Raw genomic sequence first — 553,241 nt, forward strand, 5'->3', positions numbered from 1 at the left:
GCGAGACAATATACCCTAGTAATGATTGAGGCCAAATTTGGTTTAATATTGGCCCCGCAATTTAATCAAAAGCAGAAGACTTTTGTAACTTTTAAAGAAATTACCAATAAATTTATTGAAATTGTAGAAAATGACTTTATAAGGACAATGACAAATCAGCTACAAAGTAACAACACTTGGTCAGCTTCTCAAAAAAAACATTCATACCGTGTTTGGTTTCAATCCATTAGGCGGTTTTCTAGAAGACTTTTGTATATATTTCCTGTAGGGTCCTTTGTTAAACTAAGTGTCGCGTTGGCAAGCATCTCGGTTGATGGATTTGCTACAAATTAACAACACTTGGTCAGCACCTCATAAGGAACGTTCATACCATGTTTGGTTTCATTCCATTCAGTGGTTCTTTAAAAGAAGACATTTGTATGTATTGTCCATAGGGTCCCATGTTAAATGAAGTCCCCTGCTGGCGGCCATCTTGGATAATGGATCGGCTTCAAAGTAACAACACTTGGTCAGCACCTCATAAGGAACATTCATGCCATGTTTTGTTTCATTCCATTCAGTAGTTATCTAAAAGAAGACATTTGTATGTATTGTCCATAGGGTCCCATGTTAAATGAAGTCCCCCGCTGGCGGCCATCTTGGATGATGGATCGGCTTCAAAGTAACAACACTTGGTCAGCACCTCATAAGGAACATTCATGCCATGTTTTGTTTCATTCCATTCAATGGTTCTCTAAAAGAGAACATTTGTATGTATTGTCCATAGGGTCCTATGTTAAACGAAGTCCCCCGCTGGTGGCCATCTTGGATGATGGATCGGCTACAAAGTAAGAACACTTGGTCATCACCTCATAAGGAACATTCAGGGCATGTCTGATTTCATTCCATTCAATGGTTCTCTAGAAGAAGTTCAAAATGTAAAAAGTTAACGACTACGACGACAACGATGGACGACAACAAATGGGAACTATATGTCAGTGTGTATAGATTTAGTTACTGATTTAGTAGCCAATTTATCTACTTTCTGTTTGGGAGGGTGGTGCCTTAGGAAAAAAATGGGAACTATATATCAGTGAGTATAGATTTAGTAGCCAATCTGTCTACTTTCTGTTTGTGAGGCTGGTGCCTTAGGAAGAGAATTGGAACAATAGTTACAATCTTTCCAAAAACAATGATTTTAGCACACTATAGGAAAGGCTCTAAGAATATAAATGGATGTGTTTTTGTTTTTTCCATTGCTTGCTAAAAACACTTTAGAGTTGAATATAATCTTTCTAACATGTTTTGTTTTTCTTTGTTGTAAGATCTTTCTATGACAAGAAGTTGTGATACAGGACAGGTTTATAGTTTTCTAGTGAAATGGACCTAGCTTTTTAAATGTTTTATGTTTTTTTTTTTTATTTCACATGAACAAATGATAACACTTCATGTGATTTTTTTAAAAGTTTTTTTTTCATTGCTTGCTTAGTATTATGAAAATACAATCTCAACACATAAAAATGATTTTATTATCTAAAATATTGTAATAACATCATACAATACACAGTTGTGACCTCTATAACAACCAAGATCAAGTCAATCTTATAATCAATTAACTTATTAACAATTAATCTTTAGAGATTTTAGACAGACATTTCAATTCAGTAAACAGAAACAAGGTCAGTTATCTCCCTTAACCAATTTTCCTTCAAAAGACAATTCTATTTCTAAAGCGAATCTTTTGTGTAAATATCAAGTTTTTTTCAAAATATTTGGGTGAAAAATACAAACTGATGCAAAATACCATTGAGAGTTTTTTTTTTCTGATTTCAGAAATCTTGATCAATAAAAGGGAACATAGTTGACCAATGTTTAAATCTTGTCAATCCATTTAGAATATTAAAGTGAAGATTTAAAAAAAAAACTCACTGAATCGCATGAAATTTAATCAGAGGGATGCATGGTGGGTTGATAGGATAATTGTCTCCTGCTATGCTTGCATCATATGCCATGCGAATCCACATTAAGCAAAAATGCACAGTAGGTAATAAGACATAAGTAAATTTACTGATCAGAAGACTATTCTGGTAGCTAATCAATCTCCGTGTAAGATTGATTCAGTTTTGATCAAGCTAGAAAGAATATCTGTCAATCAACTGATGACAGTGGAAATGTGTTCAATCTTACAAGTGGGAACGTGTGGTAAAATGTACTTATAACTGTCATACCTACGATTATTTTAAAGAATGTCATACTGTGGATTCATTAGAATTCATTAGAATTCAAATTTTCGTGGTTTTCGTGGGTAAAGGTGAACCACAAATTCTAATATTTAAAGAAGTACAAATTTTCTATAGGATAGTATGCAGACTTTGGTAAAACCACGAAATCAAATATCCATCCACGAAAATAAAGTACTCCACAGTACAACTCAAACTACCATCTTATCTCAGAATAAATAGTCAAAGTTTGATCAAGTATCTGAATTGTTTGACATATACTAACCACATGAATGCCCTAAATATGGGGATATTTTTTGGGATCATTTTTTGTAAATTCATTTTGAGTTCATCAATTTTCCTGTATTTTAAGTCTTTTCATATCTGTACAGTTTAACTGTAAAAATGAGATTTTTCAACTACAGGGGACAGACCTTTTTAAAATGCAAAATTAGCAGTTGCAAGTACACACAGAAAATTTGAAAGCTGCAAAATATTAGCTTTCCTTTTTCTGGAAACATTGCATCACCAGCTGACATACAGGCACTCAGTTAGATTTCAAATCATCTGTACAGATTTATTTTTTTTCAATCTATGACATAAAATGTTTCTTCTCCATTGTTTGACAATATCAACACTCTCTCTGGAAGATGACATTCATTACATACAATGTTTGATGGTAATGGGGACAGATTATTAACAACCATGCATGATCTTTATAAAAATCCAAGTTGTTCAACAATAGTATAATAAAGCATTAAACCTGTTAAATTAACAACTTGATCTTTTTTTAAGAGGACTGCTTTTTTTTACAAATATATTTCGATCAGAAATGAAATAATTTTCGAAAAAATGTGCAATTTTTCAAATTAAGGACAGAACAATACAAACAACAAAATATAAAAGGATGCATAGAAATCTCTACACGTCATTGATATAATAACAAATACATGTTTCCTTGTAAAACTAACAAAATAAAAAACAACATTCTTCTCTCTCATAAAAATATACTTCCATTCTGTCTTCAACTTTCATACTACAAGGCATTATGGTTTACTGTGGATTCATTGTTATTCGGTGGATACCAATTTTTGTGGATTGCATGGATAATGGTAATGATTTTACTTGTTCAACGAAGTACACATTTTTTATAGGCTTGTATGCAGATTTTGGCAAAACCACCATATCAAATATCCACAAAAATACAATTTTTCCTAAATCCACTAAAATTGGTACTAATGAAAATAAACGAATCCACAGTTATTAAAAAAATCACCAGTATCAATGCAACCTAAGAATGTACACTTTGTTGTCTAATGAATCATATAAACAATAAAACCACATGTTTAGACATTTTGTTATATGCTTCTTAATCTAAATGTGCAAGAATATGAATGTTGTCAAATTGTCTTCCTTATAATGAAATACTCCAAAAATTCTCTTTGAAAATCTCCCTGTTAGTTAAAAGTTCACAAAAATCTAACTAAAGGTATTAATATTTTTCCCTTTAATCATAGTACTTCTTAATATGGACAAGTCCAAATAAAAATGGTATTTTTGAACAAATACACAACATACAAGATTAATCACAAAGTTGACTATTATTACAACTACTGTGGATTCATTATTATTCGTTGGATACCAATTTTCGTGGTTTTCGTGGGTACAGGTGAACCACGAATTAAATGTTCAACGAATAACAAATTTTCTATAGGCTTGTATGCAGACTTTGGTAAAACCAAGAAATTTAATTTCTATGAACATGTAAGTTTTCCTTAATCCACGAATATTGGTACCCACGAAAATAAATGAATCCACAGTAATTTAATTGCTGTACTTGTGCTATATGCAATAATAAGATATTTTGACCCTTTTCTTTTATACAATTGACAGAAAGATATTTAAATTTAAACCAAAATTAAAACAGTTTTACTTGAAGAACCCTCATCATAAAAAAAAAACATATTTTGAACCCTGAAAACTAGAAACTAAAGGAGCATGTATCCACCATCTTGCATCCATACATGCTATTGACTCACTCAGTGTTGGATGCAGTTATTATGCAATACCTATAAGGTCATTTCAAGGTACTACTTACATAATATAATGTCAAACATCGTCGGAATAATTCACAAAAGTTTGAAAAAAGCAGTTAATCTTACTTTCAATTAAAAAAAATGCAAGTGAGTTCACAAACTTTCTGATTGTGAGACCTAATGAGGAGAACCACATTGGTATCTTGTCAAACTCAAGAGTAAAATGCCCAAAAAATTAATTGAAGTAATTTAATAACTTTCAATAACACTTCATTTTATAATGTATGAGAAAATATTTTTTCATATGGCAATCATAAGCATTTGACTAACAAGAAGCAGTGTCTTTGGAAAGGTTTTTGTAAAAATAAATGCCACAAGTTTCACACAATTAGGTCCAAAATGGTCCAGCCCTTTCAAAGCACTTTTTCAAAAAAATGGATGACAGATGACTTCGGGCGTATGACATTTGCGCCGATTTTATAAATGTTCAATCTTTCATTTGCGCCAATTTGGTTGTTTCATTTGCGCCGATTTGGTTGTTTCATTTGCGCCGATTCAATAGTTTCAAGTTCCATTTGCTCCTTTTTGTATTTTAGTGCTGTGCTTTTTCATGGCGTAAAGAGGTTTTATTGTCCTTTGATCATGTTGATATTTTAAAGGCTGTAAATAGATTTTTATATCATTTGATATTTTATTGCTATACTCAGTTATTTTAGTGGATATAAAGAGAGTGCTTTTAACCTTAAAATTGATTTTTTTTTGCTCGAAATCCTACTTCCACCTCCCCATTGTGGGCAGGGGGCAACAGTTATATGTTTTAATTGATGATTCATAACATATGCATAACTGGCTAGCGGAAGAGGTATTTAATGATAAATAAAAATAGTTTTCACCTGTAATTTACCTGTAAAACAATCGGCGCAAATGAAAGAAATAATCAGCGCAAGTGAAAGAAAAAATCGGCGCAAATGCAAAACGCCGATGACTTCAAATAATTGCAAAAATTGACATGGCCCTCTGGGCCTGTTAAGCAAGTAAGGTTTATACAATTTATAAAGATTACAGAAATAATATTGGAAACAATATTTTTAAATATTACACAGCACTACTAGTTCCAGCACAAAGATGGCCATTCATTTCAAACATATAAATAGGAGCACACATCATGGTGATGGATGAAGGAGGATGATGGAATAAAACAATATCTGCACATTTACTGACTAGTGTAAAGCACTTGATCTGTACTACCAGGAATGCCTTCATTATATACTGAGCCATTTTTATCCAAACCTACAAAAAGAAAAGTATTCACAAATAGTATTACATGTTTATGGTTATCTTGATGATAAATGGCTGTAAACTGTTCAGTGGCAAATAAAATACATATTTAGGACAAATGTATTATTTGGTATTATCTGTTTAATTTCTAACACATTGTCTATTTTGTTTTTATTATCTGTTTAATTTCTAACACATTGTCTATTTTGTTTTCTTTTTTGTATTCAAAATATATTTTGTTCCCATACATATCAGCACATATGTAAAAGTATAATACACTTTTGTAATCTTACAGCAGCATCAGTAAGCATACACTTGAAAAAAAATCAAAACTTTAAATAGGAAGGGGATATTGCAATAATATACAACAGGTATAAGTTTGAACTAAATATGATGTTGGAATTTTTCTGTTTAATAGTTCCCAACTTGTCTGTACCTTGAGACATTTAGAACATGACACATGGTTTAGATATCGATCTAGAGTTCATATGGTGATTGTCTTTTGTGGAGTTCTGTTGTTGATGTGCTGTTACATTGACATATACCCTAAATCACCTGTTATTCAATTCAAACAGTTATTTAGACACACACCTTAATAAAAAAACTTAATGTGAATCCCTGAATTGTGAAGTTAAAGTAAAAGTTAGATGACCTTTTTAGATGACATGTACACTTTCCAAAATAGATTACCTAACAATGTTTCTATTGACAAAACAGCTGTGAAACTAACAGTATCACCAATGGAATATTCATATGAATCAAAATTGTCAAAATAAGGTGATGATCTGACGAGAACCTGTCAAATAGCATATCCATCAATGCAAAAAAAATTTACCTATAAAAAAATGTAAGGTGAAAACAGTTGGACATTAATGAAAATGATGTCAATCTCAGGTGACACATACCATGCAAACCTAAATTAGACCAAATATATTTTACCTTATAATTTGAGAAAACTGAATGCAAATATTGGAGATAATGTCAACCCTGAAAATTGGGTACACATTCAGTGTGCTTTCTACTGTATTTTCTGAAATGTGAGCTTTGTATAACTAGCTAACAATGATACTGCTGCTGCCTAAATAGGATACACATTTTTCACCTTCAGCAATATTTGTCATAATTCATTATGAATTTCTTCCAAGTGCTATTCAATTCATGCATCATACACTGATGTTTCAACTTGAATGGTCAATTTCATACAAAGTTCCAATAGTCTACCTAAATGAAAACATTCTAAATAAACATACCCAATACTGTGTCAACGTCTTCCATCTTGCATGTTAAAGAGATCACCAGCTGAAGGCAATGGTGCAAGACCACCAGTTAAACGAGGTAAAAGATCAAAATCTGGTAAATTTTTTATATGAGATTCCAATTCTACTCGCACTTCAGTAACTTTATCAAGTCGTTTCTTGTACTCCTAAAACATACAAAAATTATGCAATGAAACTAGTCAAAACTAAACCTAGTATAAACTAGAAACTTGTCTCAACCAGTATCTTGTTTTAGAACCAAGTGAATATTATCTAGTAATTAAACCTGTGTAAACCTAACACTGGTCTAATCCAAGAAAAATCTTCTATCCTATAATGAGGTTTGGTTTAGGAAGTTTTAGCTGTATATTGCAAAACATATAAAATATAATGATTATGTGATCTAGTCTGATGTATGTAGTTGTAATGATATAAATAAATTCCTATCGCGACAGAGGTTGGAGGATATTTTTTATATTGATGTGTTTATTGGATTTTTACTACTGTGGATTCATTATTATTTGTGAGAAACCAATGTTCATGGATTTTGTTATTAAAGGTGAACTGCAAATTTGAATGTTCAATGAAGTACAAATTTTTTATAAGCTAATGTGCAAACTTTGTCAAAACCATGAAATTAAGTCTGCATGAAAATACAATTTTTCCTTAATCCATGAAAATTGGTATCCACGAAAATATGGGAATCCATATTATTCCATTTCATTTCCTGTAAACTGATCAAATAGTGATCCTATTAAAAAGAGTATAACAGCTAAGGGAGATAACTCTTTATAAGCTATATGTATCATGTTTGAGTTTAAAAGGTACCTGATTTCCTTATTTCTTAATAGTCTACATTTGGTTGTTTTTCTAAACTTAAATTCATCTCAGATTATGAAAAAAGACAAAAATAGGTCGAAAGAATATCTGTAGGTCATGCAGAAGTAAATGACCAAGGGACTTTTTTTTTAAATCTTCAGTTCAGTATTTCCCACCTGTTCATTCAAGCTTAAGATTAATCAATGAGTTAATAGTACACAAGTAAAAAAAATGGTTTTATTTCAAAATTTTGCTCCAGATGCTGTCTCTTGAATATAATGAAGCTTTTGTCTAATTTTTTCAAAATTCTGTGAACAATGGTGAATGAGTAACAAAACTATTGATGTCTACAAAAATTTTTAACTACAGACTAGACCTTAATGTTTAGGACGCCTATACCGACAATGGAATCTATCTGTCTTGCAAAAATAAAGAAAACAAACAGTTTATATTTCTCTATACATTTGTTATATTAGTCAAAGTTAAGCTGAAGTAACTGTGGAAGGGAAATAAAAATATTTTTACAAAGCCACAAAAATTTAGTGTTTCTATAAGTAAAATTTTATAACATTTTAAAAACATTCATAACAAGTCCATGACATTTACCTCTATTTTTTTCTCTGCAGACATTAATTGTTCTTTTTGGCAAGCTATGAAATCTTTTAACATTTTCCCGACCATTTTTCTTTCTTCTAACTCTGCATTCAATCGAAAGTTATATTCAGACAACAATATACAAGCATCTTCTACTTTTCTTGACAATTTCACACCAGATTCTTTGTCTGAAACACAAAACAACAAACTTTGTTAGTCATGACATTTATATACAGAAATTTTATTCAAGGAAGAGCACATTTATATACAGTAATTTTATTCCAGGAAGAGCAACAATATAAACAATCTACAAACCAAAGCATGAAATGACCACAGCGTGTAAACAACAGAAAAGTGAACAATTAGATTGAGTGTGGACACACTATCCTACTTGTAACAGTCTCCTGTAATCTCTCAGCATACCCTTTTAGAACATTGATTTGCTGATTAATTGGTTGATTAGCAGGAAATGAGTTTGATACATCTGCCACAATTAATTTGGACCCTAAAGAGGCTTTTATTGACAGTCACAGCCTAAGTTTAATACATAGCACTGTTGAATATGTTGTCTTTCATCCAAAGGTATGATGAGTATTTTAAACAGCAAAAAATGTTTTTCATATTAAATTCAGAGTGAGTTATTCCCCTTATTTTTGCCATTTTTTAAAATCCTAGTGCTGAAAACTATGATTATTTATCAAAATATTTATAACTTTAAAAAATTGATTACAAAATATTAAAATGGATTGCATTTTAATAAAAATAAAATTCTGTATACATACAGAAATAATTCTTTGTAAATGAGAGATAATATCTTCAATACTTCTAATGATTTCAAACCATAGAAATATAGAAAAGATTGTTCATAACAATTCCTTGAATAAAATTTGATTGATACTGATGGGCAGGGTGGGACCTTCCACAGGTATCATCAGTATCAATCATACTTGAGTTTTTAGAATTATTGAGTTGATACTAATCAACCCATTAAAGTCAAATTGTAATACTGTATTACAACACAATATTAAATTAGTATTCAAATAATACTATTATAGTATTCAAATAATACTAATATAGTAATCAAATAATACTGTTAAGCCTTGAAAATAATAAGTAAAATATTTTCTTTTTTCAATGACTAGCACAACCAGTCAGATCATAAAACTTATAACAAATTATTAGCCCAATCTTTAATAAGGAAATATGAAGATCAAAACACTCAAGTATCACTAAATATGTGAAATATCATGCCACAAGAGACATTTATGACAGAAATCATCAAACACAATCACTCACTCCATCCTAAATCAAATTGGGGACACAATTAGAACAAACAACTGCATGTGTATATCAAATCCTGCTGAAGGGAGAACAAAAAACGTTTGCCAGTGCAAATTTTCACATCTTACATTGTTGGACTAAATTTGAGACGAATAATATATATATTATGGTATTAGCCCTGTATAACCACTGGTTATCCGATGGAGAATGTCTCTCATAAAGTTGTCACATAATGCGACGTATATAATAATATTATAATTTGATGTGGAGGCATGGTAAGTAACAATAACATCCTTTACGGCTGACAAAACATAGCTGATCTGAAAGGTACACCTTCTACTTGCCAATATACATCATGTACTGTGTTACAATTCTGGATAAAGACGACAAGAAAAGGCATTACTTGTCTAATAAAAGATGTATTTTTATAACCTTGTTGGTAGAGTGGTCTAGGGCACTGAACACCGTGCAGCTGGTGTTGCCACGATGTGACAGAAGCAAGGGTTCAAATCCCACTGAGGTGAGAACAAAAAATTTGCTAGTACAAATTTGTAGATCTAAAAGTAGTTAATGCCAGAGTAACTAATAAATTGTCAGGGTAAAATAAGATCTAATATCGGTTGAATAATCCTTCATTTAGACGCAAAGATGCTAGTAAACAATCTCTTTAAAACTATACAAGATTATAGTAGTCAGCACATGTCGGATGGACAGCTGCCAACTCAGTTGCACGTTTGACAGAAGTATAAGGGAAACAACTTGACTCTTAACTTTTACATTTATCTATTTTATTGACTATTTCATTTTTTTAGTAATAATTCATAGTCAATCATACCACATCTTCTTATTTTCATAGAACATTAGAGAAAGAAACATAAACAGTAGCATTTAATCACATAACAACACAGAAATCAGACATTTCTGTATTATATGAACACAGAAACTATATACATTTTTTAAAATCTCTGATTCAAATGAAATACTCCACAGGGCACAGCTTGCTACAACTGCAGAGGTCAAACCCTGAACAGTTGGGGCAAGTATGGACAAAACTTTCAAGCTTGATGACTTTTCAATATAGGTTTCTGACACAGAATGAATGTGGTCTAAGAACTTAAAATTTTTAAATTGGACATTTAACTATTATTGTCCAATATCCAAAATCTAAATACATGGTTACATTCAGCATATCAAAGAACCCCAAGGTTTCAATTTTTGTTAAAATCAAACAAAGTTTAATTTTGGACCCTTTAGACCTTAATGTGGACAAATTTGAAAACCATGCCTAAAATCAAAAATCTAAATACTGTGAAAGTACTTTTATTCGTGGGTATCAATTTCGTGGTTTTAGCTAAAGTTATATATTCGTGGGTTCATAAATTCATGGATTTTAGTTTTCTGAAAATACAAAGATTCTTGAAAATAATAATATGCAAGCTGTTTTATAATAATCTGATGGACATTGCAAAATAAGGTGTTTATTTTCACGTCCGTGTTCGTCTGTCATTACTGACAACATTCATCATTTTTTTTAGAAAATAATTCCTTTCGGAAATAAGCTAATTTTTCTATGCTTACAAATTGTCTCGATTGAAGGAAATTGCAAAGTAAACATTTTAATTGTTGCACATGTGTAATAAGAAGTGATGACACTAATAAACTGAGATTGAATGATCAACAGATTAACAATCATCAAAGGTGTTAATTGGACAACAATCATGTCACTTAAAGATAACCGTTACATATAACAAATGCTACAAATGTATTTGATTGTAGAATTAATTCTTATGGAATAAAAAAAGCAAGCCCAATATAAAAGTATTATTTATTTATTTTATGAGAATTATGAGGAGACAAAATGAACACTTTATCATCACATATCATCACCGGTAGTCTTGCTATCATTGATAAAAAATAATTTTTCATGAGAATTAAAAGGTTGAAAGTCATTGTTTTTTTTTTTTAAAGATTAAATGGGTAAAACCTGTCTGAAGTTGTGTATATAGCTCAATGTACATTTGCTGATATATATGTATTCTCTGGAATATAAATCAAATCAAATAATTCATTGGTGTAAATTCCAATACAGGAATGATGTCAGCTGACACATAATAAGTGTCGTTCATATATTTGCCTGTATCCATGCAGTTGAACCTACATCGGGATCTTTCCATGTCTTGATTTTGACAACAGTAGTTACATTTCGTTGGACACTTAAATTCTTGGAAAGAAAACCATGAAAATTGGAACCCAACGAAAAATTTCTTGTTTTAGGCCCCTACTTATACTGGTACTCAAGTTATTGTATTGTAACCAAATGTCTTCAGATGAAGATGACAACGATGACACCAATGTCATACCATTATACAGCCGCAACAATTTTGATGTCGTATAAAAAAGTCTTCACATATATAAATGAATTTTTACCATGAATTTTGGCAAGGTGGTTAACATCAGACACTTCTGGTGGTAGAGCAGCAATCTTCTCTCTGACAGCAGCATCACTAGATGCTGAATGTTCAAGGTCTGATAAACGTTTTACTAATTCTTCTGCCTGTACATACAAAACAATGAAAACTTTTTAAAAAATTTGGCATAGCAAATACATACAACATAAACGTGCACTTTGATTTGTCAATTAATCCTTTCAAATCTACCGGTATTCACAGCGATTATCACACGAGAAGTACAACAGTCACTGATTCAGAGTTGGGTTTTTTTTTTTGTTTCTTTGTGTTATTTTTCAGACCCTCAATGCTATTATTTTACAATTACAAATATATGTATTCTATGCTTTATTTTCATACTCTTTCACAATTGGCTTTCTTGGGTTACAACAATTATCTTTTTCTTAAAGATATGTTTAAAAACGTATTACAGTTATAGATTTACAAATAATACATTTGAAACAACACATGATTTTTCTGGTCATTGCATTTCCAATTTTATCAAGACTTATTCAATAAATGTTAGTCATTGAATTTAAAGCTAAGGCCATTTTACTTCAGATTTTAATACCTGAGTGTCACATGAGTATTTCCATATTTACATTAAGGTCTCAAATATGAATATGAATATGAAATTGGATTCAATATAATATCTTTTTACAGAAACTTTAGAAGCATCAAGTTCAAATCAGTCAAAATTACTGACTGCAAATCATAATGCATTCTTATTCTAGAAGGTGGAGCATAACAAACTGGATATAGAATAAAAAATAGATCAAAGCCAAAAAGTTAAACAAAAGTGTTTCAATGTCCCCCTCCTATACACATATTGAATATGTCAAGGACAAAAACTCAAAATATTTGTTGTTTTTTTTAAAAACCTGACATGAAATGTAAACCTGAAAGGACTTACAATTCAATTTTCCATATAAATAACATGACAAAGAAACATAGTAACTGTAAACATATGTAAATGTGCACTGATTTTCCAACTCGTATAAGACATTACTAATTTAAATCTTTGATATTAATTTCATAAAAATCAAACAAGTAGACCTGAGAAGTTGAGATGGTGGTTTTTACATTTCTTTATTCAATTATTAAGAGAGAACACCAAAACATTTTAAAAGAATTGTATATTCATGCAAATATTACAAGAGAAGGCATATGAGAGGGAGGTACCAAACATGTACAGTAAGATCTTACATCTGGTGGGCCACTTGTATCATCTTTTGACATAAGCTCTATTTCTTCCCTCAGTGACAACATTTCTTCTTTCTTCTTTTTCTTATTAGGAGGTGCTGCATCAACTGGCTGATGATCTAATAAAACAAAATTGGAGTTCCCTTGTAAAGGCTAAATTCCTTATGACATTCTCAAAATACAGCAGTATACAAGATAACTAACTTACATTAGGCCAAACTAACAAAATTGTGTTTATGGCTTCCTGCTTTAAGAAAATGGGGTAGGAAGTTGGAAGTTATTTAATTTTGCTCAATTTTTTACCTTGAGTATATTAGGACCACATGCAAATTTGTCACAATTCACTTCCAAAAGTGGACTGTTGGTTTACAGATGCTAACATGTGCTTTCAATTTCAGAATTATGTCTGTTTTCTAAAAAAAAATCTAAAGTACAGCTTTATTATTATCATACAGATCTACCCTTGCAATAAAATTAACGACAGCCCAGCATGTTCTTAGATTACCTAATTGCATAAATACTGCGGATTCATTTATTTTGGTGGGCACCAATTTTCTGGATATTATTGGAAATTATCATTCTGTTGAACCCTTGAATTCATGGCTCACCCCATACAAACAATATCCATGAAAATAAGCCTCCAACTAATCTTTGATGAAAGCACAGTCAGTGAAAAGGGTATGATTGTACACAATAAAAAGTTTATGATATCACAAAAACCCTGTGAATTTTCCATAGAATGTTAGAATCATTTCATATTGAATGATGTTAAGTAAGTTACTTCCCCTGGTTAATTTTTTGAAGTGCATCGTATTGACCAGATTTGTACCGATTTTGTTACTTGAGGAATATTTTCTTTATTGCTTTATCTTGATGTCAGTGCCCTAGACACAGAAATGTGTCTATTTAAAGCAGTGATCCCTTGAGTGTTGTGGTTATAAGTGTCTCTACATTTTTCTACATATGCAAACTAATAAAACTAAGTTTGTTTATTAGCAATCTAACAATAAATGTCCATGATCTGGGGAGTTTTGAGTTTTTGAGATGAATTACAAAGCATGAATCCAACAAAATCTCCAACTAAGTGACCTCTGATAGTACTAACCTTTGACCTTATTTACAGGTACATATGCCCCTACTTTTTTCGGTACTAACCTTTAACCTTATTGACAGTTACATATTCCTCTACTTTTTTCGGTACTAACCTTTAACCTTATTTACAGGTACATATTCCTCTACTTTTTTCTTATCTCTTCCTCTCTTCAAGTTTATTTCAGCTGCTATATCTGATATAGCTGTAAAAATAAAATATTTGTTCTAGAAATCTTCTGAAAATATAAAACTGACCATACAACATATAACATTTAAAATGGATGATTTTGATGTTATTAAAGATGAAAATGACTTATAAGTTATATCAGGTTCCCTCCCCCTTGACCCTCTCAACACACTACACAAATTTCACCTTTTTTATAGGTAGGTATATATTCTTCAATCTTTTTCTTCCTTCTCTCTGTAATGTCTTGAAGGGCTACAATAGAAAGACACACCACAACATACATCAATTGCAAGCAAGCATGTAAGTGCAAACACCACACAGTAACTGTATTTCTCAATTTGAGTAGCCAAATGAGGATTTTTTTCAGGCTTGAAATCTTACAACAATTTATTTTCTTTTATTCTTTACTTTCTATCCAGCAGTGGCAATAAAAAATAAAAGAACATGCAATGCTTTTATAAAATTAAATAATTATTAATTTTTTATTACATCTTATCTTTAATAATATTTTCAAAACCAATATTTTAAAGGAATTTAGAGATTTTTTTTATGTTTTATTAGATTGCAAATTTGAGAAATACAGTTCAATCACCAGAAATCTTATGTGCCAAGGCATCCAAATACCATTTCTACTTATAACTTACCGTAAAGAGCACTCAACAGTATATTAATTCTCTTGCTCATGTTGCTAATGATCAATTTAATTATAGAAAGATTAAAAAAAAAATTGTCAGCTCTTGAAATATAATTTTTGAAATGACACATCTTGATTAAGGCGACTTTAACTTAGTTCAATTTTGAAATTGCAAAAGGCTATCATTTTCTTAAATGGCTACTGTAACAATTGCAAGGTATTTTGTTTACCATAGAATGCTCTTTATATTCAAAACACTGAAACAATAATGTTGCTGCTTCAAACACATACAATATGGAAGATGGTACATACAGAGTTCCAGACAAGAAAAGAGTGAAATCGATAGGGTACTCACCACTTTTGTGAATAATTTGGTTTCCTGAAAATTAAATATGTAATTAAGCTTATACACCCATGAGAGTATTATATATTTTTCTTTGTATACATGACCATAACGTTTTTCTACAAACAATATTTTTTTAGAAAACAACTGAAAAACTAAAAATTGTCTCCTAGATGTACCACTGGTTTTTGTCCCTAATAGTCCTTTTATAATGCCCTGTTAGTTGTAAAAGGCACTGTTTCGATTTAAGTAAAAACTTGGCATTTTAACAATAATTTACTTAGTTGGTTAAACAAATATTTCCTCTGTTTACTTGGTCAATAAATGATATCAGTAATATGAGTTTTCGTAATGGCCCTGTTATATGTCCCGAGAAGGTTTCTTATTTAACAATTACAAAAATGAAAATATAAGAACTTACAGCATTTTAATCAAAGTTTATAAATGATGCTTTCAAATAAAAAACAGAACTAAATTTATCATTCCAAAATTTGTTTTTTATTCTGAAAAAAAACAACCCATAAAAGTAGCTTTGAAGTTTCAGCTGAATAAATTAGTGCAAACATTTTGCAATGTAACATGAAATTACAAAAGTACTTAAATTATCTCCCTTTTATAGTCAAAATAAAATATGTGTAAAAATATGATTGATTGATTACTGTTGGATTAACGTCTGTAAAAATATGAGATGAGATAAAATGATAAACATTTTTAAAACAATGTTATATAAAAGTTTCATATGAACTGCATCTACTATTGTGAGGACAGTACTAGTTGAACCTGGCTATCTAGGAATTAAACTCATGTGCATGAATGCTAATATAATGATTCTTTTAATATATTTCATTTAACATCCTATCACTTCAGCAGCCACCATAGGATCTGTGTTCCTGATTGCCGTCTAAAACAATTGTTTCTGCTATCATGAACATCAGATTTTTTTTGCTGTTCTAATTGCCATTGCAATACAATGGATTTCGCCATCAAGTATATAAAGCAAATTTTGATCTATATTACCTATATTGCTTCTGCAGTACCAATACCTGATAATAAGATTTGCATATCAAACCAAACAAATTTAGCCTATTTTCTTCGACTGGTGAGAATAATCAAAATCTTATCATGAACTAATTTTTAAACTATGAGGAGTAGAAATTTATTGCTAATGAGATGCAGCATGATTCAAGTGACTATTTCTTAAATATACACTGGTTCTGTCAGAAAAAACTTCAGGTTTCGACATCTAATATCATTTTATATGCCTCTTGACAAAATAAAATTATATGACGGTGCAGCTTTGAGTTAATTTCATACTGCACGCAAGGAAGTAAAGTTTAACTCGCTTCAAAATTTAAGTATTTCTAAATTTATAGGATTAAAAAAAGAACATTTAAGATATATGTCTATTATGAAAATTAAATTTTTTTTTTAAAACAACCATAAAATTGAATTATCAGCATACGCATGATTGCTTGAACAATTGCAGGTATAAAAATGCAAAATTAAACTCAATAATGTAGGATAATAACTTCTTTTATGAATGCAATTTGTTTATATAAATTAAATAGGTACAATAAAAAGAAAAAAACTCTCTCTATGAAAAATTAATGCAGTCCATCAAGACTACCAAAAACATTGTTTGGGGATGTGAGGAATATTTCAATAAGACAGCAAACCAAAGACATCTAGATGCCAACAAAGTCATTAAAAAGGTCAATCAAAACCACTAAAATAAAACCTTCCTTCCTTTTGTGCCAAATAATAGTATTAAAATTTCATATAGAAATTAAAAAAAAACATTGTGTATATAGAGGAACAGCAACAACGTGGATGCCAAAAGCCAACAACACAATTGCAACCATACAGTATTAGAACCACAAAATTTGTTCATATCAAAAGAAATCAACTGTCAGGGTTCTCACTAAGGACTTTTGAAAGCCAGTTCAGGGACTCGTCATTTTTTGCCAAGACAATTCAAACAAAGAGAAGATGATATTTTTTTGCTATACAATTTATTATTTCAGTCTCCATGACAAAAAACAACATAGAAATGACATCAACTTTACTTTATTTTAAAACTTTTTATATAGAACGATGCTCTATGTGCTCAGTTGTTACAACACTTTACAATCTTGATGCATCTTTGGACTGACCAGTTTTTAAAATGACAAGTCCAGACAAATTTGTAATGACCCTGAACTGTATGAAAAAAGGAATGTATCTGATGGGATTTGTACTGCCTTATCAAAACCCTTTTATTAATCTTCACATCTCATTACCTGCCTGGGAAGTTAACAGTACAAAATTTATAAACTTCGATAGAAGCATATGTCATGTATGTAGTGACTAGGTCAGGAGGACATGCATGTAACTTCCGTAGGAGACTGTTAAGATCCAATAAATTCATGCATACACCAAGTTTTATGGCTATAGGTCACTTGGTATCTGAATGTACAATGTGCAAATGATGCTTAATGAAAATATTTACTGCAATTTGTGAGACTCAAGTCATAATAAACTTCCACATATTCAAAGACATATATGCCTAAATTCACTAACTGACATTTTGACTGAAATTATATCTCTTCTTTCTGTAAGATAATTCTATACCTGTGTTTGTTGCATATAAGTAGGACCCATTTGTTTTCACTCACCTGTGCCACTTTTGATTTTATCAATTGTATTTTTACTATAGACACCTCGTTCCTGCCATATATTCAATATTCTATCCACTGATTTCTTGGTCTTTTCTTCAGCATCTCTACAATTTAAAAACAAATCATTTCCTCAAACCCCTAATTTTTTTCAGAACTAATCCATAAATATTTACAACATAATTATTTCAAATAATAAAATGTGTGTTCTTTCTACACATGCACACTTAAATTACATGTATATAATCAAAGTGTACTCTCAAGTATTGAACTGTAAAAACATCTTCTAAAATACAACTAGAAGGTACTTTAAATATGTTAGAAGACACATATTATTTCATATACATTATTCTGATTATTTTTTTTTTTAATATCTATTTTCTGTGCAACTGGTATTCATGTATAACCCAATTTTCTATGAATGGTATTCCTGTGCTATATCAATTTTCTGTTAATGTTATTCAGGTGTAATATCAATTTCCTGTCAATGTCATTCATGTGTTATATCAATTTTCTGTTAATGGTATTCATGTTTAATATCAATTTTATGTTAGTTATTCATGTGTAATACATGTATCAAATTTTCTGTTAATAACAAGGAATTATTTGAATCTGGAATAATTTTGAATTCTGGAAAATTGATGAGAAATATATGATGAAAACTAACCCAACTAAATAGGGTTAGCCATGCGCGCATGGCTAAGGTGGGTTAGTTAGTTCATACTGAAATGATAGTGAAAGTAAAATTAACTTTAGCCATGCACGCATGGCTAACCCTATTTAGTTGGGTTAGTTTTTATCATACATTTCTAATCAATTTTCCAGAATTCAAAATTATTCCAGATTCAAATAATTCCTTGTTTAATGGTATTCCTGTGCTATATCTATTTTCTGTTAATGTTATTCATGTGTAATATAAACTTTGTGATAATGTTTTTCATGTGTAATAATATTAATATCAATTTTTCTGATAATGTTATTCATGTGTAATATCAATTTTGTGTTAATGGTATTTCTAATCTTTCAATCAGTTTAATTAAGGTCTGGAGCTGGCATGTCAGTAACTGCTAGCTATATATATATATAGTAGTCCTTTGTTAATTTATGTTATTGTTGTCATTTTGCTTAGTTTCTTCTGTTACCTATTCTAACATCGGACTCAGACTTCTTTTAAACTGAATGTTTACTGTGCATATTGCTGTGTGTTTGTTTAGTCCACATTGGCTAGAGGTATAGGGGGAAGGTTGAGATCTCACAAAACATGTTTAACCCCGCCGCATTTTTGCGCCTGTCCCAAAGCAGGAACCTCTGGCCTGTATGTTTTTTTTTAAATTTTGGTTCATTTATATGTTTCGTAGTTTAGTGTGACGTCCATTTTCGCTGAACAAGTATACATTATTGATTAGGGGCCAGCTGAAGCCCGCCTCCGGGTGCTGGATTTTCTCGCTGTGTTGAAGACCCATTAGTGGACTTGGGCTGTTTTCTGCTCTTTGGTAGGGTTGTTGTCTCTTAGACGCATTCCCCATTTCCATTCTCAATTTTATTTCTGTGTTATATCAATTGTCTGTTAATGTTATTTAAGGAATGACAGTAATATTTTTTCTGTCTATGAAGAAATAACATAAAAAATATGGTGCACACTAAATAACCCGCGTAGCTGGTTATCTAAAAGTTTGCACCACATTTTTTATTTCAGCTTTCAGCCAATCAGAAGACGTGTTACATCCAAAATTAAATTATTCATGTGTAATATCAATTTTCTGATAATGTTATTCATGTGTAATATCAATTTTCTGTTAATGGACTAAATGATATTCCTAAGTAATATTAATTTCTTTATAATGGTATTCCTATGTAATTCTATATAATTTTGGTATGTAAAGTGAAAATACCAAATCACTCACTTATATGGACTAGATATTAGTATAATAAGTTATGTTCAAATTTGTAAACTCAACCGAACATAAAACATTTATCAATATAATATAAAACTCTCACATGGGAGTAGCCACTTGCAAAAGTCAATGCAAAAACAGACCTATCTATAAATACCATAAACACATGTACTTTAAAACACAACAGACTTGTATAGATAAATGTACAACTTTGATGAATATAATAAATGTGATCATAGTCATAAATACATTTAAAGAATCAATACATAATAAAATGCTCCGCAGGGCGCAGCTTGATACGACCGCAGAGGTCGAACCCTGAACAGTTGGGGCAAGTATGGACACAACATTCAAGCTTGATACAGCTCTGAATTTGGATTGATTAAATATTTGACACAGCATAGGTTTCTGACACAGAATGAATGTGGTCTAAGAACTTAAAAATTTTAAATTGGACCTTCACCTATTATGGTCCAATATCCAAAATCTAAATACATGGTTAGATTCAGCATATCAAAGAACCCCAAGAATTTAATTTTTGATGAAATCAAACAAAGTTTAATTTTGGACCCTTTTGATCTCAATGTGGACAAAGTTGATAACGGGGCCCAAAAATCAAAAATCTAAATACATGGTTAGATTCAGCATATCAAAGAACCCCATATATTCAATTTTTGTTGAAATCAAACAAAGTTTAATTTTGGACCCCGATTTGGACCAACTTGAAAACTGGGCCCATAATCAAAAATCTAAACACATGTTTAGATTCAGCATATCAAAGAACCCTAAAAATTCAATTTTTGTTAAAATCAAACTAAGTTTAATTTTGGACCCTTTGGACCTTTATGTAGACCAATTTGAAAACGGAACCAAAAATTAAGAATCTAAATACACGGTTAGATTCGGCATATCAAAGAACCCTAATAATTCGATTTTTGATGAAATCAAACAAAGTTAAATTATGGACCCTTTGGACCTCAATGTGGACAAATTTAAAAATGGGGCCCAAAATCCAAAAACTTAATACACGGTTAGATTCAGCATATGAAAGAACCCCATATATTCAATTTTTGTTGAAATCAAACAAAGTTTAATTTTGGACCCCGATTTGGACCAACTTGAAAACTGGGCCCATAATCAAAAATCTAAATACATGGTTAGATTCAGCATATCAAAGAACCCCATATATTCAATTTTTGTTGAAATCAAACAAAGTTTAATTTTGGACCCCGATTTGGACCAACTTGAAAACTGGGCCCATAATCAAAAATCTAAATGCATGGTTAGATTCAGCATATCAAAGAACCCCATATATTCAATTTTTGTTGAAATTAAACTAAGTTTAATTTTGGACCCTTTGGACCTTTATAGAGACCAATTTGAAAACGGAACCAAAAATTAAGAATCTAAATACACGGTTAGATTCGGCATATCAAAGAACCCCAATAATTCAATTTTTGATGAAATCAAACAAAGTTAAATTTTGGACCCTTTGGACCTCAATGTGGACCAATTTAAAAACGGGCCCCAAAATCCAAAAACTTAATACATGGTTAGATTCAGCATATTAAAGAACCCCAAGAATTCAAGAATAAAACCCCATTGAAATTGATCAAGAAATAAGCAATTTATACGAAGTATATTCTTTTGCACAATACTGTGCAATTGAATATTTCTTGCTATTGCGCAATACTGTACAATTGACAATTTCTTGCTATTGCGCAATATTGTGCTATTGGATATTTCTTGCTATTGCGCAATACTGTGCAATTGAAGATTTCTTGCTATTGCGCAATACTGTGCAATTGAAGATTTCTTGCTATTGTGCAATACTGTGCAATTGAAAATTTCTTGCTATTGCACAATACTTATTGTATAATAATTTACACATCCTGTTTGGTGTGTATCTCCTACCATATCATTATTATTTGCTTTTAAATATAAATCAGAAATAACCAACTTAAAATGGAAAATTTTAAAAGAAAAAAAAAAATCCCCCCCCCCCAAATTTTTTGAACCCCCTTATGATTCATCACCCCCAAACTCAATCCCAGCCTTCCCTTTGTGGTATGGTACCTTGCAGTACAATTTCAGAGAGATCCATACACTTGAACACAAGTTATTGTCTGGAAACTAGAAAAATGCTTATTTTTGGCCCCTTTTTGGCCCCCAATTCCTAAACGTTTCGGGCAATTACCCCCAAACTCAATTCCAGCTTTCCCTTTGTGATATGGAACCTTGTAGTACAATTTAAGAAATATCCAAACACTTACACACAAGTAATTGTCATGAAACTAGAAAAATGCTTGTTTTTTGCCCCTTTTTTGGCCCCTAATTCCTAAAATTTTGAGGCAATTACCCCCAAAATCAATTACAGCCTTCCCTATGTGATATGGAACCTTGTGGTACAATGTCAGAGAGATCCATACACTTACACACAAGTTATTGTCTGGAAGTTAAAAAATGCTTATTTTTGGCCCCTTTTTGGCCCCTAATTCCTTAACTGTTGGTACCATAACCCCCAAAATCAATCCCAACCTTCCTTTCGTGGTATTGAACCTTATGGTAAAATTTCATGGAGATCCATTCACTTAAACTAAAGTTAGAGTGCGAAAACCAATGTGTCTTCGGACGACGCCGGATGACGACGACGACGACGACGCCAACGTCATACCAATATACGACCAAAAAATTTTTAATTTTTGCGGTCGTATAAAAATATATGAGATATTAAAACATGTAAACATGGTAAAAGAAGTTCAAAGATAGAGTTGTTTTTAGATTTTTTTTTTATCCTGGGCACAAGATAATTGTATACTGTATATGTACTATGTATACAAATAAGGTGATCTGCAATATAGATCATTTGATATTACTTGCTTTAAAAATAATTATCATCATAATTACTATAAAAATCAATATTAATACCCTTAAAACATTTATTTTGTGGAATCTTATTAAAATCAAACATCTGACATGTTTTCAATGAGGATGTACAATATAAATTACTCTTGTCAATTTTGACCTTAAGGGTGAAAATATACTGTATATGCATATATGTACATGTAGCAGAATTTTTCTTATCATTATTTAATTTATTGACATGTTTTTTGGGGGAATTACTTTGCTTAAACTCAAGTTTGCTATAAGAAAAATCCAAAGTTGCTTGTCAAACTAGTGCTTAAGGCCATTGTTGTTTCCATCCCAGACCAAAATAGGTCAATATTTATTTGAATTACATCTTCCCTTCAATTTGCATAATTTTTCTGTCCCTTACATGTGTAGCTGTGTGTTGTTTCAGTTCAGGTATTTTGCACTATATATTTTTTTTCTAAAAGAACATATAAAAGGCTAAGGAATAATTTTTTACTCTAAAAAATCTAACTCTTGTAGAGTGCTTGTGTGGTTACAGGCACACACACTCTACCTAGAAAAATAAATGCAGAATGTGTTCATGGGACCCTCGCTTGCATTTTTAAAAATGTTATAAAAGGACACAACTAGAGAACTGTAAAAGTGATGCCACCCGAATTCAAATTTGATCTGTGTTTTATGGTAATAAGCATTGTGTGTAAGTTACATAACATTTGGTTGAGTCAAACTAAAGTTAAAGAACGGAAACAAAAAATTCAGCAATTTTTCCATTTATAAAGGGGCATAACTCTAGAATAGTATAAGTGACACCACCCAAATTCAAACTTGATCTGTGTTTTGTGGTAATAAGCATGGTGTATAAGTTTCATAACATTTGTTTGGGGCAAACTAAAGAAAGGGAAAGGAAGCTAATTTTGGGATGTACGTAAGGACGTACAGACAGACAAGGGTAACACTTAATGCCCCTCCACCGCGGCAGGGGCATAAAAATCTACAGTAAGAAACAGAAATTGATCAGACCTTTTGTATGAGTATGTACAAAACTCCTGTTTAAAACTTATTTTTAGACTATAATACAAGGCTATGAAAGTCCTTCTAGTAAAACAACTTCTTGTATAATGTAATAGCACAGGTTTATATTTAGTTGTTTCTTATATGTAAATTACTTTGTAGCCGAAGCAAAGGCATCTGTCATTACAGTAGCAAAGTCTCTGGTGAACTCAGGTCCTTTCTTCTTACTGTTTTGTATAACATCATTAGCAAGGTACATATATATCAGTCTCATGGAAGGACGAACTGAAAACAATTAAGCAAAGCATCATTGAATAGGTGTGTACGTATACACATACAAGATCAATGCATACATGTACATGCAGTAAGCAAAATCAACAATGGTCCTAAGGCCTGTCACCTGTGGCCAATAATATTTTGTTACGATCAGTAATTTTTAGAGCACATGTCCAGTTAGTTTTCAGAATATTCATGAAAGATAGAAAACTTTTCTACATGATATTATTAATCATATAGCTTGTTTTGGAAATATAAATATTCCTAATAAATTCACTTTGCAAAAAAATATTTTGTACTATGGGTCAGTTTCATGAAGTGATTACCAAAGTTGTTAGCATCCACGACCCTGGGGGTCTCTTCCTATATCAAGGTATTCACAGATGTGCCGCTGGTATGGGTAACTTTTTAGGAATGTCAAATATTTCAACGGGGACAGGTGCAATTTCACAGAGGTAACATAACAATGGGTAGAAATTTATATGTGAATGGGTAAAAATTATATATAAATGTTCATCTTCTGTTAAAAACTGTGTACAGGTGTACTGATCTTTTATTGTATAATATATTTACATGCATGATCCCACATGGTCAACATCTTAATATATATAAGATTATTTGTTTGATACCTGGGAAATATATTTTCCTACTTATGTACATGTAAGAGTTTGGATTTTTCGCAAAAATCAATATATGAATTGGGGTGATTTTAAAAACCCAGCCAGACGTCTGTACCGAAAATTGTAACGGTTATGTTGATCTAAATAAACACACCTTTAACTGGTCTGAATATTTTCACTGAAATTATTCAGATATTTTTTTGGCACTGCTTGAACTGGTAAAGAGCAAATTGATCACCTGAACAGGTTATCATGATGATCATATGATGATTATATAAATTAAGTTAACAGTGCAAAAAAATTGTTTTGAATGTTAGAGAGAACATGAATATTACAAACATAACAAAGTGTAATTGATCTTATAAAAGGCAAGAACTGTTGGTTGAAAAAATAAGTTATTAATCTTTTTGGATACCAGATTTATTAAGAAATTGATCCCTCAAGAGATGAAGATTTTCAAAGGGATCAATCAAGCAACTTAACCATTTTTTTAAATACAGTTTTTAACTTCTACCGTTGAGTTACCATGGTTACCACTGTCAGATATCAGGTTGACTATTCTGTCACTTTAGGGTGTACACATGAATAATTTTGAAATAAAGAACAAAATAAAGATGCTCTTTCACGTCATTTAAAGTCAAAGATCTAAACAAATGCCATTTTCAACATTTACCATAGTTATCCGGGTCATTATCAAAAAAACATGCAAAACTATGTTATTTGGTCTTTTCAAGTCAAAAGACATGAAACTATATCAAAATGTATCAAAATAACTATTGCATATGAAAGATATGAATGTTTTGTGATACACTATACACAGTTTACAGTATGAAATGTTATAAAAACATCCTTAGTTTTTTCTCAAACCCTTGGATATAGCCAGAATCAACTGTTATTTTTTACTATAAATCCCTTCAGACCTGAAATAGGGCTATTATTCATATCATTTGTTATTAAAAATTATCACTTTTTATTGCATTTGATACATACAAACATTTTTTTAATGATTTGGAAGGTGTATGTTGGTTTTATGATAAAAAATTTAACCAAAAGGAAAAGTCTCATTTTTTAAGTCAATGGTGTAACCAAAAGACAAATTGGTAGGGTAAGAGTTATCTTTCTCAATATTTCAGCATTTACAATAGTTTCTCCCTTAGCAATGTTACCTGTAAGCATGTTATGCAAAAGAAAACAAACATTTATGTTGAAAATTTAGTAAAAAAATATTAAAAGTAAGTACAAACTATATCATAATTGAAAATAGTGTCCATGGTGTACCCTTATATATAAAATTTTTTTTTTTTTTAAATTCATGAACTTTGAATTATGAAATATATTGATTGTAGAAACATGCACCAGGAACACCATATAAAAAAGGGGAATGGAGCCCTTATTTTGTAACTAAATCTTAAAATACACCTGAAAATCAATGGTGTTACTGTCAATGGTGAGACCATTTTAATAAAATAACACCATTGACCAGCTTAGTAACACCACTGAATATATTATGACAATCAGCATTTTTTGGTGTTTCTTTCGTGTTTAACAAGCGAAACATCATATTATTTATAACAAACAATACTTATTTAACAATGTTTTAACAATATCATGTATTACATATACAAAGTTTTCAAAAAACTGGTGTATGCTGGTAACACCAATGACACTATTTAGTAACACTACTGACATTTTTAGTTATTGATATTATGTTATATAATTTGAGATTTTTCAGCCTAAGAATTATTTTTTCTTCTTTTTCTTTTGCTCATCGATCAGTGTTTTCTGTTTTGTGTTCAGTACTTAATAAAAGTAAAATTTGAAATGTGTTGTCAATGGTGATACTTTTGTGTCATTGGAGTTACTGAAGAGTCAGTGGTGTTACTATATAAAAATGCGATACTTTTTAATTTTTATTCATAAATGAAAGTGTTTTTAGGTTGTATACGAAGGATTAAGCATATTCTTATCATTTCATCTTATACATTATACATATAATCAACTTAAGTGTATTTTTTAGTATTTACAACAGCCATAATTAGGACAGCCAACTTTTTTACGACAATGTATTCTGAAATTTATGTTTAAAAAGAATGTATAGCTAGAGGAATAATGTCAATAAGTAGTAATTTAAACCTTAACAACAAATTGGAACAGTTGTTTGATGTTTAACAATAATATTTAGTACCTAAATGCATGTTTTAAATTGGTAACACCATTGACACGATTCTATCAAAGGATGACCTGATGACCTAAAATTGTTAAAATTGAAGGAACCCTTCATTTTTCCCATTGCATATTTCTGAAAATAGTTGCTACCATACTATAGAATAGAGGGACACATTTAAATGTTTTAAACAATGACATCATTTTTCCAAATATTACTTCATCGAAATTTGCATGTTTTTTTATAATGACCCATCCTCAAATCAAAACTTTTTGCATTTAAAACGTATATCCTATTCGGTTATTAAAATGTATATCGAAGTTCAGATAAATATGTAACTCATTTGGATAGCTGACCAGTCCTAACCTGAATAACAGAATAACTGAATAAGGCAAACCATTTTTGTGACATGTAATGATGTATTAAAGTACACCTTTACCAGTTTACAGAATATGACAGTTCCTAGCTAACATTGCAGAATGTCACCTCAATGTTGGAAGTTTTATCTCCATCAAAGATACCCAACATCGACATTTAAGACACGTTACACGTGCTGTACTGTGCAGGAGATGTTGTGGACTGTTGTACTGACCTTTTTGCAATTCTCTCAACCATACTTGGGTGATGGTTTTTGAATGCTTTCTGTGATGAATCAGCCATAATGATAACGTCTGAATACTCTGCTGTGTGTTATTCAGTTCGCTTAATTTCTTTACGAAGTTGCTATCTGTAAATGAAGACATGTCTATGCTGTTTGTTTCTCAGGACCACAGCTGTCCCAAAAAACGGAAGTAAACAAGATTGTCAAATAAAATGCTTTAGGGTATGCTTGATATTTGTATCATACAAAATATGTTTAATACCTGACAATATCATTCTTAAAGTATTTCATTGTTTAAGGAGGACAGTTTCTTTATTCATAAAGGAGTATTGATTAAGATCTCGACAAGAAACCGATTCCAAAGTTTTTTTGTAACTTGCCCACCCCTAAAAATTTCAATGGGAGAGTACGGTATTATTTCCGGTTTAAGATTTCTAGTGTGGGTTCATTGCAAAAGCACAAGCAAGAAAATGCCCTACGCTAATCAACCTACTGTAACTTTAACAGAATTAACAGACGAGAATCTTAAATTTACCCTTGAAGATACTGATTTGAGGTTACTAAAACACTAAATTAATATACATGTACAATGTATCTGCTATGATTCTAAAATTCAGATTCTGATACAGGTGAACAGTTCAAAAGAGGATGAATTCAAGTGATTTAATAAAAAAAAAAAGCAAAACTTTTTTTTTCCTTCAAATTAGATCATTTGGAATCTTATCATACTGGCAACATAGATTTTTACATGGTGTAATGACATTGCTAAAGTAAAAATTATCAAATAATCATAATATAATGCTTTATTATCCATCTACAGTAGTGTCTGGTAAATATTCCGTCCGTCCGGTTAACCTGCCCACTCCCATTCACTTACGTAATTGTCACTTCCGTGAATATTTCGTCTGCTATTTTATTCATAGGAACTGTGCTTATCATCACTATATGTCAAATTTTAAAGAAAAATCCTTTATTTCGAAAATATCTAGTGATATATCATGTACATATAATACAGTTCCTAAAGCTAACAATAATCCAATTAAAATTAAAATAAAAACACAGGGGACCCACTTGTTTTGTTGATTTTAAAATTTATTTCAGATATTTTCGGGCAAATGAGATAAACTACTCAAAATTGATTTGTGGGTGAACTGATTTACATTAAATTTGATACAATTTGTATATAATTAAGCAGAAATACAAACAATCAAAGCCTTGTGTGGGCGGCTTTACCAGACTGCATCATACATATTTCTGTACTCGGTCACAACTTTGACTATTACGTGCAATTGCATGCGTGACTTATGTACATTTAAAAAGAGAAGGAAATTTTAAGCCTTATAACAATACAATAAGTAACATTGGTGAAAAGTAAAACATTGAAAAATAAAAATATATTACAGTGATTTTTTTCTTTTATTTTGTGTCGATTGTTATCCTATGTATATTTCTTGGTAAAACTATGTACATGTTATGCAGTGTTTAAAATATTTGTGAAAGAGCAGATATAGAAATGTACTCTTTGAAGGGGTCAACTGTTGTACAAAGGATTGCTGATGTTGGTAGTAGGTTCATTTGTACTATGTGTGCGAATAAAATGAGAATTTGTAAGAATCTTTATTGGTTTGAATTTGTTTACAGTGGTTAGAATGTTTATGTCTTGTTCAGCTGTCTGATGTAATAAGAAGATCTTTAGAGTAAATTGCTAAATGTTGGTGTATAATTGTATAGAATACTACTAGTCTGGTTTGTATACATCTTATTTGCAGTGTAGGCCACACTGTAAGTGTTCAATATGAATAAGAAGCATGGTATGAGTGCCAATGAGACAACTCTCCATCCAAGTCACAATGTATAAAAAGTAAACAATTATAGGTCAAAGTACCTAAACTGAAAGGTCATAGACCAAAATGGAAGATTGGGATTTAGGTCCAAAAGTTTTTTTACAGAAATAATTTTGGTCATTTTTTTTGGATCAGTTGCTTAATCGCCATTTTGCACTTGTTTCTGGATCCTTGCTTATATCCCTATTTTGGAATCTGCGACACTTGAACTGTTGACATCATTCAACGATCACTTTTCCTTTGTGGATTCATTCATTTTCTCTTGTGACATCAAAATTTATGGCAACTTCTGTGATGTCAATCAATGAAGGACGAATATATAGTGATAGAGGGTAGGAATGCCTTTTACCATCAGGCATCAAAAGATCATTTTCGGCTACCGTTAGCATCAAATTGGTTAAAATTTTATTGTGATTTGTCAAAATATCTTTATCCTGATTTGTCAGAGGTTTCAAATAATTAACCGTTACCGTTATTTTTGGAAAGAATTTAACGTGACTCGTCAAAATCAGTCGATTTTTTATCGTCATAAAGAAAGTGTCCTTTTTATCGTCATGCACCAAAAATTACTGTTAACGTCATTTGGCAAGATTTTTTACCTTTATTCGTCATGGAGGTACCCCTATTAAGACCCTCGTGATAACGTGTATGGTGTATTGCTTTACAAAAAAAACAAAAAAAATTATTAACATGATTAAATTCTCATCCTTATTCTGCTGAAATGTCATCTGGCACTGCAATGCTGAATCATTCCCATGTAGGTCATGGTATTTTGCTATTATTATATGAAGTTATTTTGATGTAAACAAATGACTTGTCCAATGTTTTCAGGTAACTTCATACTCACATTAAAGTATTTTTTTGGATAAAGAATAAGATATATATATAAAAAACAAATGGTGTTCGGAAAGATATACACAGACATGTGAAATTTACATTGGTTGAAATTTCTGGCAGAAAATAATAGTACAATCTTACTTTCAAAATCAGAATTCTTTACTGACTGTGACGAGGATGGAAATGTTTTGTTTTTTAATGAAAAAAGCATTTAAAGTTTCTATACATGAGCCTTTACGATAAAACTTTTTGTCTAGGAATGAACTTGTGCAGTTGACGACTGATTATATTTCATTTTATTCGTTTTACAGTGTTGCAAATGCTGTTAGAAGAGTATGCATAGCTGAAGTTCCAACCATGGGTAAATATGATATGAAATTATGTAGCATTTATATATATGTTATTTTAAATTTTTTTGAAAAAGACATGGTAACTTATATGTTTATCTTTCACAAAAACTATAAAGAAAGAAACCTCAGTGAAATTTCCATAATGATATGAAAAAAATTAAGAAACAAAGATTTGAATTTCATTTTACAGTCTGTTGCAAGTCAGAGAGAGGGTTGAAACACGTATAACTCTGCCACACAGTTTAATGTTCCTGTCTGAAGCCAAGGCTTGTAGTGCAGGGGCTTTTTTTCATTTATATTATTTACCTAACCTGTTAGATATATATACTTGAATATATTGTTCCTTAGCAAATAAATTTTTTTTGAAGTATTACTATTTATGTGAAAAGGTAAGATATCAAATATAAGCAGTGAATAAGAGTATTTAAGTATTTTTTCAATATCTTATGCTTGTGTAAGATATTGAATAATATTTGGTACAAGCTATAAAAATAAGAAGATGTGGTATGTTTGCCAATGAGACAACTCTCCACAAGAGACCAAATGACACAGAAATTATGTATTGATATCAAAGTGGATTCCCACACATTTTTCAATAACTATTGTTCCAATTCTTTCCTATGGCATCTAACCTCACCAACAACAATGAAGTTGGGTAAGTCACTAAATCTATACTCACTGAATTGTATGTCAATTAATACCTCTCATGGCTATGTAAATACATGAAATATGCACAAATGAACTAATTTGACAGTATGATTGACAACTGTCATGATTTACAAATAAATACTCAAAGGTTTGGTCATTTAATGGAATTATCTTTACTTAAATGCCAATCATAATTGACCACAGTTAAAATATCTTGTCTAACATAATTGGACAGACAATGTATTACACAACTCAATACACAACTTAAAACACAATTCTTGACCTCAATATTGTATGTAAGATGGTTGGTATAATATAGAATGATAGATTGAGTTATTTAAATGTATAAATAATTTTGATCTACACTACATGAAATCATATTGTAAATTATGTGTCGAGGATGAATGAATTAGTGTAAGTAACATGTATTATTTTCAAAGAATCACTCTCATTTGATATAAATATTCACAATTTAAATTGTTTGATAAAAAAAAAAAATGTATGCAACATGGTTGGACTGAAAAAATCAATGTTTGTCTCGCCTCTGCTAGTTTGAAGAAGTGAGACTTATGCATACTGTTTCCATTGGGGATGGCGTCAACAATGTTTTAGTTTATGATTAGGTATATGTTTAACATTATTTTTCTACAATTGTCCTATTATTTGAATACAGTTAGAATTAAACATGGTGAATTAGTAAAATTGAGATTTGATTTTCCTACGTTTATGATTTTTATGTAAGATGAGGTTTGTTTTCAGCAATAGATTGGGTACAGATAGAATCCAATTCTACTGTGTTATTTGACGAGTTTCTGTCCCACAGAATTGGTTTGATACCGCTGACCAGTGACGAAATAGTGGACAGGATGCAGTATTCTAGAGTAAGATCTAAAGGTCTTATACCAATGTTGCTTTTTTTTAACATGTATTGTAAATGTCAGCAGACATAAAATAAAAAGTAAAAAGAGGCATATACTGGTGTGAAGGCAAGATTAGTTTAAATGAAATACTTATCTTAATCGTTTTAAACATTTGATTATATATCATAGTAGAAGAGAGTAAAGTTTAAAAGATGAATATATAATTTAAATAATGTTTAGAGTACACAGTGACACAAGGTGTTCACTTTATTATTACTCTTGTGGTGAATTTTCACAATTAATGCTGATGATTTTATAAAATAAGGAGATGTGGTATGGTTGCCAATGAGACAACCATCCACCAAAGTTTAAATGAAGTGGATGTTAGCAATTATAAGCCTCAGTACAGCCTTCAACATTAAGAAAAGTGTATAATTCACTTTGAAATATCTGTCTGTTTATTCATTAGATATTATCAGAGTGTTGTCACCCTTAATCAACACCAATCATCCTGTTTCAATCAGATTCACTATTCACCAGCTGTGGTGAATTTTAACAAATCACCTTGTGTGTACAAGAAGTGTATTTCTCGACTTTTCATTAAAACATATCAGCCGATTTGTTAACAACCCATAGCTACTAAAAGATTTTACATATATAATATTTTTTATCAGGTACATTTTTTGTACAAAAAAAAACTGGGAAAAAGGAGGATATGGTTTGATTAATTTATCAGAAAGTTTTGCCTTTGATATGACTGTCAAAAGAAAGTCTACACAAACAGAACATTCAACCTTTAGGCTAACTGTAAATTTAAAAAAAAATTGCAAAGTTTTTATTATTGAGCAAGATAGATTTTGCAAAAATAGAAATTCACATTTAAAATTTTTGATAGCCTTATTTGTATGCACATTTCCTAAAATTGCAATTTTTAACAATCTTCATTATAAATACATGTGAAAATTTCTGAATTTACTTTATATAACTAATTATTTTCACATTTGTTATCAGGATTGTACATGTGAAGAGTTTTGCCCAGAGTGTTCAGTAGAGTTCACATTGGATATGAAATGTAACGACGACCAGACCACCCACGTAACTAGTGCACATCTCATTTCCAGTAATCCTAAATGTGTTCCTGTAAGTAATTACACCCATGCAACTTATTGTTCAAGGTATTTTGTTCTTGGTCCGTCTGTTATCACTTTGCTGTTGCTAAAATAACACTTTCATTTCAAGTTTGAACACTTCTAAAATCTTGAATGTGGTCCACTTTTCTAAAAATGGAAGATGGAAATATTTTTTGGGGTGGGAGTAGGGTGTGTATATTTTCATTGAACTAAGGTATGTACATTTTATCACATCTTCCTTGATGAAATTAGTCCTAAGTGAAGTTTTTTTTTCTCATCTACTGTCACAGAATGGTCGTGTAAAGTTGTTTTGACTATACCAAATTTCTAGCTTTTGGAATATTTTCCCTATATTGTTCTTAAAATAATAAACAAGTTGCTTTTTTTAAAAAAAAGACAATACGTGAACCTTAGAACTTTTTTATTCTAATTATTAATTCAACTGAATAAGAAATTATATATCAGTGTTTAGATATAAGAAGATGTGGTATGAGTGCCAATGAGACAACTCTCCATCCAAGTAAAAATTTATAAAAGTAAACCATTATAGGTCACAGTACGGTCTTCAACACGGAGCCTTGGCTCACACCGAACAGTAAGCTATAAAGGGCCCCAAAAAATTACTAGTGTAAAACCATTCAAACGGGAAAACTAACGGTCTAATCTATATTTAAAAAAAATGGTTATGTGTGTGGAAGATAATATTTTCTTTTTATTGTAAATCATTACAATTTTGGCATGTTGAGAGAAGTGTTAAATATAAAGCAATGAGGAAAAAAATAGATTCCCAGACGTATAATTTCTTAAAGAATAATAATGATTCAAAACATGGGGGACACATGTACCTTCTTCCAAAAATTCATAAAGTTAATCTAGAAATAAGTAATAAGGCATTGCGAACTGGTCAGCTAGCAGGACACATTAATGTTTGTTACCGACCAATCATCAATAAATGCAACTCTCCTGCGAGAGATACTTATACTTGATCTAATTATAAAACCATTATTGAAGAGGCATAACTTTTACATTCAAGATAAAAATATTCCATTAATAAAATAGAGTCACACGAGGTCAAAAAAGAATGCATTCTTATTGCCTATGATGTACGTCAAGGTACACAAATATGATCATTGATAATTTAGAAGAAACTGTTATCAATGCATTAGAATTAATTGACACACAGGACAATATACTTTAAAGATTCTCAACAAAATAGATTTAACTGCATTTGTTAAATTAATTTTTAGAAACAATGAATTTGAGTTTAATGGACTGTTATAAACACATTATAGGAGCGCCCATGGGTGGTATATTTTCACCAACATGCACAGATCTGCATCTGTCTGTCCTATTCATTAAAACCTTAGATAAGTTCCAATGGAGAGAAAACATCAAATTACACTGTCAATAGGGATGATGGTTTTATGGTCTTCACAGGCAAATTAGAGCAAGTTGAAGATTTCTTTAACCTAGCAAACGAAATTGACCATCTACTTTAGTTCTAATATGAGGTGTCGACATCTAGTATGACCTATATAGAGGGTGGTAAAAGGTTATTTTCGTGCAACGTTTTCGGCCTTTTTATTTCACGTGATTTCGTGTTTCGACATTTTATTTCTTGTTTTCTCGTGTTTGGTTCGACATGCGTGCTTCGTGTATCTTTCCTTAATTATTTTCCGTGTTTCGTGTCGGTACTCTTATTTTTTCGTGCTTGTCCCGCATTTGATTAAAAAGTAAACCGGGGCTAATTCAAAGTCAGCCTAGATATTGTTTTAAAATATAAAGTAATTAACTGGTCCCAAGATATTTATTAATAGCCTATTGTATTACTATGACAAATCGTATGCAACTAGAGGACGCTAAAAAGTGACCACATGCAGGGTCGCCATGTCAATTTATAATGACTGCATGATCTCCAAGAACGGCTGAGTAATAACTTTTGGTACTTTTTTCCTAAATATTTTTATTCCTTGGCTTCGTTTTTCCAGTGTGTTTTTTTCCGTGCAACGTTTTTGCAATTTGTTATTTCATGTGTTTCCGTGTTCAGACCCCTCCCCCCTTTTTTTACCACCCTCTATTTAGATACCGAAGTGTACAAAGGTGATCGATTCCATAATAATGGAATTCTTGATGTTAAGTCACGTATATTAAAAACGCAGAAACGTATGGTCAATATTTACCAATCACTAGTGCACATCCAAAACACACATAAATTTAATAGTATTAATTTACAGTGTGTGAATAATATAAGAAATAATAGTGACATACATGAATTAATTAAATAAATTTAATTAGCTTACAAGATTGATAGAGAATACTGTAAAAAGGAAACAGTAAAAGTTGTAAAAAATGTATATTAACGAATAGTCTTTTAATATTTTACGTGTTTTATTTTCATTTGAAACAGATTTTTATGCCCCCGCCGTACCGGTCGGGGCATTAAGTTTTACCCTTGTCCGTCTGTACGTACGTACGTCCGTACGTCCCGAAATTGGTTTCCGTTCTCTAACTTGAGTTTGCCTCAACCAAATGTTATGAAACTTATACACAATGCTTATTACCACAAAACACAGATAAAGTTTGAATTTTGGTGGCGTCACTTTAACCGATCTAGAGTTATGCCCCTTTATAAAAGGAAATATTGCAAAATTTTTAGTTTCTGTTCTCTAACTTAAGTTTGCCTCAACCAAATGTTATGAAACTTATACACAATGCTTATTACCACAAAACACAGATCAAGTTTGAATTTTGGTGGTGTCACTTTAACCGATCTAGAGTTATGCCCCTTTATAAAAGGAAAAATTGCAAAATTTTTATTTTCTTCTAAATATCAAGTTTATATAATATATTTTTAAAATTGGAGTTATCTTCCTTTGACCATGATTATAGTTGAATCAACTACAATCAATGCTTTATACAATGCAATGTTTAATTTTGACTACCACTGATAAAACACAGATCAAGTTGAATTTGGGTAGTGTCACTTTAACCATTATTGAGTTATGCCCCTTTATAAATAGAAAGATTGCAAAATTTTTTAGTTTCCATTCTGTAACTGAAGTTTTACCCAGCCAAACATTGTGAAACCTATACACAATATTCATTCCAACAAAACTCAGTAAAGATCAAGTACATTTTTTTTGTTTCAGTTCTCTAACTTGAGTTTGCCTCAACCAAATGTTATGAAACTTATACACAATGCTAATTACTACATAATACAGATTAAGTACGAAATTAGGTGGCAACACTTTTACCATTCTAGAGTTATGTCCCATTATAAACATAAAAATTGCTGAATTTTTTAGTTTGTCTCAACCAAATGTTGTAAAACTTATACACAACCATTCTAGAGTTATGCGTCATTACAAATAGAAAAATTGCTGAATTTTTAGTTTCTGTTCTCTACTTAAGTTAGCCTCAACCAAATGTTATGAGACTTACACACAATGCTTATTACCACAAAACTCAGATCAAGTTCAAATTTGGGTAGTGTCACTTTTACCGTTCTTCAGTTATGTCCCTTTATAACTATATGATATGCAAGCAGGGGCATCATCTGTGTCCACATGTGGACACTATCCACATTTATATTTATCTGATTTGTCAAAATGACAAGTATGCATAATGATTTTATTGTTACAAATAAAATCCCAAAGCCCACTATAACTCATTATGTAGAAGCCTTAGCACTATTTTAAAATATCTCTCTGTGAATATCTAGACACAGATGTTTGATACCATATGCATAGGTCGTTATAATTAAATCTTGACCATTTATCTTTTACTTGTTTATCAAAGGGTACAACTGTCAACTTTGCTCAAGTCAGTAAACCCTTGCAATGCATAAAATGTAGCTTTACAATAAATATACATGTTTGAAAAGGATCTATAGATTGCTTATTATCATATATCAGATAAGTGAATTAGCGATCTGTGAAAATTCTTTATTGTCATGTTTTAAATATCTTAGATACCCCGTATGGAGGTGCTCTTAATTGCAGGAAGCTAATACAGATAAGATGAATAGGTGTTCCGAATGAACAATAATTTAGCTTCCGAATATTCCTCCATAGACTATATTTCTAACTAATTTATATGCGTGAACCAAAAATGATCTATTCCCAATTTTCAGTCAATGATACCTTCATCAATGCAGCAATTTGAGAAAGCATTCAATTTAATGAATCCACAATAGTGGAGCCAAAACACATCCACTTGTGGCAAAGTGGTCTTAGTATAAAGATAAGGAGATGTGGTATGATTGCCAATAACTATCCACCAAAGCTCAAATGAAGTGGATGTACATGTTTCCAGGACACCAACTTATGTACCATCAACGTCAAGAGATTGTAAGCAATTATAGGCAACCGTACGGCCTTCAACAATGAGAAAAATTCATACCATATAGTCAGCTATTAAAGGCCCCAGCATGAAAAATATGAAACAACTCAATTGAGAAAAGTAGCTCATCTACAGTAAACACTAGCCTGTCAACACTAAGGTTGTGAGATTCAAAACCCAGCTCATGGCAAGATGGGTTTGACTCCGATTTTAATTGACTAGTCTTTCCAGTTTTACTGCTGAAAGGTCAGTGGTTCTTCCCAGGTAATCTAGCTTCTTCCAATTATAAAAACTGACCACCATGAAGTAGCCAAGTCTGTTGAAAGTTGTGTTACATTGAATTGAATATATTATTAATTATGATAAAACTTTATTGATAAAACATACAATATGTATAAAGTATTGATGAGGATTAAAATTAGTCAGTGTTTATTTTACATTTAAAAGAAAGATTTCTTAGCATCTAAAATTTGGCATTTAACTTTGACATTTGTTTTTCAAAAAAAGGTAGCACATAAGTATCTGGATAAAATAAATCACTTGAAAAAGTAACATAACAAATTAATAGGAAAAAAAAGGTAATCAAATAGAGATTCTTAACAAGATAAGCAAACAGTTTCCGAGCTAAACGTTTGACATTAAATAAAAGAAGCTTTATTCTGAATGGTCTATTGCGAATCGAAGCAAATCTTCTGGAGGAATTCTTTGTGCAGGATTTGTTTTAAAACAGTGCCACATTATTTCTATTATTTCTGGACTACCCTCTGTAGGTTCAGGTGGTAATTGGCCTTGCATCATGTCCATAAATACTTGAAATGGATTAGTACCAGTTCTGTCAAAAAAGGCTGGTTCCAATGCCAACATTTCATAAATGATACACCCAACAGTCCATGAAAACGCTTGGTTATTTGGTTCTTCTTGTCTTAATACTTCAGGAGCCTCGTAGATTGCTGAATCTGCTCCCATCATCTCAGTCATCGGGTTATCATCTTCTTCAAGAAAAATTATTCCCTTTGGACCGTAAAAATGTATCATACTACTGTTTACTTTTGTAGAGGTAGTTATCTTTCCGTTTAGTGCAAATTCCAACAGAGTCTTGGTAATACGCCATATAAAAACTTCTTGGAATCTAGTGTTTTGAAGTTTGCATTGTACAATTCTATCTTTAAGAGTATCTGTCGCTTCATAAACACAACAGACAGAGTTCTTGTCTTCAAAAGAGGTCATGAAGCTTGGATTATCCAATTCTGGCTTGATACCTATAGGATAAAGGCAAAATATTTATTAATATAAAAAAACGATATGTGGTATGATTGCCAATGAGACAACTATCAACCAGAGACCAAAAGAGGAGGATGTAAATAACTATAAGACATTGTATGGCCTTCAACATGGAGCAATACCCATATTATATAGTGAGCTATATAAAGAACCGAGCATGACAAAATGTGAAACAATTCAAAAGAGAAAAACAATGGCTGGATTTATGCTAAAACAATAAAAAAAACAACATTAAGGCAAAAAGTAAGTAATGACAACCACTGAGAAAGGTGGCTGGGTATGACAACTTTGCTTTTACAAATATTATAGCTATAGCTGACCTACTAGACTATTTTACAGTGTCTGTAGTATTCAAAAATATTAACAAAATAAACTCTTTGTCCATGGGAATTTAAAAAGATTTTGTATTCTGCTATATTTGGATATATGGTTCAGTGATAAAGAGTAAGTATTGATTCTTGTTTACTTATGTCTAGTGGCAAATATTTCATGGATTTTCAGGATTATATCAACAACTATAGTGTGTATTAATTAAATAAGTAGATTCCGCAAAAATGATGGATGTTGATAAAGGGTAGGAAATTTGTACTGCCATTTATAAAGGAGGATAGGGGCAGAAATTAAGCAATGCACAAGCTACTTTAAGGATGTCTCTTAGAGTTGTTGTAAGTTTTCTTTTACTCGTAAAGAGTTTTGGCTTCTTCAAACACTTCCCCTTTCGTCTAGACAAGGGTGCATATTTATTCATCCTGCACTGCTAGATATTCAATACTTAACATAGGCTTTACTAGTACTGTTGACAGTCAGCCATATTAAGTATTAGGCAATAAGTCAGGAAAGATTAAAAAAATATGGTTTATAAAGCCTTAAACATGTTTAACAATCTTATTTAACTGCAAAAAAGATGCAGATAATAAATACATTTTGCAATGCAGTTTATGGAATCAAGGATTTGTATCGTGAGATCTCACGATAAAAATCCTTGAAGAAATTTTTAAAAAACCAGGAAATTGGTGGTTTTTTTTGGTACCACAGTGTTAAAATTGAAAATTTATCAATATAGGTTTGAAAAAATTTCAATGCAGTCAATGTTGTAGTCATAGTGGATATATATGGACAAGGTACACATCTAGGATTGTGTGCTGCATATGGTCATGAAGAATTGCCCCAGTCACTGAATTCCCATCATGTCAAAAGAATAAAAATCAAGATTCAGTGAAAAATATGTTTAAATGGAAAAAGTAAATTTGTATGCAATACCTTTAGATTTGACTTTGATGATACAGGGGATCCCATCAAAGATACATGTAGCTGGGTAGGTTTGTTTCTGATGATTTATGCCTTCTATTTTTTCTGCATCAATAACAAAATCCTTCAAGTTGAGAACACTGACTGTTCTCATTAGAGGTTTAGGTAGGGGAAGTGACTCATCTGCCTAGAAATGACAAAAAGTATGTTCAATGAAATTAAAATAAGAAATGATGATACAGAAAAAAATGTGCATTATTATATGTATGATTTAAATTTCTAATAATGAAATGAAATACAAAAAAAGTATAATTTGTGTCTGGATATAAATATATCACACTTGCTTCTTCTTACTATTATTTTTTCATATACAGGTTAATGAGGTTCGGTACATTTTTTTTTTTAATTCGAAATAAAATCCTGTGTGACAGAACTATAAAATAAGAACATTCAACAAAATATGTATCCAACTACCCAGTATACAAATGTGGCATTTTGCACAACATAATTGTGTATGTTAGATGTGTGTTGATGTCACTGTGTTGCTGTGCCATTGACGTATATCCCACATCTCCTTTTATTCATTTATCCAGTTGAGGAGAAGTTAAAAGGAGAAATTGATATTTGTTTTATTGATCAGTGAATTTGACTATGTTAGTTTGATGGGTGGATCATGAAATCAGCAATCCTTCGTGTCCAAGATAAAACCCTTTCTTTGTATGGTAACTTCACCCGCCTTTTATTTTTTCAAGACATTTTGGAGAATGAAAAGAATTGAAAACAATTTTGTTTTGTTGAAGTGGGAAAATTCTTAGGAAAAAATTTACTACGCTGTTTGTTCCTGATTATTTTTAGTACTGAAATTTCTAAGATAAAGTACTTTCTAGAGATTGTGAAATTTCCAGTAGCTTTGTGTTGTACATCCATTGATGCCAAACAAACCAACTTACAGAAAAACTTTATAAAAGGAATTTGGGTTGATTAATTTTGATCATCAAAACCTCTGAGATATGCTGTAATATTTACCTGCTTGATCCTTTTGAGTGTAATCGCATGTAGAATAGTGTTCCTGCATATACTCTGTAAACTTGGTGGATTAGTCACTGGAACAGTTCTACTAAATGTCTTTGTTAAGGGGTTAAATTGTTCCGACATGATGTGTTAATTCAAAGGTTTTCCATTTTTCTGTAAACAGAAAGTAAAAATGTGAATCTGTAATCAGTAATATGAAATGTGAACTTAAACAGAAAGTAGAAATGTGAAACAGGGTACATCAAAATTTGCTATATGGATTCTTTTATTTTCATGGGTACCGATTTTCATGAATTGAAAAATATTTGTATCTTGTGAATATTTGATTTCCTGGTTTTGCAAAAGTTTGTATGCAGCCTTTACAAAATTTATACTTGGTGGCACATTTAAATTCTTCTCCCTGTACCCACATAATCTATAAAAGTTGTTACTCAACATTTGTTCATGAGAGGACAGTTTTCATACAGTTCCTCTAGACTCAGTTCCTGCGTTATAACTTACAGTGGTGAAGTGGGTGCACCCCTCTGTTTGAGAGAAATTTTTTTTGTAATGTATATTTTAATCATGATATACTATGGATTGTGAAGATATGTTTTTTTTTTAAACTCTTTATTTAATTTTTTTTTAACGACCGCAAAAAATTTTGTGGTCGTATATTGGTATCACGTCGTCTTTGTCAGTGTCAGCGTCGTCCGAAGACATTTGGTTTCTGGACAATAACTTTAGTATAAGTAAATAGAAATCTATAAAATTTAAACACAAGGTTTATAACCACAAAAGGAAGGTTGGGATTGATTTTAGGGGTTATGGTCCTAACAGTTTATGAATTAGGGGCCAAAATAAGCATTTTTCTAGTTTCCAGACAATACTTTGTGGAACGGTGTATGGATCTCTCTGAAATTATACCACAAGTTTCCATACCACATAGGAATGATTAGGATTGGCTTTGGGGGGTAATGGCTCAAACCGTTTAGGAATTAGGGGGAAAAACAAGGGTTTCCTTGTTAATGGACAATTACTTTTAAGTACAATGTTAAGTTCGGATTACCTCCCTTACACTGCTTTTAAATTATGTATAAAGAAATGTTGTACTGTCTTGAAGTGATTAGCTGTCAATTTATTTTTAGAAGTTACTATTAAAAATGCTGATTAAGGAATATTAATTTTAGACATGATTATGTATGTCATTTTCTATTTTAAGACTTTTATGATGTATTTAAATAGGTAATTATGGTTGCAAACTCCATTGAAATTTGAATTGAGATAATGACCATATCTTGAAGGAAAGATTTTTTTTTTGGAAAAAGGGGAGGGGGAGGTGAAAAAAATTGGGGGGGGGGGTAACCAAGAAATTGGGGGGGGGAACAATTTTTTTTTCTCATTTCTCATTTCTCAGAAATTAAAAAGAAAATTTCTTCAAATATTTTTTTTTTTTTTTATGCAAAAAAAAAAGGGGGTAAACATTTATTTTTTTTTTTTGGGGGGGGGGGGGGCGGGTGTCAATTTCGCAACAGCATAGTGTATTGCACAAAAGCAAAAAAATTGAATATAAATTCAAATCATATAACCAATTCTAAGTTCTTTGACTACAGTTATTCTGTGTCAGAAACCTATTATGTGTCAAATATTTAATTACAATCCAAATTCAGACCTGTATCAAGTGCGAATACTGTGTCCTTTTTTGCCCCAACTGTTCAGGGTTGGACCTCTGCGGTCGTTATCAGCTGCGCTCGGCGAAGCAATTTATTAAGTTTTTTACTCCTTTTAATAGGTTTTGACCTGGATTTATTCTTATTCCATTTATATTTGTTGTTGAAAAAAGAACAAAGTTGTCTTGAAATGCAAAGTTGTTCCACAGTTATCAAGTTTTAAGTAATTTAGTAGTAATCTGCGTAGAAATTCCTTGCAGATATGAACTGATTATTACATAAACATAACTAAAATCCTAGTTCAAGGCTAGATTTAAAATCAGTTTATATATCACTCTTCAATAGGCCTGTAGTTTGCAAACACCACATCTGTTTTATTTATTCTATTTATAGTCTGTATAATGATTTCAAGATAATGTGATAGTGTTTGATAAACAGTTTAAATCATTTGATCTGGATAATATAATTATTATAAACTGGTGTTATATTGTTGTTATATCCATAGGTTACATCTAAAAGAAAAGAAGAAGCAAGCGAATATGAAGAAACAGACGGTAAGTTTAAAGTGCATATAAACTTGATAAAAAGTAACAAATAGTGTCCCCAATCCCAATTAATATGGCATAGTTATTGTGCATTTCCAGCCTATCTGGCCTTTTATAGCTGACTGTGCGGTATGGGCTTTGCTCATTGTTGAAGGCCGTATGGTGACCTATAGTTGTTAATTTCTGTGTCATTTGGTCTCTTGTGGAGAGTTGTCCCATTGGCAATCATATCACATCTTCTTTTTTATAAATACATGTACCTACAAATCTTAATGAGTATCTTGATGTTTAAATCTTTGTTATTTTGTAAACAGTAACACTGATCTAATTTATATTTTGAAGCAATTAAAGGCTGTCTTTATATGGAAATTTTAATGTCTAAGTTCATAAAACATATAATTTATAAATACAAAATTCAAAATACCGCAAAATTGGCTGCACATGAATTCATTGGCAATTCCTATTTTGTGAAAATTATTTTATTTGTACAAAAATATCTGACTTCTTACTACAGTATGTAACGAGCACAATCATTGATTTTACTTAAAGTTATGTTGGAAGGACAAAAAAGTTACTGTTTCCATTGATAATTCATGCATATTGTTCAAAAAATTATAAAGAAATTGTGCCTCAGGTTAATCTGACAGCCAACATATAACTTATGAAAACACAAAAATAACATGGCAGGACTGGTTACATGAAATATAATGAGATTAAAACTACTTTGTCAATCAAAACAATACACAATCAAGTGAGTGCAAAAATGGAAATATAACATAAAGTATAAATTACACACAGACTTATTCAGGTGTTAGCTTTCTTGTAGCTGGTCAGTTTCATGTTGAATTTAACTTGCAGCTTTGTAAATATCTGTTTAGTGGTATTGAAATCAATATTGGTTTTGGAGAAACAGCATACTTTAATTGACTTTATCTTGGATATAACAAAGTTCACCTAAGCTATTTTTCATCAACTGGAATTGTTTATTTTTTTGTAGATATCTTAATAGTAAAATTAAGAAAAGGGCAGGAATTGAAAGTTAGAGCTTTTGCAAGGAAAGGATTTGCCAAGGAGCATGCTAAGTGGAACCCAACCTGTGGCGTAGCATTTGAGTATGATCCAGATAATGCACTGAGACACACAGTCTACCCCAAACCAGAAGAATGGTATGTATTTTCAAGTAACAGTATTTCAATTCAAATCTTGTGTCATAAGACTATCAATTACTATACCGCAATATTCATATGATTTTGTAAAAAATTAACCTTATAAGGTCCTTCATGAACCTCTTTTAGATTAGGACCGAAATCTTTCATACAAAAATGTTAGATACTCTTAATCCAAGTAATTAAGTTTAAACATATAGATATCTTACCCAAAAATATATAATGTAATGATAAATATGATACACTATAAAAATAAGATGTGGTATGATTGCCAATGAGACAACTCTCCACAAGAAACCAAGTGACACAGAAATTAACAACTATAGGTCACCATATGGCCTTCAACAATGAGCAAAGCCCATACCTCATAGTCAGCTTTAAAAGGCCTGAAATGACAAATGTAAAACAATTCAAACGAGAAAACTAACGGCCTAATTTATGTACAAACTAATAAACGAAAAACAAGTATGTTACACAGCAACAAACAACAACCACTCAATTACGAGGCTCCTGACTTGGGACAGGCACATACTGAATGTGGTGGGGTTAAATTTGTTTGAAGGGACCAACCCTCCCCCTAACCTGGGACAGTGGTGTAACAGTACAACATAAGTATAAACTATAAAAATCAGTTGAAAAAGGCTTAACTCATCAGACAGATACAAATAGAAATACATCTAACAAAAACACAGAGTGGACGTGGCAGGGTACTTATTCATCCCCACAACAAAAAGACACTAAGTACAGATCTGAGAGTACTCACAGTTACTGACAACTAGTTCAAAGCCAATAATAACTTGTGCAGTGCCAAGATACAGGTATCGACACTGCTTGTTTGGGATATAGTATCCAGTTTTAAGAAAAGGCTTTTACCTGTTCAAATAAAAGTTCATAGCATATTTGCAACAAATACTTTCATATATTCTCCTTAAATGAATCCCTATGATCATTACAGGCCAAAGAGTGAGTACACAGAACTTGAAGAAGAAGAAAGTATGTATGATAAACAATTACATTATACAGTCATTAATTTGAATCACCAAACTCACATCTCAAAAATTCGTTTCTCTTCCTTGTCACTCAAAATCAAATATTAGAAATTCAAAAGTATTAAACACTGAAGAGTAATAAACCAATATAAGACCGAAAAAGAAATAAGGAGTAACGCACAGTTGATGTCTGCGTTACCGCTTTTTGGTAAATTTCTCCTAGTGTGACATACTTGTGGATATTCTTCTAATTAGAAATACATACAAGTTAGACCTTGATGTATTCTAATCCACAACTTTAAGATAAGATTTCTAGAGTTACTGTCTAACAAAGCACCTGTACAAAACCTATCACCTTCATGAGATCAATAACATTTCCACCGCAGGCTTGATGTTTTGGCCCTCTGGTCAACAACTAACTGTACAGCTCACTTTATGTTATAACTATATCAGTAGGTATATCAAGTACCATGGTTCATCTGAATTTTAATACCTCCATGCAAAAGTTGTCGTCTTTGAACAAAAGGTTAGGGGTTTGATTCACTAGAAGGTCTCACCAAAGACATAATTATTTGTATTTAATGTTTTCTGCCAAACACACAGGAGTAAGAGCAAAGACTGACTCGCCTGGATTTAGAATATTTTTTTTCAATATTTTCAGAGAATTTAATTAAATCTGGAGTCTGTTTATGACTCTTTTAAACTGAAACTAAAATAGGACTAAAACAAACAACAGATCTGAACAATGATGCACTAGAGCATACTTAAATGAAGCAAAACTTGACCAAAATCAAATCAAAATGTCCACACATCATACCTAAATGTACTAAAATCAAAATTAAACTGGTATGAGACTTCAAATTTATTTTTTTTAGAAATGGGGATAGCATTATTGCACTTGTTTCTTCTTGTATAAATTACTGACATGTACAAGATCAGTTGGCAATGCAAATCAAAAATAAATATAATTTTTTTTATTCATGTACCCTCTGGTGTTTTCTAGTATGTATAAAAAAAAGTGGCATGAAACCCTATATAAATCAATAAGAATCTTTATTTTTCTCTTTCCCTCCCAACTAGTACATATCTATTAATCTGAATATTTTATTTCTTTTTCAGCACAAGCAGAACCAAATCCACTTGGAAAAGCTAACAAATTTTTCTACAATGTTGAATCATGTGGTTCATTGAGACCTGAAAATATTATGTTTTCAACGTTATCTGTGCTGAAGAAAAAACTTAGTGATTTACAAACTCAACTCAGTCATGAAATACAAAGTGATGCACTGGCTATTTGATTCTGTTTGCACATTATGTAGAATTATTGTCAGCAGTCATGAAAACAAGAAAAATATCTTTTTTATACATGTGCTTCTATTGACTTTCAGCTAGGCAGCTTTGATTTTTAAACATGAACTTAGGAATGTCCATGAAGACACATTTGATTTGTTGAACCACAAGTTATGTGAAAAAAAAATCTGTTGTAACTTGTAAATATAGTAATAAAGGACAGTGTTCATTTTGTAAATTTTTGTTTTTCCACACAACTTCTGGAAGAAAACAAAAATGTATAACAGTATGTGTAATGATATATACAATCACTTAGTCTATCTGTCTGGTATTTGTCTAGGCAATACATATAATTATATAGTACCTGCTGTCATATAAGCTATTCTCCATATGATGTTTGGCAATGACCTAAAAGCATATCCTGACCTTGATTGATAAGTAATAAGATGGATCTAATATATGAAATTCAGATACTTATTTTGGTAAAAGTGAACCTTGTCCTTTGCTTGTCTGGTATCTCATTAATCATGTTAATGGTACTTTGTTTCATATTGGGTATATCACTATTATAAATTTTATCCATAATATGTGTACTTCTTGTGGAAGTATGATCACTATAACAGGAACTAAAAGGAAAACTAAAATCCATTTTTTAAAGTATTATGTTGATAAATACAACCAGTTAAAGAGAATCTTGAAATCTGATATGTCTTACTTATGAAAATAAGAAGATGTGGTATGATTGTCAATGAGACAACTCTCCACCAGAGACCAAAAGAAATAGAAGATTACGACTATAGGTCACTGTACGGCCTTCAACAATGAGTAAAACCCATACTGCATAGTCAGCTATAAAAGGCCCAAGAATGACAAATGTATAACAATTCAAACGAGAAAACTAACGGCCTAATTTATGTACAAAACAGTGAACAAAAAACAAATATGATATACAGCAACAAACGACAACCACTGAATTACAGGCTCCTGACTTGAGGCAGGCACATACAGAATGTGGCTGGGTTAAACTAGTTTTTGGGGCCAAACCCTCCCCTAACCTGGGACTGGTGTAACAGTACAACATAAGAACAAACTATAAAAATTCAGTTGAAAAAGGCTTAACTCATCAGATCAATACAAAGCAGAGAAACACAGACTGCATGTGGCAGGATATTTATACATCCCCACAACAAAAAAGACATTAAGTACAGATCTGAGAGTACTCGTAGTTACTGACAGCTAGTTCAAAGCCAATAACAACTAATAAAAAAATCATGCATCTAAGACTATTATTCAAAATAATTTTAGAATGGGCATTGCAAAATGGTAGTGTTTTGCATGGCTCCTTTCTGAAATCTGAAAAGCAGAGCTCCCAATATAATAGCAAGAAGAATGCATGATTTCTGTTTTAGGAAACAAAGCCTTCTTTGGTAGATTATTATTATCTTTAATCATTTTCCCTTAACTATGTTTTGTTGGGTCCACCTAGGTAAGAGGTAATATTTAAAAAAAATCATATAAAACATTCAAGCTTAAACTAACAAATGCCAAAAAGTAATCTCTAAAGACTTATTTTGCTGCCTGTAAAAAAAAGATTGATTACTGATTGCTTAATGTCCAAGCATGTTTAGTACAAGAACAAATTAATAATTAATGCCAATAAAAACACACACAACAAAATTATGAGTGGTAAATAAATTATTGTTTTGGCTTCACACATAATTCTTTTGTTAGATAGACATGGAACATGTATATTAGAATAATATATAAAGATGCATTATATCAATACTGAACAATCTCTGCTGCTCAAAATGTTTTTTAATTGTAGCGTGCTTTACATCCAGTGGCAAATATTTCAAACATATTCATGACGAGAACGAAATGACAAGTGAAAAGTAGGTAAGTTCTGCATAGAAGGTTAATAGAGAGGATGGACTGCCAATGGAAAATGAGGGGATCCTGTAATTACATATTTTTTGGTTTTTCTTGGAAGCTCCCATGATACTAAGGAGAAAATCCTTGACAATCATAGGATCAAAGAGCTGTTTTATGTTCCTTTGGAATTGTAACAAACGATGAAGAATTTGATCTTTTTTTCAATTCTACTGGATGCCAATATTATATAAATGTCATTACAAACAATATTATATTGCTGTGTCTGCAAATGTTCCAAGAAACCTCTTTCCAAATTATTAACATTTATTTTATCAGTAATCAAAATCGTGCTTCAGAGTTACTGTGAAACTGCATACTAGTACTCTTATATTGGTGGTGTGAATCCAATATTTTTTTTAATCGAAATCCGCGATCGATATCGTATTCATTCAGAGTATTTCTACACTTGTTACACTCCCGTTTCTTTAGTCTGCGTATATATTAGACACCTATCTATGAAGGCATACAGCCTACCTATGCAAAACAAAGATGATCTAGTACCAAACCTTATTACTTTTATCTGTTATCTAACTTTTTATTTTTTTTTCTTATTATTATTATTATTGTTCGTTCTAGCAGCAATATTTGATATTAACATGTTCATGACTAATTTTTGGGAATGGGTATGTATTTTTCATGCAAAATTTCAGTCCTGTCTTTTTATTTCAAAATTCTTCTTTTACACCTAAAATAATTTTCTCTAAGTGAGAGTTCTGTTTAGTGTTGTGTCCTCCTTTCTTTTTAAAACCGTTTGTATTATTTTTCTATTTTTTTGCACTGGTATTGTTAGAAACTTCTAATGAAAGGTTTCGATCTTTACGAAATCTATACGTGAAACTGCAATTCATGTGAGAAAAAAAACAACCAAATAGTTTTCTGACAGTTTCATTTTCTTTCTTTTTTTTTATCTGAACGACTACAACCGGAATTGCCACACCCAAATTAATAAAAAATAAAGTTCATAAATTAAATTACAGATAATATTCTTTAAAGATTATAAGAAATCGCTATCAACAAATAAACCTATCCTCAAAATTAAAAAAGAACCGACATACGAAAATCTTTTTTCTTACTATAGCTATCAAGAAATAATAAATAAGGTTTATACAACGATTTACAACACCAAAGTTGATTTGTATGCCTTCAATAAAATCTACGAAAAAATTAGGGTTAAATTACCCTTTTTCAAACACATTTCTGTCCATGTCTACTTTTTTGAAGATGAGCACCCCTTTAAAATCCCATTGTAATGTCGTTTCATCGATTCAAACTTCGAAAATATCGGCACAAATTAGGATCCATCCTCTTTCCCATATGTAACTCCTAGAACCTCTTGTCAAAACTTATGAATAAGCGTCCGGCGGTTGATTAATTGTTTAAAAAAGCACTAAACTTTGCTACATATGAAGAGAGGAAATATAGGGTATTGTAAATCACTGCGACAGCAACCCAACAATGGGAAATAAAAAAAACCTTAGGTCAACATATTAGGTAATATATTATATTTTCTAGTTTTGTCAAACTTCATCTTTTTTTTCCTGTCTCAAACCCGTTAATATATTATCTCATCAAATACAAAATATCGATTATCTATAATATTGTCTAAGTAAGTGCGTATAAAATCAATGTAATTGGGAAAAGGGTTTTCTTTAATTTCAATTGCTTTTTAGGGCTATGATCCGGAAATCGTAATCTGTATATGGTGTTGGGTTCTATAAACGCAACAGCGTATAAAAAAATAGAAAAAGAAAGACATTACTCACAAGTTGAAAAACGTTCGACAGAAGCTTCCTCTCACATCCAAATGTAGAGTTAACGTCAAGGCGACAGTACGACACAATCATAGACTCGACAACGTCACAATCCGCTGGGTGTAATGCAAGTATTGTTATACATTGTGGCGAGGACGTGATTAACAGTATCCTTCGCCTCTCTTTTAAAACATCATAAATATGATAAACAGTCAAAAGCATATGGATTCTTTAATTATTAACATATGCCCTCTATTTTAAGTGTTCTTAAGTGTTATCCATTTAATTTTACAATAATTGTGCTTTATAAGGGCTGTCTTTTTATCTTATTTTTCACAGTATAAGTTAGAGAAAAGAGGCGGCACACCTAAATGCAGTTATTGCAAGATTATATTAACGAGAGTAAGAACACATACAAGAGAAAATAAAATGAAATATTAAAAACAAATTAATAGAAAAAAAAATCAAACATCAAATAAAAGGGAGGTTCTATGTAAGGGAATGGTCTCTCCTGGATTAAACATAGTTTTCATTTTCAAAATAACACATGCTAAAGTTCTATGTACGGGAATGGTTTCTCCTGGGGTAAACAGAGTTTTCATTTTCAAAATAAGATATGCCAAAGTTCTATGTACGGGAATGGTTTCTCTTGGGTTAAACATAATTTTCATTTTCAAAATAACACATGCCAAAGTTCTATGTACTGGAATGGTTTCTCCTGGGGTAAACATAGTTTTCATTTTCAAAATAACACATGCCAAATTTCTATGAACGGGAATGGTCTTTCCTGGGTTAAACATAATTTTCATTTTCAAAATAACACATGCCAAAGTTCTATGTACGGGAATGGTCTCTCCTGGTTAAACATAGTTTTCATTTTCAAAATAAAACATGCCAAAGTTCTATGTACGGGAATGGTCTATCCTGGGTTAAACATAATTTCATCATTCAAAATAACGCATGCCAAAGTTCTATGAACTGGAATGGTTTCTCCTGGGGTAAACATAGTTTTCATTTTCAAAATAACACATGCCAAAGTTCTATGTACGGGAATGGTCTCTCCTAGGTTAAACATAATTTTCATTTTCAAAATAACACATGCCAAAGTTGTATGTACGGGAATGGTCTATCCTGGGTTAAACATAATTTTCATTTTCAAAATAACACATGCCAAAGTTCTATGTACGGGAATGGTCTCTCCTGTGGTAAACATAGTTTTCATTTTCAAAATAACACATGCCAAAGTTCTATGTACGGGAATGGTCTATCCTGGGTTAAACATAATTTTCATTTTCAAAATAACATATGCTAAAGTTCTATGTACGGGAGTGGTGTCTCTTGGGTTAAACATAGTTTTCATTTTCAAAATAACACATGCCAAAGTTCTATGTACGGGAATGGTTTCTCCTGGGGTATTACATAGTTTTCATTTTCAAAATAACACATGCCAAAGTGCTATAGGTACTGGAATCGTCTCTCCTGGGGTAAACATAGTTTTCGTTTTCAAAATAAGATATGCCTAAGTTCTATGTACGGGAGTATTCTCTCCTGGGGTAAACATAGTTTTTCATTTTCAAAATAACACGTGCAAAAGTTCTATGTACGGGAATGCATGGTCTCTCCTGGGGTAAACATAGTTTTTCCTTTTCAAAATAACACATGCCAAACATTTCATTACTATGTGTTCGTTGCTTGTCCGCCGTAAGAAGTTGACAACAGCTGATCAATTTCTATGAATTCGCTCCTTGAAACTTCAGTTGAACCAATATTTTAAATGTTTCTTTTTTTTTCGTTAATTGGTCTGGGCATGGCAAAAGATCATGTTTTCCTGTACTATTTATGGCATTACTGTAAGAAATCTTCAGACTATGAAAATACAACAAAATCTGTTTCTTTAAAGATATGTGATTTCCTGTGCCGTTTTTATTGTATGGTCTTTTATGTACGTTTTACCTAATAGATATATTCAGTGTCTTCTTCACAAATAATACAAGATGGTCTTGAGATAAAGATTCTAGGTGCCGAAGTTGTGTATCTTGTTATTTACTTTACAGTTTTCCCTTTGTCTATGTGCTATTATGTTCCTTTTGATTGTTTGACTCTTGACGTGAGTTGGTATTTCTGTATCCAGCTATCAGGTTTTTTGCTTTGTGTTTTCCTGGTGCAGCCAGGTGGGTTCAGAAGTACGATTCGGACGAAAGAGTTTTTACAGTCACGGTTGTTTACCATTGTATATCAATATTTTACTTCATTTGTACTTAAAGATGTACTTAGGTGAAATTAAAAACATCAAGAATTTAAAATTGATACTGTAAGTCAGAAGAGCATATTAAGTTAAGGAACAAAATAAGCTAAAAATATTGATAGGTTATGCAGCTCCTTTCCGAGATATTTAATTTCCAAAACATGGCGGGAAAAGGCTGACTCGGACTTTTACCTTGTATTTGCATTGGTATTATTTGGATATTTAATCGAAAGAAAAGAAATCTAGAATCTGCTCAAATTTTGATAATGACCTTTTATGAGCTATTGAAGTCTTTATGAAAAGAAAAATGGTTGATATGGGGCAAAATATTTTACCCTGTATTGTAGAGAAAAAAACAAGGAGTCCGAACGTCTGACAAAAATTCCTAAACCTGACTTAAGTATACATCCTTAATCGGGAAAGTGTGTACTAGTACGGAATCATGTTTTAATTTACTGTATTAACTATCATTTACAAAAGCTTTATTGTTGGCTTCTTTTAACTAACAATAACTTTTTTGTTGGTGTCTTTGTGAGATTTATTTGTATGTTTGTTTGAATTCTTTAGTCAGTTCTGTTGTATGTCTGTGATGTATGTTCTGCTGAATCCCAATTATTGAAACATTAACCATTTATGTCTGTTTTGGGTTGCTCACCTAAATTGTCAACACAACGGAACGACATTGTATAAACAACTGTCATTCATGTGGGAGGCCAGGTAAGCTAGCTATAAAACCAGGTATAACCCACCCAAAATTCCTGTACCAAATCAGGAACAGTTGGTTTCCATTCATTCCGTTAGTTGGTATAGTCTAACGTTTCATCTTGTCAGTTTTTATGGACTTCTCCCTTTTTGAATTTAACCTTGGAGTTCGGTTTGTTAATACTTTTTTTAGCTCACCTGGCCCAAAGGGCCAAGTGAGCTTTTCTCATCACTTGGCGTCCGTCGTCCGTCGTCGTCGTCCGTCGTTAACTTTTAAAAAAAATTTCTCCTCTGAAACTACTGGGCCAATTTTAACTAAACTTGACCACAATCATCATTGAGGTAGGTATCTAGTTTCAAAAATGTGTCCGATGACCCGGCCAGCCAACCAAGATGGCCGCCATGGCTAAAAATAGATCATAGGGGTAAAATGTAGATTTGGCTTGTATCTCTAAAACCAAAGCATTTAGAACAAATCTGACAGGGGTAAAATTGTTCATCAGGTCAAGATCTATCTGCCCGGAAATTTTCAGACAAATAAGACAACCCGTTGTTGGGTTGCTGCCCCTGAATTGGTAATTTTAAGGAAATTTGCAGTTTTTGGTTATTATCTTGAATATTATTATAGATAGAGATAAACTGTAAACAGCAATAATGTTCAGCAAAGTAAGATCTACACATAAGGCAACAAGACCAAAATGGTCAATTGACCCCTTAAGGAGTTATTGCCCTTTAAAGTAAATTTTTAACAATTTTTCTAAAATTTTTGTAATCTCGTACAAAAATCTTCTTCTCTGAAACTCCATAGACAAATTCAACCAAACTTGGCCATAATCATCATTATATGGTATCTAATTTTAAAAATGTGTCCAATGACCCTGCCTTCCAACCAACATGGCCACCATGGCTAAAAATAGAACATAGTGGTAAAATGCAGTTTTTGGCTTATATCTCTGAAACTAAAGCATTTAGAGCATCTAATAAGTAAAAATGTTCAGCAGGTTAAGATCGATCTGCCCTGAAATTTTCAGACAAATCAGACAACCCGTTGTTGGGTTGTTTCCCCTGAATTGGTTATTTTAAGAAAATTTGCAGTTTTTGGTTATTATCTTGAATATTATTATAGATAGAGATAAACTGTAAACGGAAATAATATTCAGCAAAGTAAGATCTTCTTATTAGTCAACATGACCAAAATGGTCAATTGACCCCTTAAGGAGTTATTGCCCTTTAAAGTCAAATTTTAACAATTTTTCGTAAATTTTTGTAATCTTTTGCAAAAATCTTCTCCTCTGAAACTACTGAGACAAATTTAACCAAACTTGGCCGCAATCATCATTAGGGTATCTATTTTAAAAAATATGTCCGATGACCCCGCCTGCCAACCAACATGGCCGACATGGCTAACAATAGAAAATATGGGTAAAATGCAGTAGTTTTTGGCTTATATCTCTGAAACTAAAGCAAAAGTATAATGGTTGCATTATTTCATGCATCAATTGTAAACAAAAATATCAGGTGAGCGACACAGGCTCCTTGGAGCCTCTAGTTATAGTAAATCTACTTATCGAGACTAAAAACGGGGGAACAATAAATTTCAAATACCACTTTAACCCCCACAACATTTTTACGTGCCAGACCCAAGCCAGGAACTTCGCTAGATAGGATGAGGATTGGATGTCAAACAATTTTATGTCTTTATGACTTGGGGAAATTTTTAATTTGACATATTGTACAGTCTGTATGATGTCCTTTAGTTGTTGCAATTCTGTCTAAGTTCAACCAAATGGGCCCTGGTTATTTTTGTTGCAGTCTTTTTGATGTTTACCCAACATTCTCTTTATTTTTATTCTTGGTTACAGCTACTGGGATTGATACGAGTTAAAGCAAGGATTGTGCTTTTGTGCTTTTTTTTTATTGTGTGAATTTGATTCCGATAATCGGCTCTATTCACAATTTTTGTTCAAAGAGTGAACAGCTGGCAAGTCATTTACATTTCAATATTCAATATACGATTACTTTCGATAATATATGATTGTTTGTGTAAACAGTCGATGGGTTTCTAAGGTGTAAATAACAAATTCGACCCTATCAGAAATACATGTATAAGCTGCATTTGATCGTATTTGGAAAGCGGTCTTCAGACAGTAGTAACGTTATAAGATATGTACGTAAACATTTGTGTTTTTCGCGTAAAATCCTAGATTGCAAGGTCTTGGAAAAGTGTTTCACAAAGACCCGATTGGAAATAAATCATGGCTTGATGTTTGCTTAACACCCATTAGCAAATATTTCATGCATGTACAAGACGACGGAAATACTGTGACATGGAAACACTCATGATAGTTTGACTCTGAAATGTCTCGCCTGATATACTGAGTGTAATCAAATTAATTTTATTTAAATCTTTGAGATCAAAGTTTTAACTACACAACGTAAAATTGAGAATGGAAATGGGGAATGTGTCAAAGAGACAACAACACGACCATAGAGCAGACAACAGCCGAAGGCCACCAATGGGTCTTCAATGCAGCGAGAAACTCCCGCACCCGGAGGCGTCCTTCAGCTGGCCCCTAAACAAATATGTATACTAGTTCAGTGATAATGGACGTCATACTAAACTCCAAATTATACACAAGAAACTAAAATTAAAAATGATACAAGACTAACAAAGGCCAGAGGCTCCTGACTTGGGACAGGCGCAAAAATGCGGCGGGGTTAAACATGTTTTTTGAGATCTCAACCCTCCCCCTATACCTCTAGCCAATGTAGAAAAAACAAACGCACAACAGTACGCACAGTAAAACTCAGTTTAAGAGAAGTCCGAGTCCGATGTCAGAATAGGAAACAAAAGAAAATAAACAAAATGACAATAATACATAAATAACAAAAGACTACTAGCAGTTACTGACATGCCAGCTCCAGACCTCAATTAAACTGATTGAAAGATTATGTCTTCATCATATGAATATCAGGCACAATCCCTCCTGTTAGGGGTTTAGTATTATACCATCATAAAATATGAGAAAAACATAACCCGTGTCATGCCAACAATTGGTTTTAGAATAAATATGTTTAATTCCGATGCAAAGACCCTATACGTGAATCAATATTAAAGCCAAAATATGCAATCTTTAATGACCTGACAACAGTATCTTAACTATATCCCTTCTTAATAAGTCTGTTTAAAGGTTTTGTTAGCCTTTGAGGTGAATACTGACATTTTTGTGCTTTGTAAAGAATATTACCATAAAAGATTGGATGTGAAATACCCGAACGTATAAGATGTCTGCATGTTGAGTTATATTTACGAATGATGTCCTTATACCGATGTGTAATTCGTTTTTTATAGTTTCATTCAATTTACCATGCAATATCTTTTCATTTCGTATGAAGCTATCGCTATACAAAGGTTAACGGGTTCTTTAGTAAATTCACGAATTAAACCTAATTTTTGAATACATCTTTATTTCCATAGCATGCTATTGCACTATAAACATGCATGACTTGCTGGAAGAAAGACAGCAAATGGTATTCATAGAGGAGCCGTGTGAGACTCTAATAACAGGTTACATCATTAGTTTGTATGGTTTGCTCATTATCAGATTAAGACTTTGATTGGCTTGCTTGCTTTGTTTGTATAAACGTTTGCTCAAGCATTGTAATGAAGATTGACGCCTGCAAACAATATAGATTGGGCGGAGTTAAACTTTGTTAACATTGTCTTGTAATGTTTACATGTACAATTGGGTGTTCTTAACCTCCAGGATAACATCCAATCAAATGTAAGTATAATGTATACAGGTTTAACTCCGTCTATTTTATACTGTTTGCAGATGTCAATCTTTATTACAATGCTTGAGCAAACATTAATACAAACCAAGCAAGCACGCCAACCAAATTCTTAATCTACAAGCATTAGGAAATTAGCTCTAATTACCTCCCAAACTTTATATCATCAAAATTTGCGCGACAATGCAGATTATTGCGTTACATACCACCAAATAACTTGTCAGTTAAGTTTGAAAGAATGACAAGAGAAGGATAGAAAATCCTAATATTCATTTTCGATTTTGCTAGGACTTATTTAATATAACTGTAGAAAATGTGTCTTCTAATCCCCAACTTCCTCTCCTGGATGTGCAATTTTTATGTGTGAGAAGCACTCAATAGTGGACAAACTTGTTCCACACTGAAATTAATTCTGAAAACTTGTGTGATATTATGTATGAGTCAGCATTTTCAGTAATACTAATATGTGTTTCGCCTCGAGACTGGAATCCGTTGTTTAAACGAAAACAGCCAGGTTTTTTTTACCGATTACATATATATTCCGTAGTGTGACATCTTTGACACAACACTACATTGGAAATGATATAGTAAATTAGAACATTTCATAATAAATAATATTTACCTCAGAACATGGCCTGATTGCAGCAAGCACAAATCCCGAAATATTGTTTTATGGAAAAAGAGTTTAGATTCCAGTCTAATTTTGTTAATATTTACACAACTTGGCCCAAACTTCGGAATTCTTCCTCTATATTTGCCAATGTTGCTGTACACATAATTCAAGAGGTTTGCAAGTATGATTCCTAGTTATATATATTCAAAAACAGATGATTACCGCCACTTTTCTTCCCATAGGCCAGACAATAGAAACTGGAGTGAGCAGCAAATTTTGAATTATTTAGTGAGAGAACATCTATATAGCGGAAAGTGAAGTTAAAAGGATACTGCTAACTTCTTTTCTTCTGCATAAGAAGTTCCTGTATGAAGTCAGCATCATATGAATAAAGGGACAAGTCGACAAGAAGAGGAGCACAGTTGGTTCCCATGGGAATGCCGATTGTTTGTTGAAAAACACGTCCTCCAAACGTAAAAAAATATGTTGTCATCAAGAAATTAAGCATCTTGATAATGTCAGTTTCAGAAATTTTTTGTTTGTTTGAATCAGAGTGATTTTGTACAAAGTACGATCTATCCCTCACTAAGACAAGATACTTGTATCTACGTTGGCCATTCGGGTCAAGTAGGATAAACGGTGCTGTAGTTCCATCGGAAGAACAGAGGAGTAAATCGGTTTAACTTAAGAAGTAAATCGGTTTATATGTACATAAGTTGACAGACTAACATGTCGACAGGTTGACACTAGAAAGGTTGACAAGTGTAAAAGTCGACATGTTGACAAGTGTTAAGGTCGACAAGTAAATGGACAGGTCGACAAGTGTATATATCGACATGTTGACAAGTGTAAAGGTTAACAGGTTGACAGGTTTAATTTTACAATTAAACAAGTAAATAGGTTTAAAAATATACGAAATTAATAAGTTGACAATCTGATAAAAATAAACTGCTTACTATTGCGTTGTTTTCTTTTGGAATAATATTTATTTGAAACTCGTTCTGAACCTGCATGGAATATCTGTCATTTAGCAAACAAATTTATGCCGAATTTAGCGCCATAGGCTATCTAATAGCTGTTTGTTTTGTACATTAGCCATTGACCATTAACTATTTATTTGAATACAAAACTAAATTGTAATTAAGTAAAATAAAATTAACTTCAGTTTTTTAACCTTTGTATTAAGTCTTGACTTATTACTGTCTACTTGTCGACCTGTCAACTGTCAACCTGTTAACCATTATTAGTTTTCATTTCTCACCGTCAAATTGTCAACCTGTCGACTTGTCAACCATAACTTCAATTTTAACTATATTAAATTGTCAACTTGTCAACCTGTCAACATGTCGACCAGTCAACCATAAAAATATTTTCATTTTTAACATTGTCAACCATTCAACCATAAAAATATTTACATTTTTAACACAATGTCAACCTGTCTACCAGTCATTTATTTTTTTTCATTGTATAATTAAATACCTTTATTGCCCATGAATACATACGCGTATAAATTTATTTTAAAAGCCGGAACTATAGTACCGTATATCCTACTATTTTTATATGAAACAAAGCAGGACCAACTCTTTCAATTTGTCTTTTAGTTTGGTATTGGGAATACTTGTGTAAAGTCAAATGTTTTAATACTATTGCTAATGAAAGAGTCTTAGATTGTATGTACTCTAAAAGACCTTTGGAATTTTGTAGTATCCACATCTGATTTACACCACCTATAGAATAGGTAGTTTCACAATTACTTTGAAGCCCGGCTTTGATTGCTAATACAATTGATATTCATAATTTAAAAACAGGTTTCATGAAGTGGATTTAAAGTTTTGTAGGATTGTAAATATGCTTTGTTTTAACACCTAGCACTTTCATAATTTTACTATGGTTTTCTACAGCAGTTGGTAAAAATTTTTGACCAGTTGATAAATTTGGTTTGATCAAACAAATTGCAATTTGGTAAGAATTTTGAATGAACTGCATTAGGTGAAAAGCAACAATTACCGTCAAGTCACTGTAATATAACAAAGATGTTTACCTAATTTACTATCAATAGTAATTAAGTGGTCCTGCATAATGGTGGTGAGGGTCATTAACCACAATTCGTACTGGGGATCATAAATTTATCATTTACTCACAGTGGTAGCAACATACTGGCTCTAAAGAAAATTTTCAAAGATTTTTTTTTAATTCATTTTACCTCAATGTTGTATTTATAGAAAAAGTTGCCATGTCAATTGTTTGTCAGATAACTTAAATTATTTTATTTTTCATTACCACTTTACCAGTACTATGTGCAATAATTATTTAAGTTATTATGCAATTACTAGTGAACCTTACTCAAATTAGGGCTTCTCCATCAAAACATACCCCATTTGACTAGTTAACAGATAAATTTTGCACTTCTTGTCCTTGCACACATAAATTTTTTCCTTGCGCTATATATATGGTTAATGCATGATAGATTTTTTCCCACTCCTAACATTGTCTTGACGGTGGTCCCCTTTTCAAAATCCTGGATCAGCACATGAAAATGTTCCATACAAATAATGCTATCAAAATTAAAAATGTTAGTATTTTTGTGTGCAAAACCTGTCCTGTAACAATTTTGCAATAACTCAATAAAATGCTCCGCTGGGCACAGCTTGATACGACCGCAGAGGTCGAACCCTGAACAGTTGGGGCAAGTATGGACACAACATTCAAGCTTGATACAGCACTGAATTTGGATTGTGATTAAATATTTGACACAGCATAGGTTTCTGACACAGAATGAATGTGATCTTAAGAACTTTAAAATTTTTAAGTTACCTATTCAAACCATATCATTATTATTTGCTTTTATATATAGATCAGAAATAACCAATGTAAAATGGAAAATTTTAAAGAAAAAAAAAGGAAAAAAGGAAAAAAAAATCCCCCCAATTTGTTGAACCCCCTTATGATTCATCACCCCCAAACTCAATCCCAGCCTTCCCTTTGTGGTATGGTACCTTGCAGTACAATTTCAGAGAGATCCATACACTTGAACACAAGTTATTGTCTGGAAACTAAAAAAATGCTCGTTTTTTTTCCCCTTTTTGGCCCCAAATTCCTTAACGTTAAGGGCAATTACCACCAAACTCAAACCCAGCTTTCCCTGTGTGATATAGAACCTTGTAGTACAGTTTCATAAAGATCCATACACTTACACACAAGTTATTGTCCTGAAACTAGAAAAATGCTCGTTTTTTGTCCCTTTTTGGCCCCTAATTCCTAAAATTTTGAGGAAATTACCCCCAAAATCAATCCCAGCCTTCCCTTTGTGGTATGGTATCTTGCAGTACAATTTCAGAGAGATCCATGCACTTGAACACAAGTTATTGTCTGGAAACTAGAAAAATGTTTTTTTTTTGCCCCTTATTCCTTAATGTTTTGGGCAATTACCCCCAAACTCAATTCCAGCTTTACCTTTGTGATATGGAACCTTGTAGTACAATTTCAGAAAGATCCATACACTTACACACAAGGTATTGTCATGAAACTAGAAAAATGCTTGTTTTTTGCCACTTTTTTTGCCCCTAATTCCTAAAATTTGGAGGCAATTACCCCCAAAATCAATCCCAGCATTCCCTTAGTGATATGGAACATTGTGGTACAATGTCAGAGAGATCAATACACTAACACTCAAGTTATGTCTGGAAGTTACAAAAATGCTTAATTTTGGCCCCTAATTCCTTAACTGTTGGTACCATAACCCCCAAAATCAATCCCAACCTTCCTTTTGTGGTATTGAACCTTATGGTAAAATTTCATATAGATCCATTCACTTAAACTAAAGTAAGAGTGCGAAAACCAATGTGTCTTCGGACGCCAACGACGACGCCAACGTCATACCAATATACGACCGCAAAATTTTTTTGCGGTCGTATAGAAATTGCAAAATATCTGGATTTAGTATTTTTCTCTCATGCTTATCCTTACAAAGTCAGGTAGTCTACAAATACCTTATATGCATCTCTCAAATATTTGTTACTGTTGCAACTTGATTTGGTCTTTTATTACAAATGCAGAAATATATATGTGCTAACAGTTGCTTTAACATCCATATTTTTGTTTACTCAATTTCTTAATTATACGTTTTAACTAAAAGAATTTTTTTTATCTGTACATAGGTTACCTTTCTATATTATTAGAAACTTTTTTTAAAGACCTTCATATGTTACAATCTTAATTTAAATCCAATCGCAACAATAAAACAATTTATATTCAATTATCACTTATATAATAGCCTTATTCAGAAAAAAAAAACATGCCTTTATCACACTATCCTATGTCCATGTTCAGTAGATGCATAGACCATGTAGACCAGAAAACATAATGTCGCTCTACTACATGTATCATAGACGGAACATAATTAAAAAGATTTCATTTATTATCTGGTGTTGGTAAGGTTATAGTAAATAACAAATATAAGGGTTTGCACTCATGTCTTTAAAATAATATAAATGCTGTTAATAATAATCTTATTTTATTAAAAATTGTCAAGAAAACCATTTTCCAGATTCATTTTCTATTTTGGATTGAACAGAGTCCCTGAATTCTTCATCTACGTATTTCATGCCTCGACACCTTTTTCCAGTAACAGGATCTCTGATTTCTCCCGTTTTAAACACATGTTCATGCACTTGATGAGTAATTGTTGGACTAGCTCTTTCTTCAAGTTCTTGTATTTTAACTATATCCCCAACTTTACTTTGTGTTTCTGGAGTTTCTGCTGCCCAAAACTGGTCAGGATGATTAAAATACTGGAAAGAACAAAAAAAAAAATATAAATTTATATTTGACTGAAAAAAAATCACATGTTCATGTTTAGGAGACAACCATTTAGTTTTCTTCCCAAGACAGGATAAAATTTATTATTCTTCTCAACAAAATGCAGCAAAAAATTGTGTACAAAAGTGAAAATACATTTTGGTACGTCTTTGCCTCACTAAATAAGCCAGCCATCTTAGCAACTGGAGATGTTGGGATATGACAATAACGAAAGATATTGTCGGTAGGTCAGCAAAACTCAATATTTTTTTATGGGCAAACCTGTAAATTATCCGGTTCAAGAATGAAATCAGGATTTACCTATACTACTGGTTACAAGACATTTGTTGAAGTTATTTTTGTCAGTCAGATATTTTTTAACTCGGTTTTACATAATACTTGTTGACTATATTCAGCTTTGTAGTGGTTGAACAAAAAGAAACTTGATGTCTAGAAAACTACTGGTGAAAATATAATTTGCACAATTTTTAGTGGAAAAAGTTAGGGTTAGCTCTGTCTAAAAAAATAGGGTTAGACAGGGATTGAAGTTAAAATTTTGGCATGGTAGCCCACAACTTAAATTTTGTAGCCAATGTATATATATAATGTAGTTCTATACAAGAAAAGCAGAAATTTTAGGGGCCATTGGCAAGTGGGCACTTGCTAATTTCAAACCCTGTTAGACAGTGCATTGTTAACAAACACATTTTTTCTTCAGCCTTAGCATGCATGAATAGATTGAGATCTATACACTGACATTGAAGCTCACAAGTAAGTTAGTCTGAAGACATTTCACCTACTCAAAATCATTTTTCAGAAACATGTAGCCAGCTGACCATTTATTGCTCCTTCTACTAAATGCCAAATGCCATGTGCTTGACAGAAAAGCAGCAAATACCAATTTTAGTCTTCGGTAAGCCTAGGGATAGTACACAAACTTCCACACAGAACTTGAGTGGAGCCCCTTACTACAAGATAGTCCTCAATCCGTTTGGCTTCAATATGCTTCCAAAGGTATCATGAATGGTAGAAGGATCGACTTGGATCTATACACTATGGCCCTGAAAAACCAACAACATTGTTGCGATATAACATGTTACTTTTTTGTAGAACTCTTTTGTTCTTTTCTGTGTTCTTCCTAAAATATTATGACAGCATACATACATGTAGGAGCATATATATGATCAATAGTCTGCAACTTTTGAATTTGTGCACTTTCCCATAAATTTCCTACATCACCACATAAACAATGCTTATGTTATTACCTCATAGTAAGAACTGACTATTCGATGACGTCATTTACCCTGATTGACTTCGGATCAAACGGTGTAAATCATTCATAAAAAACCAACTTGAGATGGGTGTATTTTTTGCAAATTTGTATATCAGATTACCCAAAGTATGACGATAAGTAAACAAACATGCAGAATCCGTAATTTGAGTTACTTTACTGGTCTGCCATTAAGAAGGGGTAAATAGTGATTATCATATTTGACTACCAAATCGAAAACATGCACTACTTACAAACAAGTCCGATAAGAGATCCTTACTAGATCAAAGTAATGGATCAATTAAGGTTAAAAGAAATTAAAATTGTTCAAAATCAACTTTTTCTACAGTCTAGCGGTCAGTATAACAAGATGAATGTGGCTGATTTATGTCTTATGAAGTAATTTCTGCACATTGTCATTGATCTCCAACATTACCCCAAAAAATATTTACCATTAACAGATATTTATCTAGGACCATTTTTGGTACTCGGACTTGAACTGAGGGTATCCTTTCTGAACCCTTTGCAACTACTTGACCAACCAAGAATTTCCTAATGTTCGATGATGCCATTATTTGATTTTCAAAGTCACCACATTTTTTATTTATTTTTATTTTGAGTCAATGTTACTTGCATGCTTAATTTCTATTTATATCATACCGTATTCTTAAACGTTCATGTGATCAATCAAAGTTACCTTAGTCAGATACGGAATAGACACAACTTATTCCCGTAAAGTTATTTTGTCCGTCCGTAAAACCATCTAACCTAGTTTTAATACATCCGGTTGGCTAATCCACGTAAATACATAGATTACTAGCCTGGCAACACCTTCGTTTTAGTGTTTTGTTCTAAAAAAAAGGCGAAATTAACATAAATATCACCATGAGGTCTTAATGACTGGCTTTCGCCGCTCGCACAGCTAGTATACAACTGAAACTAATGTTAAAGAGTTAAACTTCCGTATGTCTGTTGGGCTTATTAATGGATAATTGTATGGCTTCGTTTGGTAAGTGACACTGAGACTTCTATAACGTTATAGTGGTAAGCGAATAACAGGTCATCGACGGTAAGAAAAAACTTGAAATCCGGGCATAGCTAGGTCAATGCCATGCAATCCTACAAGACGCCCATTTAGGTTTAATTGACAGACGACGGTAGCAGCCAAAACTGAACAGTAAGACAAGTACTGGTGTCGACAGTCTTCTATTCAAGCACTGATGAATGGACAGATGCTTTGGGACCTTATTGTTCAAGTTCTAGCTGCAACTTTCACATCTGCAAGTTTTAAAGAGGCTGAGTGGTTTTTAAGGGGCATTCGTAATTAGGCGTCAAACCCATTGGCATGTTCACCGTTTTGACCCAAATTCTCATAGTATGTGATTTATATCTACTAAAACGTATATCCAAATTACAAAAAGTCCGAGCAAAAGAAACAACAACGCATGGGCTCGCTGCAATTAATGTATCAGCATTTCGTACGTATTTTAGATCAGACTCCATATCTAATAATTATCCATCCAGATGATCCCGAAGACTGCCGACGATCATATACACCGATATAAACATACGTATAAATAGATAGCGAGCACGTGCAATCATATTTTTCTAGGTCTGTTTGATTTTTTGTTACATGTAAAAATATATGTAAATCATCGGTTTACCTGTATAAGGATGATTTTTTTGTGGGCCGGATCAGTCAAGGGAATGGTTATTTCCTTGTTTCACTTTTCAATGTTGACATACAAATGTATTTTTATTTTTAATGAATGAACATGTTGACCACAACTTGCTGAATACATGCGCAAAAAGGACAATATAAAGGTTGCATGAATACGAATTTAAATCAGGAATTATTGACTTGCAAGTCAATTATGCACCAGTGATGTTTTTTTAGCTTATTTGGACGAAATTTATTGTACCAAACTGACTGCTTATAGCGGGATATTATTTCTTTAATCCACTTTATAAATGTTTGCAACAACAAAAATCGTAGTTTATTTTTGTTCAAATTCGTAGCTAATGCCCCCTTAACAGTAGATTACAGTTAAGACTACTATGTACATCTCATATGTAGTAGTCTCAGATCATACCAAGCTTGGAACTGCTTGTAATCGTTAAATGTTTAAAAATGACATATACATTTGGCAACATTTTATTGATGTGTTTTACTGACATAGTTTAAGCCATGTAAGAACAAAACTATTGTTAAACTCCATAATATGATTACAAAAGTTGGATTTTCAAACATAATTCGGGTTTTCAATTCTTGTTTTAATTTTTAACGGAATATACTGAACTTGCTTGTTTTACTGCTTCAACTTTGTACTGACACTGAATTTTTTAGTCCCGTTCCATGATTCAAACGAGATATCAATGCAGTCACCTACAGTGATATAGTTGTCATTGGTTGTAGAAAAGAAGTAGTAGCAGATTCGACGAATATTACGTTATCCAATTCAATACAGCAAGAGGATGGTCAAAGTTTGAGAATCTAGACACATAATATGGCAATGTTTGTACAATTATATTTTGTATACTGACTTGCACGTGCGCAACTCAGTCAGTATTAAAACAAGATCGCATTACACCGTACATAAATGAAACAAGATTGGATCGAACTCCAACTAGAATTTCAAGCATAAATGCATTACAACATCCTTAAATAAAAATGAATTCGTCTTAGACATGAAACTTGAGCACATGCTAACGGAATAAAGATATTGAACTTTACCAAAAAATACATCTACCCCTTTCAACGTTAGTAATTACTTATATGAGGGTCTGCATGGATGGGGGATGGGGGTCTAAATACCTGTATTCTTTTTTTTATTTTTTTATTTTTCTTTATCTTTAAAAATAACGCTTCTTCTGTAAAATTCTCATGAAAATGATTTTACTATTAATTTTGTCTGCTATTATATGATTTCTTTAGTCTGTATGATATCGTTCATTTCTGTAATCAGTATTATATTACCCAATTCTTTATTTTCAACAGTTATTCTTCATACCGTTGGACCCCTCTCTATTCATTTTTTTGTCATTTTTCTCTTTTCATTATATTAATTGGCCATTATTCTCTATTCTGTGAACCCCATCCAGACCAACTTATATGCTTGCAGTTGCAATGCGAATTTTGAAGATATAGATTTGGTAATCAAATTTACATGTACGTGATTTTGCCGCGGATTAACACAAAATTAAAAATCGAGAAAATGTGAAACCCATTAAAATTATATGAATATGTTTCCGTCAAAATGATTGTTGAACTTTACTTTTTATCTAGACGAATTGAAAGTATCCAAGGATGAAAAGAATGTTAGATTTAAAGATGTGACTGTGTATTATTTCCCGAGAGAACAAGGATTTGGATGTGTACCACACGAAGGAGGTTCAACATTAGGTAAGGTAGATAACCCATCACACAGCTTTTATCATGAAACATGGGAAATTTTTATTCTAGTAAATTATACTTCGAAAGAATTTTTCATTCTTGCAATATATTATTCTACTTTGTTCATATTTTTTTCGCATACAATGCATTAAATGTGTTATTTTTACTTCATATTTTGTTAACCCATTTCAGAGACATGCATATATAATATTATATCTCTACCTTCGTTTTGTTATAACTTTCTAATTGAATCATAATTAATTTTAATTCACAACTTCTTGAATTTAAAAGTAATTTAAAACCAAAAAAATACTGCATATCAAAACCAATACAAGCACTGCTTTCAAAAACTAAAACTATTTAAAGTTTCAACATATAGTGTCCAAAATTTAGTATATAAACGAAATTCCAAACTCAAATTCTTATTTCACATCATCACAAGGCGGTAAAACACAATAATAAAAATCCAACAAAAAGTATTAGAACAGCTTTGGAGACAAGATCATAGAGTCTCTTGGGCGAATTTCAAACGAGTCAACGGTAAAGGAACAGGGTGGTCGGGTTGTTGTCTCTTTGACACATTCCCCATTTCCATTCTCAATTTTATATTTCATAGGTATAGATTATTTAATTGTATAACGACATGTATTTTTGTGAGGTTTGCTACCCTTCTTTTATTTATTTGCTCCTACAAAACTTTTTATACGCAGGAATGTCTTATGGCCATACTGACTTTGATACATATTCTTTGGTCGATCATGCCAAAATGAGAAAAAGGTCATACCACATGGCATTAGGAGATTCGATTGAAGCTAATCAAAGAAGTGAAACACTTACTCAAAACGTGTCTGATGAAACAAACAAACTAGAAGAGGAAGATTGGTATTATTCTACCAAACGTTTTAAACCCGAACACAGACTGACACCTGCTCAGCGACGTTTACTTCTACGGCAATCAAGTTTAATAAACGTAGATCGAAATGAAGCGGACGATTGTAAGGAAATTCGAGATTCAAGGAGAAAAATTGGCTGTAACTGCAAGCGCATGTGCGACCCAGACACATGTTCATGTAGTGTGGCTGGTATCGAATGCTTTGTGGAGGACGGCTCATTTCCTTGCCGATGTAGTAAATCCATCTGTAGAAATCCACATGGATATATTGAGTACAACGCAGACAAAGTTCAGGAACACTTTACTAGAACCATGGAAAGAATGAAAAATTACGGAGATACTGATGTGCCAGCGTAAAAACAACTATATTTTGTAAGAAGCGTTTCATTGAATGATTTTAACTTGATCACGTGACATGCATTGGCCACAGGTGCTTGTTTGCTTTATCAGTTGCTTGGTTTTATCATTGACTAAAACGTATAAGTGCCGAAATATTTTGAACAATTGCAATATAAGAACATGTCTTAATTTAGTTTTTGTGCAATATAATATACAGCATTAATGGTTAAAACTTCTATACATATATGTTTTACAAACACAACTATTAAATCCGTTATAGTTTTTGTTAAACAGTTTATTATAATCTGTTATCATGGTAATATATTGAAAAAAAAAACTGAAATCACACGTTGTTTATATTATATTGAGGATAAAACGGTATGTGTTTTGTTGTACATGGAATAGTACAATTCATAAATTACTGAAAAAAGATAACAGGTATTTCAATGGAACATTATTTACCTTAATAAGCTCGCCAAGTTAGCTTTATTAGCTTTATCACTCCTTAGAATCTAGTAGGTAATTTTTTAACCAAATTTGACATTTTGAATAATGTAAGGAAAATCATTTAATCTTTAATCCACTTATACAACGTATAGATCTTCACTGATACCCGAGGTAAATCAAAATTCAGTTTATTATGTATAATGTATAATGCAAAATGATTTTTTAACTTCATGCTGAAAAATACAGCAATATATTTTTTTTATTCTTTTTTGTTTAAACAAACAAGAATGCCCATACGGAAATGCCTCGCCTGCTTTACCTAACATGATTGATTTATTTTGAATGTCTGTAATATGAAGTTTTTACTTCAAGTATCACATTAACTTACCATTATCAATGATCCACGTAACCTTACAATCATACCATACACCAGATATAGTTAACCTGTTGTATCTGAGAAACAAATCTAATTACCAAAATTGAACATTGACCAATGAACCATAAAAATGAGGTCAAGATCAGATGAACCTAGCCAGACAACATGTACAGCATGCAATCATTCCATACACCAAATACCGTTGACCTATGGTGTATATATTAGTATCTGAGAAACAATAACCATGAAAACTTAAGATTTACTAATAACCCATGAAAATGAGACAAAGGTCAGATAAATCCTGCCAGACGGACATGTACATATTACAATCATGCCATACATAGTTGACATATTGCTTAATATAGTATCTGATAAACAGTCAAAACCATGAAACTGAACATTGACCAATAGACCATAAAATTGAGGTTAAGGTCAGCTGAAACACGAAAATGATATCATGGACAAAGGACATATGACAGACGGAAACATCGCAACATAACGCATCTGTAAACAAAGTATGAAGCATCAAGGTCGTCTACCCTCTGAAATATAAAAGAGATGCGAAAGATACCAAAGAGATATTCATACTCGTTAGTCGAAAACAAACTGACAATGCCATGGCAAAAAAAATGAAAAAACGACCAAAAGACAAAGAATATTCTACAAAACACAATATAGAAAACTAATAGACTGAGCAAAACCCGGTGATGATCACAGGTGTTCCTGAATGGTAAGAAGATCCTGATCCACATTGCTCATTTAAGTGAAAATCCGGTTATAAGTCTAATCCGGTAGGTCAAATTCGAGGAAATGAGGACGGGATTGCGGTTTCGACAGTTGGTACATAGTCGTCGTCATCTGTGAAACATATTTCATTAGGGTCAACCAACTCGTGATGGCGTCCGTCAATAATTCGAAGGGATGATTTCAAATTCACCAATTCATTATTGGAACTCTTGGCTTAATGGCTTCGTTGTTAGCAGCAACCCTTTATCAAAGAAATCATAATAGGAATAGCAAGCTCTGGAATATCACACATACGCCATATGCAGGTGCTGCTGGAATGTTGCTGCATAGAACTGGAAAATTCACAATAGGGAAACTGAACTGATCTCTTTTGTCGTAAAGTTTTGTTTCCAATCGACTCTCATTGTCAATTTCTAGATGTAAGGCAAGATATGAGACAGGCTTAATTGCATCTGTTATATCCTTTACTTCAAGTTCAATGCGACAGATGCGTTCAATATAGTCACCAAACTTTGAATTAGTTAGTGAGAGATCATTACTTATAAAGCAGAACGTGAAGTAAAAAAATAATCCAATCTTCTTTTCATTCCAAAAAAGCTGCTGTATTAAGTCTCTTATGAATAAAGGAACAAGTCGTCAAGAAGAAGAACACAGTTGGTTCCCATGGGAATGCCGATTGTAAAATGAAAATACGTCCTCCAAAACGTAACAAATATATTAGTTAATTAGTTCACTATGTAGCATCATTACCGAATATAGTCCCCCCGGTAGTAACAAATGTGATGTCGGGTAAGGTAAAATTCTTCTTATCTACGTTTTTCAGACAAGTAAAGTTTTGTGATACTGATTCCTAATAATGCTTAATTGGCTTTCTCTCTCTTCAAATCGTCAGAATCTGACCGGGTGGAACATGTTCAAAGAAGCATGTGTCGAGTTCAAACTTGTTAAAACACATCTATCCTTCATCTATTCAATTGACGTTTTCGTAGATCAAAGTTTATCGTATTTAATCTTGAACAACACCGTATTTCGAAATAAACTATTGTTTTCACAAGAAAATTCATGAACATAAAGCGGATAAATTGTACATCGAATAGTTTTTACTGTACGGGGAATAGAATAGATACTTTTTGCAATAATTGTTTCTTTGCTTCGGGTACTTAAATCCTGTGGTGATGCTACACAGTGTAATTGTCAATCATGAAATCAAACATCATGATAATGTAATTTTCAGAGAATTTTCTGTACGAATCAAAGTGAGTTTTTATAAATAGTACGATATATCCCTCCCTAAAACAAGATATTTTATCTGCTTTGGTCTTTCTGTTTTATGAAACAAAGCAGGACACATTCTTTCACTTCGTCTTAGTTTCGAATGGAAAATACTTGTGTAAAGAGTAGTAAAGTCAATTGCAGAGGAAAAAGACTTAGTTGTATCAACTCTAAAAGATCTTTGAAATTTGTTAGTCTCAACATCTGATTCACACTGCCTCTCGTGTATGTAGCTTCACAATAATTGAAGCCGACTTTAATTTCTATAATCAAATTGATGTTAATTAATTAGAAAGAGGTTTCTAGGGTGCATTAAGAACTAGCAACATAACTGTTTGTACACTTATGTAATTTAGGTATCCAATACCGTGAAGGAATATCCAGTTCTTCATCTTTGGTCGACATTCCAATGTACACGTATATGGTCTCGCGAAATCTTTGCGCAGTGCCGAGCAACGCAACTAATTAAGTCTTCTCAAAGCTATTAACAATTAAACCAGTCTTCAATATACAATTAAAACTATATACAGCCTGCGCTGACTACCTCCCCTCAGAGCCTGCTTTCAGATCAGCTCTGAATCCCTCTATTGTATATGCCGAAGTGAATTTAGATGGTAGTTGATTCCAATCCCTGGTGGTATTAGGGAAGAATGATTGTTTATAGGCGTTGTTGTTTATTCTTTCTTGATAGAAACGGCCTTTACTTCTTGTTCGGCTGTCGTTTGGGATTGAATTATGTTGTCCGTCTATATCTATGAGCTGATGCTGTATTTTAAACAGCATACATAGTCTGTTGGTTTTTATTCGTTCTTCGAGGCTTTTCCGTTGTAATTGTTTTATCATGTTTGTTACAGTCAGTTGTTCTGTCTGTGTAGTTGTATTGGACAGATTTAGCTGATCTTTTTTGCTTTTGTTCTATAGATTTTATCTATTTTTGGTTTGATGAATCTTACTGTAAGTCTTACCATGGATGTATATGCAGCTGCTTTAACCGGTCTATTGCAATCTTTGAGGTTTCGTCAGATAAATCCCGATGTTGTATTTTATCTGCCTACAATGTTGTCTCTGTGTCTATCCCAGGATAAGTCGTTGCTGATTGTAACGCCTAGGTATTTGCTGTCTTCAACATTGTCGAGTGTATATCCGTGAAGTTTGAATGGTGGATCTATTATTTGTTTGTTCTTCTGTGCTATTTTAATAACTACTTGTATACATCTTTTGGCGTTAAAGCTGATTTGCCATTTATTTTCCCCAATCTTCCAAAGGTGTTAGGTCTTTTTTCAAAAGGTCACTATTTGCCTGATTGTTGATCTTTATAAAGAGAAGGCTAGCGTCTGCAAACCATTTGGATACCAATGATGTTGCTGTTTCGGGCATGCTATTTAGGTAGGTCAGGAACAACAGAGGCCTGTGCATTTTGGGTACACCAGAGAGTATAGGGACTCGCGAAGAGACAGCTCTTTCTAGTACAACACTCTGCTTTCGATTTCTAAAGAAAGAACGGACCAATTGGTTAGCATTAAAGTTGACTCGTTAGTATTATATCTTGTGTAATAGACGATGGTGTGGTACTTTATCGAATGCATTTGCAAAGTCAAGTAGAATGTCGACTTGGGAGTCTTTTTCTATTTTTGTTTTTGCAATGTCATGGATAGTTATAATTTGTTGTGATTTGCATGATCGTATTTTGCGGAACCCATGTTGTTCGTTGTTTAGGATTTTATATTTGTCAAATTAGTTCATTCTGCTGCTATAGACTATGTGTTCCAGGACCTTGCATTTAATGGCGGTTAGCGATACAATTAGTCTCTAAGTGGAAGCTAAACTAAATATATTTCGTCTCTCTTGAATATGGAAACCACACATTAGCTAAGGTAGCAATACACGAAAATAAAAAAGATAAAAACTTAAAAATGACACTCATAGTTTTTAACCACCCTCTTTCCCTTGCTTTCTACCAAATAAGGCTTACTGTTTGTCATGTATGTACATGTGTATGGAGACATCATCCTCCATAGATTTGATTTCCATTAGATAAAATGGTGAAAAATAATCTCTTTTTGGTGTCGTCATGGCAACAATCTGCATTTATTTGATATAAAATAATGCAAATAAGGGGTGAAAATGTCACAAAATCCCCCAAAATTTGGTCCAAAGTAGGACATCAATCCATTGGAGTGATACCTTTTCTAAAACCATTGGTATTTATCTATCAAGAGGTCAAATAAAAATCATATGCATTTCACCTCATTTTTTTCATCAAATTTATTTGAAAGTTCGAGCATATAATACTTGTTGGAAAACACTACAATAATTTTTGGAGCTATAGGCGATCTGGATGTGAAAATACGGACTGTCCAACAGAAATTGACCTATAAAACATGCAAAAACAATCTTGATATTCATATAAGCCCACTTTGAAGGCCATATTATTCTTCATCTATCTAAAAGTTTATCTTATTGCACAATAACTTTAATATTTGAAAAACTCACCGGGGCGAAAATGCGAAACCAAACTCCTAACTGTGTTTTGCTACCTTATCTATCCAATTTTGTGGAACATCTCCGGTATTGAGCGATGTTTGAAACAGATCTGTGAAAAAATGAGCGAGTTGGTCTGCCGTTTGTTTTAGTATGAAAGATGGAATTGAATCTGGACCAGCTAGATCTGTGCGGTGTTAGGTTTTTAAAGTAGTTTGCGTACACTTTTTGTGTTGAAATCATCCTTTTTTTTGGAAAATTATTCCTTTGTGAATACTGACTGGAATTGTTCATGGAGTATTTCTGTTTTCTTTTGTTATCGCTTTGTAGAAATCCGAATCTATTCTTTATAGCTTCTCCTATCCATTCTTGACCTGTGCTCTTTATACATGACATAATTTTTTTGGTGTTGTCTTTATGATTGGAATTGACACAAGCTTCTGCCATATATTTTTTTGTCTCGCCCTAGACGAATGGGAGACATAGGGATTACAATCCGGCAGCGGCGTAAACTATTTGTTTAAAGCTTTATATTTCAGAGGGTAGAAGACCTGGAAGCTTAATTTGTTTACTTATGCCTTATGTTTTGCAGTTTCTGTCTGCCATATGTCTGTTGTATTTGACCTAATTTTCATGGTTCAAGTTTAGTTTTTTTGTCATGTGAATGTCTCACTCATTAACAGTAATAGGATAATATTTGATATATGGATTCCTTGCAAGGATAACATGTCCGTCAGACAGGTTTCACCTGATCAACCTCATTTTATGAACCACTGATCAAGGTTAAAGTTACGTGATTAGGTCCGTTTCTCAGATACTGTAAGCAGTAGATCAACTATTTATTTGGTGTATGAAATGATTGTCAGGTGTACATGTCAGTGCGGCAGGTTTCATCTGACCTTGACCTCATTTTCACGGTTCATTGGTCAATGTTAAGTTTTTGTGTTTTGGTCTGTTTTTCTAAAACTATAAGCAATATATTAACTTTATTTGGAATATATATTGATTTTACGTGTACATGTCAGTATGGCAGGTTGCATTTGACCTTGACCTCAATTTCACGTTGCAGTCCTATTCTAAGATACTATAAGGAATAGGTCAACTATATTTGGTGTATGGAATGATTTTAAGGTGTACGTGTCTGTCTGGCTTGGTTTATTTGACCTTGACTTGTATTATTGATAATGTTAAGTTTATGTGATACTTGTTTGAATTTTATCTTTAGGACTATCAACATAAAATCAAACATGGTTAGTAAAGCAGGCGAGACATTAAGCGTGTGCACTCTTGTTATTAGCTTGCCTGAATTCCCATTGTGCTTCTTGTTTGAGTCTTTTATATCTATCAATGCCTTTTTTTTTACCTTTTTGTTTTCCTGGCCTTCTATGGGATTTTTGTTTCTAGTTTATTTTCCGTCTGATGGTGGTGTTTATCCATGGATGATTGTGGACTCATTTTTGTTGGTACTCGCTTGCCTATGGAATTTTGAATGGCTTTGTTGAATGCTTGCCACATACAGTCAACATTTCTGTCCATGGTCTTCGTTTGTCTTGTGTATTTCTGTTTTTTCCATAAATATATTTTTCTTCTCACTGACTATAGTTGAAATGGTTTGCATGCTAAATCTAGAAGGACGATATCATGGTCACTATTATTTATTGATGGTTAGGGTTTGCATCTTAGCTTGAATGCTGAATGAGAGGTTAGTATTAAATCCAGAGTGTTGTCCTAAAGTCTACAATTTATTCTAATCAATTGTCGGTTACAATCTCCAAGAAAGTTTGGTTTGGTCCTGATAGGATATTGCCTGCTTGTGATGGTTTGTTGTGACATTTAATGTCTGGTAGGTTGAAGTCTCCTCCAAAAAATATATTCTAAAGTTTTATTCCGATGGTATTAATTTCATTTTTTTTAGTCCAGATAGTTGTCGTTCGTCCGATCTGGTGGTTGATAAAAAGCACCCCCAAGCAATCACTTTTCCCCTTCTAGATTTATTGTTCAAGTTATTAATTCTTGGTCTTTGCTGTGTGTGATGTTCCCTAGCTGTAACGATTTTTTTAGCAGCAATCATAACTCCTCCATGACGGCCTTTAGGGCGAGCTCTGCGTTTTATATCATAGTTAAGGTAATTCGAGATTATCTCGCTTGATTTGATGCTTTGATCTAACCATGTTTCTGTGCCTATGATTATATCAGGTTCAGCTGAATCAATAATTCTTTCTAGTAGTTTACCACTTTTCCTTAGGCTTTGGAAATTGATGTTTAATATTCTTAACAGTCTCTTTGGTACTGGTTTGATTTTTGTTGGTTTTGGTGATGATGTCATGATTGGTATATCGGCACTAAAAGAACAGGTAAACGATATGATATTTATACTTAATCTTGATGTTGACGGGATGAATGATTCAGATATACTCTCTACCATTAACGGACTGGTTGATATGTTTAGAGTTGAATGTTTGCTGTCGTCTCCATTTGATATGAAACATATTTTTGTAGGGTTGTTTAGTTTGGAACAAGAAAGATATGCCCAAGTGTCTTCACTTTTGCCGGAATTTCTGAATTCTGTTGTTGACATTCAAAAGCAGTTTATGTGTGTCCATTGTCGCAGGCATCGTAGGGTATAGATTCCAACTTGCATGCTTTCTGGCAAAATCTGTATATCTTAACCATCTAGGACTTGAAAGGTCTTTTACTTGTCTTTATCCAGTAGTAAATGTGCATCGTTGAAGTGTCTGGGTTAATTAGTTGCTCGGTCAAAGATATGGTCATCCCTTTTATAGCTTAGACTGTAGGGTAAGTATTATGTGATGTGCAATGAAATGTGTTCTTGTTCAAAGATTACGTGTTAGGATGAAGATTGTACAAACATGTCTATCATTGTGTGGGTATCTTAATGATATAGGCAAGTACTTACTAGATGAAATGATGCTTCAAACTGGGTCTTTTTATGTCTCTTGTTTTTCGAGGTCTGTATGTTTGTTACATTTTGATATTGACAATATTGGAAAATCAATAAATAAAATCTCAGCGTCCTGGTATTCATAAACAATATTGATAGCTCTTTTATATAGTTTTTCTATATTTTGGGTTCTCAAGAGAGAGGCGAAAATACAGTAGGGAAATTCAAACTCATAAGTCGAAAACAAAATGGTTTGGCAAAAAACGAAAAACGACGACAAGACAAACAACAGAACAACAAACACAACATAGACAACGAAAGACTTTGCAACACGAACCACACGAAACCGGGGGATATTAGGTGCTCCGGAAGAATAAGCAAATCATGCTCCACATGTGGCATCCGTCGTGTTGCTCACGTTATCACAAATTCGGAAGGTCACACTCGAGGAAAAGACGGGATTGTGGTTACGACAATTGGAACATATCCGTCGTCATCTGTGAAACAGATATTCCATAACGGGCAACAAACTCGTGATGGCGTCCGTCAAAATTGCCAAAAGGATTAATTCAACTTAACCACTTTTAGCTCTTGGTTCAATAGCTTCCTTGTTAGCAACAATCATCTATCAAATAAATCATGATATGAAAGGCAAGCTCTGGAATATCTTATCAACTCGGATATATATACTCCACATGCAGGCGCTGTCGGAATGTTGCTTCATTGAAATAGAATGTTCACAATTGGGAAGCTGAAATTATCTCTTTTGTCCTAAAATTGTTTATAACCGTCTCTTATTTTTAATTTCTAAATGTAATTCAAGCTATGAGGCATCTTATCTGCATCTGTTGTATCCTTTATTTCAAGTTCGATGGGATAGATGCGTTCAATAGTCACCATACTTTGAATAATTTAGTGAGAGGTTATCATCTTTATAGCGGGAAGCCTGCTTTGATTACTGATAAAATTGAATTTAATCACGTAAAAATAGGTTTCGAGGAGCACTTGGAAGACCCAGCAATATAAAGTTGTGTGCATGGACACTTATGTGATTAAGGTATCCAATACAATGAGGTCGAAGGGAGATCTTTGGTTGAAATTCAAAAGGAACAAACAACAGACCTATGAATATTCAGGATTTCCTCCTTGGTATGCGTCGTTTGGGTATATGTTGAGTTTCTAAGTGAACTGTCAATACCTATTTCCTTAATTAATTAGTTTATGTGAAGTGATTTACACACAAATACGATAACGTTCTGGGCTATATCTGCGAGGACAACATATTTGTCATGGAAGTAGGATAGGTGCTTAACAAAATAAGTTGTGTTTCCAATTGATGGATTTAGGCTAACGATATTTCGGGCCTTTGGATAATACATTTAGCAAAGAAGTGTAATTGACAATGTTCAAGTCACCAGTAATAACGTGACCAGCCAGATCATATATAAATGGAGAGCTGGCACAGGTGCAATCAGAATTCGTCAATGAGATCCTGCAATAGCTGTTTGTAATTGAAACATTTTAGTTGCAATTGGTTTGGTATAGGTATGAGAGATGATAGGTACAGACTGATCTTTAGAAGTAGGGAGGTATTTCGAGTGAACTGATTTGTGAAGAAATATATTGCCCAAATTGATGACATCAATATCTTTGTTGGCAAAGGAAATTTTTAGAAAGGATCTTTTCTTCTTTTCCAATGCAAACCGGTATGAAAAGTCTGTGACTGACAATATCTGAGATGATAGCTGTAAGTTCGTATTGGTTTAAATGGGGGATTGTAACATAAGTTGAACAGAGAATAAAGTTTTGAAAGGGGTAGTAAATAAAGCATCGTGCTAATATGACGATTCAATGCACCAAATATCGCTATTCGATTTCTTTTAGTATCTAAAATTTGCCTCGGAAAACTCAACTTGACCAATGAACCCAATCTAAATTAAATTAAATCCTTTAGTTGCTCACAACATATCAGAACGGGATTAATTAAAGGATTTAATTCTAATTATATTGCAAATAAACCATGAAAGTAAGGTTGTCAGATGAACACGGTCAGACAGATATGTACACCTTTCGCATATGGTTGACCTATTGCTTATAGTATCTGAGAAGCGGACCAAACAACTGAAAATTATTATTGACCAATGGACCATGAAAATGAAGTCCAGGACTAATAATACCTGCCAGACAGACATGCACACCCTCAAAATCATTCCATACACTCAATATAGTTGACCTATTGCTTAAAGTATTTGTAAAACAGACCAACAAAAAAAAACACAAAAAAAAGATGTGTCTGACAACACCAATGGCTCAAGCTTTCTTATAATGTGTGAATATACTTTTCGAGAGCATTTTAGGTAACTGCTAGTTTTTAAAGAGTTCTACTGTTCTAATTTTCGCTATTTTTGTGCTGTGTATTATTTTCATATTTCACTGTTTTGTTTTTATTTCTGATAGGTTAGTTCTGTGGTGTCCAGTGAATTTCATAGTTCTTGAATAATGCTTTGGTTCTTTCACTTCTATCTGTTTGTTAGCTTTACTTGTTTATTTAGTAAGCTAAGCATTTATGACCTTAATACTAGTACACTTTTTGTCCTCGGAGCCTTGTGCTTGTGTGTATTAGTTTCATAAACTTTGGAAGAGAGGCGAAATATACCAAAGGGACATTCAAACTCATGTCGAAAAAAAAAACTGAAAACGTCATGGCTAAAAAAGAAAAAGACCAACAGACAAACAATAGTACACACAACGCAAAATAGAAAATTAAAGACTGAGCAACACGAACCCCATCAAAAACTGGAGGTGATCTCAGTAGCTCCAGAAGGGTAAGCAGATCCTGCTCCACATGTTGCACCCGTCGTGTTGCTCATGCTAGTACAAACCCGGTAATAAGTCTAATACGGTACTTCACAATCGGTGAAAAGGGGACGGGATTTAAGTTAAGACATTTGGAACAAATCCGTTATCATCTGTGAAACAGATATTCCATAACGGTCAAACAACTCGTGATGGCGTCCGTAAAGTTTACTTAGGGATGATTTTAACTTCACCACTTGAAACTCTTGGTTTAATAGCTTCCTTGTGAGCAGTAACCCTCTACCAAGGAAATCATGATAGGAAATACAAGCCCTGGAATATCGTATCAACTGGGAGATATATACTGCTGAAATGTTGCTACATAGAAATGGAAAGTTCACAATTGCGAAGCTGACATCATCTCAAACAAGTTTTGTTTTCAACCTACCCTCATTGTCAATTTCTAGATGCAAGTCAAGATATGAGGTAGACTTAACTGTATCTGTTGTATCCTTTATCTCAAGTTCGATGGGATAGATGCGTTCAACATAGTCACAAAATTTCGAATTATTTAGTGAGAGAACATCATCTATATAGCGGAAAGTAAAGTTAAAGGATACTGCTTACTTCTTTTCTTTCTTCCTAAGAAGTTCCCGTATGAAGTCAGCCTCTAAGAATAAAGGAACAAGTCGACAAGAAGAGGGGCACAGTTGGTTCCCATGGGAAAGCCGATTGTTTGTTGAAAAACATGTCCTCCAAACGTAATAAATATGTTGTCAATCAAGAAATCAAGCATCTTGATAATGTCAGTTTCAGAGAATTTTTTGTTTGAATCAGTGTGATTTTTTACAAAGTAGAATTTATCCCTCCCTATGACCAGATACTTGCATCAACGTTGGTCATTGAAACAAAGCAGGACCAACTCTTTCAATTTGTCTTTCAGTTTGGAATGGGGAATACTTGTATAAAGAGTAAAAAAGTCAAATGTTTTAATACTATTGCAAGATGAAAGAGTCTTAGATTGATTGTATGTACTCTAAAAGATCTGTGGAATTTTTTAGTATCCACATCTGATTCATGCCACCTCTAGAATAGGAAGTTTCACAATAACGTTGAAGCCCGGCTTTGATTGCTGATAAAATTGATGTTAATAATTTGGAAAGAGGTTTCGTGGAGCACTTGGAAGACCCAGCAATATAACGATGTTTGAAAGGACACTTGTGTAGTCTAGGTATCCAATACAGTGATATACAACAACAGACCTACGATTATTCAGGATTTCCTCTTTGGTAAGTGTCGTGGGGGTATATGTTGAGTTTCCAAGTGAACTGTCAATACCTCATTCATTTATCAAGCAGTTTATGTAATGTGATTTACAAACAAAAACCATGTTGTTTGGGGCTATATCTGTGAGGACAACAACATATTTGTCATGGAGGCAGGACTAGTGTTTTGCAACATTTGGTTCTTTAAAGATTGATGTAGCATGGGTTTTCATAGACCCATTCAGGTTCTTAATTCTGTATTGTATCAACGACCTCACAGCCTTAATGCATTCAGAAAGAGTATCTACGTCTTCTTTCTCGTGTTTAACCCATTGCCTGGCATAATCCTCGACTGAATCATCAGTATTTTGAAGTTGTGTTTCCAATTGTTGATTTACAATTCAGATCACAGTAGCTTCTGGTAAAATAAAGACTTTTTAGTTAAATTGCTAGTGAATTGAGCATCTGTTATTAAAATTTTACAGGTTTTGCAGTCTTCAATGAGGCAAAATTCAGTTAGAGAGATGAAATGAAATATGTTTATTTGGTCAAGTAAGCATCCATTACCTTAATAGTAGCTAAGTAAAGATCTCAAAGTTTTGTCCTCTTAACATTGTGTATGAGTTTCATAACCTTTAAATGAGGCAAACTTAAGTAGAAGTGGGGAAAAGAAAAAATTGCAATTTTCCAAAAAAAAAAAGAAATTTTCCAAGTTATAAAGGGGCACAACTCTAGAACAATAAATGACATACTGCCTAAATTTGAATTCTGTCTGCCAGTTTTGGTTCTTAGCATTGTGTATAAGTTTCAAAGAATTTGTATGTGGCAAATTAGATAAGAGTGCGGAAACGAAAAAAATTGCAATTTTCCAAGTTATAAAGGGGCATAACACTACGATGGTAAGTGACCCACTGCCCAAATTCTAATTCTGTCTGCGAGTTTTTGTTCTTAATTGTGTATGAGATTCATAAAATTTAGATGAGGAAAACTTAAGTTAAGAGTGTGGAAATGAAAATGGGAAGGACTGAAGGACAAAAAACAGTCAAGGGTAACACTTAATGCCCCCTTTGCCTAGCAACGGGGGCATGATAAAATAGGAAAATGTATGAGGACACGAATGCCCCCGTTCAAGCTTGCTTATAATACATGAAAATACTTTTTGAGAGCATTTGTGTGAGTTCTATTGTTTTAGTCTTGGATATTTTTGTGCTGTGTGTTATTTTCATATTTTCACTGTTTTTTTGTTTGTTTCTGATGTAATAAGTTTCTGATAAGTTCTGTCGTGTCCATTGAATTTCTCAGTTCTTGAATAATGCTTTGGTTTTTTTACTTCTAATCTCTTTGTTAGCTTTACTTGTTTATTTGGTAAACTAAGCATGTATGACCTTAACAGTAGCTAAGTAAAGATCACAACTTTTTGTCCTCTGAGCATTGTGTATGAATTTCATGACCTTAAAATGAGGCAAACTTAAGTGAGAGTGCGAAAATGAAATAATTGCAATTATTCAAGATATAAAAAGGCATAACTCTTGACTCATTGCCCAAATTCAAACTGTGGTTCTAAGCATTGTGTACGAGTTTCATAAAATGCACGAGACAAACTGAAGTTAGGGTGTGGAAATGAAAATTTGCAATTTTCCAAGTTAAAAAGGGGCATAACTCTAGAACAGTAAGTGACTCACTGCCCAAATTCGAACGCTGTGTGAGATTTTATTTCTTAGCATTGTGTATGATTTTCATAAAATTTGAATGACCCCTTTCCCTACTGGGGGGAGGGAATGGCGGCATAAAAAGTAATTCTACATCGGCCAATGGACCATTAAAATGAGGTCAAGGTCAGAAGAAACCTGCCAAACTAAGATATTCCTTAATATTTTTTCTGAGAAATGGACCTAATCACATAACTTTAACCTTGATTACTGATCCAAAAAATGAGATCAAGGTCAAGTGAACCCTTCTTGATGGACATGAAGACCTTGCAAGGAACCTATATACCAACAATAGTTATTCTTCTTATCATAGTAAGTGAGAATAACCTCTGAAATATAAAGCTTTATACAAATATTTTATGTCACCACTGTCTGATTTTAATCCCTATGTCTCGCATTCTGCCACTTTCGTCACAGGCGACACAAAAACTACAGTGCATATTTAATTAAGACAATTATGAATCAATGCTCAGTTATTCTCACCCCTTAGGGGTTTAATAACAGGATTAACAATTATATGTTATAAACCTTAAATAATTCCAGATTTCTTTCATATGTGAACATTATTTCAAGAGTAAATCTATGAATATTTCTGAATGAAAATGTAGCGTGAATGGGGTAAAATAACGACAACAGAATCCATAACAATGTTCTTATTCCATTTATTTATATACTTTTATCCCCGTAAGATATATTCTTAACATAACAATTGCACCAAAAAGCACTATTAAAGGATTGCAATCATATTTGGCTGCACAACTATGAATGTCTGATATTCTCTGCAGTCAGGCTAATTAAACTGAAAATGTTGAAGCTTAATATGAACATAATCTCAGGACCTAAGGAACATTTAACATCGGGATTACTGTGGATCTAAAAATATATGTCCAATTATCTAGTCATGAACTTTTTCCTGTATTTAAGATCTATAAATGACGTCTGAGCTCTCTTTTCTAGTTCTGCCAATTCTTTAACAGCAGGAGCCAATGTTTCTATGTGACCTTTGTACGACCCACCTGTAAAACAAACAATAAGAGATATTGTAATGCATGTCTTAAGCCAACCATTACTGTGTTAATCAAACTACAACATTAACTAAATATCATATAATTAATATTTAAATTTCTGAAAATCAGTAATTGGTCTTTAAAATAGATTCCACCATACCATAAGCATAGCACAGTAAATATAGTCTTGCAATTGTTGTAAAATAAGCAAAAATATCTATAGAGCAGTCTTGACAACACCTATTGTTGTTAACCGAGGCAGATGAATAACATTTCAGGTTTTTTATTTGATGGGTCCTGAAAATGCCCGAAACAATTGCCACTGGGTGGAAAGCAAGCAACAATCAATCCATTTTTTTATGCCCCCTTTTTAAAGTGGGCAGTATAGTTATGGTGATGGGACTGTACTACCTTCTCACATTTGTATCCACTACTCAGTACTGCTTCTGATCTACAAGACAGAATTATGTAAATCTTTCGCAGAAACTTACTCATATTATGCACTTTTGCTAATCCAGTTATATTTCTTCCTACAAGTGATTTCTGGGGTTAACTTCAGCATTATATAGACTATAGTATATAACATCCCCTTCTCATCCTAACCCCGTAATCAGAAACTTCACAACACAATGTACAATGTCATTGGCATCTATGATTTCCCCCAAATAAATCATGGACCCTGCAAGGGGTGGGTATCATTTTGTTAGCTTTGCTTGAAGTGCTTCTAGTGAGTCCTTGCAATATGGCTGCAAAATGTGAAAATATGTTTCAAACTCGAAATTTTACTTTATCTTAAAATCTGAATCAAACATGAAGTTTCACCTGAATTGTAACTCAACATTTACTGGATCTTTAACTTGAACTAGAACTGACACTTTAACTTGGAACTCTGACGATGGTTAAACACACTTATAAAATCCATATTGCAAGTGAAACATATAGATTAAGATTACTATACCATAGATTTACTTCAGTTCTGTCAGAGTAATTTTGATGACAATTTTGAAAACAGCTCTTAATTAAAAAAAAACTGAAATCAGCCATTTTCTAACAACTTTCCCCCCACTCCTAACCACTAAATCTGAAACCTACCTCCAACTTTCCCCCACTCCTAATCACTTAATCTGAAACCTACCTCCAACTTTCCCCCACTCTTAATCACTTAATCTGAAACCTACCTCCAACATTCCCCCACTCCTAATGACTAAATCTGAAACCTACCTCCAACTTTCCCCCACTCCTAACCACTTAATCTGAAACCTACCTCCAACATTCCCCCACTCCTAATCACTTAATCTGAAACCTACCTCCAAATTTCCCCCATTCCTAACCACTTAATCTGAAACCTACCTCCAACATTCTCCCCCCCCCCTCAAGTCCTTACCACTTAATCTGAAACGAACCTCCAACATTCCCCCACTCCTAATCACTTAATCTGAAACCTACCTCCAACTTTCCCCAACTCCTTATCACTTAATCTGAAACCTACCTCCAACTTTCCCCCACTCCTAATCACTTAATCTGAAACCTACCTCCAACTTTCCCCAACTCCTTATCACTTAATCTGAAACCTACCTTAAACTTTCCCCCACTCCTAATCACTTAATCTGAAACCTACCTCCAACTTTCTCCCACTCCTTATCACTTAATCTGAAACCTACCTCAAACTTTCCCTCAAAGTTTCATAATTGTAACTCAACATTTACTGGATCTTTAACTTGAACTAGAACTGACACTTTAACTTGGAACTCTGACGATGGTTAAACACACTTATAAAATCCATATTGCAAGTGAAACATATAGATTAAGATTACTATACCATAGATTTACTTCAGTTCTGTCAGAGTAATTTTGATGACAATTTTGAAAACAGCTCTTAATAAAAAAAAAAAACTGAAATCAGCCATTTTCTAACAACTTTCCCCCCCACTCCTAACCACTAAATCTGAAACCTACCTCCAACTTTCCCCCACTCCTAATCACTTAATTTGAAACCTACCTCCAACTTTCCCCCACTCCTAATAACTTAATCTGAAACCTACCTCCAACTTTCCCCCACTCCTAACCACTTAATCTGAAACCTACCTCCAACTTTCCCCCACTCCTAACCACTTAATCTGAAACCTACCTCCAACATTCTCCCCCCCCCCCCCTCAAGTCCTTACCACTTAATCTGAAACGAACCTCCAACATTCCCCCACTCCTAATCACTTAATCTGAAACCTACCTCCAACTTTCCCCAACTCCTTATCACTTAATCTGAAACCTACCTCAAACTTTCCCCCACTCCTAATCACTTAATCTGAAACCTACCTCCAACTTTCCCCCACTCCTTATCACTTAATCTGAAACCTACCTCAAACTTTCCCCCACTCCTTACCACTTAATCTGAAACCTACCTCCAACTTTCCCCCACTCCTTATCACTTAATCTGAAACCTACCTCCAACAATCCCCCCACTCCTTATCACTTAATCTGAAACCTACCTCCAACAATCCCCCCACACTCCTAATCACTTAATCTGAAACCTACCTCCAACAATCCCCCCACACTCCTAATCACTTAATCTGAAACCTACCTCCAACTTTCCTCCTCTGGCCATATGTTACTTTGCCATCAAATTCATTAATAGCAACTTTCATATCAGGCTTTACTGAATCAATGGTTATATCAAGGTGCTCCTGTATATCTGATATTAACTGTAACAGACAGAAAGAGAGTTTTACTTAAATTATCATTTTATAATAAATATAAAAACCATAACATTTTGAGAAGGTCATAACACATGATACATATTGGGAGAGTTTCATTCATAACTTAAAGACAACTTCTCTAATACTACATTGTACATGTATCATCAATAAGTGCAAAAATGTCCCTCAAAACATTTATAGTTACCCAGATGATTATAAATTATTTTTCTTTCACACTAAGGAGATTAAAGTAGATCACAAAAACAACTTTCTTTAGACAGAATTTTTCATTATTTGTTTCAATCACTTTTCATTAGAAAGCTAGCTAAAATGACCATTTCATCTGGCAGTTTATTATATTGTTGTTTTACACTTCATCACTTGATAAAGGATTATCTTAACATTTTTTTTTTAGCAGAACCAGTTAAACAATATTAGACAAGAGTGCACACGCTGAAATGTCTTGCCTGCTGTATTGACCATTGATTTTATGCTGATAGTTTTAAAGAAAAAGGTTTTACTAAAATTATCACATAAACTTAACATTTTTAAAGGTCTAACGACAATAAGGTCAAAGTCAAAATAAATCTTGTCAGACAGACATGTACACCTTACAATTATTCCATACATCAAATATAGTTGACCTATTGAATTGCTTAAAGTAATTGAAAAACAGCCAAAACACAAAAACTTTAACCATGAAAATGAGGTCAAGGTCAGATGATATCTGCCAGACAGACATGTTCACCTTACAATAGTTCCATACACCAAATACAGTAGACCTATTGCTTTTAGTACTTGAAAAACAGACCAGACACAAAACCTTAACATCGACCAATGAACCATGAAAATGAAGTCAGATGAAACCTGCCAGACTGACATGCACCCCCTTACAATCATTCCATAAAACATATATAGTTGACCTACTCCTAATATTTGAGAAACTGACCTAAATACATAACTTTAATCTTGATCACTGTTCTATAAAATGAGGTCGAGGTCAGGTGAACCCTGTCTAAGGGACATGTTACAGCAGTCTGCATCAAAATCTTTTACAACTACTAGTCCGAAAACCAATGTTTCAATATTTTTCTAAACAAAATTTTGCAAATACTTACTTACATTGGGGCCTAGGTGGCCGAGTGGTCTAAGTAGTCCAACTACTGTTTCACTAGCCATTCAACACTGAGGTTGTGAGTTCGAATCCTGCACAGGGCAGGTGCACTCTACTCCAATCTTAATTGACCAGGATTGTTAGTTTTCCTACCGAAGAGTCGGTGGTTCTCTCCAGGCACTCTAGCTTCCTCCACCAATAAAAACTGACCACCACGAAATAGCACAATAGTGTTGAAAGTGGCGTTAAACACCAAACAATCAATTATTCATGCAGACATTGCAAGGAACCCATATACCAAATATAGTTACAGATAAATGTATCAGATATCAGAATCAAAGTTCTTATTATTGTGATACCCACCCAGTTGTATCATTCACATTAATAAAAACCTCGCAATAATGTACATGGTTAACAATTTTTCTTACGAAAATAAAGGTATTTTACTCTTATAAAATAATGTACATGGTTAACAATTTTTCTTACGAAAATAAAGGTATTTTACTCTTATAAAACCTATTTTCTTGCAAAGTACTATAGATTGATTGATTTTTGGTGTTTTAACACCATTTTCATCACTATTGGTTATTTTGTTGCCGCCAGTTTTATTGGTGGAGGAAGCCAGAGTGGCTGGGGAGAACCACCAACCTTCAGCTGGAAAACTGGCAATCTTAATCAATAAACACTTGAGTCGAATGCACATACCATGTGAGGGGCTCAAACTCACAAACTCACTGTTGGCAGGCTAGTGGTACAGTAGCAGATCTTATAAATACCTTTGGTTCATCATACCAGATACAACATCCACCGTAATCAGTCAGATTTGTGTTATAGCATCCTTTCCCTCTTGTGTTGCAGTTAGAATGGTACCATACCTGTCAATACAGAAATAAAACTGAGTTTACATATTTATGGTCAGATATTGTTGTAAGCTTAAACATGTACCGACTCAGGTCAAAAATTGCTGTAGTCTTTTGTAAGCTTATGTAGATTGATGTTAGTAAATATGTGCAGACTAAATAAAAATCACTTTTGTACAGACAACAACTGACTAATTGCCTTGGTTCATTGTTTTGTTTAAATGGGTGGACAAAATCTAAATCTCTCTAGGTATAGCTGAGATTTTGCTGAGGATTTCTATGTAAGGTTTTGAGTTTTGATTCATATAGTTTCAATAAAAACAAGACCAATACCAATACTGGATCTGACCCTGTGTCACTGCATGTAATTGATTGAGGTTGCATGTATACTGAGGCATAACTGATCATTCCCTTTCATCGAAGGCAAGAAAACTTTGACGAGAACTCTACTTGTACAATGAGTGTTGTAAAATTTCAAACAGGAAGTGGCTTCATGGCAGATGAAAAATTGCTTACTTGCTACAACTCAAAACTAGTAAGTTGCAGACCACATATAAAATTATTCCCTTCATGAAAAATTTGACTAAAATTTCCTTGTACAATGAGGGTTGTAAAATTTCAAACTATTGGCAAACAGGAATTTGCTGCACAGTGGATGTAAAAATTGCTTACTTGCTACAACTAAAAATTATCAAGCTGCAGACCAAATATTAAACAATTCCCCTTTATAGAAGCCTTTATATAAACTTTGAAGAAAATTGTCATTGTACAAAGAGTATTTCAAACTATTAGCAAACAGCAAGTTGCTACATGGAGGATGTAAAAAAATGTTTACTCACTACTCAACATTAAAAAGCTGCAGAACAAATATTAAATCATTCCCTTTCATATAGAAGCCAAGAAAACTTTGACTCATACAGTTCTTTGGTCAATGGGAAAATGACCATTAATGTATAAAGCATGTCTTTTTAAAAAGTCTCACCCAACACATTATTTTTAGAGATAAAAAAGAGATGAAAGTAGAACAACCACAAAAAAGACGGTAGAAGTCAACACATGGTCTTCACAAATGAGGATATTTGTAATACAATGGTGAAAAACATGAAAAACGGTTTTTTTTAAGTTTACAAAAAATAAACGTGGATAGTGTCCACATGTGGACACAGATGATGCCCCCACTTGCATATCATATAGTTATAAATGGACATAACTGAAGAACGGTAAAATTGACGCTACCCAAATTTGAACTTGATCTGAGTTTTGTGGTAATAAGCATTGTGTGTAAGTCTCATAACATTTGGTTGAGGCGTACTTAGTAGAGAACAGAATTCAGCAATTTTTCTATTTGTAAACTCGCATAACTCTAGAACGGTTGTGTATAAGTTTTATAACATTTGGTTGAGACAAACTAAAGTTAGAGAACGGAAACGAAAAATTCAGCAATTTTTATGTTTATAAAGGGACATAACTCAAGAATGGTAAAAGTGTCGCCACTAAATTTCGTACTTAATCTGTATTATGTAGTAATAAGCATTGTGTATAAGTTTCATAACATTTGGTTGAGGCAAACTAAAGTTAGAAAACGGAAACAAAAAATTTGTACTTGATCTTAGTTTTGTGGTAATGAATATTGTGTATAGGTTTCATAATGTTTGGTTGGGGCAAACTTAAGTTACAGAATGGAAACTAAAAATTTTGCAATCTTTCGATTTATAAAGGGGCATAACTCAATAATGGTTAAAGTGACACTACCCAAATTCAACTTGATCTGTGTTTTATCAGTGGAAGTAAAAATTAAACATTGCATTGTATAAAGCATTGATTGTAGTTGATTAAACTATAATCATGAACAAAGGAAGATAACTCCAATTTTAAAAATTACTTGATATTTAGAAGAAAATAAAAATTTTGCAATTTTTCCATTTATAAAGGGGCATAACTCTAGAACGGTTGAAGTGACGCCACAAAAATTCAAACTTGATCTGTGTTTTGTGGTAATAAGCATTGTGTATAAGTTTCATAATATTTGGTTGAGGCAAACTTAAGTTAGAGAACGGAAACTAAAATTTTTGCTATTTTTCCATTTATAAAGGGGCATAACTCTAGAACGGTTAAAGTGACGCCACCGAAATTCAACCTTGATCTGTGTTTTGTGGTAATAAGCATTGTGTATAAGTTTCATAATATTTGGTTGAGGCAAACTTAAGTTAGAGAACGGAAACTAAAATTTTTGCTATTTTTCCATTTATAAAGGGGCATAACTCTAGAACGGTTAAAGTGACGCCACCGAAATTCAAACTTGATCTGTGTTTTGTGGTAATAAGCATTGTGTATAAGTTTCATAACATTTGGTTGAGGCAAACTCAGTAAGAGAACGGAAACCAATTTTGGGACGTACGTATGTACAGACGGACAAGGGTAAAACTTAATGTCCCCACCGTGGCGGTTGGGTCATAAAAAGTGAAATGATTGTGTTATTGTGCTTTGGGCATTTTTTGTAATCTTGTCTTCCATTTTAGCTTATGTGCTTTGTCTTTATGCCATTTTGTTTTTCTTTGTTGATAATATTTGTTTGTTTTTATAGTGATTAAGATTGTAACATAATGTTGACTGCTGTACCCCTATTTTTGACATTTTTACCTATTATGTCTGTTTGTTTTGTTCACACATTGTTGTCAATATAATGGAATTTTATGAGACTGTCATACAAGTGAGAGGTTTAGCTAGCTATAAAACCAGGTTTAATCCACCATTTTCTACATAAGAAAACGCCTGTACCAAGTCATGAATATGACAGTTGTTTTCCATTCGCTTAATGTGTTTGAGCTTTTGATTTTGCCATATGATAAGGGACCTTCCATTTTGAATTTTCCTTTGAGTTCAGTATTTTTGTTATTTTACTTTTCATCCCTTCTATAAGGCATCTTTTTATTTAATTTCGAAGGAATACTATTTTTCAACAAATAATTTCTAAATACAAAATAGAAAATAAAATACAAATAATAAATTACTTTTTCCAAATAAAACAAATATTGTCGTTTTGAAACTGTTATTTGTTTTTCTAGCTATGTCATATGCAATAAGGAAATTAATTCTGAAGAATTATTTGAGATAAAAAAACATGCTAATATGACAGATAATTGTAACAAATTCTCAGTTGTAGAGCTAGAGGAGGATAGAGAAAATCTAATTAGAGTACAAGTTGTCGTGGGTGAGTTATGGTGACAATGAACTTACACAATATTGTGCAAACAAGGAAATTAAATAATTAAAAGAGAATAAATATAATTCAATTATATGATCCGCTTAGTTGTTATGTTGACAGATGAATCCTGCTTTCAGAAGTAATTAGTTCAAGCAATTCAAATATAACACTTTACACAGATTATTGAAATTACCTTGGAACTAAAAAAAGCTTCCTCATCTAATTCAGAATATTTGTTCTCGAAATAAAGCTCAATGAAATGGAAAATAGGAAATACAAAGATTTTGAAAACCAATTTCTTAAGCTATATTGTATGAGAAAATTGCTGTGCATTAATTCCATATTAATGGAATAAGAAATACAAACAAACTGGAAAAACCTGGTTGTGAACAAGAGGTCATCATCGGTCAGGGTCAAAAATGTATTTTAATAAATTATTACTACGGATTCGTTTATTCTTGTGGGTACCAATTTTTTGTGGATGAATGAAAAACTAAAAATATTGATATTATTTTTTTGGTTAAATAAACTGCTGACTCAATATATCTCACATGTAGCAGAAAATTCAGAAAAAGACAATCTGATGGACAGCAACATTACTAATTAATTCAAAGTTGCTGGACCATGACATAGAAGGCAGGGTGTCAAAATGATTGTCAAACTAAGATGTACTGATAGTAATGTAACTTTACAGAAAATATCATTGTCTATCATAAGTAGTTCTTAATAAGCTGACTTAAGCAGAAAACTTAGCTAGCTATAAAACCAGGTTCAATCCACCATTTTCTACATAAGAAAATGCCTGTACCAAGTCAGGAATATGACAGTTGTTATCCATTCGTTTGATGTGTTTGAGCTTTTGATTTTGCCATTTGGTTAGGGACTTTCTTTTTGAATTTTCCTCGGAGTTCAGTATTTTTGTGATTTTACTTTTTTCTTAACATTGAAAATTGCTTATTAACTGAAAGTCCCTGGACCATGACCTAGAGGACAGGGCTTGAAATAGTCACCAAACTGATATGTACTGATAGTAATGCAACTTAATAGAAAACATCATTGATCTATCAATTGTAGATCCTATGAAACAAAAAACTTAACAATTGTTGACACCACTTTAAATTGATGAACATAGTAAAGGAATTTGCAAATTATACTTATCATTTGTGTCAAAGAATGTATGATTTCTGCAGACAATTTACAAAGAATGGTTCCCAAAGGAAATTATTTTTAGTTTATTATAGTACAGATTATCATGGATTTGTGGGATTCTACTCAATGTAGAGAAAAGTAATACTATTTAAAGAAAGTCAATGTAAAAAGTTAATTATAGAAACAATGTGCATGTCAGACAAAATACACTTTGCTAGTTAGCAAATGAAAATCTGCTATAACTAAAACTATCCCCATTACTATAAAGCATGATGCCAGTATTTAAACAAACTTTTTCTTTGACTGTTCCTACAAGTGATATTGCCAATCCCATTCTGAAAAGAAAAAAAATTGCAATATTTCAATATAAAGTTATTCTGTATTCCAAACAAACAGAATTTAAAATTTCCGATGGTAGGTAACAAGGATCTAAACTGCACCTAGAACTAAATGAAACACATGTGTTTTCCTTCATATTTAAACAAAAGGTTACAAGGACCACCTAAAACTATACTTGCATATAAGCAAAAAACATAAAAATTCAACTGTATTATTATACTGGATAAAATGTTAAAACAAAATACACTTGGGGTGATTCATGTTTGATTGGTCTTGTACTTTGAGAGGAATATATATCTGCAAACATTTATGGATAGATGACAGATTCCATATAAGTATAAAAATCACCCAGGATTCTTAGGGATGGTTGCTCTAAAAATTGTAGCAGTTTGTCTTAACTGGACAGATATGTAAGCTTGTTATTGCATTATGTAGTTGAATATCAATTTTGTTTCATTCATTTGTCCTTATTTTGACATCAATTGACTGGAATATGGTAGGCTACCAGTTGTACAGTAACCAATGACATAACAAAAGGTAACAAAAAACAGCAAACCATCAGTATAAAATACATCTTAGCTAGCCAATGGTTAAGGTCTTGTCTCCTCCTCTACATGCTTCTCTACATGTGGATTGGCTAGGGAAGATGCATTAAATAGCAATCTTCATGAAACAGATTGAGCTGTTTTTTTTTCACTTGATTTCATCTAATTCACATTTACCAGTCTGAATTAAAAGCAGTACAGTTTTTCACTTTCATGGGAGCTTTTATACAATGGTCAGCCAGGTGATTAAAAAATAATTTAGACCACATGTGATTTAAATCAAAAGGCTGGTCTCCTTTCGTAATACCAATTAGTGAAATGTTTGACCAAATTGCAGTTTAAATTCACCTCTACAAATTGATCCACAGACAGTGAATCATTGGAATTGGATGGTAAGGATAATTGTTATTTAATTGCACTTGCTTCATACTAACAACCTTTCACTGAAGCAATGAGCTAAAATGCTTTACAGTTGATCAGTTTGTAGAGGTGAATTCAAACATTAATTTGGTATAACATTTTAGCAATTGGTAATGTGACAGGACAAAGCCTTTTGAATATGGAAAGTAACACATCCTGAAAAAAATGTTGCATGTTGAATTTCCAAATTTAACCATCTCGAGCGGGGAACAGTTATTGCCATTTTGTTCCTGTAATATTTAAAATAAAAATAGTTTTGGTTCTGATTCAAGTTGAAAAAAAAATTTTTTACCAGAGTAAATAAAATAGCCCCCCCCCCCTTTTCACACACACACACACACAAGATGAATGGTTGGTATTTAAGTTATTGTTGCATACACATTGATTACAATCTGACCACAAATATTTCCACAAAAGTTAAAATAAAATGAAGTATATGGCCAAAAATAGCAAGTGGTTATGTTCATGCACTGTTATCTTATGAAAGTGTAACCTTTGCAAGACTATATATAGAATTAACAATTTCTTTTCCAGTATAAAAGTCTGACAAAAATGATAAGTTATCGAGTACGCATTATGTCCATTGACAAGACAATATCCTATACAATGTATTACATCCTTGTTAAGTCAGTATATTGATAAAAGACAGACTTTTATGAAGTATGTTAAATGACTATGATTTGATGAAGATATCTATCGTCCGATAACCTAATACAGGATGTCTGTGGACCATCTTATATAGCTTTTGTCAATACTTCTGAGTCTTAAATTCTACAGATGAACAGACATTCACTTCTAAGGATGCCTGTATGATATAAACCATCTGTATTCTATTTAACCGTATTTATATTGTTTCATACATGCCAACCCTACCAAGTTTTAATTAAATCTACCACCTACTGGTTTTGACAAAGTTTCTTCTAATTTTGTAAATAAAGTCTCAGAAAAAAGTTTTCCTATATATTTCAGTTTGGTTGACAACACTGATTGTGGTTTGAATCAATTTCTACAGTGTATATGTTGTGTACAAGATGTAAGTTTGTACAAATTATAATTTGTACAGGGTTTTTGTACAAGTTATAAGTTTTTTGAAAATACCTTATTGCACCAGGTAATAAAAGTATATCTTCCAAAATGTTTCAGTTTAATGTCTTAAATTCTAATTTATATACTTCAACCTAGCATTTAGTGCTATTTCCCTTGTCCTCAAACTGGAAATGAGGATAACTGAATAGTTTAAATTCTATTTTTATTTTTCTACTCATACCAAAATCATATCCATAACAAGTATTTGTGTGTTCTAATAATGTCTTTTGTATCACTGCTCAGTATTAGACTGTATCATGTAGTTGTGAAAATTTGACAGAAATATGCGAAACAAAAGACTGTGCGCTTGCATCATCCATTTGTGTTAAGCGGTTCATAAAACACTGATAACTTGTACAAAAAATATGTACAAATTATAATTTGTACAACATTACAAATTGTACACAACATATACATTGTATTGGATCTTTTTATCCCTAACAGTAGTTTAAGTAAGCATACAATGTGTACTTTGTACTTTTGTAGTGATCCCCGGACAAGGAAACAAACAATGATAAAATGTCCATCAAAGGACAGCGCTTTTTTCTTTTTTCGTCAGCTGAAAATTTACTGTCGAACCAATCAAAATGCTGCTTATGTAGACTGTATGGGTAGACGTCACTTTTGAACACTTTGGAATATTGACTGAATAACTGACCACAAGTTTTGATTACAATATGGCTCCAATTAAAATTGCTTCCTATGTTAGAATGTGTGAATAGTATAGAAAGTATTAACGAAATAGAAATGTAGTGTGAAAAATCGAGTGGTACATACAGAAAAATATCTACATTGTGCAGAGATCACCCCCAGCGTACAATCTTTTAACATTTTGTTTATGGTTAGTGAATCCTTGAAAATATGTCATTTCATAACCTATAAGTAAAGGTTTTGGAATGCCCCAGATTGTACCATTTTGCAGCTACAAAGAAAAAACAATTTAGAGCAATGTGGGCTTCTGAGGGGTGGGAAGTTGGAACCCCTCCTACTATTTTTGGTCCATATAGGGTTGGCATGCATGTTGTTTCAGTGCAGACTGTAGTAGCCACAGTTTCTTGTCTTTTACAATATTCTAACATTTGTAACAATATTTAAAATCATGATATGCATTTGATTGCAGTACATTCACCTCTTACAATATTGAAATTATTTGAACAATCTTTGATGTTTTTTGTTAGCCTAGGTAAGACTGCTTTGGTGCATCCTTTAATATTTTCCCATATGCCAGGAAATTGGATCACAAATAAGTGGTTAAGGCCAGGCGCAGATCCAGGATTGACGTTAGAGGGGGTTGGGGCAGTCCTGATACTTAGGAAAAGAACCTTATTTTGACAAAAAATTGGCTGTAATTTTACTTTTATTACCTTTTTCAGGGTGCTCTAATTTGTAGATCATGAGAAAAACATTGACATCAGGGGTTTTTAGGTTCAAGAATGCCAACGTAACCATTCAAATAGCATTACATTTGACAATTTCAATTTCTTTAACATGTAACAGGGGCATTCCAGTTAAAAACCACTGCATAACAAGTCATTGTCAGTCTCAGAATAAAAAATCAAACTTTCTATTATCCAATAACTAGGTCAATGTAACTATTAACAAACTAGATTCTGTCTTGCACAATGACAAAGTTTATTCACCCATTTAGTTAATTTATGATCTAGTTTAGAGTTCAAATACCTTTATAAAACCAAGCGAAAGAAAGAGATGAAAACAAAACCACAAGCAAACATATAAATCTCTAGAATAAGCACACTTTCATAAAAATGGAATAGTGTACATTAAATATGTTAAACTTTTGATAAAATATTTGTGGCAGATTTTTAAATTTACTAAAATAACAATGTCAATGGTAGATCCAGGAGAGTTATCTAAAAAAAGAATTTGACACAAAAAAAAGGGGGGCAGGCACCCTTGGGCCACAAGAATCTCCTCCCTGAATATAGCGTATGATGATTAACCTAATGAATTACCTTTCTGCTCTACCTACACGACCAATTCTATGGATATAATTCTGTTTCTCATCCGGCAGTGTCACATTAATTACTGAAAGATATAAATAATCAACTATGTAAGGCAAAGTATCTGTTTTATACCGTTCATTATCATTAATTTATCTATTGTTTTGGACTGTCATTTTGTTTATGTAGTTACATTGATCTGATTGAAAAGAAAGGTTTTTAAATACAGCTCTTCAGCTTTTTTACAATCAAAAGATGTTTTCAAAAATATTTCTTAAGGTAATATATTGCATGGTACGGTGACCTTTAGTCGTTCCTTACATCAACGTTTATTGGTATCTGGTGGATAGTTGGTAACCATACCACATCTCCTTTTTCTTATAAGAAGTCTAAAGCAAGCTGTTTCTCTTTAATAGCAATATTTATTTTAATACCTTAAAATAGTTTAAATTGTTCTAGACAAAAATTTAAATTGAAGTGCTCAGTGTCAAGAAATCGCTTTAAACTAGAGTAGTTTTGATTGAAATTAATTTCATACAATTGTAACAAAATTTGTTCTTACAAGCAACCCTCAATTTAAAATATGATATTAAACAACATGAAGTGCAAACTTATATGATTCCATCCACTTCATGTATTAGATACACCCTGAGGGCATTAGCCTGAATGGGGATAACTAGTTTACACCAAGATATTATTGCCAATGCAGAATGATAATTGTAAATAATTTAGGAAGTGGGTCTTTCAGTGATTTGATCATGTTATTGAAAAGCATGATAAATGCAGGGTATCCAATTTCATTTAATGACATCTTGGTGTAAATATTTATATACATTGACAACCATCATTCAAGTAGTATGGTTTCAAACATAATTTTACTATAGCCTTGAAAACAAAGCAAGTTTATTGTTTTGTACATAAATAAGATCGTTAGTTTTCTCATTTGAATTGTTTTATAGTTGTCATTCCAAGGCCTTTTATAGCTTTCTGTGCAGTATGGGTTTTGCGTATTGTTGAAGGCCGTACAGTATAGTTGTTAACTTCTACGTCATTTGGTCTCTGATGGAGAGTTGTCTCATTTGGCAATCGTACCACATCTTCCTATTTTCATATATGTGTATGACAATCATTATAACAGTACCCTTAATTTTTTTTACCTTGGTTTGAGCTCAAGAAGTATTGAAAGAAAAGTTGGTTTTCGATATTTCATTTTTGTATAACAAATTGTAATAAAAAATTAATACATTTATATCTCCAATCACACTTTTTTTGGTGTCATTTTATGTGGCAGAAATTTACCCATGCAACAAGGCCACCATCAGACCCTTCAGAGTTTTTGCAAGATTTCTTTAACATGCAGAATGTGACACTATCTCTTTACGAAGCATCAGATTTAACATTCCTTATTCTAACTGTAAGTAACTGTATATTAAAATTTCCAGCACAGTTAAACAGATACCAAATTTTAGTAAGGGTAATGTAGCATTACTTATGTATTCACATCCTGTTGTCTTATGTAAACACGCAGCTTATTACAACATGGATGCCTTCACATTTGAAATTTGTATTACAATCTAGCAGCTTGTTAATTTGTTGGTAATATTTCCTATATTACAATTATGTGGATTACAAACCATAAGGAAGTTTGGAAATATCCAGTCCACGTGCTGCTACATCTGTACAGATCAAAAACCGCACTTTCTTTTGCTGAAAGTAATAAGAGCAATTTAAGTTTATTTGAAGAATAGATCAATCACTGAATTCAACAGAGATTGTGGATTCCTTTATTTTTGTTGGTACCAATTCACAAGGATATAAATCATGGATACTTAAATTGATGGTTTTAACAGAATTTTGCATACATGACTATAGGAAACTTGTACTTTGTTAAACACTGAAATTTGAAGTTACCTATATCCACGAAATCCCAAAAATAATGCTGAAAATGCAATGTCAAAAATTCAGCTTCCAACCAATTATACAAAAACTGACATATTTTCTGTCCCAAGTCATGAGCCTGTAATTCAGTGGTTGCTGTTTATTGTAGTTGGTCTCTGAAGGAGAGTTGACTCATTGGTAATCATACAACAATGACAGCATCTTCTTATTTTTGTATAGACATCTTTGGTTTTTATGTTCTTGAATGTTTCATATTTTTGCCTTTCTAAACTCTTTGTTTCAGGTATGCCTGATGATTACTTTTTAAGAAACATATTGTATCATATGAGATTATTGACTAAACCTTGCATAATATACCAGCTTTCTACATGAGTAAATCTGTTTAAAGCAACAATCAGTTTTTTCATAGGTCTTCATAATATTGGAACTGACAAAGGTGTCAGAAATTATAGACTTAGTTTAAATATTTTCAATATTTTAACATTGAATCTGATCCATAAAAAACAGCAGAGTAACAAAAGACTGCAATTAAGTAAAAAGATTTAATGAGTCTTGCATTCAAAGGAATAACCTGACATCGATTCTCTCTAAACAATTCATATAAATAGACAAATAATAATTAAAACACTACAAGTTTGTTACACCTAACTGGAATTATCTTGTTACTTTTCAATGAATGTTCCCCCAATGGGTGGTATATAATCCGCTGTATGATAATCAATAATTATCTTTGTGAAAATAAAAGCAACTTTGAATCGGTAACACCTCCATACAGTGTAATATTACAGTAACCGGGTTAGACATTTTTGAAATTCCCCTTAATAACCAACCCACAACATTAATTGGCCATAAATCATTCAAGATTTAACCAAATTAAACGTAAATTCTAATTCTGATAATGACTAGACATGAAAAAACCATTTCGTTGTCTTTTTATGTCTTGATAAAATATTTAGCTGCAAGAAAAAAGAGATATCAAAGATTGAAAGATATTTCTAAACGTTCAAAATGAAAAATGTGGTCTTAAATCTGGCAGAGTTAATTATGTATTTACAACTGATCGATTTGGACACTAGTCTTTTTTAGATTAAACCAAATTAACCAATCAGAGAAAATATCACAGGAAATGTAACTAGAGGCTCTCAAGAGCCTGTGTCGCTCACCTGACTCTACTTTGGTTTTAGAAATCATGTAAAGATAGATAAAAATCGTAACAGATACCCAAATAATGATTGAGGCCAAATTTGGTTTAATATTGGTCCTGTTATTTAATAAAATATCCTGGTGGCCATCTTGAACAGTAAATCGGCAACAAAGTAGCAACACTTGGTCAACACCTCATAAGGCACATTCATGCCATGTTTGGTTACATTCCATTCAGTGGTTTTCTAAAAGAAGACATTTGTATGTATTTCCCATAGGGTCCTATGTTTAACTAATACCCCCCCCCCCCTCCTGGTGGCCATCTTGGATGATGGATTGACTGCAAAGTAACAACACTTGGTCAGTACCTCATAAGAAACATTCATTCCATGTTTGGTTTCATTCCATTCAGTGGTTCTCTAAAAGAAGACATTTGTATGTATTTCCCATAAGGTCCTATGTTAAACTAAGTCCCCTGCTGGCGGCCATCTTGGATGATGGATCTGCTGCAAAGAGACAACACTTGGTCAACACATCATAAGGAACATTCATGCCATGTTTTGTTTCATTCCATTCAGTGGTTCTCTAAAAGAAGACATTTGTATGTATTTCCCATAGGGTCCTATGTTAAACTAAGTCCCCCGCTGGCGGCCATCTTGGATGATGTGCCGACTGCAAAGTAACAACATTTGGTCAGCACCTCATAAGGAACATTCATGCCATGTTTGGTTCCATTCCATTCACTGGTTCTCTAAAAGAAGACATTTGTATGTATTTCCCATAGGGTCCTATGTTAAACTAAGCCCCTCGCTGTCAACTCCAACTTAACCCCCTAGCTGGAGATGGATTATGGATTCAGCTATTAAAAGGAAAAGAAAGTCAACATTGAAAGTAAAACAAGGATGAACCATTTGGATGACTGATTCGCTCCACAAAAAATTATTCCTATACATGTAAAAAAACGATGATAAACATACTTTTCAACCTACAATATGAAATCAAACAGACCTATAAAAATCCAATTGCACATGGTTGCTATTTATTCATATTCATATCATGATTATATTGGGTTATATGACTGTCGGCAGTCTTTGGAGGTGATCTTGATGGTTAATTAGATGACGTCTAGACAAAAATACACACAAATGTTGATACATAATTATAGTCCATGCATTGTTGTTTTTTAGACTTTTGATAATTTGGATATATGTTTTAGTACGTTATAAATCAAATATGAGAATTTGAGTCAAATCGGTGAACATGAATTTGACAGCTTATGCCCCTGTTACATTGAAAAAATTTTCCAAAGAAAAATTAATTTTTTTCATGAATTTGGTTTATTTTTTACTTCAAATTTGTAAATATTTTCAGAAATCATGCTGAACTTAATAAATATTGAAATTTTCCAATGTATCTTCCATGAAATAAAAGCTGGCTATAGTAGTTTATTTCATCCTACAATCAGCCATTTTACTAAGCAAATAAAATTATGTGACATCTATATACATGTACTGTGCAAATATCATCTACTGGTATATATTCTGCTTCTATTTTAAGTAAACAAAAATATTTAAATTATAGTTTACATATAAAAATAAGAAGATGTAGTATGATTGCCAATGAGACAACTCTCCACCAGAGACCAAATGATGTAGAAGTTCATTATACATGTACTTTACATTTGTCACATTCATCATTTATGATGATGACTTGCTATAAAAAAAAAATAGTTTTAAGTTATGTATGTGTTAGTATTAAATTGCAGGATGAAACCAATATAGTCACTTTGTTGGAAATTTCATATTTATAATAATACATTAATTATGAAACAGGAAAAGCAGTTAAAGGTTTTTTCTTCCTGTTTTATAGTATCCTATATATTCCTATACTAAAATCTCCACGAGGGGATTTAAGCACAAGAGAAGTGAGTGCATCTTTCTATATGCATGTCATAAGTATATTAAATCTAATGTTAAATTCTTTGATTTTGGATGAGTTATATATGTGCTTATAAAATGACAATTTAATTCCTTTGAACATCTTTTTCTCAGCAATTGTTTGAATTCTTGGCTAAAAAGAAAAATGTTATAAAGATAAAGAGAGAAATTAATATGTTTTTGAAAAACAGAAATCTACAAAATTTTATATGTAAGAATGTAAATATATATCCCAACATTTAAACATATTCTGTCACGAAAAGACCTGAAGCAAAAAATTAAACTAAAATATTCCAATAAATTTCACTTTCAGAATTTAAATCTCTTTAAAATAGAATTTAACATACAAATACGTGTTGGACATCAGTAGCATATTTAAAAAAAAATTTGAACATCATTCTTATATAATGCCCGAGTTTGGCTAATAAGATTCATCAATTGACAATATATCATACATGTTGTGCAGACAAATATGCAAACGTGTCAATATCATATAAATTGTATCTGATGCAACACAAATTTAGATTTTTTCTAACATTTTCAATTATATTCAAAAAATCTTCATTGAATACTGAGTTACTATCTAACCATTTATATCCAACTTATTTAAACGACCCTCCACTATGCTCCACTTGAGGTCCAATTTTCACTCAGACAAAGCTAATCGATGGTATCCAATAAACCACAGACGACCATATTCATTCATTATTTTTCCATATTGAGATTTACCCATTTATAGCAAACATAAACTGTGTACAGTTTTTTTCATTAGATTTCATTTGTGTTTATTTACATTTAAAGCTAGACAAAACCATGTGCTAAGTTTAATATAAATTTATCAGCAGTACTAAGTCGTTATTTAATTGAACTATTTGGCCATTCTGCCCTGAAGACTATGTCTTAATTCATCAGAAGATTTAGTGCTTCATTTAAATACTTTATATTGTCATAGTCTTGCTTCTTCTTCAGACAGTTAATTATAACTGCAACGACAAAAATCACTCATGACTATCCTATGTCTGTCAAAGGCTTCCACAAATTACATATCATCAATTCATTTTTATTCCCAAAATTAAGAATCAAGACAGAACTTTTTCTGATTTCCTTGTGGGCACAGCCATTCTGTACAAATATAGCCAAAAATTTGCATTAAAACATGCCAACCTTTTGTTTATATGATAACAAAAATAGTTCTGATTTACAATACCTAAACAGAAAATACAGTTGATATAAAGTCGGACAATAAATATATATTTAGGTTGGAATAAGTATAATAACAATAAGAATAAAAGGGAGGTAAGTTACTGCCAATAAAGAATTAATGCATATTGAGGTAAACATTTTGTATTACAAAAAACATTAAAATAATTTAATTTTTTTCTGAGAAAAATTTTGTATTGTATTTACTGAAAATCAGAAATTATTGTGAGGTTTTAATTAATGCGAATAATGAGACTGTGTGAGTATTGCAATAATGATAACTCAGATTTTAATATCTGATACATGTATCTGTATGCAGCCTCTCCTGAAATCACAATATTAAACTTGCATTTTGGTCCATTCTTACAAAATCGCAATAATAAATGAACACAATAATTTGTGAATTTACAATTTGCAATGTAGCATTATGGGGAAAAATTCCCCTATGGTCCTAAATAGACTGGTGACAAACCTTAAATTTCTCCAAATTGGCTTTTCTTTCTTGTGGTTTTCTGTCACCATGGAGACAAACACAACTATATTTTCCTGAAAAAAATTATGTTTTAAATAATAATATATTCAAAGAATATAACATTATTTCTACTGAAAAAAAACTTTGACATCCTGCATACAACATTCTCTTAAACCTTAAGAGACATTAATTGACAGCTTGTATAAGTTATTTTCATTAGGTCTTATATTATATAACGTCTTGATAATCACATCATTCTCATCATATGAACTTGTTATTGGCAGGAACTTCCTCACTGGTTGTCTTTGTTTATCTTTGTGTTTTTGTCTTTTTATAAAATATGCTGTTGATGGAAGACCTTTAGCAGTCCCTGTTAAATTCATTGACAACCTGTCAAGACTTAGGCAATTTAGAAATTAACATAAGATGTAGACACAGTTCATTGTGGAAGACAGAATGTTGACCTCTAAATACCATTTCTCATTGTGTCTTTGGGTTGCTGTCTAACTGACTGATACCCGACTTTTGCTGTTTTCGAATAATTAATAATCATTAAAACGTAAGGATTCTCTAACATCATATCAAAAGGAAGTACTGTAAGCATTGAACTAACAAATAGCCAACTATTGTTAATTTTGTTTACGATGGTACTTTGACCTCTAGATCTCTTTTTTTTTTGTGTCCTTGGATTAAAAACTTCCAAAGAAAGGAGATCCCTAAATCACAAATCCAAACATCAATAAAAGATACAAGATGATCTGTTAGAAGCATAACTTGGGTGCAAATCACATAATCACAAGAGACATACAGAGAACTAAAATGTAGTCCATATTTGGTCTGACATTGATGTGCATATTGAAACCCAACTAAATTATATCATACCAGCTAATTCATCATCGCAGGCTGGAACCAGGAATTCACATGTTTACCTTGCACACATATAAACATCGTCAAGTGCATATGGTTATTGAATGACAAATTCTTAATTCATGTTAGACAACTGACCTCTGCCTCTGTCTCCAAGATATCTTTCAAGATTATCACAATCTATCTTTGTCCTACAGAAAATAATAGCAGCGTCCATGTTGTGTTCATCAATTGCTGTAACAACATATTCTCCCTTCAGTATTTTTATAGCTTCTGAGAGGGTTTCTGAAAGAGAGGACACAAAATGCTGAAAAAAACAACTAGAATGCACATGCTGAAATGTCTCATTTATACTAGTAGGTTTAATTTGTTGTAACGGAAAAAAGTTTTAACAAGTCTTTGAGGTATAGATCTTACTGCAAGTACCAATAAAACTTCATGTTAATCAATAAACCATGAAAAAAGGTCAAGGTCAGGTGACCCCTGTAAGACAATGTAAACTGACCTAAACAAAACAACTTTAGTTGAATCATATACTGAACCATGAAGAGGTCAAGGCCAGGTGACTCCTGTCATACAGACATCTACTGTACTGTTCTTTCCAGATTAGCATACATATGTCATTCATTCTATGACTTTCTTACCAAACAAGACAATTAACACCATCTATCATTTTTCATTCTTCCTTTTTTACTTCAGAACCTTAAACTTGTGGAAAACACAAGTCCATGTATTTGCATTTTGTTTATATTTCAGTAATTACAACTGAAACTAGACATGTGAGTCGATGATGTGGCAACCAATTTTCTTGAAGAAAGTCAATTCTACTTTACTTTTATTATAACAAGGTGTTTTATAAATATAAGTTCCTGAAACCAAATTCATCAGGTAAAATTCAGATAAATCTAATGCAAACATCACCTGAAGCAAACTGTTTTACCTTAGCAATGATATCAACACCTAGCAATTGTTATAGCTCCAGGTAAAATTCAATGCAAAAGTTACCTGAAGCAAACTGTTTCGCCTTAGCAATGATATCAACACCTAGCAATTGTTATAGCTCCAAATAAAATTCAAACAAGTTGCAAGAAATTGGTTAACACAATAACATATTTGGTTGTAATACTGACTGACCCATGGGGATTAATAGTTACGGTAGTTGTAGAAAACCTATCTAAGGGTGGCTGCAGAGACAAAATATGGACTGCCTTAGTTCTGCTAGGGTTGTCATCTAGCAGAAACACATTATTGGTCTGTATAATTAATACAACTTATATAATCATTACTATCTAAACAAAACAAATGGTATCATCCATAGTATGATTCGTCCATTAAAGTTGGAGTAGAACTAAGATCTAATTTATCAGGTTAAGCAAAACTCATTCCTAGGTCAAGGTTAAGCAATATTCATTCCTAGGTCAAGGCTGAGCAAAACTCATTCCTAGGTCAAGGTTAAGCAAAATTCATTCCTAGGTCAAGGCTGAGCAAAACTCATTCCAAGGTCAAGGTTTATGCATTTACATTTCCATTCATAATCTTGAATGAATTGCTGGAATTTTGTTTCCATTAGCCAAACTATCTATATGCTTTCAAAAAAATTTAAAAAGAATAAGTTTATAAACATTTCTATTCTGTTTTGTTTATAGTATGTGAAAGCAACATCACAACATTCATAATTTCTTTGATCTCAAAGATGACAGAATGAGGTGAAACCTTGGTCATATTTACATATGATATATAGAAGAAATATCAAGGTTCATCAAGCCTTGTAAATCAACAGATAAAGAAGATCTTTCTATAATTCAAAGCTATCATATATCTCTATTTTAATCAGTCACCTCAGCTATATTAATGAGTTGTCCACTATTTTTGGGAGTGCTAGTAATTAAGGGCATTATAAATACCCAATAACTCATGGTCAAGGCCAAAATATTATGTAAATTTTTAATTTGTAGCTGATTAATTCAATGGAGTAAGCTGTAAGTGTGATAATGTTTCCAATCCTAAAATCCAACAGAAAATGTCAACTTTTCATTTGATTTGGTTGAAAATCTAAATCTAAGCTTATGTTGATGTCATAGATGATAGACAGATGGAAGAACAGGACAATGTGGTTGAAAAGAAACAAAATCCCTACACTCAATTGACAAAGTTCAATGCAAAGGAAAGGTTATCTTACTGCTGTTCTTCAACCTCCGTCATTGTGAGGTCTTCAAAATGGAACAAAAGCCCACATCTCACTGCAAGTTCCAAAACAACACCTAGCATTGATATACCACAATATGTTAGGAGACTACTACCAAAAAAAGGCTCAAACTAAAATGATAACTTTAATACTATAATGAGGGATGATCACATGCTTCTCTTCATGAGTTCTAAATGTGACTTATTAACCACTCATCATTAACATTCTATTTAATCTAAGAAATGTACCTCATTAAAATAATATACCACCACAATACGAAAAAAACAAAACTGTTAAACGTATAATATCACCATAACACAGCATCTACATGACATATTATCAGTTTTTGTCCAGTTATCAAAATTGTTTATCAAGTTTTCAATTAGATAAAAGAACAGAAATCTAATGTTATATATATAATATTTCCAGAGGGCATAACTCTTTAAAAATTTCTGATTGGCAATTATTTTCAAAATTGTCCAGACATTGCTAATATTAACCTTTGATATGAATTTGATAAAAATATGGCAAAAACTGTACATGTGAGAGCGCTTACAATGCAAATTCACATATAAATAATATCTCTAAAGGGCATAACTCTTTTAATAATAATTGATCGGCACTGAGTTTCAAACTTGTATGAGACATTGCTGATATAAACCTATGATATAAGTTTTATAAAAATCTAGCAAGAATTGTACATGTGAAAGTGCTAACAAGACTGTATGGACGGACGGTGGCCCGGTATTTCTATGTTCCCTGCAACGCGTTGCACGGGGGCCAAAAATATGTATTGCTTATACTGACCTATATAAAAAATCAAATGTAATTTCAAATAAGCACAACAAGTGAAACTGTGAGCTACTGCTCACTGATGATACCCCCGCTTGTTGTGGAGTGATGAATCTGAAAACGCATCACACGGTATAGCTGACTTATATAAACCCTGAAACCAAATTTCAGAAATCCTTGTATTGTAGTTCCTGAGAAAAGTGGGATGAAAATTTTCAACTTGGCTATCATGTGTAAAATGATACAAGTGTTCGGTAAACAGGAAGTTGTGGAGTGATGAATCTGAAAACGCATCACACGGTATAGCTGACTTATATAAACCCTGAAACCAAATTTCAGAAATCCTTGTATTGTAGTTCCTGAGAAAAGTGGGATGAAAATTTTCAACTTGGCTATCATGTGTAAAATGATACAAGTGTTCGGTAAACAGGAAGTTGTTGAGTGATGAATCTGAAAACGCATCACACAGTATAGCTGACTTATATAAACTCTGAAACCAAATTTCAGAAATCCTTGTGTTGTAGTTCCTGAGAAAGATGCGACGAATGGATGGATGGACTGACGGATGGACGGACAGACAGAGGTAAAACAGTATACCCCCAATTTTTTAAAGCAGGGGTATAATTAACAGGTCCCTATCCTCAGCAAAATACAAACAAAATACAAACTTTAATTACATCAAATGATAAAAATTTGTCCAGAACAGATGTAAAATGTTTGTTACTGGATGTTAAGCAAACAACAATCAATCAATCAATCAAACAAAAACCACCTGATCACAAGTCCCCTTTCCTTATTCATTTATATGGGTCACTGATGAGTTACTTCCCCTTCATCAGAAAAGATTATTGCCATAACACAACAATATATGTGAGGACCTTGAATTAATGAATATGTCAAATTAGCATATATCTTTTATAACAAAATATTATCTAAGCAATATATATCTTTGGGCAAAGTATGGAATTATTTAAAACTCTTATCATAGTCTGTTTGTTTTCTTAAAATCTTTGAATTTAAAGCCTGGAGATTCAAAGTTGGCATGTCAACATAACAAAAAAATAATCTACTTGCTAATTTGTCTTTATACGGAAGTGCTCTTAGAAGACTATAAAGACACTGATAATTGATATAAGACATAATTATCATCATCCTCTAGATGATACAACTGACAATTTTGTACTTAACCAACATTTCCTTCCACCATCAGATACATAATCAAGTAAAAACAAGAAATTTAGGAAACTTCCTGTAACAGAATTATAGTTATAAAACACATATCTCTGGGAACTGGGAAGTAAAGTGAATTTGTTTAGACACAAAAAGGTTCAATTTCTATTCTATTGTTGTTTACAAATGATTTTTACTTAGAGTATTATATGTTTTGCTATAACATACAAATTTTATCTTTTTATTATAACACAAATATATTGATATAAAATCACAAGACAACATATAGGTATTTTGAAAATTTACTGGTTAGTTTCTTTAGGAGTGATGCTCAAATCCAAATAACTGAAATTCAAACATTTTAGCATCAACATCAATGAACAATAAAAACCTTTCAATAGACAATAATCTAAATAAAATGCTCCGCTGGGGCACAGCTTGATACGACCGCAGAGGTCGAACCCTGAACAGTTGGGGCAAGTATGGACACAACATTCAAGCTTGATACAGCACTGAATTTGGATTGTAATTAAATATTTGACACAGCATAGGTTTCTGGCACAGAATGAAAGTGGTCTAAGAACTTAAAAATTTTAAATTTACCTTTTCAAACCATATCATTATTATTTGCTTTTATATATAAATCAGAAATAACCAATTTAAAATGGAAAATTTTAAAGAAAAAAAAGGAAAAAAAAATCCCCCCCCCCCCCCAATTTTTTGAACCCCCTTATGATTCATCACCCCCAAACTCAATCCCAGCCTTCCCTTTGTGGTATGGTACCTTGCAGTACAATTTCAGAGAGATCCATACACTTGAACACAAGTTATTGTCTGGAAACTAGAAAAATGCTTGTTTTTTGGCCCCTTTTTGGCCCCAAATTCCTAAACGTTTAGGGCAATTACCCCCAAACTCAAACCCAGCTTTCCCTTTGTGATATGGAACCTTGCAGTACAATTTCATAAAGATCCACAAGTAATTGTCCTGAAACTAGAAAAATGCTTGTTTTTTGGCCCTTTTATGGCCCCTAATTCCTAAAATTTTGAGGGAATTACCCCCCAAAAATCAATCCCAGCCTTCCCTTTGTGGTATGGATACCTTGCAGTACAATTTCAGAGAGATCCATACACTTGAACACAAGTTATTGTCTGGAAACTAGAAAAATGCTTATTTTTGGCCCCTTTTTGGCCCTTTATTCCTAAACTTTTTGGGCAATTACCCCCAAACTCAATTCCAGCTTTCCCTTTGTGATATGGAACCTTGTAGTACAATTTCATAAAGATCCATATACTTACACATAAGTTATTGTCATGAAACTAGAAAAATGCTTGTTTTTGCCCCTTTTTGGCCCCTAATTCCTAAAATTTGAAGGCAATTACCCCCAAAATCAATCCCAGCATTCCCTTTGTGATATGGAACCTTGTGATACAATGTCAGAGAGATCCATACACTTACACACAAGTTATTGTCATGAAACTAGAAAAATGCTTGTTTTTTACCCCTTTTTGGCCCCTAATTCCTAAAATTTGGGGGCAATTACCCCCAAAATCAATCCCAGCATTCCCTTTGTGATATGGAACCTTGTGGTACAATGTCAGAGAGATCCATACACTTACACACAAGTTATGTCTGGAAGTTACAAAAATGCTATTTTTGGCCCCTAATTCCTTAACTGTTGGTACCATAACCCCCAAAATCAATCCCCACCTTCCTTTTGTGGTATTAAACCTTATGGTAAAATTTCATTGAGATCCATTCACTTAAACTAAAGTTAGAGTGCGAAAACTAATGTGTCTTCGGACGACGACGACGCCAACATCATACCAATATACGACCACAAAATTTTTTTTGCGGTCGTATAAAAATTACAGTAAACTGGGAACTACCCAGAAGGATAATACAAATAAAAGAGATGTTTATGGGGTTTCCTCCTTTACAAAACTAGAGTAGGACAGTCGGAATTTATTTGACCTTGATTTTCAAGGGACCATTTTGTCACGAATTACTGCAATGTGATTTTAGGGTAGGAAAGGAATCCCTAAAACATAAATTTTTATTCTAGCCTATACAGCTTGTTTTATTCACTATCATTATCAGATCTCATTAAATATTTGCCCTAGTTCTTATACCCTTAATATATTGTATAATATTACAGGTTCATATTGATGGTACTTAAACATAAAAGTGAAACTTTGATAGCAGTAGAGTATAGACTTATGGTCTTTATGAAACTCTTCAATTGTGTATTTATAGTCATGAAAATATGACAGTTTAAAAAAAAAAAACACAGTCAAAGTTTGTTTGCAGATGACAGACATTAAATTGTGATGCAATTTTGGAAGTATTCAGGGATATTGCATTTAACCACAGCCTATACCCATGATTTTAGAAAAAAATTAAAGAACCTTAGTGAGCGCATACCCCACATCCCCACATTGTCATTGGAGAAATAAAATAAGTGTAAGAAAAAAAAATTGAATCACAATTTCCTGTCAATATGCACATCTACATAGTATGTCCTTATCATCTACAAAGTTTCATGAAATTCTATTGTGTGGTTTCAGAGGAGTTGCGATGACAAACTGTTGCAGAAGTACATTGAAGCAAATAAGTTCAAAGGGGCGTAACTCCTAGAAAAAAAATTGAATCGTAATTTCCTGTCGATATGCACATCTACATAGTATGTCCTTATTATCTAAAAAGGTTTCATGAAATTCTGTGGTGTGGTTTCAGAGGAGTTGCGATGACAAACTGTTGCAGTAGTACATTGAAGCAAATAAGTTCAAAGGGGCGTAACTCCTAGAAAAAAAATTGAATCGTAATTTCCTGTCGATATGCACATCTACATAGTATGTCCTTATTATCTAAAAAGGTTTCATGAAATTCTGTGGTGTGGTTTCAGAGGAGTTGCGATGACAAACTGTTGCAGTAGTACATTGAAGCAAATAAGTTCAAAGGGGCGTAACTCCTAGAAAAAAAATTGAATCGTAATTTCCTGCCGATATGCACATCTACATAGTATGTCCTTATTATCTACAAAGTTTCATGAAATTCTGTGGTGTGGTTTCAGAGGAGTTGCGATGACAAAAGGTTGCAGTAGTATATTGGGCAAATAAGTTCAAAGGGGCATAACTCCTGGGGAAAAAATTGATTCGTAAATTCCTGTCGATATGCACATCTACATAGTATGTCCTAATTATCTGAAAAGGTTTCATGAAATTCTGTTGTGTGGTTTGAGAGGAATTGCGATGACAAGAAACAGGACTGACGGACTGACGTACGGACGGACAGACGGACGGACGGGTCAAAAACATTATACCCTTCGCAAAAAATTTGCGTGGGGTAAAATTGGGGTATAATAAGGGGAGATTATTCAAACCAAGACTGAAATTTGACAGTTGCACCAAAGTTCCTCCTGAAGATGTTGTAAAGTGAGAGCTAGCTGCTGCAGAAACCATTTTTTGTACATATACACTGTGGAAACTAATTTGAACTAGTAGTGTTTGGTCATATCTTTAAAATATGTTTTTTCCTTGTGACACATCTTCTAGTAGTGGTTAATAATCCTGCAACATCTCATAACCAAACTCCAAGGGGTTTTGAAATTAGAGAATGGAAAGGAATGCACAGACGGCAGATCAGCTGATTACTACAGGCCCTCAGTTCAAAAAATCTTTTATGTATTCTGGACCATTCTTGTGGAATAATTTGCCAATACTGTTAAGAAATATAACAAATGTTAATTCCTTCAAATACAAAATAACAGATCATTTATTGAAATCAACCTAGCTGTATAAAAAATATTGAAAACTGATTATGTCATCACGTTTATTTTTTCATAACATTTTATCAAGTTGTATTGAACATTATTATCATACTTGTCTTTTTATACTAATGTTTGCAATGCATATGTTAGCATTTTGTTTGATTTTTATGATGAGGGCCTCAGGGAAGATTAGTTATATAGCTAACTGTGTAACCCTCTTAAAATAAAGTATTGTTGTTGTTGTTGCCAATTATTCAGTGGGCCCTCATAAATTGTAAATCATACTCACCAGTTGCAAAAGTTTGGTTTAAATATATTTGATTTTGGTGTAAAAATCTACAATTTGACCATTGGCAAAATAAAATTGGTGAAAAGATGAGCATTGTTTGCTATAAATTATTAGTCCAAGTAACTACTTTTGTACTCAAGCTAACCATTAAGTGTGAATATTTAACAATGTAAGTGTAAGTGATAATTCTACAGCCGATTTTTTGGTTTCAATTCTAAAAATAAATTGAACTTTTAAAACCTTGAAAAGTTGAGTAAAGGAAGTGTTGGAATAAATATTCATATTGTCAAAAACAGAATCTCTATAATTCAACTAATTGGAAATTTCAGTTAAAACCTCTTCCTATTTAGTTCCTAATTAAAGAAGATTTGTTTGTGATCATATCATAACTCAGGGAACAAATATCATTATTTCAAGCCTTGTAGAAATACCATGCAATATGTGCTCTCATTAAAATAAACTTCTCAGATTGGGTACAGATGTTATCATGTTATATATTGTACTCTTCAATTAAGAGTCAAATAATTTTCTGCAGTTACGAATTAAAGGAAACCAATACATTACAACAGGAATCATACAAGTGTAAACCAATTTTCTTGTAATTGGAGAGTTTGTTATAAACTTTCTCTCAAGCTAATTAAACAAAAGTTTGAGGAAGTCACTCTTGGAGCATTAATAGCTAATATGCTTACCCTTCTGCAGCCCCTGAGTTCAACCCTTGGGTTTATGTTGCTCAATCTTAAGTTTTCTGCCTTTATAATGTTTTGTCATTGATGTTTGGTGTTTTTCCTTTTGGTGATAGTGTGTTGTCTTTTTTTTTATTATTGAACTTTGTATCTATTTTTAGATATCAAAATCAAAAATGCCTAGGGTATACTATTAACCTTTAATTTATATATTATGAGATCATTCTGCAATTTTGGGTTATATTTTTACATCAAGATGAGGTCATTTCGATGTATTGCTATCGCCTAAATTTTGCACACGTAACTTTGTTTTGGGTTTGTAACCAATCTATAAACATGATAAATACGCAGATAATAACTAGTGCAAACTAACATTCCTTATCGTTTGTTATAAATACATCTCTTCAATGAATACTGATAAATTATTTTTGTTTAGAACATAAATTAATAATATGAAAATGTTTTGTCGTTAGATATGTATATATATAAGTAAAAAATCATTGATAATATCTATGCACACGTACCGAAAAATTGTGTTAAAGAAATTGCGGAAGAATATCTCAAGAACGTTTGTGACAATCCCGGCAAGGACCGGTAACTCTGTAAATGTTTTTGTGGGAAAATATGAATGCCTACTCATATCCAAGATCATTCAATCTTTTAGAAAAATCGAATTTTTACAGAAGAGTGTCCACCATGCACTTGCACTGCACTATTATTAGAATAGTAGAATAAAATGATATGCAAATGGATGAAAATTATATATACATGTAACTGTTATATTAAAATAATATTAAACAACAAACCAGTGTATACTGATTTGTATCACTCATATCACTACAATATAATAGTTATTACGGTGAGGTTGAATTTCCAGTCATTTATTCATCATCCACGCACGAACTTGTCTCAGAAAAAAATATATCTCTGTACATTAACCTCAGTTTCAGGTATAGAGATGTGATTTTTTTCTGTGACAAGTGCTTTTGACCATCAACAAGAACATGCGGTCATCCGATGTTCAGTACTTCAGTACTTTGATTACACTTGATATTTTTACAAATTTTACTTCTGGATACTATCTTATGATCATAAACAAGCTTCTGTCCAAGTTTGGTACAAATCCAGGATAGTTTAAGAAAGTTGTTAAAATTTTAAAAACTTTAACCACAGAGTGAATGTAATGTTAACTGGCAGAAAAACTAAGTCCACTTATAAGTAAAATAAGGAAAAAATGGATTTTTTTTTTTACAAAATTTACTTCTGGATACTATCGTATGATCATAAACAAGATTCTTTCCAAGTTTGGTAGAAATCCAGGATAGTTTAAGAAAGTTATTAAAATTTCAAAAACTTTAACCACAGAGTGAATGTAATGTTTCCTGGCAGAAAAACTAAGTCCATTTATAAGTAAAATACGGAAAAAATGGAATTTTTTTTTTACAAAATTTACTTCTGGATACTATCTTATGATCATAAACAAGCTTCTGTCCAAGTTTGGTAGAAATCCAGGATAGTTTAAGAAAGTTATTAAAATTTCAAAAACTTTAACCACAGAGTGAATATTTGTGGACGCTGCCGACGACGACAACGGAATGTAGGATCACTATGTCTCGCTTTTTTGACAAAAGTCGAAGGCTCGACAAAAATTGACCACTTAAGTTAACAGATTGGTTAACAAAAGTACACGTGTGGACTCTTAATAAGTTGTAAACCAACTTTTTTGTGGATACTTTTATTTTAGTGATTTTCTAACTTTGTTGAAGAATCCAAAAAGCGAAGCCCAAAGTTTGACATTCTTGCAACAATTTAAATTTGTGAAAATCACAAAAATTAGTTGGTTCAATACACTATACTCAAATTTATGTTTTGAACCCCTCATAGCCAATTCTTTTACTATCTTTTACCATATATTGAAATAAACAGTTGCGCCATGAGCGCATGATATGCCCAACCTTTTTCAAAGAATAAAGTTCAATAACTTCTCAATGTCATATCAGAAATTTATGGAAACCTAAAGGGAGGTTATCTTATATAGATATAAACCAGTCACCAAAGTTTCAGGATAACTGCTCAAAGCAGTTTAAAGATATTGTCCGAAAACTGGAAAATCAACCCTTTTTTATGAATAAAATTCCATTACTCGGAAACTTAAAATCTAAAATTTATAAAAATTGAAAAAGAGCTCATGTCAATAGATATATAAACAATTCACCAAAGTTTCTTGCAAATTGGTGAAAGTGTTTTTGAGTTACTGTCGGAAAACTGGAAAATCCCCTTTTTTTAATAAATAAAACCCCATTACTCGGAAACGTAAAATCTAAAATTTATAAAAGTCAAAAGGGAGCTCACGTCAATAGTTATAAACAATTCACCAAAGTTTCATGCAAATTGGTTAAAGCGGTTTTTTTAGTTGTTGTCGGACATGTTGACGACAGACGGACGGATGGACGGACTGACCGACAACAGTATGCCATAATACGTCCCGTAAACCGGCGTATAAAAAGACCAATTTAATAAACACCAGTTTGACCTTTTTACATCAAAAAAAAAAAAAAAAACATGAAAAAGCATGCAACTTCTTCATGTAGAGAACCTTACATGTTATAAATTATCTCGAGAGAAAAATTCCTTGGCCTACATACTGCAGAGGTAAATGTGCATATAATGAGTAGATTGAAATCCAATAAAATATTTTGGCCTTTTACAATGGCCTTTATTTGGAATAATATTTTCTTAATAAGCTGGTTAATTCTGCTCAGATTATGCAATTTCTGTATTGTTTTGCAATAAAATTCTTAAAACCATCTTTAATGAAATAACTAATTCCCCGACAAAGAATACCAATGAAAAATTAAATTTATCATTTCAAAAATGAATTTTATGACCAACATTTTGAACTAATTTCTTCTGTAACAAAAAGTAGATTAAAATGCGCATAAAGCAGCGGTGAAGATTCTCTTTTAGTACATAACATAGTTTCACTAATAACTGCTATATGCTTACAATAAACCCTCGGTAAAATTTTACTTTACTTCATTAAAAGATAATAACCAAAGAACAAATTACCAAACCATTGGAACTAATGCGCACTTTAAAGTTTTCTACTAAAACACATCAAAACAACAAAAAAGCTTGTAAAATTGAACAGAAATAGCAGGTACATCGAGTTCATATTTCATTCCAAACAGCTGTAGTTTTTATGGCCACACACAATATATTAACCAACATTTTTTGTTCTTTTATGTATTCATAAACCAATGTTTTCACATAAACATGTCTTGTGTTCACTAAAATTAGCAATGTACTTTATCAAAACCACAGGGCTTAAAAATATTCACGGGAGGTCTTCAAGTTCTGAAGCATAATTTGTAGAATGTGTAATGGGTGCTTTCCCCAAAGCTTTCTTATTCCTTTTGCATGGGGATTCTGATAAGGCTCACTGTATTGAAGACCCATTGGTTTTCTGCTCTTTGGTCGGGTTGTTGTCTCTGACACATTCCCTGTTTCCTTTTCAACTTTAATTGACAATGTATGAATAAATACAGAAGCGAGAGGCTCTAAAGAGAATGTCTGAATTTTTAAGCAGAAAGCTCTAATTATTAAAGCAGTGATACTGGCTTTATCAAATAATCTGAAGTGTGTCAGCACTCAGCACTAGTATAATTTTTAAGAAATACATTTTGGTTTGGAATTTCCAGTTCATTATTTGTTCTATTTTATTAAGTTAGTTTTAAACTTCCTTAAATTAGGCATAGCTAAAACTGTTTCCTTTTAAGTTCTCATTAAATTTTTATGCTATCAGTGTTTTGGCTTTCTCAGAGTTTATCTAAAGAAATTGCCTGTTTTGAAAATAACAATCTATATCAGCCAGAGTTCAAAATATTGTCTCCCCATGTGTGAAATGGACCTTAGATCTAATATCTTTGGGTAGTTAGGTAGATGAAATATCTTTTTGGTATATGGTAAAGTATTTGATATTCATGAATTGCCATTTATAAATTTATGTAATAAACTTTATTCTTTTTGAAAAAGGTTTTGGTTTATTTTGCAAAAAGACCATTTTTCTAAGTGGGTAAAAATGTGAGTACTATTTTAAGTGTCTATAATGGAACAAGGAATAATAACTTTTAATTCAGAAATATATGTATGTTCTTATATTTGGGAAAACTGCAACAGGATGGGTTTTGCAAAATTTCAAGTTTTGAAAGCATTATTTACATACATTATTTACTGGAATTGCATTAATTAATCTCGCTTTTCTCCATTATTCAACACACCATAAGAAATGCCAGACCTGCCAACTATCCCGATTTATGGGGGATATCCCCCATGGGAGGGGTTGGCCTGACTATTCAAATCCTCTATTATATGAACTTAAAGCCTCAAAACAGTTATTCAAATGAGTTAAATGGCATGTTCTTTAAAAATCATAGAATATCTTTAGATACTTTAGACATGTATAAAACATACACTTACTCCTCTAGTGCTTAAAATCCCAAATGGAGGTTTTGAAACGTTGGCAGGTATGAAACGATGCAAAAGTTCTTGACTTTATAGTACTAGAAGTATTCTATTTTTTGTCTTTGTTTACGTACAATTATTTGTCTTGTTTACACATTAAATTCAAAACTTAAAAACTTAAATGGACGTGAAGCTGTGCTCATGCAATTGCACAATATAGAGAAAGAGGGAAAGGTATCAGTTTAAGGAATCACTGAAAACAAAACCAATTCAATTCACTTCTACAAAGTCAATTGTTCCATGGAGTCATTTCACAAAATAATCAAATCTTAAAATTTGAATTTAAAAAGGAATGAGAAATAATTTTGCAAGTGCTTTTAATGTACCTGATGCACAGGTCTGGCATGACATATAATACTCCTGTATTGTAGGCCAAAATAGAGTACAACTTTAATGAGATACTGAAAACTCATTTGAATCCAAAAAAATAAAAAAAATGCTGTGATAATTAGAGTCTCTACTAATGAACATTGTGAGCTACAATAGGCTGATGAAATGAAAAATTGTCTGTAAACAGGAAATTGAATAATTTTCTAAAACTAAAAATGCTAATACCTTATGATTTCTCATCAATTTAAATCATAATCAATATTATGCAGCATCCTTGTGAAATATTTTTTGGCGAATGATTAGTTTTTACAGCAATGACCCAAGAACGATAACCAAGGACAGTCACCATGGAAAGAATGACATCTCTGACATTTTGTTACAGTAGTAAACAGTACACTTCCATTAAGATTGCAGTTTTGACCTTTAAAATTAATACTTTTGTTAATGCACATGTGCATTAATACAATCGTGCTAGGTGATCAATATAAAATAATCATATTTCAATTATGAATGAAAAATGATTTCATAAATATAGCTTGAGCTAAGTAATTACAATACTTGCTCTTTTCATTCGTATTATAATGGAAACTCCCTTTGAAAATGTCACACAATATTAGCATTAACAAACTAGGTCATCACAACCTACTCATGTTAAATACACATTCATATGAAATACCTTCTGCCTAAACACTGCTGATAAACTTCAAATGGTGTCAAATCTTTAGCATATCAAGATGAGGTCTATACCTCTGAAATATTTCATGACAAAATTGGGAAAATCAATTCATACAAGAGTTACTTCACAAAATTCGGCAAGAAGAGGGGCACAGTTGTGCATAAATCTGATTCTTTCTCTGGGTTTGGTAACAACAACCTGCCCCACATGTAGAGCAGGATCTGCTTACCCTCCTGGAGTACCTCTGATTACCCGAGTTTTTGGTGGGGTTCATGCTGCTCAGTCTTTGGTTTTCTATGTTGTGTTTTGTGTAATATTGTTTGTCTGATTGTCTTTTTCTTTTTTAGCCATGGCATTGTCAGTTTATTTTCGACTTATAAGTTTGAATGTCCCTTTGGTATCCTTCGCTTCTCTTTTCGTACTGTTGCAGTTCCTCAATGTTTGCTTTAGGTTTCAAATTCCAAAACATTTTGGCCTTGAGCATCACTGATGAGACATTACATATCTACTGCAATAAATTAAGTATGAATAAACAGATATTATATAAAAATATGAAGAAGTATTATGATTGCCAATTAGAAAACTCTCCACCAGAGACCAAATGACATAAAACTTAACACGTATAGTTCACCGTAAACCCTTCATCAATGAGCAAAATCTATAACACAGAACTAGCAATAAATCTTTTTATGCAACAAGAGAGCAACCCAATGACACAAAAAACAAATAAGACATCTAGAGAACAACCCAATGACACAAAAAACAAATAAGACATCTAGAGAACATCACAATGATACAAAAACAAATAAGACGTCTAGAGAACATCCCAATGACACAAAAACAAATAAGACATCTAGAGAACATCCCAATGATACCAACCCAATGATACAAAAAACAAATAAGACATCTAGAGAACAACCCAATGATACAAAAAACAAATAAGACGTCTAGAGAACATCCCAATGACACAAAAACAAATAAGACATCTAGAGAACATCCCAATGATACAAAAAACAAATAAGATATCTAGAGAACAACCCAATGATACGAAAAACAAATCAGACATCTAGAGAACAACCCAATGATACAAAAAACAAATAAGACGTCTAGAGAACATCCCAATGACACAAAAACAAATAAGACATCTAGAGAACAACCCAATGACACAAAAACAAATAAGATATCTAGAGAACAACCCAATGACACAAAAACAAATAAGACATCTAGAGAACAACCCAATGATACCAACCCAATGATACGAAAAACAAATAAGACATCTAGAGAACAACCCAATGATACAAAAAACAAATAAGACGTCTAGAGAACATCCCAATGACACAAAAACAAATAAGACATCTAGAGAACATCCCAATGATACCAACCCAATGATACGAAAAACAAATAAGACATCTAGAGAACAACCCAATGATACAAAAAACAAATAAGACATCTAGAGAATATCCCAATGACACAAAAACAAATAAGACATCTAGAGAACATCCCAATGATACAAAAAACAAATAAGACATCTAGAGAACAACCCAATGATACGAAAAACAAATCAGACATCTAGAGAACAACCCAATGATACAAAAAACAAATAAGACGTCTAGAGAACATCCCAATGACACAAAAACAAATAAGACATCTAGAGAACAACCCAATGACACATAAACAAATAAGATATCTAGAGAACAACCCAATGACACAAAAACAAATAAGACATCTAGAGAACAACCCAATGACACAAAAACAAATAAGACATCTAGAGAACAACCCAATGACACAAAAACAAATAAGACATCTAGAGAACAACCCAATGATCCAAAAACAAATAAGATATCTAGAGAACATCCCAATGACACAAAAACAAATTAGACATCTAGAGAACAACCCAATGATCCAAAAACAAATAAGATATCTAGAGAACATCCCAATGACACAAAAACAAATAAGACATCTAGAGAACAACCCAATGACACAAAAACAAATAAGACATCTAGAGAACAACCCAATGATCCAAAAACAAATAAGATATCTAGAGAACATCCCAATGACACAAAAACAAATAAGACATCTAGAGAACAACCCAATGACACAAAAACAAATAAGACATCTAGAGAACAACCCAATGATCCAAAAACAAATAAGATATCTAGAGAACATCCCAATGACACAAAAACAAATAAGACATCTAGAGAACATCCCAATGATACAAAAACAAATAAGACATCTAGAGAACAACCCAATGATACGAAAAACAAATAAGACATCTAGAGAACATCACAATGATACGAAAAACAAATAAGACATCTAGAGAACATCACAATGATATGAAAAACAAATAAGACATCTAGAGAACAACCCAATGACACAGAAACAAATAAGACAACGAGAGAACAATACAATGACACAACAAACAAATAAGATATCTAGAAAACAACCCAATGACACAACAAACAAATAAGACATCTAGAGAACAACACAATGACACAACAAACAAATAAGATATCTAGAGAAAACACAATGACACATAAAAAAACCAAATAAGATATCTAGAGAACAACCCAATGATACAAAAACAAATAAGATATCTAGAGAACAACCCAATGATACAAAAACAAATAAGACATCTAGAGAACAACCCAATGATACAAAAACAAATAAGACATCTAGAAAACAACCCAATGATACAAAAACAAATAAGACATCTAGAAAACAACCCAATGATACAAAAAACAAATAAAGACATCTAGAAAACAACCCAATGATACAACAAGAGTGCACACGCTGAAATGTCTCGCCTTCTTTACTAATCATTGATATTATGTTGATAGTCCTAAATATAAAGCTTTATTACAACTGTCACATAAACTTAACATTAACCAAGTAAACTAAACATTGACCAATGAACCATGAAAATGAGGTCAAGGTCAGATGAACCATGCTAGGCAGGCATGTACAGCTAACAATTCTTACATACAACAAATATAGTTGACCTATTGCTTATAGTTTAAGAAAAACAGACGAAAACACAAAAACTTAACACTGAGCAATGAACCTTGAAAATGAGGTCAAGGTCAAATAAAACCTGCGTGACTGACATATAGATCATAAAATATTTCCATACACCAAATATAGTTGAACTATTGCATATAGTATTAGAAAAAAAGACCAAAACTCAAAAACTTAACTTTGACCACTGAACCATGAAAATGAGGTCAAGGTCAGATGACACCTGCCAGCTAGACATGTACACCTTACAATCATTCCATACACCAAATATAGTAGACCTATTGCATACAGTATAAGAAAAACAGACCAAAACACAAAAACTTAACTATAACCACTGAACCATGAAAATGAGGTCAAGGTCAGATGACACCTGCCAGTTGGACATGTACACCTTACAGTCCTTCCATACACCGAATATACTAGACCTATTGCTTATAGTATCTGAGATATGGACTTGACCACGAAAACTTAACCTTGTTCACTGATCCATGAAATGAGGTCGAGGTCAAGTGAAAACTGTCTGATGGGCATGAGGACCTTGCAAGGTACGCACATACCAAATATAGTTATCCTATTACTTATAATAAGAGAGAATTTAACATTACAAAAAATCTGAACTTTTTTTTCAAGTAGTCACTGAACCATGAAAATGAGGTCAAGGACATTGGACATGTGACTGACGGAAACTTCGTAACATGAGGCATCCATATACAAAGTATGAAGCATCCAGGTCTTACATCTTCTAAAATATAAAGCTTTTAAGAAGTTAGCTAACGCCGCCGCCGCCGTAGCCGCCGCCGCCGCCGCCGGATCGCTATCCCTATGTCGAGCTTTCTGCGACAAAAGTCGCAGGCTTGACAAAAAACAAATAAAGACATCTAGAAAACAACCCAATGACAAAACAAACAAATAAGGCATCTAGAGAACAACACAATGACACATAAACAAATAAGACATCTAGAGAACAACCCAATGATACAAAAAACAAATAAGATATCTAGAGAACAACCCAATGACACATAAACAAATAAGATATCTAGAGAACAACCCAATGATACAAAACCAAATAAGACATCTAGAGAACAACCCAATGACACAAAAACAAATAAGATATCTAGAGAACATCCCAATGATACAAAAACAAATAAGACATCTAGAAAAACAACCCAATGATACAAAAAACAAATAAGACATCTAGAAAACAACCCAATGACAAAACAAACAAAAAAGGCATCTAGAGAACAACCCAATGATCCAAAAACAAATAAGATATCTAGAGAACAACATAATGACACATAAACAAATAAGACATCTAGAGAACAACCCAATGAAACAAAAAACAAATAAGATATCTAGAGAACAACCCAATGACACATAAACAAATAAGGCATCTAGAGAACAACACAATGACACATAAACAAATAAAGACATCTAGAGAACAACCCAATGATACAAAAACAAATAAAGACATCTAGAGAACAACCCAATGATACAAAAACAAATAAGACATCTAGAGAACAACCCAATGATACAAAAACAAATAAGACATCTAGAGAACATCCCAATGATACAAAAACAAATAAAGACATCTAGAAAACAACCCAATGATACAAAAAACAAACAAGACATCTAGAGAACAACCCAATGAAACAAAAAACAAATAAGGTATCTAGAGAACAACATAATGACACATAAACAAATAAGACATCTAGAGAACAACCCAATGAAACAAAAAACAAATAAGATATCTAGAGAACAACCCAATGACACATAAACAAATAAGGCATCTAGAGAACAACCCAATGACACAAAAACAAATAAGATATCTTGAGAACATCCCAATGACACAAAAACAAATAAGATATCTAGAGAACAACCCAATATTTAGATTTTTGATTTTTGGGTCCCGTTATCAACTTTGTCCACATTGAGGTCAAAAGGGTCCAAAATTAAACTTTGTTTGATTTCATCAAAAATTGAATTATTGGGGTTCTTTGATATGCCGAATCTAACCGTGTATTTAGATTCTTAATTTTTGGTTCCGTTTTCAAATTGGTCTACATTAAGGTCCAAAGGGTCCAAAATTAAACTTAGTTTGATTTTAACAAAAATTGAATTCTTAGGGTTCTTTGATATGCTGAATCTAAACATGTATTTAGATTTTTGATTATGGGCCCAGTTTTCAAGTTGGTCCAAATCGGGGTCCAAAATTAAACTTTGTTTGATTTCAACAAAAATTGAATATATGGGGTTCTTTGATATGCTAAATCAAAAATCTAAATACATGTTTAGATTCAGCATATCAAAGAACCCTAAGAATTCAATTTTTGTTAAAATCAAACTAAGTTTAATTTTGGACCCTTTGGACCTCAATGTGGACCAATTTAAAAACGGGGCCCAAAATCCAAAAACTAAATACACGGTTAGATTCAGCATATTAAAGAACCCCAGGAATTCAAGAATAAAACCCCATTGAAATTGGTCAAGAAATAAGCAATTTATACAAAGTATCTTCTTTTGCACAATACTGTGCAATTGAATATTTCTTGCTATTGCGCAATACTGTACAATTGACAATTTCTTGCTATTGCGCAATATTGTGCTATTGGATATTTCTTGCTTTTGGGCAATACTGTGCAATTGAAGATTTCTTGCTATTGCGCAATACTGTGCAATTGAAGATTTCTTGCTATTGTGCAATACTGTGCAATTGAAAATTTCTTGCTATTGCACAATACTTATTATATAATAATTTACACATCCTGTTTGGTGTGTATCTCCTACCATATCATTATTATTTGCTTTTAAATATAAATCAGAAATAACCAACTTAAAATGGAAAATTTTAAAAGAAAAATTTTTAAAAATGAAAAAAAGAAAAAAAATGAAAAAAAAAAAAATCCCCCCCCCAAATTTTTTGAACCCCCTTATGATTCATCACCCCCAAACTCTATCCCAGCCTCCCTTTGTGGTATGGTACCTTGCAGTACAATTTCAGAGAGATCCATACACTTGAACACAAGTTATTGTCTGGAAACTAGAAAAATGTGTTTTTTGGCCCCTTTTTGGCCCCAAATTCCTAAAATATTGAGGCAATTACCCCCATCATCAATCCCAGCCTTCCCTTTGTGGTATGGTACCTTGCAGTACAATTTCAGAGAGATCCATACACTTACACACAAGTTATTGTCCTGAAACTGTAAAAATGCTTGTTTTTTTGCCCCTTTTTGGCCCCTTATTCCTAAAATATTGAGGCAATTACCCCCATCACCAATCCAAGCCTTCCCTTTGTGGTATGGTACCTTGCAGTACAATTTCAGAGAGATCCATACACTTGAACACAAGTTATTGTCTGGAAACTAGAAAAATGCTTATTTTTGGCCCCTTTTTGGCCCCCAATTCCTAAATATTTCGGCTATTACCCCAAAACTCAATTCCAGCTTTCCCTTTATGATATGGAACCTTGTAGTACAATTTCATAAAGATCCATACACTTACACACAAGTTATTGTCATGAAACTAGAAAAATGCTTGTGTTTTGCCCCTTTTTTGGCCCCTAATTCCTAAAATTTTGAGGCCATTACCCCCAAAATCAATCCCAGCATTCCTTTTGTGATATGGAACCTTGTGGTACAATGTCAGAGAGATCCATACACTAACACACAAGTTATGTCTGGAAGTTACAAAAATGCTTATTTTTGGCCCCTAATTCCTTTACTGTTGGTACCATAACCCCCAAAATCAATCCCAACCTTCCTTTTGTGGTATTAAACCTTGTGGTAAAATTTCATAGAGATCCATTCACTTAAACTAAAGTTAGAGTGCGAAAACCAATGTGTCTTGGGACGACGACGACGACGATGACGACGCCAACGTCATACCAATATACGACCACAAAAATTTTTTTGCGGTCGTATAAAAACTTTAAGATGAGATTAAAGAAATCCGAAATGAAATTTAACAAATGACGTTAGTTATTTCTAAAAGCAAACACATTTAAATGACATTGTTCAATAGGACTAACAGTGAATACACAAGTACTTAGGACTGATACAAGATTAACTATTTCTGTTAGACTCTATGAAACTAATGAGAATCTAAATGTCACTTTATCTGCCATATATACTAAAGTTGACAAAAATGACCTTGTATCTGCCATATATACCAAAGTTGACAAAAATGACCTTGCATCTGCCATATATACCAATGTTTGACAAAAATGACATTGTATCTGCCATATATACCAAAGCTGACAAAAATGACCTTGTTTCTGTCGTATATACCAAAGTTGACAAAAATTACCTTGTATCTATCATATATACCAAAGTTGACAAAAACTAGATATCATTGAGATGGGAGCCATCTCTGTGGGCCCCGCTGTGAATAATGTGTGGTAAAAAATTGTATCTTTATCATTGGACATGGGCTGTCAACTGAAACCAAAGTTTATGACCTTGACCTTTGACCTAGGAAGTTGTACATAAATTATGACACACCCTCTGGTGTTGGTTTATATACATGTCAAGTATAAACTTTGAAATCATAACGGTTCTCAAGATATAGAGCATACACGATCTTTACCATAGGACATGGGGTTGTCAACTAAAACACAAGTTTATGACCTTGACCTTTGACCAAGGAAGTTGTACATAAATTATGACACACCCTCTGGTGTTGGTTTATATACATGTCAAGTATAAACTTTGAAATCATAACGGTTCTCAAGATATAGAGCGGCCACGATCTTTACCATAGGACATGGGGTTGTCAACTAAAACCAAAGTTTTTGACCTTGACCTTTGACCTAGGAAGTTGTACATACATTATGACACACCTTCTGGTGTTGGTTTATATACATGTCAAGTATAAACTTTGAAATCATAACAGTTCTCAAGATATAGAGCGTACACGATCTTTACCATAGGACATGGGGTTGTCAACTAAAACCAAATTGTTTGACCTTGACCTTTGACCTAGGAAGTTGTATATACATTATGACACACCCTCTGGTGTTGGTTAATATACATGTCAAGTATGAACTTTGAAATCATAACGGTTCTCTAGATATAGAGCGGACACAATTTGTTACGGACAGACGGATGGACGGACGGACAGGCTGATCACTATAGGGCATCTGCCATTTGTCTGTTTGGCCCTAATTACCTTGTATCTGTCATATATACCAAAGTTGACAAAAATAACCATGTATCTGTCATATATACCAAATTTGACAAAAATAACCTTGTATCTGTCATATACACCAAAGTTGACAAAATAACCTTGATTCTGCCATATATACCAAAGTTGACAAAAATGACCTTGTATCTGCCATATATACCAAAGTTTGACAAAAATGACATTGTATCTGCCATATATACCAAAGTTGACAAAAATGACCTTGTATTTGTCTTATATACCAAAGTTGACAAAAATTACCTTGTATCTGCCATATATAATCAAAGAACTGAAGTACTGAACATCGGATGACCGCAAGTTCTTGTGGATTGTCAAAAGCACTTGTCACAGAAAAAAATCACATCTCTATACCTGAAACTGAGGTTAATGTACACAGATATTTTTTTTCTGAGACAAGTTCGTGCGTGGATGATGAATAAATGACAGGAAATTCAACCTCACCGTAATAACTATTATATTGTAGTGATACAAATCAGTATACACTGGTTTGTTGTTATGTATTATATTTATATAACAGTTACATGTATATATAATTTTCCTCCATTTGTATATCATTCTATTCTACTATTCTAATAAAAGTGCAGTACAATATAATTTTCATCCATTTGTATATCTTTCTATTCTACTATTCTAATAAGAGTGCAGTGCAAGTGCATGGTGGACACTCTTCTGTGAAAATTCGATTTTTCTAAAAGATTGGATATGAGTAGGCATTCATATTTTCCCGCAAAAATAATCTTCCATGCAGAGTTACCGTTCCTTGCCGGGATTGTCGCAAAATGTTCTTGAGATATTCTTCCGCATGCTTTACCATATCAATGATTTTTTACTTATATATATATGTCTAGCGACAAAACATTTTCATATTATTAATTTATGTTCTAAACAAAAATATTGTTATCAGTATTCATTGAAGAGATGTATTTATAACAAACGATAAGGAATGTTATTTTGCACTCGTTAATATCTGCGTATTTATCATGTTTATAGATCGGTTACAAACCCAAAACAAAAGTTACGTAATGGAAATCTAGGCGATAGCAATACATTGGAATGCCCTCACAGTCATCGCGATGTAAAAATTACCTTGTATCTACCATAAATACCAAAGTTGACAAAAATGACCTTGTATCTGTCATATATACCAAAGTTGACAAAAATGACCTTGTATCTGTCATATATACCAAAGTTGACAAAAATGACCTTGTATCTGCCATATATACCAAATTTGACAAAAATGACCTTGTATCTGCCATATATACCAAAGTTGACAAAAATGACCTTGTATCTGCCATATATACCAAAGTTGACAAAAATGACCTTGTATCTACCATATATACCAAAGTTGACAAAAATGACCTTGTATCTGCCATATATACCAAAGTTGACAAAAATGACCTTCTATCTGCCATATATACCAAAGTTGACAAAATTACCTTGTATCTGTCATATATACCAAATTTGACAAAAATTGCCTCATTCAAAAGCTTTCATTTCTATGTTATGAGTTCAGAAGCATAAATCTATAAATAAATGCCTAAACCAAATATATGCTGACCAAAACAAATAATCAAATGGGAATTGTACTGAAATAATGTTAATCTAAACCACTGATTAACATGCAACAAGCTGACAACAATCACACTATTTCTGATAGAATTCATAGTTATAGACATTACTGACTGACCTGAATACTAATATAGTAACCCCAAGAAAATAGACTTCCAACATGGAAAGTCAGAACAACCTATTACCTCAAGAAAGGTTTAATACAGTAAAGCAATCATATCTATTGTGCTGTGTTTGCTCATTTTTGTCAGTTTTTAATTCTTGCCTTTTGAAACTGCCAAAATTCACCAAACTGAGGTATGAGCTTAATTGATACAACTTATTTCTGTTTCTAAATTACTCTAATACCAATAATACTAACACAACAGAATTAACCTTCAATCAGATTGGAGAAACATATCTCTCGAAAGGTCATACAGTGTAGCAATTATTCTAAATAATTGTGTTTGTTCCGTTTTGCCACAATTTTTAGACAGTCCTGTTAGCATATTGAAGAATATTTCTTTAAAAAACAATCTTACACTGTAATTTTGGGTTTTAATGTGGTTTTTTTAAGTGTATATTATATCAAAATTTTTTGGTTTGTCTCTATTTCATATCATTTCTAGTTAATCAGTTTAAGCATGTTTGTCAAATCAATATATTCACGTTTTGTTTAATATGCATAATTTTTGAATTTTTGTGTTTTGTCTCTTGTCATATCACCAAAGAACTTTATATGACCTCTGACAATATAAAATAAGATGAGGTATGATTGCCAATGAGACAACTATCCACCAAAGTTCAAAGGAGGAGGACATTAGTAATTATAGGTCAATGTTCAGCCTTCAACAATGAGCAAAACCCATACCGCACACAGGAAGCTATAAAAGGCCAAGATTTTTTGTTTGTTCGAGGTCTGGAGGATGATGTTGAATATACTAATGTATCAGGAACATTCTTCAAAAGTGATGATTTTCTAAAAATTGTTTGACATTTCACAGTGATATCATACTTTAACTTTGTTTAAACCTGTTTATTTACTTTTGACTTATTTATCCCTTGTAATTTTTTATTAACTGTGTATTTGCATTCAGGTGTCACAGGTCAAATTTATTCGTTCATTGTGTGTTAATTTACGTTTTTTGATTGAGTTAAGCCTTCCAATTGATATTTTATAGTGTGTTTTTCTATGTTGTGATGTTATACTATTGTTTCAGAAAAGGGAGGTTTGGTACCATTAAAACATTTAATCCCGCTGCAAATGTTTGCACCTGTCCTAAGTCAGGAATCTGATTACTGTAGTTATCGTCTGTTTATGTAGTTCATACGTGTTTCTCGTTTCTCGTTTTTATATAGATTAGACCGTTGGTTTTTCCGTTTGAATGGTTTTACACTAGTAATTTTTTGGGGCCCTTTATAGCTTGCTGATCGGTGTGAGCCAATGCTCTGTGTTGAAGGCCGTACCTTAACCTATAATGGTTTACTTTTATAAATTGTAACTTGGATGGAGAGTTGTCTCATTGGCACTCATACCACATCTTCCTATATCTATATATGGTAAATACTTTATATTTTTTATTATCCATAATCCAGGAAAACATTGTAACCAAAAACTCCAATTAAGAAACAAGAAATGTTAAAGAAAAACAAGTTTAAGAATATGTGCTGAAACAGTCAAGCCTATCCATCTGTTTTGTACTTTTTTTTTTAGAAAACAATAATCCTAAAATATGAACAGAAGAGCAAAACAAAAATAAGCTTATCATGGTAAGTCATGCAAGTGGCCACATAAATATGATAACATCTACATCATTTGGTCTCTGGTGGACGATTTGTCTCATTGGCAATCATACCACATCTCTTTATTTTATATAATGCAATATTTTTATGTTTGATTTTGTCCACAAATTTGCTTCTTTAAACTATGACGATAAAAAACTAGCTGAACTAAACAGAGAAATCGTATGTTTACCAAGGACTTGCTATTCTATTTTTCCAATAAACTGTTTGATAATAAGTAATCTATTTTATCTAAGTAAAACAAAATTACCAGAAAACATACAAGAACAATCTAATTTCCTGAAATGAAACGAAAGTCTACTAATGACTTCAAATGAAAAATAATTTCAAAGTCATCAAATTTCCGTGACCATATCTTTTGTCATGAACAAACTCATCATATAACCATAAGATCTAAAGCAAATTGTAATAATGATGTGATTCGAAAATTTCCGGTTTGTAAATACTAATTAACGTTCATTAATTTACCTATCCCTCTGATCTTACTAATTAGGTAGATATTAGACACAACTTGATATTGTTATCAACATCGTGACTATAGCTGTCATTATCTAGTCATTATGAACTAGCCTTTAAAAGAAATGGTAATATAATTGCATGGAAATATGTTATTATTACAAATATAGAAAAGTTCAACCTTGGTTAAGGGTGGTATTGAGTATATACATTGTTCTTAAATCAGAAGTTCAAAACATTTTACTTTCAAAATCTTTTGAAATTTTAGTTATGTTCCTGAGGCATTTGAACTTCAAAAGTTTGAGTTGAAGATTATAGTGTCAAGTAAATAGGATTTAAAATGCAGCAGTCAGATCAGAAAAATCTTGAGATTATCTATTCTTTACCATTGCCGATATGAGTATTTAAAAGTCTTGAAATCACTGTACAAACAAGGTCCTTTGCAAACTTCAGCTTAGATTATGGCCTCATTAGTTTGACCTAGACATATCTAAACCTTATTGTTTGTTTTTCTGTACAGTACATAAATCCAGGCAAAGGTTTTTTCATTTGAGTTGTTTTACATTTAATTGTGTTGCTGCCTTTTATAGCTTGCTATGCGGCATGGATTTTGCTCTGACATAGTTGAAAGCGCATAATGTGACCTATAGTTGGTAACATCTACGTCATTTGGTCTCTGGTGAACAGTTGTTTGATTGACAATCATACCACATCTCCTTATTTTATACTTATCTCAGTCCTGACAAATATAATGTTCCTATAACTCTATATAAAAAAAAACATTACACTCACGACAATTGATTCTTTCTTTAAATTCACAATACCCAAAGGAACTATTTGTATATAATCACAATACCCTAAGCAATGATTCTCAACTAAAATTTACCACAAAAAAATATTACAAAACTCAAGTGGATAATAAATCAAATGAATATTATTATTAAAGCTAACATCTTACAATGTGGGGTAATATATTCACTAAGATTTCATATAAATCATATCAAAACAATAATTAGATCATTATTAGTTTTTTTTTTTTCAACAAAAGAAATTAATCCATCATTGCTTTAAATGATTTGAGGAGTAAATTATACATAAGAGAAATATCAATCATAACTCTTTAAAAAAGTCCACAGTACTTCTTTTAAATAGCACTTATTGACAAGGACTTAAATTTTCAAAGTAAACAACATCTTCTGTTTTAGCTATTGGATATATTGCATGGAATTAACAAAGAGGCTTTTAGGAATCACATTCTGTTGAAGTGCGTTTTCAGTTTCTCTCAAATGACAAGAGTGCACACGCTGAAATCATACCTGTCAACCTATGAAAATGCAGATCATGACCTTCATTGAAGAAGAAAATCTCAGGTCATAACGCATACAAACTTTTTTCAGCTGAATTTAAGTATTAAGGGGAAATTTCTGTATATTTTAAATTGAACAGTTTCCAAAATATGTTCACATGGTGAAGTACTAACTGAAAACAATTTAAACTTTAATTTTGTTTTTTCATTGCATACTAAACCATTGAAATATTGATGTGTAATACTTTGTCATTTCAAGCCAAGCCATACCCCCTCTTCATGTTTCATTTATAGTTTTCTTTCATTTTTCAAGCTTCTTGTTTCTTCCCTACTGGCTGGTAAGGCCTTACACAGTAAGCATGCAGTCCATTACTTATGGAGGGTTTTAACAACCTTGACTGGCTATAAAGTCCTCACATGGACGGATGCGGTCCAAATGTTTGTTGATATTTGAATATAATAAAAAATTTAGCATTTAAAGGAAGTAGAGATAAAAAAAATAATTTTCAAAATAATTTTTCAATTGTTCTAAGATACAAAAATAAAAGAAAGTGATATTCTGATATGTATTTGCATTCAATTTGTTTTAGATTTAATCTTTTTACAAAAAAAAAAAAACATAACATTAAGGAGTATATTGTGAAAGGTGACAAAAAAGGGGAAGTAACTCAATTTTATTGTCAAACAACTTTGAAATAGACAAATTATTTATGACCTTAAGCTAAGGTAATTGGTGTTAATTAACAGTGTGTTTGACACCAAAGCTGTCAAGTGAAGCCATGCATTTAATGGGTCACTTAATTTGACTGTCAACACAGCTAGTTGAACTTCCTGTCTAGGAAGAATTACGAATTTGCCGGTATTTCAAAGGACAATAAGTTTAAAGGCTCAAGAATCTGTGTTAAAACGTGTCATTTTCCGAATTCCCGGGTTAAATAACGACCCGGCGGGTATTTAAAAAATCCCAGGTATGGGGTGAAATTCTTGGGTGTGACCCGTAGGATACGGGTCAGTTGACAGGTATGTGAAATGTATCGCCTGTTTTACTTATGATTGAAATTATGTTGAAAGACTGCAGTATGAAGGTTTTACTACAATTATCACTTGACCTTAACATTATCAATGATCCATGAAAATGAAGTCACGGCCAGATGAACCATGTCAGACAGATGATGTACACCTTACAATCATTCCATACAAATATAGAGTTCCTATTGCTTATAGTACCTCAGAAACAGATCAAACTACAAAATCTTAACATTGACCACTGTACCATGAAAATGAAGTCAAGGTAATATGGACCCTGCCAGACAGACATGTACACTTTACAATAATTCCATACACCAAATATAGTTGACCTATTGCTTATAGTAACTGATAAACTGACATAACCACAAAAACCTATTGTTGACCAATGAACCATTAAAATGAGGTCACGGTCAGATGAAACCTGCGAGTCAGACATGTACACCTTACAATCATGCCATACACCAAATATAGTGGCCCATTACTTATAGTATCTGAGAAATAGACCAAACCACAAAAACTAAACATTGTCCAATGAACCATAAAATTGACGCCAAGGTCACATGACCACGTAATCTTGATCACTGATCCATAAAATGAGGTCGAAGTCAGGTGAAAGGACGTGTAGACCTTTCAAGGAATTTATATACCAAATACAGTTATCCTATTGCTCATAATAAGAGAGTGTTTCTCACTTTTCAAAAAAACAGTAATTTTTTTTCAAGCAGTCACTGAACCATGAAATTAAGGTCAAGTACAATGGACATACGACAGATGGAAACTTTGTAACATAAGGTATCTGCATACAATGTATGAAGCATCCAGGTATTCTAGCTTCTAAAATATATAGCTTTATCCAAATAGTTTACGCCATAGCTGCCAGATTGTAATCCCTATGACTGGCATACGGTAACCACTTTCGTCACAGGCAAGACAAAAATAAGAAAAAATAAATAATCAAAACATCATTTAAACAAACTGTTTGACACCCTTATAAATAATAGTCTATTGACACAGAGATATGTCTCGCCCATGTGTTATTTTGATTATATAATACAAATGTTGAAATTTAAATGGAAACACTTAAAATTTAAACTATACAAAAGTTTCAAAGTCAATGGTTCATGACTGAATGGACAAAACCAAATAATATTCATGGCCATGACGTCACATATCAGTGCAGCAATGTGGCGTGGTCATGTCCATCAGTGTCAATTTATCGATGAAATGCGCGACTTCATTCATACAACCTAACAACTATCACGACGTTGAGTACGTGTAAAAGTAGTTTTACTAACTTATCCATTTTATTTCATGTTCTCAACCAAAAAAACATATTATTAAGACAAATTGCCGATAAAAAGAATAATGGCATTTTATGTTTTTTTTTTATACAGACTTTATCAGCTTTAATATGATCTCGACCTTATAGGCTAACTTGACATTCTTGTCGATAAAGTCAGTATCAAAAACAAAAATGCCATTATTATATATATACAACCATCATGCTTTTTGTATAAACATTTGTGATATAGACACTGGCCTTGAATAAAAGGAGATAAAGGGTTTAAATCAATGAACCAGCAACCTAATAATAAAAATAACAAAAGGACATCTAGAGGGCAAAAGACAAAAGACACATGGCAACAGAATAAGTGGTAGTAGTAGTAGTAGTAGTAGTAGTAGTGGTGGTGGTGACTATGACCCGACCAGTCTTTGCTCTTACTCCTTAATGCCACATGCTTAGAGGAGAAGCAGCAAATACCAATTTTAAAATCTTTGGTTTGACCTGGCCAGGATTTGAACCCACAACCTCCCGCACTTGAGGCAGACACGCTACAACTAGATGTTTTTTAGGTTTTGACATTGCAGCATAAAGGAATAACCATACCAGCTTAATACATTGAATCCCTACAGTGAGTATCTTCACTAACAGTCATGTTAATCAGAGGCAAATACAGATCAATATAGTAAGTGCCCAGTTTTTGAACTTTTACCTTGATAATAAGTCCTTTGTCTTCTCATGCTTATAATGTATATCATGTTAGAAGCCTTTATTCAGACCATTTTGTCTGTAATATGCTGGTGCAGTATTTTCTCACTGTGTTTGAGACCCATTGCAAACTTGGGCTGTTTTCTGCTCTTTGGTCGGGTTGTTGTCTCTTTGACACATTCCCAGTTTCCATTCTAAATTTGATATCGAGGTTGTGGATACCTACTGTCCTGGATACAAAAAAACATGTACCAGTGGCAGTAAATTGAAGCCAAACTGATTTTTGACCTCTAAAAGTGGTAGTCAATATCTACCCAACTGTTTTAGTCTGTAGAGTATATAAAGTTTGGTTGCACACTAATTTGTGATCTGTTTCTACAGCAATATAAACCCCATTGTACTGCAATTATATTTTTGGGGTCTCCTTTTTCTTGTAAATGAAGTAATTTTTTTTTAAATTACAAAATGTTACTGCTCGACTGCATTTTCCAAATAAAAGAAGATAACATCTTTGTCTATCTCTTTTATTGAAATAAACTGCTCTATGTGGTATCTAACAAGATGCATTGCTGTAATGAAATTGTTTAAAATACATTTATTTGTAGTAAACTTCAATTAGTTTTGACTCCTCCGATCCTATCGCCATTTTGAAACTGGTAAATTGCAGATAAATATTTTACGTTTCACAATTTATTGCTGCACTGACGACAGACAAACTGACTAAGCAATGCTAAAATTTAATCAAAATTTTAAATTGATTTTTTGTTTTAAAAAAAAAAACAGATGAACTTAATTTTTTGTTTCTTGCTTGTAACACATTTGTTATTGTCTCCAGTAACACATTTCAAAACACAAAAAATTGTGTCTAAGATAATAGCACACATGTTCTTATTTGTTTGTTTCTGTCTAAAACAAGCTGAAAGTTGGTGCAGTTTTCTGTTGTGTTCAGTAATTTTGGTAATTAATTCTTGTTTCTTTTTTCATATTACAAATACCATATTTAACATTACAATGGCGTCAATTCTGTAAGATGTAAAACGTTTACCCCTTAATATGCAGTGTGTCCAATTTTCCATTTATAACCAGTTTTTACCCTTACAAAAGCTTCATTCCTTGTCTTAATCCAATTGTAAACACAACTCAAACCTAAATATATATCCCGAAAACCCAACTGATAACTCAAAATGAACCTATAAAGTACCAAGCCTATTAAAGAAATAGGAATATCACCACACTGACTTTCCGATATATAATCTCTATAAAAATGCTACATATCAGAATTTCTAAAAAAAAAAATAATGATGGTCGTTTTTTCTCAGTAGTTGGAATGTGGCAGGACAATTCAAAATTTAAGGTAAGACCTACCATGAAAATAATACAGGCAGTTACTTTATATAATGTTCCTTATACTCCCCTCATTCCATCACCCTGACCAATGGATAGACTTTTCAGCTTTTGTTCTAATGTTAACAATATAATTAAAGATAAATGTCATAGGTATTGAAATAGTCTTTTATTATATAAAAAAAATCTGTTGATTCTAAATATACAAGTGTAGTCTGTACAGGTTAAAAACAATTATCATAATATCAATAGCTTACTGTAGCATTATAAATTCAGAACAGTTTGAGCAGTGCGAACAATGATTGTTTTTCTTCTTCGGAAGTTTTCACTGCATACTTACAACCAACTCATTGATTCAAGCTCTATAAGATGAAGTCTTTTCCAAAACTTCAATATGTGTAAATTTAATGAGTTATGTAAAAGTTTACATGACTATCAATTAAAGCATGTCTGGCTGTTCTGTATCCTCTGATATGACTGTTCATTATATTTGTAAGGTATATGTTTGGGTCAATAATTAATCATTAGCCTACGCTTTTAAAAAACCTTTGAATAAATCAGCTCTCTTATCTTACAGTTAAAACCACATATGTTTTAATAAATTTTTATGCAGGTAGTCATTTCTATTTCAATTTCAAAATATATCAGGTGTTGAAACCAAAATTTCTCAAGTTGAGCTATAACAAGTCTAAAGTAAAGCCATTTGAAGCAAGCTGTTTCACCTGAGTAAAATTGGTTTCAAAATAAATTTTTTTTTTTTTTTTAATAAATAGATTTAGATAAAATTCATATTCTAATGCAATTTGTTTGGAACAATAATTTTCATTGGATATTCACAAATATTTTGAAGGGTTAGACCCCGTTCACACTAGCATTTTTTTGTTATCGATCTAATTTGAATCGATCTAAATAAAACCAGTTAGCGTTCACATTATCTTTAATTATAACGATCTCTATCAGTCTAATCTGAACCACTGCATTCACACTACAATTAAAAATGCAATCGATCTGACCTAATTACCTGTAAAACTGTAGACATTGTGTATAAATAGAAATAATTAATCAAATTTATGTGTTGGTACACTGAAACACACTCTTAAAAAATGGACGAAGTTATTGTTTCTCTTGAATCACAAGTTCAAATTTTGATACTGGTGTTCTTGTAGTTTTCAGTAATTTTGAAACAAAAAACTGTAGCAAGGAAGAAGTGCTGCGGTTCTGAAAAAAAAACCAAAAACAACAGAAGAAAAGAAGACACACAAATTTATGGTACGGCGAAGACAACTTTTTTCCGTTTGTTTTTACTTGCATGTACTCAAAGGTGTTTTTAAACAGAGAAATATTGGTTAAACAACGAACCACCGATATATACTGGGGTGTTATGTTATAACACTTCTAGTTTTGTCGCTATACATGCGCATAGATTATTTTCGATTCAGTCGTACTAGTTTAAACCGATCTTTGCGTTCACATCTAAAGTTAGATCGGTTCACTTTAGATCGATTCAAACTAAACTACCTCTTTTGTTGTTTTAGTTTAGATCGATTGAAGATCGATCCAAAGCGTTCACATTAGCCCTTAAACCGATCTAAAGTGAACCTATCTAGTTTAAATCGATATAAATGTCCTAGTGTGAACGGGGTCTTAGATTCAACGTTCTACCAGTCCGTAACTAAGAGAAACCACCATTTTGAAATCCTAATTTTTTTTTTGGTATGTATATTCTCAAAAAATAAACAAAAAAGACACATTTTTTTGCCTCAAAATCTTTTTTTTTTTCAATATTTAAACCATTCAGATGCGTACGAAAAGTATAAAGACGTCATTTTACTGTCGCAAAAACTCAATTTGGACAGTAAAATCTACATTTAACATAGCTTAAAATACAATACAGTTATCTCCTAATTGAACTGACCAGTTGCAAGACAACTTTTTTGTAAACAGAATCTTTAAGTTTGCACTGACTGTCATAAGAAATATTGTAATATCATTAGGAAGTACTATTGTACAATTTTCTATTTTTTCTTAGATTTGGTTGAAGAAAAAAATAGCTTCAAACATAAATAGTCTAAATTTGACCTAGGTTTTGTCAACTGCATGTAGGGATTTTGTCAAAATTTGACCTAGGTTTTGTCAACTGCATGTAGGGATTTTCTATCTACATTTAATACACATATCCCTAACACAGAACAGTGGCTAGAGAGGAGCAGAAGGATTTTTTTCAGGACGTCAAGAGTGGACCTTCATTTTTTCAGGAATTTGGGATTTGGACTTTATTTTGCAGGAATTTGGAATTTACACCAATTTGGTCACAGGAATTGAAGATTTGTTTTTTCAGGATCTGGGAAATATAATGCTTTATTTTTTCAGGAATTTGGGATTTACACCTAGTTGGACACGGGAATTGAAGACTTTTTTTTTCATTTTCTCGGAAATAATGCTTTATTTTTTCAGGAACTCAGGCCCCACTCACACACACAAAAATGTGAGTATGAGTTATGTATCCAGAACCTCTGTGATACTTCTGAAACAATTGTCAGACATAATTAATGAAAATTCAAAATCTGACATGTTTTATAGTACACAAATTATGGTAAATCCTGAGAAATGTAGGGCTTTAAAATATTTAACAGACAGTAAAATATAGGCTTCTGTGCCAATGCTTCAACTTAAATGCCACCATGTCATAAAATGCAATCAAACAAATTGATATTATCTAATTCAAGTTATTACTCAAGCCATATTTACAGCAAAGCTTGAAAAAAAATATATACTGTAGACTGAGGCATGAAAAGATCGAGAATAAAATATGCATTGTCTATTTCAACGTTGGGATTATATAATGATCAAATTACTAATGATCTATTAGTCACTATAACAATGAGGTCACTTCTATAAAAGTCTGTCAAAATGATTACAAAGTTGTCACAATATAAAAAGATTGACATGAATAGACAAGAGAATTCTCTAGTATTGGCATATTCTGTATTTGATGTACGAGTCCTTAAAATGACATGGTTAATATCAAATTTTAAATCGACATGTTTTCAAACAAAGAGCAACTCTGATACGACATTATACAAGTAACTTTACTTTCAACATTTATAATGCAAAATTTGTAAAGTTGTTTCCTAAATCAAAAGATCAGTTGCCAAACTGGCCGAATCAGAATTTTTTTTCTGAATATCCCCATATTGGATCAAAGAACACTGCTTTAAATGTTTATATGAAGGATTTAATTAGTACATTTTTTTTAAGTGGGATAGAGCTTGTAATAACATTAACGGTACCAATTTTTCTGCACCAGATGCACATTTTGACAATAAATGTCTCTTCAGTGATGCTTGAGGCCAAAACATTTGAAAATCCAAAGCATATTAAAAATATGGAGAGCTTATAAACCATAAATGACAAAAGAGTATAGCCAAAGTTGGGCAAGGAATCAGAGCTTTGCGTGAGGGAGATATTTTCCTTAATTTGAAATAATTTCCAAACTTTGTAACAGCAAATTTTAATATCACAACATCCATGTTTTCATGCCAGTAACGTGTAAACAGGAACAGCAATTCAAATTAAAAAATGGACCTGAAAAAGTAGGTCCATGTCTTTCAAACAATAAACGTCTCACTGCTTTTGTTTAGTCATCTGAAACAGCTGTCAAAGTATTATTTCCTGATCAATACACTGTGATACTACAGAAGTCATTGAGCTTTATGGAACTACCATGTGCTTTTATAACTACTGAAATTATCTGTATTTTGCACCTTTGAAAGAGAACTTTGTTCCTACTTCTGCATCAATCAGTGGTGCAAAAAGATATATCACTTCTCGTCAAAATAATGATGAATTGTTATCCAGCTAAATATGGCTCCCTACAGAGAGCAAATTACTATATTGTATAATGAGGACCAATTACAACACTTAGTTGCACTGATATTAGACAGTGATGAATGAGCTAGCTATGGCACTACAATTTCTTAATTATACTTAATAGGATTGCATAGATACTTCTCTTTTTTCAAATGCAATTGTATCTTTTTAAATTTCATAACATGTGAATTGACTGAACATTAGACCAAAGTTCAACCTCCGAGATGTAATACATATGTTTCTTATCAGTCTAGATTCATTGTACACTGTACTACCAACATTTACGTCAGAACATGAGAAGCATAATTAACTATAAACTATGGTCGTGTTTTAATTAAAGATTGATGAAAATAAACCATTCCATGGAAAAAAACATCAACAAGAAATAATTACAGTAAACATTGAGAACTAATTTCACAAGTTCACATTTTCAATCTCCTCGATACTGAACAAACTAATTTGGCAGTTTTATTTGTTACAACATTTTTTTCAGTTCAATGATACAATAATTCAGGTGTTCCTTTATGAATATAGTTTTTAAGGCTGTCATTTTTTGTACTGATGCCAATACTAAACAAGAGTACACATGCTGGAATGTCTCGTCTGCCTCTACTGACCATTGATTTTTTGTTGAAAGTCTTAAAGATAAGGGTTTTACTACAAGTATCACATAAACTTAACATTTTTAAATATCCATGACAATGAGGTCAAGGTCAGATAAATCCTGTCAGACAGATATGTACACCTTACAATTATTCCATACACCAAATATAGTTACCTATTGCTAATGGTAATTGAAAAACAGACCAAAACACAAAAACTTCACACTGATCAATGAACTGTGAGAATAAGGTCAAGGTAAGATAATAGACAAACATGTACACCTTGCAATCATTCTATATACCAAATATAGTTGACCTATTGCTTATAGTACTTGATAAACAGACCAAAACACACAAAATTGACATTGACCAATGTACCATGAAATTAAGGTCAAGGTCAGACGAAACCTGTCAGTCTGACATGTATCCCTTACAATCATTCCATACACCATATATAGTTGACCTACTGCTTATAGTATCCGAGAAACAGACTGAATCATGTAATTTTAATCTTGATCACTGATCCATAAAATGAGGTCAAGGTCAGGTGAACCCTGTCTGAGGGACATGAAGACATTGCAAATGAACCCATATACAAATATAGTTATCCAATTACTTATGATATGTGTGAAATTCACATGACAAAAAACTATAATTTTTTTTTAAGCAGTCGTTGAACCATGAAAATGAACTCAAGGACAATGGACATATGACAGAGGTAAACTTCGTAACATAAGGTATCTGCATATAAGATATCAAGTATCCAGGTCTTCTACCTTCTGAAATATAAAGCTTTACACAAATAGTTTACGCCGCTGCTGCCGCAAACTAATCCTATGTCTCACATACTGTGACGCAGGTGAGAGAAAAAATAGCAAATATAAGTCCACTATACATACAGCAAGAAATCTTTTGCTGCAATTTGATTGTGCACATATACCCGGAATATTTTTTTTTCTTATAACCTTGGTAATAAGACATATAATTCTTACAAATCTTGGTCATATTTTCATTAAAGACTGATAAAAATAAACCATTTCATGGAAAAAACATCAACAAGAAACAATTACAGTAAACAATTATGCAAACTAATTTCACAAGTTCACATTTTCAATGTTTTTAGAAAAACAAAGCTACCAATTTGAGATTTTTAATTTCATAACATACTAATTTTGCAGTTTTATTTGTCACAACAGGTTTTTTTCAGTTCAATGATATGTGTTCCATTATGGATATGTAGTTTTTAATGTTGTCATTTTTTGTTCTTTTGCAAATACTGAGAAAATAGCAACTGTCCACAGCAAGAAAGCATCTTTTGCTGCAATATGATTGTGAAAATATACACCATGAAAAAGTTACTTTTTTCATTACCTGGTTAATAATACATATAATTCTGACAAATCTAGGTTCATTGTACACTACCAACATTTACGTCAGAAACAGAATTAAGTATCAGTTCTGGTCAGATTTTAATTAAATATTGATAAAAATAAATCTTTCCATGGAAAAAAGACATCAACAAGAAACATTCAAAGTAAACAGTGTAAACTAATTTCCCAAGTTTGTGTTTTTAAATGCTTTTAGATACTGTAAATTTAGACATTTTTGCAAGGTTTTTATTATTGAGAATAATGCGACTGGGTGAGAAACACAATAATAAGAGCTCGATCTTGCATTTTTCGTCCATTCTACAAAAATGGCAATAATAAATGCACACAATATTTTCTGTACAGTAAATCAGATTCCAGTTTGAATTTTTTTATTTCATGGATACCGTACAAATACTATTTTTTATTTCATGGATACCGTACATATACTATTTTTTTGCAGTTGTGTGTATCTATACTGAGACATCCCATCATAAAAATAGTTTTTGAGTCTTGTCATTTTTTGTACTTTTGCAAGTACCCCCCCCACACCACCACCAAAAAAAAAAAAAAATAAAAAAATTATGGACTGACATAAAGTAACCACTTTTAACAGGAGTGTTCAAAGTTTTACACTGACTTTTATATACTAACACAATTCAAACATGGAAATAAACTTATTCTTAAAGGTTACCAATTCAACACTATAATTAGATCTTTAAATATTGTTTTTATTGGTGTAAATATTGATTTTGTTATTAAAACCAAACTAATATTAATTTTTTATACATATACGTATGCACATTCACAGTTCTACAATCTGTCGATACCTGTATTTTGGCGTTGCACAAGGTCATGTTTTTCTCTGACTGTTAATGACGCCTTTGTATCAATCTGATGAGTTAAGCCCTTTTCAACTGATTTTTATAGTTTGTTCATATGTTGTACTGTTACACCACTGTCCCAGGTTAGGGGGAGGGTTGGGTGCCAGCTTACATGTTTAACCCCGCCACATTCTGTATGTGCCTGTCAAGTCAGGAGCCTGTAATTCAGAGGTTGTCATTTGTTGCTGCATATCATATTTGTTTTTTTCATTCTTTTTTTTTTTTTACATAAACAGGCTGTTATTTTTCTTGTCTGAATTGTTTAGCATTTGTCATTTCAGAGCTTTTTATAGCTGACTTATGTGGTATGGGTTTTGCTCATTGTTGAAGGCTGTACGGTGATCTATAGCTGTTAACTTCTATGTCATTTGGTCTCTGGTGTAGAGTTGTCTCATTGGCATTTATACCTCATCCTCTTATTTTTATATTACATCTTCTTATTTTTATATTAACAAGAGCGTTTTAAGTTTTACACTGACCTTTATGCACCGACACAAATCAAAAAACAGTTAACAGGAGTGTTCTATGTTTTGGTACTGTATTTTATTATGATTAATGCCAAAAGTAACTTTTAATATCCACTAAAGAGCACTGACAAATGTCACGTAGTTCTTCCCAACACCAGAACAACAAGACAATCATACCACATCTTCTTATATCTAATCACCTGCATTTATCTAAAACTCCCAAAGAAGAAAAATTGCAACCCATTCAAGCAATTTCTACTACAGATCTAATAATGGTAGATTAATTGCCTATATCATTGATAGTTTCAGTACAAACAAATAAACCACCCAGCAAATAACAATATCAGATTCTTTCAACATTATAAATATCCTGTCTATAATCATTCAGCATTATCTCTGCTCATCATCAAGAACCATGCCCCACGAGCAACTGTGTTGCACTCCACATCAAACAAGCAACAATAATGTAAGATATCTGAAAATGATCTGATCAACCATTGGTTTTAATTAACTTATAAATAAAAACATCAATCTGACATATGATATAAGCTAGCATCAAATTTGTATCTGTTTTATAAACAGCAATATACCTTTGGCTATGAAAATTTTATGGAGGCCATAAAATTATATCTAAAGACTTGATTACTTTAATTATATCATATAACTGTCTTTACTAATTTACTAAAATAAATAAGTGCCTTTTTTCTATACTACTTCATTTACTAGAATCATTTAAAATATCATTACTTCTGTTCTTTAATGTTAAGGACATAAAAACAAAAAAACACTGAATAATGAATTAAAGTAAAGCCTTTATATATAAACAGTAATCATCAAATGTAATCTTACTACTGTAAAGCAGTTAATTTAAGCGGGGGTTTAAACTTTGCGATTTCTGGTGCTTAACCTGTTCCCAAGGTTTAATTTTTGCATTTTACTTGTACATGATTCTATTTATTTTTGAAGAACAAATTAACACAGGGGATGTTTTCCCCGATTTTTATCTTAATCCTGAAAAGCAAAAAACAAATCCCCAGTTAAATTTCCCAATTTAAGATATTACAATTATTGACTCCTGTATACTGTATAAACAAATTTTACACAGTAGAAAAATCCATGCACTGCAATCTATTTACCAAATCCATATAAGAATACTTAAATGACTATTCTAAATAAGTACACACCTTAACTAGAGGCTCAAAAGATCTTGTGTCGCTCACCTGGATCCATGTGCATTTTTTTTTATAATAGGGAAAAATGCAAACTAGAGGCTCCAAAGAACCTGTTGTTGCTCACCAGGATCTAAATGCATCTTCAATAATGACCTCTCTCCAACATTGTAGACTATAATATAATTCATGACTAAAATCTCTTTTTTTTAGATCATGTATTCAGATCTGTTTTCCTGTTTAGTCTTCTGTCTGCCATTGTTTGTGCCAAAAACACAAAAATGGCTAAAACTCATCATTCAAGGGCAGTAACTCCAATATCTCAGAACTGACAATTTTGGCTTTATTGATATTGTCTCGCTAATAATTTTTGCTATTCAAAGTTTTTCTCTATCTATTATGTTTTCTAGATAATAGGCAAAAACACAAACAATTAGTTAAAATTGACATTTAATGGATTAATTGATTGATTGATTGGTGTTTAACGCCACTTTCAGCACTATTGTGCTATTTCATTGCGGTTGGTTTTTATAGGTGGAGGAAGCCGGAGTGCCTGGAGAAAACCACCAACCTTCGCTAGGAAAACTGACAATCCTAGTCAATTAAGATTGGAGTTGAGGGCACTTGCCATGTGCAGTATTAGAACTCACAATCTCAGTGTTGACAGGCTAGTGATATAGTACAATGTAGTTCAAATACTTAGACCACTCGGCCACCAAGGCCCCCCAAATGACAATTAAGAGCAATAACAAGGAGTCATTTGACAATTTCGGCCATGTTTGACTTTTCTGTAGATCTTGTCTTGCTGATCATATTTACTATTTCTACAGACGACGATGGGCGATGAGTGATGGGAATAACTAACTTGAAACTCGTGTGAGCTAATACAGGAAGAACCAGGTACATTCAATTTGTACAATAACAAAAATTTGAAGGTTCGACCTAAAACCATGTAATAAAGGCCCAGTGATGCTGAAGATGGTTATAGCTCAAATGGCCTACACCAGTCAATTATTTAATCTGGTATTTTCTCCTCCAAACACTCAGCATCAAAGAGCAACATCAAAGACTGGTTGAATTGCAGACATAACATTGTGTTAAGCTAAGGTAACATGTCTCCTTGTAGATTGTTATGTTATGAAGTAGAAAAAAATGATGGTCTAGTACAAACTTGCAACCTTAGTTAAGGTACAACTACTTTCAGGATAAACATGTGTAAAACTGTACATAGAGTTCTCTCCCTTTTGCTTCACAGTTATCAATACAATCATATTTTGTGTAGGAATCTCTTACAAAATTTGAATGAGCTATGCAAATCATTTTTACCAAGCCTCAAATTTGGAGGTAAATCTGATGTAAATCTTGAAATACATTGGGAATAAATCTCCATACAAAATGATCTTTCATCCAAAAAAGTTTGACATCTGTCAAGACATCCTTAAAATATTTCTATTTCTTAAGAGATATTTGAATAGTTCATTAAAGCTTGAAATACATTCAGACAATATATAGCCTATTGATGCCAAAATTTCCAAGAACAATTCTTGATTAGAACATTTCCCATTTATACATGTCACATGGTTTAATATGCAGCTAGGTGAAGTTCAGATAGTCATGAATAAATGATGGTAGTTTAATATTTGCTGAGTCTCACTATATATCTCTATAGCCAGATATACAGCTATGAGGGTATGAATGGGGGGGGGGGGGGTCTTCATTTCTGCATTCTTTTTTTTTTTGGACCATTAATTTCTATTTTTTATATTTTTGCACCCCATCATTCTCTATCCTTTATTTTTTTTTACCATTAATTTCTATTCTTTACATTTTTTCACCCCATCATTCTCTATTCTTTATTTTTTTGGAAAATTAATTTCTATTCTTTATATTTTTTCACCCCATCATTGTCTATTCTTTATTTTTTGAGCCCAATATTCTTTATTCTGTAAATCTCATCCAGACCCTCAGTTAGGGATATCTTTTCCAAACATGCCAATATACAAGACTAAGGTTCTAACAGAGACATGGCAAATTTAAAAATTTTATATACAATATATAAGTATCTTTATACCTAACATTTGATAATAAAGAGGAATTATGTTTTCAGGTCTGTGCATTCATTATTCCCATATGAGATTAACATTTTGGTTTAAGGTAGTCTGTGGTCACATCAACTTGAAACTTAGGCATCATGTTCATCATTGAATGTACTGTTTAACATATTTGCCAAAATAGGATTTTGACCTAGATTTCAGTTCATTGAACATGGAAATGTAATAGTGTGAGTGGAGTAAGGTTTCCTGTATTAAACACATATTCTTGTTTATTGTGTTTTGACACCTGTCTAAAAATTTTGCAACTAATGGGATAACAGGGAACTTAAATAGGAACACAATAATAAAGAAATGGCAACTAATGGGATAACAGGGAACTTAAATGGGAACACAATAATAAAGAAATGGCAACTAATGGGATAACACAGGAACTTGAATTGGAACACATCAATAAAGAAATGGCAACTAATGGGATAACAGGGAACTTGAATTGGAACACATCCATTAAGAAATGGCAACTAATGGGATAACATGGAACTTGAATTGGAACACATCAATGAAGAAATGGCAACTAATGGGATAACATGGAACTTGAATTGGAACACATCAATGAAGAAATGGCAACTAATGGGATAACAGGGAACTTAAATGGGAACACATCAATAAAGAAATGGCAACTAATGGGATAACAGGGAACTTGAATTGGAACACATCAATAAAGAAATGGCAACTAATGGGATAACATGGAACTTGAATTGGAACACATCAATGAAGAAATGGCAAGCAAATTCACATAGTCAACGTGTAAACATATAGATATATATGGTCACCAAGAAAAACAATAAAATCATTGATACTCCTACCACAAGTACATTTTGTTCCTATGAAACAGGAGAGCAAATCATTATATGGAAAGCACATATAAAAATAAGAGGCATTAAAGCACCAGTCAATATTACCCACACCAGTCATTACTGTTATCTTGTCTAGTATACTGTTATCTTGTCTAGTATACTACTATCTTGTCTAGTATACTGCTATATTTATTTATGCTTTAGTGCATTAATCATGTTTCCATGCAATTCTATGTCAAATAGCACTTTCTACCTATACCAAAGGTCAACATAGATTAAACTTTTAATGAAAATATGCCAAACAGAAGGTGTGTGGTAAACAACAATGTGACAGAAACCCATTACACAATAAACTAATAATGGCAGCTTAAAATCTAGTAGTAAATATCTTATTCATGATATATACTGTGGATAAGTTTATTTTTGTGGGTATCATTATTATTGTTGATTGAGGAACAATTGTATATTTGTGGTATCATTATAATTGTTGATTGAGGAACTATTGTATTTTTGTGGGTATCATTATTATTGTTGAGGAACAATTGTATTTTTGTGGGTATCATTATAATTGTGGATTAAGGAACAATTGTATTTTTGTGGGTATCATTATCATTGTGGATTGAAGAACAATTGTATATTTGAGGGCATCATTATTATTGTTGATTGAGGAACAATTGTATATTTGTGGGTATCATTATTATTGTTGATTGAGGAACAATTGTATTTTTGTGGGTATCATTATTATTGTTGATTGAGGAACAATTGTATTTTTGTGGGTATCATTATCATTGTGGATTAAGGAACAATTGTATTTTTGTGGGTATCATTATCATTGTGGATTAAGGAACAATTGTATTTTTGTGGGTATCATTATAATTGTGGATTTAGGAACAATTGTATATTTGTGGGTACCATAATTATTGTGGAATGAGGAACAATTGTATTTTTGTGGGTATAATTATCATTGTGGATTGAGGAACAATTGTATATTTGTGGATATCATTATTATTGTTGAGGAACAATTGTATTTTTGTGGGTATCATTATCATTGTGGATTGAGGAACAATTGTATTTTTGTGGGTATCATTATCATTGTGGATTAAGGAACAATTGTATTTTGGTGGGTATCATTATAATTGTGGATTTAGGAACAATTGTATATTTGTGGGTACCATAATTATTGTGGAATGAGGAACAATTGTATTTTTGTGGGTATAATTATTATTGTTGATTGGGGAACAATTGTATTTTGTGGGTATAATTATTATTGTGGATTGAGGAACAATTGTATTTTTGTGGGTATAATTATTATTGTTGATTGGGGAACAATTGTATTTTTGTGGGTATCATTATTATTGTGGATTGAGGAACAATTGTATATTTGTGGGTATCATTATTATTGTGGATTGAGGAACAATTGTATATTTGTGGATATCATTATAATTGTGGATTGAGGACCAATTGTATATTTGTGGGTATTATAATTATTGTGGAATGAAGAACAATTGTATTTTTGTAGGTACCATAATTATTGTGGATTGAGGAACAATTGTATTTTTGTTGGTATCATTATTATTGTGGATTAAGGAACAATTGTATTTTTATGGGTATCATTATCATTGTGGATTGAGAAACAATTGTATTTTTGTTGGTATCATTATCATTGTGGATTGAGGAACAATTGTATTTTTGTGGGTTTCATTATAAATGTGGTTCTGCAAAAGTTTGCTTACAAACCTATAGAAAATTTATACTTTGCTAAACATTTAATTTTGTGGTTTACTCATGCCCACAAAATCCACAAAAATTTGTATCCCACGTAAAATAATGAATCCACAGTATCTCCTTTGCTTTAAACTGACATGTTGAGACAGATTATTAACATGCTATCTCATTAGGCCCACAGGAAGAAATATTTTCCTACTCACAATATTAAGATATGAAGCCAATTGATGCTATGACTGACTGGGGCAGAATTGAGAAAAATCAATTGCAAGTCTATAGTTTGACTCAGCTAGGGGGTGAAGCAAGATATAAAAAAGGGAGATGTGGTATGATTGCCAATGAGACAACTATCCACCAAAGTTCAAATGAAGTGGATGTAAGCGATTATTGGTAACAGTACGGTCTTCAACAATGAGAAAAAACCCATATCGTATAGTCGGCTATAGAGGCCCCAACATGAAAAATATGAAACAATTCAATTGAGAAAATTAACAGCCTAATTCATAAGAAAACAATTTAAAAAAACAAATAAAACAGACGTCAACCAACGACAACCACTGATCGAACTACAGGCTCCTGACTTGGGACAGGCACATAAAGAATGTGGCAGGGTATAACATGTTTGTGAGCACTCAACCCTCCCCTAACCTGGAACAGTGGTGTAACAGCACAACATAAGAACAAACTATAATAAAATGCTCCGCAGGGCGCAGCTTGATACGACCGCAGAGGTCGAACGCTGAACAGTTGGGGGAAGTATGGACACAACATTCAAGCTTGATACAGCTTTGGATTTGGATTGTGATTAAATATTTGACACAGCATAGGTTTCTAACACAGATTGAATGTGGTCTAAGAACTTAAAAATTTTAAATTGGACATTCACCTATTATGGTCCAATATCCAAAATCTAAATACATGGTTAGATTCAGCATATCAAAGAACCCCAAGAATTCAATTTTTGATGAAATCAAACAAAGTTTAATTTTGGACCCTTTTGACCTCAATGTGGACAAAGTTGATAACGGGGCCCAAAAATCAAAAATCTAAATACATGGTTAGATTCAGCATATCAAAGAACCCCATATATTCAATTTTTGTTGAAATCAAACAAAGTTTAATTTTGGACCCCGATTTGGACCAACTTGAAAACTGGGCCCATAATCAAAAATCTAAATACATGTTTAGATTCAGCATATCAAAGAACCCTAAGAATTCAATTTTTGTTAAAATCAAACGAACCCCAATAATTCAATTTTTGATGAAATCAAACAAAGTTTAATTTTGGACCCTTTTGACCTCAATGTGGACAAAGTTGATAACGGGGCCCAAAAATCAAAAATCTAAATACATGGTTAGATTCAGCATATCAAAGAACCCCATATATTCAATTTTTGTTGAAATCAAACAAAGTTTAATTTTGGACCCCGATTTGGACCAACTTGAAAACTGGGCCCATAATCAAAAATCTAAATACATGTTTAGATTCAGCATTTCAAAGAACCCTAAGAATTCAATTTTTGTTAAAATCAAACTAAGTTTAATTTTGGACCCTTTGGACCTTAATGTAGATCAATTTGAAAACGGAACCAAAATTTAAGAATCTAAATACACAGTTAGATTCAGCATATCAAAGAACCCCAATAATTCAATTTTTGATGAAATCAAACAAAGTTTAATTTTGGACCCTTTGGACCTCAATGTGGACCAATTTAAAAACGGGGCCCAAAATCCAAAAACTAAATACACGGTTAGATTCAGCATATTAAAGAACCCCATGAAATCAAGAATAAAACCCCATTGAAATTGGTCAAGAAATAAGCAATTTATAGGAAGTATCTTCTTTTGCACAATCCTGTGCTATTAAATATTTCTTGCTATTGCGCAATACTGTACAATTGACAATTTCTTGCTATTGCGCAATATTGTGCTATTGGATATTTCTTGCTATTGCGCAATACTGTGCAATTGAAGATTTCTTGCTATTGCGCAATACTGTGCAATTGAAGATTTCTTGCTATTGTGCAATACTGTGCAATTGAAAATTTCTTGCTATTGCACAATACTTATTATATAATAATTTACACATCCTGTTTGGTGTGTATCTCCTACCATATCATTATTATTTGATTTTAAATATAAATCAGAAATAACCAACTTAAAATGGAAAATTTTAAAAGAAACAAAAAAGGAAAAAAAGAAAAAAAAGGAAAAAAAAATAAATCCCCCCCAAAATTTTTTGAACCCCCATTATGATTCATCACCCCCAAACTCAATCCCAGCCTTCCCTTTGTGGTATGGTACCTTGCAGTACAATTTCAGAGAGATCCATACACTTGAACACAAGTTATTGTCTGGAAACTAGAAAAAAATGTGTTTTTTGGCCCCTTTTTGGCCCCAAATCCCTAAACGTTTAGGGCAATTACCCCCAAACTCAAACCCAGCTTTCCCTTTGTGATATGGAACCTTGTAGTACAATTTCAGAAAGATCCATACACTTACACACAAGTTATTGTCATGAAACTAGAAAAATGCTTGTTTTTTGCCCCTTTTTTGGCCCCTAATTCCTAAAATTTGGAGGCAATTACCCCCAAAATCAATCCCAGCATTCCTTTAGTGATATGGAACCTTGTGGTACAATGTCAGAGAGATCCATACACTAAAACACAAGTTATGTCTGGAAGTTACAAAAATGCTTATTTTTGGCCCCTTTTTGGCCCCTAATTCCTTTACTGTTATTACCATAACCCCCAAAATCAATCCCAACCTTCCTTTTGTGGTATTGAACCTTGTGGTAAAATTTCATAAAGATCCATTCACTTAAACTAAAGTTAGAGTGCGAAAACCAATGTGTCTTCGGACGACGACGACGAGGACGCCGGACGACGACGACGCCAACGTCATACCAATATACGACCACAAAATTTTTTTGCGGTCGTATAAAAAAGAATAAAAAAGAAAAAAAAAAAATTCCCCCCCCCCCCCAATTTTTTGAACCCCCTTATGATTCATCACCCCAAAACTCAATCCCAGCCTTCCCTTTGTGGTATGGTACCTTGCAGTACAATTTCAGAGAGATCCATACACTTGAACACAAGTTATTGTCTGGAAACTAGAAAAATGCTTATTTTTGGCCCCTTTTTGGCCCCCAATTCCTAAACGTTTCGGGCAATTACCCCCAAACTCAATTCCAGCTTTCCCTTTGTGATATGGAACCTTGTAGTACAATTTCAGAAATATCCAAACACTTACACACAAGTTATTGTCATGAAACTAGAAAAATGCTTGTTTTTTGCCCCTTTTTTGGCCCCTAATTCCTAAAATTTTGAGGCAATTACCCCCAAAATCAATCCCAGCATTCCCTTTGTGATATGGAACCTTGTGGTGCAATGTCAGAGAGATCCATACACTTACACACAAGTTATTGTCTGGAAGTTACAAAAATGCTTATTTTTGGCCCCTTTTTGGCCCCTAATTCCTTAACTGTTGGTACCATAACCCCCAAAATCAATCCCAACCTTCCTTTCGTGGTATTGAACCTTATGGTAAAATTTCATGGAGATCCATTCACTTAAACTAAAGTTAGAGTGCGAAAACCAATGTGTCTTCGGACGACGCCGGACGACGCCAGACGACGACGACGACGACAACGACGACGACGACGACGACGACGACGACGACGCCAACGTCATACCAATATACGACCAAAAAATTTTCAATTTTTGCGGTCGTATAAAAATCAGTTGAAAAAGGCTCAACTCATCAGATGGATACAAAGAAAAACATCAAACAAAAACACAGACAAGACATGGCAGGGTATATATCCATCCCTCATCCCTAACAACAAAACAGACACTAAGTACAGATCTGAGAGTACTCACAGTTACCGACAGCTAGTTCAAAGCCAATAACAACTAATGACTATCTAAGTACCACTTTTAAATCTTAAGTTTAAATCAGCCAGAGATCAAAGCCTTCCACACTCCAGGCAAGTATGATAATATGAGATGACAAAAGCGGCTAAAGACATTTCAAGGTCTCTTAACGAATTGATAAAATGACAACTGTCTTTTCTTATCTCAATATTTCCAACATCACAATAGTTCATACTTTGAGTGTCTTCTTTCAATATCTTCCCTATCAATGACAGGAAATGACTTGACAATATTCCATCCTCTAAGGGAAATCCTTACAATTTCAAAATACATTTACTTATAAATTGGATGGACAAACCGTCTTCTCACTGTGATTAAAATCTATCTTGAGAGGAAGGATGCTAAATTTACAAAATATGCTTCATTATCTTAGCTGACAACATCTAATGTGTTTTAGTTCCAGATGAAACATGTTGATAAATTGTTTTTCTGTCAAAAAAAACCAAGAAATCAGATAAGTACAAGTAAATAGGTAAACATTGCAGTTAAATCATCTAAATACTATTGATAGTATTGAAAACCAGGTCTGAATGTGGGACAAAGAATGACACCCCATGAGTGCACTTATATTATTTGGACAGTTGATACTGATAGAGTTGAAAACCAGGTCTGAATGTGGAACAAAGAATGACACCCCATGAGTGCACTTATATTATTTGGACCATTGATACTGATATTAGAGTTGAAAACCAGGTCTGCAAGTAAGACAAAGAATGATAGCCCATGAGTGCACTTATATTATTTGGACCATTGATACTGATAGAGTTGAAAACCAGGTCTGAATGTGGGACAAAGAATGACACCCCATGAGTGCACTTATATTATTTGGACCATTGATACTAATAGGTCTGAATGTGGGACAAAGAATGACACCCCATGAGTGCACTTATATTATTTGGATCATTGATACTGATAGAGTTGAAAACCAGGTCTGAATATGGGACAAAGACTGACAGCCCCATGAGCGCACTTATATTATTTGGGCCATTGATACTAATAGAGTTGAAAACCAGGTCTGCAAGTAAGACAAAGAATGATAGCCCCATATGAGTGCACTTATATTATTTGGACCATTGATACTGATAGAGTTAAAAACCAGGTCTGAATGTGGGACAAAGAATGATAGCCCAAGAGTGTGGTTAAATAATGTTGATCAATACTATCAACCCAGGTCTGCATGCGGGTCAAAGAATGAGTGCACTTAAAACTATGTTGACCAATACTGATAGAGTTAAAAACCAGGTTTGAATGTGGGACAAAGAATGACAGCCCAAGAGGTTGGTTAAATAATGACAGTCCAAAAGTGTGGTTAAATTATTTTGACCAATTCTGATAGAGTTTGAAAAACAGGTCTGCATGTTGGAAAAATTAAGAATAATGGCCCATGAGGCTTCTAAAAAAAATGTTACCAAACTATGGCACCATTTATCAATCTGTTTTAAAATGCCACCAAACAACACACTTAGCTAACATCTGTGAGAAAGTAAAATTATTAATTAGAATAAGTAATCTGCAGGATAGAACTAGGAAGAAAACTGGCAAAAAAGCTTTACCAAATGCCTTTAAAAGAAACCCATCAGAACTCAATTCTCTGCAAGTACTCAATCTTTTACATCTTCAAAGACATTTAATAGCGTTAACCTATTTTATTAATCCATTTTTGTCTTTTTGAAAAATAAAATATATGTAAACTTTGGCTTAAAAGATGGAAATCTGACACAAGACAATTATTAGTTAATCTTTGCTTTGTTATGAAATATATAGGTAGGATTATTCAGATCCAATCTAACCTTACATATCAAGAAAATTGTTTTCCCCTTAAACAATTATATAAACTTATCTAAATATAAATACAAACCAGAGGCTCCTATTGGTAGTGTATAACAAGTAAGACGTAAGTATGTTATGCCATAGCAACATATCCCCTGCAGCTGTATATCTGAGGAATTGTAAAATAGTGTGCAACAAGTTGTCATTGTGGTACACTAGTCAAATTATTGTAAAAGTCCCCAAACTCCAATAAAAATAGTCAAATCAAAATGACAGTATAATATGGTCAACAACTCCTGATAGCAAACACACATACAAAGTCAGAGAGCTATCTATCAAATGATGTCAAAGGAGCTGCATTCACAACATGTCATTGTAGTACAAAAGTTAAAAAAAACCAAACAAAGTCCTTTCACTCCAATAAATATGGTCAAATAAAAATAGTGGTATACTATGATCAAATCAAAGTGGAGGTAAACTATGGTCAAAACACATGATGACAACATAACATGGTCAAGAGAATATGGCGACATATAATTCTACCAATTATAAAAGCTTTCTATCAAAGGTGTATCAATGTGTTTCAGGCAGATGAAGACCATCACCATATCAGCTGTGCATTGGTGCAATGGATAACTAGGATTGGATGTCAGAAGCCAGCTCTACAGTGGCTACAAGCTTTTTCATTATGTGTTTGGTTGACCTCTGACCACAACACGAAACAAGGGTCATCCAAGCTCCTCATAAAAAATCATTCTACTATTTGTCGAAGAATTTTGCATAATTGTAACTTCTAAAGCATAAGCCTTTTTCTATAATTATATTGCATGAGATTGAACTACGGTATGACCTTTGTCCTAAACTGTCCATTTAAAATATTGAAAAATTCAAGAATTAACAAATAGGAAGTAGGAGTTTGAAAGATTAGAAAAACATGTACATGGTACAAGTCATTACTGCCAAGCTGCAGACCAGATATGAATTCATTCAAAGTAGAAATGTAGAAGAGAGGCGAGAGATACCGAAAGGACTTTCAAAATGTAGCATTGACAAAGGCTAAATTGGGCTATGGACTACACTCTTAAATCAATCTGATATAAAAACAAAATGTGTCTAATACACATGCTATAAAGCAATGTGTGTCAAGTTGTATTCTAAAAATGTACTTTGAAGGAGATTTTAGGTGTATGGAACTAAAATTTTTCCTTTATACATATGCATAAAAAAATGAATTTCGTGTTCACTAACTTTTGTAAATGACATATAAAGTGGAAAAGGCAAGGTCTCTTCATACTTTAATGTAGTATTTCTATGAAAATAAAAGGTATGTAAAATGCATGTAAAATATTACCTCATCTTAATTTCTGCTGAATAACTGAAATGGTGTGTTCTTTTTAAATTTTGCTGAATAATTTCCACCCACTTTATGAATTGTTTTGCTGAATAATGATTCAGTTTACACTCCTTTTGTTTTTACATCACACAATTAACTATATAGACATGCAATTTTATAATTTCCGAGGTTCTCTAACCTCATTAAATCTCATTATTTAATGGTAAAACCTATAAATTAATTCCTGAATTATCGTCAATACATAAAACCTTTCAATTAGAAAGCAATCTATTTCATTGTTGAGGTCATATATTTAAATTGATAGTTATACTGCAGTGCTTTTATTGTTACTTACTTCATAAACAACAGGTTATGTTCATCAATCAATTAATTGCAAGAGGAAAAAAATTGTGAACAGAAATTCACAAAGTCTTGGCAAAGTTATCAAAACTGTATATATCTTTGTCGAATTTCCTATCATCATTGAATGGGTATATGTAAAAAAGACAGCAACAATCCCCATAAATATACATGACATGTAGATGGTGTCTTCCTGTATGTGGCCTGCCAGTCAGCTATTAATCTGTTTGTTGTTTTTTTTGGTGTTTAATACCACTTTCAGCTTCCTTGGCTTATTTTAGTAATATCATGCCGACCAGATTTTACTAGTGGAGAGCCTGAGTACCCAGTGATAACCCACCAAAATTCAACAGGAAAACTGGCAATCATTGTAGATTTGAGGTAAACAGACCTGGCCATGATCAGGGTTTGAACTCACATCCTCAGATTCAACAGGCTAGTGCTGGCCACTAAGGTCCCCGCTATTCATTTTAATGTAAAAGTTCAGAGTAACAAGGACAAGTAACAGAGGTGTCACAAAGATGAAGGTTAAAGTTAAGTCTCTATATAATGAGTTTACTATGCAGGTAACAAAATAGAATACCTACCCCAAAAATGATATCAAATCAATTGCTTACAACAATTAAAAAAAAAATTATGGTTAAACAAACATATCTATATTCCAAAATGTTAATGCCCTGAGTCACATGAACTCCTGCTTATTTGGTTTAAAGTGGTATGTAGCTTACTGAAAATGTGATGGCAAAAATGATGCCAACAGTACACAATGGCCTTCAGATAATCTGATCTGAAGATCATGAATCCTTACATGTAAAACACAAAAATACTAATAAAACATGCAAAGTTAATACTATCAACATGTAATCTACTAAAGGAACAATTTTTTTATGTCATTTTAATTTCAAGCTGTCACAACATATTATCTTTCCACAAGGATACTGGCTTAATTCCTGGAACCAGTCATTAACATTCAATTTCAAATCTGAATTTCTGGATTATGCAATATTTTATCACTCAAATATCAGTCTTCAAAAATTGACATTTGTTGAGTGTTTTGAAAAATAACAATTCAAAATAAGCAATTATGACAAGCAAAAAGCATCAACAGTCAACCAAATTAAAACAAAACAATATTTCACAAAACATAATAAGTTATTGCACAATATTTTGTTATCAGCAATTAAAGTGTCCCTGTGACAGACTAAGCATCATCATTTCCATCTAATTGTCAATTTCCTGTTTGTTTTATGCCATAAAAAGCCTGATGCCAACATCAGTTATCCATAAAACTTTGGCATTAATTACATTTTAGCAGCTTTATGTCAGATGTACTATTGCATTACATTTGTTCATATAATTTTTTGTCTGTCAAATACACATTATGATGTCTCAACATCTTTGATAAAATGTAAAAAAAAAATCACTAGTCTAAGATCCTTTTCTGAAGCAATGAGAACTTCATTTCTAGGAAGTTCTATGGATATCAACTTATCAAAAACCTTATTTTTGCTGAATATATAAACTATTCAGTACTGGTACATGTGTTTTTGTCACTAAATTTTTTTAATTATTTTTTGCACAACCAAATTAATCAATGAATGAGTGTTTTTTTAAGAAGAAATTTAAAGTTGCCATTGAATGAACTCCACAGAGAATAATGCTATTCTTTTTATTCAATGGGACAGTTCACTTAGCAAAAATTAAATTGTCAGTTTAACAACAACTGGTTATTGGGAAAGGTTTTATTTCCTTCACAATAAATTCTTGTTAAATCTGATTGTTGCTACATTATGATATGATTACCTTTTGGCTCTGTTTTTTTTCTTCTAGCATTTACACATGTACAGAAAATGAGATACTTACTCTAGTATTACCCACACAAACCATGGAGAAGTCACTGTGACCTACTAAATCATAAACTTCTTACCTGAAAATAGAAAAGAAGTCATAAGAATAAAGAATAACACATTTACATCACACTTAATCAATATCTTTGTACAATGGCAAATTTGGAAAAACTGATCCTCCATTGAATGACAGGTGAAGGACCAGCCTATGATCCAACTTGGTTTAAGGCCTTTTACAGAACATAAAACATATATTCCACTACAATAATCATTTATGGATCTGTATAGACTTTCTTAACATGTCCAATATTAACTTTGTTTTGTTTTGTACAAGAAACCACCTAGGTAGGACATACTGTTTTATCTGCCATAATACAAAGCAAGTGTAATGAGCATAGCGTAATTTGCGGGATCTGGTAATAACTTTTACTTCATAAGTACGTTCCACATTTATGATTTAAATGGGATTGCAAAAAAGGTGCCTATGAAAATTCAAAAGGTTACGCACATGATAAACATCAAATCATGCTCTTTCCATAAGATTTGCTTAGTCAGTTATACAGTTTGTCCTACAATTGTGATTATTCCCTTTGGAAAAATTATAAGCAAATTTGGTAATTGGAAATGACCTATTTACCTAAATAATGCTGTTTCACAAAGGCTATGGCTGACCGTGTGCGAGGGCTTAACAGCCAGTCAAGTTCGTTATAAACCACTGTAGTAGTACCAAGGCTATCATATTTCAACAGTTATTATCATTTTCAAATAGTTCCTGTAACTGTAAGAACTTAACAGACCAATTGTCAAATTTATCATCATGGTATAATTAGCCAAGCCAAGTATATTGAATAAAATTTCATTTGGTCAGCTGTCTGTAATGAAAGATCACTGCCACTCAAATCTAATTAAGACAGTGTCCATCTACTTTGTCTCTAACGGAATCAACATCTCTATGAACTAATGAATAATAATAAAGCTATACATAGAATGTGCCAATTGCCTATCATGGGAGACTACTTACTTTATCTATATTATTTATATTATATCTGATCTATATTATGTTGATTTACAATACATCATTCTATTATTTTACTACATGGCAAAAAAATTGATGCACAAGAAATATTAAGACGATAAATGGTACTGCAAATCAATCAATTTAAATGTTGACTTTAAAAGAACTTAGCTATCGGTAATAGTCTAGAATTATGTCTTTTTCTATAAATTAGAAACTAGTTGAAGTTATTAGGTTGTAGAAATTATCATTTATCTTCCTGTCATAAAAAATTGGGTAAATTCTGATATCTAGAACAAATATTAATGTTACGCTATAAGTCATAAAAGACCAACACAATCAATTCTGATAATTCTGTTTATCTAATAGCATTACCCAGTCAAGAAATGTCATTAACAGACGAAAAAATAGAAGTGTTTTAATGAAAACTAATTTCTAGTTTACAACAATACTGTAATCAGACTTTCTAAAGGGCATAGATATTCTAAATCACTCTATACAACAATGTGGTAATGAAACTTTTCTACAGTGTATTACAGCCACTCTGAACAGCAGTACTGTAACCAGACTTTATACAGAGTCATTTCCAACTACTCAGTGAAGAATCTTTGTTCTTCCTTTAACTAATGTAAGACAGTTGGTGGCTGTGTTATGAAGGCTTTATGTAAATGTTCTGCTTTTTGGTGTTTTATCTGATTGGACTAGGTGTGCGTGGAGTGTGTGTAGAGTTCTTTGTCCCTATCATATTTTGTGCATTTGCCAGGTCTGGCTGTCTAGGCCATGTTTTATGGTTGTTGTTTGTCTGTCTGTTTCCTGGAGGAGTCAATTCCGGTGTTGTTGGTTGTTGTTTGTGTGTCTGTTTCCTGGAGGAGTCAAGTCAGGTGTTGTTGGTTGTTGTGTTTGTGTCTGTTTCCTGGAGGAGTCAAGTCCGGTGTTGTTGGTTGTTGTTTGTGTGTCTGTTTCCTGGAGGAGTCATGTCCGGTGTTGTTGGTTGTTTTTTGTGTGTCTGTTTCCAGGAGGAGTCAAGTCAGGTGTTGTTGGTTGTTGTTTGTGTGTCTGTTTCCAGGAGGAGTCAAGTCAGGTGATTTTAGTTGTTGTTTGTGTGTCTGTTTCCTGGAGGAGTCAAGTCAGGTGTTGTTGGTTGTTTTTTGTGTGTCTGTTTCCTGGAGGAGTCATGTCAGGTGTTGTTGGTTGATTTTTGTGTGTCTGTTTCCTGGAGGAGTCAAGTCAGGTGTTGTTGGTTGTTGTTTGTGGTCTGTTTCCTGGAGGAGTCAAGTCCGGTGTTGTTGGTTGTTTTTTGTGTGTCTGTATCCTGGAGGAGTCAAATCAGGTGTTGTTGGTTGTTGTTTGTGGTCTGTTTCCTGGAGGAGTCAAGTCAGGTGTTGTTGGTTGTTGTTTGTGGTCTGTTTCCTGTAGGAGTCAAGTCAGGTGTTGTTGGTTGTTGTTTGTGGTCTGTTTCCTGTAGGAGTCAAGTCAGGCGTTGTTGGTTGTTGTTTGTGTGTCTGTTTCCTGGAGGAGTCAGGTGTTGTTGGTTGTTGTTTTGGTGATTCCTGTTATCCTGTTTTATGTATTATATTTCAGTATAATGTAAATTCAGAAATTATTGCGTTCAATTATTATTGTGTTTTTTGAAGAACAGACAGAAATTCAAGATTTATTATTGTGATTTTCTAGGAAAATCTGAATACAGATATATGTATTATATATCAGAATGTGAGTTCTTATTATTGTGATACTCACCCAGTCGCATTATTCGCATTAATAAAAACCTCACAATAATTTCTGAATTTACAGTATTTAAACTACCTTTTAGGAATTTGTTGACCTCTAGATGTTTTGGTTTTTTTTATATGTTATTGGGTTGGTGTCTCATTGATGTTTATCCATAATCTTCATTTACTCTTACTGTATCCAAGAATTTACAAGACATAGACAATAAGAATCAAGGTATGTGTTGGGTCACTTAAACCCCTGTTGCAAGCTATTTTAGATTTTACAACAATCCTACTTTATATTCAAGTAACTCCTAAATAAATCATTCCATAAAATCCTTAATGTAGAAACAAAATACCATAATTCAGAAATTATTGTGATGTTTAAATCATTATGATAAATGTGACAGGAAAAAACAGTCTTTTACAACCTGTGCTGGAGTCACATTAATCTAATTATGGTTGACTGTATAACAGATTCCTATTAATAAACCCACAATTCTGAATTGATAGTACTGTTTTTTTTTATCCACAACTTCTCCTTGTAGAGGAAACATGATTAAAATTGGATGAAATCTATTAACTGGTTGTGGAGATGAAGTTGACTACAGATGGATCACTATACAATTGAATCCTTTAAGTGGGTCAGATGGACCTTCGTTGTCAAGTGTCAAAAACACCACCTTTTCATTACTGCTACTGGTTGTTACGGGTTAACATAAGTTTTTTGAGATCCTAATTCTTAACCTTTTTAAATTCAATCAGTTGACTTACAGTGTACAATAAAATGCTTCGCTGGGGCGCAGCTTGATACGACCGCAGAGGTCGAACCCTGAACAGTTGGGGCAAGTATGGACACAACATTCAAGCTTGATACAGCTCTGAATTTGGATTGTTATTAAATATTTGACACAGCATAGGTTTCTGACACAGAAAGAATGTGGTCTAAGAACTTCAATTTTTTTAATTTACCTATTATGGTTTAATGTCCAAAATCAAAATACATGGTTAGATTCAGCATATCAAAGAACCCCATATATTCAATTTTTGTTAAAATCAAACAAAGTTTAATTTTGGACCCCAACTTGGACAAACTTGAAAACTGGGCCCATAATCAAAAATCTTAACACATGTTTAGATTCAGCATATCAAAGAACCCCAAGGATTCAATTTTTGCTAAAATCAAACTAAGTTTAATTTTGGACCCTTTGGACCTTAATGTAGACCAATTTAAAAAACGGGACTTAAAATTAAAAATCTAAATACACGGTTAGATTTGGAATATCAAAGAACCCCAATAATTCAATTTTTGATGAAATCAAACAAAGTTTAATTTTGGACCCTTTTGACCTCAATATGAACCAATTTGATAGCAGGGCCCACAAATAAAAAATCTAAATTCATGGTTAGATTCAGCATATCAAAGAACCCCATATATTCAATTTTTGTTGAAATCAAAAAAAGTTTAATTTTGGACCCCAATTTGGACCAACTTGAAAACTGGGCCCATAATCAAAAATCTAAACACATGTTTAGATTCAGCATATCAAAGAACCCCAAGAATTCAATTTTTGTTAAAATCAAACTAACTTTAATTTTGGACCCTTTGGACCTCAATGAAGACCAATTTAAAAAACGGGACCCAAATTAAAAATCTAAAAACACGGTTAGATTTGGCATATCAAAGAACCCCAATAATTCAATTTTCGATGAAATCAAACAAAGTTTAATTTTAGACCCTTTTGACCTCAATATGAACCAATTTGATAGCGGGGCCTACAAATAAAAAATCTAAATACATGGTTAGATTCAGCATATCAAAGAACCTCATATATTCAATTTTTGTTGAAATCAAACAAAGTTTAATTTTGGACCCCAATTTGGACCAACTTGAAAACTGGGCCCATAATCAAAAATCTAAATACATGTTTAGATTCAGCATATCAAAGAACCCCATATATTCAATTTTTGTTGAAATCAAACAAAGTTTAAATACTGGACCCTATCTTGGACCAACTTGAAAACTGGGCCCATAATCAAAAATCTAAACACATGTTTAGATTCAGCAAATCAAAGAACCCCAAGAATTCAATTTTTGTCAAAATCAAACTAAGTTTAATTTTGGACCCTTTGGACCTCAATGTAGACCAATTTAAAAAACAGGACCCAAAATTAAAAACCTAAATACACGGTTAGATTTTGTATATCAAAGAACCCCAATAATTCAATTTTAGATGAAATCAAACAAAGTTTAATTTTGGACCCTTTTGACCTCAATATGAACCAATTAGATAACGGGGTCCACAAATAAAAAATCTAAATACATGGTTAGATTCAGCATATCAAAGAACCCCATATATTCAATTTTTGTTGAAATCAAACAAAGTTTAATTTTGGACCCCAATTTGGACCAACTTGAAAACTGGGCCAAAAATCAAAAATCTAAATACATGTTTAGATTCAGCATATCAAAGAACCTCATATATTCAATTTTTGCTAAAATCAAACAAAGTTTAATTTTGGACCCTTTGGACATTTATGTAGACCAATTTGAAAACTGGACCCAAATCTAAAAATCTAAATACACTGTTAGATTCGGCATAACAAATAAATAAATGTGATCAAAGATTTTACAAATCTAATGCGCCATACTGTGCAATTAAAGATTACTTCTTGAAATTTTTCAATATTTGAAATTTGAAAAAAAAATAATATTTGAAGAATAATTCTTTTTAATTTCTGAAATCTGAAATGAGAAAAAATTGGCCCCCCACAATTTCTTTTTATCCCCCCCCCCCCCTTTTTCCCCAAAAAAAATTCTTTCCCTCAAGATATGGTCATAATCTCAATTCAAATTTCCAATGGAGTTGGCAACCATAATTACCCATTTAAATTTACCATAGTGCTAACTTAATCTATTTTATAATAGAATTAATAAAAATATAGTGTCAAATCTTTCATATGGATTTTTTTGTAAAAAAAAAAGATGAAAACATTTGCAGATATTTTTACTGGTCTTCCTTTATAAATATGCATTTCTTTAAACATAATTTAAAAGCAGTGTAAGGGAAGTAACCAAAACGTTGTATTTGGATTACCTCCCTTACACTGTTTTAGATTATCTTTATTGTTCATTAACCATTACTTTATACATAATTTAAAAGCAGTGTAAGGGAGATAATTTCAATGATGTATTTGATTTATCTCCCTTACACTGCTTTAAATTATGTTTTGTACTAAAGTATTTGTCCATTAACCAGGACAACCTTGTTTTTCCCCCTTTTTTGCCCCTAATTCCTAAACGGTTTGAGCCATAACCCCCCAAAGCAAATCCTAACCATCCCTTTGTGGTATGGAAACTTGTAGTATAATTTCAGAGAGATCCATACACCGTTCCACAGTTATTGTCTGGAAACTAGAAAATGCTCATTTTTGGCCCCTTTTTGGCCCCTAATTCCTTAACTGTTGGTACCATAACCCCCAAAATCAATCCCAACTTTCCTTTTGTGGTATTTAACCTTATGGTCAAATTTCAAAAAGATCCATTCACTTAAACTAAAGTTAGAGTGCGAAAACCAATATGTATTCAGACGACGACGCCGGACGACGATGACGACGCCAACGTCATACCAATATACGACCACAAAATTTTTTTGCGGTCGTATAAAAATGAGCATACAATTAAAAATCTCATCAGGAAAAGCACTTTTCTTCAAAATTAGAGTAAAATACATGAACAAAAAACATCAAATAATGCGGGGGGCATAATGAAAAAATATCTCTCTACTAGTCTTATGTCTCTTTGACAAGGGTCCAAGGTCATCTTGGAAGGGAACATAAAGAAAAACCTTCCAATGGCCTTGAACAATTAGGTAAGATCATTGTACTGATTTTTCTCTCTCAGTGTGTTCTTTATGACACTGAAGGGTTGAAAATAATTTAAAATTCATTAGATAGCTATTAAGAAATATTATCATATTATCAAATGGCATAAATAACTGTTATAGCATTACAAAATCACTATATTTGCCATGGATACCTGAATATCATTCCTGTTAATCTGAACTTTATTATCGCTATTAACCTCTCAAACTTTATCACAAAATTAAACTGTAAGATCCTATTACCTGATACATACAAAATCATATGCAATTTATAGGCAATTTATAGGCATGGTTCTTTCCAACATTTCTCAATTACTTTTATATGCAGGACATCTAATCAACGGGAAAATTGCTCAAAATCACAAAGCTAGGAACTTTGATGCTGCCTTAGATCTATCAACTGAAATGTTTCATCATTTATGTAACTACTAGAGGTTTTTGTTATTCCAATAGCGACGACTTAGTAATAGCAGTAACAAAAGCTAAATCTATAATTCTTCACACCATCAAACTCATAAAAATTTGGCTTTTATGTGAATTGATTGATCTCCAGAGTTTTGTCCACTTAGAATTGTCGCAAATTTTTTCATTCTATTTCTTCAAAAGATTCATGTAAAATCATTGGGTGGTTTAAAATCACATGATGTAGTTACTTTTTTTTCTTAAATTTTTTGTTCGAGGGAAAATAGTTATAACTGCTATGAGAGAAATAAAAATATCTATATTCCATCATTATTGGAAAAAGAATCAGCACAGCAAGCTTTTGTTCTAACAGGGAATGGAAATTAAATTGATATAGTTTTAAACAGATAAGTGACAGCTATCTGTGGTTGATTTCCGCATTTACGAGCTGTATGAGCTATAGAATTTTCTTCATTGGATATACAACCACTTAAATCTATATGTTGTCTAATTAAGGTAAGGCTTTAGTATTTTATAATAAATATAAATTCATAATTATGATTCCTGCTTTTTTAATAAAAAAAATTTCAGCGTGAATTTGATAATTATAAAAAAATTTAAATATCTACCTTGTATAAAAATTTAATTAACAAGTCAAAAGTGTTTTTTTTTTTTTTATAATAAATGCTTAAGGTAATTTTACTAAAAAAATGAAGACAAATTTTCTACTGAATAAAGACTTATGTTGGGGGAAAAAGGAACGTAATATCTTTAATTTTAATAATACATATTTTATGTATTAGCTATAGCTATATCTAAAAAAAAAATTACAAAAAATAATTTGGTATATTTTTATTAATAGAGGTAATTAAAGCAAAGAATATGTATATCTGTGAAATTAACAAAAACTAAAATCTGGAAAAGAAATTTTAATTTTGATTTAAACCAGGCAAATTTGATAACCTTGTTTTTAAAGTTTTAAGGCTCAAATTCCTTTCCTGTTAAAACATTGAGTTAAAATAGTTTTAAGGCTCTATCCTTGCCTGCTAAACCATTGGCTTATTAAGTTTAAGGCTCTATCCTTGCCTGTTAAACCATTGGCTTTTAATGGTTTAAGGCTCAATCTTAGCCTCTGAAACCATTGGCTTTCAAAGTTTAAAACTAAATTAGCTGCTTAATGTAATGCATATATAATTTATGATTAATATTTTCCATTTTTATTTGGAATTTGATATTGCCTTCACTAAAAAAACAGTTCTTTTCTTCAACTTTAACAAAGAAAATTTGTAATAACATATTGCATTTACAATGTTTTGAACAAATCAAATTTAAATTGTAATTTGCTGAAAGATGAGAAACAATATTTTCTCGAACAGAAATGTGCAATAAATAGTTCATTTTATGTAAAAAGCTGCTTTGATGAAATATTTAAAGATTTTCAAGAAAAATAGCTGAAAAGAATGTTAGCAATATTTTTCATCAAAGAGCTAACATTTCCCTTTAGTGAGAAATAGATCAGTAAAAGTTCATTTCTTCTTTTCCCATCAATAATTCTGTAAAGTTCATATTTTCTTCTCAGATTTCTTGTTTTCAAATTAGAAAACAACATTAATACCAAAACAAAAACAGGAGAAAGAAAATTGCATAACACTCTAACATATAATTATTACTTATGCAAACCAAATCATCAAGCAGTCACTATATAGTATACATATTTATGTCCTTTGGCTGTTGTTTCGTTGACGTCTACCCAACGTCTCATTGTATTCATATATGTAGATTGCCAAAGACTATTACTTGTCGAAATATTAATCAAAGTGATTGAAATCACTGCTGGAAAGATTAGAAGAGTTGAGTGCATATTTTCAATTATCTTTTATTATTCAATTGGGGTATGGTCCATGTTTAGTCTTTCAATGAGGTTATAATGGGCACTAAATTAAAATTGATAGAATTTTTTAATTATTTTCCATAATGTAGTTTATATTATGCTATTTTTCAACAATATAGTAAAAAGTATGGGTCACAGAGCTTTTTTATAAGACACATATTGAGCAAATTGTCAGATTTGTATAGATTATTGATGGAAAAACGTATTTTGTGGATAGAATGAAAACTTTAAGACAAAATATGAGAAGATAATTCTCATAATGTGCTTTCAGAAAAAAAAAAATAGAAAAAAAAATGGGGTTACAGGACTTGTTTTCTTTCTACAAAACAAAATAAGTAAATTACCTAATCATTCCTTTATAAAAGAAAGGTTATCTGAGTTATCTCCCCTAATACACAAAGATGAAAAAAAATTGAATGATACAAAAAATGTATAGTATCTTTTAAAAACAGTTGTAATAATAAGATAAAAAGCATAAGTTTCTTCATTTAAATAAAAAGTATTACAAGTGAATTACATGTACATAACTTTCTCAAAATATGTATATTTTATTAAATATCTACACCCACTGTGCGTTATGCAATTTTACAATCCAAGATGGCAGAAAACTTCTGATCTACCTTCACGTCAGTGGGTCACTAAATTCAAATAACCATTTCTTTTAAATTGAAATTTAATATTTTATCAAATCATTTTTACAGTGTCAAATTAGAGTATACAATTTTTTGAACCAGTAAAAACTGTTGGGTCACTAAATTCAAATAATGATTTCTTTTAAATTAAAATTTAATATTTTATCAAATCATTTTTACAGTTTCAAATTAGAGTATACAATTTTTTGAACCAGTAGAAACTGTTAACTCAAAGACTCCTCTAAAATGAATTATCATTGTACTCAGTGTATTATTCAAACTAAGATCTTTGTCTCCAAAAATTATTATATGTATTTTTTTTTTTGTTCCAACAGATTTCATTTTTTATATTTTCTTTGTAAAAAAAACCTCCATCTTAACAATTACCCTTAAATCTTTTATTCTTGAGACATTATGCAATATTTTTATGTTGTGGAAATCAAAAGTTATAAGTAAAGACTTAAATCTATGTTTTTAAAAATCAAACATCTAATTAACATACTCTTACTGTCAAGAATTGTGTATTTAGTTGTGTATTGGTTGTGTACTAAAGTGTCTGCTAACAAAATAAAACTTGGGTACTTCACTACTTTCAAATTACAAAAATATTGGTTAAAACATGAATTATTTTCCCTGTAACATTTATGAAAAATTTATATAATTTGGGTATACAAAGATAAAATATTTAGGATGTGGAACCAACAGTATTTCTAAAGTATTAGCAATTAGTGAAATTAACATAAGAGATTTTTGAAAATCTTTGTTAAACTCAAGATTTGCTCAAGCTGAACTCTCAAAAATCTGTTTTACTTAAAAAAAATTATTTCAACACTCAGGTAGCATTTTTCAAAATCCCAGATTTGCTTATTTCCCTAAGTGGCATTCCTCCTACTTGTCCCATCTTACAGAACCTTCCCTATTGTATTAATTGATAATTTGTTCCCATTATTTATTCCCATCCTGAATATGCCTGAAATAATTGCCACTGGACATTAAGCAAGCAACAATCAATCAATCAAATCTATCAAATTGCTTCTGTAACAATATAAAATGAATTTACTTGTAAGAAAATTGGTTAACAAATGAAATTCTTTTGGTGAAATCTACTCTATAAAGAAGGTGAGAAAATAAATCAAGTATTTTTTATTACTTTTTTCTTGTAACTAACACATCTTCAAGCAATTACTGATATGATTTTCTCATTAAAATTATTTTGAATAATTAAAGCTACACAACAAATTCGTTAGCTACAATTAACCTATTCTCGTAAAAGTTTTAAGCTTCTATCAAGTAAATATTGCAAGCCATTCTCTTATAAACATTTAAATCAATCATATAAGCATGAAACATGCCATAGCTAACTGATCGTGAAAAAGGCAACAAAAAATAAATGGAAAGCATGATAATTAATGGATCTTGTTAGACATAAACAGATGGATAGTTAAGATTCTCCAACACATCAATTACATGTGAAGATTTTAATTAAGTAGTTTGTAATTCGTTTTAAGTCTAGGGGACAAACGCTTATTGTCAACATACTGTAAGTTCGTTATTAATCAACGATTGATTTTATACAATGTGACAAAGTTAAGTGATAATTCTAGTTAGAACATCCATCAAAACATGTTGTTTTTTTAATTAACTGCAGTCAATGCACGATATCTATTTTGATAATCATAATTCTGTTGTACGTCAAACTAATATTGACATCATTTTTTTTAAACTGAAATCTGTAAAACAATTATAGACTACTGATTTAACATTTAACTCTACAATTTATAATTTGCCTACATGGTCTTGAAGTTAGTACCCTACCACTACTTCTACCATAAAAGATTTTAAAATTGGTATTTTCTGCTCTCTGCCAAGCACCTTGCAATACAGAGTTAAAATAAAGAATATTTGGCTCAGAGTCAGAACAATTTGTTAGGGTAGGGTTATATATCTTACTGCGGACTGTTACCTTGTAAACTAGCATGATAAAAATCAGACTCCAGCCTGTCAGACTAAAACATAGCAGGTATATTCGTATTTCATTAACATGTTATTGTCAAGAATATGCATGTTATATTTGCCACTGAATGTTAAGTTGAGTCAATCAATCTAGTTTACCCACTGTTACCATCGTAGGTTACTTGTGTTGCATATGATATTTATTAGCAAACTAAAATTTCAGCTATGAGGTTATATATTTTTCATATCATGCAAACTTCTATGTCATTTGGTCTCTGGTGGAGAGATATCTCATTGGCAATCATTACCACATCTTCTTATTTTCATATCATAAGGATTCTACTTACTTTGTGAAAATTGACATTTGATTTTATTCTTGAAATATTTTTGTTTCATGTTTTTAATATATAATGTGAATATCACTCATGTCTACTTTTGACCTTAGTATTCCCGAAGAAGTAAAAAAAAATAAACATTTGTACTGAAAATAGTATCCTCCACTTTTAATCGTACATGTCTCCATCATACATTTAACAGTACATGTTTTGTACTTTTACAATAGTACATGTTTTACAATATTAATAGTGCATATCTTACACTTTTACCTATTGAAAATACATGTTTTATACTTTAATGGTACATGTTTCACACTTCCAAAGATATAAGTTTTACAACATGTATATAAAACAATCAATATTTAGATAAAGGCATTACTCTCCCTGATGTAGACATATCTTTGTCTATTATAGTTGCTATTTTTATTTCAATAGTTTAGGAATGCATTATTAAAAATCAATCAATAATTTAGGTAATGGTACTATACTTCCAATTGTATACCTTCAGGTTTAATAATTATCCTCTCTTTGTAAGATCTTCTTATTAATAAAATATGTATTTTTTTATGCATCCAAAAAGGTGTTTTTTTCCACCCATCTAATCTTATTTTGAGCCTTTTAATATCACGTTGATAGTATAAGGATACTAAAGTTTCTCCAATATTTATCACATTAGCTTCAGAAAGAAGTTCCATATAAAATGTCAAATCATTCTTTAATACATGTAGAAGCTGAGTAATATATTACCTTACGACCTTCAGTGGATATAATAAAAATTCAAAATATAAATTGTTTAACAAGCTGCTACAAAGATCTTACAGTCGCTAACAGTGAAGAACAACTCAACATTATCAAGTTCCAGAACATATCAAATCTCTTCTTTATACTGAAGCAGAGTAATGTGTAACAAAGTAATTAACAGACTGACGGACAGACCAACAAGGTGATAGTGATATACTACCAACTCTGCAAGTGGGGTAAAATAAAAAGCCCCATCCATTTGAAACTAATGTTCAGTGGCTGTAGCTGACAATTAAATTACTGATCGGTTATTTCCTTCAAAATTATTGCTGTAAATTTCAATCATATGCAGCCAAAATTCACACTAGATCATTAAAATTAATAGCCAAATCCATCTACGGTCAACTTAGACAAAGCCAGAATCAATCTATTTCTTCTGAGTAATACTTCATTTAATATCCTTCCAGTTTTGTAATACTTAAAACTGAATTGAACAGTTGAAAGAAAACTGGTAAACATATGAAAGGCTTCTGCTTTAAACAACATATTACATCTTCTTATTTCATATTAATAACAAGAAAGATATATAGACATTGACATATGTGTACTTTTACTTTTGTTTTCAGCCTAAGTTTTCTTATCACAAAAATTGAATACTGTAAAATCAGAAATTATTGCGAGGTTCTTATTAATGTGAATAGTGCGACTGGGTTAGTATCGCAATAATTAGAACTCGCATTCTGATATCTGATCTATGCATCTGTATGCAGAATTTCCTTAAATCGCAATAATTAATCTCGCATTATTGTCCATTCTTCATAAATCACAATAATAAATGCAAGCAATCATTTCTGAATTTACAGTAAAATCAATAATACAACTGAATTAGCTACATAAGAAAGGGCTGATTGGTATATAACAAGATACTAGCAACAGAAAAACATTTTTTTTTAAATCTAGGTGATAAATAGTTTGACATATTGTATGGACGCCTATCTATTCTTGAAATACTATTTTGACCTCTAAATTGTCTTTGCTTTTTTTGTTTAGTTGGATTGCTCTCTCATTGGTGTATACACAGAATCTCCTTTTTAAGTAAGTTTGCTTCTTGCCTTAAATTGCTTCAGTATATGATAATAATGGATTTATCAAATAATTTAAACTTTTCATACATTAACCATTTACAAGCTATTTTTCCTCAAGAGTGACAACTCAAAATTATCTATTTCAGGTAAAAATATTGTGCAATCAAACAATTGTTTTACTACATTAAAAACTATCAATACCATCTACAAAAAATATGTCCATTTCAATATAAGGCAAACATAACAAAGATCAAACAAGTCTGTGGCTTGTTATACCCTAATTAAATCAGTTAAGTATAATTTGACATACTTTTTCAATTAAGAATTTTACTTTGTAGTTAATATTAACTCTGATAAAAGTCACAATCCATATTTTTTCTTGTATCAAAATCAATAATCTAAACAAACTCTTAAATATTACCGCAAATAGAGAGGTTTCTATGTGAACTCTGCAAAAATGTCATTTTTTTCCTGGAGTTAAATTTTATTTAAATTCATGTTTGTTTTTTTTTTATTATTCACCCTTGCATTGTGTTTTTATTACCAATCAATTTCATTTGCAATTGACCTAAAAGTTTTCATGTTGTGTATGTTTATCTGCTATGACACTAGCTGTTTTATTTTTTTTTTTGGGGGGGAGTGGGGGTCTAAATGCTTACCATATCTGAAATATGCAAAGCAGGATAGACACCTGAGAGGGAAACATCACATTTTAAGATGATACATGTATAATAATGACTTTAAAAGAAAGTTATTGAAAGAAGATATATTGTGACTTCCAACCGAAGGAATATAGAAGTAAAAACAAAAGTTGAAAATGACAATACCAATAAACTTTGTTCAGTGGCATATTATATTTGCCTTATGACGAAATCTGTGCCAAGTAAGAATCCAGGTCCATCCCTATTCTGTCCATAAAATGTCTTAGAAATATGAATTTGGACAATTACTTGCATTATGCTCAAAGACTGCACAGACATTGAATATTTTATTCCACAATTGATCTGTACTTTTGCAATTATATAAAATGTCAAACCGTCTTGGTTTTCCTAAAGGCCATGACTTGAGATTCTAATCTTACAAATCTTTAACTGCAAAATATGCATTAATAAATTTTCAATCATTTTTTGAACTGAGTTTACTAGGACAGTTTCTAAATCCCATTTTATGGATTTGGTATCTAACAACTGTGTTTTCAACTTAAAGTCAGTCTTGTAAAGGTCATAATTAAGAGTTACTTACTAGGAGACAATTTTAGACAAGTACAAACATCAAATGATATAAATGATAATATTTTGTTTATACTTGTATTATTAAATTCAAACTTCCTAAAATCAGAAAACAAAAATTAAGTGTGAAAGTTTGATTTAAAATTAAAATTAGATGTGTCAAGAGGACAGGAATGGTCCCATTAACTCCCATTAAGAAGACATGTAGAATATTTTTACCCCATGTCAGATTTGCTCTAAATGCTTTTATTTTATATAGTTTCAGAGATATAAGCCAAACTGCATTTTACCACCATGTTCTATTTTTAGCCATGGCGGCCATCTTGGTCGATGGGCAGGGTCATCGGATACATTCTTTAAACTAGATACCCTAAGGATGATTTACACCAAGTTTGGTTTAATTTGTCCCAGTAGTTTCAGGAGAAGATTTTTGTAAAAGATTACAAAAATTTACGAAAAATTGTGAAAATTGACTTTATAGGGCAATAACTCCTTATGGGGTCAATTGACAATTTTGGTCATGTTTGACTTATTTGTAGATCTTACTTTGCTGAACGATTTTGCTGTTTACAGTTTATCTCTTTCTATTATAATATTCAAGATAATAACCAAAAACTGCAAAATTTCCTTAAAATTACCAATTCAGGGGCAGCAACCCAACAATGGGTTGTCTGATGCATCTGAAAATTTCAGGGCAGATAGATCTTGACCTGATGAACATTTATACCCCCATGTCAGATTTGCTCTAAATGCTTTAGTTTCAGAGATATAAGCCAAAAACTGCATTTTACCCCTATGTTCTATTTTTAGCTATGGCAGCCATCTTGGTTGATGGGCGGGGTCATCGGATACATTTTCTAAACTAAATACCCTAAGGATGATTTTGGCCCAGTAGTTTCAGAGGAGAAGTGTTATATCTGTATATTTATGTTATGTTTACTTTTATCTCCATAGGAGCTGGAGTTACACATTCCTGCGTCTGTCTTTAAACTAAAAGTTAACTGTCTGTTGGCAAAACTTGAAATGTTAATTTACAAGAAGATTTTTGTAAAAGTTAATGGATGACGATGGACGACGGAAGCCAAGTGATGAGAAAAGCTCACTTGGCCCTTTTGGGCCAGGTGAGCTAAAGAGAAGTTTCTATAATGAGTTATTTTGCAGCAAAAAAAGCCAATAAATTTCTGATTTAGAATTTACTATGAAAAGTTCAAAATGAAATATTTATATAATAAAATGTGAAATATTGCACAAGAGAAAAACATTTTGATTGTTATAGTATCATCTATTATACCTGTAAAACGTTTGTTATAATATTTCTGCCCACATGATATGAAATAATAATATCAATTTACAGTGAATTTGTGTGCAGAGTGCAACAAAAACTACAAAATAACCATCACCATCACTGAGTCATAATAATCACATCAATATCCATGCCCCCGTGGATGCCACGGTTGAATGTAATTCCGGAAAATGCCTGATTGATTTTAGACAACTACCAATAACCTGCGAATTAATAGTAGGTCTGCTGAATTTATTCATAAACGTTTACCATTTTTAAAGTCCAGAAATATCAAACAACTTCAGGAAATGAATGACATAACATGCGTCTATTCATCAAAACGTGAAACAAAAATCCATGTTATATCATACTGAGAGCAGGAGAAACCTTTTCAATATGGTATTCATAAATAGCAAAAAAAACTTAAGACATGGCTGGGGATGAAATTGTGTAGCATAACGAAAATTTTGATAGTTTGTTAAAAATTCATGACACACTAAAATGGAAATACTTGATTATGATGGAATCAGTCTGCAATATCACAGGAGTCAAAGTGGCTGGTAAATCATATAATAGAAACACCTAATAAAACCATGCAAAGCATAGAATAAATATAAAAGCATTAACTTTAAAATTGACTTAATAACAAAGTCTCCATGTGTCCTGCTGGAAAACTAATTTTGCATAAAATATCAATTATCGGTAGGCATCGATAAGTTCTGTGTTATCTTTTTTCCTAAAAGTGCCAAGTTGTCTGTTTCAGGTTAAAATATATTTTTTTTTGTTAAGTAATGTACCAACATTGATAACCTGTTTTTTTAAAGCTCTCCAAATATTTATACATCCCTCAGCTTTCAAATGTTTGGGTTGGAGCATATCTAATGACGGTAATCCAGAAACATGCTTCTGACACTCAAAATTTACATGGGCCGGTAGTGTTATTTTTATTTGAAAACAAATTTTATAGCATTTCTCAGAGTTTACTATTGTAATGAAATGTCAGTGCCTATAATATTAGTGCGGAAAAAAATAAAACAATATGTGTATTGTCCAAAATTGGATAAGACCCCTTCATTTATGTTATATATGGCAAAAGATATGGACTTGACATGTAGTTGAAAGAAAATAAGTTAACATGAGTACACGCTATGGTGTAAATGCAACTCAAACCATATCTGTATTTTACTGCAATAGCTGAAATTTTAATAACTTAAGTGACATATTTCTTTAATATCATTCCAGAATCCAACAAAATCTAATTTTGTCAGATAATAGTTTGTGAGTGCAGTATAATAATTCAAGTTCTAAGAAAATTACATTCAAATGTCTGTTGTTATTTTAAAGTACAAGTCCATCTATTTAATGTTAGTTTCATTGCAATGAATTTGTTTAAAACCTAACAGAAATCTGAACAAAAGGCTCCAGAAATCACATTAAATTTTTTGGTTCACCATTTAGTGTGGGAAAAGATGACATGTTTCAATAAAATGTAACCATATCATGAGAATCTGAATGCCTAGGGAAACGTGCAGTGTCAAATGTTATCTAATAAATACTAATGAAAACGAATGAAAAACATAAAATTTTGAATAAATGTGCATGCATCATCAGGAACTTAAATCCTTTTTAATGAAATGAAATGGGAAATGAAAATATTTCCAAATTAAAAGCTTCTCTAATGGGAATTGAACCAATGACACAGAAATTCATGGCTGATTCGGCAAGGTTTGCCTATACACTGGAACTTTTTACACGTTTGCAAATAAACCATGCATGCTTCCACCAATCAAATATTTACTTTTAACAGAACCATTACTGTTCAGGACACAAAGTCTTCAAATAAATAAATTTGCTGTGAGCACATGATATGCCATTCCTCCCCAAACTGAAAAGGAACCTTGACTGCTCTGTTTACTTACAAATATTTCAGATTAAATTTGATTGTAAGTTACATTGACTTGTAGGTATTCTTAATATTAAGATTTATTGTGAAAAAAAGCTACTTTTCTTCAAGGGATTTTAATTTTCATCAACCTTTACAGTATCCTAATATTTTAAAAACATTTCACTTTTGTCAACGTCAAATTTGTATTGACAGAATTATATGGATTGGAAAATTCAACAAAATTCTGTGAAATTCAAATTTGTTATGACAGATTTAAATGGATTGTAAAAATGTTGAAAAATCTTACAAAGTTCCACAACTATGAAATAAATAGTGAAAATTGTTTAAATCGAACTTAAATGCTTCCATTAACCCTAACATTCTGTTCATATAATTCAACCACAGGTCTACACAAAGTTATTGAGCTAATGGGAAATTCAGCATAGCACCAAGAAGTACAGCAATAATTATATTCATAATTGCTCTGTGCTATGATTGCCACTGAGACAGTTATTCTAATCATTTTAAAGAAACAAAATTTGTATTTCTGACCAGAAATCATTACCGGTAAGTCCTTATATGAACTATATCAAATATAGGAAAAGTTAAAATGTCAATTGACTTTACAGATTGTTGTTTGTCAAAATCGAAATTAAAAAAACAAAACTTTTTATAAGTGAGAATCTGGAAATTTGTTCATAATGGCCTAACTCAATTTCAATTATTCTTTTTTCGGCAAATACTTTTTTCCTCAATTTTATCTACCTATAAAACAATTTGTGTGACAAAAATGTCATGAATGTAATCTTGTATAAAGCATTATTCTAAAAGCTGATCTGAAATCAATTGTTTTTGATAAGAACTGCAATGGAAGTGTGTTGGAAGTGGAAAATTACCGATACTAGATACTGAGATATCAATTAAGATTATAAAACTTGGAATGAATAATGACTGTTTATCATCTTATATCAGAAATTCAAAACTGCATGTTTTGTGTTAACTAGAAAATATATTGATGAAGATCAAAATGAACACATAATTCTACAATTCAGTTCAATGATCTTCTTATAAAGGTTCATTTATTCGTTCATCGATAATAGTTCCAATTGTAAAAAACAAATAAAATGTAATACTTGAATACAATGCAAAATTTTCAATTATTAATTTATGCAATACAAGATGATCTTAAAGTTTTCAATATTAACTCTATGAGAAAGTTTTAGTTTTTACTCATTAGAAAAAAAAGCAACTAAATTATTGGACAGTCACTGTGAAGCATAAAGAGAGATATATGAAATATAAACAGAGAATGTGTCCATGGGACGCAGTTGATGTCACCACTTGCATATAACGTTATAAAGGGGCATAACTCAAGAACGGTAAAAATGATGCCACCCAAATTCGAACTTCATCTGAGTTTGTGGTAATAAGCATTGTGTATAAGTTTCATAACATTTGGTTGAGGCAAACTAAATAAGAGAGCGGAAACTAATTTTGGGACGTACATACAAACAGACAGACAAGGGTAACACTTAATGCCCCTCCCACTGTGGCGGGGGCATAAAAATTCACCCCTGTGTTTGGTTGCGTTCATGTTGCTCAATCTTCAAGTTTTCCGTGAAGTGCTTTGTGATCTGTTGTTAATCTTTTTGTTATTTTTTTTGCATTGCATTGTGCTGTCTGTTTTTCTTTAACCTTTGTTTTTTTCTACTGCCGCCTTGTTACCTTCCCTCCTTTTTGTACAAAGGAGAGGGCATCCCAACTATTTTTTGACTTCTCATTTTGCATTTTCTTCTACTTATTATTAAATTAAGAGATATTAAGTTCTTAAGACTATATCCCAACTCTATATTTAGATACTGCATGAAACCTGTCATAGTAGACAACTGGATAATTAGAACTAATTTTGTTGTCAATTTATAAATTTTCAAACAAAATCTAATACATGTTTATAATTTCTTTTCAAAAGACTTTCATATTTTGCAATCATTGGCTTTTCTTTGTTATTTTTGCAAGTACCAGCATTTATCCTGACATAAAAAGCTATGGAGCAATATAATCGTTGCAATTACACAATATCCTTACTTCATTTCCTGCTAATATGGTCAAAATGAAAATCTAGTTTCCACATCTTCAACACTGACGTATTGCTGGTGTTATTACAGTAATGATAAAATCCATCTAATAACAAGTTATAGGATTCAAATGCATATCTAACTAGAGTTAGAACTTTGATTAAATTAAGCAAGACACACTAATCAGTTTATATTTGAAAGTAGGCAAAAAACAATCACTTCATCTGCTTTTCACAGACACTTTATGTTGTTTTTATCGTAAATTAACTTGAGTTTATGCATTGTGGCAATTGCTGCAATTAGAAATCCTGATCAAAAACTCTAAAATCTAAAGTTTGGTTTCTGCATAAAATCAGCTGGTGTGCTGCTGCAGTGTTATCTTATAAATAATAAGAAAATTATGGTTGTTAACAAAACACTTGCTAACTTCAGAGAAAACATGATTGTGATAACCTCATTTAGCTGGATTATTATAATCCATATTAGTACACCATCCTCACACCATGCCACAGTAATTTGTGAAAAAAAACTTTTTGTCACTTGTTGAAAACATCAAGTGAAATTACAGTAATTTCAAGTCATGTGTGATTGTTAGCGTATTTTCATGAAAAAAACTATTTCCTTTCATCAAGAAGAAGTTTTAAATATTTGTAAATGATAAAGTTGGGTTTGTCATTAAAAAAAAAAACATTTACCAAATAACAATTCTACCTCCCTGAAGACTGTTTTAACTTTATATGAGAAAAAGGAAACATAAGTTAGTCAATAAAGTTGATTGTCAGGTCATCATTAATGATGGGCAACCATCAAAGCCATATGGTAGGTAATCTGTCTACTGTTTAAGTTACAATGTTGATCGGCAGGTAATCATTAATGATGGGCAACCATCAAAGCCATATGGTAGGTAATCTGTCTACTGTTTAAGATACAATGTTGATCGGCAGGTCATCATTAAATGATGGGCGACCATCAAAGCCATATGGTAGGTAATCTGTCTACTGTTTAAGATAGAACGTTGATCGTCAGTTCATCATTAATGATGGGCAACCATCAAAGCCATATGGTAAAACAGTGGCCCACAATTAAGAATCTTAATACAGGATTAGATGCAGCATATCAAAGAACCCCATTAATTCAATTTTTGAAAAATTAAAGTTTAATTTTGGACCTCAATGTGGACCAATTTGAAAAATTGGGCCCAAAATCCAAATCTATATATATGGTTAGATTCAGCATGTTAAAGAACCCCAAAAATTCATGACTTTAAAGAATGGGAAGACGACTACATTGCCAAAACATTATAAGGCCGCAAATTTTTGTGGTTGTATAAAAATGAATTTAAAAGCAACTTGGGAAGATACGAAATCAGAATACACATTTTTAAATTCTTTTCCCCATGTCATTGACAATGTCTTCTTTTGTCATTTCATCTGTAATCAACTACTGAAAATGTATCCCACAACATAAAACATTATTAGCTGACATGGTTACATAAATAAAGTTTGAAAAATAGATTTTTAATAGAGTTTCTTCTTTTTTCATTTTATAAATTGATTATCAGTTCTAAAATCTCGGGGAATCAAATAACCTGATTAACTACTTGAAAATAAATGTCTATCATTTGCAAGACAAGATTTATTCAATCAAGATAGAAAAAATCTGACTATCCAGGGAGTATTAATGAAAAATTTAAACCATGGTATTAGGCCATGAAAAAAATCAAATTATAAAGAGAAGAAGATAAGTATGATTGCCAATTAGACAATTAATATTTTTCCCCAATATTGTTTACTTTCAATTACCATTTCATTACATCGTTAGTGTTGGATAATCAGTTGAAATTACCAACCGATTATCTATTACTATCGGTTGACTGCAACCAACCGACTATCAGTTATAATCGCATAATTATACCATGCTTTTTTTTTAATATGAAATCATGCATTCAGCCACATTGTACATGTCTAATGCATATATTCCATATCATTGCAGAGTTTTATATGTTCATTTTTGATCTTTTGTTTTCTTATAATATTTTATTTAGCAGTTAAAACAGTGAATCAATTAGAATCCAGATTCAGATTAAACATATTTTGTCTTATAATTACAACATTTATTACCAACGATGACACTAAAATTTCTAAATTTCAATGGTATCAATCACATTATAATTTCAAATTCATAGCTGTATCAAAATTTTGAAATGATTCTCATTCAAAAAAAGATATATAAAGTTTTTAACTTTAAGCAATTCAAAATTAATCAATAAATAAAACAATGCATTTGCATTGAAATATATACATTTAACTAAGGGGATCCAATCAATGTCTGTTAATTCGTAAGGTATGCGTTTTTTCACTTTTGTGATCATTATTCTTCTGTCAGCTGTGTCAATCGGCATCTGTACTTATAATCGTAAGAATACGGAATTCTTTCATAGTTGGTCTGTATCCGAATCGTGATTCATATATATTTCAATGGCGGACAAACCGGGAAAATTTACAAAAATAAACGATGTTTGACAAGCAATTTGGAAAGGAATATGATGTTTTTAACGCAACAAATGTATGAAACATTAATAAAAGGCAATTTGCACCACGTTCTAATGTAGCAACAAATTTATCTTAAATCGAATGATTTGATGTACGCTCTCGAGTTACAAGTACCGGAATTGAAAGAAAGAATTTCATGAAAAGTTATTTATTTTAAATAACATAGATCAATCTGTAAAGTCAATGATTTTACCACGTTTATAAAGAAAGAAATTGCTTATGTCTTTGATTATAGGATGTTTGACATTGTTATTATCATCTACTGATATTTTTCGTTACAATTTGTTTGACTGTGCATGAAAATGCAAACCGGAAACGGACTGGAAGTTGATATACTAAAAATCCAGAAACTATAACGACAATCGATTGAACAAAATCCCAATCGATTATCGACATTGCCAAGCCCAACCAGCTGATTTCCGACTTATTCCGATCATCGGAACAACACTAATAAAAAGCATCGTTTTTAAACTTTTTTTCTGTAGTTAAATTAAACAAGACTTTTTCATTAAAGATGACTTAACTACATTGAATTTGGGGATTTTTTTTTATATAAAATACAACACAGCCATCCAGAAGAAACTAAGACCATTGAGTAGTTGCTGAGAAACCAAAATCAATTTTTTGGCCTTTAACCAAGGAATCTGATTTTTTTTTATTAAAATCCCAAACTGTGCAAATAATAATTGAAGACTTATATGACTGTATTGTCATAACTATAAATTAACTGTTTACAAAACTTTGAATTTTTTCGAAATACTAAGGATTTTCTACCCCAGGAATAGAATATTTTAGCTGTACTTGGCAAAACTTTTTAGGAATTTTGGGTCCTCGATGCTCTTCAACTTTGAACTTTAATTGGCCTTTTTAACTGATGAGTCTTTTGTAGAGGAAAGACAGGTCTGGCGTACAAAATGTCAAACCTGGTATCTATGATGAGTTTTTTTGATGACAGAAGACTACAGTAACGTACACAAAAATAAAGAATTTGACACTATTTTAGTCAAATGATTACTCTACAAATACAAGAATAACAGACTGATTACATACTGTTTAAAATAAATTCAAGTAAATCATGACTCTGTTTTGCAATTTTCCATTTATAAAGGGGCACAACTCTAGAACAGTTAGAGTGACGCTACCAAAATTCAATCATGATCTGTGTTTTGTGGTAATAAGCATTGTGTATAAGTTTCATAACATTTGGTTGAGGCAAACTGAAGTTAGAGAACGGAAACTAAAAATTTTGCAATTTTTCCATTTATAAAAGGGCATAACTCTAGAACGGTTAAAGTGATGCCACCAAAATTCTAACTTGATCTGTTTTATGGTAATAAGCATTGTGTATAAGTTTCATAACATTTGGTTGAGGCAAACTCAAGTTAGAGAACGGAAACCAATTTTGGGACGTACGGACGTACGTATGTATGTACGTACAGACGGACAAGGGTAAAACTTAATGCCCCTTCGCTATGACGGGGGCATAAAAACATTCCAAATGCACTCTGGTGTTTGAAAACAAAATGTTTAAAGGATTCTAAAATCCAGTAGATGAGGATTAATAATACATCAATGATACAGCAACTCAATAACACAAACAAATTCAAAAACAAGATATCTGAACACTTAAAAGAGTTTTAAGGCAATATAAATAAAAGTTTCATTCCAAACTTATTTTCAAGCCAATTTGAAACACTTTTTTGAGGTTGTAAATGAAAATTATGCCCTTTACATTTTCTAGGTGAATGAATTTTCATCCCCTCTTTTTGTACTGGAAACATGTGGGAAAGGCAGTATAATTGGATTGGTAGAAAAATGATACATCTTGTAAGTGCATTTTGTATACATTCCAACCAAGGCTTTAGACCTGCCTCCAGATTTTATTCCCTTTTTGTTTCATTTAAACTAGAAGTCCTGAATTCTGTTGATTCAGAGATATTCTAAATGTGTAAAAATAAAAACATCATCCTTATTATTCTAAATCAGACAAGGATTGGCTTAAAACTGCTCTAATATATCTAAAAAGAGTTAATGATGGATGGCAACTTATCAATCAAAGCCCATTAACAAGAATTATCTCCCCTTCATCAGGAAGACATAATGTTCAATATAGAGTTGAGGAATGAAATCTCCCAGGAACTTATATACAAGTAAATCTTTTAATATCCTATATGTTGTCAGCTTGTTACGCAATCCTGCTTCTCTGCAATAAAATATTCATGCATATAAAAGCATTTTATGTAAAAATATCAACGATTAACAAATGTCAACTACAACATGGGATTATCTTCAAACTTAAGATATCTACAAATGAAAATAAATCAATCAAATTATACTAAACATTTCTGACATTTAAGGACTTAAACAGTAACATCTATTTATGATACCAGAAGCGGTAAAATTCTTTGAACTCCTACTTCCTGACATAACAGCAGTGTGAAGATGTTACTACTTATTTATCAGTTCAGTGCTAAATGAAATATACACTTCGACTTCCTAAGAAAGTACATGAGTACTCTAAAAAATATCACTATACAATGTTTATCTTAGACAAATGAATGATGCATTGATTTGAAATAAATTGGCTCATTAGGCATGGTGAATCTTACTAAAAAAAGACAATTACTACCTAGAGTGAGACCCTTAATGAATAAGACTTACAGGCTTTAGACAACAAACTTGATTACATGGACAGTAATTACATTATTTAAAGATGGTCAACATGTCCAAAACACCACAAAGAAAGGGACAACACTGAATGTTAATAAATATTAAAGAACCTTTAGAGAGATCTGCTCACATATCATATGGCCCATATCAACAGGAAAAGTTTACAGTGACCTGTTGGCATAGTTTATTCTCAGACTGATAACTTTAAGTTTGATTTATATCTGTTATGAAAATTTGTTGTACAGAAATCTACTTGTAGTAACTATGACCTTGACCTTAAATAAAGAGACTTCAAAATCAATAGGGATCTTCCTCATTTTATGTGACCCATATATCCAAGCAAGTTTGCAATCTTGTATACAGTTTTTGATTTAGCATCCCAAACCACTGTTATGAACAAATCATGTTCTATTTTTTGTAACTATGACCTTGACCTTAGACACCTCAAAATCATTAGGGAATCTTTCTATCATTATATGTCACTATATATTCAAATAAGGTTGCAATCTGGGTTGTGCAGATTGTTTCTTAAACAATGGAGATCAAATGGTCTATACTGGACATCTAAATATATGGAAATATAAAATTGAATAAAATGCTTCGCTGGGCGCAGCTTGATACGACCGCAGAGGTCGAACCCTGAACAGTTGGGGCAAGTATGGACACAACATTCAAGCTTGATACAGCTCTGAATTTGGATTGTGATTAAATATTTGACACAGCATAGGTTTCTGACACAGAGAGAAAGTGGTCTAAGAACTTCAATTTTTTTAATTTACCTATTATGGTCCAATGTCCAAAATCAAAATACATGGTTAGATTCAGCATATCAAAGAACCCCATATATTCAATTTTTGTTGAAATCAAACAAAGTTTAATTTTGGATCCCAACTTGGACAAACTTGAAAACTGGTCCCATAATCAAAAATCTAAACACATGTTTAGATTCAGCATATCAAAGAACCCCAAAAATTCAATTTTTGTTAAAATCAAACTAAGTTTAATTTTGGACCCTTTGGACCTTAATGTAGACCAATTAAAAAAACTGGACCCAAAATTAAAAATCTAAATACACGGTTAGATTTGGCATATCAAAGAACCCCAATAATTCAATTTTTGATGAAATCAAACAAAGTTTAATTTTGGACCCTTTTGACCTCAATATGAACCAATTTGATAGTGGGGTCCACAAATAAAAAATCTAAATACATGGTTAGATTCAGCATATCAAAGAACCCCATATATTCAATTTTTGTTGAAATCAAACAAAGTTTAATTTTGGACCCCAATTTGGACCAACTTGAAAACTGGGCCAAAAATCGAAATCTAAATACATGTTTAGATTCAGCATATCAAAGAACCCCATATATTCAATTTTTGTTAAAATCAAACAAAGTTTAATTTTGGACCCTTTGGACCTTAATGTAGACCAATTTGAAAACTGGACCCAAAATTAAAAATCTAAATACACGGTTAGATTCGGCATAACAAATAAATAAATGTGGTCAAAGATTTTACAAATCTAATGCAACATACTGGTCTTCCTTTATAAATATGCATTTCTTTAAACATAATTTAAAAGCAGTGTAAGGGAAGTAACCAAAACGTTGTATTTGGATTACCTCCCTTACACTGTTTTAAATTATCTTAATTGTTCATTAACCATTACTTTATACATAATTTAAAAGCAGTGTAAGGGAGATAATTTCAATGATGTATTTGATTTATCTCCCTTACACTGCTTTAAATTATGTTTTGTACTAAAGTATTTGTCCATTAATGAGGACAATCTTGTTTTTCCCCCTTTTTTGCCCCTAATTCTTAAACGGTTTGAGCAATAACCCCCCAAAGCAAATCCTAACCATCCCTTTGTGGTATGGAAACTTGTAGTATAATTTCAGAGAGATCCATACACTAACACACAAGTTATGTCTGGAAGTTACAAAAATGCTTATTTTTGGCCCCTAATTCCTTAACTGTTGGTACCATAACCCCCAAAATCAATCCCCACCTTCCTTTTGTGGTATTGAACCTTATGGTAAAATTTCATAGAGATCCATTCACTTAAACTAAAGTAAGAGTGCGAAATCTAATGCGTCTTCGGATGACGACAACGACGACGCCAACGTCATACCAATATACGACCACAAAAAATTTTTTGCGGTCGTATAAAAATGGGAAAAAATCTTTAAAAAACTTCATAATTGAAGGTGCACAGCATCAATAGCAGAATTTCTGAAGTTCTTAAGATCTGGGTTAAGAACAAAACTTTTTACCATCAATTGAAATTTTGCTGAAAAATCACTAAGTTCAAAAGTCGAGAAAAATGGAAAAAAATCATTTAAACAGTTTTATAATTGCAGGTGCACAACTTCAATACATGTGTAATCCTTCTGTGAAGTTTCAAATTACACAAAATGAGTGTGTCTCTTATAAATATCGATGAAAAATCACCAAGTAGTTCCCAAGTTCAGAAAAGTTACGGAAACATTTCCTCAAACAATTCAATAATAGTAGGTGTTCAACTTCAACATGTGTGCAATCTTTCTTATAAGTTTAAAGGATATGGGTTCAAACTGTAGGAGGAGTTCATTACACAAAACTAGTACCAACTTTTGTGAAAGAGAGGCAAAAGATACAAAAGGGATATTCAAACTCATAAGTAGAAAATAAACTGACAATGCCATGGCTACAAAAGGAAAAAGACCAACAGACAAACAACAGTACACAAAACACAACTTAGAAAACTAAAGACTGAGCAACACGAACCCCACCAAAAACTGGGGGTGATAATTTAGCAATTTCCTATAAAATGACAACCAGTAAGTTCCCAAGTCAAATGGGAGAGGATTCCTCAAACAATTCCATAATTTCAACATGTGGGCAATGTTTCTGTATAGGTTCAGGGATATGGGATGAAGGGGCAATGATTCTGTTTAGGTTCAGGGATATGGGATGAAGGGGCAATGTTTCTGTTTAGGTTCAGGGATATGGGATGAAGGGGCAATGTTTCTGTGTAGATTCAGGGATATGGGATGAAGGGGCAATGTTTCTGTGTAGGTTCAGGGATATGGGATGAAGGGGCAATGTTTCTGTTTAGGTTCAGGGATATGGGATGAAGGGGCAATGTTTCTGTGTAGGTTCAGGGCAATGTTTCTGTGTAGGTTCAGGGCAATGTTTCTGTGTAGGTTCAGGGATATGTGATGAAGGGGCAATGATTCTGTGGAGGTTCAGGGATATGGGATGAAGAGGCAATGTTTCTGTGTAGGTTCAGCGATATGGGATGAAGGGGAAATGTTTCTGTGTAGGTTCAGGGATATGGGATTAAAATTGTAGAAGGATTTGATTACAATAAACTTGTATTATCTTTAAGCTGAAAAATGAATTAGTTCTAAAGACTAGAAAATAGTGAAAAAAATCCTACTATGATTTCAGAATAGATAATAGTACCCATTTTTCGTTGAAACAAAGCCAAAAAATTGGAGATTGTACACAAAAGTTCAGTTCACTTTGTTTTAAAACTTGGTTAATCGGTATTGTAGCACTGACAGCACTGAAATTATAAGACGGATAGGGTTAACCAACTTTCACAACTATGTGTAGGATTGTTCTCACGGGTTTAGAGATGGATTAAAAAAAGACTTTCGAGATGTTTTGAAGAACTATCTCATAGTAAAGTATGCAGAAAATAATTCATTTAAGAATAATTTGAAGACAATGATTGATCACTTCTGTTTTCATTGACAAGAGTTCAACATACCACAGTATTCAATCTAATGCCATTCATGTAAGCCCAAGGTGAAGTTATTTATAAGTTAAATATGAAAATCTTTCAAGGCTGTTTAGGCAGAGTTTGAAATATAGTTCACGCCAAAACTATAGAGGCATACTTCTTTCATGATGAAAAATAACAAAAAATTCAAATATCTAAATTTCATGTCACCTTTTATACCTTTGAACAGGTAAATGGTATTTTTTTTGCCAACTAACAACAATTAACTGAAAAACTATCACCAGGATCACAAGTCACTGAAAAACTCTATCACCACAATCACAAGTCACTGAAAATCTCTATCATCACAATCACAAGTCACAGAAAAACTATATCACAACAATCACAAGTCACAGAAAAACTCCATCATCACAATCACAAGTCACTGAAAATCTCTATCGCCACAATCACAAGTCACCAAAAAACTCTATCACCACAATCACAAGTCACTGAAAAACTCTATCACCACAATCACAAGTCACAGAAAAACTCTATCACCACAATCACAAGTCACTGAAAATCTCTATCACCACAATCACAAGTCACTGAAAATCTCTATCACCACAATCACAAGTCACCAAAAAACTCTATCACCACAATCACAAGTCAAAGAAAAACTTTATCACCACAATCACAAGTCACTGAAAAACTCTATCACTACAATCACAAGTCACTGAAAAACTCTATCACCACGATCTCAAGTCACAGAAAAACTCTATCACCACAATCACAAGTCACAGAAAAACTCTTATCACCACAATCACAAGTCACAGAAAAACTCTTATCACCACAATCACAAGTCACAGAAAAACTCTATCACCACAATCACAAGTAACAGAAAAACTCTATCACCACAATCACAAGTCACAGAAAAACTCTTATCACCACAATCACAAGTCACAGAAAAACTCTTATCACCACAATCACAAGCCTTTTAGTAAAAAGTAATAACAAACATTCTGGCTAAGATAAATCAAAAATCAAAAAATTGAAACCAGGATATCTGAGATACTAAATCAACAGAACATTTACAAAAAAAAAAATTAAAAATCACAAAATTTCTAAACTCTATGATGGATTAAAAGAGGTTATGTGGCACAAAACCATCTACTTGAAAGTCACCAACTGAAAGCCTGTTGCATAATATTTAATGCAGAAACTAATGTACAACAAAAGCACTACATTTTGCAGTTATTTGATTGTTTCATATAAAGTGTTATTTCATTGGTAAGTGTCATGGAAACCAAAGAGTTTATTTATAATCTGTTTGATGACATATCAAGTATTAATTCCTACACAGTTATAATAGTTCTGTAAGTGATCAGATGATGAAATGTTTTAATCTGAACACAATTTTAGTCCACAATATTAAGAGATAATTGTGGAACTTTCACTCACAAATGTAACATAACAATTTGAGAGTTATAGTCTATAGAGTTTTCAGTCAATAAACCCCTTCAAAATAACCATAATCACAACAATAAAGAAATATTTATGACCTAACATACTCGTCAGTTATTTTACAGACATCTTTATTACGTTCATTTATTGTTAAGAATTATTTGCAATAAAATATGGAACAAAGCTGAAAAAGACCGAATTATATGCAACACTTAAAATTTGTGAGTTTCTTTCCTCTGAATCATGTTTAAAGAATTGATATTAAAGGACTAATTGAAAACAAAAAAAGATTAAAATCACACTTGAAGTACATTACATTGACATAATGATAATAGTGAAATTTCCTGATTTAGACCCTATCTTGTCAATCAAATCGTTCTTAACCAAATTACTGTTGAATGTTTGCTTCAAATAATTCACTTTTTAAACATTGAATTTCAATTTTGTTGACTTCCTTTACTCCTTTTTACAGGTTTTCCCAGCAACTTGGAAGATTTTACAGGGAAATAATTGAGTATTAAAACATCTACAGGAATCAGCATTGGGACAGAATTAACTCCATGGGATTGAGAACTTGTTACGTCACTGGTTAATTAAGCATTACAGACCGCTGGATTTCATACAGCTGACTATTAGAACGGATATAAGCCTGTTCCAACCCTGTCATGCCTTCACAGTATCTGTACAAGAGAAATCAACTTTATTGAAAGCAGAATCAAATAACGATAATAATAACTCACACAATTTAAGATAATAATAGAAGAATTGACAAATTTACAACATGTGTCATTAACTGATGTCATTAAACATCATCTACGGAAATATGACCAATGTTACTAACACTAGCTTACATAATATGACTGAATTACCGAACAACGGGAGCCTGGTGTTAATTGGGATATCTAATGATTATGAACTGGTGTCAGAGGACATGCCTTCAGCACATGAACTAGAAATAGTTTTAACCACCTGGGTGCCTCCAATCCTTATTATTCTGGGATCTATTGGTAATATATTGACTTTACTTATAATGCGGAGGCCGCCGTTCTGTCATTACGCAATTAGTTTTTACATTACCGCCTATGCCGTTTCAAGTCTGCTGGCAATCTACCTGTTTTTAGGTTCAGAATGGATAGCATTTTTGGCCCATGCTAAGACTATTGACGATCAGACAGACTGGTTGTGTCGCTTGTGGCAGTTCATCAGCCGAGCTATTACATATTCAAGCATATGGTTTGTAGTTGCGATGACAATTGATCGGTATATCATTATCTGGCAGGCTAAACATGTATCAAGTATGTGTACACTGTTCATGGCCAAGTTTGTGGCGGTGATAATAATGGTTGGCCTGGTAGTAATAAGCATTCATGCCATGTGGCTCCATGAACTAATGATGGGTAAATGTTACTTCTTTCACAATGAAGATCTACATGCTATTATATGGCCTTGGGTATCAGCTAGTTTCTACTCGTACATCCCATTAACACTTATATTTATATTTGATGTGTCAATCTTGACGGGACTGTGCCTAAAACGTCCAACAAAAGGACGACATCATGAACAGCTACCTATGGTCCTGACTTACACAACCCTTGGATTATCAATGATGTATTTTGTTTTTGTAATTCCTCCCACCGTGATAAACGTTGTCGTGAGAACATATCCGCCATCTTGGTTAGAAGATTACAAATTCATGACACAACTGAAGAAAGCTAGTATAATTGGCCATTATATGGCTTGGGTTAATACAGTTACTGTATTTTATGTCTGCCTTTTCTTTTCAAGAACATTTCGTCTGGAGTTGGTAGCTTTCCATCGTGATTTAATAGAGAAATTTCGCTCATATTGGTGTATACAACAAAGGAGAAGGATATACGAGCTTCATGTCGGATCAAATAGTAGTGCCGCTACCCAAGTTGAAACTGTTGATATGTGCACAGAAACCACACCTCTATAAATTATATCTATATATATAAATATATTTAGCTGTTGAGACTCAAAACTTTATGTATAACAAATGGAAATAGTGAGAATGACAAAAAACATAGATTTTTGGAAACCATAGTTTACCTTTAAATATCATGCAAAATATTATCTGGACTTGCTCTTATCTATATTGTTTGTCAAAATATTGATATCTATTAAAAAACAAAAGTTTTCTATTTAAATCCTGAGAAATCTAAATATTTTTTTAATAAAAAATAAGTTGCAGGTAATATCTGCATGTTGTTTTTTCACATTTATCATGGGTACCAGATATTATTAGTGATTTGTCCCATATTGATGAAGAAACCCTTTCAACAGGTATGTCCCCTTTCAAGAGAAAATTTAATAACGTAGTCTTTCCCTATGTCAAATTGGTATAACCAACAGGAAAACTTACCATTTCTCTGCTAATGTGAAAACCACCTACAATATCACTACAAGTGATGAGACATAGGGTTGAAGTACTGTAAATTCAGAAATTAATGAGTGCATTTATTATTGCGATTTTTCTAGAATGGACAAAAATGCGAGATTAATTATTGCGATATCATGAAAATCTGCATACAGATATATGTAGCAGACATCAGAATGCAAGTTCTTATTACTGCGATAGTCACTCAGTCGCATTATTCGCATAAATAAAAACCTAGCAATAATTTCTGAATTTACAGTACATAACTCAAGTAAGTCAGTAAAATCTTCAATAATGAGCCATATTACTCACTTCCATTATAAGACCCTGTCAGCCTCTTGCACTAACAGACATGGTATTGGAACTACAAATGCATAATCAAAATGGTGGTATCATTTTTGAGTAAGAAGAACCATAAAACGTTTTTTAATCCTCCAAAGAAATGCAGTACATGAATGTAGGGTTACCAGAGATTGTCAATGCTTGCTTCAGTCATGGTGTTTGCTTGTTTTACATAGAACAGCTGGTTCTTTTTAAATAAGCATATCCATATATATATAAATGCCTTAGAGAATGTAACTTTAACACGCTAATGAGTGTTATATAATACTAATGAGTGTTATATAATACTCATTATAGCGTGTTAAAGTTACATTCTTAGGCATTTATATAATTTCATTTAGTAACTGCATCAGTTTATTTTTAAACTGATCCACGCCTAGATAGATTGAATGTTGATTGTTGCTTTATAATTTTTATATATGGATATTGTAAAAGGTACTATTTGATATTTAAAGATATTTGCTTGACTTATCGCTAAAAGACTTCAAATTATTTCTAATTTTGGTATACATGTCAATGAAGTTGCCCAGTATGAAATGGTCAAGAATTACCTAAACTCACTAAAAACATGAAGTAAAGAATGGCTCTCCTTAAAAACACAAATATAAGATTGGAATCCAGTTTATTATTAATGGACAAAATCACTATATGACGTCTACAATTCCAATAAATCCTATGATATAAGAGACATCAAGTCTTTCAAAAGATTACTGCCATAAATCTTTTGGACTTTTTTTTTGTGTGTCCTGTATCTAGAAAGCTGTCACATTTAACAAATATTCTTGTTCTTTTCACCAGTAATGTTTGATTTATACAATTTATTAATGGCTATATAAACATGAAACTGGTAAATGTCTTCCGATTACGCTAACCATCAATCTTGGTAATGGTGATCGTGATTTCAGTATTGCATGTAGATGAGGTATTAACCATGTACAGAAATGTTGTAAGCCTGATAGCAAATTTTCCCTTGACAAATTGACGACACAAAATTTAACAATCCATTCATAATAGATTTATTATAAAATGGTTTTCAATGCACATATGGAAAAAACTAGAACTTCCTATAACAACATTTTTGTGAGCATTTTGCATCAAGAATTCAATAATAATAATAACTTAACATGCTTTGATAGTATTATTCATTTCACAGGATGCAATCAAAAAACAAAAACAAGTTTAATTCAATTTGTGTTATGTTTTAATATAAATGGAATCCAACCATTTATTACTGAAAATAAGAAATGTTTGCTTCCCCTTGACATTTGTGCATCAGAGCTAAGAGCATTATGTGCCCTGAAATTAACAGGCAATTTTTTTCTTCTATATTCTCGTGGCATATTGAATAAACACTTCAAATAAAACGCAAATAAAAATTAGCAGTTTTTCCATGTAGGAATTCTAAAATTATGGTTTCTGAAGAGTTTGTCTGTAAGGAATAGACATAAAACTGCCCTCTTTTTTGTAAAATCACTAAAGAACACTAGATTTTTCTTCATGTTTTAATTGACTATTTTTGTTTGCCATTGGCTCTTTTCACAAAAAATCCTACAAGAAAAAACAACTCCAAAGTCATGAACATTTCATTTTAACATATAATGAAATTAAGTCGCTCAGTTTTTTCTATTAAAAAAGCCTCCAATAGCTTTTTATGTTAATTACATTCCTATAATTGCATTTTGAAGTGAAGAAAGGGGGGTGAAAAAAATAGTTCCTCTTTCATTTTAAATGGTAAGGTAATGAAAAGGTGGCCTAATACTTCAGTTAATGAAAAAAAAAAATTGGGGCATTTGATACACTTCTCTGGATTAATCTGCATCCAGAACACTCAAACCCAAAAATTTGCAATCCAAAACTTAAGAAGCTATGAATACAACATTGAGTTTACCAAAAAGTTTTGTTCCTGTAAGTAATACTTTAAATTGAAAAGTAATTTACGTACATATATAAAATAGGCCAATGGTTTACAAAGAAAAAAAATTCTTTTTGATTTAAAATTAAAAAATTTGTAAGGGAACCCAGTGTCTCGCCTACTTTTGCTGTTAATCACAGGCTCAACAAAAATGAGATGAGGAAAAAATTTAATAAAAATATTCCTCTCGATACAATTTTTTTATTGTAAGAAGCTTCTGTCCAAGTTTGGTAAAAATCCAGGATAGTCTATGAATCTAATAAATGTTTTAAAAAATTTAACTGCAGACTGTATGTAATGTTAACTGGAAGAAAAACTAAGTCCATTTATAAGTAAAATATGGATAAACAAGTACAAAATTTTAATAAAAATTTCCTTCTAGATACTAGCTTTTGATCATAAACAAACTTCTGTCCATGTTTGGTACAAATCCAGGATAGTTTAAGAAAGTTATTAAATTTTAAAAACTTTTAACCACAGAGTGAATGTAATGTTTCCTGGCAGAGAAAACTAAGTCCATTTATAAGTAAAATACTGAAAAATAGGAATTTTTTTTTTTAAATTTACTTCTGGATACTATCTTATGATCATAAACAAGCTTCTGTCCAAGTTTGGTACAAATCCAGGATAGTTTGAGAAAGTTATTAAAATTTTAAAAACTTTAACCACAGAGTGAATGTAATGTTTCCTGGCAGAAAAACTAAGTCCATTTATAAGTAAAATACTGAAAAATAGGAATTTTTTTTTTTAAATTTACTTCTGGATACTATCTTATGATCATAAACAAGCTTCTGTCCAAGTTTGGTAGAAATCCAGGATAGTTTGAGAAAGTTATTAAAATTTTAAAAACTTTAACCACAGAGTGAATGTAATGTTTCCTGGCAGAAAAACTAAGTCCATTTATAAGTAAAATACGGAAAAACAAGATTTTTTTTTTTACAAAATTTACTTCTGGATACTATCTTATGATCATAAACAAGCTTCTGTCCAAGTTTGGTAGAAATCCAGGATAGTTTAAGAAAGTTATTAAAATTTCAAAAACTTTAACCACAGAGTGAATATTTGTGGATGCGGCCGCCGCCGCCGACGGTATGTAGGATCGCTATGTCTCGCTTTTTCAACAAAAGTCGAAGGCTCGACAAAAAAAACCAAGAGAAAAAAAAACGTGCCGTTCACAAGATGTCATTGTGGAAGGATATTTAAAAAAGAAGAAAAATAGTCTCAAAACTCCTATAAAGGATAAAACCAAAACGACAGTAAAATATTGTCAACTACACATGACTGAAAACACTCCTACCTAATATAAAAGCTTTCAGTTAAACAATCTCAGAGGAGTTGCGTTCACAAAGTATCATTATGGTAGGATAGTCCAAAAAAAAAAAGTCAAAGTTCCATAAAAATGTCAAATCAAAATGTCAGTTAACATGGTTAGCTATACATGAGGACAAACAATCCTACTATGTATGAGAGCTTTCTGTAAAATGGTTAAGAGAACATGAGGACAAACAATCCTACTATGTATGAGAGCTTTCTGTAAAATGGTTAAGAGAACATGATGACAAACAATCCTACTATGTATGAGAGCTCTCTGTAAAATGGTTAAGAGAACATGATGACAAACAATCCTACTATGTATGAGAGCTTTCTGTAAAATGGTTAAGAGAACATGAGGACAAACAATCCTACTATGTATGAGAGCTTTCTGTAAAATGGTCAAGAGAACATGATGACAAACAATCCTACTATGTATGAGAGCTCTCTGTAAAATGGTTAAGAGAACATGAGGACAAACAATCCTACTATGTATGAGAGCGCTCTGAAAAATGGTTAAGAGAACATGATGACAAACAATCCTACTATGTATGAGAGCTCTCTGTAAAATGGTCAAGAGAACATGAGGACAAACAATCCTACCATGTATGAGAGCTCTCTGTAAAATGGTTAAGAGAACATGAGGACAAACAATCCTACTATGTATGAGAGCTTTCTGTAAAATGGTCAAGAGAACATGATGACAAACAATCCTACTATGTATGAGAGCTCTCTGTAAAATGGTTAAGAGAACATGAGGACAAACAATCCTACTATGTATGAGAGCTTTCTGTAAAATGGTTAAGAGAACATGAGGACAAACAATCCTACTATGTATGAGAGCTTTCTGTAAAATGGTTAAGAGAACATGAGGACAAACAATCCTACCAAGTATATACAGTGCAAGCTTTCTGTCAAACAGTCTTAAGAGTATTTATGTGTTTTGGATGGAGGGAAGGTCACAGACAGAGACAAGATCATAGATCAAGACTTTAACCTTATCCCCTGCAGTGTGAGACAGGGGGACAATAAGCAGAAATATTTTGGTACAGGAAATAAAAAAATTCATACATATCAAAAATCAAAAATCAAAATAGCAAGTGTAAAACTTGATGACCTGTAGAAAAATATGGGCAAGTTTAGTTGAATTCTATTAAGTAATTTTCAAGGAGTTGTGGATTAAAAATTTGAAATCAGCAGAAATGGTTAAGTGAAAGTTTGTGGAATTATAGGAAGCCCCAACTATCTTGTAGATAGTAGGTGCACAACTACAGATGACATGCAAGACAGATGTGTGAAAGTTTGGGTTGAATTCTCCCAAAATGCTGTGTGGATTAACAAAGTGTGACACAGACAACCACTCATGACGACAGGAGTAACCTAATGTGTCGCCCCAGCTTGATGCCATCAAGAAACACAACAAGGCTGTGGTCAAACCCTTTACCCTTAGCTTAAACTTTGACCTCTGACCTTGAAAACCAGTAGTATCATCCTTTTTCATAGATATGCGTACTAAGTTTAATCAATTGCATGAAAGTTTTAAGTACATACCTGCCAACTTTTCAAAATCTCCATGGGGGATTTTAAGCGCAAGAGGACCTGACCTAATGCTCCTCTTATATTGACATTTATAAGTGTTTTTAATCTACCTCTATATTGATTGGATGAGTATGTATGTGCTTAGATACCCTTTTAACTCATTTGAATGCCTGTTTTGAGGTGGTCAGTTTATATATTAAGAAATTTTAAAATTCAGGTCGGTCAACACCTCTCATGGGGGATATCCACCATAATTTGGGATAGTTGGCAGGTCTGTAAGTATGTATTGTAAAGTTGCAAAGGTCTTTTAGAATCTGGTGGATAGTTGTCTCATTGGCAATCATACCACTTCTTCTTATTTTTATATTGTCATGAAAATGTTTGAAAGCCTTTTTTTACAGATTTTACTTTAACGAATCTTTATGAAATCATAAATGACTTACACTGAAAATTTTATCTACTTCACATACATTTTAGTTAGTCTTGTATGATTTTTTAATTTTGGTTCATTTATATGTTTCAGAATTTAGTGTGACGTCCATTTTCCCTGAACTAGTACACATTTTTGTTTAGGGGCCAGCTGAAGCATGCCTCCAGGTGTGGGATTTTCTCGCTGTGTTGAAGACCCATTGGTGGCCTTTGGCTGTTTTCTGCTCTTAGGTCGGGTTGTTGTCTCTTTGACATATTCCCCATTTCCATTCTCAATTTTATTAATACAATAAAATTCTAAAACTTCGTACATATATACGGTATATGATAATGAGATGATACTTTTAAATTTCTAGATCTGAGGACAAAGTTAAAGCTGAGGTTAAAAGTTTTATTCACAACCTTGACAATACGATAACTCCTTTTTGACAATCATCAATGACTCAACAATCGACTTGTCAACAGAATACTTGGAATATTTTTATCAAAACACATTAAAGAAAAGATAACATTTGGAAAGTAAACTCCATTACAGAAAGTTCTGTTATATCAGTGATGTGATTGTAAATGAGGATGAATCTTTCAATAGTTTCCATTCAGTTCTAACATAAAACAGTATATGAAAACAAGTGAAAAGTTGGCACTGCAAACAGATGCTTCAAGAACTGCACATTTATTGAGAGAAAACAAAAATGAGTGCCATGTTTGGCCTTTCTTCTATTTCATTGGCACTCTCCTGTTTTATGGGTTATATGCTTGGAGGGACATGTACCGGTAAAATTATCAATAGTTTTTCACCTGTATAAATGTGTTACATAACTTCCTCCCTTCTATCTGTATATATCTCATTCTGATTAAGCAAGGGAAATACTGACCATTTATTTTATGTTGATAGTCCCACATATGAAGTTTTACTACAAGTATCACATTAACATTTATGATCAAAGAAAATGAGGTCAAGGTCAAATAAACCAAGCTGGAAATACATGTACACCTCTTATACAATCATTCCCTACACAGAATAGGATGACCTATTGCTTATAGTATAAAAGAAACAGACCAAACCATGGAAATTATTTATTGACCAATGAACCATAAAAATGAAGTCAAGGTCATATGAACCCTGCTAGACAGACATGGACACCTTAAAATCATTCCATGCATCAAATATAGTTGACATATTGCTTCTAGTTTTTAAGAAACAAAGTTAACCAGTAAAACTGAACTTTGACCAATGAACCATGAAAATGAGGTGAAGGTCAGATGATACCTAACAGACAGACATATACACCCTACAATCATTCCAATTACACCAAATACAGTTGACCTATTGCTTAAAGTTTAGGAAAAACAGACCAAAACACAAACACTTAACATAAGCAATGAACCATGAAAATGAAGTCAAGGTCAAATAAAACCTGCCAGACTGACATGTACATCTTAAAATATTTCCATACACCAAATATAGTTGACGGACTGCATACAGTATTAGAAAAACAGACCAAAACACAAAAACTTAACATTGAGCAATGAACCGTGAAAATGAGGTCAAGGTAAAATAAAACCTGCCAGACTGACATGTACATCGTAAAATATTTCTATACGCCAAATATAGTTGACCTACTGCATATAGTATTTGAAAAACAGACCAAAACACAAAAACTTAACATTGAACAATGAACCGTGAAAATGAGGTCAAGGTCAAATAAAACCTGCCAGACTGACATGTACATCGTAAAATATTTCCATACACCAAATATAGTTGACCTACTGCATACAGTATTAGAAAAACAGACCAAGTCACAATAAACTGCTTCGCTGAGCGCAGCTGGATACGCCCGCAGAGGTCCAACCCTGACCAGTTGGGGCAAAAATGGACACAATATTCAAGCTTGATACAGGTCTGAATTTGGATTGTAATGAAATATTTGATGTATTATAGGTTTCTGAATAAATGTAGTCAAAGAACTTGAAATTGGTTATATGAAAGATTTCTTGCTGTTGTGCAATATACTGTGCTGTTGCGCAATACTTAGTAAATCTGTTGTCAGACTATAAACAAATAAAATCTTATAACTCGGAAACGTAAAATCGAAAATTTATAAAAATCAAAAGGGAGCTTACAAAAATAGATATAAACAATTTGCCAAAGCTTCATAAAAAATGCTGAAGGCTTTTTTGAGTTATTGTCCGAAAACTGGAAAATCCCCCTTTTTGTAATGAATAAAACCCCATAAATCGGAAACGTATGGTCTGAAATTTATAAAAATCAAAAGGGAATTCATGTCGATAGAAATAAACAATTCACCAAAGTTTCTTGCAAATTGGAGCAATTGTTTTTGAGTTATTGTCTGAAAACTGGAAAATCCCCCCTTTTTTAATGAATAAAACCCCAAAACTCGGAAACGGTATATCCGAAATTTATAAAAACGAAAGGGAGCTCACCTCAATAGATATGAACAATTCACAAAAGTTTCATGTAAATTGGTGAAATTTTTTTTGAGTTATTGTCCGAAAACTGGAAAATCCCCCCCTTTTTAATGAATAAAACCCCAAAACTCAGAAATGGTAAATCCGAAATTTATAAAAAAACTAAAGGGAGCTCACGTCAATAGATATAAACAATTCACCAAAGTTTCATGCATATTGGTTAAAGCGTTTTTGAATTAATGTCCAACATGTTGACGATGGACGGATGGACAGATGGACGGTCAACGGTATACCATAATACGTCCCGTAAACAGGCGTATAAAAATTTACATTGAGCAATGAACCGTGAAAATGAAGTCAAGGTCAGATGACACCTGCCAGTTGGACATGTACACCTTACAATCATTACATACACCAAATATAGTAGACCTTTTGCTTATAGTATCTGAGATATGGACTTGACCACGAAAACTTAACCTTGTTCACTGATCCATGAAATGAGGTAGAGGTCAAGTGAAAACTGTCTGACAGGCATGAGGACCTTGCAAGGTACACACATACAAAATATAGTTATCCTATTACTCATAATAAGAGAGAAATTAACATTACAAAAAATCTGAACTTTTTTTTCAAGTAGTCACTGAACAATGAAAATGAGGTCAAGGACAATGGACATATGACAGATGGAAACTTCATATCATAAGGCATCTATATACAAAGTATGAAGCATCCAAGTCTTCTACCCTCTGAAATATTAAGCTTTTAAAAAGTTAGTTAACGCCACCGCTGCCGGATCACTTTCCCTATGTCGAGATTTCTGTGACAAAAAAATCATTATGTAAGGTCAATAACTCCTATAAGGTGTCATCTAACAATTTTGATTGTAAAAGACATATGTAGATCTTGACATTTTTAACATTTTTGCTCTTCTCAGATTTTCTCTATCTATAACAGTTTTCAAAATGATAGCATTTTATCCCTATAATCTTTTTTAAGTCTTGGTGGCCAAATCTTTCAAACTTGTGCAATTATACATCTTCCTATGAAATCTACCAAAGCTAATATTCCAGAAACAGTAATGATTCAATGCTAGTGACTTAGATAACAGTTTATTCTGGCTAAGAATTTATACTGATAATTATGATGCAATCAATGATTTAATGACCATTTACTCCAGTGAGTTAGTACTTCAAATAAACATCTAAGTATCTAAGATATTATCGTACATTTAAAGGTAATACTATTACCTTTGATTTTAAGTTTTATTTCATGTTGATTTCATCTAATACTAAGATTTTAATTTATCAATCCAGATGCACTGTGGGAAATCACTTGTATCTATAAAAGGCATTAATTCATAGCATGTGATATATTTGATGTATGACCTATGCATTAATCTTGGCATGTTTTTGCATCAGATCAATACAAAACATTGCATGAAATCATGTTCCTGGTTGAATAAGAAGTAGAAATTGACATCTTGTTCAAGTCCTTCATCATGTTGCATGACACTGCAGTGATGCACTTATACTTACAAAGGCTCAATTAATTTCCAGGTACAGACCCTTCCAACTATAGTGTGTTACAGATGTGGTCATCAAAACTTATTAGAGAACATTAAAAAAGACAAAATTCCACATTCCTGTCAAACAACTTTTCAATCAATTAAGTAGACATGCAAAGTTTCCAATAAAGTTTAGAACTTTAAAAGCAACTACACAATCTATCATGCAAGTTATAAAATTCCTTAACCAAATTTAGACACATTAATTGGTAATGAAAAATCACAATGCCTAATACAGTGAGATTCATTATATTTGAGTGAGTGTCAATTAACCTATATTATTATATGAACAGTTCCTGATTAGTATTTTATTATATGAACAGTTCCTGATCAGTAAAGGTTTTAACCTATCTTTTTACATATATGGGATATAGCCAATAACAAAAAAGGGGGAAATTGGCTTTAATCTATGGAAGATTTGTATTGATTTTCTTCCCTACATTAATAAAACAGTGGAAAAATATATAACCCTGTAGTTTTAATGGACAACATTCAATCCAAATACATATTATCTTTCTTACTTACTAAAGCCAAATAGGATATTTTCCAAATTGATTCTTGCCCATTTTCTTCCCTCCAATATTGGTTGCACTTTGCTTTGTGGTTTAATTAGAGGATAGCGAAAACATATTTCTATTAAAAAGAAAGTGCTTTTTTTTAAAAAAGATAGATGATTGAGGCTGATAGTCTTTTGACTTATTTAACCACAAAAACAGTTGTCTAAATTTAAATTCATAATCACTTTTTGCTGGTTATCAAGAGAATAGAGTAAAGAACTATCAACACTGAAGCTGATTACATGCATGCAGATTGAATTAAAATTAAGTGTTGTTAAATTCAACATTTTTACCCAACTGGTTACTATGATATTTTGTTCAGAGATTAACCAGTTCATGTAGCCTCAATCTGATTAAAGCGAAGGGTGGACTCAGGATCTGCATTTCAATCACATTGACCAAGACTTGGATGTGGATGAACTAGACATCATTGAGATGGGAGCCATCTCTGTTGGCCCAGCTGACCTTGAACTTTGATATAGGAAGTTGTACAAACATTATGACACACCCTCTGGTGTTGGTTAATATACATGTCAAGTATTAAGTATGAAATTATAACGATTCTCTAGATATAGAGCAGACACAATTTGTTACGGACGGGGCCCTAATAACATTTGTATCATATACCCTGTAAATTATATTTGCTTTAGATTTTTCCCACAGGCACTTAATTGTCTCTGAAATTTTTTTAACTATATACTTTAATATATAGTATTTAGATAAATTCCTATTAAAACTTTTGGTATTTGATATTTGGTCCTTCCAACTGTTGAAAACACTACTTAAAATACAAGGTTCCACTATAGGCCTCTTAATTGAAACTATTTCACAAAACATATATTTCAAACTAGGGACAATATTTATGGTATTTCATAATAAATATGAACTTAGGCATTTCACAACACATCATTATTAATATATAAAAGACTAGTATGGAACTGAGTGGAATGGAAATTATATGCTTATAAAGTCTCTGATGATTCGTAATACACCCTTTCATCTATATATAGAAACCCATGGTTACTAAATAAACTCACTCATTTGAACTACTAATTGCATTTAATTATATGCAGTCTCTGAGTGCCACTAAATTTGCTAGATGCCTGCATCAATTTTCAGTTTTTCTAACGAAAGTTCCTACAAATTTCCCTATAGGTTTGAATGCACACTTATAATCATCACACTTCCTAACAGAAAGGATAGTGACAATTGGATTTCCTTTTTCATAACACTTAAATCATTATAAAATCCTAATGTAATTTGTTCCATATTTCAAAGATTGCAGATTCCAGTCTTTCCATTTGATATCATATATGCAATTATAGACTTTTATACTAAAAGGAATCCACTTGGATTTAAAATTGGTTACATTAGAAATAGAATGAAGATTTCTTTCTATTGACATGTTCACAATTAGGACACTTTACGAGATATGGAAAAGTTTATTTATAACGTAAGTTATTATAACTGCTATCAAACGAAAACTAAATTCACCACTTTTCCGCTATTGTTTGTTATGAAGTTTTGTATGAATTTGTTGATCCCATTATTTTTTCTGAAATAGGTCATACTAAAATCAATCTAGTAAAAAAAACAATCACAGCACTACCATTATGTAGAATCACAGCACTACCATTATGTAGGTGGTATTACTCCTTCCTAAACGATTGTTTCCTGTGATAGGCAGCAATCAAAAGTCAGGACATTAGAGCATAGACATTCTTTACAAGGTTTCTAAGGAAATAAAAAGAACAAGTGAATCTGTGAGCTACTGCTCACTAATGATACCCCCAACCCGCTAAAAGTATAAGGTAAACAGGAAGTTGTTGAGTAATGAATCTGAAAACGCATCACATGGTATAGCTGACTCATATAAACCCTGAAACCAAATTTCAGAAATCCTTGTAATGTAGTTCCTGAGAAAGATGTGACAAAAAATATTCATGGGACCGACAGACAGACTGACAGATGGAATGACAGATGGACAGACGGATGGAAGGACAGACAGACAGACAGAGGTAAAACAGTATACCCCCACTTTTTTAAAGCAGGGGTATAATAAAATGCTTCGCTGAGCGCAGCCTGATACGACCGCAGATGTCGAACCCTGAAAAGTTGGGGCAAATTTGGACACAATATTCAAGCTTGATACTGTCTGAATTTGGATTGTGATAAAATTTTTGACATAATATAGGTTTCTGACACCAAATAAATGTGGTCAAAGATCTTACAAATCCATTGCACAATCCCAGCCTTTCCTATGTAGTATGGAACCTTGTAGTACAATTTCAGAGAGATCCATACACTTACACACAAGTTATTGTCTGGAAACTAGAAAAATGCTTGTTTTTTGCCCTTTTTTGGCCCTAATTCCTACATGTTTGGGGCAATTAACCCCAAACTCAATCCCAGCCTTCCCTTTGTTATATGGAACTTTGTGGTACAATGTCGGAGAGATCCATACACTTACACACAAGTTATTGTCTGGAAACTAGAAAAATGCTTGTTTTTGGCCCCATTTTGGCCCTTAATTCCTAAACTGTTGGCCCCATAACCGCTAAAATGAATCCCAACCTTCTACTTGTGGTATTAAACATTGTGGTACAATTTCAGAGCAATCGAAATACTTATACACAAGTTATTATTCTGAAACTAGAAAAATGCTTGTTTTAGGCCCCTTTTTGGGACCCTAATTCCTAAACGGTTGGGACCATCATCCCATAAATCAATCCCAACCTTCCTTTTGTGGTATTGAACCTTCTTAAAAAAATTCATAGAGATCCATTCACTTAAACTAAAGTTATTGTCTGGAAACCAATGTGTCTTCGGACAACGACGACATCATACCATTATACGATCCCAAAAAATTTTTTGTGGTCATATAAAAAGCATCAAATTTTGTACTTTACTTCATTCAAAGAAAACATCTACAGTAATCAAATTGTGAGATCATAGGAAAACGGTCAAATATCTTGAAATAGAATGGAAAAACAGATAAAAGTTTTCTGAAATAGGTCACATCTACCTATGTGTGCTATTACAGTCTGTGATTATGTATTATACAGAAATGTATCTAAAAATGAAACTGAATCAAGTCACTTAATACATGATTTTCCAATAAGTGCATTTTTCCTTCAAGCATGACAAAAATAAGGGTGGAAAACTGATTTTTTGAGTGAATTTTGTTAGTTCAAGGACCATAACTCTGCACAAAATCATAAGACCGGCAAACAATTTTATCTTGATCTGTAACTTGTCATGATAAAACTATATACCAATAATCAAATCAATATCTTCAAGCATGACGAAACTAGAGGCTCTCAAGAGCCTGTGTCGCTCACCTGTATTTACTGATGCTTTGGAAATCTTGTAAAATAAGGTTAAAATCATAACTAATAGTATTAGATATTAGATATTATAATGATATCTAAGATAATAACAAAAAACTGCAAAATTTTTGTAAAATTACTAACTCAGGGGCAGCAACCCAACAACAGGTTGTCGGATTCGTCTGAAAATTTCAGGGCAGATAAAGCTAAATCTGATGAACATTTTTGTCACCTGTCAGATTTGCTCTAAATGCTTTAGTTTCCGAGATATAAACCAAAAACTGCATTTTACCCCTATGTTCTATTTTTAACCAAGTCGGCCATGATGGTTGGAAGGCGGGGTCATCGGACAAATTTTTTAAACTAGATACCCTAGTAATGATTATGGCCAAGTATGGTTAAATTTGTCTCAGTAGTTTCAGAGAAGAAGATTTTTGTAAAAGATTACAAAAATTTACGAAAAATTGTTAAAAATTGACTATTAAGGGCAATAACTCCTAAAGGGATCGACTGACAATTTTGGTCATGACAACTTATTTGTAGATCTTACTTTGCTGAACATTATTGCTGTTTACAGTTTATCTCTATCTATAATAATATTCAAGATAATAACCAATAAACTGCTTCGCTGAGCGCAGCTAGATACACCCGCAGAGGTCCAACCCTGAACAGTTGGGGCAAAAATTGACACAATATTCAAGCTTGATTCAGGTCTGAATTTGGATTGTAATTAAATATTTGACATATTATAGGTTTCTGAATAAATGTAGTCAAAGAACTTGAAATGGGTTATATGAATTGAATTTATATTCAATTAAAGATTTCTTGCTGTTGTGCAATACTAAGTAAATCTGTTGTCAGACTATCAACAAATAAAGTTCAATTAATTCTCAATGTCATATTAGAAATTTATGAAAATAAAAAGGGAGCTTACATCAATAGATATAAACAATTCACCAAAGTTTCATGAGAATTGGTGACAGCATTTTTGAGTTATTGTCCGAAAACTGGAAAATCACCCCTTTTTTTAATGAATAAAACTCCATAACTCAGAAATGTAAAATGTTAAATTTATAAAATTCTAAAGGGAGATTACACCAATACAGACAAACAATTCACCAAAGTTTCATAAGAATTGCTGAAAGCATTTTTGAGTTTTTGTCTGAAAACTGGAAAATCCCCCCTTTTTTATGAATACTCGGAAACGTTTAATCTAAAATTTATAAAAATCGAAAGGGAGCTCATGTCAATAGATATAAACAATTCACCACAATTTCTTGCAAGTTGGTGAAAGCATTCTTGACTTATTGTCCGAAAACTGGAAAATCCCCCTTTTTTTAATGAATAAAACCCCATAACTCAGAAAAGTAAAATCTAAATTTTATAAAAAACTAAAGGGAGCTCACATCAATAGATATAAACAATTCACCAAAGTTTTTATGCAAATTGGTTAAAGCATTTTTGAGTTAATGTCCGACATGTTGATGACAGACAGACAGACGAACAGACGGACGAATAGACAGACGGACAGACAGACGGACAACGGTATACCATAATATGTCCCGTAAACGGGGGTATAAAAACTGCAAAATTTCCTTAAAATTACCAATTCAGGGGCAGCAACCCAACAACAGGTAGTCAGATTTGTCTGAAAATTTCAGGGCAGGTAGATCTTGACCTGATAATCAGTTTTACCCTCGTCAGATTTACTCTAAATACTTTGGTTTCAGAGATATAAGCCAAAATCTACATTTTACCCCTATGTTCTATTTTTAGCCATGGTGGCCATCTTGGTTGGTTGGCGGGGTCATCAGACACATTTTTTAAACTAGATACCCTAACGATGATTGTGGCCAAGTTTGGATAAATTTGGCCCAGTGGTTTCAGAGAAGATTTTTGTAAAAAGCTAACGACGATGGACGACGACAACAACTACGGAAGACGGACGACGAACGCCAAGTGATGAGAAAAGCTCACTTGGCTCTTCGGGCCAGGTGAGCTAAACTAGAGGCTCTAAAGAGCCTGTGTCACTCACCTTGGTCTATGTGCATATTAAACAAAGGACACAGATGGATTCATGACAAAATTGTGTTTTGGTGATGGTGATGTGTTTGTAGATCTTACTTTACTGAACATTCTTGATGCTTAAAATTATCTCTATCTATAATGAACTTGGCCAAGTAGTTTCAGTGGAAATTATTTTGTAAAACTTTACAAAATTTATGAAAATTGTTAAAAATTGATTATAAAGGGCAATAACTCCTTAAGGGGTCAATTGACCATTTTGGTCATGTTGACTTATTTGTAGATCTTACTTTGCTGTACATTATTGCTGTTTACAGTTTATCTCTATCTATAATAATATTCAAGATAATAACCAAAAGCTGAAAAAATTTCTAAAAATTAACAATTCAGGGGCAGCAACCCAACAACAGGTTGCCTGAATGGTCTGAAAATTTAAGGGCAGATAGATCTTGACCTGATGAACAATTTTGTTTTGAAAGATTTGCTCGAAATGCTTTGGGTTTAGATATATGAGCCAAAAACTGCATTTTACCCTATGTACTATTATTAGCCATGTCGGCCATCTTGGTTCGCGGGCAGGGTCATCAGAGACAAATTTTAAACTACATACCCTAATGATGATTGTTTACAACTTTGGTTAAATTCATCTTAGTAGTTTCAGAGGAGAAGATTTTTGTAAAAGATAACAAAAATTTACGAAAAATTGTTAAAAATTGACTATAAAAGGGCAATAACTCCTTAAGGGGTCGACTGACCATTTTGGTCATGTTGACTTATTTGTAGAACTTACTTTGCTGAACATTATTGCTGTTTACAGTTTATCTCTATCTATAATAATATTCAAGATAATAACCAAATACAGGAAAATTTCCTTAAAATTACTAATTCAGGGGCAGCAACCCAACAATGGGTTGTCCGATTCATCTGAAAATTTCAGGGCAGATAGATCTTGACCTGATAAACATTTTTACCTAAGTCAAATTTGCTCTCAATGCTTTGGTTTCAGAGATATAAGCCAAAATCTACATTTTACCCGTATGTTCTATTTTTAGCCATGGTGGCCATCTTGGTTGGTTGGCCAGGTCACCGGACACATTTTTTAAACTAGATACCCTAATGATGATTGTGGCCAAGTTTGGTTAAATTTGGCCAGTAGTTTCAGAGGAGAAGATTTTTGTAAAAGTTTACGGACGACGGATGACGGACGTTGGACGCGGGATGACGGACGACGGATGCCAAGTGATGAGAAAAGCTCACTTGGCCCAAATTGGGCCAGGTGAGCTAAAAAGTGTGGAAAACCAGTTATGTGAGTGAAATTTTTAAGTCCAAGGACCATATAACTCTGGACAAAATCATCAAACCGGAACAAAATTCAAACTTGATCTGTAACTTGTCATGATAAAACCATATCCCAAATATCAAATCAATATCTTGAGCATGAAGAACTAGAGGCTCTAAAGAGCCTGTGTCACTCACCTTGGTCTATGTGCATATTAAACATGGTTAAATTTGGCACAGTAGTTTCAGAGGAGAAGATTTTTGTAAAAGTTTACGGACGACGGACGCGGGACGACGGACGACGGACGCCAAGTGATGAGAAAAGCTCACTTGGCGCTTTGGGCCAGGTGAGCTAAAAAAAGGGGGAAAACTGATTTGCCGGACTGACGGATGGACAGACAGACAGAGTGCAAACCTAAAGTCCCCTTCGACTTAGTCCGTAGGGGACTGATAAAAGAAGAATGTGTCTGAGGACACGTATGCCCCCATGCCCAAACTTTGCAATTTTCCAAGTCAAAAAGGGGCATTACTCTAGAACGATAAAAGATTCACTGCCCAAATTTTAACTCTGTCTGTGAGTTTTGGTTCTTAGCATTGTGTATCAGCTTTATAAAATTTGGATGAGGAAAGTGTGAAAACGAAAAAATTGGGTTTAATAAAATTTGGATTAGGAAAACTTAAGTTAGAGTGCGGAAACGAAAATGCAAGGGACGGAAAGACGGAGAAAGGATAGTCAAGGGTAACATTTAATGGAGCAGGGGCTTAAAAAATGCATACAGGATATATCAGTACCAAAGATATATATATAATGGTTGTAAATTTCCTATATATGACAGAGAGACAAAAAAAGTCTGAAAGATAAGGATAAATGTGTACCTATAAACCAAAATGTACTAAGACTAATTGAGGATGTGATTTCACCATTCAGTTAACAAGATTCATAAAAATATCCAAATCTGAAATCACAATACAAAAAAGTCTGGACAGACTAAATATGTAATTCTGCCTAACATGTCATCTATTACCCACATCCCCATCACTTTGTTGCTTTTTAATCATGGTGTCTGCTATAAAATGAACCAGAATAAAAAATCTAATCTATACACAAGTCTTCTTTAATCAAATGATCGTCAATCTTAATTATAAAGAACGAAAAATTAGATGCAACAACATGAAGTCCAAAAATATCAGTTAGGACAGCTAGTTAATTGTTCAGAGATGTACTTCATCCAATTTTACCTGAAGCAACACATTTCCACATTTTGTCTGAATCACGTTATGCGTGAAAATTGTATAGCTGACCGTTATCAAAATACTAATGACCTTGTCACAGAATAATCAAGTTTTATTGTGGACATAATTTCTCTAACATAATTGCATTGACATGTTTCCAATGAAAAAAAAACATGATCGAAATCATCGTTAGTGTGTTAAGAAATAGATTAATAATTGTTTATGGATAACAAAACAAGCAGATCGAACGCAACGTAATTATTATTTCTTGTCACTTCAAACAGGATGATTTAAATTAGCTTCACAAAGTCAACCTTATAAAATTGAAAGTCTTTTGATCAGCTGTCATATAAAACTTCAGACAGTCTCTTTCACTTACAAGGTGATCAAATCATAATCAAAATAACAGTGAAATATTTTAAATTTTGAAAAACAAGAGTGCACACGCTGAAATATCTCGCCTACTATACTGACAATTGATTTTATGTTGATAGTCCTAAATATGAAGTTAACTACAAGTTTCACATTAACATTTATGATCCAACAAAATGAGGTCAAGGTCAGATAAACCTAGCCGGAAATACAATTACACCTTTATACAAACATTCCATACACTAAATATAGATGACCTATTGCTTATAGTATAAAAGAAACAGACCAAACCATGGAAATTATATATTGACCAATGAACAATGAAAATGAGATCAAGTTCAGATGAACCCTGCCAGACAGACATGAACACCTTAAAATCATCCCATGCATCAAATATAGTTGACCTATTGCTTATAGCATCTAAGAAACAAAGTTAACCAGGAAAACTGAACATTGACCAATGAACCATGAAAATGAGGTGAAGGTCAGATAATACCTGCCAGACAAACATATACATCTTACAATCATTCTATACAACAAATAAAGTTGACCTATTGCTTAAAGCTCAAGAAAAACAGACCAAAACAAAAAAACTTAACAATGAGCAATAAACCGTGAAAATGAGGTCAAGATCAAATAAAACCTGCCAGACTGAATGTACATCGTAAAATATTTCCATACACCAAATACTGTATAGCGGGTTATTTTCGCGGGTGTAAAATTTTGCGATGTAGGGGCAACAAAGTATACGAAAATGTTGGCGGTTTTTATTTTGGCGGATTCTTTAATCCCAATAAAATATTTTGGCGGATACTGAAATGGTTGCATTTAAAAAGTTGTAAAAATTGACAAACAAGTGTCCATTGTAATGGTTAAATGATTGTTTAACCGGCATGATGTCTTCTTTATTGATTATATTTTGATACAGTTAATCAATAGAAAACCGATACTTAGATATTTGTCACAGGTGTACAAACTTCTTGTAAATGTAACGGTTGATTAGTTATGAAATTGACCGGACTTGTACTAATTAGATTATAAAATTATCAAGAGTGACTTGCAACTCTTATATGATTTGACACTAATTAATAAGACTAAAATACTTGACAGAGTACCTTAAACTCTTATATTATTTGACACCAATAAACTAATTAACACCTGACAGCCATTTTATAAAATATATGTGAATAATGCCCTTTGGCATTCATGTTGTTCAAATTAAAATAAACCGTTATTGACCCATCGACTGGGAACAAATAGATCGTTTGCAAAACACTTTAGCTTTTAGAATGTACTGAACTTATGCATAAATTTTTGCTGAATTTATTTTCGCGATTTTCCTTTACCCGCTAAAATAAGCGAAAAATAAACACCCCACGAAAATAACCCGCTATACGGTATAGTTTACTTATTGCATACAGTATTAGAAAAACAGACCAAAACACAAAAACTTAACATTGAGCAATGAACCTTGAAAATGAGGTCAAGGTAAAATAAAACCTGCCAGAATGACATGTACATCATAAAATATTTCCATACACCAAATATAGTTGACCTATTGCATACAGTATTAAAACAAGAATGTGTCCATAGTACACAGATGCCCCACCCGCACTATCATTTTGTATGTTCAGTGGACCGTGAAATTGGGGTCAAAACTCTAATTTGGCATTAAAATTAGAAAGATCATATCATAGGGAACATGTGTACTAAGTTTCAAGTTGATTGGACTTCAACTTCATCAAAAACTACTTTGACCAAAAACTTTAACCTGAAGCGGGCACTACCATTTTCTTTGTTCAGTGGACTGAGAAATTGGGGTAAAAACTCTAATTTGGCATTAAAATTAGAAAGATCATATCACAGGGAACACGTGTACTAAGTTTCAAGTTGATTGGACTTCAACTTCATCAAAAACTACTTTGACCAAAAACTTTAACCTGAAGCAGGACAGATGGACGGACAAACAAACGGACGAACAAACGAACGGACACACAGACCGAAAAACATAATGGTCTAGGTTGAGCATAAAAACAGACCAAAACGCAATAAATTGCTTAGCCGAGCTCAGCTGGATATGACCGCAGAGGTCCAACCCTGAACAATTGGTGCAAAAATGGACACAATATTCGCGCTTGATACAGGTCTGAATTTGGATTGTAATTAAATATTTGACACAGAACTTAGAATTGGTAATATGATTTGAATTTATATTCAATTTTTTGCTTTTGTGCAATTCACTAAGCTGTTGCGAATTGACCACCGCCGAGGTCAAGTGAAAACTGTCTGACAGGCATGAAAGGTATGCACATACAAAATACAGTTATCCTATTAATTATATATAATAAGAGAGAAGTTAACATTACAAAAAATCTTAACTTTTTTTTTAAGTAGTCACTGAACCATGAAAATGAGGTCCAGGACAATGGACATATGACAGACTGAAACTTCATAACATAAGGCATCTATATACAAAGCATGAAGCATCCAGCTCTTGTATCTTCTGAAATATTAAGCTTTAAAGAACTAAGTTAACACCACTGCCACCAGATCACTATCAATTTGTTGAGCTTTCTGCGACTGAAGTCGCAGGCTGGACAAAAACCAAAGTTATTAACTTCATTTTTGACCAATGTAATTTTCCAGACGATGGAAGACTATCAAAAAATTTTAATTCTTCAAACAAATGAGACACAAATTAGATCTGTATTCATTATTTACAATGCACTATTTTTGCCTCAAGCATAATAATAAAAAGTACAGAAATCTGTTTGATTTCAGAAGGAAAAATGACAAAATAACAGATTGTTAGTTGAAATGGACAGAAGCAGAGAAATGCCAAAACCACTTAGTGAAGGAGTATAAAAACAAATTTTTTGAAATCTCTGACATCCATCAAAGTAAAATATCACTGTACTTTCAAAGTACAAATATCTAACCCAGTAAGGACAGAAACAGTTAGATTTTTATTTTAAACAGAAATGCACTTTTTCATTTAAAATTCAACATTAGCTAATTTCATTTGCTAAAAGAACAATGCACTTTGAAACAGATTTTTAAATGAAATTCTAGCATGTTTGTACCAGTATCTGAGATATCTTTTTGTAATCATACTAAATTAATCCCTAAGTATGTTTGAAATAAACAATTGTATCAAATTATTCATTACTCAATTTGGACTGTAAACAGATCTTCATAAATTGTTCTAGACAGTTTCTAGAAACAACATTTAAGTCAGATATGGGCTGATAATTATTTTAACAAAAATACCACAAACAATCTGAAAGAACTTTTTATAATGTACTTTACTGAAGACATTTTCTGTCTATCGTAATTCAAATTTTGTTTCCACATGAAATAATGACATTATGAATATGCCAACTCATTTTCTCTTTGACAATCCCTGAACATAGCTTTGATCAAAATAATGAAATTCTGAATATGCCATCCCCACATAAAGCAATGGCAAGGTCTATGATTTGCTTAGGGAAACTTCTAAAATTCATTAGAATAAATAAACTAATTTAGAGGTGCACAATTATGGCATTCTATGGTGAGATTCGGAAAAATTCTAATATGGGCGGATTTGCGAAAAAAAGGACATTCCCAGATAAAGAAATGTCAATTATTTGCTAAGGGATGCTACAAAAATATTTAGGGAAAAAAGGTGCATAATGAAATCGCATGGTGGATATTCTTGAGAAGTTTCATTAAGTTTTGATCAGGGGTTGAGTAGAAGCATATACAAATGTGCATTGTACGTGTGATGATATGACAAAGTCCATGTGATGCCAAAGTAAACCCCAAATTACATCTCGATCAAGAAACAAAAATGAAACACAAAAGTACATTATGTGAGATGATTCTGAAAAAGTTTCACAAAATACTGTCAACCTGTTAAGGATCAGTTACCGATACAAAAGATAGACGGATCATGAGACAAATTGACAGACCAGCAAGGAGATGCACATTCACTTCACCAGATGTTACCATCTCAAAATATAGTTTCCATTTAAAGGATCATTGATTGAATATATGCAAATCCATTTTTCCAAATGACATCTCTAAACAGCAAAACATGGTAAAACATGTAACCATTACCATAAAGATAAGTCCAGAAGTGGTGAGAGACTGGAAAACAAGAGCATAGTATATGTTCAGAAATCAAATCATTCAAATATCAGCTTAAGACCCCCCTTACAGGATATTACTCTGGTTCTTTGGTTCCTTAATGTACATTTTCCACACCTGAGGCTTTGATGAAAGGTCTGATATCAGACAGCACATGATTGTATATACATTTACTACATACTACTATGGGAATGTGAAATGACCTTGACTACCCATACTTTTTAAGGGTCACACAAAGTCTGCAATTGTATTTAAATATACATAAAATGCAGTTAAATGAATGGCACAGGTTTTGCTGTTTGATTGAAGTCTTCCGCAGACAGCCAAAATATCTATACCTTCAATTACATTACCAAGATGGGTCAGATAAACAATTTCAGTATTTCAAACATCAGTAGCTTGCAATACAACAATCTCCTGCATCAGTGGAGACAATCAAAAGTTGGAAGGTCAATAGGAATCAATGTCAATGACCTTTTATGGTTAGCTCATAGTAATGCAAAATGTTACGAGGAAATTATCCAAGTCGAGAGAAAAATCTTTGATATCACTATTCAATAATGGCTTTATAGGCAACCTTCTACCGTATTCTTATTCTGTTCATAGTAAGATGGCTGTTAATTATGTTATAGACTAGACTTTATATTAACAGTTAAACCTCAATTGACCACAAAACATCAAGAGATTTAATCATATTAACCAAAACACAGCAATAATCACACCCTGCCAAACCATTTTTGTCCTGAATACGATATCAAACAACAAGAACACTTACACTAATACATACAATTTATAAATAGAACTTGACTTTCCAAATTCTAAAGACTGCCATGTCAGGTTTACAGCTGGAAAGACGAAGCCTTTTGTTTGACGTTATAATCAAATAATTCGTCCACCTTATATATTGTATGTATGACTACTGAATATAAAGTAGAGAATATAACTCAATAGAGAGCAAACATTACTACTTATTATATGCTTGGTAAAATCAGGAATGTAAATAAAATGTCAATCGGGGTGAACCGTACTCAAATTAACCTAATAAGGAGTCAACAGGGTAATACCACCTCATATGACACAATGTTGCTAAGTCAAACAACCAGTTCAAAAGTACAATTATGTAACTAAATGGGTTTGTTTACTTTGGTGAAAACTGTCAAGCTAAGGAATGAAAATTTTGTTGTCACAGTTTGCAAATCAAAATGTCCAAATAAATCTTGATGAATTGATTCCTAAACAGTTCAATGACTAGGAGATTTTAATTAGAATTGGTAAAATGGTATGAACACTTGTAAGTTATCTATGGGTACTTATTACCATCAATGATTGGTAAAAGTACACAGATACAAGCAATTCAACCTTTAAGCTATGATATCATGGCAAATGTTTACTGATGAAAACAAAATGTAGAACTCAACATGAATATTACATGAAACAGCATGAAGAAATACATATTACATATTAACATAGCTATAGAACAACTGGTTTCTGAAATTCTAACATTTATTAACATTTTGTAGTCAAGAAAAGAAAAGAAATCTTATATATATACAGTACTTGTTCACCTAATTTTTTACCAACTTCCTGTTTCCTATAGTTAAGATTCTGAATGTAGATTTTGCATGGCATGTCCCAATAGAATGTTACTAAAGATAGCAAAATAAGTGGCATCATGATCTTAAAAGTGTTTTTAGCATGACATACTGTTTAATAGATAAATAATAATATATCATAACCATTCTTTAATCGTTTTTTTTTCTGGGAAGTAAATGCAGACCTGCCATCTTTTGAAAATCCCCATAACAGACCTGCCAACTATTCCGATTTATGGGGATATCACCCATGGGAGGGGTTGGCCTGATTATTCAAATCCTCTATTATATGAACTTAAAGCCTCAAACAGTTATTCAAATGAGTTAAATGGCATGTAAGTACATATATACTCTTTAAAAATCATAGAATATCTTAATACAATATACTTTAGACATGTATAAAACATGCACTTAGTCCTCTTGTGATAAAAATCCCCCATGGAGGTTTTGAAAAGTTGGCATGTATGCCATGGGGGTTTTAGTGCGCAACCAGATTTTTAAGGGCTACAATTTTTGCAACGTTTCTGTGTGCACTGTTTTTTACCGTCTTGAAATAGTCTCATATCTGTTCTTTTTATCTTTTGGTATACTGATGATGAGCTCATAAGCCTTGATTTCTTTTATTTGCATGATTCTCGTACTTATTAATTGGCAAAAAAACTAGAGAATAGAGAAAAATGGCCTAAAAAAATAGAAAATACAAAATGAAGACCCCCCTTTTTCCCCTCCAACGACCTTCTTATCTTTGCACCATGACTCAAAAGACCTAAACCTAAATGTCCTAAAGTTAGAAGGATGAAGTAATCTTGAGTTAGTCTATCAGTAGGGAGAAAATGGATAAAATTTGAGTTATGTTTCTTTGTATTCAGAGGTGCTCCTACTGGTGGAGGCTTATACACAGTAGAAGTGAATACAATATGGCGTCGATTTTAAACAGAACTGGACAGAAACACGTCTGATTTCAAAAAATTTAACGGATTTCAAGATAAACGATGTTTTCTAATGAGTTCATTACAGTTTTCATCATTCAGTTAGTTACGATTTTGTCATGAAACTACGGTAAACATCGCAAATTGTGATCGTATGATAAATTGATTAAATTTAAAATGCCAAATGACTGATTCTATTTACAAATTAATTAATTTTGAGGATGTTAAGACCATTCAGATAAGCAAATTACCTGTAACAACAAATTATGACACCTGTTGTGACCGTTGATTAGCTTGGGGTCGTAAACTTGTCCTAAATATGTCGCCAGGTAAAATTATAGATTTATAGAAATAGATCAGAAAAACTTCAAAATCGGTAACCAATAATTTTTTCCAGTAGATTTTGTGAAAATTGGGATTTTGACTTTTTTTACGATCCGGATATCAGGATTCAGGTTGAGACATGAAAATCTGGATAATACCGCCAAAATCGGGATAGTTGGCAGGTCTGAGTAAATGTAGTAAAATCAGATAAACAAACTTTCCCTCTACTAGGGTTTTACTTAGCCACCCAAAAAATTGAGGTCAGTCCCTGTCTACCAATAAGGTCTAATTGTAAGGAGGTTAATCATACAATATTCATCATCTTTAAACAAGAACTAAGCATGATTAAACAATTTCCATCATTGGTAGAGACAATTAAGGGTTAGTAATCAGATATTATCAAGCCTCAATGGTCAGTGAACAAGGTATAATGGCCAGATTTTGAGATGAAATATGGCCCTGAAAATGATGGAAGAAAATAATCCAAGTGTAAAGTCTGTAGTAATGTATTATTCAATAATGGACTAATTATCTGTACAACATGATTATCCAAGAACAGGGATATCACCAAACTTCAATATCTTTTCTTCAATACTGACCTTCCTTTCAGTAAATGCAAGATCTCTCTGAAAAGATTTTATTTAATAATGTTTAACTCTCTATTCAAATATGTAATAAAAAATGAACCTTAATGTGCTACTTTTAGAGATAAATGAGGTTGAAATTTTAGACATTTACTAAAAATTTCCATTTCTCAGATATTTCTATCCATTGAATAGACATGCCTAACTTTTTTGTTTCAAAAGATAAACACAAAAAGATTTTTGTAAAATCATTTGGAATATCTTATTCACATAAGTATGCTCTAAATTTGTGCAACAATTCTTTGGAAATAATTATTTTTATGAACTTTTCATCATTTTAGATAAAAATAAACTGTTAACACAGAGATATATCTCGCCTTTTTGCTATTTTGATAATGCAAATGTAGAAATTAAAATAGCAATTCTTTAACATGTAAGTTAAGCAAATATTCAAAGTCTATGAACCATGACTGAAGGCACATGCCTAAACAATCTCCAGGGCAATGACATGTGTCAATGCTAATACAACTGCACACCAAATACTATTGACTTATCATAAGTTTTTCCCTTCAAAACAAACCTAAACACAAACATTAACTTGTAAACATTTCAAAGTCAATGAACCATGATGAGGGGGTGGGGGCTATATAATATCCATGGAAATTAGACTTGCAAATGCCAATACAGTTACACAAATATCATTGACTTAACATTAGTGGTTCATCTTAAACTGATCTAATCAAAAACTAATACATGTAAACTAAGCAAAAGTTTCAAAGTCAATAGACCATGACTGAAGGGTAAGGACCAAATATTCTCCATGGAAACTAGATGTGCTAATGCCTATACAACTGTATAACAATTATCATTGGCCTACCACTAATGGTTCCCCTTAAATTTACCTAATCACAAACTAATACATGTAAACTAAGCAAAAGTTTTAAAGTCAATAGACCATGACTGAGGGGTGGAGCTCAATAATCTCCATAGAAATAAGATATGCCAATGCTTATACAACTGCATACCAAATATCATTGACTTACCACTAGTGGTTCACATAAACCAGACCTAATCACAAACTAATACATTGCTGATGCCTTATCATCTGTACAACATGATTATCATTCTTCTGAGGTTCAATAAAAACAGGGGTATCACCACACTTCAATATCTTTTCTCAGTACATTGAGCTTCCTTTCAGTAAATGCAAGCATTCTTTGAAAAGGTTTTATTTGGTAATGTTTAATTAACTCTCTATTTTCATTCTTTAAATGTTATGCTGAATCTAAAGTGCTTTTCTATACTGTTATTTATAGAAGGCTCTTCTGTGCGCCCTTTATTGCTCCACTGACTAATCAAGAAAAAGAAGGGGTGACTCAAAATAATTGTTTTTTAGATGTCTCTGAAATGTTTTTTAAACTTGAAATTTGGGTTGACTAGTATTCTGTGTTAACTTGTATTTATTCACACTTTGGATAGACACACGTCTATTGTTGACCCCTAAATGTCTTTTTTCTCATTTTATTGTATCATTGGGTTGCTGCCTCATTGACATATGCCCCAAATTCTACTCAAAACATTTAAATTTTCCTAAGTCCATTTAATTTTATAAGGGGGAATTTTCAATTGGCTTTCGAAGTTTTCAATTTTAAATATATTAATATATATGCAGAATAAATAAAGAGCTGCACCATGAGTGCATGATACTAAAGTTCCATAACTCCTCAATGTCATATCAGAAATTTACAAAAAAACTAAAGGGAGGTTATTTTAATAAATATAAACCAGTCACCAAAGTTTCATGAACACTGCTCAAAGCACTTTTTAGTTATTGTCCAAAAACTGGAAAATCCCCCCTTTTTTTATGAATAAAATCCCATAACTTGGAACTGTAAAATCTAAAATTTACAAACATAGATAGGGAGCTTAAGTCAATAGATATCAACAATTAATCAAAGTTTCAAGAAAATTAGTTAAAGCGATTTTGAGTTTTTGTCCGACATATTGAAGACGGACAGACTAATGGACAATGGTATACAATAATAAGTCCTATAAACAGGTGTATAAAAATGCAGGTTTTATGGTAATATTTTCACATTTTTATTATGCTTCCGAGCAGTTGCACCAAGCGTGCATGATATGCTCTTGCTGTGCATATTGAAATTGTTGCAAGAAAAAATTATGAATCAAATAAAATGGCTTTGTAGAAAATAGAATTGAGAATTAAAACAGGGAATGTGTCAAAGAGACAACAACCTGAACAAAGAGTAGAAAACAATGCCACCTATGGATCTTCAACACAGGGAGAAAATCCTGCACCCAAAAGTGGGATTCAGCTGGCCCCTAAACAATAATGTATACTAGTTAAGCGAAATGGACGCCACACTAAACTGCCATATTAGCTAATTAAATGAATTGGAATCAACTCAAGTTCTCCACCTTACATAAATACATATTCCATCCTGTCCATTGGCTAATTAGGTTATATCTATAAAATTTCAGAATCAACTTAATTCTCTTGCAAACATAAATATGTATGCCGTCTACATCCTCGGGCTGTAAAAAATACTTCAAAAGTCTCTGGTATATAATTTGAATATATTTAACTCTAATACCACATCAGATGAGACAACTATGATCTATGATTAACTTGTCAATTATCTCAATCAAAAATGGCTAGTGACTTTGACATCTCATTAAATATTAGAAAAATTATTTAGATTCCTAATACAATGTAGTAAAATAACATGACTACATTAGGCAAATCCTAATCCTGTTGTATTCAACTTGTTTTCATATTCACTTAAATACTCTCCAAGGCTTAGTTCTTCACAATTTCAGAAAGTAGTGAATTCTAGATATCTTTGCCTTTGTGTTGTTAGGTTCCTGGCTTGTTGACCAACATCACCTTGTATTCATACTACTACATGACAAAAGAACAGTGAAAAGACAAATATCAGGGAGAAGTGGCAAAGACATATCTATGATTCAAATCATCCAATTCAAAGATGAGAGTTGGAGTATGTTAGATGTAAACCCTATCCTCCATGGAGTTTTTATTTACATACTTCATTCGCATAGGATTCTTCAATAAAATGTTGAAAAAAAGCTTACTTTAATGAAATATTCACTGTATTTTATAAAGATCAATAAGACTTTTAAAATATTTGTTATTTATACATCTAAGTCAGATCTTTAAAATTTACCCCAAAAAATGTTTGAATTTGGTTGCCATGGTAACAGTTTTATCCCTATGTAATGAAAAATGTTAAATTTTGGGTTAAATCTTGTAATATTAGCTTATTTCTAAGGAAACAATGAGATAATTGACTGTCTGTGAATCAACTGAATGGAAACTTTATTTACTTCATAAAATTGTTCAATTTTTTCCTCATAGAAACAGAGTTACTTCCTTGGCAACCAAAGAAAATTGTGAGTAAAATTGAAAAAACAAAAGGGCACACGCTGAAATGTCACGCCTACTGTATTGACCACTGATTTTATGTTGATAGTCATACATATAAAGTTTTACTACAAATATTACATTAACATTTATGATCCAAGAAAATGAGGTCAAGGTCAGATAAACCAAGCCGGAAATACATGTACACCTTTACTACAATCACCGAATATAGATGACTTATTCCTTATAGTATAAAAGAAACAGACCAAACTATGGAAGTTTTATATTGACCAATGAACCATAAAAATGATGTCAAGGTCAGATGAACCCTATTAGACACACATGTACACCTTAAAATCATTCCATGCATCAAATATAGTTGACCTATTGCTTATAGTATCTAAAAATCAAAGTTAACTAGGAAAACTAAATATTGACCAATATACCATGAAAATGAGGTGAAGGTCAAATGATACCTGCCAGACAGACATATACACCTTACAATCATTCCATACACCAATATAGTTGACCTATTGCTTAAAGTTTAAGAAAAATTCGTAAGGGTTCCGTGGAACCCAGTGTCTCGCCTACTTTTTCTGTTAATCGCAGGCTCAACAAAAATGAGGAAGTAAATCAATAAAAATATTCCTCTTGATACTATCTTTTGATTGAAAGAAGCTTCTGTCCAAGTTTGGTAAAAATCCAGGATAGTTTATGAATCTAATAAATGTTTAAAAACTTTAACTGCAGACTGAATGTAATGTTAACTGGAAGAAAACAAAATTACCTTCTAGATACTAGCATTTGATCATAAACAATTTAAGCTTCTGTCCAAGTTTGGTACAAATCCAAAATAGTATAAGAAAGTTATTAAAATTTTAAAAACTTTAACCACAGATCTAGAGTGAATATGTTGTTTCCTGGCAGAAAATCTAAGTTCCTTTTTAAAGTAAAATACGGAAAAAATGGATTTATTTTTTTACAAAATTTCCTTCTAGATACTATCTTATGATCATAAACAAGCTTCTGTCCAAGTTTGGTACAAATCCAAAATAGTATAAGAAAGTTATTAAAATTTTAAAAACTTTAACCACAGAGTGAATGTGTTGTTTCCTGGCAGAAAATCTAAGTCCATTTAAAAGTAAAATAAGGAAAAAATGGATTTATTTTTTTACAAAATTTCCTTCTAGATACTATCTTATGATCATAAACAAGCTTCTATCCAAGTTTGGTACAAATCCAAAATAGTATAAGAAAGTTATTAAAATTTTAAAAACTTTAACCACAGAGTGAATGTGTTGTTTCCTGGCAGAAAATCTAAGTCCATTTAAAAGTAAAATAAGGAAAAAATGGATTTATTTTTTTACAAAATTTACTTCTAGATACTATCTTATGATCATAAACAAGCTTCTGTCCAAGTTTGGTACAAACCCAGGATAGTTTAAGAAAGTTATTAAAATTTTAAAAACTTTAACCACAGAGTGAATGTAATATTTCCCATAAGTAATATATGGAAAAAATGGAATTTTATTTTTACAAAATTTACTTCTGGATACTATCTAATGCCTCGTTCACACGTACAGTTAATTCGAATTGAATTCGAATCGAATGCGAATCGAATTCGCTAATCGCGTTCACACACTCTTCTTTTTTTAATTCGAATTGATTCGAATTGGCTAAATCGCATTATCCAATTCGCATTAGAAATGCGTTTTTGTTAATACGAATTAAAAGTTAACGTCATTCGGACAGTAAAGCGAATTTGACGCACATTGCAATTCGAATTAGGATTTACGTTCGGACGTAAAACGTTTCGAATGCGAATTAAACTAATTCGAATTAGTTAATGCGAATCGAATTCGAATTACGTGTGAACGCAGCATTATGATCATAAACAAGCTTCTGTCCAAGTTTGGTAGAAATCCAGGATAGTTTAAGAAAGTTATTAAAATTTCAAAAACTTTAACCACAGAGTGAATATTTGTGGACGCCGCCGACGACGACGACGCGGACAGAATGTAGGATCGCTATGTCTCGTTTTTTCGACTAAAGTCGAAGGCTCGACAAAAACAGACCAAAACACAAAAACTTAACATTAAGCAATGAATTATGAAAATGAGGTCAAGGTCAAATTAAACCTGCCAGACTGACATGTATATCGTAAAATATTTCCATTCACCAAATATATCTGACCTTAATTGCATACAGTATTAGAAAAACAGACCAAAACACAAAAACTTAACATTGAGCAATGAACCGTGAAAATGAGGTCAAGGTCAAATAAAACCTGCCAGACTGACATGTACATCGTAAAATATTTCCATACACCAAATATAGCTGACCTACTGCATACAGTATTAGAAATACAGTCCAAAACACAAAAACTTAAGTTTTACCACTGAACCATGAAAATGAGGTCAAGGTCAAATGACACGTGCCAGTTGGACATGTACAACTTACAATCATTACATACACCAAATATAGTAGACCTTTTGCTTATAGTATCTGAGATATGAACTTGACCACGAAAACTAAACCTTGTTCACTGATCCATGAAATGAGGTCGAGGTCAAGTGAAAACTGTCTGACAGGCATGAGGAGCTTGCAAGGTATGCACATACCAAATATAGTTATCCTATTACTCATAATAAGAGAGAAATTAACATTACAAAAAATGTTAACTTTTTTTTTCAAGTAGTCACTGAACCATCAGAATGAGGTCAAGGACAATGGACATATGACAGACAGAAACTTCATATCATAAGGCATGTATATACAAAGTATGAAGCATCTAGGTCTTCTACCTTCTGAAATATTAAGCTTTTAAGAAGTTAGTTAACGCCGCTTCCCCTGGATCACTATCCCTATGTCGAACTTTCTGCGACAAAAGTCGCAGGCTTGTCGAGCTTTCTGCGACAAAAGTCGCAGGCTTGACAATAAGGTTTTTACAGATTAAACAAAATGACTCGTATATTTGAAATATTAAGGAGAATTACATTATAAATTATTTTTTACCTAGCTACAGTGTCTGTACATAGCAACCAACTAAAATATTGTATATAAAGTAAATAAATGATTAGTTGACAGCTAACTATGTCAATCATTGCTAACTTCTGCATCATTTGGTAATTGGTGGAGAGTTGTCTCATTGGCAATAATACCACATCATCTTATTTTTATCTTTATATATTACCTATCTGACATGTCACTTTCACAGAGTTAATAATCACAGACAGATATAATTTACACTGTCACATTTTTTGTACTATGTCATTAGAAGAACCATAACCGTTCTGTATTACACGATGCTAGACTGAATGTCTAAGTACCTTTACTATATAGAAATTGAATAAAGATGAAGACTCCACTTGTCTTTTAATTTAATGTTTTAAGTACTCTTAAATTTTTTGGAACAATTTATTCATGAAGAAAATGTTGATTAGTTCCGAAATCAGATTAGTTCTAAAAGGAACCAATCATTTGAGATAGGCATGTACATTAAAATTCTGATATAATCATGCTTTCTTAGTTCTCAAAGAAGCATGAGGAATGATTTGAATGATATATTATGACTTATTTTCAGTTTGTTTCTTATTATTGTTCTAAAAATAATGCATTTTCTATAACTCCTTTGAGTAGTTCAGCTTATATGATTTTGGCTTTACTGTTTGAAACCTTTTTTCCCTCACATTTTAAATATTTGACATGCCAATTGTTTGGTCTCCAGTCAATTTGATGAAGGATATTCCAGAAATGTATCCTGTATCAGTATCACAACTGTTTATTAAATGACACCTTACTGGTACTTTCTGTAATATGATTTCTTGTTTTTTACTCTCAAAGAGTAGTAAAAATAAATTCACTTCTATCTAACCTAAGAGTCTCAGTGATGTCCTGATGTGTATTTTGATACATTTTTGTTGTTGTGTTGCTGTCTGATAGAGGTTTATTTTTTATTCTTATAGCATTTTAAGCAGAGAATCCAGATTAGACTGCAGAATATTAAAAATGAGCAAGCATCAATTCACTGAACCATAATTTTTTTAACAATAAAATAGCAAACAAAATCTTCTTCTCATTAATTGATTTTTTTTTTCAAAAATAAACAATTGCACAAGAGCATTATCATAAAAAAAAAATCTGAATTCTATCATCTTCATTAAACTGTATATATTCTTTCCATTCAGATATCCCTACATGTAAAAACGACAAAACATATTTGTTAAAAATCTCTCCTTTAATAACTCTGTTGCGCTTTAATGTAACAGTCTTATACAAATACCAATTGGAATACTCCAAGAAGTCTCATATATCAAGGAGTTAATGCACAATTATTTATAAACATGGACCAATCTTACATTCATCATCCATCAAAACTAAATTGGAAACCACTTTCAACCATATGTACCAGTATCAGGCTATTAGTGACAGAAACACAATCTTTGTCATTCATCATTTCTTCAAAAAAAAAATTTACAACACTATTGCTTTTTCCCCCAAATCCATCAATCAGTAAATGCTGTAAGAATACAATATATGATGAACATCTCGAATTATTTATTTTACAGAAAAATGATACAAGAGTGCACACTCTGAAATGTTTCTCCTGCTTTACTGACCATTGCTTTTATGTTGAAAGTTTTAAAGATAAAGGTTTTACTACATGTATCACATAAACTTAACATTTTTAAAGATCCATGACAATGAGGTCAAGGTCAGATAAATCCTGTCAGACGGACATGTACACCTTACAATTATTCCATACAACAAATATAGTTGACCTACCAGAATTGCTTATGGTAATTGAAAAACAGACCAACACACAAAAACTTAACATTGACCAATGAACCATGAAAGTGAGTTCAAGGTCAGATAAAACCTGCCCCATATACCACATTTAATCACGTAACTTTAACCTTGATCACTGATCCATGAAATGAGGTCGAGGCCATGTGAACCCTGTCTGGCAGACATATAGACGTTGCAAGGAACCCATATACTAAATATAGTTATCCCATTACTCATAATAAGTGAGAAATTCACATGACAAAAAAAATATTACACTGAACCAAGAAAATGAGGTCAAGGACAATGGACATATGACAAATGGAAACTTTGTAGCATAAGGTATCTGCATACAAGGAAAGAAGCATCAATAATTCTACCTTCTGAAATAGAAAGCTTTATACCAATAGTTTACACTGCCGCCGCTGGATAGAATCTCTGTGTCACGCTTACTGCAACTTTCGTCGCAGGCGTGACAAAAACTGCAGTTTAAAATTATTGTTTGGATTCATATTTCTGCATGGGGTACTAAATTTTGTGGATTTAGTTTGTAAAAGCGAACAACTAATCTAAACGTTCAAAAAAAAAAAGTCATCTACTACTGGTTAGTATGCCAAATTCCTTAAAACCTCGAAATTAATTATCCATGAATGAATTTTCGTAAAGCCACAAAAATTGCTGCACACTTAAATAAATGAATCCACAGTAAAACATATTTCATTTCATCAGTTTTACAACATAACTGCGATTAAGACCCAACAGCTTAGAACGGACTGTCTTAATTGTAAGTAAAGTAGAAAAGTTACGCAAGCCTTGTTGATTGCTACCCTGATAATATGTACTTTGTACCATTAAATTAACATTAAATTGTCTCAGAACCTTGGTCCTCTATGAACCATCTAATAACAATCCATTTCCTTCATTTGACTTTATCATAATAATTAATTTAGCACTTTGTTGTTAGGAAGAACTTATTTCTAACGTAACTTCCTACTTTGAAAAACTAAAAATGCACAATCACTATCATTGTCATTTAAATCAATTACAGGGCACTGTGAATCTATTTCTATTCTTGGGACACTTATTTTTTCACAGATTTTGTTGGTTATATAAAGTACTTCCATGGCACATTACTAATTTCCAGTTATTATATAGAGTCAAATGATAAAAAAACAAAATCAAAAGCCCTGGAAACAGCAACTTTTCCAGAAACTCATAATGAAAATTAGTACCTAGGAAAAAAAAAGGAAATTTAAAATAATACAGAAAAATGAATAGTTTTCCTGTTACTTTCAAAGATGTGTATCTAGATATCACAGATACATCCATGTTTTTTTATTTTTCCTAATCATTTAAGATTTGTAAAGTTGCAGTTTCCTGCTAATCATGCCACATTCAAGTGTATTATAATTAGCTGCAAAAATATTATTTCTTGCACAAAAACAAAAATAGCTCATTCAAAACAATTTCATCAAATATTAAAATTTAAATCAATTGTTTATTTAACACTTCCTGGCATATAAATCTATATCTTAAGAGACTCCAAAGAAGCTGTATTGTTTAACTAGCTCATCATGTCATGTAGAAAACTAAGCTAAGGAATCTATATATATACCCTGAATTTCAGATTGGTTTATAAACAAGTTTTTCCAGATGAAAACAATACCTGAATAATACCAATCAAATACATAAAATTCAAAGTTCTATGAAAAGTCGTTTGCCACATTGTATTTCTGAGTTAAAAAATTAATGATGATGCATAAAATCTTGAAATTTGAAAGAATTGATACAAATAAATAAGATCTATTACTTCTCTCTGCTAATGGCATATTAAAGCATGTAATGTCAGGCTAAATGTAATTTTCAAATCTCTTTTCTAGAACACATATAAAAAAAAAGTCATTTCAAATCTGACACATTTCTAAAAATTTTACATATTTTACACTTGATAAGATGGAAATATTCAATTTCTTCATTTCCATACAATTTCATTTTGTGAAACAGAAATAGTCTCTAAAACGTCTGAAATATTTTTAATAAAGGACTCAATTAATAATGAAAGTGCATATAGGTTTTCCATGGTTAAATAATATATATTGCAAAACATTTCTACGACTTAAACTATTCCAATTGCAGCTTTCCAATATCATCCAGACACAGTAATACAATATCTTATAAAAAAAATTTAACACACTTCCTTATCTTGTCTCGTGTATAACAATCAGTTTTGTCTAACGAATAAAGTCTGCTCATCTTTTATCAAATTTAATTTCTTTTGTATTAATAGCCTTGTTCTGCTTTGGAGAAAATTTAATATCATAAGAACGTTTCTAATATTGAATTCACTCATAGTATCAGGACAAAAAACACCTTAAAAGCTAAGTGGCTTTGAGGATAAGATCTAAATAAAGTTATATCCTGAAATTTCATAATAGCTCATGTTAGATACAGGCTATCAATTTAAATGGTTGAAAAAAATTGCCTTGTGGGCGCGAAGCATGGAATAATAATCTTCCAGAACAAAAATAGTCTTGGGTTGATCTTCTTGTTTGATTCCTAAACATAAGAAAAGAAATAGGACTCAATTCACTAATATAACTTATGATGAAATGAAATTCAATATACTTTTGATTATTTTTTAATAGATTTTAAAAGAAATTTTCCCAGCTCAATTACCAACATTCCCTGATGGCCTTGATCATCTGCGTCTTCTAAACATATGTCCTAGATTACTCTGCCATGACGCATGATTGACTGTCTTTGTGAATGGTTAGAGGCAGAAGGCTCTTCTACCAGTAATGTAAAAAAAATAATGTTCTGGTGTCTATTAATAGAGTAAGAGCCTTTACTGTCTCCATTAAACCTGAAGTCTTTACTGTTAAGTTCCTTATAATTGCTTCTAATATAAGTATGAACTGACACTTACCTTCAATGTTAAGACTGTTGTCTATCTAATATAAGTATGAACTGACACTTACCTTCAATGTTAAGACAGTTGTCTATCTAATATAAGTATGAACTGACACTTACCTTCAATGTTAAGACAGTTGTCTATCTAATATAAGTATGAACTGACACTTACCTTCAATGTTAAGACTATTGTCTATCTAATATAAGTATGAACTGACACTTACCTTCAATGTTAAGACTGTTGTCTATCTAATATAAGTATGAACTGACACTTACCTTCAATGTTAAGACTATTGTCTATCTAATATAAGTATGAACTGACACTTACCTTCAATGTTAAGACTATTGTCTATCTAATATAAGTATGAACTGACACTTACCTTCAATGTTAAGACTGTTGTCTATCTAATATAAGTATGAACTGACACTTACCTTCAATGTTAAGACTGTTGTCTATCTAATATAAGTATGAACTGACACGTACCTTCCATGTTAAGACTGTTGTCTATCTAATATAAGTATGAACTGACACGTACCTTCCATGTTAAGACTGTTGTCTATCTAATATAAGTATGAACTGACACTTACCTTCCATGTTAAGACTGTTGTCTATCTAATATAAGTATGAACTGACACTTACCTTTAATGTTAAGACTGTTGTCTATCTAATATAAGTATGAGCTGACACTTACCTTCAATGTTAAGACTGTTGTCTATCTAATATAAGTATGAACTGACACTTACCTTCCATGTTAAGACTGTTGTCTATCTAATATAAGTATGAGCTGACACTTACCTTTAATGTTAAGACTGTTGTCTATGTAATATAAGTATGAACTGACACTTACCTTCCATGTTAAGACTGTTGTCGATCTAATATAAGTATGAACTGACACTTACCTTCAATGTTAAGACTGTTGTCTATCTAATATAAGTATGAACTGACACTTACCTTCCATGTTAAGACTGTTGTCTATCTAATATAAGTATGAACTGACACTTACCTTTAATGTTAAGACTGTTGTCTATGTAATATAAGTATGAACTGACACTTACCTTCCATGTTAAGACTGTTGTCGATCTAATATAAGTATGAACTGACACTTACCTTTAATGTTAAGACTGTTGTCTATCTAATATAAGTATGAACTGACACTTACCTTCAATGTTAAGACTGTTGTCGATCTAATATAAGTATGAACTAACACTTACCTTTTTGTCGATCTAATATAAGTATGAACTGACACTTACCTTCAATGTTAAGACTGTTGTCTATCTAATATAAGTATGAACTGACACTTACCTTCAATGTTAAGACTGTTGTCTATCTAATATAAGTATGAACTGACACTTACCTTCAATGTTAAGACTGTTGTCTATCTAATATAAGTATGAACTGACACTTACCTTCAATGTTAAGACTGTTGTCTATGTAATATAAGTATGAACTGACACTTACCTTCAATGTTAAGACTGTTGTCTATGTAATATAAGTATGAACTGACACTTACCTTCAATGTTAAGACTGTTGTCTATGTAATATAAGTATGAGCTGACACTTACCTTTAATGTTAAGACTGTTGTCTATCTAATATAAGTATGAGCTGACACTTACCTTCCATGTTAAGACTGTTGTCTATCTAATATAAGTATGAACTGACACTTACCTTCCATGTTAAGACTGTTGTCTATCTAATATAAGTATGAACTGACACTTACCTTCCATGTTAAGACTGTTGTCTATCTAATATAAGTATGAACTGACACTTACCTTCCATGTTAAGACTGTTGTCTATCTAATATAAGTATGAACTGACACTTACCTTCCATGTTAAGACTGTTGTCTATCTAATATAAGTATGAAATGACACTTACCTTCCATGTTAAGACTGTTGTCTATGTTATAAACTTGTTTGCATCTTTCTTCTCACTTTTAACCATCCATAGATCTATAAATTGTCAATTGAATCTTTCACCTAACTTTTGCCTTGACTGAGGTAAGCCCAGGCCTTGCGGTCATAAAAATTTCAAGCAGGATTATTGTACTCAGATTCAGCAATCAACCAAATCAAAATACTGGATTTAGTGTTTCAAGCACACATTTTGTATTCCGAGTACTGAGTCAATTTAATTACCCAGACCCCAGGTATATACTGAATCTATGATGACGTTTATGACCTACCTGCAGTATGTGAGTTGGTGCTAATTTTGTCTCTATAGCATGAACTTCATCTGTCTGTATTTGTTTGTGACCTACCTGCTGTATTTGAGTTGGTGTTGATTTTGTCTCTATGGCATGAACTTCATCTGTCTGTATGTGTTTGTGACCTACCTGCTGTTTTTGAGTTGGTGCTGATTATGTCTCTATGGCATGAACTTCATCTGTCTGTATGTGTTTGTGACCTACCTGCTGTATTTGAGTTGGTGTTGATTTTGTCTCTATGGCATGAACTTCATCTGTCTGTAAGTGTTTGTGACCTACCTGCTGATTTTGTCTCTGGCATGAACTTCAGCTGTCTGTATGTGTTTATGACCTACCTGCTGTATTTGAGTTAGTGCTGATTTTGTTTCCAGCATGAACTTCATCTGTCTGTATGTGTTTATGACCTACCTGCTGTATTTGAGTTAGCGCTGATTTTGTCTCTAGCATGAACTTCATCTGTCTGTATGTGTTTCTGTAAACTTTTCCATCTTGGATCTGTTGTTGGATCTACATTGCAAACCTAACAATAAAAATTAAAAACGAATTTAGCTTCTATCCTTAGGAAATTTTATAAGTAACTAGTTCTTAACATTGCTTTATTGGTCAATAATTTATTGCTTTGTTTTCTTGCAGGAAGTTAATGTATATTTTCTTTTCGGATATTTTTTTTTCTATAGCATTTGGTAAAATATTTTAATAATTGGTATTGTAAAAGGACAAAGCCTTTGATTATGCATAGAAGTATTTTTATTTAGTTAGTAACATTGCATGGTTGTTATTTATTCTATGATATTTTATTGCATTTTCAATCAGGACAATGCAAGAGAGAAGGATGTTTTTCTTTTTTTTAATTTCAATATGTAGGCATAAACTGAAGAGGAGTAAATCATCCTTAAAATGGCAATTTTTCAAAGAGTTAAAGGAGATGCAAATTGTATATGTCAATGAGACAGCAATTCCACAACATTATAAAAGCTAACAAGGCATTTAGAGAACAGAAGGTTTTGCTAAAAATCACAAAAAATATATACAAATTGTATATTAATTCAATAGAGTTATCCTACAATTTGATATCAACAGCACATTCTGAAATGCACAAAAATCCTGAGATATAAACAAAGAAAACCATTGACAAAGTCTGCTAACCTGGGTCAGGGGTCCAAATAGTTTTTAAATACATGTCACTCCAAAAGATTTTTTAAAACAACAATATTCGTTAAGAGGCATAAAATGTTTTTAATGTTTTTGTTCCTAGTGTTATGTTGCTGTCTCACTGAAGAATAAACCCATCTCCTTTCAAGCACATGGACTGTTTTAATGTGTGACATATTCATAAACAATTTTATAAAAGTACAGCTTAAAGTTACATATCTATTTCTGCAATAGAATTTGACAAAAATAATTTTTTTTTAAATGCATTACCATTACCTGTCTTATTAACAACAAAAGTACAGAAAACCTTACAATCCAATCCTATTTAACAATTATATTCAATTTATTTGACAAGATTTGAAATGAATGTGTAATTCTATCTGAGTACAATCTGACTTAGACAGTCATATGAAATGACTGACAGCTATACTCAAGACCATGGTACATTCAACAATGCTAAAATAAGGTATTATTTTAGACTTTGAATCCATTTTTGTCCTATTAGTCTGTTCATTTAAATTTTGTGAAATAAACAGACTTAAATGACAAACAAAGCTATCTGCCAGCATAGTACTAATCAAAGTACTGTAGTACTGAACATCGGATGACTGCAAGTTCTTGTGAATGGTCACAAGCACTTGTCTCAGAAAAAAAAATCACATCTCTATACCTGAAAGTGAGGTTAATGTACAGATATAATTATTTTTTCTTAGACAAGTTCGTGCGTGGATGATAAATAAATGACAGGGAATTCACCCTCACCGTAATAAATATGATACTGAAGTGATACAAATCAGTATACTCTGGTTTGTTGTTATATATTATATTAATATTTGTATATTACAGTTACATGTATATATAATTTTCATCCATTTGTATATCATTCTATTCTACTATTTTAATAATAGTGCAGTGCAAGTGCATGGTGGACACTCTTCTGTAATAATTCGATTTTTTCAAATAGATTGAATTTGAGTAGGCATTCATATTTTCCTGCCAAACTTTCAATCTCCCATGCAGAGTTATCGGTACTTGAGAGAGAGCAAGGACCGATAACTCTGCATGGAAGATTGCAAACGTTCTTGAGATATTCTTCCGCATGTGTTAACACACTTTTTCTGTATGTGTGCATAGATATTAAAGATTTTTTACTTATATATATGTAGGACTCTAAAGTGCGATGGTCACGCTAAAGTGCGATGGTCTACGCTAAAGTGCGATGGTGTCAGACGCTAAAGTGCGATGGTTGTTTGTATTTATAAGTGCGATTAGATGACACGCTAAAGTGCGATGGTATGTCACGCTAAAATGCGATGGTATACAACAAAAGTGCGTTGGTTTAACACGCTAAAGTGCGATGGTGTAAAACGGGAATGGGGTTCAGGCAATGGCTTTTGTTTTTTGCTGTGTTCATATTAGTTTTTCGTCTATAGTATTGTCTATAAATCATGCCGTTGTCCTTCTCTTTTAGATTGTTTTACACTAGTCAATGTGTTGTCCTATATAGCTTGCTATGCGACGTGAGGCAAGGCTCCACGTTCAAGGTCATAATGTTATTAGGTGCATACATCAACGACATTTGGTCTTTGGTGGATAGTTGTTTCGTTGACAATTACACCACATCTTCTTATTTGTTTTTTGCTTATTGTTTTGTATATAATCGTTATAGAATACGATCTGCGGGACTAGCCATACAGTAACCTATAATTAATTACATTAATGACTGTCACATTTAGCCTTGGATAGAGACTTGTCTCGTTGGCAATCATATTATGATACTACACCTCTGTTCGTTATGTTACTGTCTTGTTGACGAGTATCCATCTCTTTCACAGACATGACGAACCATATTGTAAAAAAAATGTTTTATAAAATACTTCAATTAGAAAGTAAAAAGTAGCTTTTATTTCACGTAAATAAATGACAATATGTGGGATTAAAACATAGAAGGAGTTTCTAAATTAAATTTGGACGAATTTAATACTTTGACACTTGGTGTATTTTGCCGTTTTCGCTCTCTTTTACAGTATACACCTCCCCCTTACTATCGTCAGTTTCTATGTTTATGAGATGTATTTTTTTTACCAGTTTCCTTACAAAAACACGTCTTTCCCCGCCGACACAGCGAAATGGCCGCATACTTGTACATCCCAAATGAATAGAACACAGACGGGATCATAGGTTTGCATTTCTGTTACTGTCGATGATATTTTGGGAAATAACTCTTCCGCATACAAACTCTTCTAGCACTGATCAAAAATGTTCCGGATTGGGATCATTTGTTTCTCTTTTCTTGTCTAGTAAAAAACCTTCATCTGCTGCATTTCCATTTTTGTTTGTACAAACGGCTAGTATCGTCATAATGCTATTTAACGTTGCAAACGTCCATACTTTCGCGAACAAACGCACTTTCGCGGAAAAACGCACTTTAGCGTATCGCGGCATCGGACTTTAGCGTGTTCCATTAAATAGCGCAGACCATTGCACTTTAGCATATCAAACCATCGCACTTTAGCGTAGGCCATCACACTTTAGCGTGACCATCGCGTTTTAGCGTCCCCATAGCACTTTAGAGTCCTACATATATATTTCTAACGACAAAACATTTTCATATTATTAATTTATGTTCTAAAAAAATATTTTTAGGAGTATCCATTGAAAAAATGAATTTATAACAAGCGATAAGGAATGTTATTTTGCACTCGATAATGTCTGCGTTTATCATGTTTATAGATCGGTTACAATCCCAACACGAAAGTTACGTAATGGAAATCTAGGCGACAGCAATACACCGGAATGCCCTCACGGTCATCCGATGTAAAAAGGACATCAATTTCATATCAAACAGTGTTCCATATAGTATTATACTTTTTATGGCTCATGTATTTTGGCTGTCAGACAGCTAGTTCATCTGGGATAGTTTTCCAAATATATGGTGCAATATAAGATCAAACTTTTTCACCTGTTCGCTCAACATGTGTTGGAAGTGACGATGCCTAAATTTTGGTCACATGGTGATGGAAGTCACATGACTGTTAATTGACAGACAGATTCAACTAACTTCCGTATCCTGGAACTGGCGTATTACTGTTTAATGCTTTTTAAAAATTACTATGGATATAATAAATATATTGGTTTTCAGATATTATTTAAACCAATTGAATTAAGGTATATAATAAACTTCTTGCTGGCATACTTTTAAATATTTTTTTTGTCCTTGAGCATATAGAACAAATTTCCTGTCTGATAAAAAATCTAAGAAAAACACAAGACAAATACAGGGCACAGAGTTGAGTAGGCTAAAAGGAAATGTAATGTAATCCGTTTTATTAATTAACACTGCTCTGCACTATATTAAGTGACTGGGGAAAGTCAAAGTTCTAATAACAATATATATATAGATGGATATAATATATATCATTGCCTTTATAGCCTATTCATGATGTCTTTTTCTGTCTGGATTACTTTATTGGGTATGTCAAAATTGGTATAGAAATACTGTCGACCATTTTACACTATATCATACCATAGTTTGTTTTTTTTGTTTTATTGCATGAAGTATGAAATTCAGACGGATATTTTTAAATCATGTAAATAATCTAATATCATTTCTTCTGAGCTTTGATTGTATGTAATAAAAAGAATTAAAGGCCTTCAAGACAAGTTACTAGAAATAAGTTCTGTTTCACAATTTTAAATGAATCTGCTATAATAAGACAGAATGATGTTTTTTTACACGTGTTCTATACTTGTTTTTCTTGCTTGCCTTAGAATGATTTTGTCCTCGTTATTAACCTGCTGAAATGGGTACTTGCAGAACTAGCTGCAAATTGTAATGCGAAAAATAAAGAAATCAAATCAAAGTCATTCTTGTCAACTGACCTGTATTTTGCGGGTCACACACGTGAATTTCCCCTTTCACATGGGATTTTTTAAATACCAAATGGTATTCAAATAACCCGGGAATTCAGAAAATGACCTGTTTTCACCCGTATTTCTGAATGGTATGGTTTCCGGTATTTAGAAATCAAATATATGTTCTGTTTTTTGAAAAAGAAAACAATTGAAAAGACAAAATTTGGGATTTGCTTATTTACCGTGCCCTTAATTGGATGAATACAGCTATCAAACATTAAATTTGATTAAAAAAGTAACAATTCGATAATTGTCTCGTTAATTGTACCCCAGAAAGTTGAAGCTAGTCAAGCTTGACATACAATTCTATGTCCTGATTATATGATTTGCCATTTGCAAATATTGAGGGGGTGGACAGACGGGTACCCTTCTGCCACCTCCCGACCCCCTACTCCCACCTCCCGTTCCCCTTCTCCCACCTCCCGCCCCCTATCTCCCACCTCCCACTTTTAGAATCTTTTTTTCTCTCCCACCTCCCACTCCCCAACTCCCACCTCCCTCAAAAGCTGTCCACCCCCTCAATATTAGTTATCATATAAAAATCATTTTAAAACAATTTGAACCTCTTTCTGTTGGAGATAATACTTGTGTTATCACTTAAATGTGATCAAATGTAAAAGCTTTAAATCAAATCCATATGCTCTAGATATTGCACAAAAAAGAAACACACTAAATTCTTCTTTCTATTATCTTCCTCCTGTGTAAAAGAGCACATAAGTTATAATTGATTTCTAATTACATGTATAGCTGGGGTTTATGACATTCATTAATAAAAAGTAGTGTGAACAAAACAATAAGAGGACATTGCTTTAGAAAGATATTTAATTAATGATAAATAAATAGGTATATAAAAGACCTCTAAATACTAAAATTGAACCGAAAAAAAGTTTGGAAGCGTTATGACCTGACATTTTCTTCCTCAATGCAGGATATGACCTGCATTTTTATTTTCAGAGGTTGACAGGTATATATGCAAAGTGTTTGAGTCAATTTGGTGGTAATGAATCTGGCATCTTGCCCTTATACCCCATGACATTTTTAACGACATGCAACCTTTTTCCAAAGTTTTTAAATGTCTCATTCAAGCCTTGGTGGTTCTTTCTGAAGGGGTTTACTGCAGACAGGGAAGACCCTAAATTACGTCTCTGAAGACAAAATATCTTCCGTCTTAGGAAACCCTGCATTCTGATTTATTTCCCATTCAGATTAGAAGTCTACTAATCAGATTTAAGAAAAAATTGACAAATACTTAACTGGAGAATAGGCTTGTTATCTTAAACCTATTTATCTGAAAAACAGTTTCAAAAAGTAAATTAAGTGAAAATTTCTTGATTATTTTACAAAACTGTTTCCTTAATCAGGATCAATTTAAATAAAAACCAATTTACTTTCATATTTTTTTCTCAACTTTATTAAACATTCTAATAAATGAAGACTAGAAATGAAAAAAAGAGGGTATGGGAAATATGTCAATGAGACAGCAACTCAAAGACAACAAGAGGCTGTCAGAGTGACTGCAAACTGGATTTTCCTGCACAGGATGGACCCTGAACAGTTGAGCAAGTATGGACACAACATTTAAGCTAAAACAGCTCTGAATTTGGATTGCGATTGAATATTTGACACAAAATAGGTTTGTGACACAAAATGAATGTGGTCGAAGAACTGAAAAATTCGAAATTGGACATTTACCTATTATGGTCCAATATCCAAAATCTAAGTACATTGTTAGAATCAGCATATCAAAGAACCCCAAGAATTCATTTTTTGATGAAATCAAACAAAAGTTAAATTTAGGACCCTTTTGACCTCAATGGGGTATTATCTAATTAATAATGAAAATAAATACAGGTTTAGATTCAGCATTTCAAAGAACCCTATATATATTCAATTTATGTTGAAATCAAACACAGTTTAATTTTGGACCCCGATTTGGACCAACTTGAAAACTGGCCCCAAAATCAGAAATCTAAATATATGTTTATTAATAGACAATATAAGCTTAGTTTTTAAATGAGTTTGCTTCATCGAAAAAAAAATATATATATATAGCATTCAGAAAGTTAGTTTATACAGAATATTAAACAAACCTACCACAAAATTCTTTAAACAATTTACCAAAGAAAAGAAAAATCAAAATGTCTAAAAATGAACAGTAAATTTCAAACTAAATTTTTACTGTCCTACAGAGCTTATCATCAAAAACACTTAGAAAACACAAAATTTTCAAATAAATCTGTCACTCCAATTATAATTGTGATTGATAATTACCACATGTTTGTTATCTTAAAAACACTTAGTGTAATCAAACTTTATATCTTTCATTTGTCACAAACTAATATCTGCAACTTATCTATCAATGTCAACAACTTTATATCTACACAATGCAATGTACTGAAATATATCCTTTTATAAAAATAGATTATTATCTAATGAAAATGATATTTGCAATCTGGATCCACAAACAGGATCAAGTAAAAACTATATACTTATTAATTAATTACATTTCTGTTCAAAGGGAAATAACTCAAAATCATGTAATAAGTATCCCTTATGGCTATTGAAAGGTCTACAACTCAACAACGAAAAAAGCTAAAATCGTGAAAATTGAACTTGACCTTCAGTTAGTCACAGGAAACAACATATCTAAATTTGAAAGTTTCTTCAAAGCGTTTTCATGTTAATGAACAGACACTATTTGGCAACCCCCTGCCCCCTGTACATCCCCAAATCAATAACTGATTTTTCTTTCGAAAATCCGGTTAAAAATGACTACCAAGCTATCTAGAGGGCAACATGCATGCAATCTTTAACAATATACAGATGTCTCTACAATATGTCAAGTTTTTAATTGTCACATGACAATGTTGTGAATAAATTTAACAGAAACAATCAAAGATATGCCATTAACACTAAATTCTCAAAATAAGGAAAACCATTAAGATAAGACTTTTTTACAACAAATCTCCACGAATGTTTGATTCTTATCATTCTTACTTTTTCTTATATAAGGGTTTATCAGTGTCTTTTGGGAATGGTTTAAATAACAGTTAGAGAAGTTTAAAGCCAAATTAGAAAAGTTTAAAGCCAGATTAGGTCATTTGGGAATAAAAATTAGTGGGGTGAGTTGATATATTTGAGAATTCTGTATAATTTTGAATAGTTTCTGATTAGGAATGTTTAATTTTTACCGAAAACTAGGGATTATCTTTAAAAAAAATCCATGTACCAAGGCACTATTTTTAGGCCCTCTTCTTAGACAATGCGTTAAAATATTTTGCCCGTTACCTCTACATTTCATAATAGTTATCATAAATTTTTCACACATCTTTATATTAATTTCTTCCAATATATTTCATATGAAAAATCCTGAGACATCCTTTTCCCATCAAAATTTTAGTTTTTCAAGTGCAGTTTTTCAAAAACAAGAATATATATACAGACCTATTTTTATTTTTCTATAATCATTATATTTTATATACTCCTTATTGAAAAAAAACTCTTTTATGAGTATCTGCGTACTGTGAATTTTATCTGCAGGCATAATTAACTAGATACATATACATAGAACACCAAATACACTGTTGACCTATTGCATAATACTATCTGAGATACAGACTTGACCACAAAAAAAATAACCTTGAATCACTGATCCATTATAGATACATTGATTCCATATGCCAAAATGGTTATCTGGTTACACATAATACAAATTTAGTGAGAAATCCATGTGACAAAAACAATTTGCTTAAACAGTTCATACCTGTCAACCTCTGAAACTTAAAATGTAGGTCATGACCTGCATTAAAGGAGAAAATTTCAGGTCATAAGGCGTACAAACTTTTTCGGTCCAATTTTAGTATTGAGAGTTTTTTTTATATGCTATAACATATACATGTACCACTGAGTTTCCTTAAAATAATCACTTTTGTAATTGTTAAGTATATAAATATTTATCATTATTTAAATATCTTTCTTAAGCAATTTCCTTTTATTGTTTTATTCACAGTAGTTTACTTCTTTTTATTAATGAATGTCATAAACCCCAGCTATACATGTAATTAGAAATCAATTATAGCTAATGTGCTCCTATACACAGGAGGAAGATAAATAGAAAGAAGTAAGTGTGTTTCCTTTCAGTGTAAATTATCTAGAACATATGGATTTGATTTAAAGCTTTTACATTTAAGTGATAACAAAATTATTCTCTCCAACAGAAATGTATTAAAAGGTTCAAATTGTTTTAAAATGATTTTTACAGGATATTTGATATTTGCAAATGGCAAATCATTTAATCAGGACATAGAATTGTATGTCAAGCTTGGCTGGCTTCAACTTTCTGGGGTACAATTTACAAACAATCCTCAAATTGTTACTTTTCAATCAAATGTAATGTTTTGATAGCTGTCATTGGCAGGGTAAATAAGCAAATTCTAATTTCAATTGTTTACCTTTTCAAAGGAAAAACGCTGAGAAAACCGAAAGTATATTTGACTTCTAAATACCGGAAACAATATCGGTCAGAAATATGGGTGATAACAGGTCATTTTCTGAAATTTCGGGGTTATTTCAATACCCGGCACGTATTTAAAAAATCCTGTATGAAGGGGGAAATTCTCGGGTGTAACCCGCAGAATACGGGTCAGTTGACAGCTATGAACAGTTGCTGAACCATATAAGGCAACTGTGCACCAGGACTGAGGCATCATGGTCTTCTAATCTTCTGTAACACAAATTTGCTTTACCAGTATACTAATAGTCAAGGCCATCATTGCTGCCACCAGATTAGCATCTAATTGTCTTGCATTCTGTGATTTTCATTGCAAATGAGACATAAAAATTGGTAATTTGCAAGAAGTCTTATTATTTGTATAAACACAAATAAAAAGGGAGTACTATTTTCCTTTACATGAAATAGAAAAATATCTTATTTCAAAATCAATTCTTACGTCAATACAATTTGTTGTCAAGATTCAAAGTTAATGACCAATGACTTCGGAGAAGGCAGGGCCAATTGAATCTTCATTGAAATAATATGTGCTAATGCAAATACAACTACATACCAAATACCATTGACTTATGATACCTAATTAGTGATAACATGTAAACTATGCAAAACTTTTGAAACAAATAAAAACAAATATCACTGACTTACAATAAGTGGCTCTCTTGAAATTGACCTAATCACAAACTTTTTTTTTTTTTTTTTTTTTTTTTTTTTTTTTTTTTTTTTTTTTTTTTTTTTTTTTTTTTTTTTTTTTTTTTCAGTGTATAATTTTATTTGAAATGTACATTTGTTAGAGATACATAAAGTACCGGTACCTTATCCCGGTCTCGTTGACGTTAGTATATAGCATTTCATAAGGTTAGTACTTGTTAGTACACAACATACAATTTTGCTAATAAATAATGTATAACAGGATAAAAAGAAATTACTATGATATATTATAAATCTTAGTTAAGAAGATAAATTAATTTTTTCTGCAACCAAATTGTAGAAGTTTTTATATTTGCCTTGTTTATTTGTCAATATTTCGTAATGTTGGAAAAGTTTACCTTTAAAAATTTCAAACACATTAATTTGTTTTGTTTTCTGCTCGGATATGTAATACACTTTATATATAGTAAAAAGTACGATTGTTAGAAAATCGTTGATATTGTAGTAATTTGTATCGTTTATCTTATATCCATACAAAAGTGATGCCAGTGATATTATATGATGTCCTATTTTAAGTTTGTCTAGTATTAGTTTTATTTGATCCCAAAATGATTTTAGATATTTGCATGTCAGAAAGTAATGATCATAATCTTCAATGACATTACATATATTACATAGAGGAGTTTTAGTTATTTTCCAAGAGAAAAGTAATTGTTTGGTTGGTAAAATGTAATGTAGAAATTTCCATCTTAACATTCTCAATTTATTATCTTGGATATAGTTAAAGATGAAGTACAACATTTGTTCTCTTTTCCTTGTATTGTTATCTAAATTTAGAATTCTGTCCCATTTTTGAAATCCTATTGCTTTCTCATAATATCTATTTAAAAGCGAGATGTAGATATCTTTCGAGGAAAATATTTTTATTGGTACCATTTTTCCTTCTCTATCTTTGAATTTAAATTCGGAGTCGGTAGCAACTTTTGTTTTGATTGACTCTTCTTTTATGAGCTCTTGTAACCACTGTTTTGGTATTGCTTTCATCAATTTAGAATATTCCGAAAACCAATTAGCATGGCAAGATAGTTTATCCAAAATCTTATTTTGATTAATTTTTCCTTTATCATCAATTATGTCATTTACAAATAAAATTTTGCTGTTTATCCAATTTTTGAAAATAAGACATTTACCATTTAATTTGATATGCTTATTGCCCCATATTAGTTGCTGTCTGATATGCTTATATGTTAGTCGATTTGATTCTTTTTCAGATTTTGAGTTTATCCATGATATAATTATTTTTAAGTAAAATTCTGGAACAATTTCTTTTAGTTTATTGATTAGATTAATATTGTTAAAGTCCATTTTAAATATAAGGAATTCTTGTCCAAACTTGTCTAAGTAAAATTTTGGTAAGACTTTCCAATTGGGTGATGAGTCTTCATTATCAATGAGTCTTTTTACCCAATTAATATTTATGGATTCTATATATTTATCTATGTCTATCATTTTAAGTCCGCCGGCAAGATAATTTTTACTTATTATAGCTCTTTTAATTTTTTCTGGTTTATTATTCCATATAAAACTATATATTATTTTTTTAAATTTTGCGAGATATTCTTTATCAATATCTGTTACTGATGCAACATAGGTTATATTTGGTAGGATTAGTGATTTAACAAGAGTTATTTTACCTAACATAGTTAATTTTCTTTTATTCCAATCTTTAATTATTTTTTCCGATTTTTCGTATTGTCTTTGCAAGTTTAATTTTTTACACTCATTTTTATTAAGTCCAAAATATATTCCTAATACTTTTATCGGTCCTTGTGTCCACTTAATGTTTTCAACTTTATCTTTACAAGATTTTAAATTTCCGAGCCATATCCCCTCTGTTTTATTTCGATTAAGCTTTAGGCCTGAAAGTGATCCGAAAATTTCGATAATATTCAAAGTTAATGAAATTTCTTGTTTTGAATTTAAAAATAAAGTGGTGTCATCTGCAAGCTGGCTTAACTTTAGAGTATGGGTTTTATTATCTAGTTTGATTTGAAAACCTTTAAATTTTTTTTCTTGTCTTAATCTACAGGCTAAAATTTCAACAGCAATAACGAAGATTATAGAACTCGCGGGACACCCTTGACGGATCCCGCGCTCAATGCTGAAGGGTCTTGAAATCCACCCATTATTTAATATACAACCCTTTATATCTGTATATAAAGTATTTATCCACTTCAATAAAGATTTCTGAAAGCCAAATTTCTTTAATGAACAATACATAAATTCCCATTCTAACGAGTCAAATGCCTTTGAAAAATCTAAAAAAAGAATAGCCCCGTCTACGTTGAATTTTTCTGAATAGTCTATAATATCTTGGATTTGTCTAATATTAAACCCAATATATCTGTTTTTTACATACCCGTTTTGATCACTGTGAATGATTTTATGCAATACTGGTTTAAGTCTTTGTGCAAGAGAATATGCTATAATTTTGGTATCTACATTTAATAAAGTAATTGGTCTATAATTGTCTAAATTTAACGGGTCATTTTTCTTGTAAATAAGGGTAATTAATCCTAGTTTCTGTGAATTTGTTAATTCTTTTTTCTCATAACAATGGTTAAAGACATCTACAGCAAAATATTGTAAGTTGGACCAGAAAGATCTATAAAATTCAATTGGAAGACCATCAATACCCGGTGTTTTGTTAAGTTTCATTTTAAAAACAGAATTTGTACATTCCTCTATTGTCAGCTTTCCTTCAATTTCATTACTTTCGTGTGTAGTTAGTTTGCTGTTTATTTTTGTATTTTCAATATAATTCTCAATGTCTTCCAAATCTGGCTTAGTTGACGTATATAAATTTACATAATAATTCCTCCCCGTTTCTAATATTTTACCTTGATCCTCAGTTATTTCCCCTTCACTGTCCCTAATCGCAGTAATATTTTTTCTTGTCTGTCTCGATTTCTCTAATCCCAAAAAATATTTTGTATTTTTTTCGCCTTCTTCTACCCATTTAACTCTTGATCTTATTTGTGCCCCTTTTATTTTATCAGAATATAGAGTTTGTAACATTTCTTCTGTTTTCTTTATTGAATCTATTATGTTATTATTTTTCTTTTCATCAAGGACATTATCCTGAATTTCATTCAAAAGTTTAAGTTCTTGTTCTAATTCTTTAATTTCATCTCTTTTATTTTTAGCTTTGATTTTACAATGTTCAATAGTCGTCTCCTTAACCTCTATTTTAAACAGATCCCACACGATTGCTAAACCTTTTCGGTCTCTTAATTTTTCATATTTATCTATTAAAGTGTTTATTTTCATTTTGTATGATTCGTCTTTAAGAATACTATTGTTTAATTTGAAATAACCCTTTCCTTTCTCCCCCTGACAATGATTTATCTTAAGTGAAATTGCTAGATGGTCTGTATATTGAATTGTAGCGGGTCTTATATCAGTGTGGAGTACTCTAGGTCTCACGTCTTGACTAACAAGAAAATAATCAATTCTACTAGCTACTTCATTATTTTTTCTTCTCCAGGTATATTGTGTTTTATTTGGATTTATTACTCTCCAGATGTCTATAACTTTTAGTTTTTTTATTAAACTTTTCAACGCATTTGTCTTATTTTTTATTTTTTGTTTATCTTTTCTATTACTTTTTCTATCCTTTATATTAAGCGTTTCATTCATATCACCCCCTATAATAAGTATACCAAGGCTATATTTTTCAATGACACTTAAAGCTTTTTTAAAGAATATATTTCTATCTTTACATGTGTTTGGGGCGTAAAGGTTAACAAAAGTAAATATATTTTTATCAATTTCTATGTTGATTAAAACAATTCTTCCCTCTTGATCTACATATTTGTCAATAATTTCATGTTTAATTATTTTGTTAATGTAAATCGAAACACCCTTTGCTTGTGTACTTCCAAAACTATGATATAATTCTCCCGTGAATTCTTTGTCTATAGAATTATCCGAAAAATGAGTTTCTTGTAAAAATATAATATTGCATTTCTGTTGTCTCATCCATTCTTTTAGTCTAATTCTTTTTTCATGTTTTCTCAACCCCTGACAATTTAAAGAACATATGTGTAATAGATTAAGTGACATCTTGATTGTTTTTTAAAAGTATTCGATGATAAATAAACAAACAAAAATAAAACATACAGGTATTTACAACTATAGAAATTAGAGACAAAATAAATGGCACACATATATCATCAATGACAGAGTTAACCTTCACCCTGTGAGTTGCAATATAATATACATGTACGCACATACATTTAATTCCATATTGACCGACTTTGATAGGTTTTCACCTGTTTCTATATTTAGAATCATTGACTGGTAAAATATATCGACCTTCACATGTATAACAATTGATTTCCACGAGCATCGACACTATATTAACCGGTATACCTTACATTGAAATATATAATTGTGTTGGATGTATAACAAATGTTTCTAAATGGGTAAGTATTTTGTTTATAAATAAATATTTGTATACTTTTAAAAAGGTTTTCAAAAAGTATGACAGCGAGATTAGAATTCCATATAAACTGAAAGATTATTTTCAAATGCTTTCGCATGTATATGATATATATACAGACACGATTGTTCGGTTTACTTGGGTTGTCTTTACTAATACGGAGATTTATCAATTCAAGGAAATCATTAGTACCATGAATAAATATTGTTTGATTATATATTGAAATTTTCGCAGCTACTATAAAATATTGATAATTATCTATATAGATAAAAAGGTATAAATAGATCAAAACGATTTGTTTACATTTTTTACACAGGTGAGTGGAGATAGCGATGTGATTAATTTGCATATCTATATAAATAGCTAAGTGTTTTGTAGTACATTGTAAATATATTTATAGGGCTATACGACGTAAACGCACATATACATTTTTCTATACATTAAAACAAAATAATTACATATTCATGTATAACTATACTAGTTATTTCATGTGAAAAGTTTATTATCTCATTCATGGTCTATATATTCTATATTGACAAACATCTATATATACAAGTTATTTGTTGTAATGATATTGTGCAGAGTATATACAATCTAAGGGTATTGTATCATACACTGCCACATATTTTTTATTATGTTTTTCATAGCTATAGATAAAATAGGAATATTTACAGATGTTTATACAAGTATATATTATTTTGATCACAAACTTATACATTGTTGATGCCTCCGGAAACAGCATGCCAAAGTTTCACCCTCTGCTACTTCTTCAAGGCAAGGTAAAAATCTTAACAGTTCAAATAGATCAGATACTTGATACACTAGCAGAATATTATTAGGACCTTTCTTTTAAATGTAGATTCCATAAATAATTTCAATTATGACAAAACTGAAAAAATAAAAACAAAACAAAAACCAAAGAATGTTGATCTTTATATCTGTCCACATCCAACATGAAATGTTCATTTTGTTTTGTGTAAAAAGAACAAATTATTCTGCTGCATCATTAATCATCTTTTATCTGAGCTGTAAAAATATGAAGTATTTCAAATTAAAAAAATATCATAATTTTTTACTGTCAGACAAAATGGATACCTATTTAACTAAGGCTAAATGGGAATCATGAATTTTATCTTTAAATGGTGTGATCTTTCAAAAAGGTGCCATAACAAATGTAAATATGACAGACTTGTCAGATCTCACTCACCAATTTCCGATGATAATAGGGTAAAAAGATTCTACAACTAGCAACTAAGGATAAATACTTATATCTATTTAATGATAATTTCCTTTGTAATTTCCTAGCAATAGCTAGAACTATTACACGTCTTTCAAACCAAACAGGCTATCATTAGAAAGCATATAAATTCTGATTAAATCTTCTCCTCAAATCGACTCAGCAGACAGACGAATAGAAAACTCTTCTGCAATGAGTTCTGTCTTGCAAGAACAAGCCATTTTAGTATAAGGCTGGAACATTTAATTTTAATTATCGTAGACATTTTAAACTGAAATATAATTTGTAAATTGGTATTCACTGCAGTAATGGACTAAGTATCACTTTAATGATGTAAAATGTGCAGAGGTGAGACAGTCTGAAATCTGACCAAACAGCTACTATCAATTAAATGTAATGTTGTTGATAGCATTTGTTAAGGCAGCACTCCATTAAATAACAGCATTAATTTGATAAAAGTTGAAAGTAGTGCTTTAAAAATATTTAAAGCTATTAGAAATTTGCATGAGATCAATTTATTAGCCATCTGATTTTTCCCAAATCTCTCAATTCATAAGGTGGAATGAAAGACAACTTCTCAAAGAATATTGACATCTCATGTTGCATGTATGGAACACATCAAAGTTAAAAACTGCACACTGGAAATTTCAAAGCTATGCTATCTCAACTTCTGCGTACTTGTGATCACAATTTGATGGCAAAATTTCTTATTTTGTCATGAACTGAAAATTTATTGTTATTTTGAAATAATAATTATAGAATAACTGATCGAAGAATTCAAATAGAGAAAAAATATTCAATATGTGACCGAACAACACATTAATTCATGAATGCACGTAGCGCATGAGTTAATTATCAGTGTTGTTTGGTCACGAGTTGAACATTTTTTCGATATTTGAATTCTTTGATTAGTTATTCTTTTTATTACATTGGCAAATGGCTTTTTTTATGAAATTAAAGTAGAAAATGTAAGGAACTATATCTTTTTCTAGGCATTCACAATTTAATTTGATCCGATGTTATTGACGTCTTGACAACGCCTATTGTTGTATGACATCAGAGGAGTGAAATAACCACGTTTATTTCACATGTGAAATTATTGGTTTTTATTTCACTGGGAACCCTTCCCTAGATCTTCCATCAATTTCTTCATTTTCCATCAACACTTGATGGACAATTGATGGAAAGTTGATGGTACTTGATGGAATTCCATCCTAAACCAAAAAAATCCATCAAAGGATGATGGAAATTAGGAATTTTATTTCCATCCCCATTCTTTTGATGGAAAATTTGATGGCATCTTTAACCCCTGATGGAAAATTGGATGGCATTTTTACCCTCTGATGGAAAATATGATGGCATTTATTCCACCTGATGGAAAATAGGATGGAAATGAAGGAAGTTTGATGGAAATTGGACTTAAACATTTTCTTTGATGGAAAGTGAGATGGAATTTGGACTTAGAATATTTTGTTGATGGAAAGTGTGATGGTATTTAAACTCTGTCATTTTGCTTGATGGAAAAAAACTTAGAAAATTTCAGCATAATTGTGTCTGAAAATTTAACATCCCTTACTGAGGTAAAAAGTTTTCTATTATATTGGAGCAAACAAATTTCTTTACAAGAAGTACTAGCAAGAAAGTTACATGTTGTTGCAGCTGTAACTTGTAACATAATCTCTCAATGTTACTGAAATAATATTTGTTCATGAGAAAGTTGCAGTATTTTTCTGCAATGTTGCAAGAAAGAGTTTGTTTGCTAGAAAGTTGCAACAAACAATTTCCTAAACTGTGCAATACCTTGTATATATCTTGTAACAGGAAAGGATTTCAAGAATACTTTGGTTTTTATTTCAACCAGTGTAAACTTATTAAATGTGACATATTATTTTTTGTTAAAATTACTTTTTGTCACATTTATATGACTGTTCTGTAACCAATACTTTTATTTTTACATTTTCCATCAAATGATGCATACACCCCTTGCAGAAATAAATCCTGACAACTTTTATAATAAGGATATCTCAAGATTATCCTGGGATATCCTGAAAATATCCTGTTAGGCTATAAGTCCTTTTTTTAGAAAAAAACTTAATGGGAGAATTCCAGAAAATGTCAGGACTTTCAAATCAAGCAGCTTAAAACTGGGGGAATTCTCAGGATATCTCAAGACTTTCAAAAATCATATTATATAAACCAGAATATATCAGGACTTTTCGATCATCATTCATCCAACTTTCAGGACATTTACAAATTCTATCTGAATGGGAAAAAAAAAGGGCCTGGATGATTCCTGGTATTGGGACTTAAGAAAAAATATAATCTGTATTACAAATTCAACCAAATAAAAAAAAAATCTTTGGGACTGAAATTAACTATTGTTTGTTAAATATATATATATTCACATTCACATGAAGATACAGTGTTCTAGCCAGAATTTAAAAAGGGCAGGGTGCTCTAGTCAGAAAAATGACAATTTTATTCGTAAAATGTCATTGAAAAAAGGGCAATTAAACTAAAATAAAACTCAGGCACTAAGGTAAAATCAAGTTTCAGTTGAAGGGGAGTAATAAAATTCAATACTTTTGGCACAATTTTTTATGTTTAACTTTAAAAATCTCGGGTCATTAATAGTGACTAATAACACGTTCACACTGCAGCTGAATTTAATTATTTAGTGGCGTATGAGTTTCATAAAGTTAACCTGGTATTTATTCATCTTAAGGATCTTATGCAAACTTACAATACAACAAATGGAAGTTTTTAACGACCTTGACTGGCTATACAGCCCTTGCACGGTCGATTTACAATACAGCAATTTGAATTATTATTTTAAAGCACTTGATAGAGCAATGAATGGAGGTAAAGATGAAAAAAAAAGTTTTCAAAATATTTATATTCTAAGTGTTTTCAGGTTAAAAATAATTAAAAGAAATATTCTAATATGCATTTGCATTCAATTTGTTTTATATTTATTTAATTGCGAAAAAAAACCCATAAATAAACGGAATATATTGTGAAAAGGTGATAAAAAAGGGGAAGTAACTCTTTTTTTTTTTTTTGCCAACATTTTAGAAATAGACAAATTGTTTTTGACATAAAGCAAAGATAATTGGTGTTTAATTAACAATGTGTTTGACACCAAAGCTGTCAGGTGAAGCCATGCACTTAATGGGTCACTTAATTTTACAGTTTACACAGCTAGCTGAACTTCCTGTTCATGGAAGAATTACGAATTTCAGTTTGACCGTATTTCAAAGTAAGAAAAATGCCGAGATTTTCGCGATATAAACGACAGGGAACTCGAGAAACGCCAACGGCTGTTTTGCCAGACAAGCTGGGGCGTTTCTGATTTTCTCCCCAGTTCACATAAGTGCGTTTCTATTAATTATCAGATCAATGATCGACATCGTGAAACATTGGTTTCTCAACTTGTGTAAAATGTAAACAAATCATGACCACATGTTTTTTGTAATTGTACTGAACAGTTCGACCCTAGAAAATACCGTTCTAGATAATGCGGCCAATAGTTCATCCGCATGAACCCTGTGCCGATTATATTAACGTTGTTTTTTTTTCTTTTATTTAAAACTGGCCAGTTGTAATATTTTTATGCGACACCCTTGATCTATTTTCATAATACCGGTACGGGAACGGATCAACTTCTAGTCGATATAATATGGGGCGAGATTGTCACTTCGACGTTAGCGCACTTGAGAAACACGTCATCAAAATGTGATTACGCTGATATGGAGATCAAACTTGAAAATCCGATGCTGGAAAATCCGATGCAGATGTTTTCAGATAAGTGCATTAGAAATTTAATTCAACATGTGTATATTATGATTATAAATTATAATTCATTGAAGAACTATGATTTTTTTATTGTTTTTATTTGAGCAAATCAACATCAGAAAGTCTGAGATCATAAACTGAAAATTATATTTATTTTTAACATGAGTTTTTGACAATGAATAATCTTGTTATCACATAAAATGCATAACTGGTAGACATGTAAAAAAATATTGAGTTGTGTGAATGGTTATTTGGTGAAAATAATAAGTCGCCGGTTTTTAATCTTCAGGGGATAAAAAAAGGGGGAGGGTAATTAATTTGAATCCAAATGGCTTCCAATGTACTGTATAAACATGCAATAATATTTCTATTGAATTTATTGCTTCAAAACGTCTTGAACAATTGATTCTTTGTGGATTTTTTTTTTTACTTTTAGGGGATTTAATGATTTTAAAATGGAGCTGCCAATTTTGATAGTGAACAGATTGCATGATGATTCCAGTTACCTTTACTCAGCAATACTAGTTGGAAGTACAGAGACAGCAAATTTTATTACAGAAAGGAGAAGAACTTAACATGTATCCTTTATATCTGATTTTTATTAAGCCTAAATTAATATATTGTTTGTTTCCCCAATCCGACACCGCCAAGCCAGGTGTGGGTAGGTAGGTAGGGAAATAATTTTATTTTTTCCAAAAAGCTGGAACAATATTGGTCGATCTGGCAAGCCTGAAAATTGGAACTGAATAAAATAATATTTGACTTAGTTTTGACAATAAAATTTTATGAGTCGGACCCGTTTTTGCACAATGTTGCAGGGTCGGTAGGGATTGGGGAAACAGACAATATTTTATTTTAGGCCTAATATAATATTTGAAACTGAACAGCGAGCATTGTTAAGCCATGGTGAACAATGTGTATCTAAATACAATTATTGAATTAAGACAATGAAATGCTTAAGGGTATTAGTGAACATGAGGAGGAGGGGGTGGGTTTGGGAACCATTTTGATAATTTTGGTAATTTAACAATCTAAGCAGCCATTCAAAATGGCCAACAAGTTTGCTAGTAGTAAGTACTAGTATCTAATTTTGATGGGAGTTTAAGGATCTGACATTAAAATAAATACAGGTCAATTTTTTTTAATGGGAACTTGACAGCCGTTTAAATAAATTATTAAAGACAGTTATCGGGAAGGACGTCCGCCTTGCGCCAATTGCCCTTTTCGACCAGAAATGGTGCATAGAGTGACAAATGTAAGCGCCCACGTGGCTCACGATACTTTCCACTCCATTATGAAACATTTGATATCGTAAAATGGATTTCGGATTGTGTTTCATGTCGCCATGTGTATGTACAAAACTGTGTAGTGTTACCGCCAATGATAGGAGCACCGCCTATATATATTTTTAGGACGTCTCGGGTGTAAACATATTTTGGATTATATCTTTTGGTAAGTACAATGTATTAGAATTTTCACAATTTTGAATATATGTGCATGATCTTTTAGTTCAAAGTAGTGACATTTAAAGTGTTTTATTAACTTTTAAGAGTCAAGAAAAAAAGAAGGTCATAGATTTATAAAAAGTATTAATAAAGAAGATGTGGTATGCTTGCCAATGAGACAACTCTCCACAAGAGACCAAATGACACAAAAAATATGCATATACATATCATAAAATTGTGTAGGACATGAGTCATATATTGTATCATTTTAAAACATTATTTGTTTTATAAAATAGTACTTCTGAAAAAGTAATTTTGCTATAAAATTAGAGATCTGTGGCGTGACTGACAATATGACATTTATATATCCACAAATGGTAAAATAATATATCTTTATATATACATGTATAGTATATACACTACCCACCAAAAGTATGATATAAAACATGGGCAAGACCCATTATGTTATAGTACAATGATTATGAAAAACAAATATTAAACAAAAAAGAAAGGACAACCTCTTTATTTCTAGGGACAGTCACTTATTATAATGATGATAATTTAGTACTGACATGAGGTTTAATGTATTGTACAGTTATATATCAGCTGCTGAACCAGGGTGGTGGTGGTGGCAATTAAGTCAACATTAGGAGTAAGACTTATAAAACTTCTATTTAATAAGTTATGTAGCTCTAAAGCTCAGAAAGGGGGAGCCCACTTTCCTAAATCCACCTCTGAATATTAAATTTCTAGAAGGATTTGACACTCTTAGAAATTGACCCTGCAAGTGACACATTAATACAAATCTTTTCAAAAAGTGTTATTTTCATTTGATAATTTCAGAATTGACAACAAATGTAACTAACTAACTTTATATCTGTACAATGTTAACTTATTCTTTTATATGCTAGATTCTTTTACTTTTATTTTGCAGAATTTGCCATCAACTAATTCAACTTTAAGGACAGCGAGTTCAATGGGACACTGAACGAAAAGATACACACATGTAACAGGACTACCTATAGACGACAGAGAACAAATATTGTTTTATTAAATCACAGAAAATGCCATAAATGGAAAGATTTTCTAAAGACATTCTCCTTACTCATCCATCAAATTCCATCTGATGGTCAATTCTCCATCAAGTTTCCATGCATTTTACATGTAATGGAAATATTCCATTGGTTTTCCATCTGATGGCAAAATTACCATCAGTTTTCCATCAGATGGCAAAAATACCATCAATTATCCATCAGATGGCAAAAATACCATCAGATGGAAATTATGCCATCAATTTTCCATCAACATGAACACAAATTCCATCAAACCTTTTCCATCAACCATTTTCCAGCATTGATGGAAAGTTGTTCCAATACTCCATCAACATGATGGAATGTGATGGCATTTTTTCCATCACAAAATTCCATCATGTTTGATGGAAAATCTAGGGAAGGGTAATCAATGTAATTCATTGCAACCAATGTAATAAATGATTTTCTTTTTATTATGCACACTAAGTATCAATAAAATGCTCCGCTGGGGCACAGCTTGATACGACCGCAGAGGTCGAACCCTGAACAGTTGGGGCAAGTATGGACACAACATTCAAGCTTGATACAGCACTGAATTTGGATTGTAATTAAATATTTGACACAGCATAGGTTTCTGACACAGAATGAATGTGGTCTAAGAACTTATAAATTATTAATTGACCTATTCAAACCATATCATTATTATTTGCTTTAAATATATATATAAATCAGAAATAACCAATTTAAAATGGAAAATTTTAAAGAAAAAAAAGGAAAAAAAAATCCCCCCCCCCCAAAAATTTTTGAACCCCCTTATGATTCATCACCCCCAAACTCAATCCCAGCCTTCCCTTTGTGGTATGGTACCTTGCAGTACAATTTCAGAGAGATCCATACACTTGAACACAAGTTATTGTCTGGAAACTACAAAAATGCTTGTTTTTTGGCCCCAAATTCCTAAACGTTGTGGGCAATTACCCCCAAACTCAAACCCAGCTTTCCCTTTGTGATATGGAACCTTGCAGTACAATTTCATAAAGATCCATACACTTGAACACAAGTTATTGTCTGGAAACTAGAAAAATGCTTATTTTTGGCCCCTTTTTGGCCCCTTATTCCTAAACATTTTGGGCAATTACCCCCAAACTCAATTCCAGCTTTTCCTTTGAGATATGGAACCTTGTAGTACAATTTCATAAAGATCCATACACTTACACACAAGTTATTGTCATGAAACTAGAAAAATGCTTGTTTTTTGCCCCTTTTTGGCCCCTTAATTCCTAAAATTTGGAAACAATTACCCCCAAAATCAATCCCAGCACTCCCTTTGTGATATGGAACCTTGTGGTACAATGTCAGAGAGATCCATACACTAACACACAAGTTATGTCTGGAAGTTACAAAAATGCTTATTTTTGGCCCCTTTTTGGCCCCTTATTCCTTAACTGTTGGTACCATAACCCCAAAATCAATCCCCACCTTCCTTTTGTGATATTGAACCTTATGGTAAAATTTCATAGAGATCCATTCACTTAAACTAAAGTTAGAGAGTGAAAACCAATGTGTCTTCTGACGACAACGCCAACGTCATTCCAAGATACGACCGCAAATTTTTTTTGCGGTCGTATAAAAACAAGGGTGTTCTCATTTAATGAGACCAAATTTTGTACACCTACTCGCAAATGAGAAATTGATTTACCCACAAAAAACGTTGACAAGTGAACCATGGAAATGTCATTGAGGTAGGGAAATAACTGTGGAAAGAACATGCATTTTTAAAGCTTACCATATGGTATGGGTTTTCCTCATTGTTGGGAGCCACCTGTGACCTACAGTTGTTTAAATCCTCATCTTTTGGTCTCTGTTTGATATTTATTATATAATTTGTCTCATTGGCAGTCATATCATACATCTCCTTATTTTCATATGTATACCTTACAATAATTTTTCAGACCAAATATGGTTAACTAATTACTCAAATCTACTGAAATGATCCAATAAATAATAAAATGTATAGTTTTTTCATGCTGTCAATTAACCATAACAAGAGTGCACATTCTGAAATGTCTCGCCTACTATACTGACCACTGATTTTATGTTGATAGTCCTACATATAAAGTTTTACTACAAGTATCACATTAACATTTATGATCCAAGAAAATGAGGTCAAGGTCAGATAAACCAAGCTAGAAATACATGTACACCTTTAATACAATAATTCCATCCACAGAATATAGATGACCTATTGCTTATAGTATAAAAGAAAGAGACCAAACCATGGAAATTCTATATTGACCAATGAACAATGAAAATGAATTCAAGGTCAGATGAACCCTGCCAGAAAGATATGTACACCTTAAAATCATTCAATGCATCAAATATAGTTGACCTATTGCTTATAGTATCTAGAAAACAAAGTTAACCAGGAAAACTGAACATTGACCATTGAACCATGAAAATGAGGTGAAGGTCAGATGATACCTGCCAGACTGACATGTACATTGTAAAATATTTCCATACACCAAACATAGTTAACCTACTGCATACAGTATTAGAAAAACAGACCAAAACACAAAAACTTAGCATTGAGTAATGAACTGTGAAAATAAGGTCAAGGTCAAATAAAACCTGCCAGACTGACATGTACATCGTAAAATATTTCCATACACCAAATATAGTTGACCTACTGCATACAGTATTAGAATAAACTGCTTCGCTGAGCGCAGCTGGATACACCCGCAGAGGTCCAACCCTGAACAGTTGGCGCAAAAATGGACACAATATTCAAGCTTGATACAGGTCTGAATTTGGATTGTAATTATATATTTGACATATTATAGGTTTCTGAATAAATGTAGTCAAAGAACTTGAAATTGGTTATATGAATTGAATTAATATTCAATTAAAGATTTCTTGCTGTTGTGCAATACACTGCATGTGCTGTTGCGCAATACTTAGTAAATCTGTTGTCAGACTATAAACAAATAAAGTTCAATTTCTTCTCAATGTCATATTTGAAATTTATGAAAATCAATAGGGAGATTACATCAATAGCTATAAATAATTCACCAAAGTTTCATGAGAACTGCTGAAAGCATTTTTGAGTTATTGTCCAAATACTGTAAAATCCCCCCTTTTTTATGAATAAAACCCCATAACTCAGAAATGTAAAATCTAAAATTTATAAAATTCTAAAGGGAGCTTACATCGACAGATACAAACAATTCACTAAAGTTTCATGAGAACTGCTGAAAGCATTTTTTAGTTATTGTCCGAAAACTTGAAAATCCCCCTTTTTTTATGAATAAAACCCTGTAACTAGGAAAAGTTTAATCTAAAATTTATAAAAATCCAAAAGGGAGCTCATGTCAATAGATATTAACAATTCACCAAAATTTCTTGCAAGTTGGTGAAAGCATTCTTGAGTTATTGTCGGAAAACTGGAAAATCCCCCCTTTTTTAATGAATAAAACCCCAAAACTCGGAAACAGTAAATCTGAAATTTTAAAAAAACGAAAGGGAGCTCACGTCAATAGATATAAACAATTAACCAAAGTTTCATGCATATTGGTTTAAGCTTTTTTGAGTTAATGTCCAACATGTTGACGACGGACGGACGGACGGACAGACGGTCAACAGTATACCATAATACGTCCCGTAAACGGGCGTATAAAAACAGACCAAAACACAAAAACTTAGCATTGAGCAATGAACCTTGAAAATGAGGTCAAGGTAAAATAAAACCTGCCAGAATGACATGTACATCATAAAATATTTCCATACACCAAATATAGTTGACCTATTGCATACAGTATCAAAACAAGAATGTGTCCACAGTACTCAGATGCCCCACCCGCACTATCATTTTGTATGTTCAGTGGACCGTGAAATTGGGGTAAAAAACTCTAATTTGGCATTAAAATTAGAAAGATCATATCATAGGGAACATGTGTACTAAGTTTCAAGTTGATTGGACTTCAACTTCATCAAAAACTACCTAGACCAAAAACTTTAACCTGAAGAAGGGCAGACAGACGAATGGACGGATGAACAAACGGATGAACAACCGAATGGACACACTGACCGAAAAACATAATGTCCCTTTACTATCGTAGGTGGGGCATAAAAAACAGAACAAAACACAAAAACTTAACATTCAGCAATGAACCATGTAAATGAGGTCACGGTAAAATAAAACCTGCCAGACTTACATGTACATCGTAAAATATTTCCATACACCAAATATAGTTGACCTACTGTATACAGTATTAGAACAAGAGTGCACACGCTGAAATGTCTCGCCTTCTTTACTAATCATTGATATTATATTGATAGTCCTAAATGAAAGCTTTACTACAACTATTACATAAACTTAACATGATCCAAGAAAATGAAGTCAAGGTCATATAAACCAAACGAGAAATACAATCATTCAATACACTAAATATAGTTGACCTATTGCTTATAGTTTCTAAGAAACAGACTTAACCAAGAAAACTAAACATTCACCAATGAATCGTGAAAATGAGGTCAAGGTCAGATGATACCTGCCAGACAGACATATACACCCTTACAATCCTTCCATACATCAAATATAGTTGATCTTTTGCTTATAGTTGAAGAAAAACAGACCAAAACACAAAAACTTAACACTGAGAAATGAACCGTGAAAATGAGGTCAAGGTCAAATAAAACCTGCGAGACTGACATGTACATCATAGAATATTTCCATACACCAAATATAGTTGACTTATTGCATATAGTATAAGAAAAAAGACCAAAACTCAAAAACTTAACTTTGACCACTGAACCATGAAAATGAGGTCAAAGTCAGATGACACCTGCCAGTTGGACATGTACACCTTACAATCATTCCATACACCAAATATAGTAGACCTATTGCATAAAGTATAAGACAAGAGTGCACACGCTGAAATGTCTCGCCTTCTTTACTAATCATTGATATTATGTTGATAGTCCTAAATATAAAGCTTTATTACAACTGTCACATAAACTTAACATTAACCAAGTAAACTAAACATTGACCAATGAACCATGAAAATGAGGTCAAGGTCAGATGAACCATGCTAGGCAGGCATGTACAGCTAACAATTCTTCCATACAACAAATATAGTTGACCTATTGCTTATAGTTGAAGAAAAACAGACGAAAACACAAAAACTTAACACTGAGCAATGAACCTTGAAAATGAGGTCAAGGTCAAATAAAACCTGCGTGACTGACATAAAGATCATAAAATATTTCCATACACCAAATATAGTTGAACTATTGCATATAGTATTAGAAAAAAAGACCAAAACTCAAAAACTTAACTTTGACCACTGAACCATGAAAATGAGGTCAAGGTAAGATGACACCTGCCAGCTAGACATGTACACCTTACAATCATTCCATACACCAAATATAGCTGACCTATTGCATGCAGTATTAGAAAAAAAGACCAAAACTCAAAAACTTAACTTTGACCACTGAACCATGAAAATGAGGTCAAGGTCAGATGACACCTGCCAGCTAGACATGTACACCTTACAATCATTCCATACACCAAATATAGTAGACCTATTGCATACAGTATAAGAAAAACAGACCAAAACACAAAAACTTAACTATAACCACTGAACCATGAAAATGAGGTCAAGGTCAGATGACACCTGCCAGTTGGACATGTACACCTTACAGTCCTTCCATACACCGAATATACTAGACCTATTGCTTATAGTATCTGAGATATGGACTTGACCACGAAAACTTAACCTTGTTCACTGATCCATGAAATGAGGTCGAGGTCAAGTGAAAATTGTCTGATGGGCATGAGGACCTTGCAAGGTACGCACATACCAAATATAGTTATCCTATTACTTATAATAAGAGAGAATTTAACATTACAAAAAATCTGAACTTTTTTTTCAAGTAGTCACTGAACCATGAAAATGAGGTCAAGGACATTGGACATGTGACTGACGGAAACTTCGTAACATGAGGCATCCATATACAAAGTATGAAGCATCCAGGTCTTCCATCTTCTAAAATATAAAGCTTTTAAGAAGTTAGCTAACGCCGCCGCCGCCGCCGCCGCCGCCGCCGCCGCCGGATCGCTATCCCTATGTCGAGCTTTCTGCGACAAAAGTCGCAGGCTCGACAAAAAACGGACCAAAACACAAAAACTAAACTATAACCACTGAACCATAAAAATGAGGTCAAGGTCAGATGACACCTGCCAGTTGGACATGTACACCTTACAATCATTCCATACACCAAATATAGTAGACCTATTGCATACAGTATAAGAAAAACAGACCAAAACACAAAAAATTAACTATAACCACTGAACCATGAAAATGAGGTCAAGGTCAGATGACACCTGCCAGTTGGACATGTACACCTTACAGTCCTTCCATACACCGAATATACTAGACCTGTTGCTTATAGTATCTGAGATATGGACTTGACCGCCAAAACTTAACCTTGATCACTGATCCATGAAATGAGGTCGAGGTCAAGTGAAAACTGTCTGACAGGCATGAGGACCTTGCAAGGTACGCACATACCAAATATAGTAATCCTATTACTTATAATAAGAGAGAATTTAACATTACAAAAAATCTTAACTTTTTTTCAAGTAGTCACTGAACCATGAAAATGAGGTCAAGGACATTGGACATGTGACTGACGGAAACTTCGTAACATGAGGCATCCATATACAAAGTATGAAGCATCCAGGTCTTCCACCTTCTAAAATATAAAGCTTTTAAGAAGTTAGCTAACGCCGCCGCCGCCGCCGGATCACTATCCCTATGTCGAGCTTTCTGCGACAAAAGTCGCAGGCTCGACAAAAACAGACCAAAACACAAAAACTTAACATTCAGCAATGAACCGTGAAAATGAGGTCTAGGTCAAATAAAACCTGCCAGACTGACATGTACATCGTAAAATATTTCCATACACCAAATATAGTTGACCTACTGTATACATTATTAGAAAAACAGACCAAAACACAAAAACTTAACATTGAGCAATGAACCGTGAAAATGAGGTCAAGGTGAAATAAAACCTGCCAGACTGACATGTACATTACATTTCCATACATCAAATATAGATGACATATGGAATACAGTATTAGAAAAACAGACCAACACATAATAAATTGCTTCGCCGAGCGCAGCTGGATACGACCACAGAGGTCCAACCCTGAACAGGCTGCAACTAGGTAATTCCCACAGATTAAAAGAGAAAAGACAGTAATGGAGACACAAGAGCTCTTCACAGATTACATCATTTTCTTAAGTTTTGTAAATTATGCTGCAATTCAAATATGTTATTTCAAAAGTAAGGTTTAATACAAATCTAATTTAGACGTGTACAGGGATCACTATATGATATGCAAGAGTGGTACTCCTCAAAGACTTGCTCAGCACAAACTTTTTTATTTGGATTATAATTTATATTACCTCAAGTTAAAAAAATATTTCATGAAGACTACATTGAATATTCATCAATTTAGAAAGATAAAGTTTCAATTGTTGTGTCAAAAGGTACAACAATATCAGTGCCATCCTTGCAATTTTTCAGTGGTGATCTCTGTATGTAAAATTACTATTAACAGGTGGTCTTTTGACCAAATCAGCTTCATTTAAGACTTTTTTTTTATTTATAAATAAAATGCTCCGCTGGGCGCAGCTTGATAAGACCGCAGAGGTTGAACCCTGAACAGTTGGGGCAAAAATGGACACAATATTCGCGCTTGATACAGGTCTGAATTTGGATTCTAATTCAATATTTGACACAGAATAATTGTAGTCAAAGAACTTAGAATTGGTTATATGATTTGAATTTATATTCAATTTTTTGCTTTTGTGCAATACACTATGCTGTTGTGTGAATCAACCTCCCCCCCCTTTTTTTCAAAAAAAAAAAAACAATTGAAGGATTTTCTTTTTTTATTTCTGAAATCTTGAGAAAAAATTGTCCCCCTCCCAATTTTTTTTTAAATTCCCCCCCCCCCCCCCCCTCTTTTTCCAAAAAAAATTCTTTCCCTCAGTCATGGTCATAATACAATTCAAATTTCCATGGAGTTTGCAACCATAATAACCCATTTAAATACATCATAAAAGTCTTCAATAGAAAATGACTTACATAATCATAGCTAAAATTAATTTACCTTAATCAGCATTTTTAAAATTATTAAAAAAGTAACTTCTAAAAATGAATTGACAGCTAATCACCTCAAGACAATACAAAAGTTCTTTATACATAATTTAAAAGCAGTGTAAAGGAGGTAATTCAAAGTAATTTTTGAATTACCTCCCTTACACTGTAATTTGTACTTAAGTAATTGTCCATTAACCAGGACACTCTTGTTTTTCTTACTTTTTTGCCCCTAATTCCTAAACGGTTTGAGCCATAACCCCCCAAAGCCAATCCTAACCATCCCTTTGTAGTACGGAAACTTGTGGCATAATTTCAAAGAGATCCATACACTGTTCCACAAGTTATTGTCATGAAACTAGAAAAATGCTTATTTGGGCCCCTTTTTGGCCCCTAATTTCTAAACTGTTGGGACCATAACCCCCAAAATCAATCCCAACCTTCCTTTTGTGGTTATAAACCTTATGTTTAAATTTCATAGAGATCCATTCACTTAAACTAAAGTTATTGTGCGGAAACCAATGTGTCTTCGGACGATGACGACGACAACGCAATCGAAGTCATACCAATATACGACCGCAAAATTTTTTTCCATCCTATAAAAACTAAACTTATTACCACTGAACCATGAAAATGAGGTCAAGGTCAGATGACACCTGCCAGTTGGACATGTACACCTTACAATCATTACATTCACCAAATATAGTAGACCTATTGCTTATAGTATCTGAGATATGGACTTGACCACGAAAATTTAACTTTGTTCATTGATTCATGAATTGAGGTTGAGGTCAAGTGATAACTGTCTGACAGGCATGAGGACCTTGCAAGGTATGCACATACCAAATATAATTATCCTATTACTCATAATATGAGCGAAATTAACATTACAAAAAATCTGAACTTTTTTTTTCAAGTATTCACTGAAAATGAGGTCAAGGACAATAAACATATGACAGACGGAAACTTCATATCATAAGGCATCTATATACAAAGAATGAAGCATCCAGGTCTTCTACCTTCTGAAATGTTAAGCTTTTAAGAAGTTAGTTAACACTGCATCCACCACCGCCTGATTACTATCCCTACGTCAAACTTTCTGCGACAAAAGTTGCAGGCTCAACAAAAATTAGGTTCAGGTCAACCAGCAAAATATTGATTATTTACCTCTTCCTTCTTATGAAATACTGTGGATTCATTTATTTTTATGCGGTACAAATTTTTTTTGGATTCAGAAATATTGTTGCCACATTATCCTACCTATGTCTGTCATTCTGTAATATTTGTTACAGGTGAGACAAAAATGGAAAAGTCAATGTTTTATAACAACAGGAACCTCATATATACATTTGATTACATAAGAAGCTGTATTTAGTTATTCTATCATCACACCAGGTATCCCAATCTCAAATTTTACTAACACGATTGGGATCCCACTGCCCATTTCAGATCGGGATACCTTGTGTGATCAAGTTTCTGTCCACAAGTCCTATGTGAATCGCAGGATGTTTAATGTAGATTATAACTTCCCATTTGTAGGAATGGTACAATCATAGTTTTATGGATGATAAAAAAAATTTCAAAAATTGACGACACAAAGGTCAGATGGTTTGAGTTGTGCTGACAAAAATCTGTAATGTACATATAATGTTCATAAATCAGGCCATTTCTTTTCTGGTTTGAATTGTTTAACATGTCATTTTTGGGCCTTTTATAAATGACTATGCGGTATGGGTTTTGCTCATTGTTGATGACCTATAATTGTTAACTTTCATGTGATTTGGTCTCTGTTGGAGAGTTGCCTGGCAATCATACCACATCTTCTTATTTTCCTATTTGGTTGTCTTGTTTGAATTGTTTCACTGTTTGTTGTTCCTTTTATAGTGTAGAGTGCCCTATAATTATTTAAATACTTTTCATTTTGTTTCTTGTGGATAGATGTCTCATTGGCAATCATAAAACATCTCCTGATTTGTTTATGCCAATGCTTACAAAATAATGGACAGGCAGTCAGCTAGAACAAGAACAATATGTCAACCAATTCTACAAAATATTCTTTTGGGGGAAAATATCATATTTACAGCAATCATTGTGTCAAATTAAAGCTTCAGATAATTAATTATAATGTCTGTATCATCAAAGTCAACAATTTGTTAAAAGGCACATTACAAAGTCAACAACAGTTCTCGGTCTAATTACATTAAAGACTAAATTATTTAAAGCATGCTAAAGGAACATTTCATACAGAGCAAACTTTAAAAAATATTTGCTCTGCCATATAATTATTCAAATTTCAAGATTCAGTCAAGATTCTAATTAATGATTACTACACCTCATCCATAGTAATTACTGTATAAATAATATCAAAACAGATAGAAAACACTATATTACCACACATGATTCAAAGTGTGGACCTGAAATCTTACATAATCATCATTTGATTACCACTGAGGTCATATGAAATTTCTAGACAAACAAAATATTTCAATCCAATTATTTACAGATGTCATTGTACAGTAACTTTTACAAAATATAGAAGAAATATAGCAATTGTAAAGCAACACTTTTCTTTATCATAATTCAAATCAAATAATTTATTGGCAAGTAAATTAAAAACAAACTAAAGGCTCTAAAGAGCCTGCGTCGCTCGCCTGCATCTTCAACAATGGCCGTTTTTGGTAAAAATCATCATGAAAGGACAATAACTCTATAAAGAGGTATTTGACAATTTCAGTCATGTTGACATATTTGTAGATCTTGTCTTGCTGATCATCTTTGCTTTTTAAAGTTTCTATCTACATTTCTATCTATTATACTTTTTAAGATAATAGGCAATAAACTGTTGACACTGAGATATGTCTCGCCTATTGGCATAAAATTCAGAAAAAGAAAATCTGATGGACAGCAATATTGCTAATTAATTCAAAATCGCTGAACCATGAACTAGTGGGCAGGGGTTTGAAATGGTTGACAAACTTAGATGTACAGACAGCAATGCAACTTTATAGAAAATATTGTTGTCAATTGTAAGTAAAGTTCCTATCAAACTAACTTAAGCAGAAAACTTGAAATTGAAAATTTTAATTAATTGAAAGTCACTGGATCATGACCTAGGTGGTAGGGTCTTGAAATAGTTATCAAACTCATATGTACTGATAGTAATGCAACTTTATAGAAAATATCATTGATCTATCACAAGTAGTTCCTATCAAACTGATTTAAGCAGAAAACTTACCATTGAAATGCTAATTAATTCAAAGTCTCTGGACCATGACATAGGGGGCAGGGCCTCAAAATAGTCATCATACTGATATATAATGATAGTAATACAACTTTAAAGAAAATATCAATTGATCTATCACAAGTAGTTCCTATCACACTAACTTAAACAGGAAACATAACATTGAAATTGCTAATTAATTCAAAGTCACTGGACCATGGCCTAGGGGGGAGGGCCTCAAAATAGTCGTCAAACTGATATGTACTGATAGCAATGCAACTTCATACAAAATATCATTGATCCATCACAAGAAGTTCCTATCAAACTAACTTAAGCAGAAAATTTAACAATTGATGAAGATAACTACAACAGCATCATAGTTTCCAGAAAAGCAATCCCTATGTCTCACTTTCCACGACTTTCATCACAGGCAAGACAGAAACTAAAAAAAATATGGTAAAAAATCATCTTTAAATGGCAATAACTCCATTAAAGAGTCAACTTAAAATTTAAACCATGATGGCTTATTTGTAAATCTTGTCTTGCTGTTCATTTTTGCTATTTAAAGTTTCTAGATATCTATTATAATTTTCAAGATCATAGGCAAAAATGCAAAATAATGGGTAAAAATTGTCATTAAAGAGCAATAACTCTAATAACATTAGTCCTCTGATGATTTCAGCCATTTTACTTTCATGTAGATCTTGTCCTGCTTATCATTTTTCCTGATGAAAGTTTCTCTCAATCTATTATAGTTTTCAATTTAATAGGCAACAAGAATGTGTCCATAGTACACAGATGCCCCACTCGCACTATCATTTTCTATGTTAGGGGGACCCTGAAATTGAGGTCAAAACTCTAATTTGGCATTAAAATTAGAAAGATCATGTCATAGGGAACATGTGTACTAAGTTTCAAGTTGATTGGACTTCAACTTCATCAAAAACTACCTTGACCAAAAACTTTAACCTGAAGCAGGACAGACGGATGAACGAACGGACGCACAGACCAGAAAACATAATGCCCCTACTACTATTGTAGGTGAGGCATACAAATGAAAAAAATTGGTAAAATTTGACATTTAAGGGCAATAACGCCTATGAGAAAATGTTTGACACTTTTTATGTAAATGGTCAGCAGGTGGATCTTAACATTCTGAACATTTCTGCCCTTGTCAGATTTTGCTATTGATAGCATTTTTCAAGATAATAGACAAAACTTACATTAATACCTATGTTTTATTTTTAGCCTTGTTGGCCATGTTGGATTTCAAGCCAGGTCATCGAACATATTTTTTAAACTAAAAACCCCAATAATGATTGTGGCAAAGCAGTTTTAGAGATGATTTTTGTAAAGTAAAGGCTAAAATGCAAAAATAAATTGCTTTGCAGAGCACAGCTAGATACGACCGCCGAGGTCCAACCCGGAACAGTTGGGGCAAAAATGGACACAATATTCCCGCTTGATACATGTCTGAATTTGGATTGTAATTAAATATTTAATAATAATAATAATAATAATAATTCTTAATTTAAAGATCGTTACATAGTTAGCTATAAAACTAATCTTCCCCCGAGGCCCTCATGAAATACAATGAAATATAACAAACAATTACAAAATATGAAACAAACACACATATATGAAAAAATGAAATAAAAAATTGTTATGAAATATACAATTTTCAAAACAGGTAAAAATTACAAATTCATATAGTATTGGCAACATTCAAATTACCTCACCAATATCTTAAGTTTGAGTAAGTGTGTGAAAATTATTATGCATATAAAATTACACAGCTTCTTAATGTTCCAACAAGTAATCTTTTAAATCTTTTTAGAATGAGCTTGTACTTGATAATTTTTTCAGGGATATTGGTAAGTTATTCCATAAAATAGTTCCTGAATATATAAAAGATTTCTTATACAGCTCTGTTTTTGGCTTTTGGAACTTGTAAATTTTTGCAAGACACATTCCTCAAACAATATTGGTTTATTTATAATGTTCAAAACCTATTTGACACATAATAGGTTTCTGACACAAAATAACTGTAGTCAAAGAACTTAGAATTGGTTATATGATTTGAATTCATATTCAATTTTTGCTTTTGTGCAATACACTTTTGTGCAATACACTTTTCGCAAAAAAAAAAAAATATTTGAAGAAATTTTCTTTCTAATTTCTGAAATCTCAAATGAAAAAAAAATTGTTCCCCCCTCACAATTTCCCTCAAGATATGGTCATAATCTCAATTCAAATTTCCAATGGAGTTTGCAACCATAATTACCCATATAAATACATCATAAAAGTCTTAAAATAAAAAATGACATACATAATCATGGCTAAAATTAATATTCCTTAATCAGCATTTTTAAATAGTAACTTCTAAAAATAAATTGACAGCTAATCACCTCAAGACAATACAACATTTCTTTATACATAATTTAAAAGCAGTGTAAGGCAGATAATCCAAACATAACATTGTACTTTTTTTCAATTGTCCATTAACCAGGAAACCCTTGTTTTTCCCCCTTTTTTGCCCCTAAGTCCTAAACGGTTTGAGCCATAATCCCCCCAAAGCCAATCCTAACCATCCCTTTGTGGTATGGAAACTTGTGGTATAATTTCAGAGAGATCCATACACCGTTCCACAAGTTATTGTCTGGAAACTAGAAAAATGCTTATTTGGGCCCCTTTTTGACCCTAATTCCTAAACTGTTAGGACTATAACCCCCAAAATCAATCCCAACCTTCCTTTTGTGGTTATAAACCTTGTGTTTAAATTTCATAGATTTCTAATTACTAAAGTTATTGTCCGGAAACCAAATGTCTTCAGACGCTGATGACAATGGCGATGAGATACCAATATACGACCGCAAAAAATGGTCGTATAAAAACGATAAAAATCGTCAACAAAGCGCAATAACTCTAAAATGTGGTCATCTTACGATTTCGGCCAAGTTCAATTATTTGTAGATCTTGTTTTGTTGATCATTTTTGCTATTTAAAGTTTCTCTTCATCTTTTATAGATTTCAAGATAATAGGCAAAAATGAAAAAACAAGAGGCTCTCAAGAGCCTGAATCGCTCACCTGTATTTCAGAGGAGAAGATTTTTAAATGTTAGCAAACTTGATGAACAAATTGTGTAAAATTGTCTTTAAAGGGCAATAACTCCTTAAGGGGTCAATTGACAATTTTGGTCATACCAACTTTTTTGTAGATCTTACTTTGCTGAACATTATTGCTGCTTACAGTTTATATATATCTATAATAATATTTAAAATAATAACAAAAAACTGCAAAATTTTGTTAAAACTACCAATTCGGTGGCAGCAACCCAACAATGGGTTGTTCGATTCGTCTGAAAATTTCAGGGCCGATAGATCTTGACCAATTAAACAATTTTACCCCATGTCACATTTGCTCTAAAAGATTTAGTTTTTGAGATATAAGCCAAAAACTGCATTTGACCCTTATGTTCTATTTTTAGCCATGGCGGCCATGTTTGTCGATGGATCAAAACTTCGGATACAATTTATAAACAAGACACCCTAAGGAACATTTAGTTAAAGTTTGAAGGTAATTGGCCCAGTAGTTTCAGAGGAGAAGATTTTTAAATGTTAGCAAACTTGATGAACAAATTGTGTAAAATTGTCTTTAAAGGGCAATAACTCCTTAAGGGGTAAATTGACAATTATGGTCATTTAACTTTTTTTGTAGATCTTACTTTGCTGAACATTATTGCTGATAACAGTTTATATATATCTATAATAATATTCAAAATAATAACAAAAAACTGCAAAATTTTGTTAAAACTACCAATTCGGTGGCAGCAACCCAACAATGGGTTGTTCGATTCGTCTGAAAATTTCAGACCTGATAGATCTTGACCAATTGACCAATTCAGATTTGCTCTAAAAGCTTTAACTTTTGAGATATAAGCCGAAAACTGCATTTGACCCCTATGTTCTATTTTTAGCCATGGCGGCCATGTTTGTCGATGGATCAAAACTTCGGATACAATTTATAAACTAAATACCTTAAGGAACATTTAGTTAAAGTTTGAAGGTATTTGGCCCAGTAGTTTCAGAGGAGAAGAATTTTGAAATAGTTTATGACGACAGACGACGACAGACGACGACAGACGACGGACGCCAAGTGATGGCATAAGCTCACATGGGGCCCTTTGGGCCCCGGTGAGCTAAAAATGAAGACATTGTGTCTCTATATCAGATATCAGCAGAAATGGCTAAGTCCGTGTTTGGGCTTGAGAAACTCAAAATCATGGATGTAAAAAATTAATAGGGCTTGGACAACTTCATATCTTGTAAAAGAATCTGTGCAATTTTGGTTGAATTCTTTCAAGCTGTATCGAAGAAGTTGCAAATTAACATTGTATGACATGAAGGATGATTTTACAAGACAGAAGTGATCACTATATGTTGATAAGCTTTGCTATCAGGCAATACAATAATAAAAGACAATTCTGTAATACTGCTGTAGGGAACAAATGTACTAACCTATTCAGAAAAAGTTGTTTCACATAATTATTCGTTACATGTAATTGGTCTGGAATATGAAATTTAAAAATAGAAGGTAATTTTTCAAAAAGACAGTACACTGATAATCATTGTCTCATTTAAAAAGATGAAGACTTCACATGACAGCAAATGTCTGTGATCATCATATGTAATATTACTTTAGTTCTCATTACATTGTAATCATGAGTGCCTTATTTCATGCAAGTATCTATTGTAAGTAATTGCATATGTATACTAATTACAAGTTTCTTTTTCAGGTAATTGCTTATGTCTACAAATTTCATACAAGTATAATGTCCGGTATTTATACTTAAGTCTTTAAATAACTCTAAAAAGATTGTTCTAAACCAATGACAGAAATAAGTATAGTGTCATTATATCTTAATGTGAATAAAAGGAGATGTGGTTGGTACTTCAATGAGACCAATGAAACACAAGAGTGCACACGCTGAAATGTCTCGCCTGGTTTGCTGATCATTGATTTTATGTTGATAGCCCTAAATATAAAGCTTGACTACAACTCCAAGTATCACATTAACTTAACATGATCCAAGAAAATGAGGACAAGGTCAGATAAACCAAACCAGAAATACATGTACACCTTACAATCATTCCATACACCAAATTTAATTGAACTATTGCTTATAGTTTTTAAGAAACAATCTTAACCAGGAAAACTTAACATTGACCTGAATGAACCATGAAAATGAAGTCAATGTCATATGATACCTGCCAGACAGATATATACACCTTACAATCATTCCATACACCGAATATAGTTGACCTATTGCAAATAGTATCTATGAAACAGAATTAACTATAAAAATTTAACTTTGACCAATGACCCATGAAAATGAGGTCAAGGTCAGATGATACCTGCCAGATAGACATATACACTTTACAATCATTCCATACACCAAATATAGTTGACTTATTGCTTATAGTTTAAGAAAAACAGACCAAAACACAAAAACTTAACATTGAACAATGAACCATGAAAATGAGTTCAAGGTCAAATAAAACCTGCCAGACTGACCTTTACATTGTAAAATATTTCCATACACCAAATATAGTCTGATGTACATGTTAGTCTGGCAGGTTTTATTTGACCTTGACCTCATTTTCATGGTATTTTGGTCAATGGTAAGTTTTTGTGTTTTGGTCAGTTTTTCTTAAACTTTAAGCAAAAGGTCAACTATATTTGGTGTATGGAATTATTGTAAGGGGTATATGTCTGTCTTGCAGGTATCATCTGACCTTAACCTCATTTTCATGGTTCATTTGTCAATGTTCAGTTTTCCTGGTTAACTTTGTTTCTTAGATACTATAAGCAATACTGGTCAACTATATTTGATGCATGGAATGATTGTATTAAAGGTGTACATGTATTTCTGGCTTGGTTTATCTGACCTTGACCTCATTTTCTTGGATCATAAATGTTAATGTGATACTTGTAGTAAAACTTTATATTTAGGACTATCAACATAAAATCAATGGTCAATATAGTAGTCGAGACATTTCAGCGTGTGCACTCTTGTTTTAGTATACTGGTACATAATTTTCACTATGTGCTAGGAATTTACAAAAAATTTTGGAAAAGATGTTGAGAATCAAAACAATGATTCTTCAGCTTATATTTCCTTATTGAACTGAAATTTTAAGAATCAGAACTTGAAACTCTGGTAATACAACTGCATATCAAATATCATTGACCTAGCACTAGTGGTTCACCATAAACTAGACATAATCACAAACTAATACATTGTTGACGCCGACGACGCCATCGCCACCACAAGAAGCAGCAAACCTATGTCTCGCTTTTCGACTCTGTCAAGGCGAGACAAAACCATGTTTCTAATGTGTGTGTTTAATGACCTTGACTGGGTATAAAGCCCTCACATGGTCTGCTTAAAAATAAACATGTTTTCAACTGACTTACAAAAAAGGAATAGCTTCTTAGTCAACTGCCCTCCCTCTAACTAAGTTTAAAATTGAATTTTATTATACCGACAAAAAATCTGCTATTGACATACAAATTTCATTACAAACCCCCACCCCCTCCCTTTTTCAGAATGAACATTAACAATATTAATCATTGACATATGTGACAGACAAATTAACCAGTGGTTGCATTGCCTGCCACCTTTACAAAATTTTTAGTGTACATCCTATATGTAGTATTCTTGATAAAACAAAATAGGTTGTCACACTATTTATACATTATACAATATTACATATATATAATATACACGAGGAGAAAAGACTAAGTGATGCAAACTACCACCAAAAATGCTTATTCAATATTACTAGATTTGTAAAAATATACACTTTAGATACTCAAAATGCAAACTGATTTTTATTCAAAAGATAAAATTCTCCTTTCAGCATCACATGTACAGGATTAGCACCTAATGAAAACATTCTGAAATTAGTACATTTTTCCATAAACAGAAATTTTATTAATGGGAATTACATTTTTACATATAAATGAAATTTTAATTATTCAATTGAAGATACAACTTGTTTACATATAAAATTTCAATTTAAATTCAAACATGCCTGTGTTTGAATCTCTGATTTTTTTCATTAACACAATTTTACAACTTATTGCAACTCTGTTATGTTTAACCAGCCGACACAATCTAATTGATGATATAATATAGTACAACCCAATGGCAGCAAACTGTGAGTTTACAATGACAAGCAGGAAATGATTTCATAGTCACCAACACTGTTTTATTTCTAATATCAATTTCCTTTTCAGTAAATGTCTATAATTATCTCTGTTTGGAAGTCTGTTACATAAATAACATGACAACATTCACAGATATAAGTTGTTGATCTATTACATAATAACATGACAACATTCACAAATATAAGTTGCTGATGTTGTTTCAGATCTAATTTAACAGACTTGGGAATGTAAATACTTTATTTCCTTAAACAATTTCTTAAATTAGATAAGAAATACATTTTGGTTAATTAATTACCCGATATACATTATGTACAAGATTTTTCCGTTTTTCCCTACCTTATTCATAGCAGTTTAAGTTATAATGAGCTTTAGGACTGAGAGTTCATGTTGTGGAGATTACCCCTGCCAAATGTTGATGAATTGTTCATGAATGCTCATGAAAGATGCATGAATAATTCCTGAACACAGTTTATGAATTGTTCATAAAAGATTCGTGAACAGTTGATGAACAAGTCATGAACTACAAATGGAAAGAATATTTATGAACCAGTGAATGATGAACTATTTATGAACAGAAAGTGTTCATGGAACTCTTTGGTTAATAAAAATTCAACATGAACATGTGTTATGAATTAATTTATGAACTTTATGAATTGATTGATTCATTAAAGTTCATAAAATGTTCATGAACATGTGTTATGAACAATGTATGAACGTTATTAACTGAATAACAGTTCATAAAGGTTCAGAAAATATTCATGAACTGCATTTAATGAACTGTTCATGAATTTAATTCATGAACTAAATTAATGAAATTCTAATGAACATTCATGCATTGTTCATGGACATTCATGAAACATTTATGATTGTTCATAAATTAATGAATTTCATCTGGCAGGAGTAACCACCTAAGGGGTCTTGTGGTAGTGTTTGGGAGGTTGTGGAATACGAACCCTAGAGGAGTCAAACAAAACTGTCAAATAAAATGGGTATTTAATAAAAGAAACTTGTTGCCCTAACTACATCTAATCTGTAACAATTTAGAAACCTCATCAATGCTGGTCTTTAATTAAATCTCAATGGGTTTTTTCCTTTCAAGAAATTGATCTTGATGACAAACCTGGGCTCTTGGTCATAAAACTGTACTCAATACTGGTAGTACAAACTTTCCTCGAAACATAAAATCTAGTATATTCATTGGATGATTTCAAAGTCTGAGCACAATCATCTTGCTAGAAAGTTTTAAGATTTCAAGACCTAGAGTTTAGGCTCTGATAAATTTACTCACTTATCTAGACTATGTTAAAAGCTGGACATACGAAGTGAACACTTGTCAATTGTTCAGGGTCATATGTTGACCTTCAAGATGATTTGATTTTGTTTCACTGTGTATACAGTTTGGTTGCTGCATCATTGAATCCCCTATTTCTTCTTTTATTTATATTTCAGACACACAATAGTCTTTTCTGTTCTCCCATTGAGTTTTGATTTTATTCATGGATTGACTTCCCATAAATCTTTATTATCATGATTATGTGTCAACTTTTCACCCCTGCTTTATATCATAAAAAAAAGACCTGCAAGGACAATGTACTTCATCATCTAAATACAGACCTGGGTAAATCCTATTTTATTTTTTTCCAATTTAACTGATCAGCGATTTTCTTTTGGCTCAAGCCCATTTCTCTGATAGCCATAATACAATTATAAACAATGTTTGATTTAATTAGAAGCTAGCATAAAATGATTTCTATACGACCATTTGTTGGAAATAAAATCATCTGGCAGATTACAAATGATTTGGTTTATGACCAATCAGATACAACATAAATCTACCATTTCCATATGCAGCATCTATAAAGTCATATAAAGGAAAATGGCAAATATCTTTATGAGGGAATCTTCAATCAACCAATAAACCTATAGGTCCCATGGACAAATTCAATAATAAACTTTTCAAATCAAGGTTTATGATTTCATGACTTTTTGGGGATTTGAATAAAAGGAGATTGTGGGAATATGTCAATGAAACAGTAACCCAGGACTTCTAAAATAAATTGCTTCACTGAGCGCAGCTGGATAGGATCGCAGAGGTCCAACCCTGAACAGTTGGGGCAAAAACTGACACAATATTCGTGCTTGATACAGGTCTGAATTTTGATTGTAATTCAATATTTGACACATAATAGGTTTCTGACAAAGAATAACTGTAGTCAAAGAACTTAGAATTGGTTATATTATTTGAATTTATATTCAATTTTTTGCTTTTGTGCAATACACTATGCTGTTGCAAATTGATCTCCCCCCCCCCCCCCCCCCCCTTTTAAAATTTGAAGGATTTTCTTTTTGATTTCTCAAATCTTGAGGAGAAAAAATTGTCCCCCCTCCAATTTTTTTTACCCCCCTCCCCCCCCCCCCCAATTCTTTTTTAATCTCCCCCCCCCCTTTTCAAAAAAAAAAATTCTTTCCCTCAGTCATGGTCATAATTTCAATTCAAATTTCCAATGGAGTTTGCAACCCTAATAACCCATTCAAATACATCATAAAAGTCTTAAAATAGAAAATGACATACATAATCATAGCTAAAATTTATTTACCTTAATCAGCATTTTTAAAATTATTAAAATAGTAACTTCTAGAAATGAATTGACAGCTAATCACCTCAAGAGTCAAGACAATACAAAGATTCTTTATACATAATTTTAAAGCAGTGTAAGGGAGGTAATTCATAGTGTGTTTGAATTACCTCCATTACACTGTAATTTGTACTTAAGTAATTGTCCATTAACCAGGACACCCTTGTTTTTTCTCACTTTTTTGCCCCTAAATTCCTAAACAGTTTGAGCCATAACCCCCCAAAGCCAATCATAACCATCCCTTTGTGGTATGGAAACTTGTGGTATAATTTCAAAGAGATCCATACACTGTTCTACAAAGTTATTGTCATGAAACTATTTTTGGCCCCTTATTCCTAAACTGTTGGGACCATAACCCCAAAATTAATCCCAACCTTCCTTTTGTGGTTATTAACCTTATGTTTAAATTTCATAGATTTCTATTTACTAATACTAAAGTTATTGTCCAGAAACCAAATGTCTTTGGACATAAAATTTTTTGCGGTCGTATAAAAACCACAAAAGACCTATATCAACATACAGTCAAAAGAAAAGTGTCAATACCATGTCGAACTCTAATGGAAATTTGTCTACCATTCTTAAATTTTGCATCACAATATTAAAACTTTGAAGTCATAATCAATGAACTGTTGACACAGAGATGTGTCTCGCCTTTTTGTAATTTTGATAGTATAATGTAAATATTGAATCCAAATGACAATATCTAAACATGTAAATTATGCAAAACATTCAAAGTTAATGAACCATAATTTATGGTGCAGGACCAAAAATACCATTGACTTATCATAAGTGGTTCCCTTTATAATAACCTTAACAACTTTAATTTGCAAACAATATAAAAGTTTCAAAGTCAATGAACCATGAGGGGGTGGAGCCATATAGTCACCATGGAAAAGATACTTCCAAATGCTAATTTAACTGCATACCAAATGTAATTGACTTAACATAAGTGGTTCCTCTTAAACTGATCTCATCACAAACTTAACATGTAAAATATGCAAAACATTCAAAGTCAATGGACCATTACTGAGGGGGCAGAGACAAATAATTTCCATGAAAATGAAATGTGCCATAATGCTTATGCTTCTACATACCAAAGTTGTTCCTCATAAACTGACCTAATCACAAACTAATACATATAAAGTAAGTAAAAGTTTGAAAGTCAATAGACCATGAATGAGGAGGCAGGGTTGAATAATCTCCATGGAAATGAGATGAACCAATACTAATGCATCTACATACCAAATATCATTGACCTACCACTAGTGGTTCTTCTTAAACTGACCTGATCACAAACTAATACATGTAAAGCAAGCAAAAGTTTCAAAGTCAATAGACCATGACTGAGAGGGCAGGGCCAAAGAATCTCCATGGAAATGAGATGTGAAAATGCTAATACAACTGACATACCAGTAGTGGTTCCCAATAAACTGACCTAATCACAAACTAATATATTGTTGACTCCGTGGCTGCTGCTGTCAGAAAATGTCTCCCTTTTTGACGTCCTCAAGGTGAGACAAAAGTGATTATTGTATGGTGTAAGAAGGTTATTCTGAACAAGATCTAGGGTCATTCCAAGACAATTAAGCTAAATACCCAAAAGTGACAATATATCTATTCGCCTAGTTTAGAGTGGTGTCTTAAGAGTTTTCTTAAGTGGTGTCTGTTTCATTTGCCAGATTCTGAAATTTTTTCGAAATAAGATCTTTAATGTGATTGTCAGTGATTATATTTGATTGTAAAACATTTGTATTTTTTAAACCAAAAGTTGATAAATAAGATTTTCCCCAAAAGATCTTTAATGTGATTGTAAGTCATATGTATTATAACAAAAGCTCAGTCAACTTATTTACTTATTAGTCTAACTCTAGTTTGATCATTTACATCTATAATGTTAGAGCAATATTCCCATGAAAATGATAGGAAATGAGTTTTCCTCATGCATCTATCAGAATGATTCATAGAGAACAAAAGGCTGTACATTGCCTATAGTTGCAAACATCTACATCATTTGGTCTCTGGTTGATAGTTGTCTCATTAGCAATCATATCCATATTTATATCATATATCCATGATAAATCTATAAATTATTCCTAACAAATCTTCATCAGATTAGTCTAGTAGTCAATAACTTTCAACGACAACTTACTAACAACATTTAAAATTTCATAGTCTTATTAAGACCAGTACACCCTTGTGTGTATAACTTAACATTTTCCTTAAAAACAATTAAGGGACTTTCCGTTTTGAATTTTCTTTGGAGTTCGGTATTTTTGTTGTTTTTCTTTTTAGTAATATGCAAAGCATTTATAAATACAATTTTCTAATAAAGAACTGTCCGTTCTCCTTTTTAAACAGCATGTCCTCAAATATATTACTATTTTTAAAGAAATATTTACTGTTAAATTGTTAGCCTTTAAATAACCATAACCAATTCAAGAATCCTTGACTTTAATTGTATTATAATAGTAATTACAAAGATTTGAATTAGGGGCTGCAAAATCTTATGAAATGAGTTTTATCCAACCTTCAACCTTTGGACAATAATATTTCCAGCATAAACCATTCATGTGTTCACAAATTTTCTTGCATCTATAAATATTCTTGATAATTTTTTATAGAACTGTAAGGTATGCAAATAATTACTGCTTAGGTAAAACTGCTTGATACAGGTATTCAACTTTCATTTAACACTGCTTAGGTAAAACTGCTTGATACAGGTATTGAACTTTCATTTAACAGAGTTCAAACATAGTGGGGGGCTAATACAAACACACAGATTATGACTGCATGTTTGTACAGACCTAAGATTATGAGAATAGAAATTAAACTAAACCCAATATATATATATGGTCAAAGTGTTCAACTTTTGAAATCAAAGGCTGCCACAGATCATGACAGATAAATCTCTACACCCTTGACAATTGAATAAAAACATTGCATCATTCTAATTTCAGGAAGTCAAAGAAAGTAGTTGAGTAAAACAATCATTTCCCTTGTCTACAGGAATGCAATGCCCTCTAATAAATATGACTTTTCATGGTGGATCAAATCTTCATATCTCTATGAGGCAAGAAAAATAAATGTTTAATGTCATCCTAAGAAAAAGCTGTCCATAGATATGTGCCTTTCATGTACTGGAAACAGCAAAAACTGAGTTCTTTTTCTATTTCAATGAGTTTAGTGTAAATAATCCATGACATACTAAATCATGGTACAATTTAAAGAAGAATTTTTTATAATAGAGTTCTGTGAAATTAATCTGCTTAATATCCTGTACCAATGTATACAATCAACATGAAACACATGATGTGTCCGGACAATTTAATGACTACAAAATCATGCTTCCTGTCCAACACCAGTTATACGATTACTCTCATTTGTTATTCTTATACATTGGTCAGCGGAAATCATTTCAATCTGTCATTTGTCACCAGACTACACAGTGATATATACTAAAACAAGTCTTCATTTGATCATGACCACGGAAATATTTTGATTTGTCCCGGTTGGACATCAATTGTCAAAATTAGGGACAATTTACATGATTGATCGAACAAAACATTACATCCGTTCAATAAATTGGATTACATAAATTCACACGGTAATCTGTGATGGTCAGTCTAATAATTCCAATCTATTCTAATGACAAAGGACATCCTGATCCATAATAAACATTTCCGTTCGAGAGTGATGGTCAAAACAATCTTAATCCCAATGAGTCATTGATATTTTCTTATATTCTGGACATAAACACAATATACAACTAACTAAGTAACACGACAGTTAAGCCTTTTCCATCAAGCAAAATATGACAATTAGATTCAATAATTTTTCTGATTTGTTCAATTTGTTAAGAAATTTCCATGGAAAATTTATTATTGGAAGATATGGTAACAGAGTTATTGACCTACACAACCTACACACAAAAGCATTTTTTAATCCATTAAACCATGAAAATGAGGTCAAAAACTTCTGATGTATGCAAGACAAACCTTGATCCAAAGCAATTAAAATTAATAGATGATATATAAATTGTCTACTTTTTTAAACCTTCCAAATATTAAGTTTAAAACAAAAAAATGAATGCACTGCCAGATCGGATATGTCGTTTGACTAGTTGAAATCAACGCTCAAACAATATGATTAACAGCATATTCAGACGATTTTACTAAGGGCTGTTCCATAAAAACATACATGGGTCCCAGGGAAGGCACTTCCAAATCTCAAGGGGGCTTCAGTGGCCAAGTGGTCTAAGTAGTCAAACTACTGTATCACTAGCCTGTCAACACTGAGGTTGTGAATTCGAATCCTGTACAGGGCAGGTCCACTAGACTCCAATCTTAATTGACTAGGATTGTTAGTTTTCCTACCAAAGGTCAGTGGTTCTCTCCAGGCACTCTGGCTTCCTCCAACAATAAATACTGACCGCCACAAAATAGCACAATAATGTTGAAAGTGGCGTTAAACACCAATCAATCAATCAATCAATCCAAATCCCAACTATGGGTGGGTGTCATCCATGTTTTTGCTTAGTGGAAATGTAAGTGAAATTTGAGTTTGCCTCTATAGGTGGTTACCTAATTTTTAAAATGCCTTCCCTGGGTACCATGTATGTTTTAATGGAACAGCCCTAAATATATTCCAGTTCTTTTCTGTGCAATTGTGTTTTCAACAACAAAAAGTTTTTTTTTCAGTTTTTATGCCTCCGCCACAAGGCGAAAGGAGCATTGAGTATTACCATTGACCATCCTTCTTTCCGTCTTACCATCCTTCAGTCTTTCCATCCTTCCGTTTTTATGCCTCTGCCACAAGGCGAAAGGAGCATTAAGTATTACCCTTGACCGTCCGTTTTTCCGTCTTACCGTCCTTCAGTCTTTCCGTCCTTCAGTCTGTCCGTCTTTCCATTCATCCCATTCTCATTTAAAAGCAAGCTTGAGCCCTCAGACACGTTCTTGATAAGAATGATCATTTAGCTGACCAGTTGCAAGGAACTAGCAGTAAATGTCATCATAGCATTTAATGAGTTGTTTAGTATCAAACAATCCTTAAAAAGAAGTTTGAGACAGACAGTTGGGCCATTTGTTAAACATAAAAACAGTTTACAACATTACATAGTTATAAAAGGACAAGATAGCAATATCAAAAACAATGTATTCCTCTTTAAAGCAATTTTATTACAAAACGAAGTAGAAATCAATTTTTATAAGGTTTCTACATCTTATGATCCAGATTAAAATACAGAATTACTTTCGTTTTACGATCTCTGTCAATTTTCATTAAAACCTATTAATGAATCAATGAAATCTAACTTTCTTAACTTTATTTTAATCTCCATATGTTGAATTGGAAACTTAATTCAAAAGCTTTGTGTCCAATTTCATTCTGATTCCCTAAAAATCCATTTCAATTTTACAAATGTAGAATTGCAGCTATTTAGTATCTTCCAAGATTCTCATTAAGACAAAAATAATGGAAATTAATAGTCTTATAAACCGGTTTTGATGTCTAAGAGCTGGATCAAATAGGTTATAAGACCATATTCATTAAAATAAACGGTTCAATTAACATGATAAACCTCCCTGGACCGTTTCCATTAGAAAGATATTGCAACTTTAGTGAAAAAAATCATACCTATTGTGTTGTATATATATACTGTCTCGTAGTAAACATTTGAATTTATTAAATCTGAAGAAAAAGTACCATATGGTATATTAAAAGATGAATTTTGTTAGCACCAACAATTTAGGCACATAAAAGAAGAATGTGTCTGACGACACAAACGCCCCTGCTCAAGCTTGCTTTTCAAAAGAAAATGGGACAGACGGAAAGACAGAAGGACGAAAGGACGGAAAGTTGGAAGGCAGAAAGATGGAAAGACGGAAGGACAGACGGTCAATGGTAACACTTAATGCCCCTTTAGAGGGGGCATAAAAAAGGTAACACATGCAGAAAGACCATGGCTATTTCAGTGATACTTCTTTTTTTAAATACAATAATGAATATAGCACCTGGTACAACTATTAATATCTTTTCTATCTGAGGATTAAAATCCATTGAGAGTTATACAGTTACATATCTATTATAAAGTATTTTTCTGAATGGTAGAAATATTACTTTTGAGTTGATCATGCTATTTAATGTATGACATTTACAGAATTGGTGCATCAATAATGCAGCACAGGGTATAGACTGTAATAAATCACTTAAATAAAATGACAATTCAAGGCAAGAGAAACTAAAAACACTTATGCCTCAATCAATCTTCAGAATTTGATTAATGATGTGCATGATTTTAAACCATGTGCTTCGTAAAATACAATTTTGAAATTAAAAAAAAACCATATACAAGATCATTCTGTAAAATCTATTACAGCTGATTTTGCAATCTTAGTAATGGACAAGCTGTGTCAGTTTTAATAAAAACATTAATGTGTAATGACAGTCTAATAGGTTTAAGTGGAACAGACAGTATCAAAATATGGAGATGTGGTATGATTGCCAATAAGACAACTATCAAACAGAGTTCAAATGATGTGGATGTAAGAAATTATAGGCCACTGTATGTCCTTCAACAATAAGCAAAACCCATACTGTTTGGTCAGCTATTAAAGTGTCAGTTTTGCATAGTAAAAGGTTATTCTAATATGACGATGTCCTAAATAATTGTTTTATATCTAAAGAAATAGTCGACAATTTTCTGTTTAAAATTAATATTTACATCACTGCTGCAAATTTATAGCAACAGTTTTTAGTTTTAGTACAAAGGATCCCGAAACTTTTTCACACAACTTTGGTCATTTTGCGATCACTTAAAAGTTGTGGCCCTTTTTTCAAACTGATGAAATTATTCACACTAGATTCATAGCATTAATGAACTTGAATTGACTGTTTCATCTCATTTACTTCATGAATTGTTTTACCGTTTTTTGAAAAAAATTCTAGTTCAGGAATGCAACAGTTTAAAAATGAAATGATTTTAATGACTCAAAATGATAAATTTCTCAGACATTGCTAACGTTCCTTTCATTTTTGAAGATGAAATTAACATAGGAAGTTTCATGATAATACTAAAGAAGGAGTAATTCCGGATTGATTTCTGGGATTCGTTCTGTTTATCAACTATTGACAGGAAATCACTGGATTTTTAATTTTAATACCTTTAAAAGTGTTTGAATATAACAGATAATAGTTGCACTTGTTTAATTTAGCATGCAATCATTTTGCATTTTACGATTAAGTGTCTAATCTGGTGAAGACAATTTCAGCCATGCATATTACATAGTAGATAACAATCATGTTTGACTTGTGAAAAATTACTTTTTTCTACGTAAATTAAATCAGGATTAACGATTGTCTTGCTGAAAAGGAATTAAATAATGAAGAAAGTTGTCAGGGAATTTTAATTTCTTTATAATAATAGTTCTGAGCTTGTGATCACTGTCAGGTGTGAACTAAAAACCTCGGTAAAAGTGATTAGCGATCATTAGCCAATATTTCCTTGGCGGCATATATATAATTAAATAATTGGGCCCATTACATTTGCGTGCATTTGGGGATTAAAAAATTTTACGTTTGCACGCATCCATTTTAAAGGTAACGCAGGTAAAAAAAAAAAAAACTCATAGTAGGTGGAAAATCAATAGTGTACGATGGATTTACTTTCCGTATCGACAGAACACTTAAGTCATGGGATATTTCCTGTCGTTGCACCGTAAATATTTGCAAAGGTATTCCACCAGATTCCCCTATTTCCTCTTTGGGCATCACTACCGTCAGAAGAATACAGGCGTAATTCAAACGGCCTGAAATCAACCCATGCTCACTACAATGAGCAATTTTAATCAGCACATCCACGTATTTTTGTGTTTTCATAAAGCAGTAGTCTTTAAATATTCAGCAATTTGTGTACGACCTGTAAAATCAGTACTTTAGATTTGCAATGTTTTTACATTTTTACCTGTATATATTCCCAGGACTAAGTGCTTGCATATAATAAAACGGACTTATCCTGCTCAAAAATAATAGATAGATAAGTATAATCTTCCTGTATTTACCATAAAAAAATGCGTGCAAATGTAAGTAAAAGCTGCACGCAAATGTAATGCACCGAAATAATTAAAATAGTTGTTAGGAGGGCACTCAGGATTATCATACTATACTGGATTGGCAGTTTTAATACAGGAAAGGGATTACAAAACAAAAACAAGTGCAAAATGGCAATTAAAAAACCCGAATTCAATGAAATGACCAAAAATATTTCTGTAAAAAAAATATTTGTCCTAAATCCCAATCTGCCATTTATGACAAATAACTTTTAGTTTAGGTCATGACTGGCAAATATGAGCGTTTCCGGACACTTGTTTAGTACTGTTAAACTGTCACACTTAAGTCTCTGCCTTCAGGTCAAACAAAACTGATGTTATCCTCAATCTTAGTTAACAACTGTATAACATCTTCTCTTCATATACAAAAATTGGCAATAAAAAAACTACTGAAGTATTTTTCAGTTTTTCAGATAAACGGTAACGCTTAAAAACATTTTTGTGAACAATGGAGCATGGATATGCCTTATTTTTTTCAAAATGTTTATAAATATTTCCATAAAATTCTAGTTTTCATGCTAGCAATAGGTTATATTTGAATACTATTACATCCAATATTCTTAATCAGTTCTTAAAAGAATATAATTTTACTATAAATAATTTTTTAGTGGTAAAAAAAAACTTGGTTTGGATAGGTATCTGTAAATGTTTTCCTATTTTTATGTGTATTTCTATGAGGTCTTTCAGCATGCCAATGTAGAAATTTGCAGAGCTCCTTCAACTTCTGAATTTAACCACTAGGTTTTTAACTGAATATCATAATGTATTTCTTACCACATGGTGGACAGTTTCAGGAACAGCATCTGCTCCCTTCAGATCAATCCAGGTTGGGAAATACATTAATCGTTCCTGTTAAAATAGTTAAAAGTTACCATTAGAACTCTTCCCAGGTCCTTTTAGGACCATAGTACCATTGTGCTATTGGAATAGATCTTATAATAGAACATATGGTAAATGTGTTGCTATAATTTTAGGGAAACAATAGTATTTCAAATCTCATGGTACTCAGAACTAAAAAAAACTCAAGATGTTAATTACCAGCTTGTTTAAATAAAAAAAAAATTGTTTACCCCTGAGATGGACTATTCGACTATTTTCCATTTAAAACATTTACAAAATCAAGGCCTCTAACTCCTTAAATAGCACAGAAACATTATAGAGTTTTGATAACCTGCCTATGGTAAAGTATTTACACATTTTTCAGTATAACTAACACGAATCACTGCTGACTGATTACCACCTATAACTTTATTTGTAATAAACTGTTAACACAAAGGTATGTCTCGCCTATTTGTTATTTTGATAATGCAAATGTTGAAATTAAAATAGCAATACTTTAACATGTAAGTTATGCAAATATTCAAAGTCAATGAACCATGACTGAATGTACAGGGCTAAACAGTCTCTATGGAAATGAGATGTGCCAATGCTAATACAACTGCAAACCAAATAACATTGACTTATCATAAGTTGTTCCCTTTAAACAAACCTAAACACAAACATTAATTTGTAAACTATGTAAAAGTTTCAAAGTCAATGAACCATAATTAGGGGGTGGGGTTATATAATCTCCATGGAAATGAAACTTGCAAATGCCAATACATTTGCATACCGAATATCATCTTAAACTGAAATAATCACAAACTAATACATGCAAATTTAGCAAAAGTTTCAAAGTCAATAGACCATGACTGAGGGGTAAGGACCAAATAATCTCAATGGAAATGAGATGTGCTAATGCTTATACAACTGCATACCAATTATCATTGACCTACCACTAACGGTTCCCTTTAAACTGACCTAATCACAAACTAATACATGAAAACTAAGCAAAAGTTTCAAAAGTCAATAGATCATGAATGAGGGGCAGGGCCAAATAATCTCCATGGAAATGAGAAATGCCAATGATTATACAACTGCATACCAAATATCATTGACCTACCACTAGTGGTTCACTATGAACTAGACCTAATCACAAACTAATACATAGTTGACACAGCAGCTGCTGGAAACAGCATACCTATGTCTAGCTTTTTGACTCCGTCAAGTCGAGACAAAAACAATACATTATCATTTTCAAATATAATAAACTCACAGCCATCTTTTTGACATCAAATGAGTGAAGCGTTGCCGAACAAACAACCATCTGTAATCTTTTTCCATCATTTGTGACCTTGGGAATCTGTCCATGTAATCTATTAATAAGGTCACCATAACCAGAGGACAACAATCCATCCTGAAATAATAAAAAACAAGTGAATCTGTGAGCTACTGCTCACTAATGATACCCCCGCCTGCTAAAAGTATAAGGAAAACAGGGAGTTGATGAGTGATGTATCTGAAAACGTATCATAGGGTATAGCTGATTCATATAAAGCCTGAAACCAAATTTCAGAATTCTTTGTAATGTAGTTCCTGAGAAAGATGTGACGAAAAATATTCATGGGACAGACGGACTGACGGATGGACTGATGAATGGACTGACAGATGGATGGACGGACAGACAAGGGGTATAAAAAACATTATTTCCTTGATGCTGTCAATACATGTAATACTAAATCTGGAATTTTCACAAGTATACATACAGTGTAGAAATAGTCTATTGTTGAAGACTGAATGTTGAACTCTATAGTGTTTTGTTTTTGTCTTTGGTTGCTGTCTTATTGACATATACCGTACATCTCTTTTGTTTACACATATTTAACAAACAAATGTGGTTTTTTTTTAAAGTGAGAAAGAATGAGAATCAAATGTGTGTGCATCTATGTTTTTTGTAAGGGTAGAGAATTAGGCATTTGTCAAACCACAAGACTCATTGAGATTTCTGACTTATGTACATCATGCCATTTTTTTGTTTTTACAAGTACAGAATCATAGTGAAATTTTGTATTATTAAAACTAAGCCATTTTAATAGCACACCATTTGCTTTGACGGCCATGCTAATTTTTTGTATAAGATCAAACTATTACAACTGGGACTTGGAACAACTGTCCCAAGAAACAGATTTCACAAGATCAACTCAAATGAATTAAATAAACTGCCCTTTATCAGCCTACTTTTCACACAAAATATTTCAAACCAGAAAATGTGTCTCCATAGGACACCATGTCCACCTAACACTGTCTTATTTCCATGTGCTGAAAACTGTGAAATCTGGTCAAACAAAATTCACTTCATAATAAACATGTGTGTTTATGTGATGACAGCTTCAGGGTAAAAAATCTTAAACCAAAACTTTAACCAAATAAAGGATGGACAAACAGACAGAGGGACTAACGAACAGAGACACAGACTGAAAAACTAATACCCCACACTATCCTTGGCAGAGCGTAAAGACTATCAATTATCAATATTATTCAAATAATTTCATGATTTAACAATAAACAATGCAAATTTTGGGGGATTGTGTAATGATTGCAATTGGATAACATTCGAAAACCAAAATTCTTTAGTGGTGCTAAAGGCAGCAATGTACAAGTTTTGATATGCATAATATTCCTAAAGAAACTACATATTTGATTTCTTCTCTTTATTTGTGTTTTATAGTAGTGTTGTTACAAATAAAAAGTTCTATTAACCTTTTCAATGATTTCTAAACAACAACTCACACTGAATTTAGTGTTAATAAACTTTGCTAGCTACGGCGTGTCTGGACTTCATAATCAAGCCTTAATTACCACCATGTTTGCCGACGACAAGTCAAATTAAAATAGGTCTCAAAAATACATTTAATAATAATGAAACAACACAATAAATTTAGTTTTAAACTTAATTTGCTGTTCACAGAATGGCAAAATAATTGGATGGTATTTCAGCAATGACAATTCTTAAGCAAAGAAAATGACTACAAGTAAATAGGTGCCTGATATCCTTGGTATTTACTCCAAATTAAATTAAATGGGTCAAGACTTTTTCAGGAGTCAATTATCTGTGTGAATAGAATTAGGTCAAATATTCAAAATAGTTGTTTACATCAGTGCTTAAAGTTGAATGCGATGAGAGATATTGACAATTTCAGCATAAACCAAGAAAATGTGTCCATGGAAAACCATGTTCGGTTCACATTACCATATTTCTATGTTAAGCAAACTGTGAACAGTGTCAAAACCATAATTTGGCATAATATTTAACTAATTAATATGTGTTTTAGGTTTCAAGTTAATGTGACCTTAACTTCAGAGAACACTAACTTAACCAACAACTTTAACCTGAAAATGTACAGATTTCACACTATCACACTGAACCCTGAAGGGGTCAAATATGTAATTTCTCAGATAATTTTAAAATTTCATATGATAATGAACATGCACACTAAGTTTCAAACTGAGTGATGGAAACTCCATGGTAAGCTACCATTAACCCATAACTTTAACATAACAATCATTATCAATGTACTTAATTCACATTCACACATTCCACGTTTAGTAAATTGTGAAATTGGGGTCAAAACCATAATTTTCAATATAATTTAAAAAGTTTGCATCATAATGAAATGTGCTATGACATTAAGTTCCTACTACATACAGGTACATAGTTTCTTGCTGATGTGAACACAACTTCATCATACACTCGGTTAACCAAAAACTTTAACCTCATACAAGAATGACCAAAGGAAGGATGGACGAACCAGATGATGAAGAAAAATAAATGGGGAATGTGTCCATGGGACACAGATGATGCCCCCGTTTGCATATAACGTTAAAAAGGGACTTAACTCAAGAACTGTAAAAGTGATGCTACCCAAATTTGTACTTGATCTGAGTTTTGTGGAAATAAGCATTGTGTATACGTTTCATAACATTTAATTGAGGCAAACTTAAGTAAGAGAACGAAAACGAAAAATTCAGCAATTTTTCCATTTGTAAAGGAGCATAACTCTAGAACGGTAAAAGTGATGCCACCAAAATTCAAACTTGATCTGTATTCTGTGGTAATAAGCATTGTGTATAAGTTTCATAACATTTGGTTGAGGCAACCTAAAGTTAAAGAACGGAAACAAATATTTCAGCATTTTTTCCATTTGTAAAGGGGCATAACTCTAGAACGGTAAAAGTGACGCCACAAAAATTTGAACTTGATCTGTGTTATGTAGTAATAAGCATTGTGTATAAGTGTCATAACATTTGGTTGAGGCAAACTAAAGTTTGAGAACGGAGACGAACAATTCAGCAATTTTTTCCATTTGTAAAGGGGCATAACTCTAGAACGGTAAAAGTGATGCCACCAAAATTCAAACTTGATCTGTGTTTGATGTACAGATGGAAAGGGTAAAACTTAATGCCCCCTCCGCTACTGGGGGGGGGGGGGGGGGGGGGGGGGGGGGGGGCCTCAAAAGAAAACAAATAACAATAAATTGCTTTGCTGAGCACAGCTGGATACAACCACAGAGGTCCAACCCTGAACAGTTGGGGCAAAAATGGACGCAATATTCGCGCTTGATACAGGTCTGAATTTGGACTGTAATTAAATATTTGACACATAAAAGGTTTCTGACACAGAACAACTGTAGTCAAAGAACTTAGAATTGGTTATATAATTTGAATTTATATTCAATTTTTTGCTTTTGTGCAATACACTTTGCTGTTGCGAATTGACTCCCTTCCAATGGAGTTTGCAACCATAATTACCCATTTAAATTTACCATAGTGCTAACTTAATATATTTTATAATAGAATTTAAAATATGGTGTCAAATCTTTCATATGGATTTTTTGGTAAAAAAAAAAGATACAACATTTGCAGATATTTTTACTGGTCTTCCTTTATAAATATGCATTTCTTTAAACATAATTTAAAAGCAGTGTAAGGGAGGTAATCAAAACGTTGTATTTGGATTACCTCCCTTACACTGCTTTTAAATTGTCTTAATTGTTCATTAACCATTACTTTATACATAATTTAAAAGCAGTGTAAGGGAGGTAATTCAAATGATGTATTTGAATTACCTCCCTTACACTGCTTTAAATTATGTTTTGTACTAAAGTATTTGTCCATTAACCAGGACACCCTTGGTTTTCCCCCTTTTTTGCCCTCAATTCCTAAACGGTTTGAGCCATAACCCCCCAAAGCAAATCCTAACCATCCTTTTGTGGTATGGAAACTTGTGGTATAATTTCAGAGATATCCATACACCGTTCCACAAGTTATTGTCTGGAAACTAGAAAAATGCTTATTTTTGGCCCCTTATTCCTTAACTGTTAGTTCCATAACCCCCAAAATCAATCCCAATCTTCCTTTTGTGGTATTAAACCTTATGGTAAAATTTTATAGAGATCCATTCACTTAAACTAAAGTTATTGTGCGAAAACCAATGTGTCTTCGGACGACGACAACCAATATACAACCGAAAAAAATTTTTTGCGGTCGTATAGAAACAGACTGACTAACAGACCAGAAAACATAATCCCCCTACAATTGTAAGTGGGCATGAAAATTAATTCATAATGGTAAAAGCTGTTATTTTTATGTCAGTATAATCTATGCTAGGCAATTATGTTACTTCAATAACCAAAAAGAATGCAGGTGTTGTCATGGTAGGCATACCCCTAGTAACTCAAAGTATCAACAAACAGGAAGTAGGTGTATGGTAGATCCAAACAGAGCACACATGTTAAAACCCATCACAATCGACCTGCTGACAAAATATGTAGTCATTTGTTGAGTAGTTTCTGAGAAAAGTGTGACAAAAAGTTCATTCAATAAAACACTACTTTACAGCTCATCACCGTTGAGCTGCTGACCAAGTAAGAACTCATTCTATTAGTTAGTTCCTGAGTCAAGTGTGACAAAAATATTTATTGGACAAATGGACGGATGAACAGATGGACAAGGTAACTACAATATAGCCCCTATGTTAAGAGTAAAAGTGAGGTACAATAACATTATTTTGTTACACTGTGATTTTAAAAGGCAATTCCATGATTCTGTAGGGACACACACATGTTTTTTTTTTATGAATGGTGAAGTGAAATATGATACCTCCTGTTAAGGAAAAGTTATCATCATAGAAAAGGGCTAAGTTTGTTTTTGTTACAATTGAATTTCTAAATCTATCCAACATGCTGTCATTTCTCAATTGGCAGTCAATGTCTCAAGTTATACTAACTTTCATCCTCTTTCTAAGTTCACCTAAAAGATTTAATGGCTAGATAACGTATTAAATATTTTCACCTGGATGTTGAATACTGTAACTTCAGAAATTTATGCCTGCATTTATCATAATGATTTTTGTACAATAGACAAAATTGCAAGATTAATTATTGCTATTTCAAGAAATATTGAAATAATGCTATCAAAATTTAAAATGTAACTTTATATTTTTGCAACACCTATCATTGAAAATATATCTGAATCAATTTCTGCAATAGAAACTACCAGTCATAGTATACATATTTAGTTCTAAATGTAATTAAACAGAAAAGATTTGTGGTTTATTGAAGCTATAACAGAATGTTGACTTACTGCTTCATCTAGAACAAAGAATCTAACTTGATGTAATGTCAATTTCCCTGTAGATATCAAATCTTCTAAACGTCCTGGGGTACCTACTACAATATCTACCTAGAAATATAAAAGAATTAAAAGTTAGAATAAATAGAAGTATAAGTTATTAGTATTAAGTTTTATTTATTGATATCTACGACTTTTTTTTCTACGTATATAAAATAGGAAGATGTGGTATATATTTATATGAATGAACTAAACACCTAACAAAGTTATCAAATAAAAGAACAGAGTTCCAATGTCCCCTCCATTGCACATATTTTATCAATCCAAGGTACAAGGGTAATAACTAAACAAGAGTGCACACGCTGAAATGTCTCGCCTTCTTTACTAATCATTGATATTATGTTGATAGTCCTAAATATAAAGCTTTATTACAACTATCACATAAACTTAACATTAACCAAGTAAACTAAACATTGACCAATGAACCATGAAAATGAGGTCAAGGTCAGATGAACCATGCTAGGCAGGCATGTACAGCTAACAATTCTTCCATACAACAAATATAGTTGACCTATTGCTTATAGTTTAAGAAAAACAGACGAAAACACAAAAACTTAACACTGAGCAATGAACCTTGAAAATGAGGTCAAGGTCAAATAAAACCTGCGTAACTAACATATGGATCATAAAATATTTCCATACACCAAATATAGTTGAACTATTGCATATAGTATTAGAAAAAAAGAACAAAACTCAAAAACTTAACTTTGACCACTGAACCATGAAAATGAGGTCAAGGTAAGATGACACCTGCCAGCTAGACATGTACACCTTACAATCATTCCATACACCAAATATAGCTGACCTATTGCATGCAGTTTTAGAAAGAAAGACCAAAACTCAAAAACTTAACTTTGACCACTGAACCATGAAAATGAGGTCAAGGTCAGATGACACCTGCCAGCTAGACATGTACACCTTACAATCATTCCATACACCAAATATAGTAGACCTATTGCATACAGTATAAGAAAAACAGACCAAAACACAATAAAATGCTTCGCTGGGCGCAGCTTGATACGACCGCAGAGGTCGAACCCTGAACAGTTGGGGCAAGTATGGACACAACATTCAAGCTTGATACAGCTCTGAATTTGGATTGTGATTAAATATTTGACACAGCATAGGTTTCTGACACAGAAAGAATGTGGTCTAAGAACTTCAATTTTTTTAATTTACCTATTATGGTCCAATGTCCAAAATCAAAATACATGGTTAGATTCAGCATATCAAAGAACCCCATATATTCAATTTTTGTTGAAATCAAACAAAGTTTAATTTTGGACCCCAACTTGGACAAACTTGAAAACTGGTCCCATAATCAAAAATCTAAACACATGTTTAGAATCAGCATATCAAAGTACCCGAAGAATTCAATTTTTGTTAAAATCAAACTAAGTTTAATTTTGGACCCTTAGGACCTTAATGTAGACCAATTTAAAAAACAGGACCCAAAATTAAAAATCTAAATACACGGTTAGATTTGGCATATCAAAGAACCCCAATAATTCAATTTTTGATGAAATCAAACAAAGTTTAATTTTGGACCCTTTTGACCTCAATATGAACCAATTTGATAGCGGGCCCACAAATAAAAAATCTAAATACATGGTAAGATTCAGCATATCAAAGAACCCCATATATTCAATTTTTGTTGAAATCAAACAAAGTTTAATTTTGGACCCCAATTTGGACCAACTTGAAAACTGGGCCAAAAATCTAAAATCTAAATACATGTTTAGAATCAGCATATCAAAGAACCCCATATATTCAATTTTTGTTGAAATCAAACAAAGTTTAATTTTGGACCCAACTTGGACCAACTTGAAAACTGGGCCCATAATCAAAAATCTAAACACATGTTTAGATTCAGCATATCAAAGAACCCCAAGAATTCAATTTTTGTTAAAATCAAACTAAGTTTAATTTTGGACCCTTTGGACCTTAATGTAGACCAATTTAAAAAACGGGACCCAAAATTAAAAATCTTATTACACGGTTAGATTTGGCATATCAAAGAACCCCAATAATTCAATTTTTGATGAAATCAAACAAAGTTAAATTTTGGACCCTTTGGACCTCAATGTGGACCAATTTAAAAACGGGCCCAAAATCCAAAAACTTAATACACGGTTAGATTCAGCATATTAAAGAACCCCAAGAATTCAAGAATAAAACCCCATTGAAATTGATCAAGAAATAAGCAATTTATACGAAGTATCTTCTTTTGCACAATACTGTGCAATTGAATATTTCTTGCTATTGCGCAATACTGTACAATTGGCAATTTCTTGCTATTGCACAATATTGTGCTATTGGATATTTCTTGCTATTGCGCAATACTGTGCAATTGAAGATTTCTTGCTATTGCGCAATACTGTGCAATTGAAGATTTCTTGCTATTGTGCAATACTGTGCAATTGAAAATTTCTTGCTATTGCACAAAACTTATTATATAATAATTTACACATCCTGTTTGGTGTGTATCTCCTACCCTATCATTATTATTTGCTTTTAAATATAAATCAGAAATAACCAACTTAAAATGGAAAATTTTAAAAGAAAAAAAAAAGGAAAAAAAGAAAAAAAAAAGGAAAAAAAGAAAAAAAAAAAAAAAAAAAATCCCCCCCCCCCAAATTTTTTGAACCCCCTTATGATTCATCACCCCCAAACTCAATCCCAGCCTTCCCTTTGTGGTATGGTACCTTGCAGTACAATTTCAGAGAGATCCATACACTTGAACACAAGTTATTGTCTGGAAACTAGAAAAATGCTTATTTTTGGCCCCTTTTTGGCCCCCAATTCCTAAACGTTTCGGGCAATTACCCCCAAACTCAATTCCAGCTTTCCCTTTGTGATATGGAACCTTGTAGTACAATTTCAGAAATATCCAAACACTTACACACAAGTTATTGTCATGAAACTAAAAAAATGCTTGTTTTTTGCCCCTTTTTTGGCCCCTAATTCCTAAAATTTTGAGGCAATTACCCCCCAAATCAATTACAGCCTTCCCTTTGTGATATGGAACCTTGTGGAACAATGTCAGAGAGATCCATACACTTACACACAAGTTATTGTCTGAAAGTTACAAAAATGCTTATTTTTGGCCCCTTTTTGGCCCCTAATTCCTTAACTGTTGGTACCATAACCCCCAAAATCAATCCCAACCTTCCTTTCGTGGTATTGAACCTTATGGTGAAATTTCATGGAGATCCATTCACTTAAACTAAAGTTAGAGTGCGAAAACCAATGTGTCTTCGGACGACGCCAGACGACGCCGGACGACGACGACGACGACGACGACGCCAACGTCATACCAATATACGACCAAAAAATTAAAAATTTTTGCGGTCGTATACGGTCGTATAAAAACTTAACTATAACCACTGAACCATGAAAATGAGGTCAAGGTCAGATGACACCTGCCAGTTGGACATGTACACCTTACAGTCCTTCCATACACCGAATATACTAGACCTATTGCTTATAGTATCTGAGATATGGACTTGACCACGAAAACTTAACCTTGTTCACTGATCCATGAAATGAGGTCGAGGTCAAGTGAAAACTGTCTGACGGGCATGAGGACCTTGCAAGGTACGCACATACCAAATATAGTTATCCTATTACTTATAATAAGAGAGAATTTAACATTACAAAAAATCTGAACTTTTTTTTCAAGTAGTCACTGAACCATGAAAATGAGGTCAAGGGCATTGGACATGTGACTGACGGAAACTTCGTAACATGAGGCATCCATATACAAAGTATGAAGCATCCAGGTCTTCCATCTTCTAAAATATAAAGCTTTTAAGAAGTTAGCTAACGCCGCCGCCGCCGCCGCCGCCACCGCCGGATCACTATCCCTATGTCGAGCTTTCTGCGACAAAAGTCGCAGGCTCGACAAAAATGCACTTTTTTTTGTTCTTTAGAACTTTTTATTAATATCTTAAAGAAATAAAGGCTTTAGAGCAAATGCAATGTGATTTCCATTATAACTAATATTTCAAAGGGGCATAACTCGTTAAAAATAATTGATCAGAACTTATTTTCAAAAGTGTCAAAGACATTACTGATATAAGTTTCATAAATTCTGGCATGAATTGAACACATGAGAGCGCTAACAATGCAATTTTCCATATAATCAATATTTCCAATGAGCATAACTCTTTTAAAAATAATTGATCTGCACTGATTTTTGAACTCGTCAAAGGCATTGATGATATATACCTATAATATAAATTTCATAAAAATCTCGAAAGAATTGTACACATTAGAGCGCTCATAAGGCAATTTTCAATATGATTAATATTACCAAGGGGCATAACTCTTTTAAAAATTATTGATCGGCACCGATTTTCGATCTCATCAAAGACCTTACTGATATAAACTTATCATTTAAGTTTCATAAAATTCTGGCAAGAACTGAACACATGAGAACACTAACAATGCAATTTTCCATACAATCAATGTTTCCAAGGGGCATACTCTTTTAAAAATAATTGATTGGCACTGATTTTCAAACTCAGAAGTGTGTAAAGTTTTAAGCAATAATCATAAATTGTTTTTGAGATACGGCGCGACATGTGAAAAAAAACACATACCTGTTTTAGTTACTAAGTCCCGTAACTCAAAAAGTTTTAATCTTATTTTCACCAAAAAGTATACAGATCGTTTGACCATCATAAGAAACAACTATATTAAGTTTCATGAAATTTGGAAAAGTTGTTCTCAAGTTACGGTGCGACATGTTTACGCTGGACGGACAGACAGACAGACGACATTTGTATACCATAAAACGTTCCGTCAAAATTTTGACGGGCGTATAAAAATGAAAAAAAATGGTAAAATTTGTCATTTATGGGCAATAACTCCTATAAGAATTTGTCTTACAGTTTTGACGTATATGGACAATAGGTAGAGGTCATTATTCTGAACATTTTTGTTCCTTTCAGATTTTCTCTATTTATAACAGTTCAAACAATAATAGACAAAACTTGCATTTACCCCTATGTTCTTTTTATAGCAATGTCGGCCATGTTGGTTAGTAGGTGGGGTCATCGGACACAATTTTTAAACTAGATACCCTAATGATGATTGTGGCCAATTTTGGTTAAATTTGTCTCAGTAGTTTCAGGAGAAGATTTTTGTAAAAGATTACAAAAATTTACAAAAAATTGTTAAAAATTGACTATAAAGGGCAATAACTCCTTAAGGGGTCAATTGACCATTTTGGTCATGTTGACTTATTTGTAGATCTTACTTTGCTGAACATTACTGCTGTTTACAGTAGTTTACAGTTTATCTCTATCTATAATAATATTCAAGATAATAACCAAAAACTGCAAAATTTCCTGAAAATTACCAATTCAGGGGCAGCAACCCAACTACGGGGTTGTCTGATTTGTCTAAAAATTTCAGGTCAGATAGATCTTAACCTGATGAACATTTTAACCCCAGTCAGATTTGCTGTAAATGCTTTAGTTTAAGAGATATAAGCCAAAATCTGCATTTTACTCCTATGTTCTATTTTTAGCCATGTCGGCCATCTTGGTTGGCTGGCCGGGTCATCAGACACATTTTTTAAACAAGATACCCTAATGATGATTGTGGACAAGTTTGGTTAAATTTGGTCCAGTAGTTTCAGAAGAGAAGATTTTTGTAAAAGGTTAAAAAAAAATTCAAAAAATGGTTAAAAAATGACTATAAAGGGCAATAACTACTTAAGGGGTCAATTCACCATTCTGGTCGTGCAGATTTATTTGTAGATCTTACTTTGCTGTACATTATTGCTGTTTACAGTTTATCTCTATCTATAATAATATCTATCTCTATCTATAATAATATTGAAGATAATAACCAATAACTGCAAAATTTTCTTAAAATTACCAATTCATGGGCAGCAACCCAACAATGGGTTGTCTGATTTGTTTGAAAATTTCAGGGCAGATAGATCTTGACCTGATGAACAAGTTTACCCCATCAGATTTCCTCTAATTGCTTTGGTTTCTGAGATATAAGCCAAAATTGGCCAAGTTTGGTTAAATTTGGTCTAGTAGTTTCAGATGAGAAGATTTTTGTAAAAGTTAACGACAACGACGACGGATGACGGACGCCAAGTGATGAGAAAAGCTCACTTGGCCTTTTAGGCCAGGTGAGCTAAAAATGTATTTTCAAAAGTTTGCTTCAGACATTATCTCTTAATCATAAAAAGGTTTCAAGAAATTCTGTTGTGTTGTTTCAGAGGAGTTGTGATGACAAACTGTTGCAGTAGTATATTGAAGCAAATGAGTTCAAAGGGGCGTAACTCCTAGAAAAAAAATTGAATCGTAATTTCCTGTCAATATGCACATCTACATAGTATGTCCTTATTATCTAAAAAGGTTTCATGAAATTCTGTTGTGTGGTTTCAGAGGAGTTGCGATGACAAACTGTTGCAGAAGTATATTAAAGCAAATAAGTTCAAAGGGGCGTAACTCCTAGAAAAAAAATTGAATCGTAATTTCCTATCGATATGCACATCTACATAGTATTTCCTTATTATCTAAAAAGGTTTCATGAAATTCTGTTGTGTGGTTTCAGATGAGTTGCGATGACAAACTTTTGCAGAAGTATATTGAAGCAAATAAGTTCAAAGGGGCGCGTAACTCCTAGAAAAAAATTGAATCGTAATTTCCTGTTGATATGCACATCTACATAGTATGCCCTTATTATCTAAAAAGGTTTCATGAAAATCTGTTGTGTAGTATGAGAGGAGTTGAGATGGCAAGAAACAGGACTACGGACTGACGGACGGACGGACAGACGGATGGACGGACAGACGGGTCAAAAACATTAAACCCTCCACAACTTCGTTGCGTGGGTTATAATTATAGTTGACCTATTGCTATTAGTATTTGAAACTAGAGGCTCTCAAGAGCCTGTGTCGCTCACCTGATTCTACTTTGGTTTTGGAAATCATGTAAAAAATAGATTAAAATCATAACAGATACCCTAATAATTAGTGAGGCCAAATTTGGTTTAATATTGGTCCTGTAATTTAATAAAAAATCCTGGTGGCCATCTTGAACAGTAAATCGGCAACAAAGTAGCAACACTTCATCAGCACCTCATAAGAAACATTTATGCCATGTTTTGGTTTCATTCCATTCAGTGCACCTCTAGAAGAAGCATTTGTATGTATTTCCAAAAGGGTCTTATGTTGTTGGAAGTCCCCCCATTGGCAGCCATCATGGATGAAGGATCAGCTTCAAAGTAACAAAACTTAGTCAGCACCTCATAAGGAACATTCATGTCATGTTTGGTTTCAATCCATTCAGTATGTGGTTCTCTAAAAGAAGACATTTGTATGTATTTTCCATAGGGTCCTTTGTTAAACATTGTCCCCATCTGACGGCCATCGTGGATGAAGGATCAGCTTCAAAGTAACAACAATTGGTCAGCACCTCAAAAGGAACATGCATGCCATGTTTGGTTTCATTCCATTCAATGGTTCTCTAAAAGAAAACATTTGTATGTATTTCTCATAGGGTCCTATGTTAAACTAAGTCCTCCGCTGGCGGCCATCATGGATGATGGATCAGCTTCAAAGTAACAACACTTGGTCAGCACCTCAAAAGGAACATGCATGCCATGTTTGGTTTCATTCCATTCAATGGTTCTCTAAAAGAAAACATTTGTATGTATTTCTCATAGGGTCCTATGTTAAACTAAGTCCTCTGCTGGGGGCCATCTTAGATTATAGATCAGCTTCATAGTAACAACACTTAATCAGCACTCATAAGGAACATTCATGCCATGTTTGGTTTCATTCCATTCAGTGGTTCTCTAAAAGAAGACGTTTGTATGTATTTCCCATAGGGTCCCATGTTAAACTAAGTCCCCCGCTGACGGCCATCTTGGATGATGGATCGGCTTCAAAGTAACAACACTCTGTCAGCACTTCATAAGGAACATTCATGCCATGTTTGGTTTCATTCCATTCAATGGTTCTCTAAAAGAAGACATTTGTATGTATTTCTCATAGGGTCCCATGTTAAACTAAGTCCCCTGCTGGCGGCCATCTTGGATTATGGTTTGGCTTCAAAGTAACAACACTCGGTCAGCACCTCATAAGAAACATTCATGCCATGTTTGGTTTCATTCCATTCAGTGGTTCTCTAAAAGAAGACATTTGTATGCATTTCCCATAGGGTCCAATGTTAAACTAAGTCCCCCGCTGGCGGCCATCTTGGATTATGGATCGGCTTCAAAGTAACAACACTTGGTCAGCACCTCATAAGGAACATTCATGCCATGTTTGGTTTCATTCCATTCAGTGGTTCTCTAAAAGAAGACATTTGTATGTATTTCCCATAGGGTCCTATGTTAAACTAAGTCCCCCGCTGGCGGCCATCTTGGATGATGGATCCGCTACAAAGTAACAACACTTGGTCAGCACCTCATAAGGAACATTTATGCCATGTTTGGTTACATTCCATTCAGTGGTTCTCTAGAAGAAGTTCAAAATGTAAAAAGTTAATGACGACGGACGACGGACGCCAAGTGATGAGAAAAGCTCACTTGGCCCTTCAGGCCAGGTGAGCTAAAAAAGACCAAAACAAAAAAAGTTAACATTGACCAAAGAACTATAAAAATGAGGTCAAGGTCAGATGACACCAGCTAGACAGACATGTACACCTTACAATCATTCCATACACCAAATATAGTTGACCTATTGCTTGCAGTACTTGAAAAACAGACCAAAACACAAAAAAATTAACAATGACCAATGAACCATGAAAATGAGGTCAAGGTCAGATGAAACCTGCCAGTCTGACATGTACCCCTTACATTCATTCCATACACCACATATAGTTGACCTGCTGCTTGTAGTATCTGAGAAAAGGACCTAATCATGTAACTTTAACCTTGATCACTGATCCATGAATTGAGGTCGAGGTCAGGTTAACCCTGTCTGATGGACATGTAGACGTTCCAAGGAACCCATATACCAAATATAGTTATTTTATTACGCATAATAAGTGAAAAATCCTCATGACAAAAAAACTGTAATTTGTTTTCAAGCAGTCACTGAACCATGAAAATGAGGTCAAGGACAATGGGCATATGACAGACGGAAATTTCGTAACATAAGGTATCTGCATACAAGGTATGAAGCATCCAGGTCTTCTACCTTCTGAAATATAAAGCTATTAATATTATACAAATAGTTTACGCTGCCGCCGCCGACAGAGAGAAATGTCTCGCATACTATGACTTTTGTCGCAGGCAAGACAAAAACTAAGTCCATTTATCAGTAAAATATGGAAAAAAGAAAATTAATATTTTTAAAATTTTGCTCTGGATATTGTATTTTGGTCATACACAAGCTTCTGTCCAAATCTCAGAAAATTCCATGAAGGTTTGACAAAGTTTTTGATGTTTAAATAAAATGCTTTGCTGGGGCGCAGCTTGATACGACCGCAGAGGTCGAACCCTGAAGAGTTGGGGCAAGTATGGACACAACATTCAAGCTTGATACAGCTCTGAATTTGGATTGTTATTAAATATTTGACACAGCATAGGTTTCTGACACAGAAAGAATGTGGTCTAAGAACTTGAATGTTTTTAATTTACCTATTATGGTCCAATGTCCAAAATCAAAACACATGTTTAGATTCAGCATATCAAAGAACCCCAAGAATTCAATTTTTTGCTAAAATCAAACTAAGTTTAATTTTGGACCCTTTGGACCTTAATGTAGACCAATTTAAAAAACGGGACTTAAAATTAAAAATCTAAATACACGGTTAGATTTGGAATATCAAAGAACCCCAATAATTCAATTTTTGATGAAATCAAACAAAGTTTAATTTTGGACCCTTTTGACCTCAATATGAACCAATTTGATAGCGGGGCCCACAAATAAAAAATCTAAATTCATGGTTAGATTCAGCATATCAAAGAACCCCATATATTCAATTTTTGTTGAAATAAAAAAAAAGTTTAATTTTGGACCCCAACTTGGACCAACTTGAAAACTGGGCCCATAATCAAAAATCTAAACACATGTTTAGATTCAGCATATCAAAGAACCCCAAGAATTCAATTTTTGTTAAAATCAAACTAAGTTTAATTTTGGACCCTTTGGACCTCAATGAAGACCAATTTAAATAAAATGCTCCGCAGGGCGCAGCTTGATACGACCGCAGAGGTCGAACCCTGAACAGTTGGGGGAAGTATGGACACAACATTCAAGCTTGATACAGCTTTGGATTTGGATTGTGATTAAATATTTGACACAGCATAGGTTTCTAACACAGATTGAATGTGGTCTAAGAACTTAAAAATTTTAAATTGGACATTCACCTATTATGGTCCAATATCCAAAATCTAAATACATGGTTAGATTCAGCATATCAAAGAACCCCAAGAATTCAATTTTTGATGAAATCAAACAAAGTTTAATTTTGGACCCTTTTGACCTCAATGTGGACAAAGTTGATAACGGGGCCCAAAAATCAAAAATCTAAATACATGGTTAGATTCAGCATATCAAAGAACCCCATATATTCAATTTTTGTTGAAATCAAACAAAGTTTAATTTTGGACCCCGATTTGGACCAACTTGAAAACTGGGCCCATAATCAAAAATCTAAATACATGTTTAGATTCAGCATATCAAAGAACCCTAAGAATTCATTTTTTGTTAAAATCAAACTAAGTTTAATTTTGGACCCTTTGGACCTTAATGTAGACCAATTTGAAAACGGAACCAAAAATTAAGAATCTAAATACACGGTTAGATTCGGCATATCAAAGAACCCCAATAATTCAATTTTTGATGAAATCAAACAAAGTTTCATTTTGGACCATTTTGACCTCAATGTGGACAAAGTTGATAACGGGGCCCAAAAATCAAAAATCTAAATACATGGTTAGATTCAGCATATCAAAGAACCCCATATATTCAATTTTTGTTGAAATCAAACAAAGTTTAATTTTGGACCCCGATTTGGACCAACTTGAAAACTGGGCCCATAATCAAAAATCTAAATACATGTTTAGATTCAGCATATCAAAGAACCCTAAGAATTCAATTTTTGTTAAAATCAAACTAAGTTTAATTTTGGACCCTTTGGACCTTAATGTAGACCAATTTGAAAACGGAACCAAAATTTAAGAATCTAAATACACAGTTAGATTCGGCATATCAAAGAACCCCAATAATTCAATTTTTGATGAAATCAAACAAAGTTTAATTTTGGACCCTTTGGACCTCAATGTGGACCAATTTAAAAACGGGGCCCAAAATCCAAAAACTAAATACACGGTTAGATTCAGCATATTAAAGAACCCCATGAAATCAAGAATAAAACCCCATTGAAATTGGTCAAGAAATAAGCAATTTATAGGAAGTATCTTCTTTTGCACAATCCTGTGCTATTAAATATTTCTTGCTATTGCGCAATACTGTACAATTGACAATTTCTTGCTATTGCGCAATATTGTGCTATTGGATATTTCTTGCTATTGCGCAATACTGTGCAATTGAAGATTTCTTGCTATTGCGCAATACTGTGCAATTGAAGATTTCTTGCTATTGTGCAATACTGTGCAATTGAAAATTTCTTGCTATTGCACAATACTTATTATATAATAATTTACATATCCTGTTTGGTGTGTATCTCCTACCATATCATTATTATTTGATTTTAAATATAAATCAGAAATAACCAACTTAAAATGGAAAATTTTAAAAGAAACAAAAAAGGAAAAAAAGAAAAAAAAGGAAAAAAAAATAAATCCCCCCCCAAAATTTTTTGAACGCCCATTATGATTCATCACCCCCAAACTCAATCCCAGCCTTCCCTTTGTGGTATGGTACCTTGCAGTACAATTTCAGAGAGATCCATACACTTGAACACAAGTTATTGTCTGGAAACTAGAAAAAAATGTGTTTTTTGGCCCCTTTTTGGCCCCAAATTCCTAAACGTTTAGGGCAATTACCCCCAAACTCAAACCCAGCTTTCCCTTTGTGATATGGAACCTTGTAGTACAATTTCAGAAAGATCCATACACTTACACACAAGTTATTGTCATGAAACTAGAAAAATGCTTGTTTTTTGCCCCTTTTTTTGCCCCTAATTCCTAAAATTTGGAGGCAATTACCCCCAAAATCAATCCCAGCATTCCCTGTGTGATATGGAACCTTGTGGTGCAATGTCAGAGAGATCCATACACTAACACACAAGTTATGTCTGGAAGTTACAAAAATGCTTATTTTTGGCCCCTTTTTGGCCCCTAATTCCTTTACTGTTATTACCATAACCCCCAAAATCAATCCCAACCTTCCTTTTGTGGTATTGAACCTTGTGGTAAAATTTCATAAAGATCCATTCACTTAAACTAAAGTTAGAGTGCAAAAACCAATGTGTCTTCGGACGACGCCGGACAACGACGACAACGACGACGCCAACGTCATACCAATATACGACCACAAAAATTTTTTTGCGGTCGTATAAAAACGGGACCCAAATTAAAAATCTAAAAACACGGTTAGATTTGGCATATCAAAGAACCCCAATAATTCAATTTTTGATGAAAATCAAACAAAGTTTAATTTTGGACCCTTTTGACCTCAATATGAACCAATTTGATAGCAGGGCCCACAAATAAAAAATCTAAATACATGGTTAGATTCAGCATATCAAAGAACCTCATATATTCAATTTTTGTTGAAATCAAACAAAGTTTAATTTTGGACCCCAATTTGGACCAACTTGAAAACTGGGCCAAAAATCAAAAATTTAAATACATGTTTAGATTCAGCATATCAAAGAACCTCATATATTCAATTTTTGCTAAAATCAAACAAAGTTTAATTTTGGACCCTTTGGACCTTAATGTAGACCAATTTGAAAACTGGACCCAAAATTAAAAATCTAAATACACTGTTAGATTCGGCATAACAAATAAATAAATGTGATCAAAGATTTTAAAAATCTAATGCGCCATACTGTGCAATTAAAGATTACTTCTTGAAATTTTTCAATATTTGAAATTTGAAAAAAAAATAATATTTGAAGAATAATTCTTTTTAATTTCTGAAATCTGAAATGAGAAAAAATTGACTTCCCACAATTTCTTTTTATCCCCCCCCCCTTTTTTCCCCCAAAAAATTCTTTCCCTCAAGATATGGTCATAATCTCAATTCAAATTTCCAATGGAGTTGGCAACCATAATTACCCATTTAAATTTACCATAGTGCTAACTTAATCTATTTTATAATAGAATTAAAAATATAGTGTCAAATCTTCCATATGGATTTTTTTGTAAAAAAAAAAAAGATGCAACATTTGCAGATATTTTTACTGGTCTGCCTTTATAAATATGCATTTCTTTAAACATAATTTAAAAGCAGTGTAAGGGAAGTAACCAAAACGTTGTATTTGGATTACCTCCCTTAGACTGTATTAAATCATCTTTATTGTTCATTAACCATTACTTTATACATAATTTAAAAGCAATGTAAGGGAGATAATTTCAATGATGTATTTGATTTATCTCCCTTACACTGCTTTAAATTATGTTTTGTACTAAAGTATTTGTCCATTAACCAGGACAACCTTGTTTTTCCCCCTTTTTTGCCCCTAATTCCTAAACGGTTTGAGCCATAACCCCCCAAAGCAAATCCTAACCATCCCTTTGTGGTATGGAAACTTGTAGTATAATTTCAGAGGGATTCATACACCGTTCCACAGTTATTGTCTGGAAACTAGAAAATGCTTATTTTTGGCCCCTTTTTGGCCCCTAATTCCTTAACTGTTGGTACCATAACCCCCAAAATCAATCCCAACCTTCCTTTTGTGGTATTTAACCTTATGCTTAAATTTCAAAAAGATCCATTCACTTAAACTAAAGTTAGAGTGCGAAAACCAATGTGTCTTCGGATTTTTTTGCGGTCGTATAAAAACTTTAACCACAGACTGAACCTAAATGTTGACGCCGCCGACAGAATCTAGGATCGCTATGTCTCGCTTTTGCAACATAAATGTCACAGGCTCAACAAAAAGAAGGGCTTTCCTGCAACTTCATTCTAAGAGTCATTGAGAAAAAGAAAAAAAGTCAATATCAGGATATTTTTACTTATAAAAAAACTTACTTTAACAAAATTGTTAATAGACAGAAGTCAGATATCTTTGCTAAGTAACCATGAACTAGCTTCAAAACTATGCCAAGAAAACATAAAACATTTTATTTGTTTATAATAAATTAGTACAGATTTTATAGTTTTTTCTTAAATCCAAATAAGCCCTAGCCTTTAAATTAAATGATTTATTTCAATCCTATCAAATTCCAATGTAATTCCAAGAAAATCTTCTCCCGAAATATAACTTCATGACAAGGTCAAAGTTTTATCCAACTAAATCCACTTTGTTTTCAAGTCTTTTCCGGAATAAAATCCAGACTTCCAAACAACAAAAATTTACAATTTAATGAAACCAATTACAGTTTCCACATATTTTTATTCCACTGTATAACTTTAATAATTCCATTACCATATGAATCAAAACACTTTTTTACTTCAATAAATTTCGCCAAAAACATCTGTGATTTTTTTTATATATAAGTAAAAAGAGATGAGGGATACATCCCAATGAGACAGCAACCTAACAATACATAAGAAATCAAGATTGATTGACTGATTAATAATTGCTTAAAAAAGCACCTGTGCGAAAGGGCTAGAAAGGGTTTCAGGTTACAATATACCATTAGATTTTATGGGCGCAGCCATTTTATGAAGATAACATGGTATTCAGAATTAAGAGTATGGCTAATCCTGATTGGTCGATGTATGCACCCGTTATTTTTTATAATTAGAGACTTTGTGCACTCTGCATTATACCAAAGGCAAAATAATATATTTTCCTTAGCCCTAACAGAACTGAGATGTCTTTTCAGCGCTAGGATGAGACACCCGTTTTTTTTAAGTGCAAAATTTTTAGCAAGGGAGATAAGTACAAATTACGTTAAGAAAAGCAAAGGGAACCTATATTTTTTTAACCAAAAAATACTGCTAAATAATTTTTCTTTAATTCTAGCAAGGTTTCATTAAAAAAATCAACTTTCTAAAGTCTGTATCTCGAAAAAGGCTATCATTGTCACCTATGGGGAAATTAATTGTTTATTGCGATCTTCAAATATATTAAACAAAGACAATCAAAGATAATGGCAATTTTATTAAAATTCTATTAAGAGTTATTTTAGTGAAAAATATTTAAGAGTTGAAACCAAAATTGTTGAGGAAAAACCCCAGGTAAATCTAGTCATTATAGCTATATATAGTCAATCTGTTTCTCAACAACAATACTCACTCCAAATTAAAGAAAAAATCTTTATAAAATATAAACATAAATTGAACTGACCCGCTGTAAAAAAAAATTTAGTTTGCACATAAACAATTAATGCTATAAATTTAAACACATGAAAATAAAAAATCTTTTCGTAATTAAAAATATCACATGGAGTTTAAAGATTCCACATAAAATATATATATACCGGTATATATACATGTATAGATTTTGTAATGATTTCACTCCCATCCCACAGATCTATTTTAACTATAACGAGACAAAGCATTATAACTGGTATTGAAATGTAATTTGGTTAAGTATAGTTTTATCAACTTGGCTTCTCCTAATTTGACTCCATTAACCAACTTCTGTTTATTAAGCACTTTATTGACATGTAATTACAATAGAGATTTTTTGGGGGAAATCTATTCTGAAGAAGGATTTTCAACTTTATAAAGACACAAAAGAAAGGTACTTAGAAATAAATTTACATCTATAATATGATTGAATATTTCCAGTGGGTGTGCTAGTTTTCTGTCAGATGATTATTTTAGTTTTTTTAATTCTTATAGAATACCAACTCAGCATTTTTTATTTTTTTAGGTCAGCCCAATTTTTCCAATTGGCCGGTTCTATTTGTTGAAGGTACCAATTTCTGTAAAATAAGTTTTTGAGCCTGCTGAATTTCCTTGAAAATTTCATGTACTGATTATTAAAATAATTTGCACCAATATTAGGATCTTAATATATTGCACATTGTATACCGTATTGAGGCTTGTATAGTCCACAGTATTTTCTCCAAAATTAATATTGCCAGGCAGGGGTGCAGATAATAGAGTACGATAAGCAAGAAACAAGAGAAAAACTAGATTGAGTTTACGTTTGTTTACATTCCACCATGTTTGATAATGAAAATGTAGAGGGCACCCTTATAGTTTTTGAAAACCAATAATTTACCTAATCCATATTAATATGCAATTTTAATTCAAAATCAAATGCTTCATTACAAATTACTAGTTTCTTTTCATAGCATTGCATAGTATAAACTGGAATCCCCTTGTATTTACCAGAAAGAAAAAAGTATATAAATCAGCCGGGAACGTTATGCATTACAATGTATAAACCACAGAACGTAATCAGTTATTTGTTCCGTGTTGGTATTTCATACTGACGAATGAATTTTGTTCAAGATGAAGATCATTCAAACATTAATGTTATGAATATATTTAATAGTAATTAACTAAAGAACGGAACTGTTTTAGTTTCAAAGTCGTATTCTAAGATTACCTATGAAGTACAGATTTTCCACACTCTCACCGTTATTATTTTCTATTTACACGTGCAATATGAACTTCCGCTTAATATGAATTACAACTTTCCCGATTGTTTATTCATGATTTTGACTTATTTTAACACTCGTGGAGTGTTCTTGAATTATTTACAAGCATTTTCAACTTTTACTTTACAATTGAAAACAGGTTTTTCCATGAAAATACCGCAAACAATCACACACGATTTGAAATTTCCTAAGTTTCATCAGACGTTTTCAAGCAGTTACAAAATTTTTTTTTCTCCAGAATTCTTGTGGCAAAAAAGGGGGGTGCAGACATTAATGTACCAGTGTGGACTTTACAAGGCTGATTACGGTATATGATATCAGATTGTGATATGTGCAGTTCTGATACACTTTTCTAGCTAATGACTATTGAAAGGGCAAAAATAAAAAAATCAATTGATTTTTAGAATTTCCCCATGATATAAACAAGAGGCTGTCAGATTGACAGCAAACCCGATTTTCCTGCAGTAAAATATTTGCAAATAGGATCAAGAAAAAAAAAAGAATTTTTGTAGGGTTTTTTCAGAAATAGAAAGGCCAAAATCAATCTAAGTATCACTTTTCGCTACTTAAAGGTCTACAACTCAACAACTACAAAAGTTAAAATTGTGAAAATCGAACTTGACCTTCATTTAGTCACAGGAAACAACATACCTAAATTTGAAAAGATTTCCTCAAAGTGTTTTCATGTTATTGAACGGACACTGTTTGGCAGCCGCCCAGCTGCCGGCCATACATCACCAAACTAATAACCAATATTTTACTTCGGAAAACTGGTTAAAAATTGATATTTATGAGAGAAAAATATTTTAAGGATGAGTCATATCATTGTCCATGGAAAAACAGTAGAATAGAAAGCTAAAAGCTAGATAAAGTGATGCCCCCACACTCCACTCAGAAGGAACTGTATTATAACAAAGTCAATGTAGAACTTTCTTTGAGATATTATTGTGTCTGGGAGACACAAATGTTGCCCCTGCAGATGCAAAGTGTTATTTTAAAATACACAAAGTTGAGCAAGAGAGCACATAGGTCTATGGTTCACTGTAGGAGGAGTTATCTGGAAACGCTACGCACCTCTTATGGAAGTATATACCTGGTACTCCAAAAATGACAAGTTCAACTATCTCCCAAAAGAGCAAATATTAATAAAAATCAAAACCCTGACCACATGCACACCTTCAATATATATATACAAACAGCCAGCAAAGTGAAAACTTCCTAGCATTCAAACTGTAGGAGCTATGCAGAAACGCTATGCACCTCTCATGCAAGTATATACTCCAATAAAATGCTTCGCTGGGCGCAGCTTGATACGACCGCAGAGGTCGAACCCTGAACAGTTGGGGCAAGTATGGACACAACATTTAAGCTTGATACAGCTCTGAATTTGGATTGTGATTAAATATTTGACACAGCATAGGTTTCTAACACAGAAAGAATGTGGTCTAAGAACTTCAATTTTTTTAATTTACCTATTATGGTCCAATGTCCAAAATCAAAATACATGGTTAGATTCAGCATATCAACCCCATATATTCAATTTTTGTTGAAATCAAACAAAGTTTAATTTTGGACCCCAACTTTGACAAACTTGAAAACTGGTCCCATAATCAAAAATCTAAACACATGTTTAGATTCAGCATATCAAAGTACCCCAAGAATTCAATTTTTGTTAAAATCAAACTAAGTTTAATTTTGGACCCTTTGGACCTTAATGTAGACCAATTTAAAAAACGGGACCCAAAATTAAAAATCTAAAAACACGGTTAGATTTGGCATATCAAAGAACCCCAATAATTCAATTTTTGATGAAATCAAACAAAGTTTAATTTTGGACCCTTTTGACCTCAATATGAACCAATTTGATAGCGGGCCCACAAAATAAAAAATCTAAATACATGGTAAGATTCAGCATATCAAAGAACCCCATATATAAAATTTTTGTTGAAATCAAACAAAGTTTAATTTTGGACCCCAATTTGGACCAACTTGAAAACTGGGCCAAAAATCTAAAATCTAAATACATGTTTAGATTCAGCATATCAAAGAACCCCATATATTCAATTTTTGTTGAAATCAAACAAAGTTTAATTTTGGACCCCAACTTGGACCAACTTGAAAACTGGTCCCATAATCAAAAATCTAAACACATGTTTAGATTCAGCATATCAAAGAACCCCAAAATTCAATTTTTGTTAAAATCAAACTAAGTTTAATTTTGGACCCTTTGGACCTTAATGTAGACCAATTTAAAAAACGGGACCCAAAATTAAAAATCTAAATACACGGTTAGATTTGGCATATCAAAGAACCCCAATAATTCAATTTTTGATGAAATCAAACAAAGTTTAATTTTGGACCCTTTTGACCTCAATATGAACCAATTTGATAGCGGGCCCACAAATAAAAAATCTAAATACATGGTAAGATTCAGCATATCAAAGAATCCCATATATTCAATTTTTGTTGAAATCAAACAAAGTTTAATTTTGGACCCCAATTTGGACCAACTTGAAAACTGGGCCAAAAATCTAAAATCTAAATACATGTTTAGATTCAGCATATCAAAGAACCCCATATATTCAATTTTTGTTGAAATCAAACAAAGTTTAATTTTGGACCCCAACTTGGACCAACTTGAAAACTGGGCCCATAATAAAAAATCTAAACACATGTTTAGATTCAGCATATCAAAGAACCCCAAGAATTCAATTTTTGTTAAAATCAAACTAAGTTTAATTTTGGACCCTTTGGACCTTAATGTAGACCAATTTAAAAACGGGACTCAAAATTAAAAATCTAAATACACGGTTAGATTTGGCATATCAAAGAACCCCAATAATTCAATTTTTGATGAAATCAAACAAAGTTTAATTTTGGACCCTTTTGACCTCAATATGAACCAATTTGATAGCGGGTCCACAAATAAAAAATCTAAATACATGGTTAGATTCAGCATATCAAAGAACCCCAAGAATTCAATTTTTGATGAAATCAAACAAAGTTTAATTTTGGACCCTTTTGACCTCAATGTGGACAAAGTTGATAACGGGGCCCAAAAATCAAAAATCTAAATACATGGTTAGATTCAGCATATCAAAGAACCCCATATATTCAATTTTTGTTGAAATCAAACAAAGTTTAATTTTGGACCCCGATTTGGACCAACTTGAAAAGCCCATAATCAAAAATCTAAATACATGTTTAGATTCAGCATATCAAAGAACCCTAAAAATTCAATTTTTGTTAAAATCAAACTAAGTTTAATTTTGGACCCTTTTGACCTTAATGTAGACCAATTTGAAAACGGAACCAAAAATTAAGAATCTAAATACACGGTTAGATTCGGCATATCAAAGAACCCCAATAATTCAATTTTTGATGAAATCAAACAAAGTTCAATTTTGGACCCTTTGGACCTCAAGTGTGGACCAATTTAAAAACGGGGCCCAAAATCCAAAAACTTAATACACGGTTAGATTCAGCATATTAAAGAACCCCAAGAATTCAAGAATAAAACCCCATTGAAATTGATCAAGAAATAAGCAATTTATACAAAGTATCTTCTTTTGCACAATACTGTGCAATTGAATATTTCTTGCTATTGTGCAATACTGTACAATTGACAATTTCTTGCTATTGCGCAATATTGTGCTATTGGATATTTCTTGCTATTGCGCAATACTGTGCAATTGAAGATTTCTTGCTATTGCGCAATACTGTGCAATTGAAGATTTCTTGCAATTGTGCAATACTGTGCAATTGAAAATTTCTTGCTATTGCACAATACTTATTATATAATAATTTACACATCCTGTTTGGTGTGTATCTCCTACCATATCATTATTATTTGCTTTTAAATATTAATCAGAAATAACCAACTTAAAATGGAAAATTTTAAAAGAAAAAAAAAAGGAAAAAAAAGAAAAAAAAAGAAAAAAAAAGAAAAAAAAAAATCCCCCCCCCAAATTTTTTGAACCCCCTTATGATTCATCACCCCCAAACTCAATCCCAGCCTTCCCTTTGTGGTATGGTACCTTGCAGTACAATTTCAGAGAGATCCATACACTTGAACACAAGTTATTGTCTGGAAACTAGAAAAATGCTTATTTTTGGCCCCCTATTCCTAAACGTTTCGGGCAATTACCCCCAAACTCAATTCCAGCTTTCCCTTTGTGATATGGAACCTTGTAGTACAATTTCAGAAATATCCAAACACTTACACACAAGTTATTGTCATGAAACTAGAAAAATGCTTGTTTTTTGCCCCTTTTTTGGCCCCTAATTCCTAAAATTTTGAGGCAATTACCCCCAAAATCAATTACAGCCTCCCTTTGTGATATGGAACCTTGTGGTACAATGTCAGAGAGATCCATACACTTTCACACAAGTTATTGTCTGGAAGTTACAAAAATGCTTATTTTTGGCCCCTAATTCCTTAACTGTTGGTACCATAACCCCCAAAATCAATCCCAACCTTCCTTTCGTGGTATTGAACCTTATGGTAAAATTTCATGGAGATCCATTCACTTAAACTAAAGTTAGAGTGCGAAAACCAATGTGTCTTCGGACGACGCCGGACGACGCCAGACGACGACGACGACGACGACGTCGACGCCAACGTCATACCAATATACGACCAAAAAATTTTTAATTTTTGCGGTCGTATAAAAATGACAAAGTACAACTATCTCCCAAAAGAGCAAATATCAATAAAAATCAAAACCCTGACCACATGCACAAACCTCCTAGCATTCAAACTGTAGGAGGAGTTATCTGGAATAGCTATATACCCATAATGGCACGGACGGAAGGATGGACGGACAGACGGAAGGAAGGAAGTACAGACGGGACGGACAGGGGTAAAACATTATGCCCCCCAATTTTCAGTTGCGGGGGCATAAAAATCTTAATAATCCTAAAGCTATCTGTGCTATACTTCATACAAATTTTAAACTTAATGTCATAAAATATGTTTTAAAACAATAACAGGGTACTAGAAGTAAGTTTATTCACAATTTGAATTCAATATGATTTCTACAAAACCACCCCATGGATTAAAAAATTTACCCAAATAAGATAGTCAAATTTAAAAATGTTAAGAAAGTCAAATATAAAAATATAACCTTCAATAAAGAATTATTATTGTAGCCCATGGGCATAAAGCGGTAGAATCTGTTTATATAATGATTTAATGGAAATTGCAGTGTAATGATTTGAATGGAAATGGCGGCAATTTACACGAGACTTGAATCAACATGTGGTTTATCAAATTTTATCAAACCAGTCAGGATAGGTTTAAATGCTTACTAAATTAGAGAAAAAGCTGATACTGGTATATTTCAAGTAGTTTATCATTTGTAATCTCACATATCTAGATGCAAAATTGGGTATTCCAGAAATAACCATGATTGTTTTATTAATAGATGATTATGACTCTAACTTTTATAAACAATATGCACTGATTTGGCATTAAAAACAACCAATCAATCCATCTAAATGGCATATCACAATGTATTTTCAAAAGTACAAAAATGGACTTTTATATAATACCAATTTTGAAAAATGCATATTTCCAATACATAAAATCCTTAAACCCATAATTTTCACAAACATGAAATACTCAATTCAACAAATAAACTTTTTTTCACTACATACAATTATAAATTCTATTTAAAATCTGATCGCAATAATCTCAATTCATGCAATCTGACTGGCATATCTTAATTCATGCAATCTTACGGGCAACTGAAAACTTGTTGATATCTATTCTCTTTCATTTTAAATGTACAAATCAAGGTCTTGCCCTCACAAATCACAAGCCCATGTAACTTTTTATTCATAAGTTTACAACTTCATATTATGAGCTGCATTTCCAATGGATTAAAAATTAGTTGAGCATATAAAGGACACCCTCCTAAGTCTATTTTAGCAAAATTTGAAACACAACCTTCAATAATATGTCATTTTCTGTATATGCAGGAAATTTCATGCAATATTTTGGGGATTGGTTTAAGATTTTTAATGATGTGCTAGTATTTCCTGTTTTCAACATGATTTTTTTTTCACATGATTTTGAAAAAATTATTTTGTTAATTCAGTACAGATTTATTTTTACAACTGAGCTGTATTCAGGGAAACTACAAAAATAACACTGCTGACAATACTCACCCCTTTCTGAAGCACATCAACTTGTTCTTTCACATTGACACCACCAATAATTAACAGCTCTCTTAAAAAAAAACAAAAAAATTAAAAATCAAAAAAATTAAAAATAAATAAAGTAATCAATATCAATATTAGTGAATAACAATTCTATGTCTAATTCAATATTACAAATAGATAGGGTTCATGTAGTTCAGTTTTTACACAAACTTTTGTGTACTTAATTGTCTTTTTTTTTATGTCATGGTCCATTTCTCTTCAACTACTGAGTTTTAAATGTCCCTTTGTTATTTCCCCCCCCCCTTTTTTGGTACAATTCACAATCTTTATCATGTCACATACATCTTCTTTTTTTAAATTGTACTAAGATTGTTCTTTGATGCTGTACGAGTTTTGCTCATTGTTGAAGGCCGTACAGTGACCTATAGTTGTTAACTTCTATGTCATTATGTCTCTGGTGAATAGTTTTCTCATGGACAATCATACTGTATCTTCTTATTTTTATATCAGTCTCTATAATCTATGGAAAGTTCTGTTATACAGATGATAGTTGTCTGTATCCTTGTTTACGAAATAATAAAATTGTGACTTCTGAATCATACATACTTTGTTTCTACTGCTGATAAAAAAAACTCTAATGCATTACATCTACAAACTCTAGTCAAAGTTGATTACATACTTCAAATGTAAGCATACCTGATTGATGGGTTTGATAAATGAACTTTGAACTTTTGAATCTGTGTGAAAGTCTGAAAATTGAATAAAGAGATTCAGCATGCTACTACATACAGAAGATCTGGCATCAACACGAATTACTTATTTTAACAGCAGTCAATGCTATGGTTCAATAAACGTATTTACACTTTTGGTATTTAGCTGAATTTTGTCTCCGAATGACCTTAGATCTGTCTCCCGAATAACCTTCTGACGTCAAGCAACAATCACTTTTTGATTATGACGTCAATTTTTTATAAATTGTGATGTCAAATTTTACGGGAACTTGTGTGATTTTAAGCAATGGAGGACAAATTTGCATGCAAGTGTAAATACGTCAATACAACAAATGTTTTATGAATATTTTGTTGATAGCCATCTTGACTGGCTTTTGGGGTTATGACATAAATGCTATAAAATTTGAAAGAAGATTTTGTAAGAACTTTATACAACTAGAGGCTCTAAGGGGACTGTATCAATCACCTCTCAATTTTGCATAAAATTGAAACAATGCAACAAGAATATTCGTGTTGAAGGAAAACTGTGGGTCAAAATCTTCTGGCCACTTATTTGTAGAGCTTGTCTTGCAGATCTTTTTGCTTTTGTAGACTCATGGTGTTTTAGAGCTTGACCTATTGTAGAGACACAAGTTTTGTCTGAAAGTTAATCTCCAGATTTTTTTAGATTGTTTTTGTCTTAGGTTGCTGTCTTATTTAAGTGTACTACATTCCTCCTTTAATTCATATGATTTAAACTTGAATTCATGGTTTTTCTAAAGAATACAAAGCTAACACATCAGTTCAGCACTATTCTTTCATCTGAACATCCATTCACAAGTATTTGATAATCTACAATTATGGCCTTCTTTGGCATTAGTCTTGTTAGATCGTTTTCCTGATGGCAATAGCCCAAGGGTAAACAAGATGACAATTCTGAATGTCTTTTGATTTTGATGGATGTAGTTTCTAATTCAACTGAACAAACCATGACTAGACCAAATAACTAGAGGCTCTAAAGAGCCTGTGTTGCTCACCTTGGTCTATGTGCATAATCAACAATGGATTCTCTCCAACATTGTAGACCAGAATAGAATTCATGACAAAAATTTCTTTTATGTTGATCTTGTATTGCTGATCATTTTGTCTGTTTAGTTTCTTTCTAATATTCTATCCTCTTTAGTTTTTGCTCAAAACAGAAAAGAGGGTAAAAAAATCCTCATTTAAGGGCAATCACTCCATGAAGAGTGATAGTCCACTAAATTTATCGGCAAAAATTGACTTGTTTGTGGATCTTGCCTTACTGATCATTTTGTTATTTTTAAAAAGTTTCTATTCATCTAATATAATTTTTATCATAAAAGACAAAATGCCAAAAAATTGGTAAAATTAGTAATTTAAGGTCAATAACTCCTATAAGAAGTTGCCTGACAGTTTTGACGTCAATGAACATTTGGTAGAGCTCAACATTCTGAACACTTTTGCTCTGTCAGATTTTCTATATTTATAACAGATCTCAAAATAATAGACAAAACTTGCATTTTACCCCTATGTTCTATTTTTAGCAATGTCGGCCTTTGGTTGGCTGGCAGGGTCATCGGACACAATTTTTGAACTAAATACCCCAATGATGATTGTGGCCAAGTTTGGTTAAATTTGGTTCAGTCATTTCAGAGGAGATGATTTTTGTAAAAGTTAAGGGAAAACGGTTCACGACGACGGACAAAGTGATGAGAAAAGCTCACTTTGCCCTTTGGGTGAGCTAAAAATAGGAAAGCACCTAGGAATATGACTACTGCAATAAGAGAAATTTTATCTAAGCGACTGCCTATCATAAAAATTTGGATTCATTTGCAGACAACATTAGGTAATCACCTAACAGGGAAAATTTCAGATTGTCATGAGGGTAACAAAAGAGGTGTTACTCTTGGTAGGTGAATTTGTGAGGATGTCATTTGTGACCATCATGTGATTGTAATTTGTACCAATCAGAATTATCCTAATTAGTTCTAAAGGTTTTATAAACCATTTAACATAACGCCAGTAAACTTTGTGCAGAGTTTTTAATTGTAAACTTAATCCCTTTTATTTTATTCCATATGGTTTAGACAGCCATTTTTGAAAATCTTATAAAATCCACGTTATTTTTTCATAATTTTGGACAGAAAAAAGGTGCCAATGTTAAATGTATGAAAATTCTAGAGAGAATCATTTCTTGCCCAATTTTCAATGGCTTATATATCTCAAAAGCAAGGACACAGAATTTTAATTTTGTTCTGCTTTTTCAGCTCAGTTATTTATATTCTATAAATTTATAACAGTCTTTTTTAAAGCTTGTAATTTTGAAACAGACAATGCTGGACTGTAACATATAACACCATGTAATAATAAAAGAACTTTCAATGCATACAAAGATCCAGCAGTTACATAACAGTTAGTGAAGTTATAAATACTTTTCAATCATCTAAGTGATGCAAAATAATCTTATTCCCAAAAGTTATGATATATAAATAAATCATGTGGACAAGTCTGTTAGCATGTCAGATCAATACGACAAAAACGAATATATTAACTTTGTTCTGGCTTAAAAAACCATTACCAATTTATATATATAACTGTAGGGAAATTTCTGGCAGATTAAAATTTATTTGATATTCTATATCTCTGAAAGTTAATGGCTTTTCAATATAGACAGTTTCACATTATCTTATTACAAAATGTCAACTCATCTTCAACTTGAAACTGGTATGATTATAATAGCAAAACTTTTTCTTAAGAACATATAGTTAAATGGCATATCTTGAATTAGTAAAGCTAAGGCGACTAGGACATTTGTAATATTTCTAAATATAAAAGGAGATGTAAGGGCATACATCAATGAGACAGCAACCCAACAACACAAAAAAGATAACAAGAGAACAATCAACAAGATTCTATACCATATATAAAGTTCATAATTGCTCATAATTGCTAATTGCTAATAGTCTAGAAAAGCTCATAATTGCTCATAATTGCCAGTAGTCTAGAAAAGTAGTAAGTAATTTAAATAGAAACAAAGTAAGATCTGAAGAATTAGTCTAATTATATCTTTTCTTAATGAATTACCACCTTCATTAATCTTCTACCACTGAATTAGTCAGACTTAACTGCGAGGTCAAAGTGCATCAAACACAGATGATGTTTTCTAGCAATAATTGGAGTTCAATTATGGTGTCAGGTACTTGAAGATGATACATATCATAAAAACTTAGAGAAATGGATAACTTATTTATAAAACTTAATTTTTTTTCTCACCTGTTCTGCTAATTCTCTTGAAGGCTGAAATATACAAAAGTTTCTATAATGTTTAACATTGAAAAGACAAACTCAATTATTGTAAGGAACACAACAAAATAGTAATTGAATTATTTGTAAGTCAAGTGACAAAGTTACTGCAGTTACTAAAACAAAAATCAAACAAGAAATAATTTTGGATACTCCAAATGACAAGTAACACATGAATTGGCCTTTGTCCTTTAATCCAATAAAACAACTGGACTGCCTTTTGTCCCATGGGCAATGAAATCTTTTTATTTTGAGTCACTCCTGAGTCAATTACCAGTCTAATTACATTTCTCTTATAAAATACAACAAAAGAGAACACACAAAAATTGGACAACTACATAGTAGATTTAGTAGATCTTGTTGTCAAGGTCACAATACAATAATGTCTGAACTTACAAGTAAACAAATTAATCATAACACCAGCAACAGATATAATAAACTGCTTCGCTGAGCGCAGCTGGATACGCCCGCAGAGGTCCAACCCTGAACAGTTGGGGCAAAAATGGACACAATATTCAAGCTTGATACAGGTCTGAATTTGGATTGTAATTAAATATTTGACATATTACAGGTTTCTGAATAAATGTAGTCAAAGAACTTGAAATTGTTTATATGGATTGAATTTATATTCAATTAAAGATTTCTTGCTGTTGTGCAATACACTGTGCTGTTGCGCAATACTTAGTAAATCTGTTGTCAGACTATAAACAAATAAAGTTCAATTAATTCTCAATGTCATATTAGAAATTTATGAAAATCAAAAGGGAGCTTACATCAATAGATATAAACAATTCACCAAAGTTTCATGAGAATTGCTGACAGCATTTTTGAGTTATTGTCCGAAAACTGGAAAATCCCCCCTTTTTTAATGAATAAAACCCCATAACTCAGAAATGTAAAATGTAAAATTTATAAAATTCTAAAGGGAGCTTACTTAAATAGATATAAACAATTCACCATAGTTTCATAAGAACTGCTGAAAGCATTTTTGAGTTTTTGTCAGAAAACTGGAAAATCCCCCTTTTTTATGAATAAAACCCTGTAACTCGGAAACGTAAAATCTAAAATTTATAAAAATCAAAATGGAGCTCATGTCAATAGATATAAACAATTCACCACAATTTCTTGCAAGTTGGTGAAAGCATTCTTGAGTTATTGTCCGAAAAACTGGAAAATCCCCCTTTTTTAATGAATAAAACCCCATAACTCAGAAACGTAAAATTCAAAATTTATAAAAAACGAAAGGGAGCTCACGGTCAATAGATATAAACAATTCACCAAAGTTTTATGCAAATTGGTTAAAGCGGTTATGAGTTAATGTCCGACATGTTGACGACGGACGGACAGACGGACAGAGGTATACCATAATACGTCCCGTAAACGGGCGTATAAAAATGAACTTTATGCTTAGCATAACCAAACTTGTCATTCAGAGTTGCAGAAAATATGAAGAAAGTGCCTGACAAATCTAATAAAAGAACAGAGTGTCAATGTCTCCTGCATTGCACATATTTCCAAGGGGCATAACTCTTTAAAAAAAAAGTCAATTGTCCACCATTATAGAACTTGTCAGAGATATTGCTAATATTAACCTAGCTATAGTATAATTTTTTATAAAAAGCTGGCAAGAATTGTACCTGTGAGAGTGCTAACAAGACCGGACGGACTGACACACGGACGGACGGACGCCCGGTATTTCCATGTCCCCCGCAACACATTACGCAGGGGACAAAAAAAGGCTAACATTTTACAACTCATCACTGTCAAACTTTTGACAAAATATGGTTCCTAAGAATAGTGTGATAATAATATTTGTTTTCATTCAACATATGAAAAATTCACAGTATGGGCAAAAAAGAAATAGGAGTCTGAAATGGTACTGACCAAATATGAAGTCATTCAGTTCAGAATTACATGAGAAAAGTGTGAGGTCACTGCATTATGACATACTGGGTACATCAAATCAAACTCCTTAAAATGAATACCAAATATTGCTGAGCAGTCTGCTGTGCTATTAATGAACTGATCTAATCAAAGAAACCACTGGACACACACATTTAAATGCAACTGCACATACCCAATATTGATGACCTGTCAAGCATAGGGAGTCAGGAACAAAACTCAAACTGGCAATTGGAAAGTGAAAATGGGTCAAGGCCATATGACATTTGTCATTAATCAACATACAAATTACTATTGAAATAGTATGAACAGCAATAGCCTTCACTAAGATGGTCAAAGAAAGATAACTCATTTTCATTTCCTGCGATTGACTGAAATGTGTTGGTGCAATTGTTCTTAGAATGAACATGAATGAAAATTGGAAAGCAAAACTTAAAATGTTAAAGAATAAGTAACTGTAATCAATTAACAAACTATCTCTTAAAGTTGTGTAATCAACTTGAGTTATCAAAAACATCCAACTGATTTTTACTGTTTGCTCTTATGTTGTTCTGTCCCAGGTTAGGGGAGGGTTGAGTGCTCACAAACATGTTTACCCCCCCCCCCTCACACACACACCTATTCTGTATATGACTGTCCCAAGTCAGGAGCCTGTAATTTAGAAGTTGTTGTTGTTTGCTCTCCATCATATTTGATTTTTGTTTGTTGATTTATCATATATCAGGCTGTTGGTTTTCTTGTATAACTTGTTTTACATATATTCATGTGAGGTCCTTTTATCGCTTACTTCATAGTATGGATATTGCTCATTGTTGAAGGCCCTATAGTGACGTGTATACTCTTACATTCACCTCATTTTGTCTCTTGTTGATAGTTGACTCATTGGCATTCATACCACATCTCCTTATTTTATAAATAAACATGAGAATGGCAATTTTTAATTTTCTTTTATGGATGGTTGTTAAAAACATCCTTGTCAGTAAAATAAAAAATCTAATTTCAAATACACCTTTCCTGTGTACAATAGATAATTAAATTGAAAGCAATATTTCCAAATAATGAAATTGAAGTACATTTTCCTGTAATTTTGAGGTAACACTATAACTTACTTCTATAATAATAGCTTGTGGTGCATTGGGTGCTGGTTTAGCATTCACAGCTCCTGAACCTAGAAATACAAAATAAAATGTTACTCCAGAAGTTAACCAAAGTGTTCAGGCTACCTTTTTATTATTTAAGACTCTAATCAGTCTAATTTTGACAAACTTATTTACTGTCCATTCATTTCCCAGGGTACAAATTTTCATGGATTGAGAAAAAAATGTATTTTTGTGGATATTTGATTTCGTGGTATTACAAAAGTCTGCATACAAGCCTTTAGACATTTTTTTACTTTGTTGAACTTTTAAATTCATGGTTCACCCTTACCCACGAAATCCACAAAAATTGGTATCACACGAATAATAGTAAATACACAGAAAAAGAACAGTGATAATCATAAATAGAATCAATGATAAAATTATCAAAATTTGTAATTTACTTGTTTTGAAACTTAAAAGTTAGTTCAGAACTCAACCAAAACATTTACAATATGAATAATACCCAAATATAGAACATATAAGTACAATTAATTAGTTATGTCCTTACCCATAATCCTGGATTCAATAACATCTTTCTGTGGAGCTTGTTTAAGTCCTACATATGTTCCTTTCTGTCAATAAATGATACTTATTTAGTAGAGGAAAAGATGTAAAACATTTCAAGGAGAAAGTAACAAACACAACCAAATAAGGACATTTAGAGGTCAACCTACAGTCTTCTTGCTAAAACATTACAAGACATTTAATGGTCAACCTGCAGTCTTCAAGCTCAAAGTGTAAAGTCACAAATAAATTTAACAGTGACTAAAAGCTATCCAGTAGACTCTGGCAAATCAGATACCCATCAGGTAAATGTATCCCATTATTTGATATATTCAATTAGACGATAATTCCTGCTATATAAATGGAACTTTGTGACCACTTTTTTGATTTTTTCAGGTACATGTTTGGATAGATATGTGTAACAGCATGGATAATAAATTGATTGTGAAACAGAATGATCAGCAAATTTAGAAAATTTCTAAATATTGGAAACAGGATGTGGCTTAACAGCAGATATAAAATTTGCTTACTTGCTACAACTCAACACTATCAAGCTGCACACCAAATATAAAATCACTCCCTTTAATAGGAGCCATGAAAAGTTTGACAAAAATTTTCCTTGTACAATGATTGTTGTAAAATTCCAAACTATCAGCAAAAAGGCAGAGGCTACATGGCGGATGTAACAATTGCTTACTCGCTACAACTCAACATTATCAAGCTGCAAACCAAATATTAAATCATTCCCTTTCATAGAGGCCAATAAAACTTTGACAAAAGTTACTACCAAAGGTCTTTAGGACGGATGAACAGACATAGTTGAGTAGTGTCTGACCTGCTTTCGCTAATGGCAACGCAGGTTAAAACAATAGTAAAACATTGACATAAGCAATGTTTCAAGATATTTTTTTTAAAGAAAAGATTCAATTAAAGCACTACACATTTTTTTTCAATGTTTACAAGTCAAAAGTTCAACAGCACTACAATATTGTGAGTTCATAATGTTTATGGAAACCACTAAACAAATTCTGTAATAACAGACCATCTTTCTTAAGGACTCTAAGTGGTTGTTGATATGGTCTTCCACTTTGTTAAGCCATGTTGTTAATCTCCAAACCTGGCAAATAGTAGACAGTGCATTACACAGCTTTGTTGAAGTTGGATGGATAGCTGTGTGAATTCCTTTATCATCGCTATCAGCAGGCTCGATCTCATCTCTTTTGGCGAGCTGGAATCACATATGTCTTGTTGAGATGGCATACCAGTTGACAGAAGGTCTAAGTTGATGTCACTTCATTGCTGAAATTCAGTAGTAGACATTTGGGGTGGTGTAAGAGTAGTTTATCTTGGTCATTCTGCTCAAATTTTAAAATTATTACAAATGATGCTTTGGTCCCATGGCTGAATGACTGACGTAGTTTCGGGTTGCATAAACTGCATTGTTGACTATCAGCGGGTGACTTAAGGATGTGAACTGTAATTTTCTACCAAAAGGAGGAAATATCAAGGTTGCCTCTGCATGTCCTTGTTGAATACCTTTAGCCATTCTGAAGAGTTCATCCACGCATTGGTGTTAGCTTTATATGTGATTGGAAGATGTTTGACTTCTCTGAAACATCAGGGTGCTGACTTTTGTCGATGACTAGTAATAGTCTTTCAACAGTACCTGCCATGTTTGCAGCGACCATTATGCTGATACCGTCTTTGGACTATTTTCTGCCTGCAATTTTCTCAAATTTGTCTGAGAGTACCATCTGAAATAGTTCAGTAGTGGAGGCCAGTTTCATCTGTATTGTAAGATATCATCTGGATTGTAGTTGCATATGAGTTCTGGAAGTAGAGCTGTAGTCCAGTTGTCTGTTGCAGTTGTCAGCATCTTTTTCCTCATCATGATATTTTTTTGTAGAAGATATTGTTACACTTTCAACCAAACCATTAATAGGGACAAAATCTTCTTTGCCAAGCTGTGTTGCTAACTCTTTGGCTTTCTTCTGGAATATTGGAGCAGATAGTGATATGTCTCGCTTTCTCCACCTAAGCATCTTTGCCACTGACTAGTACCCTTTTGTGCTTGATGAATGAGTTGGTCTCGACAGGTTTGTGCCTATTTTCTCTTTCCGGCTATTTATTCAGAATACCTGGGCCTCAGATATGATTAATAGTTTGCATTTTGCCCTTTGTCAAGTAGGCTGACTACTTCAAACTTGTCGCCAAGTGAGAGGTCAATTTGTTCACATTTGCCAATACTGACCATAAGACTACACTTTTCTGTATGACAACAAACACGCAAGAACCTCAATTTAAGACAAATCACTAAGTACACCAAGCTTTCCACATTTAGCAAGTTGTTAGATATTTCATATATTGATCAAATAGATAGTTTGACAGACAGATATTTCCTATTTCAAAGGGAAATTTCCCTAACATGAATTTCATGTGAATCTCTAGAGGGTGTTCGGTTTGAACAGGTTTCACTGTATCGTACAGTCTCAATTGATAACTTAATATTCTTCATACCTGTGGTGGGAACTTGAAGGGATGTCCTCCAAAATTAAAACTCATTTCAGCATTCTACAAAACATAATAAATTCAAATAAATATAAAAAGATTACACTTGATATTGACAATGAAAAAATGCATGTGCTATACAAATTTTTCATGTAAAGTAAAACAAATTGAGACAGTTTGCATATTTATAAAAAAAAATATTTCAAATTAAAAAACTTTATTAAGGAAAAGACAACTTCAATACATTAGTACTTCAATAAAAAAAAATTTCTGTAATACATAGTTTACTTTGTATTTTGTTATACATTTTTGCAAAAAGAAAACAATCAATTTTAGCTTCAAACCTTTAGGACAACAGCAGCAAAAAATCTTTCTGTTCGTAAATGTTGTGGTATATTATATGCTTTACCTAGATCAACACCTGAAAATAAAATCAGTATCATTTCATGGTCTTGGACCTTCCAATGTGTTAGTATATTCTTCATTTCTTTACAAAAGGAACCTTCTGTTATAAACAGATTTGATGTGTATCAATTTTTGTAACCTCAAAAGTGTGAGGACTTCCAACAAGGGAAAACTTGTTTGATGGAATTTAACAACATAATAATAATAAGTTCTTTTCTTTAATTTTATCTCATTTGTTCTCATAACTGGGAAACTAATTGTTTTAATCAGCTAAAACAAAATGTCATTAATTTTGACACTTCATATTAATAAAGAAATAATTTGTTTTAACTATATTTTTGGTACAATAAACCACTAATTCCTATTATTCTTTTAGTGCATTATTATCTATTGAGTAGTAAAATACTCTGAAAGGTGAAAACTTCGGGAAAAATTATCGCAAGTGAAGAGATCTAAACTCCTAGTCAAAAGTTATACGTTTTTCAATGTGAGATGTTTATCTGTTCTAAAAAATAGTGGGAGGAGCCCATCAATATCCAGAGTGATTGTGATAGTTGATAATATGAATAAAAGGAGATGTTGATTATAAGTCAATGAAACAGCTATTAATATCACACAGAAAAAGCAGTAATACATCTAGAAGTCTAAATGTTGGCTTCAACAAAAGAAAAGTGTCCATACCAAACCTCTAAATCACCCAAAAGTAAAGACTATTTGGCAAAGACTAACACCAAATACATACAAATCTTCTCTTCCTCCATTAGCATTTTACATCAAGGTTTATGGGCAAAAGACTGATATTTGGCTGTAAAGACCTTATCCAGAAAGAGATGGTCAAATGTATTTCATCATATAAGAAGCGAAGTTTGGCAATGAATACCATATAGCAAAATATACTATACCATTTTTTGACCATTTGATGTCTCCATTTTCAAGGTCAAGGTAACAACCAATCACATCATTCATACCATAGGCCTACAAACAAAATAATATATCAAACAAATCATGAGTAACCAGACTCTTCAAATATTTATCAAGTTTCAAATAACGATAAAGTTTAAATAAGACAGATATTTTTAAACAATGCAAATATTTTTGTTTTAATGCCTTCTTACTTAGTAAGAAATGTACTGTATCTTTAAGACACATATCATGTGAACAGTTTAGATATATCACCTATGACTTGATTCACAATGCTATTGTGAGTGATTTCTTGTATAAAGTAAAGTAAGCAGTCAACTTCTGCCAGCTCAAATTTAACAAAAATATTGAATATGGAATATAAACTCATTTCTTCAAGGTACTATCATTTAATTTCTTATACTGAAAGAAAAGAAATGGAATGTCCTTTCAATAACACAAGAAAAAAAGATACAAGGTCTCCATAAACATTATCAATAGTATACCTCTCCATAACTATCAAACTGTTTTCCATAGGATTTCTTTCCTGTTCCACCAAATCCATAACCAAATTTATCTGTACCTAAATCAAGTGAAGCTTTATCTGTGGACCAACCTACTCTACACAATCCTTCATCAGTAACCTCTGCCTCATAGTAATATTTCCCTGTAAAATATGAAACAATCAAAACCATTTAATGAAATAATTCCATTTAGATGTTTCTTTTGTAGCGGCGTTACTACAATATTTCTCCACTCAAGAAAGTTAATTTTAGATGAAATTTCTTAGGTGACCTTCAAACTAAAATTAAGCTATCGAAAGTGTAGAAATATTGAGCAAATAGAGGGATAATTGGTGGCTGACACCACCCTTATTTTTCAAACCTGACATTATCTTCCTCTCATAGTATAGTCTTGTCTGGCTATGTAGCACTCCATGTTTAAAAGAGCAATATTATTAATTTAACCTTCCCTTCAATAACCTTTGATGATCAAGTTGCTAATAGTGTCTTATCTACAACTTTTTGCATTGTTTAAAACATGACAAACAGTGGAGACATCTTAATTGAAAAAAGTTCCAGTTTTGCCTATGTTAGATTTATAACCTCATACATCATTACAGGTATTCTAAAAAACAGAATAAGTTCTTGTAGCAGCTTTGTTTTCTTACATGATGCCTTCTTGACTGGTTCATTTTCCCTACCTTTGCCTGTAACAGCCTTGTTGGATCTTGTACCATGCCATCCTTGAGGATCTCTTGCCTGACAAAGGGAACCCTCCGGATCAATAGCTGCAAATGATTTTGACAATAAGATAATATTTTATTGTTAGGGGAAACGATATATAAAACAGGCACCCATTTTTCTCTTTAGCTAGCAGTCAAGACGTTTTCAGGTCAAAACACTGAACTACCTACCATTTACTATACAATGGGACGGATTTCAATTTTATTCAAACTGTCTACAAATAAAGTTGGACTATTGATTTAACCTTTAAACACTGTTAATGTTAAAATACATTTCAACTATTACCTTGTCATTAAAAAAGCACAAAGTTCTGACAAAATGTGGACACAATACTTTTTTCATCATATTTACTCTTGTGTTGCTATCTCATTAAGATATACTCAACATCGTCATTTATTTATACAAAATGCTGTAATATTACTTGTTTATATGAAGATTATTTCTGACTTTTTACAATAAGGATTTTAAACTTAGAAAATCATTTATTGGCTGAATGCTACAAGATTTAGTCTTAGCTGTACAAACAATACCAATACTGTGTCTAGACCTTTGTTGCTTGGTGTTGCATTTTTGTCTTCAGATTTCAAAATGTGTGTCATTGATTCAACAAATCAAAAGGCATGAATATCGTAGTTTTCATGATAGTTAAGAAAATTCTTAGACTAAAGAATGGTTTTATGTTAAAATTTCTTTTTTTTGGGGGGGGGGGGATTGTTGGTACTGAACATAGTTATAATTCCAAAATAGGAGGTAAACATCTTCAATCAGTGTGTTAACACTGTTATGATTGTGCTAATAAATGATAATGCAACTTAGAATTGAGTCCCACACATGGAAAACTTGAATAAAAATAATTCAAACCAATCCAGGCTTCTGAAAACATAGATTAAAATGCAGATCATAAAGTATAGTTTACTAACATTCTTTTATAATTACTGCATTCATTTCTCTTTTGCAAAGGAGTAAGTGAAGTAAGGGTTTTACCTTGCCCCTTATATAAAGTCCATTATATTACAAGATGAATATTTTTCCATGTTGATGAATAAGCATATGAAAACATGAAACAGATATTGATTTTTGCTGAGCTTTCTTATAAAGTGAAACTTACATACAAATTAGATGAAAGAAATTTATTCTCATGAAAGTTGACATATTTTGGATTTTCATCACATTTATGCCTAGGAAATATGAATCGCAGGTTACTTGCTAAAACCATGGAAGTATTATATTGACAGGAACTCCAACAAGCGGATTTCAAACGTTTATAGTGTGATGCCGCAAAATCGTTAAGTATCTGTTAATTAACTCGACATGTCATATGAATGCATGGGTTCCGATCTAATTTTTGGAACCTCGTAATTGATCGTAATTACGGATCATACCGAAATAACCGGATGTGTACTTTATTGTAAAGGAAATGACATTTACCGACGATGCCTCTAAATGACAAATATGTCAGCTTTGACGGGTTTTGCTGCGTAAAAACAAATAAAAAGAAAGAATCGAAATCCTCGCAACTGTTTTCACCAAAAATAACTGAAGAGTAAAAATACTCACAAGCCATATACATTTCAGTTTAAGTTACAATCAATCTAAATAGTATTTTTTTTTTATTCATGGCTAAACACGCATCTGTAACTGTTATATACATGCTAGGCTTGAAAATCATAAAACTCTTATAAAATGTAAACAGAAAAGTTTTTATCAGTAATTATTATCGCGTTTTAATGCTAACTTTGACAAATATTTTAATTAAGTGTTTACTGAAAGAATTTCCATCAAAAATTTAATTCAAACGTTGGTTCATAGCGGCGGGGGCCGAGGGAGGTTAAAGCTAGGGCTTTGATCAGGGAAAATATCAAATACTTTGATTAATTGTTTACCGAAAGTCAAATTGCAAATTGCAAATATTTCATGCAATTCAACAAGAAACAAAAACATAAATTGCTTAACATACGGTGTAAGATGTTTCAGAACTGTTAAGCATTTACACACATAAATAAATTCAAATTTGGTTCCCATGATAAATTTTTAAGAATAAAAATTTTTTATAATGCTTCGTAAAAAAAATCTGTCAAACGTTAGAGTAATCTCGGACTAGGTTGAATGTTTAAGGTTGATTATAACTTTGGAATTATTATAAAAGGTGTAACAATTTATCTGTCTCGTAACCTGATAATGCTATGTAGAGGTCATCACGAGCGTGTAATTATTAACCTCTTTTAGTCTTTAAAACATATTTGATAAATACATTAATAACATTTTTCTTCATTGAGACGATAGAGAAAACCATAAATATTCTTGTAACATTCGATTAAAATTTACAACCTTTAAATTGAATTTGAGCTATCCTTCGCCATCTTACACACTACACGCGCATCACATTATTTTCCGCAAACACCCAAATTTAGGTACATGTAATTTTTACGATCGGATATTTCCCGATTTCCAATTTCCAATGATTAAAACATATTTAACAAAACTAAAAATAAGCTTGCCCTCTTTCCGAATGCAGTTAATTTTCTTATGTCATTCTGTCAAATATGGACCGATTTTTTAGAGCTTTTGCCTTCATTTATTGAACGGAAACAGGTGTCGTTATTCATGTTTACAAATTAACCACGGGAGTTTCCGTGTTTATTTACATTGGTAGGTAGATAAGACACTTGATACCAAATCACGTGATAAGACCAGCTTTAGTTAACAGAACAGGCGAAGGCGGCATCGCAGATACCCCACAATAGAGTTATCACGTACTTGACAAACTGAGTCGGAAACTTTTATTTTCTTAAAGAAATCAGTGGGATGGGAATGTGCTAATTTTTCGTTGGAGTTCCTGTCAATATAATACTTCCATGCTAAAACAAACATCACATTATAATATATATTTTGTAAACACACGTGTTACATGTTTCCATTCTTTTGTAAACACATGTGTCACATGTTTCCATTCCTAATAAAATGCTTCGCTGGGGCGCAGCTTGATACGACCGCAGAGGTCGAACCCTGAACAGTTGGGGCAAGTATGGACACAACATTCAAGCTTGATACAGCTCTGAATTTGGATTGTTATTAAATATTTGACACAGCATAGGTTTCTGAAACAGAAAGAATGTGGTCTAAGAACTTGAATTTTTTTAATTTACCTATTATGGTCCAATGTCCAAAATCAAAATACATGGTTAGATTCAGCATATCAAAGAACCCCATATATTCAATTTTTGTTAAAATCAAACAAAAAAAAGTTTAATTTTGGACCCCAACTTGGACAAACTTGAAAACTGAGCCAATAATCAAAAATCTAAACACATGTTTAGAATCAGCATATCAAAGAACCCCAAGAATTCAATTTTTGCTAAAATCAAACTAAGTTTAATTTTGGACCCTTTGGACCTTAATGTAGACCAATTTAAAAAACGGGACTTAAAATTAAAAATCTAAACACACGGTTAGATTTGGAATATCAAAGAACCCCAATAATTCAATTTTCGATGAAATCAAACAAAGTTTAATTTTGGACCCTTTTGAACTCAATATGAACCAATTTGATAACGGGGTCCACAAATAAAAAATCTAAATACATGGTTAGATTCAGCATATCAAAGAACCCCATATATTCAATTTTTGTTGAAATCAAACAAAGTTTAATTTTGGACCCTTTGGACCTTAATGTAGACCAATTTAAAAAACGGGACTTAAAATTAAAAATCTAAATACACGATTAGATTTGGAATATCAAAGAACCCCAATAATTCAATTTTTTATGAAATCAAACAAAGTTTAATTTTGGACCCTTTTGACCTCAATATGAACCAATTTGATAGTGGGGCCCACAAATAAAAAATCTAAATTTCATGGTTAGATTCAGCATATCAAAGAACCCCATATATTCAATTTTGTTGAAATAAAAAAAAGTTTAATTTTGGACCCCAACTTGGACCAACTTGAAAGCTGGGCCCATAATCAAAAATCTAAACACATGTTTAGATTCAGCATATCAAAGAACCCCAAGAATTCAATTTTTGCTAAAATCAAACTAAGTTTAATTTTGGACCCTTTGGACCTCAATGAAGACCAATTTAAAAAACGGGACCCAAATTAAAAATCTAAAAACACGGTTAGATTTGGCATATCAAAGAACCCCAATAATTCAATTTTTGATGAAATCAATCAAAGTTTAATTTTGGACCCTTTTGACCTCAATATGAACCAATTTGATAGCGGGGCCCACAAATAATAAATCTAAATACATGGTTAGATTCAGCATATCAAAGAACCTCATATATTCAATTTTTGTTGAAATCAAACAAAGTTTAATTTTGGACCCCAATTTGGACCAACTTGAAAACTGGGCCCATAATCAAAAATCTAAATACATGTTTAGATTCAGCATATCAAAGAACCCCATATATTCAATTTTTGTTGAAATCAAACAAAGTTTAAATACTGGACCCTATCTTGGACCAACTTGAAAACTGGGCCCATAATCAAAAATCTAAACACATGTTTAGAATCAGCATATCAAAGAACCCCAAGAATTCAATTTTTGTTAAAATCAAACTAAGTTTAATTTTGGACCCTTTGGACCTTAATGTAGACCAATTTAAAAAACAGGACCCAAAATTAAAAATCTAAATACACGGTTAGATTTGGAATATTAAAGAACCCCAAGAATTCAATTTTAGATGAAATCAAACAAAGTTTAATTTTGGACCCTTTTGACCTCAATATGAACCAATTTGATAACAGGGTCCACAAATAAAAAATCTAAATACATGGTTAGATTCAGCATATCAAAGAACCCCATATATTCAATTTTTGTTGAAATCAAACAAAGTTTAATTTTGGACCCCAATTTGGACCAACTTAAAAACTGGGCCAAAAATCAAAAATCTAAATACATGTTTAGATTCAGCATATCAAAGAAACTCATATATTCAATTTTTGCTAAAATCAAACAAAGTTTAATTTTGGACCCTTTGGACCTTAATGTAGACCAATTTGAAAACTGGACCCAAAATTAAAAATCTAAATACACTGTTAGATTCGGCATAACAAATAAATAAATGTGATCAAAGATTTTACAAATCTAATGCGCCATACTGTGCAATTAAAGATTACTTCTTGAAATTTTTCAATATTTGAAATTTGAAAAAAAAATAATATTTGAAGAATAATTCTTTTTAATTTCTGAAATCTGAAATGAGAAAAAATTGACCCCCCACAATTTCTTTTTATCCCCCCCCCCTTTTTTTCCCCCAAAAAATTCTTTCCCTCAAGATATGGTCATAATTTCAATTCAAATTTCCAATGGAGTTGGCAACCATAATTACCCATTTAAATTTACCATAGTGCTAACTTAATCTATTTTATAATAGAATTAAAAATATAGTGTCAAATCTTTCATATGGATTTTTTTGTAAAAAAAAAAGATGCAACATTTGCAGATATTTTTACTGGTCTACCTTTATAAATATGCATTTCTTTAAACATAATTTAAAAGCAGTGTAAGGGAAGTAACCAAAACGTTGTATTTGGATTACCTCCCTTACACTGTTTTAAATTATCTTTATTGTTCATTAACCATTACTTTATACATAATTTAAAAGCAGTGTAAGGGAGATAATTTCAATGATGTATTTGATTTATCTCCCTTACACTGCTTTAAATTATGTTTTGTACTAAAGTATTTGTCCATTAACCAGGACACCCTTGTTTTTCCCCCTTTTTTGCCCCTAATTCCTAAACGGTTTGAGCCATAACCACCCAAAGCAAATCCTAACCATCCCTTTGTGGTATGGAAACTTGTAGTATAATTTCAGAGAGATCCATACACCATTCCACAATTATTGTCTGGAAACTAGAAAATGCTTATTTTTGGCCCCTTTTTGGCCCCTAATTCCTTAACTGTTGGTACCATAACCCCCAAAATCAATCCCAACCTTCCTTTAGTGGTATTTAACCTTATGGTCAAATTTCAAAAAGATCCATTCACTAAACTAAAGTTAGAGTGCGAAAACCAATGTGTCTTCGGACGACGACGACGCCGGACGACGACAACGACGACGACGCCAACGTCATACCAATATACGACCACAAATTTTTTTTGCGGTCGTATAAAAACTGATGAAAATTGGTCCATTTTCATTGAACTTGGTGGGAAATTTAAATTTATGCTGATTTTATGTTATAGACAGAATACTAAAATGTAAATTGAAAAAGAAAGAAAGATTTATTTACTGTCTAGTCTACGGTTTAACTATGATACATTGTGATAATCACAATAATCAGAACTCGCAGCATTCTGATATCTGATGCATTCATCTGTATGCAGATTTTCCTGAAATCGCAATAATAAACTTTACATTTTTGTCTTTTCTTCAAAAATCTCAACAATAAATGCATGCAATATTTTTTTTAATTTACTGTAACCATTATTTACACTTACTTGAGTGACAATTCTGAGAAAAACAAGATAACTTTAACTTTAAGATTATCCAATAAATGTTCATCATATTGAACATTTGTATATCAGCATGATCAGATTTGATAAAGAATGATTACATACCCATAGCATCACCTCTGTCATAGACATTCATCTTCCACTTGCCTCCTCCACCTAAAAACAGATATCACTAGATCTTTTCATAATTCTATTCAAACCTCTGATATTTATCTACTTCAAAAGACACATTTATAAATTGTGTTACATTATTAAAAAGTTACTGTTTGGAAGTTCTTATCTATAAAATAAGAAGTGAAATACCTTTTAAGAATCTATTGCATTTCACCTTTTAAGAATCTATTGCATTTTGGGTAAAATTTCCAAGAGTATACCAAAACCTGTGATTGGTTAAAACAGTATTAAAGAATGAAAATTCGTTCATTGACATGACATTTATTTCATTTTGGAGTAAGTACAATGAAATTACCCATAGTCCTTTATATTCCAAAACGGTGAATTGGCATACACAAATTTATTTTATTTTGTTTCAAAAATAAAACAGTTTAAAAAAAAAATAATGGCAAAAATTTTCATAGCAGCAGGAAATTACATTTTGTTCATATGTCTAACTGATATAAGATTGATACATATTTTACAACATTCTTTCTTTATATTGCTGCTGCTTTCCTTACCATGTGCCTTGGTTAGTAGTTTTCCACCTTTTCCTTCCTGTTGATCTTTTAAGGTCTCATACACTATCTGGAGGATGGGCATACAAAAGGCCTACAAAATATCAAATTATTTTGCAGATGAAATTATAAAATTATTGTTCCTTGTTTTCAAAAGAATTGATAATTCAACAGGAAACCAATATTTTTTGATGATATATAGTTGTTAATCCAGACAATGCTTGTTTCCCGCCCGAACACACAAACATGTAATACTGTGTCTGTACAAGTCAGGGTGGATCATGTATTGCTTGTCTTTGTCTTTGTTTCCAGGCCTATTTTTTTAGGAGCCTTTGGGGGTAGTCTGTTGTACTGTATCCAATTTTTGTTTGTTAATTCCTGTAATCCTTAAAATGTATTTTTTAAATTGATTTATATTAAAGGGATACTTTGCAAAAAAATGAAAAATTGATATTATGTTGATTATGTATAAAAAACCACAAATTCATAAATATTAAAGTTTAATTCTGCTAGATAAGAGATCACCATCGATTTTAAATTTAGAGTATCACTTCTCCGCGTGCGGCCATTTTGACATCATCCCTGAATAGAAACCACAATATATCTATAAACCACAAAGGACCAAAACAAGCAGTAACCTAACGTAGCCGTAATTGAGTGTCGATATCTTGTCAAGCGTACGGTTGTTTTACCCGACAAGGAAAGCCTAAACAGTTTCCCGGGTCACAAAATAAGATTATAATAGACATGGTTGTGCATGCAACTTTTCCTAACTTACTTGATACGGAAAATGTAATTATATATAATTTTTTTTTAATAACTAGTACTATGGTCTGTCGTTTTAAAACTGTTTTTTTACTAAGTTTTTGAAACAAGAAATTTTAATGGAAATTAGTTAAAAAGTTCAAAGTAATAAATTAAGTGTTCCGTGTAAAAATATTTTCGAAAATCTAGTGTGTTCATAATTCATTAAATAAATTCGGACCTTCCCTTATCTGATCACCAGCATGGCTAAAGGAATTGTTCCCAGAGGTATTGTAAGTTGACACGTCCAGGTATTCAAGCGATTTCCTGTCGGGCTTTAAAACTCTTATTACACAATTACATAAAGCAAGTTCGTGCATCACTTCACCTGTGAGGGTATTGAGAAGTGTACACGGCCGATAACTTGTAAATTACCATTTTGAAACTATCAGGTGAATATACATCTTTGTCTTGCGTGTCCGATAGTGATATGCTAGTCTTTACTAAACCATAGATATAATAGCCATTATATATATGACTAAACTCATACGCTTGTTTATGGTGTAAAGAATATTTATGAAAATCTAAATAATTCCAAAAAAAGATTTGATAAAATAAAAATATATTTACATATTTTCCAAACGTAAATTGGGGAAAATGTAAGTAATTACTCGATGTCAATAATTATGGACACTTTGAAACGTACAAATATTGATTTAACAAAATGTACGCACTTGTCGATCATTGGATTATACGCCTAGATAGAAGGTTACGGAACTATTATAGATAGTCGCAATTTAGAATATATACATGTATATTGAATATACGAGAGAAACATCCAAAACCAATCTGATTTAAATACAGGTCGATATCAAACTTGCTTTGGTTCATCGAAGTTATGCACATAGTAAAATCACAGATTTTTATTTCAATTAGATTATTTTGAACAGTTTAAGAAAGTCGTCATCATCTCAATGGTTGTGTATTATGTATAATAATGTAATAATGTGAATATGGTTCTATTATACCGGTAGTACCTCATGTCAATTTTCCTGTTCCGACTTGCATGTAATATATATGCCACTGGACGTACACTAATGATCCCGAAAAGCTTATTTGAAGAAATAAAGAAACTTCACTCCGAATAGACTGATAGTAGATGTATTAACGTCTGGTCAGCTAGAGGGTTGATTAATTTATTTAGTTAGCTTAAAAGGGAAGGGGGGGGGGGGGGGGGATAAACCATTCCTAATTTTGCACTTATGCATAAAATATTAAATGAGAGTAATATAAGAGAAAATATAAATACGAAAAGTTGCATATCTGGTTAAAAAAAAGTCTCACTGGCAACTATAGAATTTCACGTACAATTGTCATTCTTAATCGAAATAACGGACAGTCATTAAAATACATGCATGTACACTTTGATAAAAAGGGGTGCTGCAGTTTCATATTATTCATCATAAATCTATTTCAAGTATATACTTTCCTGTCATTCTTATAAGTTAACGCAGAGACATGTAACTATACATCTCTAGTTAACGACAATCAACCATATAAATATTTGAATCTGATGTGACTTACCGTTCATCTCTTTCTTTTTTCTTCTTTTTTTTTTGGATTTGGGCAGATACACAAACATTGTAATGTTAGATATACTGTTCCCAGGTTGGGAGGGGGCGGTGGTTGGAGGTAAAGTATATTGAAAGTTACAAAATAAGAACGTTGTATTTATGAATTTACATGAAGAATTCTGATCTTGGGCATAGGTTTCTTTTTTTTTTAATTTCAGTGATTTAAACTGAGAGAAAAAAATCTAGTCAGAATTTAAATCGTACCGGCAATTTCCACCTTAGACTCCTCTAAAATTATGAATGGTCATGCTTCACAATCATCAGAATTTTCTTTGCATTGGTACATTCTGTATCGGTAGTGATTTACCTTGACATTTCCGGGTATAACAGAGCTACTTGTATATTACATGTATGTGGTTAGGTGACGTCCCATGAGGTCTTACGTATACAGGTTCACATTTATAATGGTTTCTGATATAACAAGGTTTTATGACATTCACACTTCTGCATGTTCTGTATACCAAATTCTTATCTTATTTTCAGACCAAACGAGGATGTGAATATTTTCCAGGAAAAATATTGAGTATCAAAGTATCAAATTAATTTCGGGATTTTTTTCTTTCTTGGTATTAAATCACAGAAACTTGAAGAATATACTGCTTGTCCGCTTTAGGTGTATTCTTGTCAGTTTATATGTCTCTGGTATAGAGTGGGTTTATGAATGAATGATAAGTCTTGCAAAGGTACAAGATATAAAGCACATTGAAAATTAATTCCGCCGGTCTGTCTCCATTCAAAAAAGGAAAGTTGACGTTAGATTGATTCTGTTATTATTTTTAAACATCGTTGGTCAAATAGCTAAAGTATGTATACGTTGTGAGATTTTAAATATTTTAATAAGGGCATTCCCGATTAGGTAAATGTAGATCGCTGTGGACGGACCAAGCTATATTAATCATGTAACCGCGATAATTTTCTCAAAACATTGAAATATTCAAGGTTAATACCCATGATAATTTGAAAAAGTAAGTACAGTGTTTGGTTTATACGCTCGTTTTCGTGGGCTATTTTTATTTATAAAATAATTTAATTGAAAGTAATTCAGAATTTCGATGTTACAACAAAATACTCACCTATCTATTTTAAAATTAAGCTTACGCAAAATATAAAAGATATACATGTATATAATGGCGATTCAGGTATTTTGCCACCATATTCCTCCCCAAATAATTAATGTGTTTATCATTCATACGAAATGTTGTTCACACCTGTAACGGTGAACCGTGTTGGCTAAAATTCACTGAGTGAAGATCAAAAGAATAGAATTACAGAATGCTAATCTTTTAATTACCTTGAATTTAACCACGCATTCAATAGGTAGTCACTAAGTGTCACAGTACAATACACATTGTATTTACACAGTACTAGTGAGAAATGTTTGCTAGACTGAAGTAAAAGCCTTCAGGTGAGAATACAAACATGCATTAGTTATATATGTTTGTTCAAAATATCCGTCGAAAAAAAAAAATCATAAAAATATATTCTATTGTATGATTTACTTTTATTACTATAATCATATCAGAAATCCTTTAAATATAAATCGTACATTTTAATTTTGAAAGTTGCACAGCTGATCACTTTACTTTCTTAATTATTAGTTGGTTAATAGCTACGCCAAAAGTCGTCGATGCGCTTTAAATCGCGTTATTAGATGATTAACGAACAAGACTTAAAATGAGATTTATTCACTCCCAGCATGCAAAAAGACTTAAACTACGTCACATAAGTCAGGAAGTTGGAATAAATTAAAATTATTAATTCCCAATTTTCTTCTTTATTAGTGTTCATATCCAGATAAAACTTGGTAAATATGTTTTTTATGGTATTATGAACATAATAAGATGAAAAGTAAAAAATCGCGAATTTTCCCTTTAAGATAAGTTTAAACAGTATACTTACACCAGTTTTACCACTGCCAGTTTCTGCAGCCTAAAAAATAAAATAAGAATACTAATCTTCAAATTCAATAATCTTACTAAAAAGTGGGGTAATATACATTTACTCACCGAAAAGTGAACAAAAAAATCATGAAGAAACATATTATTTGTTATAAAAGCCAAAAAATATTTTCTTATGAGAATTTTCTATATATGTATAGTCATAAATATAAAATAAAATGCTCCGCTGGGGCGCAGCTTGATACGACCGCAGAGGTCGAACCCTGAACAGTTGGGGCAAGTATGGACACAACATTCAAGCTTGATACAGCACTGAATTTGGATTGTAATTAAATATTTGACACAGCATAGGTTTCTCACACAGAATGAAAGTAGTCTAAGAACTTAAAATTCTTTAATTTACCTATTCAAACCATATCATTATTATTTGCTTTTATATATAAATCAGAAATAACCAATTTAAAATGGAAAATTTTAAAGAAAAAAAGAAAAAAAAATCCCCCCCCCCAAATTTTTTGAAACCCCCTTATGATTCATCACCCCCAAACTCAATCCCAGCCTTCCCTTTGTGGTATGGTACCTTGCAGTACAATTTCAGAGAGATCCATACACTTGAACACAAATTATTGTCTGGAAACTAGAAAAATGCTTGGGTTTTTTGCACCTTTTTGGCCCCAAATTCCTAAAAGTTTAGGGCAATTACCCCCAAACTCAAACCAAGCTTTCCCTTTGTGATATGGAACCTTGCAGTACAATGTCATAAAGATCCATACACTTACACACAAGTTATTGTCATGAAACTAGAAAAATGCTTGTTTTTTTGCCCCTTTAAGGCCCCTAATTCCTAACATTTTGAGACAATTACCCCCAAAAACAATCCCAGCCTTCCCTTTGTGGTATGGTACCTTGCAGTACAATTTCAGAGAGATCCATACACTTGAACACAAGTTATTGTCTGGAAACTAGAAAAATTCGTAAGGGTTCCGCGGAACCCAGTGTCTCGCCTACTTTTTGCTGTTAATCACAGGCTCAGCAAAAATGAGGAAAAAAATTAATAAAAATATTCCTCTCTATACTATCTTTTGATTGTAAGTAGCTTCTGTCCAAGTTTGGTAAAAATCCAGGATAGTTTATGAATCTAATAAATGTTTTAAAAACTTAAACTGCAGACTGTATGTAATGTTAACTGGAAGAAAAACTAAGTCCATTTATAAGTAAAATACGGAAAAAATGGAACAAAATTTCCTTCTAGATACTAGCTTTTAATCATAAACAAGCTTCTGTCTAAGTTTGGTACAAATCCAGGATAGTTTAAGAAAGTTGTTCAAATTTTAAAAACTTTAACCACAGAGTGAATGTAATGTTAACTGGCAGAAAAACTAAGTCCATTTATAAGTAAAATACGGAAAAAATGGATTTTTTTTTTACAAAATTTACTTCTGGATACTAGCTTTTAATCATAAACAAGCTTCTGTCCAAGTTTGGTACAAATCCAGGATAGTTTAAGAAAGTTGTTAAAATTTTAAAATCTTTAACCACAGAGTGAATGTAATGTTAACTGGCAGAAAAACTTAGTCCATTTATAAGTAAAATACGGAAAAAATAGAATTTTTTTTTACAAAATTTACTTCTGGATACTATCTTATGATCATAAACAAGCTTCTTTCCAAGTTTGGTAGAAATCCAGGATAGTTTAAGAAAGTTATTAAAATTTCAAAAACTTTAACCACAGAGTGAATGTAATGTTTCCTGGCAGAAAAACTAAGTCCATTTATAAGTAAAATACGGAAAAAATAGAATTTTTTTTTACAAAATTTACTTCTGGATACTATCTTATGATCATAAACAAGCTTCTTTCCAAGTTTGGTAGAAATCCAGGATAGTTTAAGAAAGTTATTAAAATTTCAAAAACTTTAACCACAGAGTGAATGTAATGTTTCCTGGCAGAAAAACTAAGTCCATTTATAAGTAAAATACGGAAAAAATGGAATTTTTTTTTTACAAAATTTACTTTTGAATATTATCTTATGATCATAAACAAGCTTCTGTCCAAGTTTGGTAGAAATCCAGGATAGTTTAAAAAAGTTATTAAAATTTCAAAAACTTTAACCACAGAGTGAATATTTGTGGACGCCGCCGACGACGACGACGACGACGCCGACGGAATGTAGGATCGCTATGTCTCGCTTTTTCGACAAAAGTCGAAGGCTCGACAAAAATGCTTATTTTTGGCCCCTTATTCCTAAACGTTTTGGGCAAGTACCCCCAAACTCAATTCCAGCTTTCCCTTTGTGATATGGAACCTTGTAGTACAATTTCATAAATATCCATACACTTACACACAAGTTATTGTCATGAAACTAGAAAAATGCTTGTTTTTTGCCCCCTAATTCCTAAAATTTGGAGGCAATTACCCCCAAAATCAATCCCAGCATTCAAACCCTCAATCAGCATCATTTAACAGTAATATCTAAAAATGGAAATTACATAATAAAGGTATTAAAATAGAAAATGACATCATAGTCATGGCTAAAAATAAACAAAATCCTTAATCAGCAACATTTTACAGTAATATCTAAAAATAAAATTCCTTTGTAACCATAAAAGCCCATTTAAATACATCATGACAGATATTAAAATAGAAAATGACATCATAGTCATGGCTAAACATAGCAAAAACCTTAATCAGCATCATTTAACAGTAATATCTAAAAATAAAAATTTCTTTGCAACCATAAAAGTAAAATAGAAAATGACATCATAATCATAGCTAAAAATAAACAAAAATTTTTTTTATTACCAAATTTTAAATGGAGTTTATTAAACTAAAACAATAAATTTGCAACCATAAAACCCCATTTAAACACATCATAAAAGTATTAAATAATTCAACTACATCATAAGGCTATAAAAATAGAAAATGACTTCATAGTCAAGGCTAAAGGTAAACAAAAAACCTTCATCAGCAAAATTTTATATTGGCAAATTTCCAATGAAGTTTATTATACTAAAATTGTTGGCAAATTTCCAATGCATTTATTAACAATAAAGTTATTGGCAAATTTCCAATTTACATAATTTAAAAGCAGTGTAAGTGAGATATTTAAATGAGTTTGAATTACCAACCTTACACTGCTTTTAAATAATGTTTTGTACTTATTTGTCTATTAACCTGGAAACCCTTGTTTTTTCACCTTTTTTTCCCTTATTATTTAAAGGTTTGAGCCATAACCCTACCCCAAAGCCAATTCTTAAATTTCAATGTAACCTAAATTTACAATATACATAACTTCAATTTAAGTTTTTGATAAAATCAAACCACATCATTATCATTTGCTTTTATATCTAAATCAGAAATAATTAACCAACTTTAAGTGGAAAATTTTCACACATCACGCCCCCCCCAAACTCAATCCCAGCCTTCAGTTTGTGGTATGGTACCTTGCAGTACAATTTCACAGAGATCCAATTACTTAAACACAATTAATTGTTGGAAACTAAAAAAAATGCTTATTTTTAACCCCTTTTTTAGCCCCTTATTCCTAAACATTTGAGCAATTATCCCCCAAACTCAATTCCAACTTTCTCTTTGTGATCAGAATTAACCAACTTAAAATGGAAAATTTTAAAGAAAAAAAAAAGGAAAAAAAATCCCCCCCCCCCCCCCCCAAAATTTTTTGACCCACTTCCCTTTGTGGTATGGTACCTTTAAGTACAATTTCAGAGAAATCCATACACTTGAACACAAGTTAATGTCTGGAAACTAAAAAAATGCTTATTTTTGCCCCCTTTTTTGGCCACTTATTAATAAATGTTTTGGGCAAACATTTTACAATAATATTTAAAACTGAAATTAATTTGTAACCTTAAAATTAAATAGAAAATGACATCATAGTCATAGCTAAAAATAAACAAACTATTGGTAAATTTCCAATGGAGTTTATTATATTAAAACAATAAATTTGCAACCATAAAAGCGCATTAAAATACATCATAAAAGTATTAAAAAAAATTTAACTACATCATAAGGCTATTAAAATAGAAAATGACATCATAGTCAGACTAAAGGTAAACAAAAAACCTTCACCAGCAAAATTTTATATTGGCAAATTTCCAATGAAGTTTATTATACTAAAATAATTGGCAAATTTCCAATTTACATAATTCAAACATAGTGCAGGTGAGATATTTAAATGAGTTTGAATTACCAACCTTACACTGCTTTTAAATAATGTTCTTTACTCAATTATTATTTGTCTATTAAAATGGAAACCCTAGTTTTTTAACCTTTTTTCCCCTTATTCCTTAAACGAAAAAAAATAATTACCCCTTTTTTTACCCCCCCCCCCTAATGATTCATCACCCCCCCTTCCCCCCCAAACCAAGCTCAATAACAGCCTTGCCTTTGTGGTATGGTACCTTGTAATACAATTTTAGAGAGATCCATACACTTGAACACAAGTTATTGTCTAGAAACTAAAAAATGCTTATTTTTCACCCCTTTTTAGGCCCCTTATTACTAAACTTTTTGGGCAATTACCACAAAACTCAATTCCAGCTTTCCCTTTGCGAAATGGAACCTTGTAGTAAAATTTCAGAAAGATCCATACACTTACACACAAGTTATTGTCATGAAACTAGAAAAATGCTTGTTTTTTGCCCCCTTTTGGCCCCTTATTCCTAAAATTTCGAGGAAATTAACCCCAAAATCAATCCCATCATCGACCCTTTGTGATATGGAATCTTGTAGTACAATGTCAAAGAGATCCATACAATAACACACAAGTTATGTCTGGAAGTTACAAAAATGCTTATTTTCGGCCCCTTTTTGGCCCCTAATTATTTAACTGTTGGTACCATAACCCCCAAAATCAATCCCCACCTTCCTATTGTGGTATTGAACCTTATGGTAAAATTTCATAGAGATCCATTCACTTAAACTAAAGTTAGAGTGCGAAAACCATTGTGTATTCGGACGACGACGCCGGACGACGACGACGACGACGCCAACGTCATACCAATATACGACCACAAAATTTTTTTGCGGTCGTATAACAATTAAAACAAAACTTAAATAATAAAAGAAAATTCAGGAATGAAGAATGTCATTAACCACTCAAAATTTACTACTGTAAATGCAGAAATTATTGTGAGGTTTTTATTAATACGAATAATGCCAATGGGTGAGTATCGCAATAATAAAAAGTTGCATTCTGATATCTGATACATATATCTTAATGCAGATTTTCATGAAATCGCAATAATCATAAATCTCCTATTTTTGTCCATTCTTCAAGTATCGCAATAATAAATACACACAACAATTTCTGAATTCCAGTATTTAAACTTCATTATTAATTTAAAATTGTATACAGCACCCCTTTCCATTCCTGGAAAAGTGAAAATATTATCACAATTACCATCAGAACATCACCTCCTCCAAGGATCATGGGAATAGCTTCTGACTGTACATCTGTTGGAAGACTGAAATTCAAATACAAATATTAAACTAGAGGCTCCAAGGATCATGGGAATAGCTGCTAACTGTACATCTGTATATGTAGGCAGACAGAAATTCAAATTAAAAGGGTACAACTTTCTTCATTTGTTTTAGGCCAAGCAGCTGCCCAGCCCTATCATACATTTTTTTTGATACCTTTAAAGGTTCTTGTTCTAAGATCATGAATCAAACAATGTTAACAAACATTTTTGCAATTATACATTTAACATTAATGATGCGAGTATATGACAGTCTGATTAGAATTATTTTTCAGTCTACAGATAATTAATCAACGTCTGTGTGCTGAGTCAATATTAACTAATTGAACAGTCTGATTTGATGACACAATTTGCAATTATGTCAGAATTTTCAATGAATTGCAGGAGGAGAGAATAAAGTTTTTGTAACAGTTATGACTGTTCACTGGATTTCTTATGCTTAATTTTGTCCTTTGAAGACCTTTGAACTGTATATATTTATTTCAACTTTTGAAATAGTTTTTCAACCAACAAGGAAATATAAGAAATTACAAAGCTCACCTCCAGTCCATTTCCTCTACAGCTTGGCCTAATTCAGGCATCACAGCCATCTCTGTAAAAAACATAGAATATAATGACTTTTATCCAAGTTTCACTGTGAATACTACAAAAATGCTACTTTACTAAAAATCTATAATTCTTTTCAAAATATGATTTGATAAATGGTTTTGAGACAGGCATCACTTTCAGCTCTACTGTGGTCTTGACATTATATGTACATCATGTTGATACTTATATTTTGGCATTGCACAAGGTCATGTTTTCCTAGACTGTTTATGACGTTTTTACTCTCAATGCATTGTACTGATTGAATTTATTCTTTGATGCATGATTTTTGTATTAGTATGTCAGATCTGTATTTTGTGTCTTTAGTGTTTTAGCTTATTGTTTTTGTGCTTTGTATCAATGTGAAGAGTCAAGCCCTTTTTAACTGATTTGAATAGTTAATAGTTTATTTTCATGTTGTGCGATTACAACACAGGTTAGGGGATGGTTGGAACCGCTAACATGTTTAACCCCACCACATTCGGTATGTTCCTCCCCAAAGTCAGTACATGTAGCCTGTAACTCAGTGATTGTTGTTTGTTGCTGTATATCATGTTTTTCGTTTGTTGTCTTGTAAATAAATAAGGCTGTCGGTTTTCTTGTTTGAATTGTTTTACATTTTATTATGTCAGGGCCATTCATAGGTATATGCTATGTGGTATGGGTTTTGCTCTTTGTTGAAGGCTGTATGGTGACCTATAGTTGCTAGCTTCAAAGTAATTTGGTCTCTGTTAGAGATTTGTCTCATTGACAATTATACCACTTCTCCTAATTTGAAAAATGTAGAGTTTAATTTTCCTCTTGTACAGAAATTGCCAATTTCAAAAAATATGTGGTCGCATCTTGTCACTTCTTGCTGCTGAAATTCTTCTTGTTGCTATCTAGTGAGAACACCAAAAGTAAAACGATGCAAGACGTTTGGGCCACACAGCCAGTTCGGCCATAGTCGTTTTGGCCATAGTCCTTTTGGCCATACTTTGTAAATTCCTTTGGGCCATGGTATAGAGAGGAAAATATAATTGTTTTTAGAACTAGACGTTAAGAAACAAATGGAAACAATTTTACATGCATTTTAATCATACATTTATACTCATAATAAGACATGGATAAAAGTTAAAAATATTAGTCTAATGGTGATTATCATGATTTATATCATTATAACAAAATAAGTTTACAATATACAGAACAAGACATGATAGTTATTTAAAAAGTGAAGATGATCATTTCTTTGGTATATCTCAGTATAAATTATGCTTTTGTAAAGTGATTATAGAGAATATACCAAACAAGAAAACTATAAAACAGCATGACCCAATTTATGTTCAAATTGATACAAACATATATATATATATATATTCTTTTTTTCAATACAAGAGTGCACACGCTGAAATGTCTCGCCTGCTATACTGACCATTGATTTTATGTTGAAAATCTTAAAGATAAACTATCATAAAGGTTTTACTAAAAGCATTACAGAAACTTAACATTTTTAAAGATCTATGACAATGAGGTCAAGCCGTCAAGGTCAGATAAATCGTGTCAGACAGACATATACACCTTACAATTTTTGTAAACACCAAATACAGTTGACTATTGCGTATGCTAATTGAAAAACAGACCAAAACACAAAAACCTAACATTGACCAATGAACCATGAAAATGAGGCCAAGGTCAAATTATACCTGTCAGACAGACATGTGTACCTTGCAATTATTCCATACACCAAATATAGCTGACCTATTGCTTATAGTACTTGAAAAACAGACCAAAACACAATAAATTGCTTCGCTGAGCGCAGCTGGATACGACCGCTGATGTCCAACACTGAAAAGTTGGGCCAAAATGGACACAATATTCACGCTTGATACAGGTCTGAATTTGGATTGTAACTAAATTTTTGACACATAATAGGTTTCTGAAACAGAATAACTGTAGTCAAAGAATTTCAAATTGGTTATATGATTTGAATTTATATTCAATTTATTGCTTTTGTGCAATACCCTATGCTGTTGCGAATTGACCCCCCCCCCCCCGCCCACCTACCAAAAAAAATTTATTTTACTCAGGTTTTTTGCTTTTGTGCAATACACTATGCTGTTGAATATTAACCCCCCAAAAAAAATATTTGAAGATATTTTCTTTTCTGAAATCTGAAATGAGAAAAATTGTCCCCCCTCGAATTTTTTTCACCTCCCCCCTTTCCCTTATTCCCCAAAAAAATTCTTTCCCTCAAAGATATGGTCAGTCTCTCAATTCAAATTTCTAATGCAGTTTGCAACCAAAATTACCCATTTCAATACATCATAAAAGTTTTAAAATATAAAATGACATACATAGTCATGGCTAAAATTAATATTAATTAATAGTAACTGCTAAAAATAAATTGACAGCTAATCACCTCAAGACAATCATCATTTCTTAATACATAATTTACAAGCAGTGTAAGGGAGGTAATCAAACAGTGTTCTTTAATTTGAATTGGATTACCTCCCTTACACTGCTTTTAAATTGTTTTAATTGTCCTTAAACCAGAAAAACCCTTGTTTTCCCCTAATTACTAAATGGTTTGAGCCATAACCCCCCACAGTCAATCCTAACCATCCCTTTGTTGTATGGAAGTTTGTGGTATAATTTCAGAGAGATTCATACACTTTAACACAAGTTATTGTCTGGAATCTACCAAAATGCTTATTTAGGCCCCTTTTTTGGCCCCTAATTCCTAAACAGTTGGCACCATAACCCCCAAAATCAATCCTAACCTTCCTTTAGTGGTTATAAACCTTGTGTTAAAATTTTATTGATTCTATTTACTTATACTAAAGTTATTATCCGGAAACCATCTGTCTTTGGACGACGCTGACGACGTGATACCAATATACGACCAAAAAATTTTTGATTTTTGCTGTCGTATAAAAACTTAACATTGACCAATGAACCATGAAAATGAGGTCAAGGTCAGATGATACTGACTAGATCGACATGTTCACCTTACTTTCATTCCATACAACAAATATAGTTGACCTATTGCTTATAGTACTTGAATAAAATGCTCCGCTGGGCGCAGATTGATACGACCGCAGAGATCGAACCCTGAACAGTTGGGGCAAGTATGGACACAACATTCAAGCTTGATACAGCACTGAATTTGGATTGTCATTAAATATTTGACACAGCATAGGTTTCTGACACAGAATGAATGTGGTCTAAGAACTTAAAATTTTTTAATTTACCTATTCAAACCATATCATTATTATTTGCTTTTAAATATAAATCAGAAATAACCAATTTAAAATGGAAAATTTTAAAGAAAAAAAAAGGAAAAAAAATCCCTTCCCCAAATTTGTTGAACCCCCTTATGATTCATCACCCCCAAACTCAATCCCAGCCTTCCCTTTGTGGTATGGTACCTTGCAGTACAATTTCAGAGAGATCCATACACTTGAACACAAGTTATTGTCTGGAAACTAGAAAAATGCTTGTTTTTAGGCCCCTTTTTGGCCCCGAATTCCTAAACATTAAGGGCAATTACCTCCAAACTCAAACCCAGCTTTCCCTTTTTGATATGGAACCTTGTAGTACAATTTCATAAAGATCCATACACTTACACACAAGTTATTGTCCTGAAACTAGAAAAATGCTTGTTTTTTGCCCCTTTTTGGTCCCTTATTCCTAAAATTTTGAGGCAATTACCCCCAAAATCAATCCCAGCCTTCCCTTTGAGGTATGGTACCTTGCAGTACAATTTCAGAGAGATCCATACACTTGAACACAAGTTATTGTCTGGAAATTAGAAAATGCTTATTTTGGCCCCTTTTTGGCCCCTTATTCCTAAATGTTTTGGGCAATTACCCCCAAACTCAATTCCAGCTTTCCCTTTGTGATATGGAACCTTGTAGTACAATTTTAGAAAGATCCATACACTTACACACAAGTTATTGTCATGAAACTAGAAAAATGCTTGTTTTTTGCCCCCTAATTCCTTAAATTTTGAGGCAATTACCCCCAAAATCAATCCCAGCATTCCCTTTGTGATATGGAACCTTGTGGTACAATTTCAGAGAGATCCATACACTAACACACAAGCTATGTCTGGAAGTTACAAAAATGCTCATTTTTGGGCCCTTTTTGGCCCCTAATTCGTTAACTGTTGGTACCATAACCCCCAAAATCAATCCCAACCTTCCTTTTGTGGTATTGAACCTTATGGTAAAATTTCATAGAGATCCATTCACTGAAACTAAAGTTAGAGTGCGAAAACCAATGTGTCTTCGGACAACGACACCAATGTCATACCAATATACGACCGCAAAATTTTTTTGTGGTCTATAAAAAAACAGATCAAAACACAAAAACTTAACATTGACCAATTCAATGAACCATGAAAATGAGGTCAAGGTCAGATGAAACCTGCAAGACTGACATGTACCCCTTACAATCATTCCATATACCACATATAGTTCACCATCTGCTTATAGTATCTGAGAAACAGACCTAATCATGTAACTTTAACCTTGATCACTGATCCATGAAATGAGGTATAAGTAAGGTGAACCCTGTCTGACGGACATGTAGGCATTGCAAGGAACCCATATACCAAATATAGTTATCCTACTACTCAAAGTAAGTGAGAAATTCAGATGACAAAAAACTGTTACTATTTTTCAAGCAGTCACTGAACCATGAAAATGAGGTCAAGGACAATGAACATATGACAGACAGAAACTTTGTAACATAAGGTATCTGCATACAAGGTATGAAGCATCCAGATATTCTACCTTTTGAAATATAAAGCTTTATACAAATAGTTTACGCTGCCGCTGCCGGATAGTAATACCTATGTCTTGCATACTGCGACTTTCGTTGCAAGTGAGACAAAAAACCCATATCGTATAGTCGGCTATAAAAGGCCCTGACATATATAATATGTTAAGAAAATAAGAAAAAGTGTGGCCGAAACAACTATGTCCCAAATGACTATGGCAGAACTGGTACTGTGGCCGAAACAACCCATGGCCGCATCAGTTGTATGGGAGAAACGTCTCGAAAGCAAGTAAAAGAAAGCCGCTAAAAACATACGTGTGTTAAGGTTCAACATAACCTTTTGGCTAATATGGCCGTATTTACAACACAAATTTTTCTCTGAGTACAAACAAACCTGTGCACCTGGAAAAGTTTTAAGGCAAGGCAGGAACTAGATAATTTAATTTCAAAAGCATTTTATGCTTCCAAAAATTATAAACTTTCTGGATTTTGCTATTCATTTTTTTTTCCGTTCCTGCAGAAGGGAAAGAGGTTTGAGAAACTCCCCTCATAAAATAAATGCTGTGAGTAGTATTGATTTAAATGGACAATAGATGGACAATAGACATCTGCAAACACTAGGTGATTTAAACTGTGTAACTGAGTGGACCGTATCAAATGAAACTCATGTGTTTGTTTATTTTGCTATCTTCTGCAGACTGGAAAAAAATGCACATCAAAATCCAGGTAAGTTTTTAATTTTCTGAAACATAGTCACATAACTTTTATGAGGGTCGTAATGGGGGTATCTTCAATTTTTGGTGCATGACGATAAAATGTACACTTTCTTTTAGACAATAAAAAAAATCGACAGATTTTGACGTATCACATTAAATTTTTCCTAAATATAGCGGTAAAGATAATTATTTGAGACCTCTGACGAATCACGGTAAAATTTTAACCAATTTAACGCTAATGGTAGCTGAAAATGACTGTTTGACGCCTGACGGTAAAGGGCATTCCTACCCTTTTTTATATATCAAGGTCCTGTCATGCCTTAAAACTTTCCTATACAATGTATGCATCAGTTTGTCTGTACTCATAGTAGATTTTGTGGTAAAGCCAAATTTTTAAATTCATTTTGATGAACCTTAAGGCAATGAGGGATAATTTAAATTAAAGGGAAAATTCGCGATTTTTTACTTATCATCTTATTATGTTCATAATACCATAAAAAACATATTCACCAAGTTTTATCTGGATATGAAAACTAATAAAGAAGAAAATTGGGAGTTATTAATTTTATTTATTCGAACTTCCTGACTTATGTGACGTAGTTTAAGTCTTTTTGCATGCCGGGAGAGGAATTAATCTCATTTAAATCTTGTTCGTTAATCATCTAATAACGCGATTTAAAGCGCATCAACGACTTTTGGCGTAGCTATTAACCAACTAATAATTAAGAAAGTAAAGTGATCAGTCGTGCAACTTTTAAAAATAAAATGTACGATTTATATTTTAAGGATTTCTGATATGATTATAGTCATTATAGTAATAAAAGTAAATCATACAATAGAATATTTTTATGAATTTTTATTCCGACGGATCTTTTCAACAAACATATACAACTGATAGTGTATTAAAAATGAATGTTTGTATTCTCACCTTTTACTTCAGTCTAGCAAACATTTCTCGCTAGTACTGTGTAAAATTAATACAATGTGTATTGTACTGTGACACTTAGTGACTACCTGTTGAATGCGTGGTTAAATTCAAGGTATTTAAAGGTTTGCATTCTGTAATTCTAATCTTTTGATCTTCACTCAGTGAATTTTAGCCGTCACGGTTCACCCGGCGTTCCAGGTGTGAACATCATTTCGTATGAATGATCAACGGGAGTGATAGTTTGAGACAGAAAATAAAAAAAGAAATATAATTATTTTGGGGGAGTAATATGGTGGTATATTTTTATATTTTCCCTACGCTCAGTTTAAAATGAATTATGACTGCTGAATATTTTTGTAACAATGAAATACTGAATTAATTTAATTGAATAAATAATAATGGCATTCTAAACACGAGTGTATGAACTAAAAATTGTACTATTTTAAATTAGAATCGGTAACCTTGCATATTTGAAATAGATAATTACCAATTGCAATTATATAATTTGGTCCGTCCAAAGCGATCTTTATTTACATATTCAGGAATTAATGTCCTTATCAAAATATTTTAAATCTCACAACGTATAAATACTTCAGCCATTTGAAGAAAGATGTTTAAAAAGTTGACAGGAATTTAAGGTCAACTTTGTCTTATTGGAATGAGATCGAATAATTACGAACAAAAATTATTTGCCGGTTTGAAAAAGATAAAAAAAAAATGATAAAAGAGAAATGTGGGTTTGAGACAGAAAAAAATAATTATTTGGGGAGGAATATGGTGGCAAAATACCTGAATCGCCGTTATATATATTTTTTATATTTTGCGTTAGCTCAGTTTTTAAATAGATGAGTGAGTATTTTGTTGTAACATCGGAATTCTGAATAACTTTCAATGCAATAATGTTATAAATAAAAATGGCCAACGAAAACGAGCGTATAAACCAAAAACTGTGCTGTTTTGAATTATCATCGGTACCTTGAGTATTTAAATGTGCAGAGAACATTATCAGTTACATTAATATAGTTTGGTCCGTCCAAAGCGATCTACATTAACCTAATCGGGAATGTCCTTATTAAAATATTCTACATCTCACAACAAATACTTTAGCTATTTGACCAACGATGTTTAAAAAAAAATTACAGAATCAATCTAACGTCAACTTTCCTTAATTGAATGGAGACAGACCGGCGGAATCAATTTTCAATGTGCTTTATATCTTGTGCCTTTGCAAGACTTATCATTCATTCCTAAACCATGTCTATGTCCATATACATATAATTATATGTCTGTCTTAACTGACAAGAATACTCCTGGTTTTACACTAGTAATTTGTTGGGGCACTTTATAGCTTGCTGTTCGGTGTGAGCCAAGGCTGCCGTGTTGAAGACCGTACTTTGACCAATAATGGTTTACTTTTATAAATTGTGACTTGGATAGAGAGTTGTCTCATTTGGCACTCATACCACATCTTCTAATATCTATAAGCAGTATACTAGTATTCTTTAAATTTCTGTGATTTAATACCAAGAAAGAAAAAAATCCCGAAATTAATTTGATACTTTGATACTCAATATTTTTCCTGGAAAATATTCACATCCTCATTCGGTCTGAAAATAAGATAAGAAACTGGTATACAGAACATGCAGAAGTGTGAATGTCATAAAACCTTGTTATATCAGAAACCATTATAAATGTGAACCTGTATACGTAAGACCTCATGGGACGATGTACCTAACCACATACAGGTAATATACAAGTAGCTCTGTTATACCCGGAAATGTCAAGGTTAATCACTACCGATACAGAATATACCAATGCAAAGTAAATTCTGATGATTGTGAAGCATGACCATTCATGATTTTAGAGGAGTCTTAGGTGGGGGATTGCCGGAACAATTTAAATTCTGACTAGATTTTTTCTCATAAATAAATCACTGAACTAAAAAAAAAAAGAAGAAAACTACGTCCAAGAACAGAATTCTTTTTGAAAATTCATAAATACAACGTTCTTATTTTGTAACTTTCGATAGACTTGACCTCCAACCCCCAACCCCCCCCCTCAAACCTGGGAACATTATATCTAACAATGTTTATGTTCCTGCCCAAATAAAAAAAAAAGAAGAAGAAAAAAATGAAAGAGATGAACCACTAGAGATGAACGGTAAGTCACATCAGATTCAGATATTTATATAGTCGATTGTCGTTAACTGGAGATGTATAGTTACATGTCTCTGCGTTAACTGATAAGAATAACAGGAAAGTATAAACTTGAAATAGATTTATGATGAATAATATGCAACTGCGGCACCCCTTTTTATCAAAACGTACATGCATGTATTTTAATGACTGTCCGTTATTTCGATTATAATGACAATTGTACGTGAAAATCCTATAGTTGGTGAGACTTTTTTTTTACCAGATATGCGACTTTTCGTATTTATATTTTCTCTTATATTACTTTTATTTAATATTTTATGCATAAGTGCAATATTGGGAATGGTTTATTCTCCCCAAGCTAACGTAATAAATTAATCAACCCTCAAGCTGATCAGACGTTAATACAACTACTATCAGTCTATCCGGAGTGAAGTTTCTTTATTTCTTCAAATAAACTTTTTGAGGATCATTAGTGAACGTCCAGTGGCATATAAATTACATGCATGTCGGAACAGGAAAATTGGAATAAGGTTCTATTAGAATATACATTATACCCAACAATTGAGATGATGACGAATTTCTTCAACTGTTCGAGAACAATCTAATTGAAATATAAATCTGTGATTTTACTATGTCCATAACTTCGATGAACCAAAGCAAGTTAGATATCGACCTGTATTTAAATCAAATTGGTTCTGGATGTTCTTTCTTATATTCAATATACAATTTTAAATTGCGACTATCTAAAGTTCCGTAACTTTCTATCTAGGCGTATAAACCAATGATCGACAAGTGCGTACATTTTTGTTAAATCAATAGTCTTTCATGTTTCAAAATGTCCATCATTATTGACAACGAGTATATACTTACATTTTCCCTAATTTACCCTTGGAAAAAATATGTAAATAGATTTTTATTTTATCAAATCTTTTTTGGGAATTATTAATATTTTCATAAATATTATTCTTTACACCAGAAATGTTATTTATAAACAAGCGTATGAGTTTAGTAATGACTAGTATATCACTATCGGACACGCAAGACAGAGATATTATACCCCTGATAGTTTCAAAATGGAAAGTTACAAGTTATCGGCTGTGTACACTGACCAATACCCTCAGAAGTGAAGCGATGCATGAACATGCTTTATGTGATTGTGTAATAAGAGTTTTTAAGCCCGACAGGAAATCGCTTGAATACCTGGACGTGTCACCTCACAATACCTCAGGGAATAATTCCTTTAGCCATGCTGGTGATCAGATAAGAGAAGGTCCGAATTTATTTAAATAAGTTTATTACATAAAAGGATTATGAACAAATTAGATTTTCGAAAACGATTTTACACGTAACACTTATTTATGACATTGAACTTTGACTTTTTAACTAATTCCCATATAAATTTCTTGTTTCAAAAACTTCGTAAAGAAAAAACAGTTTAAAAGCGACAGACCATAGTTATTTAAAAAAATAATATAAACATTTTCCGTATCAAGTTAGTTAGTCGGATAAATGCGACTACGTTAGGTTACTGCTGGTTTTGGTCCTTTGTGGTTTATAGATATATCGTGGTTTCTAAACCGAGAAGATGTCAAAATGGCCGCACGCAGAGAATTGATACTCTAAATTTAAAATCGAGGTGATCTCTTATCTAGCAGAATAAAACTTTAATATTTATGAATTTGTGCTTTTTTATACAGAATGGACATAATATCAATTTTTTATTTTTTTGCGAAGTTTCCCTTTAAAGAAGAAAAGACGTAAATTTCAACATTTTCACAGGTTTTTTAACAGTCACGAATGAAATACCTACTGTTTTTATTATATTGATTACATTCGTATTGAGAAATTACACCGGTTTCATGGGAGCTGCCATGTTTAAAAATAAAAACATTTCGCCGGCATCAATTTTAGAATCATTCTAGGCATGTTAAACTATCTATTTATTGATGTCATTGGTACAATATTTATACTGAAGAAAAATAATTGACAAAACAAATGCATGATTACTAAGTATACCTTCAAAAGCTGTCATGCTGGACGTTTGGTTTCTAGAGCTATTTTCGCGGAAAGTTAGTTACGGATATTGAAGACAATAAAATTTAAAAAAAATATATTTTGAAGAGAATTTTTAGGTTTGAACTTGAGAATTAAATATTCTTTATGTTGATTCAATTTTTTAAAAGAATTTCCACGCAAATTTATAAAATTATGAGTTGTTTAAGACTTTATTTTACTCATAGCTTTACATGTTCTTGAGTTTTATAACATCAAAAAATGACTTTGGGTTAACTTTCTCCGTTTATTACAGTTATAAATAACAAATACTGAGATGAGTGGAGCAGCTAAGAAAGGTCCCGGTAATTTGGTAAATGTTTTCTCCAGTTTTTATTAGATGACATTCACTATAAAATGAAAAGTGCAACCATTACTTACAGTGGTCAGTGCACTGATTTTCCAATCACAAGTCTGCAGTTACTATATAGTACCTTGTAAGGTCTGTAGCAATTCCACTTAGGGACTCAGTGTGAAGTAAACTCCTTATATTGGAGACCAGAACCTAGCCTCTTTAGTGTACTTATAGTTTGTGTGTAAAGGGCTGGGACTGTGTACATGTTATTTTTTGCTTAAAGCTCACTGCACGGCAGGGACCTATATGTTGTTTTTGCACAAAGCTCACTGCACGGCACGGACCTGCTGTGTACATGCGGTTTTTGCTTAAAGCTCACTGTATGTGTGCCTTATCCCATTTGGTATTCTGTGTCTGGAGTGATTTTCTTATTAGCACCCCCTCAGAATCCTTTATCAAGCCCTCTAATAGGCTCTATCCACTCAGACTCTATTCTGGAAACAATTTTATGAACTACCTCACCTTGAATGTAAGTGTGATTTGAATAGAAGACATATCAGCCTTTAGGAATTTGTTACAATTTTTAAAATACCTGACTTTAAAGGGGCATTAGCTACGAGATAAGAAAAAAATTAGAATATGATTCAGTTTAGGTCAATCATTAATAAAAGTGATATAATGAAATAATAATTCGCTTTTAGCAGCCAATTTGGTCCAATTTTGTCAAAATAAGCTAAGAAACATTGCTGATGAATTATTCACTTGCAAGTGAATAATTCGACCTCATTTAATCCGTATTCATGTGACCTTCAATTTAACCCATTAGCTAGAGATTGGTTACGCATATTTTAGTCATGTTTAGCCATTAAAAGGAAAAGAATGTCAACATTGAAATGGAAACAAAGGTGAACCATTTCGTTGACTGATTCCATCTACAAAAAAAAATTCTTATACAGGTAAAAACAATAATTAACCTATTTTTTTAACCTATAACATGAAATCAAACAGACATGAAAAAATCCAATTGCACGAGGTCACTTATCTATTTATATTTATGTTTATATCGGGTTATGTGACCGTCGGCAGTCTTCAGAGGTCATCTGGATAGTGAAGATGGCGTCTAGATTAAACTCACATTAAATTCTGATAAATATTATCGAGTACATGCATTGTTTACTGTTTATTTCAGACTTATTGTAATTTGGATATAAGTTTTAGTATGTTATAAATCAAATTGAGAATTTGAGTCAAATAGGTCAACATGATTTTGACAGCTAATGCCCCTTTAAACAAAAGTTATACATTTATCTTGTCAAAAATATAGTGCTATTGTTCCAAAGATGGCCATATTAACATTATGTTTTCTCTCTGACCTGTGACATTTCTCTTATTTGAATGAAAGGTAAAAGTTTTTTAATAAGATGTATTTTTTTTCAAAGAAAGACAAAAAATCAAATCTGTATGAAATTAAGTGACCCTCAGACATTGACACAGTGGCTTTAATTAAGCTAATTTTATCAACTGAAAGAAATGATTATTTTTCTAAACCCAAAATGATTATACATGTAATTCTAAACTAAAATAGTGTTAAATATTAAATCACCATCATCATGATCATGCCTGAGAATATGATTTGAAAGTTTGCACATTTAATATTATATATACTTCCATCTTTCCAATAGTAAGTCTTGAAATGTTTTACAGGCTTTGGTATAAAGGGGAAAAAATATTGGAAAATAAGATCAGAAAATATTGGCTGGATCACAGCACCAATAATACTTTGATTTACATTTATCATGACATTGTTTCAGTTGATATGGAAACTTTCATTGACCACAATGTTTTATTTTTTACATCAGAAATTGCTGAAAGATGCCTTTATTATTACAACTGGCGGTACTGTTATGTTTGCTGGACATCAGATATATAAAGGAAATGAGAAGTTTTATAAAGAGTATGTAATGCCGTTTTTTCAATTGTTTGATGCTGAAACATCTCACAAGATGGCAGTGAAGGCAGCAAAGTATAAACTGGTACCCAAATCAAAGATTCCACCACATCCTGTACTGGTTTGTATATTTAATGCTTTCATGGGCTTCAAATCTTTATATATACATGTATATGTGGGCTCCAAATTTTTATATATATGAAAATGTTTATCAGTTGAAAGCTTGTATTTTGTTTTATGTTTACTCTTGAACCTTTGTATGTATTCCATGTAATTTATTAGAATTCAAGTGATGTTATTAGCACTTACAAATATTTATAAGAGTAGATGTGGAGTGTAGAAATAGAAATTCTTTATTTGTCCAATCATGGACCCTTGCGGGTTTTAAATTTCATACATTGATTAAAATGATATTTTTTTATGACAATAAAATAATAAAATACAACATAATAGAACAACGAATAGTCAGTGCATGCACATGAAAGTTGATAGTGAAGACAATCAATATGTAAGGATTATTTCCCTTTGAACAGTATCTTATAAACTTTCAAGATATTATGTTGTTCAGAGTTGGAAAAAAAGAAGCCCCAACTAATTTGATATACGGGTAATTTTCTCCCATGTACATGCAGCAAGGATTTGTATAGTGAGACTATACAAATCCTTTCATGCAGCAACCAAATACAAAATATTTATGTATACACCATGTATATATCAATAGGCAGCAACACAGTACAACTAATTAAAAAAACATCCAGAGGTCAACATACAAACATCCAGAGGTCAGCATACAAACATCCAGAGGTCAACATACAACCTACCTTTCTACAGACAAGTTACTATATTATATGACAACCTTTAAATCACCATGAGTTTAAAAAAAATAAAAATTTGATAAATTAAAGAGAAAGTAACAAAGATATTACATAAGACACCCAAAACTAAATGTTTAATTTGTTTTCCATATTTTCAGGCATCGAGAGTATTTGACAGAGATTTCCCTAGTCCAGTAGGGTTAGCTGCAGGTTTTGACAAAGATGGTGAAGCTGTAGATGGCATGTTAAAAATGGGATTTAGTTTTGTAGAAGTTGGCAGTGTCACACCTTACCCACAACCTGGTAATGAGAAACCTAGAGTGTTCAGGCTGAAAGAGGATAAGGCAGTTATAAATAGGTATCTGTAGTGATTGGCACTGGTATAACAAATTCAAAGTCAATAATTAGAAGCATAAGAATTACACAATCACTTTTGAAAATAAATTATTTTTTTCAACATCTTAGTTTATGCTAGAAATACAAATTTGATTTAAATCATGGTGGGAATGGAAAATTTTAAAACAACCTAAACAAAAAATATTACGGAAATCTGTCCATAAAAAAGCTGCTTTGTATGCAATTATACCACATTTCCTTATTTTTAATATTACTTGTTTTTTCTGGATATCCTGTATCCTTTGCCAACAACTATACAGGCAAGTGTATTTCTAAAAAAACACTACTCTGCATCATTTGGGTACCTATGTAGAAATTATTTTGAAATGAAATAACAATGCATAGAACAGTCAACAACTCAAGAAAACTTTTTCAAATTCATTAAAATAAATTCATTATAGATATGGTTTTAATAGTGAAGGTCATGATAAAGTTTATAACAGACTCAAAGTTCGAGAAGTAGAGCCTCCTGTCGTCGGTAAGTGTCAGAATTTATTATATCTTATAGTACTTACTCCTGTGGTGGACACATAACTACGGTGCTGAATACCCCCATAACTCCACCCATTCCACATCCCTGAACTGAAATCTTTATCACATACCCTTTGTAACAATTACAGTCTCCTTATCACAAACTCATGTGATTGCCTCATGTGCAAACATGCATCAAGAGTACATACAAAGCAAGTAATTTCACAAATTATGTCTTATAAACTCTTATGGAATAGCTTGTAATTTATACCTTCTGTTATACTCTTGTTTAAAACATTGCTTTAGCCTTTTAAAATACCAATGGGTCAAATACTGTCAAGTTGCAGTCTAAACTCATTCATTCAAACTAACCAACCAATGAACAACAATAGACCATTTTCATATAACCGACTTTTGACTCGGATGTATATAATTTTTAGACAGGTTACCTTTTCTGTGGTGTAGGACAGTCTGGTGCTCATTCATTTAAGAGCAACTTAAAGAAGTAAAAACATGCTTACAATCTGTGCAATTTGGGAAAAAAAGACAGTTTCTTATGAATTTTCATCTTTAGATAACAATTAAAACAGTTGATTTTTCCCCAAATTGAACCAGTTGTCAGCTTGATTTTACGTCTTTTAATTGCTCTTTCATGACAAGAGTACCACAATGTCCTACCACAGAGTAGGTAGCCTGTCAAAAAAATTATATACTCCGGAGTCAAAAGTCTGTAATATGTAAAAACTCTATTGAAAGAGAAAAGTTACAGTAAGGATCAAGTAGGTAAAACATGTATAGTGAAATATATATGTTCTAACTATACAGTTAAGGACCATCAACTTGTTTCATTTAAGAATAGGAAAAATCAAATATTGTATAACTGCTTTCAGACACACAAGTAAAATTAAAAGTTTTAAACCTTGCCATGTGGGGGCCGTAATATTACGGCCTCTACCCAAAATACTGTTTTTTGGCTCTCCATACTTTTAGAGGTCAACTATATGGTATGTATTTCGAAGTTGATGCATGTTCCCTCAACCTGAGACTATTTAGTGGTATTTTTCTGAGGTTTAAGGTGCAGTTTGAGCCCAAATATGAACCTCGTAAATTGAAATCAGATAAAACTGGTTTTTCTGGAGGGGTGGGCTTCCCTTCTGTGTCTGGGACACACAGTACAAAGGCCTTAACTTTAAAAAATAGTGTCAACTAGTAGGCATATAACTACCTTTCATGTTTATTATTGAAATACGCTTAGGGAACGACTACTTCCGGTTACAGGTCCAGGTGAAGCTAAAAATCTGCAAATTCCGGATTTCTGGTGGAAATGACCTTCTTTAGACAACCAAACTTAGATCAGGTTCACTCCAAGCTCAGCACTTTTGGGGTCAATTTGTTCACTGGGGTCCACTCTACATGCAGACTACAGTGTGACACATCTATCAGCATCCCTCAGTCTTCTGGGTCATGAAATAGGATGAAAAATCTTCAAAATTGACACTTTTTGCACCTGATGGCCGCATTTACAAGGAAGCTTACTTTACATTTACAACCTCCCTCAAGAAAAATGAACTATACAAATATGCCTTGCTTACTTTTCAAAGCAAGTAAAGTTTAGCCAATCAGAATATATGCTGTGATGTTTGTTCCATTTATGATTTCCTTACTTCAGAGCTACCGAGTACTGACATTTTATATACCATACAAACATATCCGAACAAAATGAATAAAAATTATCTTTGTTTCATTCAATTTTTTATTTGGGAGGGTGATGGAGGTTGTAGGAATGCTGGATCTTTTATCTGCCATTTTACAGGTATTTGTTTTGCAAGCAGGATCCTGTAGTGCAGTATCTGTTATTTTGGTTCCGTCTGTCTGTTTTTCCTTTAGTATAAATCAGATGGTTATTTTTCTTTTTTTAATTATTTTTGTTATCCAATGGATTTTCATAACTTACTATAGAGTATTGGCTTTGCTAATCCTTGAAGTGATTACAGTTACCAATAGTCAGTTCTCTAACTTTAGTTTGCCTCAATCAAATGTGATGAAACTTATACACAATGCTTATTACCACAAAACAAAGATTGAGTTTGAATTTTGGGGCGTCATTTTTACCATTCTAGAATTATGCCCCTTTACAAATGGAAAAATTGCTGAATTTTTCGTTTCCGTTCTCTAACTTTAGTTTGCCTCAACCAAATGTTATGAAACTTATACACAATACTTATTACCACAAAACTCAGATCAAGTTCAAATTTGGGTAGCGTCACTTTTACAGTTGAGTTATGTCCCTTTATAACTTTATATGATATGCTAGCAGGGGTATCATATGTGTCCCATGGACACATTCCCCATTTATTTTTTTATAAGTTGGAATTGAACAACACATATGGGATAAACACAAAATTATTCATTTATGTCAAGGCCTTTTATATCTGACTATACAGTGAGTGAGTTTTCTCACGGTTGAAGGCCATACGGTGACCTGTAATTGCTTATATGCACATCATTTGGACTGTGTTGGATAGTTGTCTCATTGGCAATCATACAACATCTCCTTATTTTTATGTAAAATACAAAAACAAAGTGCAAATTTAATATTTACTTTTTAAAATGACTATGTTAAAAAACAATATTTACATCTATTGCAACTTTGAATTTGTAGACTTTGAACTAAAAAAATGTCAGATGAAGTACTTTTAATTAAAAAATTTGTAGATTGTTTTTATTATTGCCAAAATTGCGTTAGCTTTCTCTTTTAATAAAAATTCATATTTGATTACATTTATTGATGTCTTTCAAAATTACTGCACTTTTCTTGTATCCCTGGTGCTTTCGACTGGAGAACCGTCGTACACAAGCATCGCACAAATTGGCACTCCAAGGCGGGTGGGGAGCAAGAAGGTGAACTGTGGTTTATTTTTAAGTCTCCCAAACGAAGTTTGGGAAGACTTATTGTTTTTGCTCAGTTCTTATTATTATTATTATTATTCTTCCTCTTCCTCTTCCTCTTCCGCCGCTTTTAAATTTGAACTTGTCCGCACCCGTTCTCCAAAACCACTTGTCAGATTAACTTAGGGTTTGACAATATGTTAGACTAACATGTCTAGTGGTGCAATCAGGGTTTTGTTTGTGCAATGGGGTTTATAAAGGGGTACTTTGAGGGGCAAAAAGAAAAGAGGGTTTTACTATAGAACCCTATGGGATTTTATTTTTTAAAATTTTCAAATGATTATAACTTGAAAACCGTTTGTGATAGACACAATCTTTTTAATTGAAAATGTTCTAAATGATAAAACCCATTAAATGAAATACAGGGTTAGTCCCCAGGGGTCACCCCCACCCCCTGCCATTTAAGAAAGTTCTAATACCTTGTAAGTGGTCAAGATCCCCACCCCTAAACCATATATATTCTGGTTTGTCATGCTAAGATGGTTTGAATGATATACAGGGTTAGTCCCCAGGGGTCATCCCGACCCCCTGACATTTGAGAAAGTTCTAATATCTTGTAAATGGTCGATATCCCCACCCCTAAACCATATATATTCTGGTTTGTCATGCTAAGATGGTTTGAATGATATACAGGGTTAGTCCCCAGGGGTCATCCCGACCCCCTGCCATTTTAGAAAGTTCTAATATCTTGTAAATGGTCGAGATCCCCACCCCTAAACCATATATATTCTGGTTTGTCATGATAAAGCACATGAAATGAAATACAGGGTTAGTCCCCAGGGGTCACCCCCACCCCATGCCATTTAAGAAAGTTCTAATATCTTGTAAGTGGTCAAGATCCCCACCCCTAAACCATATATATTCTGGTTTGTCATGCTAAGATGGTTTGAATGATATACAGGGTTAGTCCCTAGGGATCATCCTGACCCCCTGCCATTTGAGAAAGTTCTAATATCTTGTAAATGATCGAGATCCCCACCCCTAAACCATATATATTCTGGTTTGTCATGCTAAGATGGTTTGAATGATATACAGGGTTAGTCCCTAGGGGTCACCCCCACCCCCTGCTATTTAAGAAAGTTCTAATATCTTGTAAATGGTCGAGATCCCCACCCCTAAACCATATATATTCTGGTTTGTCATGATAAAGCACATCAAATAAAATACAGGGTTAGTCCCCAGGGGTCACCCCCACCCCCTGCCATTAAAGAAAGTTCTAATATCTTGTAAGTGGTCAATACCCCCACCCCTAAACCATGTATATTCTGGTTTGTCATGTGAAGATGGTTTGAATGATATACAGAGTTAGTCCCTAGGGGTCACCCCCACCCCCTGCTATTTAAGAAAGTTCTAATATCTTGTTAATGGTCAAGATCCCCACCCCTAAACCATATATATTCCTGTTCGTCATGTCTCGAACATTTGAATGACGTTTAGGGTCAGTCCCCAGGGGTTCCCCCCACCCCCAATGTTCTAGTATCTTGTAAATGGTCGAGATCCCCACCCCTAAACCATATATATTCTGGTTTGTCATGCCAAGATGATTTGAATGATATACAGGGTTAGTCCCTAGGCATCACTAATGCATATAACTTTACTGGACCAAACCAATTTTCACTGGGTTTTTGTCCAATGTCAGGCGACCCTGGGAATTACGAATTATGGGAGCTTCGTTTGGGAGACTTCGTAACAGCATCCTGTTACAATCATTTCTTGTTATCAATAGTACCGCTTAAGTCGACGCTAACGGCCGTCTTGACCTTGTTGTAGGGTATGAATGATTCGTTCATTGTTGAAGACCCTACATCAACTGTCAAGATGAAGAACAGGAATAAAAGCCCTGTTTATTGATAATTTTCTATGTATTGTGTGCGATTTTGTTCCATGTACATTTACTCCATATCCTTTCATTTTCTTTTGTATGCAAAATTTCCTGAATAAGTATTTTATCACTTTGTCTTTGTTCAACAATTGCGATAATAAATGCACAAAAAAAATTCAGAATTTGCAGGAACATCCAAAAATGCTTGAAGGACTTTTTTCATTTAAAATTCATGATATTCTAAATACTTGAAAAACCTCTATTTGTAGAGGTTTTCAAGTATTTAGATATTCAACCATCATGGTTAAGTGTCATCAACAACATGAACAAGAAAATATCCTGACGACTACTTAATTCTCTGTTTTAATTTATATGTATGCAGTAAAAATGTGAAGACAAGACATATTTTTATACGACATTTTACTTTTATAGCACTAAAAAATAATATTGTTCAAAGTGTCAAAATATAATTTTCTTTTCATGAAAGGAAATTAAACAGAAGAAATTGTTTATACAACATTTTTCTAAACATTATACTGCATTATTGAATGAGGGAATGACAAATTGAAAATTTGAAAAGATTTGAAAAAAGTAAGAGTTGGGAGAAAAGTAGTCTCACAAATCTTTAAAATTATAAACCCACATTTCACTATTTAGCCTTGATTTATAAGGGAAGGTTTTAAACTAAAGTACATCAGATAAACTCAAGATGACAATGAAAAACGCCAAACATTTTACACTTTTCTTTCTTACAGTGAAATGACAGTCAAAAATATTGTCTGTGTTTGCTCGAGAAATACTCTTTGATTCATCATGCAGATACTTCAATTTTATACTTACCTGTAAAAATGTGCATGTATTGTAGACTTCTTTCTTTATGTGCAGGGATTGGTAAAAGCAATTACCAAATTTAAAATTCTACTGAATTTCTTAAATTCAGTTTGAATTTTTTAAATGTTTTGATTAATTAAAGAGTAACATGAAATATTCCGTTTTTCTCGTTCTCTTAGGACGTTTATGGAATTGCATTTAAATGGGGATTTTATTGTCAATTTGTTCTAAATATTTCTTCTTTTTAAATATAAAATTGTTTTATCCCATAATAAAATTTTGTGCATAGCTGATTATTTTAAACATAACAAAATCATAAAAGGTATGCTGTAATGTAAGTTGCTGATTAACATAGTATAAACGGTACCAACTTTTCTGCACCAGATGCGTATTTCGACAATCAATGTCTCTTCAGTGATGCTCGAGGCCAAAATATTTGAAAATCCAAAGCTTATTAAAAACATGAAGAGCTATAAACCAAAAAGGACAAAAAAGTTTAGCCAAAGCTGGACGAGGAATCAGAGCTTTGCATGAGGGATTATTAATTTTGTTCGTGCTGTATTAAATTGTAATTGGGCTTGTTATGAAAATCTGAAGAGGGGTGAACATATATAACATATACAGAAAAAAATATCTCTAATTTTACTGAATGTACATAGCAAGATAAGATAAAAGATACTGAATAATAATAATAAGACTGAAAAAGTGAGCACAAGTTTCATAGGTCTGATTAACAATTATAACTTGCATGATATATCATTCATTGATTGCCAATGCAATAAGTGCGACATAAATTCTTGAAAATTTATTCAATTTTATCAAATTATTTAGATGTTGATCTGTAAAACATATGTATCACTAAGAAAATGGATTTTTTTCAAATGTTCGGTACTTCCAAAATTTTAGTGATAGAATTGACAAACATGACTGAACAAATGAATACTGTATGAAAATGTGGCAGTCTTTAAACATGTGTTAAATAGAAGCATTACCATGTGCATTTTTCTGATGAAAATATCAATTGTAGATATGTGCTTGTAGATGCACCAACTGATCAACCTTAAAATAGTTATTTACAAATGTGAGTGTTATTACAGTTGGTGATAATGTGTCACATAATAAAAGACATATTAGTATTGCTCTCTTGAAAACTAATACTGTAAATTCAGAAATTAATGTGATTTTTGAAGATTGAATAATAATGCTGGTTTTATTATTGCGATTTCAGGAAATCTTCATACAGATATGTGTGTCTGATAACAGAATGCGAGTTCTTATTATTGAGATACTCACTCAGTTGCATTAATAAAAACCTCACAATAATTTCTGAATTTACAGTAGTTAAAAGAAAGATATTCTGTTAAAACTGGGTGCCTATAAAGTGCGAAAAGAAATAGAAACGACAAGAAACGAAACGAAATGAAAAGAAACGAAATCAACATAAAACGAAACGAAACGAAATCAAATAACGAAACGACATCAAATTACGGATCACTTTAATTAATTTTTTTTAATCTATTTAAAAACAAAACTTAAAAAAGATCATAAAATACTTAGACAAATACAATATTGTATTACTAATGTATGTGCCTTATTGTGGTTTTTCGTGAGGGTGAGGCAACACTGACTGGCCTCTCAGAATTAACGTTCCTACAGTTGTCATCCCAGCTGTTTAATGGTACACTGGAGCATCCAAGTTTAAAACTGACTAAGGCACGGACCATTTGACTTTTTTTTGGGGAGGGGGAGTCTGGTCTTTTCATGTGGACCTGGATTTTTTTTTCGAACGCTACGCGGGACAGATTATTGTTTTCATTGTTCAATGTAGAAAATTTATTTGGGATTTTTTTTTTTCTATTGGAAAAATGTGGGCAACTTGGATTATTTTTTTTTTAATCCAAGTGCTGGCTGACAGATAATTTGTTTTACCTAAATCAGGGCCAGGATATTTTTTCTAAAAAGACCCCCCCCCCCCCCCCTTTTCCCCAATAAAGTCAAATGGTCTGTGTCTAATCGTGTCTGTCTAGTATAACATATAGAGTTCATAATCAAATATTATATATTGTGTTTAAATTCCTAAACCACAGCTTGTTAACGATTACGCTGAATTTCACAGTTTTTTTCCCAATTTTAATAGAAATTGTATCAAACTAGACAATACTATTTATAAATATAATCGGCTTAATATTCAATTTGACTGATTTAAATTTTATTTCTAATTCGTTTCGTTTCTTTTCTTTTTGTTGGTTCCTATTTCGTTTCGTTTCGTTTTATGTTGATTTCGTTTCGTTTTGTTTCTTTTCGTTTCTATTTCTTTTCGCACTTTATAGGCACCCGTTAAAACTATTGTTTACAATGATTTCATTATACAATGAACATATCCCGTAATATTTATAAGGGGGAATCTTTTTAGAAAGCACATTTAACTGATTTGAAATTGAAGTGGTTGTATTTAAAATTTCTGTTGTAAAGGACATAAATTTAAAACCATTTCATTCATAATGAGATCAACTAAAATGTGCTTACAGCCCCTAAAATCCTCCATTATACTTTTTAAATAGTCCTTAATTAAATATGATATTCTTATTTGAATAAAGATAAGCGTTGTTATAAGCATAAAAGGTTAATGAGACAAATAGTATTTAAAAACACAGATCTTTGTTAAATTACACATTATGAATGTCATGGTTCACTACATTTATAATGTTTCCCACAATTTCAACTGTCTGTCTATATGTTCCAAATCTTCTTCCAGATTATCACAGCTCATATAAGTATCTATGATTTGAAGTAAATGCTTTGGAATTTCATCATCTGAACCAAATCGTTGATCTTTTTGTAGAGTCTGTGTCTTGTATCTGTAAAAAACAAAAGAAAATTGCAATCTGAATAAACTCAGATCTTTCTCCTTGACCCTTTATTCTTGTTTGTCGCTGCATAAAAGATCTGATTTTATTGTCCCGCCTGCGACAAAAGTTGCAGTATGTGAGACATAGGGATTACTATATATATATATATAGCTATCCAAAGGCAGCTGGGGTGTAAACTGTTGTATAAAGCTTTATATTTCAGAAGGAAGAAGACCTAGATGCTTCATACCTTGTATGCAGATACCTTATGTTACGACGTTTTCATCTGTCATATGTCCATTGTCCTTGACCTCATTTTCATGGTTAAGCGACTGCTTAAAAACAAATTTTATTTTTTTTTTCATGTGAATTTCTCACTTATTATGAGTAATAGGATAACAATATTTGGTATACGGTTTCTTGCAACGTCTACATGTCCATCAGACAGGGTTGACCTGATCTCAACCTCATTTCATGGATAAGTGATTAAGGTTAAAGTTACGTGATTAGGTCCGTTTCTCAGATATTATAAGCAGTAGGTCAACTATGCTTATGATTATAAGGGGTATATGTCAGTCTGGCAGGTTTCATCTGACCTTGACCTCATTTTGATGTTAATTTTTTTTTTTGGTCTGTTTTCAATAACCATAATCAATAGGTGAACTATATTTGATGTATGGAATAATTGTAAGGTGTACATTTCTGTCTGACAGGATTCATCTGACCTTGACTTTATTGTCATCGATCTTTGAAGGAGCATTAGTTGTCCAATTCATGTTCACAGATTTGACTCAAATTCTCATATTTGATTCATAACAAACTAAAACGTATATCCAAATTACAATAAGTCTAAAATAAACAATTAACAATGCATGGAATCGATAATATATATCAGTATTTCGTGTGTATATTAGTCTAGATGCCATCTAATTATGCAGTGTTTTTGTCTCGCATCACATTTTCTCTGTTCCAAAAAAAAGGGTACATTTAGGATAAAGTGAGAATTATCCTTGATGAAATCCATTGACTCTTTATGACAATTATGCACCAGTAATAGTGCATTACATAGTGATATTATTTCCAAATTGAGATATTCATTGTCTAGTCTGTTCAGGACAGATTGCAATACTTTGACTAACGATGGTATCAATCGTAACTGCTTTTTCCTTTGTGTAAGTAGCATGACAATATTAAGGCCATTCTGTATATACAAATGAGTATAAGAAAAGTCTCCCAACAAATAATATCACTAAGTAAGAATGAGAACGAGTTATATGATATCATAAAAGCATTATTTCATTTGTTTTGGATAACTGAAATGCTCATAACATGCTGTATTTTTGAGTTATAATTTAGACCCATAGTGTTATGAGGAACATTTCACAATTTTTTATACACCACCTACAATATCATTTTTCTGGTCCCTTCATTTGTGTGTCCATCCATCCTTTATCAGGTTAAAGTCTTGGTTCATAGTAGGGTAAATTTTTATTGAGGGTAGTTTGTGATTTTACAGTTACTGAACATGGAAATAAGATGATGATTCATTGATTGATTGATTTGGTTTTTTAACGCCACTTTCAGCTCTGTTTGTTATTTCGTAGCGGCCAGTTTTATTGATGGAGGAAGCCAGAGTGCTGGGATAGAAACACTGACCTTCGGTTGGAAAACTGACGATCCTAGTCAATTAAGATTGGAGTCAAACGCATCTGCCATGTGCGGGACTGGAACTCACAACCTCAGTGTTGACAGGCTAGTGATACAGTAGTTGAACTACATAGACCACTCAACTACTGTGGCCCCAAAATAAGATATTGCAAAAAGGGGCATTTCGGACACATATTCTTGTATGATACTGGAATAACCAGTCTTCTAGCTGTTATCACTGGATATGCTAAATTTCTTGGTGGATTCAGAGGGAGATCCTAGTTTAGAAACCCCCTTTCTTCAAAGCTTTTGAATCAAGTAAAATTCTATGATAACCCAATTTTATAAATTTATTGATCCACACCATAATTTAGACTGAATTTTGTAATTCTATACTGACTGCAGATGAAACTTATATCTTACAAATGAATAGATTTTATGCCATGTAATTCTAAAAGCTGGGAGGGGGAATGAGATTGGCTTACTCATATTTTCCAATCAAAAGGGGGCGTACGCCCCCCTCAATCCACCAATAGGGTTGGTCAACTGCATCATACTTTAGCATTTCCTGTCATTGTTTAAAACAAAGAATACTTTGAAATTGTTGAATTACTAGTCGTCTCTCTTAAAAAATATATGGTTTTCAGTGAACTGTGTATTACAATAGTCTACAAGGGGCCACAGTCAACATTCAATCAATCAATAAATCAATATTTACAAATAACACCCCTTTTTAGCTCACCTGGCCCAAAGGGCCAAATGGGCTTTTTTCATCACTTGGCGTCCGTCGTCCGTCGTCGTCGTCTTTAGCTTTTTACAAAAATCTTCTCTTCTGAAACCAATGGGCCAAATTTAACCAAACTTGGCCACAATCATCATTAGGGTATCTAGTTTAAAAAATGTGTCTGATGACCCCACCAACCAACCAAGATGGCCTCCATGGCTAAAAATAGAACATAGGGGTAAAATGTAGATTTTGGCTTATATCTTTGAAACCAAAGCATTTAGAGTAAATCTGACATGGTTAAAATTGATTATCAGGTCAAGATCTATCTGCCCTGAAATTATCAGACAAATCTGACAACCTGTTGTTGGGTTGCTACCCCTGAATTAGTAATTTTAAGGAAATTTTGCAGTTTTTGGTTATTATCTTGAATATTATTATAGATAGAGATAAACTGTAAACGGCAATAATGTTCAGCAAAGTAAGATCTACAAATGAGTCATCATGACCAAAATTGTCAGTCGACCCCTTTAGGAGTTATTGCCCTTTATAGTCAATTTTAACAATTTTTAGCTCACCTGGCCCAAAGGGCCAAGTGAGCTTTTCTCATCACTTGGCGTCCGTCGTCTGTCGTCCGTAAACTTTTACAAAAATCTTCTCCTCTGAAACTACTGGGCCAAATTTAACCAAACTTGGCCAATATCATCATTAGGGTATCAAGTTAAAAAAATGTGTCCGGTGACCCGGCCAACTAACCAAGATGGCCGCCATGGCTAAAATTAGAACATAGGGATAAAATGTAGATTTTGGCTTATATCTCTGAAACCAAAGCATTGAGAGCAAATCTGACAAAGGGTAAAAATGTTTATTAGCTCAAGATCTATCTGCCCTGAAATTTTCAGATGAATCGGACAACCCGTTGTTAGGTTGCTGCCCCTGAATTAGTAATTTTAAGGAAATTTTGCCTTATTTGGTTATTATCTTGAATATTATTATAGATAGAGATAAACTGTAAACAGCAATAATGTTCAGCAAAGTAGGTTCTACAAATAAGTCAACATGACCAAAATGGTCAGTTGACCCCTTAAGGAGTTATTGCTCTTTTATAGTCAATTTTTAACAATTTTTCGTAAATTTTTGTTATCTTTTACAAAAATCTTCTCCTCTGAAACTACTAAGATGAATTTAACTAAAGTTGTAAACAATCATCATTAGGGTATGTAGTTTAAAAAGTGTGTTTGATGACCCCGCCCTCAAACCAAGATGGCCGACATGGCTAATAATAGTACATAGGGTAAAATGCAGTTTTTGGCTCATATATCTAAACCCAAAGCATTTCTAGCAAATCTTTCAAAAACAAAATTGTTCATTAGGTCAAGATCTATCTGCCCTTAAATTTTCAGACCATTCAGGCAACCCGTTGTTGGGTTGCTGCCCCTGAATTGGTAATTTTTAGAAATTTTTTCAGCTTTTGGTTATTATCTTGAATATTATTATAGATAGAGATAAACTGTAAAGAGCAATAATGTACAGCAAAGTAAGACCTACAAATAAGTCACATGACCAAAATGGTCAATTGACCCCTTAAGGAGTTATTGCCCTTTATAATACATTTTTAACAATTTTCATAAATTTTGTAAATTTTTACAAAATAATTTCCACTGAAACTACAGGGCCAAGTTCATTATAGATAGAGATAATTGTAAGCATCAAGAATGTTCAGTAAAGTAAGATCTACAAACACATCACCATCACCAAAACACAATTTTGTCATGAATCCACCTGTGTCCTTTGTTTAATATGCACATAGACCAAGGTGAGCGACACAGGCTCTTTAGAGCCTCTAGTTCTTAAATTTTGTAATCTTTTACAAAAATCTTCTTCTCTGAAACTACTGAGACAAATTTAACCATACTTGGCCATAATCATTATTAGGGTATATAGTTTAAAATATTTGTCCGATGACCCCGCCTTCCTACCATCATGGCTGACTTGGTTAAAAATAGAACATAGGGGTAAAATGCAGTTTTTGGTTTATATCTCTGAAACTAAAGCATTTAGAGCAAATCTGAAGTGTGGCAAAAATGTTCATCAGATTTAGATTTATCTGCCCTGAAATTTTCAGACGAATCCGACAACCCGTTGTTGGGTTGCTGCCCCTGAGTTAGTAATTTTACAGAAATTTTGCAGTTTTTTGTTATTATCTTAGATATCATTATAATATCTAATATCTAATACTATTAATTATGATTTTAACCTTATTTTACATGATTTCCAAAGCATCAGTACAGGTGAGCGACACAGGCTCTTGAGAGCCTCTAGTTTTAAATTCCATGATATACATTTTATATAAAAAGCTGTGAACAGTGATGTGACTAATCCTACAAGTAATACTGTGTAATGGGTAAATATTAAGTGTTTGTTCGGAGATTTGTCCTGCATGATATGGGGACTTTTTGGGGTCCAGGGGCAGATCGAAGAATTTTGAAAGGGGGCGCAATTCCCTAAAACAGAAGAAATTTAGCAAAGTGTTGTGAGGCAAAAAAATTTTTGACGATTTAATGCTAAAAAATCATATATTTCCAATGAAAAGGGGGCCTATGCTCTTTACACCCCACCTCCCCCCTTTAAATTACCCATAGGATTGGTCAACTGCATCATACTTTAGCATTTCCTGTCATTGTTTGAAACAAAGAATACTTTGAAACTGATGAATTACTAGTTGTCTCTCATAAATATATAGTTTTCAGTGAACTGTATATGACAATAATCTACAAGGGGCCTCAGTGGCATGGTGTTCTAAGTTGTCAAACTACTCACTGTATCACTAGCCTGTCTCCAAACTTAATTGACTAGGATCACCAGTTTTTGTCGAGCCTGCGACTTTTGTCGCAGAAAGCTCGACATAGGGATAGTGATCAGGCGGTGGCAGCGGCTACGGCGGCGGCGGCGTTAGCTAACTTCTTTAAAGCTTTATATTTTAGAAGGTGGAAGATCTGGATGCCTCATGTTACGAAGTTTCTGTCAGTCACATGTCCAATGTCCTTGACCTCATCTTCATGGTTCAGTGACTACTTGAAAAAACAGTTAAGATTTTTTGTAATGTTAAATTCTCTCTTATTATAAGTAATAGGATAACTATATTTGGTATGTGCGTACCTTGCAAGGTCCTCATGCCCATTAGACAGTTTTCACTTGACCTCGACCTCTTTTCATGGATCAGTGAACAAGGTTAAGTTTTGGTGGTCAAGTCCATATCTCAGATACTATAAGCAATAGGTCTAGTATATTCGGTGTATGGAAGGACTGTAAGGTGTACATGTCCAACTGGCAGGTGTCATCTGACCTTGACCTCATTTTCATGGTTCAGTGGTTATAGTTAAGTTTTTGTGTTTTGGTATGTTTTTCTTATACTGTATGCAATAGGTCTACTGTATTTGGTGTATGGAATGATTGTAAGGTGTACATGTCTAGCTGGCAGGTGTCATCTGACCTTGACCTCATTTTCATGGTTCAGTGGTCAAAGTTAAGTTTTTGAGTTTTGGTCTTTTTATCTTATACTATATGCGTTAGTTCAACGATATTTGGTGTATGGAAATATTTTATGATCTATATGTCAGTCTGGCATGTTTTATTTGACCTTGACCTCATTTTCAAGGTTCATTGCTCAGTGTTAAGTTTTTGTGTTTTGGTCTGTTTTTCTTAAACTATAAGCAATAGGTCAACTATATTTGTTGTATGGAAGAATTGTTAGCTGTACATGCCTGCCTAGCATGGTTCATCTGACCTTGACCTCATTTTCATGGTTCATTGGTCAATGTTTAGTTTACTTGGTTAATGTTAAGTTTATGTGACAGTTGTAATAAAGCTTTATATTAAGGACTATCAACATAATATCAATGATTAGTAAAGAAGGCGAGACATTTCAGCGTGTACACTCTTGTCCTATCGCAGGTTGAGGTTCTCATCTGGGTACCCCACCTTCCTCCACCAATAAAAAATTACCACCACCAAATAGCACAATAGTGCTGAAAGTGGTGTTAAATATTGATCAATCAATCAACAATAGTCTACCATTGAAAATGCAAAGCTGGTGTATTTTTTCAGGCTTTGCCAAGTGACGACAAATTACCATGCGTTAATGCTATGAACAGACATTCGATAATAAATGGAAGAATTAATAAATTTTTCATATTCTCCTAAGAATCACCTTTTGTTAGATATTGAATTTACATAAATTTTAATGCCATTATCATACTGTAGAATTATAAGTTATTTACATTTGTACTCTACTTATATAAAACATGGAATAAAATGGTCTTTTCCTTTTGCTACACATTATTCAGAACATATTCATAATAAGGTCAGTTTCATGTATGTTCGTTGAAAAGAGCTTGGAGAAAGGGATTATTTTACAGTATTTTCATACAATATTGGTTTCTTATCTTCATTCTTGTTTCATACCATCTACTTAAGAGTAGAATATGTTAGAACAAACAAAAATTTTTTATGTATATTATTAAAGTATATAACATAATTACATTGAATGGACTTACCTTTAAATCTGTCTTTCTCCTATCAAGGTTTTTGGTGTATTGATATTGTGACAGGAGTATTGCCTATTTTTAACTATATTTATGTTCAGTGAGGAGTTGTGAAATTAAAATATAAACTTTACAAAAGATTTGTTAGTTTTACAATAATTTGTTCATGTTGAACAGTTGCGGATCCAGAACTTTTCATAAGGGGGGCCCACTGACTGACCTAAAGTGGGCTCCAGTCATGCTTCAGTGATTCTCTATATAATCAACCAAATTTTTCACACAAAAGGGGGGGGGGGGGCAGGCCCCCCAGGGCTCCCCCCCCCTGGATCCGCCTATGTTGAACTAATTAAGGTCCTTATAATCATGCCATAGTGCATATGAACAATTGATAATACTGATTTATAATTAAAATGACTTGTTAACATTATCCCATAATAGCCTCATGGTTGTGTTAACCAGGTCTATGAATAGATTTTAAATGGGTTTAAATGGTTTGGTCATAATAGAAATGGCATCCATAAAAACGCTAAGTGCGGGTCAGGTGGAGTTGGTTTTTTGATTAAAGATTATTTAACTGAAATTTTTGATATTGGTATTTTAGACCAATCTTTTGAGAGTATTTTATGGGTGTATCTGCATCACAGGTTGTCAAATTTTAGATTTAATATATGTGTTTGCTATCTACCACCTGATCACTCTACTAGGCAAGTAGATAAGGAACTATTTTTCGACACATTACTTTCACAAGTTTATGAATTCCAAAATGATGGTTTATTTTATATTTGTGGAGACTTTAATAGTAGATGTGGCGATGAGTATGATTACATTCCTGGAGTAGAATGTATAAATATGAGAAGTGTTATAGATTTTACACGTAATAGTTACTGTACTACATTTATTGATTTTTTAACAAGTAGCAATTGTTGTATGTTGAACGGTAGAGTTGGTACAAACAATGATTTTACATGTGTTTCATCATAGGGTCAATCGGTTGTTGATTATTGTGTTACAAGCTATGAAAATCTTCATTTTTTTCAAGACTTTGAAGTTGTTAGAGCTTCGGACTTAATTATAAAGTCCAAGCTTTTTATGACTGGGTTGGATGCGAGATCTATACCCGACCACTCTTTGTTGTATTGTGAGTTGAACATCAGTGCCTCATTACTGTCGTGTCTTACATCAGGAAATCGTAATCCTGAATTTATTAAGTTTGATGTCAAAAACATCCCTTCAAATTTTTGTCACGGCGATGAGATACATTTACGACTCATAGAAATTATCAATTGTCTTGAAACAAATGAAGTATCCCAATGTAACATTGATCAAGTTTATAATGATTTCTGTGCTATTGTCAGCGAAGAAATGAATCAGAAATTTCATTCAAAAGTTATTGTCATGTCAGATAGTACTTATTGTAGTAAGAGAAATAGAATTAAAAAACCTTGTTGGAATGATAATTTAAGTGTATTTTTTAATGATATGTGTTGTGCAGAAAAGTTATGGAAAAGAGGCAAATTGTCTCGTGTGTCTTGTGTTGAGCTAAAGTCCAGTTTTGTGTCAAAACGAAGGGTTTTCGATCAGGAGGTTCAAAAAGCAAAACGTAAGTACTGGTACACATTGCAGCAAGAACTATTGATGGAATCAAAAACTGATCAACAAACGTTTTGGAAGAAGATAGGTAAGATAGGAATTGCTTCTGAACGCAAAACTCTAATACCAATGGAAGTTGTAGACGCAAATGGTAATGTATCTTCAAATATTGATGATGTTTTGTTCAAGTGGAAATCGGACTATGCCGGTCTACTTAATCAAACAGGTAACCAGGTAACTACGGATAGGAATATTCAAGTCGATCATAGCCCTACCGTTTTGACAGAAAGCGACTTTCTTTTAACAGAAGAAATTTCATTTGAAGAGGTTTTTAATGCAGTATATAAAAGCAAAAGAGGCAAAGCCTCAGGTGTAGATAATATTCCAGCTGATGTTTTATGTAACCAGAATTGTATTATATTTTTACATAGATTGTTTAATTGGTGTTTTAAAACTGGTAAAGTCCCAGAGATGTGGAATAATATAATTATTAATCCGATACCCAAAAATAACATGTCAGATAAAAGAGACCCCTTAAATTATAGGGGTATTGCTTTAGCCCCAGATTCATATAAATTATAATGTAACATATTAAACATGAGGCTGTCTCAATGGGTTGAAGGTAATAAGTCCCTAGTTGATGATCAAAATGGGTTTTGGAAGGGAAGGAGTACCATAGATCAAATATCTTCACTTACTAGTTTAGTAGATGTTCGTAAAAAACTACAAAAATCAACCTTTTGTGCATTTATTGATTTTAAGAAGGCGTATGATACGATTAATAGGACATTGTTATGGGAAAAACTCACATCTCTGGGGGTTGATGTAAAAATGTGTATGGCTATTAAGTCCCTTTATAATGGGGTCAGGTGCTCGATCAGAGTCAATAGTTTCAACACAGATTGGTTTACTGTAAACTGTGGTTTGAAACAAGGTTGTCCACTTTCTCCTTTATTATTTAACATTTTCATAAATGAATTAGCTATGTACTTAAAATCTTTTGATTTTGGTGTTGACATTGGGGGAGAAAAAGTATGTATTTTGTTGTATGCTGATGACATTGTACTGTTAGCAAATACTGAAAATGAGTTACAAAACGTCTTAGATGAGTTATATCATTGGTGTACTGACAATAAAATGACTATTAATTCATGTAAGAGTAATGTTGTCCATTTCAGACCGACCTCATTTGAACGATCAAGTCACGTCTTTAAGTGTGGGGATATGAATATTGCTACTAGCAGTAAATATGCTTATCTGGGCCTTGTTTTAAATGAATTTCTTGACTTTAGTATTACTGCAAAAGCAGTTGCTAGGTCGGCAAACAGAGCTTTAGGTCTGGTCATAGCTAAGTGTAAAGCTATTGGTGGCATTTCATATGACGTCTATAAAAAACTATTTGATTCACTTGTAAGTCCTATTGTTGAATATGGTGCCGCGATTTGGGGCTGCAAGAAATTTTCATTTATTAATGCTATTCAGATGAGAGCTTGTAGGTTCTTCCTTGGTGTTGGTAAATATACACCAAATCCAGCTATTATGGGAGACATGGGGTGGGTTCCAATTTACCATACACAATGGAAAGTAATTGCAAGACACTGGCATAGATTAGTAAATATGGAGCCAGATCGTATTAACAGGAAAATATTTATATGGGCAGATGAGGTCAGCCTGAAACATAAAATTGTAAAAAATTGGAATTTCATGGTTAAAAAACAGTTCACGGAACTTGAATTGGTTGACTTTTGTAATACAAACACTAATATTAATAAAAATATGTTTGTTGATACAGTCATGTCAAGAATGTTTGATAATTTTATTGATGAATGGAAAAGCATTGTTAATTCATCCTCTTCCAGACGGGGAAATGGGAGTAACAAGTTGAGAACATATACTATTTTTAAGCAGGATTATGTTGTTGAAAACTACTGCAAACTGTTGATGCCTTTTCGTGAAAGAAGCGCCTTTGCAAAATTTAGATGTGGGGTGGCTCCTATTAGGCTGGAAACTGGAAGGTATGAACATTTGCCGCTGGAAGAGAGATGTTGTTTTAATTGTTTTAATATTGTTGAAGATGAATATCATGTTATTTTATATTGTCCTGTTTATAATGATCTTAGACAAGTTCTTTTTACTGAATCTCTTAAAATTGATGAGCATTTTAATAGTTTTACAGATTGTCAGAAAATGGTGTTTTTATTTTCGAATCAAGATATTATAAGACTATGTGCCAAAACCTGTAATTTTATTCTGAAAAGACGCCGAGAAGATTTATATTGTAAATAATAATTGAATAATTATGTTGTATAATTTTACCATTCATGTTTAATATTTATTATGTACATACATATTGTTTTAGTTGATTATCATCTCATAAATCTGTACAGATTGGCTTATGTATACAAAATGTATCTTTTATAAATGTATTGTGTAATTTTATGCATAAGGTGAGACGTAAATAAAATATTGAATTGAATTGAATTGAATTGAATTTTAAAAACTAACAATTATTTCTAATTGTTTACCTTGATTTTACGTTAACCAGAAAATGCCTAATATAAAATGTACCTTCTTCTGTTTTGACAAATTTAGCTTTTAAGCATATACATTGATTAAAGCTAACAACCATCATTGATTAATATACATCAAATAAAATAGATTTTCTATTCTTAAAAAAGAAACAACAGAAAATTTATTAGTTCAGTTGATGCAGAGTGTTGTTAATATCACACTTTTGGAAATCTAGACATCTTTCATTAATATGATAGATATGAATAAAAAATATGTGAGGTAAAAACATGAATGAGATGGAAAATTTAAGCAACACAACACAATAGACCAAATAAACTTTCTTCAATGATGGATAAGCATCAAGCTGTGATGATCTGAACCTAAACAATTCCTGTATTCATTAAATTCAAAACTTGGTAAGGGAAACAAACATGTTGAAATTATTGACAACTTCAGATTTAGTCAATAACTTTATCAGTACAATGTAATGGGGTGTTCAAGATATGTATAGAAATAAATGAAAGCAAGCAAAGTTTTCATTTTTCAGTAGATTCACTCAATCATGTAATCCATCCATAAGATGATTGTAACAGTGCACAAATCAACTTCTGAACCATGACTGATAGAGAGCAGCAATTCCAGTAAATTCAGGTCTTATTTGACTAAATTTGATGAAGACTTGTGATTTTGGATCCTTTGCAGTTTTCCATTTGTGTTTTTTTTTTCTTTTAAATAATAATAATTATTGTCTAATAAAATTTAAATAAATTCATAGTTTTACCACAAATTTAGCACAAGAAAAACTAGGTGAAAATGTGTTAAAGAAGTATCACCATGTTCTTTCAAACTGGTAAAGGTGAGAAAATCAGTTGCTACTTCTTATCCCTTATTCATTTACCTTTGAACTCAAAAGATACGAATTGATAGTTGTTCTCTTTCTTAAAATCTTTCAAACAATATAAACATTGTTTACAATATGACTGGTAGTAAGATAGAACATAACCTGTTTTGCAGAGTTATTACCACACTTTCCACAAATGAGTGAAGAGAGAAATATGTTAAATATAAACCTATGGACAGACACTACTGTCCCAGATAATACCAGAGTCCTCAAAGGTATCTCTGTATGTTTATTTGTTTTCTTTTATTTGTTTTGTTGAATTCATTATCAGTTAAAAGTTCTTAAAAAGAAATGTTCTTTTTCAGATCAGAAGGACATTGACGAAAATTATCTTAAAAATGCATTGTGCAAAATTTCAGGGGAAAATGTTTGGAAGGAGGAACTTTATTTGACAGATTTCAAATACTTAATATTTCATAAGAAAATATTAGTACAGGCTATTTGTTTACATAGCAACTTATTTCAATCCAGAAAACATAATGTGTCATGGAAATATTAAAAGTCTTATTTAGAATTCCACTGAATCCCATTACAAAAACCATGATATTTTTATTCATCTACTCATATGTATCCGTACAAAAGAAGTTCATGATTTTTTTATAATTTAGTTCCAGGCATCATGGGAGTAAACCTTGGTAAAAACAAAACCTCATCTTATCCTGTGGAGGATTATGTACAAGGTGTTAAAAAGTTTGGTAAAGTTGCTGATTACCTCGTCATAAACATATCTAGTCCTAATACTCCAGGGTTACGAGCTATGCAAGGGAAAGATATGCTGGATACACTGTTAGAAAAAGTAAGTATTAATAACATTGTTAAATAGAATTTTACACCTCAGTTTATATCCATGAACATATATTTCTTTATGGAATTTTGCCAATTTATACATTTATGTTGACATGCAATCATACATTGAAATATTAAATAGAAGATTAATGCTATGTTTCATGTCTCCCTTCACCCTACCGAATGGCTTACATTTTGTCTATGTTTGCATTGAAATTGAAATTTTTTTCTTCAAAGTTTTAATGATTATACATGTATTAGGATTGAAAGACCATTTTGAAAATTGAAATTGAATTCATGGGTTTCCCCTTTAAATCTAAAATCCTCCCCGATTGTATTTGATGATTCCAAATTTTGTCTAAAGAAAAAAATCTATAGAATTAGATTAACTTGTAAACAAAGTTTAAGTCCCTCAAACAGTTGTAGCAAGCTATGTCATCTCAATTTTATTTACAATTTTTTGTTGTTTTTTATTTTAAGGTATTATCAGAGAGAGATCATATACGAGGTAGAAAGCCACCATTGTTAGTAAAAATAGCTCCAGATTTAACAGATCAAGATAAAATAGATATTGCTGAAGTTATTTTAAATAGAAAGGTAAAGCTTATTCTGTGCAATTACAGTAACACAATGTTAATATTTAGAACAGTAGAATACATTAGTTCTCATAAGTACAGTGGTCACACTGAAGTGTTGTGTTGTCCCTTTACAGCTTGACAGTCTATCTGCAAAAATCCTGTGACTCAACCACAGTCAACAATAAATATATAATTGGCAATACACTGTAAAATCAGATTTGTAAAGACATTTTTTTAAGATTTTATTTCTTTTTTAATATTTAACTACAAGAATGACAATGCTTTTATCATACCTCTTTTTGATATTTTACAAAAATTACAAGATTGCTACGCCTGAGAAAAATTGCTTCCTAATTGTGTACTGTAATTGAGTCAAGAAAAACGGCTAAAACAGAGCTTAAAATCATTTACTACCTCCATTTGCAGTTTTGAGAATTTAGTGATTCTTGTGAAAATTTTGGTAATGTCAGGGATTCTGGAATCGCCTTTGTTTTCCATGGTATCATGATCACCTAAAGTTGGGAGGTAGTGGGTTCAATCCTAAGTCAGGTCATTCAAATATTTTGAAATGAGTAATAGCTGCTTCTCTGCTAAGAACATAGCATTAAGAAGTAAGAGTAAAACGACTGATTGGCTGGGAGTCAGAATAGTGTATCCAGGAAGAAGACATGTCTTTCTGCGGTACCTTGAGAATTCACATGTTTAAAATAAGGCTCAGAGTGTCAGTCTAATACAAAGCAGGGTTTATACTTATATCACATAAACATGTAATTGTCCTGAATATCAATTTAATTTGATGATGATGGATGGCTGTTTGATGTCAAAACCAGTAAATTAAACTCATTCAGGATTAGAACATGCTAAAGAGATGTGAATATTTATCCCTGCTATGTACTTGACGAACATGTTGAGTCAGATTTTCAACGTGCTTGTCCGCAGTCTGCAGGAACACATGTCACCATGACCAGACACATTATTCTGACTTGTCTTTGCCTTACACTTTAATGCCTTGTGCTTAGTGGAGAAGCAGCAAATACTAGTTGTAAAGTTTTTTGTTTGAACAGTCGGGTTTGAACTCTCAACCTCCAGCACTTGAGGCAAGCATGCTACAAGGATACCTTTGAGGTGTCATTTAATTTTACATTGAACGTTAAACATTCATCCATCAACATCATCATTGGTAAGGGGGAATACAAAAAGGAAATTAGGGTAGATTAACTGTATACCGCCATCTTGGATTGTAAAATAGTAGTTCTCAAGAGGTCTAGTTCTTTGCTTAAATCTACAAATTTTGAGTCAAATTGGCAATTAATGGGTTAGACTTTTATTGGAATGAAGAAAAATAAGTGATTTATTGAATTTTCTAACTGGTTTATCAGATACAAAATGTTTGTGTTTGTTCGAATCAAATTGTCAACTTAGCCATTTAAGGGGAGATAACTCAAAGTGTAAAATTTTTGTGAAGGAATGATAGAGAAATTCTCAAATTTTAGGTAGCACTCCAGAGTTAGAAAATAAAATTAAAATAGAACCACAAAATGTTAAATTATCTTCTTTTTATGGCTTTCTAATACATTAAGCCAACTGTTTGTGTCATACATGTGCATATGCATGTAATCAGCATCTTCCAGAGATTTGATTTTCAAAAGTTAAAATGGTGAAATAATTTTTTTTTTTGTGCATACATTGCAAAATCTGCATTTATTTACCATAAAATATTGTAAAAAGGGGGATGAAAATGTCACAAAAATTTGGTTCAAACTAGAATTTCAATCCCTTTGAGTGATACATTTTCTGAAACTATTGCATAATCTACCAAATAAATATTAGGTGTCTTTTGCCTCATTTTTTCGTAAAATATAATCACAAAGTTCGTGGGACAAAGTTGGAAAAAACATTACAATAATTTTTGGACCAATGTCTGGTATGGATATGAAAATACAGACTGTCATACAGAAAACAGCCCATAGTACATACATTACACAATCTTGATGTTCCTATTAACCCACTATGAAGGCTAAATTAATCTTCAGCTATCCAAAAATGAATTTTATTGTGCACTAGCTTTCATTTTTGAAAAATCCACAGGGGTCAAAATGTGAAACTATACACCTAACTGTGGAGTACTACCTTGCATGTAGCAAGAAAACAAGGTCGGTGACACCATTTTTTCTTTCTATTTTCTTAAAGCATATTTTAAAACCTATCTTCTCATATTTTGTTTCAAAATTTTATCTCATAGATTTCTTTTTATTCACAAAAAAGTTTTTTTCATGAACAATCTATGCAAATTTGGGCAATTTTGCAAGACTTGTAGCTTGAAAAATAGCACAGTGACCCCTACATACTATTTATTATATTTTTGAAAAAAGCATGGAAAAATCTACATTCTGGCAGAGTATAAGAAAAATTCTATCTGAGGAAATATATACCGGTACCAATAAATCACCTTAAACAGTATTACCTCAATAATTCAAACATTTGAATTAAAATGGTCTGTCAGTCCTTCCAATGAATGGTTGTTGCAATGTTCTCAGTAACTCAATATCAAAGGTTTTTTTCAATTCAGTATTTATCTTAATGTGAGCCTGTTTCACTCTGTGATAGTCTCTACATCATTTTCTACAGCTAAGAATTATAGCCTCTTGAAATTTGGATTCAAGCTTCATATACTGTGTGATATGTTTTCACATCCATAGCTTGACAAGTTCCTGTCTGTTAAATACTCCTATTTTCTTTCACATAATGGCCATCAGTAAAACTGTCATCAAATTTATCAGGACAGCTATGAATGAAAGCCTCTAGAAATTTTGAAACCAAAGTACTGTTGTTTTTGGTGTTTTTTTTTACCATAAATGTTATATTGTTTTGTTCTTTTTCTTTTTTGAAGGGAGGGATTGAACAATAAAGTCAAGTTATATTTTTTATGACATTAATGTAAATAATCTTTCATTGCTTTAACAAATAAATTCCATTGTGTACTTTGTGTACCATCATACATTACTATGGAATTGTCATACTTTTTAATACTCACCTCAGTGTGTTTCTATCTTATAGTTTATCCTTTATCATTATATTGAGTGGTGAGAAATGTTGTGGTTATCTTCCTTATTACAAAAAGGTTGTGTTTTAAAGCATAGTAAGGTGAATTGACTTAGCAGACATAACATGTACCGGGTACATATTTTGTATGAAGTTATAATTTCTACTCTATCAGTATGTATCTTTTAGATAACTGTTTTTGCTTGCCAGTGCTGCTTAGAACTTTACCTATTTTGGGGACAGCTTAATAATTTTACCCCATCTCTTCTACTGTTTTTTTATTTTAAATTTCTAACATGATGAAATTTTAATAATGTGGCTAGTTCAGAAACTTATCATAAATGTGTAATAGACTATCCTGGTTGTGGATCATTTCATCCAATATTGGTCTACTTACAAACTGCTATGAAAGTTTTAAGTTTAAACATTCCATTGTAATACACTCTTGTGATACTTACAGGAATCTCTTGGTGGACTAATTATTAGTAACACTACAGTGAGTAGACCAGACTCATTAAAAAGTCCTCATAAAGATGAAGTTGGAGGCCTTAGTGGAGGACCATTAAAAGATCTTTCTACTAAAACCATATCTGATATGTACAAGTTAACTGAAGGTGAGTTACTCTGCTATTTCAAACAGTTACATATACTTGTTCCAAATAATAGTATGTATAGAATAAAAACAAAGCTTCTTAGCTTCCTTAGTTTGATGGGTCCAAAGTGCTTTTATAGATTTACGTAAATATTCCAAATGCACAATATAAAAAATTTGAAAGTCAGGGATGTATATATACTTGAGGAGTTTTAAGACCAAAACCCAAAGTGATCTAAAGAAAAGAATGAAAACTAACTAATGTCAACCTTAGCTGAGGGAGTTGGAACCTTAGTCATAGAAAAATTCTAAATTAGTCATGTGTTTTGAAGTAAGTATTGGTTGTTCAGATAAAACAAATCAACTTTATGACTATAAAGGGGTCAACGTCGGATGAGGCGAAGGACAGAAACTCGGGGCCCTGATTGACAGTGCAATCAAACAGTATCAAATTCAAACAGAATTACACGTTATCTATTTGAAGGATATATAATTTATATAATTATTTCATACTTTATATTTCAGGAAAAGTACCCATTATAGGAGTAGGTGGGATTAGTTCAGGTGAAGATGCTTATGATAAAATCAAAGAAGGTGCTTCATTAGTTCAATTATATACAGCTTTAATTTACCAGGGTCCACCTGTTATAGGGAAAATTAATAGGGAATTATCAGAATTATTAATGTAAGTATTGTTGAATTTCTTAAAAGTATTTCAGCAGGAGAGACTTAGTTTGAATAAGAGATGTGACCATTCTGCTGGTGAATGCTTATATTTTAGCTAGTGAAAACAGTCTAAGTAAACTACAATGATATTTAGAAATATTACTTTCATCTTCATTCTAAGTTCTTGAATTATAAAATTCTCTACCAACGGATAGCGTCAGCTTTAAATGTAAGTCACTTAACATTCCCTGTACAACTTACAATGAGGACTTTGAGATAATCCAAACAGCCATGTTTTGAAATTTTTAAAAATGGTAAGAATCTGTTTTATTTTATCTTACCAAAGAGTACATTCATTTGCTATAGAATAGTTTGAAAATCAATTTAACAGAAACTTCTAAAGATAAACCATTTACAAAAATAAAAATTGTGTACAAAACACTGAAATGTAATCAAAGACAACAAATGAAATGTAATCAAAGACGACCAATGAAATGTAATAAAAAACAACCAATATTGAGTTTCCTGAGTGACAGGCACATTAAAAACATGTATTACTTTGAACTTTACATTAAATGTAATGCGATTTATGTTTATTGTTAAATATGCACTGTCAAAATTACACATAATTAAAAGTAATTTTGTCTGTTTGTACATGATAACTATACATGATATAATTGGTAATTACATCTGACCATTTGAACAAGTGTCCTCTCATCAGCATAATCATAATAATTATTTTTTTATCTTTACAGAAAGGACGGTTATAGAAGCATTACAGAGGCAGTTGGAGCCAATCATAAAACAAAATCATGACAAAGAAAAGACTTAGGTGCAGTTTATAGAATTAAGATTAATATATGCTGGACAATAATGACAACATAAAGGTCAACTCCATGGTCAGTCTCTCTTTATTATGACTTATGTCTGATATAACTTTGCTGCTTGATTGTAACAAGAAATGAAGTTTATAAGATTGTTTCTATGCTAAGTGTGTCATGATTAACATATTAGATGGTTTTGAAAGAAGATCCCCAAATAAGCTTGTAATTTGGAATTCAATAATTCATTAGCTTTAATGAGATTTTTAAGGATTTGGAATTCTTATTTTTTATTCCTTGAATTACTATTTAAAACTATATATTAAGCAGGTATAAAAATAATTCAACATGCTTTCTATAAAGCATCTGTATAATCTGTGGGATAACTCCTTCTTTCAATGTCTTATAAATCTCGAGTATTTGGTTGAAATAATGATATAGTTAAATGCATGTCAGAGTATAATTTGGTCATTATAGAATGAGGAAACATTATTTTGTCTTCTTCAAAAATTCTTTTGACAGCCAAGAAAAAAATGTTTTTGAACATTTTATGACAAACCAATAGACACCTGGGGATTATTTTCACAATTCTATTTTTTGATTTTAATTTTGAATTGGAATTTGACCCGAGAATATAGTATCTTTTAGTTTTGTCACCAGCTTTTTTAAAAGATTTGGATATAAAAGGGGAGGGGGTAAAAATAACAGATAAAATATTGCCATCCCTGTTTCTACGAACTTTGGTTTTAGGCTTTTTCAGTAGGGAAATAATTTGTCTTGCCAGTATTTGTGACTATCATTGTATGCAATGAAGCTTCATTTGTTTACAAATGTTATTATTTGAGCTTAAGACTAGTCTTGTGTAAAAAGGTTTTTCAGTGCAGCGGTTTATTATGATTCATTCTGTGAATGAAAAATAATATACAAATAAATAAACATATGTTACCATGTGTATACATATTTATATTGATCAATAACCATGTACTGTTACAATATCAAAATCAAATATACTTATCAATAAATAAATTACTGATAATTTTGTTTGTGAAACATTTTTCCTCGTATGGTAACATTTTATGTTGTGAAAATGTATAACAATACAGAACTCCAAGGTAAATTCAAAAAGAGGAAGTCAATAAAACTGACAAAATAGACTATCAACTAACGGAACCAATGGAAATGGAAAACAACTGTCATATTCCCGACTTGGTACAGTTATTTTCCAAAGAAAATTGTGGGTTAAAGATTAACCGTTAAATCTGGTTTTATAGCTAGCTAAACCTTCCTCTTGTGAGTTTCTGTTTTACCTTGAAGCAGGTTCTTGTGTATAGTTTATTCAAATGTATTTCTTTTTCATTTCTGTACCTATATTGGACTAAAAAGTGTTCCAATTATACATTCCTCTTATAGAATATTGTAGTCACCTATTTATACAACCGCTAAAAAATTTTCGTTCGTATATTGGTATGACGTTGGCGTCGTTGTCGTCCGAAGACAAATTAGTTTTCGCACAATAACTTTAGTTTAAGTTAATGGATCTCTATAAAATTTTACCATAAGGTTCAATACCACAAAAGGAAGGTTGGGATTGATTTTGGGGGTTATGGTACCAACAGTTAAGGAATTAGGGGCCAAAAAGGGGCCAAAAATAAGCATTTTTGTAACTTCCAGACAATAACTTGTGTGTTAGTGTATGGATCTCTCTGACATTGTACCTCAAAGTTCCATATCACAAAGGGAATGCTGGGATTGATTTTGGGGGTAATTGCCTCAAAATTTTAGGAATAAGGGGCCAAAAAAGGGGCAAAAAACAAGCATTTTTCTAGTTTCATGACAATAACTTGTAAGTGTATGGATCTTTCTGAAATTGTACTACAAGGTTCCATATCACAAAGGGAAAGCTGGAATTGAGTTTGGGGGTAATTGCCCAAAACGTTTAGGAAGAAGGGGCCAAAAAGGGGCTAAAAATAAGCTTTTTTCTAGTTTCCAGACAATAACTTGTGTGTAAGTGTATGGATCTTTATGAAATTGTACTACAATGTTCCATATCACAAAGGGAAAGCTGGGTTTGAGTTTGGGGGTAATTGCCCTAAACGTTTAGGAATTTGGGGCCTAAAAGGGGCAAAAAAACAAGCATTTTTACAGTTTCCAGACAATAACTTGCATTCAAGTGTATGGATCTCTCTGAAATTGTACTTCAAGGTACCATGCCACAAAGGGAAGGCTGGGATTGAGTTTGGGGGTGATGAATCATAAGGGGGTTCAAAAAAATTGGGGGGGGGGGTCCTTTTTTTTTTCTTTTTTTCCTTTTTTTTTCTTTAAAATTTTCCGTTTTAAGTTTGTTTGTTTTTATTTATATATAAAAGCAAATAATAATTATATGGTTTGATTTCATCAAATATTGAAATATTGGGGTTCTTTGATATGCTGAATTTAACTGTGTATTTAGATTCTTAATTTTTGGTCCAGTTTTCAAATTCGTCTACATTAAGGTCCAAAGGGTCCAAAATTAAACTTAGTTTGATTTTAACAAAAATTGAATTCTTGGGGTTCTTTGATATGCTGAATCTAACCGTGTATGTATTTAGATTTTGGATATTGGACCATAATAGGTAAATTAAAAATGTTTAAGTTCTTAGACCACATTCATTCTGTGTCAGAAACCTATGCTGTATCAAATATTTAATCACAATCCGCATTCAGAGCTGTATCAAGCTTGAATGTTGTGTCCATACTTGCCCCAACTGTTCAGGGTTCGACCTCTGCGGTCGTATCAAGCTGCGCCCAGCGGAGCATTTTATTAAAACTTTATGTAATACTGTTTCATATTAAATTTCAACAAGTACATATATATGTACTGCATTCAGGGGTACCAATATTTTTGGATTGAGGTCGAATTTTATTTGATTTCATGGTTTTAACAAATTCTGCATAAAAACCTAAAGGAAATTTGTATTTTTGTTGAACATTTAAAAATTCCTGGTTTATCTATACCAAGGAAATTCTCAAAAACAAGAGTGGACACACAGAAATGTCTCGCCTGTCGTGTATTTCTAAATGAAGTTATGTTGAAATTAAATGCTATCAGACATACATTATAAATTTAAAGCTGTAAATAATGTGATAATGTCGCTGCTGCTGATGCCTGTATGAACGCTTAAGCTGCTGCCAGGCCTGCTGAAGACAACTATCATAGTGTCTTCATACTACTAATTGTATAGGTTATTATCTGCTATATGAAGATATGCTGGATAACTGTGGTTAAGAGTGAAATAACTTAGTGATATACCATTGATATTGATTATTGTGATAAAAGATGGCAGTAAAGAATAAAAAAAACTAACATTGACCTATGAACCATGAAAATAAGGTCAAGGTCATATGAACCCTGCCAGACAGACAGATACACCTTATAAACATTCCATACACCAAATATAGTTCACCTATTGCTTATAGTTGAACAAAAATAGACCAAAACACCAAATTTTAACACTGAGCAATGAACCGTGAAAATCAGGTCAAGGTCAGATAAAACCTGCTAGACAGACATGTTCATCCTAAAATATTTCCATACATCAAATATAGTTCACCTATTGCATATAGTATAAGAAAAAAGGACCAAAACTAAAAAACTTAACTTTGACCACAGAATCATGAAAATGAGGTCAAGGTCAGATGACACCTGCCAGTTGGACATGTACACCTTACAATCATTCCATAATCCAAATATAGTTGACCTTTTGCTGAAAGTATCAGAAAAATAGACCAAAAACAAAAACTAAACTTTGAGCAATGAACCGTAAAAATGAGGTCAAGGTCAAATAAAACATGCCAGACTGACATGTACATCGTAAAATATTTTCATACACCAAATATAGTTGATTTATTTTATACAGTATAAGAAAAACAGACCAAAACACAAAAACTTAACTTTGACCATTGAACCATGAAAATGAGGTCAAGGTCAGATGAAACCTGCCAGCTAGACATGTACACCTTACAATCATTCCATACACCAAATATAGTAGACCTATTGCATACAGTATAAGAAAAACAGACCAAAACACAAAAACTTAACTATAACCACTGAACCATGAAAATGAGGTCAAGGTCAGATGACACGTGCCAGTTGGACATGTACACCTTACAATCATTCCATATACCAAATATAGTAGACCTATTGCTGATAGTATCTGAGATATGGACTTGACCACCAAAACTTAACCTTGTTCACTGATCCATGAAATGCGGTCGAGGTCAAATGAAAACTGTCTGACGGGCATGAGGACCTTGCAAGGTACTCACATACCAAATATAGTTATCCTATTACTCATAATAAGAGAGAAATTAAGAATACTAAAAATGTTAACTTTTTTTTCAAGTAGTCACTGAACCATGAAAATGAGGTCAAGGTCGATGGACATATGACAGACGGAAACTTCATAACATAAGGCATCTATATACAAAGTATGAAGGATCCTGGTATTCTACCTTCTGAAATATTAAGCTTTTAAGAAGTTAGCTAACGCCTCCGCCAGATCACTTTCCCTATGTCGATCTTTCTGCAACAAAAGTCGCAGGCTCGACAATAAGTACACATGAATTATAATGAAACCTCAGTATATGACGATATTGCAGATTTAAAGGTCAAAAGACATTAAAAAAGGAGACTGTTAATGTAAATTCAATGTAAATTCTTAGATGCCTACTACAATAGTTATTCCATGTGTGTGTCTGTCTGTCTAATCAGCCATTCATCCATTGAGTATCAGTTTTAAAGATTTGATTTAAGGTATTTTACCACAAAGTTGCAGTCAAATCAATATGAAACTAAGAACACATGTTCCTTGTGATGTGAACATTAAAATAAATGCCAAATTAAGGTTGTGAACTCTATAAATTATATATGCTAAATTAAGGTTTTGACCCAGAATGGGGCATGGTGTACAATGAACACATTTTGGTTTTTGAGTCTTCTTATCCGGAATGACTGTTCATGAAATCTTTGTGATACCAAACAATTAACAAAACTTTATTCAAGTAAATTTTACTGCATGATCAGGAACTTTGAACTCATCTGGAATATCTAGCATTTCAATTTGTTCAAATTCTTCATCACTGTCAGAATTACAAGAATCAAGATTATGGAATGGTGACGATTGTTTTTCAAGTTCAGAAGATTTTTTCACTGATACAACTTTTCCCTTGATAGAATCCATTATATTAGGATGTGCTTTGTGTTCAATCTCATTAGCATCATTTTCTATTTCACTTCTGTCAATGTATTTTTCTATGTATGAAGAACAACCTCTCGGATCATGACGTACACTGTCGGAAGGTTTATTCCAGAACTCCCTCTGTGTAGAAGGTAACGGCTTGATCTTGTTTTGTCTCATTTCCTCAAGAATCCAGTCTGTCAATTCTGATGGGAATACCTCCAGGAATGTTTGTTTGACTTTAGACTTTGATTTGACAAGTTTGACTTTGGATGAAGTGTTTGGGTGTATAAATACTTTCATGGCTTTCCAGATTCCTTGGAAGACTGGGTTATGGTTAACACAGATAACAAGTCCGAGGCGTTCTGGATAATGATTTGCCATTACTTGTGTTACACCATAACCAAGCTTTGGGTTACATGCTTGTATAGTCATACCTGCAAAAATACAACATAAACAATTAACTATATATTCATAATTTCATATGCATACAATCTTGAATATAACAATGGTAATGAATAATAGGTTTCATCAAATTAGAAAAGAAGAAAAAGAGTCTTTTAGAGATAAGGAAACATTATCATTGTTTGAATTTCAGGCATATCTGTTGGAAGTGATAAAACATGAATGATTTTTATGGCCTTCTTCAATATATTTTTTAACAATTATATATGTCCATCCAATATTATATTTTTCAAACAAAATTAAGATATGTGGGGTAAATGTCAAAGAGATAGCAACCAAACAATCACAAACAACCAGAACATTTTCTTTGTCTTTTATTTAGACTTTGCAGGTATCTTTTTTTATCAATCAAATAAAACATAAAAAGTGATGATGAGCTCCTAAGATCTGAAATTCCTAGATGTATAAACACATAACAGGTAGAAAATATTGAAAAAAAAATATGTTACTAAGAATTTGGTTGATAAACATACACGATAAATCAAAAGAAATGATACAGGTGTAACCACTAAAATATCCATGTATGAACTGTTAACACATTGAGGTAATCATTATGGCTAGACAAAGTCCTACCAACATAAATACCTGTATTATCAATTTTACAACTGCAGGTTTCAGACATTCCCTGTCATATAAAACCAATAGCAAAATGGGATTTTTCTTGTGTGTAAAACTGATAACCATAAAAAAATGTTTTTATACTCCTTCTACACAAATTAATACTAATGACTTGCTTTTTTTCTTGATCAGTTGATCAAGTTTGTATCCTTTGTTCTTATTTGTATTATCTCTTACAAAGACCATGTAAATAATCTGTGTTGTATGGCCCTTACTTCAATTATTAAACCTTCCTTTGGACTCTTCAGGTTTTGTGGTCCCTATTTGACTAAACAGGCATGATACATTATATTTCATGTCCTTTACCTGTACAATCAATTACAAAGACCAATGTGGATACTCCAGTTGGCATGGTCCTTACCTGTACAATCAATAACAAAGACCCATGTGGATACTTCAGGTGACATGGTCCTTTTGGCATTTTCTATTAGATAGGTACAGTGACAGATAGTGTCTTCAGTTGTATTATGATGTAGATTAGCTTGAGCAAAATTGGAGTAAATCACTGGTCTTCCAGCTTCATCAAAACCAACTTGTCTCTGAAGTGAATTAAATGTAAAGGCTATAAGGAAACAAACTTGTCTCTGAAGTCAATTTATGTAAAGGCTATAACACCCAACTTGTCTCTGAAGTCAATGAAATGTATAGGCTATAACCATACCAACTTGTCTCTGAAGTCAATGAAATGTATAGGCTATAACCATAGCTATAACCAATCCAACTTGTCTCTGAAGTCAATGAAATGTATAGGCTATAACCAAACCAACTTGTCTCTGAAGTCAATGAAATGTATAGGCTATAACCAAACCAACTTGTCTCTGAAGTCAATTAAATGTAAAGGCTATAACCAAACCAACTTGTCTCTGGAGTCAATGAAATGTAAAGGCTATAACCAAACCAACTTGTCTCTGAAGTCAATGAAATGTATAGGCTATAACCAAACCAACTTGTCTCTGAATTCAATGAAATGTAAAGGCTATAACCAAACCAACTTGTCTCTGGAGTCAATGAAATGTATAGGCTATAACCAAACCAACTTGTCTCTAAAGTGAATTAAATGTAATGGCTATAACAAAACCAACTTGTTTCTGAAGTGAATTAAATGTAATGGCTTTAATAAAACCGACTTGTCTCTAAAGTGAATTAAATGTAATGGCTGTAACAAAACCGACTTGTCTTTAAAGTGAATTAAATGTAATGGCTGTAACAAAACCGACTTGTCTCTAAAGTGAATTAAATGTAATGGCTTTAATAAAACCGACCTGTCTCTAAAGTGAATTAAATGTAATGGCTTTAATAAAACCGACTTGTCTCTAAAGTGAATTAAATGTAATGGCTTTAATAAAACCGACTTGTCTCTAAAGTGAATTAAATGTAATGGCTTTAATAAAACCGACTTGTCTCTAAAGTGAATTAAATGTAATGGCTGTAACAAAACCGACTTGTCTCTAAAGTGAATTAAATGTAATGGCTGTAACAAAACCGACTTGTCTCTAAAGTGAATTAAATGAAATGTAATGGCTTTAATAAAACATGAAGTTTAGTGTTTAAACCATATGAAAAACAGACACAATCTGCAAAAAGGGTTAACAACTGAGTATATATGAAATAAAACATTATATCAGTTTTCATGTTGTCATTCAGTGATTGATGATTGTTGGTTGCTCAACCTCCCAAAGATAATTTTTTTAAGAGTAGCAAAATTATTGTGGTTATGAAATTTATGATTCAACTCATTTCTTATACAATGTCATTGTCAATGTAGTTATAATGGTGCAATGTAAATGGTTGTTTGTTATTTGTTCACTGTTGGTGACACAACTTATACTTATACCTTATATATTTTTTAATGGAGTATTTGTGGTTGTCATTATATAAAATAAGATGTGGTATGATTGCCACTAAAACAATTATCCACCTATCCACCCGAGTCCAAATGACGTGGATGCAAGCAACTATATGTATCCTTGTTCAATTATGACTGCCTGTTAACTGTTCAGTTTTGTCTTTTTTTAAACGATTGTTTGATTGATTGATCGATTGATCATAGTTATTGACTGATCGATTGATCACAGTTATTGACTGATTGATTGATAGTAAGCAAAATGTATTTGAATGTAGTGGGTTGACTTTCTTGACGACAGAGTAGCAAAGGTCACGGTGCTATAAATGTCAGTGAAACAACTTGAAGAACAAGGTTGATACGTCATGACGGGAACTGGTCTAACGGGCTATATATCTGACCTGGAGATAAGTCCTGATGCTTACTATTCTTCGCAGTCTCATCTATTTTAGAATAAATGTTAATTAGGCATTTAAAATTAACAATACCATTGAATGACAACCTGGGCGTTCGTGGCACCATTTACAGTCTAAATGTGAAGGACGAATTCTTCTTCTATATTCTATTGATTCTTTCATCATTTTCTCAGCATCGTTTATATTCCATTCTCTTGATTTCAAGAATCTGACTAGCCTGAAATCACAAATTATCATGTTTGAGATATACGACGAAATCACGCGTAAAACTTGAGAGATTCTTAATCAGTATTCCCCATCAATGAGGGGCGTAAGGGGGGGGGGGGTATCTGCACGGAAGAACGCGAAATAAAATTGCCATTTCACGATGAACGAACAATTAAAAATTTCTTGCACGTTGATTTTTTTTATCCTTTTTACCGATTTCACGAAACACGGTGAATAAGGAACCTTTTTCACGGCTGCACGTGAAATAAAAATGGCAAACATGTTGCACGAAAATAACCCTTTACCACCCTCATTAATTTGCATTTCAGAACGTCAAATTTACATGCAGAACATGTGATTATCTGTATTTATTTACTATATTTATTTTACCAATACTTCAAATTATACACGAAAGAGTCATTGTTTAGTCTACACCCCATTCACATACATCCTAGGACCCCACCCCTTTTTAATAGAGAACAGAATATATCTGATTCTTCTTTGTTGTGGAAGTAACGTCAGTGTCTACTACTAGAAGGATGTTTAACGACCTTGACTACCTATGTTCAATCAGAGACATTATAATACACATGTCTCTGGTTCAATCAATGAACTGTAAAACAATTTTGAATATACAAACCAAGGAGATTGCTATCCTGGGGATGCTAATTTTATATCAAGCAGAGTGTTTACCCTCCTTCTCATACAACCTCCTTGATACAAACCAACAAATACAAACATTTGACCTTGAAATGATCGTGAACCTGCTGAACGATTGTTCTATTTCTTTTAATTTGAGATTATTCGTAGTGAATTCAAACGAGACCACTGATGAACTTTCATTATCCACTAAAATAATGATAAGGTTGTGATTGACGATCGCTTATCTTTAATTAGAGACATAGTATTGTATTATAGAGACATAATTGTATTATATGCCTCTGCTTTAAGCAATTACTGGGAACATCGATATCCTTTTTACATAGCCGAGATCTGAAGTGTGACAAACAAAATAGCCTTTGGTGAAAAATAAAAGCATACGGGACTTGTGAGTTACTAATTTCACTCCTACTGAAGGAACAATATTAAGAGTTACTTATTTGTGTCATGCTTGTCACCATTGCTTCACAACTGCTTGATCTAGGAATGACCTTACTGCTTGACCTAGAAATGACCTGTAACTTTTGTTAATTCTGTCCTTTCCAAATTTGAGAAGTCAGTAATTGATAAGTAATTATAGTTTAGCCTTGTATCATACCATCAAAGCTTTTACCAGACTTAATCTACGACTATAGTGGCGAAGTGCGGCCAGTTCGGTTTTCGCGTTTTCAACACCGCAATAGACGGCGGACGTGTCTTATAGCAAACATCCCAGAAAAAGTTAGTATCTATTATCAAAAAAGGGCAATCATGTTTTTGACAAATTATAAAGTAAAACATGCATAATTTCATCCTTTCGATAGCCAACTAATTTCGTACGGCCAAGAAACCGACATGGACCAAACAATTGCTTTCCATCAATTTAGATTAATATCACACATTTCTTAAATTCTCCGTTGATAAATTTATAAATTATTAAGAAACTAAGGTTGCAACTACACTCGGCTAAACTTGACTCCTTAGAAGGACTCTTGGTTAATATCAGGTTCCGTTTAAGCTTCTCCAGTATATATACTTTCCCGATTTTTAATTTGCTTGGTTTAAGCTGAGACTACTAGTCTCAGGTTTTAGCAGAGACATATATACGTCTCTGGTTTTAGTGTTCCTGATCAAATTAAATCCGGAAACGCGTTACGGATACACTAACGGATATATAAACTCGCCTAAACTCTCATTTGCCTGATTGATAAATGCACTCATAGTTTATAAAAATTTATAAAGTCACCTGCTTAGAATTTATCAAGATGTGCATTATAAATCGGTAGCCTAGTGGTCTAAATAGTTCGTCTATAGTGGCCACTAGCCTGTCAACAGTGAGGTTGTGAATTCGAACCCCGCTCGTGATAAGTGCGTCCGATTCCTATCTTTATTGAAAACGATTGCCAATTCAGGTTCCTGTCGTAGGTCGTTAGTTCTCTCCAGATACTGCGGCTTCCTCTACCAATAAAAACTGGTGGTCACTATCTAGTCGAGAGTGTTGAAAATGGCGTCAAACACTGAGAATCAATCATAAATAATGGTCTGCCTTTACAAATGGACTATAGGCGGGTTATACCTTTGGAGACTGCTACTAGTAGCTATGTGTTGATCCAACCCAGGAAAGGTGAGGTGAACCAGCGCGAGTTTGTTATACGCGCGTGGTGCTGTCACATGACAATCTGATTAAAATTCAGATTATCGAACTCGCGTACTGAGCATAACGAAATCACAGATCTATATGTTAATTAGAGATAGGTTCAACGAAAAATTAAGGTTTAATATAACGGGTGAATTTTGACAGTACTTACGTTTCTTCTGAGTTGAAAAATTCAGGCTCGTCTTCTAGTGGTTTAATTCCAACCAGTCTTTTCTTCAGCTCTAGTATTTTCTTGCTATGTTCCATGTCAAATCTAAAAGATGCAATAACGTTCGTACAACAGATATTAACGGTCTACCAATCTCACATGATTAAACTTCCCATGAATATCATCAGATATTAAGAAGTCGTCTGTTTTGTCAACGACAGATCTATAAGTGTACTTCAATAGACAAAAGTATTGTGAAATACAAATTAGGTAAATAATACTAAATCAATGTAAACAAAATCAGAATTAAATGTATTTTGTACAAAATTAATGCACTGCACTCAGCTGGAACACTTGATTGAAGTTTTCGTATTGTCAAGGTATCATATATACAAAAAACTACAAAGATTGTGATCAGATAATAGAAGAATAATCGAAGACATGCATAATGAACCAATTCTATGAAATGTCAGTTATTATTAGAATGGAGCAGACAACTAGAGAACATGCAAGTTTTTTTATGGAACTTTTCAATTCAATGTATTTTTAAAGCTATCTGATTCTTGTTATCTTCCGATTAGTCTTTCCAGTTGTTTTTTTTTAGAATGGTTTCCAGTAAATAGAAAGGTTATATACGATTACCAAGTTTGTTGCGTTCCCCTTTATTTGTGAGTAAATATTAGAAATAAGAACCATATCCACACGCGTTAATTTGACTTTAAGAACACCTTCGTGTTGCTCAGTCTTTGGTTTTCTATGTTGTGTTTTTCGTATAGTTTATCTGTTGGTCTTTTTCTTGTTTTGCCATGGCTTTGTCAGTTTATTTTTCGACTTATGAGTTTGAATGTCCGTCTCTCTAAGTATGTAAGTAACTGTGACCTACTTTTTGTGGATGAGTGACATGGGGACATGCTCTGTAGGCAAAGTTACGTGGTTGTAGTAATTAGTTACTGATTGACATCAAACTCAGTCAGAAGATTGATCACAATTAATTAAGCGTGAAATATAGGTTATAGTGATTTGATACCAATATTTATAAGAAGTTAACAAAAACTCTAAAATGTAAATCCAAACAAAGTTATACGATTGTAACTTCACCAACTTTCTAAACTTAACACAACCGTAAAATTCTGACTGATGTGACCGTGAAACAAAGGATTACTTTAGAAAAACACGTTATTTTTGAAGTTCAACGGGATTAGTCGAAGGGCATAACAGTAATTTCGATACATATGTAGGACTCGGAGGTGCCATGGGGACGCTAAAGTGCGAAAGTCACGCTGAAGTGCTATGGTCTACGCTGATGTGCGATGGTCCGTTCGCTGATGTGCGATGCCGGTCTATTTGACGCATGATGACTAGTTTAAAATCTACAGACGTGCAATTATTATGAGAAGTAGATTTTCTTAATATTTAGTAAATAAATTTACATTCATTATTGTCTATGTCTGTCCTTAATTACAGTTGCATGCTAAATGAGAGATCGTCCTCTTTGATTTTCTACATTCCTCGTTTACCGTAACATTATAACAGTCTGTCTGTCTGCGGACCCGTATGTATTTAGAGAATGTCACGCTCCATCGTACGTAAAAATGAACGAAAAAAATCGCTACAGAGGGATAACTTTCCCCTATCAACCAACCCTCCCCATTTCTCGTAGTATTTAAAGTTTATACGCCCCTTGTCAACTTAAAATCCTGGAAAACTGCTTTTAACATACACATTGACTTCTACATCGACATGAAAAGAAATGAAAATGTAGTTTATGTAGACCATCGCTCTTCGGCGTAGCTATCAACAAGATAGCGTCACAGTGCCACCATCGCACTTCAATGTGATGAAAAACGCACTTCAGCGTCAAACCATCGCACCTCAGCGTGACCATCGCGGTTCGGAGTACCATCAAGGTTCAGAGTCCTCCATATATATTTTACAATGTCCCACTGTATTTAACATTTGACAATTTTTTTACTGCCGTTCCACCCCACACCTTTATTTTTCGGTGTTTCCTCCCTTTGAAAATCCTGGACCCATCACTGATATAATATTGTATATCAGCAAATACCCCCCTAAAATTTCGTTTATACTCGCCACCTTATAATGGCTTTCGCCGTCTTAACCTATTCTCTTGATTATGTATTTTTTGGTTGTTTTGCAAACTGGATTTAATAACCGATCATGAATTTGAATAGTTATTAAAATCTTCCAAATTGCCACGCCACAATACACCGAAGCGAACAATAGGAGTTAGTGCTTTACTTCACCTTTGAACCAATATATTATTGGTGTACTATTTAATTGGAGACGTTTAATGCTTTTTTTCCAATTCCTTCAAGTTATAATGATAAATCTGTCAAGTGAGATCTGATCATAGTGACTAAGATTATTTTCATTCCTGATATAAAAATAAGAAGATGTGGTATGATTGCAATGAGTCAACTCTCCACAAGAGACCAAATGACACAGAAATTAACAACTATAGGTCACCGTACGACCTTCAAAAATGAGTAAAACCCATACCGCATAGTCAGCTTAAAGGCCCCGAAATGAAAAATGTTAACAATTCAAACGAGAAAACTAACGGCTTGATGTCTATTTCGATTTTTTTTTACCCAGACCTTGTGTCGCATTACAGTATATTATTTTTGGTAGAAAATTGATGTTCCAAAAGGGTTGAATAGAAATCTATAATTATACTCAATGTTGAAGTATCAAACGAAGAAATTTTGAATGCTGTGAAAAATTTTAAAAACAGCAAGTCACCTGGGTTTGATAAGGTCATTAATGAATATATTAAATCAACCATGCATTCATGCTGCTTTGCCTATGTATAGAGTGATTTTTAATATGATTTTGAATACTGGCGTAGTTCCTCAAATGTGGACGGTTCGGATAATTATTGCCATATATAAAAACAAGGGTGATCCTAACAACCCATATTCGTATAAGTATTACACTAGTGTTCTCACTTGGTAAACCTTTTACAGCAGTACTTAATAGTAGGTTGACAAAGTATGCTGAACTGATAGAAACTATACCAAAGGCACAAGCCGGATTTAGAAAAAGATATAGTACAAATGACAATATATTTATACTACATGTTTTGATAGAATTATACTTTTATAACAATAAGAAACTATTCTGTACCTTTGTAGATTTCAGGAAAGCGTTTGATACTGTTTGGAGGGTGGGACTTTGGAAAAAACTTATAAATTGTAATATCACGGGAAAGATATTTAAGGTTATTTATAATATGTATGTCAATATCAAGTCTTGTGTCAAAAGGGGGAGGGAGTTCTCAGGTTTTTTTCCATGTGAAGTCGGAGTTCGTCAAGGGGAAAATTTATCTCCTTTCTTATTTTTTGTATTTATTTCGGACATGGAGACTTTTTTCCGCGAAAATTGTATATCAGGACTCCAAACTGTATAACAAAAAACTTTAGAACACCTGAATATGTTATTGTTGTTATTTATTCTATTGTATGCTGATGATACAATAATATTAGCTGAATCAGCAGCAGAAAGGTGTCTAGATGTATTTGAACAATATTGTAATATTTGGAAACTTTCAGTAAATGTTAAAAAAACTAAGGTGGTGGTATTCACTAAAAGAAAGTACGCTATGATGGATTATTTAAAACTACATGTTGTATATGGTTCAATTATTGAAAGACTAGAGTCCTTCCCCTATCTTGGTTTGCTTTTAAACCAAAATGGGAAATTTGAATTACAAAAAAGAAGTTAGCAGAACAAGGACAGAAAGCTCTTTATGCTCAGTATAGAACGATAAGGAATATATCTATTCACAGCATTACGATTATTTATTATAGTTACTTTATCTATATATGTTTTAATACTTGAAGCTGTATAGTTCTATATATTAGATAATTTCTACTCATTCTGTTATCTGTAATTACAATGTATTATGTATAATTGATGCTCCTGTAGCGCAGTTACTGCGTCTTAGTTTGTTTAATAAAGTTCTAAAGTAGATCTACAGCTTAAGTTATTTGATTCTTTAATTGATCCTATACTTTTATATGGGAGCGAAATTTTGGGCTATGAAAAATTAGACATATTGGAAACGGTGCATTTGCAATTTTTAAAGAAGGTGTTCTATGTTCGAAGAACAACGCCCAATTTCATGGTTTACGGCGAAACGGGTAGATATCCACTAGACATACATGCATGTACATGTTTAACTACGTATACTTAATTTTTGGGTAAAACTACTTTCGAATGATTCTAAACTGTCTAGTATTATGTATAAGTTACTGTATGAAATGAAATGTTCAGGAAATATGTAATCAAAATGGTTATTACATGTGAAATCTGTACTGAATGATGTTGGCTTATCGTATGTATGGGATAGCCAAGTAATTGTTAGTAAAAATAATTAAAAATATGTACGTTGTTAAGGTTCATATGGACCCTTTGGCTAAAATGGCTGCATTTTCACCTCAAAATTTACTCCGAGTACAGAGAAACCTGCGCATCTGGAAAAGTTTTAAGGCATAGCATGCCCTAGATAAATAAACTTCTAATGCATTGTATGTTTTAGAAAATTTAAAACTTAACTGGATTTAGCAGTGCACTTTTTTTCGTTCCTGCAGAAGATGATAAAATTAACAAACAGTTGAGTTTCACTTGATATGGTCCACTCAGGTACACAGTTTAAATCACCAATTATTGTCAGGTATCTATTGTCCATCTATTGTCCATGTCAATCAAAACAGTTCACTTCAATTATTACCTGTGGGGAAGTTCTCAAACCACTTTCCCAACTTAGTTTATTTTGGCACCTTCTGGAGGAATGAAAAAAAGTGCACTGCAAAATCCGGTTAAGTTTTTAATTTTCTAAAACATAAAATATATTTGAATTTTATTTATCTAGGGCATGCTATGCCTTAAAACTTTTCCAGATGCACAGGTTTGTCTGTACTCAGAGTAAATTTTGAGGTGAAAATGCAGCCATTTTAGACGAAGGGTCCACATGAACCTTAAACAAATATTACAAGACCAGTTTGTACAAAAATGGCACAATACTGCTGAAAGTGCCTCAAGAGGGGAACTTTATTTATCATTTAAAAGGAATTTCTGTCTGGAAGGCTACTTGACGAAACTAGATAAACAACGCAGAGTATGCTTGAGTAAACTGCGATGTTCAAATTTGAAATTTCCTATAGAAGCCAGAAGATGGTTAAATATTCCTCGTGAGGACAGAATATGCACATTATGTGATAGTGGGATGATTGGAAATGAATTCCATTATCTGTTAGTATGTTGTAACCCAAATATTGAAAGAATTAGAAAAATACACATACCGGGATATTATTTTTTTGAACCCGACAGAGGACAAACTATTTGGTTTGCTATATTATTGTAATATAAGTACTCAATAATGTAGCATTGTTTTTGCAACAAATCAAGAAGTATTTTGATATAAGAAATAATTTAGTACTTACTTAATTTATAATTCAAATTGTGTGTTATAACTGATATATATGTGTCACGATATGCGCCAACTATTTGTATTGATCATTTTAACCACGTGTGAATCAACCGTATGTGACGGTGTGTTTGATGGCTTATATTAAATTGACCTGTATATATGTTTATTTCAATTTTTTTCTGATATTATACCACTTCTGTCAAGCTGCATATTATGTATATCTGCCTCTTGTAACAGTGTAAACTGTCAGAGTGTACAATAAAATCTTGAAATCTTGAATCTTGATATGAAATATATTTCTTAAAAAAAATCCATTAAGCGATAACAATAAAAACTTATTTCAACCTAATCAAAACCATTTGATATTCAATATTTCATCAAATGTGACTACATCGGTGGGGATTTTACGCATTTTTTCAATAAGATGTAATAAAATGTTTCGTTTGTTTCTCAACATTGAATTCTTGAGTATACAGGCGTTAGAGGTATAGATGGAGCCCCTTTTTTATTTTCCTTTTAGTTTTCGGTGTTTAATTTAATATATTCTTTGATTTTTCATTTCTTTGCTCTTATCTATACACTGTTACAATAACAGTTGTTTATATGTGCTATCTCTCTATCAGTCTCTTATCCATACACTATTACAATAACAGTTGTTTTATAGGTGCTATCTCTCTGTCAGTCTCTTGTCTATACACTATTACAATAACAGTTGTTTTATAGGTGCTATCTCTCTGTCAGTCTCTTATCTATCCAATATTACAATAACAGTTGTTTTATAGGTGCTATCTCTCTATCAGTCTCTTATCTATACACTATTACAATAACAGTTGTTTTATATGTGTTATCTCTCTGTCAGTCTCTTATCTATACACTATTACAATAACAGTTGTTTTATATGTGCTATCTCTCTGTCAGTCTCCTATTTATACACTATTACAATAACAGTTGTTTTATATGTGCTATCTCTCTATCAGTCTCTTATCTATACACTATTACAATAACAGTTGTTTTATATGTGCTATCTCTCTGTCAGTCTCTTATCTATACACTATTACAATAACAGTTGTTTTATATGTGCTATCTCTCTGTCAGTCTCTTATCTATACACCATTACAATAACAGTTGTTTTATATGTGCTATCTCTCTGTCAGTCTCTTATCTATACACTATTACAATAACAGTTGTTTTATATTTACTATCTCTCTGTCAGTCTCTTATCTATACACTATTACAATAACAGTTGTTTTATATGTGCTATCTCTCTGTCAGTCTCTTATCCATACACTATTACAATAACAGTTGTTTTATATTTACTATCTCTCTGTCAGTCTCTTATCTATACACCATTACAATAACAGTTGTTTTATATTTACTATCTCTCTGTCAGTCTCCTATCTATACACTATTTCAAAAATTCGTAAGGGTTCCGCGGAACCCAGTGTCTCGCCTACTTTTTCTGTTAATCGCAGGCTCAACAAAAATGAGGAAGTAAATCAATAAAAATATTCCTCTTGATACTATCTTTTGATTGTAAGAAGCTTCTGTCCAAGTTTGGTAAAAATCCAGGATAGTTTATGAATCTAATAAATGTTTAAAAACTTTAACTGCAGACTGAATGTAATGTTAACTGGAAGAAAACAAAATTTCCTTCTAGATACTAGCATTTGATCATAAACAAGCTTCTGTTAAAGTTTGGTACAAATCCAAAATAGTATAAGAAAGTTATTAAAATTTTAAAAACTTTAACCACAGAGTGAATGTGTTGTTTCCTGACAGAAAATGTAAGTCCATTTAAAAGTAAAATACGGAAAAATGGATTTATTATTTTACAAAATTTCCTTCTAGATACTATCTTATGATCATAAACAAGCTTCTGTCCAAGTTTGGTAGAAACCCAGGATAGTTTAAGAAAGTTATTAAAATTTTAAAAACTTTAACCACAGAGTGAATGTGTTGTTTCCTGACAGAAAATGTAAGTCCATTTAAAAGTAAAATACGGAAAAATGGATTCATTATTTTACAAAATTTCCTTGTAGATACTAGCTTTTGATCATAAACAAGCTTCTGTCCAAGTTTGGTACAAATCCAAAATAGTATAAGAAAGTTATTAAAATTTTAAAAACTTTAACCACAGAGTGAATGTGTTGTTTCCTGGCAGAAAATCTAAGTCCATTTAAAAGTAAAATACGCAAAAAATGGATTTATTATTTTACAAAATTTCCTTCTAGATACTATCTTATGATCATAAACAAGCTTCTGTCCAAGTTTGGTAGAAACCCAGGATAGTTTAAGAAAGTTATTAAAATTTTAAAAACTTTTAATCACAGAGTGAATGTAATATTTCCCGGCAGAAAAACTAAGTCCATTTATAAGTAAAATACGGAAAAAATGGAATTTTATTTTTACAAAATTTACTTCTGGATACTATCTTATGATCATAAACAAGCTTCTGTCCAAGTTTGGTAGAAATCCAGGATAGTTTTAAGAAAGTTATTAAAATTTCAAAAACTTTAACCACAGAGTGAATATTTGTGGACGCCGCCGACGACAACGACGACGACGACGACGCCGACGCCGACGGAATATAGGATCGCTATGTCTCGCTTTTTCGACTAAAGTCGAAGGCTCGACAATAACAGTTGTTTTATATCTGCTATCTCTCTGTCAGTCTCTTATCTATACACTATTACAATAACAGTTGTTTTATATTTACTATCTCTCTGTCAGTGTCTTATCTATACACTATTACAATAACAGTTGTTTTATATGTGCTATCTCTCTGTCAGTCTCTTATCTATACACTATAACAATAACAGTTGTTTTATATGTGCTATCTCTCTGTCAGTCTCTTATATATACACTATTACAATAACAGTTGTTTTATATGTGCTATCTCTATGTCAGTCTCTTATCTATACACTATTACAATAACAGTTGTTTTATATGTGCTATCTCTATGTCAGTCTCTTATCTATACACTATTACAATAACAGTTGTTTTATATGTGCTATCTCTCTGTCAGTCTCTTATCTATACACCATTACAATAACAGTTGTTTATATGTGCTATCTCTCTGTCAGTCTCTTATCTATACACCATAACAATAACAGTTGTTTTATATGTGCCATCCCTCTGTCAGTCTCTTATCTATACACTATTACAATAACAGTTGTTTTATATGTGCTATCTCTATGTCAGTCTCTTGGACAATAAAAATAGACGGGATAGCATACATAAAATACCGCTATTGTTATGTCGTATGGATAAGAACAAGAACACATTAAACTAGAGGCTCTAAAGAGCCTGTGTCGCTCACCTAGGTATATGTGCATCTTCAACAATGGACACTTTCCAACATTGTGGACTAGAATAGAATTCATGACAAAAATCCCTTTTTTTATTATGTATTGCTGATCATTTTTTCTGTTTACAGTTTCTCTCTATCTTCTTTACTTTTTGCCCAAAACACAAAAAAGGGTAATTGTCATTTAAGGGATCACTCCTATAGAGAGTCAACTAACGATTTTGGCAAAATTTGACTTATTTGTAGATCTTGTCTTGTTGACATTTTTGCTATTTAAAGTAGCTAACTATCCATAATAGTTCACGATTAGAGGCTGAACACTAAACATTGGTAAAAATCATCATTAAAGAGCAATAACTCCAATAAGGAGTGGACTGACAATTTTGAACGGTACACTTTTTTGTAGATCTTGTCTTGCTGATCATTTTTGCTAATTTAAGTTTCTATCTATCTATTAAAGTTTTTCAGAAATTAATCAAAAACGCAAAAAAAAATCGTTATTAAAGGGCAATAACTCCAATAAGGAGTTGTCTGACGATTTCAACCATGTGACTTCTTTGTAGATCATGTCTTGCTGATCCTTTTTGCTTATTTAAGTTTCTATCTATCTATTATAGTTTTTCAAATATTACTGAAGCACAAACGGTAAATATGATAAAAATCTTCATTAAAGAGCATTAACTCTAATAAGGAGTGAACTTGAATGACGATTTCGGCCAGTAGACTTATTTGTAGATCTTATCATGCTGATCATTTTGGCTTATTTAAGTTTCTATCTATCCATTGTAGTTTTTCAGATACATATATTCGGCAAAAACGCAAAATAAATTGGTAACAAGAGTGCACACGCTGATAGACCTAAATAAAAAGCTTTATTACAACTATCACATAAACTTAACACGATCCAAGAAAATGAGGTCAAGGTCATATAAACCAAACGAGAAATACATGTACACCTTACAATCATTCAATACACTAAATATAGTTGACCTATTGCTTATAGTTTCTAAGAAACAGACTTAACCAAGAAAACTAAACATTGACCAATGAACCATGAAAATGAGTTCAAGGTCAGATGAACCATGCCAGGCAGACATGTACAGCTTACAATCCTTCCATACAACAAATATAGTTGACCTATTACTTATAGTTTAAGAAAAACAGACCAAAACACAAAAACTTAACACTGAGCAATGAACCGTGAAAATGAGGTCAAGGTCAAATAAAACCTGCGAGACTGACATGTACATCATAAAATATTTCCATACACCAAATATAGTTGACCTATTGCATATAGTATTAGAAAAAAAGACCAAAACTCAAAAACTTTGACCACTGAACCATGAAAATGAGGTCAAGGTCAGATGACACCTGCCAGTTGGACATGTACACCTTACAATCCTTCCATACACCAAATATACTAGACCTATTGCTTATAGTATCCGAGATATGGACTTGACCACCAAAACTTAACCTTGTTCACTGATCCATGAAATGAGGTCGAGGTCAAGTGAAAACTGTCTGACGGGCATGAGGACCTTGCAAGGTACGCACATACCAAATATAGTTATCCTATTACTCATAATAAGAGAGAAATTAACATTACAAAAAATCTTAACTTTTTTTCAAGTAGTCACTGAACCATGAAAATGAGGTCAAGGACAATGGACATGTGACAGACGGAAACTTCGTAACATAAGGCATCTATATACAAAGTATAAAGCATCCAGGTCTTCCACCTTCTAAAATATAAAGCTTTTAAGAAGTTTGTTAACGCCGCCGCCGGATCACTATCCCTATGTCGAGCTTTCTGCGACAGAAGTTGCAGGCTCGACAAAAATCGTCATTAAAGGGTAATAACTCGAATAAGGGGGAAAGGGGGGGGGGGGGTGTGGTCAGATAATTTCAACCATGTTGACTTATTTGTAGATCTTGTCTTGCTGATCTTTTTTTGCTTGTATTAAGTATTTATCTATCTATAATAGTTTTTCAGATATTAGGCAAAAACGCAAAAAAATGACAAAAAAATTCATTAAAGGGCAATAACTCCTTTAATTTCGACCTGCGAACTAATCAGTAGATCATGTCTTGCTAATCATTTTTGCTTATTTAAGTTTCTATCTATCTATTATAGTTTTTTCAGTTTTATGCTAAAAAAAAAACACCAAAAAAAAAGGATAAAAATCGTCATTAAAGGGCAATATATCCAATAAGTAGTCAATTGACGATTTCAGCCATTTGACTCAATAGTAGATCGTGTCTTGCTGATCATATTTGCTACTTAAAGTTTCTTTCTATCTGTTATAATTTTCAAGATAATAGGCAAAAATGAAGAAAAAAAATGTAAAATTGGCCATTTAAGGGCAATAACTCCTATAAGAGTCTTCTGATTGTTTTGGTATTGATAAACAATAGGTAGATCTCATCATTTTGAACATTTCTGCATCCGTCAGATTTTCTCTATTTATAGCGGTTTTCAAGTTATTAAGAAAATTAAATCTAAATCCAGTATCTCACCCTTTTTGACCACCCCTTCTAAATCAGCTCATGTAATCATATATATATTAAAGTGAGTAATGGAAGAGTAGCTTTAACATCGAATTAACATTTCCGATGCACTTACGTCTAATTGTCCAATGGATGTAATATGATAAATATGTCCATAAAATTAATAAATCTCCAAAAATATTCAATATACAATCTGCTCCAAAAACATATGTTGTTTTCTCACATGGTGAAGTAATATTGAACTTTTAAATCATATTGATCTAAGCCTACATATATATAGTGATATACATACGTGGCATTTGACAATAGAGTTGTCTACCGTGCATCCATTCAGCAGCTGTCTTATAAATAAATAATAATAAACAGTTTGGGACCAGTCACCAAAATGGGTTATAGGCCTAGTTACCCGTTTGGATTTTATAGCCAAAATGGGATATTGATTTACAGTGCAAAAAAATGACGGATTTTAGCGAAAATATTCAAAGTTCATGTAATTAGTTCGATAAAAGTAATTTTAGTACGTGACTTTCCCAGAGCTATAGTTTGAACCCTTTAAAGACCTCCATCTTCCAATACAAAGGACCAATCTCATAGAAACAGGAATCCAGAAAATATGTTAACCAAAAGTTTTAACTATTTGCACTTTCTAATATTTGGACATAAGTCCAAGATAAAAAAAAAATGCAAAGTTAATTTATATCCCGTTTGGATATTCAAAATTCATAAAATTGACCCTAAAGACCAGCAGATCAAAATATCAAAATCAAATATTTTCAAAACTATCTAAAAGGCATCAAAATACATTGAAACATGAGAAAATATGTTTACCGTGTGTATATCTCTTACTAAAGTTTACGATAACAAGACGGGGAAAATAAGTTCATCTACTAAGTAAAATAGTTAGAGAAATGAGTTTTAATGGCAGATCTTTGATTGCACAACTTTATTGTAATTGACTCAGGATTATTAAGGTCTGATATATCAGGCTAGTACAGGATTTGGAAAATGTTAGCCAACCCACCAACCTGTTCGTCATGTTTGCCATCTTAAGATAGATTATTAACAGTGCAAGTCACTATTTGTCATCCTCAGAACGATTCTGTTCAGTGTCCCTGTTCTTCAAGTTCGCAATCTTCGGAAATATTCTGAATATGAACCCTATTCGCAAAGTTTGCCATATTTGGAAATATTTTGGAAAGAGCGAATGTTCGTCAAGTTCGCCATCTTCGGAAACATTCTGAACAATATCCCTCTTCGACAAAGTTACCATCTTTGGAAAAAATCCGAATGAGGTATTAGTTTTTCTCATTGTTAAAGGCCGAACGTCATTTGGTCTCTGGTGGAAAGTTGTCTCATTGGCAATCATGTCACATCTTTTTATTTTTTATGGATACTATTCAGACTGTGTTCGAAGATGTGAATCTGGCAAACATACTAGACTTGTACTATTCTGAATGTTTCCGAAGATGGAGAACTTGGCAATCAGGAGTGAGATAAAAATCATGGTTGTTACAATATCGATAGTAAAACTGTAGACTTGATTATAATTTCTTCTGAATGAATACTTTATAAACTCAGTTAAAACAGTTGATATGAACTGTCAGAATGAACTTGTAGTGAACATTCATGAATCATTTGCAACTGGACGTAAAGCAAACAAAGATCTATCAATAATGCAAGAATGAATGAGAATGAGCTCTTTCTACAGCGATTAGGATTTGCTATTGCATATTCATAAAACATCAAACTTTTTTTCTGTACATGTTACTACAATAAGTTAATTCTTTAAGAATTAAAAAATAGAATGTAATAACTGAATTGTTTTTACAAGTAATCGTAATTCTAACCGATTGAAAAGCGCAGGCAAATGCGCTGTGTGAACTTAACTTATACTACCCTTTTGGGACTTTGACATAGGAATAAAATACATATTGATTACAAGAAAGTTTCAGGAGTACAAAATAAAACAAAAACAAGACTCAACATGTACCATTTTATTATTTATCTTTTACAAAAATATGCATTATAGATTATAATCATTGAAGCTTAAGCCACTCCGACCTGTTTTAACGGAAATATAGTATCAATTCTTGACAGATCTTTTTCTGGGTCACAGCTGTTTGGGTTTATTTCTATACAAAAAATTTGAAACTAATTCAAATTGTATCCCGGGTATTGCTTCATACATGTATTTTAAAATTTCCTGTTAATTGGATGTATGTTTCCTTCTTCTGTGTCTAAAAATATCTAGGAACACTACAGTCATAATCCATAATTCGTTCAGCTGACATGATAAGTGTTTTCCTTCTTTTTGCAAGTGACTTGTAACTTCCGTATACAGAAATTAACCTTGAAGCTAAGAACATACTTTTATTTCTTATTGTTTCTATTTTTGACCGAAAAATTATACCATAATCATTAACTATTTTATGAAGATACCCTTCTTTGGATAAACCGACAGTTTAAGCTAAACCTGATTAAATGCGTGCTGATTACACAGTAACTGTACACAGTAACTGTCCTCTTGAACCAGGGCATATTTTCCGAGTCCGAGCCGACCAAGGCTTTGTTCTAACTCCTCAGCGAAAAAGCAATATACTAATTTAAAATCTTAATTTTGTTTGACCCGACCGGGGAATGATCGAACTCACGTCCTCCTGTACTATAAGGCACCGGCTGACCACCGAGGCGATTGAAAAAGGAAAAGATCTGGACCAGACTTTGAGCTCTTGACAAATACACCAATTATATGGGATAAGGTAGCCAGTGAAACCATTAAAAGACACAATACGAAAATATTTGGCATGCCACCGTAAATGAGGTATAGCCTTCAACTTTGACATCAAAGCAGAATTTTTTATAACATTGACCTTAAAGACCTTAAAAACTTATATAACGTTATAAAAGGGTTAATATTTTCTTCAAAACTATCGAACATCAAAATACCAGAGATTATATATATGTCTCTAAAAATATTAAAAAATATGTTTACCGTGTATATATCAATCCAGAAATGAATCTTTGACATTGGTCACACTCAGTGTTCACGCCAAACGTCGAGTATACTGTAAACCTGTTTATAATATGAACACTGTGTCTACATTAATTGCTCTCATATCTACACTGATTTTACTTACTTATACATGAGAATTGTTCACAGGAGTAAATTAAACTAGAAGTAATTTAAACGTACATTATCTGAAAAAATCTGTGTCAACTTCTGTAGCAATTAGTGGCGTTTTTCTGAAAATAATTTGTGTGATTCAAAATTTCATGAAAAAAACAAATTATGTTCCAAAAGGGAAGTGAAAAGAAGTTTTTTTCCACTTAAAATAAGGTAAAAAATTAATTCAACATTAAAACGCATACCCCTCTTCTGAATGGTCGATGACTCATGAAAATCGTTCCTCTTATTTTGGAGTACCTGTAGAGATCTAGGATATCACGATAACGTTATAAAAACAAAGGCTATAACAGCGTACCAATACACGAAACAAGGATTGAAATGTTCAGATTATTTCAGCAACGCAAGATTACTGCATTTTAAATTACCCCAAGGGTCACTGTGGATATCTCGAAATATGGCCACCTTGGTCGTCTTACGACAGGCGATAATTTACTAAAACTGTAGGTGGGCTGTTGCAAGGCTTACATTCTGTTCCTATCCAATATACCGTCTAAAACTTCTCAATTTACCGCAATTCATCATCCCGGTCGACTCCTTCATAGGACCCACCTATTGTATTAATTGTTAATAGGTTCTGAATATAAATATATCGTCCTGAACATGCATGAAATATTTGCCACTGGAAGTAAATCAAACAATAATCAAATTCCTTTTCTGTCTTTCTCCCCCCCCCCCCCCCCCCACCCTTTTACTATTAAATTGTTTCTGCACATGGTCCTGTTGTCATTCATTTATTAATGCCCAGGTTCCTGGGTGCTTCACCTAAATTCGGAATGACATTTTAGAGTAAATGATGTGTATGATGATCGTTTTGAGTATAATTTGGGGCTAACAAGGCTTCTATAACAGTGTGTGGTGAAAGTTTTTCAGACATCACTAACTTTGTCAAACCTTCATACAATTTTATGAAACTTGGACAGAAGCTTTTTATGATCAAAAGACAGTATATACAGAAACATTTTCAAAATATTTTTTTTCATTCTTTCGTATTTTGCTGATAAAAGAACCTTTTTTTTTTACTGTTTGCAGTTAACATTTAGATACAATCTGGGGTTTAAGTTTTTCTAGACATCAATAACTTTGTATCCGAATTTTGAAAATATATTTTTCATTTTTCCATATTTTTCTGATAAGTTGACTTTATTTTTCTTTGCAGTTAATGCAATTTACACACAATGTCTCGAATTACATTTTTTTTCCTTTTACACTGACAGCACAGCAGTTGCAGCGAGACACAGGGTTTTGCTATTGCATATTATTGTAAGTAAGTTGTTTGTTGCTGTATAGATTGTATTACAACCGATACATTCCATTGAATTAAAAAAAATAATAAGTTTACTGAAACAAGTTCGAATTAAAAAACAAGAGTGCACACGCTGAAATGTCTCGCCTTCTTTACTAACCATTGATTTTATGTTGATAGTCCTAAATATAAAGCTTTACTACAAGTAACACATAAACTTAACATGATCCAAGAAAATGAGGTCAAGGTCAGATGAACCAAACGAGAAATATATGTACACCTTACAATCATTCAATAAACCAAACATAGTTGACCTATTGCTTACAGTTTCTAAGAAACAGTCTTAACCAAGAAAACTTAACATTGACCAATGAATCATGAAAATGAGGTCGAGGTCAGATGAACCGTGCCAGACAGACATGTACACCTTACAATCAATGTATGCATTAAATATAGTTGACCTATTGCTTATAGTTTCTATGAAACAAACTTAACCATGAAAACTTAACATTGACCAATGAACAATGAAAATGAGATCAAGGTCAGATGATACCTGCCAGACAGACATATACACCTTACAATCCTTCCATACAACAAATATAGTTGATCTATTGCTTATAGTTGAAGAAAAACAGACCAAAACACAAAAACTTAACACTGAGAAATGAACCGTGAAAATGAGGTCAAGGTCAAATAAAACCTGCGAGACTGACATGTACATCATAAAATATTTCCATACACCAAATATAGTTGACCTATTGCCTATAGTATTAGAAAAAAAGACCAAAACTTAAAAACTTAACTTTGACCACTGAACCATGAAAATGAGGTCAAGGTCAGATGACACCTGCCAGTTGGACATGTACACCTTAAAATCATTCCATATACCAAATATAGTAGACCTACTGCTTATAGTATCTGATATATGGACTTGACCACAAAAACTTAACCTTGTTCACTGATCCATGAAATGAGGTCGAGGTCAGTTGAAAATTGTCTGACGGGCATGAGGACCTTGCAAGGTACGCACATACTAAATATAGTTATCCTATTGCTCATAACAAGAAAGAAATTAGCATTACAAAAAGTGTTGACTTTTTTTTCAAGTAGTCACTGAACTATGAAAATGAGGTCAAGGACAATGGACATATGACAGACGGAAATTTCGTAACATAAAGGCATCTATATACAAAGTATGAAGCATCCAGGTCTTCTAGCTTCTAAAATATAAAGCTTTTAAGAAGTTAGCTAACGCCGCCGCCGCCGCCGGATCATTATCCCTATGTCGAGCTTTCTGCGACAAAAGTCGCAGGCTCGACAAAAATGATCTCGACACAGTAATTGTTTAAGTATGCACCCATTTTCTATCTTCCAAAACGAGAACAGAGGGGCTGCACACAAAACTACCTAAATAATAAGATTGTCTTGGTATACGGAAAAACCGGCTTAATTAAATAAAACAAGCTGAAATCAAAATAATCTAATGATTTATAACTATTCTGAGTTCCTGTTTTTATGAAACTGAATAATTGTGGTCTACTCAAACACTTAAACGCTTTAATGATCACATCGATCACTTTAATGTATACATCAATTTGCAATTGACTGGCGTAGTTATGTGGAAACTTCAAACGCTATTTACTTCTTCGGGACAGCGTGCCCTCGACAAGGGCTGGTCCTGTGAAGATTTAGTTCCACTGACGCCATCCAGCCTTTTTGTCTGTGTGTTTTGTTTTTTTTTGTTGTTGCTTTTTTTGTCAAATTTGTTCTTATAGTTATGCTTGCTCTCACATTTTTTTTCAAATAACGTGCTAGTTGATAAAAGGCACGTTCTAGACAGCCAATGTTTCAGGTTAATGGGTACATTGAGATCAATACTCGGAAAAGTAACTGTAATTTGAATTAAGGAAAACAAGTAAAATTGTTTGATTACTTCGGAAGCCATACCGATGAGACATTATCTGTGTAGTATACATCACATTCAAATTGTTTAACTCTGGTTCACCAGTAAAGCTCTATATTCAATTGCGTTTTGGTTGGTTATATAGCTCTGCAACTGTCAATTCTTATACATTCTTGGCTTTCAAATATTCGGCTTTGAGCGTTCCTGATGAAGGTAAATCCAGAAGAGAGCTTCGGACGCATGAAATGTATAGCGTGTTGTTTTCATTTTTTCTATTAGAGGTTTGCTACAAAGATATTTTAAAGATGACAAACTTACAGTGCATGACGGGTCCAGGGTTTTCAATGGAAATGGGTAGGTCAATTGAAATTTAGCCTAAAAAGGGGAAAGTCAAAAATGAGAAAAACTGTACTTGAAAAAAAAACAACAAATGTTGGCAATAACAAGGGCTCGGCCCCTTTGCTATCCCGATTTAGTTATCGTAGTCATATAGTCATGCAGGATGTTAAAGGCCAATAATAAGAGGGATGATGTTTCGTGCAGACAGGGACTTTCTATACTAACATAGAAATAGTATAGAAAGTCCCTGGTGCAGACGACACATATTCTATTTGGTCTTGTGTTTCACTTTGATAGGCAAACTGTTGAACTTGTTATGTGCATTTTGGTCAGGAAACCAGAGACTTATAAACTTAACAATAACCTCTAAGAAATTGTTTTAGTTTCTCGAATGCGCTTTGCAGATTGGTATTTATATTGATACTTTGAATAAACTTATTGTTAAAGGTGATCAATTTAACACTGTAAGAAGATATTTGAATAATAATCGGTACTAATCGTAACATTGATTTTGCTTTTGATAGACTAAGATAACTTAATATATATTGCTATAGACATTTAGTATACAGTTATGAACACGTTTGCACAGGTTCTACACCCTGCCGATACTCTTTTTGGCATTGATCAAGGTCATGCTTTCTCAGACTGTTTTATGACGTCTTTACTCTAATTCTGTCGGAAATGTACTGATTGATATTTTAGTCTGGAAAACATGATTTATTTATTTGTTGAAATGGATTTAACTTGCTTTCAGTAACTGCGAGTACTCTTAGATCAGTAATAGGTTTTCTTTATTTGTCTTTTTTGTTCTTCGTGCCGATCAGATGAGTCAAGCGTTTTCCTTATGGTTTTTAGTTCTTCTTATGTTGTTCTTTATACGCCATTGTCACAGGTTAGGGAGGGTTGAGCTCATCATCGTCACATCCTCTGTGTGTTTGTCCTAAAATAAAAGCCTGTACTACCGTGGTTGTAGTTAATTACTATCTGTTAAATTTGTTTAGTGTATACGTAATTAGGCTGTTGGGTTTCTCTTTTGAGTTGTTTCATATTTGGTCACGCCAGAATTTTTATAGCTTACTTTATCTTTTTGTTCATTGCTGAAGGCCGTACAGTGACCTATAGTTGTTTAGGTATTCGTTGTTTACTTTCTCGTCCTTTGGTTTCTGGTGGATAGTTGTCTTATTGGCAGTTAAATCACATCTTTTTATTTGCATGGGTATAACACTCACGAGTCTTTGAGAGGCAAGACTGTGAAAAAACTCGGGGTAAATTGTGTAATATTGATTGATGGTTGCTTAACGTACAGTGGCAGATATTTCATGCCTGTTCAGGACGAATTTATTTGTAATAACTCTTTGCATCAAAGATATTGGGACATGTCGAGGGTTTCAACGTACTGCTTGAGGGAAATTTTAGTAAAATGTCATTTGAATAAGTGATTATTATATTTTTGCATCTGGACATTAAGCAGCTATCAATCACTTCATTTTTACAAGCCATTTGTGAACTGTTGAAAATAAGCCATTCTTGTTCAATTGATGTCATATTTGATGATAAAAGGGTATTACCGAGCAAAGGCGAAAACATAACTTAGCAGAGGACAACAGATAATTTAGCAGAGGTCAAAAGATAACATAGCAGGGTGAACAGATCACTTAGCAGAGGTCAACAGATAACTTAACAGATGTCAACAGATCAATTAGCACGGTGATTTGCTTTCTACCACTTCATTTTAACTCTTAATGATAGTTGTCTCATTGGCAATCATACTACATCTCCTCATTTGTATATGAACAAATAACAAAGCAGAGATGAACAGATAACTTAGCAGAGGTCAGCAGATAACTTAGCAGAGATGAAAAGATAACTTAGCAGAGGTCAACAGATAAATTAGCAGATGTCAACAGATCAATTAGCAGGTGATTTGCTTTCTACCACTTCATTTTAACTCTGAAGGATAGTTGTCTCATTGGCAATCATACTACATCTCCTCATTTGTATATGAACAAATAACTAAGCAGAGATAAACAGATAACTTAGCAGAGGTCAGCAGATAACTTAGCAGAGATGAAAAGATAACTTAGCAGAGGTCAACAGATAAATTAGCAGATGTGAAAAGGTAACTTAGAAGAGGCCAACACAAATCTTAGCAGAGTGAACAAATAACTTAGCTGAGGTCAACAGGTAACTTAGCAGAGGCTGAATGAGAGGTCAATAGGTAACTTAGCAGAGGCTGAATGAGAGGTCAACAGATAACTTAGCAGAGGCTGAATGAGAGGTCAACAGATAACTTAGCAGAGGCTGAATGAGAGTTCAACAGATAACTTAGCAGAGGTCAACAGATAACTTAGCCTATACAATATGCAGTTTTCTGAATTATCACTTTTCTAAAAAATTGTGAATAAAATTATGGTCAAGGTCAGATCAACCTTGCCAAGCAGACATGGATACCTTACAATAATTCCATACACCAAATATAGTTGATCTACAGCTTACAATATCTAAGAAACAGGTGTAATCAATAAAAATATAAAGTTGACCATTTACATTTGTAAAACCATGAAAATTAGGTTAAGGTCAAAACAGCCTGAGCTACTTGTACACCTTGAATCATTCGACACACCAAATTACTTGACCTTTTGCTTATAGTTTGTAAGAAACAAACCTTATCATGAAAACTTAACATTGACGGTCCAATGAACCATGAAAATGAAGTCAGGTTTAGATGAACCTGCCTGACAGACATGTTCGCCTAACAATCATTTCATACACCAAATAAAGTTGACCTACTTCTTATAGTTCCTGAGAAACAGATATGAGAAACAGACCTAATCAGGAAAACTTATCATGAAAAATGAACAATGATAACATGAGGAACAAACCAGTCCAAACCAGTTTAAATAGGTCCTACAAAGAGTAAAGCCAGTTTCAACTGTACTTGTTTCACTCAAAGGGTGAGAAAATATCAGAAAGTAAGAGAAACACAGTCTAATTGAATATAAAAGATTGTAATTAATTCATTTTCTTTTCTTCCATGATTTTTTACAATGAACATTTAATTAATTTTTTTTTAAATGCACACTTTATCATGCTAAGCAAACCACCACTTCTTATTCAAAGTATCAGAAAACAGGAAGTAGTGTCTGACGGATCAGATAAGCATACACACCTTACAACTCACTGTTGAACTGCTAACGAAAAAAGAGAGGGGTTATACAAAATCAGAATAAAACAAAATTATATAAAAGAATAGAGTTCCGATGTTCCCCCCGTTGCACATATCTTATCTGTCCAAGGGCAATAACTAAAAAAAACTTTTTTTTACTTCTTTAATTTCCAATGGCATAACTCTTTTAAAACTATATGATTGGCACTGATTTTGGAATTTGTCCAAGACATTGCTGATATAAACTTATGTTATAAGTTTTATAAAAATCTGGCAAGAATTGTACACATGAGTGTGCTAACAATGCAATTTTCCATATAATTAATATTTCCAAGGGGTATAACTCTTTTTAAAAAAAAACTTGATCGGCACATATTTTCAAACTTGTCAGAGACATTGCTTATATAAACCTATGATATAAGTTTTATAAAAATATGCCAAAGAATTGTACACATGAGAGCGCTAACAATGCAATTTCCATATATTCAATATTTCCAAGGGGCATTACTCTTTTAAAAATACATGATCAGCACTGATTTTCGAAATTGTTTGAGACATTGCTGATATAAACCTATGATATAAGTTTCATAAAAATCTGGCATGAATTGTACACATGAGAGAGCTAACAAAGCACTTTTCCATATAATTAATATTTCCAAGGGGCAGACTCTTTAAAAAATATTTGATGGGCACTGATTTTATAACTTGTCAGACACATTGCAGATATAAACCTATGATATAAGTTTTATAAAAATCTGGCAAGCATTTTACAAGTGAGAACACTAACAATACCAGATGGACAGACGGACGCCCGGTATGTCTATGTCCCCAGCAACACGTCACACAGGGGACAAAAAGAATATTTTCAAAAAGTTAGGTAAATAATCTGACAATAATAACTAGGAGAAAAAAAATTGGAAAAAACATATGTGTGTTTTATTCATATCATATATAAAACATAAAAAAAAAAACAATGCATATTATACATGGCAAAATATAATAAATAACAATTAAATAATATACATTAATTCATATACATACTTTTATAAAAGAAATACATTAGCATAAAGCAAACTACTATACTTCTAAAACTTCTTTTAAATAGATCTTCATTTAGATTTTTTTTAAAACAATGAAATATGTTTAAATTAAACCTACATTTGTGACTGCATATGTTGTTTATAGTAGACAAGTATTAAGACAATTAAGTAGAGGTTCCAAAGACCCTATATGATGTATATCGCTCATGTGGCATATATATAGTATTTAGTATTTCTCAAAGATTTCAAAAAAGGTATTGTGATTTGGCAGTAGAAATAGCTTTTGAAGTATGTAAAAGCCACAAAAAATGGCACATGGTATGGTATTTTTTTTAATAAGAAGGCTATTAAGTACAGCAATAATACTACAGAAAAACAAATAGGAAACATAAAGAGATAGGGCTAATTTCTCCTCAATTTATTTCACACAAGGGTCATTGTCAAAAAGTCTTTCAATCTTTATTCAAAATTCAGACCATCACAGCTCCATGTGGTACTTAGATGTTCTAACAATATTATAGCTCATTTCATAACAGATCACCAAACTATAAAGGCCTGGAGAAAGCCTAAAACTGAATTTTTACCTATTTTGGAAAATTTTGAGTAATCATCCCAAAAATGTACAAGAACATCATTAACCAAAATCAAAAATCTGTTGTAAGTAAAGCTATTTATAGTTTTTCATATACAAATAAACTTACAATGGTAAGAGACATCCTTCTATGCAAATTAAAAACATGTAAAATGAAGAGTTTGTGTCATAATGCTTGACCATGTAGGGCTGAATGATATTTTGGTTTTATGAATATATGTAAAATTGCTAAAATGTTTTTACTATAAGATTAGTAGACTCTTATAATATTCAAATTCCAGTAGGATTCACAACTTTTAGATTTTTCAAAACCACATGAGAGAAAAAAAATTGGGAGAAATTTATACTACCTCTTCCACACAATTTAATGAATTCCCTTTTGAAACACTGTTCAGATAAAACATAGTCCAAAGGTTCCTGTTAGCTCAACTTTAATCTCTAATGGCCCGAGAACACAGTTATTTCGTAGTGCATTTCTTTTAGACAAAAAACGCAAATTAAAAAAATCGCACCTGCTCTATCCAAAAAAGACTTTTACAGTGTAGTGTACTATTTTTGGGACAAATTATATCAAAATTATAGAAAAGTCTATCAGCTCTAACTCAAAATATGGATAATTTTATGTTAAGGGGGTCTGTAATTATAATTGTGTCCCCTGACCTCATAACAACACAAATCAGGTTGGAGTTTGGTATTTTTGTTTTTTAACTTTATACTGAGATTTAACAAAGATCTGAAATTACTTATTACACAATTATAAGTTCACTGGCATTATAAGGCAAAATATATAACCACTGCAAGGAAACTTTTATAAGTTCCACAGCACCTCATACTTAAATCAGCTCAAGTTCTGAAAGAAGAACAAGCATCAGAGTAGAAAATTTTGATTTTAAGAAGTTATTCATTTTGGAAATGTGGCTTTTATTGTGTGGAACTAGGATATACCTAAATGAAACTCTTAGGTACTGGTAATGTGTAGCTCATTAATCAGCAAAAAGGCAAAATGCATTTAAACTAGCTAATATTTAATAGAATAGTTATAATCCAAAACCATATACTGTTTTTCTTTCCTGCATTCTATTCGTAAAAAAAGGCGAAATTGGATGTTCCAAAAATATTCATGATATTGAAACTAGACACTCAATTGATGATTAGGGAAAGGTCTGTTTCCAATTGGCCAAATGGGCTCTCTGAAGATTTCAGAAAAAAAATCTTAGAGAAAAGTCAGACATCAAATCAAACTATGAATGAATCTGTAATTCAGTGGTTGTCTTTTATTGTTATATATCATATTTGTTTTTCGTTTATTGTTTTGTAAATAAATTTAGGCCGTTAGTTTTTAGCTGATTTACATTTGTCATTTCAGGGCCTTTTAAAGCTTGTTATGCAGTATGGGTTTTACTCATTGTTGGAGGCCATTCAGAGACCTACAGTTTCAAACTTATATGTCATTTTGCATTTGGTGGATAGTTGTCTCATTGGCAGTCACACCACATCTCCTTATTGTTATATCTACAGGGCATACTAGGATTACAGAATTTTTACAATTCAATAATCATGGACACATACACAATAATTTTTTTTGTAATTAATCTACTCTTTACTTTCACTACAATACGATTATTAAATAATCATTCTAGATAGAACGAAAATAACATTTGTTACATTGACATATCTAAACATAAAACAAAATGAACACTATCCAGTTATAATACTATGAAAGTAGCGGTAGTACATGTAATAATAAATTATCAATAGTTGCTGTTTCATGTTATATATGCAATATTCATTTGTACAACAGCATGAAATTCTGGATTCTGGAGTGTTTTTTTTGTTGTTTTTTTTTTACATTTCTTGCTACTTGAATCATAAATATTCTAGGTGGTTTTTTTTCAATTAAAAAAACATCCATCCTTTCATTTAAATCAATATTAATTGGTCTTTCTTAATTTGTGTTGAAACAAAAAGCTACAAATTGACTAGAGATTATTTTGACCTGTTATTTTTCCTAATTATCAAATCAATCTTGCAAATCTTTTCATCTCTTCTTGCACTTACTTGCATGAAATGTACAGTATACTTTTACATCAATTATGTAATTATATTCACATTGTTTTCATTCCTAAGTAACAGACATGCAAACATATACTTGTCTAGGAATCTTAGTCGTCAGCAATACATTCATGTTAACAGGAATGAGCTATAATGATCATCAGTTTAATTCAAGCTCACGATAAGTGTAAATTCATTTCAAACTTTAAACGCCGTTCTTATGGCACCATATTTACCTCATCTCTTTTGCAGTACTGGTAAATAGAAGATATTTGAAGAATTTGCAGTGACATGTATTTGTGTATATAAAGCTTATCATGGGACATATAAATGGCAATAAACATTTGAACATTAGCTCTGACTGATTTGTGATTTCAATGCATTGTTTTCTGCTGTCAAAGCTAGAATACGTCTCCCAAGCTGTGAATTGTGTTGTTTGAGATATCGTATCATATCTGCTTGCTTCTCCAATACTTGATCTGAATAATTTTCATCTCTGAAAATAAAAATAAAAAAGATATATGATCATTCAGGTCAGTCTAAAATGATATTAAAATATCTAATTAAATGTAATAATAATGTAAAGCTTATTCAAGTCAGTCCAAATTAAATATCACTCATGCACAACAAATTTCATGCTAATATAAATTAATGGCACAGCAGAGGGTCATAATGAAGACTGTAAAGTGAACCCATTAAATGTGTTCATTAAAGTGTTGATAAAATAAATAGCTGTCAATAATAAATAAATAATAATAACAAATGAAGCATACCGATCTATAGGTACTGCCGCTGATAAGTAAATAGCACTAATTATTTGAAAGGGCTGATGAAGCATTTTCTCCTCATTCAAAAACTTTAATTAATATTCTTAAAGGTTAATGATTCTCGAGTATTGAGGTTGGTGAGAAGAATTTTCTTTAACAGCAGTAATGGAAAATATATAGAATTATATTCATTTAAGTTTTCCTAATATAATATGAATATTTGTATTTACTCTTTAAATTAGAATCAGAATTTAGCAAAATGAATTTAAAAATTTTTTTTTTAAAGAAAAACCATATTATAATAATCTTGAAAGCTGAACTAATGTTATTTACAATTGATATTAGTTTACTGCCACCTACAAATACATGCTATAGATTTACATAATTAACAATATGTACCAACAACTGTTACTTCTTTGCACATTAAAGAATTAATTTAAACATTCAGATTAGGAAGGAGGCAAAGTAGGGCATTGATTCTTAAGATTCCTAGACTTAAAATGAAGCTGAAAAATTAGTTTTGGACCTGCATTTCCAAAATAAGTAATAACCATGAGACATATTACAAAAATTGCCTTCATTTTATGATTGAAGTTATAAAGCTCTAAAATGACTGACATGACAATTGTCAAAATGGAGAGGGATCTTACTTTTATTAGTTGTGACACAATATTTTATGTGATTTAGTGAAAGTAATCTCGAGTCATAATGAAGCCTAGTTTTTGACTCTGAAAGTCATTTTCTAATTTTGAATTTCAGCACTAATTTCATGTTAATATGAACATGATGAAAGTGAAATAACTGTCCACTGACTGGAATCTTGATATTCACAATTATATTTTCTGACACTGATACAAAAAGTATATATATATTTATGCATTCTGTTACTATACATCACATTGCAGTTCAATCCAGAAAAGGGTGTCAAAAACAAAGAAATTTTAGTGGAAGCTATATTTCTGCTACTTTTCAGGAAAATATTCAAACATGAATAAGATTGTTAAAAAGGACTAAATAAGATATTGTACATTAATACTTTGTAAACAACAATTCTAACCATAATCTATGAAATCAATACTTCACAGAAATTACAAGGTATAAAGTTCCAGGATAGTTGTTCACCTGACCTTCACAATATGTATGAGTGAGGGAAAACTAGGGTTATATGTGATGATTACAAATAAAACACATTAAACCCACAAAATTAAATAAAAAGTAACACATTAATATGTCTATCCTGCTTTGGGAAAAGATATATTCCTGTCATTGCAAATAAGGAAATATGGTTAATGGGTAGGAATCTTAACTGTTTTCCAACTATTTTTCAAACTAATGGTATGAGGGGGTTGGGCATGATGCCCGAAATCTTCCTACCACGGACAAAATCTATGGTGCAGTTGAAAAGTCTTGTCTTCACAGTTCAGAATACATATGATAAAGGGGAAGAGATTTTCACAGTTCAGAATATATATGATAAAGGGGTAGAGATTTTCACAGTTCAGAATATATATGATAAAGGGGTAGAGATTTTCACAGTTCAGAATATATATGATAAAGGGGTGGAGATTTTCACAGTTCAGAATATATATGATAAAGGGGAAGAGATTTTCACAGTTCAGAATATATATGATAAACGGGTAGGGATTTTCACAGGCCAGAATATATATGATAAAGGGGTAGAGATTTTCACAGTTCAGAATATATATGATAAAGGGGTAGAGATTTTCACAGTTCAGAATATATATGACAAAGGGGTAGAGATTTTCACAGTTCAGAATATATATGATAAAGGGGTGGAGATTTTCACAGTTCAGAATATATATGATAAAGGGGTAGAGATTTTCACAGTTCAGAATATATATGATAAAGGGGTAGAGATTTTCACAGTTCAGAATATATATGATAAAGGGGTAGGGATTTTCACAGTTCAGAATATATATGATAAAGGGGTAGAGATTTTCACAGTTAAGAATATATATGATAAAGGGGTAGATATTTTCACAGTTCAGAATATATATGATAAAGGGGTAGATATTTTCACAGTTATTGATATATTTACCAATAAACCATTTAAGGGGACAAGGCATGACCCCCAGTAAAAAAATCTATGGTGTACCGTAAATATCTTGTCATAATAATTCAAGATTTTTCTGGTTTTGAGGTGGGGATATACCGGTAAACAAGAATATCAAACAATTAATGATATGAAGGAGGAGCAGCACGTCACACAGGTACAAAAAATATAGTGAACTAGAAAGATCTTATCAAGGCATTAAAGAATAGATATGGTTTAGGGGTGGGGATCTGAATAAATTTTGAGATATTCAACAATTTATTATTTTAGGGAGTGTGGAATGACACTCCAAGGGCAAACCCTTCATTGAAAAGGTCTTGCCATGACAAGCAAGAATATAGTTTGTTTTGGGGTGGATATATAAAAATCAATTATCTGAGATTGAATGTCCAAGGTCAAGGTCAGAGGTCATTTCCTCTTGTAAATAACACATCGTCTTGAGGTGCTACACCCATGTGACAAATATGAAAAGCAAATGTCAAAGGATAAAAGTTATGTGCAGGAAAGGAAAATGAGATACTTGATCCAAAATCAAAGTGACATTATGCAGACTATATACTCCTAGGAGTATTTGACCTCAGATATTTAGAAGCCAAAATTGGAACTATGTTGTCCAGAGCCCAATATCCAGAACCTGTGACTGTGACCTTTGACATAAAAATTGATAAATTATTCACCCTCTTTATATCTTTCATCTACATAAAAACCTGCAAATGAAAATCAATTTACCAGCTGGAAACAATTTTTTTTCCAAAAAGTTATATTTTTAGTTAGAGGGACCTTGAACTTTGACCTATTGACTCTAAATCATAAGATTTTTTCCACTTCCCAAATCTATCTGTATACATTTCATTTCAATTGAGCAAAGGAAACTTAAATTACACACTGGATGTCATTTGTTTAGGACCAAAGACAGATGGACAGAAAAAGGGAAGACTATATATGCTCCCAAATTTTTTTTTAAAGGAAGCATTAAAACTGAATTTGATGGAATTTAGAAAGACACCAACTAATCCCATCAAATATGTTTTGACATAATTTCAGTTTGAATTGCCAAAACAGGGACCACAATTTCATGTTAGTAGAAATTTTGTAAAAATAAATTCACCTAAAATTTGCATTGTATTGAATGGAATGGAATTGAGAGAAGTATTAAAGATACCCTTGATCAAATGAAAAATGTAACACCTATGTCTTGCTCCTACATTTGTGCCAAACTATATTAACATATCTATAATCCATGCAAAAGCTAAAACAAACTAAATAAACAACTCACTTAAATCCAATATCATTACATCCAAAACTGCAAACCATACATAATGCAAAAATTATAACAAGTCAATATATGAACAAAATTAAAGCCTCATTTGAGCCTTGATGATCAACTTATGGTTTATTTCAAATTTACAATTCCTTTACTAATTTAAAGTTGACTCGTTAGAATTAAAGAGTACATTTTGTAGCTATAATATATATACATGTTTATTTTTTTTTAAAGTGAAGAGCTGTGAAAAAAGTCATTATGTTCATTTCTCCTGTCAATTGTCAGATAGAAAGTGTTTTCAAAGATTGTAATGTTAATCAAGATTAGCTAAGATCTAATTAAATTTTAGCAAACTGTTCAGTCATCATAAAATAAGAATTCTTCACAAAGAGTCTCAAAATTGATTTGGCCATGTAATTTTATGGTAAAAATTGAAACTTGACATAAAAGGATTAATATTTCATTTTTTGGCTCAGGCAACTAGGCTTTTCATAACAAAGAAACACAACTGAACTTAAATACATATTGCAAACATTATTCATGCATGATAGGTTGAAATTTCCACAAGTGGATCCTTAAAAGAAGATGAAAATTTCAAAAATAAAATGCAAATAAAAACCTGATGACATTAGTAGAAAGCAATAAGTAAAGTTAAGTACATGTATAGCAGGAGACTGGTACATGTTAAAGATGTATGCCCTACTTTAAAATCAACAACATATAAAATTAACATATTTTGAAAAAGGGACATAAATATAAAACTTTGGCAAAATTGCTTTAATGCATAAAATACAAGTCATTGCAACTTAACATAACTATATGCGGTGAATGTTATTAATAAATATTCAACAAAACATGTGACAGATCTCTTCCATCTGAGGACATAAGTCATGTGACAGATCTCTTCCATCTGATGACATTAGTCATGTGACAGATCTCTTCCATCTGAGGACATTAGTCATGTGACAGATCTCTTCCATCTGAGGACATTAGTAAGTAACAGTCAATCAATCTTCAATTTGATACTATATAGACTTGAAATATATTAGTCAAATAGTATGAAATAATCCAGCTTTTGAAATAGTGCCTTCAGTCAGTAATTTGAGTAGGACCAGTCAATCAAGGGCGTCTGGCAGCAACTAGCCATATGGAACAACATGTAACTCTAAAATGAACCTAAAGCTATCTTAGAACAGTACACCATCAATGATCTCAGAACTGTATATATATACCCTCTATGAACCTACAGATATCTTAGAACCGTGTACCCTTAATGAGCCTACATATATCTTAGAACTTTATACATTCTATGAACCTACAGATGTCTTAAAACTGTTACCCCTCTATGAACCTGCAGATGTCTTAGTACTGTATGCCCTCTATGAACCTACAGATATCTTAAAACTGTACACCCTCAATGAACCTACAGATATCTTAGAACTGTAAATCTTCTATGAACCTACAGATGTCTTAAAACTATGAACCCTCTATGAACCTACAGATGTCTTAAAACTGTGAACCCTCTATGAATCTACAGATATCTTAGAACTGTATACCCTCTATGAACCTACAGATGTCTTAGTACTGTATACCCTCTATGAACCTACAGATGTCTTAGTACTGTATACCCTCTATGAACCTACAGATGTCTTATTACTGTTTACCCTCTATGAATCTACAGATATCTTAGAACTGTATAGTTCCCTCTATGAACCTACAGATATTTTAGTACTGTATACCCTCTATGAACCTTCTGATATCTTAAAACTGTATACCCTCTGAAGTTTTTACTTATTTGTATTGCATACAGCCAATATGAATTTATATATCCTAAGCATTTTGAAGACAAATTTACTCTATCTTTACATAGATAAATCACACAAATCATTAAATGTGATTTATAATCATAAGTATATACAATGCTGGGTTTTAAGGTCACAAGTTAATTCAATTAGCATTTTATCATCTTAACAACAACTTTAAACATTAGTTGCTAGTTCATCTACTTTTGATGATTTTGAATCCATGTACCTTAAATCAAATTGTAAAACTAAGTCATAACTACTATACCTAAAGCCAATCTCTGAAGTACCACTGTTCTGCATGAAACTAGAGATCATTTCATCTTGAGCGACATCTGGTGACATCAGTAAACTATTAAACTTTACTGTTTTTACTGAAAAAATGAATGAAATATTCATGGAAGCACTCATTTGACAACTATATTATAGCTCTCTACTACTTATGTAAAATATATTTTGTATTCTGACACATAAACCTGCATTACTTTAGGAATGGGAACAATACTAATGCAAAGATTTCTTCGTAGTCTTCATCATCTTCAAAGTTTTCTATTCAATGAGGATTGATTATCTCCAATTGTCATTTTTTCAAATATTTCCATATGAGTCTACTCATATTGTGAATATTGAAATAGGTCAATTAAAAGTATGTGTTACAATGCTTATTTCAGACAAAACTTCACAAATAATTTCTGAAAAAGTGTTTACACTAATCAATTCTTAATACACAGTGAAAACAAAATTTTTTTGCGGTCGTATAAAAACTAAAACTTCTGGCAAAAACAATTATTTTATTTTCTGTTTCCATTAAAAACAACAAAAGATTTCTTTTGCAACTATTTCGATGGTTGATTCTGCGAAATTATAAAATTCAGGTTTGAAGTTTTGTGATAAGATTTCCTTATTATGACATCAAAAATAAACCAAGTAAAAAAAAATTATCTCCCCTGAAACTCTATCGACTGTCCTTAAACACAATTTGTAAATGTCTGATCAAATATAAGAAAAAACAATTTATTCTAGGATGCCTTTCAAGTAGTAAAATGGATAAAGGTAAATTTTGGCTAAATATCATGGTACAAAATCATGCTAAATAACAAATTTGTATTCTTAGTACTCTGATATTTATTCAAATGAGTAAGTAGGCATTTTGAAATGATAATAAAAAACTTTATCAAATAACAATAAATAAACATTGTCTTTACATACAAGGTTTAAAACCAGAAAGAAGCCCTTTTATTTACAAGATCTAATACATTCTGATCAAATTACAGATCCTGTGTCCAAGCTTTGCTTACAAGGATCTGAAAATGCTGTTCTACTTTCTGATTTAAAGATCTTTTGGGATCCTCTGGTTTTGTCGAATTTAAACACACCTTCAAAAATTCGAAGGCTGAAATTTCATTGGCTAATTACCAGAACAGAAAGTAAAACGGAGGAGTTGTCGGATCCTTGTAAGCAAAGATGGGACATAGGATCTGTATTTTAATCAGATTTGATCTAACATGTCCTATATCCTGCTGATAACATTTACCAAGATATATCAACAGCACTGACACAGCTACCACTGCCTCCAAGGCAATCACTATTTCTATATATAAGTCTGTGTGGGTTCCATTCAAATTTTGTAATAGCTTCAGCACTATTAGCAATGCAGCATTACCTGTTAATATAAATCAATAGTTATATAATAGATCTAACTATAGAATAACTGACTGTGTTTCAGACAAAAACAGATCCAAAGTTACTCCATCAAGATAGAACAGAATCTGGGTTAATAATGTTTGTCCCATAGAAACAATGTTAATGACAAATAAATTATTATTTATGAATACAGGAAATTTATGAGATATTATGCATAGATGCAGTTATTGAATATAAAAAGATAACAAATACACAATTAAAATTTCACTTAATGAATCCATACATAAAATATTTTTCAAATATCCACAACCACATCCTTAATTCTCCTTTGACAACTCACCTGCTGAATTTGCCATCAGAGGTATTTTACGTAAATGTCTTGTCCTTCGATAAAATTCAAGATATCCACACATTCTGTGTCTGTAATGGTGATATCTCAAATATCGATCAAACCCAAGCAGGACAAACCAAAGTCCTCCATGGACATAACAGGCTACTGATATTTCATCAACATGTGCTCCCAAATGTTTACCATCATGTTTTGTAGCATTTCTATCAGGTTGTAAGACTGAAATATGTGGCAGTACAAAGGTAGCTATGACTAGACCAGTCTAAAAAAATAGATAAAAAGTTTACAATATTGAAATGGGACAAACCTGACCAACATTACTTTCAGACATTTCACTAAATGCCAAAAAAAAAAGAGGGAAAAATGGCTGTACCAGAATTCAAAATTTCAATAAAAATAAAGGATCCAAGATTTTAAAATCTACATATGAAAAAAAGAGAAATTCAACTTTAAAGCGTAAAAAATACAGTCTGCACTTAAAAACTGAAATATTCATGCAGAAAATTTTGTCAAAGTACATATTAGTGAATTTTGAATGGTTCTTTATTATTTTTTTCATATAGGTCCATTGACAAAACAACATTTATCAAAATTATTGTATACCACTATTTCATACAATACATTTGATCTAACCAGATTGATCCATATGTAAAATGTAGGTTGAAGTGATTCAAGTTAGAATAAGCATATTCAATATATTTAACTATAAGATTTTTAAATGTGCTATTAAAAATATCCTATTCTCATTCTATACAATTAAAAAGATGAAAACTTACAAAGAGTAGTATTTCCACTACAATAGCCCAAACTATGTGAATTTTTCTAAAAGGGGGGTCCAATTCAGCACTTAAAGCTGGACTTTCTGACAGTAAGTCTTCTGTATCTTTGTTCTGTCCTGATCCATCTTCATTGAAAAAATATCCCTAGAATAAACAATGATTACTTAGTAAGTCTTCTGTATCTTTGTTCTGTCCTGATCCATCTTCATTGAAAAAATAGCCCTGCAATAAACAATGATTACTTAGTAAGTCTTCTGTATCTTTGTTCTGTCCTGATCCATCTTCATTGAAAAAATAGCCCTGCAATAAACAATGAAAACAAGTATTTGACCATGTTGACAGTGTTATTCTTTACCACCAGATGTCACTGTTATTGTCAAAGAGATGAGTATCAAACATGTCAGATGTTGAGTGGTTGTTACATTATTTTGGTATATTAAATTATCCATGTTATCTGAGAGAAATCATTAAATCATTTAGTAGTTACATGCATATATATCAGGTCAGGGGTAAAATTTATACATACATGACTTTTGTATAAGTTATGTTTTATAATTGTTGATGTAAGTATAAGAACATTTAAGATTTTTCTTTTCTTTTCAAGGTTTCAATAATTTTCCTTTTTGCTCCTAACACCTTCATGTACATTTGTAGAAATATAAATATAATTACAGGTATTATTTTTTATTACAACCACGGATATTTTCAAGATTTGTGAGGTCAAAACATGCCTCTGACATTTTATTTTTGGTTTGCTGAGTATTTTTTAATAAAGAGTTTAATCTTTTATCTCAAGAACTAAACAAAGAAGTCTACTACATACCGGTATATAATTACTCTCCCAACATATCTTATTTGTTACATGTGCACAATAAAATTATTTTTGATTGTTTAGTATGATTGTTTTTTTAAATAATTTGTGGAAAAGGTTTTTTGTTTGCCTGGTAAGCCAGTAGCATATTATTCATGCACTCTTACATCATGTACATGTGTACATGTGTTTTTATTATAGAAATATCATTGTCAACTTTTGTTTGCCAGTATGTTGTATAAAAAAAACATTGTTTTTTTATTCTTTACAGTTTAAATTACCTTATCCAGCAACTGGTGTTATACATGTATGTGTCAGTTCCAGGCGCGTAGCTGCCTTTACGCAAAAAATCATTTGCTTGCACATTTTTTTCACAAAAAAAAATAATTCTGAAATTAAATTACGAATGAGTAGGAAGACAGGTCAACCGGGCTAACTATCCAGCTGACACTCCAATTCAATATTGGAAGCGAGCCTTGTATTTCTCCTTTCTTGACTATTTCATTGAAGAACTCACAGGACGTTTACTGGATAATTCTGATCGTTTTCAAGGCCGGAACCTTAATTTCAATTAAATACCTGCACGTTTGGAATCTTTGACAGCAGAGTGTATAGAAAAAATATACGAAACATTTAGACACGACTTGACGGACAATCAAGAAACCTTCAACTCTGAGGTAAAGAGATGGCAGAGACGCTGGTCGGGTCCAGATGTTATAGAGTAGCCCAAATCTCTGATGTCGTCTCTAGCATTGACTAAAAAGAAACTATATCCTTCAATAGTTTGCAATCGTGTCAATCTTAGTTACAATGCCAGTAACTACATCAACTACTGAACGGTCATTTAGTGCATTACGGCGACTTAAAACTTATCCCCGTTCAACCATGGTATAGGACAGACTATCTTCGTTGGCGCTCATACATGTTCACAGAGAAATGAATATCGACACCGAGAGAGTTCTGCGATCTTTTGCCTTGGCAAAAAATAGATATATGGACTTTGGATATTAACTTTACTTTAAGTCTTACATGAGTATTAACATTTAATAATACAGGCTCAATACAATAACCTTGAAAACATCTAAGATTTATATCCCTCACTTATAAGTCAAGACTTAAAAGTCGCCGTTTGATTTCGTATTCCCATTGTCCGTTCGTCCAAAAGACTATTAATTCACCTTGGGTATCTGTGTCCCAAGTGACCTTCTACCGTTGTCGTAGAAACCTCAGGCTCCTTTGATTCGAAAATGACCTTAGTGAGAAACGCTACGGTCGGGTGTCTTGCAAGAAGCAGGACCTGCTTACCCTTCCGGAGCACTGGAGGTCGCCACATTTTTTTTCGGGGTTCGTGTTTTTTTATCTGTATTTAGTTTTCAATATTGAATATTTTTGTTTGTTCTTTTGTGTCTTATCTGTTCCCGGGTTGGTCATGTGTCCATTGATTGCCCTTCTATTGATAAACTCTTCGGTTGACTTGTCGACTGATCTTCCCGTTTTATAAAATTTATTTTATATTTGAAAACAACCATGTTAATAAGGAGTAATATGAATTTCATAAGCATGGCATACCTGGAAAATGACCGAAAAATTATCATTTTCTGCATAAAAAGGTCCCTAAATATTTTTCGCCTCGCTCCAATCGGCGATACAAGATTTATGCTTGCACTTTATTTTAGGCCAGCTACGCCCCTGAGTTCACAAAAATGCATCTATCCATATATATCTTTTTTAATGTCATAATTTGTAAAATGAAAAAAAAACAAATTTTAATGACTGTAAAAAAACTTATTTCCAACAGAACAGCACATCCTAATTTTTACAGTGATGTTGTTTACCGAGCCTGGAAATTTAGATATGATCTGGGTAAACTTATCAATCCTTTAAATAAACTTATTCTAAAAGGTTACCAATTCAACACTGTAATTAGATCCTCATTGGTATAAATATTGATTTTGTCATCAGTAGATTTAAACCATACTAAATATTATTGTTATACAAATTCATGAATGCAATTTCACGGTGCTACAATCTGTCAATACCTATATTTTGGCATTGCACAAAGTCATGCTTTTCTCTGACTGTTAAGGTTATTTTTACACTAAATTCATTGGATGTTGGATGTGTAATGATTGATATTTTAGTCTAAGGTACATGTAAATGATTTTTTTCACAAGTTGTTATTGGCTTTGAACTAACTCTCAGTTACTGAGGGTACTCACAGATCTGTGTATCCTTTTTGTTTTTAGGGATGTATAAATACCCTGACACCTCCAGTCTGTGTTTTCTGCTTTGTATCGATCTGATGAGTAAAGACCGCCACATTCTTTGTGCCTATCCCAAGTCAGGAGCCTGTAGTTCAGTGGTTGTCATTGGTTCATGTTGGTCCTATCTGTTTTTCCTAATTTGTTTTGATATAAATTAGGCCACTAGTTTTCTCAATTGAATTGTTTCATATTTTTCATGCCAGGGCCTTTATAGCTGACTTTACAGTATTGGTTTTTCTCATTGTTGAAGGACGTTTGGTTGCCTATAATTGCTTACATCCACTTCATTTGAACTTTGGTGGATAGTTGCATGTCTCATTGGCAATCATACCACATCTCCTTATTTTTATATTAATCTTATATTTAATAGTAAAATTGAGAATGGAAATGGGGAATATGTCAAAGAGACAACAACCCGACCAAAGAGCAGAAAAGAGCAGACAACAGCCGAAGGCTACCAATGGGTCTTCAACGCAGTGAGAAAATCCCGCACTTGGAGGTGGTCCTCAGCTGGCCATTTTTCTGTAAAACGTTACATATTAAACAAATTATTTCTAGACTTTGTCCCCTTCACAGGTAACACCTGCCTCATATTAAATTGTTAACCACATATATATATATAAAACTATTTCTAAAAGGGGACGAAAATATGAGATGGCCTCACTTGGACCATATCATTATCAACTGACAGAACGACTTGGACTAGAACAACATGAAACCTTTGAATTACATGAACCATAATTCGGTCGTGTTTACATCACAAAATTTACTCTGGGTACAGACATACAGGTACACACGTACTATTTGTCAATATATTCCTTATATTTTTATTTGTCAATATATTCCTTATATGATGAACATGGTCGAAATATCAAAAAAGGTCATTATTGACGAATGAGTGTACAGTGATAGTCATACCCCAGTGTGCCTCGATTCGTTAGATAAGCTGACCATTATTTCAAGAGGAAAGACTTAGCTGTCACGTCGCAAAATCCAGTAACAAATTCACTAATATTATCCAAAAAAAATAAAAATCCTGGAATCATTCTCCCCTCCATCCAAGAAGAACTCACTTCCGGTAAAATTGCAACAAGCACCTACAATTTCGCATCGGTTTTTTCTGTCAGTTCACAAAGCCTGGATCATCTGATAATTAACAAATATTTTATTTTTTATTTTAAGTGTAAGTTTAAGACATACGAGCGCCCAAAATCCTTATTAAAACTTAAAAGTAAAAAGGGGGATACATCAATTCTGATCTGGGGGTACACGACAACTCGTACCTTTGCCAACTCGTACTTTTACGGAAAAAGATTGGGAAAGTATACCTCATTTAACAGACTTTTATATTTAAAGTGCTGCACTTATTTTGAAATTAATGTTTTAATGAACTTGGCTATGTTTTTAATATGAGGAAGGCGCTACCTTGAATGCCAGCTTACCAAAACTATATCCTACATATTGATTGATTGTTGGTTTGCTTAACGCCCAGTGGCAAATATTTCATGCATGTTCAGGACGAATGTCCTATATATAGTTTTTGTCTAAAATATAATAATAAGTTTAGATGGAAAATGTTTAGGGAAAGATCATTGAACTTCAAAAGGCAGAAGGGGGTATGGTATTTTTTTTTTTGCTTTGGTGCGTCGCAGGAAGGCGTCAAAGCAAAAATTTAAAATAGCCTTCCTGGATGTCATAATTATTTGGACTAGTATTTTTCTTTAAAAACTGATGACAAAAAATACTCTGTTCAAGCAGAGGACAAAAAAAATATTCTGAATCCAGATTTTCCCCATACCTTATAGTGTTATATTTTGACTAAATAATTTTGATTAATAGCATTGAAGTGCTTCACGTGTAAAAAATCTGTCTCAAACAAAAACCATACTCCCCCCTTTGGAGCTAAATTGTTGCTCCCTTATTGTTTTCTGCTGAAAATGAATTTATTGGTGATTTATATAAATGACAATGCTTACAATCATTAACTTGTGCATTTTCATATCCATTTTTCTTTCTTTGCAAATTTTACAAAATTTAAAACAATAAGACATTTGTTTAATTTCAAAACTATGAATACTGTTATACAATCCATAACTTCATTAAATTAATTTTTTGTTGATTTTCATGAAAAGGTGGAGGATTTGGAATATATTTTTCATCAATATCTAAAAGTTGTAGCTGTTTTTTTTATTTAGTGTTGCAAACAACGCTTTCTGTTTGTTGAATTATTTTTACTTTCTAAATTAGCTGTTTGTTCATATTGTATTCCCAGTTTCCTGCATCTCATATATATGTGATCAGCAAGAGGATCATTCTGGTTGTTAAAAGAAGAGTTTGAATTTACAGTGAGCCTGTTTAGAATAATGTTTTGATCAGGTTTTTCATTTACATCTAAGCATATAAGGAACCATAAATAGGATTGTTAAGTTGATAATCTAAAGATTTTGCTATTTTCTAGGATGTTATTTAAAATTTGAGGGGAGAACACTGCTCAGCAGTATAAATATATTCCTGATCATCTTCTTTTTGTGGGTTAATTTCTACATCAATTTCATGTACTAATTCAGAGTCGGTTTTATGTCATTTCTTGCATAATTTGTTTTATTAGCTTACTTTTCAAGTTTTTATACGACGACAAAATAAAATTGAGAATCGAAATGGGGAATATGTCAAAAATTTGCTTTCGAGTAATGCTATCATGTCGCTGTTGCTGTCCGAAGACACATTTGGTTTCCGGACAATAACTTTAAGTAAATGGATCTCTATGACAATGTATGAAATTGTACCAGAAGGTTCAATACACAAAAGGAAGGTTAGAATTGATTTTGGGGTTTATGGTACCAACAGTTTAGGAGTCAGTGGTCAAAAACAACATTTTTGGTTTTTTTTCCATAATTTTGGGGTTTTTTCTCCAAAAATTTACCATTTTTACATTGATTATTTCTCATTTATGTATAAATGCAACAAATACTGATATGGCAGGTGATACACACCAAACAGTGTGTGTAAATTATTTTATCGGTAATTTGTGCATTTTTCCTTTGATGTGTACTCCTTGTCCTTGATAATGTCGACGTCATTATCAGTGAACTGGTCATGATAAAGAAAATATATTGGGTTAGTTCGCAATTGACATGCACAAGTGCACCGCAAAAGGATCTTCTTTCCCTTTAATTCACAAAATTGCACATGTTTTTTTTCGCAGAAATGCACACGTTATTTCATGAATGAAACACTTGTCATTGTTTGAAACTTTCAGTAATCAGCTAATAATAAAACGTTAGTTTAGCCTTTTTGAACGATTCACTGATTGTGTGAAAATTTGAACAGCAAATGTACGATAAACCTGATAAAATTGCAGAATTATTGATAGCTTAATTTCCTTACTATTCACAAGGACATATCACTAACATATCTTCCATGCTATTCCGATTTGCCTGAGTTTTTATTCCTACATAGTCTGGCATGGCTGGTGCTGTTCCAAGTGGTCTTCTTTTTCTGCATGTTTCTTGAGAAGTATTTGTTTGACCTGGTCAGTCACTATAAAGTGTTACAATTCATATTTAGACGCAACACATAAATAGTGACCAAAAAGGTACCGCTTTCACATGCATGACATGAGAGAATCTAGAAAAAAAAATAAATGTACACATTTTCAACATTTTTGTGGGACTATCATATGAAATTAAGGAGATATGTAGTTGGAGACTGCTGCTGAATAGAAATGTTTGGGCTCACCCGATACCTGTTTTCAAATTAGTCCATATTAAAGTTTGAAGGGTCCAAAATTAAAATATGTTTGATTTCAACTGACATAAAATATTTGGTGTTTTTTTATATGCTAAATCTACATCTGTGGTTGTATCAGGCTGTGCTTGGCGAAGCATTTTATTGCTGTTTTGTTTGTACTTTATTTTATTTTGGTCATGAAAAATTAACTTGTAGTTGTGAAGTTGCTAACATTTTTAAAAGATGATAATTAGATAACTTTGCATGGTGACGACACTGATGTTTTCGTAGATTTACTTTTTCCCAGGAATGCTTCATCTGTTGATACATGTATATTCTCACTGTGAATGATTTGTGTATATTTAAATATATTAACATATGTTGAAAGACGTGTATAATGTCAAATCATAACAATACAAATTGTTTTGTCTCAAAAAAAACTTGTGATTTCTGCAGTTATTTTTGTTGAATACATACATAAACATAGGGTGAAAATTGGGTACTTGGTGCAATTTAGGTACTGTGACGTTATAGCCATAATTGTTTATTGCTTTAATAGGTTGAAATGTGCACCTGATTAAAGTATTAGGTAAAGTGAAAATGTTTTGATCAGGTTTAAACTGACGCATAAAATATACAGGTGACAGCGGGAGGCAAATATTTATATTGCCTCCAAATAATGTGTCTGCAGCTTGAATTTCAAAGGATGTATGAAGCCCACATACTTCCAAGTAACATGCTCTATACCTATCAAAAGTCATGGTATTATCATGGGTTATCATAACTCCATCGTAATTCCCATAAAATCCAATTTTGGACAATATGGGAGCATACAAATTATACCTATAAAATGTATCACTCAGACTCAAGTCTCCTTTTACTATGATTAAACTTAGAGAGTGAAAAAAAACAGTCTCCATCTCCTGGGACTGTTTAAGGTAGATATGTGTCATAATTAATGACAAGATTTGTTGAGAGTTTGTCAAAGGAAGTACAGTGACAGTATACAAAATTAGAAGATTGTGAATTTGAATATATATTTTTTTTTAAACTTTTGTTAAGTTTTGAATTTCACCTGCATTTGTCTGTTAGCTAGGAATAACAGTGACCACATACCACAGTATAACCAACTTCATTATCACTGTAACTTGATATGGATTATGGGAAATTCTGTAGCAGATTTTACTACCTTCACCTCCGGCTACGTTTCTCCTTAAATTTATTGCTTGCAGAGGGTTTTTCTGTGTTCCCATAGCTGGACGGAACTTTTAAACTACAAATGTTATCATTAATTATGATATTGTGACTTTTAAATGAAGTACCTGTGGTAATTTAGGAGATTTGTCACTGATAGTGGAAAAATGAAGCAGACGATGAAATATATGTTACATGGCGTAAGATGTTGTTGTCCAAACTTCGGTTATTTCCGTGGTACAATAAAATTTAAATAAACTGCACAAGTTACTAAAATTTCTAAATTCTTGTTTTTGTTAACAAATAAAAATTCATGTCGTATTTAACATCGAATTTATTCCGTTTTGTCCCGTTTTTTCAAGATCGCGATTAAACGAGAATCTGGTAGCCATTAAAAATATAAGGGTTAAACTAATGTCCTGAAATTGTCCTTACGGATATTCCAATGATAATTTCGTTTTCAATATTTGAAGAATTGGCCTTATATTTGGAGCCAAGCAAGAATACAATGTTTATTTAATAAATATAATGAAAAAAAAGAAAACAAATATTTTTAAGAGTTAGATAACTTGACTTGATCTACTTCGAAAATTTAAAAAAAAAAACGTACGAGATTTAACGAGAGTGACGAAACTTTTTAGATTGCTCATGTAGAGAGAGTTATCGTTCTTTATTCCAATTCGAAGCTTCTACCATAAGTGCCAGCTAAAGCTGGCATATTAAAGCACCAATTTACTCAGTTTGTATCATCAAAGTATAGCAAGGATTATAGGGTACGAGTTGGTAAAAGTATGAGTTGGTAAAGGTATGAGTTGACATGGAACCTGATCTGAGCTCATTCTGAACTGAGACAACTAACTACAGAGGCAGATCTGGGGTCCCTCTTATGGAGCTACATATACATGAATGGTTAATGCATAGTCTAGCCATAGGCATAGACTTTTAACATGTCTCACTCTAAACATTGCCTAGTTTCCCCCTTTATCAAAATACAGGATCCACATCTGAACTGTATTTGTTATAATCCGTTATAAAAGGCTCAGTTCTGAATATATATGCACAAACTGGGCTATTCCAGACATGAGTCTGTGTCCCTTATTGACAGTCAAGGGTATAACTTAAATAAGTTATTAGAGAAAAATAACATACATTTGTTATTGTTGACTAAAAAAACCCAAACTGGGTTAACATATGTATGTTACATGTTTCAAAGGGGCAGTATAAATCATTTGTTTTGTTAAGATGTATTCAAGTTCTATTAATGATATTATTATTGTCTATATATGCATACTAAACTTTAGAAAAATATAGTTTGCCAATCATGCATATTACATCTTTGTTATTACATATAAAATATACCTGTTATAACTAAAGGGTGTTATTATAGCTACTCTACATCACTTCAAAGCTTTTGCTCAGACATCTGATCTAAAATGATTTAATTTATTAGAAAATGAGTTATCCAGTCTATGTACATGTATTATGTTTCTGCGCAAAATTCAAGAATTTCCAAGTTCCCAATAAAAAGTAAAATTTTTTTTTAAATATTAAAGATTTGTTTTTAACAAATAACAAACATATGTTACTTTTTTAAAAACATTTTAGAAATAAAGAGTAGACAACTCATGAAAGCATCTGTAATAACACATGGCTGTTATTTTCTCTGAATAACTTATATTGAAGTTACATGTATACACTTGACTGATTGAAATAAATTCCAATTCCAATTTTTTACCTACATGTTCAGATGTTTCAAATTCTGAAAATTCCAACATATTCCACACATATGTGCGAGACAAGAAATGTTTAATGTATATGGATAGGTTTTGAATGACATAATTTGAGTTTGAGACTTTGAGTGAATTTCTTTAGCAACCATTTTGGAGGGATGAATAGACAAAAACATTTTTGATATACAATTTCCTAATTTGTATATATTCAACGAATAAAATGACTGATTCTTCAGATTTATCTTGGTAACTACATGTATTTTTTGCTACATTGTATAAATTTGAAATAATTATACATGTTCAATTTAAGGTAAACGTCATGAAATACATGTATGAACTTTTTTGTATGAGGTTCAGAAACGGTTGAAAATAGTGGAAGGGCAAAGTTTACAGAGTTTTGTGCTAAATAAAAAAAGTTGATTGTTTTTTTAAATTGAACTTAATATTGTTTTGATACTGCAGCTAAAAAAAGTTACAATAATAGCCAATATAAAACATTGATTTCCATCCCTAAATGAGCCTATGATTGTGAAGAAAAAGGATGTGCATTGAAATTGAGGTTGTGCAAAATATCACTTTGTGATTAAATATATTCAGGAAACAAACATAATCATGATAATAGGACATGTTCCTGCTAAATTATAAAAATTATAAAATGTACATTTCAGGCTAAAGATAGAAAATGAGTGACTCTGAAAATGAAGAGGAATCAGTGGTAAAGAGGCACAAAAAAGAAAAGAAGGAATTGCAGGCTAAAATACAACAGTTGAAACATAGTGTGTCAAAAGGAGATAAAAAGAAGAAGAAAGAAATTACAGAACAGATAACAAAGTTGGAGAGTGAACTAAATGACAAACATGCAACACAGCTAAAAGAATTAAAAGACAAATCAACACAGGAGGTGACAAATTAATACTAGATTAAATTAAATTTAAGAACTTTTAAAAATATGAATATTGATTCTTCTTTGTGGCATTTTGTTGGTAATTTTATCATTGGAAGTTTATTCAAATCTTATTTTTGCTAGACTGGAAGATTATTTAGCTTTATGCTAGTACATGTAGTACAGGATAATATGATAAATGTATGAAAATAGACTCATCATAGATACCAGGATTAAAATTTTGTACTCCAGACATTTCGTCTACAAAAGACTCATCAGTGATGCTTGAATCCGAATTAAAAAAAAATTTCCAAATAAAGTACGAAGTTGAAGAGCATTGATGACCCAAACTTCCGAAAGGTTTTGCCAAATACAGTTAACATAGTCTATTCCTGGGGTAGAAAATCCTTAGTATTTCCAAAAATTCAATGTTTAGTAATCATTAATTTCAAAATCATTCATGCAGATATTTCCAAAAGTAAACACCAGAAGCTGTAATTGGTTATTATAAGCAATACACAATCAATGAATGGAGAAGAAGCATATCAATGAATGGAGAAGTAGCATATATATTTTGCTGTTTGAAGAATGAAATTCTATATAGTCCTTTAGGATAAAAAATTGGCAAACTTTGACTTTTTGACATACAAAACATTTCATTTCTGTTGGAATTTGTATTTCATGTACTTACCACAGGCACTTGTTTCTGAGAAAAATTACCTATAAAGTATGAAGGTATTTTTATGCCCCCGCCGTACGTCCTGGAATTGATTTTCATTATCTAACTTTAGTTTGCTTCAACCAAATATTATGAAACTTATACACAATGCTTATTACCACAAAACACAGATCAAGTTTGAATTTTGGTGGTGTAAATTTTATCGTTCTAGAGTTATGCTCCTTTACAAATGGAAAAATTGCTGAATTTTTCATTTCCGTTCTCTAACTTTAGTTTGCCTCAACCAAATGTTATGAAACTTATACATGTTATACAATGCTTATTACCACAAAACTCAGATCAAGTACAAATTTGGTTAGCGTCACTTTTACCCTTCTTCAGCTATGTCACTTTATAACGTTATATGCAAGTGGGGGTATCATCTGTGTCCCATGGACACATTCCCCATTTATTTTTTTCAGAGACAAGTGCCAGTGGTACCTACCAATATTTAGAGAAATAGTTTGTATGTTATATTCTTAAATTGATAGTTATATATTCATTTTTGTTTGAATACATGTATTTAAGGTAACAGACAGACTTAGTTCTCTGGAAACAAATGATACCGAGGTTGACAAGAAAACTGGTGACGGTGATGTAGAAACCCAAGAGGACTCAAAAGAAAAGAAAGTATCGAAGGCTATGAAAAGACGAGAGAAACAAGCGACAAAAAATAAGGAGAGAGAGGAAAGAATCAAAGAACAGGAACTGTTAAATTTAACTGGTGCAAGACATATAGAATTTGAAAGAATCAAATCATTATTAAAAACTAAAAATTTGCAAATATTTGAGATACCATCTGATGGAAATTGTTTATATACTGCTATTAGTCACCAAGTTCCAAATGAAACTTATGAAACTCTTAGAAGGAAGACAGCACAGTATATGAGAGGTATTTATTTATTTCCACAACATTCACAAATTACATTGTTTATAGTTATAACATGCATAATGAAAACATCTTTATCATGCATACAGATACACTAGGTACATTTCAAGGAAACATTCCAAGGTCCCACAAAAGCATATAACAGATGTTTGGACCCATTTATCTGTAGTCATGCAGGGCAATTTATGATTTTACAATACACAACTCTAAAGTTGATACCTACATGTACTGTTAATGCATACAATTTCATAGGTGATTTAATTTTCGGCACTTCATTGACCAAAAATTAAAACCAAAAAAGTTATACAATCATGAATCTGCTGAAATTAAATGTTTTACTGTACAGTTTAGCAGTATGTAATTCAATTGTTATGTATTGGTCTTGTACATAGATATAAGAAGATGTGGTATGAGTGCCAATGAAACAACTCTCCATCCAAGTCAAAATTTATAAAAGTAAACCATTATAGGTCAAAGTACGGTCTTCATCACAGAGCCTTGGCTCACACCGAAAACAGCAAGCTATAAAGGGCCCCAAAAATTACTAGTGTAAAACCATTCAAACGGGAAAACCAACGGTCTAATCTATATAAAAAACGAGAAACACTTATGAACCACATCAACAAACGACAACTACTGAACATCAGATTCCTGACTTAGGACAGGTGCAAACAAATGCAGCGGGTTTAAACATTTTAATGGTACCAAACCTTCACCCTTTTTCCTGAAACAATAGTGTAACATCACAACAAAGAAAGACACACTATAAAATATCAACTGAAATTGTACATGTATATTTAGAATCATTACTTTATACTTATTTGAACTAATATGATATATCTTGAAGGATAGATTTAAGATGTTTTTTAATAAAAATATGAAATTAATGAAAGTTTATATATAAAGATTAAAGACATTTGCTCTCATTACAGAGAATCCAGATGAATTCCTACCATTTCTTACCAAGGAAAATGGTGATTCTTACAATGAAGACGACTTTGAAACATTTCTACAGAAAACTGCTGAGACAGCAGAATGGGGAGGTCAGTTAGAGGTCAAGGCTATGTCAAGTGCATTACACCATCCTATAGAAATAATTCAAGGTGAAGGCCCACAAATCAAAATAGGAGAAGAATTTGGTGCAGAATCATTAACAGTTTGCTATCATAGACATGCATTTGGACTAGGTGAACATTATAATTCAGTTGAAACTTATGTACCTGAAGAAGAAGCATTTTCATGATAATAATTGTAATTATAGGTATTCTTACTATTCAGAACAACCAGAAGGCAATTGCAATAAGTAATGAATTTTAGTCTTAAACTGTCATTTTGATCTTAACATCATCTGAAAAGTCTGAAACTAAAAATTGTTAAGTATTGTTGAGCAATATTTTTCAGATATTTTCTTGTTGTGAATTCAGTCCCTTTTAAGAAAATTCAGTGTGTTGTTTCTTTGTTCAGGTAAGTACCGGCTACTGAATGTAGACTGAAAAGATCTTACTGTAAGCAAATTGTATTTGATTTTCTGCAGTGGATAAGTCTGAAAATAAATTTACTGAAAGACTGAATATGCCTTAAAAACATATTGTTCAATATTTTAAGAGCTGTTTAGTTCAAAATGACTGTTTCAGTTCAAAATGTGTTTACTAGACATAGAAATTACCAGTATGATGCATATCCTTTCTACATTATGCATGAATGAGTTCAAATGTATATCTACTCAATTAAGATAGATAGGGGTCAAAATTAAAATCCATGGAATTTTTTAATAATTTCATTTGCCAAAATGTAAATTTATCATGGCTTTCTCAATATATTATAAAAAGTATTGGTCACAGGGCTTTTTTTCAAGCTACAGGTTGTGCTAAATTGTCAGATTTTAAACACAATTTTGTGTGATAAAAAGAAAACTACACCATAGAATTTTAAGATAAGATATGAGAAGATAGCTCTTATTTAGGTGTAATACCACCAAATCTTAGTATGTCACTTCCAGTTTCATAAGAAGAAGGGTAGAAAAAAATATTCAATTGATTTTGACAGTTGTAGGAAATTAACCCTGCATTTCATTGCAGAAAAAATTTTCTGAGTCGTAAACATACATCTTCGGTGTTTCAAAGCACCATTCTTTTTTTATTTGTTGTTTCTATAAAATATTTTGGAAACTTCATGTGACATGGTTACTAAAGCTTGTTAATAGGAAAAATAGGGGTGAAAAGTTTATTGGTTTACTTCCGGTGATGGTTATTATCTTATATACAATGAAATGTTATGTGAAATTTTCACTGTAGTACTGGACAGGATAAAACTTTCCTCATGCCAAGTATTTCTTTATTTGAAACAAAGGTAAATTCTGCACAATTTTTGAAAAGTGCCAATTTAACAAAGACTAATAGGGGGAAATCAATGGTGGTATTACTCCTATAATGGGCTTTCAAAATGTAAACATGCACAAAACATTTAAAATTTTGTATTTGTATGGTAGAGCTGAAAAGGTTAAATGGATGGGTTAAATCTTCTAGCAGTATTATTGTGATTTTTTTGTGTGCATGTTTGAACATTAGAATGTATTGTATTTTTTACAATTTTTATACTGAATTCATTTACATGTATAGTTGATATGATGATATCTCTTTATTGTTGAATTAGTATTTTTAAAATTTAGATACAATTTAAAGCAAAAAGTTACAAAATGATAAACAGGATATTAATATGGTTATTTTTATGAAGATAGTTGTAATATATGTACCTGGTATGCATTTGTACAGGTAGACTGTGATATGTCAAAGGGACCTAACATTACTATTTGACTGATCAGAAGTTTCGAGTTCCTTGATGTTTCACCTTTCAAAATTGGACAGTGTATTGTCAATCTGACATGTTAGAGTTGAAGATGTATTTTATATTACAATCCATCTGTATCAATAGCTTTATAAAATAAATTTATTTCATTAATGAGAGTTTTAAAACAGTGCATGTCTTATGCTTACAAGTATAAGTATAATGAAGATGGCTGTATTCTTCTTTCTCTTTCATGCTGTCTGATGAGCTCCAGTCTTAATACTTGTACATAATTTTTATCATTTAAGGAACCTGGCTCATGATTTTTTGAAATAATTAATATATATGCATTTTTGCATCCATATGGATGTCTTCTTTCTAAAATAAAAAAAAAACATAGGTCAATGTGCTAACTGTTTTAGTAGCAACCTATTTATGGACATACCATTTTCTACTTCTACATTTAACCCATTCTATGATTATCTGGTGAAAAATGTGTTTTACAAATATTATTTTCCAAATGATCAATCATTAAAGTAGCCAACAAACAATAAACATGCCATTTGGAATGTCATCAAAAAAAAATGATTGACCTGGTATTAATTAAGGAAACTCATTTTGAAAAAAAACCAACTTGAATATTTAAATTGCTACATGTATTTCTTATTTGAAATGTTTTTCCTTTCTGCCTTTCACCTCCTTATTTTCTTGTATTTCAAAGTTTGAAACATCAGGGATATGCAATGTTCATTTCTTTGAAGAGACTGATAAATATACTTGAGTTAACAGAGATATTAAATCAACTGAGTTAGAAATGCATTAAAAAATCAGCATTTTTACTAAAATTGACAAACTATCTAGACTTTTCCAAGCTTTCTACACAACAAAGTTCGACATAATGAGGTTCCACTGTATGTTTTGTTTACTTGCAAAGTCTTATCATGGCAATTCAGAACATATATGGTTTAGGGATGGTGATATGAAATGTTTTTGATATTTTGAACAATTTACAAAATAAGGGGATGGAATACACACCTTAGGGACAAAACATATGGTGCATTGTAAAAACCTCATTATGACTTTTAAATGTTCCTTATGTCGTAACTACAATAACCTTCCCTTTGCACGAATGTGACTTACCGAATTAGACTATTTACCGGATTTGTAATAACATAAGCAACACGACGGGTGCCACATGTGGAGCAGGATCTGCTTATCCTTCCGGAGCACCTGAGATCACCCCAAGTTTTTGGTGGGGTTCGTGTTGCTTAGTCTTTAGTTTTCTATGTTGTGTCATCTGTACTATTATTTGTCTGTTTGTCTTTTTATTTTTGGCCATTGCATTGTCAGTTTGTTTTCGATCTATGAGTTTGACTATCCCTCTGGTATCTTTCGTCCCTCTTTTAAGTATTTTGGAATGATGATCTGAATCCCTTTCAAGATATATTTTCATACATGATATAGGGCATTTCCTGTGGTGCACTAAAAAGATTTTATTGTTGCAATTGATATATGTGGTTTGCATGGCAAGCAAGAATATTTATGGTATTGTACATGAACATTTTCTATTATTATCAATTGACGTTGAGGTCTAAGGTCAAATTCAGAGGACATATTCAATGGTATACAACAGATCCTCTTGAGATGATGCACCCATATACTAAATATCTAAAGCCTCTGCCAAAGGATAAACAAGGATATGATCAAATTAATTATTTTGACCTTGAGTTCCACGGTCAAGGACACATGAAGGTCATGACAAATGCAGAATGCTATCTTATGGTATTACACATTCATGCTTAACATCATTATCAAGTGTCAAAAGTTAAAACAGTTTTGGGCCTGAACAAGGTTGTATGAGAACAAGAAGGAAGAAATTATTTGGGTCTTTTAAGAAGTACATGTACCGGTACTACAATAATGTTATGTTCTCTTTATAATGTACAGTTTACATCGTCAAAAATGAATAATATCAAAGGAATGATGATTCATTTTGAAAAACCCTGTGTATTTAACTTTTCTAACTAATTTAATTCAAATATTATTCAGCAATCATGATCTCTTTATACCTTGCCTCAAGTAGTAGAGGGTCTTGTGTTTTCTGATATATGCAATACTGTTGTTGAATAAAAAAAAAAAGATATATGCATCCCTTCGTTCATCTGTCCTTTAGTCCATCCCATATCAGGTTAAAGATTTTAGTTAAAGTAGTTTACCATGAATTTGTGTACACATCAACTTGAAACTAAGTACACATATTTATTATGATGTAAAAATCAAAGTGATTTAAAGGTTCACTGAATATGGACACATGATAGTTCAAAAGGGGCATGGTCCTAATGTTATGTGCAAACCTTTATCATTACAAGGCTACTAGATGTACTCCACATCTTGATGACATGTACTAATGTTTCTATGAGGCAGACAGTAGCAGAGACTTTATGATAAGAAAATCAGTTTTATCAGATTCCTTAAATGAATAACAAATTTCTCATTTCTCAAAACTGCACCTTATTTTGACTTACCACCCTCAGGATAACAAAAGAAGAAATATTTAAGGAACTTCATAATTCGAATTTAGGATATCCATAAATCATTGAGAACAGTCTGAAATATTTCAGGACGTCCATAATTCAATTGGAGGATATCCTGAAATATTTTAGGACCTCAGTAATCGATTTCAGGATATCCTGAAATATATTTTAGGACTGCCAAAGTTCGACTTCATGATATCCTTAAATCAGTTTCAGGTGATTTGCAATCGAATTATGGAGGTCCTGAAATACTTCTGGATATCCTGAATTCGAATTATGGAGGTCCTGAAAATAGTTCAGGATGTCCTTAAATACAATAATTTTGACTTAATCCGCACCTTATAATATACACAAATGAGACAACAAACAGACAAGTGTCAATACCATAAATGAAACCTTAAATTGACCAGAATCTAAACAAGTTTTGAATAAACAGAGATAACAAAGATCTGATATTAACTCCAAATTTTAAAAGGACACCTGCACTCAACATCAACAAAAACCACAATAAATAAACACAAACAATAATAAGTTTCCTTACATGCACCTTAATGTTGGGCTGTATTCAACCTGAGACTACTTTATAGTTATAGTAGTCTCAGATTCAACCCTCTCCTTTTTTATTTCGAACAGTGAACTGACAAAAATTACATAGGATTATTGGAGAGCAGCAAAGCAATCCTAAAGTAGCTAGTAGAAAATGGTCTTTTAATATTTGATTTTAAAAAGCCAGAAGATACCAACTTGGCAATAAAAGACATTAGTCAAAGAGAGAAGAAACAAGAGGCTACAAAATACTATACAGAGAATATTGATTGAGCAGCAAGAACCAAATAAAAAATGTAGGTAAACTCAGGTGCTCCGGAAGGGTAATACTTTCATACTCCACTGGTGGCACCGTTTGTGTTGCTTATAATAAGAAAAAATCCGGTGAAGTATCATAACGGTTATGTCAAAAAGAAGGAAAAGAAGGCTGAGCTGTGGTCGTGACAAATAGAACATATTCGTGGTAATCTGTGACATTCCTTAACGATCAACAGAATAATGATGACATCCATTAAACTTTGTGAGAAATATACACAGGAAATCCAAGCACTGGATTAATGGGGGGCATATACTCGATATACAGGTGCTTTTGGAATGTTGCTTCATTAGACAGGAAAGTTTGTAAAAGGAAAATCTTTAGGCGTTAAATTTAAATCACAACGGACCCTCCATGTTAATTTCTAGATGTGAGTCAAGATGTGGAAGATACTTTACTGTACTGTTTTATCCTTTTTTACAAGTTTATTTGGAAAGATACGATTAAAATAGTCATCAAAGTTTTTAATTATTCGATGATAGAACATGATTTACATATAGCGGAACGTGAAGTTTAAGTATGAAGCCTTGTTCAATCTTCTTGAAAAGCTCCTTTATGAAAGTTGTATCACATACGAATAAAACAACAAGTTAGCGAGAAAAGGAGATCAGTTGGTTCTTATAGGAATAGTTATACAAAGTTTGATCTGTCTTTCCTACAACACGATAGTTGTATCTAGTAGGCCTTTGTACGAAGCAGACTAAGACTACTTCTTTCAGTCCGTCTTAATTTTAGAATGAGGAATACTTGTGTAAAGGGTTGTGAAGTAAAATATTTTATTCTATTGAACGAGGAGCTGGACTCGGATTATACTCTAGCAGACCTTTGGAAATTTGTAAGTATCCACATCGAAAATACTGAAATGGGCTATTCCAGAAATAGTCTGTCCCCCCCCCTATGGAAGACATTGGAATTCCAGATTTTTTTTTCTTGATTTTTTCTAAAATTCCAAACAAATTTTCTGTCTGGACCAAAAAATTCCAAACTTTTTGTCTGTTAGTGCACATGAAATTCCATGTATTTTCCAAAGGGAGGAATAATTTCCATATAATTTTTACTGGTAGTCATTAAGATTTTCCAGAACAGAAATATTTTGTGACCCATAATTTCCAGGTTTTAAACACAAGAGTTCTTATTAATTCCCTATGTATATGTACATTTCTGGGGAGGGGGACAAAAGTCTGATACAGCGATAGTAGTTTAGAGAATAAATGATATTGATACTATGGGATTTCATTTTGTAGGTTGCACTTTGTAAATACAGCTGTTTCACAGACTGCCTCTTTTGGGGGATACATTTGTATATGTACTCGTTCCCAGATATGATCTATATGTTTTATCTCTGACATAGAGACATAACTTGGGAATGTTACCAGTATAGGTAGATATTTATAGGTAGCGGCCAACTTGAATTCTGAGGAAGACCCAAAATGAAGGGAAAGGGGGAGCAGTACAGAATTTTATAAGTATAAGTTCAAACTCTTAGAAGTTCTGGGCATGTAAATGTTGAAAATATGCCGCAGATCCCTATGGTTAGACTTTTGAATAAAATAGTTGTGCATATCAACAACTTTCCATTCTAGGATATATGTTTTGTTATAAAAATTCATACTGAAAGTGGCACAGTTTGAGCTGTAAAGGGGGTTCCTATGGGAGATCGCATTGTCTTTATTTACAGATGTGCAACTTACGATTTTTATCTTGAATTGTTTCATGTTATGATGTATACAAAACTGTTGAATGTTAATCAGGTGCAAATTTCAAAATTATTGGATTAATAGCATCTATGATTAGCATCACTCAGTGGAAAATTATATCACATGGGAAGATAAATACAAAGAAAATTTGGTTTGACAAATATTTGATGCCTTAATGACCTTTTTAAACACATCAAAAATAAATACTGACATCTGATTAGTTTCAGACTTATGATGTAATCAAGTAGATGATCATTTCAACCTAATTATATATTTAGAATTTAATCTGGATTTTTCACCATTAATTTACACCAATAAATTGTGCAATTTGATATCTCCTAAATTTTAGAATGAAATTTAGGGTTTGTCCTATATCATTATAAACAAATGCCAGATTTTGGGTTACTTCAAACTAAATAGCCAGAACATTTACCAATAAACAGCTAATTGATACATCCTTTATTCAAACACACTTGTTTGTCTTCACAGCAGGAAATTGTCTAATTACCACAATATTGTAGATGAATGACCAGAAATGACCAGCTGTGTACTATGACTCTACTATGGATTGCAAAATACTGTTACAAATAAGTAGAATGTTATCAGAATCAGTGGCAAACTGTTTTACTGACTTTTGAATTTACACACAGAAGATCCCCCCCCCCTTTTTTTTTAAATTAATGCAAGGCAATGTGAACTTTTATAAATTGATTATTTGTGTTTAGTGTTTTATTTTCATATGAAAGCATAAAACTTTCTAAGATAAGAAAAATAAATATAATAAGAAATGACTGATGTTTGAAGAATTAACCTATTTACAAAAATATTTTTATTGTGTACTGGAATGAAACTTTAGATGATATTGAATGCAATGTTCTCCTACCAATTGAATAATCTGAAAATGTATTCTCTTAACAATGATGTCTTAAATTTGACATGAGTTTTGAAATTAAAAAAGTTTATAAAAATTCATTACACAAAAAAACTGACATGCTTAAGTCATCCTGTTTTACAATTTACTATTTGTCAAGCCTGCAACTAGAGTTCCCTAAGCTAGACATAGCAATCCTTCTCTCTAGTGTCATCAACATTTAAAGGAGTAGGTCCGGTAAGGGCCAATTTTGGCCTCAAATTTCAGGTACATCTGATGAAAGATTTTGGGCACTTTTTAAACACATAAGTGTCTTCTTCAGTCGATTCAATTAGTTGATGTGAAAGATTTCAACTGATTAAGTCATTAAAGACGGCAAAATTCAAGCTTATATATATAAAAAATCTATCAAATATGCCATAAAATGTCACTTTTCAGATGTTTTTTTGTCAAAAATGAAAGTGGCCGCATTCGTGTTCATTCTCAACCATGACTGAACACAAATGCGGCCACTTCCATTTTTACAGAAACGGTCTAAAAATTAGCTAAAATTGTGAAGATTGCAGTAATTTTGCATGATTTAACGATGCTAGTACCCGATACATGTGCATTGTATTGTAAAAAAAAAAAAAGCCCATACATATGTAACAGAAGTATTCTTAGCTTTTCAATAAATAGCTGAAAGTTTACATTTTAACAATTTTGTAAAACTGCTATATTTTGGGGCCAAAAAGGGTTCTTACTGGGGTACTCCTTTGTTTTGGGTTAATTTCTTTTTTATTTAAGTCAATAGCTTTGTTAAATATTCATGGAATTTTGCTTAACTGACAGACGCTTCTTCTATACAAAGACAGCATCCATAGATTATTATTCTTTTTCAATATTTCACTGATATAATGGACTAAGATTTTTTTGCACTAACATATATTGTTTACAAAACTTTGAAATTTTCAAAAAACTAAGGATTTTTTATTCCAGGAATAGATTACCTTAGCTGTATTTGGCAAAATCTCTTTGGAATTTTGGGTCCCCAATGCTCTTCAACTTCATAAAATTGAGACATGTGCAAGAATATGTCACATTTCCAAGCGAGATAACCCAATCTGTTTATATTGGACAGTAGATAATTAACGATAACTCTTAACTCCTTCCAATAGATGTCGTTGCATTTACTAATCTTGTTAAATACAACAGAGACATGTCTCTGATAAAAATTAATTAGCGTCTTCACGGGAGTTATAAATTACGGTACTTGAGTTAGTGGTCTTTAAAAGGACTATGATATTGAGATCAAAACCGCGTCGAGATTATAAATCAATGTACGAAGGGGAAATTATTTTGAAAAAATAGGGAAAAAATCCATAATTTTTGTTAATTGATCTTGAATGACATTTTTTAACAAACAGTCATAAAACGTATCTCATGAGTTTTGATGTTCATATATCTTAAAAATACCATCTAGGAGGTTATATGACATCCTTGTTACCAAGAAATTTAATATTTTCATTTGTCCTTATGCAACAGAGCTGACGACGAAATTGGTACCGAACCGTAGCTTATTGCAGTTTAATCACCATTAGTAATAAAATTATATGGCATAATATCAGCTGTGTTTTTTATAAACATATTAACACCAGCAAACACAAGTTTGTCCAGCTTTCTAACAATAAGCTATATATATATATTCATTTCAGTACAATCATTCATTTATGCCTTGGACAAATAAGTTTGCTTTAAAATGATGCTATATATGTCTTTGAAGGAATAACTTACAAGCTAGATGTTTTTCATTTTTTAAATGTTTTATGTAAAAACGGCTAAACATATCTCAACCATCTTTAGTTAGGTAAGGCGTAAGCAGACAAAAAGGTTCAATAAATCAAATTTAGAAAATTGGTGAAAATTAAAGATATAAATTCTAAGACTAAATAATTGAAGAATAAGTCATTCAACAGTTAAAATATTGTTTTATTGATATTGATAAGTAGAGCTCTCTCTCTGATTGATAAGTGAAAAGATTTATCAATTGTAGTAACTAAAGACATCATCATGAAGCGAGTTAGGTCGCAAGCGCTTTTATAGTGGGTCTCCCTTTTTATGTGTGTTTAGTAGTAATTCTTATTTGAAAGTTTTCTTTCATATTTCAACTTATTTTCACTTATCTAAAATTTTCTAACTGCTATCAGTGCGATTTAATACTAACAGTATTTATATCTGATGTCCCTCTGTCCTTATATTCAACAGTGCAAGAAAGGTAGAAAATTTGCCTGAATTAAGTCACGAATAAAAATTCACAGGACAATAAGGGACGACATCAAAAGTTCAATGTAGGATAAACAAATTTAATGCACATAGTTTTTTCACTGACCCCCGCCCCCTCTTAACTTAATTTGGGAAAAATTGATTGACCAATACAGATATATGTAAAAATCGATGTCAAATAAACAAAACTTGCAGCAATTTTTACCCCACCCCCAAACTATTTGAATTAAGTTTTTTATCCTACATTAATCCTTTGATGTCGTCCCTAAATCAAAGCTCATTTATGCGATTCATAGTTTGTCTTTGATAAATAAATCGCCTTTAAAAAAAAAAAGCAATTTACATTGTTCATGAACAATTGATTATAAAAACTTGGGAAACATTTTTCTTGTTTGAGATTTTTTTCCACACAGCAAGAAAGATCGAAAATTTAAATTAAAAAAAAATCAGGGACACAAATTCGTCGGACAAAACTAAATTAATAAATATAAGTTAGTTTTTATGAGTCGTGGCATATGCACCAGACAAAAGGTGTTTTGAAATACAAGGAAACCCCAACATATCAACGAAGAAGGGCTTCTTGTGCTGTGCATAAGATTAAAACTTGTCACCAGGTCTTCAGCAATCGGCTTTTTAATATTCATTTACAATGACAACACATTCATCATTATAACAGAAACCAACATTCAATGTGTTGTAAGCGTTACATTTTTTCACACAAGAACATTTTGAACAGTGTATTTCTAAAATGACCGAGAGACAACTTACTTGTGTTTTGTATTGCACCATTAAGTAATTAAAAAAACATATATATAGAAAATGACAAATTAAAAGAAGAAATAAAAAAAAATAAAAGCAGCAAATTAAACTATCTATACATAGATAACACCATGGAAGTAATATTTATTTCAATATTACTTCCATGATAACACTAATCAATTTACTTCCATGGTCAAACTAAAGAGCGAGGAACACGATTCCCTAAAAAAGAGTGATTTGAAAGATTTTTTGCATTAGTTTTCGAGTTCTCAAATTTGTTTTAATAGTTCCACCACATTGATGTAATGTCTTTACAGGATGATACTTCCACAACAAACCGTGCATACATTCATTACATGTACATATGTCACCAATTAACACAAGTTGTATTGTATCAGATTCAATTTAATAAAGCAAACAGTGGCATCCTGTTGAGCATATATAAGACATCGTAATTGGAGATAGGAAAGACAATCAAGCGACAGGGTGCCTGCTGATAATAAAATTCATTTGACAATATATCAATTTCGAACTTTTTTAATATACCACCTTTTCATTTTCTTTAAATATTATCGAAATACAAATGATGGAAAAATGTTTTACGGGTGAAAAAAAATTGAAGAGCGAATCGTTTATTATTATTTAAATGCAGAGCTCTATTTTAATGTAAATGTATACTTTATCATTTATCATTAAATACGTTTCACCAAATATGACTAAAAAATATCTTTATAGTCTCTATTATATGAAATTATACGAACTATGAACTATCACGAACAAGAACCCTTATAGTAAAACTCCATTATGTCCTTTGAACAGATGAGTTATCTCGACGAATACAATTTAATATAATTAAATATAATTTTATTTTGTATTCAATATTTATCGTTTCTATTTGAACAATAAAAAATAGCCGCAGTGAACACTTTGAATTTGAACTTATTATGTATTATTTCATTTATTTAAGAACAACTGGAATTTATTTTACATGTATGACAGTATGATCTCGCTAATGTACGTTGTTTTCGCATATTACATTTGTGTTGGTTATTTTTGTTCAAAGACAACTTTTCAAAACGCCGGAGACCTAAGAATTTCTTAATTTAAACTGACTTTTCTGACATCAAAATATAGCTTATTGACAGGAGTATTCAACAGTATGTGTTAATAGTATTTGCTCCGCATATTAAGTGTGCTTCAATTTTTTTAGTTACTGCTGTCTCGTTTCTTTTGAGGTAATTCATCGATATTTACTGATGTGAGTAAGGGAATTTAGATAATGAAATTTCAAAAAATCGGAGACCTAACAATGAGATAAGATAAACTGGATTTTTTAATACCACCAGAAAGGTAAATCTATGTAGAATTCGGTCGTATGTGTTAATAAGAATTCAGATGATTAATAAAAATAATATGAAGAATTAATGAAGGGTACCCATTTATTTTCCCATTACTTTCTATGTTAATCGAACATCATTAAAAACATTGCCACCCGGGTGTCGCTGATAAGGGTAATCGGCCATTAGTGTCCTTCATTCTTGGGTATGAATGAAATGGGGAATGTGTCAAAGAGACAACAACCCGACCATAGAGTAGACAACATAATTTATTAGGCCTTTTATTAAACTGTTTGGATTCGAGCATCACTGTTGAGTCTTTTGTAGATAAAACCCTGGTCTGGTGTTCACAATTTTAAGCCTGGTATCAATAATGTGTTAGACTTCAAAATAACTTTGTCAAAGCATTATGGAATGATTGATATATTGATTGAATGATTGGTGTTGATGCCACTTCAGCACTATTGTGCTATTTTGTGGCGGTCAGTTTTTATTGGGTGGAGGAAGCCATAGAGAACCATGACATTCGGTAGGAAAACTAACAAATTAGTCAATAATGATTGGAGTTTAGGGCACCTGCCATGTGTGGGATTCAAAACCTCATAGTTGACAGACTAAATATACAGTAGTTGGAATACTTAGACCTCTTGGGCACTAAGGCCCCTGGAATGATATAAATAGCTTCTTCAAGATCAAGAGTAAAATTTTAAAATATTTGTTTCATTTTTTATATTTTACAGATAAATGGCATTTTTGAAGTTATTATTTAGATATAGTATTGGGTTAAAGTATTAAGACATCAATAACTATAGAATTTCAAGAACAAGGACAGAAGTGTCTTCTTGACAAAAACATTGCAATTAAGAAAAAAATAGTTGGGTTTTTTTTGTTATCTCTTCTCAATATTACTGATGATTAGTTTCTTCATACTTAATAAATACCCGACATGTAGAGTAAAATTTTGAATTTTCCACCCATTCTTCCATAATTTACTAATAAATATTATTTCACAGTCAACATTTAGGTAAGTGAAAGATTTTGAATAACTTTTGTCAAACCTTTGTGGAATTTTTCAAAACTGAGACAGAAGCTTTCTTGTAAATCAAGAAATAGAACCCTGAACAAATTTTGATTAATTTTTATATATAAATAAATTAAAGATAAAACATATCTTGCAATAATTTAAATCAAAGAGATACACAGGGTCATATGCAGAAGTGTATTTAGGGGGGGGGGGGGGTCTCTGCCTTATAGAGCTAGCACTAATCTAATAAGCAACATTTTAATTCAAAAAGACACAATTTTTTAGTTGACAAGATAAATTAAGAGTACAAATTAAACATCCAAGTATCATTTTCTGTGATTAGGGATAATTTCATAGAATTTGATCCAATATCCACACATTTTGGTGCAAATCATATATCTCTGGCCTTTCATGGATACTGTGCTATGTAGCAATGTTTTGGTTTTTTCCGGAATTGTATTTATAATTAAAGGGAAAAAAAAATTTAATATCTTTTTCTATTTATTATTATGGTATTTTTACCATGCCCATTTTATATAAATTTTATTGTTTATCAGTAAATTTCATAGTATAGTTTTGTATGCTATATTTTTAAAATCTGTTTGTTTTAGGATTTTATAACATGGGCTTTCATATTTTATTGTTAATACTTATATATGTGAATGGATATATGTTGTAAAGCGCTATGGGTAATTTTAATATTATATAAATCGCTGTTATAAATACTGTATAATAATAATAATAATTGTTATAGTTTTTTGATTTGTTAATTTAAATTTGAATTTTGATTTTTTGATTTTCTAACTATTTCAACCTATTTCAATAAAATTTAATGTTGAATTAAGTGTTTCATGGTAAGAATTTTGTCCTAAGAATATCAGTTTACTTGTGAGGTTTACATGATGATGGTCATTAATTAGTTCTGCACAGTGAAATATTTTGTAGGAACTGTGATGTTCATACAAATAATTTTATAGCTCATTTCACTAATTCACCAACGTTCTATTTCTTTTGAATCCTATTGATAGGTTTTTATGGGATCAGGCATCTATTGTAGTATCTGTTTTAAAAAGATGCCAGTATTTCCTGAATACTTTTTGAAGTTTTTCTGCTTGAGAATGATAATATGTAATGAATGATACATTACATCTATTTTCAACTTTGTTCTTTTTCTTTAAAAATTGGGTGGTTTGAGTTTTTATGAAGATATTGGAATTTTTCAGTATTCTTTCAAAAGCATTTCATATCTAAAACATCAGTATTTTTTCGAAGGGTTCATCTTTGAAGATTTATGGAATGATTATTGCATTCATAAGTGAACTTTAGCAAGAATTTGCATTTTTAAACAGGAAATCCAATCTCAATTACTATTTATTTAGTGGTAGGGATGAGATGCTAAAAAGGTCACCATGGTCACTATTTCAAGCTTCATTATATATGATCAAATCTGGAAATTTAGATGAAGGTCAAGTTTTCAACTTGCCTATTTATATCACAAGTGTCTGAAACTAATCAGATGTCAGAATCTTTTGATGTGGTAAAACAACAGTTGTAAATGTATCCAATAGTGGTCAAATCAATTATCTCTCTATTAATTTTCCCATATGCATTCTTACCAGCTATTAACTTGCTGTTTGTGCTTTTAATCCCATTGTTTAGACATTTTCACCTAATTAACATTAAAAATTTGTAATAATGTAAAACTACATATTTTTAATTTTACACTTTGAGAGTGTTGACCATAAGAGAAATAGGTTTAACAACTTGAGAAAATTGGATATTGCTTGATATCAACTCTTGTTATTTAATTTAATTACTAATAATTAACTCGCCACAGGCTACTTTATTATTATATTGAAATAAAATAACTCCAGTTGAAATCAAGCGATATAATTTCAATTCTCACTTGTTATATGAAACCTATAAGTACAGCCTTCAACATGGAGCCTAGGCTCACACAGCATAGTAAGCTAGAATGGGCCTGAAAATGACCAGTGTGAAACAATACAGACGAGAAAAACTAATGGCCAAATTGATATACAAAACAATAAATGAAAAACAAATATGAAATACAGTAATAAGCGACAACCACTTAAATTACAGGCTTCTGACTTGGGACAGATATATATATATATATATATAGAAAATATATGCAGTGAGGTTAAAAAACGTATGTGCTGGATCCAAATTCCCCTGGGATAGTGGTGTATTTGTCTGCAATGACAAGACTTTATATACACTGGTAAACATATTGGCTAACAGTTCTTCTAGTCAGGGATTTGTTTGCGCTTAACTTTTAAACACACTTCTTTTGGTTTATACGGCTGCATATATGTTACTTACTAAGTATAAAATTCCAGTTTTTTTGGCACATTTAGAAAAAAAAACAGATAAATTCCAGACAAAAGAAATAAAATCGATGTCTTCCATAGGTATTGCTTCTAATCTTTACACTAAAATTTCCAGACAAATTGACAGCATCATGAAAAAAATTCCAGTATATTTAAGTTTTATTATGCGTTTAAAATCTGGAATTCCAGAAAATTTTGGTAATAGTGAAAAATATTTCCATGGATTTTTTTTTTTACATCTTATGTCTTCCATAGGGGGGGGGACAGAATATTTCTGGAATAGCCCAATACTGGACAGTACAACACACCACATCACCCACCAATACCCGACTCTTTCTGCAACAAAAAAGTCGTACAATCAAATACACATGTACAAACAACTGCGAACGACCGTTGACAATCATTTTATTATGGTCAATACAGATAGCCTATAGCTAACTTGACATTCTCCTCAGCGATAATTAAAAGAAGCTAGAATTATCCTTTTAACTTCTCGTTCCTGTATATAGATGATACCTTATCACTAAATAATTCAAAGTGTTGGTACTATTTTGACTTCATCTATCCCATCGAACTTGAAATAAAGGATACCACATATACAGAAAGTCTGCATGCATATATATTGATTTGCATCTAGAGATTGACAATAAGGATCGGTTGAGAACGAAGTTTAAGACAAAAGAGTTGATTCCAGCGTTCCAACTGCAAATTTTCCATTTATATGTATCAAAATTTCAGCAGCGCCTGCAAATGGAGTTTATATCTCATAGTTAATACAATATTCCGGAGCTTGAGTTTCCTATTATGATTTCCTGGATGGAGGGTTGCGCTTACAATTGACCTATCGAACCAAGGGTTTCTATTGGTTAAGTTAAAGTCACCTCTTCGAAAATTTTACGGACGCTATCACGAGTTGGTTGACCGACTTGGAATATCTGTTTCCCAGATGACGATGGATATGTTCTAATTGCCGTAAACACAATCCCGTCATCTTTTCCTCGATTATGACCTCACAAAATGCGACTTATCACCGATTTTTCACTTTTCATGATCAATACGACGGATGTCACTAGACTAGTGGAGCAGAATATTCTTATCTTTCCCTGAGACTACTATAAGCCCTTCCGGAGCACATGAGATCACCTCCATTTTTTCAGTTGGTGGGTATTGCTCGATCAATCTTCAGTTTTGTACAGAGTGTGTTTGCCTTTGTGTCATTTTTAGCCACAATATTGTCTTTTTTTCATAGACTTATGAGTTTTATTTACCTTTTCTTTGGCACAGGAAAAAAATGTGGTAGGAGTATACCAGATTTACGTGTATTCACAATAAAAAAAACTGTACAGTGCACTTCAAAGATGATGATCTCGAATTTGATCAAGGAAAAACATCATAAATTAGCACATAATTTGGATATTGGGTTTCAAATGTGTTCGTTACTACATTAAGCTGGAGTAGGTAGCTACTGCTGTTGGTTGGATAATGTCGTTCGAGAAAACAAAACTAAATCAGCGATAACACCCATATAACAAGTCAGTGTTGTAAATTCTCATAAAATTTGATTGAAATCGGTAGTAATCGTGAGATTAAGTAAGTATCTAAAATCGTAAGACGATCGGCAAAAGAACCTTTAGTTAGTGAGTAAATCACACCTGTCTAGTGAACAACCATTTAACTTCAAAAGGGGGGGTTATGTTTTTGTCTGAGTCAGTAAATTTTTTTTCGCGAACAATTTTTTTTAGATTTTCGACGCTATCAATCAAATTATTTTTTTTTCAAAATTTAACACTATAAGGTATGGGGAAAATCTGGAGATTCAGAATACTTTTTTTGTCAACTGCTTGACCACAATATTTTTTTTCATCAAATTGGGGATCAGAATAATTTTTTTTTAAGGAAAAAACCATAACCCCTTTGAAGTTAAATGGTCGTTCCCTTAGCAGTTGCTGTTGTATAAGATGCAAAAAAAATGTCCGTCGAGTTAAAAATTTCATTTTTTTATCGGTAGCCCTGTAAAAAAGTAATATCAAAAACACCGAACTCCAAGGCAAATTAAAAAAGGGGACTGAAGTCCATAAAAGCTGACAAAATCAACGTTAGACCATATATTTATCAAAGTCATCTTTATCAAGAGCAAACCGTACAAGTTATGAAAGAGGGGCGGGGTGACAAAGAGGTGCTCATTTCCCCAAATCCCGCCTTTTTGTATTTTTTTCCCACTTCCCATTTTATTGTCTTCTTTTTTCAAGCTCCCACTTGCGTACCCCCTATTTCCCACATCCCCATCTTTGTATCCCACATCCCTAAAAGACGGTATAGATCAAATGTGTACCTTTATGTGTATAATTTAGGTTTTAATTGGGTTTTTTTTGCTGGTTTATTATAGGATTAAATACATTTTGTCCGAAGTTTATTTATGTGTAGAATTATCCCCCAATAAAATGCGTTTAATCTTTATAATTGTACTGTGAGTCCTGAATACAACCCCTGTGTTTTGACGTGATGGGTTTGGTATTTGTCAATTAATCAACAACCCAACGATGAAACACCCTAAAAAAACCAAGAAAAACTACAAAAACAAAAACAAACAAAAACAAAAACAAACAAAAACAAACAAACAAAAACCCACTAACAATATCAACAACAAAAAACCACCAAAAATCAAACAAGCCGAAAACATCTGGAAATTAACACCAGCGACGGTATTAAAGAATACAATATAGTATCTACACTTTATAGCTAGCTCTATACCTTAAGGTTAAACAAACTCAAAATTTCTGAGATGCATTTACGGAGCCAATAATAAGAAGTCTGTCATTATCATATCATTATATGTCGATGACATTATTTTATATAATCAGAAACTCGAGAAGGGATACAGAATACACCGTAAATGAGTTCCTCAAATAACTTCATGGAAAATCAAACTGTAATTATTTTAAATTTGATAATGAATACCTTGCAGTAAGGAATTATACAATTCCTTGTTTGGAGTATACGTGTTATACCTCCTATTCAGTTAAGTCCGTCTATCAAAATACTCTAGGGAAAAATTATATATAAGGCAGAAAAGTATGGTGGCCGGTTAAGGCCATTTCGCGTTTTCGCCCTTCATATTCTATAGGGCGAAAACTCGAAAAGGCGAAATCGGAAAGAAAAAATATTTCGCGTTTTCGCGTTTTCGACTTCGCGATTTCGCCTTTTCGCGTTTTCGCCCTATAGAATATGAAGGGAGAAAACGCGAAAACGCGAAATGGCCTAAACGGCCACCATAGAAAGGACATTTTCTTTAACTTGATAATCCCTGTAATCTACGTGAAAAACTTCGTAGCAATTAAAATTTTTGTTGTCCCAATCACTCTTCATGGAAGTCATTTTTTTATGTAGTTTTATAATAAGATCAAAGATTTTGATCCGTTTGAACATCTGTATACATGATGAATAAAAGAAAGAAATTCTAGGGGTGTAATAGTGCATATCAATCAAGTAGGTATCTTGCATATAGCTGAGACGAACAGAATCCATGAGATCTGCACTAAAAAAATCAACTTTCAGCTATAAAATTTCTAAATCATGTTTTAAACTGCCCTATTTAAAAATAAAACCTTTATGATCCTTTATTACTGAATATTATGAATATTTTCCCCCTGTATTTTATGAAATATGTATCATCTTCTGATTCACCTGCATAGTATGAATTATTTGACTTTCAAAGATACATATGGGCATATCCGGGGTCGGAACTGTCAATTTCTTCGAATTTCTAAGATCATGCAAAAACTTTCAAAAATTCGGCTTGACCCCTCTTCCATTTTCCCTAGTATCCCCGGCATTATGAAATTTCCTTAATCCGCGTCTATTTTGTTTTGTTAAAACCAGACAAAGTGTCATTTATCAAACTAAAACAACTCCGTAGTAAAATGGTAACCATCAGTGAAAAGAGTCTTTGTTAGTAAATAGATTACATTTTAACTAGCGTAAGGGGGAGGGGGCTTCTTTCCAAAAAATAAAACACATTTTCCAAATTTATTACCAGGCTCATCTTATTATTTTTGAAAGTGCCCCTCCACCGTCCCCTTTTTAAAATCCGGCTAGATCTGCCTCTGTTTACACAGAGACATATGTATATATGTCTCTGGTTTACATAACTCGAATACAAAAAGGTATTTAATGTTTACTATTCAAAGGTATTTTATTTGTTTACTGTTCATAAAATCGTAATATATAGGTCACCCTAGTTAAAAAAAATAATTATGACGTCTAGAAAGGCTATTTTTATATTTTTGATTGACGCTTTCTAAAGTCATGGAATAGAAGTTCCTTCGTAATATAAGTTCCAAATGGAAGAAATATTAGTATATATAATAGTCCCAGTTTGGACTAGGATTACCCGTGCTAATAATGTTTCACAAACGACACTTTTCAGTGTGACATTAAAAAAAGTATCAGTGGTCACCGGCTGACAGTGAATAATTCGACTTGACCTTCCGTGTTTATTTGATAGTTCAAATATTAACATTCGTATAGGACATTTCCATATAACGCGGAATTACCACTCCGATCCGGTGTCGGCCCAACAATTACTGTTCGTGCACTTTGCAGACAGATGATGCAGATGTTGGTGCTTTGTTCCAGGATTAAGTATCGTTTGTCAACTTGAGAATGTCATTGCATTTCGTCAATATAAAGTAAAATATTACTATTACACGCTCTAAACTATTCTGCTATCGTTGTGATACTCTAAAATGAAAATTTCATTACTGATTCAACCCAAATTTGGTATGCAGACATCAACATAATGAAAATATTGATTTACATATAATTACAAACAATGGCTGTTTCATTTGAAGTTTGTAGTAAATCAGAGTAAGAATAACATTATTATGGGAAATAAAAGTCACAGAAAGGCTGGATAGCTTCATGTAATAGTATATTATGAAAATGTCAATTAATATTATTCTTAGTTTCCTGTTTCACTGATCATGTTTTGCTGTTTTTATTATGTCATTCAGTTGTTCATCATTTTATTATACTTATCGATACTTGTAGCCAGGAGCATTGAAAACAAAAAAAATATTAGTAAATATGAAAATAAGTAGATGTGGTATATATGATTGCCAACGAGACAGCTATCCATCAGAGTTCAAATGACTTTAATAGATATAAGCAATTATAGGTCACTGTACACCTTTCAAAAATGAGAAAAAACCATACAGTATAGTCGACTTTAAAAAGCCATGGCATGAAAAATGTGAAACAATCATACGAGAGAACTAATGACCCAATTTTAAACAATAATTTACCCCAAAAAATATGACATACATGAACCAACAATAACCACTGATTAACAGGCTCCTTACTTGGTATAGGCACTGAAAAAATGTGACAGAGTTAAAGATGTTTGTTAGAGCTCAACCCCACCCTTAACTGAGTACAGTAGTGTAACAGTACAACAGAACAGACTGTAAAATATATCTGAACTCAATAGATTGGTACAGCACAAAGAAATAACTGACATGATAACAAATAGACACAATGCACTGGTATGAGAGTACTTACAGAAACTGATAGCTAGTCCAAAGCCAATTACAACTAATAAATTAATCATGTTCTCCAAGACTAAAGTATCAATCAGTACACATCCAACGGATAAAGATGTCATAAACAGTCTGAGAAACACATGACCTTGTGCAATGCCACAATATAAGAAAACAGAATGGACAGGAATGTTAAAGTCAAGATTCCATTTAAGTTCAACAATGAAGTTGGAGCTTCATGATCACCCATAAGAGATATCCCGGCTTCAGATGACATTGTACATTATATAAGCTCTTTATCACCATAAATCTTGAAATAAGATTAGTAAAGCTAAACCTGTACAACTAACTTCTGAAAATGATGTTTTGTCAAAAAGATGCGAATGTCTTAATACATGTATTTACCACTGAGTCAGCAGTTTTAGCTATTTGTATCATTTTATGATTGTGATATAATAAACATGATAAAGAAAAATTGAAATGTCTAAGAGATCATCATATCAAATATATATATATACATTGCAGATATTGTACCAAAATATTTGAATTTTAAGTAAATTTCAAAGCTAAGGAGGGAAGACCCATTTAAACAAGTCTTGTCATAGTTTTTTTACATTTTAGTAGTCATGTGATCAGTCATGTGGTCAGTTAAATGTTGGTGGTGCTTAAAAAGACTTCATGCAATACAAACCAATGTGAAAAAATTAAATACTGAAAGTTTAGAAATTATTGTGAGGTTTTTATTAATGCGAATAATGCGACTGAGTAAGTATCGCATTAATTAGAACTTGCATTCAGATATCTGATAAATACATCGGAGTGCAGATTTTCCTCAAATCGCAATAATTAATCTCGCATTTTAGTCCATTCTTTAAAATTCACAATAATATGCACACAATAATTTATTAATTTACAGTACATCTTTTATAATCTCTTGGTTTTTTTTTTTATTTGTTGGACTTCATTACCATTTTTTATTGCTATAAGATATTGTTGTAAAATATATTTTGTAAATTTTTATATCTTTTTAAAAGTAAGATGATGTTTGTTTATTTTCAGATAAGCATCTTAATAGAAATTATGATGGATGACAGTATAGATATTGTTCATATCAAACAAGAACCTGTGGATTCAGATATACCATCAGATTTAATGAATTTTGGCGAACTGAATCAACTGTCCAAATCAATCTATCAAAAATTGACAGAAGTATTCAAACAAAATGGAATTAACAGCATCAAAAAGAAGAATGAATCCAATAAAGAAAAGCAGGAATACAGTGTGGAGGGCAATGATGGAGAAATGTATCTGGTCAATGAAAGCAGTGATTTTTCTGGGAAGGATGAAGCAAAATCTAGTTTGTCTGATGATAATTATCTCCCCTGCAAAGTGCTGGAAGCTGATGGACAACCTTTAAATGACTCTGTAGACAATGTTCCTGGTACAAAATGTACCAGTAAAGTTAAAAATTCAGTTTTAAGAAATATTCTTAGCAGGGAACCTAACATGGATAAATTAAGCAAAGATGATTGTGATATAACAAATAACAGTGAAACAAATAATGTTGAATTTGAATCATATTTATATAATGATTCGGAGGTATTTGGACGTAATATGCAAAATAAAAAGCAACAGAAAAAGAAAAGCATACACAAAAAGAGGACGTCTAGTAGAAACAAAAAGAAAAAAACAAATACAAGTTCTAAAAAAGTATTGACTATAGGTAAATCCACTGAGAAAATCTTGAAGGAAAATCAAATTAAAAGAGAACCAATTAGTTTGCATGAGGATAAGGACATTGATGAAGAGAAAAAAGAACTAGACAGACTGATTAAAGATGAAGTAATGGCTGGATTAATTAAAACAGAAATAGCACCCCCTGAACCATTTGACTTCTCACAAGTCCCAGATCTACCGGAACTGGCAACAACTCATTCAGAAGCTAATCAGTACATGAAAAGCTACATGCATAGTACAATATATTCATCGGATACTGTCCAGATAGATAAACCATCAAGTTGTGAATATTGTGGAAAGGTTTTTGTGAGTGGACAGAACTTGGTGAAACATTTAGAACAACATGTTGGTGATCGACCATTTGTTTGTGATATTTGTGGTAAAACTTTTAAGATACGTCAGAATTTACGTCGACATAGTGTGATACACAGTGGAGAAAAGCCGTACAAATGTTCTCTGTGTGATAAAGCCTTTACCACATACACAACAATGAATAAACACAGATATGTACACACTGGTGAAAGGAATCATGAATGTGATGTATGCGGAAAAAAGTTTGCTCACAAAACAAACATGAAAACCCATCGTCTTTGTCATCTCAAAGAGAGACCGTTTAAATGCCATATTTGTCAAAAAGGATTCAATAAAAATGCAAATTTACGATCCCATATGAAAGCCCATCTTGGTGTAAAGCCACACAAATGTGAATATTGTGGTAAAGGTTTTACAGAAAAATTCCAACTAACAATGCATGTAAGGTCCCATACGAATGAGAGACCCTATCAATGTAATCAGTGTGATCGTAGATTTAATCAGATTTCTAACTTGTACACCCACATGAGGGTCCATACTGGTGAAGTTCCATTTGTTTGTGAAATATGTGGTAAGGGTTACAGGATCAAAATACACCTAGAGCATCATGTTATGAAACACAAGGGCAATAAGCAATATAAATGTAACTTATGCAAGAAAGAATATTGGTTTAGAGGTGAGCTTAACAGACATATGAAAAGACATACTGGTGAAAAGAGCCATAAATGTGAAAAGTGTGATGCTATGTTTTTCACCTTAGGAGAGGTGAGAATACATTTACGAGGAGAACACGAAGGGAAAATGTACAACTGTGAATATTGTGGTCGTGAATTTTTGAGGTACAGTAACAAAATGAGACATGAAAGAATACATCTTGGTATTAGGCCACATGAATGTGATGTTTGTGGGGAGAAATTCTTCCAGCGAACAGAATTACGTGATCACAAGTACAAACATGAGGGGATTTTCCCCTTTCCATGTGATTTATGTGAAAAACAGTTCCGTAAGAGGTCACAGTTCAATGTACACAGAAAGATTCATACAGGTATATAACGTGTATAACCATTTTTTTTAACATTGTTGATAATCATGATAATCTACTTATTTTAGATATGACAACAATTAACATGATTGATCAATGAAATTAAGTTCTGATTTAGACAGAATGTTCAACAATTTGGACATGATGACGGAGGAGTAGAGATGTACCTGATTTCACTGTTGGAATATATTGGGGTTTGTGTTGCTCAAACATTATCGTATTGTGTTGTGTTTCATGAACAGTTGTTTGTCTTTTCTCTGTTTTTCTTTTGGCCATGTTGGTTTTTTTTATTGTCCACTTGGTGTCTTGTCACATTTTTATTTAATTATGTGATGCAAGAAACTACAGCATATTATGATAAAGAGCTGTGCAGTAAGCACATGATATGCCTGTCGCCCATTTAATTTTGATGATTTTTCAACGAATTATATAAAATTCCAAAATTCCATAATGTCATATCAGAAATTTATGAAAAACAAAAGGGAGCTTATTTCAATAAATATAAACAAGTCACCTTATTTTCATGAAAACTGTTCAAAGTGTTTTGAGTTAGTGTCTGAAAACTGGAAAATCCCCCCTTTTTTATGAATAAAATTTCCTAACTCAGAAACCTAAAATCTAAAATTTATAAAAATCAAAAGGGAGCTTACATCAAAAGATATAAACAATTCACCAAAGTTTCATGAAAATTGATGAAAGATTTCTTGAGTTATTGTCTGAAGTTTTGAAAACAGACGAACGGACAGACCATGATATACCATAATATGCATAATATGTCCCATCTTAGACGGCTTACAAAAATGTATGCACTTAAAACCTTTGGCATAAAACGCAGTTGAATCCACATAATAATAGACTTTGGCTAAACCATGAAATCAAATATCCCTGAAAAATAAAATTTGTCCCCAATCCACGAAAATTGATACCCACAAAAATCACAGGGTTCCAATGTTCCATTCACAAATTTGTCTCCTATATCCTGTATATATATACCCTTACACTGCAATTACCAGGTAATTTTACACTCAGTCTGCATAATTCCTGCATAACAGCTAATAGTATCACTGCTTGGTTGAGGATTGAAAAGAACACAATCATAAAATTCATTGTACAACCAATATACAAATGTACATGTACACTACATGTATGAAGTAATTATTAAGTACAAGAACATATTATTAATAATAATACTTAACATTACAGATGAAAGTTAAGAAAAAGTAAAAGCTACAGTCTAAAATCATGGAAATATCTTGTTGGATTATTTACATGAGATTATTCTTTGCCATATGTTTGCTATGATTTTCTTTATAAAGTTTGTATACTTTTCAGGTGAAGGAATTGTTGAATGTGTTCCCTGCAATAGGAAGTTTAATTACAAAAGTTCTTACACAAAACATTGTGAATCTGAGCGCCATCATAAACAGGAGGCCATTTTCAATGGAACAGAGTTGAAAAGGAATAATATCATGGCTTCCAAGAAAAAGACTAAATCAAAGAAAACAAGAACAATAGATGATACAGAAAGTGAGGATAATACTGATGAAATTGAAGATGACAGCATTGATGAAGAATATAATGAAAAAGATGAAAATTCTGATGTAGATGAAAAGAATGAAGATTCTGATGAAGATAAAACTAATGGAGAACATATTGACAAAGGAGATGATTCTTCAGACACTATGATAGATGAAAATTATACATCTTCTTTGAAAGAAGACAAATCAAGGGGAGGTAATACAGGCATGAAGCTTATAATAAAAAGGAAATAATCTTGAAAAATGAAAAATTTGTAATTGTAACTGGATATTTTTAAATGCTGTGTATTTTATAGTTAAATTGATTCTTCATGTCTCAATTTCATGGTCTGTATATATTATATACATATTATTTTACCACCAGGAAATGTAATTAACATAGACTATGTGCTAGTAGTACATGGTGGGTGTATCATTTACTTTTTCTTGTATATTGCATATATACCTCCTCATCTAATATTTTTGGCTAAATTTATAACAAATATAAAATGAATGTTACTTTTGACATTTTATACAAATGTCTAAGAAACATAGAAAATGAATATTGATTTCTTGTTTTTTTAATGAGTAAACACTAACAAGTATAGTAACTTATAAAAGTTGTACTTGTGAAAGTGGTATTTGTGTATTTACAAAAAATGCAAATGAATCTTTCATTCAGTCAGGGCTCAGACTTGAACTTTGGAGACTTTTGCAGGTCAAATTGTGTATTTTTTCATGTTTTATAAGGAAATAACAGCATTTTTTAGACTTCCTAAAGTCAGAATATGTAAGACTTATTTAGGTTGATTCCTGTTCAGTTGAACATGAAACTTTCAGTTTTTTAAGATTTTAACAAACCTGCCCAATAACAACTATGAATATTTGAATAGTGAATGGACTGATCTAACAATTGAGGAGAAGTAACATTGTCTAAGTACCTTTGACTCTGTCAGATCAGCTACGAAATCAGTAAACTAACCCAGGTTCCATGTAACATGCCAAGCTATGAAAATCAGTTTTGCCGTTGACACTTTGTTACTGCACTTTGGAACAAGTGTCTTTAAGTTCGACATTACTAACTGGACATTAATTTGGTCCAGTATAAGACAGCATTCATGGAAATGAGGGTTAAATGAAATAATTTGTAAATGATGTAAATTTTTTTTTATCAAAATGCAAAAAAACCCCAATGAATTTCAAAACATGATATAAGCACATACATGGAAATAAATATCAACAATGCAATATATATAAATGGGGAGAATTTCTTACTTCCAGAAATATAACGAAACATTTTAATCAGATAAATCTGACTTATTGAAGTCTGAGCTCTGACTGTCAGTAATTAAATGTAGAACTTCTTGCCAAATGTATATATATATGTCTTTCTTACTGCTTATGTAAAGCAAAAGAAAATATTTATTTTACTTTTCACTGACATATATTTTCATTCGCCATGTTTACTTAATTATTCTACAAATAGTCTCAATTACTGGAAATAAACAATAGTGGAAGGGGCATTAAGTTTTACCCTTGTCCGTCTGTACATCCGTCTGTACGTCCCAAAATTGGTTTCCGTTCTCTAACTTCAGTTTGCCTCAACCAAATGTTATGAAACTTATATGCAATGCTAATTACCACAAAACACAGATCAAGTTTGAATTTTGGTGGCGTCACTTTTACCGTTCTTGAGTTATGTCCCTTTATAATGTTGTATGCAAGAGGGGGCATCATCTGTGTCCGATGGACACATTCCCCATTTATTGTTAAAATTCAATTGATTTGAAATTCTTTTGATCTGTCCTAAAAATCTTAAATTTGAAGTAAAATATTTGAAACAATTTACATGTTTGTAATGAAATATTTGTTTTGTAATGATAACTTGAGTTTACTTTGGAGGAGCACCTTATGACGTTACTATTGACCATGAAATGCAGGTCAGACTCAATTTTTCACTAATACCAGGTACTGCAATAACCATTCCAAATTTATGCCCCTTCAATTACCTGGAATGAAAATGTAGTTCATTTGGGAGTAGAAATGTAAGATTGTTTTTACCATGACATACAGTTCGATTTAAATTTTATTCATGCTGCACTTTCTTCCCAAGAGTTACATATCCTGAATCATCCCAAATGGTAAAAACTGTATCCTGATCATATTTTCAAGTTCATTATAACTTTGTTAAATTGCTGCATACTGGTCAGTGTGCTGTACAGAGAACATTTTTTTTTTGGCTGTGCCATTTTCATGCCCCCGCCGTAGTGGAGGAGGCATTAAGTTTAACCCTTGTCTGTCTGTAAGTCCGTCCATCCGTACGTCCATACATTCCAAAATTGGTTTCCGTTCTCTAACTTTAGTTTGCATTAACCAAATGTTATGAAACTTATACACAATTGCTTATTACCACAAAACACAGATCAAGTTTGAATTTGGGTGGCATCACTTTTACCTTTCTAGAGTTATGTCCCTTTACAAATGGAAATATTGCTATATTTTTCGTTTCTGTTCTCTAACTTAAGTTTGCCTCAACCAAATGTTATGAAACTTATACACAGTGCTTATTACCACAAAACTCAAATCAAGTAAGAATTTGGGTAGTGTCACTTTTACCGTTCTTGAGTTATCTCCCTTTATAACATTATATGCAAGAGGGGGCTTCATCTGTGTCCCATGGACACATTCCCAATTTATTTTACTTGTTTATCAATGTTGTGCACTCTGCCTTATGAAAACTTAGTGTTTTATCTTACTTTTTTAACGTTTTTTTTTCAAATGTTTTCTTCTGACAATGTCTTAACTTTCTTTTATGTATATTTATATAATTACACATCTAACAGGACAAAATCATTATTGCAACTACCTGCAAAGAAAATTTCAGGTCCATTTTTGCTTCATGAAGTGAATAAATATATTCTAAGTATTCTATTTTTGTGAAATATATATTGCAGGTTGCAATTTTTTTAAATGTGTATTAAGTTTTTTCAACATTATTTTAAAATGTTATTTATAAAATGTTTTGGTTGATATTGTTTGAACTTCGATACTACTTGTCTAGGACTTGTTACCACCTGTAACCATGGTAACTTGTAACCAACACAGTTTCATATCTGTATTTATAATTTCTGTGCAATATGTTGTAGAATCCTTTTTTTTCAAATAATTTGTGTAGTGCTTTGTAAGCTCCTGCAATTTAAAAAGCCAATTTGTGCTTCAAATAATATGATCAAAATTTAGGAAGTCATGATCAACCTTTTGGTGTCAGACGACCAATTCATCCACTCTAATTTAGAACATATGTAAAAGTAGCCCTTCCCTGACAAAACATAGTGCTTTGATGTCATTGTTTACTTAAACTAACCAACAAATTAGCATAAATGAAACTTTTGGTGAAAGTAAAATATATTTTGACCATTTTAAGACAAAATTTACTTGTCCATGAGTTTGCATTACAAATTGAGGATAAATGGGCTACATAGTATACTTATTTAAGATTTCCAGAAAACCAGGGGCTATTTTTAGTAGTAGGTACCCTTGAACGTTGGTATTATAATTCAAGATTTTAAACATTGGTTGAAAATTGGCATGTAGATAGATGATACATGTACAATTCAGGATATGCCTGGTCTCTATGAAGTTAAACTTGAGGCAAAATATTTGGAAAGCTGTGAAAATTGAAAAAATGTGGTTGAATAGATAGGGAGTTTGAATTGGTGATCTGACACCTTTTGTGGTTATATTATGGACATAAATAAGCACTTCACATTTTAAACTGAGAAAATATTTAAAACATTGACATTTAATGTTGCTAGAACAGCAGAATGTTGTGTAAAAAAAGAAGTTTTCTCACCATTTTTGTGAAATATTTCATATGCTATGTTCATGACTGAGTCTAATTGTATTGAAAATATAGCAAAGTGCTCTCGACCAATGAAATTGTAGGAATTGATGCTTCTTAATTTGAAATATGTATGTCAAACATGTTTATACTATTGTGTATGTACAGTTCATATCAAAGAATTTCTTTAAATGAGTTTCTACTGCTCTTACTTTATCATGAAGAAAGAGATTATCGTTCTCTTTTGTATACTAATTATTTAAACTTAAGATAGAGTTGAAGCTCAAATTTGATTTTAATTTACCATTGAATGGTTTGTACCTCATGTAAAGCTTGACGAAAAACTATGTAACTTTAAATGACTTCTTCTACAATGGAGATGTTTAACAACCTTGACTACCCACAAGGGTCTCACACAGTCATAAATTAGTGTTCTGACCTTTAGAATAAGAAAAATACATTTACATTTTGTAAAACCGGAGTGGACAAAACAGGGTATCTCTTATCTAAAATTTGAACTATTTGTTTGTTTTGAAAAATATTTTCTAGTCATTTTAGCTCAAAAATATAATTACAGTGTTCATTTATTGTAGCTTAAGCAACTGAAAATAATCACACCTTCTTCAAAAAAATAAATGATGATTTGTTTTTTAGAGGCTGTGATAACCATAATTACTATGTAGCATTGGCTTGTCACTAATTTAATGATTTGGATTGTTATTGTAATTTGTTGTATTATCATTATTATTGTTTTTGTATATTAGTAGATAAGTGAAATAAATGTTATAAGATTAGCTTCACTCACAATTTTATACAGCCTTTAAAAAAAGTAGCATGAGATATATAATTTATACAGTTTAGTATTTTCATTAACCAAGTACATAAGCAAACAAAACTTGTTTGATCAAAGAAATAACAATTTGAAATGATATATTGCGTTCAGAATCTTTTCATTATATTTTATGTTTATTAATAACAGAAATTTAAAATAATCAGCAACCCAATAACACACAAAAACCAAAAAAAAGAACATTTTGGAATCACCCTACAGTCTTCAACAGTTAACTGGCACCAACAGTCTATTCTAAATAATCTAAATTTCCCATTACTGTGAAAAAATTGAGATGACTGAAAATCAACACCACAAATTGACGCCATTCATTTTGTTGTACTGGAATCTTTTTATAGCTTACTATGTGGAATGAGGTTTGTTCATTGTTGAATGCTATACAGTGATCTGTAATTTGTCATTTCTTTATCCTTTGGTTTATGGAAAGTTGTCTCATTAGAATTCATACCTTATCTCTTTATTTTCATTATGAACAGATTGAGGAAGTATAAATTTCTGATCATGTTCTTGACTTTGGATAAACCATGAAGGAAAACTCATTCAAATAGTATATTGTGATCTGTTGAGAAAGGAATATAAACGAATCCTGCGAAGAATAATTATAATGCTTGAAAAAGTACAGATAAGTACATAACAGGAAGTAAATTATTGTTACAACATTTTATATGCCTCTTGTGATCACTTGCTGTCAGTTGTCACCCATCCATTAACATTTCACATTTTCCTTACAAAGAACTTTCCAAGTTTTGTTCAAGAACAATTGAATTAATTGTAGCCATACTTGAGCTATTCTCATCACTTGGTGTCCATCTTCATCTGTTAACTATTACAAAAATCTTTTCTGAAACTAATGGATCAATTGGAACCAAACTTTGCCACAATCATCATTTGGTCGACACTTCTCTTCAACTTCATACTTTATTTGGCCCTTTTCACTTTTTAGATTCAAGCGTCACTGATGAGTCTTTTGTAGTTTGGCATAAAAAAATTAAGCCTGGTATCTACGATAACTTTATTTGCATCATGGCATTCTTTGCAAAAGTATAATAAATAAATTAAAAAACAACTTTAAACAGCAAAAATAATCAACAGTTCAAGATCTCCAAATTTGTTAAGATGGATTAAATTGACAGGCGACGACTTATAGAAGTTATTGCCTTTTAATGATGGTTTTAACTCAATGTTTGCATATTATGCTAAAACTATAATAGATAAAGAAAATCTGTAAATAGTAAAAATAATGAGCAAGGAAAGAGCTACAAATGAATCAAAACAATATCGAAATTATATTTTGACTCCTCACAGCAGTAATTGTCCTTAAATGGCGATTTTTTTACCCTTTTTTATGTGTTGGGCAAAAACTCAAAAACTCCACTAATGAAAATCATTGTCCTTGAATGACTATTTTTACCTATTTTTTGTATTTGGGCAAAAAATATAGAAGGTAGAGAGAAAACGAAAACAGCAAAAATCATCAACAAACAAAATCAACAAAAAAAATAAATTTTAGTCATGAATTGTATTCCTATGTTGGAAAGCGGCCATTGTTGAAAATGCACAAAGATTCAGGTACTCCACTCTAGTTTTTACCTTGTAGTGTTCTGCAACTTTGTAAACTTTCATCACTATGGTTCTGGTGTTTAGGGGTTGTGCTTACTTTGTAAACTGTCATCACTATGGTTCTGGTGTTTAGGGGTTGTGCTTACTTTTCTTCGGATGAAATTACTCTAGATTTTAGACTATCAAACTTTTTACACACACTATTTACATTTGATAAAAGTCAAGATAGTCAAAATGAAAGTGATGAGTGTCAGCAGCCATTACACACTAATCAGCTTCAGATTGAAAGAGGTAGTCCAACTGTATTTCATAAAAAAAGAATGGTCAACGTAGTAACAAAAAAGTATTAACAAAAATACCGAGCTCCAGGGTAAATTCAAAAAGGTGGAAGTCCATACAAAATAACAAAATCAAACTTTAGACTTTAAGAAGGGATATAGCCTACTTTGAAAAACAACTCTTATTAAAACAAACAATTTTCTGAAACTGACATCATCAGGATGTTTAATTTTCTATTGACAACATATTTGTTACGTTAAGAGGTCGTGTTTTTAAACATACAATCGGCATTCCTATGGGAATCAAGTCTGCTCCTCTTCTTAATGACGTATTCCTTTATTCACTTGAGACCTACTTCATAATGAAGCTTCTCAGGAATAAAATGAAATGAAGTAACGATTATCCTTTAACTTAACAATCTGCTATTAAGATAATGTCTTCTCACTAAATACTACATGTGGTAATTAAAAACATGGTGGCTATGTTCAACTGATCTATCCAGTTGAACTTGAAATAACAGATACCACAGATACAACTAAGGCTGCCTCATATCTTGACTTTAATCTAGAAATTGACGAGGCTCAGTTCAGAACAAAACTTTAGGACAAAAGAGATGATTTCAGGAATCAAATTGTGAACTTTCAATTTCTATTTTTACCAATTGTGGCAATGTCCCAGCAGCGCCTACATACGGAATATATATCTCCAAGTAGTCAGCACTTTTGTGTTGTTCATGAATTATCATTGATATGGTAATAATTATAAATTAACGGTTTACTTGGAAGTTTTGGAAATACTAAGAATTTTCTACCAAAGGAATAGATAATCTTAATTGGAATTTGCAAATACATTCGGAATTTTGAATCCTCAATGCTCTTCTTCTTTCTAATTTAGATGGAATTGGCTATTTTGTAAGTCCTTTTTGGTAATATAACTCTTCAACTGTTTCAGTTCTTATACATCCTTGGCTTTCAAATATTCGGTTTTGAGCGTTCCTGATTAAGGTAAATCCAGAAAAGCGCTTCGGACGCATGAAATTTATAACGTATTGTTTCATTTTTTTTATTACCCCCTTTAACTATTTTAATATGAGCGTCACTGATGAGTCTTTTGTAAACGGAACGCGCGTCTAACGTACAAAATGTTAATCCTTGTATCTATGATGAGTTCATGTGATGCAGTATAAAAGAGTTTGCATATTGATTTCATTGATAACCGTCATTGGATATCTGTGTCGCATATTACCACAAACATATTCTAATTGTAGCTATTCTCTCGAATGTAGCCTTTTCCCCCTCAAATGTGACATCACCGAATTAGATTTAAAGGTGAATATGTACTTTTCATGAGCACCAAGATGAGTGCTATATATTGAGCAGGATATGCCTACCCTTGCAGATAACCTGATATAGCCCCGTATTTAGTGTTGTTCGTGTTGCTCAGTCTTTAGCTGTTCAAGTAGCGTTTTGTAGACTTTTGATTGTCCTCCGTTATATTTCGTTTATTTCCAGGATGTGTTGGGCTCTCTCCGACTAATGAGTTTTGATTCTCCACTTGGTATATTGCCAGGATGTGTCGGTCTCTCTCCGACTAATGAGTTTTGATTTCCTCTTGGTATATTGCCAGGATGTGTCGGTCTCTCCCCGACTTATGAGTTTTGATTCTTCCCTTGGTATATTGCCAAGATGTGTTGAAGAGTTTGAAGGTTCTATTATATTTTCTTTCTGAAAGCACTGACGTTTAGTGTTGTTATGTCTGTTACGTTATATAACTATAGTTTCGGTAGGATGAATGTTATATTGTGTAGAATAGCATATTATTATTCAATTTAGTTAGTTTTGAATACTTTAAGAAGGGTTTGAACATTATTTATACAAGTGAGTCCTTGTCCAGTTGCATTGTAATTTTCAAAGTTTCTACTGGTACATGAGCTGAGATATTTGTGGCAAAAGGGTTCCAGAGTTAATGGTGTTTACATTTAAATAATTTTGTATTAGGATATAGTGAATCTCCAGACAGGTGATACAACGTCACTAAAATTTGTGGTCTCCAGCTGTCTACAAGTTCTTATACAAATACTCTCAATAATTGGTCGTGCATGTTCCATCTGGTAAATAATTAAGTCCCATTGCGATCTCCACACAAAATGACTTCACATGTATAAACATAATCATCTTGATACTTCCATACTATATGATAAACTATATATTTCGTAAGAGGAATCTTCATCAATACGATGTGTCTGTGTCTAAACTAACTAACGACATTTTACCACGTCTTAGATTGTGGTTTACCATCTACGTCGTCTGGTCTGTTAAGTACCGAACGTGACCTATTCCCGAATATGACTGTTTTGCCGAGTGTGAATTCGCATTGCTATACTACGTGTCTCGGTATTTATACATCCAACATTCATGTATTTAGTTATGATGTTTCTTTTGTAAGTCTTGTTGGATATTGTGTTATGTCTTATCGTTTGTGGTTTGAATTCTATTTTTATTTTCTATATGTATGTAAAAGTTAAGGTAATTAATCAGCTAGTTCATTTATATGATTTTTAGTTTAAAGCAACTATATGCACAGGATTTTTTTGTTTATACACAGTTTTGATTTAGAAGAAAAACCGACATGGTTAGAAAATACATAAAATAACACCATTACAAACTCAATCCCAATTTTATATTCTATTTTTAGAAATTTACTTGTGATAAAATAAACGGCACAAAAAATATGTCACTTTTTGTGGCGTTGATACAATCGTGTGACGCACAGTTTATAATTCTATTGTGGTGTCCTGTTGTACTGTCGTAAATTAATGGGAGGTGTCCGTAGTTATTCTGTGGTTTACATGTTGTAATGTACTATTATATTATTTATTTATGTATTTCTCTGTCCTAAGTTTTGTGTTTATTTGTACTGTATTCCTGTCACGTAATGTTGTCATTTTAGCGGTATTTTTAACATTGCCATACAAGCGGAAGGTTTTGCTAGCAATAAAACCAGGTTCAACCCACCATTTATTCTTAAAAATGTCCTGTACCAAGTCAGGAATATGGCAGTTGTTATCAAATAGTCCGTTTCTATGTATGTTAGCGTTTGTTTTTGTAGCAATTCAGTGTTTCTGTTGTTCCGTTGTTTTCCTCTTATATTTTGATGTGTTTCCCTCGGTTTTAGTTTGTGACCGGGATTTGTTTTAGCTTAATCGATTTATGACTAACGAACAGTGGTATACTACTGTTGCCTTTAGCTAATACGTTTGAGTATGCACATAACATATTAGTATTCCGAAGATAAATTAAATGCTACAATTCGTCCATAGTCCTCTTCATGAATTTGGCCATGATATAGACTCCTTATTGGCCTCTCGGAAGTTTTGATCATTCTATGATATCAAAATAAAAGTTTTTCTGAAATTCGAACAAAAAATGCTGTAGACGAATGATTCTTTATCTCATGCTATAGATTTCAAGAATAATGTATTTGACTTGGCCCCTTCAATGTTGCATGTAGTTGTATTGATCGTTTCTCCGCTGATTCCATCATGTGTCTATCTGGTGGTTTAATCTTGAGGCCTATTAGGATTCCTTTAACGAGGTATGTTGCTTTAAAGTACTTTCTATTTGAGGTGGTTCCTTTAAGGTTATATATGAAATATGACATTCTTTTCCTTCAGTGGTGTATTGAGGAAAGTTTTCCAATTTGTTTCTCCTTAAAAGGCTGATGTTCATAGCCTTGGTGGATTGTGTCTCATTGTATTCTGTGGATAAGTGTATTTTTTCTAGGTATGGTTCCATAACTTGGCATTGTTCCATGGGTTTAGTAGAAAATGAAAACACGTTAAAAATTTCATGCGTCCGAAGCGCTTTTCTGGATTTACCTTCATCAGGAACACTCAAAGCCGAATCTTTGGAAGCCAAGGATGTATAAGAACCGAAACAGTTGAAAAAATATATGACCAAAACGGACCAAAAAAAATAGCCAAATCCAAGGTCATATTTGCCTGAGGGAGTTGAAACCTTAGTTTCTTATAATTTTAAATTCTATTAACGGACAATTTTAGAAAGGTTTGTTATAAATAGAACTGCGAATGACTCGGGTGTCCATATTGTTGAATTGTATAGGCATATGTCCACTGTGAATGTTGCTGAGAGTAGGACTCATGTATGACACTTGGTTGGGTAGCATTCCTTGACCAGTATATGGAGGAGGTTGAATGAAAGGCATGTGGGTAAAAAAAAAAGGATTTGCCTTTCTGGATTGTAGTGTTTAAAGCAGTACTGATACATGTATGATTTTCGAGAAAGTTGATTCGTTGTTCCATTAATCATCTGGGTGGTGGCATAATTTTTGTCTTGGATTCGTGAGTTGTTATGACAAGAACAACATTTACTGCGCTGGTTGTTAAGGATGTTCGCTACTCTGTTTTAAAATAACAAGCTTTTTAAAAGACTGTTATAGATTGATAGTATATAAATAAAGGAACTAAAAAAGAAGAAAAAAATGAAGGGTCCGTGAACTTGTTTTCGAGATAGAAGCCATTGAAAATTTGGCGGGAAATGATCCTCTCTAGATTTTTCATACATTTAACATTGTCACCTTTTTTCTCTCAAAAACAATGAAAAAATAACAAGGATTTTATAAGATTTTCAAATATGGCTTTTAAAACTATATGTTATAAAATTATGAAAAGAAAAGTAGGGGTTACCTGGCAAAATTTTTAATGGAACTACATGGATAAAACAAGAGGATTCCGAATATCTGACAAAAACATCAAAAACAAGAGGAGCGAACATCCTTAAATTGTTTAGATGATTATTCGTACCAATGTTGCTTCCATGTTTGGGTTTTCATGAGTTTCTGTAATATTTGCTTTACTGTTTCTGAATGAGTTTTTGCGCTATGTTGTTCATGGTATCTATCACATTTTCAACTGGTTATTTTCTTTTTCCACATTTAATATTCTAGCTCTTTGTAAAGTTGTTATATTCGTATATCTTAGATGAACTTCTCTTTACTTTTCTTCTTATTTTGATTGTTAGTATTTATCATATCGTTATTTACTAATTTGCTTGTAGTACAGCTCGTAGACATTTATGTGTTAATTTCGAATTTTTCTTGAGCATTACACTTTGATATATTTCAATTTAATATATCTGATGAGTTAAATATTTTTAATAAAAAGTACGTATCGAGTAGTTACTATTCATGCGTCAGTTGTTATATTTATTGTCAGAGTTCTTCATGGCATATTGAGTTTTGATTTTAGATTCGTCGGTTGTTTACTCTCTATGTTTTACTAGTTTGTGTTATAAAACAATTTCTTCTTTATGATAAATGGTTAATTTGGACATAAGTATATTTTCAAGGGACAAATGTTAAACGATCCTTTATAAAATCGCCTTCTTATAAATTAAAAAAATATCAATAAGCTAGGGTTTCAAATCTCTCAGAGAAAGTTGACTTTACATAGATTTGGCTATTAATTGTATGTCCTTTTGGTCATATAGCTCTCCAACTGTTTTGGTTCTTAGACATCTTTGGCTTTAAAATATTTGGCTTTGAGAGTTCCGGATGAAGGTCTTTTCATTTATTTAGATAATTAAACACGCAAAAACTATGAACACAAATAGTTATGATCATATTATTTATTACGTATATTGAATCAAATTGTTCCAATATTGTACATGATGTAGTAGAATAGGTACCATACTTTTGTGTAAACAATACCTTTGTACTTCATATATGCTTGGTTGTTTATTCTGTTTATATATGTGTTTGTGTACATAACATGTGTCTTAAGCATGTCTAGAATATATGTTTGAACCAAGCTTATTGTGTTGTGGTGCTGTACGTTGTGCTTAAGTAAGAAAGAAAGTAAGTAGATCATTTATTATAGTGACAAGTGTAGCATAAATAATATTACATATTAATAATACAATAATTATTTTTAATTACACCCGGCCCGTTGGACCTACAAGTCACTTTAAAGTTAATGTTCTTATTTTCAATAAGCAAAATTAATGTGAAACTGTTACTTGTAAAGAGGTTCCTTCCTTTTACAGATAAATAAATTTAAATATTTGGCAGTTTGTCTTTGATGAAGTGTCATCAAATTAGCAAATGTTCTATCATTAATAGAATTACTGTCGTAATGATTAATGTGAACCTGTTATTAATACAATGTTGTTATTCATTTTAATGGAATGACTCGAAAAACTACTACATTGTATTAGAAGAATATTTGGTAGAAATTAATTTGTTAAGTATTGAGATAAACAATTATAGATGAAAACAATATTTCTCATTGTTAACATTTATATATATAATATATATATATTATATATATAATTATTAAACAAAAACATCGAAATCAAGTTTTCCAGTAGGAAATATATCGTTACTTTATTTTGGTTATTGTCAAATAAATGGAATAGAGTTATCTTTCGTTGTACTGATTAGTTGTATTTGTAGTGCATGGTCATTTTTAATAATCCCTTCGAAAGTTTTACGGACGCTATCACGAGTTGGTAGACCGTTATGGAATATCTGTGTCACGGAGGATCACAGATATATTTCAATAGTCGTAACCAAAATCCTGTCCTCTTTTCCTCGATTGTGACATCAACTAATGAGACTTATCGTTGGATTTGTACTACATGAGCAACACGATGGGTGTAACATGTAAAGCAGGAACTGTCTTATCCCTGGTTTTTTGGTTGGGTTCTAGTTGCTCAATCTTTAGTTTTCTATGTAGCGTTTTGTGGATGTCTTCATCTTAATATCGTTTGCGTTTTTTTTTTGCAATGGCGTTGGCAATTTTTCTTATGAAGCATACCCAAGAATGAAGGACACTAATGGCCGATTACCCTTATCAGCGACACCCGGGGTGAAATGTTTTTAATGATGTTCGATTAACATAGAAAGTAATGGGAAAATAAATGGGTACCCTTCATTAAATCTTCATATTATTTTTATTAATCATCTGAATACTTATTAACACATACGACCGAATTCTACATAGATTTACCTTTCTGGTGGTATAACAAAAATCAGTTTATCTTATCTCATAGTTAGGTCTCCGATTTTTTTAAATTTCATTATCTAAATTCCCTTACTCACATCAGTAAATAACGATGAATTACCTCAAAAGAAACGAGACAGCAGTAACTAAAAAAAATGAAGCACACTTAATATGCAAAGGAAATACTATTAACACATACTGTTGAATACTCCTGTCAAAAAGCTATATTTTGATGTCAGAAAAGTCAGTTTAAATTAAGAAATTCTTAGGTCTCTGGCGTTTTGAAAAGTTGTCTTTGAAAAAAAATAACCAACACAAATATAATATACGAAAACAACGTACATTAGCGAGATCATACTGTTATACATGTAAAATAAATTCCAGTTGTTCTTAAATAAATGAAATAATACATAATAAGTTCAAATTCAAAGTGTTCACTGCGGCTATTTTTTATTGTTCAAATAGAAACGATTAATATTGAATACAAAATATTTGGCGAAACGTATTTAATGATAAATGATAAAGTATACATTTACATTTAAATAATAATAAACGATTCGCTGTTCAATTTTTTTTTCACCCGTACAACATTATTCCATCATTTGTATTTCGATAATATTTAAAGAAAATGAAAAGGTGGTATATTAAAAAAGCTCGAAATTGATATATTGTCAAATGAATGTTATTATCAGCAGGCACCCTGTCGCTTGATTGTCTTTCCTATCTCCAATTACGATGTCTTATATATGCTCAACAGGATGCCACTGTTTGTTTTATCATGGTTTTATTAAATTGAATCTGAAACAATACAACTTGTGTTAATTGGTGAGATATGTACATGTAATGAATGTATGTACGGTTTGTTATGGGAGTATCATCCTGTAATGACATTACATCAATGTCGTGGAACTATTAAAACAAATTTGAGAACTCGAAATCTAATGCAAAAAATCTTTCAAATCACTCTTTTTTAGGGAATCGTGTTCCTCGCTCTTAAGTTTGACCATGGAAGTAAATTGATTAGTGTTATCTATGTATAGATAGTCTGCTTTTATTTTTTTATTTCTTCTTTTAATTTGTCATTTTCTATATATATGTTATTTTTACTTAATGGTGCAATACAAACCACATGTAAGTTGACTCTCGGTCATTTTAGAAGTACGCTGTTTAAAATGTTCTTGTGTGAAAAAATGTAACGCTTACAACACATTGAATGTTGGTTTCTGTTATAATGATGAATGTGTTGTCATTGTAAATGAATATTAAAAAGCCGATTGCTGAAGACCTGGTGACTAGTTTTAATCTTATGCACAGCAAAAGAGGCCCTTCTTCGTTGATATATTGGGTTTTCCTTGTATTTCAAAACACCTTTTGTCTGGTGCATATGCCACGACTCATAAAATCTAACTTATATTTATTAATTTATTTTGTCCGACGAATTTGTGTCCCTGACTTTTTTTAAAAATTTAAACTGATTAGCCGGTTTTTTTATCGTCTTAAAGAAAGTGTACATTTTATTGTCATGCACCAAAAATTAGCGTTAACATCATTTGACATGAATTTTTACTTTTATTTGTCATGAATGTACCATCCATCATGACCCTCATACAGTGTGTTGAAGTCGAGCACATTTGAAATGTTAATTAAATCTAAAAAAAAAATCACAGAATCATGTTAACTATTCAACTTAAGTTCTTTATTTTGATTGATTTTTAAATTCATGACTAATGATGCTTGATTAAAAAAAAAATACAGATATATGACAAATGAATTAGTATTTTATCATTTTATATATGTTGTAGCAGGGGTGGATCCGGCCATTTTTAAAAGGGGTTCCAACCCAGGATAAAAGGGGATGGGGTCCAACCATATGTCCCCATTCCAAAGCATTGATTGTTAAAAAAAGGGAGGGTCCAACCCCTGGATCCGCAACTGTGTACACAAAGGTCTAATGAATAAATTCAAACAAACAGGTTATTCATGGGACCCTTTTCATGGAAGAAAATACTGTTTTTAATTTGGGTGTTTATTCTTTTAAAAGAATTTAGTATTGCTGGACAAAAGACTGGCATCTCATGCGAAATTGGCAAGAGTTGGCAGTATTGATAATGGACAATTAACATGGGAAAATGAAGACCGTACTTTGACCTATAATGGTTACTTTTACAAATTGTGACTTGGATGGAGATCGAGTTGTATCATTGCTATTGGCACTCATACCACATCTCCATATATCTATTAACTATAATTGCAAAGATATAGATTTTTAATAAAGATTTTTTTTTATATATTTACCTATATAATATGTTAAGTAAAATTTTAAATAGGTGAAAAGTCTGCAGAAAAAATAAAGATGATGAAGAAAATGATGAAGAAGATGATGATGATGATGATGATGATGATGATGATGATGATGATGATGATGATGATGATGATGATGATGAAGAAGAGAATGGATTATCTCCTCCTGGTCAAAAGAGACAAAAGACTTGACATGGCATAAATGAATTTTAAATGTACACTGAAGACGAAACTTAAGACTGTACTGTACTACAATTAAATGTGATGGACAAATTATATAATTTTTTCATTGTTGTATCTTTCATTTTAGCTAGTAAAATTTACTTTCATATTCTGTTTTAGAATTTTCGTTTTTGACATATATTGCCTGAAACACAGACTGTATCTTATTTTCGTTACATTGACAACAGTCAGTTTTTACTAATCCATTTTGTCATAACCGCTATAGGATATAAGATGAATATACTTAAGACAAAAATTTCATGAAATATTTAGAATTGCATATAATACAATGAATAAAAAACACACAGGCACAAGTGATGCTGAGGTGAAAGTGTAAAGAAAATAATAATATTGAAAGTAGATCTGTCTGTCAGTCTGTCTGTCTATTCATCAGTCCTGTTCTTGCCATCCCACCCCTCTGAAACCATATCAAAATCAAACTTTGTAGGTTACTGTTAAGGACATAGTAAATAGACGTGCAAAATGACAGGAAATTATGATTCAATTTTTATTCTTCTTAGAGTTATGCCCCTTTGTACTTAGAATTTTGGTCTAAATATACTACTGCAACAGTTAGTTGTAGCAACTCATCTGAATCCACATAATAGAATTTCATGAAACTTTGTAGTTAGATAGGACATAATATGTAGATGTGTATATCTACAAGAACTTATCTTTTTTAGGAGTTATGAGTCTTTGCACTTAGGATTCTGGTGAGATTTTGTTTGTCCGGTGACACACTGGGGGCATGGGGTACATGAGCATGCTTGCTACGATTCTTTAAGTTTCAAAATTGAAATAACAGCTTCAATGAATAAGTTTAAAAAGAGATGTGGAGTATATGCCAATGAGACACATCATAACAAAACAAAAACAATAGGAAGAGATCTTGACATGATCTTCAACAGATGCCTATATAATGTCAAAATCATTAATGTGACTATAAGAGCAAAAAAAATCTTCAAATTGATATCAACTGTGTCTGTTACTCAAATATTAGAAATAAAATCGGTGACATTCCAAGATTATTACAAAAAACCTGTATCCAAGACTGCAATGGAAATGACTGTAACAGAGATCTTTATTCAAGAGTCTTACTCTTTTAATCTTTTACTTTACACCCTTTATGGATGAAAATAAGAATTTTGTTTAAAAGAAGAAACCATAGGTTTTAAAAATACATGATCTTTCACTATAACACATCCCAAACATCTACTTTTATTCTAAACTGTGGGATGAATTAGAAATTGACCAACACTATCATGAGGTGCATCAAGTTTATATAAGATTTTTTTCTGCAAGCAACCAATAACAACTTTGTTTCTATATTGGAAATAACTATTCAAAGAACTGATTATGGTCCCACACAACAGTCACAGATTTGGTGGATATTATAATGGATCATAATGTCTCTACTGTAGATTAACAGCTTACACGGATCTAATATAGTAATATGTGTCTGTCCGTCTGTGTCAGGTTACTTTTATACTATTCAACTTACGTTAACCAAACTTGGTATGCAGTTGCATCATGGGCTTCAAGGATGTGTCATATCCAAAAGTCAGGTCACTCATAATTTTTGTACCATAGAACTTAGGTAGACCAATTTTGTTATGCTGATACAACATGGAGATTGGGGTGTATCGTTTACCAAAGTAAGGTCACTCTGACTTTGAAATTGTCCTATGACCCCCGTGATAGTAAAACTTTTTCTGATTTGTGTTTGGTGTATAACTATTCTTCTTTATCACATTATTCTGATCTTGATATTTACACCAAAACACCAAAAATCAATCAATCAAACTTTTTAAAATATGCTGAATCTACTCTTGTATTCAGATTTTGGGCCCCGTTTTAATTTGGTCCACATTGGGGTCTAAAGTGTCATAAAAAATTGCATTGTTGAGGTTCTTTGATATGCTGAATTTAACCAAAGGGTCCAAAATTAACTTTGTTCATATTGTAAAAACGTTTTTTTTTAACTGAGTTAACCCAAATATCAGTGTTTAGATATGTACTCATTTAAATGCTTTAGACAATATCATGCAAAATTTTCAAAAATTATGCAGGTTATTAGAGTCTCATGTTTTTAGGTTTTACTGTTCATTTTCCCTTTAGGGGAATGCTTTATTATCTGAACAAAATTCTGTTACATATTTTGTGAAACATCTTGTGTCAGGTTTCATTTATTATATTTTTCTACCCAGCCAGTTAATCAAGTATAAAGTGAGTAGATTTCAAGTGAAAAGATTTTTACCTGTACGTATGATCATGTGACTTACAGGTTAAGATTTGAATTCAAATTAGTTTGATCTCACTTGGACAAAGACTTGCATTATTTCCTGAAAATTTTTGAAGACATGAAAAAGTTTAAAGTTTCATGACGAGTTTAAGGTATTTAATGTAGTAATAATTATTTACTTTAAGGATTATGTACCCTTCTGTTGATTCAACATGTTCAATGCTCAACATATCATATGGAAATTTTATAGAAAATCCACAGCCTTTCCCCTTGTAATCTAATATTTGACAATTCGGTGCTTGATTGATAGACGATAATTGCATGCAGTGCTAGCAATGATTTCCTTAAAACAAAATTATAAATTAAGATATTGGTTAAAACAAATGTAAATACGGACCTATTCAAGTACACCTTCTAGGGTGCGCTAGACTTTAATGACTCACCACGAGTTTTTTTTGGAATTAAAAGGTTATTTAGGACTTTTTGTAAACAATAAAAGCTAGCACACCATGGACAAACAAGTAAGTAATCTATGTTTAGAATTTTATAACGAAAATCTCAGTATTAAAGTCTGTGGATTTTCTACAAAAATCTGGTTTTATTTGTCTCAGAATTCCCATTTTCTATCGAATGCAATGAAACTATAAATAATAATGCTTTGTTCGAAGTTTCCCCTTGGTATATGTACAAAATGGCCAATCTCTACTTTACATTATCTTTGCTGTTTTGATAATATTGCAGTTTGAAAATTTCGAATTCAGATGGCTACAGAAGGGTCTGTTCTGGATTTCAAACTTTTAGTTCCAGAAAATTACTTTTAAAGAATTAAAGATTTCACAAATTTTTCATACATAATAAGGTTGGATGGGAAACACAATGATGACTCTTAACCATTTCTTCATGTTGGTTTATTTATTTGAGAAGTATAACATTTTTTCATTGACTTGTTTTAATATTAAATGTTTCTTTTCAGTTCTTGGATTCTAGGAACTTAAAGTCATCTAAATTGGTATTAGATAGGAAAACCAGACACTATACGCCATTATATAGATTTTCAACAATGCTAGACTCAGAGTATATACAGTCAGGACTAAAGTGAGTTCCCACTGAAAATACGTCCTATCATTTCAACTAAAATCAATATTTTTCAAAGAAATTGTACTTTCAGTAGCTATTTAAAATTCCACAAAGGTCAGTAAAAGACATTTAATTAAACAAGGAGGTTATAAACACCATCTCCTTGAGTTTACTAATATAATAAATTGGGACCATGGTATCTATTTGGAAAGCTTATTATATGTAATTTCCTTTGCTTTTAGTTCATCATAATCATTTGGCAAAGTTGGCTGTGTTTATGCAACAAATGTAATTTTCCTTTTCAAAATCTAAGGACTATGGGTAATCTCATTGGTTGTACATCAAAAAAAAAAACAACGTTATTTCATTGATTAGTTTCCATTTTTAAGATTTTTTTAAACCAATCATAATATTTTTGTGTATGCTTTTGAAAATATTACAGCAAATTGATCACAGAAAAAATAGTGCAGCTGAAAAAGGCATATATATATGGAAAAGTAAATTGAATTTTGTATTTCAGAGAATTCAAAAGACTATCCACAACATTCTCATTTTGATGAATTGTTAAACCACAGAAACTTAAAGAAGACCTACAGAAAACCTAGGCTGTATAGTATATACAACAATATAAAAGAATCGGCCAGTTGCGTTCATCTATAAGGTTTGTATTGGTTGAATATTACATTTCCCTTCATCAATTTTCAACATTAAAATGATTTTTTTTTAAGTACAATATTAATTACCTTGCTTATTAAAAAGGCTTTGAAAGGCATAAACATGTTGAAAATATGCTGCACAGCCCAGTGTTTTGAACTTTGTAAAGAATAATAGTGCATATGAACTTAAGATTCCAGGATATGATTTTTGTCTCGCTTGACAGAGTAAAAAAGCGAGGACATTGGTATGCTGTTTTCGGCGGCTGCGACGTCAACAATGTAATAGTTTGTGATAAGGTCTAGTTTATGGGGAACCACTAGTGGTAGGTTAATGATAATAGGTCTGCAGTTGTATAAGCATTGGCATATCTCATTTCCATGGAGACTATTTGGCCCTGCCCCCTTAGTTATGGTCTATTGACTTTGTAATTTTTGCTTAGTTTTCATGTATTAGTTTGTGATTAGGTTAGTTTATGGGGAACCACTAGTGGTAGGTTAATGATAATAGGTCTGCAGTTGTATAAGCATTGGCATATCTCATTTCCATGGAGACTATTTGGCCCTGCCCCCTTAGTTATGGTCTATTGACTGTAATTTTTGCTTAGTTTTCATGTATTAGTTTGTGATTAGGTTAGTTTATGGGGAACCACTAGTGGTAGGTTAATGATAATAGGTCTGCAGTTGTATAAGCAATGGCATATCTCATTTCCATGGAGATTATTTGGCCCTGCCCCCTCAGTCATGGTCTATTGACTTTGAAACTTTTGCTTAGTTTTCATGTATTAGTTTGTGATTAGGTCTGTTTATGGGGAACCACTAGTGGTAGGTCAATGATATTTGGTATGCAGTTGTACTAGCATTGGCACATCTCATTACCATGGAGATTATTTGACCCCACTCCCTCAGTTATGGTTTATTAAGTCTTCCAAACGAAGTTTGGGAAGACTTATTGTTTTTGCTCAGTTCTTATTATTATTATTATGGCACCCTCAACGGAGTTGGGGTGACATACTGTTATTCTACATTTCTTTTTTTTCTTATTATTTTTCTTGCACAAATTTTGTCCGTGCGAGTTCTTGGAATCCAATGGACCAATGTTGATGGAACTCTACTATAATGAGAACCCCCATGTAAAGTTGTGCACCTTTCTATGGAATGGTAAAAAATGGCCGCCGTTTCCATGGAAACAGCAAAAATGCCAAAAAAATCAAAGTGTTCCAAACTGGAAGAAACTCCACAGGAATGGTAACTGGCATGTGCTGATTTGCAGTTTGACTTCGGAATTTTCAATATGGCTGCCGTTACCATGGAAACAGCTAAAATATAAAAAATTCTAATTCTTCCGTTATAAGACCCAACTGGATGAAACTTAATGAAAATGTTACCCAGTATGCCAAGATTCCAAGACAATATTTGGATACTCCAAAATGACCGCCGTTGTCATGGAAACATGGGGCAAGTTTAACATACATGTGAACCTCCCGACGGGAGTACAATAATCCCGTTTTCAGGGGTCTCCTCCCGACCTCCCGTGTATGAAATATTTCATGAATGAAAAATTTCAGCCCAACATATCTGGTGTAACTGACATTACCTGAAGTTATATTTTACCTGTAAATCAATTAACATGCATAATTATATGGCTTCACTTGTCACCTTGGGTGTCAAACATACTGGTAATCAACGATTTTTACCTCAGGCTAACTGCCGTTGTGTAATAAAACTTTGTGTATTTAAAATGAATGTTGGGTTACTTCCCTTGATTTATCCTGTTTTAAGTTACTTTCCTTTAAATAATATAAATTTTTAAAAGAATATAAATAAAATATAAATTGAACAAATAATCATAAAAGGGTGGTAATTAAATGATTTTAAATGTCTTAGGACAAATAAAAAAATAATAATTTGAAAATTATTTGAGGGTTCTATACTTCCTTTCAAGGCTTAAATTGAAATTTATATAATAACTATGACCCATGATTACAGTTTAAATGTGTTACTTATCATGCAGTAAAGATCTACTTGCAGATAGATAAGCAAATGTCCTGATTGCAATGAATAATGGTTAAAAAGATATGACCTAAAAAATTTAAATAACATACTAATAAAGAAGAATGTTAGATTGAACAAGTTGAAAGTTTAAAAAGATAGAGCAAATTTATAAGTACAAGGGTACTATTAACATAATACATTCGGATGGAAAGTTGAAGAAAACACACTTTAACAGACAATTTCTACAGCACAGGGTTACATTTACAACAGAATTTATGTCGATTAAAAACCTCCTGATCTGAGTCCTAATCTCCTGACCAAAATTTCCCAAACTCCTGATCTTAGTTTCACAGTCCATCACATGTATGGTTTAACATTGACCTATGGGAAAATGCATAAAATCAGCATTTTCTTAAAGAGTATTTGACCAAAGTCAATGAAACTGTATTGATATATAAAATGACATGTGGCAATGAGATGTCTGCTTTTAGAATTTTTGAATTATCCACTGTAACCATGGCTGCAGCATAAATGTCCAAAATTTCAAAAAAAATCAAAATGCTGCAAACTGGATGAAACTTTACAGAAATGGTAACTGGCATAGGCAGAGTTGCATTTTGAAGTTGGAATTTTCAAAATGGCCGCCGTAACCATGGAAACAGCAAAAATGTCCAAAATTTCAAAATGCTCCAAACTTAATGAAACTTAACAAAAAGGATAATTTGCATGTGTAGATGCACTCTTTGACTTTGGAATTTGCTAAATGGCTGCCGCTCGCCTGACAATGGGGGAAGGGTGCCATCCGCTATTGCTTGCAATGACAAATCTAGTTATTCTTCTTCTTCTTCCGCCGCTTTTAAATTTGAACTTGTCCGCACCCGTTCTCCAAAACCGCTTGTCAGATTAAATTAGGGTTTCACAATATGTTAGACTAACATGTCTAGTGGTGCAATCAGGGTTTTGTTTGTGCAATGGGGTTTATAAAGGGGTACTTTGAGGGGCAAAAAGAAAAGAGGGTTTTACTATAGAACCCTATGGGATTTTATTTTTTTAAATTTTCAAATGATTATAAATTGAAAACCCTTTGTGATAGACACAATCTTTTTAATTGAAAATGTTCTAAATGATAAAGCCCATTAAATGAAATACAGGGTTAGTCCCCAGGGGTCACCCCCACCCCCTGCCATTTAAGAAAGTTCTAATATCTTGTAAGTGGTCAAGATCCCCCCCCCCCCCTAAACCATATATATTCTGGTTTGTCATGCTAAGATGGTTTGAATGATATACAGGGCTAGTCCCCAGGGGTCATCCCGACCCCCTGCCATTTGAGAAAGTTCTAATATCTTGTAAATGGTCGAGATCCCCACCCCTAAACCATATATATACTCGTTTGTCATGATAAAGCACATCAAATGTAATACAGGGTTAGTCCCCAGGGGTCACCCCCACCCCCTGCCATTTAAGAAAGTTCTAATATCTTGTAAGTGGTCAAGATCCCCACCCCTAAACCATATATATTCTGGTTTGTCATGCTAAGATGGTTTGAATGATATACAGGGTTAGTCCCCAGGGGTCATCCCGACCCCCTGCCATTTGAGAAAGTTCTAATATCTTGTAAATGGTCAAGATCCCCACCCCCAAACCATATGTATTCTGGTTTGTCATGATAAAGCACATCAAATGAAATACAGGGTTAGTCCCCAGGGGTCACCCCCACCCCCTGCCATTTAAGAAAGTTCTAATATCTTGTAAGTTGTCAAGATCCCCACCCCTAAACCATATATATTCTGGTTTGTCATGCTAAGATGGTTTGGATGATATACAGGGTTAGTCCCCAGGGGTCATCACGACCCCCTGTCATTTGAGAAAGTTCTAATATCTTGTAAATGGTCGAGATCCCCACCCCTAAACCATATATATTCTGGTTTGTCATGATAAAGCACATCAAATGAAATACAGGGTTAGTCCCAGGGGTCACCCCCACCCCCTGCAATTTAAGAAAATTCTTATACCTTGTAAGTGGTCAAGATCCCCACCCCTAAACCATATATATTCTGGTTTGTCATGCTAAGATGGTTTGAATGATATACAGGGTTAGTCCCCAGGGGTCATCCCGACCCCCTGCCATTTGAGAAAGTTCTAATATCTTGTAAATGGTTGAGATCCCCACCCCTAAACCATATATATTCCTATTTGTCATCTCTCGAACATTTGAATGACGTATACGGTCTGTCCCCAGGGGTTCCCCCCACCCCCAATGTTCTAATATCTTGTAAATGGTAGAGATCCCCACCCCTAAACCATATATATTCCTGTTCGTCATGTAATGAACATTTGAATGACGTATAGGGCCAGTCCTCAGGGGTTCCTCCCCACCCCCAATGTTCTAGTATCTTGTAAATGGTCGAGATCCCCACCCCTAAACCATATATATTCTGGTTTGTCATGCCAAGATGATTTGAATGATATACAAGGTTAGTCCCCAGGCATCACTAATGCATATAACTTTACTGGACCAAACCAATTTTCACTGGACGTTGCCCAATGTCAGGCGACCCTGGGAATTACGAATTATGGGAGCTTCGTTTGGGAGACTTCGTAACAGCATCCTGTTACAATCATTTCTTGTTGACTTTGAAATTATGCTTTAAGTTTACATGTATTAGTTTTTGTTAAGTTTGTTTAAAGGAAACTACTTATGATAAGTCAATGGTATTTGTCATGCAGTTGTATTAGCTTTGGTACATCTCATTTCCATGGAAATTGCTTTGCCATGTACCTTCAGTCAGGGTTTATTTACTTTGAATAATTGCAAAACTTACATGTTAAAGTGTTGCTATTTTAATTTCAACATTTGCATTATTGAAATTACAAAAAAGTGAGACATTTCTCTGTGATAACAGTTTATTTAGGAAACTGTATAGTAATTTTTTTTTTTATTCTTAAAAGGAGTTCCTTTTGGAAATTGCATTGTCTATATTTACAGAGGTTCAACCTATAAGCTAACAAATCTGAACAGAAAGAAAAAACAAATGACTGGGTTTGACAGTATAAATAATACTGGTATTAATAAGATGATGTGGTATGATTGCTATTGAGACAACTTCTGTTTATAAACAGCCATAGGTCATGGAACAATAACCATAATCAAAGTTAATGATATTTGCATGCAAAAAAAATTTTGATTGGTTGTTTTTACAGGACAATATTAATATCTTTTCGAGATAAATATACATGTACTGTAAATTCAGAAATTGTTGAGTGCATTTATTATTGCGAATTTGTCATTTTAGACTAAAATGCAATTATATTTTTTGTGATATTGAGAAAATCCTGTATAATAAAAACATTGCAATAATTTCTAAATTTACAGTATTAGAATTTAAGTGAAAGATAGCAATGATTAAAGTAGATGCATCAAAGAAAACATATGACCATGATGACTGTCTTAGGCCAAAAAAAAATATATGTCTGTTTACGGTTACCCGACCTACCCTACTTTTGAGCGCAGACCCTTAGTCATTTTATTTCCGTCGTAAAGTGAAAAATAAACTGAACTCGTGTCAAAAGCGAAGTAAGTGTTGCAAATGATATAAATCAATTGCCTGATACATCCCAATGTTCACAATCGTGAATATGACAGCTGTTTTAAGGAAATTCGCAACTCGTGTGATGAAATAAACACTTTGCCGCCATTTTTTTCCAAGGGAAATAATCCAATCATCAAAAATACGGGTAAACTCTGCCCATGATCAACTCGGACCACGACAAGTCGAAACGGCATGACTCAAAATCATGTCACACAAAATAAAATGAAAATAACGACCTACCTACCCTATTTTTTTAAAGTATGTAACCTTAAACAGACATATATTTTTTTTTGGCCTTAGATTGAAATTTTTTAAAGAACCAGAAATAATATAAGTTTCCACCATTTCAAATATTATATACAAAACCGATATTTTTCAGGAACCCAAAAATTGAGCAATGACCTTGAAGAGTAAGCAGTGTGTACAGTAAGATATCCATCTTTGTAGTTACCAAAGAGTGTGGTAAGAACCTCGTCTATAATTATACATGGTAAGTATTTTTTTGTTGGTTAAAAATTATGCATCAGGACACTATAATTTTTTTCTTAGATCCTCAGTAGGAAAAAAGGGGATGCAGGTATACATCAATGAAGCAGCAACCCAACGAAAGTATTTTTTTCATATCTCAAAGCCCACCCTTAGAAATGAATTGAAGAATGCTAAAACTTTTAGACCTGTTGATATGAAAACTTGTGCAATGCCTAAATCAAACTACATAATTTCAAGCAGAATTATTTTTTTGAACGGCTTCAAAGTTTAGATTTGCTAATTTATGTTCTTTTAAACAAAACTACCAGATGCAACTAAACATTTTTTTAAATCTATGAGATGACACCAAGAGAAAAAATTCAATCCTGTTATTTTTTTAAATACTTTATCATTGGCCTTTAACATTGTTAATTTATCAATTGCTCTGGTACTTTAATTGATTCAAATTTTTACAAGTGAATGGAAGTTGTTTTGATGAAAATCACCTTTTATCAATGGGAAGTAACTTTGATAGCTTTTTCTTATGTGTTTTTAAATGAAGCAAAATTTTATTTTTAAAAGAAACTGAATTTCTTCTCTCAATTGTTCCTATTTGTAATGTCTTTTATATTCATAATTGATAACTGAAGATAAAGAATTACAGAAATTGTTTATATAACATAACCCTTTGCCATGCTTACATCAACACATTTTTTTTTTTCATTTTCCACAAAAATAAGGCAGTGATGTAGGATGTCATTCTAACAAAACATCACAGCATGGAGACCCACATCATCACACTAACATGTCAAAAGTGTATCCTACTTCATAATGCAAATATTATTTAATAATGTTAATATACAAGTTTGTGAAAAAGAATTTTTATTTAAAAGATTTTACTCATTTCTACTCTGTAGAGACTATTTCACCAGCACTTTGACGGATGCACAGAGACTTCTGACAAATAAGTACCGGTACTCAATAGAGTTGAATGCACTATTGGCGACTTGGTTTGAGGACGTGGAAAGCACTCTATCATTGTTGGTAGTTTTAAGTGCTTTGATCTCTTAGATGAGGTCTCACATAGAAACATATGTTCCTTATTTTCATATAAATTTTCAGTGCATTATAACTGCTAGACATCTGATTGACTTTGACTGTAGACTTATTTTTAGTGTCTGCAGAGTTTAAATGAGTTTGATTAAAACCCAGCTTATCTATTCCAAGTGTTGAGAAGATTTGATTTCAATATTCCATTAATTTATATTTTTTACTTTTGATAGCAAGGCTGAGGGTTTATGCACTAGAGTAAACTTTTTTGGACAAAGAGGTTGTCACTGTTCCTCAACAAAAAATTAACGAACAAAGGAGTAGGTTCAGTAAGACCCCTTTTTGGCCCAAAAATAAAGCAGTTTTACAAAATTGTTAAAATGTAAACTTTTAGCTATTTATTGGAAAGTAGAATACTTCTGTTACATAAATATGGGCTGTTTTTGACAATACAATGCACATGTATCAGGTACTAGCATCATTGAGTCATGTGAAATTACTGAAATCTTCACAATTTTAGCATTTGAGTTAATTTTTAGACGGTTTTTGTCTTAAATAGATGTGGCCGCATTTGTGTTCATTCTTAATATTTAAATGTAAGTTGTATTTGATGATAATACATAACATATATAAAGGTTGAGGATGAACACGGATGCGGCCACTTTCATTTTTGACAAAAAACATCTAAAAAGTGACATATTTTGGCATATTTGATGGATTTTTAATATTTAAGCTTGAATATGAGCGTTTTTAATGACTAAATCAGTTCAAATCTTTCACATAGATTAATTGAATCTACTAAAGTAGACACTTAAGTGTTTAAAAAGTGTCCATAATCTTTCATCAGATGAACCTGAAATTTGGGGCCAAAATCGGCCCTTACCGGACCTACTCCTTTGTAAAGCTAAGCTAGAGACACACTTAGGAAAGACTATCTTTTTCTTTGAGGTTGAAATGGTTACAAAAAACGTTTAATTATATTGTGTATTTAAGCCAGCTTCCACTCTTTTTTTTAAAGTTTGAAAAAAAAACATTTAAAATATTTATCCCTTAAAGGGTAACAGGATTTTTTTTAAACATTAATTAAAATGAAATAATGAAGTAATAATTTGATTTAAGCAGCCACTTGGGTACATTTTGTAAAATTGAGCTTAAAAACATAGCTGATATATTATTGTTTTCCAAGACGAAAATTGAACCTCATTTTGGTCTGTATTGCATGCAACATTTAATTTGACCAATAGTAGTGGATGGTTGCACATATGTACAGCATGGTCAGATCTTTAAAGTAAAGAAATGTCAAAATTTAATATAAAGGAAGCAACCACAAAAAACAGCATCCCTGACTAATTTGGTCCCCATAAAATATTCTTTCACAGGTACAACTAAAATTTTTATGCTTCCATTTTTGACTAGCTTGAGAGAAATTTTCTTCAAAAGTAAAAATCTTATATTGTTTTTTGACAGCAGTCTTATTCTCTGCAAATTTTATGGTAAAGTGAGGTAAAAAAAACTTTGAAAAAAATAATTCAAGCTTCTATAAAGGTTTTAAGTTACTTAAAAGAACTAAAAAAAGGTTGTTTTATATATAATAATCTTCTTTTTTTTATATGTTTATGTGTAATGCAAATTGTATACTTATTGACTGTGTATGAATGTAGTAGTAAGTTTATTGTCCCTCATGGTGCAACTATTGTCCTGAGGCGTAACCGAGGGCAATAGTTGTATCCGAGGGGACAATAAACTTACTTTTCCACAAATATCCAGTCCGTAAGTGTTTTATTATATCAAAAAAAGACAACAGACAATAAATGGCTGTGATAAATCAACTATCGTAATATATAAAGCAGAAACCCAACCATAATGTTTACTTCATAAATATTCTGAAATGCTAAGGCTACATCTTGCACTGACATCAACCCTAGATACAATAGGTAAAAATTACTCTCCCCCGTATTTTCAAGATCCTCCATTACAGCTGCATTGGAAAGCCTGCGAAATATAATGAAGCTTGCAGTCAAGTAGTTTCAACCGGTCCAATAGTTCAAAGCTTGTAAGTCAAAATATTGTGTACTTATTTTATATAGAAAATGATAATTGAGTTATAATAAATATTTATATTTCATTTCAGGGGGCAAAGTTACTTCAAAGAATTGAAATAAGGTTGGTTGATCCATTTTATTTTATGTTTTTATGTGTAATGTTTTATATGTATTTTTATTTCATTTTAAGGTTTACCACAGACATTTAATTTATGAATTTTATTTTTGTTACAGATGCAGCTGGGAGGATGTTTCAGTCATAGACTTTGGATAGACTCCGTTGTAGCAGACTAGGGAGAGTAGCATATAGTTCTCGTAACGCTATACAATAGTAACAAGATCATTCTACTCTGAGATTGTTAAAGGGCCTGTTTGATAGAAGTGACGCCAACGTTCTCCAACACTACTAATTTATGAATTTTATTTTTGTTACAGATGCAGCTGGGAGGATGTTTCAGTCATAGACCTTGGATAGACTCCGTTGTAGCAGACTAGGGAGAGTAGCATATAGTTCTCGTAACGCTATACAATAGTAACAAGATCATTCTACTCTGAGATTGTTAAAGGGCCTGTTTGATAGAAGTGACGCCAACGTTCTCCAACACTACTAATTTATGAATTTTATTTTTGTTACAGATGCAGCTGGGAGGATGTTTCAGTCATAGACCTTGGATAGACTCCGTTGTAGCAGACTAGGGAGAGTAGCATATAGTTCTCGTAACGCTATACAATAGTAACAAGATCATTCTACTCTGAGATTGTTAAAGGGCCTGTTTGATAGAAGTGACGCCAACATTCCCCAACACTACTAATTTGTAAATTTAATGTTTGTTACAGATGGGGGCCAGAGGCAGATTCAGTCATAAACCTTGAATATGGCTTATTAAAGATCTGCTTCGATGGAATTGACAACAATTTTCTCAAACACATCACTAATCTTTATTATCTGTTTCCATTACAGAGTTTATACAGAGATATATAGGTATACCGTATTTTTAATTTTTTTTTGGTCCTATGTAAGTTTGTCATAAAGAAATAGTATGTGGTATTAATGTCAATGGGATAAAACACACAGACGAAAATAAGTTAAATACCTTTATAAGTATGGATGAAGAAAGACAGACTACCCCATAACCAAAAGAAATGACAGACAAAAATATACAAAACAATACACAAACTAAAAAATGTACAACACCAACCCAATCAAAGACCAAGGATGAACTCAGGTGATCCAGGAAGTTGGTACCAAAAGAAATGACAGACAAAAGTCTACAAAACACTAAACTGAAAACTAAAAATGTACAACATCAAGCCAACCAGAGACCCGGGGATGAACTCAGATGACCCAGGACAGAAGTACTACTAGGATGGGTTTTTTACTACCAGGACAGGACAGAAGTGGGTAAGTAATTGATATGTTAACAAATTTACAAATTGACAAAGTCAAGGGTGTTTTTTTCATTCATTCTTTCTTCAATTCTAAATTTTGATAAAGATAAAGATGGCACATAATTTTCAAATATAGATTTTTAGAATTATTATTCTTTGTTGTTATTTTGAAGTATCTTCATGTTTGACAAAATTTTAACTTCAATTTAACTTAAAAAAATATGCTCCAAAATTTATTAAATTGATACACCTTTTTTTCACAGAAAATATTGGTTATCTATTTTAACATTCATGTGAGTCAAGTTAAGATAATAATGACTCAGTCTTACTACATGAAAACACTGGTATCTTGCATTATGAGGGGCTTTAGCAAGGGGTGCTACCAAAATTTGTGTAAAAGAATAAAGCTTTCACTCACTGAGTCAGAAAAATTACTCATTAATTCCAGAGTTCTGATAAGGGTGAATCAAATTCCCACGAAAAATAAAGTCCTTATACAGAATTCCCTTTGGCTTCAAAAATAAATAACCTTGGTCTGTAAAAAATCCTTATGCCCCTCCATGATGATAGAAAATTTAAAAATTTCACTGAGTGAAGGGGAGGTAACTCATATGAAATGAATTTACAAATTTGAAAGAATTTAAACTACATGATCCAATTGAGCTATACATTTGTAAAGTAAGACCCAGGGACCATGCTCAGAGAAGTCATTTGTGTATATTATTTTACATTAGGGAAGTTGAGTCAATACAATGTGTGGATACAGCCATTTTGAAAAGGGGGGTTCCAAACCTAGGAACACCATGAAACGTTCACATATTAAAAAAAAAAGAGGAATCAGAATAAAAGGAGGGGTTCCAACCCCCAGACTCAAAATTTAGATATTTATGTGAAGTATTTATCAATTGAAAAAATATGACTGGGTTCAGATTATTTAAATTTCATATTTTTACTCTTAATATGTACCGGTATTTAGAACAAAATTTTTTAAATATCTCAACTTTTGATGGTTTGAAAATGCACACATTTACTTCTACTACTACTATGTGGTTAATCTGCAGGCAAAATTTCTATAACACAGATGTACTGTGTGTGCCATCCAGTACACCCCAAGTTAAAAATACTTTAATTCTGAATTAGTTATTTTTATATGAAAAAGTCTTCTTTTATATTTGTTGTAAATATTCACCATTAAAGTTTCTAATATTTCTGAAGGATTATGATGAGCAATTTTTAATTGTGAAAGTTTTCATGTTATTTATTACAACAGTAGCCAAATGATCATTTGATCCATGATAGCCAAGTACCTGTACTCAAAACATGTCTATCTTTTCTTCTTGAATGCAGTAAAAGATTTGTCCATAATTTTCAATAGTTAAATTATGCATCTATTAATGTGCAACAACATAAGAAGCAAAATATAGAAGTTGGAGATTAACCCAGGGTATAACGCCTTCTTTATATTTGGGGTGTTAATTTAATATTAAAAGTTATCAATACAGAGATGATGATAGTTGCAATAACTTCAGATGAGGTTTATCCTGGTTATGATTAATTTCTCTGTATTTTCACCACTACAGACTGTCATTTGATCCAACGATTGAAAGTTTTTTTTAACATTGTCCTAAAGGTCTATCAGTGCTTTTTTTGTAGTGAAAAAAAAAGTAAAATCACAAAAAAAACTGAACGCTGAGGAAAAGTCAAAACGGAAAGTCCCTAATCAAATGGCAAAATCAAAAGATAATGAGTAAATGCATTTTTTTTGGTTCTTCCTTTAAAAAAAAAGATGTCATTTAAATTAAAATTTCAGATTTATAATGAAATAATTTTCCTAAGACATTTAAATTAAAATTTAAGATTTGTAGTGAAATAATAAATTTCCTAATATTTTTACATTTTCAAAGCATTGTAGTTGTCAGATTATAGAATAACATAGTACTTGAAATTGATTGAAACTCGTAGTCTAGTGCATGCAAAGTTCCGAAGCAAAACATTCTTTATCTTCAGAGTTTTGGTGTAGACTTAACAAATATCAAATGATCATTTCAGAAATACATTATGCCTGGAGCGCTGCGTGTCTTTACTAACACATAACAAAGTTGCTTATTGGTGTTTAAGTAGTAGGGTTGGTTATATCTTCTGTTTGTTTCAGTTGTTCTTTGGATGGTTCTTTGGTTTTGAGGTATTTAGAGTGTGTTGTTTACCATTCGAAGGAATCTATATATGTAATTCTGAAATGAAAAATATTTGATATTTCTAGTCATTAAAAAAAATAATCTAATGTTTGAGCATAAAGCTGCTTTGAACTTTGAATCTGTATGATTTTCATACTTTCTTTAATTTCTTATTTTCAAAATTGAAAATGAATATCTTCAATCAAAATCAAAATCTAAATTGTATTTGACATATTATGATGTATTGGAAATGGAAAACTAGATAACATATTCTCGTAAATTAAGTTGAATTCAGGGGAAGTGGAAAATGATCCCAAAAGTTTTTTAGATATACTTTATCTTCTTCAAAATTGTTTCTGGGTATCTACATCTTTAAAGCACTGATCGCTATTAAGATAATAAAGAAGTAAAATTACATTTTTATAACAGTCAAGCCATAACGAAAATTCTGCCATACAAAAAAGAATTTGGATGTTTAATCTACATTTATTATAGAGTTATAAACATAATCGCAAAGGTTATTAATTCTTACATGACTGAAAGCTTGTACAAGTCTTAATATTTAGTGAACAATAATAAATTTCTATGATATATATATTATTATCACTATTTTACTGAATTTTCCTTTGATCTTACTGATAATTTCCTTTCTCAGCATAGTAGAAAGATATGGAAAGTATCTGTAGAAACTAAGGCTGCACGTGCCATTGTCAATGTAAATTTCATCATCGTCATAAGCAAAATAGTGATAAACAGATTATCATCTCAACTTGATTGTTTTTCTCACTTTCGCGGTACCGGCTCAAGGGAGAAAATCAATCTCGTTGAGATGACCAACGAAATTTATAATGATTTCTAATACCCTAAAAACTTCATTTTGAGTTATCTGAAACTATCATCATCTCCAAGTGAAGAGTTATCTAACTTATCAATTCCGATATCTTACAGTAGTTATCTCCCTTTGCTTCAAGCTTCTCAACCTTGGGTTAATTTTCAACTCTCACCTTCAACACTAGGTTTTCATCCACAGATTCCAGACATTTAATGATAACTTCATTATTATGAGACCATAATTGACAACTGGTATTAATGTTTTAATTTTACTTGTTAGTCCCATTTAACAACTGCTCATCGTACTTTGTAAAATTAGATTGTCTTGCGGTTATGCATTTCTTTGTAAAAATTCCCTGTTTAATAGAAAATTAATCTTTTTAACTTCCCAAGCCATTCTGTGATCAATATATTAAAGGATAATTTTGTCCGGCTTCTTGAAACAATTTTTGTCGAGCCTTCGACTTTTGTCGAAAAAGCGAGACATAGCGATCCTACATTCCGTCGGCGTCGTCGTCGTCGGCGGCGTCCACAAATATTCACTCTGTGGTTAAAGTTTTTGAAATTTTAATAACTTTCTTAAACTATCCTGGATTTCTACCAAACTTGGACAGAAGCTTGTTTATGATCATAAGATTATATTCAAAAGTAAATTTTGTAAAAAAAAAATTCCATTTTTTCCGTATTTTACTTATAAGAGGACTTAGTTTTTCTGCCAGTTAACATTACATTCACTCTGTGGTTAAAGTTTTTAAAATTTCAATAACTTTCTTAAACTATCCTAGATTTCTACCAAACTTGGAAAGAAGCTTGTTTATGATCATAAGATAGTATCCAGAAGTAAATTTTGTAAAAAAAAAATTCCATTTTTCCGTATTTTACTTATAAATGGACTTAGTTTTTCTGCCAGGAAACATTACATTCACTCTGTGGTTAAAGTTTTTGAAATTTCAATAACTTTCTTAAACTATCCTGGATTTATACCAAACTTGGAAAGAAGCTTGTTTATGATCATAAGATAGTATCTAGAAGGAAATTTTGATAAAATTTTGTTCCATTTTTTCTGTATTTTACTTATAAATGGACTTAGTTTTTCTTCCAGTCAACATTACATACATTCTGCAGTTTAAGTTTTTAAAACATTTATTAGATTCATAATTTATCCTGGATTTTTACCAAACTTGGACAGAAGCTACTTACAATCAAAACATAGTATAGAGGGGAATATTTTTATTAATTTTTTTCTTCATTTTTGTTGAGCCTGCGATTAACACCAAAAGTAGGCGAGACACTGGGTTCCGCGGAACCCTTACGAATTTTTCTTTTTTGCAATCAAAAGTATTGACAGTGAGTAGGATCATTTCAAGATCACAAAAAAGGAGCTGAAAACTGGTCTATTTTATTCTATTTATCGTGTGTACATGAAAAGGAGTAGATTATACAACACAAAAATTTCAAATTTCAAATCATAAGTTTGTTAAAATATAGCTCATTTTATACAATTTAGATCTTTTATTGAAAAATGTATTAGACTGATCTTAACCCTATCATACCATTTGAAATACAACATAAATTAATTTGCTCCTTGGTATCAAACCATTTTATCTTTTTCAAATTTGGTAATTACAACATAGGTAAAGCACTTGCCATCATAAAATACTTTAAAAAAATAAAATAAGTAAAACCCAATTATCAATAACTGACTGCAGCTATTCTTCATTGGATCCTTTTTGAAACTTATGGCCAGACAAAGAGTAATTTAAGAGCTTGACTCTTTAACAGGGATCCAACTTTAGCCTCATTAGTTCAAAGGAGTTTTCCATTAGTCCATAATAATTAAGAAATAATTGTTGCAAGCTATACTTTATTGTAATTTTATGGGTAGGCATTATATACATGATTATTTTTGCCTGAGCGATAGCATACAATCAGTTCTGTTAACCAAGCAGTTTTAGATTTATATTAGACCCTGTTTCAGACTTTGGGGATTTAATCACTAAAAAAGTTAAAGATAACCAGACTGTTTTAGATTTAACTGGTAATCTGTTTTCTTTTCCCGGTAGCAAAAATGAGCTGATTCCTGTAAGTCTGTATATTGGCTGCTTCTGGTTCTTATCCATTTAAGGAACCAATGATTCCGGAGAGTGCAGTAACCTTGCCTCAGTCCATTATTGTCAAGATATCAGTGATTTTCCTTTTTTTCTGACAAAAGTCATTGGAAGTAATCTTACATAAAAAAAATTTTGATATAACCAATCAAAAATGCTATCATAAATAATCTGGGAACAAAAAATTTTACTTTTTCAATTGTAAATTTTGCTACTCTTTTTCTTTCAAGTATAAAAATAAAGTAAAAAGTAAAAATCTATTTTATTGAAGTATTACGTGCCATTTGAGTTTTGAAATTAATTTAAATTATAAAGTATTGAAATTAATTTTTATTATAAAGAATCAGTATTTATATCATTTCTTTGAGTTCTTAATTTTTTCTTTCTAAATTTTTTTATTAAATCTAAAGATTTCATACTTGATACATGTAATATCATTTTGCATCATATTTGTATTTTTTCATTTCAGCTTCTTTTTCTTGTACCACTGAAACTTCACAGAATAATTGCGTACATTTTGAAGTTGTGTACCTGCTTATATGAAATTATTTGAGGAATTTCCCCCCATTTTTCCCTTAATTCTGATCTTGATTGTTTTCCAAAATTTTCAAAGGTGGTACTGATTTTGTGTAATCAACTCCTGCAGTTTTCAATCTCAATCTTTTTAACTTCACACAATGATTGTACAAATATTTAAGTTGTCCACTTGGTACTATGGAATTGTTTGATAATTTTTTTCCTGACTTGGGAACTTAGTAATTTTTCATCAAAGGTAAAATAAATAGTTTTTAACCCATATCTTTTGGAATTCACAGAGAGTTTGCAAATCTATAGAGGCTTTTACAAATTTTGGGACTATACATAACTACTATGTACATGAGTAGTAAACCTTGAAAATGAGATATTTTTGATTAAACTATGCTTCAAAATATTTTAAAAATATTGATTTATATGTGTTTATTATACTATTACTACACTGTACTTTTTTTCTTACATTTGTATAAGTATTTTCATATCAGATGTTTGGTAACTTATATAAAAGCTATTATCTAGAGCTCTGTAAATAAAAAAAAATATAAACATAGTTCTAAAATATACTTTTAATGAGTGGAAGAAATTGTGGGGTACAGAATACATTTCGTAAATCATCAAAATACAAGTTACCTGTTTAAAAGCATGTCTGGTATTTTTACAGTACTTTTTAAATGAATTTAATAAATTATTTGTATTTTGAATTGAGAATTTCTTCAGTTTCCATGATTGGAAAAATAATGTGAGATGCCTTGGAACATTCTGGTGACTATTGTACATTTTATAATGTACAATGGAAAGGAAATTTCATTACTTAGATAGAATGGATTCAGTGGACTGATTAGCATAAAAAAACTATGATGGAAAACCTTTGAAAGCAGCCAGGATAGCAGCTCCAAGGAAGATGGTCAAATAAATCTTCAACCAAGTCTGAGGCTTTTCCAAGAAATTAAGAAGGCAAGTTTATTTAAGCCAAATATTTGTATACATTTTCTAGAAATATTCGACAAGAAGTGCATATTAAGACAACACGCCAGCACCCTTCTGATCTTCTGCATGCAAAACAACATTGATGTATTAATTTTAATAAGTTTTATAATTTAAGTTACCATTTTCTTGAACAAGATTTTCGATCAAAATATTTAAAACTTCAAGGGGAGACAAGTACAATTAACAGCAAGATTTGTTCATTCAATGGGATATAACTGTTAAATTTGCACATCACTTTTGTGCAGTTAAATTCCAAACAAAAACCTTTGACTTGTTTTATTTTTATTATGTCAAGTTTTCTGTTTAGTCAGGTTAATAGTTACTCCTTGCTATAGATCAATGACATATTTGCATTACAAATTATCGAATTAATTAGCAATGTTGCTAATCATCAGATGTTTTTCATTTTCCGCTGCTAGGCGAGACATCTCTGTCAACAGTTTATCTTACAAACTTGTGTTGATACTATTGTGTACATTTTGTAAGAAATCAGAACATTATATAGTGACTTTATATTTATAGAGAAATGGATTTGTAAAATATATAATGTGTCTTTTTTAATTCTTTTTAGGTTCTTCTGTGATATGTTTTCATGGTGTGGGAATAAGACTTGGTGGTCTAATACAGCTAATACGAAGGTATGTACCAGTATGCTAGTCCTGTTTTGAAAAAAGAAAAAGTATTATAAAATGTATTTGGAAATAGCATGTGCTCTAAGCGTGAAGGTTTGTAGGAGTTTGGTAAGAAGTCTTTGCTTTCTTTAATTGCCTTTAAAGGAGTAAATTTATTTATCTGATTTGATTATGTACAAGTTTGTTGGGATGCTGGTTTGCTGTTCTCAACTTCTATTACATATTTATAGACTTTTATTTAATTTGCCACTGGACATTTAGCAACCAACAATCAAATGAATCAATCATTCAAAATATGGAATATACATACAGTATATCAAAAATTATCCTTTTAAACAATCTTGAATGACTAATCATTTTATTTTTCAGGTTTCCGAGTTACAGGGTTTTATTAATGAATTGTCATTTTATATTTCAGGTTAGCATCGCAGCTTGTCTGTAAAGATTGAAGCTGGGAGTGGGCATTGGAGCTGACTTTTATGGTAAGAACCAATACAAAAAAAAACAATATGTAAAAAAAGAAATATGTAAGACATCTACCATTGACTTGTTTTTCATCCTTTTCTGCTAATAAAGACTGGTAGTTCAAAAAATATATCAGCAAATCACTTTTAAACAAAGCAAGAGAAAGGTTTTATGAATCATGATTATAATGACCAGTTATTTATTATTTTGCATTTGATATTGTTTCAATTTTCAGATTTTGACAATTACGTTTAATTCTGTATACTTCTTTTTCAGGTAACTGTGGCTGCATAAAAGGGCTATGTGATTTTACTGTAACTGTAAAGAATGTAATTCAGACTATTTTTGTGTATGTTTGAGAAAATGTTTATAATTTTTACAAAAAGAAAAAAAAAATTATGTACAGGTTCTCCATTTTCAACAAGATTGGAAGTTGTAGGTTAATAGGTCTTTGAAATTTCAAAAATTACTTTCTATTTTCTGTTCATACTCATGTCTAGGCAAAACACTTCCAGTAGTTTAAGAATGGAGAATCTAAAAAAAAAAGAAAAAAAAAAAGAAAAAGAAAAAAATGTTTAATTATTGAAATGTTTTTTATTTTTGCAAATTGTAATATATTTTTTCACCTTTGTGTCATTTTTAGCTGAGTTTATAACGAAGGGTATATTATTTTAAGAATATTTTACAAGAAGCATAGTTGAAGAATATCTTGATGAAAGTAGATTGATTGATTTTTGGTATTTAACACCACTTTCAGCATGATTTGCTATATCTTGGCTGCCAGTTTTTATTTGTGGAGACAGCCTGGTGAAAACATCCCCTTCAACAGAGAAACTGGCAACTCTAGTCAATTAAGATTGACGTTAAACACACCTACGATGTGAGGGTTCAGAGTGTTGACAGGCTAGTGATACAGTAGTTGAACTACTTTGACCATTCAGCCACCATTACTCCATCCGCACTAAATATGTTATTGAAATGTGTTGAATTTTTGTAATTTAATTATTTTTTTATTTTGATTACCGGTATACTATTTATGTTTTTTTGTTATATATAACAAAGATGTGGAGTTCTAACAGGGTGAAATTTAGGTCAAAGGGAGGTAATTTATTATACTGTTTTTAACTTCAAATACTTGAAATTCCCTCAATGTTAGATTTTTATTTACTTGGATGCTCACATTTATGCACTTTTTTACATATCAGATGTTTTCTAGATAATAGAAATTTAGGGTGGGAAAAATTATGTGTCACTTAAAATAATTATGTGAAATTTTTCAAAAAGTTTATTAATTGGAAGTGCATCTGATATTTTTTATGTATGTTACTTTATTTTCTAAAAACAAATGGACACAACATAGATTGACAATAAGATATTGAGAAGAACCACCTTGTCAGCCAGGATAGCAGCTCTTAGGAAGATGGTCAATTAAATCTTCAACTAAGTCTGACTCTTTACCATGAAAATAGAAAAGGCAAGTTTATTTTAGCCAGATCTTTTAAGATAACAGACCCTTCTGAAATATTGCATTTAAAACACCATTGATGAATTAATTTACCAGTTTAGTATTTAAAGATACAAGATACATGAACAAGATTTTCTATTAAAATATCAATAGTAAATCCTAAAAATAGTCATTAAACTTCAAGAAAAGACCAGTACAATTTTAAACACGATTTTGCATTCAATGGGAGATAACTTTGTAAAATATTCAGATATTTTTTGTGCAGTTAAATTTAAATCTGAAGTTTTTTTACTTTTCTATCTTTTATATTGATTTAAAAAAAAAAAATATTTTATACAATTGTCTACCTGCAATAAGAAATCAGAACAATATTTAGTAAATTTTAGGTTATCGGTAACACATAAATTGATTTACAAAATATATAATGTGTTGATTATAATTTTATTTCAGGTTCTTTCTGAGACATGTTTTCATGGTGTGGGAATAAGACTTGGTGGTCTTATACAGCTAATACAAAGGTATGTACCAGTATGTTAGTCCTGTTTTGGAAAACTCGAATGTATTATAAATATTTTATGGAAAAACAAGATATGAATGCTTAAAGACTTTTTACAGGAATCTACTCTTATTATTATATCAGTAACCAAATAAGAGTAAAGTTAAGGATCTGAATTGTTTACATAAAAATGTGTTGGCTTGTTGGATTGCTGTCTCATCCATATGTTCTTGACATATATAACACATTTTAAGACTATTTCTATTTAATGATTTGCCACTGGACCTTAAGCAACCAACAACCAATTATTCAATCTATTCAATATACATACATAATACCAACAAAGAACATTTTAAACAGTTTTTATACGCCCGTTTACGGGACGTATTGTGGTATACCGTTGTCCGTCCGTCCGTCGTCAACATGTTGGACATTAACTCAAAAACGCTTTAACAAATTTGCATAAAACTTTGGTGAATTGTTTATATCTATTGACGTGAGCTCCCTTTCGTTTTTTATAAATTTTAGATTTTACGTTTCCGAGTTATGGGGTTTTATTCATTAAAAAAAAGGGGGTTTTCCAGTTTTCGGACAAAACTCAAGAATGCTTTCACCAACTTGCAAGAAATTGTGGTGAATTGTTTATATCTATTGACATGAGCTCCCTTTCGATTTTTATAAATTTTAGATTTTACGTTTCCGAGTTACAGGGTTTTATTAATGAATTATCATTTTATATTTCAGGTTAGCATCACAGCTTGTCTGTAAGGATTGAAGCTGGGAGTGGGCATTGGAGCTGACTTTTATGGTAAGAATCAATACATAGATTTATGAACTTTTCATCCAAGAGCATTTTAAAGCCCAAGATTGTTGTTAGGCACAGATGTAAATCTTACATATTAATAAAATTGAGAATGGAAATGGGAATGTGTCAAAGAGACAACAACTCGACCATAGAGCAGACAACAGCCGAAGTCCACCAATGGGTCTTCAATGCAGCGAGGAAACTCCCGCACCCGGAGGCGTCCTTCAGCTGGCCCCTATAAACAAATATGTATACTAGTTCAGTGATAATGGACGTCATACTAAACTCCGAATTATACACAAGAATGTCTTCTTTACTTATAGTTGAATAAACAATTTAGAAGGAGATATAAAGATATATAAGGGAAGTCAAAAAGTATAATGTATAATGCGAAATCATGGGATTTCAGTTGTTTTGTTATCTATAGTTGTCCCCATATATGAAAATATGTAAGTGTGGTATGTATGCCAATGAGTCAGCTATCAACCAGAGACCAAATGATGTGGATGCAACTAAATGTCACCCTGTGCCTTCAACGATGAGCAAAACCTATATTGTATAGTTAGCTATAAAGGTTAAACATGACTAAATGTTAAAAAATGCAATCAAGTATGTTAATAGCCTGATATACTATATATAGCTATAAAACAATGTTAAACAGATATTTGTCAAGACATCAGCCAATGACTTGTTTTTCATCCTTTTATTGCTAAGAAATACTGGTACTTTAAAATTTATGTCAACAAATCACTTTATAACAAAGAAAAAGAAATGTTCTATACATTATAATTGTAATGCTCAGTTAATTAAGTCTCCCAAACGAAGTTTGGGAAGACTTATTGTTTTTGCTCAGTTCTTATTATTATTATTATTCTTCTTCCTCTTCCTCTTCCGCCACTTTTAAATTTGAACTTGTCCGCACCCGTTCTCCAAAACCGCTTGTCAGATTAATTTAGGGTTTCACAATATGTTAGACTAACATGTCTAGTGGTGCAATCAGGGTTTTTTTTGTGCAATAGGGTTTATAAAGGGGTACTTAGAGGGGCGAAAAGAAAGGAGGGTTTTACTATAGAACCCTATGGGATTTTATTTTTTTAAATTTTCAAATGATTATAAATTGAAAACCGTTTGTGATAGACACAATCTTTTTAATTGAAAATGTTCTAAATGATAAAGCACATTAAATTAAATACAGGGTAAGTCCCCAGGGGTCACCCCCACCCCCTGCCATTTAAGAAAGTTCTAATACCTTGAAAGTGGTAGAGATCCCCACCCCTAAACCATATATATTCTGGTTTGTCATGCTAAGATGGTTTGAATGATATACAGGGTTAGTCCCCAGGGGTCATCCCGACCCCCTGCCATTTGAGAAAGTTTTAATATCTTGTAAATGGTAGAGATCCCCACCCCTAAACCATATATATTCTTGTTTGTCATTATAAAGCAAATCAAATGAAATACAAGGTTAGTCCCCAGGGGTCACCCCCACCCCCTGCCATTTAAGAAAGTTCTAATATCTTGTAAGTGGTCAAGATCCCCACCCCTAAACCATATATATTCTGGTTTGTCATGCAAAGATGGTTTGAATGATATACAGGGATAGTCCCCAGGGGTCATCCCCACCCCCTGCCATTTGAGAAAGTTCTAATATCTTGTAAATGGTCGAGATCCCCACCCCTTAACCATATATATTCCTGTTCCTCATGTCTCGAACATTTTAATGGCGTATAGGATCAGTCCCCAGGGGTTCCCCCCACCCCCAATATTCTAGTATCTTGTAAGTGGTCAAGATCGCCACCCCTAAACCATATATATTCTGGTTTGTCATGCAAAGATGGTTTGAATGATATACAGGGATAGTCCCCAGGGGTCATCCCCCACCCCCTGCCATTTGAGAAAGTTCTAATATCTTGTAAATGGTCGAGATCCCCACCCCTTAACCATATATATTCCTGTTCCTCATGTCTCGAACATTTGAATGATGTATAGGATCAGTCCCCAGGGGTTCCCCCCACCCCCAATGTTCTAATATCTTTTAAATGGTCGAGATCCCCACCCCTAAACCATATATATTCCTGTTCGTCATGTCTCGAACATTTGAATGATGTATAGGGTCAGTCCCCAGGGGTTCCCCCCACCCCCAATGTTCTAGTATCTTGTAAGTGGTCGAGATCCCCACCCCTAAACCATATATATTCTGGTTTGTCATGCCAAGATGATTTGAATGATATACAGGGTTAGTCCCCAGTCATCACTAATGCATATAACTTTACCAAACCAATTTTCACTGGACTTTGCCCAATGTCAGACGACCCTGGGAATTACGAATTATAGGAGCTTCGTTTGGGAGACTTCGTAACAGCATCCTGTTACAATCATTTCTTGTTATAATTGTTTTGCATTAAATATTTCAATGTTCATGAGTAATGTATATTTCTTTTTCAGATAACTGTGGCTGCATAAAATGGTTGTGTGATATAACTGCAACAGTAAAGAATGTAATTCAGACTATTTTTGTGTATGCTTGAGAAAATGTTTATAATTTTTTTACAAAAAAAAAAAAAAAAATATGTAAAGATTCTCCATTTTCAACAAGATTGGAAGTTGTAGGTAAACTTGTATTTGACATTACAAAAATTCTTTCTATTTTCCGTTTATACTCATGTCTAGTCAAAACACTTCCAGCAGTTTAAGAATGGATAGTCTAAGAGAAAAAGAAAGAAAAAAGAAAAAAAAATGTTCAATTATTGAAATGTATTTTTTTTTTGCAAATTGTAATGTATATATTTTTGCCATCTTTTTGTTATTTTAGGATTTGAGATACTTTCAAATTTTACAAGTTACTTTATACATGTAGTTAATGCAATTAAATCTGCCGATGTGAATATTCCCACTAAATTTCTTAGCAAAAATTTTAATTATTTTTGTTTTTTTTAGCAATGTTTCAAAATACCTTACCATAGCAAATGCCTCTCTAGTGTAAACTAAAAAGATGAATAATGGTCTGCAGTAAATATATCCCCTTACAACCTTTTCTTTCATGTTAATTTTAATATCTTTAAGATATGTGACAAGGGTGCTCTAATGCAGAGGAATTTACGAAGTTAAGAAGTTAGAAATATATTTTTTGCACTTTTTTTGTCATTTTTAGCTGACTTTGGTGTGTAACCAAGGTGATATTTTTTAAAGAATAATTTTACAAAAGGCATAGTTGAAGAACATCTTGTTGAAATTGGATTGGTTGATTTTTGGTATCAAACACCACTTTAACATGATTTACTATAATTTTGGTTGTAAATTTTTATTTGTGGAGACAGCCAGAGTGCCTGGTGAAAACATCACCTTCATCAGGGAAACGGGCAAACCCTAGTCAAATTAAGAATGAAGTTACACATTTCAAGTGAGGGTTGTCAGTGTTGACAGGCTAGTGCTACTTATAGGACCACTCTGCCACCATAAGTCAATCAGTACGAAATATTTTATTGAAATGTGTTAGATTTTTGTTATCAATCTATTTTTTAATTTTAATTGTACCATTTTATTTATTTTGTTTAATATAACAAGGATGTGGAGTCCGAACAGGGTGAAATTTGGGTCAAAGGGAGGCAATTTATTATACCCCTGTTTAACTCCACATACTTGAAATTCCCTCAATGTTAGGATTTTCATCTACTTGGATATTCATGTTTGTACATTTTTTTTTAATATCAGATGTATACTAGCTAATATTGACTATTACTTAGAGCTCTGTAATAAAAAAAAATAAATGTAAGCAGAGCTCTAGATAATAAGTATGCAGGGTGGGAGAAATCTTGGGTCATTAACAATTGATTTTCTGAAATTTTCAAGAAAGGGGATTTATTAGAAATGCATCTGATATATTTAATGTAAAAAACTATATTTAAAAAAAAAAGATGTTAAGATGATGAGGAGAGCCACCTTGTCAGCCGGGAGAGCAGCTCTAAGGGAGATGGTCAATTTAATCTTCACCAAGTCTGAGGCTTAACCATGAAAAATATGTGGTAAGTTTATATATTCCACAAATTTTATGGTATTAATATATATATATAAGGCATTTAACATTATTTTTTAAGGGTTCTTTTCTATCAGTTTGATTTTTAGAGTATTAATAAATAAATTTGGGTGTATTTACTGTCTTCTGATTGGTTAAAAGTATTACTTTTATTTTCAATGTTGTCAATTTTTATGGCGACATGCCCACTCTGACGTTGTATATTCATACGCCAACATCCGTGTACGTTATGGTTAATATGAATAATATAAAAAGATCTTTGAGCCTTATTTTTGATAGAAATTTATTTATAATGAATGGCTATAATTTATTTTGAATTTATTGAACCATAAAATTAATTTTTGACTTCACAATGCTTCGCGGATTATTCAATGTGAAGAGTCAAAAATTAATTTTATGGTTCAATAAATTCAAAATAAATAATAACCATTCATTAATTGCGATTTTGTAATTTTAGACTAAAATGCGATTTTAATTTTTTGCGATATTGAGAAAAATCTTGTTTAATTCATATAAAAAATTTCAAAATGCTAGTTTAAATTATTGCCAATACAACCATGTTGCATTTTTCGCAATAATAAAAACATTGCAATAGTTTCTGAATTTACAGTAATTGAGTTAGTATTATTACCAACATAAGTATTGGGATTGTGTACGCTGTTATGAAAATGATTTTAAGAACCATCAAAAGAGAACAAAACCGTCCGATTTTGTAATTGAATATTCCAAAATCATTGTCTTATACATATAGTGCACTTGCACAAGGTCAATTTCTATCTCTAGCAGTTTAAAGTTTATATAGTGAAGATGATAATGTATAACAGGTTTTAATAAATAAAACATAGCATTATTTTGTTAGTCTTCTTAGAGACAGAATTATCTGTAAAACAAGTTATTTTTTTTTTATCTTTTTTATATTTAGGTTGTTATAATGATGATGTTTTCATGGTGTTGGGAGTAAGACTTGGATGTCTGATATTGTTAACATGTTGGTAGGTAATCAAGCATCTTTTTAGTAATGTAATATTTGAAATCAATTTCATAAGGTTCTTTAGTACCAAAAAAATAATTTTACACTGATGAGATACCGGTTGAATTTTTTTGGTAAATATAAAACTCAGTTTATAATTCAGAATACCAAATATTTTTTCCATGATTTTTTGTTACCCTAGTGCAATTTTAAATTTAGTACATGTGTAGTAATTTTTTTTAGGAAAGTTTAGTATAACTGACTACTTTTATATTCCAGGTTAGCATCAGGTTTCCATTGGGTTACTTGTTGGGATAAAGCTGTTATAAGGTGAGAACTTATTCATCAACATACAACTTTAATGTGTTTATGTTATAGTGTGATGAATGTCACTCAATAGATTTCAATATATATATTTTTTTTTATTTTCAATTAAAAAAAATCAGTATTCAATCTTCATTTTAAAATAATGTACCCTTTAAAGCAGATACTAGATCTGAAGAAGATATATGAAGGAGAGATAACAATAAAATCGGATATTTTTTATACTATATATTTTTGAGTAATCAATATAAGTAATAAACAAATTGTTTAACATACACTGATGTTTGTTTCTTTATTCCCTTTAGATTATTTTAAAATTAAGAATCAACAATTGAAATTTAACTTTGTTTCTTTTTCAGTCGAAAGAGTTGTTGTTGCTTCCTTCCTTGTATGGTAAAATCCTCAGACTACAATCCTGCAAACCATTGGATGAACTGTTGCTATTTTTTGTAAAAAAATCAGCAGATATTAATGTCTTGTAAGCAGAATGAATTATAAATGCAATTAATTTTTAATGCTTTATTATTCAAATTATAAATATTTATTTCATTATTTTTCTTGCATTCAATTATTGTTTTGTGATTGAAGAAATATAAAAAAAAAAACTGTGAAATTATTGTTATTTGAGAGGTTCCAGAGGTATGATGTATGGTTTCAAAAGATACCCATAAGACTTGCTTCAGTTTACATATATTTTTTAAGTTATGTACACTGGTTAAGAATTATAAGTCCTTTGTGAAATGATTTTTTCTGGTTAGAAACCTATTAAGTAGGACTATGATGGCCAAACACTAAAAGGGAATAAAACAAATCCCCTATTAAACAATTTAAGTACTGAGTTTTTGGTGCAATATGAACTAGAAATAAAAATGTTTAGTTAGATGGTTTGTTTTGACTCTGCATTCTTTACATTCATACAAATTAATGGCTGTCAGTTTTATTTATTGGTTTTGTTTATATATTATATTAAATGCATTATTCAGCATCTGAGGCCACTCAAGTGAAAATAATTACATAGTTTTTGCAATTTGTCATATTTTCTCATTTTTGTGTGATTGATTTCTATATTTTTTCTCATTTATGATTATTTATATTTTAATGTTTGATTTTTGAGGCTTGTACTCAGCTTCTAAACAATTACCTCCCCCCTCCACATGTATAACCAGGATCTGTAAAAGAAGTTTTGATTTTGAAGGATGGATGGATAATTAAAAATGCAAGATTTTTTTAATGTGCTAGTTCATAATGTAAAAGTCTGCACAAGACATCTAACCCTACCTGAACAAATTATTCTGACTTCCAGCTGACCAGTCTTTGCTCCTACTCCTAATTGCTGAATGCTTAGCAGGGGAGCATCAAATGCCAATTTTCAATTCTTTGATATGACCCAGGGCAGGACCAAATCCCATGCCCATCTGCACTCATGTTGAGCATAAAAAGGTTATTAAAGAAGATTTGTCTGTTTGTCCATCATCATCTCTCATCCACAGCTTATAAACTATTGGAAGGTTTTCATTTAAACTTTCAGATTATCTTCTGTATCTAATGGCTGTGTGTATTTTATTTTATTATAATGAAATTTTGGGGTTCTCAATTGTAATGAATGGACCTCCTAAGAATTTGAAAAAAAAAGGGAAAGAAGCTTCTCATACCACCATTTCATCATGTGAAGAATAGGTTGGTTCAAATATATTTGTTTTTAATCATGTTTTTAGTAGTTGGATCTCATTATGACAAAATTTTAATGACTTAAATAAATTTGGGGTTCACACTGATATATATTACCACTGTAGCTTTAATGTAAATTTTATAAGGCTTTGCTATAACAAGATTTGTGTTTTATCTGGTTTTATCTGATTTTAGTGGTTTTTATGTGATTTTATTTGTTTTTACTGTCAAATCTTGTTATACCAAGCCTAAGTATGATTGAGTTTATATATTTTGATTATACATGCTATTCAAAATATAAATTTACATAATGAGATCAGACATTTATTATGCTTTTAACTTTTTTTGTGGATAAAATAGAAAAATGAATGAACATAAATATTGAAGTGATCGTTGAAGATTGACCAAATTACAAGATTTAGAAATGCAGAATCTTGCTCTAACTAAATCTATGTTCTTATCAGCTGAACCAACCTATCCTTCAATATGAGTAATAAAATTTTATAAATGGAAGAGTCCATTCTTCGATTGGAGAACCTTTGGATGTGAAAAAAATATACACAATGCCAACAGATACTGAAGATTATTTGAAAGTTTAGGCAAAAACAATTCAATCCTTTTAATTGTGATTGGAAGTTGTAGACGGATGAGCAAACAGATGATATACTTGCTGACTATGGCACATTTCCTAAAGGATATGGACTATGGGTATGGGTTTTGCTCATGGTTGAAGGCTGTAGGTGACTGATAGTTGTTAAATTCTATGTCATTTGGTCTCTGGTGGAGAGTTGTCTCGTTGCCAATCATATCTCTTTTTATTTTATATGAAATAATTATTTATTACTTCCTGGGCAAAAAGTTCTGGTTCAAAGAAAATATTAAAAAAAAAATATTTATATCATACATGTATTATTAAATAACTATCCTACTTTGATATAAAGAATTGACTTTGGTTAGAAATTGGGAGGAATTATAAAGAAACTTTATATACAATATAAGAGCTTGGGGTTATAAATGTTTAATGAAATGCAGTTAACTATTTCCTTGGTGATCTAATAATTTTTGCACAGATCACGATATTAGTTTATTTAAATAACCCAGTAAATAATTGAGTACACCTCATAAATGAATTTGATTCATGTATTTTTATGCATTTTTTATCTTAGTATTTACCATTGTATTCCTTGTTATATTTGTAAATGCCTCTTCGTATGTGACAAACTGAGGATTCATATATTTTATGGAATTATATAAATTTATTTCAAGTTTGGCATTTAAAAGTATTGGAAAGCACCAAGTTTAATAGTGAGCAAAAAAAATATTCCTTTAAGACCTAAGGATATTAAGATCTAAGACATGTATCTCAGAACAGAATTGATTTTCTAAATTCTATTTAAACAGCTAGTCTGGGAACTGGTATCAAGAAACTAAAAAGAATCCTCAGTGCTGTCAGTTATTTTGTATAATTGTAATATTTAACCAATGATACCTTACCCATGATGCAGATCCTTTTCCTCCTTTTACTTATAAAGGGACTAAAAACTTATTATTATTACAATTTCTTTGGTATTTGTACACACTTGATGGAGCAGAATGGGTCTGGTTTCATTTGGGTATTTTATATTATGATGCATGATAATGATATAAATAAATATGTAAATAAAAATTTAATTGAGAAAACCTATCTTATATTTTATTTGAGTCTGAATGACAAATAAAGGGGGAAGAGGTTTCTGTGGTCAAGGGTAACACACAGCTGATTTATTGTATGGTATGGACGAAGTTGAAAAAGCGAGACTTGGGCATGCTTTTTCCATAAGCAGCAGCTTCAACAATGTATTTGATTGTGATAAGTTCAAGTTAAAGAAAACAACTAGTGGTAGGTCAATGATATTTGGTATGCAGTTATATAAGCATTGAAACATCTTATTTCTAAGGAGATTATTTTGCTTCTCTCCCTCAGTCATAGTCGACTTAAAACTTTTAATTAGTTTACATGTATAAGTTTGTGATTAGGTCAATTGAAAGTGAACTATAAGTGGTATGTCAATGATATTTGGTATACAGATGTATAAGCATTGACAAATCTCAGTTCCATAGAGATTGTTCAGCTCCAGCCTCAGTCATGGTTTATTGACTGAATGTTTTGCATTATTTACATGTGATTTGTGATTAGATCAGTTTAAGATGAGTGACATATGTGATATTTGGTATGCAGTTGTATTGGCATTTGCAAGTCTCATTTTCATAGAGATTATTTGGTCCTACTTCCTTATCATGGTTCATGGACTTTGAAACTTTCACAGTTTAACAAGGAACCAATTGATAAGTCAATGGTGTTGGGTATGCAGTTTTATAAGGTTTAGCATTTCCATGGTGTTTTTATTTTGCCCTGAACCGTCAGTCATGGTTCATTGCATAGATAAAAAGTTTAAATATTGCAATTTAATTTCAACATTTGCATTATACCACCAAAAAACGCAAGACATATCTCTGTGTCAACAGTTTATATTTCCATCTCTTGGTATCTTTCAACATCATGTTTTGAGTTTTAAATGTCACAGAAACTTCTTTGCTAGTTTAAACAAGACTTGACACAAATGATACTTAGCAATTACATGACAGAAATGTTCATTGGACTTGCTGATTACCTGATTGGCTGCCAAGTCTTTAAATAGATCTAGAATTCTAAAATGCTCCTGATATAAAACTTCATAATCAAGACTGAAGAAGAATGAGTTAATCCATATCTTGTATGCAATTGCCTTATGGTCTGGTTTAATCTGGCATATGAACATTATCTTGATTCCATTTTTAAGGGTATGTGTACATTATTTGTTTTCAAATTAATTTGACAGTTTTTATGTGTAATAAGGACAATTAATTCTCTTATGGTTATTGCCTGTCATCTATTTCTCACATGAAGAGATATATTTTGTATCACATTGCATGGATTGGGATAAGAAAAGGGTTTACGAAAAATTTGTTAATTTGAGTGGCTTATCCTGCACCATTTGGTCATCATTTAGGTTCCATGATTTGGTCTGTTCTCGGTCAGATTCTCTAGGTCAACAATGTATTGTGTACAGAATGATTGTAATGTGAATATGATTGTCTGATGAGATACATCTGACCTTGGCCTTTTTTTGAAGTGTGGTCAACATTAAGTTTTTATAGACTGCAACACTTTTGCCATTTTATAATGGTGTGGATATGTCGTCATTGTGGTCTGTAGACATATGTTTTCCAGACAATAACTTGAGTATAAGTGTATAGATCTCAAAGAAATAAAACCACAAGGTCCCATACAACAAAAGGAAGGTATGAATTGAATTTGGGATTATTGCCCTAACAGTAAAAATTAGGAATAAAGGTTAAAAAAAAGATTTTCCGGGGTGTCCAGACCATAATTTGAGAATAAATCTATGGATTTCTATGAAATTATTATACAAGATTTCAAACCAAAAAGGGAAAGTTGAAATTGATTTTGGTGATTATGGCCCAAACTGTTTATGAATTAGTAATGCTAAAATTGACAGAAAAAAATTGTTTTCGACTTGTCGCCAAAAAAATAGATTGTTTTTCGCCAAAGTTTGTCCGGAAAAAAATCCATAGCCTCCCCCCCCCCCCCCCCTAGAAAATCAAATGGTTGCTGCCTTATACGTATATTGGTGGTCAATATGAAAATGTTACTAAATTTAGATTTATGACTTCATGACGTCACACATAACAACCACGGAGGAAGCCCCACATCAGAAAAGAAAAGTTGCAAGTTTATCAGGAGATTTCAAGAATTTTATGTTAAATGCAGACGATAAGAATACAAGAATCAATGCTAATGCAACAAGCTATGAAGTTTAGAAATAAAAAAAAATGATATTTTCAGCAAGGATTTGTATAGTACTATACAAATCCTTGTTTTCAGTAACATGCTAAAATTCTTGCAAAATACAATTGAAAAATCCACAGAAAGAACACTGAACGTCATTTTCCTAATACATTATTTACATATGTAATATAGAAATTAAGGTCTTTCACTCAGTCAACAGGCGCGTAGCTGCCTTTACGCAAAAAATCATTTGCTTGCACATTTTTTTCACCAAAAAAAAAATATTCTGAAATTGAATTACGGATAGTCTTTAGTCTTTACAGATTATCGTGTTGGGCGGTGTTTAAAGCCCAAATCTTTGATGTCGTCTGTAGCAGTGACTAACAAGGAACTATATATCCTTAAATATTCGCAATCTTCTCAATTCTAATTACAATGCCAGTAACTACATCAACTACTGAACGGTCATTTAGTGCATTAAGGCGACCGAAAACTTATCTCCGTTCAACCATGGTACAGGACAGACTATCTTCGTTGGCGCTCCTACATGTTCACAAAGAAATGGATATTACTAACACCGAGAGAGTTCTGCGATCATTTGCCTTGGCAAAAAATAGATATATGGACTTTCGATATTAACTATACTTTAAGTCTTACATGCAGTATTAACATTTATTAATACAGGCTCAATACAATCACCTTGAAAACATCTTAGATTTATATCCCTTACTTATAAGTCAAGACTTAAAGTGGCCGTTAGATTTCGTATTCCCATTGTCCGTTCGTCCAAAAGACTATTGATTCACCTGGGGTATCTGTGTCCCAAATGACCTACTACCGTTGTCGTAGAAACCTCTCCTTTGATTTGAGAATGACCTTCGTGAGACACACTACGGGTGTCTTGCAAGAAGCAGGAACTGCTTACCCTTTTGGCCGGAGCACTGGAGGTCGCCACATTGTTTTCTGGGTCCGTGTTTTTCATCTGTATTTAGTTTTCAATGTTGAATGTTTTTGTTTCTCCTTTTGTGTCTTATCTGTTCCCAGGTTTGTCAATTGTCCATTGATTAACGTTTCGGTTATCGACTCTTCCTGATCTTCCCGTTTTATAATTTTTTTTTTTATATTTGAAAATAACCATGTTAATAATATAAGCAGCAAATTACGGAACTCACTAGACTTTTACTCTCGTTTTATGAAAATATGGTATAGTAAGAAACATATAGGGTATTTTTCATGTTCAAAGCAGTCACTGTAATTACTCATATGCCCGGAGCTTCATGGGGATTCGCTTCCCTAGACCACCGTCTACGGTGCTGCCCTGAATCCCCGACTAGGGTACTATCCTGGACCAGCTGGGGACTTTGGGCGGTCCATAGCCTCCTCCCTTGCCGAATCACTATAAAGTCCACAAGTATTCACAAAATAGGAGTTTGGGCGTGAATGTGATGTGAATTTCATAAGCATGGCATACCGGGAAAATGCCCGAAAAAATTTATAATTTTCTGCATAAAATGGTCCCAAAAAAATTTTCGCCTTGCTTCGCTCGGCGATCGTTATGATTGCACTTTATTTAAGTCCAGCTACGCCCCTGGTCAATACGTTAGATATATGGACCTGTTAGATTATATTGACACTCGGACTTCGTCCTCGGTCAAAATAATCTGAACAGGTCCATATATAACGTATTGACCTCGTCAAAAGTCCATAATTGATAAATATTTCGGCAAATGACATCTGGAATATGATTAAACTACAAAAAAAGTATTGGTTTGTCTCCCTTGCAATGCATATGATATTATTCCTTAGATATTTTTTTCAAGTCTGCAACATTTTGTCATTGAAGCTGTAGCTTCGTCAACAGTTAACGTCAACGCTCCGTGTAAAATAGTGACAAATATATTGCCTTTATCCATGTTAAAATGAGCATAGAGCATGACACGAAGAAATTATTTCTTAAATAACTTTGTCAAAGTTCTCAAATTGTAAAGGGTCTAAATTAAAATCAATAGAATTGTTTGATAATTTGCAAAAATAAAGTTAATATCTTGCTTTACTTTTTTTTTTTTATAATCTACAAGTTGTGTAAAAATTGTCAGAATTTGTATAGTTGATAAATGGAAAAAACTGACTTTGTGTGATAGAAAGAACAATAAAATGTATAATTTTAAAACTAAATATGAGAAGATAATTCTAAAAATTTGCTTAAAATGTGAGAAAATCAAAGTCATGGGATTTGATTACTTGCTACACATGATGTATATTAACAAAAGTGGTAAGTAAGTTTAATTGACTTATCTCCCCTTATTAGGCTTAAGGTGCGTTTACACGGTACGATTTTCCATCCGATTTTATACCAACGTTCAGGTAAATCGTACAGCGTCCTGTTTACACGATACGTTTTTCCATCCGATTTTGAACAGATTCGAACATGTGCTTTTGCTTGATAATTGAACAAATATCACGTCGAGTATCATAAAACTAAAACGGAATAAGTTTCCCGGATAAAACATTTTCCTTCGTTTATTTATTAATTTCTAATGGCATATACAATGATATTCTTTCGACATTGTGACGTTTTGTTTCGTGGAAGACCGTCAATTGCATGTTTTTTGGCGATATTTATGGAAGCTTGAAACAGTTACGAAAATACCAGTCGAGGGACTGTTAAATTTCCCGAGCCGCTAGGCAAGGGAAATTTGGTCCCAAGACTTGTATTTTTCGCAAATACCCCTCAATAACATGATATATCTGTTTAAGGTAACACGATACCGAATGGCATATCTCCCGATTTCTCTAAAAATTTTGGCACACTAGTACTTTGAATCGAGTTACATCGGAATATGAAATAAAAAATTGGGGTTACCGTTCTTGTTTTTTTGTAATTTTGATAGGTAACTGTCAATTTTGGCGCCAAATTTACATAGATATATAGGGAAAATGCTTTTTTTTAGACTTACTTTTCTAGATTTTTCAATGGATGGCTATTTTCATATATACGGAGAAAGACTGAAAACTAACATAATATCCAGGATTGTATACCAAATCCATACATAAATAAAAAAACATATGTCACCATCCTTTTTTTTTTTTTTTAGATAAATCGCTGATGACCAATACGCATAGAAATTGACAAAAATATGTGACGTTACGGAATACAGAATAACGTTATTTGTATTCAGAGGGATTGAAAAAAAACATGTAACGGGATCTGAATGGTGTTTGTTATTTTATTTTCATTCCCCCTGTCGGAAATTTCCTAATAATTCAATAAAACATTCTAATGCGTTAATTTTATTTCGTCCTAACTGGGTGCACTTTTAGCTTTCATAACTGAATCTTTAACTTAACCCTACCAAACTAGACAATGCTGATGACACCGATGTATCCATGCATGGATAAAATAAAGTGCTTCAAAAATTTTATGCAAACAGTGATATTGAAGTACAAGTTGAATTGATTGATTGATGGTTGCTTAACGTCCAGTGGCAAATATTTCATGGATTTTCAGGACGATACAATACAATTTGAAAAGTTATGTCCAAAAGACACATTTGATGCAGCCGTCAAAAAAGATTACACATTCTGTTAGTTTTGAAAATTATAAAGAAAATCAACATCCTAATAAAATACGCATTCTATAAATAAAGTATACTCTGTATGATGTAAACGTGCAGGAGCGGATCCAGCCATTTTTAAAAGGGGGGGGGGGAGTTCCCAACCTAGGATAAAGGAGGGGGGGGGGGGGGGTTCCAACTATATGTCCCCATTCATATGAATCTAAAATAAAATTGATTTTAAGATCTCGTTAGATTTTTGTCCCCGCGCGCGCGTTGTGGTGGGCATACAAATACCGGGCGTCCGTCCTTCCATCCGTCCGTTTGTCTGTCCGGTCTTGTTAGCTCTCTGACGTGTACAATTCTTGCCTGATTTTTATAAAGCTTATATGTTAGGTTTATATCAACATTTTAGCTGACAAGTTTGAAAATCAATGCAGATCAATTATTTTTAAAAGAGCCATGCCCCTTGGATATATTAATTAATATATGGAAAATTGCATTTTAAGCGCTCTCGCGTGTACAATTTTTGCCAGATCTTTGAATAGTTTATATTAAAGGTTTATATCAGCATTGTCTTGGATAATTTCGAAGGTCAGTGCTGATCAAATCATTTTAAAAAAGTTATGCTCCTTGGAAATAATAATTATATCGGAAATTTCATTGCATTTGCTCTCAAATCTGCATTTCTCTATTAACGATATTTATAAAAAAAAAAATCAATCAAAAAACAAACAATTTTTTTTAAAGTTATAATGGCCATGTACAGATACAATATGTACAACGCGGGAGGGGGTGGGGTGGGTGGCATTGGAACTGTTTTTCTAATCAGTTTGTTTTTGCCGTTTGAATAAAATAGGTTAATGAAAATATCGTTTTGTAGCTTGTTTGCGTTCGAAGTGCTTTTCTGGATTAACCTTCATCGAAGCACCGATCATGCATTCATTGTGGGGCCACAGGTTTTTTAATTAATCGTTTGATTGTAAATTTCGAGAAAATAATTTATTGCAGAATGGCTTTGAAAGAAAAAGATGTAACGGGATCTGAATGATTGAATTTTATTTCGACCTAACCGAGTGCGCATTTAGTGTTGACATTCCATATGTTTAAGCCTTTGTTACTTTCTCCTTATTCCGATGTAGCTGTCTTGTTTAGACTGTGCTTATAAAATTACAATGCTAGTAGTTTGTTTTAAACAAGCTTCCGAAACCATATCGGATTTCTTCTGTACAGTCCAATAAATTTCAAATACTGTTTACACTTGAAACATAGGGAAAGTTGTTCGGCCAAATAGCCAATTTCAACAACTCTTCTTTTTTTCATTCCATGCCAATAAACCATACAGTTTCTGTCTGAGTTTGTACGTCTGCTTGCATGGTGTTTTTCCGCTAAATTCTATCGGTATTCTTTTCCAAATAAATTTTCTTTTTCTATTTTGCTACCGACGTTTTTCGGTGACCATTTAAAAACGAATGGGCTTCATAGCGGAATTGCATTAATTGTGGTACAATTCCCCGTATTGTCATACATTATCATGCGTTTCTATAATTTGGAGTTCTACTCTCAACCCAGAATAAAAAGCTCAGTCTGTTATGCATAAGAACATATATAGATTAATCGTACACATGCTTACTTATCAATAGAAACAGAACATTTAAAAAGTATATATTTAAATGTGAAGAATGAGAAGAAGAATTAAGAAGAATGGGAGGAAGACGCCGAAACAATCAATTTCAAATAACGTATTGCATCAAATCCCTCGACATTCTGCATCTATGCAAAGTTGCTATTAAAAATGTTAATAAAAATAAAAGGTTAATTTACTATTTATATTTCACCTCAGTGTGATTTTTTTCTCATATTTGTTCTTTTATTTGAATCGTAATTATGCAAAAGTTTTCGTTTTGTGATTGAAAATGACGTTAAAATGATGTTATTTTTAGTATATAATCATATATATTTGCAAATTTGAAATAAAGAAACATTTATCTTACAACTATTTTATACCAGAATGATGCAAATTGTTTGTTTAATTCGTTCTAAGTTATTATAAAACATCAGGTTTTACGTTTGCCGTCAATTTCATAGATGTCGACAACAGCAGGAACGATAACTCGTGGCGTAACGTCATTCGGTATCGTGTTACCTTAATTACACCGAATAGATTTTGATTGATACTCTCTGTACTGGTGAAAGGAAATATTTTTTTACTAGTCAGCTGTAACCCATAAACATGTTTATGCATAATTTTGAGGACAAGTAGAGACTATCATAATACTGCGGGAATTATACATGTACTTTTCGCGTTAGCGCTGTCTTGATGTAACGTCATATCCTAATGATTTTGGCGGGAAGAAGCCCGCGAGGGTAAAAAAGGAATATCCAAAATGGCAAATACCACGGCAGAGGGGAATTTGAGGCAAGTTCACCGGCAGTGGTGAAAAACATGCAAATTCGTTTTAAATGAGAAGAAAAGGTTAGAATATGCGAAAAATACACTGGCTACCAACCAATCAAAATCCAGCATTCTTATATAAGGTGTAATTAAATTCTAAATTCCATTTTAAACCGGAGTAAACCATAAAAAAACGTTGAATAACGTCAGGGTCACATGACAAAATTATGTCTATGAGCTGATAACATAACAACGTCAGCCAATCAGAAGAAGCGTTACATCCAAAATTAAATTATATAACCCTAAATCCCCACTGTCCTTCAAAACAATAAACATACAACTTGAATATTTTATCTTGTATGATATATATAACGTGGCGCATTCTTTTCTCATCAGTTTTTTTTATGTTTTGACAAAGTGCTGATGTATTTTTTTAAGAAACTAAGTTTCCAACTCCCTAAGGCAAAGTTATCCTGATATGAACTTGGAAATGTTTTAGATCCCCCTTTTGAGGTATAAATCTTTACGTATTTAGGTCTTATACATCATTGACTTCCAAATGATTGTGTTTTTGCGTTCCTGATGAAGGTAACCCCAGAATGGCGCTTCGGACGCACGAAATAGATAAAGTGTTGTTTTCGTTTATTAGCACCGGGTCGATACCACTGCTGTTGTCAGTGCTTCGGTGCTGACATGATTTTTATCAAACTTTTCTTAAATTCTATAAAATCTAATGTTTCAACTTCCCCAAGCAAAAATGGCTATTTCAAGGTCTCTTCTGGTCATATAGATTTTGACTTATTTAGGTCTTATACGTCCTTGGCTTTCAAATGTCTGGGATTGAGCGTTCCTGGCGAAGGTTACTCTAGAAAAGTGCTTCGGACGCACGAAATAAATAAAGTATTATTTTCCTTTACTGAGTGTTGTATGGGATGATCAGACTTATCAGTTTTGATTGGTTTGTTATTGTTTTATATAGTAATATATTATATGCAATTGAAATAGAAAAAGTGGTCACATGAGTCACATGCTGTGCATTCAACAGTTGCCTTTTTTTCACATATTGGACATTAACATACATTCAGTTATCTTCCCTTCAACATGTTAAATCGGGATTATGTTCATTTAAGGGAAAACATTAGTATTTTATTTTCCTGGCATTATCATTGCTTTTTGTGTACTTTACACAGGTGAAGGAGATCAACATTGAAGAGCTGTGATTAGATGTATGAGTATGATACAATTAATTTATTCATTTATTCATGGAAAATTGTAGTGTATATATTTACAATATGAATTTTAAAACAAACGGAAATTTTTGTTTTTCGATAAGTAATAGAAAAGACTTGTGATTTTTGTCGAGCCTTCGACTTTTGTCGAAAAAGCGAGACATAGCGATCCTACATTCCGTCGGCGTCGTCGTCGTCGTCGTCGTCGTCGTTGTCGTCGGCGGCGTCCACAAATATTCACTCTGTGGTTAAAGTTTTTGAAATTTTAATAACTTTCTTACACTATCCTGGATTTCTACCAAACTTGGACAGAAGCTTGTTTATGATCATAAGATAATATTCAAAAGTAAATTTTGTAAAAAAAAAATTCCATTTTTTCCGTATTTTACTTATAAATGGACTTAGTTTTTCTGCCAAGAAACATTACATTCACTCTGTGGTTAAAGTTTTTGAAATTTTAATAACTTTCTTAAACTATCCTGGATTTCTACCAAACTTGGACAGAAGCTTGTTTATGATCATAAGATAATATTCAAAAGTAAATTTTGTAAAAATAAATTCCATTTTTTCCGTATTTTACTTATAAATGGACTTAGTTTTTCTGCCAAGAAACATTACATTCACTCTGTGGTTAAAGTTTTTGAAATTTTAATAACTTTCTTAAACTATCCTGGATTCCTACCAAACTTGGAAAGAAGCTTGTTTATGATCAAAAGAAAGTATCCAGAAGTAAATTTTGAAGAAAAAAAAAATCCATTTTTTCCGTATTTTACTTATAAATGGACTTAGTTTTTCTGCCATGAAACATTACATTCACTCTGTGGTTAAAGTTTTTGAAATTTTAATAACTTTCTTAAACTATCCCGGATTTCTACCAAACTTGGAAAGAAGCTTGTTTATGATCAAAAGATAGTATCCAGAAGTAAATTTTGTAAAAAAGTAAAAAAAAAATCCATTTTTTCCGTATTTTACTTATAAATGGACTTAGTTTTTCTTCCAGTTAACATTACATACAGTCTGCACTTTAAGTTTTTAAAACATTTATTAGATTCATAAACTATCCTGGATTTTTACCAAACTTGGACAGAAGCTACTTACAATCAAAAGATAGTATAGAGAGGAATATTTTTATTAATTTTTTTCCTCATTTTTGTTGAGCCTGCGATTAACAGCAAAAGTAGGCGAGACACTGGGTTCCGCGGAACCCTTACGAATTTTTTATAATTTGAATGTAAAATGACGTTTGTCATGGATACTATAAACAGAATAACTAGAAAGAGGGACATGTCACCATTTGACTTCAATTTCTAAAACAGAATAATAAAGTACTCATGTCACACATAACTGTTTTGTCCTAGTTTTTATTATAAAAAAATAGTAAATTTAGATAAATTCGCATTGTCGCCTATGGGGAAAAATACTACCGTTATCCCTATATGCACATCCCCAATAGTCTACAACTATGTAAAGTTGAGGTTCATCATGCGGTATTTATTTACTGATTCGCTTGTACAAGTTTCTGTACTTTCTGTATAAAGAGGTGAATTTACAGTAGATACATAAAGATCTTTACTTTGAGAGTTAAAGCTATAATAGTATATAAATTAAAAGATGAATTTTAAGTCAATATATTCGAACCATTACTCCGTCTTGCATGGTAAGAGTTGATTGTCTGAATTTGTTGTGGCACATGTCAGAGTGGTGTATGAGATGTTTAGATGTACATCTATCAACTTGGTTTGGAATTGTTTCATGTAGTAATATTCCTGCACATTTGAACTGGAATCATTAGTCACATGTTATACATCAACAGTTATCTCTTTTTTTATTACATGTATCCTCGGTTCTTTTACAAAGATTTAATATATCACTTACTGCAATATTAAAGTAAGTAAATTATTTTATCTTCCTTTTAAAATGTTCGATCGGTATTATGTTCCTTTATGCACATCCTCGGGTAGTGTTCAACTATGTAAAGTTTAAGGTTCGTCATAAAATATTGAGATTATGTTCAGGGTTATACCTCAAAAATCATTCTGAGTACAGAAAAAGATGTGCACCTGGAAATGTTTTTAAAGTATGACTTGACGTAGATATATAAAAGTTATATGCATTTTGGGTTTCAGAAAATGAAAAACAAATTGGATTTTCATTAATTTTTCTTCAATTCTGCTGAAGATGGTAAAATAAACAAAAACTCATGTTTTACTTGTCACAAACCACTCAGTTACAATGTTTATTAACCTATAGTTGTGAAGATATGTTTTGTCCCTCTATTCCATGCCGATCAATACAACACAATGAAATTATCACACGAGGGGAAAATCCAACTGAGTTTATTTTTGAAAACCTCTGTAGGAACGAAAAAATGCAAATTGAAATCCAGGAAATCTTTTAATTTTCTAAAACACAAAATGAAATTAAATTTTATATATCTAGATCCAGTCATGTCATACCTTTTACCTTTTATAGTTTCACTGTATTATCTTAACTGAAAATAAATGTTGGAGTGTAAACACAGTCATATTTGACAAAAGAATATAATGAACCTTAATCAATATCCTTCTAGACATTAAGGTGTATAACGCTTGCTGGTGAATGTTTCGTCCCCGAGAGTATCACCTGCCAAGCAGTTTTTTTCAGCCCCAAGACGTGTAGCTGTTTAAGTACAAGGCACATGGATAGACAGACAAACGAATGGACAAGAAGATTACTATACATAATACCCCTTCAAATATAAAGTAAAAACAATTGGCGGGTTTCAATTAGATCAACTTTACCTACTTTTTGTTCATGAATGACCAGGGTAAATATTTGCCACTGAAGATTTAGATCTTTACGAGTTCTAAGCAGTCACCAAGGTTGTCGTTGTATGATTTAATTTATTTCAATTTTGAAGACAATGTGCAATGTTCGCCTACTCAACGAATTCGAGAAAGTTTTTATCCAGATTTTTTTAATTTTGGAATTGTTATGCACCTATTGAAGGTGTGCAATATTGTTTGGAATTTTTGTTCATATTGTAATTTATGTAGTACACTGTTTGCTCACTCAAATCCCATTTAGATTTTCTTAAAGATGACTGCGAAGCCGTCTATGACCTGGACTACATCTTCGAAGCCGTCTATGACCTGGACTACATCTTCGAAGCCGTCTATGACCTGGACTACATCTTCGAAGCCGTCTATGACCTGGACTACATCTTCGAAGCCGTCTATGACCTGGACTACATCTTCGAAGCCGTCTATGACCTGGACTACATCTTCGAAGCCGTCTATGACCTGGACTACATCTTCGAAGCCGTCTATGACCTGGACTACATCTTCGAAGCCGTCTATGACCTGGTCTACATCTTCGAAGCCGTCTATGACCTGGACTACATCTTCGAAGCCGTCTATGACCTGGACTACATCTTCGAAGCCGTCTATGACCTGGACTACATCTTCGAAACCGTCTATGACCTGGACTACATCTTCGAAGCCGTCTATGACCTGGACTACATCATCAAAACTGAATGTTACAGTTCTCCTTCAGAATTATGCTCAGGATCTTATATTCATTGAAAAGATAACATAATCCAAGGTCTCTAACTTCTGTGCTGGAAAATAATGAAGAATCGCTGCATTTTTTACAAAGTATGTCTTATATTGACAGCCTATTACTCCACTTCGCTCTAGGGCCGGGGTGGGACAAGTTTTGTTAGCTCTGCAAATATAACACAATTGTCGCTAAAAAATGGGCATAGGCATAATACGAAATTGGAAAATACAATTTCGTTCTTCATGTTTTCCAATCCTGTCCTGTAAACCGAACATTTTTATGTTCATTGGATTTATTTATTCTTTCGGAATCATTTTTACTTCGACCACTTAACTGTGTTATGAATGTAGCAACTTTATAGTCTGCATCAATACTCCTCATCTTTTCAACAGTATTAAAATGTTCCTGACCAGTTACGTAATATTCTATTTGCTTAAGTTTTTGTACTGCTGATGTTCTAGAGCTTGCTGATCTACGATGTGAATGTGCGCTGTACACTTTCTCTTCGGGTGTAACACGTGGTTTGTGAAATGAAAACCCCATTTGCAAGCTGCTTTGCTCTCTTCGTGACAGTCTAGCATTTGGTCGTACCATACTTTGGAATGTTTTGGACTCTTTCACAACTCCTTCCTTTGCTTCATCCCATATATTTTTTTTCTTTTTAGATCTTATTATAAACGCTTCTGTTGTTGTTAGCATTGAAGGTATTTTAATTTTAGAATCTAATTGTGTCATGTAGTGAGGTTGACAGCCTTTTTCAACAATTGGATAATCGCTGTTATAAGATGATTTGACCACTTTATGCAAGACTTCATGGGACGGTGGTCGCTCAACCACAATAATTGGATCATGGTTCAATACCTGGCAATTTTTCAAGAAAAATCGTTTCTTATGATTAGTTTCGATTTCTGTCCGTTTCATTTGTAAATCTAGATAAGCAAGCTTTCTTGTTAGATCTTGGTTCCTCCTTAAGTGCATAGCCATTAAAGAATTGCCATATTTACTGAAAGCAGGGTATCTAGCAGCTTTGACTGCATTTTCTCGCTCTTTAATGGCTTGCCGTTCACTAACTTTATCATGCAGGCTAAAATCCATGTTGTCCTATAATTATAACATATGGATTATTCAACGCTCCATATATAGTTGTCCAGTGAATTTCTTTCTGCGCTATAGCAGTGCTGAACGAACAACAATAAAACGCATGCATTTCAGTGACACCTTGTACCGTTCTCGTGTACAATATGGTTGCAATGGTGAACGTAGTGATAGATATATTTAACACGCAGATATAAAAGGTGTTGGACGGTTCCGTATAGTTGAAATGTTAAGATTAATGCATATTTAATTTATTTGTATTTTTTAAATGACTTTTGCGTGAAAATATCATTCAACACATAAAAAGTATTTGAGTCACAATTTAGAATAAGTTTTTGAAAAAGAATACGTGTAAAATGTACTTAGAGAAAGTGTAATTCGATTCAGTACTTAATTCAATTAAAGTTTGTAGTATTTGATAGCAAATTAAAAAGAATAAAAAAGGGTTTCGCGGAACCCAGTGTCTCGTCTGCGATAGCTGCTGTCAGTGTAAAAGTGTGATGTTGACTGTCAAAAGTCAGTCCATTTATCAGTAAAATACAGAATTAAAAAAATCAAACTTTTTTCTTCATGCGCTATTTCTTGATTGTGCGGATTAGAATATGTCCAAGATTCATATCAATCCATGAAGGTTTACAAATCCATCATAACAAAACAAATTGATCCCAGTGTTAACTACAAAAAATGTTACTTATCTTACTAATCTATCAGTAAAATGCGGAAAAATGAAAAACAAAAATCTAAATTTTGCTTCAGACATTATCTATCAGTAAAATTTTTTTGCCAAAGTTTCATAAAATTCAATGTAATTGACATCTTATTAACTTTAATCCCTAGACTGTATCTATATGTTAACTGTAAAAAAAATGATAAAATGCAGAAAAATGAAGAAAAAAAAACACAAATATATGATTTATTATTTTGCTCAGAATCACTTTGTCTCGCTTCAGCAACATTAATGTCACACGCTCGACAATAAAATGCAGTAGTGGACTCAGGACCTCGTTAAATGATGTTTTAAGTATAGAAACAGATTCGTTAAAATATACTATACACGTATTTGGTCAATTGTTTACTCCATTTTTCTCAAACATCGGCCTTTGAAGCAAAGCTATTAGTAAATCAATACATACCGATTCATATATACAACTACATGTCTCAACTGAAATGTTCGAATCTCTTAACACACGTTTATGTACATTAGCATTTCTTCGCTCAAGAATGTGATGCGAGAAACTTTTTCGAAAGTATATGACTTTTTCAACATACTTCTTGAATCTTAAAAGCCAGTCATTTTTCAAACATGGTTATATAATTGTAGATATCATAGAAAGGCTATCGGATCCACATGCAAATGGATTATATTCGAGGTCGAGTATGACAAACAGAAAACCTTGTGTCAAAAATTGCATTGATTGCATTTTAAAGTCAGGCTCCATACATACACTACAACGTATTTAAGAAGGTAAACGGACAGAAAGTCACAGGACATAAAGTCACAAATTTGATAGGACAAAAAGTCACAGGACAAAAAGTCACAGGACAAAAAGTCACAAATAGTTTGTTGACAATTGTTTGAATATATAAGAGAAAGATCTTGAAATATTTTCTTTTTATTACATATATTCATTTTTAAGTTTAGGAAATTGTTCATAAGCCTTGATAAATGAAAATTTATTAAATTTTATCGTGCAAAAGATATATTTCTTGGCACCATGAAGCCATTTAAGGATCAAGCCTCTTTGACATTTTGTTTTCATAGCAATTATTTGATCATTATTAATATTTATTGCATAAATTTTAATTACAAAGTTGTTTTATAAATAATAGTTTAAGAAAAAAACAAAATATTTCTTTTTAAATTATTTTTTTCTTGTTCAAAGAAAAATAATCTCAAAACTGAATTGTGACTTTTTGTCCTGTGACTTTCTGTCCTACATTCTTTAAGAAGACATTGTTATTGAACACAGCCATGATTTTAAAAAAGTCCTTATCAGTACGAATTCAGTTTGCATTAAACACGGTAACGATTTGAAAGTGCCCAACATTTAGACAAGAAGGTACCATTAGTAAAGACCAAACTCACTCACATCTTGATTTTCAAAATCTTTCTAGACATGGGACTATTCAGAGATTGACATATTGTATAGACGGCTGTCTGATGTTGAAAACTGTAAGTTGCCCATCTGGATTTCTTTTGGTTATTTTGTCGTCGGGTTGCTGTCTCATTAATGTTATGATATGATATGATTTTAGATCTATATATATACAAATGTGCAGCCTTATTCCAACATTTAGGTGGCCAGACTACTCAGTTAAAAAACTGTCAGCCTCCCCTTCAGAGCCAAATGGTTGTCTCTTTACTTATTACAAATTCAAGATGTATAAATAAACAACAAATGTTTTAAAAGTGTATCCGATTAAAAGTCGGGATGTAAAAATGTCTGGAGATGTATATTGTTCTTATCAGTGCAAGGTAGAGTCATATTTTGTTTTAAAATTACCTGTCAAGCTGTCTTATTTCATTCCCTTCAAATTAAGGTACTAGATATTTTTATATTAAGGAAACATTGCACATCTGCCATATAGAACTTAAATGGTTGTTCCGATTAAGTTGACATGTATACATCGTTATTACAAAAATAATATTTATTTTTAATATGATAATAAATTTGTTGTCTCTATGCAGTTATTTCTAAAACAGTATGTCTGGTAGCTTTCGTTCGCCTCCTTTTTCCAGAAGAGCTTGTTGCTGATCTTGTAAATCTAACAGATTTAGAGTCACCCGATTTAGGGGTTTTACTCGAATCATTTTGTTTATGTCCACTCAGACTCCTCACTTTAGCCATTTGGGTTATGAATGGAGTAAACGAATCCTCGTCATCACTACCACCAAGTTTTTCTACAGTGAATTGTTCATTTTCAGGTTCAAACTCTAATAAGTTTGTTCTTTGTACCGGTGTGTTCGATTTGGCAGAATTTGGTTTCATATTTATATTGTCAATTGTGTGTTCTGGTGTCAGTCGTGGCTTGTGGTAAGACCACCCAACTTGTAAATCTACCTTTTCACGTCTCGTAAGTCTTACACATGGGCGTACAGTGCTTTCAAACTTCAGAGGTTCTTTGTCGTCTGTTGCTTCCTCCCAAACATTCTTTTTATTGCTGGTTTTCACTGTAAAAGCATCAATAGTAGTCAAAAGTGAGGGTGTGCGCACTTTGGAACGAAGTTGCTTCATGTAATGCGGAGAATTTTCTGGGTCTAAATAGGTGTCATCTTCGTCATCACTGTACGCTAATTTCACAATTTTCTTAATGACTTCCGGCGATGGTGGTCTTTCTACCAAAATAATAGGGTCATAATTTAAAACTTGACACTTTTTGACGAAATATTTCTTTTTCTGTTTCATTTCTATTTCCATCCGTTTAATTTGTGAATTGATATATTTTAACTGTTTTGATAATTCTCTGTCTTGTTTAGAATTTACATCTACTAAGGTAGTTCCATATTTGCTCACTCCAGGATTTCTGGCACCGTCCATAGCCTTTTCTCGCTCTAACATCGCTCGTCTGCTAGTGAAATTCGCGAACTTGAGACTACGCTCCATTGATCTAGAAGAAAAATAAAATTGATACGCATTTTAATTAATAATTTTGAAAAGACAACGTTCTGGTATATGTTCTGTTTAACTTCTAACGTCTCTTACTTGGGTTTGACAGCATGGACGTCATCGTCATATATATATCCCTTAAAAGATTTTCACTTTCAGTTAAAAAAAGAGTGGGAGAATTCAAGAAAAATGTTTTTTATCTGATTTTAGGGGGATAAAATAAATTGTAGAACAAAAAGTGTATGAAACATTCTTTAATGCTTTGCACTTTGTCCCAATAAATATGAATAAAAGAAGCTCTGGTTAAATATCGATGACACAGCAAACCAACGAAAAATATAACTAAAAGACATCTAGAGGGAAACCTACAGTCTTCAACAATAGGTAGGTGTCTATACAATACGGCAAGCTCCAAATTACATAAAATAATCTAAACAGGTTGATAATAGTTTTTTTTTATCCTGCATTCAACCTTTCTACTATACAGATAATGCGATGCTATATACCGTAAAGTATACTTGCTATATACGTAAAGTATACGTTTTTAGTCACCTGATATTCTGCTTCTGTTGCGAGAAACAGTTATCAAATTACTGTTTACGTCACAGTTCAATTTCGGGTCCTCGTCGCGGTCCGCGTCTAAGTTAAATCCAAACTCCCCGGCAGTTCCAGCTACTCTTCGATGGAGTAAAGGAAAATAGTTCCGGAACGGAAACGATCACTATGCGGAGTTAGAGTCAAATCGACTTTATTTAATTCAAAAACAAATTCAACGGTTGGGAAGTCAAAAACTAACGTTTGAACATAAATGTTAAATCGCAAGGTAAAAACCATTTTCGCACATCGTAGGAAAACATATATTTTATCTGAATTGTAGGAAAATATAAATTTGTTTTGTACTCGGTGAGCCTAGCTGTCCTCTCTGATTTTTAAATGCTCGTACATATACTTTTATATATTTCCTACAATACGAATATTGTGACTAAAAGTTCAGTCTTGGGACCGGCACAAGAAGATGTTAAACAAGTTTTTTTAAGATCTCAACCACTATTTAAAAATGAATTAAAACAAATTATTTTCTATGCATGTCCAAAAGCATATCCGAATTTTGTTTCCCAAGAAAAGCTAGCCCGCGGGAATCACAGTTATATGCAATCTCTTATGCTATTTCAATACAAACACAAAGAACAACAATCATGTTTTGTTAGTAATACGCAGCATATTCAATCAATTCATTTAACTAATACCGTTTGTATATCATTATATATATATCATTGTATAAAATGGTTTATGAAATTTTACCCGCATTTAAACATTGTATGCCGACTCATTTAAAAGTCAAGTTCTCAGCGATATTAGCATTACATGCAAAGAGTGTCGTGTGTAAAGTTTACTAAAATAAACATTTAATCAAATACTAATTAAATTGATAAAATGAAAAATGCTTTATTCGGCTTTACGTCAGTCATATATTATTGACGAGAAGTCAACAGTAGCTAAAACATGATATACAAGTAAATACGGTGGCATATTTATTGTCGTATTTTCACAAAATTCTCAGTATGTATATAACTATGTATATTTGATGTATATTGACTGTCAAATATTAGCTTGGCTGCTTCATTTCTTTTTTGTCATTGAATATTGGAATAGCCTCTTGACATCTATGGTAGTCTGCTTTTCATGTTATAAATGTTATTTCTCTAATTCTTCGTCAATTTATCCATTTCTTCACCCATTATATAAAAAAAATTTAATCAACGTGTGGTTCGTTTGATCTCAGTTCTTCATTGGTTAAAATCCGATTATGACGTCGAATTTTCTTGCTTTCCTCTGAATTTCCTCTTGTGACGGCATGAAAAAAGGCGACCATGCCTGATGACGTCACATAGAAAGAACACATCTTTTTGCAGATCATTTATTGACTGAAGAAACAAAAAGTCCAGACGTTTGACTTGAGTGAAATTCAATACTATACAATACTCATTTGTAGTTTAAATAAAAACGAATAAAAACAAAAGAACTTTTCTGTAGATAAACTTACCTGCTTTGTTTCTTTGGCTGCTGTCGAGCAATCTACAAGTACAAATGAAACTTGATTTAATTGAGAAATTTTTCATTTCAATATATTTACGTGTGTTACTAAGAAGCAAAGTAGAAATCGATTCCTTCTAAAACAAAATAACATAATGGGCAATTTTCATTTCAATTCAGACAGCAAATTTTCTGTTCGATTATTTCGAGTTTTATTGAAACTGCTTTCCGGTTGATCTTATTTGATATAAAAATGCTACCAAATAAATTTCACCTTTTATAACTCTTATTGTGAAAGATTTTATCAATACTTGTATGTTTCTACAAAAGTATGTAATAGGATATGTTAATCTGAAGAATCAATTTCCCGATATTTCTATTCACATACTAACAACAATGCGAAACTTATCACGAGTAAATCTAAATCTTTCACTCAAATAAAAATATTTTTATATGCGAACAATTTATAATTTGAGATAGGTTCTTTAATAACTACTTCTAAAGGGGTGACATGGGGGTGCTCACTTTCCAAATCCCACTTATTGGTAATTTATTCCCACTTCCCACTTTTTTCCCTTCTTTTTCCCAGATCCTATTTTTTTTACCTCTATATCCCACATCCCCACTTTTTTTCCCTTATATCCCACATCCCGACTTATTTATCCCCTATATCCCACATCCCAAAACTCATTACTCAATCAGCTGGTGATGAAGTGAGTATTAAAAGTGACAAATTTGGTCGTACAGTTCGGTGCACAGCAGACACGTGTTTCTGTTAATTCGTTTTATACGGTAGAGAGAAAAAGATATTGGATGTCCAATACATCAAAATTTTGTTAGCATCAAAACCAAAAGGGCTTAAATACAATAGTCAAAACTGTCTTGGTAAAAGTAGAGTCTAATTTATTATGAACTAAACATTAACAGTCAAAAGATATTATTTGAATCCTACCAATACTCAAACACTATACTTCCTAAATCGAAATTTAACTTTCAGTGGCACTGATATAAGAAAGATATATAATTGCAAAAAATGTGTTGTACTTGCGATACTTTTCATAATTGTGTCAAAAAAAGAAGAAAATATGGATCTTTACCACTGCCACTTCGGACTTCAAAATTCCAATTTAACAGTCAAACATTATCATGCACACTACCATAACTGTTCAAGAAAGAGACTACAAGGACTATTGATAACCAACTGGCATACTATTAATTCAATAAAGCATTTTCTAGATAGACTTTCATGACTAATGGAGACTACAACAACTATCGGATACCAACTCTCCGACTCATGATTCAGTATTTTTATGTAAACTATATGGTTTGATGGAGACCACAATAACTATAAGAGACCAACTGTCAGTCTCCTAACTGATTCAGAAAAAGCATATTTAGGTAGACTAAATCAGACTAAAGTTGTGTTTCTTTTAAACTCGGTATTTGTTTAAAGAAGGAAAGATAAGGGGGATAGAAAGAAGAAAAATGTTAAGTAAAGGAGAAGGAGACAGATAGGGATTAGAGAAAGTATAGACATAGTATGGAAGAAATTTTCACAAAAAATAGGGGAATGAAGAAGATAGATGAGAGAGAGAGAGAGAGAGAGAGAGAGAGAGAGAGAGAGAGAGAGAGAGAGAGAGAGAGAGAAACCCCGTGTCTGCTCAATTACTTCCAAATTATTTGCAAGCTTTGTTTTATCGTTGATGAGATAGACTAGCTTCTGTAATTTCTTGCATAATTAAGAGCATCTCTTTAGTTTCAGAGCCTTTTACAACTTATAGTGTATTGTCAATACAATTACATGTATGTATATTGCTTACTGAAAAAAGGAGAAAGACACCAAGGCAGCAATCAAAAACCACAAGTCGAAATAAAAAAACAATATCAGGGCGAAAAAACCCAAAACCAAAACCATAAACTGATAAAAACACAAACAGCAGTAAATAGATAAATGGAGAATGTGTTCATGGGACACAGATGATGCCCCGCTTGCATATAAAGTTATAAAGGGGCATAACTACAGAACAGTTAAAGTGATGCTACCCAAATTCGATATTGATCTGTGTTTTGTAGTAATAAGCATTGTGTATAAGTTTCATAACATTTTGTTGAGGCAAACTAAAGTTAGAGAGTTTTGGGACGGACGTACGGACGGACAAGGGTAACACTTAATGCCCCCTCCGGTGACAGCGGGGGCATAAAAACCAAAGAAACACTAACCGCACCTTAACCTAGACAAGGGATAAGCTCAGGATGAATTATGCGTTAACCAATGGAACAAAAATACAAACAGCAGGTTGTTATTTTGTTGTGCTTGACAGAACCAAACAACAGGAATGTAATAAAATACAATGTATTTATGATTTACCTTAAGTTTTCTGATGCTTGCCATTCTTTCTTCCTGTTATCCGGTACTAAGTAAAGTAAAAATTCTCTGTTTCTCACGATTGATAACGGATCCAGTGGCTCGACCGTTCTAAACGGTAAATAATCCTTTCTGCATATGATTTATCATTTCTTACGGATAAAATCTTTATCTCCTTCTAGAGACAATTTAATCTAATTTTTGTGTCATTTTACTATCGATCAAGGTATACAGAGGAGTCGTTAGCAACCAATAACTACCTTTAACTGAAGTATAGGACTCGTACAGGATGTTTTAAATCATATCTCATTGGGACAGTTCAACCGTCACAATAACTCAGTAATAAATTGATCTGTTATAACTTCTTACATACACTTCTATTTCAAATTTAAATTTATTTAAAGGTCACATTATTTTATTTATCGAATTTAAAATTCTTTACGCTAAATAAATCGTAATTTCACAAGTTTTTGATGTTTTGATTGAGTTTATTGCTGTAATTGGATTTGTTAGATAGACTGTACCAGGCGAGACTGAAGTACATTAGGGTCACAAATCGTTCACATGCAAAATGATAAATAGTATATTGGATGTTTGCATCAAATTATTCCAACGTTCAGGTGCAAAGTCCTTAAGGTTTTCAATGATAAATTTGACAAGGCGATGGTACTTCTTATTAAACTTTTATGGTTATTTTATGTGACTTTAAAATCAGTACCATTGAAAGCAAGGACATTTCTTTCAGCTACAACCTCGTTAAACCGGAATGCTTAAATCTTAAATCTTAACATGCCTGTTTCGGAAAATTTTGCCGGTCTGTTTGTTGAAGTCAATACTTTGTCTTTTTTTCTTATAAAATACGAGAACATAAAACTAGATATGAATTTGTCTGGCTAACAATTTATCTATTATTCAATTGGTCCTCTGACACACATTCATAAAGATTCGTATTTTGGTACCTATTCCTTTTGAAGAAGTAAACCCCAGATGTAGGCATGACTGCTTCAACTATAACATGGTGCATCCCAGTGAGGCCGGTTCCAAGAATACAGTCACAGATACATGTAATCATTTTAATACATAAATTGCATACTTAGTAGTAAATACCAGTAAATCAAATGTGTCTTTCAATCAATGGAAATCGTTCTGTATCGGCCATCCGTAATGATATCGATATCAGTCACGGCTGCAAAGTCTTTATCAAACCGCTAATATGTATGTAACGTTACGTGAAAATATTTCCGTAGCATTTTAGGTATATAATTTTATTAAATATGATTTTCAATACAACGCCCCGTATCAACCCTAATCCAATGTAATCACTCGAGCTGAGCTCTTTAGATTATATAAGTGTCTGATAAGAGTGTGATATTGAAAAGGACATATTATATTCTCTTTTTAATTTTTAATTTTTAATATTTTTTTATTCTTCTTGAACAAAACTTATATGATATATATTTTATGTTTTTTTTATTTGATTTCTAAATAAATACTATACAACTAAAAGCATTGAGATAATTTCTTTCGGCGGCCACGATACCGTTAAACTGATAATAGATTAATTGTTTTTTAAATCTTCAGAAAATTTTCAACTTTCCCAGTCCCTCAATATTTGATTAATTAATATTATTAATTGACGAAGAAATGCGATCAGCCACGTGATTGTTTGCTTTCCATGAGCAATACCACGGGCGTGGATCAGGACCTCCTAAACTACCTGAGTGCCAGAGTTGGTGCGTATTGATCAATCTTTAGTATTGTTTGGTAGTATTGAGAAGGGTTTCGTCAATCTGCTGTATTTTTTTCCTTTTGTCATCCTGTTGTCTGTCTAATTGTTACTTATAGTTTTCTTTTATTGCGCCCTCGGTGTCTTCATTGTTTTATGTGCTAATGTCATCGTAGTGACATGTTGAGGGGGAAGTGCTTAGTATATTGCCATCGTAGTGGCATGTTGAGGGGAAAGTGCTTAGAATAATGCCATTGTAGTGGCATGTTGAGGGGGAAGTGCTTTGTATATTGCCATCGTAGTGGCATGTTGAGGGGGAAGTGCTAATGACATCGTAGTGGCATGTTGATGGGGCAAGTGCAAAAGCCATCGTAGTGGCATGTTGAGGGGGAAGTGCTTAGTATATTGCCATCGTAGTGGCATGTTAAGGGGGAAGTGCTTAGTATATTGCCATCGTAATGGCATGTTGAGGGGGAAGTGCTAATGCCATCGTAGTGGCATGTTGAGGGGGAAGTGCTAATGCCATCGTAGTGTCATGTTGAGGGAAAAGTGCTTAGTATATTGCCATCGTAGTGGCATGTTAAGGGGGAAGTGCTAATGCCATCGTAGTGGCATGTTGAGGGGGAAGTGCTTAGTATATTGCCATCGTAGTGGCATGTTGAGGGGAAGTGCTAATACCATCGTAGTGGCATGTTGAAGGGGAAGTGCTTATTATACTTGGAGCATCTGAGTTTAGTAATTGTTTTCGGTGCATTTCATGTTGTTCAAAGAGTAAAGCTTTATTTTATATATTTGTGAATGAATATTTGTCTTTAATTTCAATGGTTTTTGTGTCATTTACTTGGCCGTCTTCCTTCGATTTACGTTTTCTGCAAACTTGCCAAAAATATATCGACGACCAGCTATGTTGCAATCATACAATCATATAAATATAAATAGATCCATTTAAATGTCTCTCAAACTAATTATATCTTCCTCCAGCATTGCCAAAAAGTCAAAATAAATATTGTCTCAATTTTACTGAGCAATATACTAAAAAGAACCATTCAAACTTTCTGTACTTTAACAGTTATCTATTTCTTGGGATATTTGCTTTCATCAGTAAGCTTCTCTTTTGGTTTCAATGAATTTTAAATCTCTCCAAAGGATAGGGTCTCGTGGCGTTAGGCAGATTATCAAAATTAGAAATAGAAACCATCCACAGATGAATGTTCCTTGAGATACATTTAAATTCCTTACAATTCAAGAAAGATATTAACCTCTTGAAGTCCAAATGTCTGCCCTTTTCCAACAATAACTATTCTTCCAGTAGCAGTCCAATTTTCATGCCCTCCATCGCGGCTGACACAATTTAAAGTCCCTACTTATTTGGTGTACAAATAATTTTGACCTCGTCCTGATTATACATGAAATATTTGATACTGGAGTTTAGTAAGTAACAATCAATAAGTGTTCGAATACACTGTCCGAATTTAGATAAACAAGTATTCGAAGATATACAAAATGTTGTGTTTGTTACACATTTCATCCATATTTTTTTAACTTGACTACCTAACAATTTGTGTATTCACAAGAATGGTTATATTAAACAAGTTACTAAAAGTGGAGTTCTAATATGTTTTTAAAATTTGATATGATAATTGATAAACAACAAATCGTACTAATTGCATAAGGAGACACTTTAGTTTTATTTGACATGACAATCATATTTCCGATTGTAATTAATTCCACATTACAAGTACAAAATTATTTTCTATCGATTTCTTTATTTGATTTCTGTTATTAAACCTTTACGGTCGTGAAAATGTAATCGCGATAATAGGAACGATTATATTCTTTGGTTTCCAAGAGAGGATAAGGTTACTAACTCTTGTCACGCAATGGATCAAATTAGTTTCTTCCAAGATTAAGTTGACAAATAGTTTTTTTCTGCAATTACATATGAGATAAAATTAGTCTGGTTTAGAGAAAAAATGTTCCTTCTTACAGAGTGAACATTTTTCACTTCTTTCGATATATGTAAAATAGGGAGATGTGGTATGATTGCCAAAAAGACAACTATCCAACAGAGTCCAAATGAAGCGGAATTAAGCAACGAGCGATATACTCGTTATCTCAGTTAAATTCCAGTTTCATTGAATATTTTATCCTGCAATCAGCCAACTATTGTACAAATAACAGGTACACAAACAAATGTTGCTTTATATGTACTTATAGAAATAAAGTCTCCTGTTATCCAGCTTCCATTTTGAGCAAGCGGTAATGTGAATATTTCTTTTTTCTTAACAGTTCATTTTAGTTCAATTCAATTCAATATTTTATTGGAAAGAGCACAATAGAGGCGTGATCCAAACATAGATATAGTTGACTATTACATCTACAACAAAATTTTGGGGTCCTCTTTGTGGTCCGCGTTTAAACTATGTCGAATTCTTTGAAAAATAAAAAAAACCCCAACTTTTTTTGATTTTAAATAACTGAAGCTTCAAGTGCCGGATGTAAATGGAAGGATAAAACAACATATGTACATTTTCGGAAATATAAAATTTATTTGTACTCGCTACGAAACAGGAGAAAAGCTCGGCGCGACTAGCTTTACGTTCTTTTTCTAAAGCCCATACAAATGCATTTCACATTTTCCAACAATGTACATATATTGTATATATATTTTCATAACTAAGATATTTTTACAACACGGATACTGATATCATAAGTTGGTCAAATTTTTCACTAAGTTTCACCAAAACTATTGGATAATGTAGAAGCATGCCTCATCTTGCAGGAATTTTAGAAAAAAATAATAGTGGTATTTCGCAACCTGCCATTCATTGTAATAAATTAAAAATACAAACACCTATATACCAATTGTCCTTCAAAATCTTTTAATTTTGGCTTAGTTTACTAATGGATGAAGGTTATAAATATATTGTTGTTATAAATCGGTCTTGCATTTTATATAGATTAATATCGTTCCTCTTATTTACATTTTAAAACACACTGACTAAATTGTTTCTTTTATTTTTTCCATATTAAAATTCTGTACACAAATTTACCTTGAACATTGCAAAAGATCGTATCTTCAAGCACTGTTCGTGTTTTTTTTTCTTTATGAAACAAATTTTGCCACTCTTTCTGAACTACTAGATTCCCTCTGCATTTTGACATTGCAAAGTCTATGATCAGATACTGGCACAGGCTTCTGCATCAGGCACGAGGATCACATACCAGGTTTGTGCATCTGCTCATAATATCAAAACCAAATTATCTATTTTACATTCATGTATACCATGTGAGTCTATCTCCCACCTTGCCATGCAGCACCGTCCCTTGGTGGCTTTTGCAGTTAAGTTAAATATCCAATACATTGCCAATTTATTTTAGGAACTTTTTCAGGTTGGGGTGTACCTGAGAAGGAGGGAAACACTGTTGAACGTATATTTATATATATCTATATATGTGTGTAGTTCATGATGTTCAAACTGCTTTTTCTTTTCTTTGTATGTATACTAGACTATTGTTGTTTCATTTTGTTATTGTCTTATTAATGTCTTATATTGTACTATGCTCCTTGTGAGCCCATTTAATGGAAATAAAACATCTTCTTCTTCTTCTATAACGTACTCTGTGTAGTACGGCATTATTTCTAAAGCAGCAAATTAACTACGTTCGGCGTGCTTTCAAGAAACTAGAAGAACTATTTGATACGTCATTATTATGTATTGTTATTTTAATTTTGTACTGTGACCTGTTTTTGTGATTTCAAATCAAACTATAAAGTGGTTTTTTTTCAGAACTAATTTTGAGTGTTAGTTCTCCATCAACACACCTTTGCATATAAGCACGAAGTCAACTTTATGGAACACTATACATACTTAGTAAGTACCTCCAATATAAACTGTACAATACTTACCCGACAATATATAAATAACTAATAGCTGAGAGGGTGATAGAGCAGATTGTTACCCCGAGAAAACATTGTCAACTGAGGCGAAGCCAAGGTTGACAATGTCTTTTCGAGGGGGTAACAATCTGCTCTATCACCCTCTCATATATGTGTTATTTAATTTATTATACTGAAAGTTCTGTTATTACTGTCTATTAAATTCAAAGTAATAAACTATGTCGTCTTGTACATAACAATCATCCGTATTTATTGAAGCGCACACTTGAGCAAGCGTCTCCGTGAAGGGTAATAGAGTAAATTGTCTCCCTCGTATTAACCAAACAAAATCTTGCGTTTTGACGTGAAGTATAATAAAAATATTTATCATTCAATTTAAAAATCCAGTAGTTGATAAAAGCTATTCTCTTTGCGTTGAAATTCATCAAATACACATGTTCATGCAGTGATACTCTATTAAGTTGTACAAGTGAATGAAAAAAAAAACACACTTTATTAAGTTCGTGCATCCGAAGCGCTTTTCTGGATTTAACTTCATCATGAACGCTCAAACCCAAGCATTTGAAAGTCAAGGATGTATTAGACCTAAAACACCTGAAGAGCTATATAACCAAAAGGGACTAATAGAATAGCCAAATTCATCTCGGGTCAACTTTGCCTGAAGGTATTGGAACTTTAGTTTCTTGACAATTTCTGAATTTGCCAACGGAGAATTTAAGAAAAGTTGATTAAAAATTATTTCAGTACCAAAATAACGTTTTATTTATTTCGTGCGTCCGAAGCACTTTTCTGATTTTATCTTCATCAGAAAAAATGTACAAAGTGTAATTAACTCATTTCATCTTTTCATATGTTTTAACCGAATAAAATATGTTCAACCTTAAGGTAAAAGATGACAGTGAAGAGTTTGTTAAATCAAAATGTCCAACAATCATGATGATACGAATTAGTGTATTTCCCTTGCTAATGTTTTATATACAAGATCACATAAAAAAAAATTATGGTTAACGCAGGTACTTTGGAAGGATTAGCAGACAGTACTAAGATATAGGTTTACTAGCGGTATTTATTTAATTAAATAGAATAAAATAATAAAAGGAAATATATTTAATGTTTATGTCCCCCTTCCTTGTATATAGTTATACAAAACCTTAAAATTGTCAAACCTAATGAGGCAAAAGAGAGGCGAAAGATACCAAAGGGACATTCAAACTCATAAGTCGAAAATAAACTGACAACGCCATGACAAAGGTAGAATTAAAATGTTTACAACAAATCGTTTCATCTTTATAACTTAAAACTTCCGTTTATGATATTTCAGTCATCATGTATAGTCCGAGATAACTCTGAAGTCTTTTGGTACCAGGAAGTCCTCAAAAGGCCACCAGAACTCAGAGCAAACTCGAACTTAGCAGCCATGTCTTAAAACAATGTAGCTGTATAAAAATAAAACTTGTATGGAAAATGCTTATGTTCAATACAATGTAATACGTGACTTTCAGACACCAAGCTAGGTTACTTGATCTAAGAACAAGCAAAAATGCAAAAAAATCCGCTCCAACCGGTGCTTGGGGTCGTCTTAGATTTGCAGCGAGATGAGAGATTTTTTCCGTGTTGAAGGCCTCACTGTGACTTTGAGATGAAGAACAGCAATAAAAGCGCTATTCTTTTGCTTTTTGTGTGTTTTTTCCTGTGCATGTACTGATTTTGTGTCACGGATAGATACCCGATATCCTTTGCTTTACTGTTAATGAAAATTATTACCGTAACTTACAATACATCAAATACTTAATTAAAAAAAATTCTATTTTGTTCATATTCGTAAAAATTAAATTGATAATTCATCATTTACCTTTGACAATAAAACAATGTTCCTCGTTCAGCGATGATATTCCTTTACATGTGTCTTCTTCGGTTTTCAAAACTTATTTCAATTATTGATTATATCTTAAGATACATATATGAGTATTTTTACCTTCGGTGAATTGAAAAAAAATACGAGAATTTTATTATCCGAATCATTATCGTTATAAATAAATAATTTTTAATAACAATAAACTTCTTAAATAAAGTACCCAAGAGAGTGTTTTGGCATGCAAATGTTGGAAGAACTTTCAAGTATTTATTAAGTGTTTGAAATGATTTTACACCTAAAGCTGAAGGTACACGATATGGCAAAAAATCACCACTTGATTTATTTTGTAGAAAATACTGTATAGTAAACATCGTGCGGTATCATATAACAAGATAATGGACCTCATTCTAAGGTCACCTCACATTCAACATCTACTGACAATACTGAATTGGTAGATTGATTGTTGTTTTCTTACCATCTAGAGGTTAATATCATGCATATTCAGTATGAGAAAAAATAATCAAATAATCCAATAGGTAGGTTGCCTGTCAACTGGTGTTTTGGGCGGTAAATTTAGATAATATGGAAAGAGATACATCATTTCACTGTGAGTGCATCTGGAATGACCGGAGACACATCAATAAATCATGAGTGCATCTAATTTCAATTGAGACACATTATTAAACTATGGGCGCTTCTTAACTGGCAGGAAACACATCATTACACTTCGAGCGCTTTATGCATGACAGAAGTCTCCGAGACATATATTCTTATATCATAATGGGCTCCCTTCTGAAACGGAGAATTATAGTATATAGCATATTTAAAGTAATGCAATATCCTTTCTTTACTACATCGTCTAATAATTATTCTCTTTTATACGGTCTTTATTATTGCCATTAGTTTAAAATGTTATCTGTGGTGTTATATGATAGTCGTATCTCAAGTGTCAGGTTAAGATCAAATAACTATGTAATGATTCACAAATATTTCAAAAATATTTCTAATCCTTGTACGATTTTTATTCCCCTACCGACGAAGTCGAAGGGGACTTTAGGTTTGCACTCTGTCTGTCTGTCTGTCTGTCTGTCTGTCTGTCTGCTGTCTGTCTGTCTGTCTGTCTGTCTGTCTGTCTGTCTGTCTGTCCGTCTGTTTGTCTGTCCTTCTGTCAGTCAGGCAAATCAGTTTTCCACACTTTTTTTCTTCATGCTTGAAGATATTGATTTGATATTTGGTATATTGTTTTATCATAAGAAGTTACAGATCAAGTTCGAATTTTGTTACGGTCTGATAATTTTGTGCAGAGTTATAGTCCTTGGACTTAAAAAATTCACTCAAATAATCAGTTTTCCGCACTTTTTTTGTCATGCTTGAAGATATTCATTTGATAATTGGTATATAGTTTTATCATGACAAGTTACAGACCAAATTTGAATTTCGTTTGGTTTGATGATTTTTTGCAGAGTTATGGTCCTTGGACTTAGAAAATTCACTTAAATTATCAGTTTTCCGCACTTTTTTTCGTCATGCTTGAAGATATTGACTTGATATTTGTTGTATAGTTTACACCATGACAAGTTATATATCAAGTTAGCATTTTGTTCCAGTACAATTAATTTTTAACCGGTAGGGGACTATGTATTGCCATGCAATACTCTCAGAATGCTTGTTTAGCATAACTTGCTTGATTTTAAATTGGCATCATATTTGTCACGCGTTGTCCTATATAGATGAATAATTATAACTTTAGTATTTATGTTGATAGCATCTATTCTATTGAACTTGAACTTTGGGATACAAATCATACATGCAAGTATGTCTCATGTCTCGGTTTACATCTAGAAAGTACTGGTTGAGAACTAAACTTTTCGACAAAAAGAGGTGATTTCAAATTCCCATAACTACACGTATTTTTCTATTTTTATGTAGCAACATTCCAGTAGCACCCGCATATGGAATATATATCTAAAGTTTAAACGGTAACCTAGGGCTTGTGATATCTATGATATCATGAATTCCTTGATCACTTAATTTTTCCTGCTTAAAATATTATTGATGGTAAAGTTGAATTCACTCTTAGAAAGTTTTACGAGTAATACAATCATGGTATTGTTGACCGTTATGGAATATCTGTGTTATAGATGTTAATCAAAATTCTGTTCTACTTTTCGCAAGACGTATATATATTAGATATTAAATTCTATTAGAGAAAGATTATTCTCTATCAACAAATTTCGTTTTCTAGTAAGCCCTTATTTTGAGGTCATATCAAGAAAGACAAACCTTTCTAAATATGATAAAAAAAATAACTTCCTTCTATATATCAGGTAAAACATATTCTTTTATATATAGTTTGGAATGTTTATGGTTCAATATGCCATTGCAGAGTTATCTATCTTTTATCAGTCAACATTTCAAATATTATAAACTTTAAAAAAAAACGTCGTGGAAAAAGTAAATCCTTTACAACAGTTGGTTTAAAACCGTTTTAATGAAATTATCTGTCCTTTTGTACTGTTTTCTGTGGATAGTTGAATATTCTCATCTTTTTACCCAATAAGGTCAGTGTTTGGTACACTTACATGCTTATATTAGTGGTTGTCGTTTTTGCTGTATATCATATTTGTATTTCGTTTATTTTTTTGTACATAAATCAGGCCGTTATAGTTTTCTCGTTTCGATTGTTTTACTTTTTTTTTTAATTCGGAACCTTTTTACAGCTTCCTATGCGGTATGGTTTTTGCTCATTGTTGAAGGCTGTACGATGACCTTTTGTTGCTTACTCCTATGTCATTTAGTCTCTGATGGAGAGTTGTCTCATTGGCAATCATACCACATCTTCTTATTTTTAAATTGTATACTAAATACAAAACAAACTACTACATACATGTAAAGATACAAAACAAAATAGACATATAAGAGTACAAAACAAACACATCCAGCACCTTTGGGTAATTCAATACATAAAAGGATATGTCTATCAAATTGAGGCTCATAAAACAAGTTCATGAATAGAGAAGAACTGCGATGACGAACTAAACAAGTCAACTAATTGATTATTGAGAATTCTAATTCTGGTGTCGTTATTTCAAGTTTGTTCTTGTTCTCTATACTGATCAAAGGTATGATACAAACGTAGAACTGTTACAGATCATTTGACAACATTACCATACTTTTTGTTGACAATAATTGACATTTTTGTTCGTTTGAATTGTTTCCCATTATTTATTATCGAGGCCTTTATATCTGTCTATACGGTATGTATTTTGTCCATTGTTGAAGGGCGTACGGTGACCAATAATTGCATTAATCCACGTCATTTTGACTAGGTTGGATGGTTATCGCATTGGCAATCATACCACATTTCCCTACTGTTATATTAAAACATTATACGAAAGAACAATTAACATTTGATTTTTAAAAGTATTCTCTAACGTCTACCACTCTCGGGATGGTCATTCTAACACCATTTTGAGTACCAGCCCTTTTATGTATAAGTTACAAAAAAAGTCAATCAGACAGCAAAGAAACAATGAATGACATAAAAACATCTAGAGTAAGTGTTCAACTATAGCCATCACCTGTAGACTTAAACATGAACTGGGACTATTATAATATGTTAGTATAATCGTCCCAGACATGAAGCAGGCGTCTTTCATTAATCAATAACATAAAGTGAATGTTTCATATATATGAACTTTTTATTTTAACCCTAGTAGGGTTTCAATTTCTGTTTAGCACGCTTTATAATACTAATAACTATTTTATATTAGTAGTCGTGGCAAATGTTACTGATAATATTGATATTTATTGATGTAATACAATGGACCACCTTGGACAAAGTATGTATTATAAGTAAGACTACGGTATGTAAGAGTTTATGAAACAATTACGTTTTAATGCATTTTAAATCAGTGAAAATCCTCGGCTTTAATTCTGTCAGATAAAGAGTGAAAAATATTGTATAAGCTTACATAATAAGACTGGTTGTAGCTTCAGTATAAGCAGAACTGGTTAAAATGTCGGAAAATAATATCAAAGAGCTTACTTATCGGGGAAAATAATACTGAAAATATGTAAAATTCAATAGTAAATATACAAATATAAAGTATTTAACTTGGTGCGCACGAAACCGGTCGGATACTGTACATAATTCCTTTAGAATATAAATTATGAAATGTGGTACGATTGTAATTCAAAATAACAATATGGAACAAATCCATGACTATGCTTGCCAAGCCTCTTGTTTTAAAACTTTAATTTGATGATTACAGAGAATTGGTATTAAGCTGGTTCTCGTCTAACTACAACGCATTGTTTGAGCGTAGTTTAATCTAAGAATGTGGAGATGTTGTATTTTTTTTAAGTACCACAGTTTGATAGTCCAGTTTGCATCTTCTTCTTCCTTTTTCTTTTGACTTTCATTTCAAACTGTACCTACGTTATATTAAGAGTGAAGAATACTTGAGAGGTCAAATGTTGTATTAGTATTTCAGGAGGAGAGATACTTAGATGGTATGTACAAACATAATAAAAATATTTTCAGTATAGTTATCTTGTTTATACCGCTAATAGAGTAGGTAGATTCACAGTAGCTCTGAGGTCCTGTTTTAATTGTTGATAGAGTAGCCTAAGAAGTTATCATTTTTGAAAGAGGTTTCATGGTGCATTTTGCAAACCGAGCATTTGTTCTCTACTGTTCTAAGATAAACAAATGTAGAAGTGCTACAAATTATTTGACGACATTTTCATACTTTTTGTTTTTTCGTTTGAATGCTTCACATTTTGATATGTCGGGGCCTTTTATATATACGTAACTAACTAAATAGTATGAATTTTCCGTAAAGTGGCCGATAATTGCTTAAAAACCACGTCATTGTTGGGTAGTTGTCTCTGCCCTTGAATTTTTACTTGATAACATTTTTGTTCACTTTGGAGATTCCGTATATCGTCAAGTTATCGGAATTCCAATGGGGACTAACTGTGCACCACTTATTGCGGACCTGTTTTTGTATTGTTATGAGTTACAATTTATGACTAAAATCAGCAAAGACCCATCGAAACAACATCTGATACAAAAATTTAACAATACTTTTAGATATTTGGATGATATATTGGCTCTCAATAATGACAACTTCAGTATGTATACTAAAGAAATTTATCCTGTTGAACTTACTTTAAATAAAGCTAATACTAATAATGACCACTGTTCTTTCCTCGATCTTGATATCTATATCATTAACGGGAAGCTTAATACAAAAATTTATGATAAAAGAGATGATTTTTCATTTCCTATCGTTAATTATCCATTTTTAGATGGTGACGTTCCCTTAAAATTGTCACCATCTTATGGTGTTTATATATCTCAACTTGTACGATTCGCTCGTGTATGTAACAACGTATTAGATTTTAGCGAGAGAAATTTATATATTACTGAAAAATTATTACACCAGGGTTTTCGATATCATAAACTAGTCAAAACATTTACTAAATTTTATCATCGGTATAAGGACATCATTCGTAAATATAACTCAACATGCAGACATCTTATACGTCCGGTATTTCACATCCAATCTTGTATGGTAATATTCTTTACAAAGCACAAAAATGTCAGTATTCACATCAAAAGCTAACAAAACCTTTAAACAGACTTATTAAGAAGGGATATAGTTACGATACTGTTGTCAGGTCATTAAAGATTGCATATTTTGGCTTTAATATTGATTCACTTATAGGGTCTTTGCATCGGAATTACAACATATTTATTCTAAAACCAGTTGTTGGCATGACACGGGTTATGTTCTTCTCATATATTTTATGACGGTATAATACTAAACCCCTAACAGGAGGGATTGTGCCTGATATTCATATGATGAAGACATAATCTTTCAATCAGTTTAATTGAAGTCTGGAGCTGGCATGTCAGTAACTGCTAGTAGTCTGTTGTTATTTATGTATTATTGTCATTTTGTTTATTTTCTTTTGTTTCCTATTCTGACATCGGACTCGGACTTCTCTTAAACTGAGTTTTACTGTGCGTACTGTTGTACGTTTGTTTTTCCACATTGGCTAGAGGTATAGGGGGAGGGTTGAGATCTCAAAAAACATTTTTAACCCCGCCGCATTTTTGCGCCTGTCCCAAGTCAGGAGCCTCTGGCCTTTGTTAGTCTTGTATCATTTTTAATTTTAGTTTCTTGTGTATAATTTGGAGTTTAGTATGACGTCCATTATCACTGAACTAGTATACATATTTGTTTAGGGGCCAACTGAATGACGCCTCCGGATGCGGGAGTTTCTCGCTGCTTTGAAGACC

At 32.2% G+C, this 553,241-nt stretch overlaps 13 protein-coding genes and 2 long non-coding RNA genes across 21 annotated transcripts; 8 read left to right on the plus strand and 7 right to left on the minus strand.

Annotated features, from left to right (window-relative positions):
• Positions 1-3,688: 3,688 nt before the first annotated feature.
• On the minus strand, positions 3,689-27,662 carry LOC127700430 (regulation of nuclear pre-mRNA domain-containing protein 1B-like). Of its 4 annotated transcripts, XM_052203889.1 has the most exons (11): positions 27,455-27,662; positions 23,958-24,087; positions 18,023-18,129; positions 15,381-15,404; positions 14,578-14,643; positions 14,318-14,407; positions 13,116-13,231; positions 11,890-12,016; positions 8,194-8,369; positions 6,763-6,935; positions 3,689-5,524 (listed from the first exon to the last, which is right to left on the minus strand). In XM_052203889.1, the coding sequence occupies exons 1-10, from the start codon at positions 27,603-27,605 to the stop codon at positions 6,774-6,776; spliced, it is 1,149 nt and encodes a 382-aa protein (XP_052059849.1). In that variant the 5' UTR covers positions 27,606-27,662; the 3' UTR covers positions 3,689-5,524; positions 6,763-6,773. The 4 variants fall into 4 exon arrangements, with proteins under 4 accessions (XP_052059849.1, XP_052059850.1, XP_052059851.1 ...); XM_052203890.1 differs by lacking the exon at positions 15,381-15,404; XM_052203891.1 differs by lacking the exon at positions 14,578-14,643.
• Positions 27,663-27,877: 215 nt separating this feature from the next.
• Positions 27,878-46,911, plus strand: LOC127700435 (DNA-directed RNA polymerase II subunit RPB3-like). Its single transcript, XM_052203898.1, has 8 exons — positions 27,878-28,019; positions 30,456-30,505; positions 31,902-32,023; positions 33,014-33,142; positions 43,189-43,237; positions 44,226-44,394; positions 45,350-45,387; positions 46,503-46,911. Exons 1-8 carry the CDS (start codon positions 27,934-27,936, stop codon positions 46,679-46,681), a joined length of 822 nt encoding a protein of 273 aa, XP_052059858.1. The 5' UTR covers positions 27,878-27,933; the 3' UTR covers positions 46,682-46,911.
• LOC127700434 (serine/threonine-protein kinase Nek6-like) lies at positions 37,830-50,443 on the minus strand. The gene is made up of 4 exons (XM_052203897.1): positions 50,369-50,443; positions 41,029-41,187; positions 40,015-40,189; positions 37,830-38,732 (listed from the first exon to the last, which is right to left on the minus strand). The coding sequence occupies exons 2-4, from the start codon at positions 41,155-41,157 to the stop codon at positions 38,128-38,130; spliced, it is 909 nt and encodes a 302-aa protein (XP_052059857.1). The 5' UTR covers positions 41,158-41,187; positions 50,369-50,443; the 3' UTR covers positions 37,830-38,127.
• An 11,761-nt stretch (positions 50,444-62,204) lies between these two features.
• On the minus strand, positions 62,205-64,416 carry LOC127700437 (28S ribosomal protein S17, mitochondrial-like). Its single transcript, XM_052203900.1, has 2 exons — positions 64,228-64,416; positions 62,205-62,498 (listed from the first exon to the last, which is right to left on the minus strand). The coding sequence occupies exons 1-2, from the start codon at positions 64,345-64,347 to the stop codon at positions 62,235-62,237; spliced, it is 384 nt and encodes a 127-aa protein (XP_052059860.1). The 5' UTR covers positions 64,348-64,416; the 3' UTR covers positions 62,205-62,234.
• An 80-nt stretch (positions 64,417-64,496) lies between these two features.
• LOC127700436 (cysteine/serine-rich nuclear protein 3-like) lies at positions 64,497-68,748 on the plus strand. The gene is made up of 3 exons (XM_052203899.1): positions 64,497-64,784; positions 67,062-67,178; positions 67,880-68,748. The coding sequence occupies exons 1-3, from the start codon at positions 64,760-64,762 to the stop codon at positions 68,416-68,418; spliced, it is 681 nt and encodes a 226-aa protein (XP_052059859.1). The 5' UTR covers positions 64,497-64,759; the 3' UTR covers positions 68,419-68,748.
• Positions 68,749-83,040: 14,292 nt separating this feature from the next.
• LOC127700426 (ATP-dependent RNA helicase DDX1-like) lies at positions 83,041-353,442 on the minus strand. The gene is made up of 28 exons (XM_052203879.1): positions 353,391-353,442; positions 342,769-342,820; positions 342,150-342,213; positions 336,731-336,760; positions 332,457-332,547; positions 331,888-331,938; positions 325,277-325,363; positions 324,579-324,739; positions 324,075-324,147; positions 323,112-323,188; positions 322,777-322,830; positions 320,264-320,327; positions 319,726-319,784; positions 316,685-316,708; positions 313,377-313,429; positions 312,687-312,747; positions 289,791-289,889; positions 284,425-284,565; positions 283,104-283,178; positions 231,140-231,251; positions 104,431-104,577; positions 103,426-103,499; positions 98,409-98,481; positions 96,787-96,859; positions 92,716-92,758; positions 87,986-88,084; positions 85,981-86,101; positions 83,041-83,411 (listed from the first exon to the last, which is right to left on the minus strand). Exons 1-28 carry the CDS (start codon positions 353,404-353,406, stop codon positions 83,287-83,289), a joined length of 2,199 nt encoding a protein of 732 aa, XP_052059839.1. The 5' UTR covers positions 353,407-353,442; the 3' UTR covers positions 83,041-83,286.
• On the plus strand, positions 165,886-191,321 carry LOC127700429 (C-C chemokine receptor type 3-like). Its single transcript, XM_052203888.1, has 2 exons — positions 165,886-166,164; positions 189,624-191,321. The coding sequence occupies exon 2, from the start codon at positions 189,948-189,950 to the stop codon at positions 191,106-191,108; it is 1,161 nt and encodes a 386-aa protein (XP_052059848.1). The 5' UTR covers positions 165,886-166,164; positions 189,624-189,947; the 3' UTR covers positions 191,109-191,321.
• Positions 353,443-353,622: 180 nt separating the features above from the next.
• LOC127700428 (dihydroorotate dehydrogenase (quinone), mitochondrial-like) lies at positions 353,623-385,245 on the plus strand. Of its 2 annotated transcripts, XM_052203886.1 has the most exons (10): positions 353,623-353,739; positions 355,581-355,790; positions 356,643-356,842; positions 357,282-357,358; positions 377,833-377,934; positions 378,328-378,515; positions 378,986-379,102; positions 382,586-382,739; positions 383,243-383,402; positions 384,139-385,245. In XM_052203886.1, the coding sequence occupies exons 1-10, from the start codon at positions 353,704-353,706 to the stop codon at positions 384,197-384,199; spliced, it is 1,305 nt and encodes a 434-aa protein (XP_052059846.1). In that variant the 5' UTR covers positions 353,623-353,703; the 3' UTR covers positions 384,200-385,245. The 2 variants fall into 2 exon arrangements, with proteins under 2 accessions (XP_052059846.1, XP_052059847.1); XM_052203887.1 differs by lacking the exon at positions 377,833-377,934.
• A 3,975-nt stretch (positions 385,246-389,220) lies between these two features.
• Positions 389,221-406,953, minus strand: LOC127700433 (phosphatidylinositol transfer protein 3-like). 2 transcript variants are annotated; one of them, XM_052203894.1, is made up of 5 exons: positions 406,796-406,953; positions 395,417-395,518; positions 392,835-392,979; positions 390,865-391,042; positions 389,221-389,857 (listed from the first exon to the last, which is right to left on the minus strand). In XM_052203894.1, exons 2-5 carry the CDS (start codon positions 395,509-395,511, stop codon positions 389,241-389,243), a joined length of 1,035 nt encoding a protein of 344 aa, XP_052059854.1. In that variant the 5' UTR covers positions 395,512-395,518; positions 406,796-406,953; the 3' UTR covers positions 389,221-389,240. The 2 variants fall into 2 exon arrangements, with proteins under 2 accessions (XP_052059854.1, XP_052059856.1); XM_052203896.1 differs by lacking the exon at positions 406,796-406,953 and adding an exon at positions 400,879-400,954.
• A 9,434-nt stretch (positions 406,954-416,387) lies between these two features.
• On the minus strand, positions 416,388-433,014 carry LOC127700441 (transmembrane protein 192-like). 2 transcript variants are annotated; one of them, XM_052203902.1, is made up of 7 exons: positions 432,875-433,014; positions 428,879-429,025; positions 428,094-428,364; positions 427,644-427,772; positions 426,378-426,483; positions 424,320-424,346; positions 416,388-420,698 (listed from the first exon to the last, which is right to left on the minus strand). In XM_052203902.1, the coding sequence occupies exons 1-7, from the start codon at positions 432,908-432,910 to the stop codon at positions 420,554-420,556; spliced, it is 861 nt and encodes a 286-aa protein (XP_052059862.1). In that variant the 5' UTR covers positions 432,911-433,014; the 3' UTR covers positions 416,388-420,553. The 2 variants fall into 2 exon arrangements, with proteins under 2 accessions (XP_052059862.1, XP_052059863.1); XM_052203903.1 differs by lacking the exon at positions 424,320-424,346.
• LOC127700439 (deubiquitinase OTUD6B-like) lies at positions 433,013-444,057 on the plus strand. Its single transcript, XM_052203901.1, has 4 exons — positions 433,013-433,139; positions 439,278-439,510; positions 440,739-441,102; positions 442,032-444,057. Exons 2-4 carry the CDS (start codon positions 439,292-439,294, stop codon positions 442,340-442,342), a joined length of 894 nt encoding a protein of 297 aa, XP_052059861.1. The 5' UTR covers positions 433,013-433,139; positions 439,278-439,291; the 3' UTR covers positions 442,343-444,057.
• Positions 444,058-462,169: 18,112 nt separating this feature from the next.
• On the plus strand, positions 462,170-472,360 carry LOC127700443 (zinc finger protein 665-like). Its single transcript, XM_052203915.1, has 3 exons — positions 462,170-462,268; positions 464,177-466,211; positions 467,541-472,360. Exons 2-3 carry the CDS (start codon positions 464,198-464,200, stop codon positions 467,978-467,980), a joined length of 2,454 nt encoding a protein of 817 aa, XP_052059875.1. The 5' UTR covers positions 462,170-462,268; positions 464,177-464,197; the 3' UTR covers positions 467,981-472,360.
• A 32,574-nt stretch (positions 472,361-504,934) lies between these two features.
• On the plus strand, positions 504,935-507,709 carry LOC127700446 (uncharacterized). The gene is made up of 3 exons (XR_007981576.1): positions 504,935-505,577; positions 505,990-506,053; positions 506,313-507,709. It is a non-coding gene; the product is annotated as an uncharacterized LOC127700446 (long non-coding RNA).
• Positions 507,710-507,949: 240 nt separating this feature from the next.
• LOC127700444 (uncharacterized) lies at positions 507,950-517,810 on the plus strand. Its single transcript, XR_007981575.1, has 6 exons — positions 507,950-508,019; positions 508,742-508,805; positions 511,248-512,824; positions 513,758-513,827; positions 514,085-514,135; positions 514,489-517,810. It is a non-coding gene; the product is annotated as an uncharacterized LOC127700444 (long non-coding RNA).
• A 16,255-nt stretch (positions 517,811-534,065) lies between these two features.
• Positions 534,066-539,763, minus strand: LOC127700447 (uncharacterized). The gene is made up of 3 exons (XM_052203916.1): positions 539,450-539,763; positions 537,092-537,123; positions 534,066-535,048 (listed from the first exon to the last, which is right to left on the minus strand). The coding sequence occupies exons 1-3, from the start codon at positions 539,471-539,473 to the stop codon at positions 534,121-534,123; spliced, it is 984 nt and encodes a 327-aa protein (XP_052059876.1). The 5' UTR covers positions 539,474-539,763; the 3' UTR covers positions 534,066-534,120.
• Between the last annotated feature and the right edge of the window lie 13,478 nt (positions 539,764-553,241).

Source organism: Mytilus californianus, unplaced genomic scaffold (assembly GCF_021869535.1).
Source record: "Mytilus californianus isolate M0D057914Y unplaced genomic scaffold, xbMytCali1.0.p SCAF_5, whole genome shotgun sequence".
In the NCBI taxonomy this organism is placed as follows: Eukaryota; Metazoa; Mollusca; class Bivalvia; order Mytilida; family Mytilidae; genus Mytilus; species Mytilus californianus.

What these genes read in the sequence shown, in the direction of transcription:
- LOC127700430 (XM_052203889.1), bottom strand. Translation starts at nt 27,605, where the DNA reads ATGTCTTCATTTACAGATAGCAACTTCGTAAAGAAATTAAGCGAACTG. An exon ending in GTTGAGAGAATTGCAAAAAG is followed by an intron (nt 24,088 to 27,454) that starts GTCAGTACAACA and finishes AATTGTTTTCAG; the next exon opens with TTCGTCCTTCCATGAGACTG. An exon ending in TATACCTACCTATAAAAAAG is followed by an intron (nt 14,408 to 14,577) that starts GTGAAATTTGTG and finishes TTATTTTTACAG; the next exon opens with CTATATCAGATATAGCAGCT.
- LOC127700435 (XM_052203898.1), top strand. Translation starts at nt 27,934, where the DNA reads ATGCCCTACGCTAATCAACCTACTGTAACTTTAACAGAATTAACAGAC. An exon ending in AGCTGAAGTTCCAACCATGG is followed by an intron (nt 30,506 to 31,901) that starts GTAAATATGATA and finishes GTTTGTTTTCAG; the next exon opens with CAATAGATTGGGTACAGATA. An exon ending in TACCCCAAACCAGAAGAATG is followed by an intron (nt 44,395 to 45,349) that starts GTATGTATTTTC and finishes TGATCATTACAG; the next exon opens with GCCAAAGAGTGAGTACACAG.
- LOC127700434 (XM_052203897.1), bottom strand. Translation starts at nt 41,157, where the DNA reads ATGTCGGAACAATTTAACCCCTTAACAAAGACATTTAGTAGAACTGTT. An exon ending in CACTCAAAAGGATCAAGCAG is followed by an intron (nt 40,190 to 41,028) that starts GTAAATATTACA and finishes TGTCATTTCTAG; the next exon opens with GCAGATGAGTCACTTCCCCT. An exon ending in CATCAAAGTCAAATCTAAAG is followed by an intron (nt 38,733 to 40,014) that starts GTATTGCATACA and finishes TTTATCCTATAG; the next exon opens with GTATCAAGCCAGAATTGGAT.
- LOC127700437 (XM_052203900.1), bottom strand. Translation starts at nt 64,347, where the DNA reads ATGGCATCATCGAACATTAGGAAATTCTTGGTTGGTCAAGTAGTTGCA. An exon ending in TAGATAAATATCTGTTAATG is followed by an intron (nt 62,499 to 64,227) that starts GTAAATATTTTT and finishes TGTTCTTTCCAG; the next exon opens with TATTTTAATCATCCTGACCA.
- LOC127700436 (XM_052203899.1), top strand. Translation starts at nt 64,760, where the DNA reads ATGGATAATTGTATGGCTTCGTTTG. An exon ending in TAATTGTATGGCTTCGTTTG is followed by an intron (nt 64,785 to 67,061) that starts GTAAGTGACACT and finishes CTTTTTATCTAG; the next exon opens with ACGAATTGAAAGTATCCAAG. An exon ending in CGAAGGAGGTTCAACATTAG is followed by an intron (nt 67,179 to 67,879) that starts GTAAGGTAGATA and finishes TTTTATACGCAG; the next exon opens with GAATGTCTTATGGCCATACT.
- LOC127700429 (XM_052203888.1), top strand. Translation starts at nt 189,948, where the DNA reads ATGTCATTAAACATCATCTACGGAAATATGACCAATGTTACTAACACT.
- LOC127700426 (XM_052203879.1), bottom strand. An exon ending in ACTACTAACCAAGGCACATG is followed by an intron (nt 331,939 to 332,456) that starts GTAAGGAAAGCA and finishes ATCTGTTTTTAG; the next exon opens with GTGGAGGAGGCAAGTGGAAG. An exon ending in TAGGAACAGTCAAAGAAAAA is followed by an intron (nt 88,085 to 92,715) that starts GTTTGTTTAAAT and finishes CTGTATTGACAG; the next exon opens with GTATGGTACCATTCTAACTG.
- LOC127700428 (XM_052203886.1), top strand. Translation starts at nt 353,704, where the DNA reads ATGAGTGGAGCAGCTAAGAAAGGTCCCGGTAATTTG. An exon ending in TTCCACCACATCCTGTACTG is followed by an intron (nt 355,791 to 356,642) that starts GTTTGTATATTT and finishes CCATATTTTCAG; the next exon opens with GCATCGAGAGTATTTGACAG. An exon ending in TAATACCAGAGTCCTCAAAG is followed by an intron (nt 377,935 to 378,327) that starts GTATCTCTGTAT and finishes TTTATAATTTAG; the next exon opens with TTCCAGGCATCATGGGAGTA.
- LOC127700433 (XM_052203894.1), bottom strand. Translation starts at nt 395,511, where the DNA reads ATGGAACATAGCAAGAAAATACTAGAGCTGAAGAAAAGACTGGTTGGA. An exon ending in TTTTTCAACTCAGAAGAAAC is followed by an intron (nt 392,980 to 395,416) that starts GTAAGTACTGTC and finishes TTGTGATTTCAG; the next exon opens with GCTAGTCAGATTCTTGAAAT. An exon ending in CTTTGTTATTGATTGTACAG is followed by an intron (nt 389,858 to 390,864) that starts GTAAGGACCATG and finishes GTATTTTTGCAG; the next exon opens with GTATGACTATACAAGCATGT.
- LOC127700441 (XM_052203902.1), bottom strand. Translation starts at nt 432,910, where the DNA reads ATGGTCAGCTTATCTAACGAATCGAGGCACACTGGG. An exon ending in ACGAATCGAGGCACACTGGG is followed by an intron (nt 429,026 to 432,874) that starts GTATGACTATCA and finishes TGTTTATTCTAG; the next exon opens with GGATATTTTTTCAATGAAGA. An exon ending in ACTTCAGAGATTGGCTTTAG is followed by an intron (nt 424,347 to 426,377) that starts GTATAGTAGTTA and finishes TATGGTTTGCAG; the next exon opens with TTTTGGATGTAATGATATTG.
- LOC127700439 (XM_052203901.1), top strand. Translation starts at nt 439,292, where the DNA reads ATGAGTGACTCTGAAAATGAAGAGGAATCAGTGGTAAAGAGGCACAAA. An exon ending in AAGACAAATCAACACAGGAG is followed by an intron (nt 439,511 to 440,738) that starts GTGACAAATTAA and finishes CATGTATTTAAG; the next exon opens with GTAACAGACAGACTTAGTTC. An exon ending in GACAGCACAGTATATGAGAG is followed by an intron (nt 441,103 to 442,031) that starts GTATTTATTTAT and finishes CTCTCATTACAG; the next exon opens with AGAATCCAGATGAATTCCTA.
- LOC127700443 (XM_052203915.1), top strand. Translation starts at nt 464,198, where the DNA reads ATGATGGATGACAGTATAGATATTGTTCATATCAAACAAGAACCTGTG. An exon ending in ACACAGAAAGATTCATACAG is followed by an intron (nt 466,212 to 467,540) that starts GTATATAACGTG and finishes TATACTTTTCAG; the next exon opens with GTGAAGGAATTGTTGAATGT.
- LOC127700447 (XM_052203916.1), bottom strand. Translation starts at nt 539,473, where the DNA reads ATGGCAAGCATCAGAAAACTTAAG. An exon ending in CAAGCATCAGAAAACTTAAG is followed by an intron (nt 537,124 to 539,449) that starts GTAAATCATAAA and finishes TTGTACTTGTAG; the next exon opens with ATTGCTCGACAGCAGCCAAA. An exon ending in CAGCCAAAGAAACAAAGCAG is followed by an intron (nt 535,049 to 537,091) that starts GTAAGTTTATCT and finishes TTTTTCTTCTAG; the next exon opens with ATCAATGGAGCGTAGTCTCA.